Source organism: Spermophilus citellus, assembly GCF_964194105.1.
Source record: "Spermophilus citellus genome assembly, chromosome: 12".
Classification (NCBI taxonomy): Eukaryota; Metazoa; Chordata; class Mammalia; order Rodentia; family Sciuridae; genus Spermophilus; species Spermophilus citellus.
In genome coordinates, this window is record NC_138198.1 from 86,265,634 (window position 1) to 86,842,349 (window position 576,716).

Here is a 576,716-nt window from a genome sequence, read left to right on the forward strand (position 1 = left end):
TTTCATTTTGGGCACTGGGGCTTGAACCCAGGGTGCTAAACCACTGAACCACTCCCCAGCCCTTTTTTATTTTTTTATTTTGAGACAGGTACTTGCTAAGTTGCTTAGGGCCTTGCTAAATTGCCAAGGCTGGTCTTGAACCTGCAGTCTCTTGCCTTAGCCTCCCAAGTTGCTGGGATCACAAGTGTGCACCCACCATGCCCAGCTCTGTTATAGTTTTATAAATTCTTATTTGCTTATTTATTAGTGTGGCTACGTTGATTTTAGTACTTATGAAATACCAGCTTTCTCTGGGGTTTTCTTTGCTTGTGTGTCTCATGGTCTCAAGTCCTCAGTTCTGTTTCAGAAGATAGGAGCTGTGTCTCACATCTCTCTGTGATTTCCACCAAGACTCAGTGGTAATTTGCCTTCTGTGGGTGATCAGTGCCACTCATTGGCAATGGTGAGTGACAAGTAGTGTGTAGTGGGTGACTGTCAGAGCTTCAGCTTTCATGGGTATAAGAAGACTTCAAGTTTGTAGGAGAAAAGAATTCCATTTTTCTTTACAGCTAGAAATGCCCCCCTTCATCCTGGACCCTCTTCTTACAGCCCCTTGCTCTCATCTGGTGAAATGGGAAGATAAAATGGGTGGACTTACATCATCACTAGGGGCAACACAATTCTTGATGAAGGGTTTAGAAGACTCTTTTTTGTGTGTGTGTGTACTGGGGATTGAACTCAGGGGCTCTTGACCATAGAGCCACACCCCCAGCCCTATTTTGTATTTTATTTAGAGACAGGGTCTCTCTATGAGTTGCTTAGTGTCTTCTTTTGATGAGGCTGGCTTTGAACTTGTGATCCTCCCATCTCAGCCATGATTGCAGGCATGTGCCCCTGGGCCTGGCTTGATTTGGATAAAATGTATTCTATGACATGAACTTTAAAAAAAAATTGTGATAAAAATTGGTGTGTGTGTGTGTGTGTGTGTGTGTGTGTGTGTGTGTGGTGGTGGTGGTGGTAGGGGGTACATGCTGAGGATGGAACCCAGGGCTTCCATCATACTCGGCCAGCACTCCCCCACTTAGTTACACTTCCAGCTCATAAACCATTTTAAGCCTACAATTTAGTGGCTTTAAAGTAGATTCACACTGGGTGCAGTGGAGCATGCCTTTAATCCCAGTGACCTGGGAGGCTGAGTCAGTAGGATCTCAAATTCAAGGTTAGCCTGGGCAACATAGTGAGACCCTGTCTCAAAATAAGAACTAAAAGGGGTTGGGGATGTGACTCAGTGATAGAGCGCCCCTGGGTTTAATCTCCAGTACCAGAAACAACCGATAAAGTACAATTGCATTGGTGTGCTACCATCAGCATCATCCATCTCTAAAACTTATTCGTCTTCACCACCTTGGTACATTAATGACCCAACCCCTTCTCCTGGCTTCTAACAAATACCATTCCACTTTCTGGCTCTATGAATTTGGCTACTCTAGGTTCCCCTGTGAGTGGAATCATATGGTATGATCCTTTTGTGTCTGGTTGATTTTACTTAGCATAACATTCCTAAGGTTCCACCATGTTGCAGCATATGTCAGTATTTCCTTCCTTGTAAAGACTGAATAATATTTGGTTGTATGTATATACTATATCTTGTGGATCCACTCATCCATGGATAGACACTTGGGTTGCTTCCACCTTTTGGCTGTTGTGAATAATGCTGCTGCAGAGCATGGATATTCATATGAATATAGTATATGTATTTCATATAGCATAGTATACATATAGTATGTAGTATATGTACTATATTCATGTATATAGTATATATCATATACTATACATATAGTATATAGTACATATGAATATAGTATATGATATATAGTATGTGACATTTATATACTATATTCATACATATATATAAACTACATGTATACACTATATATGTAATGATAGTGTAGTGTAGACTGTTATTATGTGCCTGCTCATGCTCAACTGTCATTAGTTTCCTTCATTATATGAAGGCCGATGCTGGGACCATCCTGTAGTGATATATTTTACTTCCTGTTTTCCTGCAGACACCACTATGTGGATTATTTCCTGTCATGTGTCCATCACACATGGCACATGATATGTGTAGGCATCTCAGGTTAGCTTCTGTTCTAGTCCCTTTTATTTAGGGAAATATTTGAGAAGAGTCCTAACTGCTTAAAATTAAAAGCTGGGAATTACCTGCTTGGGTTAGAGTCAACCGAAAAAGAAAGATGTGAACAAAGCCCAATTACTACTTGTTTCAGATGCATCCTGGAAATGCAGCTTCCGCCACTCTGTGCCAGGCTGCTCACTGCCATTTGAACCAGTGTCAGCTTCCTTGTTGTTTACAAGGCAAGGGCCCCAGTGGTGATGCCTCCGTGGCTCAGAGTGTATAGGGCAGCCCCAGGGCTGCTATGGAGAATTCGGAGATTCCAGAATTGACTTCATTTATTTTTCTCAATCTGAAGATCAAGGATCCTTTGAGGTGTTAAGTACTGGGCACCAGTGCTCTCAGATGCCTGACTGCTCCAGGGAGACACTGCAGCTCAACTTCCCACAGAGTGAGCCTCCTCTCCTCCTGCTCCTGACACCAGAGAAGTGTTTGTGACATTGCAGAAATGAAGCAAAGTCATCCCTCTTTGGACACTGCTGCAACATCTGTAGTCATCTTTTCATTTATTCTGAATTTGCTTTTGACCTTCAGTAGGTCCTCATGGCATAGCCAAAACAAAAGGATGAGGAAATAAAAACCATAGATGCACAATAGAACAAATTAAAGTCTTTAATCAGCTCTGGGTACAAACACCCCACATAGCAATAAGGCTTTCAGCCTATAAGGTGATTTTGAGAAAACCCTTATGATCTACATAACTTATACTGTCATCTGTCACATTATAGCATGCCTAGCAAATGTCAGACACTTGTGGTACTTTTCTTCTATGTTCCTTCTTTCTCCTTCATTTTCACTTTGGTGTTTTTCTGTCCCTATGACAAAATACCTGACGCAATCAACTTATAAGGAGGAAAAATTTATTTTGGTTCAGTTTCAGAGGTTTCAGTCCATGGTCAGTTGACTCAGTTGCTTTTGGGCCTGTGGTGAGGGAGAACATCGTGGTGGGAGCGCCAGGCAGAGGAAGCAGAAGAAGCTGCCATGGTGGCCAGAAAGGGGGGGGAGAGAGAGAGAGAGAGAGAGAGAGAGAGAGAGAGAGAGAGAGAGAGAGAGAGGGAGGGAGGAGAGAGAGAGAGGCTGAGATTCCAATGTTTCCTTCAAGGGCTGGCCCCTAATGACCTAACTTCCTCCCACTAGGCTCCACCTCAAAGGTTCCAGCACCTCCCAATAACACCAAGATAAGGACCTAGCCTTTTAAAGCATGGATATTTGGGGGACATCCCAGCCCAAACTATAGCAGTAGTCTAAGGGATAGACAGTGGGAGCGCACTGAGTACCTTTGGTGAAGGGTTGTGGGGAATCAGTAATCCTCAGACAGCTTATCTATGAGAACAAAAATTAACACTGGGTCTGGGGGACCTGGAGGGATTAATGCTTGGTACATCAAAAGTTTTCTGAGTGCATTTATTGGAAGAATAAATGAATGAAAGAGAAGCTTCCCTGTGACCAGAGAGATCCATTGGCAATTGATACCTGATATTAATTCCATTGTGCAGATGGGGAGACGAGTGTTTGAGAGAGTGATTGATTTCCATGGGCTCCTCCCGCCAGCCGATGACTTGTTAATGCCCCAAACAAAACCAGACTTTGGTCTCCAGGCTCAGACCTGAAAGTGTTTGTGCTAGATTTATGCACTCACCGACCCGTTCCCGCTGATGGCCACTTTGATAAATCATTTCAATTAGAAGCAGATGTCATCATGGCACACTTGGAGACTTGGCTTCCTAAGATTCCAAACAGTGAGGTTGCTACTTTATTTTCCTGTCTGTGTGTGGGTCAGTGTTGGTTCAATCCTCAGGAAAAACAAAACAAAACAAAACCCAAAACAAATAAGCCAACAAAATTAGCTGTGGTGGCATTTGAGTTTTCAGGAGAGCTGATGTATAGTCACATGCGTTACTCCAAAAATCGTGGTCAGCCTTGTTTGGAAAATGAGCAGGGAAATGAAGAGCTTGGTTGGTTGCACAGGGTAATCAGCAAGCACTCACACAGCCATGGAAGTTTCTGGGAAATCTGAACTGGGGAATGTAATTAAAACAGCCCTTCCTGCCAGTTTTGTGACATTTGGCACCACCCATCACGATTTGGGAATCTTGACTTGCAGGCAGAGGTCTTCTCAAATCTTTTCTGTCACATTTACTATTCACATGGCTTTTATTTCCTTGTAATAATTTCCTTTTTTTGATTATAAATTGAGTATGTGGCAATTCTGCAGGAATTTTGGGGTAAATAAAATGTATTCATAAAAATAAAATAAGCCTTTTTTGGGGAAAAATAAAATGCATTTATAAAGATAAAATAACTCATTTTTAATTTCATTACCACTTTTAACATTCTGCAGTATATCCTTCTCTTATATATATATTCCTCCACCACATTATGGGATCTACTATACATTTTTTTGTACAATCTGCTTTTTTTTGTTCTCCTAAAAGATATTTTATGAGAATTTCTCCATATAATGCAATAATCCAAACAGATTTTTTTTTAAACAGGGTGCTGTTTTCAGCTGTGTAGCTGTATCATATTTACTTAGCCATTTCCTTGTGGTGGCTTCATAGAGACTTTTATAGTCCATATGCATATGGGTAATGCAGCATCTATTTTTATACCTTTAGACTTCCTTTTAGAAATGCATTTATTTTGTGAGTAAAGTATTTGATCTTCATTTTTTTTATTGGTTGTTCACAACATTACAAAGCTCTTGACATATCATATTTCAAACATTAGAATCAAGTGGGTTATGAACTCCCATTTTTACCCCAAATACAGATTGCAGAATCACATTGGTTACACATCCACATTTTTACATACTGCCATATTAGTGACTGTTGTATTCTGCTACCTTTCCTATCCTCTACTATCCCCCCTCCCCTCCCCTCCCATCTTCTCTCTCTACCCCATCTATTGTAATTCATTTCCCTCCATGTTTGTTATCCCATTCCCCTCACAACCTCTTATATGTAATTTTGTATAACAATGAGGGTCTCCCTCCATTTCCATGCAATTTCCCTTTTTTTCTCCCTTTCCCTCCCACCTCATGTCTCTGTTTAATGTTAATCTTTTCTTCCTGCTCTTCCTCCCTGCTCTATTCTTAGTTGCTCTCATTATATCAAAGAAGACATTTGGATTTTGTTTTTTAGGGATTGGCTAGCTTCACTGAGCATAATCTGCTCTAGTGCCATCCATTTCCCTGCAAATTCCGTGATTTTGTCATTTTTTAGTGCTGCGTAATACTCCATGGTGTATAGATGCCACATTTTTTTTTATTGGATGTTCACAACATTACAAAGCTCATGACAAATCATATTTCATAGATTAGAATCAATTGGGTTATGAACTCCCATTTTTACCCCAAATACAGATTGCAGAATCACATCGGTTACACATCACATTTTTACATACTGCCATATTAGTGACTGTTGTATTCTGCTACCTTTCCTATCCTCTACTATCCCCCCTCCCCTCCCCTCCCATCTTCTCTCTCTACCCCATCTATTGAAATTCATTTCCCTTCATGTTTGTTATCCCATTCCCCTCGTAAACTCTTATATGTAATTTTGTATAACAATGAGGGTCTCCCTCCATTTCCATGTGATTTCCCTTTTTTTCTCCCTTTCCCTCCCGCCTCATGTCTCTGTTTAATGCTAATCTTTTCTTCCTGCTCAGCCTCCCTGTTCTGCTCTTAGTTGCTCTCATTATATCAAAGAAGACATTTGGTATTTGTTTTTTAGGTATTGGCTAGCTTCACTGAGCATAATCTGCTCTAGTGCCATCCATTTCCCTGCAAATTCCGTGATTTTTGTCATTTTTTAGTGCTGCATAATACTCCATGATGTATAGATGCCACATTTTTTTAATCCATTCATCTATTGAATGGCATCTGGGTTGGTTCCACAGTCTAGCTATTGTGAATTTTGCTGCTATGAACATCGATGTGGCAGTATCCCTGTAGTGTGCTCTTTTAAGGTCTTCAGGGAATAGTCCGAGAAGGGCAATAGCTGGGTCAAATGGTGGTTCTATTCCCAGCTTTCCCAGGAATCTCCATACTGCTTTCCAAGTTGGCAGCACCAATTTGCAGTCCCACCAGCAGTGTACAAGAGTACCCTTTTCCCCACATCTTCGCCAGCACTCATTGTTGTTTGACTTCATCATGGCTGCCAATCTTACTGGGGTGAGGTGGTATCTTAGGGTGGTTTTGATTTGCATTTCCTTGACTGCTAGAGATGGTGAGCATTTTTTCATGTACTTGTTGATTGATTGTATGTCCTCTTCTGTGAAGTGTTTGTTCATGTCCTTGGCCCATTTGTTGATTGGGTTATTTGTTTTCTTATTGTCTAATTTTTTGAGTTCCTTGTATACTCTGGATATTAGGGCTCTATCTGAAGTGTGAGGAGTAAAAATTTGTTCCCAGGATGTAGGCTCCCTATTTACCTCTCTTATTGTTTCTCTTGCTGAGAAAAAACTTTTCAGTTTAAGAAAGTCCCATTTGTTATTAACTCTTGTGCTATGGGTGTCCTATTAAGGAATTTGGAGCCCGACCCCACAATATGTAGATCGGAGCCAACTTTTTCTTCTATCAGACGCAGAGTCTCTGATTTGATATCTAGCTCCTTGATCCACTTTGAGTTGACTTTTGTGCATGGCGAGAGGAGGGGATTCAGTTTCATTTTGTTGCATATGGATTTCCAGTTTTCCCAGCACCATTTGTTGAAGATGCTATCCTTCCTCCATTGCATGTTTTTAGCTCCTTTACCAAAATAAGATAGTTGTAGCTCTGTGGATTAGTCTCTGTGTCCTCTATTCTGTACCATTGGTCCACCTGCCTGTTTTGGTACCAGTACCATGCTGTTTTTATTACTATTGCTCTGTAATATAGTTTGAAATCTGGTATTGCTATACCACCTGATTCACACTTCCTGCTTAGAATTGTTTTTGCTATTCTGGGTCTTTTATTTTTCCATATGAATTTCATGATTGCTTTATCTATTTCTACAAGAAATGCCATTGGGATTTTGATTGGCATTGCATTAAACTTATAGAGAACTTTTGGTAATATCGCCATTTTGATAATGTCAGTTCTGCCTATCCATGAACAGGGTATATTTTTCCATCTTCTAAGATCCTCTTCTATTTCTCTCTTTAGGGTTCTGTAGTTTTCATTGTATAGGTCGTTCACCTCTTTTGTTAGGTTGATTCCCAAGTATTTTATTTTTTTTTTGAGTATATTGTATAAACAGGATCGACAGACCCTTAGCCATGCTAATGAAGAGAAGAAGAGAGAGAACTCAAATTACTAACATATGAGATGAAAAAGGCATTATCACAACAGATGCTACAGAAATACAGAAGACAATTAGAAATTACTTTGAAAACCTATATTCCAATAAAATAGAAGATAGTGAAGACATTGATAAATTTTTTAGGTCATATGATTTGCCCAGACTGAGTCAGGAGGATACACACAATTTAAACAGACCAATATCAATGGATGAAATAGAAGAAGCTATCAAAAGACTACCAACCAAGAAAAGCCCAGGACCGGATGGGTACACAGCGGAGTTTTACAAAACCTTTAAAGAAGAATTAATACCAATACTTTTCAAGTTATTTCAGGAAATAGAAAAAGAGGGAGCTCTTCCAAATTCATTCTATGAGGCCAACATCACCCTGATGCCTAAACCAGACAAAGACACCTCAAAGAAAGAAAACTACAGACCAATATCTCTGATGAACCTAGATGCAAAAATCCTCAATAATATTCTGGCGAATCGGATACAAAGGCACATCAAAAAAATTGTGCACCATGATCAAGTAGGATTCATCCCTGGGATGCAAGGATGGTTCAATATACGGAAATCAATAAATGTTATTCACCACATCAATATACTTAAAGATAAGAACCATATGATCATCTCGATAGACGCAGAAAAAGCATTTGACAAAGTATAGCATCTCTTTATGTTCAAAACATTAGAAAAACTAGGGATAACAGGAACTTACCTCAACATTGTAAAAGCTATCTATGCTAAGCCTCAGGCTAGCATCATTCTGAATGGAGAAAAATGGAAGGCATTCCCTCTAAAATCTGGAACAAGATAGGGATGCCCTCTATCACCACTTCTATTCAATATAGTTCTCGAAACACTGGCCAGAGCAATTAGACAGATGAAAGAAATTAAAGGCATAAAAATAGGAAAAGAAGAACTTAAATTATCACTATTTGCGGATGACATGATTCTATACCTAGAAGACCCAAAAGGGTCTACAAAGAAACTACTAGAACTAATAAATGAATTCAGCAAAGTGGCAGGATATAAAATCAACACACATAAATCAAAGGCATTTCTGTATATCAGCGACAAAACTTCTGAAACGGAAATGAGGAAAAACACTCCATTCATAATATCCTCAAAAAAAATTGATCTTCATTTTGAATCTTTGGTTCCCCTTGGGATCCTGGAATTAAAGCAAAAATTAGAGTGAGAGGGAGAGAGAGAAAGAGAAAGAGATAGAGGATGGGGGAAGAGACTCTTCCTTTCTTCCTCCCTCTCTTGCTTTAATGAATGTTTACTGTTGTCAGGTTTAGTGCAAGCCCATGGAACAATAGAGAGTGTGGTTCTTCATTTAATAAGCTTGTCACAGAGGGTAGATGCTGCTGATGCTTCCAGTGGGTCAGAGCAAAAGAGTAGAGATAGTGGCCATCTGAGGTTATTAGCCTGGTCGGAGAGGGAAATAATTTCTGAGCTGATGTGATTCGAGACGTGTTGTTGAAAAGCACATTTTGTGGATGATCAAGGTCATGTGGATGAGAGAGAGAAGGTTGGATGTGTTCACGGCTACTCACCCAAGAACTCTGGAGAGGCTCAGTGCTTGCATTCTTGGTTCATTCCTGAAAATAATAACAACATACAATTCCTCTTTGCAGAATTCAAAGCTTATTTAAAGTCCCATGAAATTCTTTCTTACACCCAGATGTTGCATAATGTCACATGCTTTTATCTCACTTCCCATGTGTATTGAGCAAATTGTAACTTCTTAACAGCAGACAAATAAAGAAGAGGGAAAAAAAAAGAAAAAGCAATTGACACCAGCTGTTCCCATCTCCTACTTACTGTTCCTAGGACCAAGTTCTCTTATTCCCTGAGCAAGCTCCTTCTTGGGTTGGATATAGCTGATATTTAGGAGAAATTGGGCCATATCTTGTTATTGTATTTCCACTAACAGAAAGTCATAGGGTCAGACTGGGTCTTGGGGTGTCATCTGATCAGGCAGGCTGCACACTGTAGTGGTTTGGCCTCAGTCTGTAGGTGGGAGGAAGTCCTCCTAAGTGCCGGCTGCTCCCTTCACTTCACACTCTGTTCCCCACACTCCTGTCTATGAGAACAAGGCAGGCTTCCACTGGCCCACCTCCAGAATTCTTCATTACAATGGGGACTTCTTTCTCGTTGACCTTTTACTTTAAGATTGTAAGTTCCTAATGCAGAATGGAGCTGCTCCTTAACCTGTGTAAGGTGACATGGTATAGTTGTACTTGGGACAGAAACATTTTTATGATCATGTCAACTTTGATTCAATGAATGTCTAAAACAAAATATCAAAATAAGATCAAAATTCAATAAATGTCAAAACAAAATATCCAAATAAAAAGGAACTAGATAACTAGACATAAACAAGTTTAGTATATGAAAAGCAATAACCATGTTCGTTAGCAAATTTCCCATACACCAGTGAAGCATGTATTTGGAGACATACCTATACATATGCTAATAGAAAATTATTATAATTATCTATAGATCTGAGGGTATTTGAAAGAACACTTTTTAAGCTAGATATATAGCTCCGAGGTAAAATGCTTCCCTAGTATGTACAAGGACCTGGGTTTGATTCTCAGCATTGTAAACAAACAAACAACTCTCTCATCAAAAATCAGCAACCAAAAAAAACCAAACAGGAACCCCCTGCAAATTTTTATAAAATATTATTCTTTGAGCAGTTAGAATATGCCATATACGTTGGGCACTGTGGTGCACACCTGTATCCCAGAGGCTCGGGAGGCTGAGGCAGGAGAATCACATGTTCAAAGCCAACCTCAGCAACTTAGCAAAATCCTGTGTCAAAATAAAATATATATATAAAAGTTTCAGTGGTTAAGCACCTCTGGATTCAATTCCCAGTTGGAAAAAAATAAAAAGAATATTCCATATACTGAAAGCTAAATTTTTAATTCCTAATATTTGAAAAAGATTGGAGTTTAGAGAGGTTAAAACCTTGCTCGAGGTTACACAACCAGTAAGTTCAAAAGATGGAATTTGAAGTCTCAAGTCCTTACTGTTAACCAACTGGCCTTTTTATTTTTATTTTTTGGGGAGCTGGGGGTTGAACCTGGGGTTTCATGCATACTAAGCAAGTGTTCTATTACAGAGCTACATCCTGGCCCCTCCAATTTGCACTTTCTAGAGACAACATTTAGTGAACACTAAAATGTCATGGCATTTCATTTATTACTCATCATACGCCTCTGAGATAAAGAGAATTCTTCTTTTATTTGGCAGCTCAAAAGTCAAACCCAAACTGGGTGTGGTGACACGCATATATAATCCCAGTGCCTTGGGAGCGTAGGCAGAAGGATCACAAGTTCAAAGCCAGCTTCCGCAAAAACAAGGAGCTAAGCAACTTAGTGAGACCCTGTCTCTAAATAAAACACAAAATAGGGCTGGGGAAATTCCAGTGTACTGTATGTAATTCCTTTCAGAGTCTACATGGTTTGAAATATCCATGGTGTCTCAAAACAAAGTTCTTCCACTTGCACTCATTTCTCAGACTTGAGAAATTCTTAGGAATGGATGTGAATTGGCTTTGGATCAAGAGGGAAGGAAAGAACTAAGAAAGATCTGGACGGGGGCTGAGAAAGGAGAATTTATTCCCTAGACTAATTTGCAAATGGTTATTGAATATTTTTTTTTCTTTCAATTAGCTTCAGAGCATGCCCCATTTACTTTCAAACCTGGCTGGTATAACTTTTATCATAGTAATTCATATTTTCATAATTTTTGCTCAAGCTCGCAAAACGCTTTTGTGCAGTATTTTGAAACAGCAGGTCAGTGGGCCTCAGAGTTCTTTCCCTGGGAAGGGAAGGGCGGGGAGGGGTGTTCTCCTAAAAGACAGCAAGACACAGGAGAAGATCCTAAAAAGTAGGACACCCTGGAGGGTATTTGGCATATAACAAGGTTGAGCTAGATCCCAAACGAAGCGAAATCAAAGCAGCCTGGCCTTACATTGGAGATGGGAGTCGTCTGGAGCAGAGAGTGCCCAGGCTGTGGCAGGGCTTAATGACAGGAGCGGAAATGAAGACATTCCTCAGCTCTCCTCCCACCTTCTCCTCCTCAGACCCAAAGATGCTGTATGACTGTCAGGCTAGGTGGAAGGAACACACAGACTGCCTGCAGACGCATAGGTCATTCAGACCCTGCCTGCAGTCAGCATTTTAAATGCGCCCTCTAAAGAAATCCTAAAGGAGCTCTGTTCCTGCCAAAATGCAGATATGAGTAGGGCATACAGGCGTGCATTCTGGAAGGGAGGGAGCCTTCAAGGAGAAGTTTTACTGGGAGTGCCCCAAAAGCTCCTGGCCACGAGACCTGACAGAGAACAAGTGCAAGCAAAGTCCTTGCCAGTGGATGCTGAAGGGAACAGAGTGCTTCACAGCCCAAGGAGGAGAATCTTCCAGCCAGCTGTGGAAGGGTTGGCCAAGGTTTTACACGACTGTTTGCATTCTTCAGGCAGGCCAAGGCATCGCTGCCCATGCAAAAACCCCATTCCTTTGGGGGCTGGGCGTGTAGCACTGTGGTGGAACACCTGCTTAGCATGTGTTCAGGTACTAGGTCCAATTCCCACCACCTCAAAAAAAAATTATTCAGTGAGAAGGGACATTATTACTTCTTCGATATATGCTGTATTGCTCCAGTTTTTTAAAAATTAACTCAGACAATTTTGTAAAAATTAAATAGGGGAAGGACATAGAGCATTTGTCTGACATGCTTGAAGTCTTGGCTTGAATCCCTAGCACCACAAAAAAAGAACAAAGAAACAAAAACAAAGACAAAGAAGTAAACAGAGAACAATAAGAATACCAAGGAAATGTACTATCCTGTAGACAGACAGACAGAAGACACACACACACACACACACACATCCCTACCTACATTGGAAACACAGTTCAACAACCAATATCTTAATATCTTCTTAAACAGCCTTTGCATATTGAAATCTCTTTGACTGATAATATTTTGAAACAGTTCTTCCTATAAATAAATGGTTCTTAGCCTGGGAAGCCCCAGAGCCTCGTAGTAAGAGATTCTGATTTAATTGTTCTTGAGAGGATCCTGGGCTCAGGTGATTTATACCCACTTCCTATGTGGCTATGCACCTTCTTCACCTGCCTGGTGTATGTCATCCCTGCCATTCCCCGGGCGAGAGCAAGAGCAGCACGACTGGCCGTTTAAGCCAGATTATGATATGCTCTTAATATTGTATTTCAAGTGGATTTCTTGTGTATTTCACTGTCGTGCTTTTCAAATACAGGAAATCCTTTTGACCTATTGATTTTGCAAAGCAGGTTTCCAGAAGTGTTAGAAATGCTCTCGTGGTCCTCTGCCACCGACATGGTAATCTCAGGGTTTAGCAGAATATACTAGCCTCTAGCCATGACCTCCCATCAGAAGACCGGCATCAGAGAGAACAGACTGGCATCTTTTCATCCACCTGTAAAATTAAGAAAAACCTCATAATCCATGTTTGGATGGGTTTCACACTCTGAGAGAATCCCACTGGTCATTAATTAGTCTTTTCACATGAACATAATTATGTTGCGCTTCCTGTGTTTTGGAAATGGAAGAACTTGGGCAACTTGTTCAGAATTACCTAGTTGTGATTATACCAGTTAGTTGGTTTCTTACTGCCTTGAGCCCATCTCATTTACCTTGTACAGGAGAGCTTTCCATCTGGCCACAAGGAGAATTGCTTTTTTGCCTTAAGAACCAAGAAAACCAAAACCATCTTTAGATCTTAGGATATGATTACTGGCTCATGTGTAATATCCCAGGAGTCTGAATTAAAAGAATTTAATCCATGTTGCATAATAGGATTCCACATTTTAAAAGTGTATTTCCAAGAAATAATTCATGTCTGTACAATTTTTCTATTGATTGCACACATTTATTTATGTTCTAATAAAAATAGTCATTATCACCTGTATGCTCTTAATCTTAATACATATCATTAAAATACTGCTGTACTCTATTGAAAAATGTGTATGGGGGTCTGGGAGTATAGATTAGTGGTAGAGGGTTTGGCTAACATGTGCAGAGCCTAGGTTGAATCCCCAGCACCTCAAGACAAACAACCTATCCAAACATCTCAAACTAAAAATGAATGAGGTATTTATACTATATATTATGTAATATGTATTAAATATTTATAATTGCCTTTCATAAAATTGGTAGTTAGACAACGACCCATTTTATTTTATCTAGGTTGTATGAAAGTCTTATGAATCAGAAAAAAAAATCAGTATACATTTCCCTGGAGATATGTAAATTAATCCATAGTTAAATTTGGATAGTTTAGCCTAGGAAAGCAGCATTTAATTTTATTTTTAAGTATTATTTATTTAAAAATGTTTACTAAGTTCAAAATTGAAAAAAAAAAAGCCAATTGTTGGGACTGGGGGTGTAGCTCAGTGATTGAGTGCTTGCATTCAAGGCCCTGGATTCAATGTCCAGCATCACATCCAAAAAAAAAAAAAAAAAAAAAAAAAAATCAATGTGAAAAACTTCCTACCTATCTCCTGGCTACCCAAGTTTCCTTTCCTCAGTTCACATGTGCTACCAGATTTTTTTTTTTTTAGACCATTCTTATTTGTGCTGCATTTAAGCATATTTGGATAAGAAAATAAATTATTCTTATTGAAAGCAAAATGAATAAATAAAGTTTTGAAGGAAAACCAGAGAAGAAGGAAATCTTTGAAGTGCAGCAATATTTATCACCAAAATTCTTTCCAAAACCAAGCTCTATCAATCACTGGCTGAGCATAATGCTTCCTCAGTAGATGTTGGAGAAATATTTGCTCATTTAACAGACGATTGATAGAGGAGCATCTTCCTTATCTCTTACATGGTCCTGTGCATTTTCTTATTTCTGCATCCTCTATGAGGATTGGGGAAGTTGGGACTCCTTGACTGTAATGTCTGTTTCCTGTGACCAGCCTACTCCCCTAACTTGCCCTGGAGACTGGAGCCCCCTGCCTGTCCTTCCCACACGTACAGTTCCGGTTCACTGGAGCTAACTTGGATCCCCCAGGTGTGTTCATGGTGCTGAGAAACTTGGAGCACTTTCTCCTGAGATGTGGGGCAGGAGAGGGCTGAGGCGCATCTCCTGCTGGGTTAAAAGTTGCCTCCTACTTTCCCAGCAGGAAAGAAAGAGCCTAGTCGGGGTGAGGAAGCAGTTTTTTAGCTACTGCTGCATGTCAAATAGGGCTTCCTATTGTTTTGTTTACCCTATTGGCTAATTCTATGATTTTAGTTCCAGGAGGGTTTTGCCAGGTGGCAAATATTCTAGGTGACTGAGAAAGAAGCAGCATGGGAGGGAGAGACAGCACTAGGCTTTGTTTGGACCAATACAACCCTGACTTTTATTCTCTATCCTTTTCTCTCACGGATATCTTTATTTTCAAAAACCCAGAAGAATGCATGAATCGGGCTGTGCCGGACAGGTTGGGGCTAAGCAAGCGGTTTCCTTAGCAACTGTAGCCCTATGAAGGGCTGGCAAGTCGTCTCCGTCTCATTTTTCATTTCATTTTCTGCAGTTCCTGAAAGGAGGTCAGATGCACTGTGTCAAGTTCACATTGGATCTTTGCTTGTCGGACCTTCTGCATCGGAGCTGGGGAAGGCAGATCATGTGCACGTCACTGGCTGCTTTTGTTTATTTCAGTTGGAGTGAGCACATAGATGCAGTCACATTTTGTGGTTGGTTATTCAGTGAAAAGAGAATATTTATTTTACTTGTGAAGAGTTCAAAACTGAAAGGGTAAAAGCAAAGAATAACATTAGCCCCGCCCCCCCCCCCCCACACACACTTTCAGGTCTTTAATGAGAGCTGTTAAAAATCATACCAGAATATTTTTGGCAGAGAGACTCCTTTTTTTTTTTTAAATGCCTTTTCTAAAATTCCATGCAAGCTCTAAAAATTGAAGTTTATGGTTAAGTTCAAGTTTCCAAATTCAATTCAACAATATTTATCGCATCTCTGATTCACTCAGAACTGCAGGGGACAAGCAGATGTGGTAAGACGGTCTGTGCCCTCAAGGAGTTTCGAATTTAGTGGTGGGAATAAGACAAATACAGTGTAATTACAACTACAAGGAAGAAAGTGATAAATGGCATTAAGCAGTGGCTATCGACCTGGACTGCAGATTGGTGTCACCTGGAGAGCTGTGAGGACACCAGCACTGGGTTCCTCCTGGGGGGTGCTGATTTAATTAGTCTGGGGTACAGCCTGGGGTTTGGGGGTTTTAGAAAGCCTTTCCAGGTGACTGGAAAGCTTTTAAGATTAAGGACCACAGGCAGGGCAAAGAGCATTCAAGAGATGTCCCTGGGACCGTTGTGTCAGGTTGGAATCTGAAAGCCTGTAGCATTTAGGAAAGAAAAGTGCCTGTGAGATGCTAACAGGCAGAGGAACTTGGGAGTGAAAGGAGACGTTGAAGAACGGAAAAGACAGAGAAAAGCCACAGAGGTATGAAGCAGGACAGATGGGTGTTTAGGATGTAATGAGTAGCCAGGGGGCCAGGCTGATGCCAGCGTAGCTAATCACGTGTCTGGAGAAGAGGAAGCCAAGAGGCAGACTGAGGAATGATATGGCTGGTGAGATGCAAAGGACCTAAGGAGGAGGTGGGGCTTGAGGAGGAGGTGGGACTTGAGGTGGAGGTGGGGCTTGAGGTAGAGGTGGGTCTTGAGGTAGAGGTGGGTCTTGAGGTAGAGGTGGGGCTTGAGGTGGAGGTGGGGCTTGAGGAGGAGGTGGGGCTTGAGGTGGAGGTGGGGCTTGAGGAGGAGGTGGGGCTTGAGGAGGAGGTGGGGCTTGAGGAGGAGGTGGGGCTTGAGGAGGAGGTGGGGCTTGAGGTGGAGGTGGGGCTTGAGGTGGAGATGGGGCTTGACTGGAGTTTGGTTTTTCTGTTTTTTTTTTTTTTTTTTTTTTCCAAATGTGCCTTGAAATCTTTGCCTAGTTAAGATAAGGAGAAGTCAAGCTTAAGGGAGGACAGGAGAAAGAGCTTCTTTATGGGGCCAGAGTTGGAGTGCAATATGTGACAAGTTAGGAGGAGCCTAGGAGATCATTTGGTGGAGCTCCTTTGTCTTCCAGCTAGGAAGCCCTTGAGGGTAGTGACCTGGGAAAGTGCTGTGACTATTTAAGAGGTCATGTGGTTCCAAGTTCAGCGGGGTGTTCAGGGACGGTGCGGGGATGTCCAGCAGGCAGTTGACAAGCCGGTCCAATTCTGAGGAGAAAGGTCAAGAATGGAGAGGAAATTCTGAAAATAATTTTCAACGAGGCGATAAGACTTGAGGGAGAGAGAGGAATATGGAAAGAGAAGAGGAAAGTGATATTTAGAAGAAAAGAGCGCTTAAAGCCAACAAAAGAGGTATAGAATTAGCAATAAAGAAACAAGAGGAGAATCTAATAATTCAGAAGTACAGAAACCAAGAAAGAGAGTTTTGGGGAGGAGGGTCAACATGCACATCTGCCCAGAGGCTGGGAGGAGAAGGGCTGAGTAGAGACTCTTGGGGGTGTGGGTTGTCTGTGACCTGTGATGTCATCAGGTGCTGATTGAGCCCTGGGGGTGGGAGGAAGACCCCACGGGGTTTTGAGTGAATAGAAAGAAGTTATGATGAGCTCTTCTTATATGCTGGCTGCTGCTTCTCCAGTTCTTGCTCTTGTTTTTCATCTATAAAAACATGAATGTAGTAAACAAACAAACACACAAACAAAAGAATCTGGGAGAGATTATTTTGCTTTTGAAGAGGAGAGAAAAAAGCCTTTAGTTTAAAAATTTTGCATAAGACTAAAAAAAAAATCTACAATATAACCTTGAAAGTATAAAATGAAGAGTTTAGAAATAGGACCATAATTAGTTATCTTTCCAGTGTTGAAGTCCTTTACAAGTGAATACGGGGTGTGAATGTGTGCCTAGATTCTGTGTATCTTATTTGGTGCACCAATAGGGAGAGGGAGGACAACTGAGGTGTTGCAGATGGAAAAAGGAGAAGACTGGAGATTTTTCCCTGTAGGGAGCAGGCAGAGAGCTTCCAGCTGTTCAGTGGCTCCGCTCAGCTGTGGGAACACCTAAAGGCATCATGCCTCCCAGAATCCCCCTGGGCTGCCCAGGAATAGAGAGTTAATGAACAGGGACAGAGGCCGACCAACAAAAGAAGAAATACTTTATTTATTATTCACGAATCTCCAGGGTCCCTGTGCTATTCAGAATCCACGAGCTCTCTGGAATAATGGCTGAACACTTCCTGGGTTGTCATTGCTGAGCTATGTTGGCATGTGTAGCGTCTTTCTGAGAGCCAGGACACAGCACACTCTGTGGCCTCCTCTCTTCTGCCCTTTAGAGGTCATCTGGTCCAACCTCCTGCCCCGATGGAGGAATGACCTCACAGCATCTCGGACAAAGACTGCCTTGTTTTGCATGTTTCCAGTGATGAGAAAGTCACCATCTACTAAGGTAGCTCATTCTGTTTTTAATCATTTAGTGATTTTACAACGTTTATGAAGTTCTTCATGTGTTCAGGTCATAGCATTCATCTTGCACCTGGTCTTAGGTCTTACTTCCATTGGATTCCATCACTCCCCTGGAGCCTTTTCTGTATTGAGTATTGAATTTGTATTCCACTCCTGGAGTCTTCATGTTCATTTGATTTATGATAAGAAACAAGAAAAAAATGAAAAAAAAATCACAGCATAGGTACTGAAATGAAGATTCTTTTATACAATACTCAGGTCCATTGGGGGGACTGTCTGTCCTTTTTATTAAGTCCTTGAAACCAACACAACATGGTCAAGTTCATTTGTTCGTTCATCCTAATAGAGTCTAGGCTATTCTTCATAGTTTCTTGAACTGAATGATCTCTTCTGTGCCATTCCTCTATGTTGGATCTACTGAGAGGAGCCCATCCATGGTGTGAATGTGAAAGGCATCACTCCCTTCAGTGGTGAATTGGAAGGTGACATCTGGACCATCAGAAAATTGAATACTTATCACTTACACACGTCCACTTATATCTAAATCTTAGAACTCTTTCAAAAAAATATCCGGGCTGGGGTTGTGGCTCAGTGTTAGGACGCTTGCCTACCATGTTTGTGGCACTGGTTTCTATCCCTGGCATCACATAAAAATAAAAGAAAATAAAGGTACTATGTCTATCTACAACTAAAAAAAATTTTAAAAAAATTATTATCATCTTAGGGAAAGAACTATGCTAAATATTTTCAAAATAACAAAGTACCATGAAAGCCAAAAGTGAGTCTTAAGCAAATTCCTGCTGAGTCAATTTGCGTGGGATCTACTTCACTGAATTCTCTCTTTTCTCTGAACTATTGTTCCCGTCAGAGTACAGGTAGCGTTATCTTGCTACAAAATAAGAAAGGCATCCTTTGATAATCTCTACCTCCCTCTGTGAAATGTTTGAATTCCATAGCACTTCTTCACAAGAATGGGTCAGGAATTCTGTTAGACATTATTTGAGACTCTTTGTATTTTGTGATTGCTCATACACAAGAGGGGAAAACAGAAAGCAAAATCATCTCACAGATTGGATCAGGGCTCTAAGCTGGCCTGCTCCATGGGGCAGCAAAAAAAAAAAAAAAAAAAAAAAAATCTCTATAGCTCAATGTTTCAGATATCCAAAATGCTCACCTTCTTTATCTGGGTTCTTCGGAGTCCTCAGGATATCTGGATGAGTGTTTTCAATTTTCACTTTTGTTCCTCGGGGAACTGACGTTGTTATTTTTGTTCACAATGACTAAGAGATATGCAAATAAGTCATAAGTGATTTTTTTTCCAAACATATTTTTTCAGGGTATTTTTTTCCCTATTCCTCTTACATAAGTTTCAAGATAGTGTGATTCGAGGTGAGATTAAATCGAAGACACTGTTCTCTCCATTTTGACAAATGTCCTTATCGTTTGCAGCTCCATTACCTTCACATGTGCAGATATCGCTGGTGTGACTTCCACGGGTTGCACTTGGTCCCAATGGACCAGATGCATCTACAATGCCCTTCCTGTCCCTTCTCTGCAGCCAGACTGTCAATCTCTACTTCATGATGGCTCCTTTTGGGCCTTTTTTAGTGAGGCATTTATATGCATTAATGATAGAAGGTTTATGTACAAATAAAATCTGACATGTTTTTCAAATGGTGGGCTGGCATTTAGTGGATACTCTAATGCTTCCTTTGTAATTGGAGGGCTGTTAATTTTACTGGAAGGCCAGTTCTTGGAAACAAAGCCAATGAGAAAGTGCCGTTTCATTGAGGTACAATTTTCCTACCAGTAACTCGATAGATGATAGGTATCTAGGTGCCAGGGTATTTGGAGGGGTGAGCCAAAGGAGATAAGATGGAAGGGGGCTTAAACAGAAGATGTACCTATGTACAAGATGGGAAAGGTTGGTGGGTTTGGAAAGCATAGATTTGAGGTTTTGGAGTAAATTAACAAAACTTCTTTTTATTTTTATTTTTTTGGTCAAATTTTGTGGGGGCAACTGGTTGCCTCTTGTGACATGTTACAGAATCTAAATGTCCTGGGATATTCCCATGTGGATTTAAATGGATTTGGGAGGGCACAAGGCCTTGTTTCAAAGCCTATATCCAATGTCATTTTTTTTCTACAAAGCATTCTTCAAATCCTCTAAAGATGTTCCCCCCATCTTCAGCCCCCAACACAATTCCTTGGATATCCAAGAGCAGGTAGTAGCTCATTTTGCCATGTTTGTTGCTGCTTGTGACTCTTCCTATCCTTTCCTGAACAATGCACTCCCTGGGGTTGAGCACACATCCTCTTTGAGTCTCCCCAAAGGCTTGAGTTGAGTAGGAAGGACAGAGATTTGAAAGGTTAAGGGAGAAGACAGGAAGCCTTTGAAAGCCCAGAGCTCCACTGAGAGTTGACCCTGAGGAGGGACTGCCACCATGGTGGGGCAAGCTGCCTTTCTCGGGGAGGGGATGGCTATGAACCTTTGCCAGGACATTTTGAAGTGGATATCTCCACATGCCCTCATTGCTTGTGGGCAGCAGTGAGGCTCTGAGGAAGGGGACTATTCTGTTGGGTTGTTAGAAGACATTTAAGCTCCAGGTGCCAGTGAGGAGAGAAAAGAGGCCTGGGGGTGAGGCCTGCTCGGGATACCAGGAAAGAAGGTCAAAATCTGAGTGTTCTTATATATTTAAGGACTGTGGGTGACACCCTGCTCTATTCCCCAGATTTGGAAGGTGACATTGTAGACTTCTTAAACCTGTCAAACATGCGGATCATTTTTAGTCTTTCAGCAGACAACTTTATCTCAGTCCACCTTGGGCTCTGCTGAGTGCCTGGCATGGGAAGACTCATCGATCCAAGTTTAACAGAGACTCCACCGTACTTGGATCACACAATCTTAGATCTGGCTGGGGTTTATAGAATGGATCATCTGAGAAAGCCAGAGTCCAGGGAATAGAAGGCTTGTACCTCATTGTCCTCTCTCTTTCTTTCTCTTCCTTGCTCTGTCTCTGTCTCTGTCCTTCTCTCTGTGTTTGAATATGTGCATTGTTATGGTTTGGATATGAGGCGTATCCAAAAGCTCACGTGTGAGACAATGCAGGAATGTTCAGAGGTGAACCACTTAGATCATGAGAGCTATAATCTAATCAATGAATTAATACATTTAATGGATTCATTATTTGAATGGATTAGTGGATGGTAACTATGGGTTAGATAGAATGTGGCTGGAGTAAGTAGGTCACTGGGGCTGTGCCCTTGGGGATTATATTGTCCTTGGAGCCTTGTGCTCAAGCCCTCTTGTGCTTCCTGGCTGTTATACACTGAGTAGCTTTCCTTCATTCTGCTCTTCCACCATAATGTTCTGCCTCACTTCAGGCCCAGAGCTAGGAAGTTGGTTGGCCATGGACTGACTTGTGAAAGTATGCACCCAAATAAACTCTTCCTCTTTTCAGTTGTTCTTGTTGGATCTTTTGGTCACAGTGATGAAAAGCTGACCAACACAGAACTATAACAATCATGTGTGTGATTGTGTTATGGAAAACAAACAATTGGCATGCTGATATTAACACAGTCCCACGCAGGAGAGGAGTGGGCAGGCTATGGTTAGAGTTTTTAGGATATATATATATATATATATATATATATATATATATGTAAATAAAATGATATATACTAAAATTTTATGGATGTAAAGTGAAAGAAATTAACTTTCAGTTAATTTTCCTCATTCAATTCCTCTTTTAAGTTTCACCAAGAAATAAAATTAGGGTTTGTATTATCATTAAAGTCCTATTGGAGGCTTAGCCATGTTTTCTTTACCTTTGCAAAACTTTATAATGGAAGCAAATTTAGCCCCCAAATTTTAGATTGTATGTATATTTTAGTATATATATATCCTAAAACTCTAAGCACAGTAGTTTTAAAAAATATCAAATGACAAGATGATCCTTTTTAGTTATTTTGCTTAGATACAATAAAGGAGAAGGTATAAATGCTGCATGTACCAAATACAGTAGAGATTTTTCCATTTCAATCCAGGTATCTATAGGCCCAATAGTTCTCTTTCAAACTATTTTTAAACATATTAAAACCTAATATCCACTGCATATGTGAAGTTTGTAAACTAATAAAACACAAATGAGCAGAAATAGTCTCCTCCTTCTAAGTCTCAATATTAGCTTTAGGTTTCAGGACAATATAGTTATTCAGATGTGCAAAGCTATTTACAACTATTCCAATTCTTAGGCCCTTTTAGTATTCTGCTGTACCCTGTGAAAAAGAACCTAGTTTTTTATTTAGCTAGATTAACATTCCCCTTGTCAACTCCATGAACCAAAAGCTAAGTGTTGAGAGCATTTCTCAGTTACTCTTCTTAGAGACTATATACTTATATGTTTATTTATTTAATGGAACAGTCTTTATGGAGGCATTCAATTTCTGGCCCTAATTTGAAATATTTCTTTTGTATAGAGAGTAATAAATGAAAAGAAAGTAAAATCTATCTCTTGGATATTTTAACCACCAAATCTCACATAAAATACTCTCTCTGGAGTTTCTCAGGGCCTCCCGTGTCAGTCCTTCATGAAATCCTTTGAAAAGCATCATCTTAAAGGACGTGGGATGTGCTCTCAGGGTGACCTTTCCTGTCCTGAGACCTCCCTTTATATTTATAAAATGCCAGGTGCTATAACACACAGAATCCTATATCCAATTGGATTTCTGACCTCCACCTATCCCAGACGACCCTGACTTCAGAAGCTCCGTTTTGTAGCAGCAATGCCCTCGTTTCTCTGCACACGTAACCTCTCTTGCCCCTCCTGCTGACAATCTGTCAGACAGTCCCTGATTTTTCTTTGTTGGCAATGCAGTTACCAGTAATTGCAGAAACCATTAATAAAGTGGGTGGGAGGGGGTGAGGGGGAGAGGGAAGCGAGACACAAAGGGAATAAGTATTGTACATAGCCCACAGGCTTTCCCCTCCCACACATATGATTCACTGTTGTTCCCCGCCTCACGTGGGAAAATGTTGTCCTGCTGCAAATACACCTTAAAGGCAGCTCTGCCTCAAAGATATCACATATGCATATTAATAACACACACTTTGTAGTGCCTAGAGTTGTTTTTAATGAAGCAAGCTGAAATGTACCAGAAACTTTCTCATCTTCTTCTGAGTGCCGCAGATGATCTGTAAGTGTGGGTTGGGGTGGCTTCTGCCCCCAAAAGAGATCAAAGAGGCACGGTTAGTAATTCTTTACAGCAGAAACAGAGAGGAAAGGAAACGGATGAAATGAATCCAACTTCTAGGAAGACCAAAGCCGAGGGAAGAGTTTCAGAATAGGAAATGACCGCAAGTGTCGGTAAAGGAGTACGCAGAGGTCAACACAGGTGAGAGAAGGCCCTAGAAAGAAAGGCAGAGGTGGACGAGATGTTAAAGGAAGGGTCTTGGAAGAGATGTTAGGATTCCTTTAACCCTGAGATGACTCTCTCCATCTCGCCTGTTGCTCTTCCATTTTCTTATGGCACTTATTTGAGTACAGACCACCTCTGTTAGTGGGGCCAGATATAAGGTTGAATTTCAAGGGACAATATGATATATTCTGCCAATTGGGTTCCCACTCCTTCAGATCCATTGCTGTGCTTCAGAAGAACAGCTGATGCTTCTGGGGTTCAGCAATGAGTAAGACTGGGCAATTCATATCTGTCTTCCTTTTATCGGACTAGCCCAAGATACAGGTGTGGTCTTTCTAAAAGACTAGGCAGCTCAGTTGATTAGAACATGATGCTAATGAGGCCGTTATCTTGGCCTCATTATCCTCTGGTTTAACTTTACTCCATAATCACAGAATTTACTCACAAACAGAAAGAGCGTGACCTCCCCAAGATAGCACCATCCATTATCACTGGGGGACCACAAGACAGGGCCTAAGATGTTCCTATGTTTCCTGCACCTGTCCCTTCTTTCTATGCCGGGAGAAGAGGCCCTGTGGCCTTTCGAAACTTACTTCAACAGTTTACCAATAGTCTTCATATTTTTAGTCTCTTTCCATTCTAATAAACTTACCCATGAAGGCCAGGGGTAGCTCTACTCAATGCCACTTTTATTACTGATCCTAACATTAATACTAAATTCCAAGTCTTCTGTTTGGTCCCTGATTTTACTTCTGATTTCAACTCCCTCAACCCCCTATCACTTTATATTGCAATCAATTGAATAAGCCATTAGCACTAATATTTTTTTTTCTTTCAGAAAGAGAGAAAAAATTCCCTTAAATCTCTTAGTTTTTCTTCTGATGTAACTTCTGGCTAGAATACCCTCTTACTAATTATGTCTCTCAGAGTTCTTCCAGTTCCTGGCACTGTTCAGATGCTACCTGATCCATGAGATCTTCTGTTCTCACCAATGAAGATAAAGTCTCTGTCCTTTGAGTGTCTCTGGTACAGTTAGGATCTTTTAATAAATATTTATTGAGCACCTAAAAGTGCTGAACTGTGTGGTACATGGGAGGTTGAACTTGAACATATGTAACCTCCTCATATTTGTCAAGGTTATGCTAGCTTTTCTAACAAACCTCTAGCTTATAGTGATTCCACATCCTAATTCAGTATGGGGTTGCTGGTTAGTGGGAGTTTTTTTCTCCAGAGGTTAATCTAAAAAGTTCATTAGTTTATTTGTTTGAATTTTTTTCTCTCTATTAGTTATCTATGACTGTGTAATTCCAAAACTAACTGGCTTAAACAAACTAACATTTGTATTTCACAATCCTCCCAGGGATTTGGGAGACATTTTGCTGCTGGTCTGACTCTGGGGTTTCTCATGAGGCTGGAATCAAGCTGTCAACTGGGGATATGTCACCTGCAAACATGGGGCAGTGGATCCACCCCCAAGGGGACACTCACAGTCTCCCACCATGCGGGCTTCTCCACTGAGCATCGTCATGGCCTAGAAGCTGACATCTCCTTAGAGGGGAGATCTGGAGAGCTGGACGGCGCTTGTCCTTCACAATCTACCCCTGGGAGTCATGCTCAGCCATTATCTCTGGTAGTCTATGTGTGAAAAGTGGTAACTGAGTTCAGCTCACACTCAGGGGCGTGTGTATTATGCTCCATCTTTTAAGGTGAAGAATATAAAATGATTTGTGGGCCTATTTTAGGACTACCACATCATGGGACCTTCCATGGATCCTTTCATTGTGTGAGGTTCTTCCATCTCCTCTGGTCTGGATCCTTCAGCTTCTGGTTTATGGCGGATCAAAAGTGTGAAGGTGAACCGTCTTCTCCAAAATGCTTCCCTGAAAGTGACACACATCCCATCTATTCTCATTCCATTATGAATGCCTCTGGATTCACAGGGTGGCTAGAAAATGTAGTCTCTGGCAACACTTTGCAACTCTCACCTTGCAGCAAAATTCGGCTTCTTCTGGGAGGGGACTATCTGGTCCCTCTCTGTATCCTCTGTTCTATAAATAGCACAGGTCTTGTGCGGAATGGGTCCCCTTAAATATTTTATGAATGAATGAGTACATGAATGATGGGAGGCTATCATTGTTTTTCTATATAATTCAAAAGACAAACCTAGGCTTGCTTTTCTTAACTAGAATACACAACAACCCTGCTGCACAAATTCTATTTATAACTCAGCTTCGGCATACGAATCTAGACTCAGAACTACCTGGGCATGATGGTTCTCTTGTTATTTCTTATGAATTATTTATCTTCCCTGCTCTGAACTTTCTTCAAATGGCACATTGCAAAGGACTAGTTCTTTACTAAAGAATATTATATAAAAGCAATACTGTTCAAAGATTCCCTGCATCACTACACAAACAACTCAAGTAAGATGCTGCCAAATGCTAAAATGATGGGATCACAGGTAGCAGAGATAAGAAATAAATTGTCATAGCAACCAGAAGGCCTCAGTTGGAATGATTGTACTACAACTTAAAAGGTGGTTCTAAGAGCTTAAATACACAGAAAGAAGCAGGTAATTTTATAAAGATGCCACTTAAATACAAGAGAATCTTTACAAACTTTTCTAAGTGGATACAATTTGGAAGTGGTATAATGTGGGAATATACCAAATGAGAGCATTAGGGAACCTTTACCATATGCTTAACAAAGGCAGTAATTTCTGTTTATTGTTAAACATTATGCTTTTTTTATTTTGGAAAAAAAATAAGCAATTGTTTGCTTGGGGATTAGAATAGGAAAATTGGAAAATGCAGAAAATATGAGAAGGAATTTACCAAGAGTAAAGAAGTTAAAAATATTTTAGTATATATACACAGAGAGAGAGAGACCTGGCCTCTGACTTATGATAGTTTAACTTCAGATTTTTCAACTTTACAATGGAGTAAAATGAAATGCGTTCAGTAGAAGCTGAACCTCAGTTCCTGAATTTTGTCTTGGGCTATTGATATGCACTATGGTCCTTTCTTGTGATAATGCGCAGTGGCAGCAGGCCACAGCTCCAAGTCAGCCCTGAGACCAGGAAGGGAAACGACTGATACTGTATATTGGATTGTATTGCAAAGGTTTGGGGTTTGGCAGGTTAGGCATATGAAATGAATTTTCTACTTGGCTTTTCAATTATCAGGAGGTGATCCCATAGTTAGTCAAGAGCATCTTGTATGTAAACAAAACTGAGATTGCTTATGTATATTTCATTTAGTGTGTTGGTTTTTTAACTTATGTCATCTTATCAGCATTTATAAATATCATTGATATTCTTCAAAGCATCATTTCTAGTTATTGCCTAAAATTCTATAATTAAGATATGTCATAAATTTACTGAATTATTTATATAATGTTTGACAGCTTGATCATGTTCATATTTTGGTATCATAATTTTATAACCAACACTGTGGTATGAAGACTATTTGTCCCATAATAGTGGTTCAATAAGTTTCTGATCAATAAACTAAATATAAAAGGATTTTTACACTCTCTGATCATTGTTGCTATGTTTCTAAACAGGGAGTTATTTATTTATTTTCATTTGTCCCTCAACTTGGTGCATTTGCATTTTACCACACCTAGATTAGTCCTTTTTTAACAGTTTATTTTTTTCTATTGTATAAATCTAAGGTGTACAATGCGCACACACACACACACACACACACACACACACAGACTGAGGTGATCATTACAAGCAAACAAATTCACATACCTGTCATCTCACATAGTTTCTTCCTTGCTTCTCTCTTTCTTCCTTTCTTTTCTGGTAAGAGTAACTAAGATCTAAGGTCTACTTTCTTGGCAATTTTCAAGTGTATCGTACAATATTATTAACTCTAGTGCTCATGCTGTACATTAGATAGAGCTCTGGATTCATTCATCCTACATAGTCACAATATTGTACCCTTCATACCTCTCCCCATCTCCCCTGCCCCTGGTAACCACCTTTATGTCTATGTATTCAATTTTTAAAAATTATTTGGAAGATTTATTAAATGTTGTTCTGAGTATTTGGAGTGAACTTTGTGTCTAGTCCCTATTGTATAGACTATTTTATGTGGTGGGGAATAGTAGTTTGGAAAACTTTTGTGAGAGAGCTGGAAGAGTACTTTGTTAGCCTCTGGTGCAGTTTTGATATGCAATGTCCCCCTACGTCCCTGTGTTAAAGACTGGCTTGCCAGCCTATAGTGTTATTGAGAAGTGTTAGAACCTTTAAAGGGTGAGGCCTAGTGGAAGGAAGTTAGGTCATTGGGGTGTGTCCTTGAGGGGGATATTGAGGTCTCTCTCTCTCTCTCTCTCTCTCTCTCTCTCTCTCTCTCTCTCTCTCTCGGATATTTTGAGGAGATCAGACCTTCTTTGCCATGTGCTCTTCTCCATGATGGACTGCGCTGCCAATCAAGCAAGTTATGTGGGTCCCCTACACAGGCTCCATGGCAACAGAGCCAAGCAACAATGGTCTGAAATCTCTGAGCCAAAGTCAACCTTTCCTCCTTTAAGTTGATTATCTCAGGTATTTTGTCACAGTGCTAGAAAACTGAATAACATAACCTCTGATAGGTCAGTGGCATCTGCTGGTGTTGGTGGTGCCTTTTCTTACTGTCCCAGACTAACCATTTTATCTGTAAGGAACTTCATAGTTGACACACCCTCTTACACTCATTAAATCAGTTTGCTCAGTAGCCAATCTTACTTTTCTCATAGGAGAAGAAAAGACTCAGAGCATTGTTGAAGTTCAGCCCAAGGATCCAAAACTTATCTGACTCGTTTGTTTCAAGAACATAAACAAGATGCCCTGAGACCATTTGGAACTGGCTTCTGCTTCTCAAAACATTCCTAAAACAAACAAACAAACAAACAAATAAATAAATTAAAATTGAGTAGCATGAAAGGCTGGTCTTTTTAGGTATGTGGCCAATTTTTTATGATTAAGAGACTCAGGAGACTTGGCATTATTATTATTTTTTAATACAGTAAGGTATTTCTTATATCAGTAGAAGATATTGTTTTCATCCTAAAGATACTTTGTGGAAGGGTTGTCACCTGCTAGCTTTTCCTTTGCTTCCAAGATGAGAGGGAAGAACAGCGATGTCGCACATAATTCCAAAATACTGCCCTTCTTAGTGCTTTGTCTTAATAGAAAATAGAACAAATTTCACAAAACCATTGGGGAGGTGGGTTAGTGCAACCAGGTTGCTAGTGTTTTTAAGAACATTATCCTTCCTCTGCCAGCCTCTGTAAGCCTTGGGAGAACTGTGACCACTCAGGGTCTCTTGAGAAAGTTTCTCAGTCCCTTTGGAGTGCACCATTAATAACTTATTGAAGCCCCACAATAGGCTTATCGAATGCCCAAGAGAATATGTAAATTAGATTAAATCACTTAAAATTAGGAGCCCAACCCTAACTGCACTTAACATGTATTTGGGGACATTTTAAAAATGATATCTGGGTCCCATGTTTGACAAGTGGAATCAGAATCTCTTGGGGTAAGAGCAGGTCAAGCATCAGTAGCACATCACAGTCTTCCTAATAGTACTAGGAAAATGTGGGTTCTCCCCCTTGAATATCCAGGGGAGTCACTGACGCAGTTATGTGGATCCCCAACATTTCAACCTCCTTAGATATGGGTTTTGCATATTCTGTTAGACATCCCCTGGGGGTCACCACGAACTGTTCTACACCACAAACAGCCTTTTTAAAAAAATCAACTAAAATTGTAATATAGAAATGAGTTGCCAAGAACCAAAAGGTTCTGAAGTCTAAGCTGATAGATACTAAGGGACGAAGAGGGAAATAATTTCAAGTTAGACTCCAAGAACAACCTTTGAAGCAGTTCCCAGAGCCACAGCCAAAGTTTTCTTGAGTTTATGGAAAACACATTGAGCTCCAAAAGCCTACTTTTCCTCTGTAGATGGGCGAGAAAATAAGGTCTGACTTGGAGAAGCGCACACTGTGAGGTGCTGGCCATTCTTGAGGACTTTAGAGGTTTTAGCAGGGGGGCGTAGCTACTCCTATACCCTTCTCTATGGGGAAGGTCATCCTCTTCCAGGAGCATGCAGCAGTGACATGGAGCAGTGAGGGTTGAAGAGGACGCCAGCCTAGCCAGCAAGATCAGCCCAATCAACCCTGGCCATCAATGGGGTGACAGATGTCGTGGCCAAATCTCCCTCACACCCATGCTGGCTGTTCTTAGAAACATCCTTGCCTCAGTCTCTACAGTTCAGTGTAGACCCTGAAAGTCTAATGTGGTTTCTGGAAGGTGGGTAACAAAATTGCCTGCATCTGCTCACAGTTGTAGACACAAGCCATTCCCCAGCATCCTTTGCCCTCTCCCTACTCGCCTGATTTATTGAAAACACCAATCTTTATTTTCAAACAAAATCATTTCTTTTGCCTCTAAGGATGCTGCATAAAGACTTTTCAATGGTGCTGGTGTGTGATCTTATATATGTTGGGTGATTTGCTTAGTTTACAGTACATTTGGAATTTAAAATATGATCTGAGCCTTTAGCCTTCACCACTGTTTCAAGACAAAGCTGAAACGGCAAGGATAAAAAGGCTATGGTTAAATTGCTTGATTCTTAGTTGAGCTCATCAGTTCACCACACTGAGGCACCAAACTTAATGCCACTTACAGTTGCTTTTAGAGCAATTGTACAGAACATTGTATAATGAGAGGGGGAAAAACCCATTATGTCTTTTTCTTTTTCAGTTTTGCAATGATGATCTCCTTGCTTTAAAACTGTACCCTCTTGTTCATTCCTCATCTCCCAAAATTAAGTCAAAATTTAAAAAAAAAATAATTTTTATTGTATACAACAAGGACGTACAATATGATGTTTTGGTATACACAGACATGATTACTACAGTCAAGCAAAATGACACATCCACCCAAATCTAAATATTTAAAACACACACACACACACACACACACACACACACACACACATCCATCCCTAATGTAAAACAAACACAAAAACAAAACAAACAACAAAAACCAAACCAGGGCAGCTCGTGCAGACATTATTTCCTTTCAATGGGGATGTAGCCTGGTGGCAGAGTGGGTGCTTAGCACTTGTGAAGCCCCATGTTCAATCCTCAGTACCAAAAGGAGCAAAGAAAATGAAAGGGGAAAGAAGAAGGAAGGAAGGAGGGAGGGAGGGAGGGAGGGAAGAAGGGAGGATGGATGGATTATCTGCTTTCAACACCTGACAAAGGGTGGAGCTGCCGAAGTACAGAGCACTGGTGTATCATCACACTAGCTTTCTGACTCCTCAACACAGCATTTGACCTCTCTTCTATCCCTTTTCCTTCCTCAGTATGGGATTCTTTGCCTTTTGTTTCTTCAGGTAATTTTACCCTGATTATAAATGTGATGTAAATTCCTCTGCAATGGGGTGTGCTCAAGGGCACAGCCCCCCAGAGAACACATCTTGGTAAGTCGTGTGTATAACATGGAGAGAAGGAATAAGTGGCCAGAGAAAACAATGAGGCAGAAAATGTGCTTCTTAGGGTTGGGCTGTTAACTTTAACAGGTTTGGTTTTAAAATGCTGTGCGGGACTGTCACTTAACAGTTAAAATAAAACATTGATGGGGGAAATAAAGTGGTCAGGAAATCTAGCCTGAAATTCTTGGATTTAAAGTAGTAAATTAATTTGAGTCTTTTTTTGGTTTTTACATTTATTGAGCTTATCCAAAAAAAAATTTTTAGTTGTCCCTACATCTAGTTGGTAGTTAATCTGGATGTTAATATTTAAAAGCATACTCAAGATCCTCATTAGAGCCATAAAAAATTTAAGCAAGGCTACTGTTTGTAACTGTTAAAGCAATTTAGACTCTTATCGTTTCACTTAGAGCAGAGAAACTTAGATTTTTTTTTTTTTTTTAAAGTGCCATCTTCTTAAACCAGAACAACTGGTGTCACCATTAGGTGGCATGCTGCAGCCAGCTAACAGGTAGGTTGGATGGAAATAAACTGCTCTACAGAGGCAGAAATTCCGGGTCCCTTTCCTTGACCCCTCTTTTAAACATTTAGGATTGCAGCAGACAGTGGGTGCAGAAATCAGCCTCTGGCCTGCCTGGGAGCCGCTGACACTCTTTGTCTTTTAACATGTGGTCTTTAGCTGCACCCAGAGCTCATTCAGATCCGGTTTGCTCTCCCTGCGGGGTTCTGAGCTGGCTGCTTCCTGCTGTTTTAGCATTTCCTTTCAGCAGCAGGATTTTCTTCAGCAGCTACAGTGTTACCATCAAAAGCTCCACTCCATTTGGCTTGAGGTCTCTATTTTTTTTTGTATTGGCTACATTCTCAGGGGGTCAAGAGAATTCCTCTAATGGGATAGAGTTTTGTGACAAATCCTGTTCTAGAATTCCATCCCTGCTTTCCAACGTTTGGGAAAAAAAAAAAATTAGTTAAAAGATGAAATCATGGTAATTACTAGGATTCTCCTCATCTGCTAATATAATACGTTTCCTTTAATCATGTCCTGAAATGTGGAACCTTGACTTGTCCAAGTCATACTGGCTAGAGGGACAAATTACAAAGTATAGTTAACAATGTTAAAGGTAGGGATCATCGTCTCTGGCTCCATGTTCTCCATCCAGCAAAATCTTAGAGCCCAAGTCCCTGAATTCCCTGCTCTCCTCCTGGCAATTTCTGGAATCCCAGGGACAGACAGATGACTAATTCTGACTCCCCTCGCCCACACCAAGGGCCACTGGAGATTTCCTACCCAGACCTCTGATATTTTGTCCCAGTACGCCAGAATTCTAGAGGAATGTGGGCAGCCTTATGTTGCTATCTCTACCCTCCCACTGCTCATTCATGAAAATTTGTTGAAATAAACATGCTAGAAAACTCCTGATAGAAAAATTACTATTGATCTGGAGCCAAGACTGGAAATAAGGGCAAACCCCTCAGAATTTGCATTGTATTTATGGGTTTAGATAGACCCTTACTTATTTATGTTTTCGCCCCAGTATCCCGTTCTTCTTCTTGTAAGGACCCTGGATTTCCTTTGGGAAAACCACTTTCCCTTATTAGCCAGTGTGGGATGGGGATGGTTCCAAATTGGCCTATGGCATCGAACTTCCCATCCATCCCCTCTGGCCCTGTAACTGGTTCCGTGGTGGATCTCTAAACCAATCAGGATCAAAGAGACTGAGGAGACCTGTGCTAAGGTTTCTGGGGAATTAAAATTCAGTACTTCTCAATGCTGTAGGAAGAGACCTCTGCCCCCTTCCTCTGGGTGAGGAGGCACAAGGATGTGAGTTCTAGAATGTAATAATTCTAGGACAAATTCAGCACCAGAGACAGACAGAAAACTCTATTGCTGGCAGTATCTTTCCGGATGCTGGATCCTATGTTTCCACTGCTTCCTCCAGTCTTTTTAGTTACAACTAACAAGTATTTAATAATTCAGTCTGAGTTGATTTTTTTTTTTTTGTTAATTGCTAACATAAAGGATATATGTCCCTACTTCTGAAACTCAGCATTACAGTTAGAACATTCCTGTGGAAGGGAGAAACACTTCATGGCTTCACAAGATAAAAATTTGAAAACTAATATTACTGTCTCTTTTGGATTTGGATGTCTAAAATATCTAAACCTTTCAGAGCTTTGTGTACTTACATATGACTTCCTTTGATATGCAAATCCAGAGCGGAGTCATTTGTTAAATTGGATTTCCAGAAAGGTGTTCCATCTATCAATTAGGAAATGAGCTTTCTTGCTCTTCACCAAAGTAATTCATTGCTTGGCACATAGCAAGTGCTCATGGAATGTTTAAGAAATGGAGTTTTCTGGTTATACTTGAATTTCTGATTAATTGAAAGTTAATTAGAAATCCCCCCCTATCATTTCCTCTCTTTAGAAAATCTTTGTAAAATGTATGAGTGCACTTTTCTTTCCTTAGTAATTACAGTATAGTGAGCATAATTGCATTTTTGATGATTAAGAATTTTACAGTGCCCGAGGGTTATCAGTCAGACTATAAATTCTCATTGTACAATATTTTATACGGAGAAGTTATGGGAAATTGATCATAGGACATCTCCTAGAAATTTATTTTCTAAAAACTCTAACATCTATTATTTTTCATTGTCCTTTAACTTTTTTTTTCTCCTCCACCCACCTTTTGTGTGTGTGTGTGTGTGTGTGTGTGTGTACACGTGCAAGAAGTTAATCAAAATTTTGTATAGCCAGATTCAGATTAAAGAAAAGTTTGTTATTCTCTACCATAGACTATTTTAACATTAGCACCAGTATTTACAGAGTAAAATTATTTATATGGGGTGACTTAGTCTGCTTGAGCTGCTATGACAAAATTACCTTAGACTAGGTAGTTTATAAACAATGTGCCAAGCAAAGAGTTTGTTTTTTATAGTTCTGGAGGCTGGGAAGCCCAAGATCAAAGTGCTTGCAGATTCAGTGTTTGATGAGGGCTAGTTCTTCCCTTAAAAAAAAATGGCCATGTCTTGCTACATCTTTACATGATGGAAGGGACACAGAGACTCCCAAGAACCTCCTTTATCAGGGCACTAATCCACTTCAGGAGGGCTTCACCCTCATGACCTAGTCACCTACAGGCCCCACCTCTTAATAACAACATAATGGGAATTAGATGTCAACACGAATTTTGGAGACATACAAACATTTAGACAATAGTGTGGGGCAAGACTAGAGATGGACATTAGGGGAAAATGGGATAAAGGGGAGCAGATGTTGGTATTGGGAGTTTTCAATGGAGGATGCTATATTGAGGTTAAGTTTGTTCAGGCTAACTGGTGACTCCAAGCTCAAGGAACAAGGTGGATTTCATGCCTGGTAACAGCAAGTAGGAATTATGGCCTATTTTTTTTTCATGTTTCTTTTGTAGAGAGAAGGCTCGGCCTTTTCCGAACTTCCCATGTCCAGTGGCTGTGACTACCCTTGGTGTGCTAGGTAAGGGTTCACATAGAAGATGCCAGGAGGGTACACACTGTTCTTGGCAACCTTCTCTTCAGGTTCATCTCTTGAGTCGCTTCTCATTACTGAATGCTAAATTGTAGGAGATTTAGGTATTTGGGATCAGGGCCCTTAGTTCCTCTATTCCCATTAGAGACAAGATTAATAGAGTCAGACTCAGATCAGAGGGGGATACCACACCTTATGGAGTTATCCAACAAAGGGGCAGGCCAATCACGAGTGTGTGGCCAAGGATGGGAGAATTGCTTTATGAAGTCAAGAGGACATTCAGGGAGCTGCTCGTTAGTGTCCAGGAAGGAAATACCAGGTTGCGGAACATGGAATGCAATGATTGGTGATCACCAGATGGGCAATACCCTTGAAACTCCAACTCCTTTTCTTCCAATGTTTACCAATCTTTAGGAGACCATATTCTGAGATGGTTCAGAAACTGGCATTGGACAAATTATAAGTTGTTCTTTTTTCATATATTTTTTTTCCAGCCTAGTTTGTCTTATGCTGGAGTCATCCTTCATGCGAGTGTTGATGTTATTGACCTACTGTCTGCAGGGCATATACTTGGAACTGCATTTATTGTTGTGATGATGAATTAAACTTGAGTTAGTGAAACTCTCTCACCAGTGTCCCCTGTGAATACAACTTTGCATTTGTAGAAAAAGTGTAGGGGTTTTCTTGGAAGACTGTGTATGAGACAGTCTGTGATTAGGGTACTCACTTCTGTTCATGCAAAACAAATTGTTCCTTTCTCTTTACTTTCAAGATCTTTTAAAGGCTTTTAAAATCATCTTTAAACCTCAGTCATTCCTCATTAGCAGCATTCTATGTTCATTTTAGTTATAGACAAAATATTTAATTACCAAACCAATTCAGCTATGACTGGGCTGAGTACCATGGGGATTACATGGATGAGTTCGATTGAGTCAAAGATTTCCCGGGGCTCGAAATCCCACAGGGGAGACAGATTGGAATGATTCTAACATCAGAAACACTGTGAAATATTCTATAGTAAAAGTTCGAGTGGATTGCATTAAGAGAAACAAAGGAAGTAAAGGATATTTCCAAGTAGGAAGATACCTAGGGGAAGAAGGGACTTGAATAAGGCCCTGGAGGAGGTGTAGACCAGTACCAGGCAGAGATCAAAAGAAGAGCATTTGAGGAGGAGAGAATGACCTCAGCTTATTCAGCAGCTGCAGAGTGCAGGTCCTGATCCAGAGCAGAGAACAACCTGCTGAGCCTGGGGTCAGTGGGTACGGAGGCCAGGTAGGATAAAGGAGTGTGGTTTGGGTAAGATTCGAGATGGAGGCTGGGACTTCATCTGGTGGCTATGGCCACCAGAGTTGGGGAAGGTGGGATGCTTATCACCATTTTTGAGAAAGGGAGTTGATGTGATAATGATCTCAGAAATAAGAAAGATAATTTGGGGTGCAAGGTGGAGAGTCAGTGGCATGGGTAAAGGTAGGGGGCAGAATAGCCTGGAGCTGGAATGTCTGGCCAAGGAAGTTTCCATACCTGTTCAGATGGGAGATGATGCGATCCTGACCTAGGACAATAGTGGTGGGAAGGGAGAGGAGGCCATGGACTTGGTAGGTGAGGGAGCCCCTGGGAAGGGAGCTGCAAATGACTCAGGTAAAATGAGAGTAGGAATCTAAGGAGGTAAGGAAGTGAGTGCTGCGGATTGAACCCAGGGGTGCTCTACCACTGAGCTGCATCCCTAGTCTTTTTATTTTTATTTTGAGGCAGGGTCTGGCTAAGCTGCCCAGACTGACCTTACACTGTGATCCTCTTGTCTTGGCTTCCTGAACCTGCACTAGTGGGCTGGCCAAGAGCTCATTTGTAAATACGTTACATTTTGTGTGTACACCGGTTCAGCAACGGAGCTGAACTTGATCCTTGAGGGCTGGGATGCACGGCCACAGAACACAGCAAAGGATCTACTTAGTTACTTGTTTATTCATTCAGCCAATATTGATTGTCCACTCAGTGCCAGGTACAAGGTCCAGCATACAGTAGGGACTCAATAATTGTTTAATTGAACTAAACTAACTTTTAGGGATTCCCATCTAGTTTAGTTGTCATTAGGTTGAGAACTTTTAATTGTAGACTTTCATAAGACCATAGTTTAATGGGAATTGGGGGTAAGGGATGGAGATGTGATAGGTGCCCTATTGAAAGGGGGAGCTAATAACCTGTATCTGAAAGGACTAGGTTATGGAGGTACAATGGGCATCCACCTAGCCTTCTACTGTGCCCCTCAGCCTGGAAGATGACACTGTACACCCTTGGTGATCTTATCTATAGACTTTTCCAAAAGCAGGGGAGGGATGGAATGGGCAAGTCACTTAGGTATTTATGCCTATATCAGAAACCTGTGCTCCATATGGTTGGCTGCACATATACCTATTTTTTTTGTATAATTTATATGCTTTATTTGTACTTTGAAGTTAAAATCTTCCTTAGATGTTGACATTTTTGAAATTTCTTTTCTGTCTTTGTTAGGTGAGTGAAGGAAAACAAAATCAGCTCTAGATGAGTTATTTTCTTTCTTGGGCTGGGATTTTAATGGAGAGAACCTGCTACTGGGGCTAAGCATGGTGGTGTCAGGGTCCTGAAGAGCCAGTGAGCACTAAGAGGCAAAACTCAGAGGAAGAGTCAGGTCTGCTGGACTGACACCTGTTCTACCTGAGGGAAGAGGGGTTTGCTTGGGCATTGGTGATGTTGGTGATGTTGTGCAGCACAGTGGGTAGGAGTGTGGACTCCAGTCAGAAGGCTGGATTGGAGGAATCCCAACATGTGCAAATTATTTATTCATACTAGGTTCCATTTCCTCATCTTTAAGAGAGACAATGATCACATGCTTCACCTTATAATGTACAAAATAATTTTCCTGATTACTGTGTTATACTCTGTCTCTGCCCAGAAGTTAGCTTTATTCCAGTAAGGATTTTTATGTATCTTGTTCTCTTATGTTTTCCACATGTTGGGCACATAAGAGCCCAGTTACCATGGAGGTATGACCAAGGCAGAGGAGTGGGGACTGGGAGGAATGATTTGGGCTCAGGAACAAAAGTAAAGTAAACATGTGTTCCTGAAAGCCAGCATAGGAATGGGTTTTATGAAGAAGAGGATAGCAGGGCTGGATACTGAGAAGAGATAGAAGAATGAGCAACCCAAAGATAGGCTTCTGGATTTGGTAGCTGGGAGGAGTGATTAGTGATGGAAAAACCCAATAGTCAGTGACTAGAGGGTTAAAGAGATCAAAGGACATGGAGACAGTGAGTTCCAGCTATTCTTTCTGGAAGTTTGGCAAAGAAGAAACAGCAGATGAAATTTTATCTTGATGAAAAAAGAGGTTCAAAGGAAGAGCTGTATTTTTAACCAAAGAAGTAAGATGTGAGAGAGAGAGAGAGAGAGAGAGAGAGAGAGAGAGAGAGAGAGAGAGAGATGGAAGATTTGAGGAAAGGAAATGATCCTCAGATTAAGTACCTGAAGAGGGACAAGGCTATCTGTGAAGGACATTTCTGATTGAAAGTGGCTTAAAGGGGAAAAGAATGAGAAGCAGGGGAAGTTGGAACTTAAGGGAGGATAATGAGAGAGTTCAGATTGAAGTCATTTGGCTGTGGTGGTGAGGACTTGAGAAGGGAGAAAGAACCAGAAGAGCCAAAAAGGGAAGCTTGATAGAAGCCAGTAGAGACAATGACCAGGATTGCCCAGTGGATGGAGTTAAGGTGAAATGAGATAGCATGGACATGTTGCAGATCCAGTCTATTCAATTTGCTGCCTCTGCCCCCGCAACACACTCCCACTCAGTCACCTGGTAAGGCTTGGTGTTCAAGATGGTGATCAAAAGCAAAATGGCGGACTGGAATAACGTGAGATTAAAAATTGGAAAGGAGAATGTGGAGGTGGATAATAGATTCCAAAAAATTAGGATCCTGATGAAAGTGTGACTGAGAAAATGGGCAAAAGTATTAAGGGATTCATAGAGGAAATAAAGGTCAAGGAATTGAAAGCCTTGAAGACAAAGGCCAGATTCAACAGCAGTGAGAGAGCCTGAGAGAGGAGGAAGGTTAGGTATTTATCTGATTTAGTCATTCTTTTTTTTTTCCCCCCAGAAAAATAACATGGAAGTAATGACATCACAAATGTTTATGGACTAACCTAATATACAACACCCTTTGTTTCTTCTTTTTTTTTTTTGTGCACAGGGATGTTACTCTTTCTAAGTGATGACTCATGGTTAGGGTGACAAAGTTGAAAATCTGTTTTTTTCTAGACCTATGTCTAAAAATGAAAAGGGACACCATCCTTCATCTCAATCATTTATTATTACGTTTTTTTGAAGTTAATCTTTAGAAAGTGAACCTTAGCCTGAATTACCCCTAAAGTTCTTTTTTTTTCAGACAGATGCTAAGTGATAGCAGGGTTTATGGTAAGTTTTTATTTTCTTTTTCCTTGACTGTAGCAAGAATTAAAAGAGTTGTCTTCCACAGAGCACAGGATGTCATTGTACAGTTATGGTGCCCTAGATCTATTAGCTTTGGGTAGGCTAATTTGTTGTCATTAATTCTAATGAGGCTGACCTGTCCAGTCACATTTCTACCAGCATCTAAGGAGGTGGCCTGGATAATGTGTCTCTTTTGACCTTGGTAGACGTAGTAGTATGAATGCTTATTCTGCTTGTATCTAAAATCCACCTATGAGAGAGTGATATAGCAGCCCACATTCTCGAGGTAGAGGACACAGGTTCTGTCCAGCAGCCATTAGGTGGTGCTGCCTAACCAGCATTCTGTCCTGTTAGGCCACTGAGAAGGATCTGCTGCCTTTAGTGCGGGTACAATGAGAATATTATATGATTCTCTTACAAAGGGTAGAAGTGGCTGAGGATTCTGTATAACCTCTGAAACTTATTAGATTCTCTTTCTTTCTCAAGAGTAGCCAATAACCACTGTAAGGAAGCAGCAGACTGGGGAATGGCTGCTCAGACTGAGAAAGAGCTATTCATATTTGAAGAGCACTTTCTACTTTGCAAAAAATTTTCATATGTCAGAATTCTGGAATAGAGTAGGTAGCTAGATAAGCCCTCAAAACAAATTTTTTTTTTTGATGAAGCATTGTATTTGTGCTGCATGTAGAAAAAGTTAAGTAATTCTGTAATGGTGATTATATTGTAGGAACTGCATGGAGGTTATAGAAAAAGGGCTATTGATAAATATGAAACATAATCCTACTTATTCTATTTATGCTGTTTCAGGAATACTATAGATTTTACCTTATTTGCAGAAAACTGTAAAACAACAAGAAGTTCTTACTAAGAATATGTTCTCAAACTCTGTTTTTAAATGATGACTTTCATTAAAGGTTGAAGAGTTTTTTTCTCTATTACATATTGCTACACATACTGCTTTTCTTTCTTTAGGTATTTATTTATTTTCTTCCATACTGGGAATTGAACCCAGGGATGCTCTACCACTGAGCCACATCTCCAGTCCTTTTTATTTCTTACTTTGAGACAGGTTCTTGCTCAGTCGCTGAAGCTGACCTTGAACTTGTGATCCTCCTGCCTTAGCCTCCTGAGTTGCTGGGATTACTGTATGCACCATCCCATCCGGATAAGCATTTATTTGTTTTTCATCAATAAATTATATATGAATATATTTATTATGTAAAACATGAGTTGAAATATGTATACATTGTGGAATGGCTAAATCAAGTTTATTAATCTATGTTACCTCACATATCATTTTTTTGTGGTGAGAACAATTATAATTTGCTCTTAATTTCAACTATGACACATGAATCCTGCATTGTGTATAATTATAATGCATCTATAAATACATTAATATTTTAAAAATGATTAAAATAAATATATTGTTAGTACTATAATTATCATGTTATATGACTGCAATTAAACAGAGAGAGAGTCAGAGTTCAGCTCACTGTTTTAGAGCAACTCTCTGATGAAACGTAACCAGGATCCCATGAGAACTGCATTCATTTTTTTCCAAGGGCAGCATCCCAGTGACCTTCTAGTAGTCTCCAGCTCTTAAAGATCTCCCACTTTCCAACACTGAGGACCAAGCTGTCAACACCTGAACCCTTGAAAGACACACACAAACCATATCCAGATCATTGCATGGTATGTGTTAGAGCAAAAAAAAAAAAAAATCGACCTCTCCCTTTATAGGTTAACTGATGAGATGGTGTATGGTTAACTTGCTCCAGTCACCTAAGCTACAATAACCAGATTTAGCTTTGTTGCTTAATCATGAAAGGTGACCTATTAGGACCAGCTACATGGAGACCCATTTGTGGTGGGGGGCATTTTTCATTTTGACAGCCTAGACAGCCTCCGAATCATCACGCTAATCATCCCTGAACTCCTACGTGGACACAGCTTCTCTTAATGAAGACAGAACGTGAAACATGTTGCCATGTTTTATCTTCCAGAATGTAATGGAATAGGTGGCACCAGAGGGATAATCCGTGTTCCTGGTCCTGTCTGTGACGTGCCTTGATGGTTCTCCAAGAGGGAGCTTCCCTCATGTGGACCATATACCCCATCACTCCTCAAGTTGTGATGTGTCATCTGAGAGTAGTTTGAATCCCATCTCTCAGCATTTCTTTTATGACGCCAAGATTAAAAGACCATACTCCATCTTATTTTTATTGTGTCTTTTGAGGGAGTGACTTTTAGCAGGGAAGAGAACTGTGTGCCATCTGACCTAGAAATGAATGCTGATGCCAACTGATGGGAAGATCACAAGGAAGAATTATCAAAATCGTTCTGTGTCTTTCAAAGTGAGGATCGGCCTGGCAACAAAAGAAAGAAGAAATCACCTTGATAAAATCCCCATGTGCTATCTTCTTATATAATAAAATGAAATTCTTCTTCTTAGATCAAAATAAAACCCTTAATACCCCCCCTCCCATCCCCACCTCTTCCCAATGGGAAAAAGGTCATTTAAGGTAGGAAATAATAATAGAGTTTATACAAATTTTATAGATTTTATTTAAATGTGAAATTCATAATTATACACTAGTTCATCAGCCTCCTGAAGGAGATCAAGACCTTGTCCTTGAGCTGGAACCTGTGATTAAAGTTTTCCACTGGCTCCCACCCCCAACTGGCATCCACACAGCATCCTTTACAATGTTTATCTTCAGTTCCTTAAGTGAGGGGAGAAGTCTAGAAACATAGGAAGCAATCTGAGATCAGCATCCTTCTAGATTTTTTTTTTTCTGATCATTTCCCTCCTCTGTCCTTGTACATTTATCTTGCTCTCTTAAAATGACAGCATTTTTAAAAAGCGATCTTTTCTTGAAGCCTCTTTGCAATGCATTTAATGTGGCTTTTATAGAGACATCAGATTATTTTTGCTCTTTCTATTCATATTAATTGCTTTTAATAATATTTAGCTAAATGACTTAATGTCGGTAATGAATAAAACTGGCATCTAGAAAGCCTGGATCTAGAAAGAGGTCTGCCTGCTCATTGCTAGGCACACAGTACAGGGGCTGTACTATGTGGCATTATTGTGCGGCTGTTCTAGTGAGTGGCCTCTTAGTTGTGTGAATTCAGCATTCTATAGCACCCAGCAGTATATTTTATGGAGGGAAATGAAAGCCCTGGTTAATCCCTCCTAGCTGTGTTGAGGCTGTAAGAGAGAGCTTTGGAATCATTTATCATAAAGTATGTAGGTCCTTATAGGTCAAAACACACACACACACACACACACACACACACACACACACACTATCAGCATTCAGAAAGGCAGCCCTTTAAAAATTCCTCTTGTCTTTAAATAAGCACCATTAAAATCTGGTCTGGTCTTAGGAATTCAGTACAGGCAATTGAAATGTGTAAATCAATGAGATCTGCTTATTAAAACACTCAAATGCACAGTGTCTCAAATGATGTAGCTCCTTCAAGTTTTTTCCCTTTTTTTTTTCTTCAAAGTGATAGGCATTATAAACAATGGGAAATATCTGTATTCAACAACAATAGTAAAAAAGCCCTCAGTGTAATTTAATGTCGGGAATCAATACTGTATGCCCCTGATTGAATTGCAAGGTGGCGATGAAGACTTTTATTGCTCCAGGTGGATTGAAAAATGTTGGTGCCTGCGAGCCTACAGTCAGTCACAGAATCTCCAGTCACTGTGTGTTTTCATTGCTTCTAATATTTTGCAGCTCTGGGCTACTGCCTGTTCTGCCTAATGATAGGGCCAACCTTGACCGGGAGCTCTCTGAACCTTCCCCAGGGGGGCCCTCTGTGCTTGTCCACCCCTTGACATCAGCCTTTGGAGTATATGAAATAGAAATCTTAATGAAAGAATGGAGGACTGAGATTTCACTGTGTGCTCATCTGGCTAAACTCCTAACACTTCGTGATTATATTTGATTTTCAAGTCATTCTGAACTCCATCTGTGACTCTGCTCCCTTTTATCTTTTCTCAGCATCACAACCTTTACTACAAAGCCCATTTCAAGAGGAAAACCTCTTAGAATTCAAATCACTTCCTCCTGCTTCATGTTAGTCTGTTTGGGGTACCGGTTTACAGGAAGTCCTTTTGAATGATTGCTTTTAATGAAATCAAAGTGACTCGAGGACTGAAAACTTTGATAACTGAATATGTGTTTTATACCACTTTAGAGATTCTTCTTGCAACTTGGCTGGAAGAGAGGAAATACGAATCACTGGAGATGGTGAGGGCCAAGCCTTTTTTCTCAACTGCTTCTAGAATTCTAAATCAGTACCAGGAAGGGGCTCTTTGGAAGTGGCCACTGTTTGAGACCTCAGAAGCAACCTGGAGCCAGGTCTGTGATTCAAGAATGCTTCCAAATGGGGGTGATGGTTATTCCTTGTAGTTGAGATCAGATAACCAGGCAGTAATAAATCAGAGTCATGTCCTTTCAGGGTTTTAAAACTTCTTTTGGGACAATCCTTGAAGTGGTAGGGTCTTTTTGGAGATTTCTAGGGCTTATCGTAGGAAGGTAGAAGACCCCTCTCCTACACATCGGGATACAGCCTGTTCCCATCATCTGCAAACCTTCCAGACCAAGTGTTCTTGCTCCAATGGAAACGACTCCTCTTGGTTTGGAAAGGAATTCTCAGTAGAAAGCTATAGCATGGTTTTCTCTTGCTCTTCTTTCCTTTAAGGTGAGTAAATGTCTTATAATGACTGACAGTGGCATATGTTACCAGATTTCCCCTTGTCACCTAAAATGAAGTGCTTGGTGGACAGGACCTGACACGTAATATGCCTTTTCTTTAATCCTCCAACAGCTTTAGTAACTTCATTATGCTTGTCCTATGAAGGAGAAAAACGGGATTTAGAAAGATAAAGTTCCCACGGCTGGTAAGTAGTGAAGATGGGATTTAAATACAGTTCTGACTCCCTGAACTGGGTTTCACTCGGGGACATTGATGATGTTGTCGGAGGACTGTGTGAAGAATTATTTGGTTATCACTCACTTTCAGTTAGAGAACTGTAAGCACAAGACTTTGGACTTCTTAACTTCTGGGAAGAAAAGAAAGAAGACAAGGTGGATCCTTTAATTAAATTAATCTTCTCTAAATTAAATGATTGTATCATTAATGTATCAGCTTGTATACTCTTATTCAGGAAAGGGAAGGAAACATTAGTAGCTATTGCCCCACATGTGGGAAGGAGAATGGAGAAGAGTCTATATTGACATGAAGCATCATCCTTCCTTCCAGCTCACTGGTCATCCCAGATGCTCTGGGTGCTCACGGTGAGCCAGGCTTGATGAACCTACCATGTTGGGGAGGACACCATGGCTGGCTGGTACTGGACCACCTTTCATGGCTCCACCTTTCCAAAGCTTTCTTCTCACAGCACTCTCTCAGCTTGCTTTCAGACCAGCTGGTTATGCCAAGCAATGGGACAAATTTTCTTCCCAAGTGTTTGCCAGTGTGTGGACTGACACAAAGAATGATTTCACATATAATTGTATAACATTGTGATCAATGTTTTTAAACAAAAAAAATACCCCAAAGATAGAACTGCTGAGCTTAAAAGCAATCCAGATGGATTTTCTGACCTCGTCCAGCACCAGCATTTCCTTTATGTTCTTGCAAAATCACTGGAGAGATTTTTTTTATATCCATTCACATTTCAATCCCAGGACTCAGAAGTTTCTATATTGTGCCTAAAAGAACGAAGTGTGCCACTATTAAACTTGAACTACCCTGGACAGCTGCGAAGATGGAAACACTGGAACGGTTTCATTTTGTTGTGTATATTTCTCACAGTGCAGCTGGCCTGAATTCTCTCTAAAAAGACATTGTGCAGCTGTTTCTCTGAGGCAGAACCTAAAGGCAAGCACATGCCCCTGCCATCGCCCCAGAATATCATTTCCGACCTTGGCAGGCCATTTTGTCTTTAACTGTGTTGTGTATAATCGCAACACAGAAAGATCGCTATTTATTTGAATCATCTTTGGGATACAGTGCATAAGCTCACTCTCAGGAGTTCTAGGAAGGCAGCATTCCAGGGTAAAAGATTTCCTACGTCCTTCACCCCCTTTCAGTTTTGCAGTTGTCATGGCAACGTGGGGCTCTGATGGCACCTCCAGGATTATTACTATCATCACAGTTATTTCTTCTGATGACTATTGTTGCTTATTGTCATCTACATCATTTGGAGTGTCGGTTAGTCATATCCTGATCCTAAGCACCTGGCCTCTGAGGAGCATCTTCTCAAAACAATTGAAAAGTTAAAAAAAAAAAAGATTAGATCATAATCACCAAGAGATTGCCAATGGTGCAATGATCCTACATTGGGTTTATGTTTTCCCTCTTCCTTAAAAAAAAAAAAAAAAATCCTGCAAAGTCATTGTAATCTTTCCAGAATACACATGGATCATTTTGTATGATATAAAGGTATTTGTAGTTGTTGATACTGTTGTTGTTTTGGTTTTGTATGAGTGTGTGTGTGTGTGTGTGTGTGTGCGTGTGCATGTGTGATGGTGAGGGCCAGGGGGAATTATACTTACAAGGCTTTCTAATATCACTAAGGAAACTTTTCGTGAAATGCTGGAAACTTGTTGTTTAGAGGTCAAGTTTTAATAGAATTTGGTCTACTGTGTTTATCATCCCTGCTGCCAACCCAGGGAGCCTCTTGGAGCCGGGGTGGAGAGTAGGTTTCCTTTGGGGACCATGGAAACTAGAGTAACCCTAGTATCAGCTTAAACTTGGCAGGAAACCACCTCCCAGGTCCGGAGGGTTAAGAAACCTCAATTTAATATCTCTGCAAGTTCTCACAGCTGTCTTTTTTTTTGGTCTTTGGGTTCCTTCATTGAAGCTGGCCGATCCTACTGGGTTTAGTCAAACCATAAATACAGAATTGGGTCTCTTGTCCAGTTTACAGAAGAAACTCATGTGGAGTTAGCCTGTGCGTGCACATTCCCTCACTCCCTCCCCTCTGTGTGTTTGCCTTCTTCCCTCCCTCCTTCACCTCCACCTTCTTCTCATTTGGCAGGAGACTGGGAGGGGTCCCAGGGAGAGTCACATCCTAGAGAACAGCTTTCCACCAATTGTCTGCTAGTTCCACATGCTCACTCCCTTTCTTCCTCTCTTCTCATCACTTCTCTTGGTATATTTAAACATTCTTTTCTTGTCTCATTTAGATCAGCAATCCCTGGAATGAATTCGGCCTTCTCTACTTGGTTTTAGTCTATGCTTAGTTGTATTTCTAGCACCTGCAAGTCAAGCAGACAAACCCTTTCTCAAAGAGGACAAAGACAAAACCCAATGTTATTGTTGTTGTCTCCTCCTCCTCCTCCTCTTCCTCCTCCTCCTCCTTCCCAGTCCCCTTCTTCATTTGGTGGCTCAAGATCTTGCTTCCACTCACTGCCCAAAGCTCTGCCTCACTGCCTCCCAGACACAAGAATAGAGCCACAATGCCTCCAGGAACTAGAGAGGGGACATACATGAGTCTAGGGGGTCTGGAGAAACTTCAGTGGGTTGTGGGGTTTGAGGACCATTAAGCTCAATGTTTCTAACTCAGCAGTATCAAGGTTTGAGGGTAAATCAAAAGCCAGCACCATCTCCTGAGCGCTGATGTGAGACATGGACACTTTATTGGTGACCTGTGGAGCCACTGGAGAAGATTTTACATCAGTGTGGCTCTCAGAGGCAGGGGCTTTGGATGTGGATTACCTGGGTTAGGTGACAACTGCTTCTTTTGGGCTGTGATCTTGGACAATTTATCTCCTTTTGCCTTTATTTTCTAACTGTGAAGCAGGGATAATAATCCACCTAGCCATGCTTTCTTTTATTTGGGGGCGGTTAGTGGGGATTGAACCACATCCCCAGCCCTATTTTGTCTTTTCTAGAGACAGGGTCTCATTGAATTGCTTAGCACCTTGCCGTTGCTGAGGCTGGCTTTGAACTTGCAATCCTCCTGCCTCAGCCTCCTGAGCCGCTGGGACTGTGTGTCACTGTGCCTGACTAGCCATGTTTTTATAAGGATTAAATTATTGATAAAGAGCTTAGGAAAGTACCTGGCACACGATAGACATTCAATGTACATCAAATTTTTATTTATAAAGACTTAGGATAAATTATTCCTGGAATTTCATACAAAAAGTAAAATAGTAATTATTGAAAATCCATTTTCTAAAAACTTTATAGCAATTTCAACACAGACCATTACATTTTATCCTTTGTTTCAAGCTCAGAAATTTCAGAGCCAAATTTTAAGGGCAGTAAATACCTATTTTTGACTCTATATATGCAACCATCTTTCTGTCCATATCCTTTGTTATTTCTATCTTTGTCCTATGTACCTGAATATCCTTTTATAAACTGAAATTCACCTCAAATCCTTTTGAGAAGCAGGTTGAGGTACATATGATAAATTCATTAACTAATAAGTTAGAAAGAAAACATATTTGAGATGATATTTACTTCAGGTAAATTTTACGTTGTTCCAAATCTTTTTAAAAACCCTTTGTGGATTGCTTCACTCTCTTTTGAATAACTAAAAGCAAATTCAGTATTATTGTGGGAAAGATTCAGTAATGAAATTCTAATATAATATGTTCCAAATGCTTATAATTAGAAGTTGCAAAATTATTGCTGGAAGTATTTGAGAAGTCCAAATTATTTTCCATTATTCATATCATAGAATCATAGAATTTTAGAATAGGAATATAATTTGTTTACTTTTCATGTTGCACTTGGCTTGAACAATAAAAAGAGGCCTTAACCAACTTAATTTCATGTTAATCTAGCTTCAATTTCTTCTTAGAAATGAGACAAAGCTATTGTATTTTCACAGAGTTATGATGCTGAGAGATCTCCCCAGTTGAATATTTCATTAGACTTCCTGTGCAGGGCAACACCTGAACCATTTGAAATAGGAGAATAGGGACCTCACATTAATTTTTTTTAAAAAAGAGATTTTAAAGACTTTCACTGGTAATTTGTCTCAAGACTTAGCACTTCTATTTAATTTACACCTGCAAATTGAAGTGAAACTCATACTTCTGTTGATTAAGGAGAGGAGAAATAACTGATCATTTATTGTATCACAGTCCAAGGCAGAAATCCACTCGTGATTAATTTATTCTTTCAGCCATCAATCAATCAATATGTATAGATGGCTATCCATGTAATATACTTGTGCCACATTCTGAAGCTACCTCAATGACTCCTTACCCTCAACAAGCTTTGCGAAGTAGTGGGTGGATACTGATAAGTGACAAAGTGAACAAGAAATGAGAAACTGAAACTCTTTCTGCCTTTCTTTTGATTAAGACGGTGATATAATAGACATGGGGAGTTGAAGTCAATGTGATGCAAATTCTGCCTGATGTAGGATTTATATACCAGGACAGTTCCTTACCTTTTATCCTCTTCACCTGTGTAAGACTGGACAAGTCTGTAGAAGAGACAGAAGAATTTCTTTAGCAGGAAATGATGTGATAAGTTCCCAACTTTTATCCCAAGGAGTAAAGTGGGAAGAGATACCACATTAAAAGTCACCTCAAACCTTTAATATGGTTATTTGGAGAGTTTGCTTTTTTTAAAAAAATATTTTTCAGTTGTAGTGGACACAATACTTTTATTTTTATTTACTTATTTTTATATGGTGCTGAGGATTGAATCCAGTGCCTCACACATGCTAGGTGAGCACTCTACCACTGAGCCACAATTCCAGCCCAGAGCTTGCTGTTTTTGAGGACTGCAGATCACCATGCATCTAACTGTTACTAGAGGGCAGCAGAAAGGCTGATGAACTGCTTCCATGTTGTATACGGATCAGTTGCATGCCTACAGTTTGTCAGTACAGAGGATGTGGGAATGTTACTCATGGGGAGGAAGGTTCAAGCTGAAACCATCTTAAAGCTTGCTGTGAGGGCAGATGGTAAGCATGACAGATCAGTGCACCCCCTTCAGGTTATCTTGGGAATTGCAGGAGAATCCCTGAGAATGGGAATCCCAGATTAAACAACACACACACATACACACACACACACACACACACACACACACACACACCTCTAAGGGGGGAAGGGTCAACTTTAATTATTGGGCAGACCCAAATAATCAGTCACCTGATCATCATTGTTTTATCTGTTGAATCTGGCAACTGGATTTGATTCCTCTCCTCCTTGCCTGCAGTTATTATGTTGGGAGATCTCCCCAGTTGAATATTTCATTAGACTTTCTGTGCAGGGAAACACCTGAACCATTTGAAATAGGAGAACAGGGACTAAAATAACTAAAAGCAAATTCAGTATTATTGTGGGCCACTGTCAAGAGTGACAGGAGGAGAGTAGAGAGAGGGCAGAAGTTGGTCACAGCCTCCTCCCTGAAATCAGGCAGCTCCAACTATAGGTCATAGCAAGGAGGAAGGGAATAATTCCTAATTTTGAAGAAAGATTGAGGAGCGGCTACATATTTCGGGTAGAACACTTTCTAGTTAGTGAATCTGGTATTGTGAATGAATGTCTTTTTTCAAGAGAGAAGGCAGGAACTCGTGGGGATCTGCTAACCTTCCTTACAGGTTCAGAGGAAGATGGCTTTCCTTAAGAAAGTTGAAAGGGGCAGAAATAGGCAAAAATAAATTTGTGTTTTGGTCCCACTCATACCCACTACCACATATCTGGCGGGAGGAACACAAGAGTGTTAACAGAGGGCACATAACAGAGTTGTCTGCTCTCAGTTCTAGAGGATTCACAGAAGAAGTAACACTATTTGAAGAGCAGAAGAGATGAGAGGATTTCTGTGATGAGTTGCCAGATTAAATATTTCCACTTCCTTCTGAGATCCTATCAAACTACTATAAAGTAATTTTTTTTAAAAAAAATATTAAACTCCAAAGGACAAGGAAAACAGAAAAGGAGGCAATAGCTATCAAGTTTTGTAACCCAGAAAGATGGATGGGAAGGATGAAAGAGAACTGAAGGCTAAGCTAAAGAGGAGAAAGGTGAACTCTGACTCAACTTCTCAGAGTCTACAGCTCAGAAGTGGGTGGCATGTGGTTCTTCTAGAAGTGAGGCATCAGGTTTTCTCTTGACTAGGAGTCAGAAGCCTTTAAAATTTGTATACTCCACAAAACTAAAAATCAAACATCAATATGAACAAAAATTTAAAAAAAAAGGATAGAGAAAGAATATGGGAAAGGAATCCCCAAGATGATGGAAAGAGAGAGCCTAGGATGACAGAGTGACAGAGATCTACCAGGTGACTAGCTCCACCCATCTAGACTGGCACAGGAAGCCTCTTGGGGACTGACTGACTTTCTTTCTTTCTTTCTTTCTTTCTTTCTTTCTTTCTGTACTGGGATCAAACCCAGGGCCTCATGCATGCTATGCAAGCACTCCACCACTGAGTTATACCCCCAGCCATTTTGATTTGATTTGATTTTGATTTTGAGACAGAGTCTCATTAAGTTGCCTAGGCTGGCCTTGAACAGGTCACTCTCCTGCCTCAGCTTCCTGAGTAGCTGGGGTTACAGGTGTGCAACCACTGTGGCGGCTGAAGAAGCTTCTTTAGGTAGGTAAAACTGATAGAGTTCTTGCTATATCTGAACATATTAAGAGGAACTTTAGATAATTGATGAAGAATTTGGGAATTGAACTGTAAATACATAAAAATTAAGGAAAAGACCTTATTATTTATAGCTTCAGGAAAAACAAACTCATGCAAGATTATTTATAGCTTCAGGGAAAACAAACTCATGCAAGGAAAACAAGAAATCAAGGTTAAATTCGAGATTTGGCATGTATGTATATATTCGTGTGTTGGAAACAAGCAAGGAAAGATAATAAATCTTCTTTAATAGTGTCAGGTCAATAGATAAATGTCTAAAACCAAGAGCTAACAAAATCAGCAAGTGGCAGCACAAATCTATTATTTAGAAACATAGAGGTAATTACCAAAATATTTAGTTACAATAGGTGAATGTGGTTGACGTTATGGGAGGAGGGAAAAATGGGTGGACACAGTTGGGCAAATGTTGTAGAACTATTTAAATAAGTGTTATGTAAACCACATACATTTTTTTATAACAGTGAAAATCAAGGTGAAGGCATTGTGAGTGGCTTAATAGAGAGTTCCAGAAAGAAGAAGAAAAAATAGGACATGTAAAGACAGAGAGGGGGGTGGGGAGGGAGCATGGCTCATTTGAGGAACTGAACCAAGTTCAAGTATGACCAGCAGGGAAGTAGGAGGAGGAGAAAGGGGTCGATATTGAAATATGAAGGAAGAGAAATGAGGGATGAGCAGGGACCAGATCATGAACAGGCTTCAATTTTATCCTAAGATCGATGAAAATCCAATGAAGGATATTTTTCTCTTCAAGCAAGGGAAAAACTCAAAAGAACTTAAACCATGGGGAATTTTACTGTTTCGCTACACACCACGGTGTCTAGAGGTAGGGTGTTTAATTCAGCAGTTCAGTGACAATGTGAAAGGTCAAGTTCATTTCTTCTTTCGGCTCTGCTCTTCTCAAGTGACAGGTCTGAGTCAGAATGGCAGCAAGAGCCAGGTACTGTTTCCACACACCCACCTTCAAAGGCTGGACACATCCTTGTGTCTATCCGTTATTCATTATTGCATCAAAACCTACCACATCTAAACTTCACATTCTAAAACCACCACTGTTTTACCTGCTCATGATTCTGTAAGTTGGCATTTTGGGTTTGTCTGAGCTGGAAAATTCTGCTGCGGCTCTATCGTGGACTCATTCACTTGCAGTTGGCTGGTGGCCACCTGGGGCTGGATAGTCTAAGATAGCCCTATTCCCTGAAGCCTCAGCTGGATGGTTGGGCAGCTGGCTTCTCTGATCCATGAGTTCTCATTCCCCAGTTGACTACATTGGGCTTCCCCAAGTGGCAGTTTCAAGGCCGTTTCCCAAGGAGATGAGACCTGAAACTTCAAGAACTCTTGAGGCCTAGAGACCCACAGGGCACTACCTGTTCATCAAAGCAAGGTGGCCAGTCCAAATTCAAGGGATTGGGAGTAGGTTTCATCCTGCAATGGGAAAGAACAGCAATGTTATATTTAAAAGGTATACACAGGCCAGGCATGGTGGTGCACATTGTAATCCCAGTGGCTCGGGAGGCTGAGGGAGGAGGACCTTGAGTTCAAAGTCAGCCTTAGCAAAAGCGAGGTCCTAAGCGACTCAGTGAGACCCTGTCTCTAAATAAAGTACAAAATAGGGCTGTGGATGTGGCTCCATCATTGAGTGCCCCTGAGTTCAATCCCAGTTATCAAAAAAAAAAAAAAAAAAAAGGTACACACAAACAAGAGGTTTTAACTATGATGGTCAACTTCACAATAAATCTATCATAACCCCCTTTTGAGAATAGGGAATATTTTTTCAAATGACAGTCAATGAATTATTATTATTATTTTTTTTATTGTTGGTCGTTCAAAACATTACAAAGTTCTTAATATATCGTATTTCACAATTTGATTCAAGTGGGTTATGAACTCCCATTTTTACCCCGTATACCGATTGCTGTATCACATCAGTTACACTTCCATTGATTTACATATTGCCATTCTAGTGACTGATGTATTCTGCTGTCTATCCTATTCTCTACTATCCCCCTTCCCCTCCCCTCCCCTCCCCTCCCTTTTCAATGAATTATTTTCAGGCCATTTCTTTGACCAGCCACTGAGGAGGGCAATGGAATTACAGTAGGCTTTCCAAATCATACAGTCTATGTCCAGGGACTCAGCCAATGGAGGATTGAAAATACTTTAAAAACATTACATCTGTACTGAGCATGTACACACTTTGTCCCTATCATTATTACCTAAAAATACAGAAAAACAGCTACTTACAGAGCATTTACATTGTATTAGGCATTATAAGTAATCTACAGACAATTTAAAGCACATGGGAGGATGTGCGTGGGTCACATACAAACACTATGTCATTTTTTTATAGCCTGCTTTTATTTTTTTAATTTCTTAAGTTGTCAGTGGACCTTTATTTTATTTATTTATATGCACTGCTGAGAATTGAACCCAGTGCCTCACACCTGCTAGGCAAACGTTCTACCACTGAGTCAGCACCCCAGCCCCAACACTATGTCATTTTATAAAGAGACTGAGCACCTGCAGATTTTGGTGTCTGCAGGGACACTGCACTCTGATGGCCGACCCCACATTATGTACTCTTTGTCCTTCTCTGACCCATGTATTTAAATGAGACCTCTTAGGTCTCTTTAAATATATCATTCATTTTTGTCCCCTCTGGTCCTGGAAGCAATACATGTCTGTTGTGGAAAATATAGAAAAAGCCACATACATATCCCAAATCCCTGTAGCCCTTTTAGATTTTGTTGTGGGCTATTATGGTTTGGAGCTGGAATGTCCACCAAAGGCTCATGTGCTGAAGGCTTGGTCTCCAGAGCAGCAATATTCAGAAGTGGGGCTTTTGGAAAGTGACTGATTCACGAGGGTTCTGATGTAATCAATCAGTTAATCCATTGAGGGGTTGAATGGACTATTGGGGAGTGGTGGAAGCTGTAGGAAGAGGGGCCTAGTTGGAAGAGGGAGGTCAGTGGGGGAATGCCCAGGAAGGGTATATCTTGATCCTGGTTCTTTCTATATTCTCTCTTTCTCTCTGTTTTCTTGCTACCATGAAGCAGTTTTGCTCTACCTCATGCTCCTGCCGCCATGATTTTTCTGCCTCATTTTAGGACCAAAGCAATAGAGCTATCCCATTTTGGACTGAAACTTCTGAGACTATGAGTCCAAATAAATCTTTCCTCCTTTAAGTTGTTTTTCTCAGGTTACTTTGTCACAGCAATGAAAAGCTGACAAACACACTGGCTTTCCATATATCCCTGAAAGTGGTGATTAGGACTCCTTTGCAGTCCAAAGGAAGGAGTCTACCCACTCTCTCTCAATAGGGTAAACTTGCTTTCTTTCTCAGCTTAGGTTCCAGGATATTTGGAAATAAAACAGTTTTTCCCCCCCTAAGCCCCAAATGGAAGAAAATTAACAAGTGTGTATTTCCCTCTGTGCTTTTGTGCATTTCAAGTCTGTAATGGGGTTTGCTTCAATTTTTTTTTAAATAATCAAGAGTTCAGGCAATTAAGTGGTTTCCCAACATCAAACAATTCAATAGTGAGAACTTATTACCACTCATGTCTCTCAGTGTTTCAAGGAAAATTTCTCCATTCATGTTAATTTGTTATCTCAAATGTGTTTTAAAATGAGCCTTAAGTGTACTATTTATAAGTAGGTGACAAAATTCTTTTAAAACTGCTTGAATAATAGGAAAAAAATGACATGCCTTTTAGAAAAGAAAATGGACCATAATAATATGAGGGAGAACATGGAAGAATGGATGTAATGGTTAGAATTAAAATGACGTCTGACAATTACTTTCAATTTGAACTGAGGTGAAGAAAATCAGAATTACAATACTCTTATGATTAAACTTTGATGAGATGAAAATGTCATCATTGTTTGATGAGGATTTTTTATTTGAGTTCAAAGAATATGAATGATTTAACCACAATGTACCAACACCACAGGGCTGAATAATCTATATTGGTATTTCTCAACTCTTCCTTATTGCAGGTCACTAGAGAAATCTCAGCTGCTCTCATTCTTCAGTTCTACTGTTTCCATAATATCAGCTTTTGGAACAACGAGATAAAACTCAAGTCCTTTGTGATAAGTTTTGACATTGAAACCTTGGAGTAGCTTAATATGGTGAAGTATTTCCAGGAGCCATGAGATTTAGCCTCATAACCTTTTTTTTTTTAAAAGAAATAAATTTTAGGGACTAGATTTCTTGAAAGAAAAGGGGGAGGCTTTGCTTTGCTTTTGCTTTCATGGCTGAAAATCAAGATGTAGTGAGTCCTTTCATCCTACAGGAAGGGCTAACTATTTCTCTTGCCCTGACATTTTAACAATTAAAATTGAGATAAGGGTTTATGTTTGTCAAAGACGATGCATAGCCCAATTCTCTTTGGGGCACTAACTACAATAGAGGATGACAAGAGCGTGCTGATTTAGCACAGGGACTTTTCCCTGTACAGGGGCAATTACTGTTTTAGTAATTCCTGCTCTGGGGATGGGGGCAGGAGAGCTAGGAGACCCTCTCTGCCTATTTCATTGTTACTGAGCAATTAGTGTCCTTCTCTCTCCCTCTTCCTTTTTTTTTTCTTTTTCCCCCTCTGGGAGCCTAAAATTTAAGCAAATAATTTTCCATTGTCATTGGTAATACATTTTTAAAGATTTATTTATGTATTGTGTCTTTTGCCAGTCTGGAGTTGACATATTTTGGGACTGAGGCTACAGTCCTGCAGTCTAGAAACAAGGAGGTAATAGGTACATTCAGTCTTATTTTAGACAGACAAATCTTTTTCTTATTGAAGGAGAAAGTACTGGTAACAGTCATTCCATCCAATTATTTCCCAAACTTGTTGCCAGTGTGACAAGGTTACAATTTCACCCACTCAAAAATACCTTTGCTTTGTTTTATTTTTTTTTAAATAAAATATAAGCAGTCTTTTAACTCTACAGGCTGGTTGAGGTAAGTAGTCATACAGTAGCTCAGATTATTGCCAAACACATTTACTGATGTCCTTATTAATATTTCACTAAAACAAATAGATGTGTGATAAATATATTTAACTTATTAGAATCCTCTACAGATCCGTGAACAAAATGGGCACTCGAGTCCATGTGGATTGGGTGATTAATAGGTTGATAAGGATTAATATACTTATTGACAATGCAAATTGGGATGAGGGATTAAGCCTCAATGAAGGGCAAAGAGAAATTGTCCAATTAGGTAAATTAAAGAACTAGTTTTGAGCAAATCGTGGACAGTATATTGTGTAAGAGTTTTCTGTCCCACCTTTGATCACAATTAGTAAGTGAAGAGTTTTCTTCAGCATTCAAGTCCTTTTCAAAAATAAACTTACACTGTGAGTTTTGCTGATTTATTTTTGTGGCATTTGCACTTGAGCGTTTAAATCTTCCTTCAGAGGTGGTCAAAACGATAATCACAGATTAGGTCGGCAACAACTGAGAGGTTCCAGAGTATTGCAATCTCCATTGGATATGAAAAATCAAAGTTTGGAAAAAGTAGATAATGAAAGTTGGCACTACTGGCACCCACAAACAGCCCAGCACAGAGACCCTGCAGGGTGGTGGCTGAGAGCAGAGAGCAGCAGACAGGCTGCCTGGCCTCCCATGCCATTTCTATCACACAAGTGCCCTGTGACTTTGAAGAAGTTATCTACCTTTAGACTTGTTCCTCATTTGTAAAACAGGGAACATACCTACAGTATTATGAGCAGTGCTTACCTCATAAGGTTCCTATGAGTGCAGAACAGGTGCTGGACAATGGAAAGCTACATAGTTATTATTAAAATGCAGAAGATTGAGCAAATATTCAAATACGCAATTAATCCTCAACTTGAGTCTTTCCTGGATCCAGTGAAAAAAATCTTAAATAGTGGTCTTGGATGATATTTTCCTAAGAAAAAATAAACCCTCCATTTCCCAAATTATCTGAAGTTCCGAGTAAATCCATAGTAACGTTAACCCCATCCCCCATCTCTTATCTGATACTTTTTCTAAAGTCTGTAACACCTCCTCTAGGGCTGCAGTGTTTTATTAATTAATTTATTTTCTCATGGTGGTGTGGTACAATGAGAAGTCTATATAATAAGAATTTTTTATTGAAGGGAAACGTGGCCAATGGTAAATAAGGTTGATAGACGATTGGGAGAACTTTGTGTGATTTAGGGGAATTATGTGGGGGATTGGGATTAATTGGGGTTCCAGTTTCTGCTATGCTATTAGATATGATTTGGGGTAATTTACTTATTGCCCTTGACCCTTGGTTTCTTTATCTTTGGAAATGGGAATGATAGTAATACATGCTTTATAATGATCGAGAATGATATTGAACAATGCTAAGGCCCCGTATATATGTGCTAATAACTGATAATCATTATAATTAATTCATTTTTATCTTCCTTTCTTACCCTTGGTTAATATTTTCATAATCCATAGCTTTTCTGTGTAAAGTGGATCTTGAAGGGGGAAAAAGGAATACAGGTTATGATTTCCTTTTGCTCACAGATTAAAGTAATACCTCTAGATCAGAGTGTTTCTTCTCTCCACCCATCCATGCATCCATGTACCTTCCATTGACTGTACACTAGCCATGTGTTATCCTTGCAATACACAAAAAGGTTATAAACATCAGGGTCCTGCTTTCTCAGAGACTTCTGAATATGTGGGGGTAGAAGAACTCAGCTCAGCTTTTCAGGGTACTCAATGTCTCCTTAAACCCAAACAAGAAGTGGAAAAACTGAAAAATATTAAGAATTAATTCAGGTGATGTATTCTTTTGGACAGTTTCCAAGCAGGGTAATTATCTAAAAGCAGTCTGATATTATATCTCCAGCTTTCCATGCTTGTTAAAATAGTTTTCTTGCTGAAATACTCAATGAGCTAAATTCCATCTAACATCTGGGCATTGTCTAAATAGAGCAATGAAAATATGTCTTGTTGCTTACACACTGGGTATAAATTTCAGAAATCCAATTAGTGTTTTATTCTTTGTGTGTATTTCTCTTTTTCTTTGGTGTTTCAGCTAATTTTTGGATCTTACCTGCAACTATAAGAATTCAAATATTTACCATACAATCATGTAGCAAAAACAAAAACAAAAACAAAAAAAACCTAGATTGAAGAATAGTGTTTTGCGGCATTTCCTAATGATTGTAAGACAGTCATTAATTTCTTTATCCATACAATAAGAACTTATTTATTTTTGTCTTTTGGGTAATTGGCATTTTACCACTGAACCATAACCCCAGCCTTTTTTTTTTAATTTTGTATTTTAAGACAGGGTCTTGTGAAGTTATTGAAATTATCACTAAGTTGCAGAGGCTGGCCTTGAACTTGTGATCCTCCTGCCTCAGACTCCCAAGTTATTGGGATTATAGGAGTGTACCACCACGCCCAGCAACAAGAACTTACTGAGTGAAATGTCAAGCCTCAGTGACTAAGGCTGGGCATGAGAATGGGAAAGACAATAAAACACAGTGTTAGCCCTTAAGGAGTTTAGACTCTGGCGAAAGAGACAGATACTCACACGAATAACTTCACTCCAATATCACAATCGCTGAGAGGTACTGGCTCCTAGGCATCATTGATACTGCGTCGGATAGGTTGCACCTTACATTAATGATTATCCTCGGTCCTTTACTGAGCATCTATAACCTCTCAAAATTGAGAAGGCCCTCAAACCAAGAACCCAAGAGGGAAAACCAGTACTCATGGAGCCTACATTATCCATCTGGGTAGGCAGAATCTGCCAAGTGCCCTTTGGATGGATCATTTATTTAGTGATACTAGCAGCAGTTGAGTTTTCACTCTTAGGCTCATTGAAATGATAGTTGATATCCCATGGTCCATTTTGCATAGATGCAGACATCCTGAATTAAGCCTGCGAAAGCATAATTTTCGCTGACTATATCAGGGCCTACCACAGTGTGCACTCTACAGGCTTTCAAAAAACTACATTTGATCTTGTGGATTCTGCCACCATTTCATTTGGTGCTAATTACACTCAAATACCTAAACCTCCTATTTAGTTTAAAGGAATCTCATCAACTCTAACTTGCAAAAACTACGAATGGATTTTCGAACACCATTAGACACAAGTTTACCTTTAAAACATTTGAAAGTTTATTTGCACAAGCTGAGTAGTATGAGATGCAACATGATTTGTGGAAGTCAACCACCATGCTAACATTTTAATAGATTATTCCAAATATTAGACATTACAGTTGAAATCTTTTTAACATTAGCTCTAATGTTGGAATAACATTTCAGTTAATAAATAACTGTGAATATAACCATATGTTCAGTCTATTCTCCTTACTTCATCGTGAATTACAATTTTATTGTGATTGGGGTCATAAAAGTGATAAATAATTATGTATATATATTCATAAATTGCATGTTGATTTAATTAATCCTGAAGAGAATCTTGAGATACATCCTAATGGTTGTATAAATTAGGTGTAGTTTTTAGTGCTTTGATTTTCAACATAAACAGGTAACGCTGTAACTGCTTTTCAATTTAGTGTTCACTGCACATACTGTATAATATTTACCTGATATGTATTTTCACAGGCTATCAGTAGTCATTTGGAAAAGTGAGTGGCCACGGTTTTTGATTCTTGAATTAAATGTCTTCCATTTAATTCAATTCGGAATCACAGGGTTCAAAAGTCAGCGCAGTTTCAGTGATTGGAAAAGTATTAAAACACAAATGCAAGCTCACAAAATTTGAGGTAAAGAAAGTGATTCTTGTTACATTATACTTTCCAGAGTATAACCACATTTTCCAGATAACTTTCATGCCATTAACATATTAGGGGAGATACAATTACCATCAGGTATAAAATATTCTGAATTCACATATTATATGGTGCATAGGCAAAGCATTTATATTGGTTTTTGTATTTTTTGGATGAGGTTGTCTGCTCAGCCCAGACTGCCGTCTTCAGTTGTTACAGAGGCAGTTTATCTGTCTCCTATTCATGTGTGGGGATGGTATCCACATGCTGCCACAAAGGACCTTGCCAAGATTAATTTTAGCATTTGCGTTTGTTATTTCATTTTGGAGTTTCCCTATTACGGAGTTTCAACCAATGCACATGTTGCCTGGATTCGTGGTCTAGAAGAATATTCTATGCTGTTTGGAATCAGAACTCCAATAAAACAGACAGCTCATTTCCATCATATGTATTTTCCAAATATTTCTAATCTTGTAAAATCTTAACACTGGGCAGCAGCTCCAAGTGGTGCCTCTGAGCTACAGCAGAAAAATGCTCATGAGAACTTATGGAAAGTGTCAAATGACAGGAACAACTATTTAGAGGCCAGAAAATAGTTTCTTCCAAGTATAAAAAGCTTAAGACTTTGGAAAGAAAATGTCAGCTTCAACAGGGGGAAATATACATTCACAATTTGGGCTCTTAAGTTTTTAAGAAAGCCTCAAAAATTTTTAAAAAAGAAAGACTCTGTTTTTTTTTTCCCATTTTGATCAACTCTGCATTTTCAGTGTAGGGAGCACCTTCTGATTTGGGGGTGTTTGTGTGTTCTTCCCGAGGGAAGAGGCAGTTGGCATTGTTCCATGGCTGGGTATAATTCATTTATGTCTTCCCGTTTTTTTTCTCTCTGATCTCTTCTCTCTGTATCTGTCAGCTGTAGTCTCTTGGGAACAGCACTATGCACTTCATTAATAAGAAGGGATTAAAGGAAAAAGCCCGTAGTCTGCTAATACACTTGGATAATTTGGTGCCATCTACAAGGCAGCAGACCCCTGCTGCATAGATGTCATTAGAAAGGTACAATTTCATTACTTTTTACTGGCAGAGCCTTGAGTGAAATACAAAATATGTTGTCTCACATGCAGGGAAAAGGAGCGCATAAGCTTTCATTCACTTCCTACCCTAAATGTAGTAGAATGCAAAAAACACTATGATTTCCATGTTTATATTGCCTTACTTCAGTAATATAGGGAATCATGCTTTTATTAAACATTGAGCAAAATGAAGATGAAAAGGAAATTATTTGCATTCTTAAGCCCCATATGAGATTTATACCTTTTTATTAATTCACACACATGTTTTGAGTACCTACTATGTGTGTGGTGCTCTGCCAGCTGCTAGGAAACAAAAAACATCATTCACTCTTCTATTTAAATCCCTAACTTATTGAATGCCAAAATTGGAAGTGAGTGTAAAAGTAAGTGCACATGTAGTAAACCATATGGCAGAATAAAAATGATAATAAACCAGTATTTTGTAAGCGTATTCAGAAATCTGTTTATTCCTTGTTAACTAAATTTATTTTTGAACTAACATGTTTGCTGATGGTTGGTATTACCTTTTGAACCACCCTGATCTTAAATCTTTAGTGGTAAATTGTGCAAACATTTGAAATAATGGGCATAAGCCACCTTTGGGAGATTTGCACCCTGGTTTCTATGGGTGCCACCCTGTCCCTGGCATAGTGTGTGGTGTGGCCCTGCCCTGTGCCCCTGAGGAAAGGACCTGTGCTGTAGGCACCTGCTGTGAAATATGCCAGGGGCACTTGGAGGCATCACACTGGCTTGGGGACGCTGGGGGGAATCTTGAGCATCACTCTTTCTTAGCACCAAAGAGAATCAGGTTTAATAGTGGTCCATTATCTCGCAGCCACAGACACACAACTGCCATTAACACTAAAAGGAGACACAGGGTTGGAACTATCTTGGGAGAAGAAAGCCCTTGGTTAGGAGCTATTTACAAGCCATTCCTCGCAGTGATGGGTCTTTGCTTTTCTACTACCAGCTTTTGTTCAGTGAAATTGACATTTGCCGCTCTTTGTCTAAGATGAAGTCTAGACTAGACAGTTAAGAGGATAGGAACTGGGGTTTTCAGAAAACATTCTATGAACAAAAAGCAAAGAAGTACAGGAAAAACAAATTATTTTTAACAAGTAAACTGGTCAGTAATAAAAATATATTAAAGACATCTTAGGTACAATATCTCTACAAATGAAAGGTTTGTCAAATAGCTTTGAAAACTAACTGTTTAGATGTTGTCACCTTCCTATGCTGCCGCCATGTCCTGCCTTGTCTGTCATACATTTTAATTCACTCAAATATCATTGCACTTGCAGTAAAGATTATGAAGAAATGTCACAAGAAGTGAGGGAGCAGCAGAGTTGGGCCTGGGCAGAACAAATCCACACTTTCTAGAGTGAGCAGGACTCAGGACCCATAACCAATAAAATACCAACTAGTTAAGTTCTTGTTGTCAAAACTTTGTCTCTGCTAACATTTACATAGAGATAATCAAAATTACAAACAAAACCCCCAGTTTTACCAATAAACTAAATAAAAAAGCAAAGTGGTTTAGTGGTTAAAAGTTTAGATTGTTAACCTTGTGTGGTGCATTTGAGGATGTGCACTGAAAACAGATCAACCATTTGATACCAGAATACAGATTTCCTTTTGCCTTGTGATTTTTGCATGATGGTAACTTTTCCCCACCCCCATTAAGATTTCATAAACATGCTTGTTCTGAATCCAAATAGGTGTCTCTTATGGTTGGGATGTTTTATTAGATGAAACTAATAAATATGCAGGATTTCAGAATGTTTTTCTTTTCCAATTTCTGGACTTTAGTTCCACATTACCTTGGATACTGAGGAAGAGGAAGGATTATAATAAATTGGAGTTGGGTTTGAAAGTCAGTATTTGCAATATGAATGGAAACAATTAACAATGATCCTTGTTAATATCCTTTTGCCGAGGTAGTTTATAAATAAGAGATTGCCCATAAAAAAAAAACCTTGATGTATTTTATCTCAAGTGTGCATGACCCTGTGACATTCTGCATTTTGTCATTATTCAACTCAATTTAATGGAATAAATTCAAGTGAGAATTGTCAATATCAAGTCTGGTAAAGGAGAAATAATTTGATAGGTGTGTCTATATATTTTGTAAGGCAAGACTTAGCCCAATCTTGATATACATTTTAAATAGGTTATTAATGAAAGTTCAAAAAACTCTATACCTAGGTAAGCTAGATATATAGTTCCAAAAAGTCTTCTTTTTTTGAAATTCACAATAGATTTCTTCCTTTCCTCCTTGGTAAATAACGAAATATTTATTGTTTAGACTGAGTAATATGATATGAAATAACAAATCTGCACATGTCTAATTTATAACAAATCTGTCTCCTTAATGGGTGGAAGGAAATCTGAGGACCGTTCTAAGGGTTCTCTTCTGCTTTCAGTGCTATCTTCTAGTCATACTGAAGACAATACCTCTCCAGATGGGTCTTTCCCTTTCTTCTCCTCTCCCCGGTCAATGTCAATCACATGTACCACTCCAGGTTTCAGAATCAAGTCCTCGGTTTCCACCTGACTCCTGTTGTCCTCCACTTCCATATAGCTTCCTTTTGTTTGCTGGGCAGCTTTGCTGAAGGCTTCCTTAAAACGACGTTTGAGTTCAACATCTGGACAGAAGACATATTCATAAAGACCACCAGCAAGAACAGCTCCTATTATTGGTCCAACCCAGTATATCTGGGGGAAAGATGGAAAAGGATAGAGTGTGAGTAAAGAAAGCTTTTCTGTTGAACAACTCATGAGTACAGAATTCAGCTGGATTAAATTAAAGAGAGAAAATGTGTCATACATAAAAATGAGGGGCATTTACAAGGAACAAAGAACATAGCCCAATCCACAATAGAAATTCATAAATTATTAAATAACATTTGAACGGAAGACAAAATTTAGTTCCTCTCTTGTCTTCCTTTCATTAATTGTATTTCCCCATCTTCTGATAATTGTTTAAATAAAAACACTAGGAATTGTTCAACTAAATTAGAAAAAAAAAGGAATTTCTGGAGAGTACTTCTCTTATTTACTCAGTATTGCCCTCCTACTTTGGTTTTCTGCATAATCAAGATCATAGTACAGTTTAATCTTTTGGGGCTTTAGTTATTCAGTAGAGCATGGCAAATAGAATCCCAGTTCTGTCACTTAGTAATTTTGTAAGTGCTTACATCTGTGGCTTAATTTCTTATGCCTTAATTTCCTCATCTGCAAATCGGGGATTATACTAATACAGACATAATGTGAAGATTAAATGAAATAATCTTGATAAAGTTATTTAATAGGTCCCAGCTTATAGTAACCAGCACCATCCTATGCTTCTTAGATAATTTAAAGATGTAGGTGACTATACTGTTTATGTTATTATTTTCCTCACATTCCTTACTTTTTCTCTTTAAAATCCAGTGATTTGATTTAATAAAAAACCCCATGGTTTATTCATTTCTCTTATTGTAGAGAGTTCTCCTTTCATGGTGGCTTGGTGAATAGAGACTGTATTTATGGATGATAGCTAGTCACAGTCGAGCAATTTTGCAGAAATGCAATAAATAAAGCTTTTATCATATCACTTATATGCCTTGAATAAACTAAGTTTTGAGTCTGAATGAATCACAACAATTGTTTCAGAGTACAGATATGCTGTAGGGTATTAGATGCACTTTCAACAGGTTCACTTAGAAAACAAATCCTGTTGGTTGAACCCTCTTTCTGAGCTGCTGTAATTGGCACTTTTCTTGTATCACCTCATTTAATTCTAACAGTAACCTTTGAGATAGATTTTATTATTAATATCTGCATTTTATAGAGAAGACAACAGACAGTCTGAGAGGGTAAGAAACTTGCTTAATATTTCATGCTTAGCAAGTGGTTGAGCTATAATTTCAGGTCTAACTTCAAACCTCTCTTTTGAACCATTATACGGTTTTCTACTACAATACTTCTTTCACTTGAACAAAAATGTGATAAATGTTTCTTGCTTAAAACAGCTTCTGGAAATTAATCATTCTTAGCAGCCTCCTTGTAAAATCTAAAGAAAATTCAAGCTTTAAGCTGAGACTGAACACATGTTCTTAACAGAGAAACTGTTGCATAGATTGACTAGAAGAACCAAGCTCCTTATCCTGAATGTGAAAAGCCTGTAGGTGACTTTTTATCTTCTACATGCCCTCTAAAGGAGAAATGAGAGACCTCCTCTAAATGTCTTTGCTCTTTGTTCCTTTGGCAAGATCTCATTAGATTAGTACCAGTTCAAGGCTCCAAATCCCACAGGAGAACAGGCAATGCTAAATAATTGCTACTGTTTCCCAAAACACCTATGAAGGGCACAGCTAGCTGCATGTTCTCAAAAGTAAACAAATCTCAGTGCTAAGTCACTATTCCAAAATGAAGGAATATGTATTTTAAAGTGACTTTTTAAATTTTGCAGGTTTTTTTTGTGCAAAAAATATAGAAAATATGTAGAAGTATAAAGAAAACTAAAATTATGTTGTTATACAAAAATCACAGTTTGTAATTTGATGGTATTTCTAGTCTACAAATGTACCTTAAATTGATTTTAAATTTCACATAACCACTTCTATAAGTGGACATTCATTTTTAGTAAGATTGATGTCATAAAATAGCAAATCTTTTGAGATGTAAATGGAAATATCAGTGGCAAAATGACCAATCTTTTTTTTAAAGAGGGGGGGAGATAGAGAGAGAGAGAGAGAGAGAGAGAGAGAGAGAGAGAGAGAGAGAGAATTATTTAATATTTATTTTTTAGTTTTCGGTGGAACGACATCTTTTATTTTATTTTTTTTCATGTGGTGCTGAGGATCGAACCCAGTGCCCCACGCATGCCAGGCGAGCGCACTACCACTTGAGCCACATCCCCAGCCTGACCAATCTTAAATATAGCATTGTTGGCCAAGTCTTTGCATGGTCATGTCCAAAATTCTGCTTTTGAACACTAGCTCTCATATTGTTACTTAATATTACAAATTACTTTTTAAAACTCTGTACACTTTTTATAAAGCAAATACATGTAGCAACTGTGCAATATTTTCTTCTTTGCAATGTTACACCACAGTGGAGTGGGTGTGACTAGGTCAGTAACCACCATATGCATAAGATCAAAACCCAAATAACATATTCTGCTATATTCATGAATTTTTTAAAAAATGTAAAATAATATTGGCAACATATGATAACAATAAAAGTCCCAATTTAGGTTGGCTTACAAATGTCTCTATTTATATTGGTTATTCTAAGTCAATGTATGAATGGCCTTCATGAAGGCCTCATGAATCAATCACCAGATTTAAATTCCTTTGCTGTAAATTCCAATGGAAACAAATTTGATCATGGTATCTACATATGGAGCTCATAATTCTTTGGAACCATTGCCACCTCATTAATAAGTAGGTTAGACTTGAGATTGAAAAGCGTGCCTTTTCTGAGAGTCATTTATTTTTCCAGCTATGATTATGGTGATAATAGCATAAACATTTGTACCATTTATTCTGCACCATCTGTAGTTCAAATGCTTCCAACTCGCATACTATTAATTGGGTTATGCTTTTGTAAACAAAAAAAGGTAAATATTTTTGATAAGGATGGTGCTTTTAAATATTTCTTTCTTTTTAATTTTTCAAATAAATTTATTTTCTCTTATTTCTGGGATCGCTTTTCTTTCAATTATTTAAACACCATATTTATCACACCATTCTCATTCTAATTTGTTCCACATAGGCAACCTCCCTGTGCGGTGTATTCTGCTGCAGCCTGTCAGATACAGTGCTCAGACTAGCATTCAAAAGAAAGATTATTACTGCAGGCCCAGAAGAGATATAAGATGAGATGTTTTGCAGCAGATCTGTGCTAAACTTTCTTTAGTCTTTATGAAAGATGCAATAAAGCCAGAGTCAAAGTTGGGGGAAATGCAACAGAAACAAGTGAGTCAGATAATGAAAAAAGAAAGCCTTGTGGATAATTATCCTCAACTCTAAGAAGACAGGAATTGTACACATTATGGTTACCCAGTGGTTTTCCCAATTTCCCATGATAACTGCAGGTCCAAAGGATCGAGCTGGATTCATACTGGCACCAGTGTAATTGATCTATAGGAAAAAAAGAAAGCAGGGTCAGACATAGCTGAAAGAAGGCTGCAAGCAGGTCCCGTGCAATTTGCTATATTATTTGTGGAGTCAGAAGAACCTCAAGATGTTAGCTACTATATCAACATTCTCATCACATAGTTGGCAAAAATGACCACCTAAAATGGACAAGGCAGGATTCTAAAGAGCTATAGCTGTAAAACACAACCTCTTTGGGCCAGCTCTAGTGTGAGGATAAATGAGATGGATCAATTATTTAAATGGACTTGGAAACTTACTGCAAATAAATGTCCAATTGCAACAGAAAATCCAATTGCTAAAGCTATTGAACCAGTGACATCAGTCCGTTTGGAATCACAGCTGGCAAAAATAGTAAACACCAACTGAAATGTGATTATCAACTCCACCAGGAGACCGTGACCAGCAGTAAGATTTCCATGAACCTGAAGAGAGAAAAACATTTCATTGGAAGTGAAGCAAGAGTACATTTCTCTGACTACAAATCATTATGAAAGGCATGTTCTTTTCTATATAGAAAATAATCTTAATTTGAATCTTCTACCCCATCTCCAGTGGAGACCTCTGACCTTTCCCTCTTCCAAAAAGAAGGAATAAATTTACACTCATTTTGGGCTGTTGAAGATAATTACTTTTTATAAAGACTAAGTAGGAGTTTGTGCTGAATTTTCTTTTCTACAAAGGAAGCTAAATGTGCCACTGCTGCACTTATTAAAGACTTCATGAGAGACAATTTTATTAGCAATGATTAAATCCATTTATTAAGTTTAAATGAATTAATATATATCTCAATTGAAACTTAAGGAGTCTGTGTGTATATAAAATCAACCTTGGTTCTGAGATAACAAATGCTATTCCTTATCAGTGAAGAACAAAACAAGGATCAAATGTCAATTTGATTTTGTTTTTGTTTTTGGTACCAGGGATTGAACTCAGGGGCGCTCAACCACTGAGCCACATCCCCAGCCCTTTTTTGTATTTTATTTAGAACAGAGTCTCATTGAGTTGTTTAGCGCCTCGCTTTTGCTGAGGCTGGCTTTGAACTCTCGATCCTCCTGCCACAGCCTCTCAAGGTGCTAGGATTACAGGTATGCGCCACTGTACCTGGCTCAATTTGTTTTTTTTTAAGTGTGACCCTTCATGGAGATCATTTTAAATCTCATGAACATGAGAGGAAATAAAATAATTTCTTCTGCAACCGAATAAATAAATAATTGTAAATGCCTTAAGATAAATATATAATCAGTACAGATATCGGGATAGAGAGAGAGAAGAAAAAACCAAAATCATGGTTGTGCTACCTAGACTCGGCTATTTTCAAGTCATTCAAGAGCTATCAATTTTATGAATGTCTCTTGGCCACTAGGGTGTCATTCATCAGAGTCTGAAAGCACCGTGGAGTCCTAGTCTGCAAAGAAGAGTTTAAGAGACTACCGTGGTGACTCCCAGGCCTCCCACCACACTGGGAGGTGTGACCAGGTAGAGAATCCCCGCTCCAATGATGGCCCCCAGGCACTGGGCTGCGATGTAGAAGACGGACTTGGCGATACTGATCTTCCTGGTGCACACCATGGCCACGGTCACAGCAGGGTTGATGTGGCCACCGCTGATATGGCCAAAGCACTGCACCATGGTGGCAATGCTGAGTCCAAAGCAAAGGGAGATGAGAACCATGTCCACAGGTAAGGGCTTCTCGGCTCCACCCCAGTTGATGGTGGAACCCAGGCTGAGCAGGACAAAAATAAGCATGGCCAGAAATTCCGCTGTGACTGCTTTCCAGAAAGCCTGAGTCCACACCCCCTTGAAAGCCACCATGATGCTCTCTCTTCTACACAGAGGTCCACACTTACTGAAAGGAAAAACAAACGGGAGTCAGAAGTCACCAAACCAGCCTTTCAGTTGGAAGAGTTTATAAATTTAGAGGTGAGGGGCAGGGCCTGTAGTCTTGCAGAGAGGGGCTGCCAAGCTTTATTGGCAAACCAAGAAAGAATGCTTCTAGAAAATCTCTTTGATGGTCAAGAGCTCCTTATTCTAGTCTCCTTTGATTTAATGTTCAAATACTATTCATTTGCATTATTCCTAGAAAGGAAACCGTCTAAATTCAAAGTTCCTTAAAAGTTTTTTTTTTTTATTGGTTGCTCAAAACATTACATAGCTCTTGACATATTTCATACATAAGCTTCAAGTGAGTTATGAACTCCCATTTTTACCCCAAACACAGATTGCAAAATCATATCAGTTACACATCCACATTTTTACATAATGCCATACTAGTAACTGTTGTATTCTGCTACCTTTCCTATCCCCTACTATCCCCCCTCCCCTCCCCTCCCATCTTCTCTATCTACCCCATCTACTGTAATTCATTTCTCTCCTTGTTTATTTTCCCATTCCCCTCACAGCCTCTTATATGTAATTTTGTATAACAATGAGGGTCTCCCTCCATTTCCATGTAATTCCCCTTTTCTCTCCCTTTCCCTCCCCCTTCATGTCTCTGTTTAATGTTAATCTTTTCTTCCTGCTCTTCCTCCCTGCTCTATTCTTAGTTGCTCTCATTATATCAAAGAAGACATTTGGTATTTGTTTTTTAGGGATTGGCTAGCTTCACTAAGCATAATCTGCTCTAGTGCCATCCATTTCCCTGCGAATTCCATGATTTTGTCATTTTTTAGTGCTGCGTAATACTCCATGATGTATAGATGCCACATTTTTTAATCCATTCATCCATTGAAGGGCATCTGGGTTGTTTCCACAGTCTAGCTATTGTGAATTGTGCTGCTATGAACATTGATGTGGCAGTATCCCTGTAGTACGCTCTTTTAAGGTCTTCAGGGAATAGTCCGAGAAGGGCAATAGCTGGGTCAAATGGTGGTTCCATTCCCAGCTTTCCCAGGAATCTCCATACTGCTTTCCAAAGTGGCCGAACCAATTTGCAGTCCCACCAGCAATGTACAAGAGTACCCTTTTCCCCACATCCTCTCCAGCATTTGTTGTTGTTTGACTTCATAATGGCTGCCAATCTTACTGGAGTGAGATGGTATCTTAGGGTGGTTTTGATTTGCATTTCTCTGACTCTCAGCCTTTAATTTATTTTTTATTTTGAGACAGGGTTTCAGGTTGGCCTTGGACTTGCTATCCTCCTATCTCAGCCTCCCACATTGCTTAAAATATTAAGAATAAAATAGTTAATTCCCTTAGACAAAATTTAAAATTTGTGCTACTTGTATGCTATTTATATTCTGAACATAAAGCAGAAAAACAGGCAAGTCTATTTTAGCTTTGTACTTTGTAGCTTCAAGATGACCTTTTGAGACGGGTTTGTAGAGTGGTCCCGCCTCCTCCTAGCAGGTGGATTTAGGGGAGGCCAACTAGGGAGCCAGGACTGCCTAAGACCCTGTTTTGAGAGGTAAATTAGTGGAAGGAGAAGGTCTCAGTAAGGTGACTGGCATCCTGGTGCGAACAGACCGGGCCTGGCTGGGACAGGGACACTCCCTCCCTCCTCTTTCCTGCGCCAGGAGGGAGCCGGCTGCCAGCAGGAGGAGCCGGGGAGCCTGGAGGGGAGCCTGCCAAGGGACACTGTGCATGAGAACGGACAACCAAGGCCCCAGGGGAACCTGGATGCCTCTCGCAGGGCGGGGGCGCGGCCAAGTGAACCTGCACACGCCTTGGGTCTGCAGGGACCGGTGCAGAGGCAAGGGGAAGTAGGGGGTGACGATGCTTTTAAAAGGTTAGGAGAGGACTGGCAGCCCCTCCTAGTGTTCCATGTCCCCCTCAGGTAACCCAAAGAGGCTCCTGGTGGCTGGGAACGCAGAAAGCTGCGCTCTGGTTACCTTGCTGCCCCTAGGGGACAGAGCTCAGAGCTCAGGACTAGGAAAAGGGGGTGTGGCAGGGGACACTGGTCTTCAGAGCAGAAGGCTCTAAAGAAAGAATTTTTTTTTTTTTTCTGGGGTCTTCTTGACATCCAGCCCTCTCTGGCAAAAAGTGTCAGAAGATACCCCTTTGGGAGGACAGCAACCCCAGTTACCCGGTTAGCTGACACATTTGCTCTTATCCCTCACCTGTGATAATCATGAGAGCAAAAAAGTATAGGAAGCATTTAGCAAAGAATCTAACCACAGAGGACAGCAAAAGGTTAGGCAAAGATGCCCAGTACTTACAAGAGATTAGAACTTTTACAGCTTCTCCCCCTGACACATGGTGGGTTCCTAATATCCCCCCCCCCCATCACTTAGTGTCCCCAGGAGCCTGTGTTCTGTGAAGGCAGTAAGGAAATACGGCAGCAGATGGGGTTGGGGGGGACTTTCCCTTCACCTTTAGCACCTCCCCTCAGCCTCTGGTTTGATATGAGGCTTTGCTTCTAACTTGGAAAAAGAAACCCATTATCTGCCCAATTCTGGGTGGCAGGATAAAGGAAGGACTGGCTTCAGAAAGGGAAGAGCCAGCCATACCCCAAGCGTCCCTGGCCCAGGTGAGTTCCTCTAAGTGAATCTTGTAATTATGAAAAACCCCTGCTGGGACAACACTGACATTACCCTCCCTAGAGGAAGAGAATGTCAGGAGATGGAAACAGCACTTGGGACGGGCCAGCGAGGGCACTCTAGGAGAGGCATGAAAGCTGTCCCACAGGGGGAGAAGCTCAGAGAACTCACAAACTGAAAAGGCAGTCATGAGAGTCACGTTGGAACTCACCAGTAGCTGGATGACCAAGGGGCAAAGGTGCTACCCCAGGTGCTGTCGTGTGTGGCCGGACTGAATGGGAGAAAAGAAGGGGACAGAGCAGGAAGCGAAGGGAACTGGGTGAACAGGAAACAGTCCCTTTTCAACAGTGCAGGCCAGCACCCAGGAGAGGCGGTCCTGGAGAAGGCCAGCCTCCAGCCTCCAGCGACACCCCTTCACCCCTTGCTTCAGCCCCTCCAGGAGTTCTGTCCCTGCTCATGCACACACCTGTCTACCTCTCCAGGGACTTAATTTTAAAAACTCAGTTGCTTTTCTAGCTTCCAATTTTCATCAGCCAGAGAAATTAAAAAACACAACACTCTAAGAACAAAACATATACTCCTTAAGGGTGCTTTTAGCCTTTTTCTAAAAACAGAAAAACAAAAGCAAAAACAACACCCCCCCCCCCCCACCACCACCACCACCACCAATCTGATCTCCTTCTAGGCAGAGTAAGCAGCCTCCGTTGGCTGGGAACCCTAAGGTTCACCTGTGGCCTTGCGAGGGCTCTCCAGTGTCACTCAAACCCCCTTTACGATCATTAATGTTCTCTTACAGGTTCACACTCACTGGAAATGGATCAACACAATTTGCTTTGCTTCTTTTGCCCCAGAACAAAGAGGACTTGTTGATGTGACCGGGTGGTAGTGAACCGGACACATTACTCTCTAGTTGAATGCCCAGCCTCATCCGCTCCTGGACAGCTGAATCCCTGGGTAAGTAATTTTTCTGATGAAAAAAATACAGACAGATTTACCTCCAGAGAGTAATTTCTCCATGCTCTCACAAATCTTTCAGTGGAGAATTTGGCTAAAAGGCATCCCTTTTCTTCTACCTTCTCTCTCCTCCTCTTCTGGTTTTGCTCAGTGCTCAGACTTAAAAGAACCACCCGTCTACCTTAGAGCTGCCTTCTAGATTCTACATAAGAAGGCACAGATATCTGCAACAAAAGAGTTTCATCTTTTGGCCCTGCACATTGTTGCCTTAAGGCAAAGAAGGACTTACCCCCACCGCCTTGCTGCGGGTCTGTCACTCATGCCTTCCCTGGCCAGAGTGCAGCTCTCATTGCCTGCCCTGCAGCTCTCAGTGTGCTAGGAGTCAGATTACGGCCACTTGTCTGATTGGGTTTTTGGAGTGTAGGGGTGGAAAGATTCTGCACCATGTGGCAATCGCTAAATTATATTTGAACTTGAAATCAACTTCTCAGTACCTGATCACTATAGACACAGGAACATTTCAGGAATGCAAAACATTTACTTACATCATGTTTCCTTAGCCAGTTATGGTTGCAAACAAAAAATTTCCCCAAACCTTTATTTGAAATCTTCCTGCCACAAAGAAATGCTGAAAATTTGTCTTGCTTGTTGTATGTTGTAGTTGAATTTGGATACCTATCAGAAAATGGATTTGTATTTATCCAGGAGTTGAGATGAATTGCAATCTAGGTTTCTATGCATTTTTTTAAATTGAGTGTCCAATTGAGTTTTTAATGTGAAAAGAAGCATAATATATAACTGTAACTCCATTTGTAACATAGGCAACACTGATTTGGATAATAAAAAACATAAGGCAAAATAGGAAATAATGAGACGGTTCCAGACTTCTCATCTGGATGCTATATTAATAATTTTGGGGTAAGAAGTAGCACATTTAAAAAATATAGAGACTGGATGGGGACAAAATGATGGAGGAATTGTAGGTAAATTCAATATTTGGAAACCAAGTATAAGGACTGACTATGTAATTTGATGGTCCTGGTACAAAATGAATTGCAAGATTCTTTGCTCAAAAAATATGAAGGATTTCAAAATTGCAATAGCAGGACATTAACCAAAGTGTGGGGCCCTTTTAATAGTGAGCCCAGTGCACAGGTCACATGCTCCTGAAAGTGACCCTGCCTAAGGAGCTTGAATTTTCAGAGGGTCCAACAATTAGCAGCACTTTTTTTTTTTAATTGACCTCAGGTGGATAGGACTGGGTTAATCATAATGCTCAGTTCATGCTGTCATCATGGGTGTGTGTTTGGCTATCTTAACCAAAAATGTGATAATAACACATTTTTGGTTAAGATAGTAGATAATAGGATATCTATAGGTTCCTTTGTCTCTCTACCTACCACCTCATTTCAAATTGGATTTTTTTTTTTCCAGAATGAAGTATGATGAGGAAGAAATACAGAGGGAAGATGCATTATGCTTTAAAACCTTTGTTGTCTCATTTGTGTATTTAAGACAAGGACAATGAGTACAAAGTTCTCATTAGAATAGGGAATTAGAATGTTGAGTATGAATTTCAGAGGAGCACTTTATTCCCGTTTCAAGTATTCTCAGATAACAAAGATTGAGTTTACACTCTCTCTTTGTTTTCTCTTTTTGGTACTGGGGATTGAATCTTGAATCCAGCAGTGCTTGACCATTGAGCAATATACCCAGTACTTTTTATTTTCTTTGAGAGAGGATCTCACTAAATTGTTGAGGCTGTCCTCGAACTTTTGATCCTCTTGCTTCAGCCTCCCTTGTCACTGGGATTATAGGCTTACACCACCACACTTGGCTGAGTTTATATTTTTAAGAATATGGTCGCACACTGATTATTGTGCATCAGTGTTTGCAGCCTTTAAAAAATATGCTCCCTGAAAGTTGAAATAAATTCTGATGAGAGGGGTAGGAAGGATTTATTTGAATCCAAGAACACTTGAAACGTTTCCTATTGAACCTTAAAACTGTTTACCATTTAGATTTAAGAACAAGATTTTAAAATGGTGCCCAATTTTTTAAATTTTATGTTTTTTAAAAAGTTCAAAACATTGACTTTGCAGGCAGTTGTGCTAAATGTAATTGCCTTAACCCTAAGAAGAAGACGTCAGGAGTGTTTGTGAGGTCTTTGAACCCAAGGAACCACACAGCAGTGTTTAAGTGCTTCTTTTGAATGAATCCTGTGGTCAGGCCTACAGGAATCCATGAAGAGGGCTCCTCCTTAGCTGGTGAGTGGAGGGACATTCTTCAGGCCCTCTCTTTGCAGGATACCCTAGGCTCATTGGTATTCTCCACAGGGCCATGGCAGCTCCAGTCACCCCTTTAAAAAGTGCCAGCAAAACTTGGTTACCACAGTTTCTCAGACTCTTTTTCATTTTTTTTTCTTCTGGCTGGCCAATATGTTGACAGTCCAGTTCCTAAGGGATGACTGTTCCCATCAAGGAAAGGGCCACCCTAATTGGCACCAACTCATACACTTATTGGTACTCTCAGCAGAGTGGGGCATACAATCTTTCAGAGGTTAACTCTTCACCTCCTGGATGTGCTTTGTGTCAGTACTGCATTGCTGATTCACCTTTTTGTATTTGAGATGGAGTCCCCACTCTTCCTCTCATCTCTGTGCAATAACCAGCTACTTGCCTGGCTTTCCTTCTGACGAGGAACAGTAATTTCCAACAGAACCGTCTGTGATGACGTATGGAGGATGGAAGAAAGCAGTTATAAGGTGCTCAGGTTGCTGGTGGGGCAGTGTGAGGTTGCGCCCTGGTGAATGTAAGTAATAGCTTCCAAGTTGAACTGCCTGGAACTGGGCCTCCACCCATATGAGAGTCAGAATCAATTTTTTTTTTTTACCCCTTTGACAACTTTAAAAAGGCTTAATTCATTTAAAAATGAAATAATGATTTATAATTAAAACCTGACTTTCTTACTGTATAATGCTGTGATTCTCTGGGGTGGGGTGAATGATAGTTATGGGGTACATTGATCTGCAGTTGGTCTTCCACACCCAATGACCGTATGGATTTTTAGTCCCAGAGCCTCATGAAGTAACTGAAAAATGCCAAGGGTACCTAGCCAGAACTAGCTGTTCAATGTGCTCTGTTTCTGAATTTTTAATCTTCTACGCCATACTGTTTTGCTTTGGAGCTGATGTATATCTTTGAGATTTGTGGACTGCTTTTCCCTACCCTTGCCCTGAGAACTTTTAATATTTCTTCATGTGTTCAGAGATTGAAGACTGAAACAAAGGCACTAAAAATGCCAACAATGCCTGGGTACCAGACGGGAAGTGTCTCCAGGCTGGTGGGCACATCCAATCCCAACTCATAAATCTTATTTTGCTTTTCATGAATCTCAGCATCACGAATTTCCCCCAGAGCACTGATAGATCAGTATGTTCATTAAAAACAAACAAATAAACAGAACAACAACAGCAGTAGCAGCCCAAGCCTCCACAACAAAGGGCTTAATGAAGCTTTGTTTCCTTTTCAAAGATGCATTACCTTATGTTTATAATTCAGGGTGGTTTCCAGATATATTCACCACCAAAGGAATGAAATTTTAAAAAAAAGCAATTGAACACCAGCAAGGGATGAGAATGCTTGATGTAGCCTCCTCTTCCTCAATGAGGTGACTCTGAGAAAACCTGCCTCTCCAATGGATGTTGAAACTTTCAAAGAAATCAGTTTCTCTCTGCACCCCCATGGCCCATGGATGGAGCCAGGACTTCTCATTGGGCATAACAGGCACATTTGCCTTGATTCAGATTCAGGCAGACTCTGCTTTGGCTGGGGAGTTGTACTCGGCTGACATTTAAGGCAGGAATTCCCTGGGAAAATAGTCAAGAGATTCTTTTGGTGTTGTTGGCGAGGCTCCACAGGGTTTAGGGTTCCCCTCTCCAGCAAATAGGGAGAGGAAAAGAGAGGGAGGGAAAGAGAAACAGAAGGACTTTATTGAGGGACTGTATTTCATCTGAAGCTTGTACAAAATGGCAGTAATGTGGTTGGATGCCTGGATACTTTTCTTAACCCTTATCTCTTACCCAGCTGATATGACCATTTGGAGTTTGGTGAGGTGTTTTAAAGGCTGCTTAGACATCCATAGTGGAAAAAATCAGTTCTCTAGGAAGCAAAGAAATTTGGAAACTTGTGGGCTAGATCAAAATGTTTGAAATGAGCAATCATTGAAATGTAGTAGTAATCGTTCCAAATTTAGGTTATATTTGAACATCTAAAGAGCTACACCATCATCTTGGTGTTCATTACCACCCAAGGTGATCATTACAGAAAGGTTGAGAACCCTCATATTTTAACAAACTAACAAAGATATTCCCAGTTTCAAGGAAAAAGCATAAGAAGTTAGACCAAAAAACTAGATGGTTTAAAAAATGCTTTTGGAACAATATTAGAAACAGAACATTTTATGAAGAGTAGAAGTGGTCATTACCTATGAGCCCCCCAAAATATAACTGATCTGCAACAGGCGAGTTATGTAGGAAGAACCTCTGATGACTCTTCTAATAATACAGACAGAACTTTCTCTTGCTTCTTTCCTAAATGATTACCCATCCTTCTCTTTAAATTCTGTTGTTGTTCTTTTTTCATTTCCCCACATTCACACAATCAGAAAAGCCCATCTGAGTTCACAGGATCTGGGAGCAGTCAAGTCTGAAGTGAAGTCATGGGGTGTTCCTATTCTATTAAATCTCTTTTCCATAATTTCGATTGATGTATTACAGTTGTACATAATGGTTATTCCCTATTAAATTTCATACGGTGGTGATGCCATCATTGGTAAAATGACAGTAATGATCTTTGTGACACATCATTGTATAGTGGAAGGAGAAGGGTAGGATCTTGATCCATTCCTTAGCTATTATTGACTGGGGGGCCCTGGAACACTCTGAGCCCTGTTTCATTCTATGAAATGGAACAGGGAATTATCTCTACATTGTGCTTTTTCAAATCTATGGGAAATTTGTGATTCCCTCCTTACCCCATTCTGGTTTTGGACCACCTGAATGCTTCTCTGGTTCCCAAATTCCAGCATAGAATTATTCCCAGTATGCTGCACTCACTAGTTTACTTGTCTAACTCCATTGCTAGCTTGTAAGGGTTTTGAAAATAGGGGATGCCTCCTTAGTAATTGTAGTAGTTAATTAGTCTTAGTAATTAGTAGCTATATCCCTAGCACCTACCACAGATCCAAGACACATTGCAAAGACTAGAAAGTATGTGCAGTTGGAAAAAAAAAGTGATTGTGGCTCAAATACAAATAAGGTAGTATTAGCAGGAGTACTTTACAAACATAATTAATAAATCTAAGTAATGATGATGCTGACACTCATGATAAAAAAAGGCATTTGATTATAAATGAAATATATTCATGCCAAATTTTGGAAAAATTCTCATTATCCTCCCTTATATAATGACAAAGATAAATCTTCCCTAGCTTAAGTAAACATTTAATGATATAGTGCTTTGAACAAAAGAGTTAGGTAAATTCGAACTATTAACATTAATGATAGCATTTTATAAACTTCAAGTGGTTAAAGATAATTCCAAGGCGGCATTTTAGACTTTTAAGGCAGAAGCGATATTAAAGAAATAAAACCAAAAGCCTTTTTTTAATGGATTAGTGAAAAATGTGTTGGAATTTTTTACAAAAAAACAAACAAACAAACAAAAAAAAAAAACAGACCCTGATCACTATGTTATCTCTTCACTGGTTCTGGATTGCTTTGGAGATGATAATAAATGACATTTGCATGACTCTTACATTTCCACTGAAGCCACTGAGTACTTTGGGGAAAAAATAACACCATGGAGGACTGGTAACTTTACAGAGGTGACATTTCTAAAGTAGACTTGCTCTTCATTGTCACTTAGTAATCCTAGATAGGTTCAGAATCATCTGTGTCTCTCTTTCTCCATCAGAGAGACTCCTAGCTGGAACAGAAAATGATTCTGGCTTCCAAAAGCAAAGGAGAATTTATCAAAAGAATACTGAGACTCAAAGAATTGAGGGCAGGCTTGGAAACAAGCTTGCAGATGGTGCCACCAAACACCTCCAGAAGCCAAGGGCAGGACCTGCACCTCAGTCCTGAGGCGGATGGCTCCTCTTCTGGCTTCTCTGCTTCAAGGTGGACAATCCCAGGAGTGAGCCTTCAGGGAGAGAGGTGGCTTCCATAGAAGGGGAGGCCACAAGGAGTTACTCCTGAGGCCACACTCCACGGGGAGTGGCAGGGCCAAGAGTGACAGCTAACACTTAAGACAATTAGTCCTTCCCACACTCTAAAGGAGATGCTATTGTCTCTTTTTATACACAGTGAGGCAGAAGCATAGATAGCTGACCTACTCTTTTGGAGGTCACACTCTTAAGTCTGGTAAAAAGCTGGATTCAAAACAATGAGGGTCAGACTCTGGAGTCCCTGCTTTCCATCCCTTTTGCAAGCTGCCTCTCCAAAAGGACCCTGGGAGCAACTCCGAAGAAGGCTTGATGCAGGCAACTGAAAAACAGCAAATGTCCCTTTGTATCTTCCAATATCCCATCCTTCCACCTCCGGCCTCAGACCCCAGCTTGGGGTTTGCACATGCACCTCCCTTATTTTCTTCTTTTCCTGTGCTGGGGATGGAACCCAGGGCCTTGCACATGCCAAGCAAGCACTACACAGCAGAGCCACACCCCCGCCCATGCTTCTTCCTCCATTCTGAAAAAAACGAGGCCTTCCTTTGAGCATGCTCATTAGCTCACTACTGCTTCCCTTCCACCTAGAGCCTGTAAAATGCATATATCCACCATAGAATTTCATATTTTCCCTTCCATACCAAATGCCATTTCCACTCACCCAACTCCCCAAGTTAGAAACTGGGCTCCTCCCTGAGTTCTGACAGCTCACACTCCCAATCATTCAGTTCTATCACTGTAACCTCATAATCCTCTCTGGCATCCACCCCACCTTCTCAGTTCAGAACCTCAGTGATTGACATCTGCATTATTAGCTTCCTGGAGAGTCTCCCACTCACAGCTGTGCCCCCTCCAGCGAGCTTCCCCCTTACAAACCTGAAACCCATTCTCTGATTGTCCCTCTTTACATCCTTCCAGGGTTCTCCTTGTTTTCCAGGTGGAGCTCAAACTGTGGACACTAACAGAGCCCTCATGATTGGCTGCAGGCGTCTCTCCAAGCTCCTCTCCCCCACCATCCCTGACCCCAACTTTTCCCTTATTCACATGTATTAGTCTTCTCTGGCTTCCATAACAAAATGCCACAGACTGAGTGACTTAAACAACAAAAACTATTTTTTTTTTCATAGCTCTGGAGGTTTTAAGTTCAAGATGAAGATGGGAGTTTGGTTTTCCTGAGAACTCTCTCCTTGCCTTGTAGGTGGTATCTTCTTGCACAACCTTTTCTCTCTGTGCCCTCATTTCCCATATCTCTTGGTATATATCCTAATGTTCTCTTCTTAACATATGAATTTTGGGGGGGTTGGATGGGGACATAATACGGAGATTTTTTCCAACAGGAGTCCTGGGGTTCCCAAACTCTCTTCCCTGTCCTTTCAAATTCAGTGTTTCATTTCTCCACAAAATTTTTTTTTTAATATTTTATTTAGGTGCCATTTCTCTTTCCTCCCATAAAACTCTTCTAAATAGCTTCTTACCTCCCCAATTTCTGAGCATGTAAATATTAAGTTCCCTTTATATTCCTCCCCAGTAAAGAGTTATAAGAATCAAAGGATTTTATCACCAGCAATTGACAACATCAGGATCATGGTGATATCTGAGAGTGGTTAGTATATTAGAACATTGTAACAATATCTAAAATGTTTATAGATTTACTCATTATACTTTATATTTTTGTTGAAATTGTTTTCTGTGCACAAATCTTTATCCTCACCCAAAGGGGCAGATAAAAGAATCACTTAAGAGTAGCATGATTCTTATTTATTTTTATTATTAATAATTCTACTTTTAATGAGGGATTGTTGTGCATGATCTCTACCGTGCTTTCATAGCACCAACATCACACATAGCATATTACATTGATGATTTCCCAGAATAAGCTTGCACACTTCATATTGCCCTTCTCATCTTGTCCAACATTTTGAGTTGAAAAACTGCTACTCCCAGTGGCTGGTGGCCCATGAGATGTCAGAGGGGCAGACAGATCTCGGCCTCAGCTGAGACCATTAATTCCAAAGCAGTCCAGCATGGCGACACAGCTCCTCAGACACTTCAGTGTTGTGCAACCCTCCGAGACTTTCATTTTGGTGAAGGGGAACAAGTGCTCTCGTGGTCGCTAAGCCAGAGTTCTAACCTTTAGTTTTCTGTCAGAATGATATAGTAGCAGACAAGAGCCAATCCTAGAATTGGGGTTCTGAAGATTTAGCCTTAATAACTGAATTTGTTCACTTCAGACAAGGAAGCTGAACTTTAATTGTTTGCTTGCATAAGCTCCTTACTGTGTAATCCATTGGGTAAACAAGCCACAGCTTACCTTTCAAAAAGAAAACGTGAGAAACCCATTTAACTATTTCCCTTGGGAAAGTTGTTGTTTTGCCTTGTGAAGCTGAAATAAGATGGCAAGGTTGACAGTTGCCCACACTTCTAGAGTGAGATTTCAAAATTAGTATCAGAAGCTGAATTTAAAAATTGTGTACTCATAAAATTAGAATATAGAGTGAACCAAGCAACTAATGCAATATTTTAGGACGTTTTATAGCATCTAGAAATAAACTAGCTTAATCATTCAATGTTTCATCCCTGTTTTACCTACAGCAAAACATTACATGTGTTAGCCTGCTGGGTGAGGGGGGACCACTGTACTCACCCATCCTGCGTCCCCAGGTGTTCTCTGCAGGCTCTGGCCAGGTGGTTCTCTTGGCCTCCAGAGCTGCTCCATGGGCTACTCAAACTCCAGACATCCTCTTCATTTCCACTTTGCTCACTTCTACATTGCAGTAGAACAAGCTTTCCGATGGAAATTCTTCAAATTCTTGCCATCAACCTAAAAATATCTTGGCATTTGCCAAATCCCCTTTTCCTTCTATTTCCTGTAGGGGGATCCCTTCCATTCTGTTCCGGGTCTACCCTTGCCTGCGCCTCAAATGCCATTCTCTAATCCAGTTATCCTCAAATTTTCTGATGGAGGAATCCTACAGAGCTGAAAACGACCAGGCACCCCAATGAGCTTTTTGTTAATGTAAACTGTATGTGTTGACACTTAGCATCTTAACAGCTGGAACATAGAATTAGAGAAATTCAATAACAATACTAAAATGGCAATATAAATCCAACATGTAGTAATTAAATTAAAATGAAAATAAATACATTTTCCTATTAAAAACCACAAGTGAGAAGAAAGCATTGTTTCATAATTTTGCGAATCTCTTCAAGTATGGTTTAAAAGATAACAGCTGGATTTTTCATATCTACATCTGCATAGAATCTACTGGGAAATTGTTATTTGGTTGAAGTATGGAAAGAGAATCCTGCCTCACTGACATTTTTAGGGAGGACTATTTTAATAATCTATTCAAATAATCGTGGATATTTTCTTTGATATCACACCAAAACTCAACAATAGTTTCTTAAATGCTAGCTATAATGTTGGATCTGAAGATGCATTGATGACTGTTTCATACGTTGTTACTTTAAAACCATTCATTTGTTTTGCATTTTGATGCTTTAATAAGATGTGATTTTTGACATTATGCATGGTAATTTGAAAACATTGAGTCACTGAGTTGCACATATCTTCTGAATTTTGGTACATTTTATTTTATAGTATTAAAAATATCACATTCATTAATATCACCACTAATCACATCAAAAAGGTCTTTAAAAACATTGAGAGAGCTGATACAAAATTTCCAAAATTATACTTTTTGCTTGAAAGTTTTATTATTACTATTTTTATTGCTATCATTAGTATTATTATTATTGGTATTAGGGATTGAACCTAGGGCCTCTTTACCACTCAGCTACATTCCCCAACCAATTGTATTTTTTATTTTGAGACAGGGTCTCACTAAGTCTTACTAAGTTCTTTCCAACTTGTAATCCTCCCGCTGTAGCCTCCTAAATTGTGGGATTACAGGTATGCGTCATGGTTCCCAGCTTGAATATTATTATTGGAAATAAATTCTGTCAGTTTTCTTTCTTTTTTTTTTTGGTAATGACAGGCTTGGTTTGTTCATTTCCTAGAAAATGCTTTTTAAATATTCAGTTTGAATAGCCATATTTCGTCATCTATTTTTTTAAAGTAAAAATTGAATTCCACAAAAGAGGGGATTGGCTAAACTCACAATGTGGTGTGAACAAAACCATCACTTTGGGTATGAAAAAGAAGTATTTTATGTGATTTTTCCACATAGGGTATTAAAGATGTGGGTTCATGGGTTGAGATTTAATAAAATCCATACTTTTTGTGCTTCATGAAGGCCATTCTTAAGTGGAACTGGCATTGATACTGTGGCAAGTGTTGACGGGGGTAGATTTCCTGCCTCTGCCTTGATTCGTGCCAAAGCACCAGCCGTTTTACACATCATTGTTTCTGCAATGACAACAAAATGTCATACAGAAAAAAAAGACAAAAAATATCTTTTTATGACTGTGAGAATAGTTTTGATCTCAGAGACCTCTAGAAATGTGCAGATTACACTTTCAGATCCATGGATACAATTGATTATCCCATTTTATTTTCTTTTTTTGGGGGGAATGGTAGGTACTTGGAATCAAACTCAGGGGCACTCCACCACTGAGCCTCATCCCTAGCCCTACTTTTTATTTAGAGACGGGGTCTCACTGAGTTGCTTAGCAACTCCATTCCCAGAAACAGGTCCTGGCATTTTTGCCAAGGCTGGCTTTGAACTTACGATCTTCCTGCCTCAGGATTCTGAGTCGCTGGTATTACTACAGTGCCTCATTTTCTGTGTCTTAGTTTTTCACTTAATGTTGTATCTTTCCATTAGTTTTTTTTTTTTTTTTTTTTTGGTGGTGGTGGTGCTGAGGATTGAACCCAGGGCCTTGTGCATGCAAGTCAAGCACTCTACCAACTGAGCTATATCCCCAGCCCTCTTTCCATTAGCTTTTAAGCATGCTATGTATCTCCCATCTTGGAGATGGGAATTTCATAGGCACCTCTGTATTACACACAGTGATCAATCATTAAATCTACTTCTCTATAACAGGCTTAAATACTCAGTTTCACTCATCTCTGTTTTTCCTTGTACCATCCTTTCCCACCCATTGCATTTTGTTTCCATCTTTCTTTCTTCCTGTAAACTGCTCTCTTCAGGTTCCAGGGCCTTCTCTATTGTGTGACTCTGGGTGACACACTCCCTTCTTGCCTTCCTTGACCTTTTGCAGTATCCCATCCTGCCAACTGCTTGGTCCAGCATCATCTATCTATGCCAGGTACTATGCTGAGCCTTCTACATGAGACAGCTCGTGTAACCCTTGAGGGACCCAGTGATGAAACTGTGATTGTTATTCTATCTCATAATTTGGGAAACCAAGGAAATTGCCCAAGGTCATGAAGTTCACGAGAAGTGCAGAGCCTCAAAGTCAAGTTTGTATCACCTCAGACCCAAAGATCTTAACTATAACATGTCCTACCTTGACACACTTGCTTCTATTTTCCACTGTGGTTCTCTTTAGAATCTACCTCTTTGGGTGCCTACATTTTTTTGGGGGGTGGGCTGTGAAAAGAAAATACTTGTCCTTTATTCTTGCTCTGCTCAAAACTCAAAATTCCAAACTATTGGGAGAGATCATTTCACTGTTCGTACCTAAATCATGTGCCCAAACATTCTCCTGGTTCTGCTATTCTGGAGAATGGGAGGCTTGTGCCCCAGGTATCTGGAAGTGTCCCCTCAGCCTGTACCCAAGGAGCTTGGTAAGGCCAGTTGGGGTGACGATAGAAAGGAAAGCTGGTGTTGATTCACCCAGAATTGATACATGATTACTATGATATATTCTTGTCTTTCCTCTTTTCATCATTAACTCCTACTCATGTTTGAGGACTGAACGTAGATACTAGTCTCTCCAGAAGCCTCACCTGCTTGCCAGGTCTCTCCTGGCTCTGCCTCTTAGTACCCTGAACTTCCCCCTCATGGCACTGGAGACATTTTTTTTTAAAGTTTTTATGTGACGCATTACAGTTGCCGGATGACATTTCTTTATGAAACTGCAGACTCTGGAAGGGTGACACTATGTCTGGCTCTTGCCCCCATTCCCAGAAACAGGTCCTGGCACATGGTTGTTCCTTAATATTTGATGAAAAAAATGAATATGTTGAGTTTGAGGAATAAATGAGACACTCCTGAGAAGACATGTATCTGGAGGAGAAGATCAATGAAAAAAGGTGCTCATAGAGTGATCTAAAGATTTCAGGATTATTTTCATAAAAAGCAGTGTTTGAGGTTATTGGAATCAATTAGATGCTTTGGGAGAAGGAAGGAAAAAAATGGCTTAGGACAGTGCCTTTTGGGAATGGGTCACACTTGAGTTAGAGATGTAATTCATGTGGGCACAATGCCATGGAGAACAAAAAGAGAATTTCATGAAACCTGGGTACGCTGGGTACAACCGTTGCAGGCACATTAAAGGGAACAGAGATTGAAGAAATACCATTCAATTTTGCAATCATGAAATCATAGGGTGGTTTTTGAAAGAACTGCTGCAGTTGATTAGTAAGGAGGAAAATCAGAGAGTGAGGAGAGGAGGGTAATTAGGAGTGGGGGTGGGAGATGAAGGCAGGAAGCCAGGCTGGGGCATCAGAAGCAGCTGCACAGGTGTCCCATAGCTTCTGGGGCACCATCCCCCAAGTTTTGTAGTTCAGTAGATCTGGAATGGGTCCTGGATTCTGTAATTTACAACAGTGTTACAAGTGATTCCACCTCTGTTTGAAAATCATTAGCAGATATCATTCCTTCATTAGTTTGGCTGGTACAGTAATGAGAAGAGAAGAGCACACGAGGCATTATGGATGCAAAAGTGTACCCGCAAAGTTTATGTGTAGAAAGCCTTATCACCAAGGTGACTGCATTTGGAATCAGGGCCTTTAGAAGGATAATTAGGGTTAAATGACATTATAAGGGTGAGTCCCTAATCCAAAAGGGCTGGTCTTCTCATAAGAAGAAGAGACACTGGAGTCCCTCATGCTCCCCTGCACTAGCACAGAGGAAAGTTCATGTGAGGACACTGAGAAGGTGCTGTCTGTAAGCCAGAGGGAGAGGCTTCACCAGAGACCAACCCTGCCGATACCTTGACCTTGGATTTCCAGTCTCCAGAGCTGTGAGAAATGCATGTCCCTTGTTTATATTATCTAGTCTGTGATAGCTTGTTATGGCAGCCTGAGCTGACTAAAATAAAAATGGAAGACTCATTTCTAGGGCTCTGGATTGCAACCAAGTAAGAGGCAGAAAATGAGCCAATAGCACTGAATAGGGAAATAAGTTACTGAAGTTACTGAACAGAAAGGCCTAGTTGAGGGAGCCAGATTTTAGAAAATGCAAGGCCTGGGATTACAGAAGGGAGATCCATTTGCAGAGAACCACGCTGTAGTGGTCACATACATTTTCCATTCAGTCTTCCTACTGCCTCTGTGGGATAGGGAGCTGAAGAAGATTGATTTCCTAGGGGCCAGGCTTGTACAGATGAGAAGTAGAAGAGCCAGGACAAAGAGTGGGTAGTTTCCCCTCAATTTGATCAATAGCATTCCCCAAACATCATTTCTCTGCCGTCTTCATCATTTTTTGCCTTTTCTAAGTTGTCAACTCCTTACCGTCATACACATCATATATATATATATATGTGTGTGTATATATATGTATATATATATGTGTGTGTGTGTGTGTGTGTGTGTATGTATGTATGTATATATCATGTTCATTTATCATAGGTCATAGAGCATAATTATGCTCTATGCAATGATGTTTCATTTTGGGGGTTGGTACCGGGGTTGAACTCAGGGGCACTTGACCACTGAGCCACATCCCCAGCCCTATTTTGTATTTTATTTAGAGACAGGGTCTCACTGAGTTGCTTAGTGCCTTGCTTTGGCTGAGGCTGGCTATGTACTGGTGATCTTCCTGCCTCAGCATCCTGAGCTGCTGCAGTGATGTTTTGCTCAACAGTAGGCCATGGGTTAGGGTAAAGGAGCTGAGAAATTCTCATTTCCCCGCAACCTCACAGTTGTCATAACACTCTACTGCAATACATCATTCACATGTTGGTAGTGTTGCGGTGTAAATGAACCTCCTGTGCTGCCAGCCATATGGTATATATGGTTGCGTATGGTGCAAAATAATTGGTAATGATTTTAAATGACTATGTTACTGGTTTATGTATTTACTATCTTGTACTTATTTTCTCATTATATTAAAGTGTACTATTTATTAAAAAAGGTTCATTGTCAAGCCATTTGCCAACTTCTGTCTGTAGAAGCTTCATACTTCTTGTGTTTACTCTGTCTCTTGTCTCTATCAAGGGTCCATGTCTAGCCAGGCACAGTGACACATACCTATAATCCCAGTGGCTTGGGAGGCTGAGGCAGAAGGATTGTGAGTTCAAAGCCAGCCTCAGCAATTTAGCGAGGCCCTAAGTAACTCAGAGAGATCCTGTATCTAAATAAAATATTTAAAAAGGGGCTGGGGATATGGCTCAGATGTGTCCATCAGGCCTGGCATCCTTGGATTCAATCCCTAGTACAAAAAAAATGCCCATGTCTATAGATTGTTCTATACTATCTAGACTTGGGTAAGTATACCCCATGGTGTTTGCTGAAAGATGAGGTCACTGAATTATGTGGCTCTCAAAATGTATCTCTGTCATTAACATGTGACCTCACACACACACACACACACACACACACACACATACACAGCTCAGATTTTCATTGAGCATCACTCTATGTAACAACATCATAGACTTGTTATGCTACTTACATTTTTGTTAAGTATTTAAAATTCTCTATTTAACTTTCAGAAAAGTCCATTCAATATACCAACTAAAGCCATTTTGCATGTCATAAGTGTTCTGTGTGCTGCCCCTACATTGAAGAATGACACTCTTTTGAGAAAAAAGGACGAGAGGATTCCGAAGGAAATGCATTATATGAGGATGAAGATGAAGATTTGTGAGGATCTCACCTGAAGATGGTTAAAATGGATCCTGAGGCCATGCAGACCATGGGATGTTTGATAGGACGTGATGGAAATCGCCACACAGTTAATGATTTTGGATTAAGGTTTTGCTTTTTTAAGGGGAGCTGGGCTCTGCTGCCCACTGGTGCCTATTGTGCAGATTAGTGGAGGTTGAGAGCAGCAGCCATGTGTCCATCAGGTCTGGCAATGGGGACCTTTTTTGGGGCTCCTGTTCAAGATGGCTCTGTCCCTCTTCTGGGTGCACCACCCTCCCCCCTGAACAGGTCCTGTAGACCACACTGCCCATAACTGGGACTCCGGCACTCTCTGCTCTCAGGGCTTGGGTAGCCTTTACTTTTACAAACCTTTCCCCATGGGAATAAAATTGCTAACATCTGCAGACTTAGGTACTAGTGATGGCCAGTGGCCAGCTCCTAGCAATTGTGTGTGTGTGTGTGTGTGTGTGTGTGTGTGTGTGCGCGCGTGCACGTGCGTGCATCTGGACCTTGGACTGACGTGTCCATACACTTGCCTGTGAGACTTCTCATGGTGCAGAGTGAAATCTTGAGTGGGAAGAGGAAGGAGGGACCCAATCATGCAAATATTAGGAGTAGATTGAATTACCCCAGAATCAGAGAACTAAGCAAAATAGAATCAATTCTTAGGAAAAGAGAGAGAGAGAGAGAGAGAGAGAGAGAGAGAGAAATATTAAGGGGAATATACCAGTTCCATTATCTGTACATGTTTATCACTTCTCTATAGGAAAAAAATTAGCTAAGATGATCTTGAGCACCAAGAATAAAGCTGGAAATATCACAGTATCTGACTTCAAATTATATGATGAAGCTATCATAATCAAAACAGCATGCCTTGGCATAACCATAGATATATAGGCCAATGGAACAGCATAGAGGGCCCAGAAATAAATCCACACACTTACAGTCAATTAATTCTTAAAAAAGATGCCAGAAATTCCAATAGGGAAGGGACAGTCTCTATAAATGGTGTTGTAAAAACCGATTATTCACATGAAAAAGAGTGAAATGGAAATCTCATATCATCTAAAAAAATCACAAAAAAATAGATAAGAGATTTAAATGTGAGAGTCAAAACTCTGAAACCACCCAAAGAAAATAGGAAAAGCCCAATGACATTGATTTGGACAATGATTGTGGATAAGACTTCCCACAGCACAGGAAATAAAAGCAAAAATAGACAAGTGGGATTATATAAAATTTAAAAGTTTTCTGCACAGTTAAGAAAATAATCAACAGAGTGAAGAGATGATCTACATAATGGGAGAAAACATTTTCAAACCATACATCTCCAAAAAAAAAAAAAGGTTAATATCCAAAATTTAAGGGAACTTAACTCAATAGCAAGAAAACAAATAGCACAATTAGGGAACCGAGGATCCATGTAGAAATTTCTCAAAAGAAGACAAACAAATGGCTAACAAGTATGTGAAAAATTCTCAACCTTATTAACCATCAGGGAAATGTAAAATTAAAACCCCAATGAGATATTAACTTTCACCTGTGAGAATGGTTATTATAGAATAGACACAAGATAAGTGCTTGCAAAGATGTGGAGAAAGAGAAACTCTTGTGCACAGTTGGTGGGAATGTAAATTAGCAGAAGCTTTGTGGAAAACAGTAGGGAGGTTTCTGAAAAGTTAAAAATAGAACAACCATTTGATCCAGCAATCCTACGACTGGGTATAAAGCCAAAGGCCAAGAAATCAGGATGCTCAAGAGATAGCCTCACTCCCATGTTTCAGCATCATTCACAACAGCCAAGATAAGGAATCAGTTTACATGTCTGTCAGCAGATAAACTGATAAAGTAGGCTGGAGATAATGTAGCTCAGTTGGTAGAGTGCTTGCCTTACATGCACAAGGCTCTGGGTTTAATCCTCAGCACCTCATACCCCCCCCCCCCAGAAAAAAAATTGATAAAGAGTGGTAAATACACAGTGGAATGCAATTCAGTCTTTAAAAAAGAAAAAAAATTCTGTCGGTTGTGACAACATGGATAATATTATGCTAAGTGAAATGAGTTAGGTACAGAAAGACAAATATTACACAATCTCATTTATAGGTGGAATCTAAAAAAATTGACTTCATAGAAATGGAGAGTAAGGTGGTGATTATCAGAGGCTAGGGGTGGTGGAATTGTGGAGATGTTGGGCAAAGGATGTAAAATTTCAGTTAGGTGGGGGAATAAGGTCAAGAGCTTCATTGTACATCATTTTGATACTAGTTAATAATACAGGAATATAGTGTACATATGAAAATTGCTGATAGTAGATTTTGAAGTGTTTTTTTTTTTTTAACCACATATGCATGTGCACACATGCTCACGCGCACACACACACACACACAGATATATTAGGACTGGTGGTACACACCTGCAATCCTAGTGACTTGGGAGGTGGCGGCAGGAAGATGGAAAGTTTGAGAGCGGCCTCAGCAATTTAGCAAAGCCCTGTCTCAAAGAAAGAACTGAAGATTTATCTCAGTGATAAAGTTTCCTGGGTTAAATCTTCTATACCACACACACTCAAAAGATTTGAGGTAATGCATGTGTTAAATTTACCTTGAAGTAGCAATTCCTCAATGAATACGTATCGTGTCTCAAAACATCAAGTTGTGCACCAGAAATACATACAAGTTGTACATACAGAAATCCATGCTTTTACTTGTCAATCATAAACAAAAAGATTAAAATAAATTAAACAAAAAGATCCTATAATTCTAGAATGAACAACTCCGATGGATATTATGGTTTGGATTTTGAATAACCACCAAAGGTCTGTGTGTTAAAAGCTTGGTCTGCAGCCCCTGGCGTTATTGGAAGGTGAAGGAAACAGAAGTAGGGCCTAGTGGGGAGAAGTCAGGTCCTTCAGGGGTCCCGGGACTCTGGCCCTTCTTCTCTTTTACTGCATAGCCACCATGAGGTGCAACTTCTTCCCATAGTTCCCATGATATACTGCCTTGCCACAGGCCAAAGAGTAATAGGCCAACTAGATACTAAACCCTCTGAAACTGTGAGCCCGGACATACTTCCATCCTTATAAGCTTATTATCTCAGGTGTTTTGTCACAATAATGGAAAACTGTAACACAATAAGAGTATGCTGATCTTCTCTCAAGATCATTGAAAAATGGATTATTTTGGCTGTTTTTGGAATATTTTGGAGGTGGTCTTGTTTAGAAGCAAGGCTTTAAATAAGGAAAGCACCCCAAAATTACTTCCTGTCTTTAGGAATGTGAACTAAAGCTTAGTATTTTGCCTTTTTTTTTTTTTTTTTGAGTTAGGTGGGGAGAGAGAGAAAGAGATGGGGGCGGGGAGGAGCAGTCAATGAATGAGTACATGAGCAAAGAGAGAGGGAAATTAATTGCATTATTTAGAATCAAAAAACTAGATTTTTCAAACAAAAAAACTTTGGCTTACCTGTGCTGTGGTTGTGGTTGACAATCACATCTGTGACAATGTTTCTTTTACCAGTACAAAACAAAACCAACCAAACAAACAAAAAAAGAATTCCATTCAGATAAGGCTTAATCTTTCATTCAACTAAGAGTTGGTCACATGGCCATCATAGCAGAGAAGCAATTTTATATTATTTCCAGAAAACCTTAATTGACATATATTGTTTTGTTTAATTTGTTTTTTGGTTCTGGGGATGGAACCCAGGGCTCTGTACTTACCATCGACCCAATCCCCACCTCCTTTAATGAGCGTTCAACACAATCGGCATTTATAATAACTAACTTTCAGACTTATGTTTAAAAGCACCTGGAAAAAGAAACAGATTTTAACCCACCTGTCTTGTTCGTGGACACAGAACAATCTTAATTCAGATATCGCGGAAGTCAGCGGGCCATGCAGGCAGCATCTCCAGCGAAGCTGCTTATTCATGCACAGCGAAGCTCTCTTTCAATTACTGAAATCAATTTTTCCCAATGCCTCAAAGCAGGGACCATTTGAGGCCTTTGAAAGCAATTTTTCATTTTCTTTCTTTGCAAACTGACACATTTCCACGTTCACTGTGTAACAGAAGACCTGATTTGAAGCAGTGCCCTGCTCAGGCAAGTGGCTCCCCTCCCCGACCCTGCCTCTTCTACCTTGGGTCCAGCACCTTTGCATGGGTTTGTACCTTATGTTAGAATCCCCAGATGACATCCTAAATAGGAGATGTGTGGCCGTGATAAGAAAAAGGAGTACTTTTCTTTTAAATAAGTTTTAAAAAAGCTTGGCTTTTAATGTTCCGAATGCTCTAGAAGTTAAATCTGAGGATATTCTTTTCCCAGTGTTCGTATGGAAGTGTCTGTACCAATCTCTTTGTCAATTTGGTTGCTTGGAAGATTCTAAGAATCGAGAAAAATCCTTTTAAAAAATGTCTTACATATGTAAATTACCTGTTCAAAATCTTATTTTTCAGTTTCAAATATTTTCTTACTAATGTTATGCTTCTCTTCATAATCTCTCAACTGTAAGAAAAATGCATCTTTTTCTTCTAGTGATAAATGCTAAATTTACTGCATTTCTCAGACACAAACATGGATAATTTCCACACCATTTGTATTATCAGCTTAATATGGAAAGTTCGTGTGTACATGTGTGCATGTGTATAATGAAAGGGAAATTCTTCGTGCTACATGGCTAGTTTCTAAACAAGCTTTGCATTGCCAATGTTAATTCTAAAGTATATTTTGATTCATAAATTGATTAACAGTTAAAATCCATATTTAGAAACCTAGTTGTTAATACTAAAACTTTAGCTACAGCCTCAAATTTGAACCCAGATAAGTCCATTTTGATCAGACATGGAGGAGAGAGTCTGTGGGAATGCATGGCTGCAGAAGGGTCCAGGAGATGGCCTTCCCTGGCCCACAAGGACAAGGTCAGTGTGGCTCATGGAGGTCATGCCACTTTTCTCTTTGTTCTCACACTTTCCCAGAACTGCTACCTTGGTTCTCAGGAAGTACTCCAAAATATATTTACAAAATGTTCTGAATGCTCTAGAAGCTATTCTTTTTTTTTTGGGGGGGGGGTTGGGGTACCGGGTATTGAACTCTTGGGCACTCAACCACTGAGCCACATTTCAGCCCTTTTTTATATTTTTTATTTAGAGATAGAGTCTCTCTGAGTTGCTTAATGCCTCGCTTTTGCTGAGGCTGGCTTTGAACTCGTGATCCTCCTGCCTCAGCCTCCCAAGCAGCTGGGATTACAGGTGTGTGCCACCGCACCTGGCATATATTTACAAAATTCTTGAGAAAAATGTCTCGTACATATATTGCGTGGCCAGCATGGTGCCTGCGCCCTCAAAGTGTCTAGGTGTGAAGCGCACTTATAAACTAATGGCTATCAGTTGATTTGCATTTTAATCTTTTCTACAGCTTGTTTTTTTTTTTTAAATGTTTGCCTTTTAAAGAAAATCTCTCTATGTAGGATTTTATGAAGGATTACTGATATTGTGATCTTATTTTGAGCCACAGACTTGCAAAGCTTTATTTGGAAGGCACAGGTTGTAAAGACCCATGACTCAGCTTTATAGACTCACTGAAATTTAGATACCATTTAGTCAGATTCCCTTACTTTTCGGATGAAACGGCTCCCCAGAGAAGTACATTATTAGGTACTGAGTTATGCCTTTTCTTTAAAATGTATTTTTTAATTAATAGATAAAAACAAAAGCTTATACGTATTGATGTGATGCTTTGATATGTGTATACATAACATGATGTTTAAATCAGGTTAAGCATACTGATTGCCTCAAACATTACTTCTTTGTGGTGAAAACTTTCAAAATCCTTTGTCCTAGGTTTTGAAAATGTACAGCACATTATTGTTATCTCTAGCCACCCTACTGTGCAATAGCACACAGGAACTTCATATCCTATCTAACTGTAATTAGTACTCCTTGGTCAACCATTCCCTGTCCCTTGCCCCACCCCACTCTCAGCCTTTGGTAACCCCCTACCCTTGACTTCTATGAGATCAAATATTTTGGTTTCACATGTGAATGCAATCATGAGGTTCTTGCTTTTCCTCTCCTGGCTTATTTCCCATCCCATAATGATCTTAAGTTCCATCCATGTAGTTGCAAATGGCAGGATTTAATTCTTTTGCTATGACTGAATAGTGTTCTTAACTTGCATTGTATGTCAGAATTTTTCACCAAAGTTTTCCTTTGGATTTCATTCTATTTAAGATTTCCTATTTGATGAGCATGGAGATTGCAGATGGTTTATTGGGTTCAAGTGCTGCACAGGACCTGGTCATAATTCCAATTAATTCTTTCTTAGTCTTCACGAGCTCTTCTTCCACAGGTATTAGTGACTTCTAGCTCCAACCCAGATGAGATCTCTTCCTCTGCTTCAGCATGAATCTGTCCTGTTCTTCCTTCATCAGGCTAGCAGTTGTTAGATAAATTTTCCCTTCAGCCACGATCATTTAGTGTGTTCATGGAGCTCAGTCTATGAGCAACAAAAGAAAAACCAGACACCATCCTGCCCACGAGGTGGGTGCATGTAAAACTGCAAGGATTGCCTCTATCATATGATGGCATCACAGGAACAAGTTCACATAGTGCAGGCAGTAAGGTTGTGAAGTTCCTTCTAGCTACGACTGGAATCTGGTGATATGCTAATTGAGCATTTGGAAATAATCTTTTGTCATGTGCCCATTTCAGTTACTTATCTTATTGAGGAAATAAAGGGTAGAAAAGACAGGTGACTTCATCTTACACATTTTTACACTGATGCTTTGGAATAAAGAATATAGGCTGTTAAAACAATGGAAAATGCACACAGGCAAATTTTGGATCAGTCAGGATAGAGAATCCAAAATGTCTGCCATGAAAACCAAATAGTCTACCTTCAGATGTGAACTGTCTACAGGACTGGTGTGTGTCAGGAAGATAAACCACATTTGGAGAGAAGTTGTAACAAAGTTCAGGTTCTGAGGTTTTCTGGTCATAATTCCAAATCTGGAGTGAGAAAGTTCCTCTTTGTTTAGTGTTCAAGTTGGGAGTTTGCCCTGCAAGAGACAGTGAGCTGCTGACTTGACTTGAATGTCCTTGGACAAGGAAAGAACTTGAACTAGCCATGAACAGAAGGGAGCCAGGTTTCCTGGAAACATCACCAAACCCAACAATTTCTCAGAATTTTCAGAGGCGCCAGAGGAGTGTTTGCATTTCAATGGGAAATGTTCCGAATGCCCTGGAAGCTATTCTGGGTTTTACTTTCTCATTGAGAGGCCCAAGACTCTGCTGTGAATAAGAGACAGAGCACTTGCTAACACTTTGTTAAGAGTTAAGGAAAGGGATCTTTGGGAAATTGTTAAGTGTCCAATCCTTGGTCACAAAGCCAGGACAAAGGGGGACCAGGTCATAATGGCAAATAGAAAATAAAAGTACTGCCAGCTTTAATACTTTTAATACAAAGATGCCCAATGTCTGGAGCCATTTCCACTTGAAAGGAAGACTTTCTAGGTTTAGACAGATGGAGTTGCAACAGTATTGCAGTAGCATAATGATTCCCCTCATACGGATGAACTCAATATGAGTATTTAATCTTTTCACGACTGCAAATACCTTGTTAAGTAGCATGGAGATTACAGTATTCATGAGGGACAATCTCAGAGAAAAAGGGTAATGCTATTTCCAGTTGACATCTGGGAGCATTTGAAGTAGATCTATACGCTAATACTCAAAAGTAGAAAATCCTCAGTATAGTAAGCAAAGTTTCAGGTTTAATTAATTAATTAATTAATTTTGGCACAGGGGATTGAACTCAGGGCACTTCACTGTTGAGCTATATTCCTGATCCTTTTTATTTATTTATTTATTTTTATTTTGAAAGAAGGACTTGCTAAATTGTTGAGAGTCTTGCTGAGTTGCTGAGGTTGGCCTCCAACTTGTGATCCTCCTGCCACAGCCTCTCAGGTCTCTGGGATTATAGGTGTGCACCTCAGTGCCTGGTTGGAACTAAATTTTAGATTTAATTCTACCACCATGAGTTTGAAGGCAGCACTGTTTAAAAGAAACAATATGATCTGCTTAGGTAATTAGAATTTTCTACTTGCTACATTAAAAAAGGAAAAACAGGTAAAATCAATTTTAATGCTGTGTTTTATTTAGTCCAATGTAGCTGCAGTATTATCATTTCAATATTTAATCAACATTAAAAATTAGTAGTGAAACACTACTTTTTTTCCTAATTGTTTGAAATTTGTAAAATGTCTTATACTAATGATTTCTCTCCATTTGGATGCTAAATTTTCATTGGAAATACTTGATTTGTATTTAGGGATCATGAAATTCACAGTTGGAAAAGTAGATTCACAAACATACTTTAAAAATTTCCAATAACTGAATTGAGTAGCAGTTTTAAATATTGCACTAATTAAAATTAACTAAAATAGAGGCTGGGGCTGTAGCTCAGTGGTAAAGCACTTGCCTTGCATGTGTGAGGCACTGGGTTCCATCTTCAGTACCACATAAAAATAAATAAAGATACTGTGTGTTCATGTACCACTAAATAAATATTTTTAAAAATTAACTAAGATATCTATTTCACTAGTCCCATTTTAGGTACTTAATAGACACATTAGCTAAGTGGTAATGTGTTGAATGATGTAGCTCTAAGCATTTGTTATGCTATAATTCTATGATTTCAAATATTAGGTGAACAAGTGAACTTTCAAAAGTGTCTAATGACCCCCTTTGTAATGCAAAGATATTTTAAGGGAAATACAAATTTTCGTATGAGCTTTGACCTGTCCTTTTGCTCTGTCTTTCCCCTATGTAAGAGTAAGTGTGTGCATCTTGCTAGAATTCTTCAGAACCCTGAGCCAGCTTGGTCCGTGGGGCACAGTGAGTCACTCAGTGGTAGGGTTTAAGGGGTGAGAGAGGAAGATAGGGAGATAAAGCAGGATCAGAAGGAGGAGACTTTTAACCAGTCTCAGAAATGCAAACATTACTTTTCAAGTGATATGACTTTATCACATATTGCCTGATTATTAAAATAATGATTCTTGTTTTACAAATTACTAACATTCTTATTAGATAAGCTTCAAAAGATAATAGGAAAAAACCCCATAATTCTACCACTCATAGATAACCACGGGTAACATTTCTTTTTAGTCTTATAAATTTATTCAAATAATGACTCTTTTCTATAGATAATCTTATAGCTCATGAGGATGTCCTAGCCTTCTGGCTAGCAGGAAGACTTTGCTCAATAATAAACAGTATCTTGGTCTTGAAGATACTTGTTTTCCATTTGGAGTGACATTTTTTTTCAAAGTTGAAACCTCTGTTGAGATGGGTTCAAATCAATTCTTTTGTATGAGCAAGACTTTAGTTCAATGCTCAGTTGTTCGGATTTGTGTTCATTTCCAAGATGGCAGCTGAGTCTATGCAGAAAGTCATGTGCACCACGCCTGACCTCCAGGACAGAGGATCAGTGGTTAATATGTTTGATGTATTAATAATCTAGGTTACTGGGAGAAGGTGGAAACTGTCGGCAGATGGGCATGGTTGGAGCTTGTTCCTGTCTCCTTCAACACACACACACACCTCTCCCTCTCCCCACCTCCTCTCTCTGCTTCCTGGCTGCCATGAACTGAGAAGCTTTCCTCTACCATTACATTCTGCCATGAAGTTCTGCCTCATCTCAGGCACAAAGCAGTGGAGCCAGCTGACCTTGCATTGAAACCTCTGAAATTGTGAGCCAGAATAAATCTTTCCTCCTTTGAGTTGTTTGTGTTAGGTAGTTTGGTCATAGCAACAAAAAAGCTGACTAATACACACACATACACACACACACACACACACACAATGCCGTAAAAACCAACAACAACAAAAACAAAAACTCAAGTCAAAACAAAACTACTAGTTTTACGTAAGAGCATCCTTAATAATGCTGTCAAGTTTTTTTTTTCCCCCCTGGGAGGCTAAGACAGGAGAATCCCAAGTTCAAACCCAGACTCAGCAACTTGGTGAGGCAATTTAGTGAGACCCTTCCCTGTCTCAAAATTACATATATATATAATTTTATTTATATATATAAAGAGCTGGGGGTGGGCAGGGTTGCGGCTCAGTGGTAGAGCACTTGCTTAGCATTCGTGAGGCACTGGGTTTGGTCCCCACCCAGCACCACATAAAAAAATAAAAAATAAATAAAAAAGAATAAACAAAGGTATTGTGTCCATCCACAACTAAAAAAAAAAAAAAGGTGGGAATGAGATTCAGGGTTAAAATACCTCTGGGTTCAATCCCCAGTATCCACACACTTCCCAAAATTATTAATCATATTAAATCTTAACTTTTGATTGCAAACATATTTTTATGTTCTATGTGGTCAACTGGGTAGTAATAGAATGCTTCTGATCATGTTGAAACATGATTATCATCATAAGAAAAGCACTTATGCACTTACTTGGGTTGTGAGGTGAACTGGTAGTTTTTTTTCATGAGACATTTTAAAAAAACTTTATCTTTCCTGTGTTTTTTTTCTATTCTTCTTTTCCTCTTTCTCTTCTTCCTCCTCCTCTTCCTTATTCTTCTTCAATTCGTTCATGTTAATTATACAGAATAATGCAGCTCATTTGGGAATGTGCACACACATATATTTTGATTGTTTCTGCCCTCCCATTATCTTTCCTTCCTGCTTTCCCCAATCCCTTTTTTCCCTCTATAGTCTCCCTTCTATTTCTATTTCCTCTTCCTTCCAAAAGCAATCATGAAATTAATATGGAAAAATAAAAGACCCAGAATAGCAAAAGCAATTCTAAGCAGGAAGTGTGAATCTGGCGGTATAGCGATACCAGATTTCAAACTATATTACAGAGCAATAGTAACAAAAACAGCATGGTACTGGTACCAAAACAGGCAGGTGGACCAATGGTACAGAATAGAGGACACAGAGACCAACCCACAAAGCTACAACTATCTTATATTTGATAAAGGAGCTAAAAGCATGCAATGGAGGAAGGATAGCATCTTCAACAAATGGTGCTGGGAAAACTGGAAATCCATATGCAACAAAATGAAACTGAATCCCCTCCTCTCGCCATGCACAAAAATTAACTCAAAATGGATCAAAGAGCTAGATATCAAATCAGAGACTCTGTGTCTGATAGAAGAAAAAGTTGACTCCGATCTACATATTGTGGGGTCGGGCTCCAAATTCCTTAATAGGACGCCCATAGCACAAGAGTTAATAACAAGAATCAACAAATGGGACTTACTTAAACTGAAAAGTTTTTTTCTCAGCAAGAGAAACAATAAGAGAGGTAAATAGGGAGCCTACATCCTGGGAACAAATCTTTACTCCTCACACTTCAGATAGAGCCCTAATATCCAGAGTATACAAAGAACTCAAAAATTAGACAATAAGATAACAAATAACCCTGCCACTTTGCTGAATTCATTTATTAGTTCTAGTAGTTTTTTTGTAGACCCTTTTGGGTCTTCTAGGTAAAGAATCATGTCATCCACAAATAGTGATAATTTAAGTTCTTCTTTTCCTATTTTTATGCCTTTAATTTCTTTAGTCTGTCTAATTGCTCTGGCCAGTGTTTCGAGAACTATATTGAATAGAAGTGGTGATAGAGGGCATCCCTGTCTTGTTAGAGATTTTAGAGGGAATGCCTTCAATTTTTCTCCATTCAGAATGATGCTAGCCTGAGGCTTAGCATAGATAGCTTTTACAATGTCGAGGAAAGTTCCTGTTATCCCTAGTTTTTCTAATGTTTTGAACATAAAGGGATGCTGTACTTTGTTGAATGCTTTTTCTGCGTCTATCGAGATGATCATATGGTTCTTATCTTTAAGTCTATTGATGTGGTGAATAACATTTATTGATTTCCGTATATTGAACCATCCTTGCATCCCAGGGATGAATCCTACTTGATCATCGTGCACAATTTTTTTGATGACACACACAATTTAAACAGACCAATAACAAAGGAAGAAATAGAAGAGGCCATCAAAAGACTACCAACCAAGAAAAGCCCTAGACCGGATGGATATACAGCAGAGTTTTACAAAACCTTCAAAGAAGAATTAATACCAATAATTTTCAAGCTATTTCAAGAAATAGAAAAAGAAGGAGCTCTTCCAAATTCATTCTATGAGGCCAACATCACCCTGATCCCAAAACCAGACAAAGACACTTCAAAGAAGGAAAACTACAGGCCAATATCTCTAATGGACTTAGTTGCAAAAATTCTCAATAAAATCCTGGCGAATCGAATACAAAAGCATATCAAAAAAATTGTGCACCATGATCAAGTAGGATTCATCCCTGGGATACAAGGCTGGTTCAATATACAGAAATCAATAAGTGTTATTCACCACATCAATAGACTTAAAGATAAGAACCTTATGATCATCTCGATAGACGCAGAAAAAGCATTCGACAAAGTACAGCATCCCTTTATGTTCAAAACATTAGAAAAACTAGGGATAACAGGAACTTACCTCAACATTGTAAAAGCTATATATGCTAAGCCTCAGGCTAGCATCATTCTAAACGGAGAAAAACTGAAGGCATTCCCTCTAAAATCTGGAACTAGACAGGGATGCACTCTATCACCACTTCTATTCAATTTAGTTCTTGAAATACTAGCCAGAGCAATTAGACAGACAAAAGAAATTAAAGGCATAAAAATAGGAAAAAAAAAGAACTTAAATTATCACTATTTGCGGATGATATGATAATATATCTAACAGATCCAAAAGGGTCTACAAAGAAACTGCTAGAGTTAATAAATGAATTCAGCAAAGTGGCGGGATATAAAACCAACACGCATAAATCAAAGGCATTCCTGTATATCAGCAACAAAACTTCTGAGATGGAAATAAGGAAAACCACTCCATTCACAATATCCTAAAAAAAAAAAAAAATACTTGGGAATCAACCTAACAAAAGAGGTGAAAGATTTATACAATGAAAACTACAGAACCCTAAAGAGAGAGATAGAAGAAGATCTTAGAAGATAGAAAAATGTACTCTGTTCATGGATAGGCAGAACTAACATCATCAAAATGGCGATATTACCCAAAGTTCTCCACAGGTTTAATGCGATGCCAATCAAAATCCCAACGGCATTTCTTGTAGAAATAGATAAAGCAATCATGAAATTCATATGGAAAAACAAAAGACCCAGAATAGCAAAAGCAATTCTAAGCAGGAAGTGTGAATCTGGAGGTATAGCAATACCAGATTTCAAACTGTACTACAGAGCAATAGTAACAAAAAGAGCATGGTACTGGTACCAAAACAGGCAGGTGTACCAATGGTACAGAATAGAGGACACAGAGACCAATCCACAAAATTACAACTTTCTTATATTTGATAAAGGAGCTAAAAGCATGCAATGGAGGAAGGATAGCATCTTCAACAAATGGTGCTGGGAAAACTGGAAATCCATATGCAACAAAATGAAGCTGAACCCCTTCCTCTCGCCATGCACAAAAGTTAACTCAAAATGGATCAAAGAGCTTGATATCAAATCAGAGACTCTGTGTCTGATAGAAGAAAAAGTTGACTCCGATCTACATATTGTGGGGTCGGGCTCCAAATTCCTTAATAGGATGCCCATAGCACAAAGAGTTAATAACAAGAATCAACAAATGGGACTTACTTAAACTAAAAAGTTTTTTCTCAGCAAGAGAAACAATAAGAGAGGTAAATAGGGAACCTACATCCTGGGAACAAATTTTTACTCCTCAAACTTCAGATAGAGCCCTAATTTCCCGAATATACAAAGAACTCAAAAAATTAAACAATAAGATAACAAATAACCCAATCAACAAATGGGCTAAGGACCTGAACAGACACTTCTCAGAGGAGGACATATAATCAATCAATAAGTACATGACAAAATGCTCACCATCTCTAGCAGTCAGAGAAATGCAAATCAAAACCACCCTAAGATACCATCTCACTCCAGTAAGATTGGCAGCCATTATGAAGTCAAACAACAATAAGTGCTTGCAAGGATGTGGGGAAAAGGGTACACTTGTATATTGCTGGTGGGACTGCAACTTGGTGCAGCCAATATGGAAAGCAGCTTGGAGATTCCTGGGAAAGCTGGGAATGGAACCACCATTTGACCCAGCTATCGCTCTTCTCGGGCTATTCCCTGAGGACTTTAAAAGAGCTATAGGGATAGTGCCCCATCAATGATCATAGCAGCACAATTCACATTAGCTAGACTGTGGAACCAACCTAGATGCCCTTCAATAGATGAATGGATAAAAAAATGTGGCATTTATACACAATGGAGTATTACGCAGCACTAAAAAATGACAAAATCATGGAATTTGCAAGGAAATGGATGGCATTAGAGCAGATTATGCTAAGTGAAGCTAGCCAATCCTTAAAAAACAAATGCCAAATGTCTTCTTTGATTTAAGGAGAGCAACTAAGAACTGAGCAGGGAGGAAGAGCATGAGGAAAAGATTAACATTCAACAGAGACGAGTGGTGGGAGGGAAAGGGAGAGAGAAGGGAAATTGCATGGAAACGGAAGGAAACCCTCAAAGCTATACAAAATCACATATAAGAGGTTGTGAGGGGAAAGGGGGAGAAAAAACGAGGGAGAGAACTGAACAACAACAGATGAGGTAGAGAGGGAAGATGGGAGGGGAGGGGAGGGGGGATAGTAGAGGATAGGAAACGTAGCAGAATACAACAGTCACTAATATGGCATTATGTAAAAATGTGAATGTGTAACTGATGTGATTCTGCAATTTGTATTTGGGGTAAAAATGGGAGTTCATAACTCACTTGAATCAAATGTATGAAAGATGATAAATCATGAGCTTTGTAATGTTTTGAACAAGCAATAAAAAAATAAATAAATAATTAAAAAAAAGAGAACCTGCGCTTGCAGGAACCCATTCAGTACCAAGAGAACTTGAATAATTTGACTCTCCATTACATGGGGAGTCAAATTTCAACATGAGTTTCAGAGAGGACAAACCATGTTTAAATTATAGCGGTGTCAATAGATATGCTCTACACAAATAAAGGAATATCTAGTGATATTTAAGCTACTAGAAATGACGGAGTACTCAGTAATTTGTAAGAGCTGCAAAGGAGTTCAGAGACCACAAAGTAATAGAACTGCTGCTTTCTTATATTCTTTTCTTATATTCTGAGTTTTTGTTACATGTTAAAGCAACTCTGCTATTTGGTTACCAATCTGATTTCTTATATGCCAAGGTCCTAGATGGGAGCTAAGAGAGCTATTTATTTATTTATTTATTTATTTATTTATTTTAAAACTCCATTTTTGTCTTGGTAAAGAAGGTCTTTCAAAACCAGTTCAAAAATTCCATGTCTGTACCCAAAGATTGAATATTATCTTTATATTTCTCATTCTGTCTGTATTTCCTTTTTCCTTTACGACAGGCCTAATCCCAGGTGTCTGCTCCCCTCCCCAATCAGGTAAATTGGTGCCTCAGGCTGCCTACAGACAAGTCAAGTGTACAGAAATCCTAGAATCCCCCCAAACTACCGCAGCACACATGCATCATTTAAAACGTATTTACAATATTTAGGGATTGAAATCTTAAATCTTACTGTACGTTCTCATTTATGATCTGATTTGGCCTCCTCATCCTGGGCGCTTTCTTATGTCTTGAAATATTCCCTGAAAGTGTGATTTGTAGAGTTTGCACAGTAGATTACTGTAAGATACAGGCCAATTCATTTATAGTCTCCTTCCATCAGCAAGGTTTTGGCCAGGGAACGATATTTGTGTTTCAAGAAAGTAACTCTAATGATAACGCAGACAGATCCAAAGGCAGATGCTGGAAATCTATTGAGGAGACCCAGTGAAATGCAGCACTGGCCTGAGATACAGTGGTTGACTTTGGGATTGTGTAGGGGCGGGAGACAGAAGTAGGTCAAGATGGGCAGCTGAATGGGAGGGATGAGAGGTTTCCGACCTATCACAAGTTATGCCAGTCTAGGGATTGAAGGTTTTTTGGAAAATCTGGGTAGCAGTGTTCAGTGGGAAGCAGGGCATTTTTAAATTTTAAAATAGTGTAACTGTTAGTAACTGTTTAAAGTATATGTAAAGTTTATAGGTGAAGACCTACATTTGCATTTATACATGGATTCTTTCCACGAAGGATTTGAAAACAATTATAATCAGAAGCATCACTATAATAATAATAATAATATAGTAATAATATTAATAATTGGAGTGGGTAACCAAATTGTCAAATTGGTTTGATCCTGAATTTTTAAATCTTATCGTTTTCATCCAAAAAAATTGAAAATATATCATGAAAGACTGGATTTTTCTCTTGTCATTTTTAATGTAAAGATGTTTAAAGTTATTTCAGGAATCTTGTGACAAAAATTTATAATCTAAAGTTTTTATTTTTTAAAATTAAATTAAATTTAAAATAGTTTTGGTATTGGGGACGCTTTACCACTGAGCTATATCTTCAGCCTTTTTTATTTTTTATTCTGAGAATGTAGTTCTCATTCACTTAAATTGACTGAAAATTAATTTAAAACTTTCTTTCATGTTTTTGTATGTAATTTATCACAGTTTGGGTTGTTTATTTGTATTTGACTTCCTAAGTTGTATAATCTTTGGTCCAGGATCTTTTTTTTTTCTTCACATACTTATCTTGAATAGAGTTTGCATGTAACAAGGAGGAGCTAAATAAATCTTTTAAAATTAAACTAAGTAATGAAAAAATATTAAAAATCGACACAAACAATTCCCTAAATTGTTGAGGCCTCAAACCTGTGATCCTCCGGCTTTAGGCTCCCAAATAGCTGCAATTATAGGCATGTACCACTGTTCTTGGTCAACCTTAATCTTTTCAATAAAGTTTCATAAAATCTATGCCTGCTGTGGTCATTAGCAACTTCAGGAATAGCCGAGGACAGGCATTTCAATTATTCATAATTTTTTTTCCAAAATTGTTCTTAATGATAATATATCAGAAATCTAAAACTGATTTTAATTTGAAATCTTTATTTGTCAGAAAATATGACCTTAATTCAGATATTTAAGAACGTGTTGTTTTAACTTGAATGGGTATCAATATTATATATGTAGTTGACATAAGGATCATTGCTTGCAGTCTTCAGTTTACTACATTTTTTCAAGTAGTCAACTTCTGAACTTGTCTCACTACTTCACTCATTCTGGATTAGTCCATCTTCTCTTACTAATAACACAACACTACAGACTGGGTACGGTTTAATATGAAGGGGTTTACTTAGGCTGTGGTTTTGGGGGTCCAATGTCATGGGGCCACATTTGGAGATAATGTTCTCTTTGGCAGAATCTTCAGGTGTTGGAGGGTATTGCATAGCAAGAGGCAGAGATTGTGCACATAGGTGTGTCTCTTCTGATCTCTCCTCCTTTATTAGAAAGCCACCAGGATTCAATCATGGGGCTGCACCCTAATAACCTTGTCTAATCCTCATCATTTCCCGAAGACCCCACCTCCAAAAACCATAGTTAGATTATGTTTCCACCTTCTTAATACCTCACAGTGGGGATTCAATTTCAACTGATGGAAACCTGAGGAACACAAGTCAAGCCATATCCAAACTACAGCAGTCATTCATTCTTTTTTTTTTAAATGATTTTGTTTATTTATTTTTATATCTTTATTTTATTATTATGTGGTGCTGAGGATCGAACCCAGTGCCTCACGCTTGCCAGGTGAGTGCGCTACTACTTGAGCCACATCCCCAGCCCCTAGTCATTCATTCTTAAATGTTAACTGATTTGATTCCTAAATTACAATTTAGTTTCTGGACTAAGCAATTACTATTTAACTGAAAATATATTCCTTTCATTCATTTATTCATATAAGTCACTCATTTATTCATATAATTGTTACCATTATGGTTTTCAAAAAACTGTATTTTTAGATCTGAAAGGGAATTGAGGGATAACTAACTTCCTTATCATGATATTTTTGTAGCAGAAATTGAAGTCTAGTGGGAGAATGGACTTGCCCAAATTGAACACATTAAATGTGACCAGGTCTCCCAACTCCCAATCTAGAGCTTTCTCTAATTCATTGCAGTCCTTCCTAGTTTCCTTCTCTTCAATTTTCTACCAACAACTGCCAAAGAAATCATCCCGGGGCACTGCTTTGAACACGTCTCTTTCCTATTGTAAAGTTCCCAGTGCATCCCAATAGACCACTAAATAAAACATCATCTCCTAAACCCAGCAGTAATCCTCTCATCCACTCCTTCACCTACCCTTTCTCTCCCCTAAATCCTACTCACATTCCAGCCAGTCTGAAACGCTTGCTATAAAAGCCTCTGTACACTCTTTTTAAAATATACCATTGACTGTATTGCTTTTTCTCTGTTGAAGATCTCCTCTTGCTCTTCTTCTATCTTAGTAGCTAACTAGATTCTAGCTTTAAAATGTAGCTTGAATACCATTTCTTTGATATGTTATTCTTCAATTTCTCCATGCATGAATGTAGTTCTCATTCACTTAAATTGATTTAAAATTAATTTAAAACTTTCTTTCATGTTTTTGTGTGTAATTTATCACAGTCTGGGTTGTTGATTTGTATTTGACTTTCTAAATGTATGATCTTTGGTCCGGGATCTTTTTCTCATATGCTTATCTTGTACACAGTTTGCATGTAACAAGGAGGAGCCAAATAAATCTTTTAAAATTAAATTAAGTAATGAAAAAATATTAAAAGTCCACACAAACAAAGCTAGAATAATGTATATTACACTTGAGGGCTTAGTATCTTTATTTTCTGAGTTTGTGCCACAAAATTATTCAGGAAAAAACCCACAAACTCTAAGTCATTCACTTTTGGAAAGATCATCTTAAAATCAGTTTTAGCTAACAATTTTAGGGAATATGTAAAAACTTTCAAATATTCTCATGAAGTTTTAAAGAGACTTACCTCTTAGAGGGTGATATTGGTGTTGTCTGACTTATAGGTATATGGATAGACCGGATGTCTTGGATCACCTCTATCAGCTTCTCTGACTCCTGGGCCAAGTATACATTCAGCTCTATGACCAAGGGTACCAGTGTCTCATGAGGTCATTTATACAAGCAAATTTGGAGGCACTGAGAGATGGGTACAGTTTCAATTTTGTCCTTGCTTGTCTCCATTTCATGTGTATTTTGTTAGCTTTCCATTGCTAGGATAAAATGTCTGAGACAATCAACTTAAAAGGAGAAGAGGTTTATTGCTGGTTCATGGTTGCAGTCCAGCTTTGCATAGCCCTGCTGGTTTTGGGTGTTTGGTGAGGCAGAACATCATGGTGGGAAGCATGTGGTGAAGCAAAGCTGTTAACCGCATGGTGTCCAGGAAGCAAAGAAGAAAGAAGGAGACCAGGGTGCCAATATCTCCTTTGAGAGCATGCCTAACTTTCTCCCACTAGGCCCCTCCTCCCCAAAGTCCCGCCACCTCCCAGTGTCACCACAGGCTGGTGACAAAGCCTTTAACACAGAGGCGTTGGGGGCGTGAAGAGCCAAACCATTACATCTATCCTTCCCTGTTCACTGCCTACCCTTCTTACCTCAGGATCATACTTGACAGAAAAGCACTAGCCATCACAGACAGTTTAGCCAGCTCTCACAATTGTATGAGGTCATAGAACAAATCCCATCTTGATATCAGTCTTAACGTTCTAGTCCATGATCACACTTTGACTGATCACCAGACTTGGTACTGGAGGAACAGAAACAAAACCTTAAGGATGGGTTCTCTGAATTGATTCAGGTTGCCTCTGGATTTTTTTTTAGCTGATTAATTTTAGAAGCATTAATGACACTGTCTACATTGATAAAGGGGACACTGATAGTTCATCACATTAAGTAGTGTTATTTTTCTTCTGTATTTAAATGCCCATAGAAGGTGTGAATTTACATAATTAAGTGTTTGCTGTGATTTTAGTGGAAATAAGGAGTATAATAGTTTTGGTTGGTTACTTTTAAGTTTGCTGAAGAGCTTGAAGAAAGAAAATAAGTATTTAAATAATTTTAAATTCCATATTCAAGATTTACATAAGGGATTAAGACATAGTCTCCAAGAGTGTCACCCACCCTTCCAACCACTCCAACCAAATCAGACCAGACCAAACCCAACCAAAGCAAACCACCAAACAAAAGTTCTTATATGGTAGCTATAGGGCCAAAATTGAAAAAAAAAAAAAAATCAAACCCAAAGTATAATCCTGTAGGTAAGTTACACAAGTAAATAAATTCCCCAAATTCAGGGGATCTCTTGGATAGGGACCAAGAAATAGGAATGCAGAAATATGGGCATATTCACATGAAGCTTGAGATCTTAAATACTTACACTCTGTGGAGACTCCTGCTTGTAGATGCAGCTCCTTATCCCATTGGAGGAGATTTTTTCTTTCCTATTTATGTCTTTAGACCTCAGGCACATGTGTGGAACTGGATGCCAGGGTACGAGATCAGGGTGGAAGGAACATAAAGTTAGATCAGGCTGAATCTGTTCACCAGAGGAGAGCTACGAGGAATAGTGGGGTCAGCACCCCGACCACAGAGGAGTGATGCTATGGAATCAGTCTGCCATCAAGTGGCCAGCAGAAGCCGCCGGGTTATCAGAATGGTGTCATGTTGGAGCCAGGGTCAGGGTTGGGGTGGGTTGAGACAGTGCCTTCAACTGTTGGCAGGCTTGGCATGCAGCCAAGACCCTACCTAAATCTATGTTGGTGAGCAGAAGCCCTGGTTTCTGAGACTAAGTACAACCTCCATTTCTGCCACTATGGCTACTTTGTTCATAAGCCCTTTGAGACGGCCACCAGGCCAGCAGCATCTCCCACCCTTGAAAGACCATCTCCTTTACCTTATGTGATTTCTGACTCAATTTGGAGGCTTATGGGGGTGGGGGCCAAAAGATTGACACAGGGGCCAGGTTGTCCTGGGGCGATGGCTCAACCAAGTAGGTTCTAGTTTGTCATTTCTTTCACTCACTTTATGCATAGCTTTCCTCCCCAGCTGCCTCTTCCCTTTGACATCGGACTGATAAGCAACGATCCTTCATCATCTCTTTAAGAGTTTCATAGAAATGCATAAAGTTGACTCTCTTTCTAGAAATTCCTCATCCTATTTCATTCTTATTGGTTCTTTCTTTTTATCAAATTCTAACTGATAGATACAGTTCAGGGTATGGGATACATCCTAGGGAGCCAAGGGGAAGGAAAAGAAGAGTTAATCAGGAAAGAAGAGAGAACAGATTTAAGGATTCATTATCTAGCTGACTGCCATTAAGAATGTGTGACTGGGACCAGCTGAATATATCTCAGCATCTCAGAAAAGTGAAGAATTTATCTGCCAGCTTGTGTTTCCTTTGACTAAAAAGTTCACCCAGTGGGGGTTGTTAATGACCCCCAAAGGTGTTAATAGTAAAGTCTTGAAGAAAGACACAAGAGATAACAGGTGTTGTCCCTTGAGCTGAAATGTAGCTGGAGCCCACAAAAACCTGGTTTTCCAGCATTAGCAGCTCAAATAGGAAGCAGGAAGGGCTGACATCTAAGGTGGTACTTGTGAGGTGTCTATACTATCTACCCTTTGTACTAGGGAGACCCACTTCTGACCTCTCACATCCTCCTCTACTACAATGTGAGTCTCCATTTCTTTTTTTTAAATTTTTTAATATATTTTTTAATTGGTTGTTCACAACATTACAAAGCTCTTGACATATCATATTTCATACATTAGATTGAAGTGGGTTATGAACCCCCAATTTTACCCCAAATGCAGATTGCAGAATCACGTCGGTTACACATCCACAATTTTACATAATGCCCTATTAGTAACTGTTGTATTCTGCTACCTTTCCTATCCCCTACTATCCCCCCTCCCCTTCTCTCCCATCTTCTCTCTCTACCCCATCTACTGTAATTCATTTCTCTCTTTGTTTGTTATCCCATTCCCCTCACAACCTCTTATATGTAATTTTGTATAGCAATGAGGGTCTCCCTCCATTACCATGCAATTTCCCTGTTCTCTCCCTTTCCCTCCCATCTCATGTCTGTTTAATGTTAATCTTTTCTTCCTGCTCTTCCTCCCTGCTCTGTTCATAGTTGCTCTCATTATATCAAAGAAGACATTTGGTATTTGTTTTTTAGGGATTGGCTAGCTTCACTAAGCATAATCTGCTCTAGTGCCATCCATTTCCCTGCAAATTCTATGATTTTGTCATTTTTTATTGCTGCATAGTAGTCCATTGTGTATAGATGCCACATTTTTTTTTATCTATTCATCTATTGAAGGGCATCTGGGTTGGTTCCACAGTCTAGCTATTGTAAATTGTGCTGCTGTGAACATCGATGTGTCAGTATCCCTGTAGCATGCTCTTTTAAGGTCTTCAGGGAATAGTCCGAGAAGGGCAATAGCAGGGTCAAATGGTGGTTCCATTCCCAGCTTTCCCAGGAATCTCCAAACTGCTTTCCAAATTAGCCGCACCAATTTGCAGTCCTACCAGCAATGTACTAGTGTACCCTTTTCTCCACATCCTTGACAGCACTTGTTGTTGTTTGACTTCATAGTGGCTGCCAATCTTACTGGAGTGAGATGGTATCTTAGGGTGGTTTTGATTTGCATTTCTCTGACTGCTAGAGATGGTGAGCATTTTTTCATGTACTTGTTGATTGATTGTATGTCCTCCTCTGAGAAGTGTCTGTTCAGGTCCTTGGCCCATTTGTTGATTGGGTTATTTGTTATCTTATTGTTTAATTTGTTGAGTTCTTTGTATACTCTGGATATTAGGGCTCTATCTGAAGTGTGAGGATTAAAAATTTGTTCCCAGGATGTAGGCTCCCTATTTACCTCTCTTATTGTTTCTCTTGCTGAGAAAAAACTTTTTAGTTTAAGTAAGTCCCATTTGTTGATTCTTGTTATTAACTCTTGTGCTATGGGTGTCCTATTAAGGAATTTGGAGCCCGACCCCACAATATGTAGATCGGAGCCAACTTTTTCTTCTATCAGACGCAGAGTCTCTGATTTGATATCAAGCTTCTTGATCCATTTTGAGTTAACTTTTGTGAATGGCTAGAGAAAGGGATTCAGTTTCATTTTGTTGCATATGGATTTCCAGTTTTCCCAGCACCATTTGTTGAAGATCCTATCCTTCCTCCATTGCATGTTTTTAGCCCCTTTATCAAATATAAGATAGTTGTAACTTTGTGGATTAGTCTCTGTGTCCTCTATTCTATACCATTGGTCCACCCGCCTGTTTTGGTACCAGTACCATGCTGTTTTTGTCACTATTGCTCTGTAATATAGTTTCAAATCTTTTATCGCTATACCGCCTGATTCACACTTCCTGTTTAGAATTGCTTTTGCTATTCTGGGTCTTTTATTTTTCCATATGAATTTCATGATTGCTTTATCTATTTCTACAAGAAATGCCGTTGGGATTTTGATTGGCATTGCATTAAACCTATAGAGAACTTTTGGTAATATCGCCATTTTGATGATGTTAGTTCTGCCTATCCATGAACAGGGTATATTTTTCCATCTTCTAAGATCTTCTTCTACTTCTCTCTTTAGGGTTCTGTAGTTTTCATTGTATAAATCTTTCACCTCTTTTGTTAGGTTGATTCCCAAGTATTTTATTTTTTTTGAGGATATTGTGAATGGAGTGTTTTTCCTCATTTCCGTTTCAGAAGTTTTCTCGCTGATATACAGAAATGCCTTTGATTTATGCATGCTGATTTTATAGCCTGCCACTTTGCTGAATTCATTTATTAGTTCTAGTAGTTTCTTTGTAGACCCTTTTGGGTCTTCTAGGTATAGAATCATGTCATCTGCAAATAGTGATAATTTAAGTTCTTCTTTTCCTATTTTTATGCCTTTAATTTCTTTTGTCTGTCTAATTGCTCTGGCCAGTGTTTTGAGAACTATATTGAATAGAAGTGGTGATAGAGGGCATCCCTGTCTTGTTCCAGATTTTAGAGGGAATGCCTTTAACTTTTGTCCATTCAGAATGATGCTAGCCTGAGGCTTAGCATAGATAGCTTTTACAATGTCGAGGTAAGTTCCTGTTATCCCTAGTTTTTCTAATGTTTTGAACATAAAGGGATGCTGTAGTTTGTCGAATGCTTTTTCTGCGTCTATCGAGATGATCATATGGTTCTTATCTTTAAGTCTATTGATGTGGTGAATAACATTTATTGATTTCCATATATTGAACCATCCTTGCATCCCAGGGATGAATCCTACTTGATCATGGTGCACAATGTTTTTGATGTGTTTTTATATTCGATTCGCCAGAATTTTATTGAGGATTTTTGCATCTAGGTTCATTAGAGATATTGGTCTGTAGTTTTCTTTCTTTGAAGTGTCTTTGTCTGGTTTCGGAATCAGGGTGATGTTGGCCTCATAGAATGAATTTGGAAGAGCTCCCTCTTTTTCTATTTCCTGAAATAACTTGAAAAGTATTGGTATTAATTCTTCTTTAAAGGTTTTGTAAAACTCCGCTGTATACCCATCAGGTCCTGGGCTTTTCTTGGTTGGTAGTCTTTTGATGGCTTCTTCAATTTCATCCATTGATATTGGTCTGTTTAAATTGTGTGTATCCTCCTGACTCAGTCTGGGCAAATCATATGACTTAAGAAATTTATCGATGCCTTCACTATTTTCTATTTTATTGGAATATAGGTTTTCAAAATAATTTCTAATTGTCTTCTGTATTTCTGTAGCATCTGTTGTGATATTGCCTTTTTCATCCCGTATGTTAGTAATTTGAGTTCTCTCTCTTCTTCTCTTCATTAGCATGGCTAAAGGTCTGTTGATCTTATTTATTTTTTCGAAGAACCAACTTTTAGTTTTGTTAATTTTTTCAATAGTTTCTTTTGTTTCAATTTCATTGATTTCCGCTCTGATTTTAATTATTTCTTGCCTTCTGCTACATTTGCTGTTGTTTTGCTCTTCCTTTTCTAGGGCTTTGAGATGAAGTGTGAGCTCATTTATTTGTTGGTTTTTTCTTTTTTTGAGGAATGACCACCAGGCGATGAATTTTCCTCTTAAAACTGCTTTCATTGTGTCCCATAGACTCCGATATGTTGTGTCTGCATTTTCATTTATCTCTAAGAATTTTTTGATTTCCTCCTTTATGTGTTCTGTAACCCATTGATCATTCAGTAACATATTGTTCATTTTCCATGTGATGTAGGATTTTTCCTTCCTTCTTTTATCATTGATTTCCAGTTTCATTCCATTATGATCAGATAAAATGCAAGGTACTATCTCCACCCCTTTATATTTACTGAGGGTTGCCCTATGGCATAATATATGGTTTATTTTTGAGAAGGATCCATGTGCTGCTGAGAAAAAAGTATATCCATTTGATGATGGTTGATATATTCTATATATGTCAGTTAAGTCTAGGTTATTGATTGTGATATTGAGTTCTATAGTTTCTTTATTCAACTTTTGTTTGGAGGATCTGTCCAATGGTGAGAGAGGTGTGTTGAAGTCACCCATAATTATTGTGTTGTGGTCTATTTGATTCTTGAACTTGAGGAGAATTTGTTTTATGAATGTCGCAGCACCATTATTTGGTGCATAAATATTGATAATTGTTATATCTTGTTGGTGAATGGTTCCTTTTAACAGTATATAATGTCCTTCCTTATCCCTTTTGATTAACTTAGTCTTGAAGTCGATTTTATTCAATATGAGGATGGCCACCCCTGCTTGCTTACGAGGACCGTGTGCATGGTATATTTTTTCCCATCCTTTCACCTTCAGCCTGTGTATGTCTTTTCCAATCAGATGTGTCTCCTGGAGGCAGAATATTGTTGGATTTGTTTTTTTTAATCCATGATACCAGCCTATGTCGCTTTATTGGAGAGTTTAAGCCATTAACATTCAGAGTTACTATTGATATATGGTTTGTACTTCCATCCATGTTTGATTATTTATCCTTTTTTAAAAAAATTTAGTTTGTTTCTCCATGATTATCTTTCCCCTCGCCCTCTGTCTTTACCGAGGCACTTCCTACTGATGGTTTTGGTTATTGTTTTTCATTTCTTCCTTGTGTAGTGTTTTGCTCAAAATGCTTTGCAATGCTGGTTTTCTGGCTGCAAATTCTTTTAACTTTTGTTTATCATGAAAGATTTTTATTTCGTTGTCATACCTGAAGCTTAATTTTGCTGGATACAGAATTCTTGATTGGCATCCATTGTCTTTCAGTGTTTGAAATACATTGTTCCATGACCTTCTTGCTTTCAGTGTCTGTGATGAAAAATCCGTTGTTAACCTTATTGGTTTACCCCTGAATGTAATCTGTCTCCTTTCTCTTGTAGCTTTTAATATTTTCTCTTTGTTCTGTATATTGGATATCTTCATAACAATGTGTCCTGGCATTGGTCTACTGTGATTTTGTGTGATCGGTGTCCTGTATGCATCTTCAATTTGTATATCTGTTTCCTTTTTTATTTCTGGAAAGTGTTCTGTAATTATTTCATTCAGCAGGTTACTCATTCCCTTGGTTTGAATCTCTGTACCTTCTTCTATCCCGATGACTCGTAAGTTTGGTTTTTTTATGTTATCCCATAACTCTTGGATGTTTTTCTCGTGATTTTTTACCAGCCTTTCTGAGTTGGCTAGACTCTTTTCAAGATGATATATTTTGTCTTCATTATCTGACGTTCTGGCTTCTACTTGCTCCACTCTGTTAGTGATACTCTCAATTGAGTTTTTAATTTGGTTTATCGTTTCCTTCATTTCTTTTTTTTTTTAATATATTTTTTTTAGTTCTCGGCAGACACAACATCTTTGTTGGTATGTGGTGCTGAGGATCGAACCCGGGCCGCACGCATGCCAGGCGAGCGCTACCGCTTGAGCCACATCCTCAGCCCTCGTTTCCTTCATTTCTAAAATTATTGTTTGATTATTTTTTATAATCTCTATCTCCTGATAAAGATGCTTAACTTCTTCTTTTATCTGTTTATGTAATTCATTCTCAATGTGTTCTTTCGCTGCTTGAATTTGCTGTCTTGTATCCTCTTTAAGGTTCCATTCCATCTGTCTAAGGTGTTCCTTGAGTTCTTTATATGATCATTTTTCTGATGACTCTAGGTCCTCCTGAATATTTGGGCTGTCCTGCATTGTTTGTACTCCTTTTCTTCCTTGCTTTTTGAAGCTGCTCATGTTACTTCTTGTTCTGTTTGACTGATGAGTTACTGTTTACTCCTATAAATTTATTAGATGCTTGGGGGGAAAGGTATTAGAAGGGAAGGGAAGAAGTCACTAAAGAGAATGAGAGTAAGTAGGTCGAATTCAAGGAAGGGGGGATAAGATAATTGAAAAGAAATGAAAAGAGAAAAGAAGAAAAAAAAAGGAAATAAAAAAAGAAAAAAAAATTTTTAAAAAAATAATAAAAAAATTAAAATTAAAATTAGAAGAAAAAAATTTTTAAAAAAATTTAAAAAAAATTTAAAAAAACAACAAGAAAGAAAAATGAAAATGAAAGAAAAACTCAAATAAAAAAAAGAGAGCAAAGAAAAAAAGAAAAAAAAACCTAATAAGTGCAGTCTTAGAGTTTGATTAACTTCTCTTCCAGTAGGTGGCGCTGTGCCCACCTGGCCAAGTTTCTCCTGTCAGTACGCGGGAACCAATCACTGTGCAGCAGCTCCTCCCAGACTGGGCGAGTCTCCAATCCTGAGTGCCTAGGGCCTCCTCTTGTGTCTAGTCACTTCCCACTTTTCCTCTAGCTAGGCCCCTCTCACAGGTGCCGCTCACCACAATACTGGCTACATGACAGGTCTGCTGCTCCCGGGAGCCCTGTTTTCATGAATGACTGGGCACACTCTTCCAGTTTGCCATTCCCTCAGACCCTAAGTTTGTAGAGCTTGGGGCTGAGAATCCTCAGCGAATTTTACTTGCCCTCCGGTAGCCACGCCCCCGGTAGCTGGTGCAAGAGACCTCAGCTGTCAGCACTGGTGGGAGTGGTAGTTCCGCGCCGAGGGTCCGGTGCCACCTCTGATTCCCTGGGTCTGGCTATCGTGCTCACGGGAGAGCTGGGAGGGGCCCTTAAGGTTTCCCCGATGTGTGGAGAGGGAAGGCTAGGGAATTACACACCTGTAGCTGCAGGTTTCAATGAAGTTATCTCCTCTGCCGCAGTCTGATGACGTCAGTTCTCTGCCATGGTGGTATCTTTTGCAAATGGCGACAGTTCGTTTCCCTTTGCCGGGCGACCAATGCAACGGGTGGGTCCTTACTGTCTCTCCCAAGCCCCGTTTCAAACCTGTGGCCACTACCTATGAAGGCTCGGTAGGCATTTACCTCCGTAGGATGAGAAGGGCTGACCAGTTGTTTCAGCCGGATGGATTAGTGCTGAGTCACAGCTGTTTGTCTGTGGGAAGCAGGCGAACGGGAGCTTGAATTCAGCCGATCTGGGCTTGGGGTGTGTTCTGAGAGGCCCAGACTGTTCGCCCCAGATCCACGTCAGCTCAGCATTGCCTAGTGATCCTGAGCAAACAGATTTAGGTTGTTTACGACTCCCTATGCCTGCACAGCTGAAGAGGTCAGAGACTTGATCTCTCTGCGCCCACCGCCATGTTGGAATCCGAGTCTCCATTTCTATGGGAAAAAAAGTCTCACTTCCTCCCCAAGAAGGAAGTTGTAAGTCCAATCAATCATAGCATCTCCATTAAAAGTTAAAATTTCTAAAAGTATAAGACAAGAAGTTGGTAAGATTATAACAGATGTTCATTGTCTTCCTCCTCCATCATCTGTTATAGATTTCAACTTCAGCCAACACCTTTGCTGATCTGGATTACTTGTCTGGTGTTATGGCCTGGATTGTCATCTTTCAGGGACTTGAGAAAGGTCATTTAGTTTATGCTTTTGAGACTGGTGTTGCAGCCATTGATTTTATACTGTTTTTACAAGGTATAAAAGCACCAAGAGATATCTAAGGATCCATTAGGTTTTAGACTTCCTCTTCCTTGGCCCTATTTGGTGGTAGTATCTTTAGTTCCTCATGGTTATCATAGTCAAATTTCCTTGTCAGTTGTATTAGGGTTCTTCAGAGGAATTAGTTCATTCAGTCATGGTGGTTGAGAAGTCCTCTAATGTGCTGTCTGCAACTTGGATATCATGGAAATCTAGTGGTGTAGTTCTAGACTGAGACCAAAGGTCTGAGAACCAGGAGAACAAATAGTTTAAGTTAGTCCAAGTCTGAAGGCCTGAGAACCAGAGAGCTAAAGGTATGAGCTCAGTCTGAGGAAAGAAGACTGAAGTCCCAGCTGAAGCAGTGATCCAGATAAATAATTCTCTCTCTTCCTCCACTTCTTTTTCCTATTCAGTTCCTCAGTGTTTTGGGTGATGTCCCCCAACACAGGGGAGCGAAATTTGCTGCACTCAGGCTACTGATTTAAAGCCTAATGTCTTCTGAAAGACCCACATAGACACACCCAGAAATAATGTTTAGCTATCTATCTGAGCCCCCATGGTCCAGTCAAGTTCACATGTAAAATTAACCAACACATCAATACAGTAATTCCTTTCTTTGCCTTTTTTTTTTCTCCACTGGTATGAGAAGTTCAAAGTATCCACTAAATTACTGGGACATTCAAGAATCTTTTGGATAAAAATTTCTCCTCCAGGAATCATAAAACATATCCCCCCAAAACCTCAGTTACCAGGAAAAGGGGCACAATTTCTTTATCACTCAATGTGATTAATGAAGAGAGGGAAGAATCTTTCTTCTACCCAGAGCCCCATGTTGTAGACAATGGAGATGCAGCACAACCATTCAGTTTATATCCTATATTCTGAAGGATAGTGCCCCAACCCATGAAGATGTTGTTTTTAGGTTGATATATGAGCTGAGTCTCTAACAGGGCATTACATTCTTTGTGAACTTTTGATTGCCTTCAAGGTCAACCCAGTCCAGTGAATTCCATGATTGTGCTCACGTTGTCATACCGCATTTGACATGAAATGAGTCCGTTTATGGAGGCCATGTTGGGTGTGGGATGTATGTTGGGAGATCAGCCTTTTCGAGTGTTTTAAATGGTGGTGCTGATGATAGCATCAAAGAGAAATTGTGTTTTGAATTAATATAAATTTCCAGTAGGAAAAATTGCTGCTTCCTCTAGGGTGACAGAGATCCAAAGTAGTCAAGTGATACCAAATAAATGTCTGGTCTCTACTGCAAGCAAGCAGAGCATTCAGTAGTGGAAGTAGCTAGATCTGTGTATTAGTCAGTTTTTGTCACTATAACAAAACACCTGAAGTAATTAATTTATAAAAATAAGAGGTTCATGTTGGCTCATGGTTCTGAAGGTTCTAGTCCGATATTGAGTGGCCCCATTCCTTTGGGCCTCTGGTGAGGACAACACATCACAGCAGGAGAGCATGATAGAGCAAACTGCTTACTTCATGAACCAGGAAGCAGAAGAAAGACTAAGAGGCGCTTCCAGGCCACACCTCAATGAACTAAGAACTTTTCTCCAGGACTCTTTTCTCAGATTCCCCAATCTCCCAATAGCACCACCCCAAACATAATGGTCGGTAAGGGAAAGTTACCCTGTTTGACTTGTGCATTGCCTTCACCCTGCTCTTAGATCACTCTGTTCATGGGTCCATTGTACCAGGACCAGGGAGGCAGAGCTGAGGAGCAAACCAGACTCTCAATGTTCATTGGTTGTTGCGAGCTTCCCTTGGATGGGTGCTCTCCAGACACAAAGATCTGCATTTTTATAGGTTCATTCACATACTTCCTCAAGAAGTCTTTAATTTTTCAATCTCATTTTCCTATAGGCCTTTTCTTAAACAAAGACAAGCTATTGGTTACTGCCCAAGGACCCTCCCATATCCATTTTTCTCTCCTTGCAGTGGGAGATCAAATGTATTTTCTTGAAAAACTTTGGGGTCTGCTAGAAGTTCCCTGTATCACTTTTCTTTGGAGCCACTTTGAGAGGATTAAAATGGGGCTTCATGTCTTTGCTTAAAACCAACATGTCACATTAATTCATTTATGAGACATGCCTATTTTATTTAGTCCTTCCATTGTCCATAGGGAACCCCCCTTCAAACCGGGTGTGCTAGTTGATGGAGAGGCACTTATGTAATACAGGTAGGTGACATGGGAATAAGGGCCACTTATTAATCACCTGTTCATGTGACTTACACTTTTTGGCAAAGCCACATCTGGTTCCAAACATAATATTTCAATTGTATAAAATGGATCACTGCTATGCACATCTGATCTTAGGATTTGCAATGGGTACCAAGTCCTGGTCACTTTGAGACTTATTAAGTTTGGTGGGGAGGAGTGTATTGAGGCTCAGCTCCTTACACAGGCAGAGACATGGTAAAATCACCACAGGCAAGAAATACCTAGAAGGCTACAGAAAGCATGACTGAGGCTTGTTCTGTGAACTTAATACCAGAAATGGATATGGCTACCAGGAGTTCAGCAAGATGTAGCTTTGGATCTAGGTGGAACACTGATGAACAGTGTGAATTAAGAGAGCTGTTCTTAGGCCCTTCCCTTCAATGTTTCCATTTTTGGAAAAGATCCAGCACCACACCATTCCTAAGTTAAATTAGACCAGTTAGTGCTTTTGGTGAACACAGAACTAATTTAAAATTTTTTCTCCAGTCTTTTCTGCTATAGAACAAATGTTACCTGTAGTGCAGCCTTTAAGAATCTAGTCTTAAATGAATTCTGGTGGAATAATGCCCATGTAATCCTTTTTAGTGTGGCATTTGCCAATGTCTTATGAAAGAGGAAGAAACTTGGAGTTCTGTTCACTCAATCAGTCAACATAACTTGCTGAGTATTGACTGAACACTTGGTGCAGAGGAAAAGCAAGAAATGTGATTCTCTCTGACACAGAAATCTTTCCAATTTTCCAGCGGCAATGTATAATTTTGGAAAAGTATCTGTGAATGACTTAGCCTGGTTTGGGATCAAGAAAGGTTTTGTTTTTCAAACATCTATGAGATATTAGATTGGCCGATAGAGTTTTAGGTTCTGGGAAGAGCTCATAGGAAGGCCCCAAGGTAGGGAAAAGCATATCTTATCTGAGAAGATAAAAAATATAGCAGGGTCAAGATATGAACTAATGCAAAGAGAGGGACCACAGATAAATGAAGTAATGGATTTTTAGTTTATTTGTTTGTTTTTATGTTTGGCTATATTATTTTAAATTATTATCTTATTAAAAGGATCAACACTTGAAAGTCTCAAATTCAGTTAGATGTTTGTTTATTAAGGCAAAGTTCCTGACTGCAAGTAACTTTAGAATCTAACCAAAAAGATGAGAGGCACTTTTGTATTCTTGTAATACAAGTTATAAAGAGCCTAGGAAGGACACTGTACTATGTCACAGAGACAAGCCTAGGGATTTGTCCGGAATCCAATTCTTCAACAAAAACTTAACAAGCATCTTCGCTGGCATTACAATAATGCACGATCACAGATTTGACTTCAAGAAATTAAGTCCACTGAAGGTGCAAGATACATGTAAAACATTTAGAATTCTATAAGAGCAAAGATAGAAATATGCAGAGGCTACACTTGGATAATAAAAATGGCTCTCAGTTTGCATGCATTTCCTATAGCCTCTTTATGAGGTAGGTATTGCTATCCTCAGTTTTGATATGATAAAATAAGCATGGACACAGCAGGTTTGGGGGTTAGATTACAAGGTCGGTTTTGGTCATGTGGAGTTAGAAGGGCCTATGGGACATTGAAGTGAAGCAGGAAATTGGAAATCTGGGTCAACGTTCTCAACAGACATGTGGCTGGAAAGAGAGATCTGGAAGCCATCCGTCTAATCACTTCCATTAGTAGAGGTCTATGGGTTTGGCTAACACAAACTGGAGTGAAGGTAAGGAGAATGGAAGACCTGTCCCAGGCAGAGCGGGCGAAGCTAGAGGAGTGAGATCACTGGGGTGTGTGGTAGGTGGCATCACATTGCAGGATGAACGAGAAGGTCCTTAAAGTGGGAGGAGAAATAGAAACTTCAGGAAGTGCAAAGAGCATGAAGAAAATAGAGGAAAAAGCTAGAGGTATGTTCAGAGAATCCACTAGATCAATTGAGCTGGAGAGCCATGGATTTGATGCAGGTCCTAGAAGATTAAGCTGAGAAAGGGTTATGGTTTTGGGAGCCTTGGGGACAAGCAATAAGAAGTTTTGTGAAGGGGCTGTGTGGGGGGGAGCTGAATGATGCTGAAAAATACTGATTTTTCAAAGGATGTTTCGTGGATTAAAGGGGGGAGTTTTGTAAATGGTGAAATATTAATCAGCCTTGGAAAGGAAGGACCTTCTGACACTTTCTGACATATGCCACAACATGAATGAACCTTGAGAACATTATGCTAAGTGGAATAAGTTAGACAGAAGGACAGATGCTGTAGGGTTCCACTTATTTGATGTACTTCAAATAGTCCAATTCACAGAGACAGGGAGTAGAATAGTGGTGTCTGGGAGTTGGGGAAAGCAGAAAAAGTGGAGTTGTGGTTTAATGGGTAATGTCAGTTTTTCAAGATGAAAAATCTCTGTGGATGTTGTTATAGTTTGGATCTTAAATGTCTCCCAAAGGCTCATGTATTTAAAGAGTTAGTTCCCAGCTTGATGCTTTTGGGGAGGTGGTGGGAACTTTGAGGTGGAACCTGGTATGAGGTCTTCTGCTCATTGGGGGCATGCCCTGGAAGGGGACACTGAAACCCTTTTCCTCCTCCCTCTTTTGAATTCTAGACATGAGATGAACAATTGTTCCATGTACTGCAGCCACTATGGGAGGCCTTGCCACAGTCCCCAAAGCAATGGAGCCAACCAATCATGGATGGAAACCTCCAAAACTGTGAGCCCAAATAAACCTTTTTACTCTGTAGGACTATCATCATCTCAGGTATTTATTATAGAAATGAAACACTGACTAACACAGACGTGGTAATTACCCAACAGTGAACTCGTAAATTTTATTATAGTTAAAAATAAAAAAAGAAGAAAGCAAAAAGGGGAAAAAAAGAATTACTTTTTAAAAGTTAAAAAACATCTAGAACTTATTTTCATCAGTCCAGGTAAGATCTAATGTGGCTGGAATTGGGTGAGTAGCATTGAAACTGTTAGTGGAACCATATGAAAGGACTGTTGTTTGTACATCAAAGCTGGTCAAATGTTGATGGTCATATGGTTCAACCTAATAGAAAGGCAAGGGAAGACAAATTCCTTAATGAAGTCCAAGAAAATGTACAATTTAAGTTACATTACCATTTAAGTTAAATTGCAAAATATTTCCTGGGGCACTTGCTCTCAAACTAATAACCAAATAGCAAATATTTTCCATTTTCATTCATCTTAGGTCAATTTGAAAACTGCTTTTGTTTTTTGCTTTTTATTGGAGAAACTCATATTGTCTTCACTTTGTTCAGTGTGAAGTCGAATTGCCAGAATTGCCTTCAGTACCCATTTGTCTTTTGTGTTTCAAACAGGGGAAAGTTTCCATTTCCCTGTTTCGGTCTGAAAGCTTTCAGAAAGTTTGGGCAGTGCCCAGCGCTGTCCCCATAACTCACTTCATCATTTCAGCTCTAGTTCTTGCAGTTGGCAGATGTCAGACGCCAACTTTCTGCTTCAGTTCTGGTCAAAATCCCACAGAAGACTTTGGTACCAAGACTTGCGAACTTGCCTCTGAGCCAAGAGTCTTTGATTTTTCAACAAAGTCACAAGATCTAAAGAGTTGACTTTATCACCTATAATTGGCCAGGACTTTAAAAAAAATCATATGCACATAAGTGATGTTCAAACTTTGCTGTATAGAAGAATCATTTCAGGAAGGGGTTTAGGGGGAAATTTCCAAGTGGGTTTCACTGTTGTCCTGATTTAGCATATCTTGGGTGGAATCTAAGACTCTGTTTTAAACAAAAATTAGACTAACTGTAATACAGGTGGTCCATGCACTATTTTTGAAGCATTAATAAATTAAATCCGGTTCCTTCCCCAGGGATAATTACAGTCAATAATTTTGTCAGTTTATGTTGAAAGACACTAGCATTTTGAATACAATTCCATTCATAATATCTCCATAAAACCATTTTCTAAGATTCCGCAATATTTTGACCTGGAATAAAGAATGGATGAAATGAGGTACTATGTTATTTGCCATAGGTTTTCTGCTACTGGGGCACAAGAGTCATGGTTATCCCTTCACATGGGCTGTTTCTGTTTTCTCCGGTTAAGTGTTGAAGTGGGAGGAGGAAGAGCAAAGACAGTGGAATGTCCCTAGGGATGCTGATGCCACCCAGCAATAGCAGAAATTCAGATGGAAGGTGTGCATGAGAAAGCAGGAAAGCAAGTCATTTTCAGAATAAAGCAAGGGTGGGTACACCCTCTGAATCGGGGAGAGTTTTGAAGGAAGACTATAAAATAACAACCTGGATGTAGTAATGGGAGCCAGTATCTGTCCCTAGATCCTGAGGTTCCCAGGGCTTGGGAGAATGCCTCATCTTTGCTAAGAAGTGGGAAGGAATGTGGTTGCCAAGGGGACCCAGTGGCTAAGACAGAAAGATGCCAAAGAAAGGTACTGGATTCCTCCCAACATCTTTGTATTTGGTCCAAAGAGACTTCTTCAAACAATGAACTGTTGCCTGGAGATACACTAGATACAGCACCCAAGGACAAGTGCACCCTGAGCAAGGATAAGGACACACAGAAGATGATAACATCACTGCTGGCACAGTGCGGACATGGTCAAGGAAATGTTCGGCACCTGCTTTTCCCTTGTGAGCTTGGTGGGTGAAAGAACATACACTTCAGAGCAGGGGTGGAAAGCCAGGGCCTGGGGCCAGGCAGGGGAGGTGGCAGGGTGGAGTGAGAACATGGAGGGGTCTCCAGCCCCCCTCACCTGGGCCCAACTGTTTTCCAGTGGGAATGTAGGATATGGGGTAACAAATCCCATCTTGTTAAGGAAAAAGTTCCAGTTTTAAAATGTTGGCAGCTAACAAATATTAAATAAAATGCACTGTAGGACAAAGCAAATACATCCATGTCTGGATCTGGCCCTAGGGGTTGCTAGTGTGTGGTCTCTATTTTGGAGTCAGAACGACCTTGGCTTGATTCTGGCTCTGGGACTAGTTATTAAACCTCTCTGATATTCAGGTCTTTCATTCATAAAATGGTGGGTGGGATAATACTTTATTTTTAGATTTTGTGGACAAGGTTTAGGACTATTCTTCATGTCATTGAATGAGTGTAAAGTATTTTTTCTGATGTCTGCTACCTTAGTCATGATAATAAATGGCTCTTCTATTGACAGGAATCATGAGATTTTTCATGATTATTTGCAAAAATAATCAAACAGTACATACATTTAGAAATATAAAATATTTCTTTGTCTACAACCCTTTAGGGTATGTGTGTCTGTCAGTATAGCAAAGGTAGGTGGCAAAGATCCCCTTTGGTTACCCTGGCTTGGTGTCTTCTCTCTAAATTCTCTGATCCTGTGGATGTCTGAAAGTTATAAGGCAGAAATATAAAGGAAGAATAGGATCTTTAACCTTCAGCAACAAAAATATTTGCTACAATAACTCTCTGTGTCTCCCTCTGTTGGACAGAGTTCAAGGTCAATCAGATGGAATCAGTTCCTTTCCTCTTGGAAGACCTAAGCCATGTTCCAGAGACAACAGAGATTTTATGTTCACAGAAGAAGGGACAGATTGCAAATGAACAAACAAATTAATGAAGCAAAAAAGAAAAGAAAAACACTCATGAAAGCAATGTCTCCACTTTTTCATAAGTGTCTGATGTGTGTCACATGAGAAAAAAATTTTGACTTTTCCCACTGATCAATCAGATTGCTCACGAAGAGATGAGATTTCAAAATTGAATAATCTGAGATTCTTTGGTGAATTAACATGAGACAAATGTCCAAGTAGATAGATAAGACAACATTCCAAATACGGGTGAGAGCTGAGCAGAGCCTCAGAGATGGAAAAAGAGGAGGGCTTAAATGGATTTGAATAGATTTGCATGGAAGGCTGTGATCTTGGGAAGAACTGAGATGCCAGTGACTAGGCTCTTTGAGAAGTGAATGGTGTGAGGGATGTTCTGCAGGACTCCCAACTCCTCAGACTTGGCCTTCTTCAGTCAGTGTGTCCAGCTGGCTTAGGAGAAGCCCCTTGCTTTCTAGCTCAGCCCTTATCCCTCTTGACCTTTTCTCAAGATGCTTTCATTTGGTTTAAGTCAACGTGTTCCTCTGTTCTTTTCTACAATCTTCCTAAGTCAGTTCAGTTATCTGACTACTATAACTGGTTCTGGGGGATCAGAACTCAGGCAAATGGACAATTGCTTAGTTTCTCACAGGATTTGTGGAGGTGTCACTGTGACTCCTCTGCTGAGCCGAGACCATCTTGAGTAGCTACTGAAGTACGTAAGTGCTTATGTGAGGAAAGTGGCTGGCCTTTCTCCCTCTTAACTGTATTTTCTTGACCTTGACTGCTCCCATATGGAATTTCTTGTGAAAATGATATTTTCTTTTTATTAGGCTAAATTTTTTTCAGGGTTTTTTTGGTTCATTTAAAAAAATACAGCATCTCGTGATCAATGGTGGTTTAAAAAATGTAGAACAAGGGGAAGACTAATTTCTTCAAAAATCTTTGAGTCAGCAGGAATAAAGGGATAAACTGGTTTGAAATGTACTAACTAAATGCACACATATTTATATTTGTATTAAAAAATTCAAGATTGCTATATATATATATATATATATATATATATATATATATATATTTACCTTTAGCTGTTTTAAATTTAGGTAAGAGAAAGCAAAAGTAAATACTTAAGTTTATAATATTTTAAGAAAAGAGTTTGGCAGTGATATTTGCTGCTTGCATCTATCCTGGCTCCCTACCTCCTTCCTAACTGTCTCTTTTGGTTAGTTACTTAACAACATTTTTAGTCCCTTTTTTATATGTGTGAAGGGAGGGGGCTGCTTGTAATAGCATCTAAGTTCTTACTTAGATGGAGAATAGGTAGATTAATGTATGGAAAATACTTAAGCAGTGCTCAATGCACAGAAATATGGAATAAATGTTAGCTGTGATCATGAATATTATTATCATGATTATGATTGAGATTGAGAAGGTAGGATCCTGGGAGGATTAAATGAAGTTAGCTTTGTTCCAAAGGTTTTGGGTGAGTGAGCTAGTATTGAACGACTTTGGTCAAACTGTCTTCAAATATCAGAACACCTTGGGATGTTAATTCTGGGCAAAAAAACTTCTGCTTCTCCATGTACCACAAAGACCTAGAGGCTGAAAATGCCCCAAGAGGCCAAGTAAGATCTCACATCATGAAGATGCTTACTGTGTTGGCTGTCTGCTATTCCCAAATTCTACCAACTCAGCAGGAGATCTCAAAGGGAACGCAAATAAAATCTTCTGTATCTGCTCATATATTCCCCTCTGCAATCACTATGTGTTTTAAGGGATAACAACTTTTTGAACAGCAATTATTCCTGAATAAAATGTAAAAGTATATTTCTCCCTTCTAATTATAAAGTTTAGTCAGGTAGCTCTTGAATGGCTAGAGAATGTTTTATAGACTGTAAAATTAGAGAATATAGCACACGGTCTCATGTTTCCATTGGCTTAGTGGATATTTCCAAACACATATGAGGAAATACAAAATTGGGTGTTCTTCACCACATGTCCTTTGAAGTTTGTGGTGGTTTCTGGATGCGATCACATCCATAATGCATATATATAGGTAGCTTCCTAGGTCAAATAACTGTGGCTTTGCATTTAATTGCCAACTTGTTACCTTAATAGCAATTCCAGACAGGGGAAAACAGAGTGAAGGGCCTGCCCATCGTGTTACTGCTGCCTATAAAAACAAATAGGATCCTTAGGGTTTAATTAGAGGACACATAATTACACTTAAAGGATGTGAGTGTTAAAATGGGAACATTGGACATCTGGAAGATGAGTCTGGATGTGGTCATTGCGCTAAATTCACGAAACTGTAACTGTCCAAAGTAACGGCGATGTCCCCACCTGAATTTATACGCAGGCAGACATGATGAGGGCCGATGTGACCTGGCTTGCAAAGCAGAAGAGTGCAGGGGTCATAAATGACGTAGGTATTTAAAATCATAAGGACTCCAGGAGAATGACTGGTGTCTCTGGTTCTAACTTGAAAAGAAAGCATCTAAAATGAAGAGTAGTAGGTGCCTGAACAGATTGTACTTCTGGGGCAAAAACACACCTGGTCTTTGGGAGGCACAACCGTATGAACATACAGCTTCAGAGAGTTTATTTAAGGAATGAGAGAACAAAGGACCATCTGTAGTTATATAGACTCCATTGAGCCTCAGTGAAGGGTCAGAAAAGGGATAGAGTTTTTCCCTTTCATTATGGGAAGTGTGTTCCAAGTCCCCCAGTGGGTACTTTAAACCATGGGCAGTAGTACCAAATTCTATGTAGGCTATATATTTTTCCTATACATATACTTGTGGTAAAGTTTAATTCATAAATTATGCACAGTAAGAGAGTAATAATAATAACTAATAGGAAATTGGCAATTACAATATATTGCAATAAAATTTGTATAAATATGGTCTCTCTCTCTCTCTCTCTCTCTCTCTCTCAAGATATCTCACTGCAGTATACTACCCTTCTTGTGGTGATGTGTGATCATACAATGCCTGTGTGATGAAATGAAGTGAAGTGAATGATACAGACATGATGATATAGTACTAGGCTACTACATAAAGGTTACTTAAACATAAGCAAGGCAATACCATGATAGTCAATCTGCTAATAGATGACTACTAAGTAACCAATGAACAGGTAGCTTATACAGCATGGACATGCTGAACAAAGGGGTGAGTCATGTTTCAGGTGAGATAGAATGGGAGGGCGAGAGGTTGCATCATGTTACAAAGGGTGGTGCATACTTTAAAACTTATGAATGACTTATTTCTGGAATTTCCTATTTAATATTTTCAGACCATGGTTGGTCACAGGTAACGGAAGCTGTGGAGAGTGAAACCACAGATAGGGGAGGAGCCTGTACAGCAAAAGGTACAGAATAGCTATTGATAGACAGCATTGTACATCATTTTTTTCCCCTGCCACACACCTTCTCTATCATCAAAGCTGAATAATTGTGTGTGTGTGTGTGTGTATGTGTGTGTGTGTGTGTGTATCCCACCCTCCTCAATCCATTAGAAATGCCAATAAAAGGACAGGACCCTTGCTCCCATCTTTTTTTATTTCCAGAGCTATGAAAAGAAAATTATTATTATTTTTTTTTGCTATGTGGTTTTAGGAATATCTTTGAGAAAATTGCCTTTATTACAGATTCCATCTAAAACTAGCTTGGTGTAGTTTAGGATAAAATTTCAGATTTCTTGGGATATTTTATATTCTCTGTCTTTCTCTATAAAATGATAATTACACTGTCTCTAAGAAACTAAGACTCCATTCTCTAGAGAATGGCAAAATTTTCACTTATATAATTTAGATTACCTTAGAGTAAAACACAGCTCATGTATAGTCTAGAGGCAAAAGGGAAGGGATGGAAAAGTAGTAAAACATCAGTTGAGAAGGTTTAATCCTTCTGATGACTCAGCCTGTTATAGTTTTCTCACTGCTTAAGAGGCACAGATGGGCCTAGGCAGGTGTATGTAAAGACTGGAGCCATTGACGAATAGACAGCCATGAAACGGAAGGGGAAAATGAAATAAGTACGACGGTAACAATCTTGGTCTATCAATATTTAATCCCTAATGCTATTTTTCCTTGAGAGACACTACTTAATATTTACTGATAATCAGTCATAGCTTAGGGAGAAGAAAATGTTCAAGAAAGGCATTTAAACGAGGTTTGGCTGACATGTGCTTGGCTTAATTCAGGGTAATAGTTGACCAATTAAAATACATTTCCCATCATCTAAATGTGTCTTTTAATTTAGGATCCCTTGGAAAAAATTTCCAAAATACATTGACACATGGTCCTATTTTCCAAAGACTTTGATTTAGCATTTGAATGCAATGGTATTTTACTTTGTTAGTATAGAATATTTAAACTTAAAAAGAAAATACCTTAATTTGCTTATGCATAAGCCTATTAAAAAGCATTTCTAGGGGCTCTTGTTATGTTTATTCTCTAGAACATAACCTATCTTTGAAGTGGTATATTAGTTTTTAAAAAGTCATTCCCAAGCTGAATAATTAGACTGCAAACAAAAGCTATTCTTAGAGTGTATTCCACATATAAAGTTATGCACATGATGCTTTGATTCAAATAATATTCTTATAAAACTTTGTTATTGTTAGAGGTCTATATTCAGAAGGGCAACTTTTGTTTTTGATGATTATTCCATCCTGAAACGATTTCCCCTCTGCCCAATTAAACTGAAATTAGGAGCACGTTTAGATCTGATGAGGCTTAAACCTCTCAGCCGTCTGCTTCAGAAATGAAGATTTTTAGCAGTTGTGTTCGTTTTGTCTCTTCACGGAGGGCTCAAAAGGAAACAGAATCAATCCTCTTAAGTTTTTCTGGAAGAGAAAGGTTGCTTTCATTTCTTTGATCTTAGCATGTCTCGCATTTTTTATTGGCTGCTTAATATAGAAAAGCCGTAGTTTCATCTGGTTTTTCTGCTATATTCTCATACTATAAATACATAATATCTAAAGGAAAATGCCCAAGCCCAAAATATCATTTCAAAATGGATTTATCATTACAGTTGATAGAAAGATTTCCAGGGTGTAAGAAAACTCTCCAATGGTTTGATTATGCCACAGATTGTTAAAAATAGATTCATGCACTTCAGACAGTGAATTCCACAATATAGATACACATCCATGCTATTTTAGAATCCTTATTTTACCATCTCAAGAGGCTGTTTTTCAGTTAATGTAGCAGCTGGCTAGATTATTGCTTCAACAATGTGATCCATAATGCTAAAGCAGCTATTTTCCAAAAATGTTAAAGCAAGTTGCTTACATATCTTCGGTAGGTGATTTTCTTATACCTTTGTGCCAATTGCTATCATGCCATTCGGTAAAAATCATCATTAAATCAAGACAACTGCACCCAGTTAAATTTCCCTCACGCAGAGAATCATAGAAAAATTACAGTAGCTGATTTGAGGGTGACATTAAGTAAATACAGAGCTTTAGAAAATCAATGCAAACTACAAAACTGGAGTTGTGTAATTAAACATCAAATAATCCAAGTAATAAAAGTCATAGATTAAGTGTCTCTCAGTTCTACTCAGATCCTTTAAATACTGTCTCACCACCTGAGTATTGGTTCTTTCATCGGAAGAGTGCCTATCCTTGAAGTTTGGGAATTTCAGCTCTTTTGGAGCACCAATCAGCTGTAAAAAGTAATTGGCATCTTCTTCCAAAGTTTCAAACTTCCCTACAAAATCATAGTTGATCAAACACGGGTAGCAGAGTTTGCTGACCTTTTCCCAGTGAATGTCCATCCCTACTGGACGGTGAGAATCCAGCAAATAGTGGACGAATTCTTTGAATTTGACTCCAGATCCATTATTTAATGCTTCCTCACAGGCATTTGGCCGATATTTCTTTATAATCGCCTTTCCGAATACTGGATGATAGTAACTATTAGGATGTTCGAATTTGTCCCTAAATGCTGACACTAATCTCTCCATGGGATCACGAACAAATACAGCTTTGGTGTAAGTATTTAAACGAGTATATATCCCTTTTAAGTCGAAGCTATCCAGTGTTCTCAAATGCTTCCCATAGTGAACAGCATCATGGGAGATGTTGTATGCAGAAGAAGCCAATCCATTCAGTACCATCAGAATTCTTTTCCAATTGGAACATCCAGCCTTTGGCACTTCACAATATAAGATTTTGTGTTTATCTTCTACATAGATCCTGGATACCATATGGAAGAGATGGGATTGGGGATGACCCACTCCGCCATATTTCTTGCAAAACTCCCCAAGGAAAGACCTGCGTTTCTCTTGAGTCACCTCAGTTTTCTTCCATTTGTTGTCTTTAACTAAACTTTTGTTTAAAGGCCGAATGTCCAAAGGCCAGTTCATCTCGTTGAACTTCTTGAAAACAGTCCTAGTTCCTTGATGTTTTTCAATCAGCTTATTGGTTGATGGTGACCCTGAAATCTTACCCAGGGCTTGATCCTCTCCTTGTGTGTGGCTGGTCTTGGTTAATATCGCAGTGGGTATCTGGGACTTGAGTAGATTTTCCTTTTTTTCCTTCAGATCCTCAGGCATGTGAAATTTGGGGTTCTGCTAAAATAGAAAGGAGAAATGTTGGAAGCACATTCACAAGTGTGGGCATACTAGATACGAAACATCACGTTTGTTTTAAAATATGACTGAGCAGAGCACATAACTTCATGTAAGCTGCCAGAAACAATTTAGCAAGGCATGCTAAACATATATCTTGTTGGAAGCTTCTTCACTGAAACACAACAATGAGAAATGAAAAATGGCACCCGGAGTGGACACAGACAGGATTAACAGAATGAAATGAAAAATAGTGTCTACAGGATGGAGAGAAGGGAGCCCTGGATTTCAATTCTGATTTTGCCTATGGTGCAATCAAATGTAGCTTAATGTTTCTGTACATCAGTGATTCTTGAGATTTTAGTGTGCATATTATCTTCAAGTACTAACTTAGTGCATCAGAATGTGGGTATAAAACATAGTTACATTTGATTGATTTTTTTGGTTTGGTTTTTGGAGACTCTAATGCCCAATATAGTTCAAAGTCACATGTTACAACTTAAAAATTATAACAGGCCACTTATCAAATCTTGATGATCATTTCAGTTTTCTAAGCACTTGAAAATGTTGTATTTCTTTCTCTTGGAAAATGTTTTATTTTTATGAGATTATTCATCACAATAATTTGGGACCTAGAGTTATAAGATCATACAATTTCATTCATGTATGAGAACTTCCCTCTTTCCAAAGTGAAGAATAATGAAGGAATCCAGAAAAGTCTAGTTGACATTCTGCTATGCAAAACAGTAGAAAAAGTAGAATGAGATATTAGTTCTCTTGCCTGAAGGATGAGTCTGCCCGTTTACCATGTGCTCTTCATCTGACTATATGCTTCCTATAACTCTTGCATTAACTGGGTAAAGGAAGACCTGCAAGTTGGGATTTATAAGGTGGCATCATGGTAGATCCTCATCTCTGATAGAGACAAAAATTGTAAGGCCTTTTTCTTTCACTCTGGGTAAACTAAGGAGCCTTTGGAAGACTCTAAGTACAGAAATAGCCTGACCTCTCTTAGAGTTGGAAAGGATTATGGAAAAGGCCATCCTAGAGATAAATGTGCAGGGTCCTTGGCATGGTATTGGAATTTTCACAAACAAATGACACACAGTTAGGCTAAAGCATGTGCCACCAGCCTAGAGGTAGAGGAAGTGGTGGGGAGAGTTTCTTTTACCATTTGTTCCCTAGTATCTAGAATGGTTTCTAGCTGATTGTAGTTGCTCTCAATTTTTGTTGAAGGAATGAATGAATGGAATTAGGTCTTCAAGGATGACCAAGGATTTTTTAGCGAATAAGTGAAAGACCAGAGGAAAGAAGCACTGGATGGAATCAGGCCTCTTGATCCTTCTACCCACCAAGCTTTAAGGGGGTTGCTGCTTTTCTAGTGCAAGAGGATTGAGAATATTTCCTGATCACTATTAACCTACTTGTATAGTACCATGAAGGAGCTGCCCCAAATCTTCTATATTTGCATACTGTTGACTCATCTATTTGGGTTCTCAACTCTGAAATTTTTTGTCTGCTGTCTTCTCCAGAGACTACCAGGATGCCTTCCAAGCCCTACATCTTTCTTTGTTCTGATCAATGCTTTGTAGTCCATAAAGTTGTCACCAATACTATACAACTTGACTGTACATTTGAAAGATCACAGGGTTATTGGAACATGCATGGGAATTCTTAGCGTAGTATTTAGCACCAAAATAAAATTGCCATGAATATTTCTATTACTACTTCTATTAAACCCATAAATAATACTAATTATTGTTGTCGTAGTAGTAGTTGTAGTAGTAATACCACTTTATCCCAGTGACATAATGAATTTCAAGGTTGCTTAGTTTTCCATTATGATCCACACTGCAATTTGTACGTCATTACATACGCACTAATCAATTTGCTCTTCTGCTTCACAAACAAAAACAAAAACAAAATCAGTCCTCCACGGTGTGACCTTATGCTTTATGGTCATCAAGCTCCCCTTTAATCTCCAGAGAATTTTGGAATGTTTGCTTTCCATAACTTTCTTTAAATGAAAACTGCCCTCCCCTCCATGCCCCCCCACCCTCCCACTCTGCTTCCCATATACTTTCTCAGGTGGATGAAACTTCATTTCCTGAAACCACTTCTCTCTCAGGCCAGTAAACTTAGTTCCTTGACCATCTCGCCTTTAACAGAAGAGTTCTCACTTCACATAACTATGGCCATCAACAGGGCCTGTCTCACCCTCACCATCTCCCAGTCCGCCATTAACATTAGCTCACTGTTATTTCCCATTCTTCGGTTCTTTAACCCCTTCAACTGTTACCTGAGCTCTTAGCAGCCAGCACAGCTGGTTCTTCTTTCTTTGGCTAGTTAGAAAGTCACCTCCATGGAGAAGCTGTCTCTACCCATCCTGGCTAAATATGTTCCCCAACATTCTTTCCTGCAGCACCCTGCTGATTTTCCTTATAGCTCTAATTGCAATGAGAAATGACTTCACTTTAGGTATTTCTATGGTATCTTTTTTCACCCCACTCCACCTCCATCACACTAGAACATAACTTCAGAGATCGTATCTTTCTCATTCTCAGGGTGCTTAGCACACACAGTGCTTGGCGAGTAGAAGATGATCAATAAATAATTGTGGAAAGTACAAATGTGGTTATTATTTAATGGTGGGATTCCAAATGATTGTTTTATGACCTTGTTGGAAAAAAAACACAGCATTTATCAAAAGTCAAGGTTAACTTAGATAAATAGTTGACCACTTCTTGTTAAGGAACTGAAAAATCTGTGTTCAAACAATCTTTGGCAGAAAAGAAAACAAATAAAATACACACATGCATAGCTGCATGTGTTAAAGTAGGTGTGGAGGCATGTAGCCTTACCTGCCTGCCAAATCAGATTGGTTCAAAGTCACTCAATGCTGCCTTGGAGTCTCTGGAGGGTTTGTTAGTGTTCTGGATTCCCAGGCCTTATTGGGGTCACACTAAATCAGAATCTCTAAGGGTGAGGCTCCTGGATTTAATTTTAAAAAGCTATCCAGGTGTTCCATAGGCTTCTGGGGAACACACAATTAGAAAATAACAAAGGGAATTTAAAAAAAAAGAGATATGATCTGGAGAGTTCCTCTCCTATCCAGGGGAGAAAAACAAAATGGTAGACTTGAATATACTAGTAAGAAGAGATAGAAATTGAATATAAGGTAGAAATTTCATATCCACTCTCACCTAGACCAGATGAAACACCTTCTCTGCTTATCCCCTTCCCTTTGCTAGAATTCCATGCTCATCAGGAAGCTTTCTCAGGACTAGTTTAACCAGGGAGCTCATCTGAGAGATGAGTCCATCATTCATTGCAAGTCAAACTTTATTCTCATTTTAGTTTATTCAGCTTTGTTCAATTTTCTCTACTCTGACTGTATTGAGATATAGGAAAAGAGTTAATTGTCTAAAGTGGTAGCTCCAGCACCCAACAAACCCTCATGGGTGACCACCAGACCTTCTTCCAGAATCCCTCATGTTACCATCACTCAGCTTATAAAACCTATTACCAGGATCTGTTGGTCCCTCCCCTTATCACCCCTTCCATTTCCTTCCAATCCCAGTAAGGGATGAGGATCACTAAGATCAAAACTAACGGCATGTTAGCCTTGAGGCTTATATCACAACCCTAATGAGAATAACAACAGTAAGAAAAAGAGTAAAATCTGACACCTCCATTTTCCTGAGGGTACTTCATTCTGATTACCCCTGAAGAAAACATGCATCTAGCCACCAGAGGCTCTTCCTGAGCTCTTTTCTATTTCTGAAATGGTCCTGTCACTTTCTGGATACCCACTCACAAAATCCTGAGAGCTGCTTTCATAATCAGAAAGTAAATTGGCTAGTCTATATTTCATAATGCCTCTATCTTTTAAAATTCATCACCTCTTAATTGGATATTCTTTAGCTCTAATTAGTCTTCCTGCAAATTATTATGAAATCAGTCTTCCCCAAACACTTCGTTTTTCATCCTTTAACATTTTGGACTGTATCCACTAGATATAAACTGAAGTCCTGATTTCTTAGCTGACATTTTCAGCCTGGTGCTACTGGGCCTCTTTCTTTGTGTTCTTGCATCTCTTTCGACACAGACTCTGTGCCCCACTTCATTCCAACCTTGGCCTCCCCTCATCCATCACCTACTTCTTTCTTGGGATTTTCAAAATCTTCTAGGTCAATCCCACCTTCTTCATGAAACTACCCAGACCTCCACTGAGGGACTCTATTTTCTTCTAAAAGACTTTTGCAATTAGTCTGTACCATGTATGTAAAAAATTAATTTCATTCCAGCTTACAGTTGTTATTTGATTTCTTTACTTGTAAGCTATGGCTTTAGTTTTCCAAAAATACTTCTAAAAGAGTGGATGTTGCAAAGTTAGTTGCAAGATATATAACCTCAGAAAACATTCAAATATGTCAAAGGGTAAAAACTTGTGGAATAATCATTAACTCTGGAATGTATTTGAAAACTTCATTCATGTTATTTTTTTTCAAGGTCTCTGCATCAAGTATATCTCCTCTGTGAATTCTTCTCTGATCTACAACATTGAAATGAATGGTTCACATTTTTCTCCTGCCAAGCTTTGGGAGCCTGGTAAATGTCAAGTTTCTGCTGGATGTCAGGGCTTGCGTGGTGGGCAAGACTAGTGTGGTTCTTGTCCACATGGAGCTCATGTTCTCACAGGGAAATGTATACTCAGCAAATAGTTACTTAATTAATATGTGACCATAGGTTCTAGCACTCTGCTCTCAGGAGCCAGAACAGCAGAAATGGCTGGTGGGAGTGCTAACTGAATTTGTGGGCTTTGAAGGCACTGCCTAGGGAGTACTGTAGTAATTACATTGTCTGCCATTTACTGAGTGCCTGCTATGTGTCTGACCCACAACACACACTGCGTGTACTGCCATGATCATCTTTCACTCCTGTTTTACAGATGATAAATGGAGTCTCAAAAACACTACATAATTTGTTTAAGGCATTCATCTAAAGAAAATGTGACAATTCATGAGCCCAATTTTTTCTTGGCTGAAAGACTTTTCCTGTTCTTATTTTACCATGCAGAGACCTAGGGCAGGACATAGAGGGCCCCTCTACCAGGAGAAGGGTGTAGGAGAAAGGGAATGGGACTATAAAAGTTATTGCTCTATAAATAAATGTGTTCCTTCTTTAAGGAAGTTGAGTTCTTTAAGGGAGCCAGGACTTTATTCTTCCCTGTACAAGAAAGTCAGGCATCTCCATGACTCCTGCTCTATGGAACATGGGGTAGGAGGAAGCATGGGTCATACTGAGACCTTAGATGTCCTTTTGTCAGATTGGAAGCACATGACTCGGTCTAGACCCAACCTTGAGTTGCAGGAACACATTTGGATTTCTAGTTACCATGAGAAGGTCCTCTGTCTATGAATGGAAGGCCATGGCACCTGGCACATGATTGCAGGCAGAACTCTTGGGCTTCCTGGGACTCAGTTACTTTATCTGAAAAGTGAGGCTAAATGCAGTAACTACATCACAGGTGGTGAGGATGACTTGCATTAATAGAAACAAAAGCCTTATAAAAATGGCACATAAGTGATGGCATTACAGCCGTCTTGCAGAAATGATTAATTTGCTTTCTGATGCCTGCTTTTATAGATTGAAGCATGGCACTTGTGGTAAATATATATGTTGTCACCAACGTGCCTTTCATGCTGACTACACATTTGTGCCATTGATGCCATTTCTGAGAGTGTCCTAGACATTTTACAAAATGTCTTTCGGGATTGAGGGGATCTTGACGAACAAGGAACAAATTTTTTTTTAAAGAAACATTATTTTTTTTTATTGGTTGTTCACAACATTACAAAGCTCTTGACATATCATATTTCATACATTAGATTGAAGTGGGTTATGAACCCCCAATTTTACCCCAAATGCAGATTGCAGAATCACGTCGGTTACACATCCACAATTTTACATAATGCCCTATTAGTAATTGTTGTATTCTGCTACCTTTCCTATCCCCTACTATCCCCCCTCCCCTTCTCTCCCAACTTCTCTCTCTACCCCATCTACTGTAATTCATTTCTCTCCTTGTTTATTTTCCCATTCCCCTCACAACCTCTTATATGTAATTTTGTATAACAATGAGGGTCTCCCTTCATTTCCATGCAATTTCCCTTTTCTCTCCCTTTCCCTCCCATCTCATGACTCTGTTTAATGTTAATCTTTTCTTCCTACTCTTCCTCCCTGCTCTGTTCATAGTTGCTCTCATTATATCAAAGAAGACATTTGGTATTTGTTTTTTAGGGATTGGCTAGCTTCACTAAGCATAATCTGCTCTAGTGCCATCCATTTCCCTGCAAATTCCATGATTTTGTCATTTTTTAGTGCTGCATAATACTCCATGGTGTATAAATGCCACATTTTTTTTTATCCATTCATCTATTGAAGGGCATCTGGGTTGGTTACAAGGAACAAATTTGATGATGATAATATTAGTGATTCGAGGGTGATGTCCCCTTTCATATCATTTAACATTTAGCTTCTTTAATTTTATTATATTGCTTTTTAAAATGTTATCTTCTGTGATTCTTCTTGAATTTAGATATGAGTGTGGTTACATTTCTCCGCGCCATCATTGTCTCTAGCTGTTAATAAATGACGGCCATGGGTGGGATGCGGGAAAGTCAGTCCTTTCTGCGGATACAAGGCAGGCTTGGTCTTGCTGGGCACAGCTACTCCTGTCACATCTTGATTCTGAGGCTTCCAGAAGTTGATTGTATAATTGAAAGAGGGGGAAGTCTGCGGCCTCATTTCCAACAGACATTGGGGTGAGTATGGCGTCCCCATGTCCAGGGCCCTCTGACGCACCTTGCTGTGCATCCTCACCCAACCCACTCCTCCCTTCAGTTATTTATTAAGAAAATGTTTCCTGAACCTAATGGTGTGCCAGGCCCTGGGCTGTGGGTTGCAGATCTAACTAGCCAGAAATACTAGGTCCCTGATTTCACTGGGTGACCCCAAGGTCAGGAGGGGAAGGAGATACAGATAAGAAGACCCCAGATTACCATACTCATGGCAGGGGATATGACCAAGGCAGAATGTGATACCAGGAGAACCTTAAAAAAAGGTGCTCAGAGGTGAGGGAGGGTTTCTGGGAGAAAGCACCATACAAAATCATTATCATTTCCTCCTTTTATTTCCCCGCTCTAGAATGTTCTTCACTTTATTTGCCCAGTTAAAATTGTGGGTCATGTCACAAGCTCAGTTAATGGCTACATCCACCCAAAGATGAGATTCAGATTTTACAGATGAGGGACCTGGAGTTCAGAGAGTTTAAGCCACCTGCTCGAGATAACACAGCTATTGCTGGAGGAGAACCTCAAACCTCTGCCATCGTCAAGTCTGGCTTGTGTTCAGCTCATCAAATGTCAAACAGTGTATGCCTTGTTTAATGTCCATTAAATGAACCGATGTAAGGAAAACATCAGACATATGACTATTCTAGATTTTCGAGTCGGGGAGGAACTGGTTTGTGCACCTGTTCTGTCATTTTCTATCTGCGTAAACTTGCTTAACCTGTTTTGTTTTTTTGAAACTGCAATTTCCTTGTCCATACAACGGAGATAATAAACAACTGTAATCCAGTAGTTGGATTACAGGAAATGCATGTAGAGATTGCTTAACACAAAACATGTTCTTTATAAATGCTAGTTTTTTTTTATCGGTTCAGTCAATGAATATTTACTTATTGAGCAACTTCTATGTGACAAGCATTTTCAAGGTAAATATTAGTTTTTCCCTCTCTGTTTTTTCCCCATCTCTCCTTCCTCTTCCTTCTCTCTCGCAACACTTAGCAAAGTTAAGACTATAGTATAGATGTTCAGTGGCAATGTAGAGAGGCAGGAGAGAAGAATGAAGACAACAGAGAACTGGGAACAAAAAAAGACTGAAGTGAAGACAAAGGCAAAGAAAGAAAAGAGAAGAAAAGAAAAGAGGGAGAGAATGGGTATAATAAACACTTGGAGCTCAAGGGTCAAGGGAGACTCTGGTGAATCTTAATCCTCTCCAAGCTACAATCTTCAAAACCTTAAAACTACTTAAGCATGCTACAATTGTTTCTCTGGTGAGGTCCTTCAAATCCCCTTGGATGCAAGGATTGGAATTATGACTTTAGTTGCCAGTTCTGTTAATTTTGGATTTAAATCCTCCCTCTCTCCGCCCCCCCACCCCCTGAAGCCAAAGGAATTTAAAATATGTGCACAGGGGATGTAGCCCGATAGGATCAGCAAGGGGGAGTGTCCATTGAGGATAGTGCTGCTCTTTGGCTTGGCAAGACTATACAAAGTGAAATAAGACATCATCTTAGTGTCTGCAAGCAGATAAGGCTTCTTTTCATGGGGTTCAATGTGCTCTTACAGATTTATCATTCTATCTTCCAAGTTTTGTGGGGAAAATTGAGGCTCTTCTTTTGTTTTTAAATTTACAGATAAGTGAAGATAGGCTTGTATAAGTTGTCCAGGGTTACTCTGCACAGCCAACAAAGAAGGGTAGAATATAATTGAGCTCTTTAGTTCCTACCCAGTAGACTTTATCTAGTAGAACACAAGGTTGAAGCTAAGAAACATGAAAGATATTAAAAACTTTTGGTCCTCACTATTTTAGCACCTCCTTGATGTCTGTACATGTCAAATGTGGATGGGAATAGCCCAATCTAGTCAATGATACTAGGCATGATAAGAGAATAAGTAGATATTTGACTGTGAAGATTTTAATATTTCACTGACAATCGTAGATATCTAACAGATTTGGGATATGGCTCTTTAATATCTCCAGGTGTTTAGTTTTCTAAAATCGGCAGTTGTCAGTCAACCTCTCCTTCCTTTGCATTTAAGATGAAAGCTGACCACAGCATGTGTATCTTGCAGGATTCTTCAGGGGAATTGCAAAGAGGGCACCCTGGTTCCAACACCCTGCTCTGGAGAGTGCAGTTGCCAGGTGAAATTCTTGTTCTTGTTTTGAGGGGCATGATGAGGAGGAAGGAACCAGTTGCTCTGAGTTGCAAAATACCTGAGTGTGAAGTTCTCTTTTTTTTTTTTTTGGTGAAAGGGGTGTTATGGGCACAGATTAGGAATCCAAAGATTTTCACAAGCCACATAGATGAGTCCATGAGGTGACCCTGGAATTGAGGGTTACCTTGGGTACACCAGGCCCGGGGAACTTCAGAGATATAGTCGGCTGTGGAGGGAGTTGGGATTGAAAAATGCAAGAAAGAAGGAAGCTGTAGTGAGGTCTGGGACACAGGCAGGGTGATCAGCAAAGTACAAAGAACAGAGACTTTGGGTTGGATCAACCAGGTCCGCCACCCACTAGTTGGGGGATTTTAAGACAGAGCCTTTGCGTTTCCCTAGAAGCTGAGCTTTAGGAGTTGAGTGGAAGCAGTTAATTTGGAGTTGATTCTAGAAAACATTGGTGAGAGTGTAGGGTGAGGTAGGGAAGGAAAGGCAGAAGATACAGGGTGAATTGTCCAGCAAGTAAGCACAGTGGGATCCGGACCTCAGTTCTACTGAGGAACTCTCAGAACCAACATAGAACACTTGCTCAAGAGTTGCTCCACTGAATCCCACTAGCCTTCTTAACAGATTTCTGGGAGGAGAGGTTGGCAGCTCCAGCCTGCTCCTCCATGGGAAGACAGAGAGCAGTCACTCAGGTAGGGCTGTAGGAGTGGGTAGTCAGCTGGACATCTGGCCAGACACAAGGAAACATTAAGAGATGAAGGAGTCTGGGTAGGCAGAGCCAGTGAGGTTACAGAGAGCCAATTAATATCCTTCATTCTCTGCCTTCTAGTTTTTAAAGGGGGGAATTCTAATACGTTGTCATTGAGTGATGCATTGACTGGGGTCCAGGATCCCAAACACTCTCACTATAATAAGAGACCTCGATTCTGTCCTCCCATACTGGCTCTCACTTTGAAGATATTGGTGGAGCTATGGGTGTTAGCATGAACTTCATTGCAATTTTTGGTGTGCACTTGAATCTATAGACACAAGATAAGGCTGAGAGAACGAACACCTTACAACTAGGAGGAACCCTAATCCTACTGAGCTGACCTAGACTACAGAGATTTGTAAGAATCCCTTGCTGACAGAAGGCAGTCCTAAGACGGACCACCGACTTTGGACAGGAGGCCTCTCTGGACCTCATTTACCAAGGGTGATGCTGAAAAATCTCACCTTTCTGATGCTCTGGTGGCGAGAAAAGATAAGACGTTATCTTTCTGGGAGTTAATTAGCTATATGCAGTTATAAAATCCACAGTACAGTGACTGACATATTATGTCTGACTACAATGGGTTTCTCCTATTGTCAATGCAGTCTCTCTCTGTGACTTTCTTCTCCAATTTCCCCTCAGCACTGGGTTTACCATCCAGCATGCTGCTTTTCAACTTCAGATTGAAATGTCCGTGGCAACAGACTCTGTGCATGTAAGCAGTGTTGGGGTGGGTATTGGACCTACGGGTGGCTTATCCAGAGGCCAGTTGGCAGCCAAGGGGGAAATCTGCAGCAGGACAGTGACTGGGTGGGTGGAGAGTAACTGGCCAAATGAATTAGCATATTAGACCCCCTTTGGGATCTCATCTAGAAAATATGGAGAAGCTTGACCATTATTGGGAGACAGAGAGACAGAGAGGCCTGATTTATTTCTAGGAGCCATCAGAGAATTAAAATGGGAGAGGTCCAAGAGAATATTCTAATTAAGATGCTGAAGATATTGGAGGAGCTGGGTGTTAGCATAAGCGAGAAAGCAATCCTAGGAAGCAGCACATATCCAGGGTCCCCACACATTGCCTTCCAGTCTAAAGCTACTTGAGCCTTGGGGGCAGCAATGCCAAGTATGAGAGTGGCAGGACATTGCAGGAATACATTCCATTGGTCTTCTTTGGGTTGAGCCTCTCCTAGCCTCAGATCAGATTCTCCCGTGTCAGCACCTTTGAGTGACACACACCCCTCTGGCTTATGTCACTTGCATATCTGACAACTCAGCTTTACTCATATCAGCCTCTCCAACCTTCAGGAGAGAGCAGGAGGCTCACACTTTGGTGTCATCATTGGTCCCCTGGGTCCTGAGCCAGGAGGAGAGGTTGCTTGTGACAGTGGATCCTGACATGGGGACCTGAAGGTCATGTTAAGTGTCTTTTTTTTTTTTTCCTATTTTTTTTTTTTTTATTGGTTGTTCACAACATTACAAAGCTCTTGACATAACATACTTCATACATTGGACTGAAGTGGGTTATGAACTCCCAATTTTACCCCAAATGCAGATTGCAGAGTCACATCGGTTACACTTCCACAATTTTACATAATGTCCTATTGGTCATTGTTGTATTCTGCTACCTTTCCTATCCCCTACTATCCCCCCTCCCCTCCCCTCCCAACTTCTCTCTCTACCCCATCTACTGAGAAAAGGGAAATTGCATGGAAATGAAGGGAGACCCTCATTGCTATACAAAACTACATACAAGAGGTTGTGAGGGAATGGGAAAATAAACAAGGAGAGAAATTAATTACAGAAATGTTAAGTGTCTTTTCAGGATTTCAGTCTGAGGAAGAATTCAAGGGAGGAATCGAAGACGTAAACAAACTGCAAAACAGGCAGTTTGTCCTGCTGATGTCCTGCTGATGTGACTAGAGCTCTGTTTGAACAATTTTGTCTAATTCACCGAAGGGATGTTTGGAAGGGCTTCTCTGTGTATGCATTTGAATAAAACTTGTCAGTTTTATTTTAAGACAATTATTTCATTAATTCTAAAGTTTTGATGCTTTTGAGCATTTTCCCAAATTGATTTTCTCTCGTGGAGATAATAGTACTTGATTCAAGTTATCAATGAAATGGCCACCAGAAACATCCACTTCATTGATCATGGTCTCTTCTTCTTTCTTTGCAGAAGTGGGTGTGAGTGGCACTTATCCTGATCTCTTGGCCTAGAGCGGAGAGCCTTCAGAGAGCACACAATTTCACTTCCTAGGGCTGATCCAGAATGAGCTCCTTGGGGACCTGGGGGATCCCAGGGAAGTGTCTGCCACCTGCAGCTCAGCCTGAGTAAGTGCAGCCCTGCAGCTAGCAGAGGGGAGGGAGCTGGAGGCACTCTAACCTTTTCCACTACTTCCTTTAGACAGAGTCCAGTCCCAGAAAGCAGCAGACACCTGGGGGATTGCTTCTCCCCCCACCCACTGCCCACTAGTCCAAAGCTACTTGAGCAATGCCAACGGCTTTGCCAACTTTTGGAGCAGCAGCATCCTGGCAGGGGTTGCTGCTGAATTCCAAATACTATTCTCTTTTATACCAAGATACCGATAGCTAAGAGTATGCCTGATTTATTTCTAGAGATTCAGGTATCATAAAGCAAGCAAAAATTCTCCAAAGGTTTGCAGGCACTGTATGATCATCCTTTTTCTTTGATTCTGTAATCTGCTCCTTGGAAGGAGCAAACACTTTTTGACATCAACTGCTTCGAAAAGACCATCGCAACTTATCAACTTCATCTACTTCCCATGCAAGGAAAGTGGATCATCCATAGCAGGCGGAAAGGATTCTCAGGCTCCATATAGGAATTTTTTTTTTAGGCTTAGGCCTCCAATAACTGTAGGCCTCTGTAACTGGCCTATAGTCAGTACTGTAATAAGATGAAAATATATGATTTTGAATATCATCTGTAAAAGCCAAAGAAAAGACTTGCACACTGGGATCAGTTGGCCAGGCTGGTGGGAAGACCCTTTGGCCTTACCTGTATCATAACCACTACATTGAGATGCCCAGGTCTGGAGCATGCGCCTTCCTATGTGAGAGGGAGGTATCTAGACCAATTGGCAGTCTCCAACCCTGCCAGGACTCCTAAGCCAACGCTATAGGGAGGGGTTGTGTGGCGACAGTGAGCTCTGGCCGATGATCCATGTGTGTTTCAAGTGTGCCAGACGCTGCACTAACATAAGTGATTGGAGTCCTCACTCCAGCTCCACTAGTGGTTAGAGTCATAACTTGCTCACTGGAAACAGCTACAGCTGAGATTAAAATCCAGGCTTGTCTGGCTCTAAGACCATCAGTTTCTCACTATATGACACACACTGGCCTCTCAGCATCACCCCATCTATAAGTGTATGAGTCTTTCCTTGCTGTTAGATCCAGGTGCATGCCATCCTTCACACTGAGCTACCCTGAGATGGCCAACTGTGCCAGAGTCAAGTCTAGTTAGTGTGAAGAGTAGCTATTGCCCAACTTTTAGTTGCTTCTCTTCTCCAAGTTGAATTATATGATTTTGGGTACCAAGAATGGAAGCTCTCCTGTGCTCTGCTGGGTTCTTGCTCCTGAAAACTCTGGTGTCAGCTAGCTCTGCCTATTTGTTGGGTCTTTCCTCATATAGCATAAACCACACGGAGGTGCCAGCCTCGGAACAAAGCTTCTTATCTTCATGGCATCTTTATCTCCTTTTCTGCCTCCAAATTAGCTCTAGAAACATGCATACCCAGATACGGTGGTTACGGAGTGAGGTGTCTTCACTCCATCCATGTTGGCCTTTTCAAGAAAATTCACTCTGCATCTGGACATTTCAGCGGCTGCCAATCTGGGAGAACATATAATAATATGTGGGCACTTGAAAGCTGTATGCCTGGACTTGGAGATGAACAGAGAATAGTTGATGGCACCTTTCAACCCCCGGTAAACTTCTGGGGACCAGAGGACCTTTTTATCTCCAAGACACTAACACTACGATGCCATCTCCATGGCAACTTATACATTGAGGAAAAACATCTATTTCCCACCACAAGGAAGAAGACACTTGAGTACTCAGTGGCAGCATCTTCTCATTCCCCGTTCATATCAGCAGGCCTGTCTTCTTTGGAAACCTAGTTAACACACTCATAGTTAACAAACTCTAGGTTCTATATTCTAGGCAGTAACTTAGGTGGATGTCCGGATAGATGGAAGCAAAATATCTCCATACACTGCACTTTGGTTAGTTTCTCCGGGGCTTTATTACTCTTTGAGTGGTTGTTGCCAAGGACCCTGGTTTCATTCTCCTCCACTAATCAAGTCCTCCTACCTTCAGCGGGGGACTTATCTCTTTAGTATCTTCTTCAAGGTATTTTCAGCTGCCTACCCTGCATTATTCCAAAATGAAGAGGACAACTTTTGGAATCCCCAGGTGCGCAGACCAATTTGTAAAAGAAGTCCTGCGAGCCAAGGCTGGTGGTGAGACATGCATTCACCCCCATATGAACCCAACAGCTTGTGAAATGGGACAGAGAGGGCTCTGAAGATCAGACTCGGTTTTTTTACTTGCAGCCATCCATTGATTCTGAGTCAGGACTTTTTCTCTCAAATCAATCTCAACTGGGCTCAGATACCTGGTTGAATAACTTGGAGTTGTTGAACCAACCTTTCATTTAAAGATAGAGATAGTGATACCTACCTAGTAAGGTTGTAGAAAAAAAAAAAAGAAATACACATCTAATGCTTGATATGTAGTGTCTACTCATTAAATACAGCTTTTCACCACAAATTATTTATTCCTTGAAAGAGTATCCTCTTTCTACAGTAACCCTGGAGGCCTTGAGCTGATCCTTGGCTGAGCCTACTCAGTCCTGTTCTCTATTCAGACACCAAACTCTATTCCTTCCACCTCAAATGTTCATTACCACTATGGATATTTTACTTAGACATGTTTCCTTCCCATGCCCAGACTATTGTTGCAGCTGGAAGAATTAATGAAGCAACATAGTCATTGAAGGAGTTTTTATTGAGCACCTAGCATGGACACTGTTTTTCTGGTGTCGAGGCTGGAGGGTGAAGGACGTTGACATGGCTCCTGTTCTTGCTGTGCTGATGTTTATGTGGGTGAAGATGGACCATAAAGAGGTAAATGAGTGAACAAGGAAAAGGTAGATGGTATGAAGTAGTAAAGCAGAGTGATGATCGAGTGTGTCAGGGGGAGAGTGGGGAAAGCCGTCCTTAATAGATGTCCAGGGAAGATGTCTGTGGAGGAGCCAGGGGAGCTGAGAGATGGATGACAAGGAAGAATGAATGAAGTATGTCAGGCATGGGCAGTGCATGCCTGTGGGCTCTCGCATGGGAATGGGCCTGGCTAGGTGGAAGGGCAGAGGGCAGCTCAGTGAGGTCGTCACACGAGTGAGATCCACCCAGTGAGATGAGATGGAATCAAAGAGGAGGGCAGGACCAGTGTAGAGCAGATCATGGTAAGGACTTTGGATTTTCCCCGAGGTATGATATAAGCCGATGGACGTTTTATATGGGGATCACGTGATTCAATTTACATTTTATGAAGCTCACTTGGCTGGTCAAGTGGAAAATGGACTTGCGATGGAAAGAGTGGAAGAAGGAGGAAGTCAGAGTTGCTGGAAGAGGGATTGGTGATGGGTACCAACGGGGATGGAGAGAAAGGGAAAATACAGGCTATTGTGCTGAGAAAAACTCCACACTCATTTACCTGAAATCTTTTTCCAGGCTACCATGTTATATTTCTTTCTGACTCTGAATATGTGATTTTCAGAGCCATCGTGACTCTTCCCTGACCACTGTACTCTTCATTGATTCCTCCAAAATCTCTCATTATCTCTGTGGCATAATTACTAAGCTAGCAGGTAATAACACTCTCTGCTATTCTGTGCAGTGTGTCAGGTGTGTCCAACTTGTCTGTCAAGACTGAAAGCTCCTTTAGAGCGATGCTGGTACTTTCCCCCCACCTTCCGTAGCACATCCATGGCTCGACACACAGGGCTTGTGCTGAAATTAGTTATTGATTGATGGACAGCATACATCACTAGCATTTGTCTCTTCGGTATCTCTCTTGTATGAAGAAGGGTGATTATCTGTCAATATTCATTGCATCATTGAACCAATGTGCAAAGTATTAATCATGACTGAGATAAGCAGATGAGCCTTTATTGTCATCTCTTTCTATTTTGCTGGGGTAATTTCACTTGCTTTGGAGTTTATGAGGCCATAAGTGGCTCCCATCTGTTGATGAACATATTTCTAAGAGTCATTTAGTCTCAAGTATGGAATACTTGAGGGGAAGTTAAATTGTAACTTTTATATTAAGTGTCATCTAAGTAACAGGATCGAAATTGGAAGCATGTGTTCAGTTTGGGTCTTTCATTTTCAAAGCTTTAGGTCAGGCAAATAATTAATTTCATTTGTTTACAAAGTAGATTATGCCTAATAAAAACTGTTTTGTTTATGGTCACATTTTAGTTAATCCGTTGCCTTAGAAAATGGGAGAAATCTGATTGGCCAATCATTCAACATAGTAAATTACATTATTTCACATCCACAGAACATGGTCCTAATTGAATTATTCAGTAATCATCTGATGAGAATATTCCCTTTTAATACATTTTGAGCAAGACATAATAGTGACGAAACAGTGAAGAATCTTGTTTATTGCATCTTTGTTTGATGATTGATCACAGAATGTAACAGAGCACTTCTGTGGATAATGACTTTTTCCACATTAAGACATGGTAGCTTTCATTGGGTAATTCCTGATACTCTGAATTTTCACTTTTTGTCTGTGTTTCTTGTCCTTCCCAGAAATCTGCTTTCTGATAAGTACTACTTTGCAAAATAAAGGTCAAATAGAATTGGTCTCACTTTACACATAATAAAAGGGACAATTGTGGTCACTTTCTCTTCCTGGCTAGAGGTAGAAAACTCTTGGGCATTTCTTTTTACTCTTGACATTCTCATGCGTGCCAAGGAACATTTCCTCAGTAAAATACAGAGACAATACCTACAAACATCAGGGCAGTTTGTGGAAGGGATCGCCCCGAGGGCTCCAGACCACATTAATAATGGAAAATTTCCAGAACTGGACTGGTATTAATGATCACTACTTCTTAAAACAACTTTTTTTTTTATATCAACAAACAACCTTACCTTATGTAGGAAAGATGGTGGAATGAGACGGACATCATTACCCTAGGTCCATGTATGATTACATGAATGGTGTGACCCTCCTTCTTATACAACCAGAGAAGTGAAAAATTGTGCTCTATTTGTGTACAATGAATCGAAGAACATTCTGCTGTTGTGTATAACTGATTAGAACAAATTAAAAATAAGAAAGAAAGAAAGAAAGAAAGGGAGAAAAAAAGAAAGAAAGGAAGAATGAAAGAAAAGCAAGCAACTTTTTTCCAAAATCATGACAACTCAAGTATCTCTTCTGCACAATTCCAAAAGAGATCAGGTTTTCACTTGATGGAAGTGAGAAGGCCTCATTCAGTTTCTTATCACAAGAAGAAAGAAAAACATGGGTAAAATAGTTCAAAGGAAGAAACAATATAATGTTTTAGAATATAAACCCAAACATGAAAACACACTGGCTCTGTGGCTCATTCGAACATAGCTCTGACTCAAGAAGTGAGTGGCTTTGACGCGGAGATGGTGGTTGAGTTAGGAAATGCTCAAGGAGCTCTCTGTTCATGGTGTTCCTGGCAGGAAGACTCAGCTACTGAGGTTTGTTGCTGTGTATTAATAGAATAACCCCTAATGATGGCACTGATTACTTTGCTAATAAATTTACTAAGTGCAAACAATTTTCGCTACCCATCTTATCTTCAGGGACTGATACTAGCAAGTTAACAAGGATTAGAATAATGCAAACAACAGGAGGAAAAAGAAAAGAACCACTGACCAGAAAATTGTTCATGGGCTAGATTCCTCTGGTCTTCTGTATAATAGTGTCGTAAGTGTTGTGAGTCATTTTTATTAGATGGAAAATTAACCATTTTTATTGTTTTAAATAAGCGCTACATTTTCAGTATAGCATTTCAGTACCCCATATTTTCTCATATAAGTACATATACAATGACACTATCATTGCTAACAATAGAGAACTTCTAGGATATTTTTCAGAAGTAAAATGATTTTCTGGAATATATATATATAAAAGAGAATCTTTTATTGTAGATGAGGATAAAGGTTTCTGCTTCAATTCTTACTTTACATCCATGATATTTTGTTGGGGCTTCACTGAGAAAAATTGCCAGTGGGCAACAGATTATCCCAATGTGTATTTTCCCCCTAGTTTTTAATCTTTTTTCAGGTGACAAATAGTTTTCTCTTAGACCAGATTCACTTGATTTTTTTTTACTTATTTAATTAAAAAGTAATTTAATGCTCAACAGGGACCCCGAAGGGAGTATACTCATCTTGATTGCTAAAAAAAAAAAGCCACTTTGAAAAAAAATACATACTACAGCTTAAGTATCTATATTCCAAGGAGTCATAACCAACTGCTTCAGTACGGGTGTCAAAATTGGGGTGCTGATGAGGGTGGTGTAAGTGGGCTGGTTTAGTTAATAGAACAATTTGTAGAGAAAGTATTTGTATAGCAGAATGGTGAAGAGAAAGGGTTTCAGAATGAGATACATCTGGGTTCATATTTGAGCTCTGCACTCACCATCTATGCACCCATAAGTAAAGGTATGTAAAGCAGCATGGCTTGTGGCTGGGTTGCCCAATTCTACTCTGGTGTCACCATTTACCATGTGCATGATCTTGGGTAGTCTGTGAAATCTCACTAATCTCAAATCCCTTGATTGGTACCTGCCTCACAGGACTACTGCTCTGAGCTTTAAATGAGAGAATTTTATGTAAAATTTAGCATAAAATGTAGTGTCTACGCACAGAAAGTTCATAAAAAATTTAATAACAATGCTCTCTATTACTATTAATTTAGTGCTAAGCATGGTAGGACCTGGAGAATTACTAAACCTGACTTCAAGCCTGAGTTTCTCTTTGTAGGAAATGGAGATTAAACTACTAATCCTCATAGGGTTGTTGTGACAACTAAATGGGATATAGATAATTGAATGACCAGCACAACCATTGGTTGCAATTATTCAAATTCATTCTGAGCCCTTGAATGAAAACCATTGGCATATTTGATTGCCAATAGTTCTTGCAGTGTTCATTCCAACCATTCTTTCCTACTTGTTGTTCATGCTTTAAAACACCTGGAGGGCAGCTACTCACCTTCCCTTTGTCTTGTCAATCTATATACCATTGCACAGATGCCCTTACACAATATGTTAATTTTCTTGGCTTCCGATTAAAGGGGGGAGTCTTTGGCATTTACACCTATGCATTTTCTATGTTTGGAGCCATCCAACATTTAATAAAGTCCAGTTTTTATAAATTCTTCTTTGCTAACCACCATTCATGCCACTACATTTTGATCCATTCAATTTCACCTTCAAACACTTTATTTTTAAAGACTCATAAATTGGAAAGATTTTAAAAAGCACAGCTTCTAATTCTAGATGGTAATCTGAACAGGAAATCAGGGGAATGGGATCTTCACTTGTTCCATTCGTGCTGAATTTGCAAAGAGAAACTATCTTTTAAGTCAAAATCCTCTCCTAGAGTGTATGGCCATTTTGGTAAGAATAGTGCAGGGTAATGCAATCCTGCTTTAAATTTAGAAGTTCTAAAGTTCATGCTACACTGAAAAGGCAGCAGTGAATGCCCCTGGCATGCTCACATTCAAGAAGGAAATCGGGTACCCAAGTCTAAGCAAACTGCTTAACATCCTGCAGGCAATATGGATTGTGGACAGAAAAGTCAAATGAAGATGTGGGTCTCCCAAGCCTTTGATTCTTGTTTTTGGCTTAGATTACTCACTTGGGAAATGAAAAGAACGATACCTGATTCCTGCCTTTAAGAACACAGCAGGTTTAAACATGGCAATGTACAGGAAGCAAACTGCCCAAATTTAGTGGTCCCTCTGGTTACTAGGGTATTAATTTGGTAAGCAGAAGATTTTACATTTGATCAGCAATTGGTTGGGCCCCTATGACATGCCAGGCCTAGCAGTGGATATGGAGATGAACCAAATGAGATTTCTTCCTGTTAGAGTGATAACTCTCTAATTACCAAAACCCTATTGGGGTATAAATAATTGGAACACAGAGTAGAAAATAAAAAAGTCTACAGCAAAGGGGAGTCAAAATAAAAAGGCACCCCAGGAGATGGAGAGATTATTCTTAGCTGTGTGAGGAGGGAATATTCCATGAAAGAGGTGATACTCGAATTAGATCTCTTATGAACAAATTTTGTGCATGCAGAAAAGGGGTCTGGTGTGTTGGTGGGATGGCTTAATAAATGGCACAATAGTTTTCCTGAAAGAACAGGATGGGAAATATTCTAGGAAGTTGGGGGGGGGGTAGTGCTGTTCTAAAGGAGTGCAAGATCCAATGACCTTGGACTTCTTCTCAAAGGTTAGAAATATATCCTATAGTCTACAGGTGAGAAGTTCTTCAGGATTGGCTTTTCATTAGAATCACATAATGAATTTTTGAAATTGCAGATATCTGAGTAGGATTGTCCCCAACATTTGTGAGATCTAGAGCAAAAGAGGAAATTGAGGCCTATATTCTGTATGTCTAAATATTTCAGTTTTAAAGGAAACTCCACAAGACCTAGTCTGGGGCTGGGGGGGACTCAAGGAGCCCCAATCTCCCTGAAGTTTACTCTGCTACTAGAGGCCTGAGTGGGCCCATGGAACTTTGGGCAGAGGGGAGTGTGAAAGCTTGGCTCAGGTTGGAGACATCTGGGCTGTGATTGCACACACTCCATTAAGGATAGGGAATATTATCTCCGTCAAGGTCATAGGTCACCAGGTCAGCAGGCCTTACTGGACTCCAGAGCACCAGGAGGTTCCAAGAACCATGCCAAACTATTCTCACACCCTAAATGCAGAGGAGAGTATGGGGGAGCATAGTGTGCCTCTTGTCCTCCAGCCTCAGGGGATGTGGGGCAGATACTGAAAAACTAAAGCAGCCTCTTTCTTGGTTTCCCAAGGCAGGCTGTGATTTCTATTCCCCAGCCTGACCACAGCCCACTTGACCAGAGAGCCCAACTCAGTTTCAATGCTCTTCTTTCTTATTCCATGTGTGCTCCACAGGTTTTCAAACTTAAAACATGAGGCTGAGAAAGAAATAAAACTTACTTTTGCTTTTTCTGTGTTTGTGATGCTTGGGGCTTTGTAAACCATATAGGACCCGCATGCTGGTCTGCTCTACTATAGTTGTGCTACATTTGAACTTAACTCTAGATCCAGCTTCTCAAAATTTCTTGGGGACTTTTGTTCTGGATCAGTGCTAACAAGCTTACACAGTGATTATGATGCACAGCCAGGGTGAATAATCAGTGCTAACAATAGGGGAGGATTTTCTGTGCTCAACAGTCTGAGGGGGAGGTGGAATTGAGGTGACTAAGATTTCCAGCTCATTATGGGTTCAACTGTTTCTCCCCCAAAAGATATGTTGCAGTCCTGACACTTCGTGCCTGGGAGTTTGGTCATATTTGGAAGTGGTATCTCTACAGTCATAATCAAGTTCTGATGAGTTTGTTATGGCTGCATCCTTATAAAAGGGGAGTCACACAGGGAGGACAGAGGTAGAGACTGGAACACTGCAGCCACAGGCAGAGGAGCTCCAAGGATGGATGGCAATCCTGAGAATCTAGGAAGTGGGAGGGAAGGAACAGTTCCTTTCAGAGGGAGAAGGCCCCTTCTGGCACCTTGATTTCAGGCTTGCAGCCTTGAGAACTATTAAGGCCACACATATCTGTGTTTTGGACCACTCAGTTTGTGGTCCTGTGCCATGGTGATGCTAGGAAACTCAAAGGTAGATTTCAAGACACTGACAGTCTGGCCTCTCTAAACTGGGTGATTAGAGCCAGCTATCTTCAACTTGGAATATTCTCCACATCCTGCACATCTCCCCACAGGAAAAGGAGCCTCCTATCCCTATCCAGTGTCCCTCTCTGTCACCTGGCTTCACAAACACGAGGTATTAATTCAGTATGGGCTCCATTATCTACTATATAAAGAAACATAAACAGAAGGTATTAATTTACTAGACATTTCCATTGTCTACCATAGAATAAGGCATTTTTTCCAAAAGTTAATTGAAAGGTTTTTACATTCTAATTTTCCTATTCTCATGATGATGACCATATTTTAATTTGGTTTTGAAATTATTTGGGGGTAGCATTTTTAAGGTATTCTCTTTAATCTACCGTGGTGAAAATTATGCAGCAAAACCTATAGGAGATTTCATCTCCACGAGTAACATTTTCCAGACAGGAAATGATTGCAGCGTTGAATTGCCAAAGAGACAGCTTAAAAAAAAAATGGGTCATGCATTCATCCCTTTCTGGGACCTAAGCTGCCAAGCAGTTCCCTGCTCATTTTTGTCCTCTTCTCGTAAACAAGCTATATTAACAAGTTACTTTAAAAATGCATACTAATTTCCCCAGTGAATTACACAGAAAAGAATCCAAGGCTCCCTCCAGAGGACTCAAATGGTTGTTTGTTCTCTGAGTTCAGGTGTGGCAAATGAGCTGGGAGCTAAAAATGCACATTGGCTATTGGCCAGCAAGCTGGAGCTTCCCTCCTCCCCAGCCCTGATTTCTCACATTGGTACACAACTCATAGCCTGCCTGGTGGAAACAAAGAAAAAAGAAGAAAAAAAAAAAGACTCGATTTTCAATTTCAATTTAATTACTCAATCTATAGTGCCTAGTGGGAAGGATTTAGGGGCAAGATTAATGCTCAACAGTACTCCGTTTTGCATTTGTCTGATAAAGAATACTGTATTGATTATCCAAAGTGAGTTTTCAAAATGTTTTCCAAGAGCCAAATTCCTTTGGTGGCAGAGTGGTTTGAAAAAGGGGGTGACTCTGGTTTTTGACTCTTTGCCAGGATTGAGATCAATTAGAGGTGTAAGTCGGGCTTTGAATTGTACTGCCAGTGTGTTCTTGAGAGTGGAGAACACATCCCTAATTGGAAGAAAAATGAATAGAAATTCCATGGTAGGATTAGAAATATAAGCTGGTAGACAATGAAGGCACGATAATACTATCTGTTCTGAGAATGACTGTATAAAATAGTAAGATCGCCTTCTCTTAGTTACAGTTCAAAGAATGTCAGTCTCTTTAGCAGCCATCTTGATTGTATCTGGCATCAAATCCATGTTTAAGATTATATGACCAAATATTCTGTTTTGGTGTCTGCATATTCTATTAGTTTAGCCAAATGTACAAAGTAGGAAAATGCAGGAAATGACAATTTGCCTGTAAGAAGTGAATTTAATATATGTTTAGACCAACTGCTTTTAACTTAATAAATTAATGAGAAAACATCTCTTTATAAGAAAAGTATTCTCTATGTGACTTAAATGAAAAGGGCGGCAATAAATTTTACAGGTTAACTGTTGCTCAGGCTTATGAAACCGTTTGGGTACATACAAATAACTGCAAATACAATGATAAAGAGATTAAGTTCAAAGGCAAATAAATGATTTGAAAAGGCCAACCGACTTTATTATACAATGACAACATTCTCAGGTATTAAGTTGGCTGCAAAACCAACATTTATGCTTTTTTCTTTTTTTTGTACCAGGGATTGAACTCAGGGTGCTTAACCCCTGAGCCACATCCCCAGCCCTTGTTAATATTTTAATTAGAGAAAGAGTATCTCTAAGTTGCTTAGGGCCTGGCTAGGTAGCTGAGGTTGGCTTTGAACTTGGGATCTTCTTGCCTCAGCCTCCAGAGGCCCTGGAATTAGAGGCATGTACTATGCTATGGCTCCCAGCAACGTTGATACTTCTGTTCAAAAGCAAAAAAAAATCTAATGTGTTCAATTTTGCCTACTGAATCTGCAGTAACAGTATATTGGTGGAATGAGGTCTCTATGTTCAAAGTTGGATGAGATTAGGTTAAAGCTAGAACTCTGGGTAGATTGACAATGGGAACTAGAATTGGAGCTTACTTTGCAGTACATTAGGTGACTTTGAAAAGTGCACCCTTGACTGGCATCAATGTAGATTGACCACTTTTCTCCTTGGCAAGGGTGAGTTGTAATTCATGCCAGAGAAGGAAAAATAAATAAGACAAGGAGATGTGTATCTGTGAGTGAAATCTGAGTACATTTTGCTACAGGCCAATGTCTGCATGCTCTGAGTCTAGTTCACAGGCCTGTGGAGACACTGCAGCTAAACTGGCTCACAGAGGGACAAGGCAGAGTGGGTCACTAGGGAGTTTTGGTGCAGACGTCTTTTGGTTTGTGTGGTTGAAGATCTCAAGCCCCTTTAAGGGTTATATAGAAAGGTTCCATACATTCGAAAATAGAAAGAATAGATTAGTAAGAAGATTGGGTAAGAAAAGAGAAGCAGACAGGAAGATACCGGAGGACAGTGAATGGACATTAAAGATCAGAGAGGGAGGTCTCCTGGGGGTGGGTTTCCACTGCTAGGAGCTCAGTCCTTAGCTGCTGGGGAGGGAATGACTTTTAGCTGGGTGAATTAGCACTTGAGAAAAATCCCAAAGGAGAATCACTTTTGTTTAGGTAAAAGTAGGTAAAGATATTTATTTACTGCCATCATGGTATGCGGAGGTCACAGTATGGTCAGAGGGACACTTATATGCTACCTGGCAGAGTCTATTTGTCTACTCCTTCCCATTTTGGGGTAGGAAGAGGTAGAGAGAAGGAATAGGGTTGGGGACAGACAAAGAAAGTTGCAGGATCATCCACAGTGGATGAGTTTATTTGTTCTCAAAATCAATAACATGCATTGCTCATATCTAACCACCAGCATGACACTTTCAACATTTACACATGCTTGATCATCAACATTTAAAACAAAATTCTATCTTACAGTTTATGAGAAGTGTGGAAATACCTGGTTGGTACTATGTTCCTGGTTTTTTTCTGTAATCACTGAAAAAGAAAGCAAAAAGAATTTTTTTTTAGCATGAAAATCAATTTAAAAAAATGCAATGCTGATTCTTCTCTGCTGTCAGTCAAAACTGCCTTAGCACTCACTGGCTGTCTGACCAAGGGTTTGCATCACCATATGGACCCTTCAAGTCACTCAGTTATTGGCTTGTGTGTGTGGGGAGACAGTGAAAACCAAAATAAAGCATGTTAGGCAAAGATAACAGAAAATGAAATCCAATAAGGGTGATCATCAGCAGAATGTATTAAATGTTGGCAAAGAAATGAAGAGATGAAAAGGACCGAAGACAAATTTAAACAACAGCCAGTCCAAGGTTTCCAAACAAGGACAACCTGTTGAAGTATAATGCCGACACTGAGCGCAGGGTACCCTGGGAATAGACAAGGAGACTTGAGGTGGCAGGTGGCAGAAGTGCGACCTTTCAACACGCCTCTTCTACCTGTGCAGTGAGGGAGACATGATTATCCTTTGTGATTTTCTTCTGGGGACAGGAAAAACCTGTCAATGGTCTCTTGGTCAGAAAGGACAAAATTCAGAGTGGTGTATGAAAGGCACAAAGGGACATAAAGAACAAGTACTCTAAAACCTCCAACCTCAATAATTGTAAAAAAGTGAAATCCTTAGGAATAGTAAATAACCAATGAATCACCAGAAAAGAAAAGCAAGAAGAAATCTGGTGGCTCCACAGTGATCTTGTGTGGGTGAACAACTCAGTGTGTTCTGTCTACTTTAGTAAACAAGTCCTTTTTTAAAAAAATAAACTTTAATAATTGACTTCAATCGCATGCAGTTGTATGAAATAATTCAGACAGAGTCCTCATATCCTTTACCCAGTTTCCCCCCATGGTAACATCTTGAAAACCAAGAATGTTATAGAAATGGAGTTTACATGGGGTAATATAGACTATACCACATTTGGGAATTGGTGTTTTGTCACTTGGTGTCGTTCTCTGGGTATTCATTTAGGTTGCCACCTGTGTCAGTAGTTGGTGTCTTTTCCTTGGTGAGTACTATTCCGTAGTAGGGGTGCATCACCTTTGTTTAGCCATTCACCTGTTCAAGGACATCTGGGTAGTTTTGACTATTATGAGTAAATCTGCTTTAAAAATGTATATAGATTTTTGTGTGAACATAAGTCTTCATGTCTCTATAGTAAATGCCCAGAAGTATAGTTTCTGGGTTGTATGGTAGTTGCATATTTAGTTGTTTAGGAAACTGACAAACTATTTTTTTTTAAAAAAGATGAAAAAAATAAATGAAATCTACCATTCAATTAAACAACCAATAATAAGCATATGCTAAAATTTTCCAAGTATTCAGAATGAGGTGAGGCATCACATGGGAAAGAGAAGAAGCATGAGGAGGGCAGGAAATGGAATGACGGTATTAAGAGTGCGCTAAGGGATCATTATTGGGAAATGCCAGGGGCCAAACTCCGAGTTTCTAGAAAAAATAAACAGCAATTTTCTTCATTTTAAAGGGTACTGTTCAATAAAATACTCTTGATATGTTTTAATATTTGGGTTTGGTTTGGGTTAGATTATATGCAGAGTGTTTAAAGAAGAGGCAAAGTAGTTTGAGAGAAAATCTTTTGAATTAGGCAGATCACCAGTTTTAAAGAAGTGACATTTGAAATGAAATTAGAAAGATGATAAGACATTTAACTTCCCTGAGAAAAGGGAGAAGAACATTCCAGCGGAAGGAAGAGCATGAGCAAAGACCACGTGGCAGGAGGAAGAGGGTGAGTCCAAGAAATGGGAAGGAAGGCAAGATGGCCCCAGAAGGGAGAAGGAAGGGTGGTATGTGAGGGGAGGCTGGACAGGCAAGCAGTACCCAGGCTGCAGGTAAGTCCAGGGAGAACATTTTTTTGGAGATTCATGATCATCCCAAGAGAAGTAGAAAATCAGCCATTAAGGGGATTTAAAGCCAGAATATAAGTAGGGACGTCATGACTTGTGGTTTTAAAATTACCACTGAGCTCTCGTTGCCAAGTGGAGAAGAAGCTGGACTGGGTACTGGGGGTGAGAGCACCATTACAAAGTCTTAGTTTTATTTCACAGGGATGGAGGGAAATCTGGAGGAATTCTGGAGAAAAATGAGAGCCCAAACAATGAAATAATCAGACCTGAGAGATGGAGCTGCCCACTGCCCACTTGAAAAGGAGTTAGAGCCTGGCATGTAAGAACAGCTGTACCAATTACTAAGTGTTTGATTACATAATGCTCTGGCTTATTTGCCCATCTAGAACAAGAGCTCACAATACCCACACCCTCCCAGATTGGAGAGGATTAAAATAAAACCTGTATGAGTTTTGAAAGCAAAAGATGGGAGTGGGGCATTCTAGATGGCAGGGGTCAGAATGAGTAACATCTCAGAGGAAGGCAAGAGTAAGGTATGTTTGGTGAATTGTCGGGCGTTCTGAGCTGGGTATATGGTCGTTCCCCCCCTCATCTGCCCAGTTACTCTTCACAGTTTCAATTATTCATGGTCAACCGGGGTCTATATTAAATGGAAAATTTCAGGAATAAATAATTCATAAATGTTAACTTTTATTACAGTATGTTGTTACGATTGTTCTATTTCATTACTAGTTGCTATTAATCTCTTACTGTGCCTAATTTATAAATTAAATGTTATCAAAGGTCCGCCAATATAGGAAATGACATACTCTATATATAGCGTTTGATACTATCTACAGTTTGAAGTCCTGGCAGAACATCTTGGAACACATGCATGGTGAATAAGGGGGTGATGATCGCATAAGCATATGCTGTAGCAGGTGGGACATACGGGGTGTGGGAAGAGGGGAAAGAGCCAGCCTTGGAACATGGTGTAACCTGAAGTAAAATTGGGGACCTTGTAGGCAGACAGTCAGCAAAGATCTTTCAGAAGGGGATGGGGTGACCAAAGCTGTCGTGGAAAAAGTCAGACTGGGCAGCAGTGCACAAGATGGGCATGTCCACTGTCCAGGCAGGAGAGATGAGGGCTTGAGCCCAGGCAGTGGGAGAGGGGAAGAGGATCCTGGAGCAGGTGGTGTTCCTGAGGTAGGTTCTGGAGATGATTGAAGGCGAGAAGTACAGCAACAGGGAGCAGGGACAACACTCAAATTTTTAGCTAGAGGATCTTTTAGTTTAAAGATGTTACTTGTGATACAATATGAGAAGGAACAGAATTTAAGGAGAAATTATTGAGATTAGTGCCCTAAATTAAAATGAAGATTCCTGTAGGTTATGGAAGCTGATGGGACAATGATGGTAGGTTCAATAATGGACCCCTCCAAATGTCCCCATCCTAACCATTGGAACCTGTGAGTATGGTACCTTACATGGCACAGGGACTTTGTAGATATGATTAAGTTAAGGATCTGGAGATGGGAAGATGATCTTGGATGATCCAGGTATGTACAATGTAGACATAAGGGTCCTTCCCTATCATAGAGGGAAGGAGGTCAAAGGCTGAGGGAAGACCATGAGATGGTGATGGTGATGTTAGCAGGGGTTGGAGTGGCTTAGTGCTGGAAGTGTACCATGAGCCCAGGACTGTGGGCAGCCTCTGGAACCTGAAAAAGGGGAGGAAGGTGAGTCTCCCTGAGAGCTTCCAGAGGGAAGGCAGCCTGGCCAACACCTTCTCCTAGTGAGATCCATCTGAACTTCTGACCTCCAGACTGGAAGATTAACAGATTTGTGTTGTTTTAAGAGAATCAGGTTGGTGGTGCAATTGGATCTCTGTGTCTGAGTTCCAAATTCATAGATTAAGCTAATCATTGTTAAATTTTTTTTTTGAAAAAATTGCATCTGTCCTGAACATGTAGTGACTTATTTTTTCCTTGTCATTATGCCCAAAATATACAATATAGCAACTGTTTACATAGCTTCATTGTATTAGATAGTATAGATATCCAAGAAATGATTTTGAAGTCTACAGGAGGATGTTTATAGGTTATATACAAGTACTACACCATTTTACATGAGGGACTTCAGCATCTTTAGATTTGGATATCCGAGGGGGTTTCTGGGACAATTCCAGTGGATACCAAGGTATGACTATAATTTCTTATAGCATAAAAAGGAAATTAATTCAAACAGGATCTCATGCTCTGTATTGACCATTTCTTCAGGGGTACTGAGTAACTGCTCTGCACTTGACCCAACCAATGTGATTAGTCTTGGGGACACAGATTTCTAGCAATATGCTGCCATTAACCATCGTTATATTCCCTTTCAACTTATGCAGAAATATGTCATTGCCAACGCAGGACCACGATTTCAATTGATTTGTGGCTAGCCTTTTTCTTAACAGAGTTTAGAATAGCTTTTATATCTGCATCTTTTTGGATAGGTATGTTTGAGCAAATGCTTAAAATATGGTGAAGACAAGAAATCAAATGTAAGTTCAGAGATAAAACTTGCCATGTAGGTAAAGGAATCTAAATAATGAGACCTTCAGAAAATAGATAGAGTTGGAGAGATCCATGAAAACGACTGGTGAGACTAGCTGGGAGGGTCAGAGGGAAACAGTGTGGCTGACCTTAGAACCAGCCAGTTTCTTTAGGTTTGAAGCAATAGACAATTGGGCAGGAGCACGGCTCCTCAGCAGAGGTGGGACATGAAGGAAGAGTCAACTGGTGGTGCATAGATGGAACAGAATAAGTAGGAGGCCTTGGTGGGATGGATAAACTAGATGGTGGCTTGGGGCTTAGACCAGGGAGTTAGAAATAGGAAGGAAGATCAAGGGAAAAATCAAAGAAAGCATGTTGAAGAAAAGTTTGAAAGTAGTTGACAACACGTGGATATAGGGAATAAGGATCAGAAAGAGTGATATCATGTGTTATTTATTCATTTAGGAACAGATATCATTTGAGTAGTGTTATGGCTTGGATCTGGACTAGGCTCATGTGCTAGGCTGGTAGGAATGTTCACAGGTGAAAAGACCAGATCATGAGGGCTCTGACATCATCACTGGATGAATCTATTTGATGGATTAATACTTTGAATGGTTACTGAGGGATGTTGAGAACTATAGGGTGCTGGGTCATGACTGGAGGAAGTAACCCACTGGGGTTGTGGCTTCGAGGACTCTGTTTTTCCCAGACCCTCTCTCATCTTTCTCTCTGCTGTCTGCCTGCCATGAAGTGAGCAACTTTTCTCTTGCTATGCCCTTCCACCATGATGTTTCTGTCTTGGAGGCAGTCTACCACAGACCGAATCTTGAAACCATGAGCTAAAATAAATCTTACCTTCTCCAAGTTGTTCATGTCGGGTATTTTGGTCATAGTGATGAAAAAATGCTGACCAACACAAGCAGCTACTATGTGTCTTATGTGGATACTAAACTCCGGGGACTCAACTGTGAACAAGACAGTTGCTGCCAAATGGCGTGCTCCTACTCCCAAAGAGCTCTATTTCCTTCTCTTCTGGGACATTGTCTACTTCTGTACTGTCACCCACAGTTAGCATGACCCTTTCTGTAGGGATGCTTAAACCATTTTGAAAATGCTACATGTCAAGTGTTGAAATGGGGGAAGGAAAAGGAGTTAAGGTCATGAATCTGCTCCCCTTTTTTTCCTGGGGAGCAAATAAACCTATTATTTATGTATGTAGAAGAATTTGATGTTCTATATCTGTGGAATGCTGGCATCTCACACCCCCCGCCCATCAAAGAATATTTTAAAAAAGAATCTGAGCCTTTGGGGGTCGAGGACAGATATGGCAATCTGAAACAGGGCAGATTTAATAACTCAGGGAAGTAGAACTTTGTCTTTACATTGCAAAGGGGCACAGAGCATCAGTCATCACTTATAGAAAGGCACAGGGACCAGATAGGAACGGTCCACCTGTATCTATAATTCAGGCCACTCTGTCCTCAGCCGCTACCTTGTTGAGCCCATCGATGTCTCTCCCTGAACTTCAACTTTCGCCTGCTAGGCTCTCCCTGCTTGCATTCTGGCTTTCTTCAAACCCCTTCCTACATCTCATCCTCTGCTCCTTGCCTACCTCTCCCATCTCACCCTGCAGGCTGTTCCTTTTCCTCTGCTGGCCTCCAGTCACTTTGGTTTTATGTCTGTTTCTAGTCCTCTAAGGCCTCTGGTCCTTTGCACAAAGTTTTCTCTCCAACTGACAGGGCTGTCTCTTTGTATTTTTTTGGTTTCCGTTTAATATTCAGAGCTGGGGGTTCTTCCCTGTCACACCATCTCTTGTGATTCTTGATCTCAGCCCATTGCTTCTCCCATACCACTTACCATAATTTGCCATTATTTTATTTGTATGTTTATTTGCTTTTTTTGCTTGCCTCCTATAATGTCAGGGTCTGTCTTCATTTTATGTATTGTGTATCCCCAGGATTCAGCCCAGTGCTGGCTTCTCTCAGGTAGTCAGTGCATATTTGCAGAATAATCGGCGGCATGTTCAGTGGGTGCAGCTTGTACAAGACTCGAACATGTCGAAGGCAGCTACTCTTGACTTCTACTTCCTCATAAAAGGAAAGGTTCATGGGTTAAAAAAATATTAGAGGGCCCATGATGGGGCCCCAAGTTGACCTCTGTTGAATCTTGAACCATACTGAATACTTTGTTTTGTGATGGCAGCACCCTTTTGAATTAGTTCCTAATTTACTTTTCAAGAATTTTTACGTGTCCTAGCAATGGGGATCTAAAAGTTCCCCTATTTTATAAACATCTTTTAGTATTATTAATTCTCTATTAAGAACACAATAAACATTCCAAATTTTGGCAAAGGAAGTTAAAAATTGAGAGTTAAGCCTAGATAACTTAGAAGATTATGATTTTTACTTCTATTGAGGATCGACAATGTTATAAATTGTCTTTTTAGCTTAATTTAGGCAAGCTTCCACTTTTTTTCTTTTACTAATCTGCAGTTTACTAAAATAAATTTTTCTGGCACAGCTACAGCGGATATAGAAGTTTCTTTTGAATTGCACTGTGTACTACCTATAAGTAGAAAGCCCTGGGTGGTGGCAAGCTGAACTTGATAGCTCAAGCAATGGGTAGGTAACCCGAAATACAAACCTGGCCTATCTGGGGACACTCTGGGTCCAAGTTTCCTTGGCAAAAGGCCAGAGGGAGTCCAGCATTCAGGGTAGATGTCTGCTTCTATGAGGAGGTGGTGGGTGACTACAGGTGATATGTGTGGCAGGGAACATGTCCATGCTTTGGAGGGACTTGGTTATCAGATTGTGTATAATTCAGGCAATAAAGTGGAGAACTGTTGCTGGGAGACAGAGGGACGAGCCCTGAGTTGATTCAGAAGTTGGGAATGAAGGGAAGGGAGCGGGGATGCAAATAGGAAAGACAGGAGAATGAATCGGACATAACTTTCTTATGATCATATATGAATACATGACCAGTGTAGCTCCACATCATGTACAACCACAAGAATGGGGAGTTATACTCCATGTAGGTATGATATGTCAAAATACATTCTACTGACTAAAAAGAAAAAAAAAAACAAGTTAAAAAAAATAAAGAAGTTGATACGGCAGTCTTTTAGTGACTGTGGTCAGGCAATTGGTTGAGAATCTGAGGGACTTGGGAGCCAGACAGTTCATTTCCCTGAATAAGAGAAAATGATCTTTTTTCTTTGAGCTATTAAAATTATAGCAAATTAAAATATATCATATTATTTTGTAGCCCTAGTGGTTTTTGAATGGCGCTAACGATCATGTATTTTTCTTGCTTATGGATCATCTCATTTACATCTGGTGGAGATGTAAATGTTCTTTGGTCCATGCAAGGAAAAAGAAGGGAATTCTGACTTCAGTAAAACCTAACTCATCCCCCAATTTATTCAAATCATATTTGAAAAAGAGAAATGGAATTAAGGGGGATAAATTTTAACAGTGCAAAGCCTCTGCTAGTAAAAGATTAAGGGGTATGTGGCTTAGCATCTTTTAATTATTTTTTTTTTTCTTTTTTGCATCTTGAATATACAGTGTTTGAAATCTCTGGTTGGATCAACATTATTTTGCTCAGAGGTTTGTGGACTTTGCATACTGATTCTTTCCTGTTTCCAAGTACATTTGCTTTTAGGCTATTTTTATTCACTTTAAAGGAATTTTAATAACTTTCTGTTGACAGCATGGACAGCTGGTCTTGAGAATTAAAGAAAATTCACTTGCTGACTGAGGAAGGAAGTGACATCAATGAGCTTCTAAAGTCAGCCCAGAGGGGGAAATTGGCTTGTGAGAGAGTAGCCTTTCAATGCACTGTATTTATCGAGCGATGCCTTGAGATGCAAATTGCTGTATCAATCAAACCTATGGTGCCTACCTCCAACCAACTCCGTGCAAACCGAAGGAACAATGCCCTGAAACGCTGAGAAGAAAAAGGATGAGGGGTGCAGGAACCCAGGGGCGAAGTGAATTACGGGCGCTCAGGATGTTGCCTGGCTCAGCTGATACTTCGTTCTCTGTCAAGCCTCAGTTTCTTTGTCTAGAAAATGAGTTTGATGTAAACTGTTGGTTGAAGTCAGTCTGTTCCCGTGATGGATGGGGAAGAAGACTGCAAACTAATAGATATAGTGTAGACATGTCATCTTGCCACTTTTATCCCAGAGAGAGCCATCAATTGCTTTTTATCTCCTATTGAGGCTATGTAGATCCTTAGAGATTCCTGGGTGTCACATCATGCTGCTACCTGGCTCTCTAGTACTTTTAAATCTGTATTTGCTGTTTACAGTGAATCTGGACTTTCGATAATAATGATAAAAGGAAAACCAATTATCATTGTTATGGTAATGAATGATGCAAGGCTCATCATGGGCAGAGAATTCCCTCTCGCTGTTTTTCCAACACAGTTGTGTGATTGGATGGCGTGTGTGTGTGTGCGTGTGTGTGTGTGTGTGTGTGTGTGTTGTGTTGTGCACGCATGCATGTATGAGGGTAGACATACACACCTGTATGAAAGACAGGCAGCAGGTATGATTTGTAGTTATAAGCTGGAAAATTAAGTTGCTAATTATTTATTTCCTACTCTGCTGCGTGTAAGGTGGCTACAGTAATGGTTCAATAACAGTTAAAAATAGAGTCTGAGTTTAAAATCTAGAGTCACGGGAATAATTCAGGCCAGGAAACAGGTGCATGAGCTGGCTAACGTTCTTTTTGTCTGTCAACATATTTGGGGCATTCAGTTCAATTTTCAAACTTTCATGATGTTAAATATGTTACTTGAGCCAATTTAAAAATATTGATTAAATAAAGAAAGGTATAAATTCTCGCCTGTCTTAGTCTTCAAGCCAAAGACTTTCTAGATTGCCTCTCAAAACTGGAGATGCTTTATCTCCAGCGAGACTCATCCATGAGGTCCTATAATGATATTTTAATGAGCATCTCTTCTGGACAAGGTAATATTCTAGGTGCTCTGGAGGTACAGAAATAAAGTAGAGAAAACAAATGAGCTCTTTCGCACAGATAACATCAAATCATGGGGCTGTCAGATATTTATAGTAAATTGCATATTTAATCAGGGATACAAGGTATTTGAATCCTGATACAGTAGCATTAGTGATGGGTTCAGACTTTCAGACTTTCCTCGTCTTGACTTGGCCACGATCACTCCATATATGTTATTTGGCAGATTTCTTCACATTTCTGTTTTAGTGCACAACGGTGGGGTTATAAATAATAAATACTGCTCATCACTGCTTAAAGTCTTTGACTCTAAAAAGGATGAGAAGGACTGATGATTTCCAAAGACTTGGCAAATAACAACAACATAAAAGATGCAAAGGGCATGTTTAGGGGAATGACCTCGAGGGGCTTCTTGGAGGAGACTGCATTTGATCTGGGCAGGGATCAATAGCAGTTTTATGAGGGGAACAGCATTTCATTCCTCAGGATAAGCACGAGCAAAGGCACAAAGCCTGCAAATGCCTGTGTAAGGAAGGTGAAGAGTTCTGGGTAGAGAATAATAAATGACATGGTAAAGTGTCAGAGGGACCATCGTCGTGGAGGATCTTTCTACTTAGGGAATGATTTTAGATCTATCTAGTGAGGGGGTTCTCGAAGACTTTTGAGCCAGGGGATGATCCAAATGATGTCTTACAAAGATTAATCCAAGATTAATCCATGGTTTGAGGACGAGGATTATGTGGACAAGATAAAGGAGCATAGGTGAATGTGAGACACTGTGCGAGTAGAACAGACTAGGCAGAAGGAGAACATAAATACCCCGTAATTTTCGGCAGAGAGATGGTGGAGACTAAGGAAGGCTCTCTAGTTGAATATAAAGAAAGGAATAAATATTCTTATGGTTTGGATCTGAATGTCCTCCTGAGACTCATGTTGAGGGCCTGGTCTCCAATGCAGCAATGTCCAGAGATGGGCCTTCTGGTAAGGGATTCCGTCATGGGACTCTGCTCTCATCAGTGGGTTAATCCATTGATGGATTCATAGCTGAATGGATTATTGGGGGGGTGGAAACTGTAGGAGAGAGTGAGTTGAAGAGAGTGAGTCTTTAGGGTGTGCCCTTAGAGACTATATCCTGTCCCTGGACCTTTCCTCTGTCTGTCTCTCTGCTTTCCAGTCACATGACGGTGCAGCTTGGCTTCACCAAACCCTTCCACTATGAAGTACTGTCTCACCACAGGCCCAGAAATAACGGAGTCAGCGGACAATGGACCGAAGCCTTAGGACCTGGGACACAAAATAAATCTTTCCTCCCTTAAATTTTTTTTTTTTTTTCATTTTGTCACAGAGACAAAAAAAAAAAACAAAACCTAACCAAACAGAAAAATTGGAAAACAGCTGCATTTTATTGATATTTGAATCATTTGATCATTATTTAGATAATGGATTGCAAATTTTACACTCTCCACAGTGAATGGGAAGAGAATCCTTCTTGAGGTACTCTAAGGATTTACCACCAGGAATTAGCATATTTGAAGTTTAGTTTGAGAGTCTAAGTTCTCACCAGTTGTGGAGTTATAAGGCAACGAACTGCCAGTTTTGGCAGAAGAAAATTAGGAAAATTTCCTTATTTATAAACTGAAGTACATGGAGTTTAATCTAAAGACATTAACCAAGTCAGTGCTGAGAGTAGAACAAAAGATTTCATTAATGACCAAGAGTGGGGGCCAAGCAATCAGAATGTTTGATTCTGCAATCTTTGTAATGTTTTGAACAACCAATAAAAAAAAAAGAAAAAAAAAACCAAAAAAGGGGGGGGAGAGGAATCAAAACATTAAAAAAAAAAAAAAAGAATCCTAGTTTTCCTACCCCATGTATAAGTGGTCCTGGGCAAGTAACTTCTCTGAACTTCCTCATTTGTAAAATAAGGTTCATAAATATACTTAAAGAATTATTTTTGGAGGGGGTGTGGGTACTAGAGATTGAATTCAGGGGCACCTGACCACTGAGCTACATCCTCAGCCCTATTTTATATTTTATTTAGAGACAGGGTCTCAATGAGATACTTAGTGCCTCGCTTTTGCTGAGGCTGGCTTTAAACTGGAGACCCTCCTGCCTCAGCCTCCCAAACTGCTGGGATTACAGGCTTGTGTGCCACAGCATCTGGCACAGAATTGTTTTTGATGATTAAAAAAATTCACATATGTAAAGGACTTAGCACAGCACCTGGCATCAATAATGAGCCAGTCTAATACTCTCCCTCATATCACAGGCTACCCAAGCTCAGGCTAATAAAACCAGATTATCTAGAAGCCAGATGGAAGCTATTTTCTAATGTGGTTAAGAAGAATGTATGTAATCCCTGCAGTTTGGGAGGCTGAGGCAGGAGGACCAGCCTTAACAATTTAGTTCAAAGCCAGCCTCAACAATTTAGTGTGGCCCTAGGCAACTTAGTGAAACCTTGACTCAAAATAAAATATAAAAAAGGCTGGGGATGTGGCTCAGTGCTTAAGCACCCCTGGTTCCAAAAAAAAAAAAAAAAAAAAAAAAAAAAAAAAAAAAAGAAGAAGAAGAAGAAGGAGAAGGAGAAGGAGAAGAAGAAGAAATTTCAAGATTGCGAAAATGCTTTCTTATATGACCAAGGAGTATGGAAAAGAACTAAATAGAATATGAATTTTAATGCAAAAAGTAAAAAAAAAGTAAAAAAAAATAAAAATGAAAAAAGAGTGAGATTTAAATGACTAACAAATAGTCGAGAACTTTAGCATCACCAAATAAAAACAAAGTGCACAGAATCCTGCTTTTACCTTAATGTATATATGCACAGACATTAATTCAAATTTGGTCCATGGTCTCCATTCCCCAGTTTGCCAAATGGCTTGGTAGAAAGAAGGCTGCTGCTCTCACTCCTGTGGGGGAAACCAGCTGAGAGAAGGACAGCTGGGACTTCATGCCACACCCAGGCCTGTGGTTCTCTGGGGAACCAACTCTGATTCTCAGGCAAAACATGCCTTGAGAAGAAAGGTGGGTACAGGTGTCTATCTCCGTTTCACTTTATATGCTTCTTAGGGTAAATGATGATACGGCACTTACCACTGGAGGGTTAAATCCATTTTCTTTCCTTTATATTCATGAAACTCTTAATAGAGACTGAGCTTTATTAATTCCTTAAGTTTTCCCATCCCAGGTGTTCTTGGCTTCTAATTATCTCCGGTGAGCACTCAAAGTTTTAGTATAGTCAGGGAAACTGTAAATCACACAACCAATCCATGGAAGACACTGGGTCTCATGATCTCTTATAGCAGGATCCACATTCTTAGTAAAAGTAAATTTTTTTCTTCCTCTTCAGCTTTAGAACTGGTGAGAAATTCTAGCTTTTTAAAAAACTTGAACTGAATTTTGAAATGAGATGCCCCATTTTTTTTTCTCTGTAAATTCAAATAACAATTTTTTCCCCCAGAAAAAAATATTAAAACAAAACACACCCAGATGAAGAAAGCTGGTTTGTCTCTAAGTTAGCTTTAGAGTACTAGGGACGACAGACAATAAATATGGCTATTTTAAAATTATCTCTTGTCTGTCCATATATCAACAATCAATACTTAAGGGTAGAACTTGCTAGAAGGATTGTTCATGCTGAGATTGTTGATTGGTCTCTCAACTTTTCCCACCCGAAAGACATGGCTTAAATGTACCTCCAGAAAGGTTGTTGGGATAGTGTAGACCAAGATTCCGAAGAAAGAAAAATCGAGGCTGTACCTGTGCCAGGGGTCGCTCTGTTGAGCAGTGGGTAAACCTGCAGCACATCATGAGCCTGTGGTTCAAGTAATGGTTCAAGTAACAGAGGCCAAACGTAAATGGTAGCTCTTAGATGGCCCCAATGTGGCACCATATTTTTAGTATTAACCTATTGGATATTTTCCTATGTAATTCTAACAGCAGAGGATGGTTCCAAGATTTTTTCGATTTCATAATTTTTTGGCCTTTGGGGATTTTTCCATTTGTTTCCTTCTTCTATGTTTCAAAAGTCTTAAGTATCCTTCTAATTCTAATTCCCTTTGAGGGTGAGAGCAGAAGGCTTTTGAGGGGTGAGGGGTTGCTATAAAACCAATTATTTAGTGGCGATCTATGAACTTTTAACCTATTTTTTAAGTGCCCAAAGGCAGAAATGATAAAGTGATCTATGCAGTCAATGAATGTATCATAGAAAATTCTTTAATAAGATTTTTATTCATTTGCATCATTAAAATTAAAGGGGAAATAATTTATTGTTCAATGGATTAAAAACTGATTATCATTAGCTTTTTGTAAAGCACAGTTTTTATTTCTTGAAGTTCACTTTTTTTCTTAGCAGTATATGAGTGGATAGCTTTTCACAATAATGATAGAATAATTTTTCTTCCTTTCCTTTTCTTTACTTCTATTTGGAAAATGTGTACCTCTGGTCATATTTGGTTATTTCTATGAAGGTATGACTTGAACAAGTAACTTAAACTTATGAAGCCCTAAAACATTTTATGCATGAATTGCTACATGATTTATCATCTTAAAAATCTCCTATTCTTCTATTTTTCCCTCAAAAGAACAGAGAATATAAACCCTTAGTGTTTTATAGTTCAAGCCAACAGCACTAATTCTGCAAGAGTGCTACAGTGAGTGTTTATCTCACTGTAATTCTTACATTTAAACACACCCAATTGGTATAAATAAGAATTTAATATGGCAACTTATTTTCTCTCACTGCCTTGCTCTATCCATCTTTCTCTCTTAACCAAGTTAGGGTCAATAACGTTTTGGTAGTTTGCACCACCAATCACAATCTTCTCCAACTGGAAAGTCCTTTCTCCTTGGCTTTGATTAAATTCACTACTTATAGAAAGTTTTCTTTTTTCCTAGTTAAAATATATTTGCTATACCAAAAAAAGAAAAAAAATGCTAGTCACGATAGCACGATGCTGGTTTTTGGTTCAAATAACAAAATACATTATGCTTCCTCTGTAACAGCACAGACCTAGACAGGGTCTGCTTGAGAAAGCAGTGTGTCAATATTACTTTTTATTTTAAATTGCTATCTAAGGTTTTTTTTCACACACATCAGAGCCTGTTTAAACTCTAGATCAGTTTTATTGATCAGATATTCAGAAGTGATTATAAAAAGTAAATTCAACGTTCTTCACTCTAAGCAAGGTGGAACTTAGAAATCAATAAAAATCTCATTGTAGTCCTTGTGTCGAGATGATTTGCAGGACTAAGGTGGAGGCAGAGAATAACTAGAAGACCACTGCTCTCCCCCACCCCCCATACCAGGAATCAAACTTAGGGGTGCGTAACCCCTGAGCCACATCCCCAGTGCTTTCTATTTTTTAAATTTTGGGACAAGGTCTCACTAAGTTGCTGAGACTGGCTTTGAACTTGTGATCCTCCTGCCTCAGCCTCCTGAGCTGCTGGGATTATAGGTGTGCACCACCATGCCCAGTACTCTAGTGCTCTTCAGGAGAGGTGAGGATATTCTGAGACAGGATAAGTGGTATTAGGATTAGAATGGGGGTACCCATTCCAGGAAAGCACAACAGGTAAAACTGGTCCGTTGGTAGGTAAGTGAAAGGAAGAAATGATGGCAACTAGCAGGCTGGACGTTTGATGTCTGCTAGGATGGTGGTGTCACTCAAGGAGAAGTTTTGGAGGGTAGGATAATGAGTTCTATTTTTTGCATAGCTTAAGTACCCAGAGGACATTTAAGAATGGGAATATTGGGCAGGCAGATGGGTACATGATTCTGAAGCTCCAGGGGGTTGTCTGGGCTTCATGTGTAGGTGTGGCAGTTACCACAGTTTTGGGGTTATTTGATATGGACCATGAGTGATATTACTCAAGGAGAATAAAGTGAGAAGAAATAAAACTCGGGTGTAAGCAGAGGAAGAGGAGCTCAGAAAGACAAGGAGAAAGATCAGCCAGAAAGTATAAGAAATTCAAGAAGGACGTGGTGCACTATTATCAAGGAAGTCAAGAAGTAGCCACTTTGACAATGGTGGTAGTGGAAGCACAACCTCTTAGGAGAAGGATTTATCAATATCTAGTAAAATCACCTTTGGATTTGCCCTTTGATTCCTAGTTCGTTCTGAAGATACACCGCTACAATATTCAAATGCACATTACCCGATATAGCATTTTAAGTATATATACTTTAATATATATATATATATATAATAGTATATATATACTTATATACTTAGACGAAGAACAACCCACATATATCCACTCTGTGGAGGATAACTTATTTATTAAAATAGAAAGAGTAAAATAAATCTCTTTGAGATAACACTGTGTATATATCTATATGGTCATATTAGCAGAAAGAAGCCCACTGAAAATAAACCAGAGACTGGTAAAAATGGGCATGTGTGGGCAGATGAGCAGGATGTGTTTGGGAGTGAGGCTTCTCCGAAGATACCTTTTTATACAGTTGTGGGTTTTGAAATGTGCAAATACTTTAGGTATGCAAAGTAAAAAGATAAAAGGGTAAATCCTAAAACTGAATGTGAACTGAAATAAATAAACCTCTTTATCAAAATAATAAAAAAGTGAGAAAAAATTCAAGTCACTGTGAGTACAATACTTTATCTTCAAAGTTTCTGTTCTAAGAGCAAAATGTATTGAAAAGAGTTGGAAGTATCACTCAGTAAATTTATTGTTGGTAGTAATATTGGCACTAACATTTTAAAACAATTTTAAGTACAATTAGGGTAAAGAAAATATGTTTAAATGGCCAAAAAAAGTTGTTCAACATTCCTGGCAGTCATAAACATGGAAATCAAAACTACATTGAGATTTCATGTCATTCCAGTTGGAATGGCAGTCATCAAGAATTCAAATAATTGTAAATGCTTGCAAGGATGTGGGGGGAAGATACATTCATAAGTTGTTGTTGACACTGCAAATTAGTACAACCACTTTGGAAAGATTAGAGATCCCTTAAAAAACTAGGAATGGAACCTATGTGACCCAGCTGTCCACTCCTTGGTATTTATCCAAAAGATCTAAAATCTGCCTACTATAATGATACATGCACATCAATGTTTATAGCAGCACAATTCACAATAGCTATAAGAACCAACCCAGGTGCCAGTCAATAGATGAATGGATTAAGAAAATGTGGTTTATATACACAAGGAGTTTTACTCAGCCATAAGGAAGAATGAAATTATGTCACTTGCCAGGAAATGGATGGAACTGGAGAATATCATGCTAAGTGAAATAGGCCAGACTCAAAAAAAAAAATAAAAAGGTTGAATATTTTCTCTCATATGCAAAAGCTAGAGAAATTGAGGGGGAGAAAGGAGGACTGGATCACATGAAAATAGCAGAAAGATCAGTGAAGTATAGAAAGGAGATTGAGAGGGAGGGAGGAGGAACAGGAAAAATGGGGTTATGGGAAATGTATTCAACAAAATTATGCTTTGTACATGTATAAATATACCACAGTGAATTCAACGCCCCCAAAGAAAATAAGTTTAATAAAGTAAATAATATTAATATTTTTAGGAGCTGAAAATTTTAGTGTAAAAGAATTGTGACAAAACAGAGGAGTTCTAAATTTCAATTAAATAGAAATAGAAATACATCATTTAGAAAAACACCCTAGCATCCATGAGCACACCCTGGTCTTGGTAGCTGCATGCTATTATGGAAGGAGAAACCAAGGCTCCTTACAGAAACCTATTCCTGGGCCAGGGTCTGAAAGGATATCTCTTTCTGCCACCAATTCAAAAATAAAAAGGTCCTGGCAAAAATGATGCAGGCACTGACTTTAAGGGTTCTTCACTGGGAAAATGGGCAAGCTGAAAAAAATGATTATGACTGATGGTTCTAAAACATTGTGTAATTAAAAATGAATGAGTTTATAGGGGTCTCCCATGCCCCAACAAATAATGAGAAAGGGGGAAAAGGTCAAGTTCTCACTAGGGAATGTTAGGTAAGAAATGTAGAAAAAATGACAGAAATAAAAATTGTTTAAAATCCCCCATGTCATAACATGTTTCAGGTAGAGACCATCAGTGGATTCTAAAGTAGGATATTACCAACGTGCAAAGTATTACTTCACAAATTTCTTCATCATTGCAAAGGAAAGTACATTTTTTAAAATTACAGAGGTCTGTTGTGAACACATTCAACAAATAGATCAAACTCGGCATCATTAGCACCAAACAAGTGACAACACACACCAAGAAGCAGAATCCCACTGGGAGATTTCAGTGCCCAAGGTAGAGTGACACTCATCAGCTCAAGCTCATTTCCAGATCTGGATGTCAGTTCATTTAAGCTACGTGATAAGGAAGAGTGCAGGATTTCCTCAAAGACAACTGATCTGGACCCCTAAACAAGTCAATGTCATGGGAAAGGGCAAAGGAAACCCAGAGACTATTCTTACAAGAAAATAAAGAACCTACTCCAAACTCAATCTTTAAACACTGGTGAGTTTCTGCTTCAGGGAAGAGACAGTTATAAAAGACATTCTTGGATGACTGGAGACATTTGAATATGAACTTGATATCAAAGGTAATTGCAGAATCATGGCACCTTCTTAGATGCGAAGATGGAACTTTTGCTACTTAGGAGAATACCCCCATTCTCCAGAGATATGTGTCAGCATAGACATATTGTGAAGTGAGGTGTTAGAGTGTCTATAACTTAATTTAAAATGTGCCCATGAACTTGTACTAGGTGGTGTCAGGCAGTACAGGAGGCAACAGGTTAATAACTTGTGAGTCCTGGGGATGGTCCTTTAGGTGCTCATTGTGCTATTCTTTTAGTTTTTCTGTAGGCTTGAAAATTTTCACAACACACAGTTGGGTGGGGGGAAGCAATCAAAGTGCAAAGGGTGGGAGAGGTAAGATTTTTTTTGGGGGGGGAAGTCCTTTTATTTGATTAGTGAGGAGTTTAGTTACAAGTTTTAGAACAATAGTAGGATCTGAAGCCAAGTATCGGGGATGTTGGAGGTAAGACAAATGGAGATGGGTAAGGGAGGTCTTCAGTATGAGAGATTTGAAAGATAACGACACAAGAGATTGTGTTGATGTAGAAATGCTGATGGAACAAGAAAACTTAGAAATAGTTCTGAGCTGAAGGCAAAGAATCTGCTGAAAAGACCAGTGAGAACATACTGGAAAGGCAGTTTTGTAAACTTCCAGAAACAGGTCCTGGGGGATAGGTGGTCAATATATCCAAGGCTTAGTTTGGCTCTGAGTGAAAATAAGAGAAACATCTCCTTTGATGCCTGAGGTCAAGGGGGTAGAGGGTGTGCACTGAGTGTGAGCTGAGAGAGGGCATGCCTCAGGCTGGACTTCCCACCAAAAATCCAGAGCAAGGTGGGACTGAAAACGAAAAGACTGGGGCTTTCAAGAGGACTGCTTGGATACTGGGTGGAGTGACGCCCATCAGCATGTGATCTCTCCATTTTTCTAGCAGGTGAAAAAGGCAGAATGCAAGGGGCTTGGTGGTCCCAAAGGGGAATCTGATGGTGGTTGGTCAAGGCCTAGGCCAGAGTGAGAAGGAAGGTGGTCCGAAGATGGAGAAAATGCAGGAATGAGGGGGATGCCTAAGAGGTCAAAGATCAGTTGGGTGGGTGAGAAGTGTCCAGAGAACAGCAAGAGATAGCCAGCCACTGGGATCTCAGATGTTTGAAATAGAGCAGTTCCAGGTGAGGACCAAGTTGTGCCATGGAGCTGGTGGCCTAAGTGGGGCAGAGAGCTTATGCTCTAACCGACATCTCCAGACCCGACAGGGTTACATGAGCATGGCTTGACTCCAGTTTTCATCAGGAGGAGTCTGAAGGCATTCTGTCAGTGAGGGGTCCAGTTTGGGTTTACCGCCATTTGTTTCTAATTGCCTACTCAAATTTTAATTGCCCTACTCATTTTCTTTCTTTTTCCCCTTTTCCTACTTAGAGGTCTTGGAAAGAGTCAAAAGTAAAGCAAGAATCCCCCTTCCAGGATTTATTTTAAGGAAGTCTCAGGAGTGCACACAAAGCCACTCTGCACATGGGCTCCAGGCTGGCTGAGAGCAAACCTGAGAGGTCCCCAGTAGAGGACTGGCTATTGAAGTCAGAATCATCCATCGAGATTCTCCTTTAGCCAGTGGAAAAAAATGACAGGATGGATACATTCAATGCAAAAAATAAGGGACAAAACAGTATGTTTGCCATGAGCCTGTTTCTTTATTGAAAAGCATCTCTCTCATGGACAACGTTGTGAATATCTGAGGGGTGAATTTATGGGTGATTTTTTTTTTTCTTTTGGTTTCTCTGCACATTCTAATTTTCTACAATGAGTTGTGTTACACATGTAATGAAGAAGATTGAATTTCAAATAAATGGAAATTACCACATAAATATACCCTTAGCAAGACTTTAAACAAACAAATCCTTTATTGTCTTAGTTGTTATTACTAAATCAGTGTTTGTTTGTTGTAAAGAATTTAGAAAATACAGATGAAAGAAGTAAATAACTACTTGGGATCCTAGCATTAATATGCAAGGCCTGAGCTACGGTTTGGATATGGTGTGTGTCCCCCACAAAGTGTTTTGTGCCAGAAGTGTAGTCCATGGGGTGGCAGGATGAGGTTGTGGTGGGACCTTCAAAAGGTGGGCCTAATGATTGGTATATAGGTCAGAGGGTGCCATCCTTGGAGGAAATTAATGCTTGTCTCATGGAATGAGTCCCTTCTGGTGACAGCAGGTTGTAATAATGGAGGCTGCTGCATGTGCTCGATTCCTTCTTCATACGATCGATTCCCTTTCTGTTGGTCTGCCATAGTCCCCGGATGCGGGTGCTATGCTGTTTGGAACCTCCAGCCGTCAGAATTGTAAACCAAAGAAACTCTTTAAAAAAAAGTACTTGGCCTCATGCATTTTGCTATAGCAATGCAAAATGGACTAAGACAGCCTGTTAACATTTGACACATCCTTTGAGATATTTTGTTTTTACTTTTCAAAAGTGATATCATGCTTGTTTTAAGTCCTTCGGGTATAGACCGAGGAGAGGGACAGCTGGGTCAAATGGTGGTTCCGTTCCCAATTTTCCAAGAAACTTCCATACTGCTTTCCATATTGACTGCACGAATTTGTAGTCCCAACAGCAGTGTATGAGTATACCTTTTTCTCCACATCCTCACCAACACTTATTGTTGTTTGTCTTCATAATAGCTGCCATTCTGACTGGAGTGAGATGATATCTTAGAGTAGTTTTGATTTGCATTTCTCTAATTGCTAGCCATGATGAACATTTTTACATATATATGTTGATTGATTGAATATTCTCTTCTGTGAAGAGGTCCTTGGCCTATTTATTGATTGAATTATTTGTTTTTTTTTGGTGTTTAGCTTTATGAGCTCTTTATACACCCTAGAGATTAGTGCTCTCTTTGATGTGTGAGGGGTAAAGATTTGCTCCCCAAAAGTAGGCTCTGTGTTCACTTCACAGATTGTTTCTTTTGCTGAGAAGAAACTTAAAAACAACATACTACAGGGACACCACCACATCAATGTTTATAGCAGCACAATTCACAATAGCTAAACTGTGGAACCAACCTAGATGCTCTTCAGTAGAGAAATGGGTAAAAAAAAAAAACCCGTGGCATATATACACAATGGAATATTACTCAGCAATAAAAGAGAATAAAATCATGGTATTTGCAGGTAAATGGATGGAATTAGAGAAGATAATGCTAAGTGAAGTTAGCCAATCCCTAAAAAACAAACGCTGAATGTTTTCTGGGATCTAAGGAGGCTGATTCATAGTGGGGTAGGGAGGGGGAACATGGGAGGAATAGATGAACTCTAGATAGGGCAGAGGGGTGGGAGGGGGAGGGAGGGGACATGGAGTTAGAAATGATGGTGGAATGTTGTGGACATTACTATCCAAAGTACATGTATGAAGACATGAGTTGGTGTGAATATACTTTGTATACAACCAGAGATATGAAAAATTGTGCTCTATATGTGTAATAAGAATTGTAATGCATCCCACTGTCACATATAAATAAAAAAATTTTAAAAGTGGTATCATCTATCACACAGTTAAAATATTTTTGCTCACTTAAATAATCCTTACATTAACTATTCTCACTCTATGTTATTTTGAATGGCTATTTAATGGTTTAAAAATATACTAGAGCTTCTTTATTCTCCTTCTACAGACACTTAAGTTATTTAGTTTATTTTGGAGGGGAGAGGACCCTATCATACAGAACACTGTACAGACTGTTCATATGAATATCCTTTTTTTTTCTTTTCTTTTGGGATACCGGGGATTGAACTCAGGGGCACTCGACCACTGAGCTACATCCCCAGCTCTATTTTGTATTTTTTTAGAGACAGGGTCTCACTGAGTTGTTTAGCGTCTCACTTTTGCTGAGGCTGGCTTTGAACTCGTGATCCTCTTGCCTGGAGCCACTGGGATTACAGGTGAATGCTACCATCTCCATCTCCATGACCCTCCCTTAGCACAAATTTCTAGAAGTAGAATTGATGGATTCAAGAGTTGTATCAAATGCCTAAGACTAATATCGAAGTATTACTAAATACCTATTTCCCAACATTTCTTTCAAGCCTGGAATTTTAAAAAGTGCCATTTTAAAAGGAAACATGCCATTTATGCAATCCTATTATTTTGACTTTTTAAAATTTTTTATTATACAGGTTGAACAATATTACATTCTTACAGGGCTTTGGTATTTCTTCTTCTAGTAATTTTCTTGGCTGTCTTTTGGCATGTTTGTCTTTCTCTTCGTCATATTAATTTTTGCCTATTATATATTTTATGACGATTTTTCCTCATTTCTCATTCACCTTTACTTATTTGTCATGGCCACATAATTAAAGGAGAATGGTAGCAGTGGCTAGCACCTAGTGAGCACTTACAGTAAGTATATCAGTCCTGTGTCAGGCACATGGAATGGGTCTCTCACTTAGTCCTCCAACATTCTTGGGAGAGAAGGCAACTACAGAGGATGAGGACCAAGGGTTACAGCAGTTCACATGCCCAAGACCACACAGCTGCTTACTTCTGAGTCTCTATCGTATCTGTTCTGGTTTCAGCCTTGCATGTCATGCTCAGTAAGGCATAATCCCAGCAAGTTTTTAAAAATAACTAAGTTGAGGCCAGGTGTGGTGGCACATGCCTGTAGTCCCAGCAGCTCAGGAGGCTGAGGCAGGAGGATTACAAATTCAGAAGCCAGCCTCAGCAAATTAGCAAGGCCCTGTCTCAAAATCAATATATGTAAATAATAATATAATATAAATATAAATTATATATATAATGGTGTTGGGGATGTGGCTCAGTGGTAAGTGCCCTTTGTGCCAATCCCTGATGCTACAAAACAAAACACTAAGTTGAATCTCCATGTAATGCTATAGAACAATAATTATGTTGCATTTTCAGAACAGTGTATATAACTCTTACATTCAAAAAAGTACATATGATTAAATATCCATAAAAAGTCAGAGGAGATACACTTTAACAGTTTGCTCCATGTAGGCTCTGAGAGGAAAGGAGCGATGTTCACTTTTAATTTTTTTTAACACATCTAGTTTTTTTTTTTTAACTTAAACTTTTTATTAGGAAAATGTATTGCATCTATTTAAAGAGAACACACTTTCTGGCTGGTTAAGAAGGCGTGGCTGAGGCCTTGAATACAACTCTTCTTCTCTGCACATTTGGACAGGCATGCATGCACTTCTCCAATTGCTCAACCACTCTAGATACGTTGTTTGGGAGTGTACTTTGGGCTGGTTTTGTGTTGGATGCCCAGAATGCAGAGATGCAAGGATTGAATCTGTCCGTCCCCCCACCCCCCCCTCAGTCCAGCAGAGAAACAAATGGACAACTCCAGGGTGATCATTGCCAAAGGAATGAGCAGAGAACAGGAAGAATGTGGAGGGGGGGCAGGGCAGGGCAGGGTTGGCCTGCAGGTGTCAGGAGAAACTTCACACGCCTACAGAATGCCCACCTCCAGCTGTGGACCTAACTTCTCTGCTCCTCCAGCCTGGGGCCAGGACAAGTGTCCTGTTACTAATCTGAGGTTACCCCCTGTGGTTGGCTTCTTCCACTCCTACCCCACATTTTAGAAATAATCCCTTAGTAAATAATCCCTCTTCATTTACCTCCCCCTGAGTGTGGTCTCTATTTCCTCTGGGACTTTGACTGAGAGATAATGGCTTTGACCTGGGGCAGCTGCAGCTCAGGGAAGCAAGGTGGTGTAGGGTGGCTGGCACTGAACCTGGGTGTTGAGGTCCAAGGCCACTGCAGGAAATATCTCCACAGGTACCAGGGTTAAAGTGGAGAAAACTAGGAGGTGGTACCAGGTTCATGAGTCAGGTAGCAGAAACTCTGAGGACTTTCGTAAACCATTTGTGAGATGGGATGGAGCCAGAGGAAAACAGTTTGGTCTATAGTTATAAGACTATTTGTTTGTTTGTTCTCAAAACTGATGTTTTTGAGGAAATTGAGGTTATTAAAGTTATTAATTTGTCCATTCATTCATTCAGCCAATACTGAGGACGTTGTTATGTAACAGACACTGTCCTGGGGACAAAGAGTGAATGAAACAAACAAAACCCTCTTACTTTTAGGGTCAGATTCAAACCAAGGTACTCTGCCTCTAAACATACTCTTGACACAGTCGCAAGCTGCCTTTATCAATTTCTTTCTTTCTTTTTCTTTTTTGGCACTGGTGATTAAACCCAGGGGCACTCTACCACTGAGATACATCCTGGCCCCCTTTTAAAATTTTGAGACAGGATCTTGCTAGGTTGCTGAGCTAGCCTTGAACTTGATTGAGATCCTCCTGTCTCAGCCTCTCAAGTCACTGGGATTACAGGTGTGTGCCACTGCACCTGGTTCCCATTAAGTATTGGATAAAATTTTATTTGGCCAAAACATTGCTAGAAGGCCCCACTCTTCTGCCAATTCCTTGGACACTACAGATCCAGGTTACCTCCATCTCTCCATATCTTCTCTTCCAGATGCACACTTGCAGCTAAACCCCAGCATCTCCAAGCATCTAGAACTCTGTCATGGTAAGTCATCACCAGGACCAGTCACAAAAGCTAACATTACGCCTATTACTGAGCCTTTGGGTCGTTTTTTTTAAGAATACAGAGAATGAAAAGATTAGCTGCCTACAAGCTCCCCCATCTGTTCAAACGGAAAAACTTCACAAACTCTTAGGTGCTGGGCAGCATAAATTCAAAGTTGTATTTTTAAAAAGCATTAAAAAAAGAGAAACAAACTCTTTATGCGATTTTTCCAAATGCAAACATCTATTTCAAATTAAACGATACCCGTAACAGCATAATTAAGAACACACACTTGAGTTCCAGGACTAATTCTCTTTGCTAGTTATTTGACTTCAGGTAATTTCGTAGCATCTCTAAACCTTGATTTCTTCCTCCAAAATACTGATGATCAGAATTCCTGAGGTTTTCATGAGGACACATTGAGATATGTATGTATCATATTTAACAATGCCTGGCAAGTAGTAAGTGCTCAATAAAACAAGATACTCTCATTATAAGCATTCTCTCTTCTACTTACCACACCCCTCTCAAGAAGAGAAAACAATTGTGTAATCTAAATCTTTGTAGTCAGAGCAAAAGACTCTAAGATTTTTTAATAAAAGAATGTTTTATATAAATTTAGAGAGAAACCATAAACTTCATTGAACCGAAGAAATAGAAGCAGAACTGAGACCCTGATGCAGTTAACATAGTTTAGACATTTACTAAAGTTATAAAGCTCTATCAAAATCAGAGACTTCATCTAAATTCATGCTATTTACTTGATTCTGTTGCTCAAATTTAACTTTGCCACTGAGAAATTGATGCAGTAATTTATGGATGTATTCAGAGGCCCCTCTTTTCTTGTAAGATTCAGTTAACAACCTTAACAAGGTATTGGTTACATAAAATGTACATTCTTTCTCCGCCACCCATCTGGTGGCTGGACTGGCGCCCAGATAAGGACAAGTTGCCTCTGCTTTGCTCTGTTGCACCTGTTCCAGACAATGGGCTGAGAGCGTTGTGTGATTGGCCCCTCGGCAAAGGACAATTATGGACTTATGCAAGTATAGGCAGGGAGAGGGGCATTGGATGGCTGGACTTATGCAAGTATAGGCAGGGAGAGGGGCTTTGGATGGACTTTTATTTTCCCCATCCAGGAGCACACATGATCATTTTGGACTTCAAATTTCTTTTTCCTGCTTAGTGTGCAATACTTATAATGGGTTGTTTTATTTTTCTCCATTTATTTGTACTAGAGAAAACTGAAGCTGGGCCCAGATTATAATAATGGAAACTCTAGTGTTCTTCACAGCAAAGCTTCTCAGGCAGCAGGCAGGTGCACCAAGATCTTGACTCCCAGCACCTGGGCCTGCCCATGTTCCCAAGATGAGCATCCTCCTACTCTTACAGCCTCATCCATTAACTGTGTAGGCCACACAAACACCACCACATTTTATATGTGCTATGTTGTGGATAAAGATGGAAAACACTGTCTTGGGGAAGCAGAAGCTTTGAGCTGCTCTTTTCAGAACAAAGCTAAAGGAAATGGGCACTGCGCATTTTGTATTTCACAGAGGAGTGTAAGAGGGCAGCAGGAAGCAATCAAGATGGGGAAATCAGGAGGGCAGCTGGGACATCTCTTTGCCTCATGATGAGAAGTAAGGCAGGGCCGAGCTGGCAGGAACCTCAGACGACAAAATAAAAGGCTCCCATCTTTTCTAACATTCAGAACAGTGATCTCATACTCGCGCTCATTATTTTCGGTTATCCAAAGCAAACGACTTCTCGGGAAGCTATTAAAACAACTTGCAATCTAATACGAGACGTCATTTTCTCCCAGTGACCAGCACTGGGCCAGGCATTATTTGGGTTTAGAATTTTAGCTGACTGTGACTGAACTGTGAACCTGAAGTGAGTGTCACTTTATTGGGGACCATGACCTGACGCTGCACTGGACAACTTGCAGTGCCTTTCTCGAAACTTCTCACTTGCAGGAGGAGCCTGGTTGGGTAGCAGCGCAGTCATTTTATAACTATGTGAAAATTTGTGTGTGGAAACCTGAGTGACCTAACAACACACTCTTGGTTTACTCTAGCAATGTCCTGGGCTTTTTATAGACTGGCATCCCAGGCAGCAGGCCATCTGGCCCGCCCCTGAGCTTGACCCTGGCTGTGGTAAAGCATGGGCTTTGGCATCATAGACCTGAGTTCAAGGTCTGTGTCTGCTGCTCATTAGTTGTGCAGTCTTGGGTGAGTTATTTAACAATCTTAAGCCACAGATGCAAATCAGAGATAGGTGGATGATCATACAGCTTATTTCATGGTATTGCTTGACGACTAAATGAACAGTGTGTGCCAAGGAGAGAAATTAATGCATGCTCACTCTCCTTTTTACTCCTGAAACAACAATAAAAAGCACCTGTACAGCTAATGCTAACAAGATCATATATATGATTATGTGTGTGTATGCATATATGTATATATGTATATGTATATGCATATGCATATGTGCATACACACATATGGATATATGTGCACACATATTTATATAGCTACATATGTTATATATTAATATATCCATATATATGGATATATATATATATATATATATATATATATATATATATATATATATATATATATTTTAGAGAGTCTTGCAGTCAATAGGCCTAATAAGGGACCCTGAAAGACAATGCACCATAATAGGACAAGAAATGATGTTGAAGTGGATGTTGAGGAAAATAAGCAACAACCACTATCCAGTGAAGTAAGATTTGCAACTAAAATAGAACAGATATGAACATGATCCATCTCAGTTCCTGTGCTTAAAATTGTGTGGTTTAGTGAAAAAAATATGTAGTTTATTCATAATGCTGTTTTCTCAGGACTAATAGTTTTTGTTTCTTTCTGAATTCTCAAGCATTTTTCAACTGACAGACCCAATTGATGATTTAGGGTGGGAAGGGCTAGTTAGAAAAAATTGATGTTGTTAAGTTTTAATAATCATTTTTTTTCTGATAAGTTTTAGAAGGTGGGTTACTTTAGGAGAACTATGACTTAGACAATGGCTATTGAATTAAAAAAAAACAAGGAAAAACTAATTGACAGGATACTTTTATTTTTCTAAAGAATTATAAATCCTTTTGACAAGCTCAGTCACAGTAAAAGCATGTTAAAGCCTTAAAAATGTGTGTTATTGTCTTAGACTTGAAATCAGCAATGTACATTCATTTTAAGTTGCAAGATTAGCAACCTAGTTCTTGGGGGTTTTTGAAAATTTCATCTCCCTTCCTTAAAGGCTTTTGAAACAAGGCAAAAATATAAATCATGCATATAAGGATTCTTGATTAAAATTAAAACAAAGTCCTCGATGACATGCTGACACTGGTTCAGGAATCCCTTCCCTCAGCACGCCCACAGGTATGAGTACTAGTGATGCAGCTGTTCATAATCATTTGGTCTTCCAATGAATTAACCTTCTGTCCAGACATGTCTTCTCTCTTGTCCTGTCTGCTTCCTAGTTCCTTTGGCAAAGGACGCTGAATTGCCTCACCAAGTAAAGAAAAGTTGACTGTTTCGAGGTACATGAATTATTTCAGCATTTCAGAATATCCTTTATGATTATGGGTGATATGAAAATAAGATTTTAATTATTCTTCTCTAATACAATGTCACAGAGGTTCTCGTAGAGAGGCCCCAAATTCTCGAAACGGACACAATTTTCTTATGTTCTAGGTGGCAGATGACTTGGGTGAGCCTGCGTACTTGACATTTTAGTCTCATGAATAATCAAGTCAATAATGCAGATAAACTATTTTTTTGGGGGGTGGGTCAAAAGGAGAGTGTGACTGAAATATTGAGGACTTTATTCTTCCTTTAAGGAATTCTAAAAGTAATTATATTCATTGAAAAAAAATTCCAGTATTGAGAATGTATAAAGTGAAAATGAAAAAAGATTTCTTTGCTATCAGTCTAGTTCCCCATGGGTAACTACAATTAACAGCAGTTAACACAGTAGAACGTTCTGAAAGTCTCTGTGGCACATTGAAGGATTTTTACATTTGTCTTTGTACATTTTATACACCAGGACCACTCTGTATAGGATGCTCAGCTACTTCTGTTTTTTTTTTTTCTTTCATTTAGCAGTATATCATAAGCATTTCTCAATCATATAGGTTGACCTCACTGTTTTCAATTATTGCATTATATTCTACTGAATAGAAAATGCATCACATTTTAGGTGGGTAACAATTGCATGTGTTTAGAAATTTCTTATTATAGATGGCCAATGGTTCTTCTTGTATCTTTTTGACTCACATAAGCATACTCTGGAAGCTCAATTCCTAGAATTGGAATTACTTAGCTAACATGGTACACATATTTAAAATTTTACTTATTATTGCCAAATGACCACAAAAAGGGCTATACCAATTTCAACTCCACCCACAATAGATAAGCGTTTGTTGTTTTATTCATATTGTCTAGCCTTTAGCATTACCAAGCTTTGAAACTGTTGCATTGTTATAGTTTTAATTGGCATTTGACAAATTGTAGGTGAGGAATATTCTTTTATGTTTACTAATCTTTTCATTTCTTTTATGTGAATTTACCATTTTCCATGCATCTATATTTTATGTCTAATAGTTTTGTTGCACAGTAGAGAAGTCAGATATTTGTGTGCAATTCTAAGTATGCTTTAATTCCACTGTCTTTTGAGTAGGATTATGGAAGGTTTTTTTTTTTGTGTGTGTGTGGATGTCTTTAATATTTGTTAGGTAAATTTATCAAATACGGAGCTGGGGGCTGTAGCTTGGTGGTAAAAGCACTTGCTTCACATGTGTAAGGCACTGGGTTTGATCCTTAGCACCACATACAAATAAATAAAGATATTGTGTGTCTATCTACAACTAAATTTTTTTTTTTAAACTATCAAATGCTCTATGATGATGTTTCTATTTCATGCTATTCTTAGAAAGGTGTTTACCCATAGGCAATTTTCTTCCAGTACTTTTATGTTTTTTTTTTTTTTTTTGGTGATATCTTATGTTTAAATATTTGATACACTTGACATTTACTCTGGTGCAGTTCTTGAAGAAAGGACCCTGATCTGTTTTTCGTCCAGGTGGCTAGTCTGTTCTTCACCAAGTACTGACTAGAGAACACGGCTCTCCCCCACAGCTTGCATCCTTGACTTGCACACAATCTCCACAAGGTCAAGTCTAGTCTCAACTCTGCTCCATTCACTGCTCTAGCTTTCTATTAACTTATACAATTTTCTATTTCAACATGTTTTACCATCTAGCCCTCCTGCTTTAATCCTCATTTTTCTTGTAATTCCTTACTAACGAGGCTGAAAGTGACCTTTGGTTGCTTATATACATTTGGCAGCTGTGTTCCCAGGTTAAAATACAAAGTGTTTATCCCACAAAATAACTCCTGAAACCCTACGGGGCCAGCGCTGTCTTGCTCTCTGAGGTTTCAGCAAGGAGTAAGAAAGATAAGGTCCCTGTGGACGACAGCGAATTAACAAATAAATAATGTAGTGTTGTGTCATGAAATGGAATGAAAGAAAATAAATTATGGTGATGATCTAGAGAGAGAGGGGGAGGGAGGTATCTTAGATAAGCTATTTGGGGAAGGTTTTCTGAGTGACCTTTGGGCATAGCCTTGAGTTAGTTAGGCTTCAGTTTATCATATCTAGTTTCCTTCTAAATAACTTGACCTTGATACTTCAGTGTCTAAAATAGAATTTGTCATCTTTCCCTTAAAATCTGTTGCCCTCTGATCTTTGCCATTTTGGTTGGTTATTCCCATGATGTTGCTGAGTGGCCAAGACCCTGGAACTTTCTGGTCACTTTGTTTCTTTCCCACCTGGCCAGTAGGTAGGTCTGGAGCATCTCCTCTATGACATCTCCATTTTGTCTTTTCCTCGGTCATTGTTGTGGTGTGTGCTTAAAACTGCTCACAGTGAAGATCAAGTCTGCCTCCAGCATGTCCTCCATTTGACCTTTACTCCTCACCAATCTTCTCCAACAGAGCTTCCTGATCACAACCTTTGAGTTGCTCGTGGAAAAATGCTTTTTGTCTATCGAGTGAACCCACAGACTGTTTCATCTCGGCTTCAAGATCATGCAAACTCTGAGCTCGGCCCTGTCCTCAACACCTCTTTCCAAAGAACACTTACTTCCCGTCAGGTTCTGCTCTGGACACTCTAGGTATTGATTCGTTGAATCCTCATGACAGCCCTCTGAGGAAGATCTCTATTTTGCAAATGAGAAAATGGGGCCACAGAGACTCGGGATTGTCCAAAGTCATGGAGACAGCATGTGGACATCCAGCATTTCAACCAAGGAAGTTCTATAGTCTGACCTTCTCCTATTTCAAAGTCCATTCCTGCTTGTGTGTGAGTGATGGCTGCCCCTCCTGGCAGGAGCCCTCTCTCATTATTTCTATTTCTGCTTGTCCAAGTCATTGAGAACCAGTGTGGCTTCCTGTCCCCTTCTCTAACCATCCTTGCCCTCAGCAGTTTCTTCATCTCTGAACTCTCAGCAGCGTTTAGGATGTGTCACCCACACACAGAGTGGTGCTTAGGATTTTGTATATGTGTTCTGTTTCTGCAACTAGATTAAAAACTGCTTTAAGGAAGTGGCTTATTCTCTGGTACTTAACTCACATAGTAGGTTGTTAATATTGCTAGTTGACCAGTGCCATCATAGGACACTTAATGAAATAAAGCCTCTATCCAGATATGGGTGGTAAACTGACTATATTTAAATTTAAAACGTGTCATATGAAACTTTAATAACAAAGGTGCAAATTCACTGAACAAACACTCATTGTGCATGTGCTTCGCACCTGGCACCGTGGTAAGTACCCACAGGTATTATTGCACAAGGGAGACTTAGTCAAAGTGGGCCAGGTTAGGTAGTGATAACCAACGATCACCAAGCCCCTGTGGCTCAAAATGAAAGGTTTCTTTCTTGATCACGCTAGATGCCCTTTGATGGCTGCCAGGGGGATTATGTTCAAATTAATCACCCAGGGAGTGAGCCAAGTGGAGCATCCCCCACCTAGAAAATGAAAGGATGCTGTGTCAGAGGGAGGAGGGGACATGACGGGGTGGGTGCTGGCTGTGAAAGGCTCTTCCCGTGATGGAACCTGTCCCTTCTGCTTACTGGCTATTGGCCAAATAAAATGAAATGGCCTCATCCAAATTCTAGTCAGGGGAACATACTCCTCCCCTAGATCCAGAAGGAGGGGAAACTGAACAGCTGAATAGTTGCCACAGTCCCCACGGTCAAAGATGTCTGCCTTCCAGAGCTTATTCTAGACTCTAGAGGGGATACCCACAATAAGTTATAGATATGACAGGTAAGGAAATGATGGAATGTGCTCCAAGAGGATATGTGTTACTGAAAAGGAAAAAAAAATAGAGTAAGGGAGTTGGGAGCGTCAGGTAGAGACGGAAACAAGAGAACAGAAGAAATGGGGTGTTCGTGAAGCCGGAGACCCTGAACGAGGTCTTGAGGAGTGCAAATGGATTGGTCATGAGGCGGTCCTGGGGAAGAGAGTTCTAGGCAGAGGCTGCAGCCATGAAAAGTGTTCAAGCGGGAACACCTTCATGTGTTTGAGGAGCATCAAGGAAGTTGGGGGGTGCTGTGACGACAGGGATGGGCAGAGGCTGAGTTGCTGACAGAGGCAGGTTGCTGAGGCTAGACCTTGGCTGTGCCAAGATTCTGACTTTCACTCTTAATGACATGGGAAGCCATAGCAGGGTTTGAAGCAGAAAAGTAGCATGATTTCTCTGAACTTTTAAAGGATCTGCATTGAGAATGGACTTTGATAGGGTGCAGATGAAGGCAAGGAGCTACTGACAAGGGACCTCAGTATCCAGGCAAGAGCTGGTGGCAGCTCACACAAGGTGATGGCACATTTCCTCGCTGTGGACTCTGATTTCAGGTTTCCTTTCAAGTGTGTGTGATTTATAACGTGGTTTTAGTTTCAAACGCTGCATGGCCCTGAGATTGAAATCATGTTTCTTCCCATGACCCCCACGATGGCCTCTGCCTTCCTCCAGCGTCACTCTGTGACACTCCGCTCCTACACTGGCTACACTGGACTCCCTTTGGTCACTTGATTACATGAAATTCTTCCCAGCTGCATGGACATTCCCTTTACCCAGAGTACCCTTAATCTTTTTTTCAGGTCTCAGCTCAAATGCCTTGTTTTTGAGAGGCCTCCCCTGACCTCTTAAATCAAGAAAGCCTCTCCTGCTTATTCTTGGTTCCATTATTCTGTGTATTTCCTCCATGGTCATTATTGCAGTCTGCAATCCTATTGTCAGTGGTCTGTATCTGACCATTTAGTGTAAGCTCCACAACCAGACAGCTGGGATCCGCTCTGTCTTGTTCTATGTGGAATCTAGAATAAGATCTAGAAGAATCAGGGACACGGCAACATGTGCACAAATGGACTGCATTGTTCTCTCCATATCTGTGGTTTCTCCTTCTAATATAAAAATATTAAGTAGAAAATTGTGGAAGTAAATTAAATTGCATGCCATTCTGAGTAGTGCTCCATCTGCCCGGGAAGTGACTCATCCCTTTGCTAGTGTATCCACTCTGTGTATGCCACCTACCCATTAGCATGCATGGGGTTCAGTATTACCCTTGATCTCAAGCACCCCATGGGGGACTTGGAATGTCTTTTCCACAGATAAGGGGGACTCTCATGATGAATCAGATGACCCAAAGGATAAGTAAGCATCACTGAAACAATGATGGCAGGACAGTGAACAGAAGCCCCTAAAGGAGGTTAAGATTTTCAAGTATCTTGCCGTGTGCCATGGTGTATGCCTGTTATCCCAGAGGCTTAGGAGGCTGAGGCAGGAGGATCACGAGTTCAAAGCTGGCCGCAGCAAAAGTGAGGCACTAAGCAACTCAGTGAGATCTTGTCTCTAAATAAAATACAAAATAGGGCTGGGGATGTGGCTCAGTGGTCAAGTGTCCCTGAGTTCAATCCCTGGTACCCTAAATATATATATAAAAATAAAATTTTAAGTATCTTATAAAAGCTAGAGGGTGATGCTTTAGATGGGAATATATCTTTTGAATGCCAGGCTGGACGTGGTTGCTTGGAGCATTCTGGGCACTTACCATACTCTAGTGCAATGATCTGTTTTTGTTATCTGTTTCCTCCACCAGGGACTATGTACCATCTCCCTTTCATCCTGGTGCCCAAGTACTTGACAAAATACTTATTGTACCAAACTATTTTGACTTCATGTCTTCAAACTCTCATGCTGAGCTCTCTAATTAGATCCTTATTAAATGTAAAATGTTATCATGAATCTTGCAGAGCCTTCCTGGAAAAAAACTTTGCTGGCATGCCATGTTCTTTTGGACACATTGTGATGTTTCTAATCAAGCCACCATCTGGGCCATAGATTCTATTAACTCTGTTTTATTGTGTTCCATCAATTCACTACAACATTTCCAAATCCGAAGTACAGGACTGAAACTATGATCTATTGCCAACTCAAGGTGGTGTCTATTTCCTTTCTGAAGTTTTAAGACCCAATATGTTTGACATGAAAGCGAAAAGGGACTAATAAAGTTAAACGCAGCATTTAGGAGAGGGTGGCGGACACTGGCAGGTGATGGCAGGCAGAGAGTGGGAGACCTTCAGTATCAGAGATGAAGGGGCAAATGAGGCACTTTCTCCAGTCAGTATCTGGAACCCAGATGCACTGCTTAAAAGAATAGCAAACATTCAGGGGAGAGAGATTTGTAGAATGTGGGGAAGCCAGTGGTAGGAGGAAACCAAGATGTAAAGTATGTTTTCTGAATCTGAAAATTGCTGTTAAGTTGGTTCTTCTGAAAACCTATGAGTGATTTTAGTTCCAGCTCAAAATTTTTGTTTTAGGTTGACAACTAGTTTCTGTCTATTTGCATGATGCTTGGCAACTTTCAAAATGCTTGCAGAATCCATGATCTCATCGGATCCTTCCAACAACTATACAGTAGGCAGAATTGGCTTTATCATTTGTGTTTGATCAATGAGGAGAGAGAGGTTCTGATCTCTGGGCCCTTTGCCAAGAGCTAAGTAGCCGAGCTTCAGACATGGGTCTTTTGACAGGACACCTCTTTGTGCAGTCAATTTTTCTTTGTTGTTTAAATCTACTGTTTTATTAGATGAGGTTTCCCCTGGGCAAGATTTCAGGTGCAAGTGATGTAAGGAGTGCTTTTAGGACAAGTCAGTAGGGGCAGGTACAGCAGAATAGAGGAGGGGAAAGAGCCCAGATATAACCGGATTCCTGAGGGAGGACCCCTGCAGAGCACCAGTCACATCCCAGAATGGTCCAGCTGGAGGCCCTGGCCTTGTGTATCCCGTAGGCTTCCAACATTTTCCAGTCATTGGAGGTGGCCTCCACCACCTTGGGCTAGCAGGAAGGACCAAGACCCCCCCAGAATTCCTCTGGATGGTGGTAGTGCAAACAGAGGGATTCCAATAGTGTACCCCAAACCTATGCTAATCAGGAGGACTAAATAAACTACTATAATTGGAATAAGTGAAAACAGCTTTTTAACTGTTACATGAATATAAGAAATGATTTCATTCTCTGGTGCATTCTTAGGGCAGGTGGAATCCCTGGAGCATCTTCTTTGAAATCAGAGAGAGTTGCGGTAATCCGACTCTCTCCCTGGGGAATCTGATCGGAAGATGCTCACTTAGAAAAGAGACTTGTGGTCAAGGCTGGACACTGTTTCATTGGATTTACAGAAATTAATTCTATGAACTCCTTCTTTTTGGACAAAAGATGAAGCCTGGAGAACGAGCGCTTTAGCTTCAAGCCCCATGACTGGTAAAAGGCAGAACCCGAATGTGAACTCAGGTCCCCAGATGGCCAGTGCAGAGTTCTTCCAAGGCTCCATGTGCCGAGCTTCAGAAAGCAATTCTGCTTCTCACCTGGGCAAGAAGGAGGCCAGAAGAAGACAGGTATCTCTGACCCTGATAATCAGCATTCCTAAAGCCCACTCCTGTATACTATCACAAATACTTTGAAGTCATTCTTTGCCGTGGACAGGATCTCACCAGACAGAAAGAAAAACACCCTTGTGACTCATTTGCATGGTGTGTCAAAGTCACATGAACATTGGAAGCCACAAGGGTGCCTGAGGGCAGGAAGCTGGGGGCAGGAGAATGTATTGCTTCCAAGGTGGTTTTCACAGTAGCAATTGTGACCTCATGGTCCTCAGAGTTTATAAGAGGAAAAATTCACCCCCATATCAAGTATTTATACATAGCAACTTGGGCTAGAGGTTTATTTTATTTTATTTTCATTTAATTTTATGTTGTTGCCTTTATATGAGGAATCTGGAGAGAAGGATGAGAGGACCCTTTTAGGAACTAGGAGCATCTTCAATGTAAAAGAACTTCAAAAAGCATCCCCTATTCTACTATTTTAAATTTCTAAGAAAAATATGCATCTCTAAAGAAAAATATTTATTTGCTAACATATAAACCCATTGAATTTTCACTGAAATAAAAAAAAAGAAGTTAAAACAAAAACTCGGATGGAAGCTGTCTAAATGCTTGGGTTGAAAAGAACATCAGGTCAAATACAACCGTGAGCCCTGAAGCAATCAGCTGCTGCAGGGAGTACAGATCCATCCACATTTAGTCTAAATGTAGGGTGACCTTTCACTACTGAGCCTTGAGCCTAAAGTCGGCTACAGTTATTGGAAATCATTTCCAAAGGTCACATGTTAAAAAAAAAAACGTAATAGGGATTTAAAGATACCTTCCATACATGTGGAAATCCAAAGCCAAGTCTGCAATGTTGGTTAAAAAGTCAGAGGGGAAAATGATTGTGGCATTGCTGAGTTTTGAAAACAATCTAAAAGATCTAGGACCCACAGATATCAATTTCTTTTCTTACCCACTAGTACAATTGTTCCTGTGTATATTGCTAAACTGTTTACCAACACCATATGAATGGCAGAGAAAGAATATTCGATATCATGCTTCAGAGGGAGTTTTCTTTCATTAGATCTGGGCTAATACTGCACTGAAGCCAAGCAGAGAATCTTCCTATGAGCAAGAGTCTGACTCTCATTCCAAGTAGTGACATTTATATGCAGGGTGTCCAACATGTCATTAGAGATTTTTCAAAGGGCATATATAGCTAAAGCCACGAGGGCATGGTTGTGTGCACCACCTTAATAAGTTAAAAAAAAATCCAAAGCTTCACGGTCTCAGCAGGAGAACAGAAATACTCTTATGCTCATCAGTGAATGCTAAATGAATCCCCTTTTTAGATGCAGGCAGGAGAGCAGGTATGTGCCTGCGTAAGAAATAAGACATGCTTTGATGATTCTCAAAGACTTTCTCTCTTCTGTGCTTTTTCTTTTTCCCCCAATGTAAAATGACATTTAATGTGGAAAATTGATTCTTTGGAATAAAAGGGATATTAATGATAAATCATTCTATTTTATTTAATTAGGAAACTTTGTCTCAAAGATTTTCTTTTCATTCTAAGTAACCCATCTTTCTTTCCCCATTTCTGACCTTTGTGTGAATATGATTCTTTTTCTCTCCTGAGTAGGTTCCTCGAGGACAATGATACTATTTATTTAGATGACTTGTTTAGGACCTGTGTGTTTGTTAAGTGTTAAGCTGGAGTGTGAATAATCCTTTTGTTCATTGCTCCAACAAAAATCGACAGGCCATCTATCATATGCTAGAACTCTCCTGGCACTGGAGCCTACAGAGATGAAAAATAGCCAGCTAGTGTCTCTCATGGATGTTGGCCTGCCTTTGCTAGCTGAAGACAGTGGCCTACCATTTGGTATCTGTGATGCAGAGGGACAAACACTATGTTCAGAAAGAAATCTGGGTTCCAGTGTTGCTTCTAACACTCACCAGCTTTATATCCGCAGGCAAGAAACGTTATCTAAAGTCTTAGATACTTTGACTGTAAAATGAGAAAAATAACGTTCCTTTCTATTACACAGGGTTGTGGGGAAAATAAAAGGAAGAACATTATGAAAATGTCTCGTAAATTTCAAACCATTAGACAGATTAAGACACTAAAGCAACCATGAATGGGAGATTCAGGGCCTGGCTCAGGGATAAGCAGAGTGGGTCTTCTACAGAGGGATGAATTTAAGGGTCATGAACTTAGTCAATAAGAATTTTTCTAGATGACTTATGGAACGTGGCCTGAATCTGGGTTTTGCTTCTTGTTGTCATCTCAGGATTGGGCTAGTGTGTTGGGGGAATGTTCTGGGAAATGTTATCCTGTGCTATTGCCTCTTGGAAATGTGCCCATCCTATTTTGTTATGAGATGGGGTTGTGAATAGTTTCCCTTTAAAATAGGAACACTTCATGCTCTTATCCTCCTGCTGAGAACCCTTAAAAGAATATTTGGGAAAAGCCAAATAGGAGGAATGAGGAAAGTGTCACTGCTAAGACAAACATTATCACTATAGTTTTGGTCCCTTTCTTTTTATTTATTTATTTTCAATCATTTTTACAGTTTGTGTCTTTTTACACAGTCTGGATCAAACTGTATATCCAATGGTACAGGCTGCCTTTATTTCCAATGGAACTTTATAAAGTTTTAGAACATCTTTTTAGTTCCATGCTTTCTCCCCACTTATCATTCAATCATTCAAAACTCAAGTCCTGTACCCCATCCTCCTAGTGGCTCCACTTGTCTTACTAATTTGCTTTATCAGGGCCTCATGTGCACTCTGACTCCTTTCTGCCACCACTGAACTGTGTTTCTCCTCATTCTGTAAGAGTTCATTGATCCTCTATATTTCCCATTTTACTATTGGTTCCTACTTGAAGGAGCTCATGATTCCTTCAAGTAGGAACCAGGTCTATTTGACTCTGTGTACACAGAGTCTAGATCTTTGCCTGGCACAGATTGCTTAGTAAATATTCTTAGCAAAAATGATGTCTGTCTGTCTGATACTCCATTGAGTTGATGAAATATAATTTCCTTAAATATCTCTCTATTAGTGGTTTCTATATTGTTACTACAAACAACTACTCAATTCATATTCTTAAATATAATTATGCATTTTTATTATTATTATTATTTAAAAATTAGTTATAGATAGATATAATACACTTATTTATTTATTTATTTATTTTCATGTAGCGCTGAGGATCAAACCCAGTGCCTTAAACATGCTAGGCAAGCATTCTACCATTGAGCTACAATCCTAGCTCATGTGCTTTTATTTTTTAAGCTAAAAATTTAAAGAAGAGAAATTCTAAGTGTTAATACTTTTTATGACTTTTGAAATATGTTACCCAACTGCTTTTAAAGAAGTTGTATTGACCTTCGCCACTTATAGACTATATCCAAGAATTCATCAAGACACCATTAAGAGCTGGGTGTGGTGGTGCATGTCTGTAATCCCATGCACTTGGGAAGCTGAGGCAGGAGGATCTCTAGTTCTTAGTCAGCCTCAGCAGTTTAGCATGGTCCTAAGCAACATGGTAAGACCCTGTCTCAAAATGAAATGTAAAAAGGGCTGGGGATGTAGCTCAGTGGTTAAGAGCCCTTGGGCTCTATCTTTGGTACCAAAAAACAAAACAAAACAAAATAACAACAACAACAACAACAAAAAAACAAGGGCGGGGGTTGTGGCTCAGTAATAGAGCGCTTGCCTAGCATGTGTGAGGCACTGGGTTCGATTCTCAGCATCACATATAAATAAATAAAATAAAGGTCCCTTGATACCAGAGATATTTCTTCCTCTGGGAGTTTTCAGTATCATTTCCTTCTCTACCTGTTAAGCTTAGGTTAGCATCCTCTGTACTTCTGTATAACTCTCCAACATAGTTTCATTATACTCTTTCAAAGTTATGTATTGTCTTTATTCCAGAGAAGACGAAGAGCTAAAACAAGAGGCATGTGTTATTTATTTTTTATAACCCACAGTTCCTAAAAGTAGAATAGATTCTCAATACATTCTTGTTGACTGTGGAGACCTAATGCTTAAGTCCATAATACAACGGACCTGTCTATACTGCAGTGACACAGCCACATCAATGCTTACTGAGGCTCAAGTCACAAATAGTTAAACTGTGGAGCCAAGCTAAATGTCCTTCAACAAATGAATGGATAAAGAAACTGTGGTATATATACACAATGGAATATTACTCAGCCTTAAGAAAGAATGAAATTATGGCATTTACCAGTAAATGGATGGAACTAGAGAATATCATGCTAAGAGAAATAAGCCAATCCCAAAGAATCAAAGGCTGAATGTTTTTTCTGATATGCAGATGCTAATTCATAGTAAGGGCAGTGGCTAGGGAAGAATAGAGGTATTTTGGATTAGACAGAGGGGAGTGAAGGGAGGGGAGGGGGTGAGGGTAGGAAGGATAGTAGAACGAGGTGGACATTATTACCCTATGTGTATATATGACTACATGACCGGTGTGATCCTACATCATGCACAACCAGAAGAATGAGCAATTATACTCCATTTATATATGACATATCAAAATGCATTCTAGTGTCCTGTATAACTAATTAGAACAAATAAAAAAGTAATTCCCCCTCCCCCAAATTGACCTATACATAAGGATAGTGATGATAATGATTATTATGTGTCAAGCATAAACTGGAGGACAGAAAGGGAGAAAATTAATGTTTTATATATGCTATAGTGTTCAATTATTCAGGGATTCACACATGGGAATCAAGAAGTTCCAGAACACTGAATTTCCCCTTCTCTTCCCCTTCTGCCTTAGCTCCATTTTATCCGTCAGATTTTCTTTTCTCTAAAAATTCCTATGGTTTACACTTGAGCATGCACATTCAATTACTAGTGGTGCTGCCTAAGGCAAGCTGTCCTATCAGGGCTAAGTCTGTTAAAAAAGAAAGTCCACACTTTTCTTGGGAAAAAAAGACTTTATAATTTATAATAGTTAATAATGAATATTTCACCAAGGGCAGAAAATGAGCAAAGTGGTATGAGAGAGGTTATGGGATTATTTCATAGCAACCCACTGGCCAAAAACAGAAGCCTGAATATTTTAAATTGCACTGCAGGAAGGATAGGTAAAAATTAAGTGATTTCAAAGAATATATGTACAGCCCTTCTTCAAAATGTTGATCAATAGTTGTCTATATAGAACTGATCCTTAGATATATGAGGAGAATTCTGTGATAATGACTGAAATGGATTCAAGCCACAGGAGGTTCCCCATTTTTTCCCCCTTATTTTCACACATACTCCACTAACAAGGTTGGAATATTGTATTTTTTTCCAAATTAAGAAGTGGATTGGGAAATTAGGATTGCTTACAGATTGAGTTGTAGGCATTAAATAAAGGCTTTTGCATAAAAAAATTCATAAAATATCAATAAGAAGCAGCCAAATGCTTCTTTCGACCGGGCCACAAACATAAATATGCACAATCAAGCAACATTCTTCACACCTAAATACCAAGTTATAAAAAAAATGTCTTGCTCACGACCCATGTAGTCATGATGCTTTCTCTGCACGGTGAGGTATCTTCAGTTCATTCACAAAAAAATAGCCTTCGTGTCTGGCATCCATCAGTGTGTGAATTCCTGACTTACTTAGCTGCAGCCAGTATTTGCTAAGTGGCATGTTTAGAAGGGAGCACCATCAATCATTTGAGTGCTACTAATTTCCATTGTAACGTGTGCTTGAGAACAAACTGGAAGCTCCGTCTGCGAATAGATGTGCTATCCTGCTGTTGGTCACCCATAAACATGAACTCATTTTCAAACTCTTGATACTTGCCCTGACGCGGGGACTTTGGAGATAGGACTTCCAATTATCCCACTTTGTACGTGTGCAGTGCTTTCTAGTTAACAAAGTCCTTCCATGGCATAACCTTGAACATCCAGTACAAGTGGGGGACTGACAATTTAATTATTACTATCAAATTTAAAGCGGACTCTAATTCTTTCTGACAAACCCTACTACCTTTGCAAATTCAGTGGCTTGAGTCAACTTACTAAAAAGCTGTTGAATGCATTTCTGTTCTCCTCCATCGTATCACAGCCCTCATTTGAGTGAGTTCTCATCAACCCTCTCTTGATCAGTTTCAACATTTAACTGGTCTTCTGTACATTAGTCTCCCATCCTCCCCTTCCCATTTCCCAATCAATCCTCCCCACAGCCGTCAGAATGACCTTTAGAAAAGCAAATCTATTATGCTATTTTTCCCTCCTTAACATCATTCACGGGTTTACAGCTGCCTGCAAGATCAAGCACAAACTCCTGCACAGAGTAAACAAGACCCACCAGGCTCTTCACAACCTGGTCTCTGCCCAGGGGCAAGATTCCGTTTCTGAACATTGAAAGGCTTATGGTGACCCACTTCCCAGTCCCTTCACCCAGAGGTAATTAAAAGAAAATAAAAAAGGCAGAGAGAGAGAGAGAGAGAGAGAGAGAGAGAGAGAGAGAGAAGCCCTAAAACATAGAATGTACATGTGTGCTGCAGTTTATTTTATAGTTTCTTGAAACATTTCTTTTATTTTTTATTTTTTTTTATTTTTAATGTTTTTTATTTTTATTTTTTAGTTCTCGGCGGACACAACATCTTTGTTGGTATGTGGTGCTGAGGATCAAACCCGGGCCGCACGCATGCCAGGCGAGCGCGCTACCGCTTGAGCCACATCCCCAGCCCCTTGAAACATTTCTGATCACAAAATTATGGATAAATTTATTAAAATTAATCTTTTCTTACTTTTTTCCTTTTCTCCTTCCTTCCTTCCTTCCTTCCTTCCTTCCATCCTTCCTTCTTTCTTCTTTTCAGCTTCTTTAAGAATATGTATCCTTTCTCGGCCAACCAGATGATCTAGAACTGTAGTTTCACCAGCAGAAGCCACCAAGCACCAAAACAGTAGCAACAACACAACTCCACACATGCCATTATGTAACTCCCTCTTTTCCTCCCTCCCTCCCGGCTTTCCTTCCTCTTATAGTAATTCACTGTGTGCCAGGCACTGCACTAGCCCCTCTTGGAGACTGGGGACACACAGTGAATGGAATCCTGTCACTGGCCTCACTGAGCTCATAGCTTAGAAGGAGCAGTAGCCAAGGAGTTAGGGAGCCTTTGAATATTTTCCAAACACTTCTCTGACATGTATGCCAGTGATCCCTGACTCCTAGAAGTCCCTATTTGTTATACCTTGTTCTACGATTTCTTTTCCACAGGAGAGTCCTTCAAGTATTTATTCATTTACTCAAAAATTATGAAACTACTTTCTTTAGGTGACAGTATTTCAAGAGAATGAAATAAAATTCATTAATTCAAAAATTTCATCAAACGCCTACTATATGCCACACCCTGGGAATCCAAAGTCCTTTGTCTTAAGCTCCTGATAGATGGTGGTAGATACAGAGAGACAGTTACAAAGCCAAAAATGCCAACTGTTGGTGAGGATGTGAAAGAGAGGAGCTCTCCTATTCTAAGGGTGGAGTCTTTTTTTGTATAACCAGTTTGGGAAACTCTTTAGCAACGAGAATTCACCAAAGCTGAGTATGTGTCTATCTCACAATGTAGAAATTCCACTTTCAGTTACACAGTTATGGGGGATGCATGTACATGCTTACCGAGACATATTAACTAAAGCACTGTTTGTAACACATCAGGTGACAAGACTGGAAATATTCTCTTACTTTTTTCCTTTTCTCCTTCCTTCCTTGCCTCCCTCTTTCCTTCCTCCCTTCCTTCTTTCTTCTTTTCAGCTTCTCTAAGAATATGTGTCTTTTCTCTGTAGTTTCTAGAGAAACTTATTTGGACTTATTATGTTTCTTTAATATCAAACATCAAGGAAGCAGCTTGATCTGTAAAACTGGGGTCGAGAGGAGAGAGAGAGAGAGAGAGAGAGAGAGAGAGAGAGAGAGAGAGAGAGAGATAAACTGGAGGTGAGTAACATGAGACTAGATGAAGTTACCATGGCATAAGATAAGGAAAGATAAGGAATTTCTGTCCCTAGAAAACTAGAGACAGGAGAGAGGAACCAAGGAGACTAAACAGCACCTGCCAGTGAGAACAGGAGGTGGTCCGTCGTGGATGTGGATGAAGAGCCTCTTGTGAGGACAAGGGAGGGAACTGGTCAAATGTTTCTGATAGAGCTGTTGAATATGAGGACAGGAATCAGCCAATGGATCTGGTAGTGAGGTGGGCATTGGTAACCTGGAGCAGTCCTGTGAAGTGATGGACATAAAAGTCCCTTTGGGCAGTGTGATGGTTAATTTGGGGTGTCAACTAGAGTGGCTCGAGGGACACCTAGATGGCTGGAGAAGTGTTGTTTCTGGGAGTGTCTGTGAGGGTGTTGCCAGAGAGGACTGGCAGGCAGATCAATGACCTGAGGGGGAAGGTCTGACCTCAGTGTGGGTGCCCGGCAATTGGATGGAGGAAGGGGAAGTTACTCTCTAGCTCTTCCTTTTATGATGGGGCACAGTCTCCTGCTGCCTTTGAGTATCAGATGCCAGGTTCTTTGGCCTTTGACCTGTGCCATTTGAAGCAGTTTTCTGGGACCTTTGGAGCCTTTGGGTTCAGAATGAGGGGTGCACTTTCAGGCCACTGACTTTGTCTCGTTCTCCAGCTTGCAGGTGGCCTCTGGTTGTGTGAGCCAATTCACAGAATAAGCCCTCATATCTTTATATCTAAATGTGTGTGTGTGTGTGTGTGTGTGTGTGTGTGTGTTAATATAGGGTCTATCTGGAGAACCCTGACTAATGCAGAAATGTTTTCAGAAAAATATGGACAAATAGACCTGTTGTGAAGGGTACGTTGCTCTTGCTGCAAAGAGCAGGGGGCAATAGTTGTATAGTTGTGAGGGAAAGGGGGTCTAGGAGAGAACCTTTGGGAAGAACAGCATGGTTGTATGCTGATGGAACAATCCTATAAGAGGGGAAAGGTGGATGTGGCTCTTTGTCATGTATTTTCCTATTCATGCTGCACCTCATTCCTCAATTTGGAGATGGCTCTACTGTGGGGCAGAGCCCACACCACAGATCATCACTTTCCCAGACCCTGAAGATAGGACTTGGGAACATGAAGCTTTGCCATCAGATATCTTGGCCCCAAACTCTGAACAAGAAACCAGTGATGTGAAGAAGAGAAGGCCACATGTGGTCTATTCTGGGAATGGATGGTAACAAGAGCCTAGACACAGAGGGTTTGAGAAAGAGAAAAGTATTATTTTTTTTTCTTTAAAGGATTTTATAATCATTGAGGGTGAGGACTCATTGTCTCTTACTCACCACTCAAACTCCTAGGCCTTGCACAATTGCTAACAGAAAGTAAAAGCTCATTAAATAAATGAACATAGGTGAGTGTGTCAGTCAGCTTTTCATTGTTGTGACAAATATCTAAGATAAATAACTTAAAAGGACAAAAAAATTATTTGGCTCATGGTTTCAGAGGTTTCAGTCCATAGTTGGTTGGCACTGTTGTTCTGGGCCCATGGTGGCACAGTTGATCATGGTAGGAGCACATGGAGGAGAAGCTGCTCAACTTCTGGCAGCTGGGAAGGAGAGAGAGAGAGAGAGAGAGAGAGAGAGAGAGAGAGAGAGAGAGAGAGAGAGAGAGAGAGAGAGATATTAAGATAGACAGAGATAGAGAGACAGATTGTTAGGTAGATAGACAGAGAGGAAGAAGGACTATAGTTCTAATATACCCTTCAAGGACAGCCTCTAATGATCTAACTTCCTCTCATTAGGCTCCACCTACCTAAAATCCCACCACCTCTCAATAGTGCCACAGGCTGCCACCAAGTCTTCAACACATGAGACTTTGGGGGACATTCAAGATCCAAAATAATTTGGTTACTTGACAGATTAGAATGTGAATAACTCTACTTCAAGCATTTACTTCAGTCACTGTCCTTTGTTTAGTGGCCCTTAATCAGCCATAAGGGGACAGAATCAAAGGTAAGATTACTTTGCAAGCCTTATCAAAAAAAAAAAAAAAAGGAAAGAAAGGTGAATTTTCACGCCTTGATGTCACTACCCGTACTAACAAATGGCTTGAAAAGGAAAATAACTACAGGATTAGAAAATAAAATAACATTTCTTCTCAAGTAATACAATGACATTAAGCCACTACAAAATAGTTTTCAGAATAAAAACATGGGAAGAAGTAATCATGGTTGAATTTAAAGAGGGCATTTTTACTTATTTACCTTGTACATACACTGTGAGCCAAGTTTCTGTAAGCGTTCATTTGCAGGGTCTTTAATTTAGATGAAGTTTTGATTTTCTTATAATCTGTAGGCAGACATGCTAAATATGGCTCAAACAAATACATGTCAAAACTCCAGACTACTCATTAGGGACATTTTCCATTAAGCACAATAACCACCATCCTTATGTGGCTGTTAGTGGCAGTCAAGAAAGAGTGGGAGAGTCACTTTATGGGACAAACCGTCTCACATAAATCTAGAGAATTTTCATCTCAGACCGTCTACACACAACTCTCCATGGTTGGTCTTGGTCAGCCCTGCAGGTGATACTTACTTTCAATCCAGAATTTTACCACTCTGGAGTAAGAAATTACTTAGGTATCATAAGCTTTTTCTCAAAAATGGTAAAATCAGAGAAAAATAAAGAGAATTTAAACTTTAAGTTTCATTTCTTGTGAAAAATCAGAACTTTTAGACCGAGAAATGCAGGTGGATACAGAATGGTGTTAATGTGTGCCAAAATCGTTCTTAAGAGAGTAACCAAAACCCCAAACAAAGCAGAAATGTTCTTTATCTATGAATTTTCATGCTACCACCATAGGGGCAAGACTCCTACCAAGCCCCGTGTATTGCTACTAAAGCCAGTATAAAGCCTGTTTAGTGCTTTCAGTAAAGAAGGGAAAAAGACAGGGGCTGGGGTTGTGGCTCAGTGGTAGAGCACTTGCCTGGCATGTGTGAGACATGGGGTTCGATTCTCAGCACTGCATATAAATAAGTAAAATAAAGGTCCATTCACAACTAAAAAATATTAAAAAAAATAAAAAGAAGGGGAAGAGACAAATGACGAAATAATATGATAAATGAGTAAAAGTGAAAAAAACTAAAGCAAGAGAAACAAAAAATATAAAGATCAAATTTAACATAACTCTTTAGGAAATTATTCATGATACTAAAAATCTTAAGGTCGCAACTAAATCTAGAGGAAACTAGGGCAAAGCAAAACAGAATATTGACTTTGTTCTACTTGAAGCCCTGAATTTATATTTGGGTTTCTGATAACTAACTCTTCTGTAAGGTGCCCTGTCATGATTCCCAGCAGTCTTTACCTTCTGGTCTTCAAGACCTTGTATAATCCCCTTCACTTGAATGGATATACTGATTCCCTTCTAGCAAATAATATTCATCACTTCTAATTTTAAGTTGTAGAAAGTCTGTGGCTTCCATTTGGGGTGCTCTGTCTTGGTGCTCACTTCTGGGGCAAGCCATTGTCAGGCCACGAGACAATCCTGTGTAATTATTCATATGATTGAATCTGGAAGCAGATCTTGTGAGACCTGGCAACAGGCACATGAGTGAACCTGGAAGAACCAAGCCTTAAGATGACGGCAGGTGGTGGAAATCCCCAAGGTAAAACTCCCTACCTAAGCTGTGCCTGGATTCCTGTGAACCCAGCACCTGGATTCCAGAATTGTGAAATGGTAAGTCTGTTGTTACCCAGCTGCTGAGTTTTGGGATAGTGTTCACACAGCAATAGGTAGCTAATTCAAGACTCACCCACAAATGTCAGACTCACATTTCCTTTTTTGTCATAGCTCATGGATACATGAGAAATAAGCAAATGATTTAAAAAACAGTTTTAGAAAATTTTTATGAACAGTTTTAAATTGAGATTAAAAATCTAGAATGAATCCACATAACAGTGTTTAAAACACAAGGAACCTGAGAGAAAGGCTTCTTTGCTATCATTAAACGAAACAGATTTGTCATGTATTTTAATGTAATTGCTCTACATTTTATAATTATCTAGTTTAGGTTGTGCTTCTCAAAAAAAATTTTTTTTTTCAGTTCAAATTTCAGTTTCCCTTTCAAGAGAGACGTGAAAATCTCAGAATTATCAAAGATCTTGTTTTCAATAGTGTTAACAATAAGAAATTATATAGTTACTATGAAATGCCTATTTGGGGACAGAGCTAGATTATTCATTGCTTGTGTATCTCATAGAGGAGGACCAGGTCTGAACCAATCTGTGAATCCCGTGATGCTTTGCTCAACAGTGTATCTTTAGGGACCTGCTTGGTCCTTTTATGATTGTAGAGACTGGCTTATAACTCCAAGAAGTAGTTCATTCTACACAGTTATTACATGCCCATAACCTGTGCTTATGCTGTTATAACTTATTCTCTGTAAATATGACTCTAAGCAACACATCTTTTTATTGGAGGTCTCTGGACACAGGAAGCAAAGGATTGGAAAGGTCAGTTCTTTGTCAGTGTTTTCACGTTCACTAGTTAACAATTTGGCAGCAATTATTCTACATGGGCAAAACCAAATTCTGTGGGCAAGAGAGGCTAAAAGGTAGGAGGGAGAATTGGTGGCCAAAGGATATCAGAGACTGGGCAGTAATTTCCAAGACAGGCTGGAGAAGATGTGAACCCAAGTTAAAGTGCTGCTTTGGGCTTTGCTAGTTGTCTCTTGTCCTTTCACAGTGTGCAAGGGTGTGTGGTGTGTGACAGTGCCTGCATGCACAGGTCTGCATAATAACCCAAGATCGGATATTATAGCCATGGGTACATGTAGGTACCTAATCCCTTAAATTGATTCTCTGTTGTTTATCAGAGAGAAATGATAAAAGAAAAGAATTTGATTTGGACCATATTTTTCTATTATCAACAAGAGTCCTATTTTGTATCTTTCAACAAACTTTCCCTTCTAGCAAATTATATTCATCTTAGAAAAATATACAGTATTTTCTTTAGTTTAAGAACCTCAGTATAATGATAGCCTGGGACCTTGGTTCTGAATGCCTCAATCCCATTTTTGTCCTACCTCTTTCTAGCTAAATGGGTAAGATGTTTAATTCTGTTTCACATTTTCACCTCTAAAAGGGAAGAGCAGCAGATCTGACTGTTAGGGTTGTACAGTGCTTTGGATGCTATTGCTCAGTCAGAAGTTAGTGATCATGTGGAAGGTGGGAGAAATTTCCTTTAAGTAAGTAATTTTCCAGTATGTAACTACCAGCAAACTCCCAAGTGAGAAGGCATTATTATTAGTAGTGTAGTCTTTGGTTATAAAGCCAAAATGTTCCAATACTATCTATATAATTGACTACAAGCCACAACAACTCTAATGTATATATTTTCTAAACAATCTGTGAACATTATGTATTATCACATAATCTCATTATAAGGGTTCCAATGGCATATGGAAGTGGAGGAGGAATCACTACAAAGGGGTGATCTCACTACTCAGAAGTGAGAAGTAGTGAGCTAAGCTGCTTCAAAGGGATCCTCTCATGGCCTTACTTGATCCATACAGCTGACTCCAGGGTCTGAGTCCTTGAAAACAGAGTTGGAAACTTTTGATGAGGAGATGGGTGAGTTACCTGTCGTTTTGTGGCCTTCCAGCCACACAATACACTCAAAGCTAATCTCCAACTGCTAATTACTTTCTTTTATCTTAACCTTTTAACACTTTATTATGTTACCTACTAATGCATTTTTGAAAATATCACTGTCTTCTGTCATCATTGGGAACCACTGAGTTACCAGGAGCTGTGACAGTTGTAGCCCACTCTTCTAAAGGGCACTGCACAAGTGAGAGCTGAAGCCAGCCCCTCACATATCAGAGAGTGGCATAGGGCTGATGTTTAGGAAGCCTTTTTACCCTCTACAAAGCCAGGCTCTCCTCCACTTCCACTTGCCCCCGTGGCACCCTGATCATATTTGATTATGGCACCTGTACCAGGGAGTCTCACTGGTTTACCTACCTGTACCCCCTTCTGAGGGAACAAATCCTTGATCTCTGCAATCTTATGATGTGGCACTGGCTTAGACACACAATACATTTTTTTAAAATTGATAACTTATGAATGGACAAGGAGAATAAAGAAAATAAAAGATGAAAATACAGAAATAAAAATTTAAAGAAATTCTGACTACGGTGTCTTAATCGTCTTCTTCATTCATACCAAATGGGAAACAACTTCCCATAAATGCTGGCAATAAGTGATTGTCACATGGGAGCAGATGGGACAGAACTTTGAGGCCAGGCTTTTTCTGTAAGGGGACTGTGAGGTGCACTGTCCATGACTTGGATGGATTTTTCTCTGGGTATCTGAAGATTCTGGCCATTCCTTGGTTCCCACTCCCCCATAAGCCACTCTGCGTATCTTTCCACTTGAAAGAATTGGAGGTACTTTTCACTTGGGAGAATAGAATAAAAATCAGGTTTTCAATACTAAATTAGGATGGACAACTTTTCTCTTGGGAAGGAAAAGCAATAACTGATCATGATAATGAGATTGTGCAACAAGCTTTGAAAGTGCTTATACCACATTTATCCAGAGCAGTATTTGCTTACACTTCAGATATACCCACCCATTTATGGTTTAGAGCCACGGAGTAGGAAATAAATACAAGTATAACAATTTATTGAAATCATTTTTATTACTTTTTTTTACTTTAATATAATACTATTTGCCTTTTCAATTCATACTAAACTACTGTATCCAAAAATATTCAACCTTGGATTTTCAAAACCAGTTCTGGCAGGATTTAGCCCATAACACAATAATTCATTTTCCAAAGTAAATATCACCACCAATGCAGTGTGTTCTGAAAACTTGTGTTCCAAGCATGATATTAGACTTTTTAGTCCGTATCATTGAAACTGATACTCGCTGGGTCTCATAAAATGCATTTCCAAAAGTAATTAAATGTTTCATAAGATCAAACTCGATATTTAATTTTAAATTTAAATAGAATAAACAAAAAAATCAAAGTTTATACAAAGAAAATGTTCGAAGTTGGAGAAAGGAACAGCATTTCATTATATTATACCATTAGAAAGTTACCTTTTTCTCTTTAACTTCTGGGATTGTAACCAGTGAGGTAAAAAATGACCAACCTTACAGGGATTTCATTATAAGTATCGTAATTTCTAAAACATTAGAGTTAGTATTAAAGCTATTGTTGCCAAAGTATTCAGGGAAGTCTACTTATATAATTAAAATAGAAATGCAAACTATAGTCAGGCATCTCTCAACGCTGGGGATAGGTTTGGGAAATGCCTTCTTTGTTGATTTCAACCTCGTGTGAACACAGAGTTTACTTACACAAACTAAGACAGGTACAATGTCACCAGGTGATATGGTCTTGTGACACCACCATTATGTATGTGATCTGTAGCTGACTAATATGTCCCCAGGCAGAGCATAACTGTACATGTAATCAGTTTAATTAGATACTTGGACATTGAGTGAGGACAGTGTGTAATGACACAAAGCTAATTATTTAGTGGCTAGTTATAAACATGTCAGTGAAAATAGGGAAAAAAAGAACCTTAGGTACAAGAGGACTGCATAATTAAATGAAAGAAAAAATAAGACTGATGGTTTACTCATTTAACCTGGTGACAGCTGGAGTTCATTTTGGGGGGCAGGTTCAGAATGATGCCTTCTACCTTCCTGCTACCCCATCCCTGCAGGTACCCTGCTCCATTTCCAAAGCTGTGGATGTCACTCTCTAGATTCACTCTTGACCTCTAAATGGTCTGACTGCATCTTGTTTGCTCCTAGTTTATACACGTAGAACTGTGGATTTGTTTGGGTAGCAGAGATGTTCACCCAGAAAGGTACTTTTCAGGTAATCTTTTGCAGTAAGAGAACTCAGATGCAGAGAATATAAAAGAATTTAGTGTCAAAATGAATTTATTGGGCAAATGAAATTTGACCTGGTGACATGGCAATGGAAAAAACCCAGCTTAGGAAGTTCACAGCCTGCACAAACAGGCTTAATATCTTTCTTTTCATTATGCAACACTCAGTTCTGTCTATCATTATTTGTTATCTATTTAGCAATCTATCCTTTATCCTATACCAAGGTGTAAATTTACATTAATCTCAAAGTACAGATTTTGAAAGATAAAGAAAGATAAAAACACACACAAGAATAAATTCGAATAATTCTTCCTTAATGGATGATCTTGCATATTCCTTGGAATACAAGAAATCCATCTGGAGATAATTGCACCAAAAGGATACAATGGCATTTGAGCGGGTAACAAAAGAAAGCAGAGAAACAGTCAACTCACTGGGGGAACCAGTAAGACTTTACTGGGGGAAGTGGATTTATAAATTGGTTCTTTAATCCACTTTGTCCTGTTGTCCCAGATTTGGAACACTTATAAAAACTTAAATATAACATATAATATAAAAATCACAAATATTAATATAATTACATTATTATAACATGATAATATTAATTCATATTAATTAATAAATAACAGCTCTAGATTCTGATTTCCAACTATGGAGGAGAGCCGAGATATTGCACCATGTCCAACAATGTTATGGATAAATCATTAGCAGGAAGGGTGTAAAGATGTTTGTTTTGTGCACGTTTTTTTCTGCTTTCCTGAGAGTTTTTTCCCCTTTTCAAACTATTAAGACAAGCTGATTTTTGGATACAGAATTAGTTGGGAAGGGAAAGAAGGTTCTATGGCCTAAATGGGTTGGGGACCAATGGCCTGCCTTTGACTTTGGCTCAGAGAGACTTCATGGTGCTTGGCATAAACGCATTACAAAACTGGAGAGTGTTTCTTTGCTGGAGTCTTTTTGCTGTGCACTTTCTTCCTTGGAGACCTTAAAGTGCATGACTGGAGGGTAGAAGGCTGGGAGCAGCTCTGATAGAACAGAGTTGAGATTATTCTGGATCCCATTTCAGACAAGGTCTGATGATGGAGGGGCAAAGCACCAACACGAGGAGGACCGGGCTGGCATTCTCATCCATCAAGGTGAGAAATGGCACAGCATCAGAAACACTTGTGTAATCTTGTGTGGACACAGGTAATCTTAGGGTTATTCTTGAAAAGCTAGAAGACATTTGCCAGGAAGATGAGGGAGAAGCTCATTCGAGGTAGAGGGAACATCTGAGCAAATGTGTAGAATCATGAGACAAAAACCCAGTCTCCTGACTCAGGGCCAAGAATGTTCAGATTACCTTTGCAATTCAAAAAATAAATCCCACTCCTATGAAAAGGCAGATTTTTGAGTAAGTATCCCCTCAAGATTGACAAAGTGAAGAAAAGGCATGCACTTTGGTGGAAGAATTAGAAAAAAAGTGCTTCTTCCTTTAGGCTAATTCAGTCCTGGGCCAGAGCCCAGAGTTTGGGAAACAAGTGAAGTTTCAACTTCCTTCACCCTGCAGTGCATGAATTGCAGAATCCTGCCTGGAGGCCTGGGACATCCTTAATGGGTTTTTTTTTTTTTTAACACATCCCCCATTCGGAAGATTGCAATAGTCTTGCTATTTTTTTTCTGCATATTTCCATCTTCTATTTCTTCTAATCTTGCTATTCCACTTTTTATTTATTACTATAGAATATTGATTGCTATTTCCACCTTCTATATGCCCACTGAATGATCTAAGATCATTTGTTACTTATTTGGATATAGTAATTAATGGTCCTTAAACCTATCAAGGAGATAGACCCAATTCTCTTTTTACAGCAAATATTTATGATCATTTGTCTGTAAATAGAGTAGCAATTATTTTCCTTGTGTACTCACATGCCACTATAAAGGGACTTTGCTTATGGAGTTTATTTTTCTCTCCTTTGAATTGGAGGGATTCAGTTACTTGTCTTGGTTAACAGAATATAGAAGTGGTGTGGGACCCTTCTGAGTCTAGGCTTGCATGATGAAGCCCTGTGCTTCAGTCAGGTGAACAAGTCTCGGGAAGCCTAATGAGGATGGGAGAAACACCGACCAGGGTTGAATCAGCTTGCTTGTCCTGAGGCCCTAAGGATGTAAGATGTATCCACTACCAGGCTGGACTTCTGCAACTGTTTATGGGAATAAGAAGAGGCCCAAGCTAGGCATGTTGGCACATGCCTATAATCCTAGCAGCTTGGGAGGCTGAGACAGGAGATTGTGAGTTCAAAGCCAGACTCAGCAAAAGCAAGGTGCTGAGCAACTCAGTGAGACCCTGTCTCTAAATAAAATATAAAATAAGGCTGGGGAGATAGCTCCATGGTCAAGGGCCCCTGAGTTCAATCTCTGCTACCACCCCACCCCCCCAAAAAAAGAGGAGGCCCAAGCTTAAATCACCAATCCACAGAATTTTGTGCTACATAAATTGTGGTTGTATTAAACCACAAAGTTGTGTGGTTGTTTCTTTTGCAGCAATACTAAGAGATACAGCTGTCTTGAACTAAAAAGCATAAAACTTACAAGCATAAAAAACTTACATACATTTAAAAAAGTCAGTAAAGTATCCTGTTTATATTCAAGGAGAAAAAGGACAATAATTTACAATAAAATAATATGAACCTTAATATGTAAGTTCTCAGGTACCTAAAAAGCATCATGTAGTGGTAAGAGGATCTGAACTACATCAAGAATGCTATGAATGTCTCAGCAGCAATTCCAGATGGATACACCCAAACAAGTAATAGTGTCCTCAGGGTCTAGGATGATCTAATTAGAGGATGTAGGGGAAAAAGGCACACTCATACATTGCTGGTGGGACTGCAAATTGGTGCAACCAATCTGGAAAACAGTATGGAGATTCCTTAGAAAATTTGGAATGAAACCACCATTTGACCCAGCTATCCCACTCCTTGGTGTATACCCCAAAGACTTAAAAATAGCATACTACAGTGTTGCAGCCATGCCAATATTTATAGCAGCTCAATTCACAAATAGTTAAACTAAGGAACCAACCTAGGTGTCCTTCAATAACTAAATGAATAAAGAAAATGTGGTATATATTGTCAATGGAATATTACCCAGCTTTAAAGAAGAATGAAATTATGTCATTCACCAGTATGAATGGAGTTGGAGGCCATCATGCTAAGCGAAAAAAGCCAATTCCAAAAAAACCAAAGGCAGAATGTTTTCTCTAATATGTGGATGCTAATTCACAATAAGGGGAGGGCACTAGAGAAGAATAGAGTTACCTTAGATTTGGTAGAGGAAAGCGAAGGGAGGGGAGGGGATGGGAGAGGATGCGAGGATAAGGATAGTAGAACGAAACAGACATTATTGCTTTATGGATATATGCGACTGCATGACCAACACAGTTCTACAACATGTACACTCAGAAAAATGAGAAATTATATCCCATCTATGTATGATATATCAAAGTGTATAAATGCATTCTACTGTCATGTATAACTAATTAAAAAAAAAGTAAAAAAAGAAATATATATATATATATACACACACACACACACACACACACACACATTCATATATATACACACACATACACACACACATGTTTAAACTCTAAGAATGTCTATACTAGGATTTTAGAAAGCCATATGCAACTGGGATTTGTTTTTTTGGACAGAACTGACCTTGTATTGAGGGGTGTCTGGCTTTGTTGGCTCCTATTTCTGGGGCAACAAAAACTCTCTTACAAACTTCCAATAAAGCTCAGTACCCAGCCCTTGTGGCACCACTGTGGAGGAGCCTTGGTTCCTGCTGTCTTTGCACATTTTGCAGCAAGTTCTAGTGCTCTGCTCTAGCTTGGTCTGTTTGTAGGCTCTTGCAACAAAAACTAAGGTATTTGCAATCACGGACCATTTTGGTATTTCTAAAAATCAGGAAGTGAATGCAACATATTATGAGGTTATATTCAAATAAACCCCTCATAAAGCAAAAATACTATAAGTTGAAAATACACTCAATCCACCTAACCTACTGAACATCCTGGCTTAGAGACACCCTTACACTATAGACTATCAGGTGTTCATCCTTGTGATCTTGTGGTTGACTGGGAGCTTGCTACTCCCAGCCAATGTCATGAGAGAGGATCATGTGACACATCACAAGCTCCAGGATAGGTCAAAATTTGAAGTATGATTTCTACAGAATGCATATCATTTCCATATCATCTTAAGTCAGAGACTGTCTACATGCAACAGTTTATAAGACAAGTGAAAATATTCTATCTTTCTGGAAGTATTAAGTAATTACACAATATTAAAGTAATGACTACGTAAATGCACATATGAATTGTGGTGTTAGGTCAGTGGAGTAGTTCCAAGTGGGAAAAGTTAATGGCAAACTGTGGAAAGAAGAATGCCTTTCAGTAAGTCACAAAAAGAAATTAAAATTAACTTGCTTATTCATTATAACTCAGACATATGGATTGACTAACTGAATGGACCGCTTATCTTTTTTTTTTTTTTTAAATGGAGCTGGGGGTTGAACCCAAGGCCTTGTGCATGTGAGGCAAGCACTCTACCACTCTACCTACTGAGCTATATCCCCAGCCCCGACATCTTATAATTTGACTTAGCTGTAAATAAGTAATATAAAATTAACAGTATTCTAAAAATATTTTTGAAATAACTTTGTGGAAACTTAGCATCCAAAATATCACTTGTTGTTTGTGTGAATAATAAGTTTATTTAAAGGTTGAGGGCAGAATGGGGTGCTGAGTGGCTTATTGAAATCAAAGCCCTAGAGTAATCTGCATAATAATTATCCTAATCATTTTCCTACCTAAAAGACCCTGATGATGTATAGTCTTTCCCATGACCACATGGAGAGTCAGGGGAAAGAGAAATCAAATCCATGATTCCCAGTCCCACACCATCATTTCATTACTCTGGAAGACCCAGTTCTACCCCTCCTGGGAGGTTAGCCCAAAGCTCACAAACTAGGTCATTGGGTGAAGTGCAGAGAAGCTTTCTTTGTTTCAATTTACAGGATGAAATGATGGGCCTGGACCTGGTAAATTGTATTTGCAATTATTTTCTTAATTATAACTGCAGGGTAATTTCGTAGATAGGGTACAAAATATAGGAAGACCCCCCCCCCCCCCCGCCAACCACCACCACCACCAATAAAGGGATAGGACATTTGAAGGTCCCTTATCTTCACTATAAGGTGTTGCTGAAAGATCCGACATCCTGTAAAGAGAGCCCTTGATGGTTTTATGTAGTTTACAACTTCTTCATACTACAACCTAAAGAAATGGTGGATTCGGAACAGAAAATCAATTAAAGTGGTTACTGGGGTATCACAAGGACAAAAACAAGCTTTTTTGGCTACACCTTTCCCTTTTAATCTGTGGTTTTAGTCTTGTATCTACACCATGAAATGTGGTTTTTCTGCTTGTCTGTTTCCTTCAAGAGATTATTCTATGAGGATGTGTTATTTGCTCCTTTTTTCTTCCCATTTTACTTGATGAGAGTGAGAAACTATTCTCCTCTGGTCTCAGTCAACACACTGTCCATTACCATAATGATTAGTTAAAATGGACTCTAGAAGCATGCTTTAATAAGAGTTTGAATGTCCAAAAAAGAAAAACAAATAAAACAAACACACACACATAAAAGCCCAAACCACAATTCAGTCTCACATCAGTGAAAGCAAAGGAGAATAATAAAGCAGGAGACCAAAACTAGGCATTATGGGGAAAAAAAACCAAAATGAAAGATAGGCTTGTAAAACCAAGGCCCAATAACTGAGCAGGAGAGGGGCGGACAAATGTCCTGGGGGAAGAGTAAAGTAGCCCAGGGCAGAGAGAAAGAGGCAATGAAAGGGACCAAGCAAGGCAAAGGTGTTTGTACTTCCTTTTTCTTTCTTTTATTTCCCTCCTTAACACATTCATGTGTTGCTTCCAGTGGTAAAAGCCTACTCTAAATGCTCTTCCTCCAACCAATTTGATACCTAAAAATAGTCCATCAGGGGATACACTGAATGACGATGTCTATAAACAGGTGTTTTTTTTTTTTTTTTCTTTTCCTTCCTTGAAAAGACATATGGCCGCTAATTGTTTTATTCCAGAAAGTACTTTTTGGCAATGCTGATTTTATATCCCTAAGTGCCCCCTAGTGACAAGGTCCAATTTCAAAATCTCTTACACAGTAATATTGTTCTAGCTGTTTCCTTTTCCAGGCCAAAAGTGGCCATCTCCGGGATGAAGAATCCAATTTATAATCAATTTAATTTAATTAGAGAAGAAAGTTTTTTTTTTGAGTAGGTCTAGGACCTGATAGCAACGAATTACTGTTTCTTCATAAGTTAATTTATGAAGAAATTAAGGACTATCGATTTTATTGCAAAAATCTATAGTCCTCTGTTATAGGAACAGGTTTTCCCCGGTGACAGTATTACTCAGTAGACTCTCTGGAAATGTGGTTGTCATGTCCTCCTCCTCTGTTAAGTGATATCATGACTCCAATTCCTGACATAGTTTTTTTTTTATTCATCTTGTAAAACAATAAAATAGCAGGATAGATAAGAAGAATAGCATTTCATTCTATAATTCTTATTCAGTTATGATTTCTCCTGATTATTTCTAGGACTCCTATAAATTTAGCATAGTATCTAAGAGGAAAAACATTGCAATGAGAAATATGTAGCTTTCAAAACTGACCTAGTAACTTCATATGACGTGGGCCATGCTATGTAAGACCTTTGAACCTCAGTTTTCTATCTGTAAAATGGGAATAATAATAGTAGCAGAAGATTTTTGTGGGAATTAAATGAGATGCTACATGTAAAGTTCTTATCAGCTTGTCAGCATGTACTTAAAGGTTTAATAAATGGCAGTTTCTAAGATGCATACTCCAGTAATTGATGTAGGCTAACTCTATGTCTTTTCTTTTTTTTTTTTCCTTCAAAATTATTCGGTAGAAATCCTTTTAATTCTTTGAAGCAGAATCACAATGACCTTTCAACTGACTGTGGTCCATGTTTACTTCTAGTCAATGTTATTTTTAAACTCTCTTTAGAACCTAAGTGCTCAAGAGCTTAACTAGCACATTCAACACAACCAGTTCTGATCTAGCCTAGTTGGCAAACTGTCTATGAATAAAGAGGCCAAATAGGAGGCATTATGAATTGTCTTTGTGTAGCTTTCTACAGATTTTTGAACAGATACTGATTTTCTGAATGAGGAAGTGAAGGCATGGGGTTTCATCAATGGGTCTCCAGTGGGGGGAGTTTGTGAAATCTTTTGGAGGGGCCACCTTTCCTTTTACCAGGGGCATGAGATCCTCACAAATAGAACCATTCTGCCCTGGCTGCTCTCCAGCCACTATTTCCCCATTATCATTAATGGAAGCCTGTTGAATCCTTTAGCTACTTCTGAAATGCAGATGCAGTTAAGGACCATTAGGTTAGTTACTGACCTTGAGTAGAACCCAGGTCAATGGGGCATAGGAGGCATTGCTTCTAATTCTTCACTTAGAATTTTTAGCTTCAAATATTTCTTATTTTCCTTCTTTCACTCCCCATACCACCCTAATACTATTTCCAACACCTATTTTCAGACCTAGTTGAAAGGGAAACTGATTAGCATGAAGTTAAAAGAGTCAGTATGTAATTGGAATTTTCTCTCTGATGTAGTCAGAATAACAGAAAGATCTTAACCAGTATCCTGAAGAGAAAGAGGTTAGCTACACTACTAGGCTTTATTAATTTTTCTTATTTATATTTTTGGCCAGGATCAAATGCTGACTGATGAATCTATTTTGAGAGATCTTTAAAATTTAGGTAAACTCTAGGCACAGGGAGGATATATTATATTCATAGAGGTCTACTAATTTCAATAAACTTGAGGCAAGTATGTACCTTCATTGTTCTGGAAACTTCTACCAATGTGTGTGTGTGTGTGGGGGGGTATGAACTGGATTTAAAGTGGGTTTCCCTGCCATATAAAAATTTATTGTAATGTTGTTTAGACATTTAATTTTCATTCACTAGATTTCAAGTATGGTTGAAACAGCCAGACATCTCTAGTACTTTATCCTTACAGTGTCCTAGTATGTCACCATTTATCACTGTAAAAATTGTTCCTAAAACCCACTTTCCATCTCCAGTTACAGCATTGTTCTTTTTTTTTTCCTGCATATTTGCTATCTGCCTCTCCCATTGCACGTTCAAATGATTTATGTGATTGCTTCTCAGTCTTTCCTGGGATTGTTGCAATTTTTAGAAGTTATTTCTGTTCAATCTGTCATGTAAAAATTGCGTAGAATAGTCCAATCTCACTGATTTGAATCAAATTGGAGCCAGCAAAACCGAGTCGTTTCAGCAGCTTGGGTGCTGGTGAACAGGGCACTGGTGAATGGGCTGAGTTGGTGATCTTGTCATGACAAATATCAAATAGCCTGGGAGGCGGAAAGAGGGCACAATGTGCTTTAATATTCCAGTCTCCACTGTGTGCCGGCACCTACGTGTGTGTTCCAATGATACTGCGCTTGATCCACCCAAAGAATAATGCTAATTAAAAAGATTTACATATAGTTCCAATTAATTAAATACATAGTGCTTGCCATATAGTTGGCATTCCATAAATTATGGCTAGATGAACAAATGAATGAATGATTCTTTGCCTACATCCTACCAATTGCCTCTATATATGTGTTTAGCCCATCTGATCACAGCACAGTATTCGGGGGCCACAGTTCAGGTTGTATTTTAACATAAGCCCTTTTGCTTGGCTTTGTTCTCTGACTGGCTGTTCTTGTAACCTGCTGCCCTGCATGGATATCCTGTTTGTTAGCTGCAGGAGGAGGCTAGAGAAGGGTGTGGACATAGGAGAAAATCCATTAGTATGATTGCAAAATCTAAGTCAAGATAAACCTCTTCTGTTTATATTTGGAGTTACTAATCCTGTAAAGTCAGGAGAATTGTAAGCAGATATATAAACATTCAACAGTGGGTAGAGGCTTCTAGGTTGTTGAGATGTACATTTAGCTGCCTGGCAGAAAAATTGATTATACAAAGAAATCATTCTTGTCATAACCAACTAAAATAGAGACAAGAGAGCTCAGGGGAAATGTTCAGAACACAAATACCAGCTAGTCAAATGCAAAGAAATGACTTGGTAAGTCTAGCTTTTCCTCTACCTGACGATGAAACTGCCTGCTGTGATTTTGAGACTAGCTTTACGTAACAGCAGCTGCTGCTCCTCCCCAGTTGGAGCCAGCCAACTTCTGCAAAGGGTGTAAATGTCAATAAGCTTCTTTTGAATACAACTTACATATTTTTTTCTCTTTTTTGATAAAACTTCTGGCTTTCTTTTGTTCTTTGGACTTCCTAGAGGCCATTTTGGTTTATGCATGTGTTCTGGGTTGCAATCCTATTGTTCCCATTTCCCAAATAAGACTTTTTATATTTGGAGCATCCTTACTGTATTTTTAATTGACTTTAATATTAGAATAAAACATGTTTAAAATAGAACTGAAAAAAAATTAAAAGATGAGCGAGGTCAAAGTTCACATTGATAAAAATCGAACTTTCACTTGTTGATCTTCACCATATCTGTCAAAAGGAAAATATGGACCAACAAAGCTCAGGAAAGTGACCCATGACAGAGAGGCGGCCTGAAGAAATGTGGGTGATGAGACCAGGTACTAACTCATGTGAGTCCTGGCATATCTAAACAGAGGGAAGCAAAGCCCTTCCCTTTCTCTGAGGGAATGATACAATGTATCAAGGGTTTCACTTCTCCTTTTATTATTCTCTTAGTCACTTTTTGTAATTTAGAAAACAGAACCCAAACTGTTTTTACCTTTTAAGCGGATTTTTCCTTATAAGATGGGAAACTTATGGAAGGTAAATTTGAGTGTCTGGAAAGATTTTAGAAGAGAGAAAGAAAAAAGAAAAACTTCATCATTCATTTCTTTGGCAAAAGTTTTTGAGATTGACTATGTATCAGGAAATGTGCAAGTTGATGGAGAGTCAGGGATGAACATAATGTGGGAAGATCTGTCCAAAAAAATTGCCCCAATCATTATATAATTTCAATGTGCTAATATAGTGTGGATAGAATGGAGTCAATGGTGTTCTTTTTTTGCATTATATGTATACTCAGAAAAATGAGAAAATATATCCCACCTATGCATGATATATCAAAGTATATAAGTGTATTCTACTGTCATGTATAATTAACTAAAACAAATAAAAAATTAAAAAGAAGAATGGAGTCAATGGATTATTAAGATAGCCAAGAGTGGGGAGATATATTTTCTTTCTTTAAAATTTTTTTAGTTGTAGTTGGACATAATGCCTTTGTTTTATTTGTTTATTCTTACACGGTACTGAGGATTGAACCCAGTACCTCCTATGTGCTAGGCAAGCTCTCTGTCACTGAGCTACAGCCCCAGAGCTGGACATCTTTTCTAATTAAGTGGAGGTGAGACTGTCCTGGGGGAAGTGATCTTTAATCTGAACCCTAAGGCCAATCCCAGAGGTGGGAGTGATTGGTGGAATGAAGGGGAGTCAGGGAGGATGGAGAAGTAATTATTGCAGTGTTGGTATTTGGAAGGACCATTCTTGATAGAGCCGGTGAGACAAGCTGAGTGCAAAGGTGAGCAGATCTCTAGAGAGTCATAGGAAGTAGAGAGAGAAAGGTTGGTAGGAAAAGGGCTGATTTATCTGATCATGTAAAGGAATTTGCATCTCCTTCTGAGGATGATGGGAAGTCTGACATGTTTCAAGCTGTGGAGTGGGGCCCTCAGATCTGCATATGGCAAAAATGCATTTTGCAATCTGAACAGTGGCACAGAGAGAGCCAGGGAGCAGTGGCCATGGGCAGAGAAGGACAGAAAAAGAGAGCAGGATGAACATTTCAGAGGTAAAATGGATAGGACTTACAATTGAATGTGTGAGCTAAAGGAGAGGGGAAGTGTCAAGTTCTATGTTTCCAGCAGAAGTAACTAGGTGGGTTGCGAGATGTTGGAAGAGGAACAGGTTTGAGGGGAGTGGCAGTAATGGCACCTCACGAGGCAGTTGATGACATGGCTCTGTCGTTCTGAAGATGGCCAGTGCCTGTGGGAATGGCTGAAATCTTCAGGGAAAGAGAATAGATTCGAAAGCTAAGGGGACTAAGGACCAGCCAAGAAGAGTCTCCTAGAAGAAGACAGCTTCTCAAAGCATGGAGAAGGAACAGACTGGGAGAAGCAAACTTTCTTTTTCAAGAAAGAGAGGGTAATAAGATGAAGACAAGTCACATCACATAGACCGCGAAATGTCTTTTAAATGTAACAACATGGAGATCATTAGCCAATGTGAGCCAGTGGCGCTGTTGAGACAGAAGTCAGAATAGAGTGGACAGGAAGAGATTTGTGGTGGGGAGAGAAAAGGATGTAGGGAAAAGTCTTTCAGGATGAGCAAATAAGGGAAAGAGCTGTACCTGGAAGAGACACAGGATTCAGGTGGCTTGTTCTCTCTCTCCCTCAAGAAGAAAACTGTAATATTGTGAATACTGAGTGAAGAAGAAAGTCGAGAAGAGGTTCTAGATCAAGAAGAAAATGTGCATAACCCATCCAGGGAGGTAAAGTGGAGCACAGGGAGAGATGGTACCCAGAGCACAGGAAGAGAATTTGGTTAAATTTCAAACTGGAGGATTTACGAAATAGGTATTTCAGACAATTGACCTAGGTGGAGAAATAACGTCAGAATGCTCAAGTGGTTCTTTTAAGAATTTGCAACCACAATCAACTAGTTAGGAATTATAGTATATCAGATATAAATCCTAAAGTTCTGATCCCCTCCCTTACACTGGGTCGCTCTTAAACATGCTACACTAACCAAATCAATTTAAGTGGAGTTCCTGGCCTAATTTATAATCCCCCACAACTTACATCTTTTGGTTTTGAAATAGTGCATTTTGAACACACATTTCTTTAAATAGAAAATAATGCATTGAAAAAGGTGAAATTAATTGCAAAGAATCCTTATTAAATGAATTCCCTGTTAGGCCAAGAGACCAGCTTTTACCCAGCTGCTCCCAGCCTGCTCTCCTGTGTCTGTTTCTTGTTTCTACCTTTCCCTGTTGCTTTCTTGTCCCTTTAGCACCCGGCACAATATGGGGCTCTCAGGAGGTATTCCTTAAGATTGGCATTTCTAACTGTGTCTCTGCTGCCGCCGTATAGAGAATGCAGTCTTTGATGGCCCTTCATTCTTGAGGTTTGCAGCAGGTTCTTGTTTTTTTTTGTTTGTTCCTTTCCTTTGTCAAAATCACTGAAACTCCAAATTGGAGACCAAAGGAATCTCTGACAATCTTTCCTGCAACCACACACAGAAACATACCTCTGTATTTCAGGTAGGATTTCGCCCGGTACATCAAGGACTCAAGGAAGAAAGGAGCCCCTGTTGGATTCGCCGTAATGTTCTGTTGCATCCTCTGTGTACATGTAACTCGGATTCAGTCATGGGATCTCAAGACTTTAATGTTGAAAAGGATCTTCGAGACCATTTCATCTCCCTGTCAGCCTGGACCACACTCTGTTGTATGGACAAGAAAACTTACAGGGGTTCAGCTCATGGCTGGAGAGCCCATTCCATGAATTGGAGACCTTAGAGAGTTGTGTGATCGTGGCACACCAGGGACATATAGGAGGAGGTGAGGAGTTTGCATGCCCATCCTGTTGGCAGGGTGTCCTGTATGTGTTATGGCTTATGAAGTTGTTGTTCAGAATCAAATGAACTGGACAGAACTTTTCTATGTTCGTATGTGAACACATGACCAAGGAAACCCCACATCGTGTACAGAAGCAAGAATGGGATCCTAATTTAGAACAAGTTATACTCCATGTAGGTATAATATGTAAAAACATACTCTGCTGGCATGTATATCTAAAAAGAACAAATTCTAAAAATCCTTAATTAAAAAAAATGAATGAGATCTTTGGATTAATGAAAAGTGCCAGGTTATCATCAGACTAAAGTCTAGATCCCAGTATAATCTCCCTACCTTCTGCTTAGAATTAAAATATTCTAGAAAGATGGGTGAAATAGTGCCAGGGAGTGTGGTGATAAATTTCTGATGTGTGGGATGCAGTTGGTGAGAGCATTCCTTCATTTGGTCTTGGACTTTGGGGAGTAATGGAGAGGAAAGACAAGTTAAATAAGCTTTTGTTATTCTGTGGCTCTGTTGATAAAGGTACCATCAAATACGTTTAAAAGCATATTTTCTGAAACAAAACCTCTGGAAGTTTTTTTAACACTCTTGAACTGTGAAAAAAGTCCTCTTCTCCTCCACTTTACGTTTTCCTTTTGCCTTTGGCAGAATCAAATCCATGGTAACCGATTTTGCATCACAAATACTCACTACCATAAGCTGCTGCCGGAGATGCAACTTGAAAGAATAGTTTCTAAATTAACTCAGAACAAGGATCAAGGTAATATTTCTATCCTCATTTTTACTTGTTTTGCCCTTGAACCTTATTTTCTGTAAAGATTTATGTGCCTTAGACCTTGTAAATAGTCCCAAGACTAATAGGGTCTTTATTAAATATAATTCTATCATACTCAGTAATCATTTTCATTTATAACATGTCTGTAGATATATTAGGATTTTCTTTTTATATGCAGTCAATTTACCTAAGATCACAAAATGTTACTCAATATCCAAAAGCTGAAAGCCAAAGCCTTTGGCTTGTAGCCCCAACGATTTAAGTGAAGATGCCTTTCATACTTTCTCATGTTTTCTTCTGTCAACTGACTGCTTTCATATATTACAATTTTCATGACCTACGGAGAAGCATGTCCATCTCTCTCTGTTTTTGTACTACATGACTAGAAGTTTACTGGTGTAATCAAGATGGACATCATCTAGGGTCACCTGGAATGATCTGATGTTCCATCAAGACAGAGACAGGGTATGGGGAATGGAAAGAGGGTAAGGTTTGAGGTCCTACAGCCTCAGGCTGTATCCACACTCCATGCCTAGTCCCTTTGGGACTGTGGACAAGAAACATACTTGCTCTGAACCTCAGGTTTCTTGTTCAGAACATCAAGATAATTAGACCTGTTATAAAGGCAGATTGAAGGATTGCAGGAGATAGAGCTCCTGACTCTGGTAGGTGCTCACCAGTATTAAACACTCATAATGTATCTATCTTCTAGCTTTTTGGTTTTGGTAGAACTTTCTCAATGAGTGTGGAGAACACTCATCTCAATATTTGGGTATTTCCTGATTATCCCAAAGGATCTCAGGATGACAGCTGTAGAAGCTGTGGTCACTTGTTTATGTGGTCGTGAGCTGTTGAAAGGGCATGCAGATGGGGCAAGGGAAGAGAGGTGTAAGGTAGACAACCAGAGGGACTTGTTGCCACAGGCAGCTTCGTCCCTAGGCCTTTGTGAGTAGTTAGTGACATAAAGGTCTGGGCTGAAGGACATAATTACTTGCATTAACGTACCTATATCCTTCCAGTAAAACAACTCTTAATACATCAGCATTTTGTAGAGGGACTTTAGAGAGGCTGAACAACTTGCCCAAGGTCATACAATAAACCAGAGCTTCAATCCAGTTCTACCGGATTCCAGAATTCAGAGCTAAAAATGCTCAAGGGAGGGAAAGGGAGTCAGGATGACACACTAATTCACAAAAGGAAGGTTGCTGGGACAGCGAAGGAATTAGACTATCTTTCACCTGCATGTGCATATGGATTGAGCAGTTAATCCAGAAGTAGGTGGTCCTTAAGCCTGGGCTGTGGGAAGGGCAGGGAATATTACCACAGAGTCACAGTACAGTTCTTTGTCTCACCTGGGAAGTTGAACAATCAGAGAGCAATTAAAATCCAGGTGATTCAGCACTTAACAACTAATGTAGTAAGAATACAGACAAATGCAAGTCCAGCTTCAACTGCATCAACCAGAACAGCTTCAGGGAAACCTGCCACTGAACAGGTGGGACTTCACTTTACCTTGGAGAATGCAGAATTGTTTCAGCAGAGCCGAGGGTGCTCTTTGGGGGTAGCCCAGACATGTTTCCAAAAATGCTGAGTCAGGCAGGCCATGGCCTGAGCACCAGGCCCAGAGAAACCTGGTGTGGGTGGGAGGGGATGGAGCCCAGTCAGAACTGGAAAGCCGGGTCCCCATGATGAAAGCTTTGAGGGCCTTTCTCAGCCTAGGAAAGAACAGGACAGGAACAAAACTGGGGATCATTTGTGTGGGAGGGCTGGATAAGAATCAGCAGAGTAATTAGCAGATTAGTAGTGGCTACAATTAGGAAATCACACCAGAAGAAATAAACAGCCGGCCCAAGAGAGAGGGTAGAAATGGAAAACGGGAGATCCTTCAAGAGAAGAGTCTAGAAGTAAACCTGGGACACCCCTTGTGTTTATTTCTCTTATTTAAAAGTTTCCAAACTTTTATCTGTGAGCAGACTGGAAGGCTAGAGTGAATGCGCTCACTGGGGTCCCTGTGGGATGACAGGTGGGTGGAGAGATAGACTCATGGTTTCTCATCAGGAGTGTCAGCATTTCAAGGATCCAAATTCCCACAGGGCCACCAAGTGCTAGCAGCTGGTATTTCCCCGAAGCCTCCTGTACTTCGAGTCTTAAGAGTGGATTTCCTTCTACTGACAAGGCTGCCCTTGCCTTTGTCCTTCATAAGGGCAACACTATAAAGAGGGCCAAGTTCCCCCTGTCTTGGTGTCCAGGCCCACATGTATCTGGTTGTACCTCAGCCTAAGCAAGCCCTTCCACTAGATACTGGTCTATGTCAAAGCATTGCTGACTATGAACCTGGACATTAAATTAGGTCACGTGACCATGAGACACACCTGGAATATGAATGTTACCTGTGTCACATACAGGTCAAGCCACGGTACTGGAGTGTTGGCTTCTAGACCTAATTCTTTCAAGTAGATATGAGCTTGGATAGGGCCACCTAAACTCCATCATTTATGAAATAAAGGATTGTATGATTCAACTAGTAAGATCTTTCTTGACACATGCAGTGTACCAATAGTAGCAAGTAAGGTGGTGTTCCTAATTTCTCATTCCCTGAATTTATGCAGCGCATAACGTTTGCTGAGTGTGTGCATGTAACCGTAATAGCTAATTTTCAGAGTATGTTACATGGACTGAATACATTGTTCAGTTCAAATCTCTTTAACATACAACATTGCTACATTCATGAATCAAGTAATTTACCCTCTTTATACTGAGTGAAGAGTTGTTAATTTAAATATTCTCTTATACTTTGGTTAGTAGTTTGGCATGAAAAAATTAACCAAAAATAATAAAACAAGGAAAAACATAGCTTGAGCCTGAGACCTTGATATATGACATGAAGTTTAAATATACTTAAAATTATCTGAGCACGTTTTACTCTTCTAAAAACTATTAAGGGTGGTTTGACTCCTTGGTTATAAAAATTAGCAAGAATCCTTCCTCAAAGAACTGTGCAATTAATATCATTATTCAAACTTTCCCAATTGCTTCTCTTTTTTACATATATCAACAGTAGTTATTGTTTAATATTTGACTTATTCTATACTTTTTACTATGATCATCAAAGACCCAAATTTCATCTTAAAATTATGGTTACCAAGAATTGAAACTTTAAAGATCTAGATGACTTTAAATGATGATCTGTTTATTCCTTGAAAATTAATCTCTTGGCACTGTGCCTTTCAAATAAGTCATGTAGAATATCTTAGCTGATTTGAATATACTAAATTGGTTGTCAACTTTTTTATGTAAAAATAGGTTGGGCACACCCTTAGTAATGTCAATCCCTTAGAAAAATTGATGAAAAAAATTATAAGTTCAATTGTGTTCATAAAATTAAAGAGCTATAATTATGGTATTATCATAAATAAAATATGTGCATACAGCAAATATTAAATATTAAGATTCAAGAACTCGGCAACCAGGCTGTCATTCATAAGCCTGCAAGAACATGTGCACTTCATTAAAGTCAATGGAGTGTACCAGTTCATCTTGGCATTATTCATAATCGAAACATTTCAATTTTAGTTCACACACACACACACACACACACAAACTAATTTAAAAGTCAAATGAGGAAATTAGTTCTATGCTCTTATGTTCCAATTCCATGGTGATATCAACTAGCAAAATTTAGCCTCAGGAGGTATGGAAAAAATATCTAATACAATGAATGGAAAACCTTTTTAAAGAATCACAGATCTGTTAAAACTAATGTTTTTGCAACCAACTCAACAAAAATATATATAGCATTGTAAAAGAGACTCCCAGTCTTCCCTGTTACCAAACGTCTGAGTTTATCTCTAGAGTTACCTCTGGATTTCAAAAGCAGTAAATCAAGAGCTAGATGATTTTTGGGAGAAATAGAGTCCATTTTTTTAAACAAAAGTTTTTAAACAAATAATGGTTGATTTAAAATTTTTTTGCATATACATTATAAAGACTAGTAGGGAAAACTTTTTCTGGTTTACATCTATTAGATTTCGTGTAATCAACATTGTTAACAATACATTTTACTAGATTTGTCTTAACATTTATTTATATTTGCTTATTATTTGCTTATCTAGTGCTTGCATTTTTTTTGGAGTGGGGTGTACCAGGGATTGAATTTAGGGGCATTCAACCACTGAGCCACATCCCCAGCCCTATTTTGGTTTTTATCTAGAGATAGGGTCTCACTTTCATACTTTCTACCAACTGACTGCTTTCATACTATTACAATTTTCATGACCTATGGAGAAGCATGTCCACCTCTCTCTGTGTTTTTGTACTACATGACTAGAAGTTTGCTGGTGTAATCAAGATGGACATCATCTAGGGTCACCTGGAATGATCTGATGTTCTATCAAGACAGAGACAGGGTACGTGGAATGGAAAGAGGGTAAGGTTTGAGGCCCTATAGCCTCGGGCTGTACCCACACTCCATGCCTAGTCTCTTTGGGACTGAGTTGCTTAGCACCTTGCCATTGCTGAGGCTGGCTTTGAACTCTTGATCCTCCTGCCTCAGCCTCCTGAGCCGCTGGGATTACAGGTGTGCACCACTGTGCCCAGCTAGTGTTTGCCATTCTTTTAATGCCTGTCTAATTTTCATTTTTCTTCTTTTTCATCAATGCCCACAGTATCACTGAGACTCTGTCCATCTCTTACTTGTCCATCTCTACATTGAGTTTTTTGACTCCCACTTATGAAATTAATAATCTTGAGTATTCATTTTTGATCCTCTTCCCAAAACTAGTTTGTTGTTGTTGTTTTGGCATTTTCAAATATCCGACTGAATAGAAAAGCTAAAAAATGTCAAAAGTCTCTGACGTTCTCGCTGGGGCATGTTGTAGCCAGTGCATGCTGGCCCTGCTGCTGGCTTACCATCCTGGCACTGCATGCCCATGTTCTGTTACCCTGATGCAGTTTTCTCTAAAGGCTCCAGCCTCTCCAGGGTCAAGGGCCCACACCTTTTCTTTTCCCAGGTTTGGCTGATCACTAGAGAGGGTTGTGCCATGTGCTCTTGGTAGTAGATGCTGACTAGAGAGGGGGAAGATAGGCACTTGCTACCTGGCCCCAGTAAGGTATTGGATCAAGGAGGGGACACTGGCCCTGGTGCATTCAGTTGTCTGACCACAGCCTTGTTGGTAGCTCCCAGTCACACGTCTGTCTCTCTTAAGATCCAAGGAAGGGATACCTGCTAGCATAACTTGTCTACCCTTCCATATAGCCAGATTATAATGACTGGAAAAAATTCAAATTGCAGAGAGGATCTTGTAGGGGCTCCTGTACTCCAATAGACTAGGAAAGCCTCAAATGTTTATTAAACCTGACCAACGGGGTAGAGGACGACACTCAAGTATTCTTGCTTTCTTGCCTTCCTTTCCTTTCTAACTGCACAATTATATGGACTCCTTTTAAAGCCATTTTTTTTTGGTGCAGTTCCCTGATTCTCTCCAGTCCACATTACCTGCCTTAGAAGGGAGTAATAATAACTGGCTGTGAGATTTGGTGTCCCACCCATGGTCTTATTCTAAGTCCTGGACATGATTTTAAGACTCTGCATCTTCCTAATCATCTGGTCTCTGGCCTTCTAAAGCCTTCTTCAACATCCAGCTCATGTCCCTAATGGGATTTGGTCAGCATCCCTCTCTCTGCCTCACACTTCTGTGGACCTTTTGTCTATTCAATGAACACCAGCAGGTGACCCCGACCGTCTAGGTGAAGTGCTATCCATCACCACTCATACTTGCAAGCTGTTTTTCGGGGCCTCTGAATGAGTATAAAATACCCCTTCTAGCTGTATGAACACTTCATACTTCTTTTGTAAAGAATGTGGGATTTTCTTAGGAACTCCCCAAAGCAGGATGATCTTTGCCAACATCCCTCCTGGGCATGGCTGACCAGGGCCTACGGTGATCTTGATGTTGCCTCCTCCTATCTGGCTTGACCTGTCTTTCGTCCACTCACTGCACCCTGTCATCTTGCCCTGGAACACGCTGGCTCTTGCCTATCTAAGGATCTCGTCATGGTTGCTCTTTCTGCACTGAGTGCGCTTTTCCACCTGTTGCCTGGCTGGGTGCCCCTCAGTCCAAGTCTCTGATTCTGCCACGGGCTCAGGCAGACCTCCCTGAAACAGGTCTTCTATGTACTGTCTTTACAGCACCCTGCAGTATTCCTGCAGAGCATCTAATGGAATCTATAACATTTCCTTTGTTATTTGACAAACTCTTTTCCCATTAGACTGTAAGCCCCCAGAGGTCACGCACCTGGTCGTTTGTTTGCAACCCTGTATCCAGTATCTAGCACACAGTATAGGTCAATAAACAATAGATAAAAGGATAAATTCTGTTTAGAGCTTTTTTTTTGGGGGGGGGTGGTAATTACAGATTGAGCTCAGGGGCACTTGGCCATTGAGGCACATTCCCAGCCCTATTTTGTATTTTATTTAGAGACAGGGTCTCACTGAGTTGCTTAGTGCCTTGCTTTTGCTGAGGTTGGCTTTGAACTCATGATCCTCCTGCCTCAGCCTCCTGAGCCTCTTGTATTACTGGCTTGTGCCATTGTGCCTGGCTTGTTAGAGCTTTTCTAAGCTCTGGTGATGTTAGAGCATCAATTTAATGAAGGTGATGAGGTTCTTTTATATACGTTTGTATCTGTTTTTATCTCTTTCTCTCTCTCTCTCTCTATATATATATATATCTATGTCTATATCTTTATCTATATAGATAGGGAGATATGTGTGTGTGCATATATATAAATACATTTGAGAGTTTATATTTTAAGGTATTAATGATTTCACATATTTGTGCAATAAGAGATATTATTAAGCTATTTGATAATTTGCTATCATTCTCTTGCTGCAAAGGTGAGGATAAAGGATACAAATAGCCTGCTCTGTCTCCCTGGAATTGAGGTCATTGCTGAAGGACAATGAATAGTGCTGTAAAATCACTTGTGACATAAAGATCATTATCTAAAGTCATTATCATACATAGGGCATTCAAACCTCACGCTGAGCTTCCCAAGTGCTTTAAGCGAGACAGTTCCCCAAACATGTAAGTTTCTATCACTACCTTCTATTTCTTTGATGAAAGGGGGATGAGTTAAAAAGACATCCGTAAATTAAGAAGTAATCACAAATTTAGAAAAGAATAGAAGCAGTCCTGTGCTTTAGCTATTATAAACATGCCTCTTTGACTGCGAACTGTCCTCATTTTTATTGCCAATTTTAAAAAGTTCCTGTCACCACGTTTTCAGTAGCAGAATATCTTCACAACCCAGGGGCAGACAAAGATTTCTTTGGACACTAAAAGACATGAACCACCAAAGAGAGAAAAAATTCATTGTTTTCTATCCAAATTAAACTTTCTGCTTATGGAGAGGGACTTTGATGAAGTGACTAGTCAAACCACAAACTGAAATATTTACAATGAATGTATCTGACAAAATGCTTACATCCAGAATGTAAGAACTCTTAACATCAACACTAGACAATTGATCTATATTTTTTGTTTTGTTTTCAACAAAAATGAGAGGAAACTTGAATAGACTTTGCACTGAGGAAGGTATACAAATGGGCAATAAGCACACAAAAAGGTGAACCAACAGCCTTGGAGATATGCAAATTGAAATCATACAGGGTACGATTTTATATCCATTGTCAGTGTGGATGAAGCACTTATGGAACTTTCAGTGCTGCTGGTGAGTGGTTGGGCAGTTTCTTACATAGTTAAACATTAACCTTCATCTAGCAATTTCAGTTCTTGGCATTTATCCAACAGAAATGAAATCATATTTATAAACAAAAGTGTACAAAAATGTGGATATGGTCTTATTCATAATAGCCCTGCACTAGGAACAACTCAAATGCCAAAGACAAAAATAATCAGTAAATAACTATAGACAATGCAATAACATAGCCATGCAATAGAATATTATGCTGCAATAAAAAGGAATGAACTAAAGATATGTGCAGTAATTTTAAAAATATTATAACATGTGAAAGAAGCTCTTATAAAACATGTGCTATCTGGCTTCATTGATATGATGTTCGAGAATCAGAATAAGCCAAAATAAACTACAGGGACAGAAATAAGAAAGTGTCTAGCCAGTGAGAAGATGAGGGGTATAGAGGAAGAAAGGTAGTGGGTCTGGGATTGGAATTGACTGGAAAGGGAGATAAGAGAACTATTTAGTGTGTAAGAGTCAACTCCTTAGTTTGGATGGCTATCATATAGATATATACAATTATCAAAACTCATTGGATTGAACACTGAATGAAGATTTGTGCATTTTATTGTGTATAAATTGTACCTCAATTAACAAATTAAGAAATTCTATTATTTATAAAAGAATTTCATCATTGAACACCATTGGTAATATTTTCTTACTTTCTTTTAAATTTTTTTTTGTAGTTGTAGATGGACAACATGCCTTTATTTATTTGTTTATTTTTATGTGGTACTGAGGATCAAACCCAGTGCCTCATGCATGCTAGACAAGCACTCTGCCACTGAGCTACAGGCCCAGACCATATTTTCTTACTTTCTAGGCATGAGAAACCTTAAAAAATATCTCATGCAGTACCATAAATTTAGTCTACCTGATATACAAAGTACAATGATGATAAGATGAATGTATCCAGTCTCATTAAACTGTCTCAATTTAGTGTTATGTTCAAGAACAAAGAGTTACAAAAAAAAAAAAAACCAAAAAAAAAAAAAAAAGTAAAAAAAAGCCTTGCCCTGCATAGGATTCAATTTCCAAAGATGAATGTCATTGCCACTTTATTCCAGCAAGGGGAGTAGTTACACTTTGAGAAGAATTCCATCTTTATCACCACTGAATTACTCTATAGGGCACTTTAACAAAACGGAAAAAAAATTGACTTTTGGGTGTAGCCACAATGGAAATGACAGATCATTTTAATGAAAGAGAAAAAGATTGGAAACCTTGACCCTCTAGATTACTTCGAACCTCAATGAGAAGGGGAAAAACACTTGCAGATCAGCTTATTAAAATAATATGTCTGTATAATTCAGGTACCAGGAAAACATTTAAAAGAACAGCCAAATTAACTGTGGGGTGCCACATTTTCTTTGTTAATTATTTCCATACAAGAATAAAAATGTACAACCCCTTCCCCTACAAAAGAAGAAAGACCCTAACAACTCCGTGGTTTATTGTTCTGGATAGGAGAATGACAGCATCCATTTGTGCAGAATTTACAGCTGTGTGAATAGCTGCAGTGGTCCTGGGGTGGGGGGGGGGGAGGCCATCAAGGAGGACGGACTCCTGTTCCTCTGCAGCTCTGGGACTTGTCAGCTGAAATCTTTAGGCCACGAATCTTAAGGTTGAGGCTTCATTTAAAAAAATATCATGTTCATCCAATCTTACAAGATTTGTAAGGCTTAATTCTCACATAAGCTCAGGAAGGCTGTAGAAAAGTCTAACTATCCCTTCCTACCAGTTTTGATAATCCTGGATTTACAGAGAAGGATGTTCGGGCTGACAATGGGAAACATGCCCTATGGCGTATGTGGATGGAACAGTGGGGCTGCCCGGGGACTGGCGATCAATACAACGGGATGGGTAACTGCCCTCTTTACCTGCGAGCTTTAAAACAACCCAACCCGGATTCTAGCACCTCAGCTTCTTTTTGCGAGATGGAATATGGACTCAGGTCTAGGCCATACACCTCTACAACCTGTGGCACTCATCACTATCAGCTGTGCTTCCTTCCTTCTGTTTGAGTTCAATCAGCACCAAGAACACTGAGTACCAGTAGATACTGTCCCTTCCAGGAACTGTGCCCAGGAGGAGGCTCCTAGTTAACGCTAAGCTTATCTAAGGCACAAGCGCAGCAACTCTGAATGAGACCATCTGTTATAGCTCGAGAGGGGTGTGTCTTTCCTTAAAGTCTCCCACCCCTTGTGCACAAAGTAGGCTTCTCCTTTGGCAGAGTACAGTCTGCTATCAAGATATAAAATGGTATTCCCCTTGAATATGTGTATCCTTTGGCTGGTACATAAACCTTGCTAGAAGATTTTCTTCCTGAAATTTCAAAGAACATTTCTAAGTTCATTAGCCCTAAGAAAATGATTCTGAATTACTCTCTGTTCATTAAATAGAAGACATTTCCCCCCCCTACTCTTTATCCTAGGGAAGCATAGAACCTAGAGTACAAAATTCAAGTTTTAGATTCTGCCTACAACATTTTCTCAAGATTCCCCAAATCTGAAATGTTACAGTCTGGGCGGTTTTCTTGCTGTCAGAGACTCATGGGATTGCCAAATAAAGCCAAATAAAGCCGTTTCCCTACCTAGCAGAGGATTTTTTAAAGAACAATGAGAAAAATGTAACAGAAATGCCACCGTAGTCCTCATTTTTAGTTTGCCACTGAATGGACATGTCTTATTTCTTCCAACTACATGGAAAAGTGACAGAAGATAATCCCCAGGGTCAGTAAGACCTGAGAGATAAATGAAGGGTAGAAAGAAGGTGTGAGTAAAGAAGAAAATATATGAAGAACCCAGAAATGGAAGGCATGCTGATTAAAGAAGAAAGAGAAGTAAAATGTGGTTGAACAAAGAAATAAAACGAAGAGATGTCCACCTCTGTGTGGGCTTTCAGGAGGAGATGAGCTGCTTCTTCAATAGAAAGCAGGCAGGGGTGAGATGGTAATTTCAGGGGCCATTGGGGTCTGGCTGGCAAGAGATGGGTGATTCAAAAGCACATTCAAAAGAAGACTGATAGGCATTTATGGGATGGAGGGAAAACACCCTGTCTGCACCATAGGAGGCAATGCATCAATGGGTCCTTCCTTGGGGAAGGCAGAGATGTATCTGCACTGTGTGTGGCTCATTTTGTAGAGAAATCCCACATGTGGGGAGTGGATGTTGAGGTGTCTTGGGGCAAGCTACACACGAACAGGTCACTCCAGTCAACTGAAGGAATGTACAGGAAGCAGGGAGCCTGGAGGTGAATTTCATGTGACTCAGGTTGAGACAAAAGAGAAGAGTTGACTGGAAGAGGAAGGAGACAGAAGACAAAGCTCTGGGCTCTCCCAACTTCTAATTAATCTCTGGAGTCATGGTTTCACAGAAACCTAGAATTTCGTTTGGATTTGACAGGTTTTTCCTAATGTTGCAAATATTATTCATAGAAGATGCTCGTATTCATTTTCTTCAAAGATCTTGAATGGTTGCTAGCACCTTGCATTCATCTTTCATGAATAATCACTGACGGAATGAGTCAACCATGTTCCCAAATGAGGAATATGTTTTACATTAATTAAAATAGCAGTCAATAACGTGCAAGATTTAGCCTATATTTTCTTTATTACTGCCATTTGGCAAATGAAGGATGAGAGCCCTAGCAATTTAAATTTCCCTCTGAGGAAAGTTTAGTAACTATCAAGACAGATCTTGGCAGCTCTTGCTTGGGATCCCCAAGGCTCACTAAGCATTTTAAGAGGACACAGGACATTTTCCTAGTGGCTGGTGAGATAACCCTTGTCCAAGCGTGGGAGGCTGTGTAGTTCTGCATATTGCAACCTGCAAATCCTATGCTGAGGTTTAGAATTGGTGTGAAGGCCTGAGGAGCAAGTGGCAGGTGAACTTGTCTCAAATTGTGCTTTTCTATTCCAGAGAAGATGGGAAAACCATCGTGCTAGAGAACTCAAGTTCAAGTGCAAGGGGAGGTTGAGATCAGGACTGTGAGACAAGGGTGGGCTGTGGGAAGAGAGGAAGGCCAGGCAGGGGTCTTGCCAACCACTGACCTACTCTGAGAAGTAGGCCTGTGGCTGGAGTTCAGCTGATAGTTGAGAACATGTGAACATGGGGACATTTGGAAACTCTACCTTTAGAGTAAGCCACTCACTTTTTTGGACAATGACAAGAATCTTAGGATCACAGGCTATTGATGTTGAACAGAAAAGGCATCATTCAGCCAAAACAGAGTTGAGGACAGGTCACCAACCCTTGAGTATAAGGCCTCTAAATTTCTGAGATCTGCATTGACCAACATTTCCAATTTCCCTTTCAAAAGCATTATCCCTTAGCCACTAGGGTACCTGTTTGATTTCCTCCAACCCCAGATTATCCAATTATCCATGTGGCTGCATATAGGTATGGCCCTATATGCAAAGTCATGTTTTAAAAATGGGATCTCCATTCTGCTTTAAAAACATTTATACATATCCCCTTCTTATTTTCTTTTCTCATTGTGATTTTTTCCCCTCTTTCTCCAGAAACAGTGGGGATGGATGTGGAGGTATCCTGGGGCAAGCTTAGCTGAATGAATAGAATTCCCACAAGTAGAGAAAGGAAGGAAAGCTTTTCCAGCAGTACAAGCAAAAGCAGAGAGATGTGGAGGAGCATAGATAACAGTCACAGGACATAACTCACAGAGGATAACAGTCCTGAAGCCCCTATGTGCACACCCAGGACATACATACCTCTTTCCTGCTCTCAGCCACCTCTGTAATCTATGCACTGTTATCCCTGTTAGATACACAAGAGTTCAGCCAGGTAACCCAGCAGTGTTCTGGCCACTCTGGCTGCCTCTCAGCATAGTGTTTTATAGTTTATGAAGTACCTTCACATGATTATAAAGTTCTCCAACTCATTAATTCATTGTTATCATTGCATCCATTTTATGCATGCATTGACATCTGGAGAGATTGTATGACCTGCCCACATCCCATGGCTTGTGGGTGGCTAAATTGGTTTTCAAAGTAGTGTCCTCCAGTTCCATATCCCACGCTTTTCCAGACAGTAGGAAAGAAAAGCTCTCAGACATAAACTTCCTGAGATTTCTTTGCATTCAACTTCAAGTTTATCTATTTTTTTTAAATCCCCCTTTTCCTTCTGTCTCAGAAAGAAACTTGTCTTATACCGTGTTCCTGAAAGTTCTCTCGAGTGGTCTCATTTATTCCCATGTCTTTACGTTTCAACTTTGTGCAGATGACTCTCCAGTCTTTCTCTCTGAACTCCAGGGGTCATTTTGAAACCCTTCAAAAGCATCTTTTCTTGATCATATGCTTTTCACATACCATACACCACTCCCACCCTGTAGCTCTGCACTACTAACTCCCACTATGCTCTATTTTTCTAGAGCTTTCTATGCTCCTCTACGTCTCTCTTCTTTTGCTTGCAAAGCTTTCCTTCCTTTCTCTACTTGTAGGAATTCTATTCATTCAGCTAAGTGTTATACCTACTATGAATATTTCTCCAGTTTTTCTAGTCAGATTTAGTGATGTGGTTTCTGTGTTCCCAAAGCACTTTGCTTATTGGGATAACATGTCATTTATCATATGGGAAAATTATTTGTCTCCATCTCTTTCTTAGTTTAAAAGCTGCCAACATGGTGAATACAAAGAAAAGGATTTTATTTATCATTACTTCCCTAGACTGCAATAAGCATGGCCCATGGCTTAGTGTTTGTTGAATGAATAAAGGAATAAAGAAATGAAAGGTGACTCAGTTACCATTCCAGTTTTTCAACATGCTCTAAGGAGGACATAGTCTGATTTTTTTCCTCACTTCAAATCTGCTGTGGTACTGGAAAGTGGTCTTGCTTGCTTTGTGAAAATATTGAGTTTTAAGTGAAAACAACAACAACAACAAAACCAAAACTAAAAAACCTACTGTATGAAACTATAAAAAAGGAAATGGAATGGTATAACATTTTTCATGTGAAAGAAAGTAAATATACTACTATCATCCTATGACTCATGTTACAGAAAGGCATCCTAAAACCTAAAATTTCTATTTATTAATTTTCAAATGAAATAATAGGAACGGATCATTTCCTATTGGTAAATATGTATATTCACAAATTGCACAATAGTAAACTTCATCTGATTGAAATAATGAGTTTGGCAAGGTAAGGAGGAAAAGCTAGACTGAATTAAGGAAGTTGGAATTTATTGAAAGCAATGTAGTTTTATTACCTTCAATACTATGATCTGCCAATAAAGTCCATCTAAAGGAGACATCTACTTAATGACATGGATCCTTATTTTATAGCTGAATGTGTTTGCCTAAAGACCGCTATATGAAGACCCATGAAAATAATGCAGTCTTTTTACACGGGTTATCAAGAGTTCTCTCTATTGTGCTCAGCATAACCATTCTTTGCAGACCATTCAACAATATATTTCCACTTAGTCTAGAATAATGATTCAAAAATTGTTAATTAACAACATCTGAGTTAAGAAGGTCTGACTATATTTATAAAGGAAGGGACCTTGGAAACTAAAGAATATAGTCCAGTGTTCCAGGCAGAAGTGGTAAATGCTTTCAAAATAAAAATGTAAACTTTTCCAAATAAGATAAATATTACTTATTCATCAAGCTAGATATCAGAGAAATCTATCTTTGAAGGCTTTGGTTTCCTTTATAAATTCCTTGAGGGCATGGGTCATAGTCTGCTTGCTTCTCTTCCCATTCTCTGACACTTTATACACTTCAACAGAGCCACCTGGGTTGTGCCTTCTGGTGATGGTAATCAACACCAGAACAGTCACTTAGACATAATGCTGAGGTTTTAAGATAGTCTAGTTGCTGCTCTGCTAATCTGTTAGTAGCCAAGTCTCAAACATTATGAGGAGGTTACTCACTGATTCTGGGTGCAGGCTGCAAATAATTTATTGGGTCCCATCCTGGAAAAGAAAAGAAAGAAAATTCATATGTTACCATCACATCCAGACATTTACAAATCTTTCTAACAAATAAGACTCAAAACCTCTAATATTTTATTGTAACAAGGACAGTCATGGGCAAGAAGAGGGTCATGAAATTAAATATGTCATTTTCTGTGTTTCTGGGCTAAGGAAGAAATGACAGTCTTGGAGTCACTTATTAGCAAACCTGGCACTACCTTTAAACTTTGTCATGCAAATGACAGTTTTGTGGCTGAGCTCTCCGCCTGGGAAAGTTTGGGAAGTTGCGATGGGTGCAGTTGGAAAATAGCCATCCCACAGAAGATGATTTCCCTCTATTCTTAGCATTCTTCTCAATTAATGTATTAGTATGTTAATATGCAAATTATATTTTCCACTTGAAGTCTTTGTGTGAAATTGTATACTTTGGATACATGTCTTTGGGTAACATTGATACTTGGGGTAGATATGCCATGTATTTCTCCTAGCCCTGATGGGGGGCGGGGGGGTCAGTGGCCCATCCTGGATACCTTAGTTTGGAAGACTTGAAACAGTAGAGAATATCCAGGTGGAGAAAACAGGGCTCTGGGGAAAGCAATCCAAGGATAATTACATTGTCCAGAAGTAATGGTAGTTCCTTCTGTACTAAGAGCTGTGCAAGAGTTTTGTTCATCCTAATGATGGTCCTAAGGAGGACCATCTTCTGCCAGATGAAATGGCCCAAAGAACATACTATATTTCTCTTTGGTCAGTCATCTATGGGGAGAGGAGGGCCTTTGCTTATACTGAGAACAATTCTAAGGAACTGAAAGCAGGTAATTACACAAGCAGTGTTTGGCTTTTTCAGGTACACAATTCCAATTCTTCCTTAGATAACATTATAAATATAGAATTCATAATCTATGATAATATCTATGATATTATATACCACATCCTATTTTACATATTTAATCATAACATATATCATATTCTATACTATGTAAATATAAATATAACATCTTTAATACATATGTATTATGTTTTGTTCTTTGCATGCTTTTTAAAAACGTCTTTTGAAACATGTTAATATTTGAATAAGCACTCAAGAGTAGTGTGACCTAAGCAATGGTAGGAATATTAATTTTCTGTACTTCCTTCCTGTTCCATTTAAATAACCTACTGTCAGTGCAATTCATTTATGGCATTGCTTTTATAACCCTAATGGAGAGCAAAGTTTTCTTGGCTCTTGTCTTTTTAATCAGTTTTTACCAAATTTCATTTGTGCAAAAATATATCAGGTTATACTTGTATCAATGAAATGCTTTTTTTGTTATTAGAATGATTAAAAGAAAATACATCCAAGTGCATTTTGAATTGTATTGTTCTGAATTGCCTCGTATAAGGTCTCAGCAGTTCTACTTGATTTAGTAATTTCTGCATTTCAGATGAAGGTATTTATAAGTCATTTATATAGCTCATCAATAAATGATAGGTCTTTCAGTACAACTGATCCCCACGGGCTGGAACTTGATATGTAATCCGCTGCTCCAACCCACTCTAATGTAATTGCAACTTTCTATTTACCTGTTCACTCATGTAACAGCAGCATGATTAAGGTCACACTTTCCTGGCTTAGTGATAAGACTATTGTTTAGGCTAGAACCTCAAATCTTCTTCCACATGAAACTGATTATATCTGTTATTTATATGGTCTATCACTTAATCATGGAAGAAAATTAAATTGGTGCTGAAAAATCAGCTACTCATAAAGTCAAATGCATTTGCTTCTTTATCTCTTATGATATTTGGTAAGTTGCTTATTGATTGTATGATGGATTGTTCTCATCAGGTATCCCTTTTAAGGTACTGGCTTATAATGATCAAATAATTTCCTTAAAAAATGTGGACATGGCAGGTGCTTTCCTCCTCTGGGTTATATCTCAAAGATAAAGGCTATGCAACTGCCAGTTGCTTAAGTGTGTCTGAAAACCTGACATTGGGACATCATAATGACAGTATGTACAGGTATTGAATACTCTTTCCTGGTCTAGTTCGGCTCTCCACACGTAACAGACTGAAGTACATTAGTCAAAGGCCTGTCTCCCACTTTATATAGCAAACTTATTGAACACAGGGATGACCCAGTTTTATTCCTCTTTATAACTTTCCCAAACCTAGGTAAGTGTCATGCATAAATATAGGTTGAATTAAATTACATTTGAGAGAGCTAATACTTTAAAGATCTGATAAAGGGGAAGGAGAGCTTTCATGAATTGTCTTTTAAGGAGAGGTATTCTCTCCCAACTCCCCCAAATATTAATAGAGTGTACAGCCTTCAAAGGCTTTGTCCACACTGTATCTTCTGAGTCATTGTTATTCCTATTTATATTTTAAGGTAATAACTACCTATAGGATGGTTGTATGGACTGACTTACTAGGTACGTGATCATAAATTAAATACCTGTGAATGTTCATCTCTGAACAACTGGGAACCTGACTTTCAGTGTCAGAATTGGGGCTTTGCTTTACATAATAGAAATTAATTGGGTTTGACCAGAGCTGCTAAAATTAATAAGAGCTTAAACATTGCATCTCGTACACACATTCTTACATTGTGTTTACAAGTTCCAATATGGAATTACTACTTATTTAGGGGTGCACACAATCCATTGAAACAGGATCTTTTCCTTTCATTCTATCCCTTTAATCTGAGTCATTTTCATTTTCTGTGGTGAAGCACATTTCACATGTTGAAATTTGGCGTAAACAATCTAATAAGTGAATAAGTCTAGGGCTTTGATGGAAAATCAATTTTTTTAAAAAAATAGCATTTCACTGATCCTTATCCTGAGGGTCAGAGAGCTTCATGCATCTGGAATAGTACACTGAGCCAGGTAGAGCTCACTCTCTAGTAAGAGAACACAAATAGGACCATATGTACTTTTCTTAGGAGAAATTGAAGTAATTCTTCTGGCCACATGATAAATTAATAAAGTTGTTTATTAGGGCTGGGAGTGTAGCTCAGAGCAATATTTGCCTAGCATGCATAAGGCTCTGGATTTGATCTCCAGCACTGGAAAAAAAAAACTGGTTTATCATCCTCCTTCCCTAATAAAGAATAAAAAGAATAGGAAAAGGTTAGACAGCTTCCTAAGGCCATGTTGCAATTTGTTAAAATTGAAACAGGATTACACTTGGATTGCCAAAGCCTGTTCCTCAATAATTAATCACTTTTTTTCCCAGCTAAATCTTGCAGCAATCTGATTATCAATAGCCTCTAGATTTTACACACAGATATTTAGATGTAAAAATAAAGAAAACAAAAATATCACTGTGAAGTCTAGTCCTCTCGATGTCCAATATTTTAGTGGCTGAATTTAAAAGTTCATCCCAATATTTTCTTTTGAAATATTGATTTGATCTAACCTTACTTTCCCCCCTCTTCTTTTAAAATTGCCTGGATGCACAATTATTAAATCAATAATAGCCACAATAACAGCTAACAGGTTCTGAATGCTTATGAAATACCAGACATGCTACTGAGTGCTTTATGTGACCCTTATCTAATCTAATATTGTAAGAATCCCATAGGAATACTACCAGGATTTCTGTGCATGTAATAAAGCTACATGTTTCCAGTCTGCATTTCCTTACATAAACCAAACTCACAATCGTCATCCTGTATTTCCCAATTTCATTAACATTAAAGTGGATTGACAACTTGAAGGCACAAAGCAGAATCCCATTAGATTAAAGGGTTTTCCCCCCCAATATTTTACTCACATCTAATTCTATAGGTTTTACTAATCAACTCAATAGAGAATTTTCAAAACCAATTCAGAGAAACAGAAATTCCCTTTTATATACTCATATGTCATTGGCTTACATAATTTATAATTGGGTTAAATTTCTAAATGAACAAGTACAATTGGCACAGCAGATCTGGGAACAAACACAATGGGTTCTTGGTCCACATACATCTCTCCAAAGGTGGGGCCAGCTCACAGTGGGCTCAGGGACACCCCATGTTGAGCTAGATGTAAGTCTCAGTCAATGGGTTACATTGGGAGAAAGGAGAGGAGGGCGTTATCAGGCAAATAACTTAAGACCAGCAAAAGAACTTCTATTGTATTTGTTATTTTGTGGATACTTATTTAGGTAACATTAAAATATGAAAAAAAAATTAAGGTGGAAGAGAGGAAGAAGAGAATTAGTTTAGGTATTTTGCCCAAGGCTACAAAACTAGAGGTGAAACTAGAATTTGACTCCAGTTGAGTATTCTTTTTCTCCATTCCATTATGCCTCAGAACAGAGGTGACGGCAGTGGGTTATATGTGATATTGGAGCCCCGAAAGGGGACTTGGGACAGCTGAAGATCAATCAGCAAGAGAACAGAGAGACCAAAACCAGAAGAACCCAGAAAGAGATGAGATTGTCATAGAAATCTGCAAGAGGGAAGCCCTGTAATCGTGTTTTCCTTGAGTTAACCCAAGTATTTCTTGACTTCATACCTCACTGGTTCAAAACAAAAGGGGTTTCAGAAAACAAATTTTGTCTACGGATATTGCCAACAGAACTGTTTTTTTTTTTTTTATAGTTTTGAAATTGAAGAACTCCTGAAAGGTCATCTCACCTCATCAGCAGACAATATATATAACAGAAGAGCCTATGACTCAGTGGTCCCATGGGGCTACCAAGCTTCAGGAAATCTGTGATGACAAATAGCAATTAAATGAAGTAATCTGAATTGCTCTCCATCTACTTCTTCCTAATCCCTGGGTTTTTTACTTGTTCTATTTCTGTCAAGTCCTTCTGTGGGTAAGACTATTTAAGCCCTAGTTTTGAAGAATTTCCTAGTCTCCTGGAAGGAATGGTTTTATAGTAGCTGTTTTAAAATGCCTCACAGTAGATTTTTATGTTTTCCCATTAAGTATTAATGATTTCAGCTTATGTTAAATGCTTTCTGTTTCTTTTCTTGGCATTTTCCAAGTTATTTCCTTCGAGAAGAAAATTGGAAAGGTATCGAGATTTCTGTGGCTTCATAAGGAATTCATAAAAAGGTTAAGATCTCAAATGACTATCCCTTCAATCAAATTACATTCAATTGTTCAAAATGTTTGTACCTGGAGCATCAGTTTTGTGCACTTCTAGAAATAGCTGTTTATTTTTCACTGATTTAGTTATTATTGCCATCATATGGCAGTACATGTGGTTGAGATTTAAAGAATCCCTCATCTAAAATTGTATCCTGAAGGGACACTCCACTAAGACAACCAGCGGCCACCATCTTGGAGAGCTGAAGTATCCACCGCCACTCTCAGACAGATTGCAACAACAAAACAGCCAAGCCTGCACTGACCCCCGGGCTGAGTTCGGGATTGGAGACGGGGAAGGAAGCGGTACAGCCCCATCCCCCACAAGGGACACTCCACTAAGGCAACCAGCGGCCACCATCTTGGAGAGCTGAAGTATCCACCGCCACTCTCCGACAGATTGCAACAACAAAACAGGAGAAACCAAGACTAGCAGGAGAAACCAGGAGACTAGAGGCAAGGCCCTCGCGACTGGGCAGCTGTAAACTGCAGGCCCGCCGGCGATAGTTCGCCCACTGCCCGCGTAACTGGGCGGTAGGAGAACGCCCACCCGCTGGCGACTGATCACCTGCCCACAACCTGTGATACTGGGTGGCTGGAGACTGCCCACCTGCCGTGACCGGGAGCTGAAACCAAACAGAGACAGTCCAGTCACACCCCCCCATTATGGCACCCCAGCAAGGAGACTGGGGCCCGTCATAGCAGAGTAGTGTCGTCACTGAAGCTCAGACGTCGGAATTCCTTCCCAGCAGAATCCACGTTAGCAGGCATAGTTTAACAACACAAAGGAGAGACATCAGAGTAATACAGAAACAAAACAAATCTATAGAAGAGAGCAGAAACACGACAATCAAAAAGAGCTGGAAAGTAACGTGGACAACATGAGAAAACAAGGGAAAAAAGGATTACAAACAATGCAAGACAACTCAATTCTACAGGAGGACATAGAAACATCAGAAACAGGGATAGGGAAAGAACTCAAGGCATACCTAACTCGAATGGAAAGGAATATTAGAGAAGACATGAGACAGCAAGTCCAAGAAATAAAAGTATATTTTGAAAATGAATTAAACAAACAAATTCAAATGGCAAAGAACGAGCTCTACCAGGAGATAGAGATCTTAAAAAAAAAAATCAAACAATAATCCTAGAATTGCAGGAAACTATAAACCAAATTAAAAACTCAAACGAGAATATTACAAATAGACTTGATCAAGTAGAAGTCAGAACATCAGATAATGAAGACAAGGTTTATCAACTTGAAAAGAATATAGTCAACACAGAAAAGATGCTTAAATCCCACGAGCAATCTATTCAAGAGATATGGGATGTCATAAAAAAACCAAATCTGAGAGTCATAGGGATAGAAGAAGGCACAGAGATTCAAACCAAAGGAATGGACAGCATATTAAATGAAATAATTCTAGAAAACTTCCCAGAGATGAAAGATGGAATGGATTGCCAAATCCTGGAAGCCTACAGGACCCCAAACATTCAAAACCATAATAGACCAACTCCAAGACATATAATTATGAAGATAGCCAATGTACAGAACAAGGAGAGAATACTAAAAGCTACGAGAGAAAAGAGGCAGATTACATTCAGGGGTAAACCAATTAGGTTAACGACCGATTTCTCATCACAAACTTTGAAAGCGAGAAGATCCTGGAATAATGTATTTCAAACGCTGAAAAATAATGGATTCCAACCAAGAATACTATATCCAGCAAAACTGAGCTTCAAATTTGACAATGAAATTAAAATCTTTCACGATAAACAAAAGCTAAAAGAATTCGCAGCAAGAAAACCAGCTCTGCAAAGCATTTTGAGCAAAACACTACAAGAAGAGGAATTGAAAAATAGTGCCCAAAACTAACAGCAGGAGGTATCTCAGTAAAGGGGGAGGAAAATAACCAAAAAGCAAAACTAGCCAAACTAAAATAAATAAATAAAGAAGCATGACTGGAAGTACAAATCATATCTCAATTGTAACCTTAAATGTTAATGGCCTAAACTCACCAATCAAGAGACATAGGCTAGTAACCTGGATCAAAAAAACAAATCCAACAATATGCTGCCTTCAGGAGACTCATATGATAGGAAAAGACATACACAGGCTGAAGGTAAAAGGTAAGGAAAAATCATACCACTCACATGGCCCTCGGAAGCAAGCAGGAGTGGCCATACTCATATCGAATAAAATCAACTTCAAACCTAAGTTAATCAAGAAGGATAAAGAAGGTCACTATATACTGTTAAAAGGAACCATCCACCAACAAGACATAACAATCATCAATTTGTATGCACCAAACAAAGGAGCTGCAACGTTTATAAAACAAACTCTCCTCAAGTTCAAGAGTCAAATAGACCACAACACAATAATTATGGGTGACTTCAACACACCGCTCTCGCCATTAGACAGATCCTCTAGACAAAAGCTGAATAAAGAAACTATAGAACTCAACAGCACAATCAATAACCTAGACTTAACCGACATATATAGAATATATCAACCATCATCAAGTGGATACATGTTCTTCTTAGCAGCACATGGATCCTACTCAAAGATAGACCATATATTATGCCATAAGGCAACTCTTAGTAAATATAAAGGTGTGGAGATAATACCATGCACCATATCTGATCATAATGGAATGAAATTGGAAATCAATGATAAAAGAAGGAAGGAAAAATCCTACATCACATGGAAAATGAACAATATGTTATTGAATGATCAATGGGTTATAGAAGACATAAAGGAGGAGATGAAAAAATTCTTAGAATCAAATGATAACACAGACACAACATACCGGAATCTATGGGACACAATGAAAGCAGTTTTAAGAGGGAAATTCATTTCTTGGAGTTCTTACCTCAAAAAAAGAAAAAACCAACAAATAAATGAACTCACGCAACACCTCAAAAACCTAGAAAAGGAAGAGCAAAACAACAGCAAATGTAGTAGAAGACAAGAAATAATTAAAATTAGAGCAGAAATCAACGAAACTGAAACAAAAGAAACCATTGAAAAAATTGATAAAACTAAAAGTTGGTTCTTTGAAAAAATAAATAAGATAGACAAGCCCTTAGCCATGCTAACGAAAAGAAGAAGAGAGAGAACTCAAATTACTAACATACGGGATGAAAAAGGCAATATCACAACAGACACTACAGAAATACAGAAGATAATTAGAAAGTATTTTGAAACCCTATATTCCAATAAAATAGAAGATAATGAAGATATCGATAAATTTCTTAAGGCATATGATTTGCCCAGATTGAGACAGGTAGACACACACAATTTAAACAGACCAATAACAAAAGAAGAAATAGAAGAAGCCATCAAAAGACTACCAACCAAGAAAAGCCCAGGACTGGATGGGTATACAGCGGAGTTCTACAAAACCTTCAAAGAAGAATTAATACCAATACTTTTCAAGCTATTTCAAGAAATAGAAAAAGAAGGAGCTCTTCCAAATTCATTCTATGAGGCCAACATCACTTTGATCCCAAAACCAGACAAAGATACTTCAAAGAAAGAAAACTACAGACCAATATCTCTAATGAACTTGGATGCAAAAATTCTCAATAAAATTCTGGCGAATCGAATACAAAAACATATCAGAAAACTTGTGCACCATGATCAAGTAGGATTCATTCCTGGGATGCAAGGATGGTTCAATATACGGAAATCAATAAATGCTATTCACCACATCAATAGACTTAAAGACAAGAACCACATGATCATCTCAATGGATGCAGAAAAAGCATTTGACAAAGTACAGCATCCCTTTATGTTCAAAACACTAGGAAAACTAGGGATAACAGGAACTTACCTCAACATTGTAAAAGCTATATATGCTAAACCTCAGGCTAGCATCATCCTAAACGGAGAAAAACTGAAGGCATTTCCTCTAAAATCTGGAACAAGACAGGGATGCCCTCTATCACCACTTCTATTCAATTAGTTCTCGAAGTACTAGCCAGAGCAATTAGACAGACAAAAGAAATTAAAGGCATAAAAATAGGAAAAGAAGAAATTAAACTATCGCTATTTGCGGATGACATGATAATATACTTAACAGACCCAAAAGAGTCTACAAAGAAGCTGCTAGAGTTAATAAATGAATTCAGCAAAGTGGCAGGTTATAAAATCAACATGCATAAATCAAAGGCATTCCTGTATATCAGTAACAAAACCTCTGAAATGGAAATAAGGAAAACCACTCCATTCACAATATCCTCAAAGAAAATAAGATACTTGGGAATCAACCTAACAAAAGAGGTGAAAGATTTATACAATGAAAACTACAGAACCCTAAAGAGAAAGATAGAAGAAGATCTCAGAAGATGGAAAAATGTACCCTGTTCATGGATAGGCAGAACTAACATCATCAAAATGGCGATATTACCCAAAGTTCTCTACAGGTTTAATGCGATGCCAATCAAAATCCCAACGGCATTTCTTGTAGAAATAGACAAAGCAATCATGAAATTCATATGGAAAAACAAAAGACCCAGAATAGCAAAAGCAATTCTAAGCAGGAAGTGTGAATCTGGAGGTATAGCGATACCAGAGGTCAAACTGTACTACAAAGCAATAGTAACAAAAACAGCATGGTGGGCTGGGGATGTGGCTCAAGCGGTAGCGCGCTCAGCTGGCATGTGTGCGGCCCGGGTTCGATCCTCAGCACCACATACAAACAACGATGTTGTGTCCGCCGAGAACTAAAAAATAAATATTGAAAAATTCTCTCTGTCTCTCTCTCTCCCTCTATCACTCTCTCTTTAAAAAAAAAAAAAAACAGCATGGTACTGGTACCAAAACAGGCAGGTGGACCAATGGTACAGAATAGAAGACACAGAGACTAATCCACAAAGTTACAACTATCTTATATTTGATAAAGGGGCTAAAAGCATGCAATGGAGGAAGGAGAGCATCTTCAACAAATGGTGCTGGGAAAATTGGAAATCCATATGCAACAAAATGAAATTGAATCCCTTTCTCTCTCCATCCACAAAAATTAACTCCAAATGGATTAGGGAGCTAGATATCAAATCAGAGACCCTGCATCTGATAGAAGAAAAAGTTGGCTATGATCTACATATTGTGGGGTCGGGCTCCAAATTCCTTAATAGGACACCCATAGCACAAGAGTTAACAACAAGAATAAACAAATGGGACTTACTTAAACTGAAAAGTTTTTTCTCAGCAAGAGAAACAATAAAAGAGGTAAATAGAGAGCCTACATCCTGGGAACAAATTTTTACTCCCCACACCCCCGATAGAGCCCTAATATCCAGAATGTACAAAGAACTCAAAAAATTAAACAGTAAGATAACAAATAACCCAATCAACAAATGGGCCAAGGACCTGAACAGACACTTCTCAGAGGAGGACATACAATCAATCAACAAGTACATGAAAAAATGCTCACCATCTCTAGCAGTCAGAGAAATGCAAATCAAAACCACCCTAAGATACCATCTCACTCCAGTAAGATTGGCAGCCATTATGAAGTCAAACAACAATAAGTGTTGGCGGGGATGTGGGGAAAAGGGTACACTTGTACACTGCTGGTGGAGCTGCAAAATGGTGAGGCCAATTTGGAAAGCAGTATGGAGATTCCTGGGAAAGCTGGGAATGGATCCACCATTTGACCCAACTATCGCACTTCTCGGACTATTCCCTGAGGACCTTAAAAAAGCGCTCTATAGGGATACGGCTGCATCAATGATTATAGCGGCACAATTCACAATAGCTAGACTGTGGAACCAATCTAGATGCCCCTCAATAGATGAATGGATAAAAAAATGTGGCATCTATACACAATGGAGTATTATGCAGCACTAAGAAATGACAAAATCATAGAATTTGCAGGGAAATGGATGGCATTAGAGCAGATTATGCTAAGCGAAGCTAGCCAAGCCCTAAAAAACAAATGCCAAATGTCTGCTTTGTTATAAAGAGAACAACTAAGAACAGAACAGGAAGGAAGAACATGAGGAAAAGACTACAGTAAACAAAGACGAATGGGGGGAGAGAAACGGAGAGAGAAGGGAAAGCACATGGAAATGGTAGGAGACCTTCAATGATACATAGAATTATAAGAGTTATGAGGGGCAAGGGGGAGGGAAAAAAAGGGAGAGAATTGAACAACAGCAGGGGAGGTAGAGAGGGAAGATGGGAGGGGAGGGGAGGGGAGGGGAGGGGGGATAGTAGGGGATAGGAAAGGTAGCAGAATACAACAGTCACTAATATGGCATTATGTAAAAATGTGAATATGTAACAGATGTGATTCTGCAATCTGTATTTGGGGTGAAAATGGGAGTTCAAAACACAATTTGAGTCAAATGTATGAAAGATGATATATCATGAGCTATGTAATGCTTTAAATAATCAATAAAAAAAATAAAATTGTATCCTGCCTGAGTATTTTTTGGAAAGAGATTATAAACAATGGATCAATTAACTCACATGAGTGAAAAAAGCAAAGAGGATGTGATAGACGGTTTATGTTTTATGAAGGTTGCAAAATTAGTTAACCAACTGAAAGAAAATACAAATTAGAGACAAGTAGGAGGAGATCCAGTATCAGTGTTTGTGACAAGTGCTCCTTTATAGGGCATCCTGAATAAAGCCACTCTGTGTTATAAGGAGGAATACCTGTGCTCTGCCCAGTAGCAGGGTGCATAGGTGCTCCTGCCAGGCTTTCTTTGCAGAGGAAGTAGCACTGTCTAGCATGCTTTGCGCAACATAGAGTGCAAAGCAGATCCTATCCAGGAGTGTCTAAGAGCGGGACCAGCCCAAGAGGCAGCTGCTAAAATGAGAATAATACTGAAAAGACCCAGGAGGCCTGAGCCCCAAGCCTGATTCTCTGCTACCTGGAAGAAAACCCATTCACTTAGCTTCTCTGAGCCTTCATTCCCTACTCTACAAAATGTCTTAATATCCAGTGTGGCTTTGAAATTCTGTGAAATAGGACAAAAAATAAAGAAGTTCTTCGTGGCCAAGCCGTTACCATGTTTTTCCTTTTTATGTTATATTCGTTCCCCCTCAACCCCACATAGTGCTTTCCTGGATATATAGATTTATATCTCCTTAGCTTAGGCTTATCTCCTTAGCTTTAGCTTTGGCCTCTCTTGAACTTGAATTTTGCTTCTACAGATTCTAGCTCCCACGTGGGTCTATTGTTGGATCAAGGGCAGAGATACTTGAATGAAACACATAATGCTTTTCCCCAAACCATCCATCCATCCAAACTTACTATCTGTTATAAAGACAGTCCTTCCTTCCATCCAGGCATGTGACTTTGACATCTCCCAGGCATCTCTTCCCCATACTTGCTTCCATATGGTCACCTTTTGATGTGTTTTTTTTTTATATCTTATGCTCATTCTTTTTTCTATGTTGACAATATTCCAACTGAAGTTCTTAGTACACCAAAGCCCCCACTTTTTTTGCAACTGTCCCCAACCTGGTACCCCTGATTTCAGTCTCCATCCTCATCTTGATTTACCAAATCAATTGTTTAAAAATTGCCTTGCCCATGCTAATATCCTCTTCAAAAAACTCTATTTACTTCTCACTATGACAGGAGCCAGTCTAACTCAGCATCCAGTACTCACTAAAATAGGATCCTTACTTTCCTGCGCAACTCAATACTCTTATTCCAGTTCTGGAAATCCCTTGGGTCGGCCACATCCATTTATATCCACAAGACTGGACTAAATCTCTCTTTTCCTTCTATTTGAGAATGTTCCATTCCTTCTTCAAGATCTAAACTGGAGGATTTCACATCTCAGTGTTCAAAGTGGCCATCCTCTGAGCCACCATTGTTTCTTGCTGGGAGTCAGGCAATGATGCAGGAGTGGACTGCATGCCAGGCCAAGTCCCTTACATGTATCAACTTATTTGTTCCTTAACCTTATTTCTTCCTTCAGTATCATCACTGTCCCTACTTTATAGGTAAAGACTGTGGCTTAGAGAGCTTGCTAATTTGACAAGGTCACAAAGTTTCCCAGTGCTAGATCCAAACTCTGGTGCTCTGACCATGAGTCCATGCTGCCAATCCTCACAGCACCCAGCCTACTGAAGCTTCTGTGCTTCAGTAAATCCTTTTGTCAATGTCTCTATCTCATGCAAGCTCATGGAAGGAGAGCACTTTGTCTCTGTTCTTTCTGTAGCCTATAACTGGCACACAGAAACATCTGGAAGGTACAACCTGAGAAGTTCAGGAACTGAGTTTAGCATTAGAAACAACAGCAAACCTCTGACAGTAACTACCCTGCAGAGACACACCATCTTTCTCTACCTCTCCCATTTTCTGGTAACAGGCTGAATATTTTGCAGGTCAGAAAAGGGGTAACATTCACAATAAAAATACCTGCCACAATACAGTGATGCAGCAGCTACATCAATGTTTATAGCAGCTCAACTCACAAGAGCTAAACTATGGAACCAACCAAGGTGTTCTTCAACAGATGAATGGATAAAAAAATGTGATATATATATATATATATATATATATATATATATATATATATATGAATGATAGAATATATATATATATATATATGAATGATAGAATATTATATATATATATATATGAATATATATATATATATATATATATATATATGAATGATAGAATATATATATATATATGAATGATAGAATATTATTCAGCCTTAAAGAAAAATGAAATTAAGATATTTGCCGGTAAATGAATGGAGCTGGAGAATATCATGCTAAGTAAAATAAGCTAATCCCCCCAAACCAAAGGCCAAATAGTTTCTCTGATATGCAGATGCTAATTCACAATGGGGGTGGGCAGGGAAGAGTAGAGATACTTTGGATTAGGCAGAGGGAGTGAAGGGAGGGGAGGGGTATGGATGGGGATAGGAAGGATAGTAGAATGAATCGGACACTATGTACATACATGACTACATGACCGGTGTGATTCTACATAATGTACAACCAGAAGAATGAGAAATTATACTCCTTTTATGTGTGATGTGTCAAAGTGCATTCTACTGTCATATGAAACTAATTAGAAATTTAAAAAAAACCTAAAAAAAAAACCTGCTGCATTTTCACATTTCAGTATGCGGGCCAGATTATAAGAAAGATCTTTCCATATTGGTGCCTCCCTTCTTCTTTCCCTCCCTCCTTTCTTTCTTCTCTTCCTTCTTTTCTCCCTTCAATACTCACCTATAAATATTTCATGCACCCTTCATACCAGAGCAATCAACTTCTGTGTTTGTTATTAATGTTGGCATCCTACATGCTACAAGACAGAGGCAAGTGATATCAAGTAATCACCCAAAGCAATAAAAAAGATGGCTAAAATTTATTGTGAGCCTTCCATGAGCTAGACTTAGGCCAAGGGCTTGGCAGGCATTATTCACTTAGTCCTTATAAGAACTCCATAAAATTAAAGTATTACCATCTTCATTTCACATATGAGGTGAGCAAGTCAGGTCGTATGATCTAGAGGGGCCCCATGAGGATTCTGGTGCTGGCAGTTGGATACTGGAGCCTGTCCTGGTAACCTTTACACTGACTCCTTCCAGGACAGACCCAATTTTCTGACATACAAGGGATGAAGCTTCATCCTTTGAAGGTTGCCCCACAAGTAGAATTGGGGTAAAAGGGGAAGGCTTCCAATAACATTGCAGACTTTTCCTGAAAGCCGGTGTGTGACCTTTAACAAGTGAACCTCTCAGGACTGTATTCATTTCATTTATAAAATGAAAAATTAGCACCAAATAGTCTCCAGAATATTCCTCCCAGACACAGATCTTGTATTATTCCGTAGGCTGCTGTGTGTGGGTGATTGGTCCCTGACCTTAGAGTTGGAAGGACAAGGTACCTTCACAAAGCCATTTCAAAAAATGCAGAGGAAGGAGGGAATAATGTAAACATGCTTCCAATTCAAGTGTGTAATTTCATCAGGTAAGCTCCTCTTAGCCAGACTGCAAGGAGGAAATTCCCTCACCTGCCATCAGTAGCCACATCCTGTTTGGTTTTGGCTTTTTAAATATTTTTCAAATCTTCCCCCTTCTCCCTTCCCACTGATACTTCCTTGGTTAACTCCCCTATTATCTCTCACCAGATGATTGCAGTTGACATCCAGGAAGCATATTTATTTGGATAGGTATTAGTCATTTCAAATTTAAGATATACTATATTGAACTCACCTTTGTTTTTTTCTTTCAAGAAACATTTATTGAATTCACCTTTTAGCCTCAGCTCCCACTCTGTTCCTATCATGTTCTGCTACATCTCAGCTAATGGTATTATTCACCAACTTGATCAAGCCTAAAACTTAAGAGTCATTCTTTATCATTCTATTCTTATTTTTCCTATATCCAATCCTTCCATCAGAATGTCCTACTTCAAAAATACATTCTAAATGTGATAGTATCTCATTGTATCTACTGAAATCACCCTGGACCAGGCCTCTCTGTTTTCCTTTTGGTAAACTTAAATGGCTTTCTTAATAGTCTTATAATCTCCGCTTCTTTTCTAGAATCTCTTCCAAGTCCGAGTATTTAAAGGAAAAACAATTCATCTCATATCCTTGTTTAAAGTTCTCTAGGGATTTTCCATTGAAATATCATAAAATCCAAACTCCTTACAGTAATCTAGAAGGCCCCATATGAATGATATGCTGCCTACATATACTCATCCTTGTTCACCGTTCTCTACCACATGGACTTCATTCTTTGTCCCCCCAACCCACAAAGCCTGTCTTGCCTGGGGGCCTTTAAATTTGCCATTCCTTCTTCTTTCAACTCTACTCATGACTGGTTCTTTCACACTGATCAGGATGCAGTTCAAATGCCACCTGTTCAGAGGTGTCTTCATCTACTACTCTAGCTAACGTAGTAACTCAAGTGTGACCACTCAAAACGCAGTTCTCTTCTAATAGATATTGACCAACTAAAATAGAAAAATATGAGCTCACCTAAGCAAGTTATTAAAAATTAGAAAAACCAGCTAAAAAAGTTGAAAATATTTCTTCGAGATACCTATTTCAATTCTTCTGGATACATATCCAGTAGTGGGATTGCTGGACCATAAGGTAGCTCTATTATTAATTTTTTGAGGAGTCTCCATAGTGTCTTCTATTACATCTGTACCGATTCACATTCCCACCAACAGTGGACCAGGGTTCCCTTCCAACGACATCCTCTCTCTCATACTTGTTATCTTTTGTCTTTTTGATAACAGCCTTTCAAGCAGTTGTGAGATGATATCTCAATGTAGTTTTGATTTGAATTTCTCTGATTATTAGTGATACTGAGCAATTTTTCCAATGCCCGTTGGCCATTTGTATACGTCTTTTCAAAAAATGTCTTATTCATACTTTTTGCCCATTTTAAAATTGGATTACTTGTTTTTTTTGCTATTGAGTTGCATGATATCCTAAGGTAATGACAGCATTATTCACAATAGCTAAGGCACGGGAATGACCTATATGTCTGTTGACAATGGATGGGTTATGAAGCTGTAAAACACACACACACACACACACACACACACACACACAGAGAGAGAGAGAGAGAGAGAGAGAGAGAGAGAGAGAGAGAGAGAGAGAAACATTATTCAGTATTAAGAAAAAGAAAATCCTGCCCTTTAAGACAGCATGAATACAAAATGCAGAATATTATACTAAATAAAATAAGTTACAGACAGACAAACACCACATAACCTTACTTATATGAGAAATCTAAAAAATTAGATCTTATAGAAGCAAAAAAATAGAATGGTGGTTGCCAGAGGTTGGAGGATGAAGGAATTGGGAGATATTAGTCAGAATCTACCAAGTTTCAGTTATGCAAGTGGATACATTCTGGTGCTCTGGTGCTCCCCTGTACAGCATGGTGACAGTAATCAATAATACTGTTTAGTATACTGGAAATTTGCTAAGAAAACAGATTTCAAGTATTCTACACCACACACACACAGACACACACACACACACTCACACACACAGAGGACCTATGTGAGTTCACAGATGTATTCATTAGCTTAATGTGGTTATTGGTCCACAGCATTTATATTTATGCTTGTATATATATGTGTGTATATGTGTACATATATACATATATATATATACCAAGTTGTACAACTTAAATATATAATGCTGTTTAAAAAGTAGAAAATACAAGTGCTACATAGTATATCTTTTTATTCATTCATAGAATTCAAAAGTGCATACACCGCTTGGCAGTCTAATCGTGTATGTGATATTTTGCACATAGATGAATACAGACATTGGATGATCCAAATTGGTGAGAAGAGGGGAACAAGCTGCATGAGCTAGTCTGCTGGCACATAGGAGGAGGGGACCTGCCTTGTAGATACGTCCCCAAACTGAGGATGATCAGGCTTTCATCGTTCCCTTTTCTTTAGTTTTAGGGCAGAAAGAAAAATGGATGTTAAAAGAAAATCCCTTTTGCCTCTTTGCTCACCTGAGCTGTCTGGAAGACACAGTGTGATTGCCCACTCCAACAAGCATTTCTGGAAATGTAATGTAACTTAGAGTTAAATGATGTGACCTAGAGTTGAAATATAGAGTTTGTACGGAAGGAGAAAGCAAAGGCACTAGGTTCTTTTTTTTCCCCCTTTTCTTTTCTTTTTAGTTTTCCAATATTTTATTATGAACATTTTCAAATATATAGAAAGAGAAACATTGAAATGTTTCTTTCTGAAGATCACACTTCTCCCCACTTCAGATGGAGGTAAGTGGTGTCAAAACTGCCCACCTACTGGGTGGGATCAGTATGTTTCAAATCTCTCATTACCGGAGACAGAGGGCTGGACTACTGCATGACTAATTTTGATACTTTACTCACTTCTTAAATATATTTATAACTGCAACCAGTCAATCTCTTTTGCTAGATATAACTTGACTGTTTAATATTATCGTATTTAAAATATATTTTATCATGGCAAGAACACTGAACATGTAATCTACCCTTTTAATGGACTTTTAAGTGTACAATCCAAAATAGTTAGCTATAGGTATGATGCACAGCAGATCTCTAGAACACTCCAGGAGCTGGTGGAGGCAGGGGTGGGTGGGTAGGAGAAATGTGGAGTTGCTAAAAATTGTGATTTTTTTTCTGATTTCAAATGCTCAGAACTGAGTTTTGTTAATCTTCCCTACTCCTCTGCCCTGAAGAGCACTTATGTACTGTAGGGTCACATTGGTGGTCTATTTTTTTTTTCACCTAGATCTCCATCAGAATAGTAAACTATACTGTATTATTTTATTTATATAAATTATGAAATCAAATGGTTAAAAAACTTAATCAGTCACATCTTTGCCTTGGTGTTTGCATTTCTATCATCAAACATGAACTGAATGTCCTCACATAGGTATCATCTTATATGCAAATATTTTACTTTTCACTCAGTACAGAGATACTCCTTTGACATTTTTCTCATGAGTGACAATGTTAAAGTTGACCATCCCCTAGTAGAAAGAGTTTGATGACTAACTTGTACTGCAGTAGATTCTCTGGTGTTTATGCTATCCACAGGCAGTGTCTTCAAAGACTAAAAAAAATTCAAGTTGATTTGAGGCATCTGCTTGCTTTATCTATTTCTGCCACCAATCACTATACATTATTTAAAAACAGAAGATAATGAGATCCATCTTTCAGGTCATTTAGTTTTTGTTTGTTTAATTTTTGTGATCTCTCAAAGACTTTGACTACTGCCAACTTTCAAACCATTCAGATAATTAAACGTCTCTGCAAAACAGAAATATTAAATGCTTCCTGAGCAGTTCAGTGGAATTCAAACACTGCAACTAGAATTAGAACACCAAGAACTGGACATTACTGGTCCTTAAGTGTCAAACCAAGATCTTAGCCAGGTGTGCTGGGAAGCTGTAATTGAAAGACTTCTGTAATGGGTCAAATTTTAAAACATTGATAATTTATTTTATCATTCTTTTCCTCATGAAAAAGAATATGTATTTTTATGGCATTCTAGTTCAAAACAAGGACAATAAATTTTCACAATGAATTCATAATTTACATTTAAAAATATTCTCTATATTCATATTGGGTCAAATAAAGAAGATAGCAACTTTCTAATATACTCAACAGCCCCAAATATCATTACAGATAATATAGCATGACATTTTATGGGTTGGATTATTTTAGATCAACAATTATGGCAGCTAAATCATTTAATGTTGCAATTTAATATTTTATACAACCACAATAGTTACATATGAATTAAATTTAGTTTTGAATATGAGGACATTTTTAAAAACTTCATAGCAGTGATTCTGCAAACATGTTGAAGGATACTTTGAATGCTATCACTTGATATTAGCAAATGACCTTATCATTCCCAGGAAGTCCGTGCACAGCTGTCCCTCTAGCACACAGTGACTAGTACTGTTCTCTTTTGTGGAGGATGTGCCACAGACAGCAATCACTGGGCAGGCATACAAACACTGGCTAGGCTCATTTTGCAATAAAAATAAGAATAAAACGTTCCTTAACAAAGATATCCTATTTTTTTTTAATTTAGAGGCCTCTATATTAATTTCCAATCAGTCACTGAAAAATGTGTTTGATCGCAATTTAAAGCAATGAAACAAAGTAATGTGTAAAAGGCAGATGCTAGTGACATCCTGCAATCTCTCTTCAGTCCAACCCCAAATGACTTTTGGACCTAGACTCCTGTTTTCAATAGCATGTAGGTAGGAGAGGAATTCTGCTTGCAAGTAATATTTTTTCATTGTATTTATGTATGTTTTTTAGTAGTAGCAGAATACTGCAAACCAACAAATGAAATAAAGACAATGAGCAATGAAAAGCAGTGATTTTTATTCTCTTTTTCATGTTACAATATGCTGAGAAAGTAATATTCATCATCTCTTTAGGCAAATACCCATTCAAGGACAAACAAAATTGATCAATCATGAATCCAAAGGGAAAATTCAGAAAATACTATTCTACTCTTCATTTCCTCCAAACCATCAAATCAAAAGAAGCGTGTGTGTGTGTGTGTGTGTGTGTGTGTGTGTGTGTGTCTTTACTTCATAAATAACTTTGGTGTTTTCCCCTTGACTTGTAGTAGTAAATAATAAGCATTCTACTAATAATTAATCAATAAATGAATGAATGAATAACTTCTTTTCCAAAATGAATTAGGATGCTGAATAAAGTTTGCATTTTAATTTATAGATTTATGGCCCTGGGGTTGGGTTAGAGATAATCCTTTGTACCTCTTCAAATGCATTGCACTGTCTCAAGTATTTAGACCCTCCTTGCGAATGTTCCTATGTCTCTGCTTTTCTTTAGTCCAATCTTTGTAATCCATGTCCACCATTCTTTGGGACTCCTTTCCTTAGGAAACTCACAGGGCCATTTTCCAGTCTGTTGGTTTGACAAAGCCACTTTTTCCTTCATTTTTTAAAATCAGTATTCACTGAGATTAAACAAAGACCTGTACAAGCAACTTCTTTGTTTTCAGTATATTTTCCCATTTCATTCAAAATCTAGTTCATAAATTAAGCAAATAAAACCTGCAAGAACCTCAGTCTTTGCAAAGACATCCTGGACAGGAATGTTGCTTATATAAGCTCACTCCACACGGTTCCAGGGTCATGACAATACCTGGCAAATGGTGAGCCTCCAGTTAAATGTTTGGTGAGTAAATTTAGCTTATCATCCAGCTAGTACATTTTGAACACTTATTATGAACCAGGTGATGAGGCTGTGACAGTGACCAAGATCCAATTCCCTGCCCTCAGAAAGATCATAACCTATAGCAGCACTGTCCCATAGAAGTGCCAGCAATGGTGTTCAGCTCTGTGCAGTTCCATGGTAACCCCAAGCCACAGGTGGCTACTGGGCACTTGACATGTGACTAGCACAATTCTAATTAATTTAAATTTTAATTAAAACACTGAAGCAGTAAAAAATAGTTTTCCATAAAATATACCTTTATTGTCTAGGTAGACTACACTTATCTGTAACTGCTATATCATATAAACTACTGATTTTTTTTTACTGTAATACACATGTTCAGAATATGTATCATTTTTAGCATCTTATATTGATTACCTGCTACAATGACAATACTTTTAGCATAGTAGTTTAAATAATGTTACTAATTTCGCTTTTTTTTTTACTTTTAAAAATGCAACTAATCAGTCAATCAGATTGACATATATGTGGCTTGTATGATTTTTTTTTTTTGGTTGGGTATTGCTAATCTAGGAGAAAGCACAAGGGAGTAAAAATCACCACCAAAAATAGCTATAAATAAGCCAATACATAAATGATGAAATTGGGAGTCTTACGAATTTAGTATTTATTGCTAAATTAAAACCTTGTAGATTACCATATAACTTAACAATTCTACCTCTGGGAATATGAATATATATATATGACATTTGTGCATTCATGATTGTAGCAGGATTATTCATTCACCATGGTCAAAATCTGGATGTTATCCAAGTGTTCATTAAGAGATGAATGGATAAATAAAATGTGGCGTGAATAAACAACTGGATATCACCCAGTCTGCAGAAAGGAAGGAAATTCTAACACATACTCCAACAGGAATGAAACTGGAGGACATTATGAAATAAGCTAGCCAAAAATGCACAAATATTGTATGGTTCCACTTATTGAAGTATCCAGAGTAGTCAAATTGATAGGGACAGAAAAGAAAATGCTGGCTGTCAGGGACTGGGGAGGGGGAAATGGAGTATTGGGTTCAATGGGATCAGAATTTCAGTTTTATAGATGAAAAGAGTTCAGTGATTGGATGGTGGTAGTGGTAGCACAACGATGTCACTAAAATCATTTTAACACTTTAAAATGGTCATTGCAGTAGATTTTGTTATGTTCACTTTATCATAAATTTTAAAAAATAAATTTAAAAATTAAAAAAATATAGAGAAAATAACTATATGTTCTAGTAAGATTTCATGCATTTCTAGGTACCATGAAGGTCAATGAAAAAACTCATATTTAATGTAGTTCACATTTGCTTTCATCCTGGATGAAACTTTTAAAATGGCAAGGAAGTCTGCAAGTTTAGGTAGTTAGAAAATATTAGAAAAAAATGTCTAAAGGAAACAAGAAAAATTGCATGAAATAAAGTCAGGTTTTGAATATGGTATGTTGTTTGTCTCTTTGTATGCCAGTGGGACCGAAAGCTGTGTTTTTAGAGAACACGTAGTAAGAATGCATCTCAGGGACATTTATGAAGACAAAAAGAGCAGACTGGAGTGAAAAATGTAGGTTGTTTCTGTACAGTCAGAAATGTGTTGCACAGAGATGCACAGTCTTACTGATAGCCAGGACGTAGGAGCGATGTATAAACAAACAGATGTAGGCAAGAGAGGGTTCAAGAGACCTTCTGTGAAGACTGAACAAGAGTGATGTTCATGTGGAGGTGTGGGCCATGCTCAGAGTCATCCCCTCCTGTAAGTGCTCCTATCAGACACTGATGAGTGTCCCTATGAGAACTCCAATTTGCCATCTATAATCAATAACATGGTGATCCATGGCCATTCATTAGTCTCAGTGTGAATTAGTCAATCGATCACTCAACCACTTCTGAAAGAGGACCCTGGTTCTGATGTTCCCTACAACGTGACTTCCCTTGGAGTCTCTAATTCTCCCACTAAGGCTTGGCGTTAGATTCCCACTTGCGACAGGAGCAGGCTTCAGGTGTTTCTTGGCTTCTTAGTTCCTCTGGTGGCTCTGCTGTCCTGCAAAGCCTCTTTCTTATCTGGGGATTTTCAGTGAAAGAATAAGACAATCTATAGGATCGATTTCTGCATTGCTCAGCTCAAATGACATGCATTTACTTTAGAGGGCTTTAAGTTACACAGTATACAAGTATATCATTTACTGTTGATTAAAATGTTTGTGGTCATGTCTATTCAAAAAATAAAAGTTGGGCATCCATTCTTTGGTTAGAAATACAACCTCATGTCTTTTCCCCATGGGAAAATCAGGTATGACTTAAGACTCCTTTTGTAAGTAAGCATGAGGATCACTGGTATTTTATTTCTGTGTGTATTTTTCCTGCTTTGTGTAAGTGGCACTTTTAACTTATCAAAATCTGCATTCTCCTGAAATGTTCCATGCCCAAATCATGTCAGAAAAAAGTCTACTATACACACTTTTATGTACAGTTCTACATTATTTTATATACACTATTATATTGACTGATAACACAACATACACACATAAGGTACACTTTCATAATAAATTCAAATTAGCATGAGCTTAATTTTTTTTTTGCAAACTGCTTGGTTCTGTGCTGGCTTAATAAGATCATTCAGCTCATGAAAGTCCATTTTTATTAGAGTTAATTTCCATTTTAATTGGGAATTCCTCGTGACTTATTTTAAAAACAGAATATTGAATTTAAGATGGAAACCTGAAACACAAATGATAAACTTTTCCTCATTTCTTTTTTTCAGGTGCAAGGACCACATACATATTTAAAGAATGGCCACAGAGGTAAGTTTCTCTCATTCATACAGTGGGGCATGTTGTTTTAACATGAAATCTATTGTGAGTGACTGAAGATACCATTTCCCCCACATCTAAAGAATTCATGTTTCAAGTCTCAATGGAATGCAAATCAGTCCTGTTATGCTCACTATAATAGCAATGCAAGTTAAACATCAAACATGTGGAAGGAATTTCAGGGAGGTGTTTTTATATTTCTACTCTGACTAGTTGGTGTGACACAGCAGTTTCTCCTACACTAGCTACTTATCATTTCAGATTTGTTTAGTTTGCATAAAAACACTCTTTAAATGCAGTGTTACACAATGAAGTTTAAGGTATTTGCAAAATAATGTGGCACAGCTGTGTTGTTACTTATTCTCTATCATAAATTCTACTGTCTGGAAAATGAAGTTTGTTTAAAAATAAACTCTTCGAGACTTCTTTTAATGAACAAACCCCATGCAAGTCTTTTATTTTGTGGATGGAAAAGTGCATCTAAGAGGCTTTATTTCACTCAATAATAAATATTATTCTGAAATCAGAAACCCAGAGAAAATTGGCTATTTAAAAAATAGAGTTCATTAACACAGTTCAGAGAACCAGTTCTTCAGGAGAGCTTCCTTAAAAAGCAAACACTCTGGGGATGGATTGCCCAGGAGGCCAAAGCAGAAAATTGGTAGCTGAGTCCTAGAGAATGGATAAATAGAAGAATTTCCAACCTGGACCACTTGGGCACAGGATATGAGGAAAGAATAATTTACTTCTTTTTTTTTTTTTTCATCAGAGGTCTGGGTCCATGTTAGGCTGGTTGTCAATCACAGGTCTGGATTGAGGTCTCAGAGTTAGCTGAAGAAGTGACTTTGACCAAGTCCCATTTGCAAAGCTGTGGGAAATTCCCAGGCTTTGCTATTCCACAGAGATAGATTCAACAGTGCACTGGTCAATATTTAAAGCCGGACCAACTCTGGTTTGTAGTGTTTGCCAATTTCTATGGTGTGAAGACTCCCATCATGGCCAATTTGAAGGTATCTTCATGGCCCAAATGCAGAGTTGGGAAGACATGGCCACAGTCAGTTCTCACAGGTATCTTTCCAGATGTTACAAGTTGATTCCAGCAAGTCCCTGCATAGACTGCATTTCTGTAAGTATATACAACCTTCAGCAATTAACTCTTCCCTAAGGAATCCTCATGAGTTCATTTTAGGGGTAAATGGAAGGCACTAAGCACAGAAACTGAAATGACAGACCTTCAATACACATCCATTCTCTGACCTCATGATTGAGTTTCTGTCTGTCTCTTCTTCCTCTCTCCTTTCCCTTCAAAAACTCTTTGAAAAGTCTGCATCTGTTCTGTACTCCCTTATTAAACCACTATCATCTGATTTTCATTTATAGAACCCCTTAAAAAATAATTTCTCTGTGGGATCTGCGCCCCTTTTCTAACTCCAAAAGACATTTTCCAGACATTACTCTCCTGCTCATTGTGGCATGCCTTGAACATTTCTTCCTTCTTCTCATTCTCTTCCTCCCTGGGATTCAGAGACAGAGACTGCCACCCATTTTCAGAGGACATCCTTGGTCTTTCTGAGGATCCCGCTTCTCTTAATGTGTTCTTCATTAATGTTTGGAATTTTCCAGCGATGCATCCTGCCTCTTCTCTTCTCACACCCCCAACTCCCTTTAGGTAAGCTCACTCCTAACCAGGACTTCACCTCTTATTCGGGTACCAATGACTTAAAAGGTGAAGCTGTGTCCCAGACATCTCTCTGGAGCTCCAGGATGTATCAGCTGTATTGCCTATTAGTTGTTCAACATTCTTAACAGTTTTGCCTTTGTATCTCATATGCCAAGTATCATCAACAAAGACATGGCGGCATTGATTCTCCACCCTGCCAAACTTCTCCCTCCTTCTGTGCTTTCTATACATGTGGCCCTTCACCTCATCTCAAGCTGGAAAGCTGGGAGTCATCCTTCCATGCTTCCCATATCCAGTCAGTCCAGTCAATTCCATCTTCATCTGTATTCCATTTCTCTGGCTTCCTCTCTAATGTCCTTGTCCTGGCAAAGACACCTGGGACCTTCATTCTTTCATTCTTAGGTGTTAAAATGAGAAGCCACCTGATTTCCCCATCCCCAGGCAGTTCATCTCCCTTTCATACTTCTAGTGAATGGATCCTTGGAAAAGAAAATGGATCCTGTAATCGCTTGGACTTGGTGAGTTTTTAGCATCACTGCATAAAGGGCAAATTTTATGGAATGGCACAGATGTCCCTGTGGATTATGGCTCACACCTACTTTTCTGGCCACACCTTCTGCCTCTGGTCTATGACTGTGCCCTAAACCACTGACCTGTCCACTTACTACACCACTGACCTGTCCCTCCATAGGCCATGCTTTTGCTTGTCTCTGTCTCTCTGGACAGCAAGCCCTTTCCCATCTTGTACCTGGTAAACTACTCCCATTCTTTTGTCAAGGATTGACGCCAATTTCCCCTCTTTCAGGAAGCCTTCTTTGAATGCCTCATGAAACACTGTACATAATTTTCTAAAAGGCACTCTTCATACTGTGCTGTAATCCTCAGTACTTGCCTTTCTCTCTGAGCAGAGAGTGACTGAACTGAGGACATTTATCCCATACTGAACTCACCTTTGCATCCTCAACAGGAACTATAAAGATGTGGATCAAGAAGATGTTTAGAAAATTGAATGTTATCAACTTACAAATGCCTCAGATACTTTTCCTGCACTTTTTGTGCTGCCAAATGACATGGCTTCAAGAATAAAAAAAAAAAAGCTTTTGTAGGACATAAACATGTTGGAATGGTAAGCATTTTCAAATAATTTGGTTCTATCTGGAATAATCATCCTCAAAGGAGAGTAAAGTACAGAGAAATATTACAAAATATTGGAGTGCAAAAATTGGACTTTTCAAAAACGATGGTTCTCAAATGTTATCTTTACTGCTGACTTCATAAGTTTGATGTTGGTCACCGATAATTAAAACTAAGACAAATTAGATCTTCCTCAGACTTAATTTTGAGGGTATTTTTGAAAGTATATGGGAACTATGACAAAAATATACAAAAAATGGTAATGACAGAAGAAATCCATGCTAAGTGTGTATCTACTTGAAAATTTACATCCAATAAATAAGTAATATATAAGAAAGTAAACATTTTATTCACTCACAGGTGGAAAATTTTCTTCAGTATTTTATTCTGAATGGCTACATATTGAAAGTGTGTGAAAATGCTTTAAACTGAAGGTGTTATTGCTGTTCAAAACATTTCCAAGAAACAAAAAGCCTAGTCTAAAAGTAGATACCAAAGGACTGAGTTTGTAAAGCAGGTGTTCTACCGTGTGCTAAATTTCCAATAATAAATTTCACCTTTTGAGTTGAGAAAAACAATAGCACTGTTCTTCACTATTGGTAACTGTAGATTATGCAAATGAACACACCATTGCTAACTTTATGGATGCTCTAATGCCATAAATAGAAAGTATACAGCTTCATTTTACAATATGTATTATCATCTCTACTGATCACTTCATTCTCTGTTCCACTAAGACTGTTCTTTACTTAATATTTAACTGAAGTTGAAAGGATTCTTGTTGGAAAAATTGGGAACAATATATACTTAACAGATGGTGTCTCCTACTTACCTTAGTAAGCATTCTAACAGATTTTCTAAACAATAACTTATGAAGCACTCCTCTTTATAAGAATTTTAACTGTATTTTATACTAAGTTGCTTTTTAATATCAAGAATTCTATGGACTTCCCAACAGCTTGGGAGGCTGAGGCAGGAGGATTGAGAGTTCAAACCAAGCCTCAGCAGAAGGGAGGCACTAAGTAACTCAGTAAGACCCTGTCTCTAGAGAAAATACAAAATAGGGGTAGGGGTGTGGCTCAGTGGTCTCCTGTCCCTGGGTTCAATACCGGGTACATCCTGCCATCCCCTGCCCCCCTCAAAAAAAATTCTATGTATTCAACGCAGGTATTTCTTCTAATTCGGGTACTTCAAACTTAGTAGCATTTTAATATAAAATGACCATTGTTCCTATTTTTTTTTTAGTACTGGCTATCAAAGCCAGGACTTTCTACCCCTGAATTATTTAGTTTTTTAATTTAAGATAAGGTCTTGCTAAGTTGCTGAGGCTGGCCTTGAACTTGTTATCCTCCTGCCTCAACCTATTGAATCCCTGGGGTTACAGGTGTGTGCCACTGCACCCAGCTTTTTATATGTTTCTGGTGAAGAAATTGGGTCATTAAAATAATCAAGGGCTGGGCATGGTAGCACACACCTGTAATCCCAGCAGCTTGACAGGCTGAGGCAGGAGGACCATGAGTTCAAAGTCATCCTCATCAACTTAACAAGGGTCTGAGTAACTCAGAGACCCTGTCTCTTAAATAAAATATAAAAAGGCCTGGGATGTGGCTCAGTGGTTGAGTGCCCCTTGGTTCAAGGGAAATGGATGATAACAAGAACCTGACTCTTCATATTTTGTCCAGTTGCCATTATACCACCATATTTTAAAGTATGTGGTATAATTGTTCACCATGCCAAGTAGTCAAATTTGGCTTTGATTTTTTCTGACCATGTTGTATGAACAGGGTATGGGTATCCAAATTTTGAGTCAATGGGAATATGCTTTGAATTATTTTTCAAAAATGACAATGTATCATGCCACATTATACATATTCTCTTATGAGTTATTCTTGGATGATGGAAAACAGCATTATATATGAAACTGTAACCAGGATTATAATCAGAATGCAGATTGATTCCAAATGCAAGTTGCTAGACTATAGGACAATTTTATTTCACAGTCTTAGCCCCCTGAGATATATTCTGTATGAGAAAGTCAGTCCAAACTAAATTAGCCTAAGTTTTAGAACATGATTCACTTAGTTAAAATAGTAAAATGTGAGCCATTTAAGGTTTTTGTGTGTTGATTTTTAACACATAAAAGACTCACTTAAATTAAGTGATAACAGTAAGTAGAACCATAGACATAAAATACGAAAGAACCTTAGGAATAATCTAACCAGACCCTTCCTGCCAACATTCCGTACAGGGGTGCTGTTGTGATTTGGATATGGAATGTGCCCCAAGGACTTGCTCATGTGTTGATGGCTTGGTCCCCAATATAGCAGTGTTCAGAGGTGGGACTTTTGGGAGGACCATGAGGGCTTTGACCTCATGGATGGACCAATCCATTGATAGCTGAGTGGACTCCTGGGAGGTGGTTGAAACTGTAGGCAGGTGAGTCAAGGTTGAAGGAAATAGGTCACTATGGGTGTGCCATGTCCCTTTCCCTTCCTCTGCCCTACCCCACTTCCTGGTTGCCTGAACTGAGCGGCTGTCCTCTGCCATAGTTATGGTTTCCAATATGATGCTGTTTTACACAAACCATAAAGAACTGGCAACATTCATTGCCATTTTGGAAAAATAATTCAACATACCATGATGTTGTGTCTCACTCAGATCCAAAGCAATGAGGCCAGCCGACCAGGGACTGAAACCTCTGAAACTAAGAGCTGTAATAAATCCTTTCTTCTCTAAGTCAATCTTGTCAGGTATTTTGGTCATAGTGCTGAAAAGCTGAGTAACAGATGTCCAGATTCTGTACATCTTTACTAACGTAATTTTATTCTTTCCAGCCTTGTTAGGAAGTTATTGTTTATCCTAAGCAAAAACTTACCTCTGGGTAACTTTCATCTAAATGAATGATTCTTTAAGCAAAGAATTAACCAATTAAAACTATGAGGATCTTGGTGGGTTCCTGTTGAGTGGGAAATATATTTGTCTACAATATATTTTTCTGAATCCTTTGGTTTCCATCATGATTAGTGCAATTGGATAGGGATAAATTGAAAGGGCCCAGGACCTACCATTGATTTTCCTCAGGTGAGAGACGGGACCCAGCTGTAAACAATAGGGGTGTCTAACCCAGCGGGCAGAATATAGAATTTAAAGAGAACAAGCAACAAAGTGCAGGCAGGAAGGCAGAAATAGAGATGCCCATGACCTCTTCTTGGCCTCTTAAGCACATTCTTTGTCTGAAGATGGCATATGTGGGCCAGGGTGACAAAATGATTGATTGTGGGTATTTATGACTATTTTGGCAAAATCTGTGTCTGGATCTTGAAAATTCTGACTATCTTTACACATACAGATTTCTTGAGGGCATGGTCTGTGTTGTTTGAACTAATAAGGAGTTCCCCAAACATCCCCAATAAGTTGAGCTTTATCCATTAGTTATCCTTGACTTCCTTTTCTCATAGAAATCAGACAAGTTGAATCACATGGAGCAAATTAGCTCCGTTAGTAAAGGGAGATTCCTCAAAACCCTATAGACTATTGTTCCCTGCCTCTGTCTCTAACGGTTTTTGTCACATTGGTCACACAGAACTTTAAGATCCCTATGGAAGGAACTTAAAGAGGCATTTGGTTGAAAACTCTGGTCAATTTAGCTTTCTTCCAAACTAAAAGGTTTCCTTAATTAAGAAGCCAGTACCTACAGCCTCACAGCAATAGCATTTTAGAAACAGCACAAATAATTTCCCCTCAAGGAGCAATAATGGAAGTAATCACAGTTGTGAGGAGGCCAGACACTTTCTTGCCTTCACATTTCTTTCTTTCTTTCTTTTTGTATTCATGATTGGGTTTTAAAAGATCATCAGAGAGAATGGAAACAACAAGATTTAACAGGGAAGTTGGACAGAGAATAATTGTCCGCTTGCTTGAGATGAATGCTAAAGTTAAGGAGGAGAAAAGAGGTAGGGACTTATGCTATTTACACACTTTTAAATTAAAGTAGACTGTTTCCTACAGTAGAATATACTGGCTGTTTGGAAATATAAATAAAACCTTGTTAACAGATTCCCCCCGACCCCTCCAGCACACACACAAAAAGGAAGTTGAAAGATGGTAGTGTTGAGAGGGATGTTTCTTTACATTATCACCTTCCAATTCTTATAGGAAGAATGGGCTGATGGGGACTTAGGAAGGGAGATGGGAATAGTTACATATGCCAAATGAGAATTCTCTACGATTATTGGCAATATCTGGGCATGGTGAGCTGAAAGACAGTCCCTATTATAAAGATTTATTTCTTAAGTGAAAGTTTGTTTTACCTCACAACAAAGTAATGAACACATGGAAGTATTTTTTTTCATTAGCTAGTAAATATCAACCCCTATTATGTTCACTGACATTTTTCCAAAGCATCATTCACCTCTGAGTGGCTACGGAATTTAGATGTGGAAACATTTTAAAAAAATCTCCCAAATGTAAAGATTCTTCTCAGGTAGTTAACACTGTTCTGAAATATATCAATTACACAAATGGTTTTGGAAACAATTGAGATTCGTAGACATCTGGGGGAAAGAAACTAGTTGTCAACTATTGCAATGTCTATATTTTAAAATTTCTGGTTGCAAGACTTACCTTTAGATAGATAATCATGAAAAAATTATACATTCCATCTCATTTTCTTTTGAATAGATAGAATGAAAAGGACATAACTGACGAATGTCAAGGTAAAAGGGCTAAGTGTATTAATTTATATTAAATTACTTAATATAGATCAATTGAAGGACGATAAGCCATTGCTCTGTATGTGAATTTTTGAACGCTAAATTACAGCTAGAGATTTTTAAGGATGGAAATAAACAGGAAATAAAGCTGGAGCCAATTAAAACAAAATCTTACCTGAAGTTGCTTTTTGTTCTCTTTTCTTCTCCACTCTTCCTGAAATGAGAAGTGGCAGATAAGTTGCAGTGTGGGGTCAAGACAGCATGATGTAACTCAGATGAAAGATGTGTGTTTGGCAATTTCCAAACACAACCACTATTTCAGCCCACGTCCAGAATGCTTCCAGAGGTGGTCATGCACAGTTCCCAAGGATGAAAGAATGCCTTCAAATTAATTTTAAAAAACTGGGTAAATATGTACTAATTATGCTGTTTGGTTTTAAAAAGCTCACTAACAAGAGTCATTCACTAAACAATAAACCACGAAGTGAAAATCCACATGCAAAGCACTATGAGGACAACAGCTAAATAAAATAAGACCGTGATTTCTTATAACCTTGAAGGATAGAAAGGACAATTTAACATGAAATGAGAAGTGCACCAAAAGATGCAGAATGTTTAAAGATACAAGAGGATGAAGCAATTCTTTTAAGAAAGAAGGAAGTGCCTGTGAAGTTATGGAGAAAGGAGTATTGGATGTGGATCTTGGGGTATGCATAAGATTAAGGGAATCTGAAATAGGCAAAAGAGTGGTTCTTGGCAAAGGAGATAAATAGTATGGGCAAGGTGGACAAGGAAAATTAATCAAGAAGACATACTGTGGGGCTTGCTCTAAGGATTTGAACACTAATACCAGTGCCTAAGGAAGAGGACTGTCCTAGACTTTAGGCAATAGGTGATGAAAGGGTGAACTGGGCCATGATACAGGGAGTGGAGAGGAGATAAATGGGGAATGCAGAAGACAATGGGGAGGCAGATGTAATTGGGCTCAGTGATTTACAAAATGTGAGTTGCAAAGGAGAAGGAAAAGCCCAGGTGACTAGATAACTCTGGGCACAGTGATGTATTTTGGGGAAATGATAAGATGTGGTGGGGTGCAGCATGAGGAATTCTGTTTAGACATACTGAGTTTGAAGTGTTATAGGGACTTGGAGCCTGGGAGCTATCAGAGATGAGGGAATACCCATTATTGGTTGAACAGAGTGGTTGGATGAGGCATAAAAGCAGATGGCACAGAGGAGTGGACTGAGGTCAATAACCAAGAAACAAAAATGCTACTTTTGTTTTGTGATGTCAGCCTGTGAGATGACAGAAGCAGCAGAGATCAAGGGGGATCAACAGAGAGAAGAGTCACACAGCACAGAAGAGTTTTCAGGAAGTCTAGGGTGAGAGCTCTCACAGCATCCAACACTGTTGAGTGCACAGTGGTTGACAGATTGTGAGGCAGTGATTCTAACAGACAGGGGGCAAGGAACACAAGAAAGACTGTGAAGGCTTGAGGGTAAGTGGGTGATGAGGAAGGTGAAGCTGAGGATATGGCTTCTCATTCAAGGAATTTAGCAACATCCAGCTGGGGCAATAGGTTAAACTGAAACCAACTAAGATTTCTGCTAATTCATGAGATGCTTATGCATGCTTAAGAGCTTAGATAAGGAGCTCTACACCATGGTGATGGGTGTGTGGACACCACTGTTGAGATGAGAGACTCAGTTTTCATGGGTAAGCAAGGGTCATCTTTCTAGAGTCACTTTCTTTTAGTCTATCAATACTTCACTGTTGAAGCTGGATTCTAAGACATTATGTAACACATAAAAACTACATGTGAACTTTACTCAAGTTTTTCTACAAGGCCTTCATGTCTTTAAAAAGTTCTAAAATACATGATAGAAAATGTATAACCCACAACCACCAAAATGGGAAGTTATACTCCACATATATGTCAAAATAGGCTCTACTATCATGTATAAATAAAATGAAAAAAAAAGAAAATGTACAACTGAAAGTATAGAATTCAGCTAACTGGCACCTTGATTGATGGCACATTCTATTCATTTGGGTGGTTTCCAGAGGCCTTCTTTGTTGTAATTTATTTTAATGACTCAAACAGATAAATGGTATGATTAGTTCACTTAAACCTCTCATTTATTATTAAGTGTGATGTACCTCCTCATTTAATTTTACTATTGGATAGGCCTGGATAACTATTTGATTGTACACCTATGATTACTAAAAGCCTCAAACATTTTTGAAAACTCTAAAAAATGCATGGAATGATATTACCTGAATTACATTTTTATGTTGTGTGCATGTACAAACATGTAACAACAAATCCCACTATTATTTACAACTATCACGCACCAATAAAAATTATGAAAAAATGCATGCAAAACTTGACTTATGTTTACAGAAAAATGTCTCTTTGAGAGTCTATAATTTGCATCAGAATGAAATAAGATGTGCTTTGTAAAAGTTGAAAGTGAAAGTATTCGAGATACATATAGAATGGTAGTCAGTGTTCCCAGTGATCTCCATCTTCCCTTCACCAGATACTCATGTCCCTGTAGAGTCCCTTTCCACATTAAATTAGACGATTTGAATATTAAACAGAGACATGAGGTGGGAGGGAAAGGGAGAAAAAAAGGGAAATTGCATGGAAATGGAGGGAGACCCTCATTGTTATACAAAATTACATATAAGAGGTTGTGAGGGGAACGGGATAATAAACATGGAGGGAAATGAATTACAGTAGATGGGGTAGAGAGAGAAGATGGGAGGGGAGGGGAGGGGGGATAGTAGAGGATAGGAAAGGTAGCAGAATACAACAGTCATTAATATGGCAGTATGTGAAGATGTGATGTGTAACCGATGTGATTCTGCAATCTGTATTTGGGGTAAAAATGGGAGTTCATAACCCACTTGATTCTAATGTATGAAATATGATATGTCAAGAGCTTTGTAATGTTGTAAACAACCAATAAAAAAAATAAATTAGACGATTTGTATAACTGATAGGATTTTGCAGAAATGATAGCATGTGACCTGCAGTTCAGGCCCTAAAAAATTGTAGCTTTCTCTTGGATCCCTCCTTCTGGGGAAAGCCTGACAATATTTTGAGGATATACAAGTCAGCCCTATGTAAAGGTCCCTGTATCTTAAAACCTCCTATTAATAGCCAAAAAGAAACACAGACCTCCTGCTAGCAGCCAGCATCAACCTGCCAGGCATGTGAATGTCCCATTCAGGCTCCAGCTGCCATCTTGGCTGCAACTTCATGGAGAACCTGGGCCCAGAACCATCCATTCAGTTACTACAAAATCCTTCCCCAGAAACTGTGATAATACAAACTTATTATAGTTTTAAACTGTTAATTCTGGAGGAATTGTTCTGCATATATATGAAAGACTGTATCACTTATTCAATATAACCTTACCTATAATGATGCTGACTACAAGCAAATCAGTCATTCTGACTTTTTCATGTGTAAAGTGGGGATCGAACCTGCTGCATGGATGAAATCCATAGAGTAAGTCAGCAAAAAATGGATGAAATTCATACAAAATATTAGGGTCCAATGATTCAGAACAGAGGCAAGACAGGTCTAAAGCATTTTTTTTTTTTTTTACTGAAATCTCAAACAATTCCTGGCTCCTGTGTTAGAGGAAAGGACTTTGTAAATTGAAGAGTGCTATATAAATGTTATAATAATAGATTTATAAAGTGATTAGCTCTAAAAGGAACCAAATTAGATTTCAATTCTTCACTATATATACATTAAACTTCAAATTAGAAAAATAAAAACATACATAAGACAATGTTATAATCATCAAATGACACAGATTGCAGTGCTTAAATGGAAATGACTTGCTATGTTTCTTTTCCAGTTTATCTTTCTTGTATGGATTATTATTCATTCTCTCCATATTTAATTTCATAGTAAGAAATTAGTTGAGATCCTCATCTCTAACTCCAAAATCTACCTCAGTTTTAAGTGTAGTGGAAATTTCTGCATCTTCGATTGTACTTCAACACATGTCCTTAAATCATTACATTCCCCTACAAAACTGCTCATTCTTGGTGGTGTCTGCTTAGGCATCCCTTGGGTTTGGATATGAGGTGTGCCCTGAAAAGCTCATGTATTTGTTAGTTCAGGAATATTTGGAGGTGAGATGATAACGTTATGAGAGCTATAACCTAATCAGTGGATTGATCCATTTTAGGGGAGAATAATTTGAATGGATGTCTGAATGATAACTGTAGGCAGATGAGGCATGAATGGAGGAAGTAGGTCACTGGGGGTGTGCCCCTGGGGACTATATTTTGTCCCTGGCTCATGGCCCTCTCTTGCTTTGCTTCCTGGCTGCCATGAACTAGCAGCTTTCCTCCACTATGCCCTTCTGCTGTGATATTCTGCCGTCACCTCAGACCCAGATCAAGGGGTCAGCCTACCATGGGTGAACCTCTGAAATCAGGAGCCCAAAATAAGCCGTTCCTCTTCTAATTTGTTCTTGTCAGGTATTATAGTGACTCTAATGAAAAGCATCCCAACATGAAACCAAAGAACAATTACCTCCTCAATGCATAATGAATTCTTTAAAAAATTATGTTATGTGCATATTAAATATACCATAAGGATTTTCACCTTTGTGTATAAGTAAAAAGAATCAAATATAAACAAGTAGATGATTGAAAGGACTTCTAGTAGAGTACAGGAAGGAGAGTGGGGGAGGGGAGGGAAAATGGGAAGATCATGAACTGAAATAGAATTCCAGCTACGTAGGAGTTTGTTGGGGTAAATCCAACTACTATGTAAAACTATAAAGTTCTAATTATTTTTTTTAAAAAGAACCATATCCTGCTCCCTTTTGCTCAGCTTCTCTTTTCTCCCTCAGTCTCTTACATTCTCACTCCATAAGGCCTTTCATCTCTGTCTTCTCCTTTCTTACTCCATCCCCCTGGTTCATGAACTTGATATCTTGTTCTGGGGTGATACGTATTGTATAGGCTCCTACTGGATTTCACTGGTTTTTCCACCTTTGTCGTCCAATCTGCTGAAGATTAAAATCCATGTTCTTTAATGTGGAATTTATGACTGAATGATTTGGCCATAACCTACCTTTTGCTGCTATCCTCAGGCACAGAACACTCACCTATTATTCCAGGAATGACATACCCACCAGCTCCCCACTTCTACCTCCCACCACACCATTCCCGCTTATCCAAACCCTATCCATCCTTTGGAGCTTGACAGACCTCCTGTGAAGACTCCCCCTCTGGGCCACTTCCCTCAGCCCTCTGTGCCTGCCAAATTGACAACCCTTCTCTGTGGCCCTTTAGCCATTCCCCCCCCCATATTTTTATTGGTGCACTGTAATTGTATATAATGGTGGTATTTATTGTTCTATATTGGTACATGCACATGATGTAATAATATAATTTGGTCAAAATTATCCCTTGGTATTTCCCCTTTTCCTTCCCTCCTCCCTTCTCCAGTCCTTTTCCCTCCATTCTACTGGATTCTCTTTGATTTTCTGTTTTTTTCTCTGCCTTTCACATATGAGAGAAAACATACATTGCCTGACTTGGTGAGTTTGGCTATTTCACTTAAGATAATGCTCTCAATTTCCATCCATGTTCCTGCAAATGACATCATTTGATTCTTCTTTATGGCTGAATAAAATTTCCTCGTGTATAGATATGTTTTTTTTTTTCATCCACACATCCACTGATGAACACCAAGGCTGGTTCCATAGTCTGGCTATTTTGCATTGTTATGAGCATAAATTGCTATAGTTTGATGATTTTAATTCTTTAGGAAAAATACCCAAGTGTCTTTAGTTCTTGATACCATTGTCATAGTACTGGTATCATAGCACTCCCTCCAGTGCTTGGCTCATGATTAGTCTGCATTGAGTCCTGTGTCTTTCTGACTGCCTGTGTCCAGCACCAAGCCCTGAACCTAAATGCTTTAGATCAACCTGGCATAGGGAGAGCTGTGTCTCTCTCCAACCCACCCTGAAATGTGAAAGAGCATGAAGCAAATTTTAGTACTGCTAAAATTTAGTGGAAGTACAACCTGAATAGAGCTTTTAGCAGATATTTATATTACAACTGACAACTTAGAAAACTATTATATTAGAAAAGTGGGTGATAAAATAACAGAGAGGCTTTTGGAATAATGAACATGGATTCTGCTTTAGTTATGCTTTATCTTATCACAGATTCTAGTTTAAAAGCAAAACATTAAATATGGTTTACATCTTATTTCTATTTAAACCTAAATGCAGCACTCCACCTGTGAGAAATGAAAATGGAACATAATCTCATAAAAATTGAATTTGCAAGGTAAAACTTTTTTTTCTTATATGAGAAAATGTGTTTAATTGAACACTAAAATACCAAGTACCAAGACTATTTATATAAACTGAGTCTTGATATTTTTAAAAGCTATTTAGACTTGAGGTGTTGATATGGTTCCATGGAGAAACATTAAATAGCTATCAATTTATAGTACATTTCAGTATTTAAGAAGAGAAGCAGTCTCTTAATCATAGTGATTGTTTCTGATCTTTTAAAACCCCAGGCATATAAACAGCAATTCAATGATGACTTGTCAGTATTGAGAAGGGGTATTTGCATTACAACTCAGTGTCTTGTATGCGTGTGTGTTGCGTGTATGTGCTTTTTAGTACACACATGCATTGTGTGCATATGTATTATACAGTGCACACAAAACACTATATTTTCATGCTCAGATACAGTTTCCCTTCTAAAATATATTCTCACTTTTTCCTGCTTCCATCTTTGTATAATAAAGTCTGTCGTGGAATCTTATCAAGCATACCTTACTGCACTACCAATTTTTCAGTAGCCAATTCTGAGTTTGCGTTCACTCTCAGGCATTTTATCTGCCCTGCTCTGAGAGGTATTATTAATCACATCCTGTTGCTAGGATACCTGAGAATGTTCATTTATGTCCGATGTTTCTTTGGCAAAATGCACTATGAAGAAGGCATAGAATCATGACAAAGAAAATTACTGTGCACATGTTCCTTATTTAAAAAAAATGGGGGAAGGGCATGACAATCCCCAGATAACACAATGCTAACTCCCTTGTATTTTTAATGCTGTTTTTGTTTCATCTAGACTATAATGGAAAAACACTGTCAATATATTTCTAGAAACTGTAGTACTTCTACACTTCTGGTTTAATTAGGAGAGTGGAAGGAGGTAGGGTTTTAATTCTGGTTATTTTATAGGGATTTAGAGAGAAAGGGGCTTGAAGGTTTACTTGCTTCAAATGCCTCAACTTGTAGACAGGGCAACTAGGTTATAGTGCTAGGTGGATTTCTAGAGTCAGACCTAAAGCTCTGTTCTCCACTGTTGCTATGTTTATCTAGTATAATGCAACATTCATGAGAAAAGAAGTCTTCAGAATGTATATTTGGGCGATCAGAGTTAAAAATGCCTTTGTTGGCATTTTAAAATAATTTCAAAATTATTCCTGTATTGAATGTAGATACACCAACTATTCTTGCTTTTGTCTGTAAGGAGAGAGGAAAATGAATACATAAAATCTTCTTAAATGCAAGATTTTTCTCTTCCCACAGGAAACAGCATGATTTAGCAGAAGGAACATGGACTTTCAAGTTAGACTGACTTATCTTAATCATGGGTCCCTGTGGGCTATGTAACCCTGGAAGAAAGCAGAGAGGGACTTCACCTTCCATATTACTTCTTGTTCTCTCCTCTTCTCTTGTTGTGTTTGTGTGTATTTACACAAAAACACACACACATTCAATATCTACCGTCTATACAATTATCATCTATTATCTTCTCTCTGATATTTCAACTGAAAATGAATTAGAACCAAATTGTTTTACTTCATTCCTGTTTCTAAGTGATATTAGTAGGGTGTTTTATAATCACACTAATAATAGTAGCTAATGTTTCTAAAACAATATACCTATCATTATTTTTAGCATATTATATGGAATAATTCATTTTATCTGCACAGCATTATGATACTTTATGGCAAATAAATAATGAGAAGCCAAAAAACCAAATAGTTGAGGTGAGAGAGCAGGGAGAAGTAAACAATGGGATATTTTATAACACATCTATAATGAGTCCCTAGGTATCGAGAGCGTCTCAATAAATTATGTTGTTAAAAATATTTCTGGAGATTACTGTTTTTTTTTACTAGCCATTTATTGTTTATTGAATTATTTGAATAAATCAACTACTTATTTTAATTGGTGAATATCTAATCATAGTAGTTCAGAAATAGAATGCCTTAGAAGATCTTCAGAATGAGTTTCTTAAAAAGTGATTTAGTAGTTATTTAGTACCTACTATAAGATGGGCATTGTGTTGCCACTTAAATATTAGTTAATTCACTCTTCCCTAAAGATCACAGAGTTGATGATAATTACTTCCTTTTTTTCCCCAGGAGTGAAAGCAGGCTCAGAATCTTTCTGCAATATGCACAAGATTTGAGTTAGGGAATGGCAGAATTGAAATATGAGCCCAGAGATTTTCATCCTGTCTGAGGTTATTGGCCATCATGATGAAGGGCCATTCCATAGAGTGCTGAAGAGCCTGGGTTTGTCACTCTGCCAGTTAAATATCAATGGATATTGGGCACATCGCTTAACCTCTCCAAGTTGAAATGTGTTCATCCTGAAACAGGGGTAATATGAGTACCTACTTTGCAGGGTCACTGTGAAGGTTGAATACTTAATTCCTACTTGTTCTGAGTGCATGATATGCTCATGTTTATAAAGCTCTTGCCTCAGTGCATGGGGCAGAGAGAATAGTGTATTGTTAGGTATTTGTCTTTAGGGATGCTCTGTATCAGGTGGTACATAGAATTGCATGACAATTCTCACTATCTTCAAAGTCAATTACTTCATTTATTGTAGTTTCAGTCTTTGAGAATTTCGTTTCTTTCCTACTGAGATTTGAACCCAGGGAGCTTTACCATTGAGCTACATTCATAGCCCTTTGTATTTTGAGGCAGGATCTCATGAAGTTGCTTAAGGTCTCAATAAATTGCTAAGGCTGGCCTCAATCTTGTGATCCTCCTGCCTCAACCTGCTGAGTTGTTGGGATTACAGCAATGTAATCTGCTCCCAGTCTTTGTGAGTGTCTTGACATCTTAATTACATTTCTCTCACTTGCCTTCCCTTGGTTTCTAAGGGAGAAATGGCTTTTCATTTTACTGAATTCCTTTCCTTTCCTCTTGGTGTTTTTTTTTTTTTTCCAAATACAAGTTGGGCTAGTGAAACCCAAATTGATACATCAAAATTCCCAATCATGAGCCAAGGCCACATGGGTTTATGGCTCCAATCCTATCCACTTTTGGAATGAGCAGCAACTATGGATCTGTCAATAGTTCCATGTGGTCTAAATACAGAGGGAGCATTGCTTTAGAAAAATCAGAAGAACCCTTCCCCCATTCCTCCACTCCTTCCAATAAATGGTGGGACCTTTAACATTGAACTTGATTTATTGTAAGGACAGGAATAGAAAAGTTTAACTGGGCCAGTTTAAAGATTAATTGGTCTAAAATGGTCTGAATAGGACTACAACTTGCATAGTTTTTGTTTGGTAAACACTAGGAACAGGCCAACAGGTTTATTCTATCATTTGTGGTTGGATTTATGCTGATATTGAAATGTCAGTGGCCTCAGCTGACATTAATGATGAGCCTCTGGATGGTGGGGGAATCCTCCCTGCCCTTTTGCAGGTTTAGATAAATTCCACTTGCTCCTGTGTCTGTTTCTATTTTGTTAGTTGATCTGTTGCTAGGATGCTTGGGCAAAATGAGCCATTGTAAGCACACTGAGAACTGGGGACTTCAGACAGTGTGTACTGAGATACAAAAACTGGCCCTTCAGAAACATATCGATACAGATAAATCTGGGCCTCTGAGGTTGACCATCTGCCTTGGCAGAGCTGACTCTCCATCTGCACTCCCCAGCCCTAGGGTCTGCCATCCGTCATAGCGTGGAGAAAAAACTGAATGCTCAAAGGTTTTTTTTTTTCCCCCCTGGGCTGACCCTTCTGCAAAGAAGAAGCAAAATCAGTATGAAGAACAATCGTTTTAGGTTGTCTTGGAAATTCTCAAGTACAGAATTTCTTCCCACTTCCATCCATCTGACATGCACATAATTAATGCGACAAGCAATAGTCCCTTTCACATTCCCAACACTGGGCTGGGAGGTTTAAATCTTAGACTAAACCTTTTGATATTCAGGATCTCATTTTGGAGGCAGTCATTTCTTGGCAGAGAAGATTTTTGGAAGACCTTTAGATGTTGAAGTCAGATTGGCAAAAGCAAATACCCATTATTTCCAGGTCTTAAATAGCTCAGCAAAAGGGGAACACTAGTTTTAATAACATTAGCTCCAGCTACTGACTAAAGCAGAAATGTACTTTCCTTTGTGTAATACACATTTCTACCAAGTTAAGAGTGAATAATCATTTTGAAAGAAAATAATATTCTAAATGTCCTCAAAGTGTTCATTATGTAAAATAAAAAACAGAATGAATTATTTTGTAGAGAATGTTGTTGTAATATATTTATTCACTCCTTTTAGAATGAAAATGAGATTTTGTAGCATCCTGAACATTTTGCATTCATGAGGTAGGAGAAGAGGCTCTGTATTAGGCACTTTGTTTCCTCCTCTTTTGGAGAGGGATGGAAGAGGGCTTTTTTGAAAGGCATGTTCTCAGAGGGTCATCAGCACTAGAAAACTAAAACTTCTTTATTTTTCCTGTACTGGAGATTGAAACCAGGACCTGGCAAATGTTAGAGTCTGTAAACAAGTCAGGATGGCGCCTGGCATTTTGCCAGAGGGAGTGGTTTGTGAAGTAACGCCAGCGAGCCATTAAGTGTGGAGATTCCTTATTGGTTGATTGCTGTATCGAGTTTATGTTAATTAGATAAGCTGTGTGGATGTATATATACCCCTCCTGTCCTACAATAAACAGCTCCCACTCCTGCTGTATCAATCTATACAAGTTGCTCGTCACCCCCCTGTTATTTTGCTGCAGCCGGACTGTGGCAGGCACATGCTAGGCAAGCACTTTATCTCTGAGCTGCATCCCAAGCCCTTTAAAAACTTTTATTTTGACACAAGGTCTCACCAAGTTGCCCAGGTTGGCCTGGGACTTCTGAATCTCTTTCCTCAACCTCCAGAGCCACCAGCATTATAGACTTGCTGGACTTCACTGGTCAACAGCCAGCTCTGCAAAGCAAAGCAAAGCAAAGCAAAGCAAAGCAAAAGCAAATAAAACAAAGCATCTCAAGAATAGAATGGAACAGAAGCTCTCAGTGCACTTTACACAGTGAAGAATGACTGTTGGTTCATGAAACTTCCACTGCAGGTACAGATGTGTGTGTGTATGAGCTCCGACCATGTGCCCAGACAGCTTTCTTTCAGCCTCCTATTCTGAGCGGATTCATTCTGCTGCCCTAAGCCCAGTGGCCTTCTTCCCAGGTTGCTCTCTTCCTCTCCAGGTATCTTCTGGTGGCCCCCAGCCTTGCCACCTGCCCCACCCCTCGCACAGCATTCCTAACAAACCCATGTGGTAGTCTTCGCTGGCTTCTCAGGAAACCTCACATCTCAGGTGAGTGCATAGCAGAGCCTCCCTGGATCTGCCAGAGCCAGCCAGGTGCCTGCCATGCCCAGGCCAGGCCCCAGGAGTAGGAATCTAATTCCCTAGAAGCCATCCAGACCTAGTAATCTGATTAATCAGTAAAATTAGGCAGAAATAATGCTTTTAAATTTCTAAGCTTGGACCTGGAGAATCAGGTAGTTTCTACTTCCTGAGTCTTTGAAAACATGCTCTGGGAGAAGCCAGATGCAGCGTGAGAAGTTGGATCACCTGGCGATTGCTATGCCATTGAGGAAGTTCAAGGTAACTACACGTGGTGGCCCCAGAGAAAGAGAGCTGCCTAAATATTACATAAGTGACTCTTGTTTTTCCCATCCAGCCCATCCTAGAAACCGGATGTGTCAATCAAGAAACTATCCTGATTCTGTAGTTTGTATCTTGAATTTCCCCCAAAGACCATCTGTTAAAGACCTGGCTCTCAGCTTAGTGCTAGTGGAAGGTGCTGGAAACCATTAAAAGGTAGGGTCAAGTGGGAGGTTGTAGGTAACTGGGGGGTACATCCTTGAAGGGGGCTGGGGGATTCTGGTCTCTTTGTCCCTTTCACTCCCTGCCAATGAGGTGAGTGATTTGTTCCACCTTGCCCTCCCTGCCATGGCAGGCCCAAATGCAATGGGCCAAATGACTGTGGATGGAAAATACTAAACCATCAGCCAAAATAAATCTTTGTTCTTTGGAAGTTGGTTATCTCAGTTATTTTGTTAACGATAATGGAAAGCTGATGAACACACCACACTGGGAATTATTCTTCAGTTCCACCCACCTCCAGGGGCGTCACGTGGACATCAGATAAACTACCCAGTGGAACTCCTTCCAAATTCTTAACCCACAAAACTGCAAGCAAAATAAGTGTTTTTTTAATGCCACTATAGTCTGGAACATTTTTTATGCAACAATAGATAGTCAAAACAACTTCTTTTCTATTTTCACAAGGATAATATTTATTGATATACATATTAACCAAGGGCTTACCTACATTCCTTCTTCCTTAAGGTGCTTTTCTCAACTACATCTGTAAATAGATTCTATTATCCAGCACTTTGGCATCTAAGCTTACTCTTTTTCATTTTAAAGAATAAAAAATATTATCATTTGGGGTGCAGTTAAAGCACCAGCTCTGCAGATGAATGCATTTTTTGGTTTAATCAGAGTATTAAAATGTTACCCTATGCTTAGGTTAGCAATCAAGAGTAGAGTGGACACTTGCCAATGATCTAGCCTTTTAAAACTAGTGAATCATCAACTGAGGTCTCTCTTGGAGTCGACAACATTTGATTATCCATCTAGGCTTCAAAAACTTTACCATTTATTGTTAATATTATATAGATACCTTCTGCAAGGAAACCCTCAAAAGATTCAATAGTAACTTTTGCTAACTAATTCCAAACCATCTTATTTTTCCTGGGTAGATTTACTTTTAAAGATTAAATTAATCGACTCTGTATTGAATTAGGAGTTTTAATATTATTTGGGGTTAATTTTCTGCATGAAGGCAGCAAAGGGGGAACATTTCATTTGGAAAGGTAAAGATATGAGTCCAGTCAGAATCTCTGCTTGTGAAGTCTGCGTTTGTTCACTTTAAATAGCAATTTACTTGGCTAATGGACACACCCTCCTGCTCAGCTTTTCATCTGGAAGAAACAAGGGCATTTCATTGCTCTTTCCCCTATTCTCTTAATCATTGCCTCATTAGCCTGGAAGTAAGCTGGTGGAGGCCAGAGGTGAGCTTCATTTTATTCTTTGAGATGTCAGCACAGTTTTATTCTCACTAGCCTGGAGTTTTCCCTCATTTATCTTTTTTTTTTTTTTTAAAAAAATCTTTATCACACTCATCTTTTCTTTCACATTGACCCACATCAAAGGTTTAGGCTTTAGACAGTTAGGGAAGCTCATATTTCATAGACCAAAGGAAGAAAATAAGGAAAGGGGCTTAGATCAGTGGCTATTGCTTTATTGCTTTCAGGAGTAATTTTATGAAACTATCCTGTGCAAAGTTAGTGGACGACTTGTGTTTTCTAGAAAAATTAATCGCCTAGTGTATTTTTTTTTTGTGTTGCATAAGAGGCTGGCCAACAGTTGGAATTTAGGTGAAAGCAAAAAGCAAACACCATCCAGTGCTTATTATGAGAGAGAGGAGAGAGAGAGAGAGAGAGAGAGAGAGAGAGAGAGAGCAGGGAAGATCCGCAGAAAAGTCTGTATACTTGCTAAACCCATGTGACCTCCAGCAGGGGCTGGGAATGGTCCTTTCTACACAGAGTGAGACACTCCTGGAGGGAAAAGAAATATATAGCACCCAAATGCCTAAGGCAATGTGCTTTATTTTCTGGCAAGATCTTTTATCAATGTCCAGTATGAGGCACTGATTTCAGGAAAAGCAAGTGACACAGCCTGCCAGAAAGGCAGAGATAGCACAGTCGAAGAGGGTGGGTATAAGTGAGCACCAAAAACTGGAGCGGGAACATTAAAAAAGAGTGTCTCCACCATATTCAGCCACTGGGAACTGGGTTGCACAAATTTGGCATTCTCAGGGTGGATAGTAACCTTCTAGCTTTATCTACTCTGACAGATATATTGGGTGACTGCCCTGATCATTTCTCCTACCTTTCTTCTCACAAAATATGCATGACACTTTTAAACTAATCATTATAGGGGGCCCATTCCCTTGATTTTGAGATTTTTTTCTTTTCTTTTTTTTTTTTTGGCCAATGACATGAGAGATGAATTTGAATGAGTTGCTTCATTAAGAGGATTTCCTTGTTAATAAAGAGACATGGCAGAAGCCATCTTCTTTTTTCTTGGTGGATGTTGTCACATCTGAATATAATGCTTGGGACATGAAGACAAAAACAACTCATTCTATGGATTCCTGTCACTGAGCCCCTGAATTATTGAACCAAGGGAAGCTATACCTCAGAATTTCTTGTTAGGAGGTTTTAAATCTTTTTAATATTTTTAGTTCCTTTAAATTAGAAGCATCCTATGTTCTACACAGGTCAAAATGATACTATTCTCTACTACATAACCAAGGGGTACCACTAAAAGGAAAGAACATTGTCTTTAAGAAAGTCCCAGGAATTGTGGGGTGAGATTATTCCCCAGCCAGAAGCAGTACTTTAGAGGGTCCTTCTTGCCCTCTTACAGACATGTTATCTTCACAGAGGGTGAGGAAGGTTAAGGTGCTTATCTTGGGAGTCCATACCTTACCAAGATTATGCACAGAGAATGGCAAATTCTGTCCAGATCAGAACTCCAGAGGAGAGGACCAGACTGCATCACTGGAGTGTGGGCCCCAGGGATAAGGGGGTATCCAAAGGATACCAGGCCCCAGGGGCTGCGATGTGTGTGTAGATGAGTCTTAATTCATGTGTATGCAGCCCTTCACAAGGCTGGGAGGATTACAATGAAAGAAAGGGGCATCTACTCTGGTGTTCTTGCCTCAGATTCAGGTATTGTAGAACCAGATGCGTCATGACCCACACACCAAGGGTAAGTTCCTGCACAGAAATTACTAGCACGCACACACACACACACACACACACACACACTGACACACTGAGTTCTTGCATCTGTTACAGAGTAAAAGGGAGAAAGCATTTTTTCCATAGTTTATAAATGAGGAAACAGAAAATCAGATATAAACTTGCCCAAGATTACCAAGTAAGTGTTAGATCCTGGACTTGAGTCCAGGACTTTCAAAGATCACTCTTTGCTACATATGATTCCTCAGATTTCTATGAAATTGTCCTAATTTCTGTGCAAAACTGAAAGACACAGATTGATTTAAATTATCCTTTGATTTGTGATCTATAGTTTCCTATCTCAAAAACATTTAGCAATGCTTCCCCAAGAAGATAAAATACAAATAAATTAAATGTAGTCCAATTGATAAATAAATAATTGTTGAATTTGCTACATCTTTAAAAAATTGAAAAAAACCCCCTTCTTAAATATCTTATATTGATATAAAGTAGGACAGGGTTAGCCCTTCTTTCTTGCATGATATTATAGGATGTAGACAATCCACTGTCTTTTGTATAAAATCTTCTCTGAAGTCTTGTGGAAATGGGTCAATTTTATTCTTCCTTTGTTGTGCAAAATATGTAAAGTTTTTTTCATGGAATTATTTGAATTTTGGCTGTTTACATAGCCCCAATCTGTCAGTTTGATTTTAAAACTCCCCAGTTCACCATTTTTTACAAATTTTTAAAAAAGTTATAAAGTTATTTACATATTATGTTTATTTGGTTTTTTAACTGAGGTTTTATTGTCCAGTTGAATCAATTATATTTAAATTTGGGTGAGGGTGCAAGACCATGGACATTGATTGGTACTGCAGGTTTTGGTCTCCACCTGGGTGACTATGGAGGGTGGAGAAACCAATCTCAAATATGCATCATCCAATTATATTCCAGTGGATACATAAGAGACTTTTCCCAGAACTTGAAATATCTCTGGATCTACTCTAACCAGTTATTTTGAACTCTGTTGTGACATTGCTAAATATTTTAGGGAAAGAAATTAGATCTGAACGTTCATAGGCAGACTGAGCTCAGTTCTCAAACCAAGTAGGCGGAAACCTGGGGACATGATAATAGATAGATAGAGAAAAGAGTAATTTCAAAAGGTGAAGAAAAAAATGTAACAAAATTCAGATCACACATTTACAAATACCTAAGCCTTACAGGGAAAAAATAATCAGGCAGGTATGAGCTCTGCCAACGTTTTCATGAAGCCAGCACAATGGGGCTTAGGTTGCGATGTCTGGCTTCCAAAAATATCCACCCATGCAAACGCCACCATCACATCCCTCCTGTGATTCAGAAGGATGACATTTTTTTGTACTGAAAAGTACCATTTGGGCTTTAAACGAAAACAGCAAGTCTAGTTTCAACTCAAGATTGTTTAAAATTCAGATCTATTTATTTTTTTTTTTGTTCTAGGCCTGCATGGATGGGTGAACTATTCATCCAAAGAAATGTGAAGGGTGCTTTTTTTTTGGTCCTTTTAAAAGTATATGACAAAATTCCACACGACATCACAAACATTTGAAAGACGCGTGGAACGTAGAGGTTGCTTCTGTTCATCTGCCTGTGCCGCAGGTGACTGTATAAACTTTCCTTCTCTGGTTTGTCCCTGGAGACTTGCACCTAATCCCATATTCAATAGGACACTGCTTGGGGAGAGGCTGGCACTCCTGGATACACACTTCACCCTACAATGCACACACAATTTGAAATAGATTGCCAGCAGCTCAGGGCAGCAGGGGAAGAGGCCAAACCTTCGGGGCTATTTGTCATCTTAAGAATTTCAAGCTTCATATGCCACCTCTTTAGCAGGGCACAAAGGGATAGGTATCCCCTGGCAAGATGTTTAGTTTTGGTGCATACAAATAAGGGCTCTAATGTGTAAATGGAGGGGACAGAAAGAACAGTTACCGCCTGGAGCTTTCCTTCCTGTGTTTAAATGGCAGAAAACTCTTCCATAAACATCTTAATATTTCATCTTCAAGACTGGATAATGCCACGTAATGGAATTAAAATACATACATAGTTAAGAAGTTTGCTGGGTATAAGGAAGTTTGCTGGGGAAAGAACGGCTCACAGCCAGCTACCTATTTTCAATCTGCTTTTCAAGGAATGATAAGGGTCTTTAGAGAATTTTCCCCTCCCAGGACTGAAAAACTAGGAATTTTCAACCTTATTTTTGTCATTCTGGCATCTTCCATAATCACTCAATAGATATGTGTTAAAAACACAAATATAACAAGAAAGTAAATTTGCTGTCAAAACAGAACCAGCCACAGCCACTTGTTGTCCCCTAGGGAAGGGGCAGAATGCCACCTCACAGAACATGGTTCTTTGAGAAAATTCCCTGATGTTGTAGAAATCCATTTTGGTTATGAACCTGAGACTCCTGGGGTAATCCAGTCAGGAGAGGGAGGGGAAAAAGGGAAAGATGGATTTTTCTGTAAAATGAAATGCTATTTTAGAGTTGTCCAATTTTTTGTTTGTTTTGAAAGAGAAAGTTTAGTGACTCCGAAAATGGTTTACAGCCCAGGGAATATATAGAAATGGAAGGAACCTGAGGAAGGGCACACAAATAAGAAATTTCCTTCTTAAGAAACAGACAACAAATATTTGGAACCAAACGAGCTACTTGCCTTAGGAAATTGTTTCCAAATCTGTGTTAGGGTGAACCCTCATGGATTAACCCTCAAAGTCAACAAGAATCAGTTAGGAAATGACAGTGTTAGGTGAGGGTGGCCAAAAGTTATAAGCCATATAGGACTCAATATAAGTGGGGGAGTGTTTTGCTTGTATAAATATATCAAAATAGATTGTACTGTCATGTATAACTAATAAAGAACAAATAAAAAATTTAAAAAATAATGGGTGAATCAGGAAAAGTAGAAGACTTTTAGATCTGGGCCACAAAATCAAAAGGAAAAGAGCATGCTATCACATAGCTATTGCTCATGTGCATGTATGGAGTATTAATTGCTAAGAATTAACAAAGGAAAGTCACAGAAGGTCTGCCCTTAGATCCACACCTCTTGCTTAACAGTTATGTGACTGGCCAGTTCCTCTCTGAAGTTCTATCTCTGAATGTTCAAGACAGAAGCAGCAATTTTAAACTATTAGGCTTATTATCAACATTACAAGAAATGCTATTACATTTTTAGCAGATGGTGACTCTAAATTCACAACTTTTAAGCACCAGTAAAATAAAAAATGATTCTTAGAACTATCAGGATGATACTAACCCCCAAATGCTTCAACCATTCACTTAGCTCCTACGTTTGTCCTTTAACAAAGTGCCTTAACTAGCTGGTGATATTTTAGCCACAATTTTATGTATACCTGTTTGTCTTTTTTCATCAGCTATATTTTATGATATTCCAAATTATTTTAATTCCTTTTTATGTTTTCATTTGGTTATTAAAAAAGACCATTCAAGTCATTTCCAAAAAGACTAAGTAAATAGGTCTCATTAAACTTTTGTAAATATTATGACTTTAAGGAACTCGCTGTGTTCAGTAAATATCTTTGAGTTTTGCTAATGATGATTTTAATAAACCCTTACATTTCTGTATTGGTTTCTATACCATGTTTTGATCTCATCTGGTTTTGAACCCTCTGAACTTTTTTTTTTTAATAAAGAGAGCTATCTACATTAAAAACATTAAATTCCAGGAGTATGAACCAATTTTCTAATAGTTTTCTCTCAAGTAAATGGTACCATTTGTCCTTGCACCTCCACAATCAATATTTTCATAGTCAAACCAAAGTTTCAGATTTGTACACTCACCTATGGGGATGTCTCTAATTGGTTATTTGGCTGGTAAACAGGACTGACACTTTACTACCACAGGCCCTTTTTCTTTTTTTAGTCCATTCAGTTCAATTTTGTTTAAAAGATTAAACGTCTCTCTGGAGAGAGAGGGAAACACCTAGATCAAACCTGACATTGCATTACACTTATGGGGCAATACTTTCTGGTGTGGTAGTTATGCTTTAATAATATTTTCTGGCAGTGACAACACACTGCTTTCTGACACTTTCCTTCTCTTTGGAAAGAATGAAGAGAAAGAAAGAGAAAGAAAAGTAAAGGAAAAGAAAAGTCTCCCCTCTAGCAGGGTCAAAAGATCCACTGACAAAATTTGGTCAATTTCCATAGGTAGGGTAGCACACAGGTATTTTCTTTTCATTTATTTTTACAATGAAGTGGAAGAAGTAGCATTTATAATTCATCTCTTCTGTTCATTTTCTTGTAGGTCCTGTGCATACTTTTGTAAAGAAGGACCTAGAAAGGAGTAGTTATTGTGAGTTTGAGGATGTTAAACCTAATGTATTCAGATTGACAGGCTGCTGCTGATGGTGCTGGGAGTATCAATCCAGTTCAGTTGAATAAGTCCCTGTCCCCATCAATCATTTTATTGTAACAACATTGTGACATGGTCTGGGGAAAGGTACTGAAACTCAAAGCACATTAAAAATAATCTATGAAGAAAGAAAGAAGTTACAGTTATAATATGCTATATTCCTTCAAGGACACTTTTGGAATGATCCATTTTCCCCTTGCCTTGTACAGAAGACACCTAAATGTTCCTTTTCTTTCCTAACTTTTGCCACCTGCTCCTCCCTCTCCCAATCCTAGTCATGCTCCTCCAAGGGAAAATAATGTGCTTTATTTTCCTCATTTCTTTCTTTCTTCTTATTTTTCTTTTTGTATCAGCGATTGGATCTAGGGGTGCTTAACTACTGAGCCACTTCCCCAGCCCTTTTTATTTTTGATACATAGTCTCACTAAGTTGCTGAGGGTCTTGTTAAATTGCTTAGGACTTGCTAAATTGCTGAGGCTGGCTTTAAACTTGCAATCCTCCTGCCTCAGGCTACCAAGATGCTGGGATTACAGGCATGTGCAACCTGTTGCCAGCTCGTCATTTCTAATATTGATAAGACCTTATATAAAATATAAATATTCAAGTAGACATTAATCTGGAGAAAATAAGGGGAATAAAGAAGAGATTTTTTTGATGAAATTAATTTCTAAATCATTTACTTCTAAAACATTCTTTGGACCATTGCCAGTGACACCACATAAAACATTATTTTCTTTTATTTAAAGTGAAAAAAATTAAAGGATAAGATTACATAAGGAACAATCAAATACAAATTAATAGATAAGTGAAAGAAAGTCTAGTAGACTAGAGGAAGGAGCAGGAATGGAGGGGGAAAGGGGGAGAGGAGGATCATGAACTGAAATTGATTTCTATGCATTTATGAGTTTGTTGGGATGAACCCAATTACTATGTATAACCATAACGCTCCAACAAAAAAAGAGAAAAATGTTTAAAACTTGTACTGATAGTCTACTCCTTTTAGATTTATAAATAGTATATGCATAAATCAGTGCTATTTCTTCAATGCTTCATTACTTTACTCTCATAGCTTGAAAAATCCTTGTTCCCTAACCTTTAAATTCAACTTTCTGATAAAGTAACATTATGGGATCAATCCAACTATCTACCTTTTCATTTGAAATTGATGAGTGAAGATGTAATAAAATACTCAGTTGCACACTTTTACAAATAAGATACATATTTTCACCAAAAAGTCATGGCTTCCAACCCTAAATTGACTTTTGAGGTATTTGAAATGCAATTCTTCTGTTCTTTTGTTAGCGCTCTCTCTCTCTCTCTCTCTCTCTCTCTCTCTCTCTCTCTCTCTCTCAACCCATCATTACAGGCTTTCTATAGCTTCTCCTTTCTCCACAGACTTCTTGTTCCACCACCTCCCTGCTCAGGACATCACCCTATCTTTGACTTTACAGATGAAAATAGATACCATTAAAATGACCTTCCCCTTCAAAGTTCTCTGGACATATCTGCAGCCACGCAATTCTTCCTTCATTCTGTGACAATGGAGGAGATGTCCTTTCCCTCTTCAAGGGCTGTTCTGGATCCCAAATCTTGTAGGCTCTTCGAATTATTTTCCTTTTCTCTTCATCCATTCTCTATTGAATTCTTTCCATCGGTCTTTGAAAAGAACCAAATCTCTGCTTTATAATAAGAAAACAAAGCAAGCCCTCCCTCCACTCCAATGTACTTGCCAGCTGCTGTTCTTCCTCCTCCATCTCATTTACAATCAGGATTTGTGAAAGGTGCCCACATTGAGTGTCTCTTGCTGTTTATTTTCCATTCAATTCTGAACTCACTCTCTTTTCCTGTCCCACTTCAGCAATAATTCTCTCCTCGTCGAGGTCATCAATGATCTTCTTGTGGGCAAATATAATAGAATGATTTTCAATCTTTATATAATTTTATGTATGACATTGATAACATATCTGACTTCTTTAGCAATCATCACCAATTCCACACTATTTCCTTTGTTCACATGACATCACATTTTGTTTTTTCCTTTTACCTCTTAAATTCTTTTTAATCTTTCCTCATCTTCTTCTTTTGCTCATTCCTTAAATGTTGGGTTCTTTAGGGCTTTTACCTATGACCCTTAAATTTTTATTTTAAATTCTCTCTCTATACAACAACATCTGCTCCCATATCTTTAAAAGTCTTTTAAATGTCGATGACTCTCAATTCTTCATCTCCATCAAAATAGTAAGATCCAATTAAGTACTAATTAGCTCTATTAATATATTCTAAAATATGTAAAATAATCTGATTTTGTCCTCTATCTCAGTAAACCATAGTGTCTACCCAGCTACCTAAGACAGAAAGGTGAGGGTTACTCTTGTAAGACGAAGAATATTAAGGTATTCTTTTATGTTTGAAAATGTGTATTTTTTAATTTTAAAATGATGTTTTAGCTAGACATAGAATTCTAGATTAACAGTTATTTTTTCATGGTACTTTAAAGGTATTAATTCATTGTCTTCTAACATCTATTGCTGCTGAAGATGAATACTGTCCAGTTTATTTGTCTTTGTTTAAATCTTCGTTGTTGGCATTATACAGAGTTCTGTTATTTTTAGGTGAAAGATTAAATCTAATATTTAGGATTTGACTTATTTATATAATCAGAACAGTCAATTCTGGAAAATTTATAGTAATTATTGTTTTCAATATTTACATCGTTATTCTTTTGCTAACATATACCCTACAGAAGTTGGAGTTCTTTGTCTCTCTCTTTCAACTGACTTTTCAAAACCTCCCAGTTTCTTTCTACTTCATTCTGTGTTTTTTTTTTGCCAAAATCTGGCAAAAAGGAAAAAAAATATGACTTTAAACAATCACAATGGTAGAAAATTATTCCGAAAATCCAATATTCTTTCTACACTCATATTAAATATAAATCAACACTCTTTCACAAGCATAACGTCTTAATAGATTGTAGATGCCAACCATTATATAGACAGTGCAATAAATCTGCAGTAGGCTACTGAACACACATTGGAACATCTGTAGAAATCAGAGGGTATAATACATAGCATGACTCCAGTTTCTGAACTCCTGCCATATTAATTCATTGTGATTTTTTGGAATAGATCTGTCTTACATTGCTACACAATGAAGATTAAATAGATGCATGAAAATCAATTTAGGGTACTAGTTTAATCGAAGTGAGCACCACCAGACACAAATTGAAACAAAACAAACACTGTTCTGACTTGAATATTAGTAAACCAAACAGTTGTATATTAGTTCCCATTGAAGCCCAGAAAGATATCCAAAATAAATTATTTTAAGAAAATGAATTAAATAATGGAATGAGAACACAGATTAATACTTAAGTAATATTGCCTTTATCATGCTATATTATTTCTGAATAACTATTTCATAGGAAGTTATTTTTATCTAAGCATCCTGTCTGCCTATAGAGAGTTAATTTCAGAAAAGGTCAAGATAATGTCCATTCAAGAATAAGTAAAAAATGATAGTTGTCATAAATTATGTTTAAAACTCTCTTGTAGCTACCCTACTCTGTTTGACAATTGATTTTGATTTTAGTAAATTTATTTCTCTGAAGCATTGAATGTAATGTGGTGAGCTCAGATTAGCATCAAGGGCTTAGCACTTAACACTGCTATTGCTATCTTGAAATTTTTAGTAGTTGAACTAGAGGCCCAACCTTTCTATTTTGCACTGAGCCTGACAAATTATACACGATATAATGGACTGACTGAGCTAAAGTCTTATCATCATGTCTATCCAAAAGAAATGATCATTTTGGTCATGTTTCAGGCATAAACTCTAAAACAGCAGTTAGTGGCTCATTGCCTACCACTTAAATGTCAAACCCTGAATTCTGCATTCAAGACCTTCCATGACCTTCCAGATTTCCATTACACAATTCTATATTTAGCTTACATCACCATTCATGCTTACATTCATGCATTTATTTAATGAAGATTTTTATTGGCACTCACTATGGGCAAGGTACTCTATGAGATTCCCTAAAACTATGAAGAAAAGAGGTCTGAACTTGTTTTAGCTAACCCTGTGTTAGAGGCAAACTGAGGTCCTCACCATTTCCCAAACTTGCTTTTCTGTCACCCCTGCTCTTACCAATCATGGTGGTATAGGATCTACTTGTTCTCAGATTTATGGACACCTTTTTCCTGCCTTGCTCTGTGTCACCAGTAACCAAATTTCCCAGGTTTTCTTATATTCTTTGGCAGGTTTGGCCAATTACAAGTATTAATGAAAATTTGGAGGAAAAAAAGGGGGAAAGTAGCAAGACTGTCTGTCACCCCCACTATCCCACAGGGTCCTGTGGTGGCTCCCTGCCTCCAGGAAATAATCTTCTTATTTAGGTCCTTACTATTTAGTAAGGGGTGGAGTTTTAAGTGACCAGTGTGAGATTGTCTTTATTTATTTTTATGTGGTGCTGAGGATCAAACCCAGTGCTTCACACATGTGAGGCAGGCGCTCTACCACTGAGCTACAGCCCCAGCTCCAGCATGAGCTTTTCAACAAAAATAAAACTTTAAAAATGTTTTCAAGTTAATGAGAACAACTTACAACACAACTGGCATTTAAAAACTAGCCTGGGGGTTCACATGCTTTTGTGTTCTTTGTAGAGTCGCCATAAAATGGCGACTTACTGCCACCATTTCTCCATCTGCTAAATTGTGACTGGGAGATAATGATGACAAAACATTCCCACCCTTCTGAGCTACCCCACCCTTTTTGCCCCAGTCTTGACATTGACAAGGTGCTGTCAGCCTGCCTGGAGAAATGGGATGGAGTGCTCCTGTCCTCATGTTGGCTTGGCACTGGACCTGTACAAAGCGCAGGTGACATTTTCTGTTTCTAACTTTTGTTATAGTGATTATACTTTATTTGTTTATTTATTTATTTTTACACATTGCTCAGGTTAGAGAAGAATACATGAGTATGTCAGATTTTATATGTTAGAAATTAATAAAAGATAAATGATATTCATGATAAGTGTATAATTGATGTACAATAGAAAAATATATCATATGTAAATAACTATATAATCCATAATTTATATGTGATTATGTAGAATGCATATTATGTATTATGCATAATACATAAATTACATATATATTTTAAGAATAGCAATGTAGAAGATTAAATAGCTATAATACAGTCAATGAGTAGGAGCAAAAATAATAATGGTTTGGGCTGGAGTTGTGGCTAAGTGGTAGAGCACTTGCCTTGCATATGTGAAGAACTGGGTTTGATTCTCAGCATCCCATATAAGTAAATGAATGAAATAAAGGCTAATAAGTAACTAATTTTTTTTTAAAAAATAATAATGATTTGGAGAAATTGTTCCCCACCATGTATTTCTATTTTTTTTAATTTATAATTTCTAAAAGCTAGGAAGTACAGTCTAGATCACGGATAAAAGAAAACTAAAATGCCCCCAAATTGGTGCTGCGATAGACCCTTTGAAAAGCACATATTGCAGCTCTTATGTGAGGATTTTGAGGGTTTTCTGCTTATATATTTCATTAGTTGCAAAGAGCTTCACTGTTGGATTGATGTTGGTTACACTTTCTTTATAAACTTGTCCAACCACATAGCAAATGTACTAAATTTCCACTGGATACAAAAGGAAAGTACCCCCTGCTATACACCACACAGGCAAAAAAGAAAGCCTTATTTCAGAAAACTATCAAGGAAGGAAGGATAAAACAATCTCTGGCTGCCAACTGGCCTTATCTAAGAGTATCATTCACTCTCCTCTAGGCCCAATGTTGAGAAAGTACATTCCAATTCCAAAGAGGTTGACACACCTTCCAAATTTACTTCTTGTATTCATTTGTAGGTAAAATTCAGCACAGGTTACTGGATCATGTTAACCTGTAAAATTAGACTACACTAGAACTGCTTTTTAAAAAATTTATAACAAAGCATAAAAATCTCATTTGCCCAGCATCAATTATCTGCAAGGACGTATCTCTTCCACACACCTTCACCTGCCACGTGCAAAATTTCTTAGCCTCCTGTATCTTTAAGAAGATGTGAGAAGAATGGTGGTGGATTACAAAACACCTCAACATTAATATGTCTGCCAGATTTAGGATTTTTTTTTATTGTACCTAAAAGTGTCATGGATGCTAGGATCCAAGGAGCAAATTTTTAAATTCTAGAAGATCAAACAATTTTAATGCATGTGTGATTGCCATGCCTCTTTGACCCAGGCCTTGATAAAGATGTGAAGTTCAAGGAGCTGAAATCCAAGAAGACATGGGAGGTGATTGTGCCATGGTAACATAATTTACTGTGTCATTACCATTGTTAGCATGTCCTCAACTTCAAAGCATGCTGTATCCAGGTGATAAATTATTGAATCTGACATTTCAGGAAGTACTTTGGTAAAAAGAACTGGGTTCCTTATCTAAATGTGCAATTTTAGGACAATAGATGCTATTTGAAGAGGATTTAATTCCTAAGAGTTTAGTTAAATGAGACATAATTAGAAATTTTAAGGTCTTTCTGATATGGGGCAATTTCAGAAGCAGTAGCAGTAACTCTATCCTGTTTAATTTAATTTAAAGGACTGAGTTGTTATTAATGAATATGTGTGCAGCTATGTATGTGTGATATTAGTAGGTGCAGCTTTGTTCCGGCCTTGAAATGTCCATCTGAAATTATTTTCAGAAAGGGAACTCTCTAGGATGCTGGAACACTTGGTACCTGAGTCAAAAGAGAACCCTGGAAGTGTGGGCCTATGTGGCCATTAAAACCCCAAAACAGAGGTCAGCATGGCCGTACACAGTCTGCAAGCTCTCAGTCCTTTAGCAGTTTCTTATTTAAAGCCAGTTAGGTTTTGTTTGCCAGAACAAGCCAAGAACTGACATCCTGCCTGCTGTTAACACAAAGAATTCCTTGTATTCTTCTGCATGGTTCTACCCAGGTTATGAATTCTCTCTGAAAGTTTTGAATCTTATGCATCTCTCTTTCACCTACATTAAGGCCAAGAAAATTGTACAGGGGTTGGTTGTTCTGCATTTTCTCTGTATGATGGCAAAAGGAGTCAAATGCTACATGCTCAATGAGGGGAAAAAGGTTGAATGGGATGATAACAAATCATTTAACCACAGGTTTGGCTCTTCAGAGAGGTGATCTGTCAGATGGACTCGAGTGGCTATGATACACAACATAACTGCAAAAATTGACCAGGGAATCTCACTCTACCAGAAAAGGCAGTCCATCTATGTTTTATACCGTGTTCTTATAAGGTGCATAAAATTCAGAATTTATAGCTTCATATGGTTCGTTGCACCCACCAAGCTAGAGTTTATGGACTCTGTATGGAAACACTGGAACAATTTTTGTGATAGTCATGGGTGGCACCAGTAATTTTTTTTTCTGCTTTTTTTTGTCAATGTTTAGGATCAATCCATTGGTAGAAGAGAGTGAAGGAATTGTTTTTAATTAGGTCATGAATAGAAATCATGAAAAGTTCCAAAGAGTTATAATTATGATTGGAAGACTTCTCATATTCTCTTGGAATACTTTGAGTGAGTGATTGAATGGATAGATTCCAATATACTTGCATGTATTTGATGATACAGTTTTCTCTTCCTTTTCCACATATTCACTTAGTTTCCAAAAATGGTATAAGTGGTATAAGTGCATTGTGAAAAGGAATAATGAAATATATATATATATATATATATATATATATATATATATATATATATATATATATATTATATATCTGAATCTTCTACCATGCTTACTATAGTACTTAATAAAACCTTATTAAATGAAAACATCTTGACAAAAATCCTACTTCCTAATAAATAAATGTGTGTGCAGTTTGGGAGGTTTGGCATGGAGTGTTTTTTCCCCACTAAGAAGTTAACTCCTTTGGGAATAAGTAGGGAAGTGATAAAATGATTACATTTCTATGAATTTTGTATGGTTTTTAATCTACATCTATGAAATGTAATACAGTGGGGAAAATTTGTAACTTGCTAAAAATAAGCATATAAGTAATGTATATGGCTTATATAGAAAGAGAAAAATATAAAATATGCCATATATATGTATATATATATATATATCATTATTCCATATATATATAAAATTATTCCATATATATAAAATTATTTCATCCATTCTTGTTTCTACAAGAGAGGAGCAGAGTGTGATGCCCAGCCTGAGCTATCACTAATACAGGAGTTGAGTTCATTTATTTCCAGTGGAGGTTCATTATGAGCATTTTCTAAGTATTACCATGGCCAGGACTAGTTGCTCTGTAAAATATCTCACATCCAAATGTACAGCTCACTCATGTTTCTCAAGCTATTTTTGTCCTATAAAGACTCTGTAAACACTGAATTAATGAACCCTGAACCATTGTTCCTAGGAGAAATATATATTTATATGGATACATATATACACATTATTTCACATAAATTGTAATCTTTAATCCTAAAACCAACTTGTGCTGATGATTCTAGTTTCTTTATTTCATAAAAAAAAACACAAGAGATTGTTAAGTAAAGTCTGGATTATGAGGTATCACCCAAAAGTTCTGGTGTGAGAGACTGAAGTAATGTTCAAAGATAAAATAAAGATTCTTGGAATTGTAACCTCATCAGTGGATGAGATCAACTGCGTGGTAATTTAGGCAGTAGGGTGTAACTGGAGGAAGAAACTTCTGGGAGTGTGACTTTGGGATTTATATTTTGTCTCTGGTGGGTGGAGCTGTCTCTGCTTCTTTGTTGCCATGACTTGAGCTGCTTCCCTCCACCATACCCTTCACCATGACATTCTGCTTCACCTTGGGCCCAGAGGTATGGGGTCATCTGACCATGGACTGAACCTCTGAAACCATGAGTCCAAACACTTCTCCTCCTCTAAATTATTCTTGTCAGGTATTGTGGTCACCACAATGAAAAACTAACTAAAACAAGGTTCAACAATGTTAAGTGATTTGTCCCACTATCAGGCAATAGAAATAGCACTCAAACTCCATCCAGGTACCTTCAGAGCTGAGCTTCTTGAACTAGATTGGATTGTCTCTGTCTGATGCTCATTTTGTTCCAAGAGCTGAAACAAGAAGACAGAGCATGGTCATGTCTAGCTGAGCATTGAGCAATACACATCTTTGGCTGCTCTGTGCAAATCTGTGTATGATTGTCAAAGTGCCATGAGTATTGATTTTGAGGTTATAAGAAAAGTTTAATAAATAATTGAATTTGCAAATACAGAATTAATGAATGAAGACTGACTGTATTTGTAAATTCTGCATTAACAAAGGCCAATTAAAATTAGGACTAAATTCTGGGTGGTTAAATTGTTAAACCAAAGTCCTGCACAGGTTTGAGGACACACAGGTGTTTATTTCTACCACTTGCTGCTGGTGGTGACTGGGTGTGTTCTGAGGTCCTCCTGGAATGTTCAAATTCTACTCCATGTTTCATTCTCATTGTCCGCAACATCTATTAAAAGGAGTTATGGATTTTCTTTGAAAACACCAAGAAGCATGCAATGCATACAAAATAATGTCTTTGTGCTGTAAATTATAGAGCAAAAGACAAATGTAAGATGGTATTTTGTGGGAACATTAGTGAAAATTCATAGATTCTAATAATTGCCCCCCAAGAGATTTTCTTGGAATTGCATTCCAAGCTAAAGGATATCATTAGTGGAAGAAAGTGGCTATACCACAATATCTGGAATTTCTCATTAGCCATCTATGTAAATCCCTTTTGAAAACTAAAACTTTTATTATGAACATTTTCCATTTGCTTTATCTTACCAAATGAGCACAATCTAGTGATTGTTACATTTAGGATTCCCTATGCAAAAATAAAAAACGAATCTATACCTGCTATGGTAATATGGAAAGGAACATATTGAAAACCATGTCATGAATCTACCCAACACTTATGAATATTAAACACTATATTAGTTTTCTATGCACCTGTAAAAAACCATTACAAGCTTAGTAATAAGCACAAATTTATTATCTTGCAGTTTTGAGGTCAGAAATCTAAAATGCGTAGCAGGGTTGCATTGCCTGTGGAGGTTCTCAGGGAGAGTGCATCCACCCCAGGCCTTTCTCAGCTTCCAGAGGCTCCCTGCATTCCTTGACTCATGACCCTCTCCCACCTTCAGAGTTGGCTGTCACATTGCTCTGACTTCAGTTTCTGTCCTTACCTCTCCTATGTGGCCCTTCTTCTTTCCCCTTGTGATAAGGCCACCTGAAAGATTCAGAATGATCTTCTCATCTTAGGTCCTTAACTGAATCCCACCTGCATGCTCTCTTTTGCCATGTAAGATAACACAGTCACATGTTCTGAGGTTTAGGGTGTGGAAATCTTTCTGAGCTATTTTTCAGCCGGTTACAAGTTCTACAGTGAATTTAAAGACAACTAATGCATGGTCCATGCCCTTAAAACCTGTAACCCTGGCAGGACCTGGCAAATACTACAATAACCACAAAAGAAGGTGGAATAGCTTTAAAATCTCATGGGAATTAAGAAAAGGAAGACTGAGTCACTAAATGAATAAAAAAAGGTCCGCATGTCTACTCAAGGTCAGATATGCCTTTATCCCTACTTCTCACTCACTTGGAAATGTCATTTCCTCCCCTTCTGCTTGGTTGATTCCTGTTCATGCTTCAAAATTTAAGAGTCACTTCTTTAGAGACATGTTCCCTGATGGCCAAGTAGAGATGGTACTCTCGTCACATTTTTTTCCCACGTTTTTTCACTGGTACATCATAGGAGTACACAATGATTGGATTTGTTGTTACACATTCTATATACACATGGTAGAACAATATGATTAGGTAAATATCACTTCCTACCATTTCCCCACTACCTCCATACCTGCCAGCCCTTGGTCCTTTTCCTCTAGTGATCTCCTCTTGATTTTCATAAGATCCACCCACAACTTTTTTCTTCCTTTTTCCTCTGTAGCTTCCTCATTTGAGAGAAAATATATGACCCCTGACCTTCTGAGTTTGGCTCATTTAGCTTAACATGATGGTCTCTAGTTCCACACATTTTCCTGTAAATAACATAATTTCATTTTTCTTTATGGCTGAAGAAAACTTCATTGTGTATATATAGTATGTTTTCTTTATTTATTCATCCATTGATGGACACCTAAGCTGGTTTCATAATTTGGCTATTGTTAATTGTGCTTCTGCAAACATGGGTATGGATATGTTACTGTAGTAAGATGACTTTAATTCTTCAGGATAAATACCAAGGAGCGGTATAGCTGTTCATATGATGGTTCCATGCCTAGTCTTTTGAGGAAACTCCATATTGATTTCTGTAATGGTTGTACTTATGTACAATCCCACCAACAGTGTAAAACTGTACGTGTTTCTCCACATTCTCTCCAGTATTTATTATTATTTGTATTCTTGATGACTGCCATTCTGACTGGTGTAAGATGAAATCTCAGGGTAGTTTTGATTTGCATTTCCCAAAATGCTAATGATATTAAACATTTTTTCATGTATTTGTTGGCCAGTTTTACTTCTTTTTTGAGGAGTGTCTGCTTAATTAATCTGCCCACTTATTAAGAGGGTTATTTAGTTTTTTTGAGTTGTACATAATCTATATATTAATCATCTTGTCAGAAGAGAAGCTAGCAAAGATTCTCTCCCATTCTGTATGTTCTCTCTTCACATTTCTAATTGTTTCCTTTGCTGTGCAGAAGCTTTTTAATCTGATGGCATTCCATTTATTAACTCTTGGCATTATTTCCTGAGCTTTAGGGGTCTTACTGAGAAAGTCATTGCCTGTGCCTAGATGCTGGAGTGTTGACCCTATGTTTTCTTCTAGGAGTTGCATAGTTTTGGGTCTAATTTCTAGATCTTAGGTCCATTTTGAGTTGAGTTTTGTGTAGGGTAAGAGGTAAGACTCGAGTTTCATTCTTCTTCTTCTTAATTCTTCTTGTTTGCCCAGCACCATTTGTTAAAAAGGCTGACTTTTCTCTAGTGTATGTTTTTGGTAACTTTGTCAAGGATCAGGTGACTGTAGATGTGTGAGTTTGTCTCTGTGTCACCTATACCATTGGTCTATGTATCTGTTTTTATGCCAGTACCATGCAGGTTTTGTTACTATAGCTCTGTAGTATAATTTGAAGTCAGTTATTGTGATGACATAGCTTTTTTTCTTGGAATTTCTTTGGCTATTCTGGGTCTTTTATTCTTCTAAATGAACTTTAGGACTTTTTTTCCCTAGTTCTGTGAATGATGTCATTGGTATTTTGACTAGGGATTGCATTAAATCTGTATATACAATTTCTTTCTTCAGTGTTCTATACTTTTCACTGTAGAGGTCTTTCACCTCCTTGATTAGATTTAGTCCTAGGTATTACTATTTAGGCTATTGTGAATGGAATCGTTTCCTCACTTCTTTCTCAGCAGATTCATTTTTGGTATGTAGGAAATCGAATCATTTTTCTATGTTGATTTATAACCTGCTACTTTGCAAAAGCTTCTTATTAGTTCTAGCACTTTTAGTGGAGTTTTTTGGTTATTATAGATATAGGATCATATCATCTTCAAACAGTGATGATAATTTGACTTTCTCCCTTTCATATTTTTATCACTTTTATTTGCTTTCTTTCCTAATTGCTCTGGCTAGAATTTCACTATATTAAAGAGCCTTATTTTATTCCAGATTTTAAAGGAAATGCTTTCTGTTTTTTCCCATTTACTATGAGGTTGGTTTGAGTTGTTTGTATATAGCCTTTATGATGCTGAGGTAAGATTCTTTTATCCTTAGTTTCTTCTGTATTTTTATCATGAATGGTTGCTAAATTTTGTTGAAGACCTTCTTTGCATCTATTGAGATGACTAAGTATTTTTTGTCCTTAATTCTATTTATGCGATGATTTACATTTATTGATTTTCATATGTTAAACCAATCTTGCTTTTCTGGAATAAAACCAACTTTGTTGTGGTGTACAATCTTCTTAATGTATTACTGAATATGATTTGCTAATTTTGTATTAAGTACTTTTGCATCTAAGTTAACCAGGGATATATGATCTGTATTTTTCTTTCCTTGATGTGTCCTTATCTGGTTTTGGTATGTGTGTGAGACTAACTTCAGAATTTGGAAGTGTTCCATTTCTTTCTGTTTCATGGAATAATTTGAGGAGTATTGGCATTAGTTCTTCTTCAGAGGTCTGTAGAATTCAGCTGAGAATCCATCTGGTCCTGGGCTTCTCTTTGTTGGAAGGCTTTTTATTACTGCTTGTATCTCATTAAAAGTTATTGCTCTGTTTAGGTTTTCTATGTCCTCTTGATTCAGTTTTGGCAGATTGTATTTGTCTAGAAATGTATCCATTTGTTCAAGGTTTTCCAATTTATTGGAGTATAAGTTTTCAAAACTGTCCCTAGATTTTTGAAGTGTTTGTGGTGATTTCTTCTTTATATCTCTAATTGTATTAATTTGGAATTTCTCTCTTTTTCTTTTGGTTAATTTCACTAAGGGCTTATCAATCTTGTTTGTCTTTTCAAGGATGCAACTCTTTGTTTCATGATACTTTTTTCCTCTCAAGTTCATCAACTTTGGCTCTGATATCAATTATTTCTACTGGTTTTGACATTGGTCTGTTCTTTTTTGAAAGCCCTGGGATTCGATATTAGGTTGTTTATTTGAAATCTTTCTGATTTTCTTATGTAGGCTCTCATAGCTATAAATTTTCCTCTTAGAACTTCCTTCACAGTGCCCCAGAGGTTCTGCTGTTTTGTATCACTATTCTAAGAACTTAAAATTTTTTTTCCCCTTGATTTCTCCTATCATCCATTCATCATTCAAAAGAATATTGTTCAATCACCTGTGTTTACATGCTTTTGTAGGGGTTTTCCATGTTGATTTCTAATTTTATTCCATTATGATCTGATAAGATGCAAGAAATCATACCATTTTTTAAAATCTGTGAAGAGTTGCTTTGTGACCTTAAATTATGGTCTATTTTGGAGAAAGTTCCATGAGCTGCTAAGAAGAAAGTGTATTCATCTGTTGTTGGATGAAATATTCTATAGATGTCTGGAAAGTCCATTAGATTTATAATATTTTTTATGTTCAAATTTATGTCACATTTTTTTCACAAATAATTTATCTGCATCTTTCATTAGAATGAATTCGGGTCCTCTAAGAAACGCTTTCAGTATTTTGTTTCCATTTTTTTTTGTATCCTTGATACCTCAAGGTGATTTGCATACAACAGATAAGCCCTCAGTGTTTGAACAATGAACTGAGGAGGGTATTCCCTGAGAGGGCATAAAAGCCCAAGTACATAATTTTGTGCAGGGAGGATATTGTGTGGGAAGGTAAACCATATTGTGAAATAGGGGCCAAGGGGGAATTTTAACTCACTTGGATGTTGGGGACAGTTAGGGAGAAGTTGAAAAAAGTTCCAAAGACTACATCAGGATGAAACCCAATTATCAAGCCTGGATGGCCGGCTAACAGTCGTGGCAGCAAACGTGAATGACACATAAATATTCAAGCAGGGTGGTAGGTTTGGTGCAGGAGGTGGGTGGGTTTGGTGCAGGGGGAGTCATGACTGCTCTTTAAGCTTCATGAATCTAAAGAATTTAAAGCAACAGCTGACTGAAAAGACCAGGAAATGAAGAGATGGAATCACGGAGAAAAATCAGGGTAGCATTTGATATAAGTTTCCTTAGGAGAGATAGTATAGGCCATATGGGTGGCTTCAAGGGAGAAATTTGTCAAGAAAAAAAAAAAAAGACAGGGATAGAACATGGGTACATATTTTGAAAGGGACTCAGTTGAAAGGGCACTTGTACCTGGGATTGAACTGAGGGGCACTCCACCACTGAGCCACATTCCCAGCCCTATTTTGTATTTCATTAGCGACAGGGTCTCACTGAATTGCTTAGCACCTCACCATTGCTGAGGCTGGCTTTGAACTTGGGATCCTCTGATCCTCCCGTCTCAGCCTCCCAAGCTACTGGAATTACAGGTGTGTGCCACTGCAGCTGGCTGAAAAGGCACTTTTTTAAAAAAGCAAATCAACATCAGATGAAGGGTGAAGCAATTTTTCTCAGATGACTGTTTCTTAGATCACAGAAAAGCAAGCAGGGGCTCCGTCTCTGGGCTGCTGGACAGCACAATGCACGGTATCCACTTAGCCTTCTGTTATCTGAGCATGGTTATTGGTCTCCCTCCTGCCCCCAGGTGAGGTACTTCATGAGGACAGAGACCCCCTCTTTTCATCTTTAAGGTCTCCTGGATATTGAATTTACCACCGTACACTAAGGACATCAGTCAATAGAATAACAAATGAATGAGATTCAGATGCTGAGTTGTTTCTTCTCTCCACATGATGGTATATCCAGTTTCTCCTAAAATTTGTCTAAGATCTTGGAATGAAAGCCACGTTACAAAGGAGATTAAAAATACCACGCACAGGTCAGAGCCCACAAGCACAGCCTGTACTAAATCTCAGTGTTGTTTGCAAAAGAGAGCTCCATGAAATGGCCGGAATGCTGCCCCACCGAAATCCTGCTACACGATACTCCTCAGGTTCAAGCAAAGGACAGAAGCCTGCACTTAATTAAAAACATAAATGGGAGCTTTCTGTCTCTGAGACTTAATCCTAAAATCACCCACTCATGTTTATCAGTCAGTCTGGCCAAAGGTTCCCACCAGTATTAATTGGTATTAAAGTTGCTAGAAATGTGACACTAACAAAAGATCTACCAAGTTACCATAAAAATCTGTTTCCAAAAATATAACAGGTGCATCTCACAAAACAGGATTTGAAAAAAAAAATGAAGGACAAAGGATATTCTCGCATACAAAGTTCATTGGATAATGAGAATTTGCTTTTTAGTTTACTCCAAATAACAGATTTTTGAGAAATTGATGGAAATGTCCTTATTTTATATTTAAGCATGAAAGAAAGGTTATATCTTAACTTCAATGAATTTTCCTACATTCCAGTAATTCTCATTGATTTGCATAACAATATTGTGCGGAGAAACATGCAAGATCCACATTGTTCCTGCCACACTCTGGTGAGGACATACTGCTTTGTAGCTGCAAGTCCCTCTTCCCAGGTTCAGTGGTAGTGATCATTCAATGGTGGCATTGATCTTTGTAGCTGATTGTTCCATACTCAATATGGCACTTACTTTGCCTCAATACTGGGAATAACAATAAAACTGCAAAAAAAAAAAAAAAATATATATATATATATATATATATATATATATATATATATATATATATAATTAAGGGCTAAATTACACTACTTGGGAACTAGAATTAATTTTTCAAAGCAAGTCAATTTCTAAGTAAAACTTCTGGGCAAAAAATTCAAAAGCTTTTCACAGCTGGTTCCCACTGTCATTTACTTGAAGTTTTATCAATACTCAGAGCAAAGACAACCTCAGGCATCTTTCTGCCTGAGGGAGCGAGATGACAGTATAAGAGGAACATACTTAGACTTTGATATGTCCGGTTGAAAGGGCATGCTTAGTGCTAGGAAACTTCATCTAAATGCTTATTCTGTGTGCGGTGTGCAATTGGTTAGGTTTAAATCCCCATAGGGACTGGGAAATTTCACATATCTTTCAGAGACTGGGTTTTTTTTTTTTTCAGGGTGAGAGAACATCATGCTTCTTCAGTAGGTGTGTTGGATCTTATGTTAGAAAGATGATGAAATCATATGGTATTGCACATCCCAACCCAAATGATGAAGGATTCACAAAGAAATACAGGACCAGTATGAAGTGATAGCTACAAGGAAAGGTAGTAATTTAATCTGAAGGATGACAGTTATATAGACTCCTGTGGTCACATTTGGTTCAGTCACAAGCTTGCTTAAATAGGGATTGGAAAAGAGGTGATGCTGTTTTATTTTTATTTACCAGGTATACCTCAAATTGTGAAGAACTTGTTATGCATTTTTTAAAATTTAATACGTTATGATTTATTTGGGGATGAATTTTTCAAAGCACATTATTTTTTTCTGAGGGAGATCTAAGCCTTTGAAGATGTTAGTTGAGGTGCACATTTTTCCTTTGTATTACCAGGTTGATACACACTAACATAAGATCTGATTGCCTCTGAACATGTATTTTTACAAGATAAATTAAATGTGATCATTCTTCCTACTTGTTATAAAAATGGGCCTCATAGAGAACCAGGCCAATTTGTCAATAGCTAATATACATTAAGCCAATTCACCCAAACTCCGTTTGTCATTAGTTATTAATGACTAATTTGCCACTTTATGTAAAATTTTTCCTGGTGTTCATTTCATCAGGTTTTCAGGTTTCCTTTCTCCCTGATTCAGCATTTAGGTTTGAGTAAATATTCATCTGGCGTGTTTCAACATTTGTACCCTGACAACTCATTCAGATCTTGTGTGTCCTGTCTGCCCGCCACATGCTCCTACACCTCCCCTGCCATCGTCTCTAACTCTGGGTGCAGCAACTTGTCCTGTACCTGGTTTGAAATATTAATATTACACCAAGAAGTGAATTTTTCTATTGATGAACTGCCATTTTGGGGGACTGAAAATTGGATGAACAGGCCAATTAACTTGGGAAAACTGATTTTCAGGAAATTGATAGGGTATTCTCTAAAACTATCCCAGAAAAATCTAACAATAGCTATTTTTTATTTTTTTACTGAGTGCTTCTTTTATGTTTGGCACTTATAAGTATCTCATTGGATTCTAACAGTAACTGGAAACTGAGAGTTAAAATGAATAATTTGCACAAGGTCACAGGGTTATTAAGTAATAGAACAATGATTCGAATACAGTCTAATGGACTCTAATGTTGGTGTGCTTAATACTAAACTAAACCACAACCTGCAACAGTGATTGAAGTTAAGATGATAGTTACTTAAACACACATGCACACACACACACACACACACACACACACACACACACATATTTCCAACCTATTTCCTGATAGTAAGTTCTAAAAAAAGCCTCAAGTGGGATAAAGTGCACATGTTTTTTACAACTTGAGAGCCCTAAAGCCTTAATGGATACTCAAATGAATATAACATATAAGATTCTAATTTCCATGTTTTCCATAAAGTAAGGGAAGGTGTCAAAATATGAGGTGTGATATTCTTGTGGATATTCTCTTAAAATTAGCTGGTTTCTTAAACTTTCTAAACAAGTTTAAATGGAGCAGAAAAAATTCCCATCAAACCTGACTCAGAGAGGGTAATGGCTTTTATGCATGGAGACAGGAAGCAGGAATCCAAGCGTGTGCTACACCATCTTGAATGCCAATCTGGAAAGAGGAAGGGGGCCTCTTCTGCTCTCTGCACACAACGGTGGAACTGCGGAACAGTTACTGGAGTATCTGAAAGTTAGTTTTTCTTGGATTAGTCTCCATCCTGTTCTCCAGAGCTTGTTCTAAAAATTTATATTTGTTGACATCAGAAATGTCAGCATGGGCTGGGGGGAGTACTTCAAAAGGTGTCTAGAAGTTTGTTTCTGTCTCGACATCCCTACTGACAGTATAGGTCACCTTCAGTGCTCATCTGGGCCCAACATTAGCAGAAACACCAGCAAAATCACCTTTTTAATTGAGTTTCTTGGCCCTTTGCCGAGAATCTGCCCTGAGAGTCTGTGGTTACCAACAGCTGGCTAAAGCAAGTCCTTCTAATATTTACCAAGTGCCTCCTGTTCATAAGCAAAGTGTACCAAGTATATTCCACTTCATTATTCTTAGCAGATTCTGCTTTGTAAATTTATAATAATTTGAAATGTGCTGAACCATAACTCATGGTGACTGTATTTTCATGTGTACCTGTCCCTGAGCCCTCACAAAATTACTAAGGACATTATCTCAACTTTACAATGACTTTTGGGATTAAACCCACTAACAATAGATAACCCTACCAGCCTGAAGTCTTACTAGATAATCAGATAACCTTATTATCAGTCTGGTTTCCTGAGGAAGCTGAAGCTCACAGAGGCCCCCCCTGGAGATGACATTTGTGAAAGGGTTGTGTGCAGGGCAAATGACAATTTATCTGGATCCCTGTGGACCTCAAAACAGTCCAAAGTGATCTACATGTTAATGAGCAACCTTCTGAGAATTTCAGGTATTCAGGATAATCATGTTAGTGATTCTTCATCTTTCCAATTCCTGCCACTTGGTGATGCTTCAAAAGGATAAAAGCTCATTTTCAAAGACTTGAGAAGGTCATGGAAACTTATTTATGTCCTTTAAGTATAATTTCATGACAGGTTGCCACTTTACAAGAGGGAGAATTCTCCCATCATCTCGGTATAAGTGATACCCAGGGTCTTGAAGAATGTGATGTGTACAGTTTGGGACCCCACTGTAGGTAAAAAAAGAAAGGAGTTTACATATGGGCAGAGAAGAAACATACCAACAATTGGGAATTGGAAATGCGGTCCTGCTTGGCAAAGATACAGGACAAAGTCATACAGGAAAGTCATCTTTACATTCCAGGTACATTTTCCCACATTTACACCTTTTCCTCTCACCATTCCATTTCCTGTGTTGCAAATGTACTGAGTTACAAACATCTGCACTGCATTTGAAGCTATTATCACTTTAAAAAGTGCCTAGATGCTGGGATAGTCAGGGGCTATCTAAGGGAGCTGCTCATAAATTTTACGTCGTTACTGAGGCACACGGGTTTAGGAACACTCTGCAGAGAGGTGCCAGGCAGGGGCTCACAGATTGGCACTGATTTAGAATCTTCCTGAACAATGCCCAGGACAATGAGATGGTGGCTTCTGTGTCAGGCTGTCCTTGAAAATCTCTTCTCATTGTTAGAAGAGAGTTACTCTTGGTCACAGTTTGGAATAAAGTGTCACTATATTATTTGATATTAAAACTATAAAGTATCAGGCTGATTAATATCCCATAATTTCCAATATCACAGTATTTGCAACACTTACATTAATATTCCATGTAATTATAGTTTTCTTTCTCTTGGTTTTTTGACTAAAGAGATTGAGAGATGATTGAATGATGCTCTTCAAACCTAAAAAAGACTAATGTCCTTCTTTATATCTTTATGCTAAATCAGAATCAAAAATACAGAAGCTTATATAGGAGAGTGTAGATTTCAGGTTAAAAATATGAAAAGCAGTTATTTTCACATTAGGGGAATTAATATGCTATGGAAACTAATTTTCTCCATTTTCTTTTTTTTTACACTTTTTATTGACTCTTATTAGTTATACATAACATCAGGATTTATTTTGACATAATTATAAAAGCATGGAATATAGTTTGTTCTAATTCAGTCCCCAGGACTTTCCCTTGTGTGTTTTACAAGAGAACTCTACACACATAGTGGGAATTCTTATTTGCTACAGAAGATAGAGTGAATTAGGGGCTTCATAATCGTCAAAAACTGAGACCCTCTGACAGATCTGGAACACCTGTATATTCCCTGTAAGATCTGGAACAGGGGACAAAATTATTGAATCCTTAATAAAGGAAAGAGAAAATCTTATTCAAAGAAAATCTTTACTCTCATTTGTTCTTTGTTGGAGATAACACACACACACACACACACACACACACATATCCTTCATTTAGTTCAAGATTCAAAATAAAAATTAACATTAGAAAACTTAGAAGGCTTATCTTCTATGATAATATTAAAGTAAAAATATTTATGACTGAAATTTCAGTTTTAGTTATGAAACTGTTAAATAGGCTTGCCAATCTCCTCTTAAGTATAGCTATTTTTATGTTGCTATTGATATGTATTTACCCAGAATGTTAACATGGAAAATTACAGAAAATGTTTCATTTTAAGTATGTCAGATATGAATTTCAGGAACTTAGAGATAAAGGTATTTGCAGAAGGGATTTTTTTTTCAGCTCTAAAATTAAACTTTGGGCCTGGATATAATACTTGGAACGTTCTTTTTTTTTTATTTAATCTTCATGGAAATCTGATGTGGCTCCACCTACAACCAGAAATGTAAGGATGAGTATTATGAGACTCAGAGGGTTAGGTGATTAATCCAAGGCCATACAGCTAGCAAGTATCCAAGACAGGATTCACACTACTGAATTCCTGATTTTAGGACCTGACTGTGTTCATCCACAATGTTGACCTATTTTCACAGATGAGATATTTCACTCATATAAGGTTAGGTGATTTGTAAACTTTTTACAGCACAACTAAAACTTAGATTTTCCTTTTCCAGAATCTGCAATCTACCCACTATCTCAATAGGGCCTAATTCACATTGCAAAATGTGAATTTTTGGAAATATTGCTTTTAAAGTGAGTTATATAACACAAAAAGTGTATTGACTCACAACTTTGAGAGATAAATGAAATGTGCAAACCTTGGTTTCAGTGTTGAATCAACATTGGATATTAAGCAAAACAAGAAGTTCGTGACCCGTGTATCATATATTTACAGTTAGAAAATAAGAGCAACTCTGAAAGAAAAGCAATGTATGTCATAAATTTCATCATCATTCTCAAATCCAGGATACAGACTGACAGAATAGTATCCTCCAAGACTTAAGTTAAATAGAATTCATCTTGAGGGGAAATTCCAGTCTTCATATTCTATGGGTGAAAGATGTGAAATCATAACCTGATAAGGAAATCAATATAGTGGCCCCAAATATCTTAGCCATAATTTATATTTTAAATAAACTCCAGGTAAAATGAACAGGAAGACACACTGTGGCATAAAATTCAGACCTAAGTCAGGTGGCTTTTGCAGCAACCAATACGCACAATCCTTTGATATGGCACAGAATTCATCTTAATTGTTTTTAGCATTTCCCACTTGGTACAGAGATCATCACAGCCAACCTTTATCAGCCAAGTCCATTGTGGTTCGTATCTATGAAGCACACTGCTTGGTTTAATTCTCCCCTTTTAAATAGTTTACAGACTTGTCAGGAGAACTATAGGAAAACTTGGGTCCCCAGCTGCAGAAAACTCTTGATCTACATGTCCTAATCTCTCATGATTTATTAATGCAGTAAGGCCCTGAAAAGCCAAAATATAATTGATTTTCTTTGCTTTCAAGTAATTAGAAAATAGTAATCTCCAAATTATTGCTAAATCCAAAGTTACACCACAATGTTAGGTGTAACCCATTAACCTATCCTACAAAACTTGGACTAAAAAAAGAAAAAAGAAATTTTTTTTTCAAACATAGTATTTGGGGAAAAGTGCTAACACATGATTAAGCTATTAAGAAAAAAGAGGAACCTGTACTGAAAATTCAAGAAATTATTTTATTTAATGTGCATACTTAGTTTTGAATATCATAGAGTGAACCTAACATTTGTACAGAGGCAAAATATAAAATATTTTTTTTTTCTGGCTTAAACACCCTTTTCTTAAATACCTGTACTTCCATCACTTGAATGATGAGTATCGTAAATGACATTTCTGCTGTCAGAGTCACTGAGAGTTCTCTGCTACCAATACTTTACCTTTCTGAGAAAGTATGTCTTCCAAGTGTTATTGCAAAATTACAGTGGGTGTAGATATTCTTAGACTGAAGGTACAAAATGATCTTAGTCTTCATGTCAAATCAAAATAGTTCCAAATTCCCAAATTTTTAGTGATTAGATGTCATTGTATTTGGAAATCAAAATGTACTGCTGGTCCTTCATAATTACTGATTGATAAATAAGTAAATGGTAAATCACAGGTGATTTTATGAGGGAAATAAGACATTGCTCAAAGGCAGAGAAAGTGAGTTGTACCTGGGCTTACACACCATCCTCATTAATAGAACATTTGTATTGCTTCAGTTTGTGTCTGTGTACTTATGTGGGGCCAAGAGACAGGGGTCAGTGATTCCTGAAGTCTGTTTTCCAAGATGATGTTAAATATTAAAGATGACCAATTCTTACTTTGGATATATGCATTAATTTTAAAAATTAATCAACAATGTTATTATCATGTTAAAGCTTGCACTAATTCATGGATATCTTTGTTTAGGGTGAATCTAAGAAAGCAGCCTTTAAATTAATTTAATAAAAAGTATTATTAACTTAATAGATCGTGCAAGCTATAGGAAAATTTATGAAGGTGCTATGATGATTAAAACTGAGAAAAATGGCTATGATTTTCTGCATTTCAAGATTCAGTTTAATTTGGTCCAGTGGCATAAATTGCTGGAAATGAACTATCTTCAATTATAAAAATGGAATAAGAGTATATTTGCCATTTTCTAATAAGATATTTTGCATTTTTTGTTGGTGAAATATAGAATCTTGTTTGGGCAATCTTACTATCCAATTGGCATTTGATGATAAGCTTTGAATAAATTTGCTACTATGGTTTGGATATGAGGTATCCCCTGAAAAGCTCATGTGTTCATACAGGACTGTTCAGAAGTGAAATGATTAGATTTTGAGAGCTGTAACCTCATCAGTGGATTAAACCATTTGATAGATTAATAATTTGAATGGACTACTGGGTGTTAACTATAGGCAGGTGGAGCCTAGTTGGAGGAAATGGGTCACTACAGGCATGTCCTTGGAGTATGCCTTGTCCCTGGTTCTCTCCTTTCTCTCTCTGTTTCCCAGTGGCCATGAACTGAGCAGTTTTTCCTCCACACACCCGTCCACCATGATGTTCAGAATCACTTTAGGCCCAGAGAAGTGGAGTCAGCCAACCATGGACCATAAACCCAAATAAGTTTTTATTTCTCTAAGCTGTCCCTGTTGCATATTTTGGTCACAGTGATGAAAAGTTAGCACAAAATGCTTTTTTATTTGAAACCAGTTGATTCCTCTTGATTTTTCCTTAAGAATTCTGTTTCTGCACACCAATTTGAGGACTCTGTGATTTAGCATCTGTAGAACAGGTGGTAGCCCTAATAGTAAAGTACTAAAAGAAGGAACGGTGGGGGGGGGGGACTGGCAGAAAAGTTTCGCACATTGTTTACTGGGAGAACGTTTTGGAAGGTTTGTGAACAAGGAAATCTGTAGCAGCCACAAGGTAGAAGAGAAGGGATTGAAAAGTATTACGATGTATAATGAATTACACCTCTTTCTTATTCTTCAGGAAATACAGTTCAATATTGAACTGGTTTTTAAGTTCTTTGGCTACTCTGAATAGTATGTTATGCAAAACCAGGTGCAAGGGCAATGACACATAATGTCATAGAAACTTTAATGTCTGATTTGTTGGACCAGAAATGTGCTTTAGGTCTCAACCCCCAATTGTAAAATAATCTGCTTTTCCAAGTTAGGGATTATCCATCAAAGTGGACAACTTAAAATTAGTATAGGATTTTAAGATACAAGGATGAAATATTTTTGAAATCTAGGAAGTTTGAAAAACATTAATGGATACAAGTTCTCAAAGCTCTCCCTCTAATTTTTTGCATTCTGACTCCCTTTCTGCTTTCATTTCAGAGAAGCAGGTTATTTTAATTATGAAACAAGCAAAAGCATTTTAATGCTTAGAGGGAAATTCACCTTCTATAGCTACAAACCCAAGTACATTTCTCAAAAATTCATCAATACATCAACAGTCAGGAAACTCAGTCAGACATTGTTATTAGTAATTGGTTGGCAAGTATTGATTGTCCAATTGTGTGGGTTTTTTTTTTCAGCTTTTATTTTTTTCTTTTTGCCTCTAAGGAAATGGAGACGGTACCACACAATGTGTAGAATTAGCTGAGCCTGAACTTTAAATAAAATTCTTAACTAAGGATCATTTTTCTTAGTTTTTCATCTTAATAATTAGCTTCATTTGAAAACTAGGGCTCTAATTTTGTTCACAATACTACTACTGGGGGTTTAATAAATCCACCTGCTAGACCAGTCAATTTGTTCCCATTTTGTGGTAATTGTTGTCTTAGCAACAGCTTCCTATTCCTGGAGACTTAGTGTGTAACTGAAGGAAGACACGTTTATAACCTGTATACTAAATCTTTTCCCTTTCTGAATTTTTCATGATACTTTATTCTCAACTATGCTAAAATGGGATTTTATTCAATATTTATAGTTTGGTTTCTGGCTAATAGTAATAAATGTAGGAGTAAAGTTTAATTAAAACATTGCTTATTTATGCAACAAAACATATCCTCTTACTGTGCAAAGTCCATGTTAAACAGAAACTATTATATGAATATTTCATTTTTTTAAATTTTGACACATTCCATCACCCATAATTATTAGTTGACAAGTTATTCTGCGTATTTACTATCTTATTTCCATGAAACAACCTTTTTTTTTTTAAATCTAATTAGATCTTCTTCCTAATTCAAAAGAAAGAAATCATCCAAGAACTCTGGTCATACTTAAATATTTTAGTAGTTATGTGTGCACATTGGTGTATTTGGAGACAATGCTGAACAACTGGAGGTTACTTCAAATTCCATAAATACTTGCCTATGAAATTCGAATTCTATTCTATAGGCCATGGAGTGCTGGAGTGTTAGCCAGTGATATGATGGGTTCTTATTCTTTCTCAGCAGTATCAAAAGTGGACATGCTGAGTTTCCCTGGCTTTAGCTGCCCATTTTCCATTCATCATATTGGAGAGCTGCTTGGGTACCACCTTGTCTAGTTTTTAGATATAAACAGCAGGGAAGGCTCCTGTTGGGAATTTTCTAAGGTTTCATTGTTGATGATCCCATTCTGTCAGTTAAATGCTCTCTGGAACTACACAGATGCCAGAAGAGTATGGCTGGCATGGGGGCTTCTGTAGTACACTGAAGTCAGGATGAAAAGTCTGAGCCATTTCATATGCATAGTGGTTCCCAACCAAGATTCTAGGACAGCTCTGGCGTGTACAAGGTCCTGATCACACTTCTCATAGTACTGGTGATAGGAAAGGTGGCACCCTAGAGGACATTCCAGAGACAGCTGGTTTTCTGCTGTCATTTCAGTACTAAGGAACCAAATTTTATAAATATCTCCAGAGCTCTGTTTTAATGGCAGGTTTTCCCTCCAAATGCACTGTGTTTGGGGGAACAGAGACTGGGTGGAAGGCAATTGTGGGCAAGTTGTACAAGGCAGACCTTGCAGATTCCCCACCACTGAAATTTCTGCTTAGGTTACACTCAAATCTCAACTCTATAACACAGGGCTTGTTTCTATCTTGCTCTCTTGCCCATTTCTCCAGCTTCTCAGAACCTGAAGTCTACCATTACGTTTAGCAGTTGTCTCTGAAACTTCTAGTGCATCCATCTGGCCATCAAATCCATCAGCCCATTAATACACCTTCCTAGTGCCTGTTCTCCAAGTCCCTTGTTGACTTATCCCATGCGTTTCAGGGAAACTCACAAATTCTTCCTTACTAGACCTACAGGACTCTTATAATCATGCTACACATTCCTGTTCAGATCTTGTCTCATAGCTATGGCTGAAGATTCTTCTAAACACAACTCTCTGCTTGGGTGTTGCATTGGGTCAGAGTCTCAGAAAAACTTGGTTTGACATTTTTTTTCCTGATTAGTCCAGTCAAAATTCCTTAGGACTTTTGAATATAAAATAATGCCAACAGGCACATTATTTTATAAAATAAGGAAATTTTTTATCATGTGATAAGTATTTAAATTTTACAGGAAGACATATTAGATAATGCTTTGCGTTGACAGAGCTTTATAGGATAAATTCTGACAGAATTTTATAAAATAAACATGATCTTTTTAAGAGACTAAAGAATGAGAAGAGTAGGGGCAAAGGAGATTCCATAAATTAGGAAGGAATAATGAAAAGAAATGAATGCATCTAAAGGAAAATATTTATCTTTTTGTGTGAAAGAATACTTTTCTTTTTCAAGATAACACTGTTTCACTTTTTACCAAAAACAAAAATGAATATTTAGGAAACAATTGCAATGAAAGAAAGTAGTCATGGGTGCTGGAGAAAACATTATGTCCAATTATTACTATTTCCTCAAACATTATTTCTTTATGGTAAATATTTTCATAGTCATTTCTTTTTGAAATGTACAGCCCATTATTGTCATCTGTGGTGACTCTACTCACTAATAGCACAACAGAATATTTTTTCCCTATCCAACTATAACTTAGTACCCACCGATCATCTTTTCCCCAACCTCAACCCTCCCTCTCTACAACTCACCCAGCCTTTGGAAACCACCAGTCTACTCTCAACTTCTACAAGATCAACTTTTTTATATTCTACATATGAGTGAGATCATGAGCTTCTTGTCTTTCTGTGCTTGAATTATTTCACTTGATATAATGATCTCAAGTTCCATCCATGTCATTACAAAGGAGAGGAATTCATTCTTTTTAATAGCCGAATAGTATTCCATTGTGTATATGTACCACCTTTTCTTTATTCACTCATCTGTTGATGCACCCGTGGGTTATTTACATTTTTGTATATTATGAATAATGCTACAATGAACATGGGACATACTGGACATACTGATTTCATTTCTAAAGATATAATTATTAATGTCTTTCATATTGAGATATATAACTCATTTTTTGTTTAAATTTTGGTCTTTATCTTGGGAGATGGAAGGATGGACAGAACTAAAGTATCCTATGATTGAGTTTGGTGTTATGATGGATTATCCCACTTCTCTATATTCCTTACTCTATAGGACTGCACTGTCATGTGTTGACAGATTCGTCAAAACATCAGATGACAATTCTCAAGGCAGTAAAGGTATTCTGCAGAGGTCATAGGTTTTTGGTTACATCCAAAATTAGACACAAGTAGTGTATCTAGTGCATCTCAGTAAATAACAAGGTTTACATAAAAAAACCAACAAACAAATAAACCAAGGCCCATGAAAGCAGATAAGATTGTAATATTAAGAATTCATGCACACACTGGGGATGGCCTCCAGTCACTTGGGAGTAGATTGCATTAAGTCCATCTTTAACCAAGGCCCTACTATTTTTTTTTCTTTTTTCTACAAAATCTTGGTTCACTCTGGGAAGTGGTATTTTCCTATTATTTAAAGGATCTTGTGTTACTGTTGCTCATTGTACTCTGCCTTTAGACTGCAAAATACTGAGTGATACATCTGCCATCTTGAACCTGTATAGACATGGGCATGTGGCCACAGCTGAAAACCACACAATGCCTTGCAATAATCCAACTGAGATCTGTGTTGTATGTAATTGTCTGGTCCCCATGTCGCCATGACAGCTTGTTTACTCGGAGGTGGCACGTGGCTGTGTGCTCGGGCTCCTCTGGTGCCAGATCTAATTGGAGCTGACACGGGTAGCTTGATTCCCATCACACTCTATGGGAGTCAGCTCATCATGGCCACTTCATTTGTCTGACAGTGGCTCCTAGTGAATTTAAAAATTGATTCTGACAATTTGTTTTTTAACCTCAAGGCTACATCCCAGTTACCTAGGTGAGTTTGACAATTTGATGTTTCTCTCCGTAATCAGAGATGGTTCAGGGCAGCTGGCCTCTGAGCCGTGGGCCCCTTGGAGAGAAGTCAGGGCGCTGTGTCATCCATTAGCAGGAGGGGCAGCTCCTGGCTGAGCAGAGGAAGGGGAAAGTCCAATTTCCTTTCTTTAGGTATAAGCAGACTTGAGTCATTTATTACCAGGGTGGTCTGGGAAGGCAGATGGAGAAAGACAGAGCTTTTGCCTCAGGGTTGAAACACATTAAAATAAATCCTACTGTAAAAGTGGACGTGTTCAATGTAGATTTCCTCAACAGAGTTTTTATTTAGCCTAAGTCTTTTGTTTGAATTGCTTCTCCCACTTGAAGAAAGTTCTGTTTTGCTAATTTGCAACTAGCCTTGGCCTAGCTGCTTTCTCATCACTTACACACGGTGTCTCTCTGTTTCTTCTTGCTTGACACTGTGTGTCTCAGATTTCCTCTTGATTGCATGGAAAGATTCCTTTTCCTACTTGAAGTTTTCTGATGCCTTTATCGTTTTCAGGTTCCCTGATGTCTCTGACATATTAATGAGGATACCTCTGACTAAAAACACCAGAAACCTGCAACTCAAATTGGTTAAAACAACAAGGATACATTATGTGCGTGTATGAATATGTCACAACGAATCCCACTATTGTATATAACTAAAAAGCACCAATAAATTTTTTTTTTTAAAAAGATATCTATTTTCTCCCATATCACCGGAAGTTCAGGCCTTAGGCAAGTTACTATCTGGATCACTTTCATCATGGACTCAAATTTCTTGCTTTTCCCCCTTCTGGCTACCTCAGCCTCAGAGTCATGATCAGCTTGTTTTCCTTGTGGTCACAGGACAGTCTCAAGGTATTTCTAATCTAAACATTGAGAAACAGACTGTCCAAAGGGAAAAGAAAAGGAAATAAGTTTATTTGGAAATATGGCAGGGCATGTCTCTCGGCAGACATTTCTTCAATATTTGAGGGCCTAAATTTAGATCATATGCCCCATCGTTCACCCACAAACAGCTAGTGAAATGGTTACTGTAGACCAGTGTGGTCAAGGGCTAGCAAGGCCAGAAGCACTGAGAACTAGTTATAAATGCAAATCTCAGGCTTTTTCACAAAAGGCCACAGGTTCAGAAAGAATGGGGGCCCCAGCAATATGGGCTTTAACAAACCCTCCAGTGATTTTTGATTCAAATTCAAGCTTTATTTCAACTAATCATCTTAAGTAGGATGGATTTAGGGAATCTACTCATATGACCTCTCAAAATCTCTCACAGGAGAAGCAGGAATTGCTTAAATAATAAAGTAGAGAGGTCTATAAAAAAAACCACAGTTCTCTAATGCAATGGGGCTGAGGACAAGACAGCAAGCCTTGTTTGTAAGTGTCTTCTTTTAAGGTGCAAATGGGCCCAGGAGAAGCAGCACATTGTTGGATCCTACAGCATCACCAGACACCAACTATACCCTGCTTTCTAAATCACCATGAATTATAAAAATCATTGTCAATAACCGACTTACAGATGATGAGGGTACCTGCTGACTACCTAAGAGTTCCGAGAGTGCCAGGTGTGGTGGTGCATGCCTATAATCCCAGTGGCTGTGGAGGCTGAGGCAGGAGGATCCCAAGTTCAAAGCCAGCCTCAGCAAAAGCGAGGCACTAAGCAACTCAGTGAGACCTTGTTGCTAGATAAAATACAAAATCCAATGGCTCAATGGCCAAGTACCCCTGAGTTCAATCTCTGGTACCAAAAAAAAAAAAAAATTTTCCAGAAAATTAACCTGAAGTATTTGCAAATTAAAAGAAAACAAAATGATGATATTTTATTCTTCTGTAGTATACATGAGAGTTGGATCTTGAAGAACTGGAGCCCAGGGCAGTCAGAAGGACAGATCTACATGGCTAGGCAGGGGCAGATCTGGAGAAGCATTTCTTTCCTTCCAGGCAGGTCTTTTGTGTAGGAAGGAGAGACTCAAGGACACTTGACATTTAAAATAGCTCATGAATTAGACACAGTTGTCAAACAATTCAGGATCAACTGCCTAAGTAAACTACATAGCTAACTGTGACGGGGCCTTGCGAGTTCATACAGTTGGTTAAATATTATTTCTGGGTGTGTCTGTGAGAGTGATTCTGGAAGAGATTAGTATTTGAATTGCTGGACAGGTGGCCTTCTCCAATGTGGCTGTACACCATCCAATCCCCTGAGGGTCTGAACCGAGGACAGGTCTGCATTCAGGCACTGACCTTCTCCTGCCCTTGACCCCTGGTTCCCAGGTCTTCGGACTCAGACTGGAATCTACATCATCAGCTCTCTGGCTTTCAGTGTAAATGTCATGACCAGCTTCCTGGGTCTCCAACTTTCAGATGGCGAATCAGGAGACTCCTCAGCCTCCATAATTGCATCCTGTAGACATGTATGCGTGTACACACACACAAATTTAAACCGGTATCTCCTACTGGTTCTGTTTAGCTGGGGTACCTTAATAATATGCTCTTTGGCACAAAACCCCAACAGAGTCTTGAAATAAGACTACCCATATTTGTCAGTCATCCAGTCAAGAAGTTAAAAAACACCTCAGACCACAACAATGATTAATTTTCCAAATGATCTCATATTGCTATGGTGTGAATGTTTTTGTGACCCCCAAAAGTCATCTGTTGAAATCCTAACCCATATGGTGATGAAATTAGGAGGCCACATCTTTGGAAAGAAATTTGGTCATCAGGATGGGCCCTCATGAATGGATTAGTGCCTTTATATAAGAGGTCCCAGAGAGCTCCCCTGTTCCTCCCATCCCTGTGGGAACACAGCAGGAAGACTACATCTGTGAACCAGCAAGCAGGTTCTTACCAGACACAGAATCTGCTAATCTTGGACTCCTCAGCCTCCAGAACCATGAGAAATAAATTTCTGATGTTTATAAACCAACTAGCTTATGGCATTTTTGTTATAGCAGCCCAAAAAGACTGAGACATAATCCTTGCTGGTTTCATAAATCAATCTAAGGTACTTAAATTTAGCTGGGTGCCATGGTACCCACCTGTAATCTCAGCAACTCTGGATGATGAGGTAGGAAGATTGCAAATTTGAGGCCAGCCTAGGAAACTCAATAAGACCCTGTCTCAAATTTAAAAATAAGAAAACAAAGGTCTGAGGATAAAGTTCAGTGGTAAAGCACCCCTGGTTTCAATTCTCAGTAACGAAATAGGCAAACAAATAAATAAATGGTAGGGGTGAACAAAATATGGACATGTTAACCTAAGTGGTACTTCTGCTCTCTGCCCTAGATATGGTTTATATAAATACTGCAGAGCATGTAAAATATAAACCAACATCTTGCAAGCTCACTTTGTGAACTAAAGTTTGAAATAAGTGAAATTCTGTGTTATAATAGCCTATGTAATGCACTAGGTGATCTTTTGTGTTTTGAGCATTATTACCCAATTATCATGATTGAATCCTATAAGTGAAAGAGACTTCAAGTCACATCTAAGTGTCGCCTTCTATCCCCAAACAGGATTATTCTTTATCCTGAAGAGATGGTCTGTCCTATTTTTAAATGCGTCTGAGAATTCAACAACCTTCCTCAACACATTTCAATACTTCACTGTTTAATTACATTCAGCTAAGAGATTTTTCCTTATATCTAATCAAGTTCTTTCAGACCTTGCTTTTAAAAATATAACAGCTGTCTCGAGATATAATTCACATACCATGCAACTCATCTATTAAGCTTTTGAAAAACCATCAGACTGTTTTACAAAGTGGCTTGAGTTATTTTCCAATTCTATCACTATTATACCAGAGTTCCAATTTCTCCACATTTTTGCCAGTACTTGTCTGTTTTCTTGTTTAGTTGTCATTATGGGTATGAAGTGATAACTTACTGTGATTTGATTGGCATTTTCCTGATGACGAGCAATTTTAGTCTTTTTGTGTGCTTATTGGTCATTTGTGTTGCTTTTTGGGGGAATGTCTATTCAGATTCTTTGCTTGTTTTTTAACTGGGTTGCTTGGATTTTCCATTATTGACTTGCAAGTGTTCTTTATATATTCTAGATACAAGTCTGTAATAGAGTATATCATTTGTAAACAGTTTTCTTCATACTTTGAGTTATCTTTTTCTTTTGTTCGGACAGTCCTATGAACCAAAAAGTGAAATCTGATGAAGTCCGTTTTATCTAATTTTTCTTTTATTGTTTGTGCTTTTTAGTGTCAGAGTTATGGAACAATTACCTACTTTGAGTCACAAAGATATATGACTACGTTTTCAAGGGTTTTATAGTTGTAGTTTTTACATTTAGGTCTTTGATCCATTTCCAGGTTCTTACTTATGCCATGAGGTAAGGGCCCAAATTCATTCTTTTTAAAAAATATTTTTTAATTGTAGATGAACATAATACCTTTATTTAATTAATTGATTTATTTATTTATGTGGTGCTGAGGATGGAACCCAGAGCCTCACACATGCTAGGCAAGCACTCCACCACTGAGCCCCCAGCCCCAGCCCCCAAATTCATTCTTTTGCATATGATTTATCTGTTTGTTTCCATATCATTTGTTGAAAATATCATTCTTTACCCATTGAATTCTCACAGCAATCTTGTTAAAAATCAATTGACCATAAACATGAGGATTTATTTTGGGGGCACTTGATTCTAATCTCTGGATTTATATATCTCTTCGAGAATATCATCATACTATCTTGATTACCGTGGTTTTAAAATAAGCTTTGAAATTGTAAGTGTGATTCCTTCAAGATTGATCAACTTTCTCAATGCTATTTTAGTTATTTTGATTCCCTCCTGGTATTTTCATATAAATTTTTAAATTTGGTTTGTCAATATTGGCTAAAAAGGGTAAGCTTTTAAATTAAATAATTTGTGTGTGTGTGTGTGTGTGTGTGTGTGTGTGTGTGTATGATACTGGGGATAGAACCCAGGAGTGCTTTACCACTGAGCTATTACCCCAGTCCTTATTTTTTTATTTTGAAACAGGGCCTTGCTAACTTGCTGGTACTGGCCTCACACTTGAAATTTACATGCTTCAGTGTCACTTGTACCCAAATAAAGGAAACTTTTGTTTGTTTGTTTGTTTTTTAAACAGGTAGCTCCTATTTAATAATAGGAGTTGTGTTGAATTTGCTTACTAGTGTGGAGTGTTATTGCCATTTTGACATTAACTCTTCTATTCCTTGATCACTGGCTATCTCTGCATTTATTTAGGTTTTCTTTAATGTTTTACAGTTTTAAAATAAGTTTAGTACTTCTTTTCAATAAGTATATTTTGAATTATGTATTTTATTCTTTTTAATGCTACTGTAAATGAGATTACTTTCCCAATTCTGCTTCATAGTGTTCATGAAATATTTTGCAATGATTATATCCTACCACCTTTCCAAAGTCACTTATTAATTCTAATTTGTTTTGGTGAATTATTTTAAGATTTTCTACACACAGGACTATATGGTCTGCAAATAGAGATGATTTTCTCTACTTTAGTATTCATATTTCATACTATAGTTATGAAGACTGATTTTATTTATTCCTTTATTTTTGATTGATATATAATAGTTTTATACATTTATAGTTCACAATGTGATGTTTAGGTCTATGTGTACATTGCAGAAAATTCAATTGCACTAATTGACATAATGACACCTCACCAGTTTGTTATTCTTTTTTGAGCTGAAAAGGTTAAAAATCTATTCTTTTAGCAATTTTGCAATATACATTATTATCAACTGTGGTCACTGTTCATGCAACAGATTATCAAAACTTATTCTTCCAGTCTCACTGAAACTTTGTGCTCTTTGATCAACATCTTCCCTTTCCCCATCCCTCCAGCTAGTCTCTGGTAACTATGTATCTACTCTCTGTTTCTGTCAGAAGACTCTTTAAAATGATGAAAAATGGGGACAATACTTAAATAATATGCAAAAAACCCTTGCTATATTTAAATTACTTAGATATTACAATAGAAAACTTTATACATGCCTATATCATCAGGTCTTGTGCCAGGTGGTTTTTATATTATTATTATTTTTTAAATTGATAAACAAATAAGTTTATTAAGTAAATTTAGTAAATAAATTTAATAAATACATTTATTATTTTTTGACATCAGGGATTGAACGCAGGGGTGCTTAGCCACTGAGCCACAACCTCAGCCCTTTTATTAAAATTTTAAATTTTGAGACAGGATCTCTCTCAGTTGCTTAGGGCCTCGCTAAATTGCACAGGCTGGCTTTGAACTTGTGATCTTCCTGCCTCAGCCTCCTGAGTTGCTGGGATTACAGGCTTGAGCTACCCTGCCCTGCAATAAATTTTACTTTTTTTAAGAGCATCTCTTGGTTCAGGGCAAAATTGAACGGTAAGTGCAGAGAGTTCCCATACACCCTGGCCATTTGAATGGGTGTGAAGAGGTATCTTACCTGTTTTAATTTTGTTGCTTCAATTGTTTTCATTTTCAATTCCTTAATGACAGATGATATTGTGCATATTTTCATATGCTTACTTGAACCTGTATATCTTCTTTGATGAATTGTATATTTTCTTTGATGAAAAAAATTTGGCTGTTCATTTTCTTATTGTTGATTTTCAAGAATTCTTTGCATATTTTGGATAATGACGTTTCATGAGATGTGTTTTTTCAAATGTTTTCTCCCCATTCCTGGCTTGTCTTTTCATTTCTTTGACATTGTCTTTCAGGTAGTTTTTAATTATAATGAGTCCAGCTTATCCATTATTTCTTCTTCATACATTCTTTAATAAGTTTACAATAGCCTTGGAAATACATATGAATAATCCATCTTATAGATAAGAAAACCGAGGTTCAGAGAGCTCAAATTCAGGGAATTAGAAATCTACAGGCTGAGTAGGGCTCTGAAACCAGGCTATTTAACCAAAGTGTCAGATTTAAGCTCAACAAAATACTTCAAAAAGAGATTTTAATAAAAAGAAAATGATATCAATGATCATTTCCTCTGCAGTTGGCTCTGGAGAATGCATCCCACAGCATTCCCTGAGGCCTCCGTGGTCATGTCCACCCATATATTCCGGTTCCCAGTCACTCACTGCCTCTGTGAAACATTATCCCTACCACCAGACACCAGGTGGCTTTCCACAACCTCTAAACAGGCTGATTCTTCCCATGTCCCCCTCAGTCCTGTCAGAATGGCCACTATTCCTCCCACTTGCCCTTCCCTTCTCTCTCCTACCCACTCCACCCAAACCAAAATCTCCTGGATAAAAAAATAATATAGTCATCAAATGTTATGAAACTGTTCAAGATTTCTGTTTAACAGTCAGTGACGTCCACAGCGATATATTTTAGGCATTTAAGTTGATAGGCATTGCTTTTAATTTAGTCTATTTTTTTTCCTTTGCAGAATCAAAAACTATGTCTGTTCTCAAATATTTTCACATCTTCACAGATCCTTGAAAAGATCATCCACTCTGGGCATGGGTGGGCTACATTTGCGACTGGAAAAAGTCATCCAACCTTTTTATATCTCCCCTTCAACCAGTGTTTTTTAAATGATTAGCTTACCAAGCGAACTACTTTCACCTCTTCACTTCAGTTAGTAATGTGCATCCATAACCTCATAGAATTAATGTGACTAGATGGAAATGCCAAGGACTTCTGTTTTCTGTGAAGTCATTCATTCAGCCATCTTAGAGAGAGGGGCAAGATCTGCTGGACTTCTGGAAGTTCATGCACAGCTTAACAGCTTATATGCCTCAGCATATAGAATATGGAGACCTGAGTTTGAGGTCTACTGGTTAGAAGATAGTAAAAGTCTTTTTTCAGTTGTAGCACTTTGTGAAAAAGAAACAAAATACACCCAAGAACACTATTGCTGCTTCACTGTAATTAGCTCTTGTTTCTCTGGCTAATGGCCTGATTACTTGCCCTTTTCCAATGGGGTCTCTAGCTATTTTCACAGTTTAAGATTCTGTTTGTTTATGTTCGCAGGTGATAATTGCCTTCTTGCCAGTGGTTTTAAATTTTTTTTTCCTATTTGTTTTTTAAGACCTTTCCAAGTTTCTCCTAGCTTTCTTCCACTTCTTTCTCTTTACCTGGTTTAGATTCCATTTAGGGAGATGTCACCATAAGTACTGATTCTATTCTAGGTATCAGTGCTTTCTTAAAGTACTCTGTTTTCATTCAGTCATCAGAGAAGAATCAGATAGCTGGTACGTGTCATGTTCCCTGATAACCAGTGTTTTTAAATGATTGACTTACCAAATCAATGGCATTTACCTTCTCACCTTCTCATTATGTGTCAAGCACTGCACAATATGCTAAGAACATAACAGTGAATAATCAAATACAGTCACTGCATTAATCAGCTTTCTGTTGCTGCAACAAAATATCTGAGAAAATCTACTATAAAGAGGAAAAGTTTATTTGGGCTCACAGCTTTAGAGGGTTCGGTCCATGGTTGCTTGGCCCTGTTGCCTTTGGGCCTGTGGTGAGGCAGTATATTATGGTAGGAGCATGTGGCAGAGAAGGCTGTTCATCTCATGTTGGTTGAGAACAGAAGGAGAGAGGAAGAGAGAGAGAGAGAGAGAGAGAGAGAGAGAGAGAGAGAGAGAGAGAGAGAGAAGAGAGACCAGGTCTCCATATCCTCCTCTACGGCATATGAGCAATGACCTAACTTCCTCCCATTAGGCTCCACCTCCAAAAGGTTTTCTCACTTCCCAATAGCATCATAGGCAGGTGACCAAGTGTTTAACACATGGGCCTTTGAGGGACATTTCAGTTCCAAACCATAACAGTCACTAGTTTGGTTTGATTTAATGTGGGACATCAATATGGTCTAGACGATTAGTCACACAAGTAAATTAATAATTGCAAATTATGATAACTGCTATGAAGGAAAGGCAGAAGGCCTAGAGAGTCTATCCATGGATCTAACAGGTAGATAGATTAGGGGGCCTTCCAAGGATATGCTGTTAGGGAGTCTGAGAGCTAAAGGTAAGCAGGAGTTGGGTGACATAAAGGGAAAAACAATTGCAAGAAGAAATAATACCTAAAATGACACAGAGGCTTTGTTCTAAGTTTCACATTTCACACTAGTAAAAATATTTTTTAAACAGATATAAAACATATTTTTCCAGTCCTGTTAGAGGAAGCAGCTGGACAGCTTTTAGTTGCCTATTATTAAGAGTAATTTTTGATAGCAGCAAAGAAAGCAGTGATTGAAGGAGACATCAGAATATGCTATCACTTAACCTCTTTCCAGAATGTTCTCCTTCTGATAAAACAGTACCAGAATTTCCTGACCAGGTTGCCACAAATTACATCAAATAGGTTGTTTTTATTGGCCATGGTGGCATAAGCCTATATAGTTCTAGCCATTTGGGATTGAGTCCAAGGGTTTGAGCCCAGCCTGGGCAAAACAGCAATACCAGCCTCAAAAAAAAAAAAAAAAAAAGTATTCTTGTCTTTACTATTGCTTATTGCTTATCCCATAACTGAAACCCTCTGGCTTTCTGTTATCCCACCTTCCTCTTGTTCTTGAGATCAGTGGATCTGAAGCCAGTTCTTCATCAGAATAACTTTGGTCATCTTATAAACGGTAGGATACTAATTCCAGAATTATTGAACTGGAATACTCCAGAGTGAGACCCACATTCAAAAACTAAAAAAAAAAAAAAAAAAAAAAAAAAAAAAAAAAAAAAAAAAAATCTCAGGTCATTATGGTCTGAAAAAAAGCCTGTGAAGTCCTACTCCACTATTAACTGTGGGCCCTTCAGCAAGTTGCTTACCCTCCCTGCGTCTCAGCTTCCTCAAATGTAAAATAGGAATCTTACTAGTATTTACCTGATGGGGTTGTAATCAGCATAAAAAGAGGTAGACAATCCTGATTTCTGTCAGGTATTTGGACAGGAAACACAACCTTTCAAGGAAATGGTAAGTCTAGGAACTTTGGAAACTCAGGGTTGTTCCAAGGATAGGAGGGCTTCCAGTGAGTCTTCTCTGGTTCTGACTTATGAGGTCACTTTGTGAGCTCTCCACCCCTGCACAGTTGAATGTGGTATTGTGGCTATCAATTTAAACCCTGTCTCCATGCCTTATTTTAGAGTACTGTATCTTCTCCCCTTGATTGGCATGCAGCTGTTAATCCACAAACCATACTTTCCTGGCATGGGGAAAGGTCTGTAGATCAGAGTGGCCAATCCAAATATTTATTTCCATGAGTACAGCAACTCCTATGTAGCTTTAACAGAAGACCCCAGCAGGATGATTCAGAGTCCATTCTCAATGATTGGTATGGGCACTGGGGGAGAAAGGGTCTCTTCTTTGCAATTACTATCAATAAAGATGATAAAAAGCCTGGAATTTCTCATGGGTATCTTCTCTGTTAAACATGGTAGTTTACTGAGGATTACAGTGAACAGAAAAACTCAGGCCAAGAAGAGGAGCCAGAAAGGAGAGAGTCCTGATGATAAAATGATTAGAACAACAAATTGAGTGATTACTGAAACCACTGTGGACTTCCCAGGGGCTATTCTGAAAATTCTCTTATTGAATGTACCTTTCTCCTTCCTACCTTCCTTCTTTCCTTCCATCCATTTATCTACTTATCTATTGATTTAGCATACTTGAAAATAAGATTTCTATCTCTTAAAATCCAGTGCTGTGTATAAATACATTTGGGTGTCTTTCTCACAAATAGGATCAATATAGTTTATTCCAGGGTGCCACGAAGCTGGGTTGGAAGCCCCAGGAGAGAAGCTGAGACTCTCACCCTCTAATTATCAGGAAAAAGAAGAGAAGTGTAGATGAGAGAGGGAGGCAGCACTGACCCTGTGTGAGCCCTCTGTATTGTAATAACAAAAGAACAAATGCATCCATGCATTTCAAATAAATGAATTAGAGAAACTTACCATAAAAGGTTTAAAAAATGATTTCCTATTTGAACTGCTCATAACTGTTGCTAGTGCTCAGATATGATCCTAGATATACGTGGGCATGTTCCTTCCATTAAATGAACAACCTTAATACAAATGCTGGTCCTACAACTTCAGTAAGAGCTTTTGTCTTATATTAAAGCTTTTTACATTATTGTGTTCCATTGTGAGTAGAACTCTATTCAAAGTCACACTGAATACAAACTGCAATTGGGTTACAAACAGCATTAAAAATTAATGAAAAATCAGCCTTGTAGATGCAAAGCAACAATAAAAAATTGTGGAATGGAAAAATAAAGTAATTATGCTATGCTAGCCTTGGTTAAGACTTGGGCAATTATTCTGTATTTGAAATTTAGATCTCCCCCGCCCCCATATAATTATCCATTAGACTTACTAACACATTTTTCATGTCAAACTAGTAAGAACTCCAAAATGGAGAGATGGGACTGGCAGAGAGAGTAAAGGGAATAAAGGTAAGTTTGATACACAGGGAAGCAAAAGAATATGGGAAAACATCAGCTTTTATTGTACAATCTATCACTAAAAATGTGCAGGCATGTCTAGGCTATCTTTATTTTGTTATAATACAAAGAAATAGATATGAACCCAATACATCTCCAGTTTGACTCCTGAAATTAAAAAAAAAAATCTGAGAGAAGAGTTGGGAGTGGGAAGATCAGCATGTTAGAGCTGGAAGGAAACATGAACAACTCCTGTGACAATTTCCTTATGTTAAAGGTCAGGAGACAGATCCAGTGGGTCAAGGGTCCTGGTCAAGGCAACTGAGTTACTAAGTGGGAGTTCCCTTGGAGCCGATCAACTGTTTATCTCCTTCTTTTAAATAGACATCTATTGGGACTAGTATACAGATCAGGCAGAGTTCTTGCATTGGACATTTTCTGAGAAAAGACACGCATTAGACACGTTCCCAGAATTCAACACCACAGCCGGGTGCAGTGGCGCATGCCTGTAATCCCAGCAGCTCAGGAGGCTGAGGCAGGAGGATCCCAAGTTCAAAGCCAGTCTCAGCAAAAGTGAGGTGCTAAGCAACTCGGTGAGACCCTGTCTCTAAATAAAATACAAAATAGGGCTGGGGATGTGGCTCATCCCCAAGTGCCCCTGAGGTTAATCCCCAGTACTAAAAAAAAAAAAAAAAAAGATCCCAGCACTAGGATTCTGCGGGGGCTAAGTATCTGTTCCCATTACATTCTGTAATTGGGGAATGACCACAGATGGCCTTGCAGAACACTGGATCCACTGGGCCTGAGCTGAAACCCCATTGATCACTGACCTTCACAAGTCCTGCTGGTGCTTTGACACATGGAGATGAAGACAGAGTCTCAGAATCAAGGTCCTGCTAACCTTCCCTTATTTCTTCCTAAAGGGCAGGAAGGGTTCTGCCCTAGAAGTTCCCTTGTCTGATTAAGAAAATGTCTTCCAAAAGAGATGAAATTGCCTTAAACTCCTTCCCTAGGATGAACTCATCAAATAATGGCTGTTTTCTGGAGGGTGACTCTGAGAGGTCAACCGGGAGACTTGGTGTGAAGATACCCTTTTTCCCAATGCAGTTGACCAACACAGTTGTATTGGTGTCCTTTCCCTAACTGTCACTACCTTCCCTACTTCCCTTTCTCCTATGAAAAAGACAGTCAAAATTCAAACATTCAACTCCTTCTTTGATTTTATAGGTTGTATGCAAGCTGTTTTGTTTTTCTCTTGCTAATCTATTTTTTGATTTTAGGGAGGTTGGTCTTGATTCTTTATGATGGATGAGAAAACCATCACCCTCTTTTCCACCCTATTGTCCCTTCTCCGTCAGTGATGAAGAAACGAAGTCTCCCGAAACAAGTGTCAATTCAGAGCCAGTACCCAGTAATGTCTCTAAATCTGCTTACTTCCTTTTCCCCAGGGATCCATGGCCCTGGCAAAAGCTCATAATAAATATTCAGTAGTATTCTAGTGATGCTATTGGAATTGTATAGATTTTAAGAATAAATAAAAAGTTGGCATTTGTAAGGGAAAAAAAAAAAAAGTAGCTCCTAAGACCATAAAGAGATTTCATTCCATGGGTTTATTCTACAGGAACAGAACAAAAAGAAGGGAGAAGTCTGGGGAAAGCTACTAGGCAATGGGGAGAAATGTCAAAAAGAAGGGAAGATTTATTCATTTACCCAGGACACCTTATTAGTTCTCAGAGCTGCTGGGGAGCCGCTTGCTCCAAAGCAGGCATAAATATTGCAGCCATCGAAGAGACCATTTTTATATGTTGACATCAAGAATGTGGTTTGCTAAGATCTGAGGAGACAGCCAGAGTCTAGTGATGAGCCTGCTCTTCAAATGCCACCTTCTCCTAAAACCTAGGCTCTTGACACTTCTGATCAGGCAGAGGAAATACTACCCTGTCACATTTTCACAAACCCCCTCTGTTGGGAGTTCTTGCACCTCTCTGCAGTCCTTGGCCATCAATGCTTCTCATAAATATTCAGAGAACACAAATGCGGGCAGATATATGCTCTTATAAAGTCATAGGAGTCTTACAAGGGAGCTCTCACTTCAGGAAAAGCAACACAATTGTTGGAAGTTAATAGAATGATTCACACGGTAGTGTTACTCATTGTACACATACAAGAAATGTAACCATGCAAAAGGTCCCCAAAGTCAAAACTGAATAAATGAATATTTAAGAATTCCAGATGCTAAAAATACACCTGAGATCTCATTTTCTTCTTCATCAGAAATTGCTTCAGGGAAGATGCCTCTTTGACTTCTGGAATCCAACATCAGCCAAGTGAACTTGGCATCTTGGCAGAAATCAAGGATAACCTGACTCTTGCCAATTGTAAACAGAGAAGAGGAAATTTAAATATAAGAGATACAGAGGGAAAAATCTGCCTACCTGTTGCTCCAAACTAAGCAAGACTTATGCTATTTAAATTTCAATGATGGTATTGGAATTCATTCAGATTTTTTGTTCAAATGCATGCCCACCATTTCAAGCTCAGTCTAGTGGATGTAAAACACTTCCAGAGGACAGAATTAAAATCTATTAAAATTTCCCATTATGACTAGATTTCATTTAAAGTATAGTACAATTTCTCCATCAATTCAATTCTGAATTGCTTATAACTTCACATTTTTTTCCAAAACTGTAGCACCATGCTTTTTGGAGATGAGATTCAGGGTTGCAGTTATGTCTTTTTCCTTAGCTTTTTTAAGGATATCAGATATACAACCTTATATTCATAGCAAACTAGGAATCTCTACCTAATTTTCTTCAGTGGTTCAGTGAACGAACTTCTGATTTCTGTTGATTATTGAATTGCTTCAGGGATGGATCTAAAATGCAAGCACTGACCCTTAAAGGTCAGTCATAAAATTCTGAGTCCAAAATTCTGAGGCAGTTTCAGTGTTTACAATATATTTCTGGCAGCGTGATAATAAGCAGACTGACCATTTTATGGATTTGTCTCTCTCCTGAGCAAACTTAAAAGAAGCCTTAGTCAAGCTTACATTGGTTTATTGAGTGCATGAAAGCTGGATGCAACTCTTGTTTTCTCCTGTTTCTAGATATTTTTGGCTTTAAACATCTGATGAGTTTTTTCAAATTGACAATTTTTCTTAGTGATATTATATATGTCTTTCTTAGTTAACTATTATGTGATGGGTCATGTAGAAACCAATGAGAATATTTTATACTAAAAATTATTTGTTTTTAACCATATTTCATATTACAAGAAGTGCAAACTTATATGATCCCAATTCATATATATATTAACCATTCGCAATAAATCGATTATGAAAGTAATTTGAGAGCTGTTCATAGGACCAAGAAATATATAAGTCCTCATGTATGTTTTTTTTTTTTTTACTTGCAAACAACTATTAATTGGAACTCTACCCAGAGGGCACTTGATAAGCATTCTAGAATTCTACATTTATCATTGTGATGTTTTTATTAAGAGTATATTTTGGTTTTTTCCACCAAAGTACTGGGCTCGAGGCACAGCCATAGTGTGGAAAGGTAGGTAGCTCCCTAATGTCTTGCTTTTCTCAAATGAATCTGAACCACTCTGACATCAATTTCTGGCTTTCTTAATTTTTTCTATCAAGAGTCTTTACTAAATATGTAACCAGCAGCCACCCACATAATCATTAAGTGTCATTTGAATAGAAAAAAAATGACATTTGCACAAGATACATTTTGTTCTTTTCCTGATATGAGGCCAAACAAATGGAAGCTTCTTGAGAAATAGCTGTCAATGTCATTGAGGTTAACTCTGTCCCCCATCCTTCTTTACTGGCTTTTTAAAAATGACAAACACTTTGGACAACAATTTTGCACTGTGGGTCACATAGACGGGTAACCAAGTGAGTTTAAATGTTCTGGAAAACAAATAAATTTTAGAAGGGTAACATTAAGAATATAAGAGCAGCAATAGAATGGAAGTTTAATAACTAACCTGAAAAGTAAATTTATTTTACTTTAGAGAAAAGCTAGAATATTACATTGCACTACAATTGAACTTTATTATCATTAAAATACTGCATGATGAAGTTTTGCAAAAATATGTCACAATGACCAAGGACAAATGATTGTACATGAGTACTCTTCTTTCCATGAAATGAGATGGTGAATTCTTAACAGGCACTCTGAAAAGACATTTTCATTGGCTTTGGAGAGGGTGTTTGACATCTAAGATTTTTTTATACTGGTATTTCTAATTCAGTATTTTCAAATTGGGCTACTGAAATATTTCCTATTATGGTCAAGGAAAGCACAAGACAGGCCCAGGAGATGTGATGATATGTCCTCTTAGTGCTATCTGCACAGATCATGGTCCACTGGTTGAGGGCAATATAATATACTCTATGTATACCATCATGAGAGCTTTAGCAGAGACCTGTAGACAGCACAAGAGAGGGGCAACTTAGACAGCCAAGGAGCAAGACATGTTCTAGAGGGACCTGCAGAGACACAGGGTTGGGGGATCCAATGGACAGTTCAAGAGTTCAGCTCAGTTGGGAGTTTAGTGCAAAGCCAGCAATGTGGCCAGAAATGAACCAAAAGAGAGGTACAGGGCCAAAGTGAAGGACCTTGACAGCCAAATTATGGAGAAGAGTTTTGTCATAAGAACCACTAGGGGACTATAAGGAGTTTCAAGCAAAGTAATGAAGCCTCCATGTTTGACAGCTTTGGTCTTCCTGAGTGGGGGCTTTTGGGGCATTCAAGTACACATGCCCAGAAGCAGATGGCTATAGAGACTGGAGAAGGATTGGGTTTCTGAGGATGGGCTCCCACAGGGGATGTACATTGAGTGAGATGCAAAGAAGGCTGAGGGTTGAACTCTGGGAGACACAATGTCAAACAGATAGGGAAAGGGAGAAAAGTTAGAGGAGGAAAGGGAGAGTTCAGTCAGAGAGGAAAACTGAGAGAGTCTGTTCACATGGAGGGCAGGGGAAGCTGGCATTGATGAGGTTGCCAAGATCTGATGCTGCACAGAGATCAGAAGATGAGGACTGGGGAGGACTCACAGCATTCAGTGGTGGGAAGGTTCTTGGGAAGAACAGGACCAGTGGATGATGGGGGCCCACTGCGGGAATAAGGTAAGGGAAAGTGAAGAGTAATAAAGTGGAGATCGTGATTACTCAAAAATGTTTTGAAGAAGTTGAAGAGGAGAAACAGAATAGATGGGGGTCCATAAGGAAAGAGTGGTTGAAAGAACTGGCTATTTGAGTTATGCTTTATTTTCAGACAGGGGAGACTGAACTGTATTTAAATATAGATACAAGAAAGCAGAGAGATATAAAAAGATTCAGGAGAGGAGGATACACAGAGGATAACTTGGAACACTAAAGGGGTAGAAGGCCTTGGAAGCCAGATGGGAGGAGGAGGAGGAAGAGCAGCAGGAAGTGGAAGAGAAGCAGGGAGAGGGAAAGAGGAAGTAGCTGGGGAAAAAGGAAGTAGCTAGAGGAAAGAGGAAGTAGCTGGAGGAAGAGGAAGGAATGGAGGTAGGTAGTATATATTGTGGTAGCAGGAAGCTCTGGGAGGTGTAACTTTGATGCTCTCTATCTCTTTTCTGTGGAGGAGGAGGAGGAGGAGAAGCCATCTTGGCAGAGACACCAGGAAGAGATGTACTTGATGAGAGAAAGAGGAGAGAAGGTCACTGAGGGGGAAGTAAACACATCAGAAATTACTTCTCTATAAAACAGGAAAGAAAAAGCTCAAGAGGGAATATAGGATTGCCAGGCAACAATGAGGTCCCATTAATTTATCTGGATCTATCTACAGCTGCCACATACAAAAAGAGACAGCCCAGCGGATCTTGGAGAATGACACTGTGGAATATAGTATTTTGTGAAACAAAATAACCAAAAGCTTATATGGCTTCTTCATAACCAGGAGCAAAACATCCCCACAACTCTATTCCTAATTCATCAAGTGACCCCAAGAAAAGTAAAAAATGTTTCCCAACACCTTTAATGTAGGAAAGTAGGGAAGATTGGCTGGCAATGTAGGTATTCTAACTACTGGAAATATGTCTCTCCATTAACATGGTAGTCATTAATTAAATGATTTCTGAATACAGCAATAAGCCTATGTAACTGGTATGATTAGTGACCCAAAAGTTTAACTCATGACAACTGGCAAAATGAAATATCTAGAGTCGCAAAGCTCACAAACAGAGCCAGAAGGTAGTGACGACCCCAGAGATCTGCATAAAGCACTGGCTACTCTTACTTTCTGAAATATCTCTTCCAGTTTTTTTCCATTGAGCTCTTATTGGGGTCCCCTGTGTCCATGTGCTGGTATCTTGACCCTGACAGCAAATGTTCACAGCCCAGGCAGACTCGCACAACAAGAAATGTACCTAAAAGGTTAAGAAATATAAAGAGGACACCAGTGATTAATTCTCTGTGTTGGATTAGCACACAGACACACACAAATATTTGCAACCCCATAACAAAACACAACAAAACTTCTAGTGTTCTGCAACTTAGGGAAAAATAACAGAAAGAACATTTAATGAAACTTGAAGTTTTTTTGTTTAAAAATGTGTCACATTTCCAGGTGTCTACTTATTTGTGATGAACTAGATGCTGTGCAACTTGCCAACAAAACTTTCAGTTGTTTGATTTTCTCTTGAAAGTTAACTTGGAAAGAAGGCTACAGAGTGAGGAGTGAGTTATTCTCAAAGACAGTGGTTGGGTAACACTGAAGTTGCTTCTGAAGCTGGGGTCTGACCACACTTGTCATAGCACACATTTGAGCATACATTTTTCAGCTGGAGAAGAAAGATCAAATTCTTGCTCCTGGTGATTGATGCATCTGGTTGCTAGGCTTACCCAGGCTTTGGGACAGTTATGCTTAGATCATTTCAGGAAATGTACCAATAATTCAAAGTGTCTTGAGTCCTCTTGTATCTCAAGGGGAGGAAAGAAAGGAAGAGGAAAAGAAGTCCAGAGAAGAAGGAATCATATTTTAGTGCCAGTATTGTGACTTACTGGCTGGTGATGCAAATTCAAGTCTTTCAGTGGCTTTTCTGGGAAAGGAGGAAGCAGGAGCCAGCTGATGCTTTGGATTCAAAAGAGTTTATTTTTATTAGGAAAATTAGAGTTTGGACTAGGTGGTATTACATACTGAATCAATACTTGCTAACAGGACTTAACTTGCCTACTGCTCTGAATAATTTAGTGAGTGAGGTCTTTACACTCATACTGGAAGTCCACACTAATGACCTGGTAATTATTTTAATCGATTTTCAATGAACTGTTAACTACTCTGTTGGCATACCAATAAAGAAACACTGAGAAGAGTTTCTGTGTCTGATAGTTATATCTTTCTGCTGTAATTCTACATGGAAATCTGTGTACCCAAATAAATATTTCTGTGTATGTTTTCCTCGAATGATCATTGAACACATGTGGTGTTTTCAGAAGTCCTAATCTGGATTAACCTGAGCAGAGAAAAAGGTAATAATATGGAATATAGAGTTTTGAGTATGAGGGAATTTTGTTGCATATGTAATTTCTTCCCTGCACAGAAACTCTCAAACATGTGAACAAAGATATGCAATGATATTCGATCAGAATTATGTGTGAGAGCAAAACCTTAGGAACAATTTTAGTGAGCATCAATTGGAGATGGACATATAACATAGCATATTCACATAATGGAATATTATCTAGCAGTTAGGTGAATGAATTAGAACTACCTACCTATATTAATATAAACAAATTTCAAAAAACTGCTGTTGAATGAAAAAGCAAGGTGCAAGAAAGTGTGTGTGTGTGTGTGTGTGTGTGTGCATGTGTGTGTGTGTGGCTATGGAAATGAAAAAGGAATACAAGAATGTGTTAAAAAAATATAGAGACATGTACAAGAATGTGATGCTAAATAAAGGGTTGTGATGATAAATTTAGACTTGGTAGTTATCTCAGGAAGGAAAAAAAAAGTTAGAAAATGGGAGAAGAAAAGAAACCAGAATCTGGAGTGCTTAATCCACTTGTTCAAGGATACAAAATAGGTTAGAATTCAATAGCTTTAGCTCAGTACTTTTCACTACAAAATACTACCTCCAAACTGGAGAGCTTCTAAGAGTTTACTAATATCTCCTTTAGATACAAAATGCTAGCCACATGAAATATAACAGGATAAGAGACTTTAAAAGGTTATTATTTGTGGGCCCTCATTTAAGTTTTGAATTTTCCTTCCAAAATGTCTTCTAATTGATAACCTGGCCATTAAAATGGAAAAATTAACCTCTCTGGGTAACATTTTCTATATTGTTATTGTTCTCAAAGTCTTTGATCATTTTATTCTTTTCTCTTTTGGTAATTTTTAAAATTAACATATAATAATTGTACATACTCACGGGATAGAGTATGATATTTCAATACATGTATGTGATGTATACAGATCAACCCAGTGTTATTAGCATTTCCATTTCCATTTCCTTATTTCTTTATGTGTGGGTCCTTCGAGTGCCTCTCTTCTAGATCTTCATAAAACATAGATCTGTTTCTGGAACTCTAGTCACTCTGCTGTGCAGTTGAACAGTAGAACTCATTTTTCCTAGCTAACTGTATTTTTGTACCTATTACCCATCTCTTTCCTCTCCCCACCTTCGGTAATCACTAAGTCACACTTTTCTACACCGAGAGCAACATTTTTAACCTCTGCTTGAGAGAGTTCATAAGGAACTGTCTTTCCGTGTCTGGCTTACTTCACTTAACATAATGAATTCTAGGTCCATCCACTTTACCACAAATGGCAGGATTTCATTCATTTTATGGCTGAGTAACATTCCATTTTGCATGTAAACCACATTTTCTTTTAGGTAACGCATTTGTGATCTCAAGAGAGATACTTCAGGATACCCCTGGAGAAAATCTGCACCCCTTAGTAAATCAAGCACTTTAATTTCTGAAAAATCCAGAGTTAAACACCAGCTTCACTGTCTTAACTCAGTTAAGCTTAGCTTTTAGTGTGGTTCATTAATTTGGCTGAGATTTACTAAGCATCTACTAGTGCCAGGCACTGCATTAGATCTAGGGCATAGTAGAGAACAGGTTGAAGTGTAAAATAAAATATAAACAGTGGTGCATGCTTCTTTGCCATTTGCTTCTTCAGTCTCTATCCTAAAGGCTGAGTAGAGCTAATGGGTTCCATATTGAGGCCCCTCTGAAATTCAATAACTCCTTTCTGAGAAAGATGATCGCTTACTGATAATGGGGAAAAATTAAGAAAGAGCAGGAACTGTATAGGACCTTTGAAGAAGTAGTTCCAGAGACCTGAATATTTGCTGGCTTTCATCTATAACTGCTCCTCTTTTTCTTTCTGGTTTTCTTTTATCTCTCTACAAGCCTAGCATCTTCAGCTGCCCTAGTCTTCATGGTAGCTACACAACCATACATTCCAGTCAGGTCCATACTCCAGGTCTCAAAAACCAAAGCCCCAAGAAAGCGAATCATTCACTGGCCAAGCTTAGCTCAGCCACACAATTCCTGGACTCCTAAATCATTGTGAGCAACGGTGTATAGTAATGTACTAGGAATGATGGGTTGAGAGTTGGCCAGACACCTGTCAATAGACCAACTGAAGGGTTACTTTGTAATATGGCAGTTTTTGGGTACAACTTAGTGTGGGAGAAAAGGACCAGCCTGCAAAAGAAATAGAGGCATGGCAAGAGCAGCCAGAGAAGAGTAAGGGCTGATCTGAACCAACAGCATGACCCTGCACGTGTGCTCCACACATATGTAGAGATCAAATGCATTCAATTCAAATGCATCAATAGATCTCTAAAATAAATCTATCTAAAAGTTTTGAAAGAAAGTTGCTGATACCGAGATGAAATCATTCTTGCCAGACCCAGACAAAATTAAAGTTGGGAAATAATGAAGAAGGATGGTTGCCTCAAAAAGACTTTGTAGAACCTCACAAGAAATTCCCTCATGCTCTACAACGCACCCCAAACTTTGCAGAGCTTGAGAATGCACATATTTCTGTGACAAAGTTTACCTTTAACATTCTTTAACTGCAGCAGTTCAGATAAGTCACTGTAGACAGAACACTGTCTCAGCAATCAAACACCCACAAATAAGCTGATGCCAATTTCTACCCACAGGCGCGAAGAGCAATAAACCATGTCTCCAAGCAGCTTATGTGAATTTTCCTCATTTTGCTAGTAAAATCTTCTCTTTGCCTCAACCTCCTTGAATATGCACATAGTTTGCTATGACACCTATATTCCCCCTGCAATGCTCTTCCTGAATAAACTCAATTAATCATTTGAAAGTCTCTCTCCTGCCATCCCCTCCACCCCCAGCTGTTGCGTGGTTTGACAAAGGGATCGACTCTCTTGCACAGCTTGGCTACTGAACATTATTCAATTTCGGGAGACTTTAAGCAACTTGAAACCCTTACTCCTTCACTTCTGGGGAATGAGGCAAATGGGGCTGATAGCACTCGACCTTGCCAGACGCTCAGACACCTGGGGTAGAGAGTGAAGAGAGTGTCCGCAGGGGACAGGGAGCTGGGTGAATAAGACTCAACAGTGAAAACGGAGTACGTCAGATGCATAGCAAAGTAAGGATTGCCATCAGCACCTGGGTGCAGAAAGAAGCTTCAGGAGCCCAGGGGACCAAGACACGAGTTCTCCACCCTCAGGAATCTTCCATGTCACTGGGAGACACAGATCATATGTAAGCAAACAAAACGTGATTAGTGATTGGAATAAGCACCATGAAGTAAATTAAAAACACCGAAACAATAAAACAGGTGCCGTGAGAGATCAGGAGATATCTATTCTAGTAGGATGGTGACATTGAAGCTATAGCCTACAGGATTAGAAAATGGCGGCAGTGGAAACGCCCAGGAAAGGTGCTCCAGGAAGAAGAACGAACGCAAAGGCCTGAGGGAGGGACAGTAGCATCCAAGGAAGATGGGCTATGGCAGCATCTAGAGCATGGAGGCAGAAGCATGTGCTCATTTGATTAGAGAATGTTTGCCATCTTGGCTAAACCAGGGAAAGTAATTCAAATGAGTGACTTTTTCAAGAAACGCCATTTTATTCCTCTGAGACTATGTCTTTCCATGGTAGAAGTGGCTTTGTTCTGATTCGGGTATACAAAGACACCCTGAAAGAAAATATGATTTCAATACAACAACATCACAATCAGGATGAACAGGCTCATTTTGGAGGAAAAGAATGTATTCTTTCATCAGAGGGGCTCAGGAGCAAAGAAGGTACCCATGTAGTCCAGAAATGACTCTTCATGCCAAAAATATGCTTCAATGTAGAGAGAGAAAGAACAAACAGTTTTAAAAAGAAAGCAAGATAGAATTTCCCTAGGAAAGAAGCAGAGAGGACAGTTTGCTTGTGAAAAATTGGTCAATTAGCTGAGAGAAAGCAATAAGGCTGCTTTCCTTTGCTTGAAACCATGGGCTTGCAGCTACTAATTTTTGCTTTCATATTTACAAACACAGGAGGGTTGTTATGGTTTAGATATGTGGTGTTCCCCAAGAGCTCATGTGTGAAACAATGCAAAAAAAAATGTTTGGAGGTGAAATGACTAGATTATGAGAGCTGTATCCTAATCAAGTGGATTGATCCACTTCATTGGATTACCTGGGTGGTAACTATAGGCACCATAGGGTAACGGTGGCTGAAGGAGTTGGTCACTGGAGGCATACTCTGAAAGTATGTGATCATCAGGTGATCAGCACTCTTCAGCCATACCCTTCCACCATGATGTTCTGCCTCACCTAGGGCCTTGAGCAATGGAGTTGACTGACTATGAACTGAAACTCTGACATTTTGAGACAAAATAAATTCTTCCTCCTTAAAATTGTTGTTGTCGGGTTTTTTTGGTCACACCAACACAAAGTTGAATTAAAAAAGGGTTAAAATACAACTTAAACTCTGATGTTTGTGTACTTTTGAAAAAGAAAAAAGTAGCCATCAAATGGGATACAACCCTGACCTTACTTCTCAGGCAAATAATGTTTAGGAGCAGAGTCTCATAGAATCTGGATTTGTGGAATTGGTGACAGGACTTTTCTTCTTCCTCTTCTTCCTCTTCCTACTTTTCCTCTTCTTCTTCCTTTCCTCCTTTTTATCCTCCTCTTCCTCCTCCTCCTCCTCATCCTCCTTCTCCTTCTTCTTCTTTATTTATTTATTTATTTTTTTTTGGTACTGGGTTAAACTGAGAGATGCTATATCACTGAGTTACATCCCCAGATATTTTTATTTTTTATTTTGAGACAGGATCTCACTAAGTTGCTTAGAGCCTCACTAAATTGCTGAGGCTTTCCTTGAATTTGCAATCCTCCTGCTTTGGCCTCCTGAGTTTACACTTGGGATTGCAGGTGTGCACCATCACACCCAACATGACATGACTTTTAAGAAAATAGGATCATAGTTTGGGCTCAATCATTTCTTCATTTATTCCCTAGATTGTTTTGTTCTGTTTTGTTTGCTGGTGCTGGGGATTGAACTCAGGGTCTCATGCATACTAAGCACATGCTCATTACTGAGCTACACACTCAGAACAAAGTGGAGGTATAACTATATGATTCTTTAATAGACCATCAATGATAACTCATAGTAAAATCATTGATCTTAGGTATTAATGCTTAACCATAAACTGAATTTGGATATTAGTATTTATTTGGCATAAATCAGAAACTGTCAGAAATCACAAAAGATGTCTACTTAAAGATAGGAAAGAAAGAGTTTCTGAGTTCAAAGTACATATCCAAAATTGGCATTAATAATAGCTAAAAATGTTGGTCCTGAATAAAAATGCTTATATATTATTCAGAAAGATTTTTTAATACCATTATAATACAGAATGCTGCTAGGGAATTATTTTAATTTGAAATAACTGAGATTAAACTTAATTCTGGAAAATCTTAGAAGGATATAAACTATTAGATGAGCTCTGTATTAAGTTTTACTGTTTTGCGCTTTTAAAAACGTGTGTATTACTTGATAGTAAATTTTATTAGATATGCTTATTTCCCACACAAATTATATACGAAAATAATACACATCATGTTGTAAAAATAATGTAGAGTAAATGTTATGGTTCAATTGAGAGTGGCCTATGTTATCTTTTTTATGGTTAAAAAAAATCCAAGGTTTCAACCTTCATGAAAATGATGATACCATGTTATAGAGGAAGAGTGAGCCTCATGAAGTGTCAGGAATACAAGTGGGTGGATGAGAAGAGATTAAGGATGCAGATTCCATTAATAAATATATGAGTCTTTCTAAGGAGGTTGCTGTAGTCCAGTGGATGCCTTGGGTAGTGCTGACTTCCTTGTCCCTGGGAATATTCAAATTGTCTATGTAAATATTTGACTGGCATGTTGGATAACTAACAATTTACATTATTTATCCATCCATGCAACAAAAACATCATTCATTGACCACATATTAGGTTTCATGTTACGGAAAGAGGATGTTGAGGTCAGTCAGCCAGATTAGGCCCCTGCCCTCATGGAGTTAATAAGACAGAGAGGGATATAAACAATAAATGAGACAACAAGTAACAGAATGGGCAAGTACCTATCGTAATACTTATTGTAAAGGAAATAAAGAATTTGAGAGAGTGGCAGGGTGGGGGGCGGATACACAAGGGTGAACAAGGAAAATGATATTTGAGCTAAGCCGTAAGAAGTAAGAGATGGTAGGTGGGAGATGAGCATCTCGGGCCTGGCACTGAGGGCACAAAGTCAGTAAAGGACTTGGTTTGGTAGAGGAAGAGATGTGGCAATAAAGCAATAGCCCATTCTCCTCTGTGCCTGTGGGGAGATGTTTTTGTTTAAAAAATAAAGTGGTATCACTAAAAAAAATCTAAACAGGAGAGTGATGGAACTGGATTTATCTTTTTAAAAGAACAAGTAATGACTGAGTTCACTTTCTATTGCTATAACTTGATGTCACAGAGCTAGTATTAATAAAGAATAAAGGTTTATTCAACTAATTTTTTCTGAAAAATGAAAAGTTCAAGATCAGGCAACTGCATGTGCTGAGGTCCTTCTTGCTGGCCGGAACTCTCTGTGGAGTCCCAAGAGGCACAAGGCATCACATGAGTGTCACATAAAGGCACTGTCCAATTGAACTTGGGTCCCATCGAACTTGGGTCCCATCCTTATGGTCTTGTTTTTTACTTAATTGCCTCCTTCCAAAGGTAATTAATACCATACATTACCTCCAAATACCATAGATTCAGTTCTACCCTCTTCATAGCTCACATGGGGATCATATCTCATCTTGGGTCTTGGTGGAGACCTTCAGCAGGTGTACTCAAGAGAATCTCTGAATTCTTTTCCAGATCTCATGAGAGGGTCTTAGCTCTATTGTATTGCAAATATCAAACAGTTACACCCCATGCACTTTGGCAGCAGGACTATATTTGACAGCAAGATTCTACCTACCGAAAGGACACCAAATAGCAAATTTGAACAGTAGCTTGGGGGAGGGTGAGCTACACTTGTGATTTATCCTGAATTTGTCCTCTTGATGTGGTCATCCTTCTCCCAACCCCCACCCAGGTTCTTCCTACACTTCTACCTGATTAGCAATTCTATCACTGACAACTGACCGGGGTCTTTAATTTTGTCCCAACTCATTATTTTTCCCATAATGAAGGTTCTGTCTCTTTTCCATCACTGTAGTCAATCCTCTTGTACCAACACACTGGCCAGCACCCAGGACCATTTTCTCCTTTAATATCCAGACTATAGTTTCCTTGAGAAAAAGGATCATGTCTGGCTCATCATTATATCCTTAGATTCACCACAGTGTTTGGCATCTCTGATTGCTAAATCTTCAAGACATACTGTTGTGGGCATGGACACTTGATTTTGGAGGCAGCATGCAGAGACATGAGATGCTGTTGGACAATGACCCCCCTCTCTGCATGCAATTCTCCCTCTGACTTCTGTACTAGGAACCAGATTGGCATTGGGCTAGTTATATTGCATTTTAACCTGAGTTGGAACTGAGCCTTTTTCTTTTTTTCTTATTTCTTCATAAGTCAAGGCCCAAGCTTGGGCACAATTTAGTATTCTTGAATTATGACTGAGTCTTAATATGAGAACTCAGAACAAGCTCTGCATCTTTCTAGGATGATAATACCAGCTGCATTCATTGTACATACTGCTTGTTAGGCACCATGCTGAGTGCTCTGCAAGCACTGGTCTTTTAACCTTCAGTGCAACCCTATGTAGAAATTATTAACCTCATTACATAGATGAGGAAACTGAGGCTTAGAAAGGATAAGATATTTGCTCAGTCACAAGGCTAACACGTAGGACATCTGAGCTCTTCATATCTGTCTGAATGGAAAACTTGTATTCTTAAATATTACAAAGAACTTTGAAAATAAAATTTGCATTGATACATAGCACAAATAAATGGATCATTTAATTTTTTATCAAAAATGAGTATATGGAACTAGGTTGCACAACTGCACAGATTTTAATTTCTCTGCCATACATTTTCCCCTTCATCTCTGAAAGAATATCTCTTTATAATCTCTATCTGCATATCAGAGCGTATCATTTTAAAGATCTATTTTAGAATTTTAAAACATTTTATTTTATTAGAAAAAGCTCAGGAAATCCAAGGATGCTTAGAGAAGAATAGTCTATATCTTAGATTTTAAAAGCCTTAAATGAAAGGTATGACAAGAACATAAAAGTTCTTACATGTAACTGAAATGTACATTGAATCAAAACCATTCCGATCCTAAATCCTTCATTACTTATAGGAAGTTTCAGGAGCTGAAACCAGCTCATCTGATAAGTTTCTTTGCATGACAATTCTTAAGTATCCAAAAGACATATTTTTCAATTTTTAATTTAACATGGAAGCACAAATTCATATATTTTATGTCTAAAAACAGATTGTCTTTAAAAATGCCTGATGCTCCTAGTGTTATTTAAAACATATATAAAATATCGAGCTACCGCTCTATCTAGGAAACTGTATAATACCCACAAGTCCCTGGCTTTCTGTGGGCAGAGCTCAGGAAGAAGTCTTCATGAAGAATAATGCAGATTTTCTTCAGTAAAAACATGAGTTTAAGGTTTATGCTGATTGTCACAAGTAGCTTGGGAATCATTATATATAGACCATTTAAATATATTAAGAATCCAAGAAAGTACTTCTGGAAAACCACAAATAAAATTAAGAGGATAAAGGGTAAATGTTTTATCAGCCAATCTTAGCCAAGGACAATAATTTTCCAAAGCTTGCAGAGACAATGAACTCAAATTAAGATTTCAACTCGCAGCAGAGGTTACACACCTATGTATTGTATGTTGCTTAATTCACCAATTTCATTGATTTTTGAAACGCCTCTACTTACACTGTTACACTTATTCTACATCTGTCCTATCCACTGTTTCAGTAAGGAGACTCAGAATTCATGACATGTAGGAAGACTTGGGTGTGGGTCATACCGAAAACTCTTAGCTTTGTATGCACATCATTTAAATCCCTCCATGGCTTCATCTGTACTATAGACGGGCAGAAAATTTCCCCTTTCTTCACAGAGGTGGTTGAGACAGGGTACAAACAAGACCTCATACTGGCACAACCCAGGTTCAAATGTGGGCTTTCCCTCTGCACCAAGGCTTACCAGTATGAGGCCTCAAGTTCCTTACCCCACCGGGGCCTCAGTTTTCTTAGCTGTACAACAGAATATCACCCATCTAGCAAAATATCATGAGATGAGAAAAAAAATATGCCAACATTTAGTATGTATTAAGCTCTCAATAAATATTAGGTATTGATGCCTATGTTTTGTAAACTATATTTTATTCATGGGCATTATTGTATGACTTAACTGTTTCCTCAGATATCATCTAGTTTCTCTCTGACAGATAGACCACATTTCTCCCCTCTATTAGTCTACATATGTAAACATATTTTCCTTTGTGTATTTGAGTCTTGTGATACTCCTCTTGTAAACTTTGTATGAGATGGTGATGTTAGCTATCCTCCTGATATGGCAACCTTTGATTCTTTCTCCTTTATTGCATCCCAGCCTAAGTCTATGGTGAGTTTCAATCTACTCATTCATTCAACATACACCCTCTGGAGGCTACTGTGTGACAGGATCTCTACCAGGAGTTATCTTTCAGGAGGAATTGGTCCCACATATTTTATCATACATGGTTTCATTAAGTATCATCAGTTATTAGGATACAAATTTTCAGTAATATAGAAAAGTTAGTACAATCTTATAGTTCATATAAATTACAGTGGGAATCACAAACACATTTTGACAATGTTATAGATTCTCTAGAAAATAATTATAAGCAATCTCTTTTCACAATTAGAGATGATTAAGAAGTCATTCTGTTTTTACTTTATTTTCCTTAATAGTCATTAAACCACAGTTTATTTCTAACAATGGAAAACAAGTAAATTTTACAATAGCAGAGTATTTATGTTTCTGTGATACTCTAGGATATTTCCTTTATTAATAGTACTATCATTATAGATATAATCGAATGCCTCTAATATGCAGCAATTGCTAATAACTGAATGAAAAAAATACGAGATGAGCATAGCAGGGTTCAGTAAGCTATTGCCTGTAGGCCAAATCTAGTCCACCATCAGTTTTTAAAATAAAGTTTTATTGAAACACAGCCTAGTCCATTTGTTTACTTATCAACTCTGCCTGCTTTTGTGATACATTTGCAGAGCTGAGTAGACATGATAGACATGGTCTGGCTTGTAAAGCCTAAAATATTTTCCATAGTCTTTTGCAGGAAAAGTTTGTTAGCCCCTGCTTTATATATAGGAATTAAAGAATTTCTGTGCCAATGTGAATTATCAACATAAAGTATTGAAAGAATTAAGAAAAAGTTAGGAGAGAGTTTTTGTTGTTGTTGTTGTTTATTTTGTTTTGTACATTAGCAGTTATATTATGTTATATTTTTGCAGGTAAATTCTCTAAAAGATATCTATGCTGGGTTCAAGGGGCCAAGGTGTTCCCACTGACATAACAAATATTCTAAGTATTAAACCTCCAAGCAAATGACCTCTGGAGTGGAATGATCTTACTTTCTTTTAGGAGATAAGAATTGCATTTTTGTAAGTAATTTTGTTGTTGTTGTTGTTGTTGATAATGGTGGAGAAAATTGACTTACTATATCATCACAGCTTATTTAATTGAAAAGGGTCATTGCTACATTATGATTAAAATAGAAAAAGAAAAAGTTCACATGTTACCTGTATGTTGCTCTTCGATCCAGACTTGCAAATACATGAAGAGAAGCAGCCCTGCTACTCCGAATATCAGCACAGAGAGGAAGACTTGCTTGGGGTTCATGACCACTTCAGATGGCTATCTTTCTCCTCATGTCTGAATCTGAAGACTGCATGATTTGTTTTTACATAAAACTTCAATATTTTGGGGTCCTCTGAAGGCCCATTCCATGAAGTAACCTAGAATTTAAAACAAAATCCATGTTTTAAGTGACTGATGGCATTTATATCCAACTATGATAAAAATTTGCAGCGTATGAATAACACTGAAGACTTATATGCAATGAATGTCCTGCTCTTAAGACAACTTAGAGTGAAGGGCAGTTTGCTATTGCATTCTTTCATCTAAGGAGTGTATCATCCTACAGTTAATAAGTAACACCCTAACATAAATTAGGCAAACTTTGGCCAAACTATAGCTCTTTGTATTGTAAAGTAAAATTATATTTAAGGTTATGTTAAGATGATTTTAAGAGAGAGGAAGAATAATATTGAATGGATTGCTGAAAAACATGTTTGTGGAATGTAGGAAAATACCTCCCATCAGACAAAATATAATTGTTCAAGGTGGTTGTTTTCAAGATGCAAGTGGATACCAACATCTGAGGATACACAAGTCCCTTATAGAAGATGGCATAGCATTTGCATATAACTTAAAGCACATTCTCTGGTATACTTTAAATCATTTCTGGATTACTTATTGTACCTAACGCAATGTTAATAGTATAAGAATAGTTGTTGTACTTGTATTGCTAAGGGAATAATGATGAAAATAAAAAGTTTGTACATGTTCATTACAGTCACAGTTTTTTTTTTCTTTCCAAATATTTTTCATCCCACTTTGGTGTAATTCACAAATAAGAAGGGTTGACTTCATATAAATCAAAAATGGGGAGTTATTCTAACATTTCCTTTTTTATATAAAAATAGCATAATTTCTCAAATTTACATGGTGAATTTAAAAACCACCAAAGGCATAAAAGGATCCATTTTAAAAGTCAGAGGTCAAGAGCCTTCCCACAATAGCTCAGAATTACTGAAATCTATCTCAGAATCCAGAAATCTCCCTTAGTAATAAAAGTTTACTTGATTTTTAAAAATACTGAGATGCTTTTCTTTCAGAACAATTTCATTCAGTGTAATCTTAACCATTTATTTTTTAAGTCACACCCATTTTTGAGATCTAATAAAAAATTCAAACAGCTCCCTTTAGAAAAATATGAACACACACATGAGCTCACATAAAATGCCAGTACGTTTATGCACATTCACTGAAATTCAGGTAATTAGAATGATCTGATTAGGAAAAATATTCACCTGACATTTAAAAGTATTTATGCATAACAAGAAAAATGTCACATCTCAAATACTCATTTTAAAATATTTTTCCTATAATTTCTTTATATTTTAACTACTATGTGGGCCACAATAAAGAGGTACAGTCATCAACATATCTGAGGCATGTTTTCAAATCCACTTGGAGTCCCTGGGGCAGAAGTAACTGTTAAGAACTTCACTAGTACTTTTAAGGATTTCAAGTATTTTGAATTTTGATTTTGGTAAGAAAAGAGGTTTTTAAATAAGTAGGAGAAGTGAGAGCATTACCATACTGCTTATTTGATAAGTGATCCTTTGCTCCTGTATTGAATCAAAAATAAAATATGATGGTCTTTCAAGACATATGCAACAAAGGTCCCAAGGGAGATTTGCAGTGCTAGGGATTGAAGATTGAATCCCCAGGGAAACTGTGGAAAGAAGCCAGTTCTCTCTCCCCTTATCCCACAGTTAAACCATGAACAGACATAATTCCTGGGTATGTAAGAAGATTCAGATAGGAGGAAGCCATTTGGACAAAATCCACTACGAACAAAGAAATAGTTGTTTACAAGAAGAAAGAGACTTTTACAATCTGTCTACATAATTAAAACATCTCAGAAGAGAAAGGATAGAAGAAAACTCATAAATCAGCACAGAGCCACAAACCTATGAGAATGGTGGGTGTAAGAGCCAAAAAAAAAAAAAAAAAAAAAGACTCCTTGGGGGTTTGAAGAGGAAAATTATTACCTACGATGCTGGAAAAAGATTAAGGATTTGCCCTGCTTTTCTTCCGGAGATGTTGCCATACCCTGACATACCCTCCTGGGTGAGAAGACAGACAGGGGAAAAGCCATAACTGTGATTATGGCAGATGTGAGTAGGATTGAATGATTAAAGCCACAAGGCAGAAAGGCAATCTCGTGTAAAACGCAGAGATACGTTTGATTTTCTCCCATTTCAGTCCATTAACCCAACATTGGTGTGAAGAAATGGCTCTCATTAAACAAAGGTGAGGCAGAGGAAGCAGCCGTATTGCTCTAAGCAAACCCGAGGGTCAGTTGTGATGGGAAAACACACCTATTTGAAGATCATGCATCTGCCTCCAAGCCTGCAGAAAAAGTGCAGACTACTGGAGATTGAAATTACTTGGAATAATGCTGTTTTATGTCCAAGCATTCTACAGTGTTTCTATGGCTAAAGGCTTCCTGTACTTTGTGCAACCTCTTCTTCCCACTCATGGACACAACCTAAGAGGTACTTAACCACGCGTTGCATTGAATTTTGAGCTCCAATAACAGAATGCAGGTAATTGATGAGTGAATGTTATAGTTGTCTTTGTAAAGTTGTAGTCCTAAACTCCAAATGGAGGAATAGAGACAATTAAAATACTGAAATATAGCATCTACAGTTCTCTGTTAAAAATACATATTTAGTTTTATTTGCATAGCCTATTGATTTATCCCTCACAATTAGGAAAAGAAATACAAAGATAATTACTTCACTCCATTATCTTTCTCCCAACACTTTAAAATTTATTCTTTTAAATAATCATGGCTATCAACAGAGGTATTTTGGGACTTCAGTATAGAGATAAATTACTAGCTAGGGGCAATTTACAGAAAAGGATATTAGAAGTTGCTGAGTTTGGCAGAAGTTTCGGATTTTAGGGAGGGAGTGGTGGGATTTCAGGGAAGGCTGGGGATGAGACCAAATGAGGCAGGCAGTTAGGCATACAAGAAACTCCAGCTTCGTGGCCCTCTTCCCAGTCCCCACCCTTGGGGGCACCTCTGCAGTGCGTGCCTTCTCTGTCTCCCATAGTAGCTACACCATTCTCCATCTCTTTCCTACCCATTCCAAGCAAATAAAGGTTCTCAGTGATGAAGTCCATCAATGCACTGCCCTCCCTGGACAAGTTTACTACCTGTCCCCAACCACACACAGCTTTGCAGAACAAGAGTCTTCTCCCCTCCCTCCATCCTTCCCAGGTTTCTGTGAAAGGGAGCTCCATCACCAGCTCCCCACTGGGGTCTAATCCCTAATGTCTTTACCCAGGGACTCTTTCCTCTGGAAATCCCCAAACAAGTCCTTGCACTCATTCCCCGACAAGCTTCTAGACAGGTATTGACCCTGATGGCCTCAGGAACCTCATCTCCCATCCATTTCTGAACCACAGCTGCCCAGGGGCAGAAATAAGATGTAACAATGACCAGAGGTTGTGTATGGCTTGAAAATTAGCAATTCTCTTTGTTGGTTCATTTTGTGTTGCCTTTTGCCATTCTGGTTTTCACTTCTATGAATTTCCTTGGTGTATGTATTCCCTACTTTTCTTATTGACACGTAGTTTTTATGTATTTTGGATATGAATTCACTGTCTTTATTGGTGTGACAAAGATCTCCCTCTTTGTAACATTTTCTTCCATCTCTTCCCCTTTTTCCTTCATTCACTGGTGGTGTTTTATCATGCAAAAGTTTTCAATCTGTTTTATCATTCTTTATGATTTCTCAGCTGGAGTATTGAAAGAAAGCACATGATATAGTGACTTTTAAACTCTGGAGAGTTTAATAACAGAACATTTACAAAGATTGGGCAGGGTTTAGAGAGACCAACAAGAGATAGAGCAAGTACCCCCAAACAATTAACAGCACCTGCTTCTAGAAGGGAAGAAAGAAAAGCAGAAAGCTATTTCTGGAATCTGGAGAGAGCAAGTGGAAGGATAACTAGCCCATCCTCAAATTCCTCCTGCCTCTTAGACCTGTCAGCGACTCCCATTTGTTAAGTACAAGTAAAAACTAGAGGTTCAGGGAGCCCTTTGATATAGTTCATTCCGAGACCCTCCCAGAAGAGAAAATGGGAAATATCAAGCTACATCTGGGTCCTTTATGATTTTTTAAGATAACTTTCCTTGTTTTCAAATCATAAAATTATGTTTCTATATTTCCTTTCAAAGGTTTGAAAGTTCTGCTTTTCATATCAAATACTTGAATCTACCTGGAATTTACTTTTGTGTACATTGTAAGGTTTGATAGAGCTAACATGCACTCAAATCTATTTTATAATCTAATATTTTACTTCTGATTTTCAATGCTGATTTTGTTATAGATTACATTCTTTGCGTGTGTGTCTCTCTGTGTGTATGTGTGTGTGTGTGTACTTGAACATTGTTTGGTTTTGCTAGTCCAATATCTTACTTTCTTTAAAAAATCACCTTTGGAAAATTACATTTGTCTAAATAATTATCATTTCCCGTTAGTTGTCTAATTTATAGACACAAAGTTGTTCATAGGATTTTCTTCTGATTCTAAAGATCTCTTTTGCAGCTGTAGGTATAGTTCCCTGTATAGTCCTAAGAGGGTAGATATTTGTACCTTTTCTCTTATTTTTTTTTTACTTTTTCTAGAGCTTTTTCTGTTTTATGTAAAAGTATATCATAATTTATCTATTATATTTGGTACTCTGCTTACTGATTTGTGCTCTCACTTCTATTATTTTATTCATTCTACTTTTTTCTTTAAGAATGTTTGTTCTACCACTGTGACCATTAGCAGTGCATCATGATCACTATAATTCCTGAAATTCTGCAAGCATGTCTATATATTTCCCCCATTCCTCCCACAAGAAAGTTTTTTTAAAAGAAACTTTCATTTTGAAATAAATTAAGATTCACGTAGACATGAAAATAGTAAACTCCTGAATGTCTGTATCCAGCTTCCTCCAATGATTGCATGTTATATATTCATACCACAATGATCAAGATCTGGAATTTAACAGTGGTACCTATGGAAGGCCAAATAATGCCCCCCACCACAAAATGTCCACCTTTCAATCACTGAGGCCTACAAATACATCACTGTCAATGGTGATGAAGAATTGAGGTTGCAGATGGAATGAAACTGCCAGACAGCTGAACTGAACATATCGAATTATTATTCTGAATTATCTGGTGGACACCATCTCAGTCCAAGGGTCCCAAAGATTGGAGGAGGGAAACAGAACAGGAGTCTATAGAAAGGACTGGTTCACCTTAGTTAGTTTGGGAGATGGGAGAAGGAAACCCTAAGTCAAAGAAAACTGGGGTTCCTAGAAGTTGGAAAAGACAGGAAATGGATCCCACTCAAAGCCTCAGGAAAGAATCTGGCCCTGCTAAAATTTGATTGTAACTCATATCTTACTTCTGACCTACAGAACTATTTAACTGTAAATATGTGCTGTTTTTAAGCCACCAAATCTGTGATTAATTGTTAAAGCAGGAGAGAGAGAGAGAGAGAGAGAGAGAGAGAGAGAGAGAGAGAGAGAGAAACTAACACAGTGCAATACCATTACAAAATATCATTTTGAAGGAAGATGGTTAAAATTGCTATGAATGGATGGAATAGTGATGATTTTTTTCAAATGATTTCTTAGGTTTAGTGTTTCATGGTCCCCTCCGGTAATTGCTTAACTGTTCAATGTGTTTTGTCATACAGACACAGAAATATATTTCTTTACTAGACACTAATTTGTAGGTGCTTTCTTATATATCTTGTTGCTTAAATTCCCTGTGTAATTTATTTAACAGGTACCTTCTGCTTTTAGTCATTGCAATTAAGATCCAATTATAATTAAAATTTTTAACAAGACAAGGCTTTGCCCTCATATTCTTTGTTTTAGAAGAAAAAGTTTTAAACTTATATTTTACATTCTAGTATTCAATATAGAAGTTTCTCTTTTAAGCAACAATAGCCTATTTCAAAGACTACATAAAATTAAAACCAAAGACCGTTACAAATAGTTGTCTTAGAGGGGGGGAAAATGCAGAGATTATTGCTAAATGGACTGTTCATCCCATTTTTTTGACTTTACTTGTTCCCCGGTCTAAGTTAGATTTTAAAGTTTGAAATATTTCAGAATGCTTAGTAGGGATGAAACATAAAGAGTGCTGTATTTTATATTTATTTATATGCAATCGTAAGAATTTTTAACATGTATTTATGCCAGTCAAGAAGCATCAGGACTACCATTAACAAACACATATTAAGAATCACTGGAATAACATTAAGCAACACACAAAGTATGAACAGAATCCATTGTATTTTATTAAAGAGATCAATAAAGATAGAGGGAGCCCTTAAGCCATTTTTTTTTTAAATCCTAGGCTTTAACCATGGTGACACAAGAACATGTCAATTTGGGTAGTCATATCTAAGATGACTAGAAGGAGTTATCAGTAAGGGATAAGACAGATGAGGCAAGAGGCATTATGGACTGGCTAAAGGAGTAGCAAGTCAAATGATATGATTGTTGGAAATAATAGTGCAACATAAGAAATGCTTATGGCTTACAGTCCATGGTTGGGATCCATTGTGGTATACCCAAAAGAAATGGGTAAAATAGAAATTGGAATTAGAGGATATTGAAGTGAATATTGTGTTGCCTTTCCAATATCTTTCTGCCCTTCTGTGGAAGTTAATTTAGAATGGCTTGTCCCTACCTTGAGACTCATGAACAGGCCTGAAATAGCATGATTCTGATGGCAAATCTTATGCTCTTGATCAAAATAGTTGACCCGGGAATGGCCATTTAATTACTTTTCTGTGCCTGCCATAACCAATTATCACAAATTTGGTGGCTTAAGACAACAGCAATTTATTTTCTCAGAGTTCTGGAGGCCAGAAGTCTAAAGTCAAGGTATACCCAGGGTCATGCTCCCCTTAATAGAAAAAGAAAGGAGAGAATCCCTCCTAGCTTTGTGGACTTCTAGTGACTTTAGGCATGTGGTTGCCTAGATCCAGTCTCTGCCTCTGACATTACATCACCTTTTCCTTCGTATGTCCTCTTTTGTCTCTTACAAAGTAACTGACCATCCAGATAATCCATGGTGATCTCATCTCAAGATCTTTAACCTAATTTCAACAGCAGAGATCCCTTTTTCCAAATAAGGTCATAGGTTCTGGGATAAGGATATGAACATTTTTTCTAGGGTTTACCACTCAAAACCCAATACACCCAGCTGACTCTGGGTTTCCCTGGTCATAGTGACTGTTTGGCAGGTCATTTATTCAGAATGATGCTTAGAGCTTCCACTGAATGGTTATGTAGGAAGTAATATTTTCTCCCATGGTGACTGTGAGCAAGAAAGCCTATATGTAGCTCTTGCTGTGGCTGGCTGGACGCCTTTTGGTTGCCCTGATGAAAGCCAATCTGAAAGAGAAGTCGGCACAGAGGAAGGCAAAGTACAGAAGTCTGCAGAGGAATCACTGTGCCTGGACTGTTCCTGCATCCACTCTGCCTCTGAATTAATTAGGTGACCCAACAAATTTGCTTTACTTCTCAATCCTACTACAAAGCAATTGTCCATATAGCAGGAGAACTAAGGAATAAATTGTACTTTGTGTACAGCAATTCTTACAAGATCATCGGAAGTAGACGGAAATAAATATGCTAACGTTTCTTGAGTAGTCATTACATTAAAAGCAGTTTTAAATATTTTATATTGATTAATTCTCACATTTACCCTGTTTTCTCCCCAAACAAGAAGTCTGCATAACAGATTCATTTAACTGCATGGTTTGGTTCAGGGTTCAGGGAGAGATGAAGAAAGAGGTATAGGTGAAGATGGACCTAACCCGTGGGGAGATTAGCTTTGTCCTGTGGACATGAGAAACCAATGGAAGGGTCGAGAGGAATGGAATGATCAGGTTTGCATTTGGGAAAGGTCATGTGGACACAGGGTGCAGATGGACTAAAAGGTAAGAAGACCACAGAGGCAGTCAGGATAGCCATTCAGCAAGGAATCTGCAGAGCATAATCCTGACTGGATCATGTTCCAATTCCCCAATCCTCTTGTCTTTACTTACTGGAGGAAGTTTATCACAGTGGTGAAGGATACAAATCTTGGAGCCTGCCTGTCGAGGTTTAGGTTACAGCTTGGTCACTTCTCAGCCTTGTGAAACAGCTCATTATATGACTTCCATGTGCCTCAGTTTTCTTACATCTAACTAGGGAAAATTAAAGTACCTATCATGTGAGGGTGCTATGGAATAACATGTGGAAGTATCTAGAAGAATGCCTTACCCAAAAAGGTGCTCTACAATATTAAGATATGAATCTTTTAATATTCTGATTCCAGGCACAGAGACAGCTGTACTATAGATAATCAATAAAGATTTGTTGAAAGACTGAATATTTTTACTTCAAAAGCATTCTATCTTTACTGTTAGAGAGGTTTATTCTTTCATGTCCACTCAGTTCAATCAATCAGTATTCACGAAACCCCAGTATGACTAAAGCCCTTGCTGGTCACGGTAGGAAAAGTCAAAGGACTAGGCTTTAATCCCTGATCTTTATTAGAGAATATTGTAATTTCTCCTTTCACAATTTGCATAAGTTGGTTCTAGTGGAGCTTTCTAGAACAACGCATAACAAATCTGTTCCCTCCTTTACATGACAGACTTTCCAATTATTGAAAACAATTATTCTGTCTACCCTCAATCTTTTTTACTTCAGGATAAACAATAAATATATACAATTCCTTCAGCCATTCCTCACGGGACATGGTTTAGAAGCATTCAATCAATTTAATCATCCTCTCCAGACATATTTGAGTTTGTTAATGCTTTTCTTTAAATGCAGGGCTCAGAAGTAGATACAATAATCCAGGCATGATTGAATGGACAAATGGTGTTATGAGAATTGGCACCATAAAAATGATGCTTATACTCGAGCGCATCCACAGAGAAAATGGGAGCATAAAACAGGGTACAGGTTACAGCCTCAGGGTTTCCTTCAGTCCAAGTAAGAGAGCATCAGGATCTAAAAGAAATTCAAAAGGAAAGGACTATGCAATAGGAAGCAGACCATGATGAATCTGTGATTAAGAAACCAACACAGAAGATTATCATTGACCATTAAATGAACAGACACTTAAAATACATGAACACAAGAAAAAGGAATGGATTTAAGGAATAGTAGGAATGAGGGTTTACTGTCAAATATGGCCAGAAATAAAAACAAGCAGAAAAATACGAGATCAGAGAAGATGACTTGGTTAATGTAGAATGTATTGAGAAAAAAAGTTTAAAAGACCAAAGAGATTTGGAAGAATGGAAAGATGAAGAATTTTCTAGCACTACCATTAGTCTTAATGTGTGTGTTTACTGTAGTGTGCAGTAAGGAAAGACTGTGTGTGTGTGTGTGTGTGTGTGTGTGTGTATGTGTGTATAGCTAAGACTATACATATAGATACATAAGACTATATATACACATATACATAGATATAAATATAGATATAGATATAGGTATCTCCCTGAATTTTAAATAATAATGGGGTACTGTGGGTACTATGTAATAATAACTTAAAATTTTATATTTGTTTCAATTAAAACAGGACATAAATTTTTCATGTCGACTACACAAAGTGCCTTTCAGGGGGAAAGTATACTTCATAAAATCTAGTGAATTTGGTGGGGCATTATGACTGACAAGAGCATGCTCTTTCAAAAGGAGGACAATACAGGACAGAAAGAGAGACAGACACAGGATTTTAAGTTTCACAGCAATATTTCAACTTTTGAAAAATCTGAGAAAACAAGTAAACAAAACCCAGCAGCATTTAAGTGCTACTAGCAATGAAATGCCAGAAAGTCATTTTGATATCTCCCACTTGCTTCTTATACAAACAGTGATTCAAATTAGAATGTTAGCTGCAATATAAAGCAGAGTGGGTCAAACTGGCTTTGGAATGTCAGTTTTTATGATGAAAATAGCCATCTCTGCATTTACTTAATGTCAAATAGCTAAGACTACATCTATGCAACAAATTCCTGACATAGATAATTTAGGGAAAGAGCTTGGCACAGCTCCATAGTCAACAACTTGTCTACATATATGTTCAAATAAATATTTTTATAGTGAGTCAATAAAACATACATAACTCCTATGGCTACTTGTTCTTATTTATCTAGGTAAGATGTGTTTTATGTTATCACCTATATATAGCATCAAATTCCCCCATCTGCTCATTATAGGAACAATAAAATCCTTGAAGTAGTATTGTATTTATATAGAACACAACTTCCTAATGCCAGATATGTTAGGCAGTTATTTCTGTTAATGATTAGCTAGAAAATCAATACACCTATTTGGGAGATTGATTTTTTTTCTTCATTATATATTATCTAGATGTCTGATGTGTTGTTATTGTATAATTTCTTTTATAAAAAGAATAATACAGCTTTCACCACAATAGTAAAATTCTATGGCTAACATAAAACTCTATAAAACAGTACAGGTGTATGCATATTCTAAAATGAATATGATTTGTTTCTTATAGATAGTGAAGTTTGTAAGCCAAGCATCATCACTAGCTTCAAGCAATCACATATGCATATTTATTGAGTTTTACTATATACTCCTTGTTTCACATTTTAGCCCATATGTGGCTAGCCTGCAACCATTTGATAGCAAAACAGCATGAACTCAAGCAGTAAAGGTGCTAATCTAGGAATCTTGATTTTAAGAAGAAAAATAAAGCTGCAAATATATGTGACAAAAATCATCTAATAAACTCTTGAGGCATATTCCAAGAATACATCACAAAAAACAGGTCTCAGGTAAAATTTGAAAGAAACTCCCTAAGGTAGTTATAGAAATAATATAAACATATAGAGAGAAGCCTAGAATCATGCCAACAAATCAAAACAGAATTATATGTAATTCTGAAAATTAATATTCCAGAAAGTGAGAAATATAACAAAACATATAGAAAAGTATTCAGAAGTCTCAAGGATACTATAAAATTTATAAGTAACTATTGATGTTTTAAAGCTATTAAATATACTGGCCAATTTTAATTCATTTGTTAGCTGATTGATGAAGAGGATTTCTAGTTAAATGGGGGTTGACTGGACTCAGTACTGATCTTTGCTCAAGTCCCCCTAAAAGAGATGAGAAATATAATGGCAAAGACGTAGAGAAGGAGGGAGAAGATGATTATGAGATAAAGAGAGAATCATAAAGTTTTAGAATGTGGAACACAGAGGAGTGATAACTAACTTAAAAGATCATAAAAGCTAAAGTCAAAGTGTTTCCATAGATAACAAGAAGCAAGATAACTGTGTGCCATAAAACCCAGGAAATGTGCAACACATTCCCCAGGACCCAATAGTTAATAGAAAGGAAAGAAACCAGAGAGTAATAAAAGTTCTTACAAATGAAAAATGAAACCAAATGAAAAAACTCATTATATTTAGAAGAGATAAATTAAAGTGATTTTTCAGGAAACAGTACTAAAGAACAAAGTATTGAAAAACTGGACAGGAAAAATAAATAAATAAATCCAGGAAATAAAACTAATCTAAGAAAGTCAGCATCTAAATAATGAGAACTCTAGACGGTGAGAACTGAGAAATCAAAATGAGGATGATCATGAGTGATATAAGTCAAGAAAACTTGAGGGAACTGAAGGGCATGAGTTTTCAGACTCAAAGAGATCACCAAAGGACTTAGCATAATGGATAAGAAAGAAACATGCATCATCTTGACATTTCAGAACACTAAGGATAAAGAAAAGATTGTGTTTTCTGTCAGAGAGAAACAAGTAGATTCTATCCAGAGGATCAAGGACCATAATTGTTCAGACTTGTCAATAGTAACACTGGAATTTAGAACAAGGCAATGGAGCAAGAATGTTTTCAAGATTCACAGTAGAATGGGCAGAGAATAATGATGGGAGGGCAGGGGAGTGGAGGGAGGATAGGGAGGGCAGCAGAATACAATTGACACTAGGATTGCTGTATGTATACACATGGCTGTATAACCAATGTGATCCTGCAAATTGTACATGTGGAAAAATGAGAATTCATACCCTATTTGAATCAAATGTATGATATGTCAAAATCATTGTATTGTCTTGAGCAACTAATAAAAAAAGATTCTCCAGAAAAATGATTTTCACTTAAAATTCTATTATTAGCTACCAAATTCTTCCGAAGTCTCAATCAAGGGTTTATGTAGAACAAACATTTTCAGATAAATTCTTGAAAAAATTTACCTCCCTAAATCCATAGGAGGACCTAATAAAGCAAGGGAGGAAGACCAGAGGAAGAAATGGGGGTACAAAAAACAGTAGGTCCAAAACAGGAATAAGAAGAGAAATATTTTTTTGGTTGGTAATGAAAGGATGACTGGCCACTGCAAACAGGCTTGTGGGGAGTAGGAGCGGCAAATATGTCAAACTGCAGCAGGAGCAGGACAGAGGATTGGCAGAGACTTTTTAGAAGGTAAAATTGGTAGATGTGTTGTTTGAACATCTAGATAGCATAGTTAGACAAAGATGAAGAGTGAGTGGCATGTATATACAATGGAATATTACTCAGCAATGAAAGAGAATAAAATCATGGCATTTGGAATTATAAGAAGATAATGCTAAGTGAAGTGAGCCAATCCCAAAAAACCAAATGCTGAATGAATGATTTCTTTGATATAAGGTGGCTGATTCATAGTCGGGCAGGGAGAGAGAGCATGCAAAGATTAGACAAATTCTAAATAGGGCAGAGGGGTTGGGGGGAAGGGAGGGAGTATGGGGTTATTAACGACGGTGGAATGTGATGATCATTATTATCCAAAGTACAGGTATGAAGACACAAATTGGTGTGAATATACCGTGTATACAACCAGGGATATGAAAAATTGTGCTCAATATGTGTAATAAGAATTGTAACGCATTCTGTTGTTCTATATAAATTTAAAAAAAGAGTTTGCTTGAGTCTGTGATAAGGACTTAGAACCTTGAGCAAACAGAAGAGCAAGACACTTCTAGCTTTAGGAAGAGTATTTCTACTTTTGTAGGAAAGGAAAAAAAAAATTAGGTGAACTTAGGTGCAAGATGCTAAAATGCAGTAACTATTCCTACAGATTCCAAGACCTGGCAAAATCTGTCTTTCAAGAATTGGAATGAAAGGGCAGACTGAAGGGATGCTGAGCAAAGAAAGTGGTAAGCACTTAGAGAAATCTAAAATATTTACTATTTATAAAAACAATAGACTCTAATTCATGTGAAAAAAGCAATAGTAAAAGTCAGGATAGGAGTGATCAAAATGAAAGCATTCCAGTATTTATTATTTGGGAAGAAGGCATATGAGAAGTTCTGTAAAAGGAAAGAAAGAAAAAAAAAGAGTTATTGGAAAAGTTGAGTAGAAATAAAAAATGAAAACAGAAATGAGCTCAAATAGATTTGTAATCGCAATAAAACTGAAAAGGCAAAAACTCTTTGGCTAATAAATAAATAAATATTAGAATGGATTTTTTTCAAAATCCAACCAGATATAATGTATAAGAGATAATCTTAAACCACAAAGACAGACTTCAAAGTAAACAGAGAATGTATTAATATTAACCAAGGAATTACAAATCACTGGCAAGTTGGTGTACCCTACTTTACTGTATAATCATTGCCACTGCATAATTATCACACCCCTTTTCAGCCTCCAGATCGATTTATAACCTTAATAATTGTCACTTTGTATAATTCGGTTCCTCATGTCACTTCAAAAGTAACAGAGCAACAACGTATTCAACAGTGGCATCTGGATGCTCATTTGTCCTCTCAACACACTGTGAGCCATGAGCCTAGGATTCTCTGCACACATGTACCATCAGTGTATTTCCAAAAGCCAACTTGCAAGGTCTGTCCAGAGGCTGCAGTACTAAGGGTAAACTCATCCTATGTGAATGGTGCTGGGGGTGGTGCATCAGACAATAAAACAATAGCAGTGGTGAATCTTCCATTACAGAAGATTCAATGTTATAAGTCAATACTTTCCAACACTGTAGTAAATTTTTTCAAATGTAATATTTTGACTATTATGCATAAATCAATAAGAACTAATGTGTTAACTTTTCTTTTTAGATCAGAAAATGTTTGTTAAACTTTCACAAAGAAATTTTATGCATTGATTTGGACTATGCAATTTTAACATATATTAACAAGTATTCCATGCATCCTATTCTTGCATTGAAGACAGCTTAGTAACAAATGAATTTCTAAGTAATATCAGTGCATTTTTTATAAAAAGCTTCACATAATCATCACACCCCTCTTTCTTACAAAAAAATATTAGCATAAAATCTGTAAAAATTATGTGGTGAAATATGGTAGCTATACCACAGTCAGACAAAGCAGAAGTTAAAATTCAATGCTATACACAGATAGAGTGACTACACTTCAATAAAATATAAAATTCACTAGAACTATATCACAGTCCTACATTTGTATGCACATAATAGCATGTCTTCAAAAACATAAGGCGAAAATGACAGAAAAATCAAAGAATATGGATAAATCTATCACTAAATGGATACTTTTCCTAAGTTGGCATATTTTTAAATCTCTCTCCTTCAGTAATTGATAGAACATTCAGTCCAAATCAGCAAGAATAAATTAGTTGAAAAATAAATTTTAAAATATTATGTAATGGACACATTCTATATATTATTTCCAATTTCTAGAAAATATCTGTTATTTTCAAACAATAAAAATCTAAACAAAAGAAGTCACATATATGAACAGTAGGAGTCTATTCTTATTAAAGGTCAAAGGCAGAAAAAATTAAACAAGATTTTGTTTGAGTTTTGTGCACATATGCAAAACAAATGAATCCTTAACATAAAATGTAAGTTGGCTACTTCTTGCAGGTGAGAATGAGAGCAGCCTGCAGAGGGTGTAGTACAGACAATATTGTTCCCTGAATCCTCCCTTCCTCGTCCTCCTGAACTCAGATGCAGGCCACTATTTCTGGTCCCTTTGCAATAAGGTGAAACATGAATAAAAGTCATACATACCACGGTGAGGCTTGGTCCCTACCAACATCTTACAAGTTCTTCACATTATCTTTCTATTCTCTTATCTGCACAGGAAACAGTGGAAGACTTCAAGGCACAGAAAGGCTGCAGAACTGTTAAGTGAAAGTTACATGGATCCCTGAAATCTTCCTGGAAGAGAATGTTTCCACTGATCGGCATCAGATTGTGACTTGAGTGGAAATAAATCTTCACTGTATGAAACAGTCGAGATGCTGTGTTGATCTCAGTGGTTACTCCCTCTTGACAAAAGCAGGACACTTTGATGACATGGGACACATTCTTTCTCTTTATATTCAGAGCAGGCACACCCTAAGAGTTTATTTTTTATTATTTTTAGAATTATCAATTTATGTAATTTCTGTATTTTATACAATATTTAATGCAAATAAATTAGTGACTAGAACTCTGAAATATCTGGTAACAGTGAAGTAAAGCCTTTTTTATTTCACTTTTTTTCTTTGAAATAATGTAATAAAAATACTAAGTATACAAAATAGGAAAAGAACTTCATTTTTTTTTTAGTTGATGGTGGACCTTTATTTTACTTATTTATATGTGGTGCTGAGAATTAAACCCAGTGCCTCACACATGCTAGGCAAGTGCTCTTCCACTGAGCTACAGCCCCAGCCCAAGAACTTCATTTTTAATCAAATAAGAAAAGGACAAGAACTAACTAATAACTGCAAAGAATACCTGCTGAATTCTGTAAAATCTGGAGGGAAACAAGAGAAAGGTAAGAATTAATAAAACCACTCTCAAACCTGGAGCTGGATAGATTTTCATAAGAACAATATAGTCTCAAAAGTCTGTCCAGAAAAATTTACGTTGGAACAGTGAGATCTGGGGCATAAATAGGCTATGTGGGAAGTGTATGTTTCCCTGTTGAAACTCAGAATGGCTGGGGACATGGGGCTGAAGAAAATAACACAGTCACTTACCACTTTTATTAGCTATGGAATGGTTTGCATGCTGAAGCTACTGTGGGAGAAAAGGAACGGAAAGTTGTGACCACCAAATCACAACACAGACTTACAAGCTTCTGAATGTTCCAACTTGAAGGCAAATGAAATGATTTTGGTGAGACAGAATATTCTGGACAAGACCCGTACCAGACCTGTAGACAGCCCAGTACACCACCTTTTGACATTTCACCTTGTTGGTCTCCTTCAAGAATGGAAAACTATCAGAAAAAGGTTTATGGACCAGAGACAAGGGGAAAGGGTGGAGGTAGGGGAGATGTGGATTAGGCACAAAAAATCAGGAAGAATAGTCCATAATGAGTTCTTCTAGGATGAACTTCTTATTAATGAAATCAGCTCTCTACAACATAAACCCAAATAACACAGAAAGAAAAACAGTCCTGAAAAGACTGATTTTTGAGCACTGCTTTCATTTAAATATGAAATACAACATAATAATAAAAATTAAAAACCAAAATCTAAAACAAGAAAGGGGAATGGAAGGATACTACATTTGATTTTATTAACATATAGTGAAACTGGCTTTGGTGGGAGAAGTGTACAATTCCACCAAGTGTTATAAATGTATTAGATTCATTAAGAGAACACAGCTGTGCTAGATTTTATTTTATTAATGCTTTTTATTCTACTAGTGCTTTTTCTAAGTGACTAAGTAGACACCACAAAGACCCCAGTTAATCAATGACTCCAATATATAATGATAAGAGGACTTCTCAGGTAAAGATTAGGTATTTATTTCTGATAATTATGAGTCTGACTATAGTCTAGGTTACTGCTGGTGACAAGATTCACAGTTCTACTTTGCAATTTCTTCTGCAGTTGCAAGGTTTTAATACACGTACAGATAGAACAACGACATTTGTCCTTTCTAAGACTTTAGGTACAATGACCTATTAAATATCATGAGTGAAAAATGGGTACTTACTTGGTCTGGAAATCTGCATTGTTTGCAGGGAATTCAAATATACTCATAACATCCAGAATTACTCCCAAGGCACAATCTTTTACATGGATTTATGATCAAAAGTTTCCATTTGTGCAAAGTCTTATTATCATATGTGTATATGCAATAAACTTAGAGTACAAATAGCTTCCAGCCAATAATTACCTACACAAATTGTTTGCATAGCTGCTCTATTTTAATGCCAAATTTTGTATGGAAGTCCACCTTTCCTATTGCTATAAATTCAAACTTTTCAGTTGTTATTCATGGTGTTGGAACTTTTTGAAAAAAATATGAAATAAAAATATATTAAAAGTTTAATAAGATCACTAAATTCAATTCCATACAATTCTCTCAGGTCTTAAAACTCTCTCAGTAGCACTGTGGGTATCCTGGTACCCTTTGTTTCACCACTATTACAAACATGAGAGGCTGGGAATGGCAGAGGGTGATGGTGTCTGAGCAAAGCTATTATTACCTTTATTTGAAGATAATCAGAACTTTCTAAAGATAGCTCCTTCCCCATAACAATTTTTAGTATTTTCCCCTTATTAAAACAATACCTAGTTCAAATAAATTACTGATATTTGTGTTAATACAAGCTGCAAATGAAATACGTGTGTGTGTGTGTGTGTGTGTGTGTGCATTTTTTTTTCAAGGAGAACCTACTATAATGAAATTTTGGACAATATAGGTTGTCAGTATCAAGAGACCATTTTTTTCCAGATTTTTCAAAAATTCCAATCCTTCTAATAAGGGGCACCATTTGTTTTCAGAAATTCAAATCTTTTTGTTATTATGTGTAATTTTTAAAAATTTTGTGACAGAGTCTCGCTAAGTTGCTTAGAGCCTCACAAAGTTGCTGAGGCTGGCCTCCAACTTTCAATCCTCCTCCTGTCTCAGACTTCCAAGTTCTGGGATTACAGGCATGCACCACTGCACCTGGCTATAGGTTCTTTTGTTAATATCATATATCAAAAAATACCTCTCCACTTCCTGTGGTTACATGAAAATACATACCCTGTAGAACCCTAAACATTATCTTAGCACAAGGCAAAGTATTTCTGTAGGAACCTGAGTAGGAATGTGATATCATATGTTTAATAGTAGAAGGTATATTTTAAATAAATATTTTGAAGTTGAAATCTTTCTGAAGAAATAAATTTTTATTTATAAATTTTGTAAGAATTTTTACTCAACCTCATTTACTTTGTGCCTCACATAGTACTGATCCTCAATAACTATGTTTTTAACTAAAGGGAAAGTTTGTTTTTTGATATTTGTAAATGTATGCTGTTGGACCTTAAGTATGGTTTTCTAATACAGAAGCACTTACAGTGCTTGCTGCACTTCCTGACAATGTGCAGTTGAGAATCCCGCTGCATCTTAAATCTTCCTGGGATCTAGTCTACAATGCACATTGCATTCTGCTAGGTTGTACAGATTTTAGTAGCAGTCATCAGTAAATTTAGACTTATTTTTGTGGGCAAGCACCAATGTTTAGGAACAATATGGCAGAAGAAAATGATATATTCCCATATTTTTAATACTATCATCTTAAACTTTAACCCCTATATTGCCTGCAACATATACTTTTACAGATAGCTTTTTCTTAAGTGTCTAAATATAAGTTATAGAATTATTATGGCATGCTGAAGAAAGATATTTAGCTAGTTTAGAGGATACTAATTGGCTAAAAAAACCTTTTGAACATGTCAGCTCATTTCAATATATAAAAATTATCTCATCATTTGGACAGTTGGCTCAAAATCATAGAATATTTTCAACTTTTTATTTTAAAAAATTGTCTAGCATACCGAGAAGATCCACAATAATATAATGAATAGTCTACAAACGGAATTAAACAATTGTTGACATTCATCATATCTGTTTATCACTCACACTTTAAAAAGATTTTTGCTGAAGCGTGGGAAAGTAAGTTGCAGTGCTCATGAAATTTCATCCCTAAATACTTTTAAGTATACCCTCTCCCAAATACATAATCTCCTATATAACTCCAGTATGATTATCACACGTTAAGGAAATTTAACATGAATATTACATTCACATCACGTCTTTGCTCTATAGACCATTACTCCTGTTGTCCCATTACTAATATCCTTTATAACTCCCTCTTATCCAGAATCCAATCAAGAAGAATGTGTTGCTATTAGTTGCCGGGTCTCCAAGTCTTCTTTAGTCCTGCACAATTGTCCAGACTCTTATTTTTAAAATAACATTAACATTTCTGACGTGTCCTGGTTGGTTGTATTGATGAACATTCACCAAGTTGAATTTGTCTGATTATTTTTTTTTGTAATTTGGTTCTAAACTTTTTTTGACAGAATATTGAAGAAGCAAGTGCATCCTTTTCCATGTACCATACCAAAGGCACATGATTTCAGATTTGTGATGTCAAGTCTGATCATTTGGTTTATTTGGTGTCTTGGCTTCTTATAAAGGTATTTTCCCCCTTATAATTAAAAAAATGATTTGTGTGACTATCCTTTCCCCAGCAACCATTCACCCAATATTGGAACATCTTTTGATTCTTCTTGCAATTGGTGGTTGCAAACATAGTGTTATCATTCCATCGTTTCTTCCACTTATCAGCTTGTAAGCCTCAGTGAAGCAGAGCTTTCTTCCTATCTACTCTATCTGCACATATACACACCACTGGCTGGTGGATTTTTTTCTTATTTAATGTGCTCTAATCCGTTACATATGTCATTACTTTTTATGTTCACAAGATCTCAAATTTGGCCATCAGGAGTCCCTCAAACCTGTATCTTATGTCCCTCTGATATGTCCCCATCAATTTTTGAGCAATTCCTTGATTTCTGGCACCAGATATTCTAGAATTATCAGAGTCCCCTAAAATAGTTCAAGCAGGAAAGTCTTAAATTAGAAGGAAGCCAACCCAGCTCAATGTTATTGTGGCAATTTGAATGTAGGCACAAATATTAGCATAGCTCATAAAACATAGTAAGGATCTGTCAATCTATAGATCTCTTCCTTAACAATTTCTGTCCTAGTGTGAAGGCTTTGTGTAATTCTTAAACGTGTGAACCTTTAAATTATAATATACTTTTACATTATTCTTTCAACTTCACATATTTATTCTTATTTTAATTTTTGTTCTCCTTAATCTCCTTTATCTTCATATGGGAGCCATGTGAATAGTAAGTCAGAGGATTTGTTTTTCTCTTTTCTCCAACATGGGCACAGCTTAAACTACTGCTTCATGCTGAAATGTGTACACACAGAACAGCATAAACCCCCCTCAAAGTAAAACCTTTTTAAAACTCCTGAAATTATCAAAAATTTCACGTGCAACAGGAAATAGTAAAAATGCATGCCTAGGAATTTGTTTTGGAGGAGAGTAATAAACAGACCAGCCTCATTTTCTAAGTAAATGTAGTATTATTTAAGTCACCTCTGAACTGTTCAGAGGAAAGAGAGAAGAGGAGCATGATATTTGGGGAGGTCATGAAGAAAAAAGTGAGGCCTTATAGCTGGCATTCATTATTTATTTTTCATTAGAATATGAATGTGTGCAGTATATATGTATGCATGTAGAGAGATAAAGAAAAACAAGTTCATCCAACATTTATTGAAGAGCTATTCCACTCTGTCCTTGAGGCAGGCATTTGGGCATTTGCTAGGAATACAAGGACCATCAAAATTAGATAGGTCCCTAAGTGGTTAATTAAATAATCACACAAATAAAATGTGATTTTACAACTTTTCTAAGTGTAGTGAAGGATATGGACACATAAATATGTACAAATTTTCATGCATGCAAATATATATGTATGTGTATGTAGATTATAAGAACATTTGATTCAGTCTAGTAGAGAAAGGATGGATTATGTGGGGAACTGACATTTTAGTTATTTTAAAAGTGTTAACAAAGAATGAATCAGGCAGTGTCTGGGTATGGTGGTCTGGGACTGTGAGGATGGGAGAGAGCCTGGTAGGCAGGGCAAATGGAAGTCAGCCAGGCTTCCTAGGCAGAGGGAGAAGGGGAGCAGCAAGGAGATGAGACTGGGGAAGGCTGACCTCTCTGGGCTTTGCACAAGAACCAGGTTCCTAGTTTTAGACACTACCTTGAACAGAGAAGTGGTGTGTGCAGTCAGAGGGGTCATAAGGATTATATGTGCATTGTGACAAGGCTCCTCTGGCACCCTCTGGAGGGTGGATGTGGATGTAGAGGGGAAGCAATGCCAAATGAGTTAAGATCCCCTGCAGTTACCTACCCAAAGGAAGCTGAAAGTGTAGACTTGGGCAATGGCAGAAGCATGTTTGTCCTGTACTTTGGAGGCACAAGTGAAGGACTTGTGGAAGACCTTTGGGGTTGAAGGAAAGGGACTGTCGAGAATCAAACTTAGATTGGGCTCTGGGAAACCTGGAGGTACTCTAGTACCATGGGCAGAGGTGCCAAGTTGGATTTATACACAGTTCCCTTGATGTTTCATTGAGACAGACAAGAAGAGATAGCGAATACCTAAATGGGAATTTAGAGGGCTTTTCTGAGCTGTAATTAATTTTTTGGAATGTTCTACATTAAATTTCAAGCAGTTCTTACTGGGTATGTAACAGTGGTTCACTTTGCCTTTTGAAGATAGCCCTTGCTGCTAGTTTAAAAGGGAACTGCTGTTTTCTCTTCCTCTTCTCCCTCTCCCCCTCCATAACCTGGGGGTGGGGAACAACACTACCTTTTCCCATCAGAGGTCAAGTTATCTCTCCTTGAACAAACACTTACCACAGGAAGAGATCTCACCAGAAGATCTGGGAAGTGACTATCTCCCAAATTAACAAGCGTATTTCAACACACCATCAGGGGACACCTGAAATGGAGCCTTTGAAGAGCTTTTTTAAAAGCCTCTCTTCTCCCTTATGGGCAGAACCACAGCCTTTGGGACCGGAGTCCCCTGTTCTTCTCCTTTTTTCTTTTTCTCAAAACCGTTTCCTTTTTCTCAAAACTGTTTCCTCATTATTAAATTGGCATGAATTGGCACCAGGGAAAAGGACTGAGCTTTTGGTAACAGGTAGCACTTGATGTCTGTGTGGTTAGAAAACCTTGGTACTTGGGAATTGACTGATTTGCAAATTCATTTCTATTCTACACAGTTATAATTCCCTGATATGTAAAATCTGAAAAAAGAAAGACAGACTTTGTTAGGGCATGTATATATCCATAGGCTCAAGTTACAAAAGTGTTCGTGGTAGTACAGGATTAGAATTTAAACTATTTAACCATTAGTACAATTTACGCTCCCACTACAAATAACCAGAAAGATAGTAGCAGTGCATGCAACTGAATGCTGGCCCTGTCAGAGCAAAGGAAACTTACTCTCTGAAAAAAAAAAAAGTTCTGATTGATAACAAAGTGCCAATGTTAGAAGATAAACAGGTATTGGTAGATATTGTTTTTTAGTCCCAAAATGTCACTAGCACCTTAGCATTTTTTAATAATTGAGAAATTGATTTTTTGAGGAGAAATAAATTATTTTCCTTTTAACTTCCTGTTCACAGAATTCTGTGGGAAAAAATACTTAATGATGTTTCTAACAAATATTGCCTGTGTTTTAATTTTGAAATTTATTTTTAAGCACATAATCAATACCATAGTCTTTGCCTTAATCCTCACAGACAATATTTACTTAAAGTAGGCTGTCACAGTTTTAATTCCCTGTGTGATTAAAAAAGAGAGAATGCGAGAGAGCACAATAGAAATGACTACACAACCAAGTGGAATTTGGGGCTTTTTTTTCCTGAAACTGATGGGAAAATATTATATCTTTGTTTGAATTGACAGAGTTGTTCCCATCTTTATACAGAACCAATAGAAACTTCAGAAATTTTTATTGTCACCTGAACTGGTTGGTGTATTTCTTCTTTTTGTTATCTTGGTTCTTTAGAGTTTTGATTTCAGGTGAATGTAGTACCAAAGTTCTGCAGTAAAAGGAGTCTCTGAGGCCAGAATGTGCCATACATGTTTATTCTAACAAACAAGGTTTTCTCATGTATCACAGTTAACAGTACAAAGAGGAAGGAGGGCTTTTGCTTTCTTAATCTTTGCCTCTATTCCATACATGAATAAAAAGCAGAACAAGAAACAGCAGATAGTCTAGTAAAATTTCATTGCCTCTATAGATCTCTGTGGTGCTCAAATGAAAGCAGCTCCTTATTCTCCTTATCACCTCCACAATCCAACAACCTCAATTTCATCTTCTCTCAATTCCCTTTGCACCGCTACAGCTACACTCGTATTAGAAATTGTAACAAAAGTAAAAGGAATAAAGTTAGGGGTCAGCCTGAGGTTGAATGTTGGGCCATTCAATTGACCAAAAAGCTTCTAGGAAGGATGAACCACAGATGGCAAAACAATCATAGAGCAAATTGTGCTCTATACAATTGCTGCATCTCCTTTGCAGGAAAAGCTGCTTTGCTTCTCCTGATTTGGGTGAAATGTGGCCTTTCTATGTCCAGAATCCAGGGTCGGTGTCAAAGCAATTGCTTATTCACATACACACTGCAGCCATACTATGACTTCAAAGCTTCTTTCTTCTTTAAAAAGAATAAGATGAACAATGTTCTAAAAGACACATAAAACTGAGTCTGAGTAGGAAAATAATCTCATTTTTAAAGAAATTCTACAGTTTGGTAAGTTCAAGATATTTGCTATAGCAAATACTAAAATGATGTTTCACTTTACCTCTTCATTCTCAAGAGCAGGTCTTGCACCATGGCCTGATAGAACACTGAAAGAAAATTCAGGTTTAACTTTCAGGCTTCTCTGTGCTTCTGAGATCCTTTTTACTCCTCTATATGGTATATACAGGTTATCTTCCGAGCTCTCTAATTTCTCTCTCTCTCTCTCTCTCTCTCTCTCTGCACATTCTGGTCTCTTTTATTTATTTATTTTTATTTTTTACAACTTTTATTGATTTTATTATTTTAAATACACAACAGCGGAATGGATTACAATTCTTATTACACATATAGAGCACAATTTTTCATATCTTTGTATATAAAGTATGTTCACGCCCATTCATTTCTCTACAAATACTATATATTTTGCAAAGAATATATGTTGGCATGCCTTTAGCATGTAAACAGTACACAGATTAAATACCTCTAAAATAGACAACAAAATTCACTATACCCCTGACTCCAATATGCCAGCACAGGCACATTTATTTCAAATGATATAATAGAATGCTAATTCAACAGTTTGAGTTGGTAATAAATTTTAGCCTCTGCTATAAACACATTTCACAGCACGACATATTATGTGTAACTTGTTTGCATAAGCATGTTTGAGGGCATTAAAAATACAAACTTTTAGTAACATCTTTCCTATATTTTTCTGTGCCTAAAATGATCAACATATGTAATACATACATATATACATAAACATGCATATATGTGTGAATTATGAATGCATTCTCTCTCTACATATAAACTTTGTATGTAATGGCGCACATGTGTGTATGTGTGTGTGTGTGTGTGTGTGTGTGTGTGTGTGTATAGCACATTCTAGCCATAGATACACCTTTTACTGTAGAACTTCAGTACTACCCTCACCTGAAGGCTTATTTTATATATGTAAAAGTTTCAATTTCTGGAGCTCCATATTGAAGCAAGATTAAGGCCTGGAAGAACTGAGATATTAATTTGCTTGTATATTAGTTTGTCACCACTCATATTTACCCACAAAAGATAGATTCCTAAGGGAAATAAGGACAAGAAGAAGTGAGTTTTTACAAAGGTGACAATGACAGAAAAAAGCTCAGAACATGATCTTGAGTTTGAGGACAGACTTTAGTCTGTGGTTTTCCATTGAGGCAGGAGACCAGTGGGCAAAGGGGTTGACCCCACTTAAAGGAAATGTGGACAGACGAGTAGTGGCAAGAAAAATAATCTCCACCTACATAAAAATCTTGTTTCTTTAGCTTGATGGCTCTCATTAGAGCTGGCATTATCCCTTGGGAATATTTCAGGAAGGGTTGTATCCACTCAAGAGTTATTAAAATTACTGGAGGCAGGTGGTGGGGTGAACTCTGGCTTTTGGTGGGGGACACTTAATGATGGATCTTTGCAAATATTTCATATAATATCACACATCCCAATGAACTAAAGTTGTTGGGAGTATCAACCTGTAGAATCTGGTACACAATCATAATTAAAGATTTTGTAAGAACTTCCACCCAAAGTCCAGCAATTTATAATAAGGTTGCTCTGATGAATAATTGAATCATTTTGTATATTCCATTTCTTAACTCAAGAATTGATAGACTGTTATATTAATAGAAAATAAGAAAGAAAATATCAGTACAAGTCAATAATTTTTATTTCAGAAATATTTTGTTTATTATTTATGATATGGCAGGTAAAATGTTGAGTTCCTTGAAATTGAGCACACATTAATATGTAAAACATGGAAATTCCCCATGAAGTCATTTTGGAATTTTGGTGGAAGTTTATTAATAATATCCACTCTCTTACTGGCAAAATATACTTCTGTGCTTTCTCTATTCTGACAGTCTAGAATTTGACTTGGTAAATTTTCCCTAGACAATTACCATTATGTTCTCCTTACTGTTATCATATACAAAGAATCTGGTTTCTAATTCTCCTAACCCACCTTTAGTTTATCTTCATTCCTTCATTTTCCTGAACTTATTGCATGGACGTTTTCTGATGTTTTTATTTGTTTTAAATTCAAATTTATTGTTTACACACACACACACATAAACATATAAACACATACACATATGAACATATACACATATATAAGCTCTGTATTTTGTGTTCTAATGAAGTCACCCCAAACAGTACAGAGAAATTCATATTATTACAAATTACTTTAACTTTATTGTTCCTTTTAATTACAGATATATTCAGCAATTATTCTAATTATGAATTACATTTGAGGGAATTAAAGAAGGTAGCACAAAATATTTGTTATTAAAACAAAGGAAAAGCTGGTGCAGTGGTGCATGCCTGTAATCCCAGACACTCAGGAGGCTGAGGCAGGAAGATTGTGAGTTTAAAGCCAGCCTCAGCAACAGTGAGGCACTAAGCAATTCAGTGAGACCCTGTCTCTAATAAAATACAAAAATAAAAAATAAAAAAGGCTGGGGATGTGGCTCAGTGGTTGAGTGTCCCTGAGTTCAATCCCTGGTATCAAATAATAATAATAATAATAACAGGACAGAACTTCTGAGGGTTGAGGACCACAGTCCATATCCCAGTGACTATTCAGTCTATGACAGAAGACAGCAAACCTCAGCCATCTGCAATTACCTCTGTACCATTGTACATCATGACTACTGTGTACTAGTTGATACTGTGATGGCCAGCAAGGGTTAACTCCATATCTGACTACCCAATTTACTACAGGGTAGCTGGGTCAGAGTGAGTCCATGAAATTTCTAGTTTGTGCCTCTAACTACCAGTGTGACCTTTAGCAGTCCATCATGATCACTGTGGGCCCTCATTGTTTCCTTAACTGTAAAAGAGCTCATTGGAATAAATTACTTTTAAGGTCCTTCCCAGCTCTGTAACAAGAAAAAAAAAAAAAGCTTAATTTTGATTCTAATACTGAGGTAGTGATCAGAAGAAACCAATTTCCTTAATAAAGGTCTATAAAATATAACCTGTGGGTCTCAATTTTTATGTTTCCAATCACAATACTTGTTTTAAAATATTCAGTCCCGTCCAATCTATAAAAATGCCATGCCTTATAAAAAATGAAAATGTTCCCTGAAAAGATAGAAAGGTATCCTTACCCTTTAAGCAATAAGAACACTGATAATGAGAACAGTCTTCATTCTGAGGGATCCATCTGCTTTTCTATTACCATTCTCTTTAATTCTATGAAAGTTAGAGTTTGGATATGATTCTTGAAATAAAAAAAAATGATCTTAACTGTTTTTCCAATGATATATTTTGGCAGGTCTAACCTTCGACACAAAAGTTTCCCAAATTCTGAGACTATGGAACCAACAAGTCACCACAATCCATATACTGCTAAGTGCTGATTACAAATAAGGCGTTTAACTGCAACTGCGGTGGTGTGAATCAGCTTCTTGTTCAAGTAACTATTTCATCCACAACCAATTTCGCCCTAGAGCTTTTGAAAAACACAATAGAAATCTGTTAAATTGGCAGTCTTGCTGAATTTCAACTATTTTATCTAACCAGGTCCACGGTAACAATAGATGCTTGAGAGCTTCCCTTTGATGAAATGTGTTTTTGATTTGAAGCATAGGTACAGAGATCAAATGGACCAAACCCCTTATTCAGATGGCTTCTTACTGCTGCTGCTTTTAGAAAGTGCATGATAAGGCTTAGGGATGTCACTTAACACCATACACAGATGCATGCTTCAGGAAAAAACCTCCAAAACTCTGTAGTAAGATGTTTAAATTAGTATGTTCCTATTTGGTTTTCAAATATTTCATATCAAAATAAGTATGGAAATTTATATGAAAATTAGTATGTTCCTATTTGGTTTTAAAACAATTTCTTAAAATGTTGATAACCTCTGCTACATGTGAAGTGGGATTGAAGTTCTCAAATTTTGACTAAAAAAAGAACCTTTATATTTTCAAGAGACCTGTGTAATTCTTCACACACATCCATTAAATAGATTCACAATAAACTCCTGATTATCTTTCTGTGAATTCTATGTATCTACTTCAAGGTCTTCCTACCAGGTTTTCTTTTTCCTGCAACCCAGCTAATTTTTCTGGGCAAGTTGCCCATCTGCCCCACCTCCTCAGAAATGAGTTTTGGTGTTTGAGGTATGTTAGCTCATTTAAAAATTAACCTAAACAAAACAAAATAATTAGAAAGGCAATTTGACCAAAATAACGATGAAAATCTTTTTTCAAACCAAACATGTAATATGTTCCAAAGACAAACACAAATGACTTTTTAAATAACCATCATTTTAGATTATCTTTGCCTCTATTTCTTTCATTAACATGAATAATTCAGAGTGCTTGCTACATACGGTGAAACTGTTTCCCCTTACTAATTCATTTTTAGTATACAGAAAAATAAGATGTAGCACATTTTTATCTAAGAACCAAAGGTTTAAATTAGACCATAGTTTTAAAGGCAACTTTATTTTCAACATTATCTATAGATTGGATTCATTCTTTTCAATGTTATACTGGTTCTAAGTTAGATAATGTTTATATTTTCAAGGCAGAAACAGTGTATTGCAAAGTCTTGTGTTGTCCTTGGTTTTTAATGTTCCTCAAGTACATATCAGTTATTTGCAAAGTATTTAACAAGCTCACCATTAACTTTGGGACACTGTGCCCAGAGTTGAGTTAAAAGATTAGTCCTAAGGTTCTGGCTGCATTGAAGGAACAACACACATTTATTATGCAAATTAATTTGAGGCTATAAAACATCCTAACATTGCAGTACTAGTTATAACAAACAGCACCAAATGGGGAATTATTCTTGGTTGGGGGGGCACCCCAAACCTCAAAGGTCTCTTTAATGATGACATGATCAGTGGCTTATTACATACTAATTCATCCAGACTTACAAACACAGACATAAAAAATACTTTCTAGATACACATTTCATCCATATATATAATATCCCATGCTATCCATACGTGCAAATAGGAGTGTGGGGAATAATTTGTATTTCTTAGGTATATTAATATGTAGACTGGAACATTGTTACTCATTTTGTAAATTTTTTCCCTGGAAGATGTTATGCTCATGTGGAAAGTGCACTAACTTTCTGAAGTTAAGGGTTTTAATCCACTGCTTTAGAATATCAAATGCTATGCTTGTGACCATGGAGGAAGGGAAAGAATGTCAAGAGGAGGAGCCTAAATCTGCACTAATTTTCAGCTTCTCTTGCTAACCAAAAGGTGGTGGTTGGGGAGCAATCAGATTTCTCTGGAGTATATTTCAGCCTTGGCAAAAATGCTTTAAAACTTTTTTGATTTCTTCTTTGGTTGAAAATAAAAGAAGAAAGGGTTATAAGAGGAGCTTATATGCTAAACACAACACTTGCCAAACTCAGATCAACATCAGATACCACCAGGTGAGGCTTCAGGATGTTCATGGAAATGTATGAAATGAGTATGTATGTAGTGATACCTGCGAAAATAAAATATTGCACTTTAAGTGAGTGGGAGAGAACAGATGGTTGGTAATGATTTAAAACATTTATGCATTTGGACTGTCACCAAGCCTCTGTATTACAAAATATGGTGTTTAGTTAGTACATACCAACATCTATATGCAAGGTGCTCATTTTCTGGAGGACGTTACTATAACAAAGGAAACAAAAACTACATGAAATAAGAAAATCCTTGTTTTCTCAAGGCATTCAATGTGTGCTATTTCTTATTTAGTATTTACTCAAAATGTTTTCCATGTGATGAGAAGATTTTAATTCTCCCTCAATTACCAATTATCAGTGCCCAGGTACTGTATTTTGTTTGAATGTATCAGATAGAATTCCAATTTTATTGTTAATCTGATTCACTTTGACTGAAGCTCTTAAAAACACTTTGAGCAATAACAAAATTTGGTAGTCAGGCTACTTTTGCCCATAGAAAACAATAACATTTTTCGTATCCTCAATTTGGTAGACTGGCATATGGTGTTACAATTATGTACTGGAATTGGCAGGTGGCAGGCCACTCAATCAGGGAGACAGATAAATATTAAATATGGTCACAGTATATTTTGATGCATTTGTGTGAGTCCAAAAGTCCACGTCTTTTAAACCAAGAGGTATAGTAACAGAAAACGAAAAAAAATGCATAGAGATAGATTAAAGTTTGGAGTGAAAGAGAAGAAAAATAAGCATTTGTTAACCATATTCTAAAGGGGGGGGGGGAGACCTGCCTAAAAGGAGTCCTGTTAGACATCCGCAGTGTCTTGATTTGGATCTGATAGCACAATGGGGCGGGGGAGTCACACAAACACACTCCATATTATTTACATGCCATTCCTTCCCAAATCCTGGGAATTATTCAGGCACAGTTTGCAAGTGGGAGGGAGTCGGGGGCGGACCTGCCGGGAGGGGAGGGAAGAGGGGCGGCAGCTCTAGACTTAGCACCTGTGAACTTAGTTGGAAATAACTCCTGACAGGCATCAAACATAACACCTTTTGGCCTTCCAACAGAAACATGCTGATAGGCAGGATGTTCAAACGGGGCAGAAGGGAGCGGGTAACCGTGAGAAAGTAACAGCAGCAGCAAGTGACAAAACCATCAAGCCATTCATCCCCTCTCCTCTTTCTCTCTGACCCGCTCCACGAGCCCACCTCAGAGCCCCCCTTTCAACCCCTCTGCTGAGGCCACGATGGAACCTGAGCTCCGTGTCCTCTCAACTTCCCTCCCACCTCGCCCGCAGCATCAGCAAGGTCGCGCGGAGTTTGGGATTGACGCAAAGGAGACACCGCGGCAGAGATGCTCCACTTTCTGTCAAACACTCTGGAGGACCAGGTCAACCGGCATCGGAAACTCAAGATGGTGCTTAATTGATGTCCCCTTTGGAACCTCTACAAGCCCCACGTGGGGGCTGGCAGTAAGAGTCCTGGAGATCAGGGTGCCCCACCGGGACCCAGGACTCCAGAACAGGTGGCTAACAAGTTCCTCCCCCAGCAGCCCCTCTCCAAGTCTTCGGACCCCACTTCATCTCCCGCCACCACCACCCCTACCCAGCTAATAAAGTGGGTGCAAGTGGGTTGAGACATTGGCGCGGGGAGAGAAAGGAAAGGGGGCATGCGGTGAAGTACCTGCAAAAGTGCGGATGCGCTTCCCGCCCACCCAGAGCCCGCTCCACCGCGGGTGCGAGGCGGCGCCCTGCAGCCTTGGCTCTCGGGTCCCCCAGTCCCCAGCCCCAGCGCGGTTACCTCGCGGGGAGTCCAGGGGAGCCGCCCGGCGCCGGCAGGTACTGCTTTTGCAGGAGCGGAGCTCGGGCAGAAAACTTCCCCGGGCTCCGGGGCAAACTCGTGGACGCCTGCCGGCCACGGGCCGTTAGGTGGCCGGGAGCGGAGCGCGGCGCCGGGAGTAGGGGCAGCGCAGAGCCGGGCGCCTGGCCTCCGCGGTCCGGCCGGGCTGGGGCTGCAGCGCCGCCTCCGCGCCCGCCGCCGACCGCGCCCCCGCCCGCCCCGCAGCTCCGCCTCCCGCTTTTCATCTCCCGCGCCGCCCGCTGCCCGCCCTGTGTGGCTTTTGCGCGGCCTTTGTCGTCCGCTGGTGACGGGTCCTCGGTTCCCCCGCCCGGGGTCCGTCCCATCGCTCAAGTGCCACCTCTCTGCCTGTCAAGGAAGAGCTTGCCTTCAGTGGCTTTCCTGGTTCACCTTCTGCTCTTCTCCCCCCTGCACTGTCTCACATCCCTTCCCAGGTTTTCCAGAAACGCAGTCCTGAAAGACAAGTCAGTAGGTTAGTTGGTTATCTCCAACACTGATTCTGAAGTCTTAGAATTTCTTTAGCTTTACTCACAGGAGGTGTGTTTGTCTGTCTGTATCCAAAGGTTATACTAGATAAGCAAAGTGCCTATTGTAAGCACAGGCTAATGCTGGGGGTGGGTTCAGCAGAAGGTTTGTGGAAGTTAAGGGAACTCCCCCAAAGGGCTTTTATATTTGAGATTAGCAGACCTCTTAGATCATACCTTTCAGAATCCCACAAGCTGAACATTGTGTCAAGGAATCCGTGAAGACCAAGGCTAGGATACATTTTTGATCATTAAAGAACACCCACCTACTTGAGATTTTAAAAATTAGTTCCAAGCCTCATGCTAGCTACAGTTTGACCAAACTAGGGCAAATAAAATTAAGTGAACCTTTGATTACTTATTTTTGCATTCAAGCAGTTTCTATGAATTAATAAAGAAACCCTCAACTTTTCAAAAGCATAAGAGGAAACCTACCTCATTACTCCAATAGAATTTTGTTGTTATTCAAATCCAAATGCCTGCCTTTTGCATTTTCAGGGATTTTATTGTTAATGATTTGGGAATAACATATCTGTTGGTAACAAACTTTGGTTCAGTGAAGAAACACTATTATAAGACTTGCCTGCCTGATTCTGGTTTCTTGGAAACAGAGCCTGAATTATTTTTCTGTTGAGAGTTTTATTTTTGTACATTTTTTAAAGCTATGGTTAAAAACACACAAAATTTACAATTTTTGACCATTTTAAGTGTAACATTACCAATATTCATGGTGTTGTAAAAGAAAGCTCTAGAACTTTTTCATCTGGTAAAACAAACTATCCACCTACCACACAACTTCCCTTCTCCTCCTCCTCCTCTCTTTCCCCTGGTAAGTGCCATTCTACTTTCTGCTTCTTGAGTTTGACTGCTTTAGATAGCTGACAGTGTTAATATCTGGAATATATAAAGAGTTCCTACAACTCAACAACAAAAGTCAAATAACCTGATTACAATGTGGACAAGTAACTTACATGAGAGTTTTATCTTTAACTTGTGTGTCTGGTTTGTTGTTAACATTTAATTCAGGGTCTAAATCCCTTACAGGGAAGATATTCACCACTACACTGGAATTAATTCTTAAGTATGACTTTTAAAGATAAAAGTGAGTGCTCCCTGAGCTGTATTTAGCCATAATTGATGAGTCCTCCTTGAATGAATTAACCAATTTACACATTGACTTTTGGCTTGGTTCCCTGTATGTCAGCCTTAGATGATCTGGACTCTACTTCTTGTTTGCTTCCAGTCATTTAACTTTCTTTTTTTTCCTTTTTTTTATTGGTTGTTCAAAACATTACAAAGCTCTTGACATATCATGTTTCATACATTAGATTGAAGTGGGTTATGAACTCCCAATTTTACCCCAAATGCAGATTGCAGAATCACATCGGTTACACATCCACATTTTTACATAATGCTATACTAGTGTCTGTTGTATTCTGCTACCTTTCCTATCCCCTACTATCCCCCCTCCCCTCCCCTCCCATCTTCTCTCTCTACCCCATCTACTGTAATTAATTTCTCTTCTTGTTTATTTTCCCGTTCCCCTCACAACCTCTTATGTGAAATTTTGTATATCAATGAGGGTCTCCCTTCATTTCCATGCAATTTCGCTTTTCTCTCCCTTTCCCTCCCACCTAATGTATCTGTTTAATGTTGATCTTTTCTTCCTGCTCTTCCTCCCTGCTCTGTTCTTAGTTGTTCTCATTATATCAAAGAAGACATTTGGTATTTGTTTTTTAGGGATTGGCTAGCTTCTCTAAGCATAATCTGCTCTAGTGCCATCCATTTCCCTGCAAATTCCATGATTTTGTCATTTTTTAGTGCTGTGTAATATTCCATGGTGTATAAATGCCACATTTTTTTTATCCATTCATCTATTGAAGGGCATCTGGGTTGGTTCCACAGTCTAGCAATTGTGAATTGTGCTGCTATGAACATCGATGTGGCAGTATCCCTGTAGTATGCTCTTTTAAGGTCTTCAGGGAATAGTCTGAGAAGGGCAATAGCTGGGTCAAATGGTGGTTCCATTCCCAGCTTTCCCAGGAATCTCCATACTGCTTTCCAAATTGGCCGCACCAGTTTGCAGCCCCACCAGCAATGTGCAAGAGTACCCTTTTCCCCACATCCTCGCCAGAACTTGTTGTTGTTTGACTTCATAATGGCTGCCAATCTTACTGGAGTGAGATGATATCTTAGGGTGGTTTTGAAATGCATTTCTCTGACTGCTAGAGATGGTGAGCATTTTTTCATGTACTCATTGATTGATTGTATGTCCTCCTCTGAGAAGTGTCTGTTCAGGTCTTTGGCCCATTTGTTGTTTGGGTTATTTGTTTTCTTATTGTTTAATTTTTTGAGTTCTTTGTATACTCTGGATATTAGGGCTCTATCTGAAGTGTGAGGAGTAAAAATTTGTTCCCATGATGTAGGCTCTCTATTTACCTCTCTTATTGTTTCTCTTGCTGAGAAAAAACTTTTCAGTTTAAGTAAGTCCCATTTGTTGATTCCTGTTATTAACTCTTGTGCTATGGGTGTCCTATTAAGGAATTTGGAGCCCGACCCCACAATATGTAGATCTGAGCCAGCTTTTTCTTCTATCAGAAGCAGAGTCTCTGATTTGATATCTAGCTCCTTGATCCACTTTGAATTGACTTTTGTGCATGGCGAGAGAAAGGGATTCAGTTTCATTTTGATGCAAATGGATTTCCAGTTTTCCCAGCACCATTTGTTGAAGATGCTATCCTTCCTCCATTGCATGCTTTTAGCTCCTTTATCAAATATAAGATAGTTGTAGCTTTGTGGATTAGTCTCTGTGTCCTCTATTCTGGACCATTTGTCCACCCGCCTGTTTTGGTACCAGTACCATGCTGTCTTTGTTACTATTGCTCTGTAATATAGTTTGAAATCTGGTATCGCTATACCTCCTGATTCACACTTCCTGCTTAGAATTGCTTTTGCTATTCTGGGTCTTTTATTTTTGCATATGAATTTCATGATTGTTTATCTATTTCTACAAGAAATGCCATTGGGATTTTGATTGGCATTGCATTAAACCTATAGAGAACTTTTGGTAATATTGCCATTTTGATGATGTTAGTTCTGCCTATCCATGAACAGGGTATATTTTTCCATCTTCTAAGATCTTCTTCTACTTCTCTCTTTAGGGTTCTGTAGTTTTCATTGTATAAATCTTTCACCTCTTTTGTTAGGTTGATTCCCAAGTATTTTATTTTTTTTGAGGATATTGTGAATGGAGTGTTTTTTCTCATTTCCGTTTCAGAAGTTTTGTCGCTGATATACAGAAATGCCTTTGATTTATGCGTGTTGATTTTATATCCTGCCACTTTGCTGAATTCATTTATTAGTTCTAGTAGTTTTTTTGTAGACCCTTTTGGGTCTTCTAGGTATAGAATCATGTCATCCGCAAATAGTGATAATTTAAGTTCTTCTTTTCCTATTTTTATGCCTTTAATTTCTTTCGTCTGTCTAATTGCTCTGGCCAGTGTTTCAAGAACTATATTGAATAGAAGTGGTGATAGAGGGCATCCCTGTCTTGTTCCAGATTTTAGGGGGAATGCCTTCAATTTTTCTCCATTGAGAATGATGCTAGCCTGAGGCTTGGCATAGATAGCTTTTACAATGTCGAGGTAAGTTCCTGTTATCCCTAGTTTTTCTAGTGTTTTGAACATAAAGAGATGCTGTACTTTGTCAAATGCTTTTTCTGCGTCTATTGAGATGATCATATGGTTCTTATCTTTAAGTCTATTGATGTGGTGAATAACATTTATTGATTTCCGTATATTGAACCATCCTTGCATCCCAGGGATGAATCCTACTTGATCATGGTGTACAATTTTTTTTTGATGTGCCTTTGTATCCGATTCGCCAGAATTTTATTGAGGATTTTTGCATCTAGGTTCATCAGAGATATTGGTCTGTAGTTTTCTTTCTTTGAGGTGTCTTTGTCTGGTTTCAGAATCAGGGTGATGTTGGCCTCATAGAATGAATTTGGAAGAGCTCCCTCTTTTTCTATTTCCTGAAATAACTTGAAAAGTATTGGTATTAATTCTTCTTTAAAGGTTTTGTAAAACTCCTCTGTATACCCATCTGGTCCTGGGCTTTTCTTGGTTGGAAGTCTTTTGATTGCTTCTTCTATTTCATCTATTGATATTGGTCTGTTTAAGTTGTGAGTATCCTCCTGACTCAGTCTGGGCAAATCATATGACTTAAGGAATTTATCGATGTCTTCACTATCTTCTATTTTATTGGAATATAGGTTTTCAAAATAATTTCTAATTGTCTTCTGTATTTCTGTAGCGTCTGTTGTGATATTGCCTTTTTCACCCCGTATGTTAGTAATTTGAGTTCTCTCTCTTCTTCTCTTCGTTAGCATGGCTAGGGGTCTGTCGATCTTATTTATTTTTTCAAAGAACCAACTTTTAGTTTTGTTAATTTTTTCAATAGTTTCTTTTGTTTCAATTTCGTTGATTTCCGCTCTGATTTTAATTATTTCTTGCCTTCTGCTACATTTGCTGTTGTTTTGCTCTTCCTTTTCTAGGGCTTTGAGATGAAGTGTGAGCTCATTTATTTGTTGGTTTTTCCTTTTTTTGAGGAATGACCTCCAGGTGATGAATTTCCCTCTTAAAACTGCTTTCATTGTGTCCCATAGATTCCGATATGCTGTGTCTCTATTTTCATTGATCTGTAAGAATTTTTTGATTTCCTCCTTTATGTCTTCTGTAGCCCATTGATCATTCAGTAACATATTGTTCATTTTCCATGTGATATAGGATTTTTCCTTCCTTCTTTTATCATTGATTTCCATTTTCATTCCATTATGATCAGATAAAATGCATGGTTATATCTCCACCCCTGTATATTTACTGAGGGATGCCCTATGGCATAATATATGGTCTATTTTTGAGAAGGATGCATGTGCTGCTGAGAAAAAAGTATAGCCACTTGATGTTGGTTGATATATTCTATATATGTCAGTTAAGTCTAGGTTGTTGATTGTGATATTGAGTTCTATAGTTTCTTTATTCAACTTTTGTTTGGAAGATCTGTCCAATGGTGAGAGATGTGTGTTGAAGTCACCCATAATTATTGTGTTGTGGTCTATTTGATTCTTGAACTTGAGGAGAACTTCTTTTATGAACGTCGCAGCACCATTATTTGGTGCATAAATATTGATAATTGTTATGTCTTGTTGGTGAATGGTTCCTTTAAACGGTATATAATGTCCTTCCTTATCCCTTTTGATTAATTTAGTCTTGAAGTCGATTTTATTCGATATGAGGATGGCCATCCCCTGCTTACTTACGAGGACCGTGTGCGTGGTATATTTTTTCCCAACCTTTCACCTTCAGCCTGTGTATGTCTTTTCCAATCAGATGTGTCTCCTGGAGGCAGCATATTGTTGGATTTGTTTTTTTTAATGCATGTTACCAGCCTATGTCGCTTTATTGGAGAGTTTAAGCCATTAACATTCAGAGTTACTATTGATATATGGTTTGTACTGCCAGCCATGTTTGATTATTTATCTATTTTTTTTATTTACTTTGTTTCTCTATGATTAGCTTTCCCCCCCCCCCGCCCCCCTGACTTTATAGAGGCACTTCCCACTGATGGTTTTGGTTATTGTTTTTCATTTCTTCTTCGTGTAATGTTTTGCTCAAAATGCTTTGCAGTGCTGGTTTTCTGGCTGCAAATTCTTTTAGCTTCTGTTTATCATGAAAGATTTTTATTTCGTTGTCGTACCTGAAGCTTAATTTTGCTGGATACAGAATTCTTGGTTGGCATCCATTGTCTTTCAGTGTTTGAAATACATTGTTCCAGGATCTTCTCGCTTTCAGCGTCTATAATCAAAAATCCGTTGTTAACCTTATTGGTTTACCCCTGAATGTGATCTGCCTCCTTTCTCTTGTAGCTTTTAATATTTTCTCTTTGTTCTGTATATTGGATATCTTCATAACAATGTGTCTTGGCGTTGGTCTACTGTGATTTTGTGTGCTCGGTGTCCTGTATGCATCTACAGTTTGTATATCTGTTTACCTTTTTATTTCTGGAAAGTTTTCTATAATTATTTCATTCAGCAGGTTACTCATTCCCCTGGTTTGAATCTCTGTACCTTCCTCTATCCCGATGACTCGTAGATTTGGCTTTTTTATGTTATCCCATATCTCTTGGATGTTTTTCTCGTGATTTTTAACCAGCCTTTCTGAGTTGGCGAGGCTCTTTTCAATATGATATATTTTGTCTTCATTATCTGACGTTCTGGTTTCTACTTGCTCCATTCTGTTAGTGATAGTCTCGATTGAGTTTTTAATTTGGTTTATCGTTTCCTTCATTTCTAGAATTATTGTTTGATTTTTTTAATAATCTCTATCTCCTGATAAAGAAGCTTAAATTCTTCTTTTATCTGTTTATGTAATTCGTTTTCAATGTGTTCTTTCACTGTTTGGGTTTGCTGTCTTGTATCCTCTTTAAGGTTCCATTCCATCTGTCTAAGGTGTTCCTTGAGTTCTTTATGTGACCATTTTTCTGCTGACTCTAGGTCCTCCTGAATATTTAGGCTGTCCTGCATTGTTTGTACTCCTTTTCTTCCTTGCTTTCTTATGCTGGTCATGTTACTTCTTGTTCTGTTTGAGTGCTGAGTTACTGTTTACTCTTATAAATTTATTTGATGCTTGGGAGTAAGGATATTAGAAGGGAAGGGAAGAAGTCACTAAAGAGAATGAGAGTAGGCAGGTAGAATTCAAGGAAGGGGGAATAAGAAAATTGAAAAGAAATGAAAAGACAAAAGAAACAAAAACAAAGAAACAAACAAAAATTAGACAATAAAGAAAGAAAGAAAAGAATAATTTTTTTTACAAAAATAATAATGATAATAAAAAAATGAAAATGAAAATTAAAAAAAATAATAATAAAATAAAAAAATTTAAAACAAAAAAATTAAAAACATTAAAAAAATTAAACAAAAATTGAAAATGAAATAGGAAAAAAAAGAAAAAGAGAAAAAAAAAATAATAATAATAAATGTAGTCCAAGAGTTTGATTAACTTCTCTTCCAGTAGGTGGAGCTGTGCCCACTGGGTCAAGCTTCTCCTCTCAATAGGTGGAAACCGATCGCTGTGCAGCAGTTCTTCCTCCCAGACTGGGCAGGTCTCCAATCCTGAGTGCCTAGGGCCTTCTTTTGTGGTTCCTCAAGCCAGGCCCTGCTCACCTGTGACGCTCACCACAATACTGGCTACACACCAGGTCTGCTGTTCCTGGGAGCCCTGTTTTCATGAACACCTGGGCTCCCTCTCCCTATTTGCCTCCCTCAGACCTTAAGTTTGTAGAGCTTGCGGCTGAGAACCCCCAGCGAATTTGCTTGCCATCCAGTAGCCACGCCCCCGGTAGCTGGTGCAAGAGACCTCAGCTGTCAGCACTGGTGGGAGCGGTAGCCGGGAGTTTCGCACCGCGAGTCCCGCACCACTCCTGATTACCTCGGTCTGGCTATCGCGCTCACAGGAGAGCTGGGAGGGGCCCTTAAGGTTTCCCCCACCGTGTGGAGATGACTAGGGGAATACACACCTGTCTCGCTGGTTTCAATGCAATTATCTCCTCTGCCCGTGACGTCAGTTCTCTTCCAAGGTGGTATCCCATGCAAATGGTGACCATTCGTTCCCTATGCCGGGTGACCAATGCAACGGGTGGGTCCTGACTATCTCTCCCAATCCCCGTTTCAGTCCTGTGGCCACTGCCTATGAAGGCTCAGTTGGCTTTTACCTCTAAGTTCAGAAGGGCCGACCAGTTATTTCAGCGGGATCATTAGTGCTGAGTCACGTGAAGCAGGCGAACTGGAGCTAGAATGTAGCTGATCCGTGCTCAGTGTGTGTTTTCTGAGGGGCCCAGACCGTACACCCCAGATCCACATCAGCTCAGCATTGCCTAGTGATCCTGAGCAAACAGCCTTTAGATAATTTACAGCTCCCTATGCCTGCACAGTTGAAGAGGTCAGAGACTTGATCTCTCCGTGCCTACCGTCATGTTAGACCTCCTCAATGATATTGATGTTACCCTTACAGCTTCCTGGCATAAGCAAGATCTTGGGATTATACAAACTGCTGCTTCTGTTTCCATTCCAGTTTTCTAGAAATGAAACCCTGCTGCCGTCGCCTCCACCTCTGGGCCGCGCTCACGGGCGCCGCGCTTGTCCGTGACCTTAGCAGCGCCACCGCGGCCTCCGCCACTCCTCGGCCCGGTGCCCGGCTCCCGGGGTCCAAGTGGCTACCGCCGCGGCTCTCCGGCGCCCTCCTCCGGAGCACAGGTCCCCTTGCAGGGGATGCCGAATGACCCCAGAGCAGGCTCTGCCCGAAGGTGCAGCGGCGAACAGGCAACCGAGACGCTCCAGTCCGTGGTCCAGCCTTCGGAGGACAGGGCTCGGCACGCAGCCCAGTTCCAGCCTCTAGATGCGGCTGCTGTACAATATAGACAGGGCCATCAAGACAGCAAGCAGAAAGCAAATGGCAGCTCCTGCGGAGTGGATTTTTGGCCCCGAAAAAACAGCCCAGCCAACAATCCCAATCTACTAACTCTCCCTGTATAGAAAATATTCAAAAAAGGCGGGACACACTGAGCTTTCTTGGCCTCAGGTACTTACAATCCACTACTGATTACACATTCAGCTTCTCTGCCGGGAGCGAAGTGAAAGAGGAAGCAGATGGGCGTAAAGCGCCCGCGGCTCTGAGCAGCAAAGCGTCTGGGAGCCAAGCGTCTCTTTTTCAATCTCTTTGTTCTTTCTGCTGCTTGGCAAAGTGGTCCGCTACAGATTAATGGTGAAAGGAACTCTAATAAGCTGCGCGAAATCTCGATTAAAGCCGCTGCTCTGAGCACCACGCTCAGCACTTCAGCAACCCCCGTACGCAGCGGCCATCTTGAAAACCCCATTTAGCTTTCATAGCCTGTCTCTTCCCACTTGTGAAGTACAGGAATTGATCAGAATATCGTTATGATTCTATTATTTCTCGATTTAAAAAGTTTTAGTATTTAATGGGGGGAAACTCCTTATGGTCAAGTCCACTTCTGATTGAATTTGCCTGATTGATGGACTACTAGGCATTCTAGCCTATCATGGAATCTACTAGTTTTTATAATGTTTTTTCCTTCATAAGTATGATACAGCTATGGAACACTTAGAACTCATTTCTAGACCTTTTATTTTCAAAACCCTGAGAAATATTTCTAATGGCTAAGTGAATAAAATTTGGTGAGTGTTAAAGGGTGATGAATAAATGATCAGAAAATTACCTAAAATGAATTCCAAGCACCAGTATATCACGCATCTTCTCATGACATTTGATTGGGAGTTATATTATGAAGTGAAAATACCACCTTTTAATTTCGTAGCTTAACGAATTTAATTTCTCATAGTGAATCATTTCTAAAACATTGGTTCACAGCATGTTTTTCAGCTCTTCAGGCTGTTAATTTTGTTTAGTTCTTTGAATTTCTTAAAAAAAATATTTAACTATTGACTCTTTCTGAGCAAGCTTATGGATCATTGAACCATTAGTGTGTAGGTAAGTAACAATTATGGTCCTAAAAGTGGTTTCTGCATCAAATCTCAAGGGACATTTAGTGACAAGAGTGCTTTTGTGGAAGAACATCATTCTTCAGTTTCGGGGAAACCACCATTCTTAAGTATAAGAAAGGCATTCAAACTGAACTGTGAAAATATAAATAATAACATACGAATGAGCCTAGTAGGCTGCTCAGAGAGATGTAAAAAGTGTGTAAGGAAGATTGGGGAGAGGGGTAGAAAAAATGTACAAAAGTTTAAATTGAATTGAAAAAATAAGAAAGAAAAAGAAAAACCTAAGCTATAAGTACAGCACCATTATGGGATAATTCTTGCTATTTCTGAGTTTGTTTTTCTTTAACTGTGCAGGTGTTAATGATGACTTAGCTTAATGATCAGGCAAAATAAAAATTCAGCAGAAATTCATTTAGCACAATATGCCAGGTCATGTGGGTGTTGCAAATACCTCTAAACCATATTATTTATAGCCCCAACTGTTTTATTGAGGGAAGGCAGAGATGTATTGACTTGGAAAAAGAGATTTTTTACAAAAGAACAGCAGAGGATAGTCTAGTAGCTAGAGTAGTTTCCCTTTATCTTATCTTATTCTTCAAGGTAGGAGTAAAACAAGAAAGAAAAAGCAATAGGGCATGATTTATGCTGATTCACAATCAAAAGAACACAATCTATCCTACTGAACCAGAAGGAGAGAATGGCAGAACTCTTGAAACAGAAGATAGAAATCACCTCATCTAGATACTTCCAGAGAAATATAGAAATACAAAAGTCTTAAAGAGAGATTTAAATCGGCTATATGCATGTATGAAAATGCACTTAATATCCATTAATAATTGTAATAAAACGGTTCTTAGCTTCATTGGTTATATGAAATGGAAAGAGGCTTGGAGAACCAAATTTGTCCACATGATGTGGAGCAATTCTCCCATCCCTGGGCTCAGTTTTATTTTTGCAGCATGTGAAATCAGGGACCTAGATGGTTTTAAGGATCCTTGGGACTTTAAAATACCCTTTATGTCTGACCAAGTTAATTTACCTTGAAAAAGTTCCCCAGATTATTTTCACCTTCATATATAGATTTAGCCACATTATGACATTCAGTGTGAATTCTATTCAGAAAATAAAAGTTTCATGTGGACATTTTTTCAAGAGAAGAAATTTCCAAGACAAATAAGGTGAACACAATGGAGGAAGGGAGGGCTATTTTTTCCCTTCCCAGAATGCAGAATGTGGAATCATGCAAGTAGAACTTCCTCTCTGAAATTCAAGAAGAAACTTTTCAACATCAGAAATAAATAGGGCACTGGTAAAAGCATTAAAACTTCCTGTCATGGAGGTATCTGGAAAGCTAATGATTTGCCTCCTGCCACCGCAAGTATGGCATAATAAACTATAATTTGGGTTAGATCAAAATAATTGGGTGATGGAGAAGTAAAGAAAACTGATTTTCATGGTGTCTTTAATTCCTTTTTAGGAAGACATTCTTAAAAACTAAGAAAAAAATAAAGGACCAGATAGATCTAATTAAAGCAAAAATTAAGAATTCAGAAGATTATTGAAGAAAAAAGGAATGCCTTGAGAAAAAATGAAATATGGAAAGAGCATAGGATTAATAGTAAATGAGAAAGAACTATGATCCCTAAAGAATTAAAAGCTTTTAAGTTAAATGAAAAATAACGTTGATCAAACAGAAACACGAAAAGATGATTATAAGTAAAGAAAAGTGAAACAATATGTGTTGCCATTATTTTTATGTATCTGCTTCCTAAATAAAGCAATAATTCAAGGTCAAATAACTTGGAATATTCAGTGCCTAATAGTCTTGGTAAATAGAGCAAGTCAATAAATACGTATTGATTGGTTGATTGAATAAGAACTGCTTGCAGTTATTTTAGGAAAATCAAAGTCACTTGGGAATTTATGTATGTAATTTTTTAAGTTAAGCAACTATGAATTTTCTTCAAAAATAATAAAAAGAAAACTTTTTTCAAATAGTGATCTTTAACTTCTTAGCAATAAAATTTCATAAATCCTATTTATATATAGTAAAACCTAAATTAGAAATAGATCAAATGTGGAAATACACATGTGCCTCTGTATTAAAAAACTGTATTTATACAACTTTAATTGTTTAAAGGGAAAATTTTATGTGAACAGTATACCAAAAATTGCAGTACCTTCCTGTAAATCAATATTCGGATACATAAATAGTTATTTTCCAATGTGGGCTCAGATTTTGATATGGCAAAACAAAGATATGGATAAATGATTTCAAACTTTAAGTCAAAAAATAGTTTGAAATGTTTGGAATCGATGAAGGGACTTTCATACTGTAAGTTTCAACAGTAACATATCAAAGGACGGGTTTGTGATAGACCTTTCCTTGCCAAATATTTTATTAATAAATTCACCAAACATGGCTTGTTGAGTCAGTATGGTCATTTTGTAGGTGCCTTGAATACAAAAATTAATAAGATGTGATCCCTTTTAATACAGTGATAATTAATTCAAATCACATATCACTAAATTTAGAAGTGTTAAGCTTTCAAGAAAGGAGGAAGATTTGCTGGGAGCAAGTAAAAGAAAAAAGAAAAATCAAAATAGCTTTGTGCTTTCTATCAATGATTGTGTGTGTGTGTGTGTGTGTGTGTGTGTGTGTGTGTGTGTTTGCTTGGGGGAGGAGGAACAACCAAGCAAGCTGGTGAGAAACTTGATGAAATCAAGAGACTATGTCAATGATGTGTCCAAAGATAAAATACAGCATTTGAGGGCACAGAGTAATTCTAAATCCACCCCTCCCCTGCAATGAAATATTTCCTTGTCCAGCACTGGGAGTACTTGTGATATATGGTTCACCTCACCAAATCTAATATCATTTCAGCCCAGAGGGACACGGACCATGGTGAATGTCCTAACCTTTTTGAGCAAGGGATTCTCTTGACTGTTCATTCAAAGTTATCTTTAACAGGAGGTTTGTTTTTTTTTTTTTAAATAAAGGTAAACAGTGATTTTTGAAAACTAATGTAAAAGTTAAAAATTAGTATAGAATTCAAGAAACCTTATACTTAGTAGCCTTATAAAATAGTATGTAATAATATCCATGTGTTACAACTATTATCTAACACTGATCATTAAAATGAGCTAACCAAGCCAGCTCAGTTTGGTATCATTAAATTTTTCTATTTATTTAATCATTTACATCTGAATATATGTCAACATATACTTATTCATTAAAGCACTTGGATATTCTATTTAAAAGTATGTTTTTTATTACAAAAAGAGATTTTTTTTAGAAATCCTTTCTTAACATTTAGAAAATTTAAAAAAGGAAAGAAGTTAAGACCTATTAGATATTTACCTTCCTGCTTTTGCGTTAGTAAGAGGCAGGCAATAATACTGGGATTTAAAACTTTAAAGATCTCCTTAAAATATTTTGTGGGAGAAAAAAGATATTATTTCTGGCTCAGAATTGTAAAAGGAACCTGAACCTTAAGTACTAAAGTAAAAGTAAACAAGCTTGAAGTAAGAGCTCTTGCTAAAGTCTATCCTTCAATATACTTCTTTCTCTCTTACTTTGTTTATCTTTTCTTTTTTCCTCTCTTTCCTTCTTCTTAAATTCCCTCCATTCCTTCCTTCCCCTCTTTCTCTTCTCTGTCTCTCCCTCTCTCTTCTTATTACTATTATTGTGAGATGAACTCTTTCGACATTGCCCAGGCTGGCTTCAAACTTTGTGCTCAAGCTGACCTATGGCCCCTGCTGCCTGAGTACCTGGGACTACAGGTGTGCATCCCCAAGTGTGGCTCTTCAATATATTTCTTGACACACATGGTAACAGCCAAGGAAAAAAATTCCATAGAGGCAAACTTTGTAATGCAACTACCTCAAAACATACCCTATTAAACTTCATGGGAGAATCATAAATTTAAACATATATAAATTATTTTTTAGAATATTAAAATACCTCAGTGATAAGCTATTCAACAGTCAATTCATGGCTAAATAAGACTTCAATATCCCTCACCTTCTTTTTTCTCTCCTATGGCCTTCTGTACTGGTCATTGTTCTGAGCACTTTTATTCTTAATTTCATAATACCAATCTTATTTCATAAAAATCTCCATGTTTATCAACACCTATATTAGAGTTATACATTGGTACAATGTAATTTTTTATGTTGGGTCACCCATTTGATAGGCTTTCAGGACACCATAGCTGATATCTTTTTTAAGCTTTAAAAAATTCCTTTTTTGATTGAAGAAGTGTTTAGTAAATCTACACAGAACTGTTTTACCTCCATTTCTCAGACTGCACTTCATGGACGACTAAATCATATTTACATTACCACAAATGTCCACAAATTAGACAACTCTCCTGTTATTTTTCTTCAACCACTATTAAAAACAAAAGGGGTAGAATAGCAGCATATTATTTTTTGAGCACTGTCAATAGCTGTGTGTTGGGGGTGCAAATCTTAGCACAGGAGCTTGCCCGTGACTCTTGTCCAGCTGACTGAAGACATTAATAGGAGAACAAAGTGAACTGTGTTTCAAGGTGAAGAAGCAGCAAGAAGAGAGTCAAGGGTTTCATATGAGGGCTCTAGAAACAAAATTCCCCAATTCTTAACTTTTTTGTAAATGTGGTGAATATCAAGAATTAAAGCAGGAAAATGGAATGTTCAGCGTGTCCCATTTAGCCATGAATAGACTGTTGAATCACCCATCAGATTAAATGGAATAAATGACATTACTTTTAACTATACAAATTATCATAAGTGCTAAACTCAGGCATGACTCTATCTCATAGGATGAAACAAGGAACAGCAAGGAAATATCTCTACAAACAAGGAAAAAAATCATCAAGTTAGGGAGGTGAAGGAAATCTGTGTTATTCCCTCCTGTTCTATTTGAATATTTTGAGAGCACATCTGTTGATGAAAAGAACTAGTAAATATTTATAGACACCATTACTTACCTTGGGTAGCCAGTCGGTTTTGCAGAATAAATGCAGCTCCTGCTAAACATCCATTGTCAAATTTAAATTCTATCTGCATGAAGAAAATTATTTTCCTAAAAACAATTTTTCCAGCATATATTCCTTGTTTGCAGGAAAATAAAACAGAGGACTAATAGAATGTGGCATAATCATTCATGACTTTTATCCACTATCTAAATATAAAGTGTTAGGAACATAGGTTAATGAAAACAGAACTTCAAAACATCAGCTGAATTAGAGATGTGTAGGCTTGAAATTATTATATTTATTTACAAATAAAAATATTGAACATATGAATATTCCAGGGAGAATCTGCTCTGCCCAGTTCTGGGGTCCATTATCTCAGAGAACTATGGAAAATGTAAACAGAATTGGAGGAAAACTAATATTCCTATCAAGAGCCAAGCACAGTGCCTGGCCGCTGTAGGCAAGCAGTGATTAATTTATTGACAGAACTAAATTTAAAGTAAGATCAATGGTAAAGATCAAATAATCCGGCATTATTTATCTTCATGATTAAAGAAATATTTTAAATAAAATGGAAAGAAATTTAATGCATCAAGAATAATGCTATATATTATATAATATATATAAAATCCCTTTCTCTTTTATTTAACGAGTATATATATATTGATCATCTACGCATATAGTGGCTCTGAGGATTAGCATGTAAACTAGACAAACAAACAAGATTCTACTCTAGAGGGGAAAGAAGATACCAGAAAAAAAAAATGGATAAACAGGTAAGGCTGAAAATCTCTATGGAGGAAATAACTAGGATTATACAATAGCTAATATGGGAAAGGGGGTTCTGAGGTAGGAGTGGAGGAAAGGAGGTGCTGTTTGACTCCATCCTTCAAGATGAGGCGTGAATGAAGTCAACATCCTAAAGAACATCATGTCAGAAGGATTAGCACATGTGTCTCTCCAGAATGAGAGGATTTGTGTATTTAGGAAAAAGAAAGGAAGTCAGATGGGCTACGGTGAGGTCACATACCCCATGCTGAGGTTAGGAAAGTAGGAAGGGCCACATCATGGCGGGGTTGGGGGAAATAAGGCACAGACAGGTCACCTGCAGGGGGATGCCTCTGGAGGGTTTTAAGTAGAGCATGTCAAATAGGTATGTCTTGGTAGTACATGTAAATAAGTAATAGTTTTTGTTACTATGTAACTACAGAAGTTGCAGTTTCTTTTCATGGTTGAAAATATTTTCTAAAATAGAAAAGTTTATTCATGAGGAATATTCTAGATTCTATGTACGAAGAACAAATTTTTTTATTAATTAAACACGATGATCTTGTGTGCCTGCTTCTCTCTCTCTCTCTCTCTCTCTCTCACACACACACACACACACACACACACACACACTCACATACACACACACACACTCACATACATATACATACAATACACAGCAAGTAAATTTATTTTATAGTATACATTTTTAATGAAAATCATAAATCAACCAATGGGCATATTAGGAAATTCAGTTTTGGTCCTGTAATTAATTCTGGTGAGCTTTTGCCTATGGTGCTAGATGATCTTTTATTTGACTAAAAAAGTAGTTTGTGGATTGACGATTCTTGAAGATCTCTTTCCGTTGGTATTTCCACTTACAATTGTGGACCTCTTTGGACTTTTACAAATTGAAACGCTGTTAATCTCAGGCACCCAGTTGGTTTTATGATTTGTTAAAGAAGAGCTTCAGCCTGAGCCACACACCCACGAAAAGGGTGCATCAGACTGTTCTCTGCTGATGGGAAACAGCAGGTTTTTTTTCTCATTGCCCAGTGAATGCTGGCGGTGTTCCCTAGTATTTGGAATTCTTTTTCACTATTTTGCTGTTACTGTTATAATCATGATACAAAATTGTGGGCTATCCAAAACCCATAGAGGTGACAAACTCAGGAGAAAATGCATTCTAGAGTTATGTAAAACTAGACCATAATTGATGGCCATCATGAGGACCCTGATCTCATCAATGAATTAATCCATTGATAGCTGCTGGGTGGTGGGTCCTAGCTGGAGGAAGTAGGTCATTGGAGGTGTTCTCCCAGCCCTTTCATGCCCTTCTTCCTTGATGTTTCTGCCTTGGAGCTAGTTGACAGTGAACCCTGGGCTGAACTTCTGAAACCATGAGCCCTAAAAAACCTTTCCTCCTCCAGGTTGTTCTTATCAGGAATTTTAGTCACAGAGATGAAAACTCGACTGACACACCCAGTGAGCCCCAACAAGCCCTGGACATCACAATTTTCATGTAATCCTAGACTTGCAGAATTAAACTCCCTTACTCAAGCATCCCTTACTGATTTAAATACAATTTACAACACCCAGCGACCTACTGTTACCTCGAATGCAAGGGCATGCCAATAAATTCAAGAAGGAGACTTCGGGGATGAAGGAATGACATTACCACACAGTGTCCAGAACAGACATGAGAGGACTGGGAGCATGATAGAGCAGGAGAATTTAACAAAGTAATTTTAAACATTTCATTAGAAGGTTGGTTTATTTTAATTCCATTAGAACACACCATTAACAAGACTTGTTCCCAGCTGGTTTAAGGACATATTTCTAGTCATTTACTCTGCATATTGCCCAAAATTCATTGCCCTGTTTTATTCTTTACAAATTGCCATAGTTTTTCAGGGCTGGGATTGTAACTGTGTAGTGGAAGATCATGGGTTCCATCTCCAGCACCACAAGAGGAAAATTGTTCTTGTTTTCCAGTTCCTGAAATATTGCATCATTATGGTGTTTTTTTTTTTTCTGTTTTCCCTTCTGCATCCAAACATCACCCTCCCAGATTACATCCACAGATTTCTCTGCCTCTTGGCTTCTGGGTTGGTTTACTCCCACAGGGACAGTGGAGCAGGAGGTCAAAGGGTAAGAGATTCTTATTCTCCTGGCTCCTTCTTTCCAAGTTGCCCACAGGGACCTGAGATGCTCTTCCAAGGTCCCCCTCAACAGCTGGCTCCCAGCTTTGGACCCTAGGGCCATTCTCCTCTCAGTCTTAAGATTGTATCTACCATTAGCCCTGATATTCTGTGCTATCCCTAAATGATTGTCTTAAAACCCTCTCACATCTTTGAAAACAGCCTGTTTTTAAACTTTTCTCAATGTATCCAATTTCATTATGCCATCTGGCTGGGTATCCTCTAACTGTTGGGTAAAAATCATAAATAGAAGCATTGCACGCCAAGGAATAAATATATTTCCAGTTTAATCACAACATTCAATAGATAGAACAGAGTTCGATCCTGATTACCTTGTTTAATCATTCATTTGGCATTCGTCAAACATGCTTCTTGGGTGTTTGCTATGCCCTAGATACCATACGTGCTACTGGGGACATGAAAGCAGTAGTGTCAAGACACAGGGCATTTGTTGAAAGGGAGCAAAGACAGGCAGTTGTGTATAATGAGCAAATATATCAGGAGAAGTTGAGAGCCATTTAACTTTGGGGAAGTGGTTAAGGAGAATCCAGGAATTCTTCTAGAAATGGCAATTAAACCTTAACATGAAGAATAGAGAGAGAGGGCAGGGGAGGGTGATAAGAAGGAAGGGGACTTTTTGGTCAGGGGAAAAGAAAATATCCCCACAGGTCCAAGGGTGGGAAGGGGCATGGCATAGTTAGAGAACAGAAAGCAGCTCAGCATGGCAAGAGCATATAATAGAAAGGAGTGAGTAATACAAGGTTGCACATGTTAGCAGGGGTCTTGTGTGTTGTTTTAAGGATGTGAACTTTGTTTCAAAAGCAATGGGGGAAATGAGGTCATAGGCAAGGGAATAGCACTTCTAGAAAGCTCATGCTGCTGCAGTTTGGAAAATGTGTAAAGTTGAAGGTGAAGAAAGTGCACAAGGCTGGAGGCTGGACAATGAGTGTGGGCAGCTTTGCATTAATCTAGCGGGAAAATGACAGTATCCTGAATGAATGTCTTAGCAGTGGAAGTGGGAAAAAGTGGAGAGAATGGAGGAGTGTAATCCGCAGGAAACTTGCAGCTGGTAACCCAGGTACCACTATTATCAGATGAACTTCAGAATGTGCACAGCTCTGCTTAGCAACATAAAGTTGAGCTTTAAACTTGTCATAGCCTTTCAAGAATCTCAGTCAAGCATTTTCATTGCTGAAAGAGCCATCGTGAAGAAATTTCATGGAAGACTAGAGTTGTTGTCTTTATAGTGATTTGAACAGGGCTCATCAATAGAGTTTGCTGAAAATAAATATTTGCTTGGTGAATTAATCAGCTGTCCTTAAAAAAAAAAACACCTGTGTTTATAATGTACCCTTAGTGATAATAAATTTCTATTATGTGCTTTGCAAATTCATTTTATCTTCCTGGGTAAATACTAGCCTTAAGCAAGAATAAAATCAAATAACTTAATATTTTTTTTAAAAAATTACCCCTGTAGCAGGAATGGTATTCCAGTAATGAATTTAAAGGTCTCCACAGAACTGCTATTTTTTAAAAATTAAATATTCTTGAGAATGATATTTTGGTACCTAAATATATCTTCCATTGTCTATTTTTTTTTTTTGTAGCCCAACATGCTTTTCACTATAAGGTATTATTTTACCTTTTAGTCTGTGAAATGCTGTGCTTAGCATAAAGAGATATCCTTTTTAGGACACAGAGATACCATTGACTAAATTATTAAGTTTTTACAATGTTATCACCTTTCACTGAAAATCATTGCTCCACTCACCATAAATGTCTAAAACACAGGTGGTATAAACACAAATTATCATTAAAAATTATTCTTAGGTACTAAAAAGGCAATTGAGAGAATGAAAAGTTTAAACATGTTCAAGATTTTACAGTAGTAAAGACCTTAAACACACACACACACACACACACACACACACACACACATACAAACACATACACACATGTTTCTAAATTTGACCTGGATCATAAATTAATTTTGACTAAATGGTCTACCTCATTAGGTTATGAATCTTCTCTAAATATCAAAGATAAGAGATGGTATACTGAGTACTTACATATAAGATTAAACAGAACTGACCTTTTGTAATTTTCTGTTATCACTTTTAGTTGTAGCTAGTGAGTAATGATATATAGCTCCATTTCAGGTTTAATGTTCAAATGTTTGCAGGTGGGTATCATATTTTCATCCACATTTTCTTTCTCTCTGGCTTGTTCTTGGTCATCTTGGGGTGTTCATAGGTCCCTAAGGAGGTTTAATCAGTGGATAACATGTTGTGTTCCTGATGACACTCTTCTTCCTATTTTTTACTATCATAATGTACTGGTGAGACACATTTAATTTTTTCTGTGTACTAGAAGAGAGTACCATTTATTTTTCTTGACATTATTTTTTCCCATTTTTCTCCTTCACTGATATTTATACCTTAAACAGTTATATCCTAGTAGTATTAACTCATTGTTGTTTTAATTCTTGACAATATTAGTTTTCACTTATGTATCATCTCACCTACATGAATATCTAAAATAGTCCCCATTGAGTTGAATATCTTCAACAATAAATATGTACTAAATTAAGCATGATTAACCTCTTTCTATATGGCTAAATTTTAAAAAATATGCAAGTAATACAATATTATTGTCAATATTTTATGTATTTTAGAAAAAAAACCCAGGCAGTTAAAAAACCCTCCATATATGTATTTTACACACACACACACACACACACACACACACACACACACTCACACACCCCATACCACAATCACAGAAAGGAACGTGTGAATACAATATAGTCAAATAATAATTTATCCCATATCTTTCAGAGAAAACTTATATATTTAATAAATGAAAGATTGGTATATTTATATCTTCACAGTAAATAAGGTCATGATTTTGTCTTCTTTAGGGATCATTTATTAAAAGGGCCATAAGACCTTATATGGAAGCAGTATGGACTCAGATATGCTCCTTACATTCTCACTTTATATCTCTCTTATATATGTGAATTCAATTCTGGGTTTAAATTCCTGCAAGAGCTTTAAAAAGTAAACTGGGAAACAAACTCTATAGAATCTGCATGATAAATACAAAGACAAGAAATAGTTGAAAAGCATTCTATTGCTCAAACTCTCACAAGCTTAGCAGTTTACTACTAAACATCCATCTATTGGCTAAAAATTCTGTTGGTTGGAAGTCCAAGCATGACATGCGTAGTTCTCTGTCTAGTCTCACTGGCTGACATCAAGGTTTTACCTAGGGTGTGTTCTCATGGGAAGCTGAATCTACTTCCTACGGCAGAATTCAGTTCACTGTTGTTGCAGCACTGAGATCCTCATTTCTTTGCTGACTATCAACAGGGGCACAGAACGCTCAATGCCTAAAAGCCAAGCACATTTCTGGCCAACAGGCATCCTCTTCCATTTCCAAGGTCAGCATCAAAGAACTTCTGCTATGTTGACTGCTTATCATACTTCAAATCTCTCTGTCACCTCCCCCCCCCCCCCCTCTCTCTCTCTCTCTCTCTCTCTCTCTCTCTCCCTCTGACCTCTAGATCCACACTTAAAAGGTTCATGTGAGTGATTAGGTCCATCCTGACCAGAGGTCTCCTTATCGGAAAGTCAATAGATTTTGGAAATAATTACATCTGCAGAATCTTTTACACATAACACCACCTCAATAAGTGTTTCATTGGAGAACTGAGAGATGGACAGTGTATGCAGATGAGGAGCTGAGACTCTTGGGAGCTCTCTTAGAATTCTGTTCCCCACAAATGGAACTGAAAAAGCAGACTGAAAAGTTGAACAGAACATGGCTAAGTGAGAAATACTTGGATGGCAAAGTGAATTGATGGTTGTTTTCATTCCAAGGAGTTCCAATCAGGTTATATTTCTGAGAGTGGTGACATTATCAACATTATCACAGAGAATATAGGGGTTTCAAAGTAACAGAGAAAGTTAGGAATGAGAGCAGTAAGCCTGGAAGATGTTTTTCTCTGCCCAAAGACAGGGAACTCGTGGTCTTCTGTAAAGTCCTACAGTGCTGCAGGCGGTTTATAGAAATGCTGTGGGCATTTTGTAGAGCTTATTTTGGAGAAGAGTTGCATAGTTGAAGTTCTAGATGTTGAAGCAGGAAGTCCTGCCAGCAATAGTTAAAGCCTGCAGGAATGCAAAGGATTACAATATGGAGATTTACAGTAGAAACTTGGAGTGTTTCAGACACAGGTTGAGAATGACAAACTATTACTATGTGTTTTTTTTTGTTGTTGTTGTTTGTTTGTTTTTGTGGGACGGTGGGGGGGTTTAACAGGGATTGAACTCAAGGACACTCAACCACTGAGCCACATCCCAAGCCCTTTTTTGTATTTTATTTAGAGACAGGGTCTCACTGAGTTGCTTAGGGCCTCACTAAATTTGAGCTGGCTTTGAACTAGTGATCCTCCTGTCTCAGCTGCTGGGATTACAGACATGTGCCACCTCACCAGGCTACTATGTCGCTTTGGTAATAAGCAGTAACCAAACCAATTTGGGCTGACATAGACCATTAGGGATATGGGTCAGTGATCAACATATTAAATAAGATCAGGTGCCTCTTATTTAATAAAAATGTGAAATAATTAGGAAATTAACTGCAGAAAGGCAATCCATATTTTGTAGTGAGTGGGGATTCCAAATTGTTAGTTATCTCATAGGTTAAGTATTTTGGATAAGTGGCCTAGATTTAATAAAGTAACCAGTTTTTATTTCCCCCAGTACTGGAGGTCAATCCAGAGCATTGTGCATGCAATGCAAGCTTTTTTGCAACTGAGTCCTTTTAATTTTCAGATACCATCTTTCTAAGTTGTCCAGGCTGATCTGAAGCGTGCAATTCTCCTACTTCTGCCTCCTAATATTATGGGTATGCACCACCATGCCAGACTCAAAGTTTTTTTAATACCACTAGTGTGATCTCATTATTTTCTTTTTTAGTTTTCAATAGACCTTTATTTTATTTATTTATATGTGGTGCTGAGAATCAAACCCAGTGCCTCACACATTTGGCAAACACTCTACCACTGAGCCACAACTCCAGCGCAATCTCATTCTTTAGTAGCATAAATGACCATAGCAATGTGAGTTTAAATTGTAACATATAAAGTTTATCTGCCTGGAATAAGTGAGTTTGTATTTAATGTTTAATATTTAGGAAGTTTTGTTGGTACATCAGGGGCCCTGTGTATTTTATTCATCTTTGCAAAATTGAAAATTGGGCCCTGTGGGAGTTTGGTGTTGTGCATTCACCATTGAAGATGCTGATGTAGCTGTATCTTTCCCACTCAGGCTGAAGCTCTAGAAAAAGTCCAGCCTTCACTCAGGTATCTGAATGCAATCCCTGGGCTGAGACTGCGGCAAATAAAATGTAGAATCCCAGACTGCACTTTTTTGGTCGTGTTCAATTTATAAATGATATGGCCAGCGAATGGGATGTAGAGGTCAGCTAATCCTGCTGTGGGCTTGCTAAAATGCTGGAAAACAGAACACCTCAGTGCATGTCTTTCCCTGGGTCAGAGTGAGTGCTGCCTTGTTCTTTCCTTCAGTCAAGCAACCTAAAATCCAGCAAACCCAAGGCCTTTGTGTTTCTCACCTGGCAGTTCCTTCCCAGTAGTCAGTTTTATCTCACCTCTATCTCTGCAATCCAAAGTTTGTATTGCTTAAAAAGCCTTTTTTTGTTTTTGTTTTTTAACTTACACAAGTTCTTTTATACCTGTCTAACTCTTTGGTTTGTGAGGCAGGACATATGGTCAAAAGAAAGAAAAGCTATGAGCCAAACGCACAGTGTCTAGAAGATCTGTAAGAAGCGGTGGTGGGGGTCTCAGTGGTAGAGCGCTCCCCAAGCACATGTGGGGCACTGGGTTTGATCCTCAGCACCACATAAAAATAAGATAAAGGTATTGTGTCCAACTACAACTAAAACAAAATATTTTTAAAAAAAGTACCAGTGGTGAGAAGAGATAGAGGGAAGGAAGTCTAGGCTGATGGTATGTAGTATGAGCTTCGAAGAGACCCAGAGGATACTTGAGAAGGAACAATGCTTGCTCTGACAACTCTATGTATATATATTTTATAGACCAAAGATAAAATCAGATAGTGCCTCTCATAGTAGCAGTATTTAAAACAGCCACCACAGTTGGGGTACTAGTCCTGAGCACGCACCAGAATTACATGTTCTTTAGTGCATTCAGAGTTGATAAGACAGCATGCTTGTAAAAACTAGAATGTACCTCTATTTATTTCAACAAGAAATATAGCTGCACAGACTGAGTAGGACAGAAAGATAGCAAAGTGTACAAGGCAATTCATATGATTTTTCAGGGAGCTCCTTAGTAACTATGGAAGGAAGCAAAGGGATATTTGCATACTAACTCTCTCTGTAGCTAGAATACACCATACTTGCAAAGTCAATGTGTACATCTGTAACACAAAGACATCAATTTGATGAATAACCCAAATCTTACACTTCGGTTTTTCAGAAAGTTTTCTTTCCTGAGCCATTAATGAAAACCCAAATATAAATGATTATAGTTTGTCTCTTCCCCTTCTCCCCATCCATCATTAATATGTTTTACCCCAGAATTGTAGGCATACCACTTCCCTTTACTTACTTATTCTTTCTTCTAGATAGATTCATATCATTGATTAAGCTCCAGCAACCTCTTTTACCCATTGATCCTAGCCATAAATGATAGACACATTTATAGATACCAGATAAATCGATTCCCACATCTCCTCAGCTAGACATTTGCAATATATCCTCATGTGCTGTAAGTGGGAGAAGTGTTTCCTATCGTCTTCTAAGTTCTGACCCTGACATTACGTTTAGTTTAACTGGTAAGTAAATGATATGGTCTATAGCATAAGCTGAATTTCTAACAAGTATTTTAAAAATATATTCATAAAAGATAAAGGAAATATCTCTTGCAAGATAATGCTGTCTGATCTCAGGGACCCCAAAATCACTTATACTGGAGGCCCAGGTGCTAACAGAGGATGAATAACTAAATGTTCCCGGGCATAATGGGATCTGGAGAGGACTCTTCTCTGCCTGCACTTCCGCATATGCTGAGGTTCTTATTTAAGAAAGCTACATGGTGTGGTGGAAAGAGTGAAATAAAATGCAGCTTTAGCTTTGTGTTCTGGAAACTGGAACTTTGCTGATTGTTTAAGACAGATCTATTATAGAAATTAACATGGCACAGAGTAGGCAGTCAAGGAAGATGTAAAGGAGTTGCTCACTACCCTGCAGCTTGATCTTCTACTTAATTCTTCAACTATAATTTGAGCCCAGGCATAGCCCACAGAATGCTAAAGAATGCCTTTGAGTGGTGAGGAAGAAATCTTATACGCATTCTAAAAATGTATATGGTTTCTTTACGCTATGAAAATTAAATAGGAGTCATGAGGGCATTTCCAAAGAAAATACTTGTGTCTGCTATTTTTCTTATAAGTTTCTTCAATGCAATTAAGTTTTTTTTTTGTTTTGGAGAGAGGAAGAAAAGAATTTTGAATCTAAGAAGACAAAACCCAAACAAACAAATGAGGAAAAATAATGTTTTACAGATCACTTTAAATGATTTATCTCTGTGCAAAATACTTAAGACATCATTTATATGATCCACATGTACTATCCTGAAAAATCTGGGAGTGTGCATTTGTGTGTGTTCACATTCATGTGCACTTCTGTATGTGTGTATCTTTGACTTGAAAACAAGATTGCAGGTTATTAAGACATGTCACAGGAGTGCCAAGTGCCATATACTAATGGAGTAGCTGAAGGCAGGAGCAGAATGAGGGGAAAACATTTGTATAAGAAACAATGAAAATAAAATTCTAGGAAAGAAGGAAAATGAAACAAAGTGAACCAAACCTTTACTCTTGCTCTCTCTGTTTTGTTATTGGAATCTATTTATTGATCAAACATTGTGACAAACAAACACTGGTGTGTATATAAAGTCAGGGTTTCGATGGCCCATTGAATGGCATCTGTTACTCTTCAGACCTTTCAGACTTTTTTTTTTACTTTGAATAAATAAGCTGAAATATTTTTAACTAGTCACCTTCCAATCTACCCAATCCAATGCTTCTGAGTTAGAATTTTTCTTCCGCTTTTTACAAGAAAATATTTTGTATGCAAAAAAGCCGCTATTTTTACTATGCCATATTCTACAGTCTAACTAAATTATCTTACCTTGTCATTCTGTAATGATTGTTAAATGGGATAAACAGTTGGGAAATTCTGATAAAATATTTCTTTTGTTTTTATATTCTAAGTTTTCATAATTTTACTTAGAGAATGTTTTAAAGTTGATTTTTTTCTTTTATGTGTATTTTTGTTTGTTATTTGTTTTCTGGATTTAACACGTACTGATCTTCTGATGCATAAGAAAAGGTTAACATAAAAATCTTAGTGTTTTCTCTGTTTTCCAATCTAGAAAATGATGAGTGATTCATTCAGAATTAAAGAGGAGAGCTGCAGGTCAGGTAGAGGTTATCTGCAGCAGGATGGTCTCAGTTATAAAAAGAAAATGTTTCAGAAGGGTGTAGTAAGTTATTCTTTTTATTAAGATCACCAACCATGAAGATTACATCATATATTTCCCTTTTCCCTTTCACTTTAGCTGCTAAGGATAATGACACAGGATGAGGTGTGCTTCCTGCACGTGGCTTAACTGGTGCTAGTTATGGAGTTAATGTGATAAATGAAACAAAAGTAACTGTCCATCCATAAGTAATTTCTATGTTTTAAAGAATATGGCTTCTAACCCAGTCTGTGGTGTCTAGACTTCTCAGTAACCCGAGTGATAATTTGAATCACTGTCTAAGTTCATGCACCTTAGACAGGTTTTTTTACTAAGAATAGAATTTTTTTGCTTACAAATTTTGAGGCTGGGCAGTTCAAGATCTAGTTTCCTGCATTTGGTTGTCTTGTAGGGCTGCTCTCTGTTTCCAATATCAGGTCTTGTTTATGTGACTTCCGGTGGTGAAAGTGGAAGGGCAAAGTGTTCTCCTTTCAACCTTGATCTCTTTCATAAGGGTGCTGATCCCATTCATAAGGACAGAGCCTTCATGACTAAGTTATACCCCAAAGCCATGCCTCTTAATACTATTGCATAGAAGATTAAGTTTAATGTGAATTTTGGAGAGGACATCTTCAATTAAAGCATAGCAGCAATTAAAAATGCAATTAACTCCTAATTATCAATCCAGAAGAATTTAACCAAGTAGGTAGAAAAAAATCAAAATATGAAAAAAAAAACACATCAGATTGAGAGAAGTTATTGATATCTGCTAATCCTTCTGCATGGTTTCTGGTATTATTTAGTAGCTCTTGCTGGAGACAGTAGAGGCAATTCTTTTAGTTTTGGACATATTCTAGTAGCTCTGGAAATAAATTGGTGGCAATTATTTTCTGTACAAACTAGTGATTACATTCTAAAAGAAGTCAAAGATCTGTGGACAGCCAAAGAACTATGTGACTACTTTCCTAGCTTCCTCTCCAGGACTGGTCCCTGCTCATGAGAGGGAGGGGGAGGGGGAGGGGGAAAGGAAAGGGGAGGGAGGGAGAGAGAAATGAGAGTCCTGGTTTGCAAACAGATCTCTAAGGCACAGGATTTCTACACATCTGTGCTTTGAACTGATGGCTTCCTAAAGCATGGCAAAGTGGAGAACTCCTAAAGACAGGTTACCAGTAGAAACAGAGATTTCCTTGAGCTAGCAGTCTGACTCAGACCTGACTAAATCTACCTACAAAGGGCAAAAGGGAATTAGGAATGCAACTACAGTGGCAGTGAGAGGTGTCTGATCCGTCAAGCAGTAATAGTGAATGTTTTCATGAAGACTCGCAGCTAGTGATGAGGCCTATTATCGAATTAGAGAAATTTCAGGAAATTTCTAGCTTCCTTATTTTATAGAAGAGGAAACTTATTCCAGGCTGTATAACTATTTCTATGGTGTGCGCACAATCCACAACTCATGAGCCATCTTTTCCAGAATGTTCCTTTGAGTTACAACTTTCACAGAAATGATTGAAAGTGGTCACAGCTTTACTGGACTTCCATAGTTGCATCCCACAATTTTGGGCTCTTTGAACATCTACAAGGTAACTTTTTTGATATATATATATATATATATATATATATATATATATATATATATATATATATATATATTGTTAGTAAAGTTAAAGGTGTTTTAATTAATTGTTCATGTGAAATTCAGAGTATGTCTTTGAAAGATTTATTTTTTTGAAGTGACATTGACTTTCTATTAAAACGTATGCATTCTTAGATGAAAAGTTGATTTCGTCTAAATATAAAAATAATCTCTAAGCTCAATGGGGTAGGAAATTATTGTTTAATGTGGATCCAGGAAGAGGCCTGGTTTCACCAATGATAAAAGAAGAATTGTAACCTGAATTTTGCCATAAATGACTATGGAGAAAAATACCCACCACTCTGTCATCTGTAGAGGTAAACACGCTGTCACTAGCAGCCCTGCTGCTCTCTTGAAAGCCTCTTTAAGAAATTCATTAATAATGAAGATTAGTTGTTTTCCCAATTTAATTAGAGAAACATTTAAATACCCATTAACCACTATCGAATAGTAAGTGTTGCAAATTGCAAATAATATTTTTAGCGATTAAGTTTCAGATGTCTAACAAAGCAGTAAAGAAGGTCTGCCTTTTCTAAAGAATTCCCATTACCTCCCATCTCCCCTCATCATCAATATCCTCAAAGGAAAACAAGTAAACCAACAAAAACATTCAACCAAACCAAAACAACAACAACAACAAAGACATATCTGTCATTCTTCTTTGGGGACCTTTTTCAGGTCAGGAAATAAAATTTTATAAATGGGTATTGGGAGTTGTGTTAGCTTTCTGTTACTGTAAAAAATACCAAAGATAATCAACTTAAAAAGAGAAAAGGTTAATGTTGAATCACAGTTTTGGAGGTTTCAGGCTATAATCAATTCAGACCCCTGTTGCTTTGGGGCTTGAGATGGTGGCATATCACCATGGAGTGTGTGGTGGGGCAAAACTGCACAACTCATAACAGGAAGTGAACGAGAGAAAGAGAAAAGGGCTGCAGTCTCTCTGGCCCCTACAAGAACATGCCCCAGATGACACATAATCTCCCACTGGTCCCTATCTCTTAAAGGTTCCACAATTTCCCAAGAGCACCACGGACTGAGGACAAATTCTTTAACACATGTGCCTTGTGGGGACACTTGAGATCCAGATGATATCAGGATTACAATGCAAGTAGTTACATCTTTTTATTTTCTTCCATTTTGAAAGAACCAGCAACTTCTGGACTTTTGTAGCAAAACACACCAGAAAGATATTGACAAGATTTATCTTGTTGACAGTGGTACAAATATAATTTGATCTGAACAATCTCTAAATAAATAGTTTTCTCGCCACCAGATGACAAAAGAATATAATATTCTGTTCTGGATCTCTCACTACCTGAAGAAGATATCTACACAAAAATCTAAAACTAAAAGAAAACTTGGCAAAGGAGGTATAAGATCTTACCCAGGCAGTGAACTTTGGGGTTCCCAGTAAAAGTTGCATTACATTACTTTTAAGGAAAAAACATAGTTGCAATTTCAGGGAAAAAAGAATCAATGCTACTATCATTACTTGAAAGCTTGCTTCAGAAAATAAGAGTCCCAAATTACCTAAATTTTGAACTTGAGAGATAGAAGCAGGTGGAATTTTCATCATCAGCAGCATCATATTGATGTCATTAATATTTCAATAACTCAGCACACCAGAAAAAAAGCTGATAGTAATGGTCTGGGATTATAACCAGAGAGGAAGTGGGTAGGTGGGTTGTTGGTCTTACTGAAGTTGTACAAACTATTGTACCATGGTATATCTGCCAGGTCTGCTTCTACACACAGTCAGTGTGGCCAAGCATAAAGTTGTCCATCAGAAAAGAGTTAATTATTTAATTAAAAGGAGAAGCTTCACACGACCACATTATTAACTTGATGATAGTTGAGTTAAACACAGGGCCAGATGCATTTGAGTTTGTGTTTGATTTTCATGTGTTTGTTCATTGCCATGCTTAGCATTATTGGGCTGCTATAGTCAAGAAGATAAAATCCTTTAATACTCTATTTAGAACTACAGGAGACGAAGCTTGATCAATACTTTTTATGAATCTGTAAACTATTACAGCACAGCATGTTCCCGAAGACTTTTCCCTGGTGACATGGCTATATTATTTTGGGGCCAGAGGCCCAAGCAATATTGAAATCCTGCTTGAATTCATCTTCTACAGACCATAAAAGTGACAAGATCCCCCAAAGATTTACATTTTTTTATGCTATAGATTAATCAATCTTGCAGGTGGAAAGAGAAGGATTTCGGTCTATGTGCCATAGACTATCTTTTCGCCTGGGGAGAGTGTAAGAAATTAATTTTTCTTTTCCAGCAGAAGAGGATAGTGAGGGCAACTTGTCTAAATCAAAGAAAATGCACTTAAAGTTTCTTTTTGCCACATGCTTTTTGATGGATTCTGACAATGATGTCAGTAGTGTCATAAAGAAAAACCTCCAGAAAGCTTAAGTTTATTGAAAATAATTCTTTGGCAACAACAAAATAACAGGGGATTATTTTGTATGTTGTTGTTGTTGTTTTTGTTGCTGTTAAATTCAAACTTAAGTGTTGATTAAGCAATAGGTCTATTTGGCATTGTTACTAATTTCGGTATTTATTTCTGCTATTGTTCAAAATGTGAGTGTTCACGCAGATGATTTTATCCCATAAAACTATATACAGGGATTTGTCAGAACACATATACCAGAGTGGGCTTCCTTTGTTTAAAAAAGCTGTCAATTTTTTCCTTATTCATCTGATAAAAATAGAATTGTTGTTTTTTTTTCTTCCAAGGACCTTATCAATTATTTATGCACAGCAGCAACTAAATTATTTTAGTTTTAATTTTGAATAGTTCTACAGCATAAAAATGCAACTGACAATTTCAAAATGCCATTGAATATTTTACAGACTGAGGATATTTTCTAAAAGTATTAACTCATATGTCCCACCAATTTAAATAAGATTTTCCTACAAAGAATAAAAACACTGGAATATTTATTTAAATTTTTAGTGTTGTTAATTCATTAAAACTGGGATAATGGGCTGGGGCTGCAGCTCAGGGGCAGAACACTTGCCTAGCACAGGTGAGGCAATGAGTTCAATCCTCAGTATCATATTAAAAAATAAACAAATAAAGGCATTCTGTCTATCTACAATTACAAAAAAATTAAGAAAAAAATTAGGGCTGCAGAGCCGCGCATTGTCCACCGGGGTGTAGGATGACTACGAAACCACCCCTACTCCTAATCCCCCGCCTACAGAAGAGGAGAAAACAGAATCTAATCAGGAGGTTGCTAACCCAGAACACTATATAAAACATCCTCTACAGAACAGATGGGCACTCTGGTTTTTTAAAAATGATAAAAGTAAAACATGGCAAGCAAACCTTCGACTGATCTCTAAGTTTGATACTGTTGAAGACTTTTGGGCTCTATACAACCATATCCAGTTGTCTAGTAATTTAATGCCTGGATGTGACTACTCACTTTTTAAGGATGGTATTGAGCCTATGTGGGAAGATGAGAAAAACAAACGGGGTGGAAGATGGCTCATTACATTGAACAAACAGCAGAGACGAAGTGACCTCGATCGTTTTTGGCTAGAGACACTGCTGTGCCTTATTGGAGAATCTTTTGATGACTACAGTGATGATGTATGTGAAGCTGTTGTTAATGTTAGAGCTAAAGGTGATAAGATAGCAATATGGACTACTGAATGTGAAAACAGAGAGGCTGTTACACATATAGGGAGAGTATACAAGGAAAGGTTAGGACTTCCTCCAAAGATAGTGATTGGTTATCAGACACAGTTACTAAGAGCGGCTCCACCACTAAAAATAGGTTTGTTGTTTAAGAAGACACCTTCTGAGTATTCTCATAGGAGACTGCGTCAAGTAATCGAGATCTGGGAGCTGAACCAAAGCCTCTTCAAAAGCAGAGTGGACTGCATTTAAATTTGATTCCATCTAAATGTTACTCAGATATAAGAGAAGTCTCATTTGCCTTTGTCTTGTACTTCTGTGTTCATTTTTTTTTTAATTTTTATTATAGTGTCCACTATCCCAATCAAAGAATTACAGTCCACATCATCCCCAGAATCCATAAATGTGTTCCTGGCCCACTCTGTATTAGCTTAGTAGAATTACCATTACAAACAAGTTTTACCCATCCACAATATTCAAAAGAACTTGCGTTTCTATACCTTAATAGGAAAAAAATTGAGTTTATGTTCCATTGTATGCAGGGGCATATTTTGCTGGTTTGAAAGAGTATGATGCATACAGTTTTATAGCAATTTTCTTTGTTTCTTTTGACAGCATTATCTTTGCTGTGCTCTTGCTGATGGCTGCTAGATTTTAATTTATTTGTTTCCCTATTTGATAACATTAGTGATTCTGATTTCAGTTTTCCATTTGTTTTGCTTTTGTTTTTCCTCATGTGACATTGGTGAAGGATCCAGGAATATGACACAAAGGTGGAATAAACATTAATTTTGTGCATTCTTTGGTAATTTTTTTGTTTTTTGTAACTACAAAACTTTGCTACAAATTTATGCGTTTCATTCAAATCAGTGATCTATGTTTGTGTGATTTCCTAAACATAATTGTGGATTATAAAAAAATGTAACATCATAATTACATTCCTAACTAGAATTAGTATGTCTGTTTTTGTATCTTTATGCTGTATTTTAACACTTTGTATTACTTAGGTTATTTTGCTTTGGTTAAAAATGGCTCAAGTAGAAAAGCGGTCCCATTCATATTAAGACAGTGTACAAAACTGTAAATAAAATGTGTACAGTGAATTGTCTTTTAGACAACTAGATTTGTCCTTTTATTTCTCCCATTTCTATAGAAGGAATTTGTACTTCTTATTGCAAGGCAGTCTCTATTGTGTCTTCTCTTGTAGTGTCTTCCACTTGAACAGCATAAGTTTGAAGCACTAGTTTGATTATGTTTATTACAATTTTTAATAAATTGAATAGGTAGTATCATATATATGGATGAAACTGATGTGGCTATCTTTGTTTTTTTATAAAGTAAGGCCCAGTTCTTTAGTCTTAAATAAATAATGTAATTTCAATATGTAAAAATTCATGAGAATTGGGATTTTGGTGCATCACCATTTGATTGATAGGAACAGTGGTTGTAAATCTTGGTTGCAAGTTGAGATATTCTTAAGTGTCAGAATGATAGCATAGGGAGAGTAAAGGTGGGGGCATATGCATTAGTATTCTTATCAATAGAACAGAATAAATAAGTATTAAGATATTTATATTGGTCAATTGTTGTAGTAGTATGGTTTTTCTGTAAACTTGAAAACTTCATTTCTTCTTTGTAGGTATCATTTGAAAGCAAACTTGAAAAATATTTTGTCTCTGATACATAATTGTATAGTTCAGATCCTGTGAAATGAAGTGTGGCTATCATAGAACAAAGAGTAAGGTGAACTGTAGGTAGCAGAATGGAAATCATTAGTCTATAGGAGATTTTGTCTTTAAGTGGTGATTATGAATGGATCGTTTTCAAACTGATAAACTTGACAAAGACCCTTATAAAATAAAATGGAATTAATAGCATTGGTTTCATTGTAGAATTTTCAAATAGGTTTTAAAGGTTACCACTGATTGCCATTTGACTACTCTAAATGTCACAAACACTCCTTATTCCATATTATAGAAATATTGAATGTTGTGTGTTTAATCTCCACATTCTGTTCCTAATGTCTGCTATTTAAGCTTGGGTGATTGGTTTAGCTGACAATTGTCTGTGTTGATATATGTAGTTGTGAGCATTTCAAGAACTTTGTTAAGTGGCCGTGATGGTAGTATGTTGGCAGTGAGTGGGACTGGAGTAGTGCATCTATTAGAAGTTAATGTTATCATTTCCTTAATCCTAAAATGAAGTCCAATTTTAAGAAGTAAAAGCTTTTCCCCACAGAAGAAGAATACATCACACATTTCTAAGTTTTTTAAAAAAATTGTAGCATTTGATTGTTATAACTATTTTAGAATCACAATTTTAATTCTTTTCCCCAGGAACAGGGAAGGATGATAAATTATTATGAATCACTTTGGGCAATTGCCACTTAAATATCACAGTGACTTGCAGCTTTTCATAACTTTACTACATTACCCTGTCCAATAGGAGGTTACAAATAGATATATTTCATAATAAAAAATGGAAGTAATCTTTAACAGATAAATAGTAGTTCATTGTAGGATGTGACATTTAATGGATTTAATCTTAATTATACCAATTCTACAAAAGGATTTGGTACATAATATGTATGAAGTAAATAATTACAAAACTTATGTGCTTCCGTCACTTTATATGCACATTAACCTGCACAGAAATTCTTGGATATGTAGGTACTGGTAATTCCTCATTTTATGAATCAAGAAACAGAAGCATTGAGATCTTTTTAGCTTTTGTCAGGTGCAAAGTGTGTTTTAATCCTAGAACTTAGGTTCTAAAAACTCTAAATCACATTGTATTTTTCAGTAGTGTGGGCTTATAGATTATAGATTACATCAGATTGTAGTCACTTCATAGGCCACTTCATAGTCACTTCCTTTGTTAGTGAAACTAATAATAGGTGGAAAAGTTTTCTAGACTCAATTCTGTTACCAACCAACTAAACTAGTCAGAATTTTGAGAACATGGATACAAAGGTAAAGGAGTTTAGAGGAGTATGTCTTAAGTAACTATTTTCATATAGTTTCATGTATCTGTATTCAAAGTTATCTTCTAAGATAAATGGCAAAATAAAGAACAGTGTTTGAATTGATAGTTGATATTTTTAAATGCTGAAGTTACATTCAAGAGGATAATGTAAATTTAGTGAAGCATTGTGATAGTGCAGTGTTTTGCATTTTAAAATTAAAACAAGTTAATGACAAAAAAAGAAAAAAATTAGGATAAGCACAATTTTAGCATGATATGTTAAAATTAAAAATGAATATAGTCTTTAATACAGAAATTCCACCTCTAGGAATTTATGGATACACTCACACATGTAGATAATAGTTTCACATTTGTGAATAGAATTGTGTTTAAGTTACTCACAGAAGAATCTATAATAATGAGTGCCAGAAAGCAATCTAAATGCTCATCCTTAGTAAACTCCTTAAACATGTTATGTTCCAACTATATTTTGGACTACTATGTAATTGATACACTGATGTCCTGACATCAGAAGATACCCAAGATACTGTTGGGTGGTAAAATCATGATAGAGAGCAATGCATATTGAAAGTGTATAAAGAGGAGCAGAAGGGAGTATATCTCAGTCCATTTAATAAAATATCTGCCAGGATATATTTGAAACCATAAAATTGATCACAGTGGTAACTTGTGAGGTGGGGAACTAAGCATCTGAAGAAAAATAGGAGACATTTTTCCTGTCCCCACTTACAAATTGTTGTTCATATTTGAAACATGTACTTTATAAAAAATTAAAATAAACACATCACCTCTAAGGGGACCAGGGTATATTAGATAAATAAGGTCTTCAAAAATTTCAGTACCTTTCCTGGAAGATGTTACCCCTGCACCTCCCATCTCCTCCAGCTTTACTGCTTTGGTGTGAGTCTCCATACTCTCCCTGCCAGCATGTGTCTGCATCTCTCTCTTCTCTAGTTTATCACCAGGCAGGTAGAAAGTACTGGAGAATTCATGTTCCCATGCCTCAGAAGCAGCCTTCAGTCATCACAGGAGATGGAGGTGGAATCAGCTCCGAATCTCTCAGGGCAGATAAGTGTATTAAAAGTCCCATACTGATTTTTCCCATCCATATCCTGGAAAAAAATTATTATTATTTTCATCTTCACTTCCTCAAGGAGAGAGTGGAAACTGAGATGCTACTGGCTGGCCCTGGATGGGTGGAAAGTCTAAGGGCAACATCATTCTCTGGCTAGCACAGCCTAGCTATATCTACTAACATCCATTTCCTGCCTTTTGATTCCTTGTACCCCTTTCCTCTCACAAAAGCTGTTTGCACCCACTCCAACTCCCTGAAGATGGAGATTTGAGACAGAAAAAAATTTTCCTTTAACAACTTCAGGGTTGGCCTTGAGTAAACCTCTTTCCTTTCACCAACTTCTGTTGGTTGAGGTATGAGCAACAGAATTTCCAATCCAGTAACATACAGGGGAATTGAGTCCTATCATTCAAGGAGGAAACCTGTTTAATAAAGAATCCTTTATTGCCTGCTTTCCTTTTTCTTTTTTAATATATTTATTTATTTTTATTTCTTCTACTTAGTTGCACATGACAGCAGAATTCATTTCAATTTATCGTACACAAATTGAGCGCAACATTTCAATTCTCTGGGAGTACATAATGTAGAGATGCATCCAGTAATCAGAGAAAACATTCAGCCTTTAGTTATTTTGGATTGGCTTACTTTGCTTAGCATAATATTCTCCAACTCCATCCATTTACCTTCAAATGCTATGATTGTATTCTCTTTTAATGCTGATGTAATATTCCATTGTGTATATGTTCCACAGTTTCTTTATCCATTTGTCTATTGATGGGCATGTAGGTTGGTTTCACAGTTTATCTACTAAAAATTCAGCTGCTATAAACATTGGTGTGACTATGTCACTACAATATGCTGACTTTAAGTGCTTTGGGTATAAACTGAGGAGTGGGATAGCTGGGTCAAATGGTGGTTCCTTTCTAAGTTTTTTGAGGAATCTCCACACTGCTTTCCAAAGTGGTTGCACCAATTTGCAGTTCCACCAGCAATGTATGAGTGTACCTCTCCCCCCACACCCTTTTATTATTGCTTGCATTCTTGATAACTGCCATTCTGATTGGGGTGAGATAAAATCTTAGAGTAGGTTTGATTTGTATTTATCTAATCACTAAAGTTATTGAACACTTTTTCATATATTTGTTGATCACATGTATATCTTCTTCTGAGAAGTGTCTCTTCAGTTTCTTAGCTTATTTATTGATTGGGTTGTTTGTTTTCTTGATATAAAGTTTTTTTGAGTTCTTTGCATATCCTGGAGATTAGTGCTCTATGTGATGTGTGTGTGGTAAAAATTTGCTTTCATATTGTAGGCTCTCTTCACCTCAATGATTATTTCTTCTGCTGAGAAGAAGCTTTTGCGTTTGAATCCATCCCATTTATTGATTCTTGATTTTAATCCTTGCATTATAGGAGTCTTTTTAAAATTTGTAAGTTAATGATTTATTCATAGAGACATATTTTTCTTTCCATACTACAAGCATGAAGTATAAAGTGATAAAAAATAAAGATTATTATAAGTAGCTTTTAGCGGTTTAAGAAAAATCTACAGGGTATGAGAATTATCAGATCATTGCACTGAAATTTTCTAATTTTTTTTCTATTAGGTTCAGGGTCTCTGGTCTAATTCCTAAGTTCTTGATTCACTTTGAGGTGAGTTTTGTGCAATGGTGAGAGATAAAGGTTTATTTTCATTTTGCTACATATGGATTTTCAATTTTCCCAGCACCATTTGTTGAAAAGGCTGGCCTTTCTCCAATGTATGTTTTTGGCACCTTTGTCTAGTGTAACTATATTTATGTGGGCTGGTCTCTGTGTCTTCTATTCTGTACCACTGGTCTACAAACATATGATCCAGCCAAACTGAATCAGGAGGTCATACACAATTTAAACATATTAATTTTTAGCATGGAAAGAGAAGACACCATTAAAAACCTACCAACCAAGAAAAGCCCAGAACCAGACAGATTCTCAGCTGAGTTTTACAAGACCTTCAAGAAGAACTAATACTAATACTCGTCAAATTATTCCATGAAATAGAAAAGGAAGGAACCCTTCCAAACTCATTCTATGAGGCTAGCATCACCCTGATACCGAAACCAGACAAAGACATATCAAGGAAAGAAAACCTCAGACCAATATCCCCGATGAACATAGATGCAAAAATTCTCAATAAAATCCTGGTCAATTGCATACAAAAACATATAAGAAAGATAGTGCAGCACAATCTATTGCAGTTCATCCCAGGAATGCAAGTTTGGTTTAACATATGGAAATCAATAAATATATTACATCACATTAATAGACTTAAAGACAATAATCATATGATTATCTCAATAACTGCTAAAGCATTCAATAAAATACAGCATCTCTTCATGTTCCAAATACTAGAAAATTAGGAATAGTAGGATCATATGATAACATTATAAAAGCTATCTATGCTAAACTCAAGGCCAACATCATTCTAAACAGAGAAAAATTGGAAGCATTTCCTCTGAAAACTAGGACAAGACAGGGATGCCCTCTTTCACCACTTCTATTCAACATAGCCCTTGAAATTCCACCCAGAGTAATCAGATAAACAAAAGAAATTAAAGGGATACACATAGGAAAAGAAGAACACAAACTATCACTATTTGCCAAGATCATGATTCTATATTTAGAAGATCCAAAAAATTCCACCAGAAAACTTCTAGAACTAATAAATGAATTCAGCAAAGTAGCAGGATATAAAATTAATACCCATAAAATCAAATGCATTTCTGTACATAAATGATGAATCCACTGAAAGAGAAATAAGCAAAACTACCCCATTAAAAATAGTCTCAAAAATATAAAATAATTGGGAATCCATGTAACAAAAGAGGTGAAAGACTTCTCCAATGAAAACTACAGAACACTGAGGAATGAAATTGAAGGAGCCCTTAGAAGATGGAAAGATCACCCCTGTTCTTGGATAAGGCAGAATTAATATCGTCAAAATGGCCATACTAGCAAAACTGTTATACAGATTTAATATAATTTATATTAAAATCCCAATTCTACATAGAACGAGAAAAAGCAATCATGAAGTTCATTTGGAAAAATAAGAGACCCAGAATAGCCGAAGCCAATCCTTGGCAAGAAAAGTGAAGCAGGAGGCATCATGATACCAGACCTTAAACTCTACTACTACAGAGCAATAGTAACAAAACGGCATGGTATTGGCACCTGCTTTCCTTTTCCTTTCTTCCTTCTTCACTCTTTTACCAAAGCTTCCTGACATTACTTCCAAAATAAACTATTCACACTTTAATCTTCATTCCTGGATTTTCTTCTAGGGGAAGCCAAATTAAGACGCTTGATACTACAATTTGGGGGGAGGTGGTAAAATGAGAACTGCTGTGGAGTGAGTATCAGCTAATGCACATTAGTTTATACTGAGACTTCACATGTGGATCGGGATTCAGGCTCAAGGGGACAAAGTGGGTGATGAAATAACTTAACATATTGAAAAAATAAAGAAACAATGACACTTATACAGATTTTGGTGTTAGTTTGGCAACTGCCTACTGATAAATTTAAACAAAATACTGAAGAAATCTGTAGGTTACCGAATGTCCTCTCAAGGCATGGTAAAATCCAGAAAGTCTTCCTGGCAGTGGTAAGAGAGATTCTCATCTACAATTAAAAGTAGTTTCTGTTAAATAATCAGGCCAGAATCTGATGTTAAGGGTAATAACACAGAAGGCTCAAATCTTGGCCTTCTGCTGTTAACTGAAAACTTCGATAAGGAAGGATTGGAACATTGAGACCTCGGATGAAGAAAGTCTGATCCCCAGACTCCCTGAGCCCTCTAGGCCGGGAGAAGTGGCATTCTGAAAAATAACCACCATCCCTTGTTTGAAGATCATATAAAATCTTATCTTCAGCAGAAGACTTACACAGTGATACTAACATTCCTCATGGTCCAAACCCATCTCCCTTGTTGTTTCTGAATTAATAACTGGGGTCCCATCTCAGCATGGCCAGCTATGGGAGAAATCGATTATTTGCTAAAAGAGCAATTGTATCTGCTAAAATGTACCAGGATGAGCCACAAAACCCCCCCTGGGAAAGGATCTCGTGGATACTAGACTGGGGTGAGGGATAGAATGTAAGACTGGAGAAGAGAGTTTATTTTCTTGCTGCACTTTCCCAGGATGGAGGCCTTAATATCCCAGCAAGAATACCTATAAGATGCTTTCTTATAACATGGGGACAAAAAATGACAAAAAACAATGAGGTACAGATGTGGGACAGGGTATTGAAAAAGACCCCAGAGAACTTGCTATGCTTACACAAATATATCGCACCAACACCAAGAGCAACCAGAGAGAAAATGCAAATGGCCTCTTCAAAGTGCAGTCTCTCCTTCCCTTCTTCCCTTGGCTGCTTCTCTTCCCGTGTGTACTAGATCACCTCTCAGATAAACTACTCACACCAGTCAGAGCTTGCTTTGGGGGAAACAGATGAAATCACACATGTAATACCTGCCTGGATGCCTGGCAGTTTTCAACATCAATGCTCTCTCTTCTAATCATACCTACCGAGTTCCACTCCATTTACTGGACTGGAATAGCAAAAGCATTTATTTGTCTGAAGGCAACATACATCATATGTTCCCATAGACACCCAGTTATTAAAAGCCGGAAACATTATTGACTAAATCTATTTTAGACTCTGAATGTGTCTTCCATTGGGTGTAGTCTGATTTATTTTTAGTGTCTCGAGCCTATGCTTACTTACATCCATGTGGGTAGATGTGTGTGTGTGTGTGTGTGTGGGGGGGGTTACATCGTAGTAAATTAGGCAGGTTTTATGGGAGGGGATGACATATAGATTGTTTTGGGTTTGAATCTTACTAACTTTCTTTATAGAATTGTAAAGTGAGGATCATCAACTCCAGACCAAATTTCATTCTCTATACTCTGAGAATATAGTATGTGTTTTACAAGACTTTTTGGGAAAGTATTTAAAGTGAGTTGCTCCATGCCAAGCACACAATGAATTGTAATACAAGCTAGTTTCCCCCTCACTATCTACCCTAACCCTGTGTGTAAACCCTCTGCTGTAATTTACATAATGTTTGTGGTACAGAATAGAAATAATGTCTAGAAGAATTAAGGGAGATGAAGTAAATAGACTGCCTGTTACAGAGAAAGGACATGCTAAATGTCCTTTTCCATATTGCATTATTTCTTTTTTTTTTTTTTACTTCCTCATTGGCCACTTTTGGCCATTTTTATCTTATTTTATTTATTTATTTATTTATTTTTTTAATTTTAATTTTTATTTATTTTTTTTTATTGGTTGTTCACCATATTGCATTATTTCTATGTCCTTTAAATTGTTAGTCTTTCCACCAAGAATGTTATCTTGTCACTGCTGAAGAGAATAAAGGTACATTCTTCATGCAGAACTTGCTTCTGGCCTTTCATTCGCTAGAGCAGTGAATCTCACACATCATTCTTTCACTCTCTCATTATAGGTCCATCTCATTGCCTGGCTTGGTGCAATGAATACAGTACTCATTTACCCAAAAAAGGATCAGTTTGGGAAGTCACTGTCCCAATAAGGCCGGCTATCCCATTTCAGATATTATTGTGCACAACATGGAAGTGAGAAGGGGGAACAGGTGCGAAAACCAGAGTGCAGATGTAGCTAGTCAGGGACAGATTTTTTGGGGCAGCTACTTCTGTCCCAAGCTCTGCCTTTCAAGAGTGTGGTCCTGGCTCCAGAATTTCTAAATCAGAAGACCAGTGGCTTATCAAGGCTAGGGTAATAGGAGTAGTTCACCCACCTGCTAGCAATAAGGAGATTCAATGGAGATAGAGAGTTTAAAAACAATAATAAAATTGACTGAAAGTTAATTGACAAAAGTCTGCTTTGTATTATTACCACATGGCAGCAATTCTAAACATCAGTGTTAAAAACTCCTCTCTGAAGATAATCATTTATTAACTGACTAAATAATTCCTGTGGGTCCTGTTGATGTTTTTATTATTTATCCTTTAACAAGCATTGCATAACAATGAGAGGCTCCCTCCATTTCCATGTGATTTCCCTTTTTTTCTCCCTTTCCCTCCCACCTCATGACTCTGTTTAATGTTAATCTTTTCTTCCTGCTCTTCCTCCCTGTTCTGTTCTTAGTTGCTCTCATTATATCAAAGAAGACATTTGGTATTTGTTTTTTAGGGATTGGCTAGCTTCACTAAGCATAATCTGCTCTAGTGCCATCCATTTCCCTGCAAATTCCGTGATTTTGTCATTTTTTAGTGCTGCGTAATACTCCATGGTGTATAAATGCCACATTTTTTTTATCCATTCATCTATTGAAGGGCATCTGGGTTGATTCCACAGTCTAGCAATTGTGAATTGTGCTGCTATGAACATCGATGTGGCAGTATCCCTGTAGTGTGCTCTTTTAAGGTCTTCAGGGGTTATGGGGGGAATGGGATAACAAACATGGAGGGAAATGAATTACAGTAGATGGGTAGAGAGAGAAGATGGGAGGGGAGGGGAAGGGGGATAGTAGAGGTTAGGAAAGGTAGCAGAATACAACAGTCACTAATATGGCAGTATGTAAAAATGTGATGTGTAACCGATGTGATTCTGCAATCTGTATTTGGGGTAAAAATGGGAGTTCATAACCTACTTGATTCTAATGTATGAAATATGATATGTCAAGAGCTTTGTAATGTTGTGAACAACCAATAAAAAAAAGAAAGAAAGAGAGAAAGAAAAAAAAATAAGCATTGCATTCTGCCTGGGAGCTGACTCATTTAGCAGCAGCCCCTCTCCCGCAATATGTGTGAACTCAGTGACATGCATTCAATTCAAAATGACTTAGGCTTCCATCTAAAGAAATTCCCCTCTCCTGGTCCTTTCTGTGTTTAAATGGATTTGAAAGAACTTGATAGCACAGAGATTGTAAAGAAGAAACAACTGGAATTTTGTATAACAATGAGGGTCTCCCTCCATTTCCATGTGATTTCCCTTTTTTTCTCCCTTTCCCTCCCACCTCATGTCTCTGTTTAATGCTAATCTTTTCTTCCTGCTCTTCCTCCCTGTTCTGTTCTTAGTTGCTGTTGTGAACAACCAATAAAAAAAAAAAAGTTAAAAAAAAAGAAGAAACAACTGGAGTTATTTTGATTCTGGCATTCTATGTGGTCATTCACATTTAAAGTTTAAATCAGTAAAAGAACAAATGTCAACTGTACAGAGTGTTAAAGCAGTGTGGTAACTACAAATTGGATTCGTGTGAGATATCTATCTGTATTATTTTATGATTTTTTTATGAAAATAATAACTTTGTTGTATGGAAGAAGAGGGTATCAAAATACAATCTATTTTGGGCTCTGCAGACAGGCTGCTGGGGTGGATTTAGGGTTGAAATCTGATGAGAAGACAGAGCTACAGGCTTTGCCATTGCTTTTTATATACATAGAAGTTTATGCATTTTATGTGGATTGCTTTTACACATCAATAAAAATAACAGTGGACTGTAAAATTGGTTTTAGTCACACTTTACAAAGGAATGGCAATCAAGTCCTTTTTAATATTGAAAAATAATGACATGAAATAGCATTTCCATGTAAGTCGATACAATAATGACATTCAGCTGGCATTAATGTAATTATATGAGTGTCTATGTGTGCGTGTGTGTGTATATATATATATATATGTGTGTGTGTGTGTGTGTGTGTGTGTGTGTATGTGTATGTACACACCTACACATGTATATGTACTATACACAAGAGAATTTATATTAACTACTATCAAATAAACAGAAACAAAGCTCAGGTAGTTGAAAAGTTAGGGAAACACTTTTCTTCTGGTGAATAGGAAGAAAAAGCATCACAAGTCCATTGAACTTTAATACCCTTGATTCCTATTGAATCCCAGTTGGAGAGCAGCATGGCTAGTTTTGTTATTATGACTGCCTTCCCCCAGTAAGTCTTGGTCCAATAATATAGAGCAGAATGAATAAAGTAACACGTCTTAGGAGCTGTGCTACAGATACTCCTACTATGGTATTACTTCTTGATAAACCCACTGAAAATTCAAACTAGTTGGGGCGGAAAATGCATTTCATGCCTCTGGACTGTTGCACATCCTAGTAACAGGGTGAATTGTAGAGTGCCGGTTGTTACCCCTTGTGATTGGGGGTGGAGAGGGGGCCTCCTGGAAACTGCCACCGCCCAGCATGTCCACAGAGATGCATGTCATTAACCCAGGGGGAAAAAAATCAAAATTCAAAGTACAATTTCTACTGTTTATCACTTTTGCATCATTCTGAAGTCAGAAAAAGGTATTACATCAACCCTGGTAGGTTGAGGACCATTGGTACAAAAAGATTGAGGTCTCATCCATCTTCACTCTGTCCCCTGACTGTGGTTCTGCCACTTCTGTTATCACTGTGCAATGCTTTATTCATTGAGTTTTTGAGGTTAGAGATTCGAATTATGGAATTGATTTTTTGGATCAATTAACTTTTTGGATCAAGGATACAACCATACTCCTTAGACATGGATCTGTTGATGGCTAAACTGAAAGATTTTCTTAAGGTTGGGAGATAGATCTGACTTCTGGGGAGAATAGCAGTAGCAGAAATGGAAGCAAACTTAGCTTATTCAGAGTTTTGGGTCAGTTCTAGCAAGTTTCTGGTCTTCACTGCTATCCCCTTTCCTCTTCTCTTCAAAGATCATCCCTAAATTGTCTTTCCGAACCACCTCACTGCCCCACTGTCCACTCGATTATAGTCAACAATAATGCACTGTAGTTAGAAAAGAATATTTTGGATATTCTCACTAAAAAGAAATGACAAATGTTTCAGGTGATCAGTATGCCAATTTCCCTGATTTATCAATGCACAATATACATGTATCAAAATCTCACATTGTGTGCCCCATAAATGCATGCAAATGTTATGTATGAGTCAAAAATAAAAGACTCTGACACCTCTGGACCAAGTTGTGATTGTTATTGTTTTTCTCCATAAAGATTTCATGGAAATGGGATGGAATTTACCTCTTAGTTGGTTTTTAAGAGTCATGAATACTCTGAAAAAGCTTTTGGTACAATAGGGAAAGCAAATGTTGTTACGAACTATCTAGGTAATTTCCTTCATTTGCTCTCTCCATTATTGAATTTATTTCTAATTTGCTAAGCATGAAAGTCATCTCACAAACACTCTTGAACATTCCTACAGAGAATCCTGAATGCCAAGGTAGTAATTAAGATATTATAAATACATAAATAGCCTAATGGCTTCCCTTCATGAACAAATAATGACTACATTTGGTTTTCACATAATGTGTGCTATTTTCAAGAAATTCTGATTAGGAATATTGGAACAAAATATACTTATAAAGTAAGGGAATGTTGAAAAAAATCATTTCCATGATTATTAATGTTATTGTTATTGATAAAAATGGTTGGAATTGAATCTTTGAAAAGACTTATTCTTATGAGTACCATTCTTGTAAAGTATTCAATATACTTTTTCCAAACTAAAGTGTTTACAATGTAATAAAATTATTATCTTAGTTTTAGAATCCATATACTCCAACTCTAACAGTTATCAGCCATTTTCTATATCAACAGACTAGTGTGGTGAAGGTTCCAGACTCCAGAGTTATATTCCCTGGGTAGAACCCTGTTCCATTAGCTATGTAGTTTCCATGCTATATAACCTTGGGCATGTTATTATTCACCTCTTTGTGCCTCAGTTTCTCAGATGTAAAATTGTTATAATAATAGCTCATAGAATTTTTATGAGGTTTAAATATATTAATATATGTAAATATCTAGGGAATTTCTTGGCATATAATGAAGGCTCAGCAAATGTTTGATATTTCTAAGGTCTTTATGATTTTTGTTGCCATTGTAATTTGAAACTGTAATTAATTACATGCTATAATATCTAAGGGAGTGTAGAAATATTATTAATTTTTATATAAGAATTTTATTTCTATCAATTTAGATGAATATTTTTATAAGTTCTAGCAGGCATTTTTCTCCTAATTCACATAGAATTTTCCATGCAAATAATGATAACTTTCAGAAAACAAATTATACTCTTCTTTGCTTTTTATTTTTTTTTTGGGGGGGGAGTGCTGGGGATCAAACTCAGGGCCACTCAACCACTGAGCTACATTCCCAACCCTATTTTATATTTTATTTAGAGATAAGCTTTCACTGAGTTGCTTAATACCTCGCTTAGGTTGGCTTTGAACTCGTGATCTCCTGCCTCAGCGTCTGGAGCTGCTGGGATTAGAGTCGTTTGCCCTAGTATTGGGACAAATTGTACTCTTCTAATACTTACATACCTTATTTCTTCACCATGTTTCATTGTCTCACAAAATGATTGAAATATTTATTATAAATGGATCTGAAACATCTTTGTGATTTTGATTCATACTTCTTCAGTCTACTCATTATGTAATAATCGTTTTATTAACTTCCCTCTCTACTAGTTTGTTAATAATTTTATTATGAGTGGCATTTTGCTTCTGGTTCTTAGCAATATTTATCTTCTTTTTGATTGTGATTATATATACACATATGTGTATATATAATATATACATGTGTATGTGTTTGTGTGTGTGTATATGTGTCTATATATATATATTCTATTTGTTTTTTATTTATCACTGCTATGTGTTTGAAGTAAACAGAATTGTGTAAAAATTAAATTAATAAATATCATGTCTGAAAGTTTCTTAATCATATTTTAAAAGAGAAAAAAATCATAGTCACCAAAAAAATCTGCCTGAGATGTTAAAAATGGCTTCCAGAAAATTCAAGTCAATTAAATTAATTGTAATATTGTCCAAAGAATAGCCAAAGAGTTAAATGACTATCTTATTTTCATAGCATCACATTAGACTAGGCAAATGTTTGCTTCAAATTTCATTTTTCTGAAGGTATAACTTTTAGCATTTCTTTAATAACAGCATGATAATTTGCAGTTGCTGAAAAATTTTCAAATTGCTGAAGTTCTGGGAATCTTTATAAAGGGTTGGCAAAGTTTCTCTATAAAAGGTCAGGTAGTTAATATTTTCAGCTTTATGGACCATGGATCCTCTATCACAATTTGTCAACTCTTTGTGGCAGCACAGCCATTCGCAATAAATAGATGACTGTGTTCCAATAAAACTTTATTTACAAAACCAGGCAGCAGCCATAGTTTGCTAATTCCTGTGGCACAGTCATCTAAATGGGTTGTTCCGGAATATAAATTCTATTATAAAAAATTTTGCATTCATGAATAAAAAAGTAACTTTCTTGAATTTCATAATTGATTACAATATATAAGAAAGTAAAAATGAAAATTTGATTAAATGGTTTATATTAAAATGGTTTCTGAATGTTAGATTCAAAGCAGATAGGGCACATGGTCAGAAAATTGAATGCATTTATTTTTACTAGTGCACTGCTGAGGATCAATAAATGTTAGCCAGTATTGTGTGACTCTAACAATGGTAAAAGTAATTAATATGTTAAGATTATAAATTATGGTTCTCTGGGATATAGTTATATATTAGGACCCAACATAAAATAATATTTCCCCTTTGATATCTAAATTACTTAAGGTCACATTTCCTAGTCCTAGAAATGATACAAATTAGAACATGATACACAAAGCAAGGACTCTAAATTGTCATAGAACATAGAAACTTCAAGGTCAAAATGTTTCTACATGCTGTCATTGGCTACCAAAAAGGGAAATAAAGGATGGAAAGTTATATGGCAAGTGTTATTCTTTTTAAGATAAGAACAATGGCAAAGACTGATCATAAATAAAAAATAGAAAACAGGCTGTGAGTCTCTTCTTCAGTTCTCCCTTTGTAATGATCTCACGCCAGCTTTTTTCACCAGGTCTTGTATGTTTTATGCCCTCACGTCTTGTCTCCTATTAAATTCTACACATAAGAGGACATGTAATATTATGGCATTTGTAATTATTTGTGAGAATATCTGAATTTTTTAACCCAGTATTTATTATGCACTGAAAATAAATTCATCCTTTTAAAGACATTGAAGAGTGTGGTGAAGAGGTGGGGTGAAAGGTCACTTGGTAATGGAAGGGTGGTCATCTTGGGGTCCTTGAGGCCACAATTTTTACTTTGTCTAGGGGTGATGAGCCAAGCCAGTTCTGGTAAAGATGATGTGTGTGGCAAATACCTTACAGGACAACACCTGTAAGGAAACTAACCAGTTGCCATATACTCAATCTCATAACTCCTCCAATTTAAGCTTTAGTCTAGTAAATTTTTCTTCTAGGAAGGAATGACATCAAGGCATGTCATTGCTCAGGAATTTATATCACACAAGGATTCCCAGCTTTAACAGACACATAACAACTGGAGCAGATTCAGAGGCGCATCTCTAGTGAATTCTAAGTTGAGCTAGTTTAAGAGATTTGGAGTTAAAAAAACAATCCAGTGTAAAGAATTAGAGAACAAGGTGTAGAGATCTGAAACATTTGAAAAATACTGAGTTTTGGGATGTTTATCATGAGTCTGAATAAAGATCAGTATGTAAAAATTAGTACAAAGGGTAATGTTGAAATTATTCCAATGCTAAAGCCTAAACTTTCTTGATTCATAGGAAAGTATTTCTGGCATAAAAACAGACTAAATACTAGAATGGGGATGTGTCCATGTAGAAGGCAAGAGATGCCTTCTTCTCAGTGCAAATGTGGTGAGGCTTCAGTTTGACCACCTGTGCGGGAAGACACTGCACAGGAGACAAAAATTTCCATTCTTCTGTTGCTTTCTTTGTTGACTGAGATTTTGAGAAATGAGAATTATGGCAAGGAGAAGCCGTGCTAGTCTTTCCCCTGCCCCCACCACAGGCCAAATGAAATGATTCACTTCAGAGCACTTGAAAATAAAAATAAAAGTGGCAAATATAATTTAGGCACAGAACATTCCTGAACTAATTCAATTACCTGTTTCTTTAAAGCAGATGACCACCTGGAAGCAGTCATAAGAACCACAATAACAAATCAATTTTGGTGAGCAAACTAAGTTAAATATTAAGATCTATCTGTCTTGGAAGCAGCTGTGAGTTTATTTCCCTTTTAGAACAGTGCTAAGTTTGTAAACATATCATGTATCTATCATCTTATCCTCACTGAAAACAGAATTATTGATTTTTGCTAAAAAAAAGAGAACATAAATAAATATATGTCTTAAAGGTTTATTGGAGTTATATAGTGTTTCTCTCAAATAATTTAGTAAGGAACATTTTTGAGGTTTTTTTTTTTCTGGAAAAGTTTTTCAGTACTTCAAAATGACATTAGTAGGATCATCAAATAATGTAATGAATGTCTGAATATTTGTGTCTTCTTAAAAAGAACTTGATTATATAGGCAGGTGTATGAGCTGAATGGCAACCAGAAATTAGTCTAAACTGTCCCTTGACACAAGTCAGTATCTGAGCACCTCAATACTTAATGTATTTCTCAATCTTATGCTTGAAGAAAACACATAATTGGATCAGGTTTTCCCCAAGCCAATAATACAGCAAAGTTCCTGCAAGTAAGGTTGATTTACAGATACAGGGAAGAAAAGGCTTCAATTTCAGTCTTAAATCCAAAGCAGCTTCTTGTTATAAGTTTTGATCCAAATCGTTTTTTTCTTTAATGTAAAATAAACACTATTGTATTCTCTGGTGTTATGAAGGTATGCACCTATAACGGTATGCAGTTCATGGGGGTTAGAACAAAGTAAGAAACCAGGTTATCCTATCTATCTTAAACTTCACTATCCTCCCCATCACCAGCTACCACACAATCCTCTACCATCCAAATACAGAAACCCTGAAGGAAATCAGTACCTCTGAATACTCATCTGTTTTTCAAAAAAGAAAGGCATGTACGTGTGTGTCTGGTACAAATAAAAAATGCATGCACATGGTGGTTTTTTTTGTATGGTATTTATGTCTTTGGAGAATATTCAAGTTTTAAGAAAATATTAAGAGTTATAGTTTGTTACCCAAATGAAAAATGTAATATGTGTGGGATTTCATGGTGTTTTAAATTTTCATGTTTTTCTATCTTTCCTTTTCTTTCCCCATTTAGGACCTATTTTATGCCAGGTAGTCACTGTATTAAGTATTACTAATGGAAGGATAGCATAAGGTCTCTATATCTAAAAATAAGTAATATACTTTATTTGTTATGGTTTTGAAGGTACAAGTGTCCAAGTTTGAAGCTTTGGAAGAAGTTAGTGTTGAACTGAAGGTCAAACAATTGCTTTGGGATTCTTACTCTGAATGGGATAGACTTCAACAAAAATAATTAACAGTAGGCAAAAGCTCTCATTTCTTAAGGTTTTATTAAATTAAACTTCCTTAATACTATTCACTGAGGATGCCCAGTAAAACAAGAATCACAGACCCTAACTTATAACTCAAGAAAGTAAGCTCCTGCTTCCAGGGCAGAGAAACTTGAAGGTCTACTACCTAGAACAGGGTGAAGAAGCAGAGATGTTGTGTGATTTTTCTCAGTTCTCTCTGAAAGTAGGTATAGGTTAGGAAAAGGTAAAGAATAAGAAAACACATTTTACAAAGTTAAACATTAAAAGGCAATGAATCTATAAAATTCTTTCAACAAATCTATAACAATTATCAACTAGGTAATGATTTTCTAAAACCCAGAATTCTACTAATATTAGTTCTGCTCTAAATAAAATGTTAAATAGCTTCATAGGAATTTCCTATGTGTGTCAGAAATAATGCACATTTTCAAAAGTAGAAATAATGAGATTTTATATTCTTCTCAAAATGTAGAAATTAAAAATTAGTTTTGTATCATGCAAAAAGCTTAATTGTGAGAGACCTCTAATATATCTTTCCTACTAAAAACGGATCAGAGATAGTATGGATATAACGTATGGCTGTTGGTGCCCAATAATGGATTAGTCTGAATCACTCTTCAAATATTATATTTTCTTCTTAACACTGAAGTGCAAATTGATTAACCTGAGATTTTTTCCAAGGGAAAAGATCAGTTTTCCACTCATCACTATCTGTGACATATTGGTGAGCATGGCATTAAGTGCCCTGAACACGGTGGATCAGCAGTATCCTGGCCGACACTTCTCCGACCATTTGGTAACAGACAATTCTGGGCATCTTCTGCCCATTTCAATCCTCCAGAGCCACAACAAATTATCATTTGCCATCCTCAAATGATGTCAGTGGTATTACCATTCAAATACATTTGTTCAAGGAAGATGAAACATTTTTTTTTTAAAGAGAAAACCTCTCATTCTAGAATATTCCCCTTGAGGCAAAATGGTCAAATAGTGCTTGACTTACATTAAGAAATGACAAGCTCTCTTTTAATGAATCTCACGTGTGTTCACTAGCTATGTTCATGTCCTGTTTTATTGGTCTCCAGTTACACATGTAAGGTATAATCACATAAGGTAGAGCGCACACATTTTTCCCTGTCTTTGATTAACTCTTTCTTTCCTAAAGGCAGCTTTTTTTATATATCTCAACATGTGTAATCAAGTCAAAAAAGGAATGATGAATGGAAAATGTTTAATTGTTGCATGAACAAGATATGTCAGGGTATTAATGTAATCAAACCTGAGTTTATAGACTGTCAGTTTTCAAAATGGCAAAACAAAACAACTTGGAGTAAGTGATGTAGTTAAAATTAATTATTTTCTCCTACAATGTAACACTGACCAACCTTATACCATTAAATTCAACTTCTGTTTTATTGGTACACTCTGATTGCTTTCATAACAACTGGAGTAGAACATTCCTTAGAATAATCTTCGGTATTGAGGACCTCCAGCATATAGAAGTATATTCTTGCACTTTTAGGAAAAAAATTGCAATGTGTAGATAATGAGACTTATCATGTTGGGGAAGTACATAACTGTACCTTAAGGTAATCCATATACAAATTACGACATAAATAACACCACCACACGTACATTTCCAACACTGCATCTCTGAAAACAAAACACTTTTTCAAACAAGATCAAGTTTCATGTGAATAATTCTCACTGTTTCAAAATGACTTTTTGAGCATCCATGAAAGTAAAGGAAACACTAAATTAGCTATTCAGAGGATCAGAAACCTGACAGGTAATGGAATGTTATCAGAGCCTCTCAGCATTGGAAGGGACATTATTATAAAGTCATCTAAAATTATGGGTTTCCAAGCTTCAATCACTTAAGTAGCCCTCTCACAATCTTGTCTACCCCATACCCTTTTTTGTTAGTCTTCTATTGGTGCTGTAACACATTACCATACACTTGATAGTATAACCAATATACATCTATTATTTTTTAATTCTGTAGATCAAAATTTGGAAGAGGATCTCATAGGCTAAAATCAACATGTTGACAGAGTTTCAGTCCTTTCTAGAAGCTATAAGATACAGTATGTTTGCATTTTCCACCTTCCAGAGACCACCATGCTTGGCAGGAAGCCCCCTTCTTCCAACTTTAGAAACAACTGCATTGCATCTCTGTGACCCCTCTTCTGTCTTCACTTCTCTTTATGACTGCAGACAAGAAAAGGCTTACAGTTTTAAGCACTCATGTGATTAGCCTGGTCCCACTCAGATAATCCAAAGTAATTTCCCATCTCAAGGTCCTTAACTTTAATCCCTTCTGCACGATTTCTTTGGCCATGTAAGTTGATACATTCACAGATTCTGTAGATTTTAAGTTGAAGGTGAGGGTAATTTTTCTGCCTAATATAACTTTTAACATAAACTAATTAATGTTTTAATGACATTGATTTGCCTAGGTTTATTTTTAAAAGAAATGTATGTATCAAATCTATAAATGGTAAACTCAGATTAGGATAAATTGAATGAAAGTAGAACAATGATATCAGATCTAGTTAGCTTGATATTATTGCTTTCCAGTGTTCAGAGCCTATTGCTCACATGGTTGAAAGGTAGGTTAGCATGTCTGTGTATATTATAATATCAATCTGAGGCTTTCCCCTAGGCAGTAAAGAAAAATTGAAACTATGATTGAAAAGGGAATCTAAACGTCTCATTAGGCAGGTCAGTGATTTTGAATGCTGCGTCCATGTCGTCCTGAATATTATTTCATGACCCATTCATGGTTCATTTAACTCTAGAAATATATATTCTCCATTCTTAGATGGTCAATACTTGTGGTTCAAGTTCTTGCTGGTGTAAGAGAACCCCTGATCAAACCCTGGGCCCATGTCTGTTCAGTCCTGTGCTTGGACAGTTTCTTTTTTTTATTATTATTTTTTTATTGGTTGTTCAAAACATTACATAGTTCTTGATATATCATATTTCACACTTTGATTCAAGTGGGTTATGAACTCCCATTTTTACCCCATATACAGATTGCAGAGTCACATCAGTTACACTTCCACTGATTTACATATTGGACAGTTTCTAGTAGCCAGGAGACCTCTAACTGACCACACCTCTCATTCAGCAAGTTGATTTTCATATATACAAGCACCTCACTTAGGGTACTTGCTATGAAGATAAATCATTCTCTTAGAATTTCTGCCCTTTTTTTCCTAGCTCTGTACTATATAGCAATGCAGCACAAGTCAAATTACTCAGTTCAGTAAGACTGAAAAGAGCGTTGAGTTTGAGCCAGGCTATCAGGATCGAGTTATAGCTCTGACTCTAACTCATAGAGTATTTCTGGATAAATTTCTATTTTAAATATCAGCTGAAGAATGGGGATTAGTATAATAATGATGTCAAAAAAACTTTTGTAAAGATCAAATGTGCTAAAACTGAAAAATCTCCTTGTAAGCCATATGTTTGGAAACTACATAATGAATGATTATTGAATTAGAACATTAGAATATTATCTTGTGAATGAAAGAGTGTGCTAATAACAACAGGCATAATCTGCGAATGTTCTAGCAATCAGGTGCACATTACACATAGGGGACTTCATTCTGTCATTAAAAATTTAATAACTCCTGTTTTACACGGAAACGCTTCTAAATTTGAAGTCAAGTGATCATATCACCTTGTTTGTTTCTAGGTCCTCTTCTTTCAAACATTTCACATATGATGTTTCTTGGACACCATTTTTTGTGGTCAGCCTCCCACAGGTGGGCTCTAGTTCCACAAAGGTTCTGTTCTGGAGCATCAGAAGCCTGTAGAACGCTTGAATTCAGAGTGTTAGGTCCTGCCACTTACCACTCTGGATAGTTTTTTGATCTCCCTGCATTTCAGTGCCTCTCCTACTAGGTTGTACTTAAGACCAATGAGCCAATGTCTTCCTCTTAAGATCTTAGACTCACATTTGGCACATGTGAACACCAAAGTGATTGTTGGTAAATCAAATGAATGACATTACTGGAACTGACAATACTCCAGAGATCCAACTGTGTTTTATTTATTTATTTATTTTTTGTGAGTGTCTACACTACACACTGGATATAAAGCACTAAATAATAAATGTACCCCCTCTGACTTTAGGGAGCTTACCTGCCAGTGGGAAGAACAGGTGTTAGGCATGCAAATGCACAAAATAACGAGCTGCAGGTGTGAGTAGAGCTTGAAGGAGCAAAGCAAGATATAGTGTAAGTGTTGCAGTGCATGTGTGGGCCAACATTTATTCAACCAATGTAGACTACGCTGGGACAATTATGTCTTCTCTGCTGGTGCCAACAGCGAATAACTACATACAAAAATTCATTAGTCCTAAGCAACTGTGCCACATTAAGAGCCACCTTGAGCTCATGATCATTAAAACTCTCAGGACCTTTGCATGCGATGCTGTTAAGATGGATCTTTCCCTGGGTAACTTTTCCATTGATTTTTTTAACCAAATGGAGAATTTAAATTTATTGTTTTAATAAAGTTTAACTTGATGGCTTTGGCCTTTGTTCTGATGTGTCAAAATAATTTCTGATTTTGATTCTCTGTAAGAACATATTAAGTATGTTTTTTTTTTTTTAAATGAGGCCATTAGTTCCTAATCTAATCTGACTGATGTCCTTATAAGAAATTTGGACACCCAGTAAAACTCCAGGATGTGTGCACACAAGGAAAGATCACAGAGAGAAAGTGGCCATCTGAAAACCAAGGAGGGAGGCCCCGGGAGAAACAAAACCAGCTGACCCCTTGATCTTGGACTTCTAGTCTCAAGAACACGGAGAAAGAAAAATCTTTTTTGCTTAAGCCACCCAGTCTGTGGTCTTTTGTTAAACCTGCCCTAGAAAACTAATACCTAGCCTATGATATGTAAATGTAATGTGGTTTTGAAAACTTTCAGTAGTAAGGAGCTTAAATGTTGGCAGTCAAGGGTCAAACTGCCTTTACCTTTGTGTCTGTTTTGCTGTGCTTGTGCATCTGTGTCTCTCTGGACCCCTGTGTCAATCTATCTTCCCTGTGTCTGTGTCTTTTCTTTGTTGATGACTCTTTTCTGGTTTGGTTGTGTTCTTTCATTTGATTCTCTTTTGGTTTCCTTTCCCAATTCTCTTCCAATTAACCAGATAATACCAATGTATGTTTTTTAAATCAGGCCATTTGTCATCTCTGAAAATAGATACGCATCCTTTCTAGGTCTTATTGAAGGGATTTGTAAGACTTGTAGTTTCTAGAACTTTTCAGTTAAATTATTTTAATTTCAGTAGCATTATTTGAACCTCAAAGCAATACTTGTTTCTAAAAGAAAATGCATGAATATGAGAAACCTTTTTTTTTAAATTAAAATCTCTATTACACCTCTGAGATATTTATTTATTTATTTATTCATATTTTACAGAATGTCATTGTATTTCTTTTCTGATTTGAGGAAAATCTACTAAAGAAATCAGGAATATATAGCATGCATGCTTTTGAAATTATAAATGGAACACATACCCATGTCATTAAATTTTCTTGCACAATGTAATATAAAAGTTTGTGTAATTGTTTTCTGTACACATTTTTATTTAACAAACTCTTCAGTTGAGATGTTATGCTATTTTTCTTAAAATAAAACCATTATTAAATAAAGCTATGATAAACAAATTTATTTATAAAACTCAAAATGCATCCAAACTGGGGACTATTACATCTTAGAAGTTTCCCTAACACTGTAACACAGTGACTTCTAATGCAATTTCCTCAAGGAAACTTCTGTTTTACATCTGGTTTTTAATCCAGCACACTCCCCTCCTCATGTACAGCAGCTCCTAATTGGGGTCCTCTGTCTTGTTCTCCCAGAGATCTCGTCACAATTACACACATTGTCTAATTATTTGCTTATGGTCTGGCTCCTCCTCACCAGAAAGCAAGCTCCGTGGAGCAAGGATTTTTGTGTTCTTCCCTGCTGAATTGCCATCTCCTAGAATAGTATCTGGCACCTGGTAGTAAGTCCTTCACAAACACATGCTAACAGAAGACAAAAGGATCTTGTTTCATGGGGATCCCCAAACTGCTGGAGCATCTCCTTCTACCCCTAACCCCAATTCTCTGCTGAGCATTTTCAGCGTTCCTTCTCTGCAGTGATGGTGATGTGCACTCATTTATTTCTCTATTTGGCACAGATTGTTCCTCTTGTCCTCTCTGGGCCTCAAGAGGACATGAGGCTGTATTAAAGGTGGTCTGTACAGGACCCATATATTATTCTCATCATTTCAAGAATTATGTTGGTATCTTGTATTCATTATACCAATGAGGACAGGTGGGCTCAGTGAGGTTGAATAATTTGCTGGGGGTCACCCAGTTAGTGATGAAATGTTCCTAATGAACCATGACACACTGGCTTTTATTAGCCAGCTGGATAACTCTGGGTAAGCCATTTGATCTCTTTGATTCTATTTCCTCATTTATGAAATTAAGGGGTTTGATCTGATTTCTGAATCTGACAATTATTTTGTGACAATTCTTACTTAGATATTTCTTAAAGATTATTAATTGTATTTTAACATAGGGACTTTCCTCTTTTACTAGTATCTCTTTTATACAAAGGATATATTTCTGCAGGATTCTTAGTCTTAGAATTCTTAAAACCACAGATGGAAATACCAGGTCACATATTGAATTTTACAATAATAAATTAAAGAGTAACAGTGTAAAATGTTGACAGAATACTACCAAAAGTACAAAACAGACAGTTTCTAGGCATTCTATATGTTAGTTATTATTTTAATCATTCCTTTATTCTATGAAAATAATACCAAATATTTCTGTAGGATAATGACAATCATTGCCCTGTGTGTCTATGTGGTTCTTAACTCTTTAATGTGTTAATTATTCAATCTCTTGAAAAATGGCACACTGGTTGTCTGTTTTACATGAATAAATTCTGAAAGACCAAGTTTAATAAACATTCTTTGAGTTAATTTTCCATTTTTGGATCCCTGGTGAAAATCAGCAATGGTTGATCATAGAAAACTTGGGGATGGGCTGAGATTGTGGTTCAGTGATACAGCGCTTGCCTAGCATATATGAGGAACTGGGTTCGATCCTCAGCACCACATACAAAAATAGATAAAATAAAGTTCTAAAAAAGTATCAAAAAAAAAAAGAAAAATAAAAGAAAACTTGGGGTTATTGTTATCTGTGCTGCAAACAAGAAGAGTTACCTATAGGACACAAAACCAAAACATGGCATATCAACATAGCTCATGTAGTTGATAAATAATCTTTCAAATGCATTCCAGAAGGGAAGGAAACTGGGCCCTGCCTGCAATGATCTTTCAGTCTTCACCCCTCAAATATCATTTCACCTTGTAGAATAATCATGGAAGTATTTATCTTGCTTTCACTGCTTTCCATGAGTGAATTGTGGTTTGTGAACGATGACTATGATTCCAGAGCTTACATAGTTTTCGTTCCCTGTAGAGAAGCCCATGTTTAGAAGTAGCAGCAAATTCATATATGTAGGATAAAACTTTTCCTTAAGTTTATTGCTGATGAATTAATGGATAGGTCATTAAGTGGTAACTCCAGTGGGAAAGTTTTAAAATGTTAAACTCACTTACATTTCCTTAAAACAATCTTATACCGATGGCTCTATGGTCCTCAGTTGTTTGTTTTTCAGTTGGGGTATGAAAACTTTTGATATACGATTGCCAAAAGTCTAAATGCATGGAATTCACATAAATTTAATGTTTTCACTCTCAATATGTACAAATCCAAGTGTGGCAATTCTTTTAAAATATGCTTAAGTCAGCTAGCCATTTAATGTCTTCAAGACTTGTTATTTTGAGGGCTAGGATTGTGGCTCAGTGGTAAAGTGCTTGCCTGGCATGAGTGAGGTACTGTATTTGATTCTCAGTATCACATATAAATAAATGATTAAAATAAAGGTCCATCAACAACTAAAAAAATTTTTTTAAAAGAATTGTTATTTTGAAACTGTGTACATAATATACCTTGTTTTTTATTTTTTTAAGGATGCTTTATTTATATATTTTTAGAGAAGCAAAAAGTCTTACAAATTGGAATTAATTTGAAAGCCAGGTTAATGGCTGTCATTTGTATTATGGAGTTCTGATATAGTTTCCACTTTGACAAGCCAAACTTGGCAAAACTAAATATTGGCACAAACTGTCAGGTCAAAAAATGAACTCCTAATGTGACAACTGAAGTGAACTGCTACAAAATTGGGCTGTCAACAGAGAAGTTATGACTTTGTAATGTAAATACTGCTTAAAAGTACAAGTTTCTCGGGCTCCCATCTGTCAAGGCAGGATGTGATACGTCCTATGACCCTTCAATGTGTTTGCTTTCTCCTAAGTGTAGCAGCTAGAAGACTCAGGCTGCCAACCTCAAAAGGAAGAGATGGCTTAAATTTTGCTTCCAGATTTTACTGAGAATAATATGTCTCCCATGTTTCTTATGGAGGTAATCTAATATTTTTGTATCAATAAAAGCCCTTCTAAATGGAAATGACAAAGATTCTACTCTAAAATATGCTTTAAAAATCTAATTTCCATCACTGGGAAAACCCAAAGAACTTTTTTTATGAAATCCTTAAGGGAAAGAACTAATTTTTTTCCTGGTTCCTTCTAGGTAAAAAGATAACTTCAGCAGCATCTCTGGCATGGCATTGAACTAGGCAGTGGGGATCAATGCCTGCAAAATAGATGTATGTGACTTACCACCATGGGCTGTTTCAGGAAATGTTCAGAAAGAGTAGTGGTAATTGACATCTGTTGATCCAAAGTGGGCAGAAATGATAAATTGCCAACATTTATGACATAACAAAGAGCACAACACATGAAATTGGAGGATAATTTATTTAAAAAAACAACAAATTTTAAATCAAAGCAAATCACATTAACCACAAGTTTCACAATTTGCTGCCATCATTGAACACCTATTATATATTAATATATAGTATGGATACACATACTTAGTATATGACATTTAATTGAATTACACAAATGCAGAAAGGATTGCCAGGGGAGAGAATCCTCAATCCAGGGAGTAGGCATTCATTAAAGTAATTTCTAAGAGAAAATGTTTTGCATAATAAACAAAGCCAGAACAAACTGTGTATCACACCAGATGACAAAGGTTGTTTGGGGAGGAGTCCAGAGTTTCTTCATGAACATTAGTCCCTGAAAACAAACGCATTAACTACATTCTCCCCTTCTATTTAGGGCACCAATTTTTAAAGTTGACAACCTCCTGCAGCGATGTTCCGAAAGACAGAGACATCTTGTCAGAATTATAAATGTCCTTGGTGGTTGAGGCAGAGAGAGATGACTGTGTAGGACATTCCTGACAAGTCCTCAGGATTTGAAATGGTAACCATCGTTTTGGCAAGATTTTTTTTTTTTGTAATTTTTATTTTTTTGATGAGGGAAAATGTTTTAAAAACAGTAAAGTACTGAATTTTTAAATCCAGTTTCTTGTATCATGTGGGAAATGTTATACATGTAATTGAGCACATAGTAGGTGCTCATTATATATTTCACCTTATTCCACTCCCGATCACTGCTGACAACTTGAGTGAAGGGTGAATTACTGACTCTCATGGTTCCCAGAAGGGGCATGTAGGGCTACTCAATCACAGGACGTCTTATCTATGATCTCCTCTTTTATTTCTAACATGAGACCTGCTCCTGCCATGACTCAAGGTGCAGTCATATAACAGACATAGAAACAGATGGATGTATAGTCACAACATATATGCATGTGTATGTATACTTATGTACATACACAAATATATATTGCATGTTATATATTATACATAATTCTCTGTATTGTTATATACATACACACAAATGTAAAGATTTGTGTAGACATGCTTGTGTGTGCGTGTGTGCGTATGTGTGTGTGTATGAGTACATTTGTATTTTGCGTGTGTATCTGCAGCTCTTTCTTTTGAAAGCTGTTACCCTTTTTACCCAAACTGATACAGTTACTACCAATTTAAATTTAGCAAGCATAGGAAAATGTGAATCCTTATAGTTGTTAGGTCCCAGAGATATAGCTATCTAAATTTTTAAGTGTGTTAATAGGTGTTACCAACCAACTAACATATCCAAAATGTAACACCTGCCTCCCCTCCACACCAGCCCATCCCATGACACCCACTCCTGAAAAACAACTTTGTTCGTTCTCTGGAACTTTCCTTCTTAGTATGTCGTTTCACTACCCACCCAGTTGTTTACTTATGCTCCTTCCTAACTTAGGGATTTTATCTATCTTTCTTATACCTAATCCATTACCAAGTTCATTAGTCCTACCCTCAAAATATTTTCCCAATCCATTCACTTCTGTTTACCTTCACTTCTACATTATAATCGAAATACCAATATGTTCGACCTAAATTACTGCAAGAACTTTTCATTGACATTCCTGATTTTTATTTATTTCCCCCCATCCTGCTACCTATAATGGTTTTCTATAACACTTAGAATAAAATAGAGTTTACAAGGTCTCCATGTCAAACAAATTCTGGCTTCTGATTTTGTCTCTGACCAATCTTACAACATCCTTGCCTTCATTCATTACCCAGAGTTCATTAGCCTTCTTTTTGTTCCTCTAACAAGTCACATAGGTCTCTTCTATATGAGATTAGCATCTTCCGTTTCCTCTGCCCCAAGTGCTCAGCCTTTGACAGTATAAGGAGCTGACTCTTGTTCAACAGAGCTTGCTTCTAATAGCACCTCCTTGGTGACACCTGTCAATTTCCCTCTTCTTTAGTCACACACTGTATCACTTTCCTGTTTCTTTATAGACACTTAGAACTCCCTACATGTTGTTCATGCATGAGTTTTCTTGCTTGTGGTCTCTCTTCTCCCTTTAGAAGGAAGCTCCAGGACAGCATGGATTTTCTTGTCTTATTTGTCACATGAACTCAGCATCTCAAACGGTGCCTGGCGTGTGGTGGAAGAGTGATCTGAAAAAACAATGGATAAGTCAGTGTCCTTTCCCAAGTATTTGAAGCTGAAACTAAAAAGAGAATCAGCTTTAATCTTTAAATGTCGACTTAGATATAAAAATCCACTATCTCTTTGTGTCCTTGCTTTCTGTTCCTGGGCCAAAGCTATGAGAATTGGAGCCAACACACAGAAAAGGCAGAGAGAGAAGAGCTGAAGGTGATTTTGATGATATTCAATTCTCTGGTTGTTTGAGACACAGGTGTATTCTTTCCCTTCCCATCACCTGGCTATTCAATTTGTATATGAGAAATCCCAACAAAATGCCAATAAATTCCTGTTTTGCCCCCTTGCTTATGTTGGTGTGAATTTGATTTCTGAAACTTTCAATTAAAATTTTCCATACTACTTTGCTACTGTTAGTATCTTTGCCTTTTCTTCTCTTACTTTCTCATCAAACTCTAAGGTATGGCCATCATACATTTCTTTCATCTCTCTATATCTCTTTCTATTTTTTCTGTTTCTCTCTCTCTCTCTCTCTCTCTCTCTCTCTCTCTCTCTCTCTCTCTCTCTCTCTCTCTCTCCATCTCCATTTCTCTTCTTGTCTCTTGAACCTTTACATATATATGGAGTCTATATGCCTGGGCTTCTTGTTCCTGATTTTCCTGTTAGAAAACCTTTATGACACCCTAGACTTAAGTTTTGTACTCTTTCTATGATCTGTCAAAGTGTTCTATAGTTATCTGTAATGTGGCATTAGCAATTAGCCTTGTATCTTTCTATTTGTTGCTTTAACTCATATTTTTATTATTCACTATACATTTTTGGTGCCTAGACACATTAGTAGTCTATGGTGATTGAATGAACAAGTGGAGCTGTTTTGTTGGCAATTAAAGCAGTACTAAAGAGCAAGAGAAGGGCTGGGGATGTGGCTTAAGCGGTAGCGCGCTCGCCTGGCATGCGTGTGGCCCGGGTTCGATCCTCAGCACCACATACCAACAAAGATGTTGTGCCCGCCAAGAACTAAAAAATAAATATTAAAAAATTCTTTCTCTCTCTCTCTCTCTCTCTCTCCTCTTTAAAAAAAAAGAGCAAGAGAACATAATCAGTGTTCATAATCTGCTCTATATCTGAAGTTTTCGTATTGAAACTAATGCTGATCTGAAGTTTTTTTTTTTTTAATTCTATTTACCTTGTACTTAGACAAAATTTATAGCTGCATTTTTCGGTACTATTCTTTCCTTTGGACCCTTTTATTTTTCTGCTCATGTTCTGCATTTGCACTTACAGGGAGGGCTTTATTTTTTCAGAGATATTTTCTTCCAGTATGAGATTCTTAAAATTTCCACCTATTAGTGCCATTTGGTTAACCACTTTGTCAAATACTGGCAATATTCCAAGCCACTAGGCATCCTGTTTAAAAGAAGTTCTTGTGGACAATAAAAAAAATGCACGTCATCCTGATAATTTTCTATTAATGTATTTCATAAGCTAACTTTTAAAAAAATTTAAAAATGGAATAGCTGTATTATCCTCCAAAGTTCTTGTTTTCCATAGTCTTTATTGCCTACTGAAACAATTAAAATACCTAGGTTTGAGTTCATTTAATAATTGAAAAAATAGAGTACTCTATTTATATCATATGCATTTGTTTCCAAGGCAAGAGAATGTTCCAGTTGCCTGTGACTGTCACCTGCTGTTGCACTCATACTCTGCAGTCTTTGTGAACTCGACTTGGTATAACAATTTTTCCTCCTTGCACTCTATGGATCTTGCAATGGCAATGACACTAAATGACAAAACTGCTTGTTTTGCGGGCACATCCTGTATGAAATGTGTACAATTACCAAATGAATTTTAAACATTGCATGCACTCTATCAATGATTTTTTAACAAAATTGGATTCTTAACAGCTACATCAATGAAGAAAAGCAGAAAACTTTCACGATAAGGCTAGGAATTTCAAAAAAGACATCTCTATATCGAAACACGTTGTCAAAAGACGAGGATTTCATGAAACACTCTATCATGTAAGAATTGGCCTGTGTCCCATGGGACTGTGATGGAGCAGATGGACAGGGGTGCAGAGCTATTGAACTCCGGTTCTCAGTGTGTTAGGGAATGATGCAAACCATTATAGGTGGCAGTACTTATCAGAACATGAGCCTGCTTGCTATTTTAATTCAGTTTGGGGCTTAGAGGCGTTATGGAATTATTTGTTTTAATTTTCCTTAATACTTCTAAATTCACAGCTGTGGTCATGTTTGCTACATAATGTGAATGCTTTCTCAGATTCTGAAGGTGAAGTTAATAATTTAAAAAGCAACCATTCAGTGTAATCAAATACATTCATGGTTTAGAAGTGAGTTCTAGAAATTCAAATCAAAATTAACCCCAAAAGTGATCAATAGAAGCTGTGTACTCTTCCATTTCATAATTAACCTAAAAATGGGAAAGGCAAAATTATTATTGGATGGTGTTAGAATTGCAGATTGTAGATTTTAATCAGTGTCATCTCAATTATAGTTCATGACTAATTACCAACAGATTGTCCATCAAAACTTTACTGAAGCAACAGATATTTTTCAGGAAGAATGCTTTTTTATCCCCCATCAAAGAATGTGCCAAATGGTACATATGTAGGAAATTGTTCAGAAAAGCTTGCATAATATACAAGTATAATGTATATGAAGAACAATAGTGATGAAATTCCAGATTATGGGTGCAGGAGGCATTTAGTAGGGGAGAAATAGAAAAGCTGTGTTTTTCTCTTTCTGGTCTCATAAAAGCCCAAAGAGAAAAAAATTCCCTTTAGCACCTTATCACTCCATTGTACGTATTCTCCTACCTCTTTGGCATCTTTCTCCCCAACATCTAACACTTTCTTGTTCTTCTGAGGCAAATTAAACTTCCCTTCAAGAACTCACATTGAAACTCCTCCATAAGGCAGATATTAGAGGAAAAAAGTATTCTGATTAAACTAATTTGCAACAAGATGTGGATGATTGAAATCCAATACATACTTCAGGCAGATAGTAAGCTCATGGAAACACTATAATTTGTCTGGAATTGTGTTAGTTCTATGCTCTCACATTGCTACAAAAACTTATTTTCAGAGAAGGACACACTGGAGCTCAAATTCTTTAAAGAAGTTACTGAAACAGTATGGTCAGTAAATCACAGGGCCATGATTTAAGACAGTAAAATGTTCTAAAAAAATTTCTTAGAAGGTATATATGGTGGTGCCTATTAACTAACTAATGAAGTTTCAGGTTCAGGTTTTGGGGAAAGGGAGGCACTGATAAAAATGTCAAAAAATATGGAGAAAGAAGTCAGGGAAGGTAGTTATGACTGGGTGTCCGTTCTGCTAGAACATCTTATTTAAGTTAAGCTAATTTTGTATATTTTTTTGTTTCCATTCTGTCATCCTCTATTTTCCAAAACAACTATACTTTATGGTACATTAATCTAGAAGTTCCAAACTGCTTATAGTTCTAACTTATTTTTTTGTTGTGTTTTTCCATTGAAATCTCAGAAATTCTGACTGGTGAGCAGGTGATACTCTCATATTTCATGTCTCATTATCTCTTGGTGAGATTTTCATTTTTCATACTGAGGATTTGGAAAGTCTTGAAGCCGGTGGGGAAAAAGAGACACTAATAGTGGGAGCTGTGACATGCAGGGACAGTCACTGGAAATGTGGGGGGTAGGTGTGGGAGCAAGAGGGAAAGAGGATGAGGAAGAAAATTGAAAAATTCACAGCCAGTGTTAAGTTGGCTGTTTCAAATTGTTTTTTTTTTTTTTCCCTGAAGTCAAGCTTTGTCTTTCACCAGAGTGACTATATTTATTACATCAATGTTTGGTACCGCAGGTCCATGCTGTGGCCTGTAGAAAAGATATTTGTTGTCTAGCAAGAAAATCTGAAAAAAATCTAGAAAATTGTTACTGGTAAAAAGTAATGTTTCTCAAAACGAATTGGCCTTAGAATCTAGGAATCTATATACTGGACTTGATTATTATTTTCTGCTCTATAATACCTCACCAGTTCTATCACACATAATGTGAAAAATAGTTACCAAACCATAAACGAGTAAAAAAAAGGATAAGCGAAGAACATCACCAGTACCAACAAAATATCCTCCCATCTGAAGACGTTATATCTCTTAGTGGCATTTCAATTAAAACAAAAGCTACCCAGGGTAGTATGATAATGGTTACTCGTCTTTGTTTTAAATGCACAGATAAAGCACAAACCTACACTAAAGCAAAAGTATATTAAAATACTCTTTAAATAAAATGAATATATTCATCAACACTCAAACATCTATACAGCCTGGAGCTAATTTCCATGAAACTTAGTTTTTAAAGTTCATAACTCACTTGATTCTCATTCAACTGCCAGAGGATTTATGCATGATGCATATTGTTTTCAAGTTCTTATTAAAATAATTAAGTAAAAGAGATTGCAATGTCAGATGCTGATACAATTTACAATTGCTTGTTTACTTTTATTTTCCATTGCAAGAGGCATTTGAAAGCAATTTCCCATATTATCTTCCTCCTACTCCTCAAAATAGAAGCTAATACTGAATGTCAAACTCCCTTTCCTCCCTTGAGAACAGCAGAGTATATGAGCTCTCCTATAGGAATTCAGATACACCCTCTTGCCTGAGGACATATCATCTGATACTGAGAAATGAAGCTTTCAACATTTAATGAATATCTCCAACACTAACCTTGTGTGAACTGAGTCATAAAACGGAAACAAATAGTCTTTTGCACATCTTGAAACCCCTCCAGCTAAAATAAAAAAAGCAGCCCCTCTCAGACAAGGACTATAAATATCCTCAATACCTTTTAAGTTTAAAGAAAGATGCATGGATTGCTTAAGAACATGATCTGAGAGTCATACCAACTATTCAGTTGGTGACTTGGTCATTTTTAGGATGCAATTTTGGGCAACGAATCCCTCTTGGAGGCTCTTTTCTAATTTATATAACAGGATAAAACAGGATTAATAATATCTAGCTCTTGCCCTGAGGATAAAATGAGATCAAGTTATTAAAAAAACTTCATTAAGTGCTTGCATATTATAGGCAGCCCATAAATGATTTTATTTATTCTAGGAAGTTGGGATTCTTGGTCCAAAGGTGTATTGGTTGATCTCCCCAGAGAAGAAGAATGGAGAAGCAGGAGGAAGAGAGGAAACAAGCTGGTGGAGTGTGGCCATAGCTGGGGACTAACTATGTTAGTCTGATTTTCTGGGGAAGCTCTGCAGCTCAAATCCCACTTAGCTGGGGACAGAGGTAGAGGGGGATGTCCTTTCTAGCATGGAGCCCCATTTGGCAGAGGGCAATTCTCCAGAAAAGGGCACAGCTTTGAATTGTTATCCTAGAGCACCAGCAGCACTGGGAGGGTGTGTGTGAGCACCTGTTGGCAAAGGTGGTCTGGGTGAGGGACCAATAGCACCTACTAGAGTCTACTCTTGACATTGCTCAGATGTACTTGCTTCTCTCTCCAAGTTCATCCCCCAAGGCACACCTTCTCCAGAGTTCTGACTGGTCACATTTTGCAGGAAGAGAGATGAGGAGAGAGTTATCCAGATAAATTAGATCCTTTATTGCTGCTATTGTTCCTGTGGCTGTAACTCAGTGGTTTCAATCAAAGAGCGTTTTGCCCTCCTTGAGGACATTTGGAAATATCTGCAGAAATTTATGGTTGCGACTGGTGTCATGTCCTCTACTTCTTAGGTCAGCCACTCTGGCAAAGATTTATTTAATAAATGGTGTCAATAGGGCTGAGTTTGGGAATCCCTGCCATTACTGAAGAGCCTCATATCATTATGTCTCTTCCTATTCTCGATTCCCATTACCTTGGTGAGTACATTTGCTGCTCTAAGTGAATTATCTGGAGACCTTATTCTCTGAGGGATATAAGCCCCCATTTTAGTAGGCTTTATCCATTTATGGTGTTTGTACATGCCCATTTAGCTGCAGCTGGATATTGAAATATCAAGAGATATTCCAGTGGGTCACTTAGATGTAGAACATTATCCTCAGCCTGCCATCAGGAGGCTTAGGATTCTCTTTAGTAGCTTTGGGGCTCAACCTTAGTCCCAGTTGTTGCTGAATTAGACATTCAGCTGTGGCAGTAGCTAGATTAGGCTGAGTGAGAGGAAGCACAAACTGTGGATCCCATAGAGCCCTACCGATGGCTTCTGGGCTCACATGCCTTTATCACTTGGTGGTTTATAATGGTGATTTATAGCCACATGGTCACTGTTGTCCAGTGTGAAAAAGCTTAATTTCTGCCATAGTTTAGTAGCATTGCAAGACCTGATTGTTTTTGTTTGTTTGTTTTTCTATTCTTTTAGTAAGGTCTAACTCTCCAATGTGTGTGTGTGTGTGTGTGTGTGTGTGTGTGTGTGTGTTTTCTTTTTGTGATACTGGGGATCAAATCCAAGTCCTCACATACACTAGGCAAGTTTTCTACCCCAGCCCTCACATACCATTACATTATTCACCCATTTTAAGCATATTCAAATATTTCTTATTTTATCTATAGTTTGAAAACATTAAACCCATCTAGTTTTAGAACATTTTCATCATCATCAAATAAAACCTCATACCCACTAGCCGTCAATAGTCAGTACTCCCAAATCCCTTGGTCCTGGAAAATAACTGGTTTACTTTCTGTCTGTATGGATCTGCCCACTTTGGAAATTTTCTTTAAATGGAGTCATATAACATGTGGCCTTTGCGTCTGGCTTTTTGCAGTTAGCATAAAGTTTTCAAGAACCATTTGTGCCATAGAATGTATTGGTACTTAGTACCTTTTTATTTGCAAGTAACATTTCATTGTGTAGATAAACCTGATTTTACCTATCTGTTCATGAATTGATGACTCCAGTTTTGGGATGTTATGAATAATGCTTTTATTAACATTTATGTAACAATATTTTTTTATGGATATATATCTTCAAATTCCTTATAGTAGGTGTTGAGTTTCTGGGTTATATGGTAACTCTATGTTTGACATTTGGAGGAACTGCTAAGATGTATTCCCAAGTGGCTACACCATATGAAAATCTCACAATAATACATAAAGATTTCAATTTATCCATATCACCAACATTAATTTTCTTATCATTTTTACTTTAACCATCTTAATGGATAATTTTTTGGGGGAGGTGTTTTATTTTCACTATGATTTTGATTTGCTTTCCTCAATGATTAATGATGTTGAGCATATTTCCATGTGCTTATTGATCATTTGTTTATATTCCTTGAAGAAAATACCTTTTGCAATTATTTGCCCGTTTTAAAAATGGATTGACTTTTTACTTTTGAGTTGTTAGAAAGACTTTTTTTTTCATTGAATTGTCTTGATAGTGTTGTCAAAATCATTTGACCATAAATATGGAAGTTTCTGGGCTGCCAGTTCTGTTTCATTGATCTATATGTATACTTAAATCAGCATGACACTGCTTTTACTATAGTAGACTTGTAGTGAGTTTTGAAATAAAAACTTGATCATTCTCCAATTTTGTTCTTTTTCAAGATAGTTTTGGATTTGTTGTATCTCTTTGCTGTAGCTTGTATCTGAATGTGTCCTCCAAAGTCTGTGTGTTAATGGCTTGGTATTAGACTGGTGCAACTGGGGCGTGGGGTTGGAATTTTTGAGGTAAGGCCTAGGGGGATGAAAGGAGTTTACTGGGGTATGTTCTTGAAGGGATATTGGAAACCCGGATCCTTCTCCACTCTCTGCTTCCTGACCACCATGAGGTAAACAAGCTTCATCTGTCACATATCATTTGTGATAAATTGCCTTGCCATGCAGCCCAGAGGCAACAGAGACAACCAACCATTAACTACAACCTCTGAAACCAAAATCATTTTTTCTTCTTTATAATTGTTTACCTCAGGAATTTTGTCAAGTTATGGAAGGTTGACTACCATATTCTTGCACATCCTTGTGAATGCTATTTTGGTAGTCTGTGGCACTCCTCTATAGGACTGCAGTAAAGGTTCATTTTCTGATTGCAACCAACCTGCTGGTTACAACTGTAATGCCCAAAGTTCTGCTTCATCATTTGGATCTGTCATTGCATTGGAATATTAGAACATATCCACCCTAAGGCACTGGGATTCTAAGTCTGATGCAGAAGCTACCTGTGAATGCCAGATTTGCAAATCCAATAGATAATGTTTTGTTTGTCTTGAGGTGAAGGAAACACATTGAAGGACTATTGACCCTGTCTGCTTTTGGTAGATTGACTCTTGGAAACTTAGTCTTCCTTACTGTCACAGGAATACCTGTGATGCCTGAATTATTTTGATAGTTTTCCAGCTTGTGATATTGTGGCTCAACTATGACACATGGGTCATTGAAACTGATCTAGGTCACATTTTTTTTGCTTTCTGAACCTTATAAAATATGACAAAGATATTTCTTTTGTCACAAAAGGAGCAACAGTTAAAATAATAGATAGATTTTTAAATGCCCCCTATTATCTAAAGCCTCTAGTATTGATTCAAATGACTTCTGACTCTACCCTCACCCTTCCTGGGCCTCATAATTAAGTAGGAGTATGAATGAGGTTGTGCCCAGAAAGGGATCATCTCAACTCTGCTACTTCCAGCGTAATGATCAGGAAAGAAATTCTAGGTAAGGATAGAGGACAGTGGAAAAAACACAAAGTTATAAACTCTAGGATTGAATGCACTAATATTATGGCAGTGGAGCAAGAGAAGAATTTCAGGCACCAGAGTGGAAACAATTTAGATCCTAGTAGACATAAGGAGTTGGGAGATGACAAATCCTCATTGTCCTTCAGATTGAACACTGTTGCCTGGGTCAGGCAGCAGTTGCATCTCACAATCTAACCAGAGACTGAGCTTCTCCTTCTGTTCGCTTGCTCTACAAACAAAAACAGAACAAAACTTAGATGAATATGGAAGATTGAATTATTCTGCTTTGTGCCCTATGCCATCAACTGTAGTTTCCAAACAGGAACACACACAAATTCAACCTTTTTTTTTTTTTCAATCTGACTGATCATGTATTTTTCTTGATGTCTGAGTGGCCTTGGGTTATGGCATGTGAGACATACAAGGCTTCAATTATTTCATGAAGCTTCCCATGTGTCCTAACAAAAAAAGAAATGCCCGTGTAATGGTAATTCAAATCAGCTTTAACAATGGGTCCTAAAGTGGAAGGACTGAGTAATGATTCTTCAGGTAATATTTTTGTATGTGCGGAGAAAGGACCATGGGATGTCTCTCCATTGGAGATGGAGTTTGAGTTATGGGCTCCTTTTTTGTCCCTTGTGATTATTAAAAATCTTATAGTACCCCTTCCATCACAGTTTTTTGATCAAAACAATCACAAAAGTCCATTCAGAGTTGAGGATTGATGTCACTAGAAGAAGCACTTGAGATATGAAATATATATCGGTGCAACCATCTTTGGGATATACATTCTGCCACACTTTATTTTGATGGTATTTTATTTTGACATGTACTGAAATAGCCTTCATGATTCTTCCAAATGCAAGTCTAATAAATCCACTATGTTAAATCTAACTGTATTTAAATATTTTTGTGCTCTTTACTCAGATCTCTTAAATTGACTTATTGTTGAAATCAGTCTTAGTTTTGTATGACTCAGGTTTTTCATTATTAAATCCCACCTCTCAGAATATACACACTATGTGTCCAGAATTTTCTTTTGTTCTTAGCTATATACTTGGAGCCTAGAATAGTGCTTAAGACATACTTGGTATTCAATGAATGTTTTTTTTTTTATCAAATTGAGAAAAAAAAGGGCTAACGTCAGTTTTCCATAGCATTTAAACCATAAAACTCATAATTTGAGAGGTGAAATTTAGGAATGGGGACAAGAGCCATTCATAAGTCAAAAATGACACTGAGGGTTAAGTAAGAAATGACCAAAGTTCAAATGACATACCAATTGCCATCAAATTTTGGACTATCAAATTCAACAGAAAAGGTTGTGTCTCTGCAGGGATTGATTTCTGTGTGCAACAGTCTTGTTTCCGTGGTTTTGCTGATTGTGAAGCACTGTTTGGGATCTGACCCTAATACATTGGCCAATGAAATTCTCCTCCTTTCACTAGCAACTTAAATATATATAAAGATTCTCTCCTCTGCAAGATCATATGTCATTATCCCACAAACTTCATAGGCAAGAATTAATTAATAGCCTAATTATAAAGGATTTACTTGTTCAAGGTCACTAGATTTTAAGTGACATCAATTTGATTCAAGCTTGCTTATTATTATTTTTTCTTTTCTAGTTCTATAGTCATGACCAATATTCTACTCATAAGTTCTGACACATATCAGCCTGCACTTACCCATTAGTGGATGAATCAAGAGCCCAGGCAGAATACTTTGAGTTTCCTTCAGATGATTACCTTCACTAAAGATACTTGTCAAATTGAATTACTGTTTATAATAATAGTTGTAATTGACATCATTTTAGTAGTAGTAGAATTTACATAAAATGTATTGTATGTTGTTTCATTTATTCAAACATGCATTTTTGTTGCTAACATGCAACAAAATATTTCGTGTACAGTCATGTACCACCTGGTAAACTTACTGCCAACAACAGGCTATGTATGAAACGGTGCTTCCCTAACATTATGTCACCTATCATCTTATCATGTGGCAGTCATCTTAGTTTTAAACACATTTTATGATATTTATGCAATCACAAAATGACCTAATGACACATTTCTTAGAATGTATCCCTGTCGTTAAATTATGTATGAATGAATGTATTTCATTCAAAAACTAAAGTTTAAAGTGTAATTTTTTATTAAAGTAATAAATCAATTTAGCATTATATTACATCTTTCTTGTTTATATGCTTCATAGAATCCCTTGAAGCCCCAGCTCAAATTTCTTCACTGACTTCAGTTCACTCGTGAGGTCTTTATTTTCTAAACTGATAGCTTTTATTGTCTGTTTCATCTATTTGATATTTACTATCTTGTGTATGTGGGGTTTTTTATGACAGAATACTCTCTCTGAAAACTCACACATTGTCTTTTGTACCACATGTAAATAAAAAAAAATTATATATTTATTTTTTTGAAAGTGTGTGTTTTATCTTCTTATTTCCACCTAGGAAGCGGCTTACACAGAATATAAGCAATGAAATAAAAATAGAATTGTGAAGAAAGAAAAATCAGAATAGAAAGTAGCAAAAAGTATAGAAAGTACAATGCAAAGGATATAAGTTCCTTTGACTTTGCTTATCCTGGTAGCCCAAGGAAAGGAAAATTTAGGCATTGATCAGATTTACAATGAAGAAAACCACTTTAACCCACTCAGAGGATTGTTTTAGTTCATTATGTTCTTCCATAACAAAATACCCAAGGCTAAGTGCATTATAAGGAAAAGAGGTTAATTTTGCTCACGGCATGTTGCAAGCAAATATTTGTTTTCTGATGAGGGGTTTCTGATAAGGCCTTCTGACTAACTGACAACATGGTGTATCATATTGCATAGTGAGAGGGTGTGCAAGGGTGGTGAGAGTGGATGAGATCAGACATCAAAAGAGTAAGCAAGAGGGCAGACTGAGGAAGTTGAACCTTCTCCTGGCAATCAAATCTGTCTTGTGAGATTTAACCCATTCCTGCTGCACTGGCACCAATCCCTTTTAAGAGCAGCGACTCCAATGTACCATCTAAGAGGGTCTGCCTCTTTTAAGTTCTTCCATATCTCAATAGCATTACATTGGGGACCAAGCCTCCAGTGCACAGAACTTTGGGGAATAAATCACAGCAGGGATCAAATCATTTCTTGGCACTAATCTTTAAAATAAATTTCCGTCATAAAAGCAGCTTTTGAAGACCCTGAGCAAATTAATGAGCAATATCCTCAACAGATCTCACCACACCCAGTAGAGGTCTTAAAATAGTTTCTCTGATGTGTTTTCCTTATGCATCTGTAAATTAAGGCAGAATTTATAACTGCAAAACACATCATGAAACTAATATGGGACTCGTCTGAAAGACTGATGTAAAAATAAGATTTCTACATCAGCTGAAGTTCTAATACTACTGATTCAAGTCCAGGAAATGTATGAAACTGTTTTTGATGTAGTGTTAATAAAGAGCTTATAGAGGTGATTAGTTGTTAAAAATTCATGTCTTGTCCAGTCTGGGGCTTACTCATCTGGATGTCTATTCTTCTCTTTCAAGATGAGGAACTTGATGAAACCAACAAATAAAATACTTATTTAATAAAACTGGAGTGAAGTTAATTTCCATTTTTCAATTCCTAAGTTGAATTTGTTCTCAAGCCTCTTGAAATACAATATGTCTTTGGAAATTTTAATGAGTCAACTCCCTTAATAAACAAAACTATACAAAGTTTTTTTCTTGAAGAAGCCAATGAATTTTAGTTTGTAATAAACTTGTTTATTAAAATACAGCAAAGATGGAAAAATGCAAATATCTTGAATATACCTGGGTTGCCATGACATGATTCAGCAATAGAACATTCTCACCTCCATAGACCTCAAGTCACCATTTCCTCTTTACCTAAAGAATGATCCTCGTGGCTTTAAGTACCACAGCCAGGTTTTGCCGATATTTTTAACTTTCTGTAGAAGGGACAATGCTGTTTGTATTCTTCTGTGTCTGGCTTCATTGCTAAGTGTTGAATATATTGTCCCCATACTTGCGTTCATATTGTGCTGTATAACAGTAATTAATTAATTGACACACTGTATTTTACCAAATGGAAATACTGTCGAATACATGAGGTTTTCTATTATTGGACTATGATAAATAACACAAGTTGAAACATTCTTGTACACATCTTGTAGTCCCCACACAGGGATAAGATGGCTGGAGACATAGGTGGCCAATTTTAAGACACACTTCCAGCTTCCCAAAATGATTAGTTTAACTTACCCTCCTATCAGCAGTGTTAAGAATTCCAGTTGTTTATCATACCTAGATTTGTTTCTGTTGTGTTCTAATTTGAGTCATTCTAGTTAGTGGGCTGTAGTATCTAATTGTGGCTTAAATTTGCAATTCCTGAATGATTAACAAGGTTGACTACTTTTTCGTATGCTTCTTGGCCATTTGGTTACTTTCTTTGTGAAGCAGTTCATCAGTTTTTCTATTATTTTGTATGTCTTCTTCTTAAATAGTGTTAAAAGTTTCTTATGCAGCTGGGTATGGTGGTGGAAGCCTATAATCCCAGCAGCTGGGGAGGCTGAGGTAAGAGGATCCCAAGTTCAAGGCCAGCCTCAGTGACTTAGCGAGGCCCTGAGGAACTTAGTGAGACCCTTTCTCAAAATAAAAAACAAAAAGGGCTGGGATGTGGCTTCGTGGTTAAGCACCCTGCGTTCAATCCCCAGTTCAAAAGAAAACCAAAACATTTTCTAATGCATGTTACATTAATATGTTATGGATCTGAGTCCTATGTTTTCAAGTTTCTTAAGTTTTTAGTAAAAGTTTTCTAAAAAGTTTTAAACATTAATAAAGTCTAATATATTAGCTGTTTGTTTATATTAGTACTTTTTTTTTCTTTTACTCCCCTAGGTCAAGAAAAATATCCTCCTTGCTTTCTTCTGGAAGCTTTAAAGTTTTACCTTTAATATTTAGATCCACTAGAATCCTTCATTACAACAGTGAAGTAGTAAACCTAGGACAATAATAGTAGTACCTGTCACTTGTTGTGGGCCAGGCAGTTGATATTCTGATATTTTAATCCTTAAAATAATACTACAATGTAGGTGCTATATCTCTATATATATATTAAAGATAAGGAAATCAAAGCTGAGTGTAGCTCAGTACTACTGCCCTCCTACTCATGAGGAATGCACAGAGGATTTGAATCCATTCTGGGCTCTTTTCATGGACACATCTTTATCATATATTCCCTTAGAGGGGTTCCTGTTTATGAGCTGTGTGCAAGTGAAAACCTTAAAATCTGTACATAGATGTTTACAACGTAAAGGGCCCCAGTTTTATGGGGGAAAGAAATCAATTGAATAAAATTAAAATAAAAAGCAAAATCGGTAGAAACATCCAAAGGATCATACCTATGAAAGATAAAATATAAAAAAAGAGGAAAATAATGCACTGAGAACTCAGAAAAGAAGCAAATGGATAAAAAGGATTAGCAACTATAGATGCTGACAAATGAAATCATTAATGTACCACTTCCATCTGGAAAGTGTTGTTGAAAAGCAAGCAGGAAAGAGAAGAGCAGGCAAAATTGGTGAAGGTCAGGGACGTAAATAATTCCGAGTGTTATCGCTTTATAGGTTAGGTTTCTAAGTTCAAACTCAAGGGGCTGCTTATTTCCTTGTTATTGCTTTGTTTTCACTCAGGCGAGCTCTCACCCAGAGAGGGAGAAGGCTCTGTTTTTGTTATATCAGCTATTGTCAATGTGACAAAATGGGAAATTTGTGTGTTATGCCACTGGTAAAATCAGAGTACTGCTTTCTATTGAATATTTTTTAAAAGCTTGCCTCTGTAAATGCATAAACATCAGCAAAATACAGAACTCCAAATTAAAAATATGAACGTATACATGCAATAGAATTTAATAACTCTCACTAATGTTTAGCGTGTGATTGGCCTGTTCCAAAAAGCAAGAAAATTATTTCCCCGAGAGGGTCCAAGGGGGAAATTCATCACGATTTTTTTTGGGGGGGGGAATCAGAAGAAAGATTCTTTGAGACCAATTACTTATTTTTCCACCTGTTTTTTATTTTCTTATGATAAGTTTAATATTCCCTCAACTCTGGTTTATGTTGTTATTGTTGAAAAAACAGAGTTTTTTATTCCATTATTATTATTAGTATTTTCTGGATCACTGCAATGCCACAATTGGGGACTATATTCCTCAGATTAGTGTAACCTTTAAAACAATGCTTATAAAGAACTTAGTGAAGCTTAAAAGCAGAGTTAAAGTTGTCTCAACTCGGCTTTTGTGTCATTTATATGATTTAATAATCATACAAAGCAGAAGTTGAAAAAGTTCAGGTGCTTAAAATGTTACAAAATGTTATGAAATCTGATCAACATAAATATAAATGCTATTACTACTTTAATGTTTAAGCATTAACATACCCCACCCTAGGATTTTAACTAGAGGACTTTTTTTTTTTGAGAACTGAATATGATGTGTAAGGAAAAAAAATACTTGTAAAATGGAGTAAATATTCATGAGGAAATTTTATATGAAGCATCAACATTGTCCAGGGACCTGGCCTCCCCTCTTCTCCATCTCTAATACTAAACGCTCCCCTGGAGATCATCTTGAGAGATGATCATTGTTCCCTACATGTGGTGTCTTAACTAAGTTTGCAAATGTATTTGGGGTTGCCCAAAAGGAGAAATGGAAAGCTAAAGGCTGTGCTATCTTTCTCGGAGACAGATGGGAGTTTTCTCTGTTGATGACCTTAGTAAGTCCTAGGAAGGAGTGATACAGTAAATGAAAGTTTAAAAGAGATACACAGAATGTGGGGATGTGGTATTTACTTATTTATTTCCTTAATGAAAGAAAAATGAGAATCCAAAAAAAAAAGGAGGAAAAAAATGACGCTTTTGAAAGTTTATGTGGTCTGGTTATGCCCAGCTCTGGGCATGAAGAAGAGGCAACCTGTTCACCATCCTGAAGTGGCCATCTACTCCTGTTGCAAGGATAGGAAAAGGTATGTATATGATGCAGATACTTTTTCCTAGTAAAACATGAAATAGGTGTCTGTTTATTTATTCATCTATTTAGCAAATGTTTACTGAGCACTATTTATGTGATAAGCATATTGAAAATCTGGACAACTAATTAAACACAATTTCATTTTTTTAAAAATATTTTTTTTAGTTATCCATGGACCTTTAATTAATTTGTATGTGGTGCTGAGAATTGAACCCAGTGCCTCACACATGCTAGGTGAGTGCTCTACCACTGAGCTACAGCCCCAGCCCAACACAATTTCTGACCTCAAAAAAAGTCACAGGTGGTAAAAGGTATAAGACAGGTGCTTTCAAACGTGCCTTGCCCATAGTAGACAGTAAGTGCCTGCTCTTACTGTAACCACGGTTTCTCTTCCTGTGATACCATCTCTGGGAGAGCTACAATCTCTAAGAAACTCTACCTTCTAAGCCAGGAACCCTGAAGCAATTGTCTTTAGTGCTGAGAAGGAAGAACAACATTGGTGCTATCTGAGCAGAGATGAAGGATACCGAATAACCACCAAGGATAGAGGCAGGCTTTGTGGAGGAGGAGATGCCTGAGATAATTTTTAAACTTCAGTAGCACATTACTAGAAGGACAAAAATGAGAGAATAATGATGTGGGGATATAGATATCCATGTACAAGTATGTATTGGAAAATGGCAAACACCAATTTACCTTTGGGAAAAGGCACATGGACAAAATTTGAGCATAGGTCCCGCCCAGTTCAGAGAGCGTATAGTAAGGTTGCCCAAGCAACGGGTGCAAAGTGAGAAAAGATGAAAACAAGGAGCTAGACCAGGGTGACATTTAAGGACTATGTAGAGAAGGAGTTTTCTAACAGTTGCCAAAATGAAAGGACCTAAGAGACAAAAGGAAAACCAAATTGGAAGGATAGTGGAGGCAAAGATCATTGCAATGAGATGTGGCAAGTGTCACAGAAGTCAGATCCAGTAAGGATCACAAATGAAGAGCCTGGTAACTGGACAATGAACAGTGACCTTGGCCAGGACAATTACAATGGACAGGTGACAGAGGAAGCCAGACTAGGAGATACACTGATTGCCACAACTAATCTGGGAAGCCTGAGCCGGTCTCCGTAGGATAAAACCTCTGAATACCCGACATCCCCCCACTGAGAAATACAGGGACATGTGCCTTCCTGGAATTCAAGACCCACCACTCTAGGAGGCTCTCAGACAACAGGATGCATTCAAATTGACAGCACAAACTTCCAGCTTTCCTCTCCATCTCCTTATGTCTCAGGGTGGCTGTCCCTAATGCAGTCTGCTGTGGTCCAGGTCTTCCACTCCACGAATTCCTCTTATTCTAAGGACCCACAGTACCTAAGGGTGACACTAATGACCACAGAAACAGCCATTAACAGAGGAAGTAATATTCTTCTGCTAAAAAAGTCAAATATAAGAAAGCAAAATTAGAGCATTGAGAATCCAGGACAGCTTTGCATAAGAGGAAGAACATAAATGTTCAAAGGACCTTTCCACAAGTTAGTTCCCCACAGAACTTCAACCCAAGCAGCTTGATGATGATCTGTCCCTATTTTCTGAAGGTTAAAAGATAATGGCACAGTGAGAGGTGGAAAATATCAGTAGAGGCATCATCATCCCTCATATCTTGATTAAAAAGTTACATGGTAATGGACAGAAGTGTTTGAGAATTATTATTATATTCTATCTTATTCTGTAGACAATTTGAGCTAATTTACAAAATTCATAGTCTATATTAGTGTAATACAAATGGATGAGGAAAATAAGGCCAGGAAAATAAGCCTATAAGTATAGGTGTGTGTGTGTGTGTGTGTGTGTGTGTGTGTGTGTGTGTGTGTATGAGACCAAGTAAGAGAAAGGCATTTTGAGATAAATTTTTGTAAACAGGAGATATTTGTCCTTGTTTTTATTTAACCTCAATCTTCTCTCTGTGAAGTATCACTCTAAAAAAAGTATGTCTTTTAATTTGCCAAAATGCAAACTTATATCCCTACTAGCCGAGAAGGGGTAGAAAGCTTCTCTTGAGAGAAAAGGAAATGGACAAATAAAGATTTCTGATCTCAGACAAAAGAAAATCACCTACGAAGAGAGCCAGAAGGGGAAGATTCTAAGGAGAGAGATGGAGAGCTATGCCAGGAGGCAAACACATAAAAAAGATTTAGTGATCTAACTAATTAAAAATTTAAAAGCTTTATTTGTCAAAAACATCATAAACAACCCAAATGTTCTGAGATAGAGGACAGGTTGAGAAGTCTGACTGCATTTTCTGTGTAGGTGGGAATTTGCTGAGCCAGGGCAGCTTTTAGCTGATAGAGGTTAAGAATCCAGTTCAAGGTTACCCACCTCTTATCGGCCAGAGCCAGGATGAAAGCAAGCCTGGTTGTGCCCCATAGCGGATGCCCCGAACCACGTTTCCCTTTCTTTAGATTTACCCTGAATTTGTCTATTTCCTCTTTTGCTTGCTTTTAAATTCTTTTTGCAAATGGAGGATTGAACCCAGGGCCTTACATATGCTTGACAAGTTCTCTAACATGGAACTCTCCCCATGAACCTCTATTTTACTCTCTTCTAAAGCTTTATTGTTTTCATCATTTTGTTTTGTCTTATATTTAATATATTTTTGATTAGTCGTGTATTTTCATGCTGTTTATTGTTGATGGAATAAATGAATATTCAAATTGGTTATTTTTGGTGTAAAGACATTTTCTTGGTCCAAAGCTGTTTTCATTTTCACCTTAATGACAAGATTTTCTCATACCTCTGTGAAATAGGTATTATTTTTATTCTCTTTTTATAAAAGAGGAAATCAAGGACTAGGATCTATAATCAGAGCACTGATTAGGAAACCAGGTCCAAGTATGGGGCAGTAAGAGAGCACATGTAGAGGGACCAGATAAAATGGTAGAGCAGATAATCCACAGTGCTTGGGTCTGATGAAGTGGGCAGGAACCCATGGGCCTTGGTGGTAGCAATCCCTTCTGGGCTGGGTCCTGGAAGCCTCAGGAGCTAGTCTGCCATTGCAGAGCATCTTATGATGACCAGTTAATCTGATCCAATCATCTCAGTTATCTGACACCTAAGTGCAGGCTCACCTCGGTATTGTGAGGCATGAAACTTATATACTTTAAGTAAAGATTATTTTAAAAACCTAATTTTGTAAATTTCACAAAACAGAAGACTGTGCTAAGACATTTCCAAGATCCCCCTTGGTAACCCCTGCAAATGAGGGGCCATTTAGTCAAAGTGGTTTTAACTTGACAATAACCCTGTTCCTTCCCCCTAGGGATTTAAAATGTTAATAAGAAGTTTCAAGATACAACAGATAATGTATTGATGGATAAAGTGATAATTTCATGTATGGGTTGGGACATTATGGACCTCAAGTACCACTAGAAAGGAAGTCTTGATATTCACACAGGAATTAATTCCTACCCACAGTATCCAGGCTCATTGATAAAGACCGTATTTATGAGTTACAGTAGATATAATCACTAGGTGTTTTGTTTTCATCCTTCCTAGAAATCAAAAAATATAGACATATATTTCTATATGCTAATTCTACATGCGTACATATAAATAAATAGGAAATAGTTATTTTATCAGATGTTCATGTGTGTGCATATGTAGGTGTATGTGTGTATATGTATAGAAAGAGAGAGAGCAGAAGCAGCTTGCACACACACACACACACACACACACCCACACACACACGTTTCTAAGGCAATTTTCTGGTAATCTGCTAAATTATGTTTGAAAAGGAAAATAAATATCTCTTCACCTACCCCACTGCTATGGACTGAATTGTGTTTCTTAATTTCATATATTGAAGCTCTAACTCCCTAACTGCTAATGTGATATTATTTGGTCATGGGGCCTTGGAAATAGTTAATGATGTCATAAGATTGGGGCTTTGAGGATGAAATTAGTCTGCTAATGAGAAGACACAAGAAAAATTTCTCTCTCTTCACCATGCAAGAATATACTGAGAAAGTGGCTGTCTACAGGTCAGGAAGACAACCTTCACCAGGAACCAAACCCTATAAAATGTTGATCTTGTATCTCCAAGTCTCTAGAACTGTGAGGAAATAAATTTCTGTTGTTTAAGCCACCCAGTCTATGGTAGTTTGTTATAGCAGGTTGAACAGTCAAAGATACCCACCAGATAGTTCATATTTTATGAGATATGCAAGTATAGCCAGGTTTAATATAAATGTACTGTGTAAGACATAAACAAATGCACAATAAAAATCAATGTAATTTTAATACTTTAAATCACATACATATTGTGTTAATTAGCACCCCCCCCATTATAACAAAACACATGAGATAATCAACTTAAAAAGAGGAATGGTTTATTTAGCTCACAGTTTTGAGGTTTCAGTACATGTTGAGTTGGCCCCATTGCTGTTTGGCCATCATAGAAGGAGTGTGTGACAGAGGAGACTACTCATCTCATGGCTCTGGGAAACAAAAAATAGAGGAAGAGGAAGGGCCAGGGTCGCAGTATCGCCTTCTAGGAGATGCCTTCAATGAACTAATCTCCTTCCAATAGTCTTCATGTCTTAAAGTTGCCTCCACCTCCCAAAATAGTGCAACAGGGTTGAGGACCAACTGTTCAAATCATGGGCCTTTGGGGAACATTCAAGATGCAAACTGTAGCACATTATCTATTTTGCTAAGATAGTTTCAGCTTGGATTTTATGTTCGTGATAGTGAAAGAGCCTTCAGGGTGACTCTGATTATAGACTCAGAATATAGACTCTGCTACATTCTGTGTGACTACAAAGTTAATTTTATTTTCTAAAAATCTGTTTTTCTGGGCACAATAGCATATGCCTATAATCCCAGTGACTGGGGAGGCTGAGAGAGGAGGATTGCAAATTTCAGATCAGTTGAGTGACCAATATTGAAACAGAGACACCTAGGTTCTAATCAGCCTCAGGATGGTAAAATGAGGCTAGGTGAAATCACCAAAGGAGAGAACACAGAAAAAGAGAACACTGTAAGACTGAGAAGAAATGAGGAATAAGTAGGAAGAGATAAAAAAAAATGACGCAAAGTCAGGCTGCAGTTGTAGCTCAGTGACAAAGCACTTGCCTAGTATGTGTGAGGCACTGGGTTTGATCCTCAGCACCACATAAAAATAAATAAATAAAATAAAGGTATTATGTCCATCAACAACTTAAAACAAAATGACACAAAGTCTAGGTAATAAAAGGAGTTTCAGAAGGAGGGACTTTAGTCTCACCTTGCCTGATACCTTACATTTCTGGTGCTTATCTTTCCTTGCTTTCAAAGTAAACTATATTTCTACATTGTTAGTGCAGGAATAATTATTTTAAATTTGACAATGTTTGGCACCATGCTAAAGATATTGTCAAGAATTTGATAATCCTTGTTTATGGTTTGATTTTTATAATATTGAAATGATGACAAAATCATCATACTGATACTTATTGAGTATATAATGAGCAGTTCTATGTACTTTATATAGATTATTAGCTTACTCCCAACAATAATCAAATGATGTTATGTGCATTATCCAAATGTAACAGACTTCTCTAGAAAGGCAAATACTCAGAATTTGCTCCAACATGTACTAGCATGATCATATTTAAACAATCATAAATGGAGATTTCCTAATTTTGAAACTTTAGACTTAGGTTTTTAGTTAAAAATCTTCATTCATATGAGAATAGAAAATGGCAAGTGTTGGTGAGGATATAGAGAAACTGGAAGTTTGTGCACTCTTTTTTTAAATGTTTTTAGTTGTAAATGAACACAATAACTTTATTTTATTTATTTATTTGATTTTTTATGCAGTGCTGAGGATTGAATCCAGTGCCTCACACATACTTGGCAAGTGCTCTAGCACTGAGCCACAACCCCAGTCTAGTTTGTGTACTCTTATTGCTAGTACAAATGTAAAATGGTGCAGTCACTGTGGAAATTAGCCAGTTCCTCAAATAATTGAAAATATGATTACTGTATGATTTGGCATTCCACTTCAGGGTGCATATACACCCCCAATTTGAAAACAGCATCTCCAAGAAATATTTGTACCCCCATGTTTATAGCTACACTATTCACAGTAGATTCCTAAAAGAGAAATCAATTCAAATGTTCACTGAAGGATGAATAAATAAGATAGTGTATGTACATTAGCCCTTAAAAAATAAGAAAATTTCTAACATAGGACACAACATGGGTGTACCTTGATGCTATAGTGCTAAATGAAATAAGCCAGTCACAAATAAGATACTGTAGTATTTCAATTATACGAATTACTTATAGTAGTGAAATCCACAGATGGTAAGTACAGTGGCCACTGACAAGGACTGTGGCAAGGGGAGAATGAGAGTTGTGTATGATGGAAACAGTTCTGGAGATTGGCTGCAACATAGTTATGTCCCTTATGCTCCTGAACTGTACATTTAAAAATAGTTACATTGGTAAATTCTGTTATGTATATTTTACCACAATTTTAAGAAGAGTGAAGAATCCAATCCCTCTTAATTCAATTATTACTAAAGTCCAAAGCTGTCCTATTATCACTTTTCCATACACTTTTTGAACAGGGTAGAATGTCCCAATATGCAGAAAATTCTTCATAGGCTGTACAGCTTTGATGGTGTGTATGGTACCTATGTGGATTCTGTTATGCTTTAGATATGAGGTATCCTCCAAAAGCTCACATGTGAGACAATGCAAGAAAGCTTATATGTTAAAAGATTGAGTTGTGAGATCCTTAACCTAATCCTCTGATAGGGACTAGGTAGGTGGTAGTTGTAGGCAGATATGATGTGGCTGGAGGAGGTGGGTCATTGGAGCATGGTTTTGGGATATATATTTTGTCCATGGTAAGGGTACTTTTTTTTTCTCTCTCTCTCTTCTTCCTGGTGCCATGTCCTGAGCTGGTTTCCTCTACCACACTCTTCTACCATGATGTTTTGCCTATCTCAGACCCAGAGCAATGGAGTCAATCATCTGTGCACTGAGATCTCTGAAACTACAAGCCCCAAACAAAGTTTTGCTTCTCTAAAATTGTTCTTGTCAGGTCTTTTAGTCATTACAGTGAAAAAGCTGACTAAAAACAGATTCAAACTGGAAAGAATGGAAATAAGATATAAGGAAAAGATAAAAATTAACATGTGCTTATATCCCAGCTACTAAGACTGTGCTTAACTCTTCATAATATGAACTTTTTGGAATATTTTAATTTAGGTTTTTGATAAAGAGCCTATTTTTTGACTTGAAATGAAGAACAATTAATTCTACTATAGGCTTCAGTAATGATGATTATATGGGGACCTGATTATACTTTATAATGATTCCAGATAGAGTAATTTTTAAATGTTTTATCGGATCTATGAAGGGATCATTGTGTGACTTGCATTTAGAAAAACCTACTCTCCAAAGAATTATCTGTGGTAGGCTATTACTGTTAGGTCAAGTTATGCATTTGAAATTGATTAATACATTTCTTGGGGTGACTGTCAAGTAACTCATCCTGTTTACAATTAATCCCTTCTGTAATCTGGACTGGTACTATTTTTATGTGAAATCTGAGAATCCGTGCAATACTCATTTCCCATATATAGACACATCATGGTGGGCAATACTCTCACCATTATCTATGGATTAATTCAAATTTGATAGAATCATCTCTCTCCAGAGATAGATTATGAAAGACTTTTAAAGGAACAGATTTCCATACTAACTTTGAACTTAATCAGCTATTTCATAATTATGCCAGGACTGCTACAAGGAATCCCATGGCTTCTTATTATTCATAGCAGCAAGACAAAATGTATGCAACCTTTCTTCATTTTAGGAGGTGGTAAAAGGTCTCAGAGACTACCCTTCACATGCTAATATTTCAGAAATCTATTATTTTGGTGTAGTGATAAAAAGAGGAAAGTAAGTTTTAAGATTTTCCAGTACTCTTCTCTTTATTATCAAAACTATCTTTTGTGTAACTAAAATTATTTACTGCAATCATTGAGTGAGCTTTCATTCATGATGTTCACTAAAGAAAATATTGAACTTTTGCCATTTGAAATGTAAATACAAAATAAAGAGTTTGCAAACCAAATAAGGGCACTGTTTTATTCCTCCCAATGCAGCCAACAAACTGGATTTCGGAAATATTTTTGAGGTTATCACTGGTTAGTCTTAACAACTATATAGGACCATTTCTCTTTTTTTGTTATTTTTTGATAAATCTTGCTCTTATTTTCAACTTTCTAATAACATATTAAAAATAATTCTTTAAGAATTAAATTCTCATGCATAATGTGTGTGTCGTACCAATGTTTTTATCAAAGAACATGCTGCACTGCTGCGTAAAGGAGGTACAATATTTTGTTGCCTAAATATGAATGACTTCAGTTGGAAATATTTTCAAACCTTTACCCTTGAAGTGTGCTGTGGTCTGAACCACCTGAAAAATTCATATATTGTTACTTAATTGCCTATGTGATAGCATTAAGAAGTGGAGACATCTCAGGAAGTGATTAAGTTTTGAGGCTTCTAACCTCATAGATGGGATTAGTGCCTTTAAAAAGAGCTTTTACATCACATTTGCTTCTTTTGCCCTTCCCTCTTTCTCCATGTGAGGATGCAGTCAAAAGAAAACCCCACCAGTGCCACAGGATCTCGTTAGATAATTTACTGCCAGTGCCTTTTTCTTGAACTTTATGGCCTCCATAACTGTAAGAAATAAGTTTCTGTTCTTTATAAATTACTCAGCCTAAGGTATTTTGTTGTAGCAGCACAAACAGACTAAGATAACATGGTTATCAAATGCATGAAGACATGGTAAGATATTTTGTATTTTCACTAGTGCATTATAAGATGATTTTCCTCTCAGCACTCTAAGCTTAGGGAAGTCAAGCATTATTTTTCCCTGTTACACATATATTATAAAAGCTTCCCGGTGTATGCTGATGTGCAGCTGATTTAAGAGCCAGTGTACTAGAGATGCATTTCAATGATACTACTATGAGAAGGAGAGCATGTGAATGGTGCATGTTCAGTGGTAAGGTTTTAAGCATTGGTAGCAGGCATTGCTAAGTGACCATGCTGTTTTGATTAGCCTTCCACATTCATCTTTAGGAAGTTACTTATGTTGGCACCAAGTAGGAAACTATTAGCCACATCTGATCTAAAACATTCTCTGTCTATGCATGGTGATTATAATTTACAAATTCTGTTGGACAAATCTATTCTTTAGACCACTATAAAGTAGTATCAAATGATGTCATGGTATTTCAACAATCCCATTTGTCAGTTAATGGGAATAACTGAAATCAGTACCTTTTACTCTTTTCTTGAAATAATTTTTTTTTTCACTGTTAGAAATTTAGACTCAGAAACATTATCAAACTTGATAATGTTTTCCTTTCCGATCCTCTACCCAAAGAGAAGAATGGATCCTGGTGATTAAATGCAGGAACTTTCTTCAGAATGTCCAAATTCCAGTCCTAAGCTCTTCCACTTAGTCTGTGCTATGGTTTGAATGCCTCCTCCAAAATCCATGTATTGGTAACTTAATCCATAATGTAGTAATGTTGGCAGGTGGGAATTTAAGAGGTGGTTATGTCATTAGTGGATTGATGCCATTGTTACAGGAATGGCTTAGTTATCAAGAGAGTGGGTTCCTAATTAAAGGAGAGTTTTGTTTCCTTCTCACTTGCTTTTTCATGCTTTCTTGTTCCTCTGTCTTCCATCATGGATGAGAGAGTATGAATTCCCTCACCAAGTGGGCTCCTCAATCTTGGACTTCTCAGCCTCCAGAACTGTAAGAAATTAATCTCAGTTCTTTTTATATTACCCATTCTCAAGTATTTTGTTATGGTAGTACAAGCCAGACTAAGACATCCTGTGACCTTCGGAAGGTATGGAAAGTTTCTGTCACCTCACTCTCCCCATTAGTAATAGATACATGTGAACTAGGAGAAATAAATTCATTCCAGTCAAGTAATATTACAGTTGTCAATTATTGCAATTTGTAGCAGAATTTAGAACTATTCTTTTATAGTGGTCATCTTCAAAGTAGTCTTTCCTGGCAGTAGAAACTTTAGAAATTTCTGGTTGGTTTTAAATGCAGTCTTTCAAGTACATTTATCACTATTTAAATGTATGTGTATCTCCACTTATAAAAAGATGAATATTATGTGGTTCTAGACTATATATGGATTTTATTCATCAATCTGTCCTCCATACACCCATGCATTTAGTAAGTATTTAATGACTGCCTTCCATAGGGCCTTCCCTTTTGAAATAAAGACAAATACAGCACATGCCTTCTTTTGGTGTGAGCTTCTATTCTCTGGCAGGACCAGATACAGACAGAAAGGGAAATGTGTGGTTATTGTACTGAGCAATAAGTACACTGTGCTTGCAGTGCTATAGGAATGAGCACAGAGCATAAGTTTTGATGCCTTGAGGGCTAGAGACGGCATTACATTTTTCTAGTATCAAACGATTGACTTAAAAGATATTGTTTTCAGTTGACCTCAGCTAAAATAGTACCTTAGATGAAACTGATGCATTCATAGCCTTTTAGAAAACAATTAGGGCAAAACTGGCTTGTTTCAAAGCTGGAGATAGAAACTTCCTTTTTCAATCTTATGGCTATTTTACTTTAGGGAGCAGAACACACTGATTATGGCTATTTGGCTGCATCTCAGTCTTGTTTGGAAAAGGGTGTTGGTGTATTTTATATAGCAGAGTTGAATAAATCCAAGTACTTACCACTGTAATTTACTGCATGTGAGGCTGGCCTGTCCCCTGGATCACAAAGGAAATGCACCAGGGAGAAAGTTTCCATTTTGCTTTTATATTTAAGAAATAAATCATTCTTTCTGCACAAAACACATAAAAAGCTATAAAATTTAGCCTAAGCATTAATAATTATTTTTAACTCCTATAAATCCTAGGTTACTTTATAGTATAACTATAGGAATTCTTTTCTTTTTTTTTTTAGATCTTTTATTTTCGTCTAGTAAAATGGGTCATTAATTTATATGGAGTCTTTATAGTTCTGAATTTAAAAACCTGTGTGTTTTCTTATCATGTTAGTTTGCTTGCAAATGCAAAATGTTGAAACACAGGTACTCTGATTTTCCTTTTATTTGATGTCTTAAAAGAAATCGTTTTATCTTATCATTGGGAATTTACAGGATACTTACATGCAATTTAAAATAAAGAATGGATGAAAACACTGCTTAACCACTTGAAAATCATTGTTCCTGGAATATTCAGTCCTGAATTTTTAAATGTAGTGCCTATGTGGACATTGCCATGGGCACAGACACACACCAACTGTGTGGGCTAATGATGATAAATCTTGCCAACTTCAACCCCTTTTGTTGGTTGTATTTTCTTAATGCTTTTTCAGAAATGTTCTTGGACCACTTAAAATTAAAAAAAAGTTTTAAAAAAGGAACTAAGCAACATGTTCATTTCTTTTACTATGAAACCAAAAGTGCTTTGGGAATGTAATCATTAAAATGTGCAAACATGGTGGCTTGGGTAGAAGGAGCCATTTTGTCCTTGACAGTTGAGATCTTTTCATTATTTTTGAAGACCACCCATTGAGTTTCCCAAACAAAGCTTTTTTTCCAAATCCTCCATGACAACAATTCAGACTTGAAACAAAAAGTGGAGGCAAAAGGCAAAGTGCTCCATCTAGAGTACAAAGGAACCAAGTTTTAAAAAATTGGGATGGATTCTTCCTAAAAAGGGTCTTTCAAAATTACCCTTCATCAGGAAATGAGGGGTACAAGACCAAACAGTATTTTCATTGCATTCAAACAGAAATTCCTTCCCAACTTCCTGTTCTTCTCAGATTCATCAACCTAATCATAACATTGAGATAATTCAGCCAATTTCCCAAAAGGATTAGAGAAATTATACAGTTCACCTGAAAGAACTGAAATAGTGGATTTGCCATCTGTTTCTTAATTATGGCTTTACCCAATGTGTTTAGAAAATATTCTTTATCTCCATTATTCATGTGGCATTAATTGGATTTCAAATACAGAATATAGTAGCATTCCCCCATATATATACCATTCTCAGTGTAAAACATTCGCATTTTGGTAATGTTAATATTGGTTTTCCTTCCCTCCCAGGCAAGAATCAGAGAATTATCATTCACCAAAAAGCTAATGAAGTCTAGCTTTATGGCTTTGCAATCACATGGAATATCACTGTAGTAACTTTGGGCATTTATAAAGTCTTGATAAATAGAAGTGGTGTTGAAGGCTGAGATGTAGCTCGGTGGTAAAATGCAGGTTTAGCATGGAGGAGACACTGAGTTCAATATCCAGTACCCTCTACCCTGCAAAAAAAAGAGAGTTTAGGATATAATTTTATTGATTTTGTGGGATCTATTGCCACAGTCTGGCTGGGCACAATCAGGAGCCACTTGTCAAAAAAAACTAACTTTATTTTTAGAACCACACATGCCAAACAAAACAGCTCCTCAGGAAAAACCCTCAGAGCCCAACTGCCACCACAGGCTTCCCACAAGCCTCTCTCACCACCACAAGCCTCTCCACCTCCCCCAATCCTCCTGCTCTTGAGGCCGATTGGCTGGGTCGCGTGGGTGGAGCCAAAAAAGTCCCCCAATGAGCAGCTCCGTGGTCTGAAAGGGCAGGTAAACAGCCCAATGAGCATCACCTCAGAGGAGCCAATCAGCTAGATGTTGCTGGGGCCGCTGTGAGCCAATCATCAGCTGGCAGTCTGAAAGTTTGCTGGGGCCCCTTCGGCTGTGGCTCTCAAAATCTCCCCCTCTCTGTTTAAACAACAAGCATGTGGCATAGGGACCGTGCCTGCCTTAGGTTGTCCAATAGTACATATGGTCCTTACCTGTTATGGGATGAGCTGACCACAAGGCATCAGTCTCCTGTCTTAGGTTGGTACCATTGCAATTGGATCTTACCCATCACTGACTACCGGTCCAGTATACAGCCACACCTGTGGAGAGGTCTTTGTACCCGTGGGGGGGGGGTGAGGTTCTTTGCCTCACCTCTGTTGGCCCCCAAATTTTAGCTGAACGATCATGACAAGCAGAAGGGAGGAAGATACACCAAGCCAATTGACGGCTCCTTTTGGAAAAATTGTACCACTGATGACATCATCAGCAAAAATACCCCAACACTACCACAAGTCGCTGCACCAACAGATAGTTCACAATGCATACAGGTGAGTTCACAATACATACAAGTGATACATAGTCCAGGCAAGTTCTGCAAGCAGTTCAGTGATGGCTATTGCAGAAGCTGTAGATTGGTTTTATCTTTGTCTTCACCGGAACTGGGATGAAGATAGGAATTCTGGCAATAATGGCTAAAAAAAAAATTATGTAACATTCCAGAAGGCACTAAAAGAAAACAATTTTCTTAACAATTTACATTATCTTGAAGAGAATTATTAAATATAATGAAAAGGAAAGGTGAAAGTAAACAAACAGATCTGTTAACCTTCTTTTGTTCACATATTAAAACAATCCTCAACAGCTGTTTACCCAATTTAAATTAAACCATTTAAATCACGTGAAAAAAAATATTTGGATCAATTTTTTCATGAGCGCCCATCATATATGATATATGGACATACATACATTCAAACATATAACACAAAACACAAGTGTGCGCACATAATATAATACATACAAAACATAACATAATAGTAAAGGCCCTATAACTTTTTACAGGTGAAATCTCCATTGCAATGTTTAAAAACTCTATACTCAAAAAATAGAACTGATCAGCAAAACATTAACCTAGGTCTGTATGAGCTCAAAAAACAAAATAGAACTTCATGATATGGGAAAGGGAAATAATAAAATAGATATTGAAAAAAGCATCCTGGTTCTTTTGCAGATGTAAGAATAGCCAAACTGGAGTTCTGGATATCAGCTGTTATGGATTTGAGCCAAATCATCTTCTTTTTGGTCTGTAGAAATCGCTTTAGTTAACCTCTCTGGAATCCAAATCGGCTGCTGTTCTCCCTGTGGAAACACATAAACAGACCCCCGACTCCAGACAATCACTGGGTCAGGACCTTAGTTAATCTCTCCAGAATCCAAATTGTCTGCTGTTCTTCCTGTGGAAACACACAAACAGACCCCCACTCCAGACAATTACTGAGTCAGGACCTTTCCATTGTCCTGTTAGAATATCCTTCCAAAGTACCTTTGGCTTATGTACATTTTTTGGACACATATGCCTTTCTGCAGCACTAAGCCCTGATGAATCCAAATTTAAAAAGTTTAGAGTAAAAAGGGTTATTTTAAGTTTATCTTTGGGGAATATATACCCCTTCCCAATTCCTTCTTTTTGCTTTAATAAGTACATTTTAATAGTTTGATGAGCTCTTTCAACTATGCCTTGTCCCTGTGGATTGTATGGGATTCCTGTTATATGAGTAATGCCAAATGTTGAGGAAAATTGTTTAAAAGAGGTAGAAGTATAACCAGGGGCAATATCTGTTTTTAACTGTTTTGGAATGCCCACAGTGGCAAAATTTCGTAAGCAATGAGCTATAACATCTTTAGTTTTTTCTCTGGCATGAAGGGAGCCCATCAAAAAACCAGAAGAAGTATCAACTGTAACATGCAAATATTTTAATTTTCCAAATTCTGGCAAGTGTGTGACGTCCATCTGCCAAATATGGTTAGGTATCAATCCTCTAGGATTGACTCCAAGATTAACTTGTGGTAAAAAGGTCACACAATTTTGACATTGTTTTATTATTTGTCTAGCTTGTTCCTTGGTTATTTTAAAACACTTTTGTAAAGTATTAGCATTGACATGGAACCTTTTATGAAAATTTATAGCTTCTTTAGTGTAGAGAAAATATGTAGGTCATGTGTAGTTTTATCTGCTAAATCATTGCCCAAACTAAGGGCTCCAGGCAATAATGTATGTGACCTGATATGTCCTATAAAGAACGGATCTTTTCTGTCCCAGATTAGACTTTGTATAGTGGAAAGCAAAGAGAAAATAGTAGAGGAAGGGGAAATCCTACCAGCATCTTCAAGGGATACTATAGCATTAACTATATACTGACTATCGGAAAATAAATTAAATACAGAATCTTTAAACATCACAAAAGCTTGTAATACTGCATTAAGCTCTACCTTTTGAGCTGATTGTTTGGGTACTAAAAATGTAAAGGTTTGATCAGGTGTAACTATTGATGCTGTACCATTATTTGACCCATCAGAGAATATATTTGGAGCATTCATAATAGGTTTTTTTCTTGTCATTTTTGGAAAAATTACAGGATGCGATGACCAAAAAGACAATAAAGGATTAGATGGTAAGTGGTTATCAAATGAAACATTAGATTTGCACATGATTATTGCCCAAGTATTTAACTCATTAGCTAACTCATCAATTTGATTCATAGTATATGGAGTAATAATTTTATTGGGAGAAATCCCAAACACTCCCTTTGCTGCTTTTATTCCTTTGAGTATTAATTGTCCTACAGCCTCAGGATACCTAGTAAGAATAGTGTTAGGAGAATAAGATAAATGTATCCATAATAATGGACCTTCTTGCCAAAATACTCCTGTAGGAATAATTTTGTTGGTAGTACAATAAATAATAAAGGCAAACTTATATCAATTCTATCCAAATGCATATTTTCCATATATGTTTCAATGATTTTTAATGTCTTTCTTGTTTCAGGTGTTAACATTCGGGGTGAATTTGGATCTGATGGACCTTTTAGGATATCAAATAAAGGTCCCAACTCTCCTGTTGGTATACCTAGATAAGGCCTTATCCAATTTATGTCTCCTAATAACTTTTGAAAGTCGTTAAGTGATTTGAGTTGATCTACTTGTATTTGAATTTTTGGTGGATGGACCATGGTTGAGGATAATAGAACTCCTAAATAATTAATTGGAAAATTTAATTGTACTTTATCTATTGCTATCTCTAGATTATAATTTTTTAATAAGTTTGTAAGTGCCGCATAACATTCTAGCAATGTGTTTTTAGCTTTGTGTGCTAATAATACATCATCCATATAGTGAAATATTTGTAGTTCAGGATTTTGATTTCTAAGTGGCTGGATTACTTTGTTAACATAAATTTGACACATAGTTGGGCTGTTAGCCATCCCTTGAGGGAGTACTTTCCATTCATATCTCTGATCAGGACCTTCATGATTCAGTGCAGGGATAGTAAATGCAAAACGTGGACTATCCTCAGGATGAATTGGAATTGAAAAAAAAAAACAATCTTTAATATCTATAACTAAAACATACCAAGTTTTTGGCAAAGCAGACAATTGAGGAATCCCCGATCGAGCAGGTCCCATAATAACCATCTCATTATTAATGGCTCTTAAATCTTGCAATAATCTCCATTTACCAGATTTCTTTTTGATGACAAAAATGGGAGTATTATGGGGAGATGCAGAAGGTTGTATATGTCCTTCCGCTAATTGTTGTTTGACCAGATCATGGGCTGCTTGTACCTTTTCTTTAGTCAGTGGCCACTGAGGAGCCCATACTGGTCTTTCTGATTTCCAAACAATTTTTATTGTCTCAGTGGCCCTTTCTGAAAATCCAACCCATGTCTGTCTGTTCCTTGAACTATTTGTATTGGTGCTGCTATACCTTGTTCTTGTTTTTCTAATCTTTTTCCTTTCCTAAAACCTTGTCTAGCCATAATAGTGGGTGCATTTTGATTGATGTTATTTGTTAATGTCAAACCTAATTGATCACCATCCCCATAAATTTACAGGAAGATGATCCAATACATATGGTTGTATAGTTCCCTCACATCCTTCAGGATCCTTCCAATCTAATACCATTGCACTTCTATGGGGATTAGTCACCACTCCTAGGCCTCGAAGTGTTTGAGTGGCTTGTTGTAATGGCCAATGTTTTGGCCATTCTTGATGAGAGATGATGCTAAGGTCTGCACCTGTATCCAGTAGCCCATTAAATTCATGTCCTTGAATATTTAGTTTTAGCATGGGGCGAGAATCTAAATTTAAAGAAAGCATAGCCCAATCTACACCTGTGGAGCCTAATCCCTTGGAACCTCTTTCTACAGAACGACTGGAAAATTTATCATGTAGGCTGGGTATTATTAGTAACTGTGCTATTCTATCTCCTGGTGAAATTACTGATATACCCTTTGAGAACTGGCTATAATTTTTATTTCACCTTCATAATCGGGATCAATTACCCCAGGACTTATCATAAGTCCTTTTAGAGTAGAAGAGCTGCGTCCCAATAATAAGCATACTGTTCCTTTGGGAAGAGGTTCTTTTACCCCTGTGGGAATGATTTGAACTCCCATCTCTGGAGTTAGTACTGCTCTGGCGGAGGCACAGATGTCCAACCCTGTGCTCCCTCTGGTTTGTCTGATGAGAGATCTGATGGACAATGTGTCCTGGGCACTACCCTGATGGGGTTGCTGGGTTTCTCCAGTGCTCCATATATTTGTGGTTTTGGGCCCCAGAGCATTGGGCCCCCCTGTCCATTTTTTGGCAATGGAGCCCGATGCCTTTCTCCATGATATTGTGGATAAACACCTGGTCCTTGTTCGTTTTTTGATAATGGAGTACCCTCTATGGTGGTTTGAGAATGGCATTCATTAGCCCAATGTCTCTCTCTACAGCATCGTGGGCAAATACCCGGTATTCTACTCCTTTAATACCTAGTTTTGTTAAACCCTCCTCCTATGGGGCAATTCCTTTTAAAATGTCCTGTTTGTTCACAATTGTAGCATGTTCTTGGCCTGGCATCTAAAGCCTGTTTTACTGCAGCTGCCACAATTTGCCCTTGTTCATTAATGTCTCTGGCATCTAAAGCCTGTTTTACTTCAGCTGCCACGACTTGCTCTTGTTCATTAATGTCTCTACATAATTTAATACATGTGTTTAAATCTTCATGCTTCCATGGTCTAATGATTTCTCTGCACCAATGATTCACTTGGTCATAAGCCAGTTGTTTTATTAATGGAATTGCTTGTTCTGTATTCCCCAAAACTTTGGTAGCTGTTTGAATAAGCCTATCTACAAATTCAGCGTAAGATTCATTAGCTCCTTGTATTATCTTATTGACCTTGTAAACCTCCATGTCCTTGTAAAGTCTTCCATGCCCTAACCGCCTCTACAGCAATTTGTGCGTATACGCCAGGATCATATGCAATTTGTTGCTGCTGATCCTCATAAGGTCCCTTTCCTAACAATATATCTAGATTTCTCTGAGGATAACCAGCTGCTGCATTTCGCCTAGCCATCAACATCTAGCTGATTGGCTCCTCTGCGGTGATGCTCATTGGGCTGTTTCCCCGCCCTTTCAGACTGCCAGCTGATGATTGGCTCACAGCATCTATTTAGACAGTCTGAATTCTCTTTTTGTTTGTAGCCTATGATAGATATATTAGTATAGGGATGACTTGTAGTAATACCTTTAGTTTTAGTAAACCTTCTGTTTACTTTAAACAGAAGCAGAAGTTGTGGAAAGTATATATATATATATATATATATATATATATATATAGAGAGAGAGAGAGAGAGAGAGAGAGATAGATATATATATATACACACATATACATACATACATATATACACACATATGTATATGTATGTATACATATATTTGTGAATACATTTTTCTCTATATATGATATTTATTAGTTGTACCATCTTCAATAAAAATAATAAAAATTTGCATGAAATTACTAAAAAAAAGTTTGAAGCCAAAAGAAACATTTCTAAGTGATCAATAATGAAAACTACGTATCTATCACTCATATCAAAAGAAAAAGAAAATTAAATCTGCTAACAAATTTTATTGTTATGAAGTGGTAATCAAAGAGCATGTAGCTAAAAAAGTATAAAATAAAAATATAGAAGTATATCAGGCCATTAATGAACAAAGTGAGTTTTTTTGTATAAGTTCATCAAATTAAAAAAAATCATATTTTGTTGTGATTTTTTCTCATTTTAAATAAAATTTAATTTGTGTTTAATATTCTATTTTTTTTTTCTTAAAGAGCTCATGTAAGCCATCTTCCTTTGTCAATAATTCTTATAGGGTTTGGGAATGAGTGAAGTATCCATCATGTTCCTAGCTTATTCGCTCTTCCCTTTATTTTTGATTGGATCTCATTTTTATCCATTTCATGTTGTAACATATTCTGTGACAAAACTAGACTTCACAATCCCGGAAAACCATTCTAGTTATTTTTGCTATTATATATAGAACAAAAAGGGAGATCGTGACAACACAGCCTTCTAAAACTCCACTTGCTTCAAATTTTCTTCTCAAGGAGAACAGAACCATGATTTCTAACATCTAACTGTGGTTCAGGATTTGAGGAAGACCATTTCTAGTAGGTCTGAAGTATTTCTGACAATCATAGATTCTGGTCGAAAACAGTGTAACACTGAAAGCAGAGGATTCCCAAACCTTGAGTTTTTGTAGTCTGGAGTTATTCATTAGAAGTTGGTAAGGAACTGTAGTATTATCTACACTTTTGAAATTTTACTGCTGATCTCTATTTGATAGCTTGTAAAATATTTTTTAAATAAATGAAGTTAGATTCAATGAATAGGAAAAAATGTCAATTGCCTGGATTTTATTCTTGCACAGAAAAAAATGAATTAGGAAATATTTAATTTTAGAAAAAACAAGACCCTTCAACACATTCCACCAACTAAACTTCTCCGTGAGTTCTAATTCCATTCTGTGCAAAAGCTGGGAACCCAGTTCAACTTGGAATCCTAGAATGGTACAGTGAGCGCCATGTTTCATCAACATAAATAATTAATTGGAGAAGGACATGCAGTATTCATAGCTGGAAGTTATTAAAGTAGATTGCAATGAGGGAAAATATCTAAAAATTGGAGAAAAATAAATCATTTAGCTGAAAGTCAGCTTATGGCATTTCTTTTATTTATTTATATAATTAATTTAAAAAAAAATGCCTTTTCCTTTTGGGACAGTGACATATGGTGGGTGTGCTAGATTGTACCACAACTGAATGCTATTTAATGTGTGGGATTCCAAGGTTAGAGTGCATGCTGGCAGGAGGTAGGTGTCAAGGGTAGGGAGAAGTGGGAGTATATGTTTTGCTTTTCCATTTCAATAATAAGCAAATTGTTATTTTGGGAGTAGGAGCAATTGTTGAAGTTAGTGTCACCACCTGCAAATGATTTATGTTATTGGATGGTTTCAATTTTGTGGGAAGGGATTACGGTGATGGGTTCTAGAAAACCTATTGAATAAATAAATATTTCCTGGCAGATGTTGCTTTCTCCCCCCAAGCCAATACCAAATGCAAGGCATGGCACTTAGAAGTTGCCTGCAGTGATATTAATTAATGTCATGTCTTCGTGTGTCAATAAGGTGATAAACAACTCCTATTTACAGGATGCAAAGTGGCTGGAAATGGGTCAAAAGAACAATACATCTATGGTATCATTTCTCTTGTCAGACGCTCCACTGCTATTCCCAGATGTTCTTATTTCTAGGAGGGAAAAGAGGAGAATTTTTTTTTCCTGCCTCTTAAAACCTGATTGGTAGGAGACCCTGAGAGCTGTGTAGTCCTTCAGAAAGCAAAAGATGGATTGCTTTTATGTCTAAGAGCCTCATTAGGATTTCTGAGGAAGTGAAAAGTGGTTTGATGTGAGACTGAACTAAACCTACCAGGTATAGAATTTTAGTGCTAGTTAAACTGCTCATCTTGTTGATGAGGTGATTTGAGGGCATGCTCAGAAAAGAGGGCATTGTTCAGGTGTGGCCCCAAGAACAATGATTTACAAATTAGCTGTGTCCAATCACTGAGAAAGCTTATCATCACCATCAGGCTCTCTGACATTACCTTCCCTGCCTTTCTTCCTTTTTAGAAGTAAAATAGGCCTGAAAAGCAGAATGGGACTGAGGCATGAAAAGGAAAGTTTGGAGAAACTAATTTCTCAAAGGGAAAAAAGGAGTATTTTTAACAAGAAAATTTTGTATTTGAAAGTATTTGCTATCACTGTCAGGTATACTTTAAAGCATTTAAAAATGGAATCATTTAACTCTTCTGAAACACCCAGACATTTGTGTATGAGATATTTCTTTATCATAATGCTTTCTTCCTTCTTTGTTACTATGGATAAATGCTAGCTACAACAATGTCTATAACCTCAATTAAGCATAATATTTCTCCCCAAGTGGAATTTATAATATGGTGTATAGTGATGAACAACCTAGAGAATAATCTGGGCATTATTGGAAATGGCATTAAGTTTTTAGGCATATATAATGTTGTTTGTGCTTTGAACCTACATGTTAATAGAGTATTACCTCCTATATTGGAATCAGCAGAAGTCGATTTGGCCAAAATAAATTTTTTTTACTGTGTTTTACCATCGTATTGCCTAAAGTCCTTATACCTCTGAAATACCTTTAAAATCTTAAACTAAGATTATATTTGAGAATGAAATTAAGAATTAAAAATTGTATAATGATTAAGATTAGACTACTATAAAATATGTAACCTAATCAATAATCTATGAGGACATTCAAATATGTGTGGATTCTTATTGGATCTATCATTTACTCAGGTAGTTATTCATTAATCAAAAAATATTTATAAAGCCCCCCCCATATCCATTTAATTAGACATTGTAGAAAAGAATGGCTATAATACTTTCTCTGAAGTTCTAACCTATTAGGGTTCTGCACCTAATCTGTAGAAATACTGGACAGAAAGTTATGAGGGAGACTGGAAATGGTAAGAAAATGTGTAAGATTTTAACAGCAGATTTCCAAGACTGGCTGGAAGAGAAGAGACCTCTATCTTTCAACCCAAATATCCACTCTACTTAGCTGGCAAAATAATGATAGTAACCATGAGTTAACATTTATTTAGCATAAGCTGAGCACTAAATGCTTTATGTGTGTTGATAAATTTAATCCTCAACTATGTTTTGTACAATTACCATTCCCACTTTTTGAGTGAAAAACTGAAGCTTAAAGGGGTTAATTAATTTGCTCCAGATCACAAAATGATGTTTGGACATGAAATTTGGATCCATGTCTTCTTGACCAGAAGCCTTTGACTTTCATAGAATGAAAAACAAACAAACAAAAACCAAAACATTATGCATTAACAATAGCTTGATGGCAATCCATTGACTGTCCTTTAACTCTTACTGCACATTCACTGAACACCCTCTTCTGGTTTACATAGAACTTCCATTAAGTATTTTGCATGCAGCAAGAGAGCATTCCAGCAGTGGCTGATTCCCTTGGACTTTGTATATTTTCAAAAAACTGTGATCCGACAATTTTTACTTTGTAATTTATACTGCAGTTTCTTGTGAAGTGATCAATGTGAATTGGCTCTTCCTATATAAATATTGCTTCTGAATGCATTTTAAACTTTGGTGTATAGAGGTCAGGAACCAGATCCTACACCAGGGTATTTTGAGCTTCTACCTTATTATTACTATATTGTCAGAAATAATGCAGTAGTTTTATTTTTCTTAATAATTTCAAACTTAGAGAAAACAATTTTGAGAACAGTATAAAGAAAACTTTTATTTGAATGGTAAGGGTAAGTTGTCAACTTGAGGGTAAATTGTCAACCTGATGCCTCATAACAACTAAATATTTTTGTATTTCTACATATTAGACAATTTTCTTCCATAATACAATATATCCAATGATCCAAATCAGGAAAGTAATATTACTCCCATATAAGTGTTCCAATGAATTCACATTTCCCCAATTATCACTGTAATGTCCATCTCAGCAAGAGGCCCCAATGTTGAGTCATGCTCAACTGTTTCATGGTCAAAAGAAGGAGGCTGCAATTGGAATCTGGTGGGTGAAGACCAAGGATGCTAATAAATAACCTACAACACCCAGGGCATTCCCCCCACCAAAAAAAAAAAGAAAAAGAAAAAAAAGATCAATAGTGCTGAGGTTGCAAAACCCTGCTATTACAGATGTGCCCAAAGCACTGGGAATCCTTCATTTTCAACTATTTTTTAGGTTACTGGCTTGCTTCTGAATCACACTTCCATGGAGGATCATATATTTCCAATGAGAATCAATTCAAACAAATTGATGGACTATTCAGTTGTTGATCACATTAGATTCTTCTGTTTCTCCAGAAAGAAAGCCATTAAAAACTTCATTTTTAAAGAAAAGCTACTGTTTTAGTGAACTTCTTCACTGCTATGACTACAGGACCCAACCAGCACAATTATAGAGGAGGAAGAGTTTATTTGGGTGCTCATGGTTTCAGAGGTCTTAGTCCATAGAAGGCCAGCTCCATTCTCAAGGTTTGAGATGAGGCTGAACATCATGGAGAGAAAGTGTGGCAGAGGGAAGCAGCTTACATCATGGTTATCAGGAAACAGAGAGACTGAGCTTACCAGATACAAATATACACCCAGAGCCCCACCCCAATTTTCACCTCCTCCAGCCACACCCTACCACTTCAGCTACCACTCAGTTAATCCCTATCAGGGGATTAAATCACTGATTGGTTTTAAGTCTATTAAAACTTGATCATTTCTCTTCTAAACCTTCCTGCATTGTCTCATGCGTGAGCTTCTTGGAGACACCTCACATCCAAACCATAACAGCTATCCAAATGGACCAGAAGCAGAGGTTCTGCAAGATTCATTTAGATGTAGTCACTTGTCAGTCATTGAGACCTCCACCAATCACTTCTCATTATAAGTTTGTATTGATAAAATTATAAATGGTTACATACAAAAGATATTCTTTAGCAACTCTGAATAATTGAATTCACAGGTTGGATGGATAAAAGCCACTCTTTTAGAACTTTAAGAAGTGAGGTTTCCTTTGAGGTCTTCAGATCATTCACGGTATGCTCTGCAGGGATTGGGGGGCCCAGGTCTACTCCTGTCTTTCTTGCTTCCTAGCCATGTGATCCCTGTATTGTTTCACAGCAGGTCAAAAGCTATAGAACCAACCAATCTCTGAAGGAAGCCTGTAAAACTGTGAGCCCAAATATACTCATCTTAGTTTGGGGTACAGTCATAGTTAGCTTCCTACTAATTCCCCTTCTACAATGAACATTCTACTGATGAAGCAATCTGTGCACAACATTTTACTTTGCAGTTGTTTTCAAGTGTGAACTTCTGCAGTGACATGGTTCTGAGTGTGAGTTCCCTCCTCTCAGGACACTCACTTCAACTAAGAACCAATTTATTTTAGAGAAATAAATAAATGAAGAATGTATAGTTTCTCTAATTTTGTACTGGTAGAAGATGCTTTTACATTCCACCCTCCCCCATCGGCCAAATATTTAAAAACTATGTAGCTAATAAATCATATCTGTTAGGTAATTAATTAAATTTTCCAGGGAATTAATCAGTTGCTACTTAATATAAACCCTTAAAAATAAAGAAATATAACAATTAGCCTATGTAGCTTTGTCATACACCCATATTATTTTTTTAAGGAGAGAGAGAGAAAGAGAGAGAGAGAATTTTTTTAACATTTATTTTTTAGTTTTCAGTGGACACAACATCTTTATTTTATTTTTATGTGGTGCTGAGGATTGAACCCAGCGCCTCACACATGCCCGGTGAGCGCGTTACCGCTTGAGCCATATCCCCAGCCTCACATATTATTTTTATTTAAGCATTTAAAAATTTTTGAAATAATTAGCCAGTCAATTATGATTCCATCCATTGATCTTCAAGGTGTTAATCACTGTTCCATGGATTCATGATACAGGGTGCAAACTTGTGAATAAAACAGCTAAATTTTCCATCTATTTTAAATGGACAGGAATTCACTGACACACAAGTAATATTTCATCATCTATTTTTTTTTTTTAGGTACTGGTGATTGAACTCAGGCACTAGACCACTGAGCCACATCCCCAGCCCTGTTTTGTATTTTATTTAGAGATAGGGCCTCACTGAGTTGCTTAGCATCTCCATATTGCTGAGTCTGGCTTTGAACTTGGGATACTCCTGCCTCAGACTCCTGAGCCGCTGGGATTTCAGGTGTGTGCCACCATTCTTGGCTTATTATCTATTCTTAAGGAATATTAGGGTTAAAGGCTACTGGTAAATAAAAATAACTTGTTAGATAGAAGACATATGTGAAAAAGCTTTAATTTTGCTTGTCCAGATTTGGAATGTTGAGTTGGTAGGTAGATGTAAAAACATGCAAAGAGTTCAAAATACCATCAGAAAATGTAACACCAAAACCAGAAAATTTTATTTGTTTTTTATAAAATTTTGTACAGGTAAAGAATATAGCCAATAGTTTACATTTATCTAAACATAATATTTTTAAATACTGTAGTGTGCATGGCAATGTCAGAATTCATTGCCTATTACTTTTGATAATGTTACACACATAAGAAATCTGATGTTTGTTGAGGTTAAGAGAAACACCCTTTGGCTAGTACATAGAAGAATTGAAATTCCAACCAGGATTACTAGCATTTACATCTACTTTTACTAGAGTTAACACTTGCTGATGGCAATTCCTAACAGCGCTCATCATATTTCAAACAGTATTAGGTGGTTAAAATAGAAACACAAAACTGAAATTCAGAAAATCTATGTTCTTGTTGAAGCAGTGTTCTGACCTTAGATATTTATAAACTGATGTCCTAGTGTTTGCCCCACTTCTCTCCGGGGTTGATAAAATGAAGCAGATACACAAATATGAAACAGGGTGAGACGGTAAGTGGGTAGGATGAAGACAGAAAGTACAATCAGTAAACATCAAGTTAATCATAGAACTCAATAGGTGGAGAGAATTTATTCTAAATGACTTGTAATGGTGGACCTATAAAATGACAGACAAAAAGAGACTTGGAAGTGATTAGCATAAGTAGCAACATAGACAGTTCCATAAGGCACAGCTAGGGAAGTAGTTTCTTGAGATTACCTTGCTTTCTTTTGCAATACCCACCTAACTTTAGCTACATCATTTTGTGTGTTTTGGTCCAGGTGATCAACTTACCATTTTCTGGAGATACCAAGTTTGCAATCTAAGAGTGAAGACAGAGGTTAAGCAAGTATTTTCAACAGAAGTATAATAAGAACAGGGCACTACCCAAGCAAATGCCATGTTAAGATGCTATTATTTAGTTGTCTTTGCACACAGTTTTTGTCCAATCCATTCAAAATGAGGACTCAACAGGGATCCTGAAGTATGTGAGCAGGGGCTTCCTGTGGAGTTAAGTTAGCTGGAAGAGAAGGGCATTAAATAAGAAAGTCAATTTAATTCTTTTCCTATTTAGCAGGGCTGGAAAGGATTTGCTGCCCCCACCCCCAGAGTCTTTTCGTGTTTGCTCTTGTTGTATACACAGTTATCGTCATTTGCTTCTCTTTAAAAATATCTGGAAAAGTTAAAAGTAAATCTTTCCCTGTTAAAAAAATTTTTTTTTTTTGTAAACCTGGAGGATACCTCTTTTGTTATAAGAAGAAAGAAGAAGAAATATATATAATCCATGCTGTGTTAAGGTAACATTCAATTAAAATATAACATGATAGGTTCTTTGATCATTTGACATGTTATTATAATGCTATTGCCCTGGAATTTAGGTCTGACGAAGCACAGTGTGTGGACAAAACCCATCTGCACAAAAGGCAGCATATTAAAAGGTTTTGAATCAAGGTTCCCTTGCTAACAATAAAAAAATGACATTTTAACATGAGGCATAAAGCAACTAACAAACAAAGCTATAATCGTGGGATTATTAGCAAATAAACTTGCTTGCATTTATAGAACCATAGATGTATTGGGAAATATCCACGTGGCATGTAAAAAATGAATTTTTTAAAAAAGAATTCATGTGAATTTATACAAAATTTCACAATGCAATGAATGATTTATTACAACCTTATTTGTATTAACCCAGATGGTGCTCGATTTGGACATGTAACCCTGCATGCGAGGGATGCTTTATAAATGCCACACGTCTCTGTCAGGCAGCAGGGACTGCATGCCAGGACCACACTCCACTCCAGAAGGCCTCTGCCAGCACAAATAAAGAAGGGAAATGACATCTCACTTGTTGGAGTAAGGAAGCTGCAGTGTGCACAATAACAACAATCAAGCAATCAGCAGAGCAATTAAGTAGGAAGAATCCATTCTAAATGACTGACCACACAGACCTATAAAATATGACCATTGTATCTCACCCCAACAAAAGAAAACTTTGAAATGACCTTCCTCAAAGTTTCTGCTTTAAAAAGTCTTCTTTATATCCATCTGCCTTTCTATTATTTATTACCAGAAAATACCAGAGTGATTCTCTTTTTTAAAAAAAAAATATTTATTTTTTAGTTATAGGTGGGCACAATATCTTTATTTTATTATTATTTTATTTTTATGTGGCACTGAGGATTGAACCCAGTGCCTCATGCATGCTGGGCAAGCGCTCTACCACTGAGCCCCAGCCCCAGCCCCAGCCCCAAGTGGTTCTCTTTAATAGAATCCTTCCAGACTTTCAAGTCAGATGTGGGAGAAACTCCTCTGGACTATTTAGCTTCAGATTCTTACATGTAGAGCCATAACAGGGCCCCTTTCTCTGTGTCCTTTATACTTTTAAGATGTTCTTAACCTAGAGCTTCAAGATGCCTGTGAGTCCTATGAAAGGATGTTTTACACATGTTTGCATGTATATTTTTCTGCTGAGTTCGTCCAGTACAATAAATGCCAATCTTGATGTACCTCAGTTTCTCCATGAGTGGGATAGAATTATGTTTCCTTCCCCTTCCTCCCTCCCTCTCCCCTCCTCTCTCTCTCTCTTTCTTTCTTTCTTCTCTCTTTCTCTTTCTTTCTCTCATGGTGTTTAGGGAATCCACTCATGTGTCTTACAGATGCTAAATATAAGCTTTACAACTCAGCTACACCCCTACCTATCATCTCTTTTTTCCAAGTCTTTTGTGATGTTTATATACTTGGAGAATTTTCTTACATGAGGAGCTTTTTTATTCTTGAGAGAGAGAGTTTGAGTAAGACCATATTTTAAAAAAAGATAGTTAAATTGCTGAATCAAGATTTAATTAATCAATCAAGTATGTGATTATAATTTACTGAATCAAATAGATGGCATCCATTTGCAAGTCAAAAAAAACCTAAATATGAAGGGGAAAGCATTTGGAGAAGGACAAAGAATTCATGTTCATACAGACTATGCTAAATAAGTTAAATCTTCTAACCCAGTGTAGGAATGGAAAGTACAGAGAGAATAATTTTGCTTATAGGGAACATTTCTCTCATTCTGAAATATTCATTCAAGCACTTTTCCTAATCATTCTACCTAAGAATAGGTCATTATGGCCAATCAAAAATGAAAGTCATTTGTTGAGGGAAATTCGAGTGAATTTAAAATAACCGTTCAGTAAAATAAAGATGAGAATAAAATGAAACTGCTTATAAAATTTGGCCTGTTAATAGTCAATACAAAATGGTACATGCTGAATGATTACAATGCCAAAAAATTAAAGATGTAAGCACAATGATTAAAATGAATTAAAAAACTAATTCAAATTCTTTCTTTTTTTTTCTTGGATGGTTGTATTAGTTTCCCAGGGTCTGTACAACAAATTACCACACATATAGTGTCTGAAAACAACAGGAATTTATTCTCATATAGCTTTGGAGGATAGAAGTTTGAGATAATATTGTCAGCAGGTTCCAGGGAAGAATATATTCCTTAGCTCTTCTAACTTCAGGTGGTCCCAGGTGGCTCTTTGTTTTATGGCAACATAAATGCATTCTTTGCATACCTCTGATTTCATGTGATCCTATTTTCTGTGCATATTACTCTCTAGTTTCTTCAAGGACGTTCTCACTGGATTTAACCCACCATAATCCAATATGATTTCATCATGATCCATGCCTTAATCAAATTCACAAGGATCCTACCTTCAAGCAAGTTCATGCTCTGATGTCCTGGAAGATCTTTGAGTTTTTGGAGGGGATGGTTCAACCTATCCCAGTGGTATTTAAATTTTTCAGAATCATAAATATCTCTCTGAGTTAACAAATAGGACAATAAGATGGGGGGTGGAATCTTTATTGGAATGATAATATTTAAGCTTTCATAATTTCAACTGGTTATTATATCCATAACCTAGACTGGTTTGAAATTTTTGTTGCTGTCATTGAAGGCTCACGTTAAGTGTATGTTGGTTGCACGCCATAATCTTGCATGACAAAGAATTTCTTTGCACATCTGAGCTATCATCTGTGCAACTTTCTAACTAAATTGCTTTACTATCTCTGATGTTTTTGATCACTTTCAACAAAGCCAAAGCACTTCAAAAATTTGCAGGTAACTTTACAAGCAACTACAAAAATCTAGGGAATAGTCATTAAATTCACTATGAAAGAAAAGTCTTAGACATTTGTAAAATATTTTATAATAGATTAGAGCAACTATTTTCATTTGGGAGGGTATTTTATTGGTAGGAAATTTGAATCAGTATCACATGCAAAAAATAAAACAATTATAAAGCTATGTTGTGCAAATAAATTGGCCTATCATTAAAAAATCCTTTTTTCATATGTTTAAGATTAATGTTTGATGCATATTGAAAGTTATGATTATCAAGAGGAAAGTATGAAGCATCATAATTACTCATATGATGTCCACATGTTGATAGGCAAATGTAAAGAGGTCATGAGCACCTCTAAGAGTCTATTTACACTATTCTCCAACAGAAAAACATATGTAGGAGTAATAGAAAGGTCTGAATTTACTCTAAATCTTGCCATTTACTTGAGGAATGTTCTGAATAATTGTTCCCAATACAGCTTTGTCAAACTCAAACTCAACTAGCATAGTGCCTAGATAGAAGATACAAGTGATGGGAAGAAGGTTTTCATAATTATGAGTATTTCTGCTTGTTTCTGATAACAGTATCTGTGGTCTACAAGTCACTATTTTCATGTTCTCAAAACACTGATGATTTTTTTCCTTATAAAATGTGAGAAAATATTTGCAAATATTTTTCAAACTATCAGGTATATGAAAATGTGCTGAACATTACAAATCATTGGGAAATATAGATTAAAATCACAGTAAGATATCACTTCACACCTGTTAGGATGAATATTATGTTAAAAATAACAAGTATTGGCAATTATGTGGAAGAACTGGAACACTTCTTCATTGTTGCTAAAAAATGTAGAACGGTCCAGTCATTAATGGAAAACAATGTGGAGTTTCTTTAAAAAAATAAAAATAGAACTCCCATAGAATCCAGCAGTTCCACTTCTAGGTATGCTTTCCAAAAGAACTGTAATCAACGTCTTGAAGAAATGTGCATCCTTACATACATTTCAACAGTATTCACAATAATATTGGGGCTCAGAGAATAATACAACAAAATATGGCTCCTTGGAAATTGAGAAAACTGCAAAAGCAAGAAGGTGATTATGACTTTTCCACTTTTCTGTGTGAGCTTGTCATAAACGAATTCTTTGACCTAATTCACCTGAAAGCAGGCCATAAGACTCTCATTATGGAGGGGTCCTCTCCTGCACTGAGAAGCCATAAAAGAGTAGGAGCAGGCAGAAATTTCTGGGTCTTCTCCTCCCCTGTTTAATACCATGATGTATTATTATTTTTATCCAATCACAGTTCTGTATGTCTGCACATTCTTCACCAAATATAAGTGAACAAATACCTTCTTTCCCCTCAGTTTGGGGATGGATCTTTATTTCTGGAAGGTCCTATGATACATAAAATGTTGGTAAAATAAAGTTGTCATGATTTTCTATTGTTAATTGTATATAAAACAGACATAGGTAAGTGGTAAAATATCAAAAGTCTTCAGTTATTTAATTTTAAATTTAAATACAATTTACATACATTTTTACATATTAAAGATTTCTTAATTTTCCCATTTTGGGTGTGTTATAATTACACATAGTCTTAGGATTTATTATGCCATATTCATACATGCATATAACATAATATGATGAATCTTATTCCCCAGTATCTTCCTTTCCCTCCTCCCTCTCCAATTCACTTGCTCTACTCTGCTCATTTCCCTTCTACCATTGTTATTTTAACTAGTGCACTATATATACATACACATATATATGTGTATATTCACATTTCATTGTGGCATATGTGTACATGTCATAATTTGAACAATGTCATGATTTAATATTTCATTAATTTGAATAAACTCAATGTTTTGGGCAAGCCCACCACTCTGATTTTCTAATTATTACCTTCATATGAACCAGCTATTCACATTTCTTTCTTTACAACATACTTATCACATTTTGACAGAAGTTTGGAGTCAGGGTTTGAAGAAATTTCAGGTTCAGTCTCCGGCATTCTCGCAGACTGGTTGTTCTGATTGCGTTCTTTGATCATCTTCAGTGACAGAGAACTCTAAGTCATATGGCAAATTCTCCCTTTTGCTTAGAGTCGATTGTTAGAAACATGTTCCTTAGGAAGCATAGGATAGGAACTATTCTCCACATCCTGGACACAGTTACCTGGAACTTCCCATTTTTTGCATGGGTCTCACACATGACGTCTAGAACCAAATAGTTTATTTTAAGTGAGAAGATCAAAACATGGTGTGGGTGTAGTGATGACATCACTTCCCTGTTTCTTGTTATCGCATTCATAAGAGAAATGAATTTCTTTAGTTTTTAAAGTTATATATGAGAAAATTCACTTTTTGTTGTGCAGTTCTATGAAAATCAACAAATGTGTCCAGTCACGTGAGCACCATTACAATCAAGAGTCAGAATGGTTTCAGTAGCTTCAAACTGTTCCTACTCTTCCCCTTCATAGTCAATCCCTTTGCAACCACTAACTCATACAACCCATGGGTCTGTTCTCTCTCCTGATAGTTTTGCCTTTTCCAGAACGTATGCAAATGGAAGAATGTATTTGCAGTCCTTTGAGTCTTGTTTCTTACATTAGGCTAATACATTTAGATTCATCCACATCTTTACATGTTTGATTTTTTATTGCTAAGTACTATTCTGTTGTATCAGATTTTTAATGCTTTCATTGACTTAAAGGCATTTAGATTGTTTCTAGCTTTTGGAATTGTCAATAAAGCTGTTGAAGCATTCACATGCAGGTTTTTCTATGAAACATTAGTTTTTATTTCTCTTGAATAAAAACATGAAGGTGGGGTTCTAGGTCATGTGACAATTATGTATTTCAGTTTGTATTAAGAAATTGTTTTACAAAGTTGTACCATTCTGCATCCCCACCAGCAATGTGTGAGTTACCAGTTGTTCTCTATCCACATAAGCAGTTAGTATTATCGATTTTTTAAGTTATTCTAACAGACACATAGTCACTTGCAATTCCCTGACATCTAACAATGTGAAGCTTTTCTATACTCATTTATTTGCACATCACAAATCTATTTTTTTGATAAAATGAATGTTCAAATCATTTGCCCATTTTAAAAATTGGATTGTTTGATTTCTTATAATTAGATTGATACATTTTTATGTATTCTGGATATAAATTATTTAACAGAAAAAGTGTCCTGTGGGTATTTTCTCCCAGTCTGTGGTTAGTTGTTTTATTCTGATAACAGTTTTTCACAGGGCACACGTAACCAAAATACTGATGATATCCAATTTATTAATTTTTTTCTTGTGGATGATTAGAAGCCATTGGTAAGAATCTTTGCCTCACTCAAGGTCATAAAGATTTTCTCCTGTGTATTTTTTCTAGAAGTTTTATATTTTATTTATGTTATACAGTAATCCATTTGGAATTAGTCCTTATATAAGATGTAAGTAATAACAGGAGTATCATATTCTTTTTGTATATGGACTCCCCGCTTTTGGGCACAATTTAATTGTCTTTGCATCTCTGCCAAAATCAATTGGCCATATTTATATATATCTAATTTTGTAGTTTCTACTGTATTTCCTTAACTTGTGCCTATCACTTGAATAATACCAGTTTGATTTTTATAGTATGTCTTCAATGATGCATCCTATGACTTTCCCCCTCTTTTAAAAATTGTTTCAGCTGTGCTATTCATTTGCAACTCCACATATATTTTACAATATGCTTTTTGGTGTCTACACAGTACTCATCAGGTATTTTGATTTGGGTTAAGTTTATTGTATAGATCAATATTGGATGAATTGATATCTAAGTAATATTGAATTTTCTACTACATAGATGCAGTATGTATCTTTGACAACTTTATAAAAAAAGAGAAAATAACAATAGGAAAAAAATTATTTCTTTAGACAAGGATTTGAAACTGATTGACTCAAAAACAGCTTCTCCCATATCTGATTAGAAAATCAATAAAAATACCATCAGTCAGTCTGAATCACTAGTGTTTTTTGGCACAAACATGAAATCAAAAGAAATCTACCAAATCTCCTTGAAATACTGAGTTTAACATACACTGAATACAAATATATATACAAAACTCAAGCATGTTTCTACATACCAATAATGAACAATTGAGAAATTTAACAGACAGTACTACATACGATGGTCCTAAAATAAAAATACTAGATATATATCTAACAAAATATACCAGAATCTTTTTATCAAAACTGAAAACCTGTGATGAAGATACAGATCAGTACACCATCTATGACCCTTTCACTGAATCTTACTAAGTTGAGAGACATTTTAGTTCTCTGACATAAGTCAATTTTATTGGTGAACATGACTTAAGTCCTTTGACACTGGTGCTGGCTAGAGAGAAAGAAAGGATGTATGGAAATGAGCACATCAATGAAAACAAAAGGTATTTATTCAGAACTTGCCATAAAGGCAGGTCTGAAATCACATGTGTTTGGCAGAGACTCACAAGGTTAAGTGGAACAGTGCAAAAAGGGGAAGAGGTTAGATGTGCTTCAATTAGGGCGTGTTGGCAGGAAAAGCTGCAGGGGATTTAATTGGAAAAGAGGCATCTTATGTGATTGGTTTTGGAAACGTATTTTACTTTTTCTTATTAATCCTGAAATGGAAGTAGGAGCAAAAAATGGGAATTGACAGTCTTTTTTCAACTTGCAGAGACTGTGAGTTGACTTCCTGGGCACTTTACTGTAGATGTTGTGAATTATAGTTCTATTACCACATGATGTCCATCCTTGTCCATCTGTGAATTCAACCTCCACCTTGAAAGGAGACACTGGAGATCCTTTGTGAAATATGAGTACTTCTCAGCCAGTTAAGAGGCAGGGCATAAGGTACAGCATACGCACAAACAGCGAATCCCTTCTGGTATCTTGAAGGATCCATCGTAAGCAGTTCTACATGCCATATAAATGGTACATTGGTGACTTCACATAACATGCACATTATAAGAACGGAATAAATTCTACATTTTCTTGGTATACATCACCCATCTTTTGATATTTTCCTCACTCTGAAATTAATGTTGTTGTCAGGGATTTCTATATTCAGTTTTTTATTCTCTCTCCCCTCCCCCACATGGTTGATGCTCTTAATTTTAACAATACTGCCAATCACTTGAATTCATAAAAAATCCTGCTCCTCTTCCACCACTGGAATTATTTAGTCCACGAAAAGCTAGCCCAACTGTCAAATTCTAAAGGAGCCATCAAATGTTCATTAGGGTCTCTGCAGCTTTACTTTTTTAGAATTAGATGGACAATAATCAGTTCTATTGTATATTATCAAAGGCAGAATTTGATTCTCAATTACGTGCCATTCTCTACAATGAGGGGCCATTATGAAAACTGCTGGTTGGAAGAATTGTTTGTGGTGAAAGGGTGGAATGCTCATCATTTGAGTTTAGCCATTGCCATTGCTTCTTTGCTACAGCTTTTGTGATAGTTCTACTTTTGTTTCTTCCCATAATGCAACTTTTATTGTTGAATCTCTTATGGCTTTTAAATTTTTCTGCAGATTCTAAGATCTATTAAAATATGAGCTAAATAAAACAATAAGGAGGCACTCATCATAAGAGGGAGAGTACGTTCTTCCCTACAATTACATGAAATTTGAAAGATACTTGATGTGTTTGTATTTTGCAAGACCTATGTCACCATAACTTTGACCCCCAATTACAAATTTCATGACTTTTTAAATAATTATCTCCCTCCCCACCATGCTTTAGTTGTACATTATATCCATTTTGTGCTTATGACATATCTATTGGGTTTTTGTGTTCCCAAATCAACTCTCTCTACTCAGAAGGAACAATGCCACAACCATCTGTGTTTCAAGAGAGGCCTCTGGCTTTTTTATTTGCAAAATTATAAGTCTTGCTCTGATCTTTTACTTAAAACCATAGATCAGACTGGCTTAGAGATGAATTGATGGCTCCATGTCTGAGATATTATCACCTTTCAAACTCCTAACTATAAAGGTTAAAGCAACAGCTATAACAAAACAGAAACTTATGTCAGGGCAGGACAATTGACAGTACTTGCCCTGCAATTGTTTGCTTGTACATCTATGACAAAGGGCAAGAATGTTTTATATTCATAACTGTGTCTCCAGAATCCAAATCAGAGTACAGAACAGATCATGAATAAATGATTTTGGAACAAATCAATATTAAATTTTCTTGCCTTATCATTGGACCCCCAACATGTACCACTTTCCTCCTTTTACTCAATCTTTAGAGTTTTATTCAGTCCACACTCTTTCCCCAAATGGATCCATTCTTGTTCCAACTGCTGCTGGTTTCATGCAGATCCTCACTGTTTTGTACTTGAATTATAGCAATGGCCCTCTTCCCTGTACCCTGGATCTCCCCTCTTCAGGTCATGTTTTACAAGGCTCCAGATATCTCATCTGACGAAAATCTGACATTTTCATCTGTGATCTTACAATTCTTTTAAAATTTACTCTTTGACAAAACAGTGATTTCAAGTAACTTTCTTTAGATTGTAGGATTTCAGAGATGTGATTCCAATGTTTGATATGGGCTCAAAATTTAATCTTTGAAACATCTATGCTAACTATTTTAAAAAAGTGAAGCAAGAGTTGTAGCTCAGTGATAGAGCACTTGTATAGTATGTGACTTGAGGTTCAATCCTCAGTGACACACACCACACACACACAAAGGAAAAGGGACACGTGACCTATTCCTTCTGAGAAGATAAAGTGGATTTAACCTTTTAAGTACAGTTAAAAATTCTGGACATTGTTTTCCCTTTCATTTATTTCCATCCCTTCTACCTTTCTTGCTTTCCTTTCTCTCTCTTCTTTATCCTGAGTTCTCTTCCCCTACACCAAAAGCCTGGACATTATTTCTAAAATAAAACTAAGAAGATTCTGAACATGGAGAGAGGAAGATAAACAGGCTTAGAATCCTAAGACCCAGGACATGACACAGTAGTGAGTTCCCCGAGTTTTCTTTAGGTTTTGCATATCTCACATTTGAAGCAGAAGAAGTAGAGAACCTAGAAATGCAACAAAACAAACAAACAAACAAGTACAGACAAAAATTTCTCCAACAAAGCCTACTGTTTGTAGCAGTATAATCAGGAAAACACAAGCCTAGGAACATAGGAAAGCTTTTAGACAATAACAACTTTATCATAAGAGACTATAAAAATAACTGGGGTCGCTCCATCCACACCAGCAAAGGTTGAGAGGGGAGCCTCCACATCAATCCTAATGATACTGAATAAGGCAACCTAAATACCATGCCAAAGTAGTGCCAAAAGAAGCCACGTTGGTGGGCTATGAGTTTCACATCCATAGGATGATAAAGAGACCTCCTCCTCTTGGGTCAATGGGGTCCACATGGGCAGCCTATGCTTCCAACCCATTTGAGAGTAACAATGAGAGACCCAGTGGAGAATTAGGGTTTTCATCACTGTCCACCTGTAATAAGATCATCCTCCTCCCCTTTGGGGTCAGTGGAGACAAGTGCGAGCCATGACATAGCATTCCTACTCCTTCCAGCTAGGGGGCTAACTGATTACAAGAGATAAGTATGACAGCTTCCCTATTGGAGAGAAAACAGTTTATTGATGTGGATTTCTCTCTTCCAGTTACATTTTCTAAGCACTGAAAGAAATTAACCATCAAGCCAGATTTCTATATCCAACAGAAATATCTTTCAAAAATGGAGTGGAAATCAAAGTATTCTCAAATGAAGGAAAATTGAAAGAATTTGTCACTGGTAGAATTACTCTATAAAAATGGCTAAAGAATATTCCATTAAGAGAAAGGAAACAACACACCTAGAGATTTTGGAACACCAAGAGGAAAGAACAAAAATAGTAAAGAAAGAGGAGTAAATATGATAGCCTTTCCTTTTCCTTTGAGTTTTAAGGCAATTGTATTATAAACAGAGACATTAATAAAATATAAAGAAAAGTACATTATCTGTACTTCACTTGAACTGGTAAAATCATGACATTTGCATTAGCATAGTATCACCTGAAATGACCCCTAAGAAAAGCTAACATATAAAGAGAAACATTAGAAAACTATGGATAAATAAAAATGGAATTCTCTATATGGTAGAAGTAACCCATAGGAAGCCAGGAAAAGAAATCAAAGAAACTAAAAACAGAAAGAACAAAGAGAATGCAAAATAAAAAATATCTTAAGCTCTAACATAACATCAATTATATTAAATGCAAATTGTCTAAATAGATCAATTACAGAAACTGTCAGAGTGTATTAGGGATCATGACCCAACTATATACTATTTATAATAAACTGACTTCAAATATATCATGTAGGCAGATTGAATGTTAAAACAAAGATATAGCATGCAAACATTAATCAAGAGAAAGCAGAAGTGGCTATATTAATAACATAAAAAACTAGACTTCACAGCAACTGGAATTGCTAAAGACACAGAATGACATTGTATAATGATAAAAGGATCAATCCATTAAGAAGACATGTGATTCTTTTGGGCTGGGGATGTGGCTCAACGGGTAGCGTGCTCTCCTGGCATGTGCGGGGCGCTAGGTTCGATCCTCAGCACCACATAAAAATAAAATAAAGATGTTGTGTCCACCGAAAACTAAAAAATAAATATTAAAAAATTCTCTCTCTCTCTCTTTTTAAAAAAAGAAGACATGTGATTCTGAATGTGTGCACAACAAACAACGAGACTGCAAAATACGTGAAGCAAAAGAAATGATAGAACTGAAAGGAGCAATAGAACAATCAACAATTATAGTTGGAGACTTCAATCTTTCTTTTTTGGATAATGATAGAACAGCTAGACAAAAACTTATCAAGACTATAGAACCAAACACCATCAAAAACAGAATCTAATTGATCATTTCCCCAGTGGATGCATTAACAGAAGACTACAAATTCTTTTCAAGCATCCACAGAACATATACCACAACAGAGCACAACCTGACTGGGAAACAACAACAACAAAAAAAAGTAAAAAGGTTAAAAATTTTAAATTTTAAAAGAATTGAAATGATACCAAGTGCCTTCCAACCACAAGGGAATCAAACAAGAAATCCATTACAGCAAAAAAAAAAAAAAAAGCCTCCAAATCTGTGGAAATACATATTAATAGTCTATGAACCAAAGGAAAGTCTCAAGGGAAGACCAAAAAAGTTACATATGGACTGAATGTAAATGAAAATACAACACATTAAAATTTGTAGAGTGGAGTGAAAGCAGGGCTAAGAAGGAAATTTATAGCACCAAATGTATTTATAAGAAAAGAAGAAAAGCCTTAAGTAAATAATCTCAACTTCCACCTTAAGCATCTAGTTTAGGAGAAAACATAATAAATCAAAAACACACAGAGTGAAAGAACTACTAAAGATAACATTGGATATCTTTACACCATAAATAAAAACAATAGAACAAAGGCCTGGCCCTTTGAAGAGATTCATAAAGTTGAAAATCCTCTAATAAGACTGACAAAGAAAAGAGAAGACAATAATTACCAATAACCAGGGTTGAAATGTACCCTCACAGAACTTGAAGACATCAGAATAATAATAAAGGATTGCTATGGACAACTGCACATGAACTGGTTTTACAGTATAGGAGAGATGGGCTGATGTCTCAAAAAGAACAAACTACCATAACTCAATCAGAAATGTTATAAAAATAGCCCCATACTAATTAGGAAGTTGAATTTGTTTTTTGAAATAAAAAAAGTGAAATGTCCTGGCTCTTAGGGTTTCCCTGGAGAATTCTATAATATATTTAAAGATGCACTAACATAAATTCCACACAGTCTTTTCCAGGAAACAAAAGAGGTGGGATATGTCTCAATTTATTTTACAAAGCTAATATGAATCTGATACCAAAACCTGGCAAAGAAATTTTCTTTTGAAGAAGAAGAGAAGGAGGAGCAAACATACAATAAGAAGAATTAAAGGCCAAAATCACTCAGGCATATACACATACATATCCATGAGAAGATATTAGTAAATAGAATTCAGCAATATAAAAATAATAACTATAAACTATGATCAAATGAGTGTCATTCCAAGGACTGTTTTAAAATTTCAAAATTAATTAAAGAAATCCACTATATAACTAAAGAAAAAAATCACATGATCATATCAATTGACACAGAAAAAAAACATACTAAATAATAAAAAAAAATTCCCAAGAAACTAAAAAGAGAGCTGAACTGCCTCAATTTGATGAAGACCATTACTGAAAACCTATAGACGACAATATACTTAATGATGAAAGAATTCCCCTGAGATCAGGGACAAGGCATGGATGTTCACTCTTATTCACCATTGGAACAGAAATCCCAGCCAGAACAGTAGGCAAAAAATTAAAAAAAATCCAGATATAAAGAAAGAAATACAATAACCCCTGTTTGAAGATGTAGTTTCACCTATGTAGAAAATTTCAAATAATCTGCAGAAACCACAGCCCCCTGAAAACAATAAATTGATTTAAAAATGTCTCAGGAATAAGTTTAATACATGAAAAAAAATCAATCACATTACTACATATGACCCAGAAACATGTGGAATCTGAAATTAAAAACACAATATACCTAGCCAAGAAGAGTAGCACATGCCATTAGTTCCAGCTATTTGGGAGGATGACACAGTAAGATTGCTTAAGCCCAAGAGTTTGAGACCACCTTGGGAAACATAATTAGATCTTGTCCCAATAAGAAAATAAAACAACCACAATAATTATAACAATAAGAAGTACCATTTATGATTGTGCCAAAGAAATAAAATACAAAGGCATAATAAACCTAGCAAAATATATGAACTATCTATATACTAGAAATGACAAGATGCTGATGAAAACTAAAAAAACAAAAAACAAAAAACAAAACAAAAACAAATAAATACATAGGAAGACATACTATGTTCATGGATTGGAAGACTCCATTTTATAAATATCAGTTAGTTGATCCCAATTTACCTGTAGTTTAAATGCAATTCCTATGAAAATCCCAGAAAAAAATATGGGAATAGATTGCTCTAAAATACATATTAAAAGGCCAAGGCCTATAAGAAATAAGTTTCAAAGTTAAGAGTAAAGTAATGGAAAGACAATTTAATCAATTTCAAAGACTTATGTAGTAAAGTTAATGTGATATTGCTGGAAGAACAGACACATAGATCACTGGAATAGAATGAGTAATCCAGAATTAGACCCCTACAAGACTTCCCCTACAGATCTTTTAGTTAGATCTGCTACAAGCATTCTCTCTGTGACCTTATTTTTCCTTTTCTCAGTAGTCATTTTAATTTTTTTTTAAATAGAAATTGTATATATTTAGGTGTATTATATGATATGTATATATTGTGAAATGGCTAAGCCAAGCTAATTAGCATTAGCTAATTAGTATTACCTCATATACTTAACATTTTTGTGGTATTAGAACATGTTAAACTACTCTCCAGTAATTTTCAAGTATTCAATATATTGCTAACAGCTGTAGTCATTGTGATGTGAAATAGATCTCTTGGACATATTCTTCTATCTAACTGAAATTTTGTGTCCTTTGATCAGCATCCCTAATTCTCTTACTTACTTTTGACAGAAGCACAAAAACAATAGATTAAGGATGACTTTTTCAACTAATGGTTCTGCAGCAATTGACATCAGTAAGAATTATCTTCAAGAGCTGACATTAGGTAAAAAGTAATTAGACTTAACAGCGAAAGTATGATCTTAAGAGGAAAAACTAATGAATTGGACCTCATTGAAATTAGGCATTTTTGTTCTGTAATATACCCTGTAAATGGATGAAAACAAGCTACTGTTTGGGAGAAAAATATTTGTAAACCATATATTTGATAAATTAATATGTAAAATATATAAAGAACCCTCAAAATTAAATAGTAAAAACTCTCAAACAGCCCAATTATCCTTCAATGAGTTAAACAAACTGTGGTATGTCCATGTCATGGAATAGTATACATTAATCAAAAGGACAAAATACTGACACACCAAATTAGCTGGATGAATCTTCAAGAGAATTATTCTAGTGAAAATAAATTTTTTAGAGATTACATATTATGTTATTCCATTTAACTAGTAACCCTTAATTAATAAAATTTTAGAAATCAAGAACATCTTATTGTTTGCCAAGAATTTGAGAGAAGATTGGGTCAAAGGGAAGTAAGTGAATCTATAAAATGGCACCACGAGGAAGAGAGTCTTGTAGTGATGAAAATATTCAATATCTTGACTTTAACAATTTCACTATGTTGGTTGTGATACTGAATTCTAATTTTGAAAGATAGTTTTGTTGGAAGGAACTAAGTAAAGGGAATATAGGATCTCTTTGTATTATTTTTTACAATTTCATTTTAACCTACAAATTATCTCAAAATAAAAATTTGAATTTAAAACAAATATATACACAGAAAAGAGTGAAATTAAGCAGCATGCATACTCAAATATTGTTGAGGGCCACAGACAAGTCAAGATGGCGCCTGGCACTTTGCCAGGAGGAGTGGTTTGAGAAGTAATGCCAGTGAGCCATTAATATGATGGAGATTCCTTAATGACTGACTGCTGTGTCTAGATTATGTCAATTAAGTTAAGCTGTGTATAATTATTAAGATAAAAAGGATTCCTTAGTGACCCATTGCTGTAACTGGGTGATGCTAAATTGAGTGAAGCTGTGTATTCAGTTATGTATATATACCTCTGCTGTCCTACAATAAAGCGGCTCTCGCTGTATCAAGATTCACAAGTTGCTTGTCACCCCCCCCCCCCCCCCCCGCTCCCGTTACTTTGCCCAGCCATACTGCGGCAGAATATGTTATGTAGTCTGAATTAGCATGTTTGAGATCATTAGGTCATTACCAAGTAGTATTGATAGGGAAATTTGTTTCATGAAAATAAAGAATAAAGTTGGTGTCTATGCACATATTTGAAGTTTTGCAAACAATGCCATTGATGATGCACATTATAGTTCTGCATTGTTTCTATAATAAACAAAACAACTGAACAACAACAAAAAGAACAAATGTAGGAAAGTCTGGCTTATATATGTCTTCTAGTGTAAAACTGTGTGAGACTCTGTCTACACTTTGAAGAGTGTGTGGTATAAATTAGCTTTTAAGAAGAGCTCAGCAAATTTACCTGTGTATGATTTTGTCAGGTGTAGAAGACACTGGGAAGTGTCATATCCCAGACATTTATGGCTATTATTTTATGATAAGAAATGATAGTAGCTATTAAATAATTTTAGTAACTAAAATCTGAAAGAAAATTTATTTTTCTTGTTTCTAGTCTAGAATAATGAGATAATTAGCCCATGTTGCAAGGTAATCCTAGGATGCAGGAGACTATAGTGGTAAAGACCTGGGAACTAACCCAAGTTATACCCACATCATGCCCAGGGAGTAGCTGGTGGTTTCTCTCCTCAACTAGGGAGTAGCTGGTGCTACTTTTGCTTTACCTATAGCTGCAAGCATAAGACCAGTCTCTGCCTTCCAAACCCATGTTAGTCTAAAAAATTATATTGGTTTCTCTGTAGAAAATTCATTGACTATGTATATACCAGTGTCTATTCAATCCTTCTATTCTGTTCCATAGACTTATTTGTCTATCCTTAGGCTAACACAACACTATCTTGATTACTATAGGCTTTTAGTAAGAATTGAAGTCAGAGGATATTAGTTTTCCAACTAGAGTCTTTGTGACATTATTTTAGCTATTCCAGATCTTTTGCATTTTGATATAAATTTTATTTTATTTTTTTAAAAGAGAGAGTGAGAGAGGAGAGAGAGAGAGAGAATTTTTTTAATATTTATTTTTTTTTAGTTCTCGGCGGACACAACATCTTTGTTGGTATGTGGTGCTGAGGATCGAACCCGGGCCACACGCATGCCAGGTGAGCGCGCTACCACTTGAGCCACATCCCCAGCCCTTGATATAAATTTTAAAATTAACATTTCAGCTTCCAATTTTATGAATTTCCACTTTTGTAGATGTCTATGTTTTGTAGACTCTGGGATTATATTAATTTTTTTAAATTGATACTTTAAAAATACTGAGCCTTTCAATCCATAAATATGGTTTATCTCTCCATTTTTTCAGGCCTTCTGTAATTTTCCCAGCTCTATCTTAATCTTTTGATCCAGAGATCTTACATATTTTTGCTAAAACATTCCTAAACATTTTATTTTTTGATACTACTTAAAATGGTTTATTTCAAAATTTTCATAATATAGAAATATAATTAATTTTTGTTATTAAGTAAATCCCAGCTATAGTTTTCTATGTCTATATCTTGGTTTCTCCATCTATGAAATAGAGGTAATAATACCATAAAACCCTTAAGTTATTAATTGTCCTGTGAACAGTTAATACACAGAAATATAATAAAAAGGTAATGATGAGACAGAGCTCCAGTACTATGCTGCAAAATGTATGTTAGAAGATATCAGATACAAAAGATAAATCAGTTAAATGACACAGTATCATTCCCACTTAAGATTTTTTAAGAGCCCAGGTTAGAATTCAGAGATTTTTTGAAAAGTGTTGCTTTGGAATGCCTATGAAATTTATTTTATTTTCAAGTTAAGTTGAGCAGTGTAGACTATCCCGAGATGACAATTTAAAAAGAGATATGGACATTGAGATGGTTCTGCACTCACAGTGTGGATTGGCTGTGCCAGAACTTACCCACCCCATGTCCTTCAACACCTCACCTTCCCCAACCTCTGCCTGTTCCTCAGAACTTCTGCATGGTTTCCTATAGTATTAAGTGAAATCTGTATTTTGTGGAAATATGACATTTTTTTAGTTAGACCTAGAAAAATAATAATTAAATACTGGCATTCGATAAAGACCCATATAACACATACATGGTTCATGACAGAGTCTCTTTTTCAAGCATAACTGAAAAGCATAAGTTCAAAATTAAAAAGAAAACTGATTTTGATATAAACATCAAAATAGATCATTATCTGAATTCACCAGTTGCTAATTTCCTCTCTATTTTTTTGAAATAATTCATACCAATAGGGATGAGAGTAAACAGAAGGAAGATAAATGATGTATGAAGAAACTATATCACCAAGTTGTATTTTTATTTAATTTTAGTGTATTTCTTTTCAGATTGTAAAACCTAATGACTCAATGAAGCCTGAAAAGTAAAGAAAACTACAATAAATAAAATAAAAATCGATTTTATTTTTATGATCCAGAGAGATCTATCATTGGCATGCTAGCATATTTCCTGTTAGTCTCTCTTTCCACACTATACTACACCCACACATGTGTGTACACACTCAAACACAGATTTTTTTTTTAATCCTGATTACTATAGGCTATTTTTGGTGGGGAGCATCAGGGATTGAACCCAGGGGTGCTTAACCACTGAGCCACATCTCCAGTCCTTTTTAATATTTTATTTAGAGACAGGGTCTTGCTGAGTTACTTAGGACCTAAGTTGCTGAGGCTGGCTCTGAACTTGCAATCCTCCTGCCTTAGCCTCTGGAGCCTCTGGGATTAACTGCATGCATTTTTATTACCTGATGGAATTATGGACATTTTCCCATGACCTTGAAGTTGAACTTCAGCAGTATGAATCAAAATTTTCGGTCATAAGTAATAAAAATGCTGAAGTTAATCATTCTCTTATTAATAATACTTGGGCTATTCCAAAGTTTTACAACTATAAATAATTCTGTAATAAACATCATTGTACATAATAAATTCCTAGGTCAAAGTAATGATTTTTACAGGCTTTGATTCCTAGTTTGCTTTTTTTTTCTTTGAGGTTAATCAATTTACACCAGGACCAATTGTATATGAAAGTAAACATTGCATCTTACTCTCATCAGCACTGAGAATTATCATATGAAAAACGGTCTTTTATTAGTTTAAATTGGCAGCTTTTATAACATTAGTGAGACTGGACATTTGTTTTTAATGTGTCACCAAATTAATTTCTTATTTTATTGTTAAATTACTTATTGGTTCCATTTGCCTAAGTGTCCCCTAAGATTTACTTTATTTTATTTTTTAACAGATTTTAAGGTTTTGGGCAGGGGATGTAGCTCAGTGGTAGAATGTTTGCCTAGCATGCATGAGGTCCTGGATTTTATCTCCAGTATCAAAAACAAAAACAAATACTAAAAGCAAAAACCTTTTTAAGATCTCTTTACATATAAGGGAAACTAACTTTTTGCCATATTTGTTAAAAATATTTGTTTTACTTTTTGTTATATATTTTATTATATGTATATAGTAACATAGTATTACACACATATACACATATAGTGTACATGGATATTTTCATATAGGTAAGGAAACTGATATTTTAACTTGCTATTTCTGTCAGATCTTTTATGCTATAGAAGTCCTAACTTGATGAATTAAATACACATGAATATATATTTATTATACAATTAAATACATATATTCTTCAATTTGTTTCCTCTTTTATATTTAACAGGAATTTATTTTTATTATTTTATGAGATTCTTCTGAATATTTAAATAATTATCAAGGAACATTTATTGGCTAATTGTATATTCTGCTACATATTTTTAAAACAACTTTTATACTAAAATAAATTCTTATATAGGCCAACATAGAATTCAGAGCTCTTTGTTCTATTGTTCTGTCTAGATATTCTTGGATCACCATGTTCTGTTTCTCAGGGCAACTGGGGATATAAAAATACATACTAATCTTGTAATTTTAATATTACTTTTCTTACAGATGCAGTATTTAATAATAAAAATATATAGGACTTGAATTTGCTTAATGGAGATACCAAAATTTGCTTTTTCTTGCAGTCTCTTTTCAGTGACCCCCAGGAGCAGGAATATTTAGACCTTGCCTGTATGTGGTAGGTCTTGGCCTTGGGTGCATAATGAAATCATCCGGGGAACTGAGAGAATATTGAAGATGGTATCAAGTAGCTCAAGGAAGAATACTGTGAAAAGACAGTTTCCAACTTTTCTTTTTTTATGTTTTATTATCTGTCAAAGCCAGTTTCAGAAAATGAAATCAGGTATGTTTTCCAACATTTTTATGCTCTGGAAGTTTCTGTAAATCTTTGGAACTAAAAAAAAAGTTAAAACATTTTAAAATTGGCCCTGGAATTCTGTAGAGGTATTTATCTGATGAGTGTAGAGTTAGTCCAATAATTCATTTACTTGCTTATGCATTCTTCAGTTTGTTTACTCAGCAAATTGAGTCACTGTTATGTAGCAGACAAACGCTAGATACTAAGGACAAAAGTCATAATAAACAAATCAAACCTTTCATCTTCCTAAGGTATATAATCTAGGGAGGAGAAACATAATGATCCAACTATAGTAAATATGTATGAAATTGCATGGTCAGATGGTGGGAAAAGCCAGAGATTTTTTAATTGGTAGATGATATCAGAGAATAATTAATTGAGAAAATAATCCATGAGCTGAGGCATAAGTTACAAGGAGTTAATTAGGAAAGAGGTGAAGTAGGAATATTTAGAACTGAAAGGTTAATAAAATAGGTACTTGTCACTCTGTTTTTCTATATGCTTAACAAAACACTGTTGAAATCTTAAGAACTGTTTGCTAATCTTGTTCCCAGGATGTGCTGTCCCCAACTGTGAACTGTTTGCTAATCTTGTTCCCAGAATGAGCTGTCCCCAACTGCCAAACTACAAAATGTAACTTCTCTCCCTGCCCTCTCCAAGGAAAGTATATAAGCTCTGCTTAAGCTGTTCTCAGGGCTCTCTCTCTTTGCTCCATTCAACTGAGCTCTGAGCCCCAGCATGCTGGTCCCCAAATAAACCCTTTGCTGTTGCATGAGACAGTCTCTTGGTGGTCTCTTCCTCTGACGTTTCCCCGGTCCCTTACAGAACAAGAAGCAAGTGTACACAAACGTCCTGTGGTGGAGGGAAGCAGGGAGAGGGAACAATTGGGAGGAAGTCAATTTGTGGAGCAGATGGGGGCAGGATTTTCTTTTGATTTTCTGCCTTTATTACAAGAGTACAACATATATTAAAAAGATGCTAAGTCATGTATAATTAAAAATAACCAATATTTTTTTTTTTAAAAAATGTTAAGGGGCAAACAGGATGTTGTTAATTATATTTTCATGTTGTACTCTGGAGAGTGGATTGAGTAGGGGTGCTGATGCTTGTTTACAGAAGTTAAAGGAAGAAGTTAACGGACCAGATATTTGAAGACTATGGATATAATCTAGGGGAGTGGTGTTTAGAAGTAGGACTAGATCCATAGCCTGTCAACAGTGGTCAATCTACCCCACACTTTTTTTTTTTTGAAAATTCAGCTTTGTGGGAACACAGACCTCTTGTAAATTTACAGGGTCTATGGCTATTTTCATATTTTAATGACAAAATTGAGTGGTTGTAACTAAAACTGCATGAACCTGGAGGCCTGAAATATTTCCATCTTTCCCTTTACAGAAAAAAAACTTGCCAACTTCCAAATCATTAAAGCTATGATGGAAATTGACAGTTAGGTGGACTTTGGGACCATTATTGCGTTAGTTACGTTTTCTACTTCTGGTGTTAGTTATGGTACTGTAATTTTTTTCTCCTAGAGTATTATCTGTATTAATGATATTTTGTGACTTAATATTTTTCTATTCTTTTATAAATACTTTGCCTCAGAATCTGTGTTTATATGATCTTTTATAAGTTAATGTGCACTTAATCATATGGGTTTGATTGATGAAAGCTGAAAATATTATCTCTACTTAATAAGAGGTTTCAAAATATTAGCACAGATCCTATATTAATTTTATATTTTTTCCATTTTCTCATGCAATAATTTCTTTCAATACCTTTTTACTAACTTTTAATAGTTAATATTTTCTAACTTCTTTAGTTTTAATTTTTAGTTTATTTCCATCCTATATTGTTTTCTAAAACGTGTTTAAGACCATATATTGTTTTAAGTAATATTATTTGTCTGAATGATATTAGATAATTATTTATTATTCTATGCTAGTTTAATAAGAATAATGTCTAAGTTATTTAGGTTTTATTCTATACCAAGAGATAATTCTTATCATATGGCTGTATAAATATTATTATCACCATTTCATAATAATCAGGATTTGGAGAGGTTTGTTATTTTACTCAAATTTACTACCAAAATATATAATAAATACTTTTTTATCCTTCTTGTAAATCAAGTTCATTTTGAATCAGCTAGGAGATACTAAAATGCTCATATTTTGGAAGCAATGAAAATTTAGCATCAACATCATAAAAAGCAGCAAGATATCTACTAGTTATAATAAACCCAGTGATCCAAAAATCCTTGTTTCTGCCTAGAATGTTAACACTAATTGAACAAGGAGAAATTATCAAAACATGTTTAGAGTTTTTGTGTCAGAGATGGAGATGGAGATTGAGATGAAGTGAGGTCATAAAAGGGCTATTCAGCAATGATTTTAATGAGTTCCTGAAAATATTTGATTTTAGTATAGATCCTTCTGAACTGAGATGAGTTCTATTTCTGTTACGGTTTGGATCCCAAAGGTCCATGTGTTGAAGGGTTAGTCCCTAGCCAGTGGTGTTAATGGGAAGTGGTACAGCTTGTGGGAGGTGGAGCCTAATGGAAGTAAGTTAGGTCATTGGGGGTGTGCCCTTGGACATGATGTTGGGACTCTGACCCTTCCTTACCTCTTTCACTTTGTTTCCCAGCTGCCATGAGTGGAGTATCTCTGCTCAACCAACATCTCTTTCCATGATGTCTTACTTCACTACAAGGGTAAAAACAACAGAGCCAATGAACCATGGCTTGAAACTTCCAAAAGTATGAGTCAAAATAATCTTTTCCTCCTTTTAAATAGATTTTTCTCTAGTATTTTGTCATAATGATGGACAACTAACTCACTCAACTTCTTTTCTAGGTCACTTTCCTGATGTTCTGAACTAATCAAAAGTATAAACCCCTATAATCTCCAGCAAGAATTACTACTAAAACTCAAAATTTCTATTATTAGTTGTGGTATTTTTACTTGTCTAAAATAAAGCTCATTAGCTACTAAGAAGTTTAATCCCATTTTCTGCCATGCATTTGGACCCTGAGTGGATATCAGATGAACTGTATAATACTGTGTATGGCATGGAGAAATGATGGTGATAGTACTGGAAAGCATTTGGGCTGCTTCAAAATGCACCATCTGGAATAGCATGCTATAGCTTTCCAAGTTTTCTACTTGGTCCAAGTATTGATGAAAATGAGAGATAGGAAGGGATAGTGGGGTACAGGTTCTCTTACTCTTCTTCCTGACTGCTGAGTATTTCATGATAGGGAAAAAACCTGTTAGCCACAGCACAACTCACAATAGCTAAACTGTGGAACCAACCTGGATGCCCTTCAGTTTATGAATGGATAAAGAAAATGTGGCATATATACACAATGAAATATTACTCAGCAATAAAGGAGAATAAAATCATGGCATTTGCAGGTAAATGGATGCAGTTGGAGAATATAATGCTAAGTGAAGTTAGCCAATCCCCCAAAACCAAATTATGAATGTTTTCTCTGATATAGGGAGGCTGGTTCACAGTGGGGTTAGAAGGGGGAGCATGGGAGGATTAGACAAAGTTTAGATAAGAGGGAGGGGAAAGGAGGGGGTAAGGGGTGTAAAAAAATGGTGGAATGAAATGGATATCATTACTTAAGTACATGTATGAAGACATTAATGGTGTGAATATGCTTTGTATACAACCAGAGATATGAAAATTTGTGCTCTGTATGTGTAATATGAATTGTAATATGTTCTGTTGTCATATTATAACAAATTAGAATAATTTAAAAAAAATTTTTCTTGTCAGGTTTTGATCATAGCAATAGAAAAGTTGACTAAAAAAACACGCTAATATTTTTTTTTCTTCCTTGCAGAATAAGGTAGGTACCAACTTCTAGTTACCAAGTTACAATGAAAACCAGAGAACATTTTTCTTTACTGGTGGGGTACTCACAATCTGACATGACCAGTGATTGTCCTATAGAAACAAACTTGCCTCATTTTTATTTCTGTGTATACCACACATTTTGTTCTTCATATGCCAGGAATGCATGGTCCAAATTCTATAGTATAAAATATCTAAGCATTCAAATGTGGCAAAGTGAATTAAGTCTTAAGACCCTGGGGTTTACTTGCCTTTAAAAATCAGGACCCTGAAATTACAATGGCAAGCTTCCACAGGGGAGTTGGAACTAAAATCTCACTCATCTTTACTCAGCAGTGACAATTTTATGGCTCCCGGTCTACATGCAAAGTATTAACTCTGCAATCTGTGAGTTCCCCAAGTTCATTCTTACCCAATTACACTGGTTAATGGTATGTAAATGTGAGATCAGTTTTACTTCTCCTCTTTCTAAAATTAGCAGAGTTGTTTCAATCAGAGTCCACAGATATAGTTGAATTAAATTAACTAATCCCTGAAATGTTCCCTGTCATCTTTAAATACCAATATTTATGTGATTATACACTAACATTAATGCTGTTGTTTCTCAATATTGGTGCATTAGATATTTATACCCTAAATCATTGCATACTCTTTTTTTTTTTTTTGAGGAAACAGACCATTTTCCCAATGTGTGACCATGAGGACAGCATTATGACTATCTGCTTATGTCTTTCAAACTATCTCTTCTCCTTGCCTTAGAAAGGAGAATCTTATTTAAAAGAACTTTTTTCCATCTATCCTTTTATTTTATTTTTACTTAATACCCAAAATGATATCTTTCTACTGTAAGTAGAGTTCATTGGCTCTGAAATATGCATAGAAACTGTTCTTTTAGAATCGGGAATATGTCTCACTAGCAGAGTATCTTCTTAGTAAAGGCAATGTTCTAGGTTCTATCCCCAGCACTGCAATGAAAACAAACACAAAACCACATCCATTTTTGGGGAGAAAGTAACAGAGAGAACCTTCTTCAGCAGACTCCCACTAGAAACTGGTGACTCTGTGGGCTGTGGCCCCTTGGGCTTCTCCCTTGTACCCATTGACAGAGGCCAGTCTCTCTGTTAGTCTGTGTTACCAATCTCCAAGTAAATTTCAGTAGGAGGAGAGGTGGAAGGGGAGTAGAAAGGATGAGACCTAGAAATACCACACAATGTTTAGAGGAATGGAAATGTCAAGTTCATACTTGGAGGGGCCATAGGACATCAGAGGAGTTTCATGCAGATTCTTATGCTGAAAATTTGGGTTTGGGGCATTCAGAGTAGTAGTTCATGATGTGGTAGGGGTGGGAGGGGGGTTGAGTAAAGGAAGAAATTTTATACAAGATAAATAACTGGCTTCCCAACTGTGCTGAGGACCAGCTCAGGGTTAAAGAGCATTACTGTTCATCTGAGAGATGTTACTTCTGCCTGGCTCTCTCACACTTGCCTGTCAGACTTCCTCAACTGGTGTCTGTAACTACACTTCATTCACACTCTCACGACCTCTGCAAGAAAGCCTCTGGAGAGATTTTTAGGTCTTACCCTTCTCCATAGGGCCTTTTTTTCTCCTTCCCTGACCGATACTATTCTTAAAATGACTCAGTTTATAGGCACCAAACAAGGGCAAGATGGCAGCTACAGGGAGTCAGAGGCTCATTCCCATCGCCTGGCCTCCCTCTCTTCCCTAGCTGACCTCTCCGACCCTACTGGAAAAGTCGTGAATCTCCTTCACATTATATGCTTAATGAGGCTATTTACCCTGCATACTAAATGAGATCATGACTGTGTAATAAATTCTCCACTCTGAGCTAAGCATACAGAGTGACCCACTTGAGCCGCTGACAATTTAACCTTTTAACCGATGAGAACACTACTGCTACACACACAGAGGCACATTGTAAGGTTGTCATGATGAAAGAATCTCAGTAACCTAGAGCTTTTTTTACATTTACTTTTTAAAAAATTGTTGTTAATTGAAATTTTAAGACCGGTTCTTACTGTTATTATTATTTTTTTAATTCTGGAAAATATCTGTGAAAACTATATAAACTGATGAAGAGTATTTTAAAATGTTATATGAATATCCAAATGGAAATTTTGCATACACAAGGAAAAAAGCCCAGCTTGCCAGGTCTTATCTACAGCCTGATCTATTTGATGACTGACAGTAAAGTCTCATCACTTTCTGAGTTGGGTAGGTCTTGGATATTTGGAAAGTTTTGTTATCAGGCCAGAGGGGTACAGGTGGGCAAGATTGGCGGTTTGGAGAAGGGAGGGAAGTGTATTGGTAGAAAATTAAGGATGAAGATTAGAAATAAACTTTTGTTGTAAAATGTGCATTGGGTGAGGTAAAACCTTTCCTTCAATTCCTACACATTGTTTACAAACACCTTGGTGAGTGGATTATTTATCTTGAACTGGAAGAAAACTAATCCTGATTGACATTAGAAATGGGTTAACACAGATGCAGCAGGAGGGAACTTTTTTTTCCTTCTGGTTTTTTATGTGTTGGGATGCTTTCATTTTTAAACTATCTTCTCTCCTAAAGCCTGAAATCTTATCAACACAAATACTTCTTTTAAGCAATTGTCTTTTCTTTTTAAAGGAAGTATAACCAGAAAGAGTCCTCTGCATCTTCATGGGAATGAATTTGTGTTTCTCCTGAGAGATGCTGAGCAAACTGGTGAGGAAGGTAAAGCATTCAGCCAATTTCACATTGGGCCCTGCCAGCCAGGCCAGCCCCTGCTTATGTGCCCAAGGGTGTTGCCAGTCCAGGGCAGGGTAAAGAAAAGAGCCTTTGTTTTTATTTTCCATTTTATCCTATCCTCCCCTGCAATTTACTTAAACACTGTAGCTCCTGAATCTCAGTTTTGGGAAAGCTGGAGGGAAAAGCTGGTGGAGACCCAGGAAGGGCTACTGTGGCAAGAAAGAGGGAGGAGGGCTGGGGATGTGGCTCAAGCGGTAGCGCGCTCGCCTGGCATGCGTGCGGCCCGGGTTCGATCCTCAGCACCACATACCAACAAAGATGTTGTGTCCGCCGAGAACTAAAAACTAAATATTAAAAAAAAAATTCTCTCTCTCTCTCTCTCACTCTCTCTCCTCTCTCACTCTCTCTTAAAAAAAAAAAAAAGAGGGAGGAGACTGTGATTGAGGATTTCAGCTGCAGTGGGAGAAAGATCTGAATAGCTCTCCAGGGAAAAAATCGGATGAGGTGTGTGTGTGTGTGTGTGTGTGTGTGTGTGTTCACACATGGTAGGAGTGGGAAATCATTGTTCTTTCATTGTTGATTTATTTATATGTTATAAAATTCCTGTGTGTCTAGCATGTTCCTCAATCTCCACAAACCCTCTGTCTCTGGAAAGAGACTTCATATATATTGTTATGGTTTGGATGTCAGGTGTCCCCCTAAAGCTCATGTGGGAGACAGTACAAGATGGTTCAGAGGGTTATAAGAGTCTTAACTCAATCAGTGAATTCATCCCCAGGTGGGATTAACTGACTGTAACTGAAGGTGGGTAGGATGTGGCTGGAGGAGGTAGGTCATTAGGGGTGTGCCTTTGGGATATATAGTTTACACCTGGAAGTGGAGTCTCTTTCTGTTCCTGATCCTCCTAGGAGCTGCTTCCCAGCCACACTCTTCCAACATGATGTTCTGTTTTACCTTGACTCCCGAAGAATGGAATTGACCAACTATGGATTGAGACCTCTGAAACTGTGAGTCCCCAAATAAACTTTTTCTCCTCTAAAATTGTTCTTGTCTGGTCTTTTAGTCATAGCAGCAAAAAAGCTGATTAAAGCCAATAAAACTAGAATGCAAGAGGAAATTAGTGCTAGCAAAGGAAAGATGAGACTTAAACCTACCCGGGGGCGAGGCCTGCAGGTGGTGTAGCTCACCTCTGCAGCTGACACCACAGAGTCACAGTTGCTGTGGCCTGAGAAACTACTTCACTAGTCCCCCCACTCCCATCACTGAAAGTCCCACTTTCCTCCCAAGATCTCAACAGGCCGGTTCAGCCTTCTCCATTGCTGTGCTTTGAAAGATGGAAGCAATTTCCGTCCTGCCGGGGGAACATTGCATGATTGAGGGCCCACCCAAGGTAACCAAACACATCAGCTGCCTCATTCTGCAATATTTATTCACAAGAAAGATGCATTTTAAAAAGGGGAGGCTTAAAATGTGGCTTTAAAACTTAACACTTGAGGTCAAAGAGCTCTTAAAAACCTTACTTACTAAGAATAGTTAAGGAGAAAAATGAAAGAGCTATTGCAAAGTGTCACTCCTGTTCTCTCTTATTCATATATAGATATAGATTTAGATGTATTTATATAACTATATTCAGATAGATATATAAAATCTATCTATCGATCTATCTACCTATCTATCTATCATACATTAAGAAAGAAAGCCTTTCTCTCTCCCAGCAAATACAAAACTTAACAGGAAGGACTGTGATGTAAAAAAAAACCCAGGTGCTTTCTGAAGACTTTGACCCTCCTGCCAAGTGCCTTCTCTACCTCTTTCCAGGAATTTCTTGTTTTCCATCAGGTTTTTTTTCTGTTTTATTTTCTCCCTCTGTCTCTCCCTTCCTTGCTTCCTAAGGACTGGGTGTGTATAATTCACTTTAGCTAGCACTTCTTAGTTTTTGAATTACTATTGTCATTATCTGTCTGTCTAGCTTCTCTTTTTAAAAATCTCCTAATTTTCTCCTTTGTCTGATTCTCCTAATCCCATTGCTTAACCTTCCCACCCTTTGATGCCTGTTAGCGTATTTGATGCATCTCCTGACAATCCACCTACTACATGTTTACTTAGATAATTACAGATGTTTGAAAAATACACAGTACTCTGTGGGCATTTAATTTTGCATAGATGGTGCTGTGTTTTGGGATCTCCTGTTCTTTTCCTCTTTTTCCTGCTCCACATGTTTCTGCAATCTATCCATGTGTCTGCATGCAAATTTAACTCACTGTCTTTGACTACTCAAAGCCTGTGACATGGGTAATATGTTTGTGTTACATTTTATGTTTCATTCTTCCACCCGTGGGTAGGTACTCTGCAATGTTTAGCTGTGCTGCAATAAACATCCTGTCACCTGGTTCTGTTTTGTTGTGCACCTGTTTTGAGTTTACCTATGGAATGACAGATAGGCCTTGCTTCGAGGGATGGTATATACATTTTTTATTTCAGTAAAGTCCACTGGATTGCTCTGTGGAATGGCTCTACCAGTGTAGATTCACCCAAGCTATTCATTTCTACCCTTGTTGCATGCAAAATCATTCAACATTCAAAGATTTTCCCACATAATGTATGCAAAATGGAATGACTGAATTCTAATTGAAGATGGGGGAACATTGGGTCCCTTTCATAAGAATTATTTTTCTGAGTTTGTGTTTATGCTATAAGACGTCCAGGACGGTAAGTGGCATTACTGTGCCCAGACTGCACCCCTCCCTGTAGCCACACCTTTAACCATAACCATCAGTTCAAAATTCCTTCCACAAAAAGTAATGTGATTTCCTCACTCCTTTGATGGTAAGCTGAGCAGAAGTGACACAAATGCCAGTACTAGGGTGAGGCTTGAAGAGCACCAAGAATTTCTGTTCACTCTTTTGCTCTTCTGCCATCAGCAGGAGAAAAATGCACCCTGGGTAGCACATTGGGCTTTCTATTGCACTGAGTTACCTTAACAAACCACAAACCTCACGACTTAAAGCAATTACAATTTATTTTTACTGTTTTGTAGTTCCAAAATGGATCGTGCTGGGCTAAAATTAAGGTTTCAGCAGGACCATGTTCCCTCTGGAGATTCAAGGACCATCACTTTCTTTGCCCTTTCCTGATTCTACATTTCTTGGCTTGTGGGTCCCTTTTCTATCTTAAAAACCTACCACATGAGGCTGAAGTTATTTCTCTTACTTTTTCTTCTGTTGTCTCTCTGTCTTGCCTTCCATCTTCTACTTTTAAGGACCCTTTGATTACAATGGGCTCAGCCAATTAATCCAGGAGAGTTCAATATAGTCTTGTCTCAAAGTTATTTAATTCATCACCTTATTTTAATGGGCAGCCTTAATTCTCCTGTGCTGTGTAACCTAATCTTAACAGGTTTTGGGGAGTAGGACATGTACATCTCTGGGGGAACATTAATACCTACCACAGATAGTGCTTAAAAATGAGAGCATTGCTGGATCCCATGGTGCATGCCTGTAATCCCATCGGCTTGGGAGGTAAGGCAGGAGGATTGCAAGTTCAAAGCCAGCCTCAGCAAAAGCAAGGTGCTAAGCAGCACAGTGAGACCCTGTCTCTAAAAATATATACAAAATAGGGCTGGGGATGTGGTTCAGTTGGTCGAGTGCCCCTAAGTTCAATCACCTACCACATGAAGGCAGCAGCATATAAGTAAGTGGGCAGAGGAGAGATACTTTGCATCTTCCATCCAGTCATGAGAACCATTCTCTTCAGTATCTCAGGCTGAGTTTGTCTGGATGGCTTCCCAACCTGTCCTTCCCCAAACTCTTCCAATAGTTTTAAAGCTATTTTCCTTGTATAAAGCTATGGAATGAGCATCTTCCTGACAAACTAGACAGAAACAATGTCCACAGACATGAAATGAGGATATATTACCTGCCAATCAGTATGTATGTGCTTTCTGGTTGATTTTAATCTCTACCTCTTTAAAGTTGTCATTTCTATGTGGATCCATACATTTGACCACCCACATTCTCTTCATTCCAAGAGACTAAGACATTATTTTCATGTTAATCTCATTATTATATCTGATATTATGTTGACTTCACTCATCTTGCAGTACATATGATTAGTTACTACTTCCATACCCTCTATATGTGAAGTGATTCATTAGGAGGGACATGATGATCAATACCTGCCAAATACTATTCAATATAGTCTTCCAGGCAAATGCAAAGGCATTGCAATAACCCGGGTTTCAAATCCCTGAAAGAAAAATCACTTTCTTAGTTTATGTGATAGCCATCTGCAGGTGTTACAATGAAATGATTTATAAAATTTTTAAAAGGTTTTGTTGAATACAAACAAAATTTTAAAAAACGTAAGTTAACATTCAATTCATTGAATTCAATTGGGCTACATTTAAAAATATAACAAACTCTTAATATTTATATACAATTCTTGTGCACAATGATGTCAATTCAAATTTAGGTTCCTCACATTTACTGGCATTTATATTTGTTGACATTTGGCATTTGTTACTATGTTAATATTTGATTTTTGCCATCTCTCATAAAGCACATGTATATGATGCACATGCTTGGCCAGCTTGATGATATGCCTATTTCTATCATATAATCTATCATATTTTATAAATGAAATGGTGCGATTTGGATTATGATTATAAATGGTGATTCAAATGATGATCCCACCATACAAAGCAATCAAATCCTTCTTTCCCCAAACTCCAGTGAGCATTTGGATGGTTCCTGCTTTTTCAGATGATTATTGCATTTGTCTAAAGTCCATCTTTCCTTCCTTCCTTTCTTCCTTTGTGATTTGCTTAATGTTTTAAAATTTTTATTGGTGCATTAATATTATATATGAGAGTTGGATTCATTGTTACATTTTTATTTCCCTTTCTATTCAGATGAACCATTTACTAGCTATAGCCCTTAGACTTTGAAATATCCTTGCCTGCAATTATCACCTGCTCCAATAAAAAAGGTTTTTATTTTTAAAGTTATTTATTATAGCAGACATTTGTGGCAAGTGCTTTCTTACTAGGGTACATGCTTGTACTCCATCTCATGTTCCCATATTGGTGCTTTGGTATGTCTGACTTTCCCCACCAACTTGTCTAATATTCTAGGTTCATATTTTTCCAGGATTCTGCAATTTGATCTATTGCATTAACTTGCTTTCTAGTGGCTGGGTGCTCTTTGTTTCTTGATGATGCTTGATTTTTCCCATGGCTTGCTTTGCCCTTGAGTTTCAATCTTCACATCCCTCACTGTCTTGCTTTGAGCACAGGGCACTGTGCAGCCCAATTTCTATATGCCCTTGACTTATTTGAATCTACTTCTTTAATCTTCTTACCTTAAAGAGAGTGGATATAATAAAGTGATGTCCATACAAATACTTTTTAAAGGTGACACAACCTTCAAATTTTAGCAGTCCAGCATGTTTAAGGACAACTTGAAGTTCTGAGTTAATATGTAGGAAAGCTGGCACAATTAAAAAATGTTTTCATGCTTCTGAATATTTTATGGTTTGGGTCCTAATTGGAATTGGATTCAATCTTTATTGGAAGGGGTGTACAAAATCAAATATCTGAATAAATTATGCTGTGCATATACAGCAGCCTTTTTCAAAATGTGGTTCATGTGATATTCACTGATACTAGATGAATAAAACCAAGATTATGTTTGCAAAATTTGAGAAATACTGAGGTTTATCAAAGTTAGACAGGTTTCTTTTATGTAGGTTTTCTCTGAACCTTTTATATGTTAATTGAATTCTGAATCTTTATGATAAGAGGTAAAGTTTGCAGAATATCCCTGAGTAGTTTGACTACAGATTTCTTTTATCTATGCAACACTTTTTTTTACATATATCTCACTAGATACTAGAATTCTATGGAACATGATTTCCATAGAAATGCTGCAAGATAGGCTTTCGGGAAACCTTTTAATGATAAAGGGCACAGATCAAAATAGCTTCCTCCCAATAAGAGAAATCTGCCTCATTGCAGCCTGAGTTAATATTAATCTGTGAGCCTGAGACAGGAACTCAGCAGGAGAGTTAGATACAGTCAAGAACTATCAAAGGCCTGAGAACCAAATGGGCATTGTGACTGCTCTCTGGTGAACACACCTATTACAGGCAACCTTCCTTTTTCATTTCAAAAGCAAAATGCATCCAGACTACAGACCCTCTGCTCTTACTGTTGTATTGTAGCAAGAATCATGTGATGGAACTGGTTCCATCTAACTCTCTCTGACAGTTCACACAACAATGTTGATTGCATGCCACTTTTGAACTAGAATCTGTTACTCGAGGCTAAACTAAGGAGGTCTGTATCTGTAGTCTGCAATTTTCTTTAAGTTTTAATCCCCAAAACAGTACCAAATTTTTGAAGTGGATATGGAGCAGGATAATATTTTCATATATTAGCCATTGTGTTTCCGATTCTTGTATTTTTCTGTTCCCTGTGACCTTCAAGGCCTGATTTCATTTTGTAAATTCCTTATCCTATAGCTACTACCTTAGAGAAAAGAACTTTGGAGAGTTAAAAAAAATCCAAAACTAGAATTTCTTCCTTTTAAAACCAATACCCAGGTTAGAACTAAAAAAAATAGATCTCAAAGAAAAGTCAAAGATACTGGCTACTATCCTGGCCATAGTTGCAATGAAGAGTGAAGCTGAAGAAGGAAGACGACGGAAAACCAGGTTGAGAGCACAGTCTGTGGGTGCAGAACTGGAGAGTCAGACTGAGTGATCAGCTGACAGCAGGGGCATCCGGACCTAGGAACTGTCTCATGCCCGCAGAGCAAGAGCAGTCTCTCAGCACTGTCTGAAAACCACACAGATGCCAAGAAATAGCTGCACCCATCACATCTCCATTCAAGGGATCCTGGAACATTGTACAGAGGGAACATCCCTAATATGAAATTCAAAAATCTGAAAGGCTCCAAATTTTGAAACTTTTGAGTGTTGACATGATGTCACAGCAGACCTCATGTAACAAGTCATAGTCAAAATGCATGAGCCCTCAAAATATTATGCAAAATTACTTCCAAGTATGTGGATAGGGGGTATATGAAATGTAAATGACTTTTGCATTCAGACTTGGTTCCCATCGCTGAGATATCTCATTGTGTAATACTCAAATATTTCAAAATACAACATTTCTCGTTCAAGATTTTAGATAAAAGATTCTCCACCTATATCAAGATGGCCTGTTAAGTATGATTTCCATTAATATCAAAGGATGACCTCCAAATGTTCTTTGACATTTTGACATCCAATAACAGGGATTCCCATCTATGGCCTGGGATTTTGCCCTCAGTCTTATTTTATGTGAATAACCCTCCTTTCAGCAGCCCAGTTCCTTTCAGACAGAAGGTCACCTATAAGAACATTAATGAAGTAGAAGGGAAACCTTCTGGTGTAGGGGTTCCATACTTGTGTAGACTGACTAGCATCCCCTCAAAATCTCACAATAACATCCAAGTCAAAGCCCCAGAACATCTCATCCTGCCTTACTGGTATTTCTGCCTCTTGGCAAACAAAGGATGATATTTGCCTAGAGAAGTGTGTTTCTAAAATACATTAACACATTCCTTGACTGAAGGACTATACCTTGTACTGTTTAAAATTTATTTTCAACCTCAGGTAAATTTCAAAAAACAAAAATCTCTAACTGGGAGCAGCAGCACAGGCTTGCAATCCCAGCAGCTACAGAGGCTGAGGCAGGAGAATCTCAAGTTCAAAGGCAGCCTCAGCAACATTGAGGCACTAAGCAACTCAGTGAGATCCTGTCTCTAAATAAAAATACAAAATAGGGCTGAAGATGTGGCTCAGTGGTTGAGTGCCCCCAGAGTTCAATCCCCAGCACTTCCCTCCAGTAAAAAAAAAAAAAAAAAAAATCTCTAGCCATAGTTTAAAAATGCAAAACACAAGATGGTTTTCCAGGATGGTGCTTCTCTGGAAGAATCAGTGTAATGGACCAGGATAGAGATATGCTATTATGTCCAAAGACGTCCTGAGAGCCATATCATGCCTGATATAGTGACTCCTCTCTTAATGGTATGTACTATACATAGCCTCACTTTCTAAATACCCAAACAACTATATTTCTTTCCAGTGAAGAACCACAGGGTCGACCTTCTAATATTATTGTAAAAAATGTTCAGTTCAGAAGTGATGAAGGTGCTATTAATCTCAGCTGATTCAGGCTCCCATTCTTGCCTCTTGCTTTGCATCTATATAAACCTTGAAATAATCTCTCTAAGCATGTGTGTTTGGAAGCATTTCCATTTTATTAGAGCAACCAGAGTCCCTAGGATATTTGAAATTGCTAAACTTTCATCTGGCTTCCTGATAACAGCCTATGTGCTGGGGCATTTTCATTTTTATTTATACTGTTCACTTTTTCTACATGATCAACTTTCATTGTTACATTTTCTTTCATGTCACAGGTATCTTTCCCAGAATAGCAGATGAAAAGCTATGAACATACTATTGAATATTGAACATATTTTTGGAAAGTATCTTTTTCTTTATATTCACATACCCTGGCTTTTATTTATATTTATGCATAAAGTTTGGTTGAAAAGATTTGTGCACAGTAATTATCTTTTTGTATGTATCAAGACCAGGCTGCTATATGGAGCAATAGTCAGGACCTGGAAAGAAGATGATGCTATAAATTGCATTTCAAGAGAACTCATAAGCATTCTTTCTCCCATTTACCACCTTCAGAGTCACAGTGATTATATATCTTTGTCTCTTAGTTAAATGCTAATCAGAAATAATTTAAAGAAGGCCCCTGGAAAGACAGAGTTGCTTCCAGCTCAACTATCTCTTATAACAGACCTGGGAAAGACTTTCCTTTTCATAAATGGACAAGGGTGTCTTCATTTTTGGCCTCAAAATCCAACCATTAGAGAGCAGAATGGTAAAAGTGGTAATGGTACCTATTTCTTACACAGACCAAGAACTGAATCTCTAAATCTATATAGTTGTCTGACTGTAATAAATTCAGGAACACTTTCAGAGCCTCAGCTTTTTAATCTACAAAATAAGCTTAAGATCTGCCATGTCTATTTTGGAAAGTTTTTATCACATTTCAAATGAGTCTGTAACAGAAAGGAACATTAAACAACTAAAGCTACTACTTATGTTCTAGATGAAGAAAAATTTACATGTAATCTCAGAGATCTTCAAAACAAACATGAAGAACATATTATTATTCCCTATTTTCAAATAAACAAATTAGAGGCAAATTACATTTAACTGAATTGTAGAAGGCTATATAAGTGGCAAATTTCTGTATGGTAGCACCCAAAATCCAGAAGCCAAAAGACAAAAGAAGAAACAACTGCAATGCCTGTCAACATGAGATAAACTTTATTTTGTTTTAGAAGCCAATAAGCATATTTTTAAAATCACCTAAGAAAAAGGTTAGCATAGAATAGGAATTAGAAGTTCAGAGAAAAATACAATCAGCTAAAGCAGTCTTAGGTAAAGAGTTACTAAAGTAACTAATAAAAATATGAAAATAATAGTAATAAATTTTTTATGAAGGTGTGTTCAGATGAACAGGGGTTTATAAAAAAGTTCTACATCCACATTTGATGAGAATGTAAATTGAAGCAAATTTTGGAATGCTTTTTGATAATCTATATTAAAATTTATAGCATCTTACCCTCTGACCCAGAAATTCTACTTTTAGAACTTTACCCTAAGGGTACTTATACAAATATATTTTTTCCAAACTAATTTGTAGTAGAAAATAACTAGAAACACTACAAAGGTCTCCCAATTGGGAACTGGTTAAATGAATTATGATCTATGGATATACATGTATATGTGTGTGTGTGTGTGTGTGTGTGTGTGTGTGTGTGTGTATGTGTGTGTGTGTGTATATATATATATATATATATATATATATATATAATGAAACTATATAGTTATTAAAAATGAGAAAAATGTATATGTGACATGGAAAGATAACAAAGATATATTTTGAAGTTCAAAACTGTTTTGAAACAATAAATCTTGCATTTTGGGTATTTTTTAAAAATAAGGTATTTATCTATATACAGATGGCCCTCTACAATGGCACAGCCTGCATCTTCCAATCCAACAGCCTGTAATAAAAAAATATGTATGCACAAATGAAGTGATGTGCAGGCACATCCTGCCTTAGCCTTCTGCCATTTGGGATCCTCACTTTGTCACCAGCAGTCTTACAGGAGCATTGTTCTGGCATGTCTGGTTTGTGTATTGTGTAGTTAGACCTATGATGCTTATGGTGGAATCAAACAGATAAAGATTTTTTTCCTCTTATACTATATTTTTTAGGGAATAATTATAACAACTATTTTTTACAGTGTTTACATTGTGCTAGGTGTTATAAGTAATCTAGAGATGATTGAAAGTACATGGGAAAACTGTGTAGGTTACTTACAAATACTACACGAGGGGCGAGGGCAATGGTGGATTTTGATATCCTTTATAGACACCCAGGGACAACTATACACATCCACAGTATCTGGAGGATTCTGACCAGTTTGATAACAGTGATTATTTATTGGGGGAATAAGAAAAAAAAGATTATAGTGACTTTTTTCTTTGTTAACATTTATTTAGTGTTTAAATTGTTTGCACTCCAAGGTGATTTTCTTCCAAAATTTTTCTTTCCATTATGCCATGTTACTGTTTGAAAATGCTTTGTAAAACACAAAGAGTAAAATTACTATTATTTGTGATCTTCCATCTTCCATGGTGTGATGGAGTTCTGCCCTAACAGGGTTCTTCTCAATCCTTTTGATTACCCATTGCCATTAGTCCCATCCATTTGCCTGCATCTTCAGACCCACTTCCTGCTGTCTTCCTCGGAGTTCCTTCCTTCCCCTTCTGAGTTCAGAGAGGCTGATTCTGCAAATTACATTTCCCAGAAGCCACTGCGCCCTGACCTTGGCTTTTGGGTAGGTGTGGCCCAAGGGGACTTTCTGGGAAGGTTGGTATGAGGGAGGAGGAGAGAAATCAGGGTAGTATTTGTTCCCTGTCTCATCATTAGAGGCACATTCAGTGGATAGCAGCTCTTTCTCCTTGTCTCTCCCTCCATGCCCCAAGTTCTACTCTTCTGCCCAGTAACTATTCCAGGGTTTTTTTTTTTTTTAATTCTAATTGGTTACATGACAGCAGAATGCATTTCAATCCATATTACACATATATAGCACATTTTTTCATATCTCTGGTTATACACTAGAAAAACTAGGGATAATAGGAGCATATGCAAATCTCAACATTGTAAAAACTATCTGTGCTAAGCCCCAGGCCAACATCATTCTAAATGTTCCAGGTTTTTTGCTTGGTCTCTTAAATTCACCAGCCTGAAGTTGGTAGCACTTTCCTGTTTCTGCTAATGTTTTTGCTGTTTCATCTTCTCTGTCTGCAGAGTTGTTCCATGGTACCCATGGAGGACTGATTCCAGGACCTCTCATAAATACCAGACTTCACTGATGATGATTTAATCTGTTACATAAAATTGCATAATATTTTGCTGTTTCATCTTCTCTGTCTGCAGAGTTGTTCCATGGTACCCATGGAGGACTGATTCCAGGACCTCTCATAAATACCAGACTTCACTGATGATGATTTAATCTGTTACATAAAATTGCATAATATGTGCATATAATCTATACACATACTCCTATAGTCTTTGAACCATCTCTAAATTACTTATAATTCTTATTAAAATGTAAATGCTATGCAAACAATTGTACTCTATTGTTTAGAGAATAACTGCAAGAAAAAATCTGTACATGTTCAATACAGAAACAATAACTTTCTTAAGTATTTTTGATATAGGACTGTTTAATGCCCCAGACACAGAACCCACATGTATAGTGTGCAGACTGTTCTTGCAACTCTCTTAAAACTGTTTTGACTAGGTCTTTGTATTAAAAAATAATGCATTCTAGAACTACACAGCCTGGCTTGTATATTCTGATTGGACCTTGATTGATACACAACTTTCATTCAATTTATTTGACATAAATTTTACTGCTTGATATAATGAAAACTACATGTTTTTAAGAAGAAAGTGTGCACACCTGGCATTAGAGAAAGGAAAACTAACAATATGGTTAACAATTTTTCTGCTATTAAAAAATAATGCTCACACTCTTTATTATCCCAAACAACAGTAAGGTGATAGAGACTCAGACAGATAATTAATTGACCTAGAAATGACAGAGATGGGATTCAGATGCAGGTCTCACTGACTTCAAAATCCAAGTTTTTTCCAGGATGAGAGCAAGTTGTTTTCTGTGTGATTTTTTTTCTTTCCCTACTTAGTATCCTCTTTTACTTCACTTTTTCAGGCGTGTATCATGCACTGGTCTCCTCTCAACATAGTATTTTAGATTTTTAATGGTTACTTTCTGCTCTGCCACAAAAAAGCACTTATCTATTGTGCTATGCATCCTTCAGACCTTGATTTCTGCTAATCTGATAAAAAAAAACAACTTGAGCTGAACTCATATTTGATAATTGCTGCTCTGCTGGAAGAATAACAAACAGATTTGGAATTTTAACTCAAGCCTGTGGTGGTTTCACACACATCAAAAAAAAATTATTTGTCTATTCAACTTTTCTTTCCTGAAAATGTGCTGGTTGCTAGATACACGGCACTGAACAAGACAGATTGCAGCCTGGTAGGGAAGAGAGTCATCAAACAATTTTATTGAGTTCTGTGTAGGAGAATGTTCTGTGGAAGCATGTGAGAGGAAATTGTACTGTGGAGTCCAGAGATACTTCCCTAAGGAAATGAAATTTGTGTTGACCATAAAGAAGGCATTAGACAAGTAAAGGCTGAATAAGTGGGAGAGAGGAAAAGGTTATATGACAGCCTTATATAGGTCTTGGTGCACGAAAGAAAATGGTCCATTAGAGGGACTTTTTTAAGGCCAGTAGTACTCGACTGTAGAGAGAGAAGCCAGCTAAAGCAGAAGAGGTGGGAGGAAGCCTGATCATACAGACCCTCGAGAGACATATTAAGCATTATGCACTGTGTCTTTTCTGTCCCAAGAGAAATGGGAAACTACTGAATGGTATTTAACAAGGAGGAGACATGACACGCTATTGCTCTTTAAAATGAGTACTCTGGCTACATTATGGAGAATGAACTGGAAGACAGTGATAATGGATGCAGGTCAAATATTTAGGAGGCTTTTTGAGGATTCTTAGTGGTAGATGATGGTGGCTGGCACTATGGGGTGATGGAGGGAGACAGAGGGAAGAGATGGATTTGAGAGGTGTGTAAGAAGTAGAACTAAGAGGATTGGAAGAGTCAAGGATAGGAGGAATAGAGAATAATTCCTAGTTTTGGGTCATGTGATAGAGTGGGAAAAAATACATAGAGAAGCTTAGTGCAGAAGCCATGCATTTAGTTGTTTTGGACATGTTGGGTTTGGGGTCTTTGAGATGTCAAAGTGAAGATGATGTGTAACATTACTGCATATCCTTTTCAAGCACCGAAAAGAAGTCAGGATTGGATTACAAAGAAAAAACCATGGCATTGTTGATTCTTGGATGATAATTGAAACCAATAGGGAGTAGCTGAAATTATTTACAAAGAAAGAGTAGAGGAAGAAGAAGGCCCAGCAGAGAATCTTGAAGATTCAGAAATATTCTGACCTCAAGAGAAACAATTGATAAATTCATCAAGATGTATTTTTTCTTGAGTGTCGTGGGAACTCAGTATATAGTCAAATTCTAACTTTGGAGGGGAAACATTCAAGAAGAGGGATTGTTTTAGACAAAAAAAATAAAAAGACTATTTCAAACACTTAGCATGTTCACATTTTCAGGTACACACACACACACACACACACACACACCTCCTTCTGAATGACTGGAAAGGTACACTCACATTGCTTTAGTTCTCAAGCTAGAAAGATATTGTAGATGTGTCTCAATAAAATCAAAAGCATGTTCAACACAGTCTTCAGGGTTGCTGGTGGCAGCCTGAGCAGACTCTCCATATTTTGCTAATGTCAATCTTAATTAGCTAACTTTCCAGTTTAGAATTTTGTTGTTCATGTAGACTACAAGAACCTTCTCCACCGAATCCTGCTTGCTATCACCTGTGCAAGTAACTTTGTTTTGTTTTTAGCTATGAGTCTTTTTGAATGAAACTTCCTCATTTCATAGAAACTAAAAGTTTGAGTGAAACAAATAATCTCTTGGGGGTCTTCCTTGTTACCAGCATATTGTAGCTAAATTCCCTTTGGTTGAGTGTTTTGTTGTTGTTTTCTTGATTCACTTCAGGGTTGTGTGTGTACTGCTATGGCTGTGTACCCTTGGTGAGAGAGAGCAAAGTCCCTAAGACATGGAGGCCCACCCAGTCACCCTTGCTGAGACCCATCATCATTGACCAATCTGCTGCAATTTTTGTAAGGCTTTCATTGGATTAAAAATATTAAATCAAGGATAAATTACCTATTCTTGAAATAGTTAAAGCAATATTCATTAAACCCATAAAGGGTCAAAAATAATGTAAAAGGGAGTAGGAGAGAAAAACAATTACGAAAAGTTGAATCAAGTCTTTGAGAGGCCAGGCAGAAGTTAAAAGAGAACTCCATGGTATTCTATCAAGATAACTGTCTGGGGTGTAAGGATAGTTATGTTGGATTTGGAAATAAGACTGTGTATATGTCATGTTATTTGAAGTTATTTTAAGATAGCCTTTTAAAAATAGCTTCTTTAAGGTATAATTCATTTATCCTAATATCTGCCCTTTTAAAGTATGCAATTCAGTAGTTCTCAGTATATTTACTAAGTTGTACAATCTACACACTAGTTTTAAAACACTTTTATGACTCTCTAGAAAGAATTCTCCCTACTTATTAGCAGTCACCTCCCCCTTCTCCATCCCCCAGTTCTAGGCAACCACTAAAATGAAGCCCTCATGAGCTCTCCAAGTCCCTAGGCACAATCCCAGTGTGCTCCTGGTGATATGTCTGACTTCACAAGTCAAAAGAGAAGTGAGTCTGAGAAACAGCTTCTTCTTATTTCTTATTCTTCCCTTACTCTCAATAAAACTGAATCCATCCACATGTATCTTATGTATCTCCTAAGAATTTTTTTTTTCCTTCTGGCTACACTAGGTGGAAAATACCTACCCTCTGCTCCTGGGCCACTAATCACTTCCACCTGAAATATTGCTTTTGTTTTCATAATCATAAAAAAACCTCTCTTACCACTCCTTCTCACCTAGGTGAGTGGTTTTCCTTAGCATCCACACCTCTTCACCTCTCAAAAGCATTTTGCATAGGTCAGCACCATCTTTGATTGGAAAGCTGCCTCTTTCTTCACACTTTCTAGAGTCCCTACTAGGCCTTTGATGGATCCCTGATCCATCTTTTGCTCCGTTTTCTACCAAGCTCCTCTCTGCACTCCTCCCCTTTTCCCTCTCATTTAATCTCACCCACTTGATGTATTTGAAGGTTTACTTATTAGAGGAAGAGTTCAGGTTTTTAGGCTTGTTTCCTTATCTTTGTTTCCTTAGTAGATTGGAGGAATTCTACAAGCAAAGGTTAGACCATATATATATATAAATATAAATATATATATATAAATAAATGTGTGTATACAAATATGAATATATATATGAATTCCTCCTTTTCTAGGGCTCATACTTGCAGTGGTTTGAAGAACATTCTCTCCTTCCAGTATCTCAAACACAGAATTCATCCAACCATACCTACCACACCTGCTCCTTCAGACAGCTTCAACTAGTGGACTAAAGCTTGAGCCTCCATCTGGCTTAAAATCTAGAATTTTTCATTAATCTTTCACCCTCTTGACATTTCATATTCAGTTGCCAATTCCCAAAGGTTGCTCCTTTTGGACATTTTTTTTCCACCCATCACTTCTCTTTCCCCTTTACTCTGGGGAGAGAAATACTATTTTTTTTCCAACTCTCTTCATGGCCTACTGTCCTGACTTTCTGTGATAGTAGAGGCAAGTTAGTTTTTCTAATATAAGATTTAAATGAATCCTATTTTGTATAGAGGTCACGATTGTTTACCTTGCATTATATCTATGAATAGCCCCAGTCTATTTGCTCAGCTTTAATTTGTCTCTCATGTCACTCAGGCCAAACAAGATCACTTTTTTTTCTCAAATGCCTCCCTTAGAGTTTCCGTTAGTTCAGTCTAAACTCAGAACATTAAACTCTTAACTTTTCATATCACCCACTGACCAGAGCTTTCTATTATCTTGTCCATGAAGTTTTTCTCTTTTCACCCTGAGAAATTTTTTTCCTCTTCTGAACTCTACAGCATTTATAGTCTACTCACTTGTTTCCTTATCTTTGTTCCCTTAGTAGATGGGAGGAATTCTACAAGCAAAGGTTAGACCAAGGTATGTATGTGTGTGTGTGTGTGTGTGTGTGTGTGTGTATATACACACACACACACATACACATATATGTATTAAATTAAAATTTATATATAAATAATTTATATATATAATTATATATATACAAAATTTATATATATCTACATGTATTCAATTAATTATATGTATATATACTTGATGATATACCGAGATTTCATCTTATTATATTAGTTTGCAGTAGTTGTGGCTGTGGTTATCAAAATACACCAAATAATGGTGATTTAAATAATATCAAATTAACTTTTGTTTTAAACAGATTTAGGGCTGGTAGTATGGCTGTGTTCCATGTCTGCAGAGATCCGGGTTCCTTCTGTACTGTTGCAATACCACACGTGACCTTGACTTCAGGGACTTTTGCTGTAGACCTAAAACTGCTCTAAAAAAGAAAGTCTATTAAAATAATCAAGCACAATTAGGAATCTCTACCCCTTTCCTCCAGAATAGATTGAAGTAAATATTGTGGTGTAAACAAATCATTGACAATGGAGGTTAAAAGATGGTTCAGGAAGGTTGAAGTCATTTTCTAATGGAATTATATTGTGACTTTAAGTTTTTTTTTTCCCCCCTGGGCACCAGGGATTAATCTCAGGGGCAATCAACCACTGAGCTACATCCTAACCCTTATTTTGTATTTTATTTAGAGACAGGGTCTCACTGAGTTGCTTAGCGCCTTACCTTTGCTGAGGCTGGCTTTGAACTCTCAATTCTCCTGTTTCAGCCTCTGGAGCTGCGGGGATTACAGGCGTGCACCATCACACTGGGCAAAAACTTTTAGTTTTTTACCTAGTAAAATTCATGCTTAATAATCTTTTTTTTCCTTTATATAATATTCTGTGTTCTGAGTTAGTGATTATAGTCTTATTAACTTCAGCAAGTTAAAAAAATCTTCCAAAATCAGTTTCTAATCAAGAATAGCTTTAGTGGATTCATATCTAAATTATTTCTTTTAAAGGAGAGGAGATTTTTTTCTCTATTTCTAAAGCTTGACAATTATCATTACATTTGCATGAACTTGTAAAATAGTTATTTCTGTACTATCCCTATAAGTTAAATTCTTGTAGAGTAAGCACTTAGTAATTCCCCTTAAAGTTGTATTTTCCAAATAATTTTTTATAATTGTGTATCTTCCAATATTTATGCCACCTGTTTCTGTTTTTAAATTAATATGAAGAAGGTAATTTACTTTTTAATATTGCCCAATTTCTTTAGTCTCTATGCAAATTCAAAAATTTAACATATTTTTTTTCTCTCATTCTACTCCAACTCTTCTGGTCTTCTAAGAAAAATAAATGGATGCATATGTCTGAGGAAAATAATTTGTTCACTTTTTAAAAAAAAGCATTAATTGCCTAATATTCATGTAATATACCTTTCTACAAGGTAAGGTTGCCCATTTAATTAGGAGAAAGGGGGCTAGGATCAATTTATGTATTTATCTATCCATCAGTCATCTATCTACATGTATTAAGGTTATCCAGAAGAACAAAACCAATAAATAATATATACAATTTCATGAGGGGATTTATTAGGTCAGCTTTCATGATGAGAAGCTGGCTAGTCCCACAAATGCTGTTGATAGCTGGAGAGTGGTGGAAACTAATAGCTGCTCAGTCCAAAAAGCCGGATGCCTCAGAGGATGGATCAGGGATGTGGCCCCAGTCCAAGGCTGAAGGCCTGGAAGATCCCTGGAGAGTCACTGGTGTAAATGTTCATTCAAAGGTGGAAGAATCTGGCAGAAAAAAAAATGCACCTGGTGAAGAAGGGTTGCTGAGCATGTACATGCACTTCCCCTCTCTTCCATGTTTTTGTTTCATCTGGAGCCCCAGACTATTGGATGGTGCCATACACATTCAGGGAAGGGCCACTTAATTTGTTAACTCATATGCCAATCATTTCTGGAAGTAGTCTCACAGACAACCCAGAATGCACCCAGCACCTACCTATCTCTCTCTCTCTCTCTCTCTCTCTCTCTCTCTCTCTCTCTCGCTTTCAATTATATAAATATAATTGAATTGTGTATATATATATATATATAATTGTATTATATACATATATAATTGTATATGTATAATTATATGTCACCCACATGGGTTATGGAATTTGGGTTTCTTCTGAGTGAAGCAGGTTGGCTGCAAAACAAAGCTAAGAAAAGAAGGCAGCAAAAAATAACACAAGACACAGAAAGTAATTTTGAAAAGCCAGGGCAGGATGGCTCTATGACCTTAGGGGTCAAGCTTCCACACTGAAAAGAGAGAGCGAGAGCCTGCATTTGCTTTGTTGTATATGGGAGAAACTTCAAAGGTTTTCCATAGAATGTTCTTCTGCCAAATAAGGTAGGAGGTGGGCTGTCCAGTTTCAATGGGTCACGCCCAATTCCGGAGCTAGGAAAGTAGCCTTCCTACTGGAGTGAAGACTCAGGTCATGTGCATTGCCTAACCCATTAAATGGGAGGAGCCACAAAATGACTTGAAATGTCAAACCTAAATCTCCTTTGCTCAAGACACTAAATAGCTCAGGAGTGGCTTCCCACAATTTTATATATATATATATATATATATAAAATAAAATATTATTTTGCAATGGTTACTACATTTCCAGTTGTGTGTGTGTGTGTGTGTGTATGTATGCAACTAGAAACTTAGTAACCACTGGAAAATAGTTTATAGAGCCTGTAGAGAGAAGACAACACAGAAATATGCAATTAGATGTTCTAGTAGGACATAAAGAGCCTTCTTTCTGTAAACATATTTAGAAGCCAGACTTTGTGAAACAAGAGGGTGTATTGTCATAGCTGCATCTCCACAATGCTGGGTGTAGAGTCGTGGTATGCACAACAGTGTGCTGACCCTGGACTAACACCTGGAAAGAAGGTATGGCTTTGTAGTAGCAACAGCTACACCACAACCCTCTCAACCACTCCTCACCACCATCTAGGGTGGTCATGCTATAAGCAAACTCCATGTTAACTCCATCACCTGCATGATTTTTTTTTTTTTACCCCTTTTAAGGATGGGAAATTTATTGAAGTTCCGGAACCATGGGTCTCAGGAAAGTGGTCACCTGGTGATGTCAAAAAAGAGCCACTTGAGGGAGCCTTTTTGACTGTCTTGGGCTGTAAGCTGTAGGGACTGTGGCCAAGTGAGCAATTTGTGTGAATCATCTCCATGTGGTTGTATTTCTGGGTGAGCTAGCTAGGGAAAAGGTCCAACCCTACAATGAAGCATCGGGAGCAGGTGGACTCCTTCTGGATATTGTCTAAGAAAAGTTGGCATTCTCTAGCAGTCTGCCTGCAAAAACCACACATGCTGGGCAGGCAGGATGCCTCTTTGTGGTGTTATTGGGTTTGACTTGGAGGGTGATGATCTTACCCATCGTGGTCTTCATATCGACCTATTGCTTGACCACTTATTTTAAGAGAAAGAGGGATGTGTAGAGGATGGAATCTTTAGTAATCTCACAATACCTTTAGAGGTTGGTTCTTTTATTATCTCCATTCATCAGAGAAGGTAATTGAGACTCAGAAAGCCTATGTTTAACCCTGTACTGGACATGTGATTAAATATACAGGGCATGTTTCTGAGCTTGAGTTCTATATTTAGTTCATACTTTTTAGTTTTCTGGGTGAGAGGGAAACATTCCAGAGGTGAGGACTGTTGTTTTTCCAGGCAAGGGTCTATCTCCTCAGATTGATACTTCAGGTCATCCTGTTCTTAATAAGGCCAAGGAAAGGATTTGTGGCCCTTCCTGAGGAAGTAGCTGAACTACAACCTTGGGGCATCATGGCAAAGAGAGCAACAGTACAGCAGTGGCAGCCATAGGCGCTGGGGCCATGAGGGGGCAGAGTGTGATGCAGGAGTCCAGTCCAGCTCTTTAATGACGAGCAGCACAAAGCTGATCACGTAGGCAGTGGACTGATCTGCTGATAAGTGCTCAGTGATATCATGCAGAAAATACTCGCAGGGTTTCAGTCATCTTGTTCTGTGCATCAGAGCAAGTGGCACAGGGGAGGCATGGGGGTTGGGGGAGGCAATGACTTTCAGAGAAGTAGGGGTGCCAGGCACATGGATACACACATCAAGAACACAAGGGTGACTGTGCCCCAGAGGCTAGAGTAATTAGAGAAAGAGAAAAAAATCCAATGGAGCTGGGAACATCAGAACCAAACTCATTAAACCCGAAATTTTCTTGGAATCTAGCAGAACCGATTCCTGATAATGACGGATGGGATTTTTTTTTCCCCATGTGGCTGGTGTTTCTTGTAGAAGTAACCAGAAAAATGGCAAACTTCTCATGGTTCCTCTGGGTGGTACTTACTGTAAAGCAGCCACTCAGCCTCTGCCTAAACAAACCTTTTCCATCAGGGTGCCCCAGGGTTTATTTTTCTATCTATGAATCTGATTGTCCCCAAGAGAAGGCCAAGAGCACATACTTTGTGGGAAGCCAGAATGGCTTCAAATTGACATCAGGGACTGACCACAGGATGAAATTAAATGTTTTCAATGACCCAGAGGTTTTGAGTGGGATGGGGATGGGGATGTTGGATTTACTGTGGCAGAAAAGAGTTTGGAACCCCTCCACAGCTCCCTTTGGGCATCCTAAAGTTAAAGAAACACTTCCTAACGTATTTTTTTTTTACCCGCTGCGATACTTTATGATTTAATTCTCTGAATAAAATGCTCTTCTGCAGTGTCTACATTCCTCAATTGAGAGTCTCTTCTTAAATGCACTATTGATCAATTGATGCACTTGTTCTTTTTGGACTTCTTGAGAACAGTTATGAATCCATTGTTACACTCCTAAATGGGTCAAATCAATTTTCCAATTCCCTGAGAATAAATATCAAATTCCTGTCTTCCAGGAGCTATAAGCAAATAAACCTCTCTCCACTAATAAAATAGAGTCTCTTTTAAGTGTTATTGCTGGTAAGAGGGAAAAGTTCTCAGTTATTTTTCAAACCAAATAAAATGTTCCGAATATCTCTTTGAACCTACTAAATATACAGCTTCCACAGGTGCCTGTCAAACTTCACTGATGTAAAATGTCTTTTCTTGGAAACTAATAATAAGCCATGAATATCTCTATTTTTATATCATCAATTTAGTGAATAAATATTTTTAGAGCACTTGCAAAACTTATAGTTCTCCTTTTTAATAGTCTTAAAATCTAATTGAGTAGACTCAAGGAGATGATAGGATGGGATTATTAAGGGGCATAACACTGGAGGATAACAGGGAGAATGAATCTGTTAAGTCAAGCTATGTTAGTCAGCTCCCCCTAACTGTAGCAAATACCTGGGATAATGAACTTATAAAGAGAAGAGGTTTATTTGGGCTTATAGTTTTGGAGGTTCTAATTCATGATTGGTTGACCCTGTTGCTTTGGAGCTGTGGTGACGCACCATGGTAGGAGTATGTGGTGGAATAAAACTGCTCCCTTATGGCTGGGAAGTAAAAGAGAGAGAGAGGAAGGAAGGGGTCAGGGTCCAAGAATCTCCTTCAGGGTCATGCCCTCTTTGACCTAAAGAGCTTCACCTCTTAAAGTCTCCAGCCACTTCCCAGTAGCATTATGGGCTGGGGCCTAAGCTTCTAAAATGTCATTTGGGGACACTTAAGATCCAAACTGTAACAAATGGAAAACATGAAAAACAGAAGTGATTTGAACATAGGACAAGTGACAACCTCAGAAAATCCAGAAAAACATTCCAATCCATTGAGTCCAAGTTCAGGTCTGTTTCAGATAAAATAAATAAGAACAAAGTGAGAGAGGACTATAGGAAATGAATGAGATAGGAAACACAAGAGGAGTTAAGTGCCTTCACCAGAAATGTTATAAGTTTCTATACATAACTGAGTAATAATAATAGATACTGTGTGCCAGGGATTTAACCCAGGGGCACTTAACCACTGAGTATGGCAGGCATTTCTAATCTTAACTGTGACAATCAATCAAAAAATTAACTAACTCAATCATCACGGTATCTATTTCTTGGGTTAGCTATTATTATCTCTATTTTATTGATGAGATGGAATAAATTGTTGGAGTTTACAAATTAAGTAAGACTTGAGGCTGCACTGAGTCCAGCCGCCTAATTTCTGAGCTTGTGTTCTCAATCACTGCAAGATACTACCAGGGTAATAAGGGGTGCAGGGAGCAGGCAGTTATAAAAACACAGAAAGGAGAGAGAGAGGGGTCACCATGGGCACAGAAAAGACTTCCTGGAGATTGCTTCTTCTCCCTAGAGATGTACTTAACATTTTCATGGGTAGACAGTAGTGGTTAGTGGAGACCAAGCAAAACAGAGGACAGAACCCCGAGTCCAGGGGAGCAAGTACCAAGCCTTGTTTGCAAGGCATGTTTGAGGCAGAATATTTGAAAAGGAGAACTGAAATACAGTCTGAGTTTGCAAAAATAATTTGGACCAGAAGACATAGCACATTGAATGGTGAAGAAGCAGAAAAAAAAAGATCATATGATTAAATCAGAATGCCTTAGAGAGTCAGAAAGATCCCTCTCAGGGAGAAACTTTAAAGAGATAAGAACATAGGACCAAGAATGCAACCTAGGGCACCTGCACCAGTTGAATCCTGAGAAGAGGGAGGAGACTGCTCCACCAACATGAGCCTGCAAAGATGAAGGCATGAGGAGGGTGGTGGCTGTCTTTGGAAAGGAATGTGCTCGCTGAATAGATCAAAGGGTATGTGGATTCAAGAGTCAATGATATGAGAAAACTCAGCATGGTAGGGAGCTAGTACAGTGTAGAGGTCAAGAACAGAGATTTTGAAACCAGACTGCCAAGAAGCAAAACTGAGCTCCGATAAGCTATGTAACCTTAGATAAGTTATCTACCCTCTTCTAGCCCAACACCATCTGCTGCATGACATGATCATACTAGCATCTCTATGCTACTGTAAGCCTTAAATGACTTGATACTTACTGTGTGTGGAACAGTGATCATCAGGCCAAGGGCTATACATACATATCTGCTAGATAATTCAAGGAAAAAAAATCAGGTACTATTGGGGGGCATAAGTTCTACAGTTTCCATTAAGAAGTCCAATCAGAGAGAGGTAACATTCAAATATTAGCCTGGATACTGATCCTTATTGGAACCCTTGAGTTTTACTGAACAAATGTCATTTGTAATGGGGCATGGTGGTGCACACTTGTAATCCCAGCAGTTTGGAAGGCTGAAGCAGAAAAATCGCAAGTTCAAAGCCAGTCTCAGCAATTTAGCAAGGCCCTAAGCAACTTAGAGAGACTCTGTTTCAAAATAATAATAATAATAATAATAATAATAATAATAATAATAATAGAAAGGGGTGGGGATGTGGCTCAGTGGTTAAGTGCCTCTGGGTTCAATCCCTGGTACCAAAAAAAACAAAAACAAAAACAAAAACAAAAAAAAACAAAGTGCTATTTGTATTGCAGAGATACCATATATGCTTTTCAATTCTGATGTATTGGCATAACACACACACACACACACACACACACACAAACAGCTATCCCTCAGTATTCATGAGGGATTGGTTCTAGTACAACAAAATTTGCATATACTCAAATCCCATGTAGAAAATGGCCCGCTATTTATAATAAGTTACACACATACTCTTGTACCCTTTGCTGTAGCACTACATTACTTACATTATCTAAGACAATGTAAATCTTATATAAATAGCTATATTATTTAGGGACTAATGACCAAAGTAAAATCAGCATGATTTTTAAAAAAAAAATATTTTTAATCCATGGTTGGTTGAAACTGGGGATGTGGAAGTTGCCAATAAAGAGAACCAAGTTAATAAATAATGTTTTAATACCCAGCTCAGTACCCTGGGCATCCTTAATGTTTAATAATATCTGCTAATGATAGTAATTCTAACAGCGAACATGGATACATGATTTCATAACCTATCTTTGGAAAAGTCATGCAATATAGAAGTTTTGTTTATTTTAACTTTGCATTTCTTCTCCTTGCCTTCAAAATTGCCTCTCTCAGAATCACTTTTGGTATATCACCATTAACCAAGGTTTGGGTTTGGGTAGACTAAGGGGTGGAATTTTAAGATTAAATTATATAATAGAAATGATAGGAAGAAGGGGAATATTTTGCTTGGGCGTGGGGAGGTGCTAACAAACCAAGATATTTTCTTGGCACTATTCCATTACTCTATGAAGGTTATGGTCTACATAGCCTGGGTCTGATTGCTGAGACTTTTTCTCCCCACACTGGATAAGGCAAAAGGTGCTATGACTCGTATCCCTTATTGAAGTGGCGAGCCTGGCAGTATTTTCCTTGTTGTTTGCCATCTGGGCTCTATTGTATTTCAGGGTCTGACCTAAGACATGAAAAATGTCATAACCAACTCATTAATAAAAATGAAGATTGTGACTGTTTTCATTATGGTCAAAGGTACTACCTCTGTCCCCCAAGTCACCTACTAGTTCCTAATGATTAGAATACACCAGGATGCCACAACTTTTTGGCATTCATATCTGCTTATGAATAATAAAAATGCAATTCAAACATATGCCTTCTCATTCTGTGATCCTCTCATTCCCTGCTCTTGCTCTTAATGCACAATGTGAATGTCAAATCTGTTTGCTTTAATTATGCTAAGAGGTTATGTTGGAAGGTTATCCATTTAGTCTTTAACAGCATGAAATAGCACTTATATTATCATTGTCACTTTCTGCACATAAACAAGAACTTGATTAACAGTAGCTAACCATGAGAAAATAAATGTTCTCGGAAATGCAGACATTTTTAGTGTTTAAGCACTAGGTGTCACTAGTATACTCTCAACTACAATTATCTACACCTTCAGAAGAATGCGAAGGGAGGCAAACAGATGAAGAAATACAGGCATTCTGAGCAAAACCGGACAACTGTTCTTTCAGCAAATAACATTCCTTTGAAACAAACAGACATCTCTGAGACAAAGTTTAAGGAATAATAGTGAGTATGGTCGTAAAGTACCTTTGAGCTATGTGGGAGACCATGATTCTGCATTTAGAAGCAATATGAAAATTGTGTTGGAATCAAATATTTGTAAACTGAATTATGTTTTCCCATTGCCTTTCTTTCCAATTTTGGACATGTCCTATTCCTTCATTTAATAGTTGCAGTTCTGCATAAGATAAAAGTTACTTCTGAGTGGGTGGAAATGTTCTGTATTTTAAAATAAGAGGTAGTTCCATGGAAGAATACAGATGGAAAAAAGTCATTGTGGTATTTGAGATTTGACATTTTACTGTATAAAAATTATACCACAATAAAACACTAGTAAAAATCACCATTATTCATCTTAATGTTGTTTCCAATAGACTTTTGCTTTTGTAAGCAGATATTCTGTGATTAAGTAATGACTCTACAAAGGATTTTCAAGAACATAGACAAATGAATGCTGAATCCTTCCAATCTTTGCATGTTCTAAAATACGCCATGTGGCTAATTCCCACATCTCAGAACTGCTTGCCATTCAATAAAAATTGGAGTTTTGATATTTAAGATACCAGACTGGTGATTTTCACATCGATGTGGAAACATTTTGTAGATTGCAGTAATTGCCCCTTTGAGTCTGAAGAGGTTTCATGGAGGTGAGCAGGCATGCTATTGACAAAGGAACAGTTGTTTTAAATTGTTTCTATTACTTTTTCTGAAAGCAGAAATATCCTCATACTCCATAAGTAGTGTTTTAATTTGATTATGTATGCAAGTTCTCTTAAAGTCAGGCACAAATGCAATTTACCAAGTGACTTTTGCTTTCATGTCATCTTCTAGCCCAATTATTAAATATGATCCTTAGTTTTTGTTTATAAACTGGGTGATGATTAGTCATTTCATTAAATATCTAAAACCTGGAATTAAAAGTTTGTTTAAAACTATTTCAAAGAATTTTTTGATGTGTGTGTTTAAAAAACAAAAAAAAAAGGAGAAAAAGAAAAAAGAAAAATCCCAACATATACAAGCGTACTGCACTTTATTTAGCTCTTATTACTGAAAAATTTTCCTCTTTCTCATCACCCCAAATAACATAGATTATTCCTGGATTTTTATTTTTCTTTTCTAAGAAAAGAAAAATCCTTTGGTTGGACCTATGCTGATCTTTGAGATCAAACAGAGTATGTCTGGACCTTACCCACTGAACTTTGATTCCAGACCATTGACATACTCAGGCTTCAGGTGCCTGTATGCTCCCTCTTGCTTTGAAATTTTTGCTTTGACAAATTTTATTTCTCAATTGATTCTATGCTTCCTGGAATCATTTGGAGGCTTTCTGTCTTCTTGTCTCAGGTCTCCGGAATTTTCACATTGTTTCTATAGTCTACCTGTCCTACAAACCAGCATAATGCATGAGTTGATCCCTATTCAAAACCTTATTCCCAATTATTTTGGATGGATGGTACAGGATTTTGTATACTCTTCTTCCACCATATTGTTAGAAGCCAGAAACAATTCGGGTAAAATAAATTATTAAGTTCCTATTATGTGCCAGGTACCAAGCTAAGGAAATGAGGTATACATGGAGGTTTAGACATGGTCTCTGATCTTGGATACCTCACAATATACTGCAGGTCATATATTCATAAACTGATCATTGAAATATCATTGTGGATACCTCCCATACACTAATGTTATCAATTCTAAAAAGAAAGATAGAAGATAATATATTTGCTGCAATGGTCTAAGAATAAGCCACTATAATCTCATAGGCCAGAATTCCACATCAGAGAATTAGATCAGCCCAGAGATTAGACTAGTTTGAGGGAAAAGTCTAACATTTATTCCACCAGTTTTCACGCTTGTCTCTTCTGCTCTTGTGTACTTTGGTACTCACATTATTCCCAATCTCTAAATAAAGTTGAAATGGGAAAAAAGGAGAGAAAAAAACTAAGAATAAGCAAGCTTATTCATTTGTGAGACCGGAAAGTGAGAAAGAATCCCTGTTAGGCTAGACAAAGGTATCATGCAAGATTGTTTACAGTAAGCCCAAACACAAATATTTGTGTGTGTGTGCGTGTGTGTGTGTTCATCATGAAGACAAGAATCACATATCTCCCACTGAGTATGTTGCAAGCCACTTCTGTAGATAGGGCTGTGACAGGCAGCTTCCAATTCTGTTTCCTAAGTGCCTGATGGCTTTTGACTAATTTTTAACCCTGTTTTGTTCAATAATATACTATAAGGGAGAAAATGGCTAGAGTTTTTATTTTCTTCCTCTGAAGAGGAAGAAAAGAAATCCTCATAGAATTGCATTTCTTTTAGGATCCCCATTGGTAGTCCACAGTGAAGACCTATAATAAAGAAAAAGTATAGAAGAGCAGCTTACGTGAATGATGATGAACAAGATGTACTGTGGAGTTGGGGGTCATTTGTTGTCTGCTGCTGCTATAGATGGAGGCCCTGCTAGTGTGTTTGGGGAGGCTGCTGCCATCATTCAGGGAAATCTGTCAGCTCTGGGCATGGCACAAATCCCTGATGCTGTCCCTGTGCTGCGTGAGGCACATTATTGTGTCTCAAGGGCAGACCCAGGCGGGAGAGAGGTGCATCTAGAGTCAGCAATATGAAAGATAAGTTTGCACTTGGTGCCACAGACCAAGAAATGATAGTTTAATATCAATCATCACAGACAATTGCAAAAGAACTAGATGTTCATACATAGAAGATATATTGCCCATTATGAGGCAAATGTATCACGAACAGCACCCCAACACTTACCTACTGAAAACTGAATAAGCATCATATCTCCAAGAGCAAATAAGTTCAAGCTGATGTATTTGTCAAGATGAAATTGGATTGACCTTCAAGTGCCTTGTATTTCTAGGGTAGCAACTACAGAATAGCCTCATTTGGGCTTCATTATCATAAGTAGGAGAGAAACTTCTGCCACTATCTTGATGAGTTAGTAGTTTTCATCACTGAAATAGATATAAACCTCCTGCCTGAAACACATATGTATCCTCCAGTCATTGTACCTGAGATCTTAGAATCCCAGAGATCATCCATCTCTTGATCCGAAAGCTTACTTACAGCAGAATCACCAGAGAACACAGAGCTTTCAAAAGACAGTTCCTTTTGCCTTACTTCTTGAATAAGTAGCTATATTTGTTTCCTGGCATTGCCATAAAAAAAATTCTACAAATCTGGTGGTTTAAATAACAAACAAAAAATATTGTCTCATAGTTTCAGAGGCCATGAATCAGAAATCAAGGTGTCAGCAGGGTCATGTATCTCTGAAGCCTAAGGGGAATATTTCCTTATCTCCTCCTAGCTTCTGGTGATTTCAGCCATCTTTGACACTACATTTCTTCAGTCTCTGCCTTTCTCTTCACATGGCTTTTCTCTATGTACATGTGCCTCTTTGTTCCTTGTACTCTTCTTATAAGGACTCCAGGTATATTGTACCAAGGGCCAATCTATTCCAATATGACCTCAGCTTAGCTAATTGTGACTACAAACATCCTGTTTCCAAATCAGGTCACAGTAGCAGGTACTGGAGATAGAACCTAAACACATTTTTGGGTGAGGAGTTACAATCCACTCCACATCACTGGCTCTGGGGTGAGAATCACTTAGGTGATTTGGAGATAGCCACATTGAGAACCACTCATAAATCATTCCAGTTTCCCTGAAGACTGGGTATGTCCAGGGAGTTTTGGATGATGGAGTCAGAATAGGAATGAGCCATCTATGTAAAACACAAATCCTCTAGATTCCCAAATTATTCATTATGATAACCATGCTGCTTCCTTGATCTTGGATGAGGATCACTCGATATTCTTCAATTTAATCAAAACCTCTATAGAAAATGTACTCTATTTTGAAACCTATTACCTAACATTTCACCTAAGAATTTTACACTTAAAAAATTCTAGCAGCAGTACTATTCAGTTATTCAAGCAAGGCTAAATAGGTCGAATGCATTTGCAACTGCAAAGAAGCACACAAATGCATAGGCATACACATTTATCTAGGAAAGTGAAATACATTACTCAATGTAGTCTCTCAGAAATGTAGCTAATATTCAGGGTAACACAAATTTAGGGTTAAATGTTGCTTATTATTATTTTTTTTAAACAGCTCTTAGAGATGTGTAGTTAAATGTATGCAAAAATCAAATGGTCAAATAAATGTAGAATAGCCTAGTCCACTTCCTGACACATGTGCTTCTCAAATTTCTTTTCAGCTACATTCAGGGAGTCATGAAAGCTTGTCAGGTATTAATAAAATGAATTCAGAAACAAGGTTTATGGTTCAGAGGGCAAGAACATAAAAATACTTCCTGCACAAACAGAATTATGTGCAATCACTGTCATGGAAAAGGGCAAAATTGGGGGAGGTTGTCACAAAATGGGTCACAAGAACCATTGGAATATGGAATAAATAGGGACATGCTGGCATCAGTCCCACAATGTGCAGAGATTCTATTAGCTTCTATAAAATGATAAACAAGCAAAATTAAGATCTGTATGGGATGATATCTGATGAAAGATCTTAATTCAGAAAACAATTGCACTTCCTATCCTACTCTCTATAAATTAAGGAGACATCAGTTACTTTCCTTAGTATAGGCTGAGTATCCCTAATCTGAAAAATCTAAAGTGTTTTAAAATCCAAAACTGTTTGAGCACTGACATGAGCCTGGAGAAGAAAATTCCACATCTGACCTATTCAATGAGTCATATTTAAAACACTGACAAACTATGTGCATAAGGACATAAAGTGCATATGAAATATAATGGCTTTTGTGTTAATATTTGTATGTCATCCTCAAGATATAGTCATATTTATAAAATGTATCAAAATCCAAAAAAAATATCCAAAATCTGAAATGCTTGATCCCAAGCATTTTGGATAGAGGATATTCAATCTGTATAAAGTATAATATATTGAGTATGCAAGATTTTCAATTGCAGAGGTATAAATTGGGACAATGTACTCTATAAGAACAAATATTTACAATTAGCCTGTAAAATTATCAGGAACAAAGAGCCCTTATTTGTATATACTGATGTATGATTCTGAATACAATTTAATGAAGAGAAATGGCTCAGGGGTAACTAGGGGATTTATATCCAGGAGAATATGAAATTTGTGACATGTACATAAAAATGTCCATCTTTTCTGATCCTGACATTATCTCAAACCCTATCTCAAATTCATTCTTAGAAGCTATAAAGGTAAGTCACAATATGGCCAATCTGTTTATAGACTAGGATGATATGGGAAATGCATAAAGATGTTAATCAAGTCACTTTATAAATGTCAATGGTTTGCCATCAAACAAAAGAGATAATTCTCAAGCAAAGGATCAAAATTTATACATTTGGAGAAAGATATTTCCAACTCGAGACAGAATTGAGAGTAATACGAAAAAAGTTGGAAGTTAAATAATGAACATTAAAAAAGGGTATATTTTGTGCACAGTGGGTCAGAAATAAAGAGTAGAGGTCAAGTCTTCTCAGAAGTCTACTGAGTTGAAAGTGTCTGAGTGAGGTTTATAGACCCCAGAGACTAGCCTCAGAAGCCTGTCATGTTTGTAAAGATGAAATTGTCCAAACTGGCTGAGTCAGGATACTGGTTCTCTGTACATATTATTGACTTCTCCCCCATGATTCTTATGGACACTTAAGTTTAAAAGACAGTGCTTGGGTTTTATAAAACATGAAGAGGTTCAGAGGTGAGAGCTATAAAGAATATAAAGAAACCAACTAGGATGGAACTGAATGAGAAATTATAGTATGTAATTGAAAAGGGTTATATGAATTTCTTTAAAGAAATGAAAAAGGTAAAGAGCAAAGAGCAAGGTCATGAGCTGACACCTGATTCCAGTAAAGGAAAATGAACTCAGTGATTAGGGGCAGGTGTTCACAGTTCAAGCAGAAAGGTGACTTGCTACAACTTGTAAAGATTGGCAGTGCCTTGGGATGTGTCCTTCCAACAGAATTCCATACTCTTGAATATGCTCGAGCAAAGATGCAGCTTTGAATGGCAAACAGAAAAAATATGATGAAATGGTCATGGGAGAGGGAGAAGGAATATGTCATTTGTAAAAAGGCAGAGAGGAGACATTAGAAATTAGATATCAGTGATATCTAATGATACTGTATGGTCGAATCTTGGGAAACAATTCAGTCAGTGTGCGAACATCACAGAATGTACTTAATACAAACCTAAATGATATGGGTCCATCATTCAGTGTGGCCTCTTCATGAAATTGAGAGATGTAGTAAGCGCAAGATGTCTGAGGCTGCTGCTAGTGTAGCATGGTATTCTGTTGTACAGTAAACATTTTTCTAAATAAAGGAGTACATTCTAAAATAGCATACAAAATATAGCAAATGCATAAGTCATTTATGGTCATTTTAAACTTATTAAGTACTATGTACCATATGGAATGTATATGTGCTATCATTTTATATAGAGTTGGCAGCAGGTGTGTTATTTACACCAGCACCACCACAAACATCTGGGTAGAACATTGTGCTACAAAGTTACAATAGCTATGACATCACCAAGCCACAGGAATTTTTCAGTATTAATAAACCATTACTTTATGTAAAAAGTTTGAAAAAATGAAAAATGTTATGTATGATGTGTTGACTAAAATGCTGTAACGTGAAACATGACTATATTAACATGAAAATTGCAGCAATTCTTATGAGCCGTGGAATTAACTTAATTCCAGACATAACCACCAGGCATAGTTATGTACAAAGCTTTGTGTTATAGACTTAGGGTACCAATTCCTCTTCTCCATAAACTCCAACTCTAGAATGAGCCGATATTTAAACACAAAATACCTGCTGCTATATTTTGGATCCTGAATGTCCACAGGTCTCTAGCCAGTGGTGCTATTGGCACATGGTGGAACTTTCAGGAGGTGGGGCCTAGTGGGAGAAAGTCAGGTTATTTGGTGCATGCCTTTAAGGAAATATTAGGAGCCTGACTCCTCCTCTTCCTCTCTCTGCTTCCCCAGCCACTAGGAGGTGAACAGCTTTGCTTCCTCATGTCTTCCATACCATGTTGTTCTGCGCTTCATCATAGAACCAAAAACCATAGTGCCAACTGACTGCGGTCTGACAACTTTCAAACCATGAGCCACCTTGAAACTTTTTTCCTCTAAGTGGATTTATTTCAGGGCTTTTTTCAGTTATGAAAATCTGACTAACACACCTGTATCATAGGACTTCCACTGTGGAAAAATGTTATTTGAATACATATATGCCACACACTGTACTATGGAGATAGCAAGGATGAATGAATAATCTTCATTGTAGGATGGGTGTGAGGCTAGTGGCAAAGTTATGCACAGGGAGACATAATATGAGAGCAAATAATGAACCCAGCATGGAGGAGAAAACTTGTTGGAGTGACAGAGGAATCAAATGAAGAAATGTGGATGACATGTGGCTAGTGGAATGTTTGAGATGAACTCCAGGCAGTAGGGAACAACATCATGGCTAGAAATACTGGGGAAATATAGATACAATGCAATTTCATTTTATATGAATCTAGATCTGCAAATTTAAAGTAACAAAGTTTAAGAGGATTAATAAACTTTATGTACAAAATTTGAAAAGTGAAAAATTTCCTAAATGCAAAGGATTGTTAACTTTAACCTTGTTGAATTAACAGTTTCTGCAACTTCATACGACCTTTTTAGCTGATTCAGAGAAATTCCTCCCTTCCTTTGTCTAAAGTTTACCTTCAAACTTCTCTGAATGCATGTAGTGACTTCCAATGTCTTAGTCCATTTTCTGTTGCTATTACTGAACACCATAGACAAGGTAATTTATAAAGAGTAAAATTGTTTTTTTTTTCCCCACTTCATGTTTCTGGGAATCCAAGGATGAGGAGCTTCAAATGGAAAAGTTCTTCTTTTTGTTGGATCCTCTTTGTAAATTCTCAAAGTGGTGTAGGGCATCACAGGGTGAGACAGAATGCAATAGTTGAGGTCTCTCTGCCTATTTTTTTTTCTAAAGCAGAGTCCCATTTGTTATGGTTCTACTGCTACTCATTTAACCTTAATTACCTCCAAAATCCCATACTAGGATTAAATTTCCATCCTCTTAATAACTCACAATGGGGATTAAATTTCTACATGAGTTTTGGTGGGGCATATGAGCCACAACCACGACTCTACCAAGTAGGTCCTTATACACTATAACAACATAATGGAAATCCTCATTAAATAGTGCTACTAGGGCTCAGGCTAATGCCTGAAGTAATGTTTCCAAATCTGAAACTTTGAAACAGAATTTGAATGTAATCAAATGACAAGAAGAAGTTCATCAATCCACTGTCACGTGTTCTTCTGGAGATTTAAGGAAATGTCTGACATAAACTAATAACAGAGCAGCTGGGCAGAAACATGTGGAGTGAAACAGGTTCCACCAAGGTGAAGCCACTGTTCCAGAATGCCTTGACTTCTACACAGTTTAGATTTATTTGCACAGAAGAAGTGTTCTTAACTAATGCACCTTTTGTATGATGTAGGCCTTTAGGGCACTTGTGTTAAGAGGCAAATCCCCAATGTTGATGGGGCAGGAAGCACATAATTGGAAGCTGCAGATAATTGGCTGGAGAAGAAGGAGAAAATCACGGGGCCTTAGAAGTCACAGGGAGCATGTGGAATTCAGCCTTCGAGTGAGGGAGGGATGATGGCAGTGTTTAAAATAGCATGACATATCCAGATGTCTGATTTAGAGAGATCATTATGGCAACAGTGGAGGGGAGGAAAGACTTCAGGCTGTATGTCCTGCTGGGGACCGGGTTTGTGTGTAGGTCAGAAGATGGGGACCTATCAGCAGTGTCAGTTTTGGGGAAGAAAACACAATTTCAAAAATTATTAAACCAGTCAGCCAACAAATAGTTAGTGAACATCTACCAGGAGCCAACAACCATTCTGTGCCTTAAGAGGTAAAATCCACAGCCCTTGGAGCTTGACTAGATGAACAGAGTTAATAGCAATCTGCTAGGGGAAGAGGGAGAGAGGGAAGCTCCTTTTGCCTCAGCAGTTTTGCAAAGCCAATTTGAGAAGATGAGTTTTGAATTTGGTCACAAATGAAGAGTCAATTTTGAGAGGCAGACATAGAAGATTAAGGATGAAACTGGCCCAGCAGACTAAACGAAATGATCCAAGGCTTGGGTGCTCCAGGTCAGAGCCTGGGGAGCCAGCTTCTCTCATTCAGCACTGGTGTTCACTGACGGTAATGGAAAATTCAGCTCATGTCAAGGAATACACTGGGAAGACCTTTGAAGGACAGGATGAGTCCTTTGGGTTTTATCTAGAATGCAATGAATGGTCACTGGGACATTTCAGAGGAAAATTTAAAGATGAGATGAAGGATAGGTACTATAGGAGAAATCTAGTCTTGGTATATAGGTGGGTGTTTCATTTAAATATAAATTTCATCCTGTATCAGTTATCCATTGATGCCTCTCCATATTTAGGGTATTTCTGGTAGACTGCATCAAGACTTTTACAATTCACACAGGTGTTATTATCTGGAATAGCGATTTTATATAGTTCTAAAATGCCCGTTTTTCTCCTATGTTAAGGATTTTGAATGGATTTGTTAGTTCAAATGACAAGACAGTTTGATAGAAGTATACTTTTACTTGTTCTGAATTATCATATTATGTTATTTTGTCTCTCTTTGCAAATGTGTATTCCACATCCAAGGCTGGTTACACCCGAAGAAATCATTTGCATTAAATCAAACATTTCATTATTCTTCCTCTTTTAAAAACGTAAAGCAGGTATTTAATCAAAAGAGAGACATTGCCAATTTCAGATCTTTCTTGTCTTTTAATTTGCGATTTACACATTCCTACTAATATCTCATTCATTTCTATGCTAATATAACTAATGATTTAAAAACATCTGAGAATCAATTTTTAAGACTAAGATTGAAAAGGCTTGTTTATTCCTACTCAATTTCTACCCAGTGCTTGTAGGAATGTTCTCCTGAATGTTGTGGTGGGAGATTCCTTTAAGCAAAAGCATAAATTGTCTTTTACAGAACTACCACCTCTAGGAAACCTTCAAGGATTGATTTTCACACTTTTTTCCCCCTGACTCAGTGTCACTTCAGAATCCAGTCATTTTGTGTTTTTCTAAGTTGCACCTATTATTTAGAAGTCAAAGCAGCAGTAGCACCCGTTCATCGATAGACTTTAAGACTAACCCTCCCTCTGCCACAGAACTGCAAATACACATAGGACTCCATCATTAAGGATTGCAAAGGACAACAGCTTAGATAAACATATGGCAATTTACTAGACTGGACACTCCTTCTGGGTAAAAATATCCTTCCAATTATACTGAGTCCGTTATTAAATGCAAAGAGAAAACATTCTGTGCGTTTCTCATGCTCTCCACAAAGTTCAAAGCCAAACGAAGCCCAAAGGTCAGAATAGGTTTTTAGAAGAAAAGTGAAGGAAGAGAAATACTCTGGTTACCAGGGGACAAACATTTGTACCCTTCACTTCTTTGCATTCTCCCCAGGGCTGAGTATTCGCTGTTCCTGAAGATGGTAGCAAAACAGCTACTTTATAAAATAGGGAAGCTTCCTTTGTTGTCCAAAGAAAGACAAAGTCAGAAAAGCTAAGTAGGCAGGAAGACATGGGGAAAGGGCAGGCTGCCAGCTTACTCTTGCCCTCTACTTGCTTCTGAGTGCCTCAGATACGTGGATGGGACTCAAATGGCTTATTTTATCAGACTTCTCATTTGTGGTGTTTGGCTCATTTTCTAGATTTGTCAGAGGAGCATTTTCTTCAGCCAGGTGTTCCCAGGTCAATAACAACACAGCCTTATTGATCATTCTATTTTTCTATACACGTGTGATGGAAAAAACTCCCCTCCACAAGTGTTTTCTTTGTTATTCCTTGCACGAAATGTCAATCTTTCTGTGATCCATTTATACAGAGTATTTGTATTTTTTCCATTTGTTATTATTTTCAGAAAGTGTCGATCCTTTTATGATCCACACAGAGAAAGTAGTGTTTGATGAGTGGTAGAAGAGCGAGTTCAAGGTGATAAAGTTAGAAATGGATGCATAATTTTGCTCTCCTGAGCCTCAGCATTCACAGAAAAAAAAAATTCAAAGTTCCTATAGGACAATCAGGCACTTGAATGTATACCCAATAGTGATTGGAACCACAGTTGTATCAACTAGTGGCCCTTGTGACATTTTCGGAGAGAAAAAAAAAATTGTCCTTCCTTAAAATAACACACACAAAAAGTGTCATCTGTTAGAAGAAATATTTATTTTAAGATCACGGCATGATGATACTCCCTAGCAAGAATCAACCTGCAAACAAAGTCTCGTGAGTGTGAGCTTCAGAGTTCTAGTACCACATAGATGTGATTACAGGATCTCCTTGCTACACTAGACCACCACTGAAAATTGGAGACCAGGAATCCACAGAGAGAAGACACAAAGGAGCAACAATGAAAGGGCATGAGTGTGATGGGCAGGACTCTCTCATTTCATGAGCCTGCAGTCTCTGCAAAAATAGACCTGGAGACCTGACCAAGAGGAAAGACCAGAAAACGAGAGAAAATCAGTGAAGAATAGCTTTCAGTTAGGCTGGTAATTCAGAATGCAGCAGTCCTCAAAATAGGTTGAGGGTTATCTGTCAGGTTTTCCTGACATAATACCCAGCCAGATACTGAGCAGCTTAAAATAGACCTATTCCTTAGGAATTACCAAAAGGAGAGAAAGATAGGCAATCTCCATTCTGTCCTCTTTTCCAGAAATGGCTGGTCTTACTTCCTTTCTCTGGTCTCACTCTTTATTCCCAGACCCACTAAAAACACCAACATCCTAGATGACTGCTTGGACATCCAAGGCAATGGCTAAAAAAACACCTTATTCACAGCCACCCAGGAAGACTACAGAGGAAAGCCTTCCTCCTGGGTCTCACCTCAGGAAAGTGGACTCAGAAAAGAGAAATGGGCAGGTGAGGTCTTTCAAGTCCTCTAGAACTGCACAGGGTCACAAAATGGACCTTCAGGAGCCTGAGAATATCCACACGCACTGTCAAGCTGTTAGTTATAGGCAGGCAGAACAAGAAATGAAGGGTAGTATTAGGCTTAAAGGAAAGGTGAATATCCCAACAGTACAGACCAGGAAGGAACTTCTCTACCTGGAAATCTAAGTGGAGAGAGAGAGAGAGAGAGAAGTGAATGAGGTAGGAGCATAAGTTTGGAGCTTTTTGCAATAGCTCACAAACAAAATGTTGATGGGCTCTTGGTTTTCTAACATAAGACTGAAAGAGGAAATAAAAGGGATAAGAAATGAAAGGAGAATGCACCAGAGTGCACACACAGCCTTCTCTCTTGTTATCTCTACCAAATGAACCAGGAGAGGAGATAATTTAGTGCCTCCATTTAACCATCACGGACAATGTTAACTTGAGCAGTCAGTGAGTATTGTAAAATATGTTGCCAGTAACTGGAGTTGACACTGACCTTGGCAGAGTTACTTAACAATTCTGTACCCTTCTCCACTGAGTCTCCTCCTTGAAGAAACTTTCCTTCTCCACCCAAGAAACTGAATCCCCTTGATGCCTCAAATCCTTCTCAGAAGTTTTCAGACAGAGATATTTGATCTTTAAAAAGCTATTTGTAATTAAATATAGCAAACATATCAATGTTCCAAAAAGGACTAAGAGTATGGAATACATTTTTTTTTAAAGAGAGAGTGAGAGTGAGAGAGAGAGAGAGAGAGAGAGAGAGAGAGAGAGAGAGAGAATTTTCGATATTTATTTCTAGTTCTCGGCAGACACAACATCTTTGTTGGTATGTGGTGCTGAGGATCGAATCCGGGCCGCACGCATGCCAGGCGAGCGCGCTACCGCTTGAGCCACATCCCCAGCCCCTATGGAATACATTTTGATGGGTAGCTTTGTTACCACCTACTCTGCTGAAGTAGATATGAATTACTACTCTTCATATGAATTAGATAGATAGATAGATAGACAGACAGACTGATAGACACTGTCATTATAAAAAAGTCCTCAAGTATATGGATGTATTTTTAAATAGTAATTCTTATAAAAGATAATTTGTATTAAAAACATAAAGCCACAGTTCAAAGGGCAGTAATTAATTTAAAACATACTTTTTAATATGAGAAAAGAATGGATAGCATAAAAGAATCCATTAACATACTTTCTGCCATTATTCATTTCATAGCCTTTTGTAAAATTCAATACTCAATACAAGATTCAGTTCTAATCTCGTTTAGATCTATATCTATGGAAACTATAACCCAAAGCAAAGTATGAAAATTATCAGTTACAGGAGACAGAAAAATCTTCCCAGAGATTGTTTTTTGGCATTTCCTGCTAAATCACCTTTACAAACAACCCCTCAAGAGTCTTAAATTTTGTTGAAACAGCCTCAAATTCAGAATCTGCCAACCTGCAGGTAGTGAGCTTTTTGGGAGAGCATTGGAGAATAGTTGGAGGGAGTTGGAACTACTCAGGAAAACACACTTGCTAATGGTAGGCTGGAGGCCAGCGTTCCTGAGAAATTGAACATGGAGTTGAATGCACCGTCTTTCAGTTATGTTACTGCCTGCAGGTTTTTGTAGCTTAACCCAAGGACATCTGTGCATCCGCCAGCCCCCCTGCATTGAGTACTTGCTGTGTATGGTGTGTTCTTGAAGGGTTTTTGGGAAATGAAGCAATATTTCCAACAGCGGTCAAAAACAGGTCAAGAAGCCCTGGGTAGTAAAAGAGAACTTTAATTTCTTTTTCTTGGGTCTTAGAGAATCTAGGATTGAGTTTCTTAGCTTGTGTGGTGAGGAAAGTTGGCATCCATATTATGAATGAAGGTTAAGAGAAAAACAGTAGGAGTCTCAGAAGGTGCTACCCCATCAGGTTGTACTGTGTATCTAGCTATATCCCTGGGTCTCTTTCTTATTTATAAGGTTTTCTGTGACTATCTCTTTAAATATCAAACTTTATAGTCTTGCTACAAAAAAATGTAGTGGCCCCAGAGACCAGTATGGTGCTAACAGAAGAAAAACCGAGGGGCCCCCACCAGAAAAATAGAGTCAAAGGGTTGGAGTTGAAGCCATAGGGTTCTCTTTTCTTCTTCAAATGATGAGTCTGTATTCATGGCCAGGTTTCAAGTGAGGGTTTGATTTTTACTGCGTTTGGTAGTTGGGTTCCTGATTGATGTTACAGAGTGTGATGTACCATGTTTGTTCCATGGAACATAAAGTAAATAAGAGGTCATCATTGACCCCAGGGAGGTCAAATTATCTTGACTAATTTCATTCTCATTTTTTTTTATCAAAGAAATTTTAATTTGAAGGACATTTGCCATGTAACTGTGTTAAAAAATAAGATGACTGTTTTCAAGTGGCAATAATGTTCTCACTAAAACTTTACCTAATGCTTGATCTTCATATTCCTCATTCCTCCATAACTGAATCAGAAAGAGTGATGAGCCAAAGATGGCAGAGCCTTAAAATGTAATGGCTAACTTTTAAGGCTGTATGAAAATAGCTCCTTCAATGTGATCACATCTAAATGGCTGTGTGAATTTTTTTTCATGGAACTTTCTGGGCCTCCTAAAACTCACAGATTTCAGTGGAAATAAGCAGCTTCCAGCTAGATCATCTGACTTATGCAGGAGAAATCACTCAGAGCCTTAGTTTTCAGCTATGAATATACAATGGCTTTGTGAATGTTTGCAAATATTTAAGAATTGAAGAAGTCAATGGTTGAATCTAATCTAGGTCTAGGGCAACATTGGAAAAGCAAGGTATCCACAATTTCCCTTGCTTGGTTCCATCAGAATCTTATGTGAGACCAATAGTTGATGGGTTGAGTTGGTTGGTATTCCCTTCAGGATTAAGTTTGATCTGGGTGTTCTGTGTACTTCTGAATTGAGAAGCTAAAATGGATTTGCTCCTCTTTGGATATATCACACTAAGGCGTGCTCTGTAACTTGGGTGTGTGTGCTTGGCCTCCAACTGGATTATAAACAACTTCCCTGGCAGACCCTTTTAATTTAGTGAGAATTGATATCCCTGCCAAATGCAGCATTCTCCAATACCTACAGAACAACAGCTTTGAGATTTTAGGGAAAAAAAAAATTCCACGGTAAATAAGATTTATAGGTTTTATGACTATGTCAAACTTTAAACAACGTGGACTGGATTTATTTAGTCATGGACTTCTCAAAACCTCAAATAGGGAATGAGGGAAGAAAATGAGCTCTCTCAGTCCTAGCTCAGCCTCTTAGTGACTTTGACCTGGAGCAAGTTATTTAATCTTTCCAAGGATTAATTTACTTATCTGAAAAATGTAGATACAAACCCTTAAACCACAGAATTGGTCAGTGGATTAAATAAGATAAAACATCTAAAACAGTAAGATTTTTTTCCATTTGTTTTGAGATGTATTTTGTATTGCTCTGCTTCTACATCCTCATGTAATTTAGATTATGTCTTTGGCATACTGAAAATGTAGACTTAATTTTAATGTACAAACAAAGCCAAAGTATTGCTGTTCATTTTTAATTCTAGCTAATCACTCTTCTATTAGATGCCCCAGTGGAACTGCACAGCAAATCTCTGGGAATTATCTGATCACTTTGTGCCCTTTTAGATGTGACCTTAGTATTATCCTCTACTGGTCATTGATTTTTCTATTGGAATTTTATAGAGCTTTAAATGGCCCTGCACTAATGATGCCAATGTGTTTTAAAATATTGAAAGGTAAACCGATGCTTCCTATAGACAGTGCATGCTCTTCCTGAGAAGTTAAATCCCTTTAGAGACACTGCCCTTTGTTCTCCTATTACATTGAGTAGAGTTGCCTGACTTGCTACTCAAGAGCCATCAGGATATCCGAGCTCTGAGTTCCCAGTCATTTACTTTATATATTGTCACATCATCCATCTTCTTTGGAGTGCAATAAATATCTCCGCAGAGGTCACTACCTTGGAGAGAGTTCAAGTGTTAGCTTCAGCCCATGAAAAACTCAAAGTAAATCATACCATTTTTGGCTCTTCAGAATCTTTCCAGCCTATTTCATAAGAGATCACATTTCTGAGATAGTGGGGAGATTTTAAATTCTTCACATAGGACTTTGTAAGCATGCCCTTTGGAAATAAGAGAGAGTCGTGACTGTAGATAAGAAACCTAGTGACAAACTGTGGTTTAACTCATCTCTTTCTCTCAAAAGTAGGCATGACATTTTCAAAGTTACTCTAGGCAAATTCCAAAAGCTGACAGCATGTAAGTCCGATTCTTATTTTGCACGACAGACTGTATTAGGTATGGAACCTAAGAGTTATTAAATAGTATTTTTTGTTTTCTGTTAGGTTTATATGATATCAAAGGTGTGTAGCCCCATCTCCCTGTGGGATAAACAAGCTATTTTCAAAGTTTTGGGGGAAGGGATATAGAAGGATCATTAACACTTCTAAGTACCCTGCTTATGTCAGTCACAGTGTACTGAGTGTACACCATGTGCCAAGCTCCAAAAAGTAACACAGAAGGCTTCTGTCCTCAAAAGTGTACTGTCTAATACCTGAAGGTTCAAATAAATAAATCATGTGCTACAGGAGCTCAGAGAAGAAGAGAAGCTAGTGGGTTGTGGACAGGCAAGATGGCTTTTTTGGAAGAAAAAAAAAACTTGGTCAGGAAATTTGAATAGGGTAGGATTGGCCAAGAAGATGAGAAAAGAGATTTATGGAAGTAGGAAAGGAATGGCAAAGAGTAGAGTGAGTGAAGGACCTGTAAAATGATGGTTGTGAGTGAAGTGAATGAATTAAATAATCATTTTGGACATGTAGTTTGGAGCAAGTGGAAGACAAAACTCTAAATCTCTAATTTGACCTTGATGGATGTAACATAGATTCTTGGGCTAGGAAGTGGCAGTAGGAAAACTGATCCCCAGGAAAATAAATTTAGTAGTTTTACTCAGGATGGGTTAGAAATGAAGAACATAGGGGGTGGTAAATGGGATGATCTAAGGTGGTTACTGAAGACCAAGGGTCACAAAAGGGATAGAGAAGAGATGATCAGAGAAATATTCAAAGGAAGAATGGCAATACATGGAAAATATTCTCAAATTCTTAGGATAATTAGTCAATGTGGGAAATGCTGCATTTAAAATTTATGTGAAATTTTGCAATAATTATGGGTTTTAGAATTATACTTGAGTTTGAATCCCCCCTTGCTTCTTGAAAACAGTAATATCAGGAAATTTATTACATTATTTGTATCTAAGTTTTCCCAAACCTAAAATGGAAATAAAGTTGTTTATGTTAGGACTGAACAAGCTAACACATAAAAACCCCAACAAATGCATGGTACTTAATAGGCACTCAAAAAATATTATCTCTTATCCTATCAAGTTAATCCTAAAACATCCTATAATAGGGAGCTTGAAAAAACAAAATGGAAATTCTCTTCAATCTCATTGGCTAGAAATGCAATTAGTTATTTTCCACAAATGGTGGTAACTTGAACCATAGTAAGCACTTGATAAATACTAATTGTTATTACTGTTGTTGTTGTTACTGTTAGATATGGTGAAAAAAAATGGTGAAATGAATTCTGGAGACAACAAAGTTATGGTCATGAAATGAACAAGAAAAGTTAAAGTATAAGGTCACCCTTGGTGTATCATGTTACAAAAAATTAGGTCCAAAATCATCCCCCAAAATAGATGTAATTAGTAACTAAAGTGACTGGCTTTTGTAATTCTCATTTCTGGTAAGAACTCCCTCTTAATTTAGGAGCAACACTAGGTAATGCTCATTTAACTACCTGAACTGTGAAAGATGTATGACTTGTCCACTGTCGCCAAAAATACCCCTTAGGAGATACTCAAACTGCCATGGAGGGGACAGAAAACCAAGGTCCTTAAAATAAATACAACTGGCAATCTATTTTAACATAGGGGAAAAAATAGGAAACTATGAATGAACAAAAAACACAGTTCCCTGTGATGGTTTTTCATAAAGCCAAACACCAAATATTGGCTTTCCCTTGTGTTGGAAAATGAATAGATAAACAGTTTTGCAATGACCTGAAGGCTTGGATAGAGAGAATAAATAAATTATTGACACATGAGGAGTAGACAATTCTCCATCCGCTGTTGAGCTTTTCATTCTTTGTGGAGCAGATGGTCTAAATAAAGCAGCCAAAAATAACAGGTGGGTTTTATTGCATTAAGCCACTGAAAACATTAAGCATCTACAGTTTAAATCATGGTCAAGATAACAAGCCTTAAAATAATTTTGGAATTTTTTTTTTAGAATTTGTGAAACACCTTTGTCCGTCTTAAATAATATCAAAGCACAGAGACTAATGTATAGATGAACATATATTTAGGGACAACACGGGAGCGACAGATTGGAAGAAACAGCTGCTCTTTATGGAGATGGTTTAACACAGGGTTGTTAAACCATGTTGATAGACTCTAACTGATATGGATAACATCACCTTTTCTGAGGCCAAACAAAGCTTGGGTCTAAGTCATTGTTGCTATAAATCTGATGATCTCACATGTCCCACACATTTCCATTTACCATATGGAAGTTGACTACCAAGAACTCAAATACATTATTCCTCCTATAATTTGTCATGTGCATAAATCCAGTTAGAATTCAAGTTGCAGTCTAATAATATCTATTCAATATTTTATGTATTTGTCATAGAATAAATGTTTTTATAGGTCAAGGAAAAGTCTGTGATGTAGGAAGGGATAAATATATTAGAATATATTACCTGGGTTTTCAATGGAGGAGATAATATAACTCTGTTCAAGATTGTTATGTTTTAAATATGTTTGTATTAGTGCATTACAGTTATGCATAGTATTGGAGTTCATTTTGAAACTATGAATGAACAAAAAACACAGCTCCCTATGATGATTTTTTGTTAAGCCAAATACCAAATATGTGTATTCATAAAGACACATAACATAGTTTGCTCCATTTCAATCCCCAGTACTTTTCATTCATCCCCTCCTCCTACCCCTGATTCTTTCCTCTACTCTCTTGGTCTTCCTTCTATTTACTTATTTATTTTTAATAGATACATTATGGTTTTATACACAGGAGGAATGCATGGGATGCCTTGTGGCATACAGGCACATAATTTAATGAACTTCACTCCCTACTTCTTCCCCTTTCCCTCTTTTCCTGCCTTCTGTTTTTGAGATGTGTTGTATTCTATTATAACTAAATTCATTTGATGGCTAGGGTTTTTAAAGTGAAAACCACATCTCTTTATTTGTCTTCCCCAATATCCTGCTTCCCTGGAATAACCACCATTAACTTTTTTAAGAGAAGCCTTCAGAGTCTGTGCATGTACATCGACAGTTGAATAAATGCTCAAACCATTAAGTCTGCAGTGCATTTTAGGAATCTTTTAAATTCATAAAATATCTTCATCCTTCTTGAATAATTTAAAATTATAGCCACTTTCCTGGATATGAAGCATGAATTATATAAAAAATGGGATTATGTCTCCACTCAATGTTTTCAACTTACTTTTAAAAAATTCCACTTTTAAAAAATTTCTCATAGCCTTCCTTCATTATCATACATGGAGATTTACTTCATACTATTCAATGTCTATGCCCTCTCTTTAGATAGATCCTAGTTATTTTCCAAAGGATGAGTATTTGTTTAATTTCCTTGCTTATAGACACACTTGCTTATGCAATTGTACCACTATTTCTATAGAAATAAAGAAGACATGATATACCTTTTGGAACATCCATTTTTAAAAATTTCTCACTGTCTTTTACTTTCAATAATGCATACTATTTTTTTAAGTGTTTGGTTTTTTAGGGGACTACAATGTCTCTTGTTCTTGCATCTTATCCTGGCTGCATTTTTGCATCAATGAAGAACTATGTAGTATTAATAGTTTGTGGGGCAGGAAAGAGGATATAGTAGAAGACAAAAAAAAATGTTTAAACCTTGGGTCAAGAATACAGAGAACATTGGTACTGCCACTGAGATGTAATAATTCAATTAATTGCTAAGAAATTGTGTATCTTTGTTAAATCACTTGATAAATAAACATGTCTCTTGGGTTTTGATTGTCAAACAAAATCTATCTTATGTAAGCTCAGTTCAAATACAGATACTTGCAAAAACAAATGTAAGGTGTAGGTATGTGGTAGGAGTGTAATTGGCAAGAGATAATTTCTACCTAACAGAAAAAAGACATGGTGTGGCAATATGATATTATGATAGTCAGATGAGACTAGATAAATAAATGAGAAGAAACAGAGAAATGAGAGGGAAATAAAAAAGAGAATTTGATCTTTGAAGATCCTGAAAGATCGAAAAGAAAGATATCCTGTATGTAGAATACAGAGGTATAATGTTAAGGTTCAACCCCCATCCTCGTCTCCCTGGAATCAAAAGACATGGTATGAAAACAGATATAGTGGGATTGGAGTGAAAGAAGAATAGAAGTAGGAAGTCACAATGACTTAGGTCCTGGCAGGGCCATGCACAAAACAGAGAATTGGATATTCATAAGATTCTTAAGTTGATTTGTGCATATTCTGGCTCTACTAAACCATGATGAACAGCTGCAATTTGATTACTTGTATATAGGTTTTGGATTCAGCGAAGCAAATATTAGTGGAGCACGCACATCTGTCCCTAAAGAATGAGCTGAGTCCAAGAAAGATCCGTCACTCAGCTACACAGAGGAAAAGACAGACCTGGAGCACTCTCCTCTGACTCACTGGATTTCCCTTAGCTGAGACCCACAGAAAACCTCCACTTTGTAAATAATATTAGCATCAAGGCTAGATACAGATTATCAAGCATTTGTTGGTCTATTTTTTCCTACAATGACCTGGAGTATTTTGCGTTTTATTCCAAATTCATTTATAGATATACACTTTACATATGTGCCTCAATTTAATATTATAAATAAAATTGAGAAAAAAGAAGAAGAAATTCTCCTTTCTCATCAAACTTGCATTCTAGCAACTTCAAGCCCACTTTACCTAGCTGTTCTTGACCAGTAAAGATAACTGAATTCTCAAGAGTTATTTTGGTCCATCCATGGTACAGTTGTATTCTCCCCATGTTTACACTTTCTTCAGATGTTCAAGAAAATGAGTGGTCCTATTTTACCTGCTTATTTCACTTAGAACAATATCTTCCAAGTTCATCCACATTGTCACCTATTTCAGACTTTCTTGCTTTATTAAAACTGAATATTGGGGCTGGGGATGTGGCTCAAGCGGTAGCGCGCTCGCCTGGCATGCGTGCGGCCCGGGTTCGATCCTCAGCACCACATACCAACAAAGATGTTGTGTCCGCCGAAAACTAAAAAAAATAAATATTAAAAAAATTCTCTCTCTCTCTCTCTCTCTCTCTCTCTCTCTCTCTCTCTCTCTCTAAAAAAAAAAAACTGAATATTGATCCATTACAAGAATATATCACATTTTACATGCAATATTTAAAATATTTCAATTCATATGAGCAGTGAGTAGAATGGTGTTTTCCAGAGGATGTCAGGAAGGGAAGAAGGGGACTTGTTCAAGGACTCTAAAATTTCCAAGTAAAGATGAGTCAATTCTAGAATTTTTTATTATCAAACATTGTACCTATACTTAACAATACAGCATGTCGGACTTAAAATTTTGTTAAGGTGGTAGATCTCATGTTTTGGTTTTGGTTACCACAGTGAAAGAAAGTTCCAAAACAACAGAATAGGGACATGAAGAGACTTTGGGAGGTGATGGATACACTTTATACCTTGAGAGTGAGATAGAAATAGGTATGCGTATGTTCAAACTCACCAAAATGTATATATTAACTCACAAGAGCTAAACTATGGAACCTACCTAGGTGTCCTTCAACACATGAATGGATAAAGAAAATGTGGTATATATACACAATGGTATATATTACTTAGCCTTAAAGAAGAATAAAATGATGACATTTGCCTGTAAATGGCTAGAGATGGAGACTATCATGCTAAGCGAAATAAGTCAGTCCAAAAAAAAAAAGTTCAAATGTTTTCTCTAATAGACAGATGCTAATTCACAATAAGGGGTGAGGCTAGAGAAAAATAGAGTCACTTTAGATTAGGCAGAGGGGAGTGAAGGGAGGGGAGGAGAATGAGGGTAGGAAGGATAGTAGAATGAATTGGGCATGATTACCCTATGTGCATATATGACAACATGACTGGTGTGATTCTACATCATGTACAACAAGAAGAATGAGAAGTTATATTCCATTTATGTAGAATGTGTCAAAGTGCATTCTACTGTCATGTATAAATAATTAAAACAAATAAATCTATATACCAAATATATGCATTTTTATGTATCAGTTACATCTCAGTAAAGCTATTAATTAATCAACATGTCCTTATTCACATATTTTGCAAAAGGAAAGTGAGGGTGGTAAGAAGGCAGGCATTAAAAACTTCTAACCCTTACAAAGACAACTGTGGTCTTACCCTCTCAGTTTCTACCACACCCCAGTTGACTTTGGTTTCTAATCAATCTTTTTTGGCACATGCTCATGTTCCCTGGGCCTCTAGTGCCAATCTCCACAGCAAATTCATGCTTCCCACTGGCTGTTCAAGGAAATTTTTTATGCTGCAGCGATTAGCATGTTTACGCAAACATTGGCAGATCAAAGATCATCCCTTCCCCTGTTTGTACCACATGGTGCAGCACCTTAAAATATGTGCTTGCATCAATCATTGCTTTTCATCGTAGCCTCTTTTATTCTTTCTTCTCTCCCTTCCTCTTTCTTTTCAGGGTGCTAAACATGTGTACTTTGTGGTAAGACAGCCTGAGTTCAATCTTGCCTCCATCTATTGAATTGTAGTGTAATTTGCGGTATCTTTTCAGATTCAGTCTCCTTAAGAAGAAGGGTAAACATAGATCTTTTATGGAAAAATTAAATGTGATCACACATGTAAAGTGATTGGCATACTATTTGACATGAAGATGCATTCAGATATTAGTCATATCATTTATCATTGCTAGTAACATTATATTGCAACTATTTTACAGACATTGTATAAAGTACTGAAAATACAGTTCGCTCATTATTTACACATGATGTGGCCTTTGAGACATCTGTAGTCTAGTCAATATGTCCAGCTAAACTTTATTCCTATTGCTGGAGCAGGCTCCTAGCAAGGCTTCTAACCATGCTCTCCTTTTTTTTTATTATTTTTGCTGTTTTTTTTTTTTTCTAACAGAAAGAGAATCTCTAAAGTGTACTATTCCTACCTCGACTCTCTGTACAGTAAAAGCTTATTTTGCACAAGTGGCAAAGTGGCCAAAACACCCAAGCCTTTTGGATGCACAGTCCAGCTGTTGATTTTCACATGCCATATTTCTTTATGTGTAGCAACAGAAAGGTTCTTAAAACTGCATCCTGTTTCATCCTGTCATTACACTTCCTGAATCAGGGCAAGTGAATCTGTCTTTCCTGTACCCCACAGCTCCGGAGATAAAGATTGTTGAAAAATAGGGAAGATAATCCTGTGTTCTTAGATTTTGCAATCAGTCACAGGGAGAGGCCGCTCTTACTGCATGGCTCTTTAGTCTTCATTGCCATGAAACAGTGTCAAACTTTGGACTTAGATTTCTATGTAAGGCTTTAGGTTATATGGCTGAAAAAAAAGGGTATTTTAAAATGCCACTTTCCTCTTTTAAAACTCCCTGTGAACAATGAAAAAGAAAAAAAATAGAGGTAAAAGTTTTCATCTCCAATGAAATAAGGAAGTTTTCACAATCTCAAACTATAAGCACACCTAGCAAATACCATAACAACTGGGCTTATGTCACAAAAGCATTCAACCTGCTAGGTCTCAAAGAAATTGCTAACAGCATGAAAACCCCTGAAAAGATATAAGATAGATATAGGGATTCAAAGATGAATTTACAAGAAAACAGGTGAATAAAAAAAAAAAAAACAACTGAGCTGGTCTGACTCATAGAGAAAATATAAGAAAAAACTAAATCCTAATAAAGATGAAATTCATATTAGGGATATTAGGGATAAGAATAACAGTAAGTAGGCATGAATAGTGATCATTTGGAAGTTGCTAGTTCTGAAAGAAAAGGAGATCTAGTGTACCCATAATTGGTATTTTTGAAGAAGAGTTTCAAAAACTCTAGCGAATAGAACAATTCAAATTATAATACAGTATCACAGGTAAACATGATGCAGAAATGAGAAAAAAAACCCTCAATTCTGCAAATAGAAAGTCTGAAAAATTCAGACAGAATCATCTGACACATTTTGGAAGAGTTACCATATTTGAACACTTTATCAAATTTATCAAATTACTGTGTTTCTACAATTCATCAAAAATAATGAGTGCTAGACACTGAAAGTGTATGACTACCCCAGATCCATGGGTTGGTCACCCCAATGTGACGGTATTAGGACATGATGCCTTTAAAAAACAACTAGGTCATGAGGGTAGAGTACTAATTAATGGAATTAGAACCCCAATAAAAAGTCATGGGTAAATTTGCTTTATCTCTCTCTCTCTGCTCTCCCTCAAATGAGGATATAAGGAGAAGAAGGTTGTCTGTAAAGTAGAAAGATACCTTTATCAGACACCCACTTTCTCTACTTGCATCTTATTTTGGACTTCCCAGGAGATCCAGTGTATTTTTGAAGAAGAGTTTCAAAAACTCTAGCAAATAGAACAATTCAAATTATAATACAGTATCATAGGTAAACACGATGCAGAAATGAGAAAAAAACAATGCACTCTGTGGTATTTTTGTTATAGCAGCCCAAACCAACTAAGACAATGAGCATGTAACAAGAAAGGCAAATAGTGTACACAGGTTAAACGTGGGCTGGCTGTGTGTGCCTTTAGGAAAACAGCCAATTTCTGAAGATGATGAATAACATCTGTAAAGTTCTGAGAGAGCCACCCAGTGGCTTATACTGCCCAAGGCATCTTCCACTGAGAGACTGCAGACATTCCCATGAGGTAAGAAACTGGTAACAACTACAGAACCAAAGTACTCTCCAGTAGAATGAACACCAACCAAACAAGACACAAAGCATAATAGAAACTTAGGTAAAAAGATGTTATGGTTTGGATGTGAAGGATCCCCCAAAAGCTCATGTATGAGACAATGCAAGAAGGTTTAGAGGTAAAATGATTGGGTTATGAAAGCCTTAACTCAATCAGCGATGTGATCCTCAGATAGGGATTAACTGAGTAGTAACCAAAGGCAGGTAGGACGTGGCTGGAGGAGGTGCATCCCAGAGGTCATGCCTTTGATAATTAAAATGTTCATGAACTCAGAGAGAATATACAGGAAGTTAAAGGACATTTCAATAAAGAGAGATTCTAAAAAAGAACCAAATATTAACTTTCTGAATTCTTAGCATTTTCTTCACTTATCAATGGGGTTGGTTCTGCTGTGATTTATTTGGAGTGAGCTATTTAGGATTTTTCATGTTGCTAGTGTTTCTACTCATCTTCTAGGATAATTATCTCTTCTACATTTATATCAAGGACATCTTAGATCACTGCTCTTTCTGATTATTAGCGGGACAGATATTTGTTTGGAAAGTTCTGGCTGAAAGGAAAGAGTTCTAAACAGAACTTTGGAACATTGTTTGGGGTGTGTGTTAGCACAAAAAGATCTGGCCGGACACAAACTTCACAGATGAGCCAAAAGCCTTTATTCAGGAATGGAGTCATGGTTCTGATGGATCCATTCTCCTGGTGGAAAATAAGCCATTGAACCACAGGAAGGGACTGGGCTTATACAGGTTATGGGGTGATTTAGTAAACATGTCAGTTTGGGCACTCAGGAATTTGCGTTTGGGGGTTGGGGGTCAGTGGCCAGCACCTGGAGAGGATTTATCTTGGAACAGATGAGGGTTTCCTAGAGAGTATCATTCTAGGTGTGATGAAACACTTTCTCCCGACCAGTGGCCAGCATCTAAAAAGGAAATTTATCAATGTATAGATCTTTTTTCATTCCCTTTCCAAGGCCATATTACCTGGGGTTTTTCCATTTTCCATATCCAATACTATGTACCCTAGAACGCTTTAAACCTTCCACCTCTAGGGCTGAGTAGATGTCAATCTCAGCTGGGCAGATGGGTTTCTCGTGTCTCCCCAAAGCTGTACTTATAGGGTGGGTTGACAGACCTCTCTGGGTAGATGGTACATTGCAGGTGTTCTGTAGCCCACTGACAAGCCAAATATAAAGTTCCAGGTCTCTGTCCCCCTGATCAATTTCCCATAGTCCTTTTCAGCTATTTATTCACATGCCACAGGGCTCAAAAGGAGAGCAGATTTCACTCCCCTCTGTATCTGTGCCTTGAATCCCCTGGAACCACTGTTCTTTATAATTCTCTTGGGATTGTAATTTGCCAGGTGCTCTTTAGGTTTCCTAGTAGGCACTGGCTAAGACAGAGTGGTAGCCTTTGTTAAAAACCCTCGCATCTGGTAGGAACAAGATTCAGCATAAACTCCTTGAACTGGATCTTCACCTCAGTTCTTCATCTAGAAGCTGAAAAACAGAGCACATTTGGGGTGTCTAATTTACCTATGATGTTTCCTTTTGTGTTCCCCCTGACTTTGTGGTAACCTGGCTGCTCTTCCTGCCAGGTTCAAGTGTATTTCCTTATAACCCTGCTCACAACACCAGGATCTCTGGGCTTCTGAAAATTTCAAAATTCTGACAGACAAATAATGATTTCTAATGCGTTTGTTTGTTTTTACAGATACCCACCTTGTTATGAAGCCATACTCCTGTCATTCAAGTTTCAAACAGAGCAAATGGGAAGTGCTTCTTTCCTCTACTTTGCCATCTTGTGATCCTCAGCAATTGGAATAGTTTTAAGACTTTTTAAAAAACATTTTTTTTCTGAGCTGCTTGGGACTTTTCCTTAATAAGCATCCATTAATTTTATATAAAATGTATTTCTTAGCTTAAATTCTAATAAAGTGGGAGAGGAAGTAAGATATAAAGCAATAACTGCCTACTCTTTTTCTAGAATACCATAATTCAACAAGCAACTTCAAAATCAGTGTTAAAGATTGATCACAAAACATATTATTCTGTCAACCTTTTTGTATAGTCGAAATTTCCTCAATACAAATTTTTGAAAACTCAGCTTGTAAATTAATTTACAAAAGACTAAACTTTTGGCATGAATACAGTCCAAGAACCCTTTACTGTTGTGCCCAAATTTCACCATGAGAACAAAATGTCCTTTCTCCCTAGCTAGATTGACTGTTTTCCAAATTAATAAAAAAAAATTACAGCCAATCAAGGATGAAACTTATTTGTTTAGCTATTCAATTACAGAAGTGAATATGTATATAAATGTGTTAATCAGAGAACAACCAATTTCATGACCTATTTATTGTTCTCATTTTCAAACACTTGTTTTTCATTTGATTTAAAATCAGAAAAATTCAATGAAAAGAAAAAGGAAAGTAAAATCATGATGAGTGAGTTTGTGTAGGCAGATGGATTTTGATGTAAGATCTAAAGCTATGACTCTATTACAGAACTCAGATGATTCAATTTGTTTTGGTTGAATTATTAAGTACTTATTTGCCATTCATGAACAGAATATATTGGGCCATGAAAAAGTTTCAGAGGGTTTATGAAATGTCTACTGTTCTATGTTCCAATAAACATGGCTTATAAAAGAAGATTCAGAAATTATGAGCAAATGTTCTAGAAGTTGATGATTTAAATTCTGCAATTACTAATATTATACAATTTTTGTAATTCCCAAAGAGACAGAGAAATGATGACAGAAGAATTAAAAAAATATTATTAGTCTGTCTTTTACAGAATCATTGAGAGTCATTATATCCCCTTTCTTAGTTAATCCTCTATCACAGATAAAAGACAGGGACAATAGCATAATGCAATATTCTGAGGCCATATACTGCTCATATTTGTAAAATGGTGAAAAATTGAACTTCACTTTCCTGACTCTCATTCCTCATGGCTCAGTAATGCAAGGCGGGAATGTTGGAAGAAACAATTGATGATCTTATTGGGTCTCCAAGTAGTTCAGGAAGTGTAATCTCAGGGCAGGGAATGAAAAAACGTCTTGTCTGCTCTCTCTCAAAAGGTTTAGGAAATGGGCTGGGCTGTAGCTCAGAGGCAGAGCACTTGCCTAGCATGAGTGAGGCACTGGGTTTGCTCCTCAGCACCACGTAAAAAAAAAAAAAAAAAATAAAGTAAAGTCATGCTGCCCATCTACAACTATTAAAAAAGAAAGAACAAAAGAAAAAAAAACCTCAAAGGGGAAAAAAAAGTTTTAAGAAGTGCTTATTGACTCTCTGGCTCTACGTAGGATGTGATATAAATCTATTTAAGCAGATACAATTCTAATTTCTCTAGGACAGCTGTTTTGAAATTAGTGGCCACGAATTTCTTGGGCTATGAGTGAGTTTCAGAGGGTTCATGAAATTTCTACATCTATATCTTTCTCTCTATATATAACTTATAGAAAAGAGTATTCAGAAATTAAAAACAAATGCTTTAGAAGTCATCTAAGTAACATTTCAAGATATTAATGGTAAATATGTGTGTAAACACAAACACATGCACCCGCATACTGAAAACCACTGTTTTTGAAAATGCTTCCTATAACATTTGGGGCTTGAAGTTCAACTTCCTAACGCACTGTACCAAGGAATAAAGACTTGTACTTGTAAGTTTTATAAACTTTTCATATTGAATTTGGTCAACCAAGAAGTCTCAGCCACCTGACCAGCTATGACGTACCTCAAACATCCTGATTGTACAGCTACCCTCTGGTCTGATGGACATATTATCTGACTCCAAATTTTATTCCCAGCAGTAAAATCCAGAGGATTAATATGGATTTGAATCCAAGACTAATCTTTTCCAACTTCCCTCTAACAAAATTAAGTTAACCATACAGTACCATTACATTCTTGGAGTTATGGCAAAGCATTCTATGAGCAATGCTACTTTATCCTCTCTCACAGCAATTATCTCTTAGTAGCCAAAAAAAAAAAAAGTGTGCATCATCATTACTTGAAACTATAAATCAACTTTGGGAATGGCAGTTTTGAAAAAGTCAGGTTGGAAAGCCCACCAGCTGGATCATCTCATATTTCTCAGACTATCTCTTGAGCTGTATTTAAGAGCAAACCAATATATTTCTTACTTTCAGAGTGGTCTATCACTGTGTAGTGGTCTTTTTTTGACCTTTTTCTTATCTAAAAACAGCTTCATGATTTGACACAAACTTTCTCCATCTTTCTTCTTGATATGACAAGAATCTCAAGCCTAACTAAGAATGTTAAGATTTAGGAAAAAATAAACCAGATCACCTTTTGGGGAATCCTGAAAAGCCAAAAAGAGAAACAAGAAATTATAGGACTGGGGTTGTGGCTCAGAGGAAAAGCGCCCACCTAGCATGCATGAGGCACTGGGTTTGATACTCAGCACCACATAAAATAAAGGTACTGTGGCTGCCTACAGCTAAAATATAAATGTTTTTTAAAAAAGAAATTATAGAGTTCATCTTTAAAAACACTGAACTCTGTATTTCCATTTGTGTTCCTCAAATACCAAAAGAATGCATTACATTCTCTAATTATTTTCTGCTCACTTATGATGATGCACCAACTATGAAAAATGGCTTATCTCTTTTTCATGTGTTCAAAATCACACATGATTTGGTAGGAATGAGAGAAAAGAAAGGAACAAACCAGTTCATTACTCCTCTATCATATTCCTACTTGTCTTTCAGTTCAAATATAAGAATACTGTACTTCCCTTCCCCTCCCTTGGGTACTGTTCCCGGTTCTATATTTGCTCCATCTTTCTAAAGAGTAGCTGACATGATACTGGGGTTTTCATTCTCATTCAGAAACATCAGAGACATTGTCTGCTGAGAAAAATTCTCGGGCGAAAAGCTATGAAGTCAGTTTAAATGGCAATTCCTCTAGACAAAGATGTGACTACAACAGCAATTGACCCACCTGGCATTGTTCTAAACCAAAGACTGTAAGTAATTACCTTTCACTATTGTTCTCTCTCTTTCCAAAGACATTACTATAAATTTAGAACCAGTAGGACTCCCATAACTCAGGCATTGTTCAGTGCTAATGCTGTCCACAAAATATTGTATTCTCTTGTCCATAAGCAGTAAAACTGGTTGCTTCCTTTTAACACCTTTGAATTTACTAGGATGTAGATTACTATGGGAAACACTCTCCAGACCATAGATTTTCAATCACCAACCTGTCTATGGGGCTAATACTATTAAGAAACAGACCTCATCTATCTCTGTTGACTGAATTGTTGATCTTTCCTACTCCACTGGCTAATGAAGAGACATTTGAAGTCTCTAATGTTTGTATGCAACACAATACGAATTTATAGCAGAGCATGAAACCTCTATGCACATGAGTTCTACATAGGAAAGATACCTGCTACCCATAATGTTTCCTTCAGGGAAAGCAAGTATGGCATATTCACACATCACCAGAATCTCTTGTGCTCAACTCTTCTTTCGCTCTTTCCTCTTTCCTTAAACTCCTTAACTATTATTCATAGTCCAGCAGAATCACATTTTACTGCTTTTATATTGAATGTACAGTAGTACAAAACTTTCCAGAAATAACTTCATCACCAACAGATAATGTCCAGATGAGTCATTTGGGGTGGCCGTGGGATTGATCATACCTTAAGTTTGCAAAACATATAACAGTTTACAAGGTATTATCACATGCATTATTATCTCAGAATGACCAACAGTCAGACTGGGCCGCTGGAGACTGATTGACATGCTCAAGGTCAGGCTGAATTGAGTGGCGGTTCCAGGATGGAGATATCTTTGAGGCTTTGTCAGGTGCCCTTTTCACCACGTCATGTTGCAGCTGTGCAGCCATTTTTGTTCCAAAGAACAACTTTTTCAATAAGAAAAGTAGAGCATTTTATGAAAGCCTGCATAAGGAGAGAAAATGACAGCATGTGATTTGAGTACTGCTATATGACAGTGTGACAGAAAAACTTACTCATCTTTAAATCCCTTTTCAACTAGGCTATGGCAAATGCCTAGCATGCTAGCATTAGTAATATATCGCCTTGAGCGAAGGCTTATTTTTCATGCATACCCCTGTTACAACGCAAATGTTCCAAAAAGGCAAAATTTCAAAGGATGAAAAGAGTCAATTTGTTAAATTTATTTTTAATGCTATATGAGAAGAAATTGAACACATGAAGGTGACTATTGAGTTTAGGAAGATTTGCTGCTGTAAATATGCCCTACTAAGAGGGTTGGCCTGAACATTTTGTGACAGTAAGTTTCTTCTGAATTAAGTCATATACATCTCTAATGTGAACCTCAAGTACTTTTTATTACTGTTTATCAGTCTTGACTGGTGTGTGTGTGTGTGTGTGTTTTCTTAATCAAGAAATTAGAAAAAGGAGCCAGAAAAATTGAGCAATTATTCATGTGAGGATCTTTTCCCCTAGTTAGTGTGACCAACCTTAGTCACTATGTCTTTCAATTATTCTTTGTGTAATTTTTCTTGGCAATTCTGCTGTTCTGGTGAGAGGAGCAATTAAAGGACACTAGAGCTATGGTACATTTGTCACAGTTCTCTAGAGATAGAGAACAAAAGAAGATATATATATAATTGGAATTGGCTCACTAGGAATCATGGAGGAAGAGATGTCCCACTATCTGATATCTGCAAACCAGAGAACTGAGAGAACTGGTGATATAATTCAGTCCAGTTATGATAGCCTAAAAACTGAGGTGGTGGTGGTGGTGATGGTGCGGTAGGGGGGCTGCTGATGTAAGTCAGTCTGAAGGTGAAATCCAGGATATCTAAGGGGAGGAGAGTATGAAGTCTACACTCAAGGACAGAGAGATTTGGGGAGAATTCACCTTTCCTTCTCTCTTTTGTTTTATTTGGGCCCTCCACATAATGACAGATGTCCATTTAAATTGGTTAGGGTGGATTTTTTTCTTTAGTCTATTGATTTTCATGCTAATCTCTTCTTCATTAACATACCCAGAAATAATATTTTGCCTACTCTCTGGGCATCCCTTAACCCAGTCATGTTGACACACTGAATTTACTAATCATGCTCACGGGATGGATTAAGCTGAGAGAAGCAAGACCAAAGAAAGTCTTAGAATCTTGATGAGATGGAATTAACACATCTCAACCTTTTGAGTTCTAGATTCTAGACATCTTTCTATACATGATGAAAGCCATAACTTCTCCATACAACAAAACATATATAGTATAGCACAAAGTTTTAAGTAGAATTTTGAAAGGCTCATGAGCTACCTAACACCAAACATAAACCATTAAGAGATTATGAAACTCCAGTTAAAAACGTTTTCATTAGATTTTGTGACTCATTAATGTAGGCAATCATGTGCTAGATATTATATCTGAGAACATGGTAAGCACATAATAACTAATTTTTAAGTAAAGATAATATAATGATAGTTTTTATATGGATATATATTATTACTAAATGAATAAGCAGATATTCATCTTGAAGAAAAAAATGATAATGTTTAATGATGGGAGGTAGTTTTCCATGGATTTCTGTGTTTGGGATTTTCTGTGTTACTGAATAAAGGTGATGCTTTACAGACAGGCCTGAGAAGCTGGAGAGTGTGTCTCCTAAAGACAGCTTCCCTGAAAGCCATCCAGCTAGTAAAGTGTCCTTCCCCTCTTCTAGAGACTTTTGCTCACTTTGTAGGTAGTAATCATATTCTCCTCTCTCTGGGAGATCTGTTTACATTGCAGAATGAAGGCCTTTCTCTCTGGGAGGGAGAGTAGCAGATGGCCTTCCTAGGGATAAGACCATTTTACACCCATTGGCCTAATGTCCTTAGAAAGTATGAAATATAATATATGTGTAAATTAGTGAGGTATCATATTCGGCAATACCTATTAAGTATTTTATGTGATTCTAACTAGACTAATTCAAAATCCATAAGACTCAACACATTTCTCAATGTTTACTTTTTTTCTCCCAGTTGAGTTTTATGTTGCTTTAGAACAACTACTGTTCACCTAAAAGACAACTTTTACCAACTATTGTGTTTCCTGGCTCCTGTGGTGATTGTATTAATTCACATTTTAAAAGAATCTGACAATCAGATAAATGTCTCTTTAGATGAAAGTATAACAGCGGCAGTGATGGCGGCTGACATTTATTGATATATCCACAAAACATCCTGCCATCAGCTTGGTAAGTAGCTGTTTTCCTGCTGAAAACGTGTCTAATTTTCATCAGCTTATCAAATGTGGATCTAACGATAAATCTCAAAAGCAGATCTCTAATTTAGTAAATGGCCTACAGGGTTGTATTCCTGATATATTCCAAATCTCTTTTGTCAAAAAAAAAAAAAAAAAAGATCTTCATCAATAGAATGTTTGGGTGTTTTACACACACACACACACACACACACACACACACACACACACAAGCAGTGGCTTTAAGAACCGTGTAGTGACCATTAGAATGTACCTCACACATCTCCACATGCAGGGAGCATAATTTATTGATTGTCTCCACTTCTGTACTCTAAATCCCAGCTGCACATTCTGAGTAAAGCCATGCTTCCAAAGGCTGCCACCAGCAGGTGACTGAGTAGCAGCAGGTGAAGCACAGCCAGGATACTAAGGAAGTCTTTTTCTGATTAACCGTGGTCTCTTCTGAGGAGTGATTGGCTCAATACTGCCCCCTGCTGGGCTTTCCTCAACATAAAACTGAAGGCTCCAATGTTTCCATACAATCTTTTCTCCTCCTTACTCTGCCATAATAGATCTCCATCGTGGTCTGATGGCTTCCCCCAAACTCCCTGGTTCTGTCTCCATGTTCTTCCACTGACATTTTCCCTAATAAGTCTTTTTTTCAGATTTCATGTTTAATATCTGATCCTTTATATCTGATTCCCAAGGACCAGATATAGGACAGACTGGGTGGCTCCAACAACAAACACTTACTTCTCACAATTCTGGAGGCTGAGAGGTCTAATAAATATAAGTTAAATATATTTTGCTCTTAAAAAATTTCTTGAGGTGCACACTGTTTTTTTAAAGTGTTGCCTATATTGAGGAATAATACACTAGGAGATAATAGAGAAAGATAAATAGAAAAATGGGGTACAAAAGAGGGATGGCGGAGAAACCTTATCAAAGCGAGGAGAAAAATAAGGAGGGTGAAAGCCAGATGTCTCCAAAGTGGGAGGTGGATGGAGGCAGACAGTGAAAAAGAAGATCAGATGGTGAATGTGGCGGAAAGAAAATATGACTCCCACCGTGTTCTCAGGCTTGATAATGCTTCCAGCTCCCTGCTTGTCCTGCACCCCAGGATGCTGAGGAAAAAGAGGTGGAACAGAGAGAAAATGTGCTGAAGAGAACAGATCCCTCACTTAACAGCAAGTCCTTCATCTGTGCACATTTGCCCAGTGCATCATCCTCACCCTGAATCAGAAATCTTCTCTAGCAGCAACAGTGTTTGTAATGTCAGATTTCAACAGGGGTAAAACTTCTGGCTAAAACATAGAGGGTTCTTAAAATTTGCTTATCTAGCAAATTTCATGATTTGGCTATTTAACATCTGTTAAGACTAGTCCTGTACAAAATGCAGCATTGATAAATTAACAGACAAGTTCCCTCCTCTTATAATAGGACCATTGTTTACACATAGTCCCTATCCTTGCCTTTAGACAGTGTTGATATAGAAAATTTAAAATAATGACGTGTTTACCCATGGACCACTTCAACTAAAGCCACTATTTCTGTGAACTCTCCCATGTTTTAAAGTCATCTCGGCCAGTTTGTGCTGTTTTAATAGGACAGACAGGGTGGCTACAATAACAAACACTTACTTCTCCACAATTCTGGAGGCTGGGAGGTCTAAGATCAAAGCATTGGTGGATGCGGTATCACTCTTTCCGGTTTAAAGATAGCTATCTCTTTGAATCCTGCACAGCCAAGAGAAAGAGATCATCTCTCCTACGCTCCTTCTTATGAGGACACTAATCTCAATCATATGTGTGTTCCCTCTTATGAGCTGACTACCTCCCAAAGCCTCCACCTCCTAATGTCATCACATTGGGTGCTATGCTGGGAATGTGTCCCTTAGAAGTTTACATGTCACAGTCTTAATTCCTTAATGTGTTAGTGTTGGGAGGTGAGGCCGAGAAGGTGATATTTGGGTAACAGTGTTGATGAACAATTAAGTTCTCCTGAGTGAGTCCTCACTCTAATGGGACTGGATTGGTTGCCATGAGAGGTGGTTGTTATAAAGCAAAGTCCACCCTACTCTTTGCATGTGCCTCTTGGTCTTTCCACTTAATGCCATAAGTTAAAGAAGCTTATGTTTCAAAGCTGAGCAGATGCCAGCAACATGCTTGGATTTTTCAGCCTTCAGAATCATTAACCAAAATAGACCTCTACTTTTTTTTTTTTTTTTACATAAATAGCCTAGTGTTAGGCGTTCTGCTATAGCAACAGAAAACAAACTAAGGCAGAGGTTAAGATTTCAGCATAAACATTTTGGGAAAACACAAATATTCAGCCCATAATAATAGCCAAGAAGTCCTTTTGTTTAATCTCTTTTTCTTTATTTCTTTACCTTATGTTGTTACAAAGAATCGCCATTTTTCTTTCGTTAGTATCAAATATTTTAACATTGCAAAGGATCATGGAGATAACCTCACTTATTCTCCATCATAGAAACAGGTCTGTCTAATCAGTGGAGGAACAGGTCTATATAATATCTACCCACTCACCCAAGGGAACTTCAGTGGTCCATAAGAGAAAGATTCAGTGTATAGAGTCGCTAAAGATACAAAAATTGGGTTTCTCTTTTTTATGTCCTCGGGCTAGCCACCTATTATAGCAATGGGGCAAGTTTAAATCCCGAAGGGCCCCCCCCTACTCTTTTGAGGGAGCCGACATACAATGAATGAAACTTTGCAAGGTAGTGTTGTTATTGTCTTCATTAATTTTTGTTGATTAGACAAATGAGATTAAAAGAGATTAATTAATTTTCATGGCTATACCTGTTTAGTGCCAAAATTGATGGGTTTTAAACACAAATCCAGCTAATATCAAGATCCATTCTCTTTCTATGGCCTGCATCAATACTGTGCAGAGATGGGAAGATTTTCTGCTTTCATATACAGCTATGACTTATACCACAGGGTATGAGCTGTGTTCACTTGCTGAGGAATCCATCTTACAAAAAGTGGGAGATACACTATGAACCAAAGCCCAGAACTCCTGATGGATAGAGAGAGATGTATGGTGAACACCTTTGTTTAACTCACCAAGGAAGAACAGGTAAAGGCTGAACTAAAGGGGTGCCCTTTTTTATATCCCAAGGAAAGACAGCACAGCATGATGAATTCTCCTAAGTCTCCATATTCTTTATTCTGTATTTTGGAAAAGCTTTCTGTTTCTAATTTGACAGACTTTCTGATTTGTTAGTTTTACTTCCTTTATCAATCCTTTCTACCTTTGAAAATGAACTTCAGAAGCAGCCTGTTGTGATTTGGATATGAGGTGTTTCCAAAAATAGGTGTGAGAAAATGTGGGAATGTTCAGAGATGAAATAATTAGATTATGAGAGGTGTAAACTAATCACTGGATTAACCAATCATTGGATTAAACCGCATAGGGTGTGGTTGGAGGAAGTAGGTCACTGGGGGCATGTTCTCAGGAACTATATTATCCCTGGCTCCTTGTACTCCAGCTCTCTCTGCTCCCTTGATGCTGTGAACTGAGCTGCTTTCCTTCACCGCATCCTTCCACCATGATGTACCTCTTCACCTTAGGCCCAGAGCTGAGTTGGCCCACCGTGGACTGAACCTCTGAAACTGTGAACCAAATGATATTTTTTCCTCCTCTAAGTTGTTCTTGTCAGTTTTTTTTAACTTTAATTTTTTTTTGTCACAGTGATGAAAACCTGACAACACATAGCCCAAGGTGAAGCAAAGAAAAATAACAAAGAAAAACATGTACAAAGGGTTTTGTTGCCACAAATGTCCATCTCTAGTGTTTTTAATTTGTCAATTTGTTTTGATCAAAAGTCCACTCAATAGGAACATGATTTCTATGCTATTGCCTGTATGAAAATACAATTATTCACTATCTTATTACTAAATTGCAAGATGTCTTATTTTTAGAAATTTGAAGGGAAATATAATTAAGTATTGGATATAGTTTTTCTTTTTCAGTCAGAAGTGTCATAATAACTCCTTTGTATATAATACTTCATAATTGCTAAAGTACTTTTGTTTGCATCATTTGATTTAATCTTCATATTTACCTATCCTGGAATTAAATTAGGTTGTAACTAAGGATATGACAGGAAGGGTTCTATGTCACCAAATTTCTGTAGATTCTGCTATGCACTCCTTTCTCCTTGGTTAACTATTGGGTTTTTAGGAATCTGCACATATCTCCTAATTTCTGGACATGGTCCACAGGTCCCAAACTAAACTTGCATTCAGTTATGTCTGAAGTTCTGCCTTTTACTCTTTCTGACATTCCCAGGAACTTGGTGGCATGGAGACCATCATCTAATGTGCCATGAGGGATGCTTATGCAAGTTGCTTAATATTTAAAGCCTGAACATAATTACTCCATATTAGTAGATTTTTTTGTTGTTATTATCCCCTGTGATCTAGAGCAAATCACTTTATTAGGAAATCATTAGAACATAATTTGCTCCTATAGGCAGCTGACATCGATTTTCATTTCTTATAATGAAACTGCAAGTTCTCATGATATATTATTATTGTAAATAGTATGCTGCCAGATATCGATTCAAAATTGTCATTAACCCTAACACCTGTGCCTTTCTTAAAAATGTGTGTTTATCAAGGGTATGACACATTTAGACCACCTTTACCCTACTTATATAGCAAGTCGTCTCTCTAAAGACATACTGAGAAGAGTATCAAAAAAATTCCCATAACTGTTTCCCTTTGTGTTGCCCTGTTTCTATTCTCAAAAGGCACAAAACCCAGATGAACTTGTTTGGGCAATTCTTAATGAGTTTCTTACTGGTAGAAAACACAATTGAAGCAAAAGTAAAAACAGAGAGTCTCAGAAGGTCAGAATAAACTGGGAAGTATATTATTATACTAGAAGAAAGGCTAAGAATGAGGACTTTTTAAGGGACAAGGATGCACAGAGATTCAGGTTTAAACTTTCTCTTAGAATCTTTGTCTTAGCACCAAAGTCGTGCTTTAAAAGGCAAATGTGTGTTGTTGTTCCAACTTGACATATACCAAAATTTTACCTACTCAGGGTTTCCCGGATACTTTGTCCTTGGAAATGAATATAACTTTTAGAAACCTGAATATAAGAACCAGTTCTGATGCTGATGGGAGGGATTCAATTATCTACCCCCAAGTGACTTGAGAAATAGGAATCTGAAGAGCAAAAGAAATGTTTATTATTTCAACCTAAAATTGCTAAGTGTGTGGGCATGATAAGTTCAGACAGAGTGGTAAGTTGTCTGTACTGTTTTCAAAGGAATAATTTAAGGTTTAAAGATCATTTTGTATGCACCCCTTTTCTTCATTGCTCACGGTTTCATTTGACTATGGTGAAGTTAAAATTGATTCAGTTTCCCCCTTAATAACAGAGCACATGAGGGAGGAAAACAGGCCTTTTTAAATATCTGATCATCTCAGTTACTTAGGATTCAGCTAGTGTTCTGCTTTGGAAAACCTTGATATTCAGCAGAGAGTTCTTTGGCATGATATTAAAACTCCTTTTACCCTCCTACAGGCCCATTTAATTTATATTTTATCACTTGTTTAGAGGACCATGAGTCCATTACATGAAGATTTTTTCCCCATAATATAAAGCTGATTTTTAATGCCTTTTTGTGCATAAGAAAACCATGCACAGGGTGGTTATGAATATAATATTTTGTGATTCTCAGATTCTAGATTATAGAAGAAAACTTAAATATTTTTCACCCAATCATCTCCTTCTGTAGATAAAGAAAAATAAGTTAAATGATGCACATCCAATAGCTCTTGGCTGAGCTAGAACTAAAATTTAAGTTTCTTTACTCTGAAATAATATCCACTGTTTATGCTGTCCCAGAAATTTAACTCCTGAAAAGAGACTTCCAAGAAAGGAAAACTGTACTCTTCCCTTGGAAATTCCTCTCTGGCAAACTTTTTTCTTGCCTGGTCTCCAGTGCCTGACAGTTCCCAAGTGACAAAAGTATTATTGCTACCTCACTTTGGGAGCTGTCATACAGTGGTTCTCACAATAAACTCACCTGAGGACTTTTCAAAGAAGCCAAAAAAGGGACTCCATTTTTGTCTATAATGGAAGAGATGATATTGGACTTACCCTAAGTAAGTCTGACTAATCACAAAACTGGAAAAAATAGGAGGCAATTGTTTTCATGCATTGGAGTCAGATTTTGGTCAGCTGCCACCAGGCTGACTGCCAGGCAGAAATACCAGAGGCTGTGAACTGCTGGGAGAAGTTAGAGGTCTGACCCAGCAAGGGAGGTGCTGAATCTTGTTCCAACAGCTAGCGAAATTGCTGTGTATACTATTGAATCCATTAGGTTTTGTTTTATCGTTGGTTAGAATAGATACAACTTTGGTGCTATATTTTCTTTGTTATAAATTATGATCAGTGCATGATTCTTACTCTCATTACATAGCCTTTCTGTGTCTCCAGTAAATGTTTAAGACTGAGAAAACTACATGAAGTCATAGTTTTACTGATTAACACGAAAATATTAGGAGTAGTTACAGAAAAAAGCACAAAAACACATGTCGTATACAAACAATGATATGAATGATGGCTTATTTCATTTTGAAATTTGCATCCAGGAGCCTATAAATTAATATATTTAAGGTGGTGAAAAAAGGAAAGGAAAATGTAAAACTGTATATTTCTATATGACAGTTTATGAAGAAATATTCATATTGAATGGTAGTTTAATGAAGAAATATTCTGTTAAATAAGAGGTAGGAGAATTTTGCCAGCCTATGTGCAATATAGGAAATGCTGAAGTAAAGTTTTTAGATAGAATGTTTTAAACAGAAAAATATGGTAATTAACAAAAAAATTAAGAGCATTAAAAGTGGTCAATATGTCAGTAAATAAAAAGAATAATCTTTATTTCTATAAAAGTTAATAGAGCATTCAAAGCAAATAAACTCACATTATTTATTTGTGAAAACTATAATGTATATAGAAATAAAATATATGACAACAATAGGAAAAAAAGATGGGAAATAGATGGAATTATTCTTTTATGAAGTTCTTATATTTTACACAAACTAGCATAATATTATGTTTAAGCAGATAATGAAATGTTAAGCTTGCATATCATCATTCCTAAACTGCACTAAAACTATATAAAGAAATACATTGGAGAAAAGGGTACACTTGTACATTGCTGGTGGGACTGCAAATTGGTGCGGCCAATTTGGAAAGCAGTTTGGAGATTCCTGGGAAAGCTGGGAATGGAACCACCATTTGACCCTGCTATTGCCCTTCTCGGACTATTCCCTCAAGACCTTAAAAGAGCATGCTACAGGGATACTGCCACATCGATGTTCATAGCAGCACAATTCACAATAGCTAGACTGTGGAACCAACCCAGATGCCCTTCAATAGATGAATGGATAAAAAAAACGTGGCATCTATACACAATGGAGTACTATGCAGCAATAAAAAATGACAAAATCATAGAATTTGCAGGGAAATGGATGGCACTAGAGCAGATTATGCTTAGTGAAGCTAGCCAATCCCTAAAAAACAAATACCAAATGTCTTCTTTGATATAATGAGAGCAACTATGAACAGAGCAGGGAGGAAGAGCAGGAAGAAAAGATTAACATTAAACAGAGACATGAGATGGAAGGGAAAGGGAGAGAAAAGGGAAATTGCATGGAAATGAAGGGAGACCCTCATTGCTATACAAAATTACATATAAGAGGTTGTAAGGGGAATGGGAAAATAAACAAGGAGAGAAATGAATTACAGTAGATGGGGTAGAGAGAGAAGATGGGAGGGAAGGGGAGGGGGGATAGTAGGGGATAGGAAAGGTAGCAGAATACAACAGTTACTAATAGGGCATTATGTAAAATTGTGGATGTGTAACGGACGTGATTCTGCAATCTGCATTTGGGGTAAAATTGGGGGTTCATAACCCACTTCAATCTAATGTATGAAATATGATATGTCAAGAGCTTTGTAATGTTGTGAACAACCAATAAAAAAAAAGAGAAAAAAAAAGAAATACATTGGAAAAGACAATGGAGATAAACACAATATAATACTAAAAATTTATATACTAGAACAAAAGATGTAAACATAGAGGAACAAAGACACCAAAAAAAAAAAAAAAAAAAAAGAGAGACTGAACAAATTCAAAACAAATTAACTTTGGTAAAATTAACCCAACCACTTCCACAATTACAAATTCAACAATTAATGTAGATGGAGTAAGTACTCCAATTGAAAAATCAATATCTAATCTTATGCTGTCTATAAAGAATATAATTTACTGACATTGATAGGCTGAAAGTAAAAGAACAGAAAAGATATAGAATCCAATTATTAAACATAAGGAAGTTGACATGTTTGCTTTAGTGTCAGAAAAATTAGATTTCAAGAAAATAAATGTAACCGGCAATAAAAAAAAATCATTTCATTTTGAATAAAATGAACAAATCACTAGAAAGACATTGATAAGTAAATGTTCATGTATCCAATACTGGAGCTATGAAATACATGAAGTAAAAAGTGATAGAACTAATGGGAGAAATAGAGATATCCATAATTATGACTAGAGGATTTATAGCTTCTTCTCTAGTAATTAAAATTTCCCCCACCACCAAAGGCTATAGAACCTTGGGACAACACAAGACCCCAACCTGACCTAATGGACATTTATAGGTCTATGCCCAACAACCACTGGGTATACATTCTGTTAAGTTTGCAGGGAACAACCTTAAGAAATAATACACATTTGACCATAAATAAGTATCATTGAGTATAAATGCTTTAAATCCTACAAAATATTTTCCCCAAATAAAAGATAATATTAGAAAATAATAAATTATCTAGAAAATCCCTACATTTGGAATCAAAACAGGAAGTTTCAGAATAACTCAAAAAAAAAGATATAGTAAGAGAAATTAGAAGACATTTTGAACAAAGTGACTATGAAGATACAACAAACAAAATTTGTGGGATCTAGCTAAAATAATACTGAAAAAAGATTAATTTGCAATAAATGCATAAATTTAAAAATTCTTTTAAAACAATAATCTAAGTTTCTACATGAAGAATCTAGATAAAGAAGAGTAGATGAAACCTAAATAAGTTAAAAGAAGTTAATATTAAAGGTAAGAGCAAAATAAACAAAAAAGAAAAAGTCTTTAAAATCATAGTATTTTTTGAATAGATTAAATTCTTTGTGCTATTTAAAAGAAAAATTTGAAAATACTAATTAAGAGTAATACTATAGAACTCAATAGAATAATCAATAATTTAGACTTAACAGACATATATAGAATATCCTATCCATCAACGAACAAATACACTTTTTTTCTCAGCAGCACATGGATCTTTCTCCAAAATATACCATATGTTATGCCACAAAGCAAGTCTTGGCAAATATAAAAAATAGAGATACTACCCTGCATTCTATTTTACCATAACAGAATGAAATTAGTTGTCAATTATAAAATAAAAAATAGAAGCTACTCTAAAACCTGGAGACTAAATAATATGCTACTGAATGAAGCATAGATAACAGAAGACATGAGGGAGGAAATAAAAAAAAATTCTTAGTGGTAAAATGAGAACTCTGATAAAACATATCAAAATCTCTGGGATACTATGATGGCAGTGCTAACAGGAAAATTTATTGCATTAAGCTCATTCATTCAAAGAAAAAAAAGTCAACAAATGAACAACTGGACATTATATCTCAAAGTCCTAGAAAAAGAAGAACAAACCAACACCAAAAGTAGTAGAATACAGGAAATAATTAAAATCAGGGCTGAAATCAATGAAATTGAAACAAAATAAACAATTCAAAAATTGACAAAACAAAAATGTGGTTCTTTGAAAAAACAAATAATTGACAAACTCTTAGCTACCTCAATGAAAAAGAGAAAAAAATTTCAAATTGCTAAAATTTGCTATGAAAAAGGAAATATCATGACAGACACTGTTGAAATACAGAAGACAATTAGAAACTATTTTGAAAATTTATACTCCAGTAAATAGAAAACTTCAAAGATACTGACAAATTTCTAGAAGCATATGGTCAACCCAAACTGAACCAGGAGGACATACATAATTTAAACAGATCAATTTCAAGCAAAGAAGTAGAAGATGCCATCAAAAGCCTACCAACCAAGAAAAGCACAGGACCAGATGGATTCTCAGCCGAGTTCTACAAGACCTACAAAGAAGAATTAATACCAATATTCCTCAAATTATTCCATGAAATAGAAGAGAAGGGAATTCTTCCAAACTCATTTTATGAGGCTAGTATCATCCTGAAATCAAAACCAGACAGAAACACATCAAGGAAAGAAAACTTCAGACAAATATTCCTGATGAACATAGATGCAAAAATTCTCAATGAAATTCTGGTAAATTGTATATAAAAACATATTTTAAAAATTGTGCACCATGATCATGATGGGGGGTTCATTCCAGGGATGGAAGTTTGGTTCATACGGAAATCAATAAATGTAATTCATCACATCAATAGACTTAAAGAATCATATGATTATATCAGTTGATGAAGAGAAAGCATTTGACAAAATACAGCATCCCTTCACGTTCAAAACACTAAAACAACTAGGGGGAATAGGAACATACCTCAACATTGTAAAAGCTATCTATGCTAAACCCAAGGCCAACATAATTTTAAATGGAGAAAAATTAGAAGCATTCCTTATAAAACCTGGACCAAAACAGGGAATACCCTCTTTTACCACTTCTATTCCACATAGTTCTTGAAACTTTGGCCGGAGCAATTAGACAGATGAAGAAATTAAAGGGATATGAATAGGAAAAGAAGAACTCAAAAAATCATTTTTTTTGCCTACAACATGATTCTATACTTAGAGGATCCAAAAATTCCACCAGAAAACTTCTAGAATTAATAAATGAATTCAGCAAAGTAGAAGGATATAAAATCAATACCCATAAATCAAATGCATTTTTATATATCAGCGATGAATCTTCTGAGATAAATTAGGAAAACAACCCCATTCACAATAGCCTCAAAAGAAAAATTGAGAATCAATTTAACAAAAGAGGTAGGTGAAAGACCTTTACAATGAAAACTACAGAACACTAAAGAAAGAAATTGAAGAAGACCTTAGAAGATGGGAAGATCTCCAATGATCCTGGATAGGCAGAATTAATATTGTCAAAATGACCATATTACCCAAAGCACTATACAAATTCAATGTGATTCCAGTTAAAATTTCAACATTATTCCTTGTATTTATAGAAAAAGCAATCATGAGAAATGTGTAACAGTAGATTGGGTAGAAAGAAGTGATGGGAGGGGAGGGGAGGGGAGGGGGATAGGTAGCAGAATACCATAGACACTAGTATGGCCCTATGTATAAATGTGGCTGTATAACCAATGTGATCCTGCAATCTGTACGCGTGGAAAAATAAGATTATGTACCCCATTTGAATCAAATGTATGATATGTCAAGATCATTGCAATGTTTTGAGCAACTAAAGAAAAAGAAAACTAAATAACTAAATAAATAAATATGTTAGATTTATATCTTAAAAAAAAAAGAAAAAGCAATCATGAAATTCATTTGGAAAAATAAGAGACTCAGAATAGCTAAAGCAATCCTTAGGAAAAAGAGTGAAGCAGGAGGCATCACAAAACTAGAACTTAAACTGTACTACAAAGCTATAGTAACAAAAATGGCATGGTATTGGCACCAAAATAGACATGTAGACCAATGGTACAGAATAAAAAACACAGAGACAAACCCACATAAATACAATTATCTCATACTAGACAAAAATGCCAAAAACACATACTGGAGAAAAGATAACCTCTTCAACAAACGGTGCTGGGAAAACTGGAAATCTATATGCAGGAAAATGAAAATAAAACCCTATTTCTCAAAATACACAAAACTCAACTCAAAGTGGATCAAGGACCTAGCAATTAGGCCAGAGACCTTACACCTAATAGAAGAAAAAGTAGGCCCCCAAATCTTCATTGCGTTGAATTAGGCCCCAACTTCCTTAACAAGACTCCTAAAGCACAAGAATCAATATCAAGAATCAAACAAATGGCAAGGATTCAAACTAAAAATCTTCTTCTCAGCAAAAGAAACAATCAATGAGGTAAACAGAGAGCCTACATTTTGGCAGTAAACTTTTGTAACACCCATATCAGATAGAGCAATAATCTCCAGAATAAATAAATAAATAAATAAACAAACTAACTAACACCAAACAAACAACTCAATCAATAAATGGGCTAAGGAGCTGAATAGACACTTCTGAGAAGAAGATATATAATTGATCAACAAATACATGAAATGATGTTCAACATCTCTAGTAATTAGAGAAATGCAAATCAAAACTACACTAAGATTTTATCTCCTGTCAAAATGGCAGCTATCAAGAATACAAAGAACAAAATGTGTTGGTGAAGCAGGGGAAAAGGCACATTCATACTTTGCTGGTGGGACTGCAAATTGGTTCAACCAATCTGGAAAGCAGTATGGAAATTCCTTAGAAAACTTGGAATGGAAGTTTTGACCCAACTATCCCACTCTTTGGTCTTTACCCAAAGGTCTTAAAAACAGCATACTACAGTGATGCAGCCACATGAATGTTTATAGCAGCACAATTCACAATAGTCAAACTATGGAACCAATCTAGATGCTCCTCAATAGATGAATAGATAAAGAAACTATGGTATATAAACACAATGTGGTATTACTCAGCAATAAAAGACAATAAAATTATGGCATTGCAGGTAAATGAATGGAGTTTGAGGGTATCATGCTAAGCAAAGTAAGCTAATCCCCAAAAGACCAAAGACCGATTTTTTCCTCTGGTAAGTGGATACTAATCCATAATGGGCATTGGGACATGAAATGAGTGGAAGAAATTTGAATGGGGGAAAGGGAAGGAGGGAGGCACTATGGGGTAGAAGAGATGGTGGAATGAGACAGTCATTATTACCCTAGATACATGTATGACTGCATGAATGGTGTGACACTACTTTGGGTAAAACCAAAGAAGTGAAAAATTCTGCTCCATTTATGTACAATGAATCAAAGAGCATTCTGTTGTCATCTAAAACTTATTAGAATAAATAAATAATTTTAAAATAGTAATACTAATTAAAATATAAATATTAATATAAATCCTATAAACATTAAAATGATAGAAGGATATAATGAAATATTTTATGACAATATATTCAGTAATTTAGGTGAAATGGAAAAATTTCATTCAAGAACAGATCAAATCAAATTTGGTACTTACAAATAAAACTCAGAGGTCTTTGTGTATGTGTGTGTGTGTGTGTGTGTGTATGTGTGTGTGTCTATGTATAAAATTTTTACTTTATAAAAATAAATAGCTA

The 576,716-nt window shown here is 37.7% G+C and overlaps 2 protein-coding genes and 1 pseudogene across 7 annotated transcripts; 1 reads left to right on the forward strand and 2 right to left on the reverse strand.

Moving 5' to 3' along the window:
- Positions 1-58,588: 58,588 nt before the first annotated feature.
- AQP4 (aquaporin 4) lies at positions 58,589-72,261 on the reverse strand. Of its 5 annotated transcripts, none has more exons than XM_081262588.1 (6): positions 72,158-72,205; positions 71,126-71,185; positions 67,871-68,285; positions 66,697-66,861; positions 66,341-66,421; positions 58,589-63,008 (listed from the first exon to the last, which is right to left on the reverse strand). In XM_081262588.1, the coding sequence occupies exons 1-6, from the start codon at positions 72,187-72,189 to the stop codon at positions 62,730-62,732; spliced, it is 1,032 nt and encodes a 343-aa protein (XP_081118714.1). In that variant the 5' UTR covers positions 72,190-72,205; the 3' UTR covers positions 58,589-62,729. The 5 variants fall into 5 exon arrangements, with proteins under 5 accessions (XP_081118714.1, XP_081118713.1, XP_081118712.1 ...); XM_081262587.1 differs by lacking the exon at positions 72,158-72,205 and adding an exon at positions 71,723-71,881; XM_081262586.1 differs by lacking the exon at positions 72,158-72,205 and adding an exon at positions 71,709-71,881.
- A 56,982-nt stretch (positions 72,262-129,243) lies between these two features.
- CHST9 (carbohydrate sulfotransferase 9) lies at positions 129,244-374,557 on the reverse strand (the record flags this gene model as incomplete). The annotated part of the gene is made up of 6 exons (XM_081263424.1): positions 374,445-374,557; positions 343,418-343,633; positions 265,938-265,976; positions 234,588-234,629; positions 155,097-155,134; positions 129,244-130,338 (listed from the first exon to the last, which is right to left on the reverse strand). Exons 2-6 carry the CDS (start codon positions 343,515-343,517, stop codon positions 129,244-129,246), a joined length of 1,314 nt encoding a protein of 437 aa, XP_081119550.1. The 5' UTR covers positions 343,518-343,633; positions 374,445-374,557.
- A 31,466-nt stretch (positions 374,558-406,023) lies between these two features.
- On the forward strand, positions 406,024-408,270 carry LOC308631489 (eukaryotic translation initiation factor 4E-like; annotated as a pseudogene). The gene has a single exon. The product of its transcript is annotated as a eukaryotic translation initiation factor 4E-like (transcript).
- Positions 408,271-576,716: the final 168,446 nt, after the last annotated feature.

Excerpts from the sequence above, each read along its gene's own strand:
- AQP4 (XM_081262586.1), bottom strand. The coding sequence starts at position 71,842 with ATGAGGCTGGGCATTCAACTAGAGAGTAATGTGTCCGGTTCACTACCA. Across the intron at positions 71,186-71,708 it reads TTTCCAGTGAGTGTGAACCT|TCCGGCCACACACGACAGCA; the intron begins GTAAGAGAACAT and ends TCTCCCATTCAG. Across the intron at positions 63,009-66,340 it reads GAAATTGGGAAAACCACTGG|ATATACTGGGTTGGACCAAT; the intron begins GTAACCATAATG and ends TCTTTCCCCCAG.